Here is a 520,794-nt window from a genome sequence, read left to right as displayed (position 1 = left end):
AAATGGCAGGCTAAAAGGGCAAACATGACTTAAGTCATCTGCAACAACTGTAGTTGTCTGTCCACAGCCTTTGTATTTCGTATGTTACTTGAATCTGAAACGATGAATGGATGAACAGAAAAGATACACAGCAAGCCCAAAGAAGCTTTCGTGGAGGACACTTACAGGAAAAAATACCTTGCAATAACAAGCACCTAGTACTCCTGTTTTTTTAACACAGTACTTGAAATTTCCATGGCCTTTATCCTTTAAATTGAAAAGGCCACCCAATTCTCTGTCACTGTGGACCATTAGCCTCTGTAAGATTTTAATTGGCTGAGAAAAACAATTCCTCAAGTCCGTATAATCAAGGGACAACAAAACAAATGCGGGGGGGGGGGGGGGGGGGGGACCGTCACAGAAAAGGAGGGAAGAGAAAGGAAGAAGAAGGAAAGCACAGCCATTCCTCTTCCCAGTGGCATCAGGAAGAAGTCCAGGCACCTGCCAGGAGCATTCTTTCCATTAGATAAGTAACCAAACGTTATTTATCCTTACTCACAGAATAACATGTCTTTGTACTTGATAGCTTACTCATCTGGTATTTTATTTTACCATGGATACAATGCAACGTGCAAACCACAAGGTTGAGTTTTTTAACAGATATTAATCCTCAGCAGGAAAAGCTATCTAAAGGAAGAAGTAAAATCCCATTAAACAACCACCACCTTAACTTTTTCCCTATAAACAAAACACAGGGACAACCCTGGGACACACAAGAGGACCTTTCCATTCAACGTGGGGTAGAACAAGTACTTACCATAAGCATCCTCATCAGGCTCTCCATTGCTAGCAGAATAGTACTCTAACACTGTCCGGTACACACTGTAGCCCAGTTGCTTATACATGTTTACCGCAACCTGATTTGATACTCTCACAAAGAGATCAACGAAAAATCCGCCCTTTCTTTTAAAAAATAAACAAAACACAGTAAGAACAAGCAGGTGAATATATTTCCAATTAAAAACCCACAACATGTAACCAAGAACAGGTCTGATGAGGCAATACACTAATCAGGTATGTTTCACGCTGTTATAACAGATGCACTCCTTTTACCATGGGACAAGCCCAGTATTGGCCTAAGTTATTTTTTTTTGGTCACATGAACAATCTTCTACACCATCCAGTGCACTCAGAATTATTAACAAAAAGAACAGGGCCAGCCAAATACCCACAGAAGCCTCATTTTCATATGTATATGTATATATATGTATATATATATATACATTTTCATATGTGTATATATATATATATGATTATTTTAATTATAATCCGTACTTTAGATGCATTTACATTGCACTAGCTTAGGGACTGCCCCCTTCAAAATGAACAGGGGAAGAAAAATCAGTCTCACAATTCAGTTGCCTAACAGCAACTGAGGAGACAGCCCTCAGTATGCAAGTTCTTCAAAGAATCAAGCAATTTGGGGATTCAACCAACCACAATAGGGTTGCCCTACTGGCACGAGCTAGGGACGTTTCCCTAATGTGTTCATTTTCTGCAGGTACGAGTAAGCCAGCATGAGATGGAAAATAAGCTGAATTACTGTCTGCAGCACTACATTTGCGTAATATTGCGTCCAAGGGAACCCGCACAAAGCCCACAGCCGCTAAACAAGTATGTTGGGGGCACTGTGGAAAACACTGTTGGTAGGAAAAGAACTTCACAAAATATCAAGAAAAGGATAATTTATACTGTGTCTTTGCTGCAATTTAGACTACTTCCCATTCATCATGGCAAGTGAGCTTTCAAAGAAATCAAGACATTTTAAAATGCCGAGCGAAGTTTTTAGCTCTTGTTCTCTACAGGGAATTTCAGTCAGTTGGGGGCACTATTTAATAGAGAAGTCCGGGAGTCTGGGTACGTTTCATGTAAAACAAATACCTAAACCAGGGACAAAAGTCTACAGAAAGAATACTTTACAAGATCAGCTTAAAGAGAAGGGTAATACTCACTTTTCTGAGATTTCTTCCAATAGTTCCATCAACTTGGCAGCCAAACCCAGCCGTCGAAATTCTGGTGCAACTGAGAGAGCAGTAACATGTCCGTGCCATTCTTCCCTGGCCACAGAGCCTTCTGCTTTACCCATTACTGCGGACATACAGAGTATCAGCACAGCAGCACCTCTGGGACACCGCACCCCAGGTGTACATCGTTACAGAGGAGTATATGAACACATGCTGCAACAACTGTGGCAAAAAGCTGAACAAAGCATGTCTGTATTATCACTCTATGACTTAGCAACTCTGTACGGTTACGGGTCAAATATCAGAGCTTCAGAGAAAGGCAGACAAGGCCCCTGAAGGTCACATTTCTGTCTGGATTCCAAGCTCTATTGGAAAGACCCCCAGATGCTAGTTCCTGATTTCACCAACTGCACGCTAACAGAACCTATTCTGACACCCAACTTCACCTACCGCAGACAATGCAGATGGTTCTCATACAGTTCTGCTTCATTGCATCAGACATCATTTGCTCGTTTTACACTAGTCTCTTGACTAGCATTAAAAAAGTTAAATCATTTTTCAAAGTTTGTTTTTTGAGGAGTGCCTTCTAAATAAAAGCCTTAAGCAATTCTCATGAGTCTTTAAACAAGCAGAATTCGGGGTCTGACTGGAATAATGGAAGAACTGAGGGCTACAAGCCAAAAAACTAGTTCATCACCCTAGCAACTAAAGGAAATTTCTGGTCGCTTTGAGGGGGTAGAACTTGGGCAGCTTTGCTAATCTGGCAAAAGACAGCTTAGACCCTGCAAACACGTTACATGTAGCCAAAAGAGGTGGGTTTTTCTGTTTGTTTGTTATTCTGGGGGGAGGGGGAAGAGTTGGGTGGGGAGCGGGGGTGTCTTTGGAGCTTGTTTCTACACAGCACCACACAAGCGTTAGATTGCGAACAACCCTTCAAACCTCCTGTCGCACGCAGTACTTCAGAAACACCCGTCACTCACAGCACCAATGCTTTAGGCTTCAACACATAGAACGGGCCATTTCTCCACTCTCTGCAAAGGCCTCCCGGGATGCCGGGGCAGCGATAACGAGGAGGGCGAACCGGCAGACAGCCCTAGTAGCGGGTACTGCTGGCGAACGCCACCGCGGCGCGGCGCGGCGCGGCAAGGCTCCCCGGCCCAGGGCTGGCTCTCGGCGGGCGAAGGGAAGCCCGAGCCCGAGCCCGGAGCTAAGCGCCGCTCGCAGCGCGCCCGCCCCGCGGCCCGAGAGCAGCCGGAGCCCCCGCCGAGCGCTGCGGCCCCGGAGCGGCAGGGCCGGGGCCGGGGCCGGGGCACTCACTGTAACCCATCAGCTCCCCGCCGGGCGCCTCCGCCACGATGAAGTACTCGGGCCAGTGCGCCAGGTACTGCAGGTAGAAGGGGATCCCGTACTGCGGTCGCCAGTTAAGGAGCACAGCCACACCGGCGCGGCGCCCCCCGAGGCCTCCCGCCAGGCGGCCGGCGGCAGCGGAAGGATACGGTCTCCGTCAGCGGGTCCAGGTTGCTGCGGGGAGAGCGAGGGAGGGAGGGAGGGAGGGAGAGAGAGAGACAGAGAGCGAGAGCGAGCAACGCTCAGCGCGGGCCTGGCCGGGCTGCGGGGCCGGGGCCGGGGCCGGCCCGGGGGGGGTGTGGGGTGTCACTCACATGTTGTTGAAGCGGAACAGGTCGTCGCAGGTGAAGGCGCGGAGCGACGTCATGGCGCTGCTGGGCCGCCGCCGCCGCCGGCGCTGCCCCGGAAATGCTCCCGCCGCCGCGGGGCCTCTTCCGGCGCGGAGGAGGGGCAGCTCCGCCGGCCCCGCCCCGCGGCCCGGCCCCGCCCCGCAGCCGCCCGCCCGGGCCGAGGCCGCGCCGCCAGGCGCCGTGCGCCAGGGCCAAGGCTCGCGGGGGGCGCCGCGGCCGCCGCCTTGCCAAGAGACCCGTGCGGGCCCCCTCTGCTTTCCCCCGGCTCCCCCACGGCACCTCCGTGTCCTTCCTTCGGGCGCTCTGGGGCTCTGCGGGACATCGGACCCACACCCTGCCCTCTGAACCGCCCCGGTGCTTGGAGCTGCGGCTGCCTAATTGGCTCACCTGCCAGGAGTGCTGTTTGTTATACGGAAGGACGGAAGAAAAAAAAAAAAAATACCCTTCCAGTCACCCCGTTACTAGGCTACCGACACCCATGCTTGCGCCTCCGCGTGCACCGAGTGCACAGGCAGTACCGCTTACTTCCCTGTCTAATGCTTTTACAAAGCTACATCAACTCAGAAACGGTCGAACGTTTGTTTCCCTGTCACTATTTACCTGAATTCAATTTACGATTCAGAAAAAATTTCACCTATGCCTCGGCCTCCATCTTTCAAATGAATAGCTGAAGGAGAGCTGTGTTTCAACTGATTGTCAGAATTATATTTGCAGGCGTTGTCGCTGAATAACCAACGGCTTAAGGTTATCAGAATGAGCACAGAAACGTTCAGCTTCTTCAATACCCAGTTTCTTTCGAGACTTACAGGTGTCAGGCCACTTCATACAACACTACGTTTTAGGATAATTCCTACGATCATGAGTTCATTTCTGCCGTGAAGGTATGTTCCTTCTTCCTCACAAGTTCATTTGTACATAAACTCAAGGTATTTCCACATACTGAACTCCCTGCAGATACATTCTTACTAGTCATTAAAGGGCCAAGAGAAATATTTATAGCAAATACAATTCTGATACATGTATGACAATTTATTGTACCACCATTCATATAAAGCATTTCAATTTAAAATGTTGAGAAACAATCTTAAATATTTGCGTAAGAATTTACAAACATTAGTAAAGATAAACCACAGACAACAGCTTTCCAAGTTTTCAAATATATGTTCTGGTAGATATCCATGTATAAACAAAATGGACAATACCAGTGAAGATGCATACCTCATTTTTACTTTATTTATAAAGAAGTGACAACACTAGAAAACACATCGATAACCAGTGCTTTGAACAGTGAAGGTGGGACATAAAAAAATCTGATTGAACTAACACAAGCTTAGGTCTTTATCGAGTTGCATATCTGCCAGGAATGCTGAAATGCAAGAATTTACACCTGCAATATTCCATAGTGGAATACCCACGTAATATCAAATATAATCTCCAACTTCCAAACCGGTAAATAAAAAAGCCATCATTAACACTATGTATTAGAAGACCACTGCAAGTTCTTATTGCTTTTTGAGTTAATACTCTTCAAATAAACTGAAAACCAAACAGTCTCTACTGTACCTTGCTCATCCTCCTGCTCATTCATTAACACTGGAAGCAATCAGTTACTATATGAGGCCACAAAAGAGGCATTTAAAAAAAAAAAAAGAAAAAGAAAAAAAAAGAAAAAAAAGCTATTTAGGTACATGGACATCCCCTCCCTCCCTGCCTGCCCTTACCCCAAAACCCACAATAACCACTTAGTGCCAGTAGAGAGCAAAACCAGATAGACAAAACCAGAAATGTGACTACAGTAAGAAGGAAATAAAGACAGATATAGCTTTCTTAAATATTCAAAATCTGATGTCTCCCAAAACGAAGCACATCCCCATCATTTAAAAAGGGAAGTTGCCTTATATATACATATACACACATATATCTAATCTTTGCACATGCTGAGTAGTTCTCAAATCCACTGAGTTCCACAGTGCAGCAGTTGATTTTGAATTTAACAGTGCTTCAAAAACTACAGTAATATTCAATGCACTTTTTACTAAGGAGAGCAAAAAACAAATGCATGTTGATGTTGTTCTTGCCAGTTCAGCATTTCTGCAGCACATCTCTTTGTCTCTTGCAACACAGTTCCACCAGCATCAGTCTTCAGAATCATCCTCAGAAGCTGTTGGAACAACACAGTATAATCAGAAGCCTTCGTAAAGGTCTGTTAAATTTACAACTAGAGCACTTTTAGTTTAAAATGAGTAGTGGAAATAAAGGTGATTTCATAATATAAATAGCTGACTGTAATACCGGCCCAAACCTTGTGTAATTTTCATAGCTTAATTTTTAAATGCATCTCACATCTGAAAAACGTAGCATTTTTAAATCTGAATTCCACATTACAAACTGCAGTGTCCTCCTGCTGTTCCTCCTCAAAATAAAAGGAAGAAAAAATGATTATGCCAGAGATTCAGCTTTATATAGAAGTTCACAGTGGCTAATTCCAACTGTAGTAAGAGCAGAGAGAGATTATGTTCAAGCTATGACAGCTGCACCCAACAAGGGGGAAGAAATTACTCCCACAGGTAAACTATCTTTATACTAAAATACCAAGAAAAGTTCATTAATCTAAGCAAACAGAAATTTCTGACATTTACATTCATATATATATATAGATATATATATATACACACACGTTTTGTGTGTGTGCATGTGTGTATATATATATATATATCTGTTGCTTAATACAATTAAGTGAGTCCTATTTGGAAGCAGCTACTGTCTCCACCCCCACTCTTTCAGTCTATGTAAGGTAAAGTCCCCATATGCATAGGATTCTGCTACTGAAAGGTGAATTAAAGGACAAACACATGCTTGTCAACTGTGATAAAAACTGAGTACAAACATCTACAACAGGTTTGTAAAGTTAGCTTGTGCCTAACAGGAATTAATCTGTCCTCCTAAGCAAACTCTGCAGTCTTGAAATTATTTGAATCACGTAATTTGTTCCATCTCTGAACGTAAAGAGGGAAGCAACGTCTTTCTCATCACTTCTCCAGCCTCCCAAAAACATTCCTCAGAAGAGGAACATAACTCAAATGGTGTCAGTAACAAATTTCAAGTCAGTATTCCTAACCTAAAAGTTAAAGTCTAGCTCAAATATAGATTAAATTGCTGTGTGGAATGCCACTTACTAAGATTAATTTCTACTATAATAAGAATACACACAACTTAAGAATAAATCCTGAATTCCAATCCATCTCTGTTACAGAAAACATTACCTACATAGTGCTCTGAACGCAGAAATAATCCTCTGCTTCTTGAACTAAACAATTCCCCCCCAGCATTCCTTATATCATACACCAAACATGTCCTGTTCACTGAAAGCTCAATACATATACAAAATTTGCATGCTGAGAGACAAACACACACTAGAAAGAAGATAAACCAATTACCTTTCCACTGCCTATTCACAATGCCCAGAAATAAGACTCAGATTCAGGCTACATTTACCACAGGTCAGCACACATTTTTCTCACTTCATTGCACTGAAGAACAACTAGGTGAAAAGTAAGCTAGTCCTCTACCTTAGCTGAGAATTGTTAAATTCATTCCAGAAGTGGATAATGCTGATCAAAGAATACGTACATCCAAAAAGTGGGGAAAAGAAGGTAAACAAAAAGGGCAATAAAAGTATGGTAATTTAAGCACAGTCAAATTTAGCCTGAAATGCTTCTTTTCCACAAGAACTCATGAAAAGGCTACAGCCTAAAGGTCACCACCATTTCCATAATTAGGTACTACTAGAATAAACTCGCAAAGAATCTTGGTAAACTCGTAAAGAATCTTGGTATCACTGGCAGGAAACACTTGGATAGTCTTGCATAGTCATGATGCTATTGGGAAATCCATCATGAAGAATTAAAATCAGCTCCCACCCAGAATATTTCTACTGACACTGGAAAAAAGCACTGGGTAAAGTCAAGTTTTCAGTAATTTAGTCTGGTATTATGAATCATCTTGGCAAAGGAGGATTGTACTCATGTACTCATTGAACTTTGATCTAATGGGGGGGGAAATAAGGAGGAGAGGGGAAGCACCTACTTTCAATATCTTCCATATGTGCCTGAAGAGTTCTTGCAAGGTTAATAAACTAGAAACAAGGCAGAGAGAAAGTAGTTTAAAAGTTGCAAAGTTTATGTGCAGTAATTTGCAACACGTTAGCAAAGAAGTTTTCTTCACCTTTTCTTCACTTTTTATATCCCAAAGCTTCAATCCAGGTGTTGGTTATCCTAACCCACTTGCTCAACTTACAAAATCAATACAAAATTTAATATCAAGTCCCACATATTAGACTTCAAATTGCTACTGCACAGTTATTTTGGCTTCCATACTACGTCAAATGCTTCTGTTAGCATTTATTGCCTCCCCATCTTCATGTCCTACAGTCTGTAAAACACATCTATTTTGAGAGTTGCACATATATAAGAAATTGGCAGTTTTATGAAAACCGTTCCTACAAATTCCAATGCACAAAAACGTAACCCACATGGACTTCATTAGTTGAATCCATTTCATTTATTTCACTATTTATATGGCAAAAACAGAGCCCTCTGGCTGAACAAGGCTATTAAAAAAAAAGCATAAATCCACTGAAGATTATATCCGTAAATATAGTTTAAAATCAGGGTAACTACTAGACAATAATGGCAGTTAAATGTTAGAAAAACAGTGACAATCTACGTCACTGTTTAAATGATAGGACAGATGCTGACACACAGCAAATAAAACGAAACAAGAATAACGTAAGAGGTTTCATAGCCCAGTTGTGGTTTCAGTATCAAACGCACATGGGTGATCTTCACTGCTTTAAAATGTAGCATCACACGCCTATGTAATGCTGCGCCTGATCAGAACCATTAAGAACATCTTATTTCTGCAATACACTCAAGGTAATAAACTGTACTGGATGCTGGCTACAGTTAGATTGTGTCTTTTGTCTCTACACTTGTAGAGGAGGAAAATGGGAGTCACAGAATGGTTTGGGTTGGAAGGGACCTTAAAAACCATCTAATTCCAACCCCCCTGCCGTGGGCAGGGACACCTTCCACCAGACCAGGCTGCCCAAAGCCCCAGTAAACACCTCCAGGGATGGGACATCCATAGCTTCTCCGGGCAACCTGTTCCAGTGCCTCACCACCCTCAGAGTAAAGAATTTCTTCCTAATGTACATTTCATGTGAACCACAGAAAATAAGCTATATAACTGGGCATGTACAGAAAGGGGACCACTGTTCTAATACAGTAGAAGATTTGAGCACAGTCCTGCTTCTACTCCAAAGGCCTACTACTTGCTATGCAATCATTCAAACAAGCTTCAGACAAGCTTTATATTGCCATTTATTTTTAAGCAATTTAAAAAATATATATACCTTTCAGGGGATCAGTTGTCAAAGAACACTGAAGTTCACTATCCAGTATCAAGTTAACATGCAGATTACAGATTTTTGAAAGAGTCTCTATGCAAAAATGATTTTGTATGATGATCTCTTAATGGTCCAAGGTGCACTTACTGCACTTCTAAGTCAAGGCGTTCAAGTGACAAGAATCCAGTCAAACCCAATTGTTAAGAGTTTTGACTAGTGCCAGAAAATCATACTATAGCTCGGCAGTTTCAAGTACTTATTTAAGGCTCAATCCAGCAGACGGAGAATGCAAGGTCCAGACCTCTGTAATGCAGACTGGCATAATGAGAAAGGTTTGTCATGTCAGATAGTCCAATGTTCTAAACTGAATGTTGAATACAGAGGAAGATAAACCCTCCAGTTTTGGATAAATACCCAGAAATTATGAAAACTGATATATGCAAAAGATACATGCAAAGCAATCAGTTACTGATAACCTTGACAAAATTAATTTTGCAACACAGTAACTGAAATAACGTAGTATCCTTCAGTTTTAAATCAAACATAGTCTTACTACTTTAGACGAATCTAGACCATTTTACATGAAAATCTCTTAATTAACAGTAGTACTTCTTGGGATATCTATCTAGCTCCTGAGTCACTCAAGACAACAATATAGTTCTAAGTTCACTGTATGAGCAATTCCTGCCATAAAAGTAATGCATACTTACTCTGACACGTGTGCTGGCCTCACTTGCAGTTCCTAGCATATCAGAAAAGCGCTGTTCACATAAGTGTAACAACACTACAAGGTAGAGACCAGAGCTGATAAATTCATAGTCTGCCTTAAAGGAGATCAAAAGAAACATTCAGAATGTTAGCAGTACATTTACATATGTGATTCAAGAGGCAGAACAAGAATTAAATTTTACTGGAAGCACTACATATTTCATCTCTAGTTGTTCCAAGGAAGTTACGGAAATGTAATAGGAAAAAACAAATTACTTACTAAAATGCTATATACTTGTAGTTCCTCCCACTAACCACAGATCTAACTTGTTATCCTTGAAGATAGATTTTATTTGTGGAACTTTTTCTATTTAAGTCAGTATGACTAGTTCACAGGTAAGAATCTAAGGAGCAGAGAATTGTACCATTTGGAGAAAAAAAAAAAGAAAAAAAAAAAAAAAAAGAAAAAAAAAAAAAAACTTTGCCAGTTTCTTTTCAGTGTTCCCAATACTTTACAGAAAGAAAAAGTGTTGTTCATAGGTGTTAATAAAAATTTCAAGAAATTATTTTCACTGCAATAAAGGAAAATCTTCAAAATGCTACTACTGCTGAATTGATCATTTAGAGTTGACTCTTTAGGAAAAAGCTTGAAAGGCCTTACTTCTATTGAAGTACAGTGACAGTAACCAACGCTCAGTCATGCTAAAATGTAAGATGACAGCACTCTTAAGGACTGTTCATGATGTAGCCCAGGTGAAAGGAGCTAGAGTACCAGAGTAAGTTATCTTACTCTAAACAGTAAGAAAATCAGAGGCTGATGTTTCACCAAGTTCACACATTTCAAAGTTGGAGTTACTCTTCTGTATTTTCTTTTAACTTCTCAGGTAGGCAAATTTCATTAGTCTTCCTGTGTTCACAGAATTCAACCCAGAGAACAAGGAAAACCCCCTTAATAGTTCAATATATCAATGTCAGCTTTCTAATATGTATTCATTGTAAAACAGTACACAATCCAGTGGTTATACAATGATGCATTTTATATAAAGACAGTAATACCAATGGACTTTTACTTATTATTATTATTATTTTTTAATTTAGAAAAGCACTTGAAGGAGCAGCAAGAAGTTCTGTTATAAAAGAAGTTGTTTTTTTACACTTTAATTAGAGGAATAAAGTAATAAATCTAATGGTATGTTTAAAACAATTGTTTAAAATGTTCTCAGACAAACAAAAACGCTAAAAAGAAAGACACATCATGATTTAATAAATGTGAATGCAGGATTTCTACTGCACCTATGTGTCAAAGACACTAGACTGCAAAGACAGATGAAAGACCTGCAGATCTGCACTTAAGGATAAGAGATATAGTACCTTTAATGGAGGCTTAGCAATAGGAAAAAGCAGGAGGATAGAATTTGAATATTGAGGAGATACATCTGTTCCATGGTTTTGTTACTTTACATGCACATCAGTCCTCCTGAAAAGGGGAAACATTTTCCTTCTCTAAAGAGGAGTGCCCTCCCAGCACAAAATCAACACTTACCAAACAAAGCAAAATATACTAACTTGTTCATTTGCATGTGCCCTATAGAGTTCATGAACATCAAAGTCTTCCAGATTCAGATGTAACTTCTCCTTACACAGTTCACAAGTAGTTACTGCTTCCAAAGAAGAACCTGGTTGGGAAGCGCAGGGGGAAGGTAAGAAATCAGTGTCAAGTTGCAACAGTCTAAAGTACAGGACACAATTATAGAAGCATTAGACTGTAACTATTTCTTGGCTTTACTTCCCAAAGCAAGGTTAGATGAAAAGATGGTCTCTGGTATAAATGTAGTGAACATTTACAACCATCAGAATTTAAATGCTACAGAATGTTTATTCCCTATCAGGCTATATGCATTTTGCTTCATGTTCAATCTGGACACCGTACTTCTTGAAAGCCTGGCATAAAATCGCTGCTGTTTGGGCTGTTTGAATTCTATACTGTAATCCGGTTATACACAAAAGTAATAATAAATACACTAGAATAGTTTAAAGATACTATTGGAGTAAGACTTGGTCTTGAAGTTCCAGGTCTGAAACTAGTTGTTTCATACAAAACAAAACAAACCAAGATTATGACAGACTTGTGTCTTAAATTTGTTGATTTCTATCTACAAAGTTGCACACTTCAAATGAAGTTCCCCTACATGCTGAGGCTTTTAACACGTCCTTTCTCTGATGCAGGTCATCTTATGCCAAGTAAACAAACAAGCAAATGTACCTTTTGTAACAAGTATTTCATGATCTTCATGTCTCTACCAGGCCATGTATTTTAAGTCTTAGGAATCCTACATATAAGTTCATCAAACAATTTATAAGTAATACAAAAACATCTGTATGGTGTGCAGTTTCTGAAGTGTATCTTAAAAAAAAAATCTTTATTCCTGTTCAACTGCCTTGAACAGCAGTTAAGATATGTTAAAAAATAAAAAAAGACAATGTATTCAAGAACTGTTGCAATAGAAAAATATTTTTTGATTTTAAAATTCCTGTCGCTCTGCTACAGTCAGACTGGCTATCAGAGACTTAATAATTAGAACTGCATGCGCAAGGAGTTGCTGGGAACACACTTGCCCAAACTGGTAGAGTAACTCTTAAAAGTATCTTCTCATGCCCCAGACCTCTGCAATGTTACATGTTCTGTTTAACACCTAAGTAGGCATTACAAAAAATGTAGTTCTATAAATGACTGATACTGCTCTTGGAAATAACTCACAGGAGAAAATGTGCACACATCTGTGCGCGTGCACACATATCAAAAAAAGCCTTGAAGTGTCAATGTTTTTTGTTTGTTTTTTTCTTATATTATATATATATACACATATATATATATATATAAATAAAAGAAATATATATACACACACACACACTTTTCTCTCCCCAATCATTGCTTTTTCAAAAATATGTCAATATTAGTAAGAGCAATCGTACTAGTAAGTTTCCCACCATACCCAGACATTTACCATAGTCTGTTGTCTCCTTTACCTGAATTAATCTTGGACTGCAGCCATTTTTTCATGCACTCCTGGTGAACATACTGCAGACTTCCAGTGCATTTGCATGGCTCTATTAAAAGGTTGTCAGAACTTGCAGACGACATCTGACAGATTCTACATAAGTCACCCTCTTCATCTTCAGAATCTTCTAAAAGCAGACTGAATAGGAAGGAATATCAACAAAACACTGTGACATGTTTCATGTACGATTTTTTCTGTCCTCCAACTGTTCTCAAACCTGTGAGGATTAATACAAGTTTCTATAAAGACAAAAGTGAGCCTGTACGTGACAGCTGTGAGTTGCAACCTTCTCTGAAGGAAAGTACCTTTTAACATCAAGGTTACATAAAACCCTCTCATGCTAAGTCAAGTACATTTAATTATCTCAAAAGAACATACTAATTTACCTTTCTTTAATTTTCTGGAGTCTTTCTGGATCTCTTGAAGGTGGTATTTTAGACTTATCACTTTCTTGTCCTTCAGACTGATTCCAGCCAGAGGGAATAATATCTACAGTTATCATAAGATTGTCAGACAGACTGCTTCCTAATGTTGGAGGCACTGCAAAGCGAAAGAGAGAACCAGGCAGAATTCCAGAACTTCTCCTGCTGTGGGTTGAATCTGGTGGGAGGCAGTAGCTGTAGAAATGCCAGATACTGCAGGTGTTGATGGTCTGCTAACAGAAGCCCGAGGCAGGCTATCTGATGCTTCAAGAGAGGTCTCCTCACCTGACGCTCTTCTTCTGAAGACATGTTGCGATCTAGCAGTTGTATCAGAGGTGGAGATCCTTGCAGACTCGTCTCTTCCTTCTCTCCTTCTTCTGGAGAAGAGAGGTGTACATCTGTTCCTCAAAGATGATGATAACCAGGATCCCGTGCTCCTGCTTTCAGAGTCTGGTCTGTAGCTTTCCCCGTCCGAATCAGAGTTAAGATTCTGTGAAATTCCTGATAAACCCCATCTTCGTCTAAGAAAACTAAATCCCTGAGAAGCTTCAGATGTCTGAAGTCCTGGAGTTTCTGGAGTTGTAGCTCCATTAGCACTAGACAGAGTAGAAGCTTGAACTCTTGGGACAACAGATGACTCTTCAGAGCCTAATGACCTTGTATGCAATGAATCCTGGCTAGATCTTCGAGAGAAAAATGTAGATGACATACTAGATGCTAAACGAGACAGCAGCTGTCTGGTTGTGCGCCTCCCTTCACTGTCAGCTGCAGCCTCATTTAACGACCTCTGAGAAGATAAAACCCTTTCAGAACCACTTGAGGAAGGAATTTCTTCTCTAATGGCAGTATGAGAAAATGCTGGCTGCATGCTCCTCTGGGGTGATTCCATTTCATTTCTCCTTTGCCTTGAAGAATAGCTTGATCTTGAAGAGCTTATGTTAGAGTCTCTGTTGAAAAACGATGGCTGACGATCAGAAGGCAACTGTTGGTTCACGGATGCATTCAGCCTCAAAGCGCTTAATGAATTCTCTTTTGGTCTTGCTCCCTCTGCATATGAAGAGGCAGGCCTATCCTGAAGATCTGTTGCAGGAAAGCAGAGGAAAACAATAACAAGACGTGCTCCAATTCTTACATACCAGACGGATAACTCTTAAATGTCAATGCAAAAGTTCAGGATTTTGTGATCCTTTCACAAAATTGTTTCAAATTTGGCTGGTAAACTCCAGAGCAATATTAAGTTTAAACTTACTTCTCATAATTCTAATGCTAAACTGAAACCAAGCCCATTTTCAGTCTGATAACTCTATATGAAATCTAACCCCCCTAAAATCTTCAGTCTATCAAGGTATGACTTGCTGTCTTATGCCAATACAAAAATAGTGAACACTAACCATCTGTTAGAAGTTATATAAGAACACTTACACTGAAAAAAAAAGTACATGTACAGTACTATTTAGTAACTTAACAGTCCATTCTGCCTGTATACTAAGACAGGTTAATTAACATTAATAAACATCAGCAATGTAGCAGACACCAAATTATCTAAAAAAAATGCACAGGAAACATCAAGTATATTCTCCATCTATTACAAGCTACTTTCTGCACAAGAACATCAAGAACTGCAGTTAAAAACACTGCTTAAAGGTAGCATAAAATTAACTACTTTGGATAACAGAAATTGAACAGTATCTAAATTAAACGTACGTCTTCGAATCACAGTATTCTACCTCTAGCAAGACAAACCTTGCTAGTCCGAAGATTTTTAGGGAGGGTTATTATATTTCTTTTTAAAAAGAACTAAAACATAAAAACAGTAGCCTAAAAATACTGCAACTGCACTAGTTTGGCTAAAATGAGTTAATTAAAAATGTTTTTAAAAATATATGAGCAACAAAACTTCAGAGGACTAAGGAGAATCTCATTCCCTTACTGGATGCAAGGGAAAACATAGTGGTGAGAGATGAGGCTGAGCTGAAGTACTTGATAGTTTCTTTGCCTCAGTCTTTTGTAAGACTAATTTTTCTCAGGGTACCCAGCCTGCTCAGCTGGAAGACACACAGAACAGAATGAAGCCATTATAAACCAACAGGAAATGGTTAGCTATCTACTACACCTCTTGAACTCACACAGATTTATTGGGCCACAAAAGATTCACTCAAGGGTATTGAAAAAGCTGGCAGAAGTGCTCACTAAGCCACTTTGAACAACCTATCAGCAGTCCTGGCTAACCAGTGAAGTCCCATCTGACTGGAGGTTAGCAAATGCAACACCTTTCTACAAGAAGGGCAGGAAGGAGGACTTGGGGAATTATAGGCCTGTCAGTCTAATCTCAGTGCCAGGCAAGGTCATGGAGCAGATCATCCCAAGTGCTATCGCGTGGCATGTGCAGGACATCCAGGTGATGAGACCCAGCCAGCGTGCCATTATGAAAGACAGGTCTTAATTGACTGATACAATCTCCTTCTATGGTAAGATGACACACTTGGCAGACAAAGGAAAGGCTGTGATACTGTTAATTGGACTGTTACCAAAGCACTTGATACTGTTTCCCAATAACCCTCAAGGCTTGGATGGATGTCGTTTTCACTGGGCAAAAATCTGGAAGGATGTCCAGCCACAAAGGGCCATTGTGAATGAAATTAAATCTGGTTGGATGTCAGTCATAAGCTGCTCAGTATTAGGGCCAGTTTTGCTTAATAATGTCATCAACAATCTGGATGAGGGGGTCAAGTGCACCCTCAGTTAAGTTTGCAGATGACACCAAGCTGGGCAGGAACATTCATCTGTTTGAGGGCAGGAAGACTCTGTAGATGGATCTGGATAGGCTGGATCAATAGGCTGCATCCCATTGTATTGCACTCAACAAGAGTAAATGCCCATTGCCGCGCTTAGGTCACAACAACCCCATGCAGCCATTTATATATAGGCTTGATAAACAGTGACTAGACAGCTGCCCTTCAGAAAAGGGCCTGGGGATGCTGGTTGACAGCTGGCTGCAAATGAGCCAGTATCGTGCCCATCCTGGCCTGCATCAGAAGTAGTGTGGCCAGCAGGACTAGGGAAGTGACTGCCTCTCTGTACTCAGCAGTGGTGAGCCTACACATTGAGTACCATGTTCAGTTTTGAGCTCCTCACTGCAAGAACGATGTTGTGTTGCTGCAACATGTTTAGAGAATAACAACAAAGCTAGCGAAGGGACTAGAAAACAAGACCTAAGAGGAGTGGCTGAGGGAACTGCGTCTGTTTAGTCTGTAGAAAAGGAGATTGAGCGAAGACCTCATTGTTCTCTCCAACTACATGAAAGGAGGTTGTAAGCAAAGTGGGTGTCAGTCTCTCTTCTCAGACAAGAAGTGATAAGACAGTTAGGAAGCAGCCTTATCTTATTTAAACCTCCTGTTGTAAGTTATCAGGAAGAATCTCTTCATAGAAAGGGTGCGATGGAACAAGCTGCCCAGTGATGTGGTGGAATCATCCTCCCTGGAGATATTTAAGACAGGTGGATGTAGCATTTAGGGACATGGTTTAGCGTTGGATAGGGTAGCATGAGGTGATGGTTAGACTTCATGATCTTACAGGTCTTTTCCAACTTAAATGATTCTACAATTCTATCAACTAACTACTGCTTCTCTCAAAGAAATACAACAACTTCAGTTGCAGATTCAGCTATGCAAGCAGCTTAAGCAGGATCAAATTACTAATAATCATCCTGTATTACTAATCATAGCTACTCTCTCAATTACCTTAATCACATATAGCCAGTTCAATAACTATTACCACACGAACGTCCCCTCCACTGCTTTTTGAAGTATATTTATTTACATAATGCTTTCTTATAACCATAGTTTTTGTCATTACTACATATATACCTCAACATGGAATTCTACTGTAGCTCAAGTCTAGGTGACATTAAGTGAAGCAGCTGAGAAGGATAGTCTTCTTTCTCGCAGAATAGCTAGAATTGGGTTGAAAGTGGACAGCAGATCCACGCTGACCTCATAGGAAGGGAAATTACTTTTCATTTCCTTTAACATTCTAAATACTTAACAGGCATTGGTAGATTAAGGTAGGAGGTAGAAGTCCTTCTTCAGTAATTCTGAGAATGAAACAGGATCACATAATCATCTAGGTTGGAAGAGACCTCCAGGATCACCTAGTCCAACCTCCGACCTAACACTAACAAGTCCTCCACTAAACCGTATCACTAAGCTCTACATATAAACATCTTTAAGCGCCTCCAGGGATCGTGACTCAACCGCTTCCCTGGGCAGCCCACTCCAATGCCCTTTTGGTAAAGAAGTTCTTCGTAACCTTTCATGCGATTTTTTTTTTTTTTTTTTTTTTTTACAGGTTCTGCACTGCAATCATACTATTTTATTCTTGACGGTGAGGTTTATGCACCTGGCATATCCTAAGGAAGGAAACATCCACATAGATGCTAAGCATTTCCTACATGGTTTTGACGACAAAGCAGAGAACACAGTCAGGAATTACTTTTATAGCACTTGACGGGGGCACTACAGCTAGAAAGGCAGCACAGACAATACAAAGCAAGTTTACCCACCCCTGCTTTTCTCCCATTAGGCTCTACCAGGTACACTCCCCATTTTTCACCCATTTGAAGTCATGTAGAGTATGACAACATTAAAACATACTCTTCTGGCAAGGCAAAACTGCTGAATGAGAATTGGAACTGGTTTTTAATTTTTTCTGCTCATCTTCTGTATAGCTGTAAAGGATTGTTGTAGTTTTAACTTCTGCATATAAAATACCACTATTGCATCTGCAAAAAGGGTGTCAATGAAGACTGATGACTAGCTACCTCCTCAGACCACAACAATCCAAAGAGGGAGAAAGTGAAAGTGACAATGCAGAAAGTCATACTAGTCCTAGCAGATACCATTGAACAGATCTCTCACTTCCTATAGTATATGTATTTATTCAGTTGTACTGTCAATGATCTAGCAGTTCTCCCTAATAAACACTCAAAAAACACAATGGAAAGAGATATGGGTGAGTGCCTTGGTGGAAATTCTTTGAGTCCATTAAATTTTTTAATTTATTTCTGTATGGCAAAATAAAAAGAAATCTTAAAATACACAAGGAGAAAGGAGGCTTAATGAATATTCGCACTGTTACTGTGGCAAACACTGATACCATTTTCTTATGACTGAATGCATCTATGTAAGCTAGATCATTCATATATCTTTTGATGATTTTAGTGAACACCTAGAGAGCGGCTAAACAGCTTTATTTAAAAGAATACCTTTAAATTAAATAGATCTTTTGACTTTGTTTTTTTTGAAGAACGCATGGAAAGCACATGGGAAGAAACTAACAGGCATGCAGCCTATGTGTTTACAAGCTTTGTTTTTACAATACATACATGTTGAAGATGACAAGTCATTGCTTCTGTAACTGTGATCCACCAGATCATTAATGGACATATCTGTTCTTCTTTCTAACTCTCTTCGCTCTCTCACCAGCTCAGTTCCCAGAGAACCGAGCATCACAGATGAAGATCTAGGAATCCTACTATACCTCCAAGAGGCATCTAGGAAAAGAAAATATGCCACATTTTTATAATAATTTTAAAATCCATTAAAGCTGGTACTTCAGCATGCATTCTGGTTATATTGTATTAAGGGGGAGTTTAGCAATACCACTAAGCTGATCAAGTGGCCAGTTACCAACAAAAAGCTAAGAATACAGCATCACTCTGCTGCTGATGGCAACTCACTTAACCATGCAGTTGGTTCTGTAAGCTAACCCGGGAAAAAAAGCAGTAATACTTTTGTGAAGAGTCAGACCCTGTAACAGTCAAACAGGACAGGAGAAGGGAAGTAGGATCTTGTCTTCCAGTGACAGCTAATTACTAGGTAGCTTCACATTAGGCAAAACAGCAACTCGAGGTTTAATAAATGCTGCCATTCCAATGAAACTCATTAAGCGTTCCTAAGATTGAGTTTCCAAAAAGACATCTGAATATCTTAAGAGCATTTTAAAAACTACTTTTAAGAACAGTGACAAACACTGTTCTTGCTCATATTACAGAAACAGAAGGGAAAAGCTCAATTTGAAGAGATCTTGTTTTTCAATAATAGCTCCAACAACTAAATCAGGAACTATACATACTTAAGCTGTGAACAGAACTCATTAAAAAAAAAAAAAAAAAATTCTTCAATGGCTCTGAAAAACCCACCATGAATTTATTATACTTTTAACTTCTAAATCTATATTTGGGCATTCATTGGTCAACAGGGTGATGACCAATCCAGAAGCGGACAGACGTGTCCCAGATCATAACAGTCATGTTAATAATATGACTGCCATTAACACAAGAGTAAGAAAGTATCTACAGTACAGGGTTTTTAGTAAGAACATATTAAGTTTTATTTGGATGGCCACGTAATTCTATAAAACCAAAATTGGTCTATACACATAAAGGTAATCTGAATGTCTCTAAGGGTCTGTTTCAAAACATTCTAGAAATGCTTTCAGTAGTAGCTTGTTGTTATTTCCTGGCCTTTAGACCACTGTTAGCATATTGCTTAAATTACAGTTATCCAAGTATTTGCTTAAATTACATCTAAGCAAGTATCACAGTTATTTAGAGCTTTAATGAGAATCTCAGTTTTTCCTGGAAGAGTTCCTCATGTAGAATGTTAATTTTTGCCTGGCCTGTAGAAATAGTTTAGGGAATGAAGTTATTTATCAGTAGGGCCTGACCCCGTACCAACAACATTCTAACCAGCTATGGCACTATGCTTCTTGAAACACAGAGCTAAGTACATAAAGATTTTCTTTCTGCTGTCTGACACATGCAGGTTTACTAACACAATTAGTCCCCTGAAATCATATGTAACAAGTGCACTCATTCTTTCCTTGAGATCTTAACCACTTCAGATCTATTTGAAACATTAAGTCCAACTTCACTGCAAATGGAATAGGTACAGCTAATGTTGAAGTTCCATGAGTACTAATGAGTTTTCAAACACATCAACAGCATTCTCACTATTTCATATACTACCGTCAAAGTTTTTCATATTGAAGAATAACAGAAACATAGTATTTCAAAGCAAGTTATTTCCAACTCAGTAAGACCTGATTGATCTTACTCAGAAAACTCTCACGTAGCTCAGCTCTAGTTGTCAGCCTCTCACCTGAAAAGGCAGTCAAGCCATTATTTCTCACAGAAGAGGTAGGCGTACAGGACAGCTTAGGTCTCTTTGAATCACTATCTCGCTGCTGGTTATGCAGTCTTGAATATGCTCCCTGAGTTCTCTCAGACTCGCCATAACACCCAGATGTAAAATGAGAGGAGGAAGATGTAGACTGAAATAACATAAAAAAAAAAAAAAAAAGATAATTATGGATACAGTATTTCAGGGGTACCTTCCACAGCCTACAATACTGAAAAATAGCATATATACCATAAACCCCACAACACCAGCAGAGAATAACTTTACGACGCAAAGTCTTCTTTTATTTAAAAATATTATAGAATTTTGCTGTCAAGAGCACAAGCATTTCTCAGGTTTATTCAAGGCAGTTCCGCATCTAAAGCTGGTTTCTACTACAGTCAGCACCTTTTCTTTTTTAGATGGATGACATTTAAAGAACAGAGAGATAATCCTGACTCTTAAGATACCATAAAAATGCCCAGATGTAGGTTTACAGATAATAAAGCAAACATAATTTTGTATTTCAGAAATGGCTGTAACAGATTACCTTTATGATATAGTAGTTTAACAAACCCTGCTCATCTTTTAACAACCTAAAATATACTTAGCTAGGAGGTAGCTCTACTTTCTATTAAGGTGCTTAGACCAGAAATATTTTGATTACATTAATCAGAGAATCATAGGGTTTGGAAGGGACCTCATGAGGTCATCAGGTCCAATCCCACTGCCAAAGCAGGTTCCCTAGAGCAGGGTGCCAAGTATGGTGGTTTTACCATGCTAAGCAGCTAAACACCACAACCGCTCTCTCATTCCCCCTCCTTAGATGAGGAGGGAAAGAAGTAAAGTAAAGAAAACTCACAGGTTGAGATAAGAATAATTTAATTAAAGGGAAAAAAATATTATCATTATTATTATTATTATTAACTAAACAATTTAACTAAAGGGGAAAAAAAAGAGAAAGGGGAAAAGGAAAAAAGGGAAAAAAAAACACATAAAGGCTATGTGGAAGTGCAGAGGAAAGAAATTACTCTCCATTTCCCACAAATGAGCAATGCTTGACCACGTCCTTGAAGCAGGGCCTCAACGCACGTAGCTGGCATTCAGGAGGAGAACTGAAGTTTTCACAAGAGCCCACCCCTCCCCTCTTCTTCCTGTTTCCACCTTTTATTGCCGAGTGTGACACCACATGGTATGGAATATCCCTTTGGTTGGTTTAAGTCAGCTGCCCCAGTGATGTTTCTCTTCTCACTTTTTTGCCCACCCCCTAGGAGGGTTAGAGAGAGTCCTGATGCTGTGCCAGCACTGCTCAGCAGTACACACAACGCTGGTGTGATACCACTGCTGTTCTAGCTACAAGTGCAGAGCACAGCACTGAATGGGCTGCTGCAGGAAAAGTTAACATCCCAGACAGACCCAGTACACCGAGGTAGGCATCCAGACAGGTCTTTAATATCTCCAGAGAAGGAGACTCCACAACCTCCCCGGGCAGCCTGTCCCAGTGCTCCATCACCCTCACCATGAAAAAGTTATTTTGCATATTGGTGCCAAACTTCCTGTGATCCATTTCGTGGCCATTGCCCCTTGTCCTGTTCCCACAAACCACTGACAGGAGATTGGCCAAATCCTTCTGTCTCTCACACTTAAGGTATTTATAAACATTAGTAAGATCCCCTCTCAATCTTCTTTTCTCAATGCTGAGCAGACACAGGTCTCTAGGCCTTTCCTCGTAGGGTAGATGCTCCAGGCCCCATATCATCTTTGTAGCCCTCCACTGGGCTCTTTCCAGGAGATCCCTGTCTTTTTTGTACCAGGAAAATAAAAGCTTTTTTTATTAAGCTTAAACTCAACTGAAATAGTTTAAAAAGTACAAAACAATTTTTGCAGTATATAGCCTTCCTAGTACTGAGAAAAAAAAAGAAAGAAAAAGAAAGGAAAACGTATTGGCCCGTGAAGTTACTGGTCTGGTTACTCACCGCCAAGATTTTTTGATACCAAAAACTTGAGCTTGATCAAACAGTTTGTTCTTCTCCCAGAAAGTATTTGAAACCAAGCTTCTTAATTGGCCAAACAAATTAACTGTTTACTTGTGTTTTATTTTTATGGTTTTGCTGAGCTTATGCCAATGCTTTTCAATTATTTCTCTTTCCCCATCATAGAAGACAAAAGGGTCAGACAGAGAATCTAACATCACAAACCAAGTGTGAAAATAGGTTAATTTCCCCTCAAGTTATATGTTTAATGTAATTTATCTTTTAATCGCTTGCTATTTGACAAGAGGAAGTTTGAGCCTTCTGCAGTGTTCACCCCCATCAGAACATAATTTAAGAAGAAAATTTAACTTAGGAAAAAAAAAAAAAACAACACTCTCACTTCAAAAAGCCTGCAGCTCTAGCTTAACTGCATATACATGGGCCTACTACAACCACAGGTTCCAACCATATCTAAAGCCATTTACTAGGATTACTCCTGCAGGCCAGCATCCCCACAGTTTTCCACACTCCTCACTTTTCTGACCGTGCATTCACCTTTTAAGTAACTGTACGAAAATGGACACCTACTTATGGTTCAAGTATCCTTAGGTACCCAAAAACCCTCTCAGTTTTCAAGTGAGCAGAATTTTCAAGTTTGCTATCTATCCCCAAGGGTCTTTATAGTTGTCTGCTTTACCCCTCTTAAAGCGGGAAATAATCAGACAGTTGGACTAGATCTCAGAATTGTTCAGCTGGAAAGGACTATCAGTTCTATTTTTTTTATTTCTAATGCAACTGGAAGTGTTTTATTTTTACTCTGCAGTGCATAAGTAATTCAAAGAAGCAAACTACTTTAGAGTTGTTAAGGGACAATTCTGTGGTTCAGTTCTACATGTATGGTTATGGAGGCCACCTAAGGCAAGCTGTTTAGGCCTGAGCCTTGGATCTCAGTCTGGTGAGAGGTTGGCCTCCATTTTCTTCCACAGTATGCTGCAAGCAGCATGTAACTAACTGTTATGTTACCTGTAAGTTGTAAGTAAATCTAAAGCTAAGTTTTCTAAAACAGATCCTTCAAACTACCAACTTTGTTCTCAGGTCACAGAGCTGGTAAGGTCAAAAAAAAAAAAAACAAACAAAAAACACTGTGCCCTAGAAAAATCCAGTAAAACATTTATTTTGTCATTTGTAGGACTACAGCATGTAAAAGACTTTAATCATGCATGCCCTTTTTTCTTTGTGAATGGTCCCTTCTTAAGAAAGAAATTTGAAGTGAGTGGCTCTACTAGTAGTCAAATTAATATACATTACTATTTTCATCCTCTGAATAATTTCTTAACACTGCCATCTTATTTTCCCTCCAGTTTGACTTGGTAAGATCTTCTTATCTAAAAACATTACAGCAAGCTTCTGCTAGCATTTTTTTCAGATTGCGAAGGCTACAGTAAAACCCTCTTTTCTAAAGAAGTCATTACACATTAAAAGTTATTACCAGTCTGTTTCTGCTTCCCCAGAATCTTCCAGACCGTGGATGATCAAGTGTCCCTGAGTAGTGAGTTGGAGAGGACGCTGTAAGCTTCCAAGCAGTTTCATGGGTCTCTCTTTCTCCAATTCCCCAGTCTCTACCAGAAGTACTCAATACAGTGGATTCCTGAAGAACAACATGCTTATCAGATACATCTTATAACTCAAGATGAAATGTATATCCGATCTGAATATCAAAAATGCAGGAAAGGGTGAGGTACTAATAAACTTGGAGACATCCATTAAAAACCTCAAGGTATACCCAAGAAGAAATGAGCCAGGTTTAAAAAGAAAACCACTGGCGAAAGGAAAAATATTTTTCTATTAATTATCTCCTTTATCTGTCCTTTCATTTGATTGTGGACAGTAGGTTTTTTGGGGTGTTACCCCTACTTAAATACTCCAGAAACAGGACACAGTTAAGGAACTCAACTTTCAATATGACAAGTTACCATCTTCCATTTAAGCACGCCTGCGTATGTTTTATTTATTTAACTGCTGGGCGCTAGTCTCATAAAACAAGCTCTCAGACTATCTTCTATAAATTGGAGTGGAAAAAAGTGATTCAACATGATCCTCTCTGCTATTATTTTCCCTCCGTTTTACCTGGGAAGTATTGTAAAGGTCATTCCTCAGAGTAGAAGCACGTTGCTCAGCACAAAACATCCAAATGATAACGCACTGCACAGTGTAAACACTGCAGTTCATGTAATAAATGAAATCAAGTACATAACCCTCCTAATTCCTTGACAGTGGAAAAACAGTTTGGTAACATATCTAGCTTCACAGTTTGAGACTAATCTTCTGACCAAAAGCTTTCAGTGTCATCCCATCTAGACTGGATGGGTCCATAAACCTTATGAAAGAGCAAGACTATTCAATTTTTTTATTATTATTATTTTTTATTATTTTTAATCAGACGGTTTTACAGAGCAATTGGTCTGCAAAAAATGGGTAGGAATACAAAAAAATAAATAGATCAAAACTGTCTGAAGACCACCCTTAGGCAATCTTTGTAGCCTACATATTAACAAACACATGCAGGCTAGATATAACAAAGTGTAACACATGGCTATACGTACATTGTGCTAAAGATAATTAGATGTGTTACTTGTGAAACTATTTCTGGGGAAGGAATTATACAACACAACGCCCCAGATCACTTGTTAGCAGGGACAGAATTCATTACTATTTTATACAATAAACATTTAGTCATCAAGTTAAAATTCTGCATTGCAAAGACTAAAATGCACTTACATTTCTAGTCCCAAAATTTTAGGTGGGAACTGCTGACAGGAGCAGAAACAAAATTAAGATAATCGAACCCAACAGCCCTCTGGTTACTTCCAAATGTCCCAAAACAATTTCTGTATCAGTTTAATCTATACTTACCACAATCCTCTTTCAAAGGGAAAGCATCTGCCAAGTATGAATTCTTACTCTTGAACATACCTTCATCCCACAAAAAAACATTTTGGTTGGCATCAAACAGCAAAGGTCTCTGCCACAGCCCTATCCATTGCCAGGTGTAGCTGTACTAACATACTGACAGGACAGTATGATGTAAACCTGGAAGTCCTCTTCTTACCTTTTCTTACAGAAAGCAAAGTGAGCACATGCTGCAGAGTAGTACATCCTACTGTCAACTCTTAGAACCACAACGTATTCCTATATATGCATCACTATCCACACGTGAAGTATAATGCCCTATTAACATTCCATGTAAAATCCTCACATTCCCTCACCAGCAACACCCATTTACCCAAGTTTAGGACAGCAGTGACTATTGTCAAAACAGATCCATAGTATCATAAAATCATGTCATAGAATCACAGAACAGCTGGGGTTGAAGAGGACCTTAAAGATCACACAGTTCCAACTCTCTCTCCCATGGACAGGGACACCACCCACTAGATCAGGTTGCCCAGGGCCTTGTCTAGCCTGGCCTTGAACGCTTCCAGGGATGGGGCATCCACAGCCTCTGGGCAACCTATTCCAGTGCCTCACCACCCTCTGAGTGAGAAATTTCCTCCTAATCTCCAATCTAAATCTCCCCTCTTTTAGTTTAAAGCAAAAGGGTATCGGGATGCCCTTTTCTCATCAATCAGCTGATTTTTAAAGGCAGAGCTACAAACAAAAGTAGGTAAAGATGTCAAACCTAGAACTACCAGTTCACAGGTTCACTAGTTCACTAGATTAGGGGACTGGAGCATTTCTCAGACAGAGAGAGGCTGAGAGAGCTGGGCCTGTTTAGCATGGAGAAGAGAAGACAGAGGGGATCTTACCAACATATACAAATATCTGAAGAGAGGGTGTCAAGAGGATGCTTTTGGACTCTTTTCAGTGGTGCCCAGCAACAGGACAAGGGGCAACAAGCACAAACCGAAACACAGGAAGTTCCAGCTGAGTACAAGAAAAACATTTATTTACTGTAAGATTGACCAAGCATTGGCACAAGTTGCCCAGAAAGATTGTGGAGACTCCCTCTTTGGAGATATTCAGAACCCACCCGGATGCCATCCTCCACAACGCGCTCTAGGTGATCCTGCTTGGCAGGGGGGGGTTGGATCTGATGATCTTCAGAGGTAACTTCCAACCTCAGCCATTCCGTGATTCTGTGAAAACTGTCACTGGCCTGATCATCAAATCATTGCCTTGGATGATTACTTATGTTTTTTGTTTACAAATGCAAGACCGTGGCCGATACTTTTCCTTTTAATTCCCCCCCTGGGTGGGGGGGGGTCAGCAACTCTAGGGTTTTTCCTCTGTTAGAAACAAACATTAAATGAACGTACGCTTCATAGAAAGAATCAATACCATTACCTGGTATCCAGAGTCTAATCTCCGTGAAGATTCTCTTGCACTATATGCCCCACCTAAACTGTTTCCAGGTAATGGTCGGGATCCTATTGGAGAGCTGGAGGCCTGAAGAGAGATCCTCCGAGGAATTCTTGAGGGTTTAGATTCCATTTTTTGTACCCTGTAGAAGGACACACTCATTACTTTTTCTTTCAAATGCAGGGATCTACACACAAAACACGCGCAACTGTTTTCCAGTGTAACGTAAGTATTACTCACACACAGACATACATTTACACAGAGCTTTGTTCTGGTCAGTAAGATGTGGAAATGAATTCCTTCTCAGGTTTCTGCACCTCTTCCATAAACCCCCTCCCATTCACTGTTAGAAAACTAGGAACATAGCTGCTTTTGATATTCTTGTTACTATATTACTTATATCCCTTAAGAACCCTGCAGCAGTAACGCAAAAACGAACCAGGAGTCACGGAAAGAATCCTCTGATTTCTTAAAGCCTGAAGTAACTTTTCTGTTTATGTGCCGCATCTACAACATGAGAAGATCAACTAGCTACTTGCAGAAACTACACTCAAGCTTATTCTTCAGGGTCAGAACTGTGAAACTTCACTTTCCTGTTAAAACTACCCACCTCAAAGAAGTATTTCACTTCTCCAAGACAACTACCATGAAAATTCATTTATAAAACCACAGTATGTGGTCTGACATGTATATACAAATTTATTTTTGAGTAAATATTTGCTCTGTTGGTATTTCTAGGCATTTTAAAACAAATGCTGGTGCCTTTTCCACATAAGAAGTGATCCTGGCATTCCTGTCCTTTGAAGGATATCTCAACTTCACATTGCTTAAGAACTCTAGATAGATAGATAACTGGTTTTCTAATATTCCTCCTCCTCAGGACAGTACAGAAAGAACTACACCACAAAAAATAGCTCTTAAATAACATTCACAACATTACAGCATCTGCAGTTGTGTGGTGCAGGAAGAGGTGCATGACAGTTAACGGCTCGTAAAACAGGTGGCTAAGAACTGCATCGGTGCAGGTGATTTGCCAAAGTGGTACAATGTTTTATTTCACAACTTTCAGTTCTGACCTTGCCTTCTGAGAGCAGCAATGGGAAAAAGATGTATTAGGGAAAAAAACAAACACACACACAAAAAAAAAAAAAAAAAACAAAAAAACAATCAATACAGTACAATTATTTCCTCACATTCAGCTACGTCTCTGAAAAGCTTCTGGAGCAATCCTGACATTGCCTATGCCTGGCTGCAGTTACAAGTTGAGTTCATGTACCCAGGACTACCCAATACTCTCCTGGTAAAAGTTAGTTTGTACAGATGTCCATTGATTAAACTTAGTTTATGGGACTGGTACACAAGAGCCCTTCCAATCCCTAACATTCTTTGAGCACCAGAATTACCGCTTCAGTTATGGATCATTCTGCTTCTGTATCACTTTCCTTCAGATGTATGTAGAACCAAATGAATTAAATAACACAAGTAGAACGTCAGACGCAGACAGAAAATATGCAGAGGTTCTAGATGAAGGAAAGGAAGCTCCGTACAGCAGGATTAATGAATGTCCAAATGAGCAGGGGAAGAAATACAAGTGTAAGAAGTTCAAGAACTTTAAGACATAATCAGAGATCATCTAATGCTACTAAAATTGCTTATGCACACAAGAGAGAAAAATCAGCCTGTCGCAATAGGAAAGGACAGGATAGAAGACAGTTGTGTCCAATGCCTAGTCTCTAGAAATTGAAATGGAGACTAAGATTAGCTAACTGCTTCTACAAATGTACATGAAGAGGCACAAGACTAATTCTCTCCTCCAGTGGTAACCCCAAGAGGACAATATTATCAATCAACTCCATCTTGTAAATTAGCACAAGCAGCTGTCTTCTATGATTTCAGCCTGAACACATCAGGATGATACTATCAAAGGGATATGTTCTAAGTAAATCTTGCAGAAAACTAAACACAAAAATATGTTTATAGTGAGCACGTTAGGAAATGCCAACTTTAATGTCAGCTTATGAATATGCACTACAATTAAATCCTCTAAAACTGTATACTTTTCCTGCACAGTCTTGGCCTCAGCAAGCGAACAGGGACCTGCTATAAAGATGACTCAGTTTTGTATAGTGACAGGCACCTGACAAGAGGAACCCTGCCTCATTTTCACGCCGAGTTACTGAACGAAAGGCCTTTTGACTCAAGCAGGGAAATTCTGCATGAGGAAACTGGAGTTCATTTTTGCTTCTGACCACAGTTTGAGTGATGTGGAACATGTCACTCAGGTGAATCATTTTGCCAATACAAGCACAGAAGACCACTTAATCTTCTGGGCATCCAACATAAAAGAAATAAAATATGCATACATCTCCAACTGAAGTCAACGGAGCTATGACCTGAACATATTGTATAAATCAAACCAGATACAACTCAACTTTGGCAACCAACGCTAGCAGGAAATCCATTTTCATTTGGGTTTCTTTTATCATCCAGAGTTCTGTGAAAATTGTTTTAAGCACTTCACTAAGGAAGGCTTCATAGACCAACCATATTTGCAGTTAGCTTTAATACACAGAGTCACACAAGGCTTATGACAATCATGGTAACAGAACGAGGTGTTCAAGAAGAATGTACTATGCCATCACAGAACATAGTACATAAGACGACAGTGACCAGGTGCGTCCACATCTGGAATACTGCATCCAGTTCTGGGCCCCTCAGTTCAGGAAGGACAGGGAACTGCTTGAGAGAGTCCCGTGCAGAGCCACGAGGATGATTAAGCGAGTGGAGCATCTCCCTTACGAGGGAAGGCTGAGGGAGCTGGGTCTCTTAAGCTTGGAGGAGACGGAGGGGTGACCTTATTCATATTTATAAGTATGTAAAGGACAAGTGTCAGAAGATGGAGCCAGGCTCTTCTCAGTGACACCCAATGACAGGACAAGGGGCAACGGGGTGCAATGTGGAACACAGGAGGTTCTGCCTAAGTATGAGACAAAACTTTTTCATGGTGAGGGTGACAGAGCACTGGAACAGGCTGCCCAGCAGGGCTGTGGAGTCTCCTTCTCTGGAGGCATTCAAAACCTGCCTGGACGCGTTCCTGTGTGACCTGATCTAGGCGTTCTGCTCCGGCAGGGGGACTGGACTCGGTGATCTTTGAAGGTCCCTTCCAATCCTTAACATTCAGTGATTCTGTGATCTCAACATTTAAAAAAATTATTTACGTCACTAGAATACTCATCTGAAAGGGGAAACATCAGTTTTATAGGATATTTTGGAATTAAAATGGTTCTCTTTTACAATATCACAGTACCATGAGGTGTGTTTTTTTTTGTCTGCTTTTGTTTTGAACGAACACAATGGCACTCCAATTTAAAACCTCAAACGTTTTGTTTACGTGCAAAGAAATTCACCAAACCCCAAATGATGATTAACATGCTATAACAAGTTCTATAATGATGAAGTAGTCAGCTAAATTTACACAGAAGGCAGTGAGACAGAAAAATGCTTAAACAACTTTTTTAAGGAACAAATACAAAAAAAATTGCATTACATCCTCAACTGGTTTAAAAGGCTGCTGTTGTGAGAAAGGAGAACAATACCTTACTCAAATACAACACCTGTCACATCCTTCATTGTGCAACCTCAACTCACTACCTTGACAAACCACATTTCTGGATTCTCTGTGACTTCCATATTTTGATACTACTCACGCTGCTATCCGACAATTTGCAGAGTGGCTATACAGCAGAAAATAGGAAATGGAATAGGGTGTGAGAAACACTCCTCATCAAAGCATAATATTCCATCAGCTCATACAGTGGTATTCAACTTTGCACACAAAACACCACAGAAGAATCTGAACTCCAGTGTTTTCAGGAGTAAGGCACTACATGACGCATCTCAAGACAGGGGAAAAAAAAAAAAAAAAAAAAAAAAAAACAACTTCTGAAATCAAAGTTTAAATTTCAGTTGTACATGGAAAAGAGATGACCGTGTCTTATCTGGGAGGTGGAGCTGAACTGCCTATTTTGAGTAGACAGCTCTAACGCTCTGCCCTTCTTAAGCTGTGATTCCTCCAACTACTAGATGAACTAGATCTAACCTAGCCACAGGCAGGCATTAACAGATTAAAACCAAAACTGATAGCTCTTTACAGGAAAGCAGAGTAATTTCAAAAGGTAAAAATAACACCAAACTTTTAAAACTGGGACTTCTCACTGCTTCTCTGGTGGCCTAAGCCCCCTCTACTGAGAAACGAGGGAGATATTTGATGTATTCTGTCTACCAGCAAGGGAGGCCCTTACTAGCTACCACGCCTTCTGCTGACAGCTTAAAGCATTCTTGTATCCTCGCTCAGAGCGCTGCACACGCCTCGCTCCCAGCTCATAAACGGAAGTTTTCTACCTTTGAACTACGTGGTGCTGCTACTAGCTAAAACTTGAGTTTTTACGGCTACAGGCTTCTGTATCCTTTGACGCAGTACACAGCCAGTGGCAGGACTGTCGCCCAGGTCCTGATCGCGCGGCCTTCTCCCACCTTTACCCACGAAGCACGTTCTACCGACAAGCCAAGCAGGCCTCGGGGGCAATTTCCTCCGGCCGCGCGGCTCGTCGCTCGGGGCTTTTTCCCAACCCGCCGCCGCAAGATCGGCGGAACCTCGGCAGCCTCCCCGGATTAACAGAGACGCCTGCCAGAGCCGACCGCCTCCCCGCGCCGCCGCCAGCACCCGCGCCGCTCCCGCCCCGGAGCCGGGGCCCCGCGCAGCGACAGGGCGCCGCCCCGCGGCCGGCGGGGGGAGGCCGGGGACCGGCGGCCGCGCCCGGCCTGGCCCCGAGGGCGGCGCCGAGCGCTCTGCCCCCACCCCGCGAGGCAGGGGCGCCCCCAGGAGGCGAGGGGCGGCGGGGCCCGGGCGCGGCGGCGGAGCTCGCGGGGGCGCCCTCCCGCCGGAAGCGCTCTGCGCGGCAGGGGCCAGCCCCGACACAAAATGGTTCCCTGGCCCCGAGCCGCGGGCTCCGGGCGGCGCGCGGGCCCGAGCCGAGCCCCCAGGGCCGGGCCGGGCCGGGCCATCCCCCCCCCCCGAGGCCGCGGCCGGCCCCTACTCACTGTCGCGGGCGGCGCACCCAGGGTCACCGGAGGAGCCGGACCCGCAGGCGGCCGCGCCGAGCCGAGCCGATCCAGCCGCCTCTCCCCGCAGCACAATGGCGACAGCGCCGAGCCCCCGCGGCTGTCAGTCACCGTCTGCGCCCCGCCCGTGCCCGGCTCTCGCGAGAGCGGCCGCGGCAGCACCCGGGGGCGGGCGAGGGAGGGAGGGAGGCCGACCCGCTCTGCGCCTGCGGGGGGCGCTGTGCAGAGCGGGGCGGCCCGGGCGGGGCGGGGGCGCTCGGCTCAGCCGCGGCCGCTCCGAGCCGCCCCCCGGCGGAAGGCGGAGCTGCTGCCCGCGGGGAGCCCCCGCACGGGCGCCGTCCGAACCAGCCTCCCCGTTCGGCGGCCGGCCCGTGCTGTGGGGCAGGGAACGAGCGGGCCGCCCGCTATCGGCCGTGCCGCGGCCGCGCGCTCCCGGCGCCTCGCCAGCCGCCGCCCGCGGCCTCACCTTGACGCCGCTCCCCGCGGGGGCCTGCGGCGAGGAGGGGCGGCCCGGCCCCGCCCCGCCCCGCCCCGAGCTGGCGTCACTGGGGGAGCCGGGCGGTGACCGAGCCCCGCCGCCGGTAGCCCCGCGCCCTTGCGTTCTGCGAGCCCGGCCCCGAGAAGGGCAGCCGGGCCCGGCCCTGCGGGCCTTCCGCGGCGCTGCTGCGCCGGCCGGGGCGCTGCCGCGGCGGCCGAGGGCCTCGGCGCTTCGCCGGGCAACCCGCCCGACAGCGGCCTGCGGCAGGGCTACCCGGGCGTCGCGGCGAGTGCCCGAGATCGCAGTGGTGCACGGCACATAAAGGGGCGTGAAAGAGCGGCAGGCTGGCCGGTCTGTCGGAAAACAAAAAAAAAATAACCCGAAGCCGCCTGCCCTGGCACAGGGATACAGCGCACGCAGAGGCAACGTGTGCGTGCCTCATAGCTCTGACAGATCTGGGACGCGTAAGACCAGCCAGGCTGGTCCAGATCCAGCCAGCTGGCATCTCTGAAGGGCAGGGACAGTCCTATGTTTAGCAACTGCCTTGATTCTGTTTCCCGATGGTGCTTTTAACCGTGTTCTTGCAAACGTTTGGACTGTGACTGGCTTTGTTTGCTGATTATCTGGGGTGGGAAGAGCTGTAAAGAGAGAGGGAAAAGCAATTTGACTGAAATGCCTGGGAGAGAAGGCTGCTCTTTTCTTCGTTGTTGCTGGTAGGCCTGCTGCCTTTTACCAGCATGCCAACATGTATGTGCATATTTGATTTGGAAATCTTGTCTACAGCAGCCAGGAGCAGGCTGCTGCTCCTTCAAGTACCCTTTATTTGGCATAACTCTCTCAAGGGAAAGAGGACAGCTGGGAATGGACTTTAAAATCGTTCTAGCAGTACTGGATGCCCTTTCTCTTGTTTAGCAAACAAGAATGCTTCTAGAAAGTGTTACTTATGTAAATTTGATCCTTAGAAAGGGGTTCTGCCTTTCTAATCATGCACAAATCAGTTGTAATCATGCACAAATCAGTTGTAATTCACAGATCAAGTACAATGATCATGTGAATGTAGAGGATAGAATGTAAAATCCTCCCGCAGTCAGAATAGATCATGGCCACCACTAAGCAAGCCCATTAGGCTTTTCTTTTTGAAGGCAATGAAGAACTTGAGAACTCTTCAACCCAGTCTCACTATCATCAGAAGAGGATTTACCAGGGTGCTAAGAAAAACGTTATGCCATTCACTACATTAGCTCTGCCCAATGCAATGCGCAGTGTGTGACATGGAGTCAGATGATCTATAAGGTCCCTTCCAACCCAAGCCATTCTAGGGTTCTGTGACATGAGGGATGATGCAATACCCTTTCATGAGCCATTTGTTGGCCCCACTCTTGTCAAAACTTTTTGCCTCTTCTTAGAATAAGAAAATGTATGCAATTTCCTGAACTCAAAGGGTTGCATTTTCGTAAATCTGCATAATGAATCAAAGACCTTCCTGTAATATGGCTGCATTGCACAAGTAAATTGGTTTAATCATAAATATATAATCTTGGTAAAAGGTAAGACATAATGATTGATATTACCATATTGCACAAAGACTTTGTTACATTGTGAGTCATTACGAAAACTGGGACCTCTCATGAGACTGGAATATAAGCTGGGGCTTGTCTTAAGGAAAACGTCAAAAGCATGGGGTTTCACTGACTGGAGTCGTAACAGCCTGCGTAATAATGTGCTCGTAAGTGGCCAAATAGGTTTAGGGTATTTCTGTTTCATCGTGTTCTTTAACTGTATCATGAACATGCAAACGGGCAAATTCAAGTCAGATAATTATTAACAGAGTTACTATCCCTAACAGACCATTCTTGCATTCTCTTACAAAGCCTGTTTTTCCACAGATGGCTGAGCTTTTTGCGGGGGTAGTACTTAATTTCAGTAGATCATAGAAAGAAATTTGAAGATGACCTGGAATTGGAGTCTTCTAGTTGGTGTAGTTTTAATCTACATGTTAGTAGATTGCTATTAAATAAAATCCATTTCTACTAACCATCTGGAGATAGACACTTTCCAAAGCATGTTCGTAACATTTCTGACCAGCGAGAATTTTATTAGAGTGCTAAACTCATTGATTTATATGCAGTTTAAGTTGCATCTTGAATATTCATTGGTATGAAGGACTTTAGCCAAAATCCTAAGATTTTTGACCCTCTCCTTTCAGTGAGAAATGCCAGCAACAAGGTCCCAAATCAATAAAAGGTTTTCAGATGTGGCATGTCTTCATGTACGTGATCCCAACTATTAACTATTATTAATGATTCAAGTTTGTAAAGTTGGGCACAGGTGGAAGACCTCCATGGGCAGCAAACATTATGCCCCGAGAAAAAGGAAAAAATGCATTCTTGAGTCAGTCCATTCAGCACTTTCTATGAAATGCAGGGTTTGGAATGCACTGCCTGCTATGTATGTGTAGCATAGAAAGAGACTACAGAAAAGGCATAGGGTTAAGAATTTGCAGACAGACAAAACCAGTGAAGTCTGAAATCATCCTTTTACCGTGTTCTGTTTTCTTTTTGTCTGCACAAAAGATTTGCATTAGGTTATGTGTGTATTTTTTCTCTTTATTCTATCAGCTAAAACAAGTACTGTAGAAATAGTCCCTACAGACATCTCCCAAGGGCTACCTTGGGAGTTAGCTTGAGCCTTGTCTTTTCTTCTTTGTGTTGTGCTTTACCAGCAGGCTGCCATGTGCACTGTAGTTTTTGAGCACAATGCAAAATGTCTGCTGCTTTCAGCCTGCCAGGAGTTGGGGATTGCTCCTGGCTCACTTGCTGAAACACAGGGCCACACAGTTTAAGTACAAAATATGTTACAGAGGAGGGAAAACTGGGATGCACGAAGAAGCAGAGTTCATGTAGACTGCCTACAGTAAACACTGCACAGAAAAGACTTGAAAGTTGGCAGTGAACTGGAAAGTTGTCCTCAGAGGCTAGATCCAAATCAGAGCTCACAGCTTAAGCAAACCTTGTAAGGGTGGTGACAGTCAAGGGTTTGTTCTAAGCATCCAAACTGCAGCATACACTGCGGTGATATGAGAAAAAAAAATACTAGTTTGTTGCAGAGACACAAGAATTCAGAACTGATAGAGCCTTAAAGAAACTGTAATACTGCCAGTGTGAAGCATCACATAATTCTAATAGAAACAAAGAGATAACCAAAAAACATCTGCCTTTACAATGCAGGGATTTTGAACATAGTTGTTTTTGTAAGGCAAGGTCACAATCACTGCTTTTAAGGTTTTTGTTATGGGAAACCGGTTTAAGTAAAAACTAATTTTCATATGAAAAGCTTTGAAACTAGAAGACTTTTTAACTTTATTACAATCAAACTGAAATAATTTTGGCCCAGTGTTCTGTAAGATAAAACACTGCAGTTCACACCCATGTTAGAAACATTTTTTTTCTTGTTTCTCTGCCTTATAAATCTATATTTCTCCTGTTGTATCCAGAAAACAATGTTGTCCAATGTTCCTGATAATTAATCTTATTTTTTTAAGCATAAAAATATTTACTTCCTTCTTCTACCAATGTATTTTAATCAGGAAGGGTTTATATGCTCCTTGAATAACATCTGTTCTTGCTTTAAAAGTGCGTACCATTGAGGGCAATTAAAGGATATTAGTAGATGAAATTTGTCAGGTAATAGTACCTTGTGTAGAAGGACAAAGCGTACCTATATCTTGTTCTAAAATTTTCATTTTAGATTACACGTATGTTTTCCAGAGATTCTTCTAATTTCAATCTAAAAGAATGTCTCTTAAAATTACAAAATATCTTTAGATTGGTTAGATTATTTTGTTTTCTATAGAGATAGTCTGTTTTTTGTTTGTTTGTTTGTTTTGTGTTTTTTTTGACCATAATTACTATTTCTGGATTTTTAATAAAGTGTGAATGTTTTAGAAATCTTTGTTTAAAGTCTACTTCCTTCGACTGCACGATCCATATGATGAGGAAGCCTAAAGCTATACGAGGCATAGAATTTAACTTCTAGTAATATTTTATTCACTAAAGAGCTCTTACAGCTGATTTGAATTAAAAACGTTGATCAAAATGCTTCTGTTAGTTTGTCTTCCCTTTATGCTTGTATTCTTTTTCATTAATTTCTGTGGAGCATCTAGTCTTCTCTAAACACAGGGCAAATATAAGGCAGAGATACATCATCTTAAAACAAATAAAAAAAAATCAGAACTAATATATTCTTCAGCAGATAACAGGAAACACACCTACCTTTCTCATTTTCTAAAACTTTTATTATATGCTATAAAATAAAAACTTTATGTTGATCTACACCTTGTATACAAATATCATATAAGGAAACATTCTTCATCTGAAACCACATATACAGATTGTTATTTTTTAATATACAAGGCTAACAGTAGAAAGTCATGTAACATCATAGAGGAAATAAGAAGTTTAGATATGAATATTCTCATTAATCTTACTATCCAGCATGATGGCTTCAGTTAGGGACGCTGTTTGCAGATCTGAGAGAATACCGTATCTCTGCGGCTGGAGAAAAACCCAGGTGGAGGTTAACTTCTGTTATTTGTCCAGGCTAGAGGAGTGGAAATTACTCCTTTGAAGATGAAAATGTCTTGTCATTCAGGAAGAATTTTTTCACAGAATCACATAATCGTCTAGGTTGGAAGAGCCCTCCAAGATCACCTAGTCCAACCCCTGACCTAGCACTAACCAGTCCTCCACTAAACCATATCAACAAGCTCTACATCTAAACATCTTTTAAAGACCTCCAGGGATGGTGACTCAACTGCTTCCCTGGGCAGCCCATTCCAGTGCCTAACAACCCTTTCGGTAGAAAAGTTTTTCCTAATATCCAACCTAAAAGTTTTGCTTTAAGTTTTGCTACTGAATACTTAAGAAAACTTGGATAGCCTTAATATGTACCTTCTTCTGTGTGCCTAACTTATAAGTATTTGCATAAAAGCAACACACGTACATATGTAAACACAAGGACATGAAAAAGTTTTTGAACTAGCATAATAACTATGTAAGATTTTACTGAAATCTGTCTGAGCCCTATTACTGAGGGTAGCATGTAAATAGGGCAGGGATGAGATGCTTTACTAATGTGTTGGTGAGAATGGACTGGAATCCAGGAAAGAGATAATTATTGTTATTGTGACCAATTTAGTATTAAAGCAGAAGAGGAAGTGGGAGGAGCAAAGCATCAGGAATTATTAGTTGCATGTACATGCAAGGGGATCATTGTGCTTTTCCTGTAATTGAAATACAGGCAGTTGAGTGCTCTCGTTCTCTGCCCTCCCCCTGTATTCTCCTCCCCCACCCCCACTCCCCCTGCGGGACGTAATTTATTCATTTGTCTTCCTTTGTTTTTATTATGTCCATCATTTTTCTGGGTAGGGACAAATGACTATGATTAAAACAGAAGGCATTTTCAACTGTCAGTGAAACTGTACCTGTCTGTTACCCTTGCTATACAGACAAAATCCTTTTCTTGAGCTTCAACAAGCCAAGAACAAGTGAAAATGAACAAACTTGTTTTCTTGTGCATTTAAGAAAGTAAGATCATATTAATTATCTTCTTCTTGTGTCTCACACAAATGAGGAAATAAATATCAAGAATATTTGATGTAATAAATCAAGTGTAGGATTAGGAACATTGTCCTGGCTTCTACTGTTTTATGTATCAGAAGTGCATCTTGCTGGTGGAAAAGCTGCTTAGCTATTCTCTGCCTGCCTGACTCTCTTCTGCTTTACATTGTAGATGTAGTAAATAAGGGTAATGTCATTCTTTAAAGATATATAATTATTGAATTAATAAGTATGCACACAAATATAACAAAAGCCTAATTAGAATTTACCTGATGACAAGTAAGTGATTTGCACTAAAAAAAAAAAAAAAAAAAAAAAAAAACAAGCCATGTTTTCTTCTGTGTCCATTTTATATGAGTTTAAGAGAAAGAAATTAATGATAAAAGGAAAAATGTGCATGGTGACACACATCTTCTGTCTTCATTTTTATGACGACTGATTATCTTACCACACAGGTACAGACTGATGTTACAAAATTTCTTTTCTTTCTCAGCTGCCATTAAAGCAAGAACATGTTTTCAATGCTTCGTGTCTGAGAAAATGTTATAGCCAAGTAACCCAAAGCAGGCTTCTGGGTTCATCTAATTCGAACGAACTCAGAGGAACCCCAGACAGCACACAGGGCTTCTTGTCACAGACTCGAGTGCCACAAGCAGTCCCAGTAATCAGGTCCAGCCTTTCGGTAGGCACTGTCTTGCTCTTTGTGTGCTGAATCACACTAGGTTGTTCTGACCTCCATATAAATGTTCTGATTTATTTTTATGTCTCCCAATGGAACAGGCAGTCCATAGCACACAGCTATTATAAGCTGACTTTCAAGGTCTGCTTTTTGCCCGTACTCTATGTGCTGTCAATATAATTTGCTTGTATTTGCTAATATCTAACCTAAATCTCCCCTGTCTTAATTTAAAACCATTTCCCCTTGTCCTATCACTATCAACACATGTAAACAGGCTCAGCCTGGAAGTAGTTTGATGCTGCTTCCCAGGGTGGTCATTCACCAACCAGGCCAGGTGAACCCACCACATATCTAGATCTAGATCTAGGAAGTTGACTGGATGTACTCATTCTTTGCTTCAATGTAGTCAGACTTGTATGTTTATACATCTTCTCTGCAAGTCCCATAAATAGGAAAGGTGTGAGACTAAATCTCTGGCAATTACTGAGTAGTTTCTTTCCTGCAGCATGAGTTTCCTAGTTGTACTGGCACGATGACTATCCATCAGCCTGAGGAGAGAGGTCTCTTAATGAGACTGATGCTTGACAGAGAAGAACGATACATAGCAGTAAAATATTTTTGCTGTTTTCACTGTCCGAGATTATGTGGGCATTGGAGATTTCAGTGCAACAAGGTGAAAACGTTTCCTTCCTTTTAGAAAACACAATATAAAAGGCTTCTTTTTAGACGTTTTGTATATTTTTTGGTTTTGTAGTTAGTAATTTTTTTTATACAACCTACGTAGTCTTAATAATATAAATATAACATTCATAAAATAGAGTAAGAATAATTTGATGTTATAAAATACATTGTTAATAGTATTCTTAATATACTGATTTAGTACTTAATCTTTTAATTATTGGAGCTTAAGACTACTAACAAAGCTAAAGCTTGCTAAAGTAGTCTGGGGAGGGCTTTGCTACAACCTATGAAAATAAGGAAGTAGCAAAAAGTGTCTGCTCCCTTTGTAAATGTTTGTTGGGTAGATGGGAACAAACTTATTGACATCCTCTGTGACAGCCTGTATGATGCATACTTAGATCTCTAGCCTGGTTATCAGGCAGCTGCTATTATATGCTGTGTGGGTTATGGAAATTCTCATGAACTATAAAGGTTAGCATACTCATAAATCTTTGTAATGCTAGAGGTAAGTGTAGCAAAATATAAAACTGTATTGAAAGGAACACACTGGCTGTAGCAGCAGTGTGTTCTGAAATTTGTAGTAGGGTCTTGGGCTTGGACACCATTACCACCTACGAAGAAAACATGTTTTATAATTTACAATTTACTCGTTTTCTCTGGAAACAATTTTGAAACAGCTGTTTTAACTCATTTGGAAATGTAGCCTTGTTTTCACTTACCGATTACCTTGAGATCTTGCTATTCTACTGGATACACCCCAGTAGTCTCCTTCATCTTGAAAAGACTGAGAAGTTTACAGTGAGGTTTCTTATATAACGTATGCAGGGTTTATTTTGTCCAGTGAGACCTGCACAAAATTAGAAAGCAGTGAATTTCCATTTTCAAATTTACATAGTCTTAATGGTTTTCTATAAACACACTGTAACATAGTTCTAATTAATACGTATTTAGTATATTTATGATGAACAAAAATATAACTAATGATTACAAGCTATATTAATGTTTTTGAAGAAGCATTTATTCAAATAAAGTCAAACTGCATAGGATTAACTCATGATTATAATGGTAATTTAAATCATTTTTTAAATGGAAAATTTACATAAAAATGACTTTATGTATACATGGGCATATATGGACACACAAATATTTCTCCTTATATTCCTTGCCTGCAGAACACAGTAAATGGATTATTCAGTACATACAACCAGTTACATTTACAGGTAGCAACATTAACATAATTTATTCTGGGTTTCAGAATTCCTCATGTAAGTTGTTTCAGAACAGATATGGTTTAGTACAGAGTGAGTCTAGCTATTACACTTTTTTTTTTTTTTCATCTACATTACAGCAAGTTACATTTCTGTTTCATGTTTCTCCTTGGGTGAAGCTCCCTGCACCTGCAACACACTGGGCTATTACATGAATTGAAATAGGCAGAAGGAAAGATAATTCTTAATCCACAAATATTTTATGCCAGTGGAGCTTCTCTGGTTTCAAGGCAACTACTCAACAAAAGAACTAGGGAAAATAAAAACTTTTAGCAAGCTAGAAATTTGCACTGCTCTGCTTAATCCTACTTTGAGGTAATTTTCAAGATTTGATGATAACATATTTTGCCCTAGGGAAAGAAAAAAAAAAAAAAAAAAAGAATATGATTTCATGGCAGCTGATGCAGTTTTGCTTATTTACTAAGTTCTATTTTTAACTGACTTGGCACTCCTGCAATTTGCAGAAGTTTTTCAAAGATATTAAATCTCATTTCTGGACCATACTCATTCTGGAATCATTCCAGCTTTTGCCCACATCAATATCCTTACAACTTCTTTGATTGAAGCTTTACAGAATGTTGTGTTTAAAACTGATATTCAGGCAGATAAAGTTTTGTTCTGGACTTAACTTTGACAAACCAAACTTTTTTGTTACTAATATATACTGAAAAATATTAATTTGATGCTTGAAAACTCACGATCTGTTTCCTTTGAGCACATCTCTTTTCAGGGTTGTGCAGGGTTTTTGTATTCTTCCCCTCAATGTTGTCTTTCTACATACGTAACCCCTCCCCAACCAAAAAGTTGCTGTTTGTTTATTTTATTAGTGAAAAAGGACTTGAGCCTGATGCTTTTAGTAGCCTTGAGAATCAAAGTGATCTCAAACGGAGTAAGGATGGTTTGCTGGTGAAATTTCCTTCAGAGCTAGATGTGAGTTTGCAATGAGCTAATTCCAAAAGCTATCTTGCTTCAGGAAATATTTTTCCATTATGTGGGAAGCAAACAAGATTAAAGTATAAACTTGAGAACTAACTATCACTGTAATCAGGTCTGAGTCCACATGCTTCTCAAACACTCATTGCACTTATTATAATGCCTGTTTCTTTTGTAGTTTGCATTCTTATCTCTAAATTAAGTTACAGAATCCTCAGACTGTACAAAATCTGCAAACACGACATGACTCAATGTTTTATGGCCTTCTCTGTATCCACCTACAAATAAATGTAAACAAACAAAAAACAATGAAGACATAACTGCAAAGCTTTCTTTCTCTTTTTCTCCAGAGACTCAATTTTCAACCAGAGAAGCCATAAACATTTTTACAAGTTTACTTGTCAAGCTACTGGCTACTAGCATCTCACTTATTCCCCAGAATCATAGCACATTTAAAATTTTGCTTGGAATGCATTTGTTTGTGGAGCTGTGAATGATCTGCTTGTTTATGAGTACTGCTAAACATCATCTTCCGTGCATGTGATTTTTCATCTCTTCTTCACTCTGATTAAATACAGAATCTTAAAAAACTTCTGGAAATGAGTGACTATCATACAAGCTAGTATTTGCTAAATGCAGAGTCAAGAATAGGAAACGTGATTAAAATGGCACCATCATCCTGTGTCTATGGATGTGTTGAGCTACATTCACCAAACAGGAATGCAGTTTTGTTTTCAAGAAATCTTATGATTGTCTTTAGAAGTGGATTGTGTGCTAAGGTGTGTTTAGGTATAGGTATAGATACATGCTTGTTTCTGCTGAGATTTTGAAGTAACGTATGCTAATGCAAGGTACAAGGACCTATGCAAATATGCAGTATAATTTACTGGCTCAACAAAGAATGTCTGAATCGAGACAACAGACTGTTACTAGAGATATTATAATTAAATACCGATTGATTCATAATACTTGTCTCGCGTACTGCTTGTCATACGTAAGCAGTAGTATAACTATACAAAAGCATGAGCTGCAGTGGCAGGGAGTAAGAATGAATGAGTTCTGTGACTACATGAAGCAATACTAACAGCTGCTTCAACAATGCAACCTACGCACCCTTTTAATGTTTCTCAAGATGACACCTGTGCCTGTGGGCTGGACGCTAGGAGTACTGGCATCAGTACTAGGTCAGTGCTAGGTTAAAGGTTGGACTAGATGATCTTAGAGGTCTTTTCCAACCTGAACGATTCTATGATTCTGAGCGGCTGATTTGCAATGCAGTGAGGCAGGGCTTCACCACAGGACTGAGTTCCTGGAGCTAAACAAGCTCCTGCTTGTCTGCTGAGCCACGTGCACTCTGACAGAGGGCACAGCCTTAGACCGTAACAAGTATTAGGTAATGTATCCTAATTTAAGCCTCTTCCTTTTCAAGGTAGGTCAAATTAACCTCACATTTGCTATGAGAATGGCACATTCATGGATATTCAGGACAGGTCAGCTGATATACAGTTGAATTCCAGTAATTTCGCTTCTGTCCTCTTCCAGCTGTCTTCAGGGTGTTGCTTAATGGTACCACAGACTGATCTGTACTACTTAGCATTGGCACAGTCCTTTCCTCCTGCCTAGCCAGAGGCCTGTTCAAGGGCACATGTACTTGTGAAACCGAATGATGTTCTGATGCAAGGCTAAGGTCAGGCCATAAGCTTTTTACTAGTCAGTGTGTTACCTTTCTATACTTAGGCTGCTTTCATGAGCAGTGGAGCTCATCTAATGGGCCATGACTACCAAAACATGGGTTCATTGTCTTTTCCACCCAATCAACCTCACCCATCCCCTTGCCCTCTCCTCCTTAGCTGCTGTCACTCCACTAATGGATATTCACAGGCCATGACCTTCCCTGACACTGATTCTCCCTCTCTGTGATTTTTGTGTGTGTGAATTTATATCACTTTTCTGATGAAAACAACAGGGCAGGCTGGATGGGGCTTTGGGCAGCCTGGTCTAGTGGGAGGCGTCCCTGCCCATGGCAGGGGGTTGAAACTGGGTGGGCTTTAGGGTCCCTTTCAACCCAAACCATTCTGTGATTGTATGACTTGATGAAGAGGTAACTGTGAACATACAGATTTTCAAATCCAACATGTTATTTTAAAATTAAGGGCATATTGGAATGTTAATGAGGATAAATACATTGATGAATGCCTCATGCAAAACCTACTTAGACAAATTGTTTTTTGCAAATATATGTTTTTCTTCTGCCAGTTTACTATTTCTTTCCCTTTCTAAGAATTAAGATGTGAGAAGTGAGTTTCTGGTTATTATTTGTATCAGTAAACACACATAAGCTGTAATGACCCATGGGATCTTTCTAAAATAGCTGCTGCTCTAATAAAGAACGACAAAAAAGAGGGTCTTAAACTCCATACCTTATGAGGTAGGCAGGCAGGAAACAGGACACTAGAGAATGAGAGCATATTTCCCATTATGATAGAAACTGGTCTCAGCAAAAGGTTATCATTTATTTAATGACTGAATCCTAATTTATGTGTATAGAAGAGCAGTGTAAAGATAGTTAAGAAGCAAGTATTTACAAATTTCTAAAAGCAAAATTCTCTTAGTCAAGTTATCCCAGGAAACAAATTGCTCCTGTATGGTAGCAATTCAGCAGATGGCACTCTTTCCTCTGAGGACCTTCTGTACCAACGTCCTGTACTGTAACGGGAGGCAGTGTTCTTTTGCAGATGATAGGCTGTTTGTTTCTCAGTTTGGATGTAAAATCAAGGTCCTCAGCACTTGTGATTATATATTCTAGGTTGTATGTGCAAGAATTAAAATACCGATACTCACGTACTCCTTATACACTCATTTGGGAAATATGGGTATCTTACTTTCTGCAGTTTCAGAGTTAAAACTATTTCCCTTTGTTTTAAATGGTCTCTCATGTTGTCCTATGTTGTCAAACAGATGCTGACTTCCACTTCTGAAATGGATTGTTAGCACTGAATGACAAGATCCATATATACAGTTTGCCTTGTGGCTTGTTATATTGCAGTTATAAAATATTTTGACTCTTCAGAATGAAAATAGCTAAGTATCTGTAAAATTACTACTGTAGTAGAGAAACTTACTTGCAAAGCCTGGGTAAAATGCATTTAGATTTTAATTGGATTTTCATGTATAAAAATTAGAAGAATGTAGCCAGAAACAAGTAGAGAGAGAGTTCTAAAAGTACAGGCTGTCAACTACATAAATATCCTGGAAAATTTTAAGACTGCTAGGGGGGGTTGTAAACAACATTGTATTGGTGTCATTTCTTAAGCTTTACTGAAAGTATACACTACCAGAAATGTAATCTCTGGGAGAGAAAGAAAGCATAGTATGCTAAGAAAGCAGAAATAAGGCTCTCAATAATTTATGTACCTTAAAGTACCAAATCCCATATATAGATAGAAAAAGGTTTCTATTTTTAATATACTCAATGTTCAATGAGTCTATTGTGTAATCACACTTTTTTTTTTTCTTTCTTTTTGTATTTCAGTATTCATCTCCCTCATCAGTACAACACTTTTTTTCTCCTTTGTCGCACCAGTTAACACAGTAATATCAACTGGTGAAATCAGAAACCTCGTGCTACATTAAAACTGATTTTGGTGAACTCTTCATTTCTTCTTCCTCTCGTGATGAAAACCATTCACATGAGTAGACCTTGCTCTGGAAAGCTACATATTGAAGCAATTTTATAACTGAATTCTTATTGATTAACTGTATCCCAATGATGTGTAAAGAGGGGCAAGACCAAACAGCAAGACAAACTCTACTACCCTAATGCTAATACTCTCACAATGCTTCTAAATACCTTTTGGGAAATTGCTGTGTTGCAAGATATGCTGCTGTGTTATGTAATTTCTGCCCTCTTTTTGAATGTAATGTGAAAAGGACAAGGTCACTTTTTTATATCAATGAAGTAGCTGAGTGTATATTCTGGGGGTAGGTTATCCTCTTTAATTTTTGAGTGTGTCCACTGCATTTTTTAATAATTTCACTCTTTGTCTGCCTGGAAAGTAAGGCTTGCATCCAGGTAGCTGCAGGCAAAAACACCAGCCTTGTTTGTTTGTATGTCATTATCAATGGTAAAGACACTTTTTACAACATAATAGAGACTTTTTATCCAGTTACAATCATAAAGGTTGATTTTATTTTCATTTTGCCTTCTGGGTCTCTCCATTAATTAAGTATTGGTTGGCTTTGAAATCAGTCATGGGTTTTTGAACTGTCTACTGCTTCATCTTCAAGATCATCAGTCTTCTTAGCTTGGGCTATAATAAGAGTTTTGCATATTGCTGAACAAGTAATATTGTCTGGAATTTAAATAATGTAGATTCAGTAAGAAAAATATTAGCATTTGAGGAAGAGTGCATGGAATTATGAATTACTGCTTGTCTGGGAAGTTAAAAATCTTAGATTCAAATCCAGCTACAGAGAGCAGAAGGGTCTGACAAAAAGAAAGCCTTTTTTTATATCCTTCTTTTTTGTTTGTTTGTTACAACTCCATCTACTTCTGTTTACTGAACAGACTTGTAATATCTTCATGCTAATATATTTATGTTCCTGTGATTAGACTGACATTAAATTTAGAATGTGTTTTGTGTGGAAGGTGCCATTTACTGTCTGCATTATTGTCACTTAATAAGATAAAGAACAAATACGGTAAGGAATACTATGTTCTCATCATTTAAGGCACATTCATGGAATTAGTTAAATCACTTAATATCTTGTATATGATATCAAAACAATAAATTATTTTGTTTGTCTTAATAAACAACTGGCATTTTCATATGAAGAGAGAATGCAGGAGAAAAGAGAACGTAGTATTTTACTTCCATGTTCACCAAGCTGCATGAGCTCCAAGTGAGAGGTGGAAATAAATATAGTACCACTTTAAAAGAGTCAGCCTGCATTTATCATTGTCAGCTCTAAAATAACTAGTTAAGCATAATGTTTACTTTGTGATAAATAGTTATCCAAGCAATTATCCAAAACAAATATATGCAATTAACTTTGGTTATGGTCCTGAATCCAAATACTTACTGAAGGAAAGAGGAAGGAAAAAGGGAGGGGAGGGGAAAGGAAGGGGAAGGGGAAGGGGAAGGGGAAAGGGAAGGGGAAGGGGAAGGGGAAGGGGAAGGGGAAGGGGAAGGGGAAGGGGAAGGGGAAGGGGAAGGGGAAGGGGAAGGGGAAGGGGAAGGGGAAGGGGAAGGGGAAGGGGAAGGGGAAGGGGAAGGGGAAGGGGAAGGGGAAGGGGAAGGGGAAGGGGAAGGGAGGAAACCTTGGCCAGAACAGAGGAACTTAGTTTGTGTATCACCCCCTCCCAGAAATTTTGTCAGAAACTATCTAGGCAACAGTTCAGGACTTTAAAAAGTCTAGAGCTATCTGAAGATTCACACAGGATTTTAAAAAATGCCTACAGTCCAGCTACAACTGATGTTCAAAGCCTTGGACTCACAAGTGCCTATTTAATTGGGATAACATTAAATGCTTTACAAGAATCTGAAGTGTGTTTTCTGTCTAAGACTAAAATAAAAGCTACACTGTGAGTCTCCAAAGATTTGTTTACTAATAAGCTTGGTGCTTTTTGTAGTGTCTTTTCACCAGATGGGTGGTTATTAGCCTGGCCTGAGACATTGTTGACAGTGATCCCTTAAGCTGTCATGGTGGTTTCCTGGGCTCACCTTCAGCTGTTGTTACAAATGAAGACATGGCAGTTTCAGCCGACACACAGCATTCGGAAAAAAGTCCTGCAGCATGACGTAAGTCCACTGCGTGTAGAAGGCTAATGCTTATGACGTTCACTGTCTGTCAGGATTGCTTCTGAATAATGGAAGAAAAGGTGACATACGTCAAGGGGAAAATTAACTACTAATACAGCAATTAATTTAATGAAAGCCTACTTATTCCACCCAACTTCTGTTGTGCATCTATTGCTGAAGTAATTAAAATTGTTCTCTGTGTTCTTTGCTTCCTCTGTATTGTGTATATTGATGTTTTATGTGTGACCGATTTGGAAGTCTGAAGTTGGGTAAATTTTTTTATCATTATACTCGATCAACTATTCATTTTACTTTTTTGTCCATTTCTGTCAAATATATGCTTCTTTCTAGCAGTACATTGTAATGGGAAAAAGGAGTAACCTGTTAAAGCCAACAAACCAAGGCTCACAAGAACTGAGTCAATGACAAAGACTGTGATTATTGTCAAAACAAAAAAATAAAAACTTTTTTTTTTTTTGTTTATCATGTGGATACAAAGCTAATAGGAGAAAGTATAGGAATAGTGAAAAATAAAAAAAGAAAAACAGTTGTATTATTTTGATGAAAATTCCTCCATTTTCTACTAAAAATATTTTACTAAAATATTAGATCAATCCTAGCATCTTGTCGCATCCTCTGCAATAAAAAGATACAGGGAGCAATATGTACAGATTCTTGTGGGAGTCTGCAGTTGACTACATGCATCCACGAAGGACATAGCAAAACAGCCAGCCCCATACTACTGCAAAATGTGCTCCTATCAGGAATCAACTGCATTCTTCTCACCATTCATTTCCTTAAAATTAAGTCTTTCTGAAGCAACTAACAAATGCGTGTATGACAGTTGTTTGCTTCATCTAGAAGACTCCCAAAAGAGACTTAAATTCTAGTCTTGTATAAAGACAAGGGTTGTGAGGCACTGGAACAGGCTGCCCAGGGAAGTGGTGGAGTCACCATCCCTGGAAGTCTTCAAAAGACGCTTAGATGTAAAGCTTAGGGATATGGTTTAGTGGAGGGCTGTTAGCGTTAGGTTGGAGGTTGGACTCGATGACCTTGAGGTCTCTTCCAACCTAGAAAATTCTGTGATTCTGTGAATGTACCTGCTTAGTTTTAAATACTGAACTCATCTTTTGGTTTGAGTGCACTGAGTCAAAGTACATCTTGGCAGGCTTCTGCTCCTGCTCAGAAGCCCAGCTTTAAACGTAGATCAGAGTCAATGTTATATTTGAAACAAATGTTGATAGAGGTTCCTTCTCAGAACCATAAATCATTGATTTTTTCCCCCCAGACATTTTAAACATCAAGATTTTCCTGCCTCTGTTCACAATGAGCATTATCTTTTGGGGACATCAGAAAGCCATAGCTCCCATAGCTCTTGCCAGGTGTGAAGGACAGCAATATTAATTAATACTCTCAGTGAGGAAAGGAATGCCTGGATGCATATGATGTATGTCCTTTTGCACAAACCAACCTGTCCAATCAATGATCATATGAATTTACATTAGCATATCAGGTGCTGCCTCCTTACCTGGAAAGGATGTCAAAGGGATCCTGGGATAAACTGGACTACCGTAGTAAAAGAGTCGAAGGATGGAAAACCATAGTAATAGTGCTCTGTTGCTATTTCTGTGCACTGAAAACTTGTGTGTTGTGGAAACATAATTTTTTGGGTGATCATTTTTGCTTTAAGGACACCAACAAACACAAATTAGAGTAGCTCCGTGACTAGTGGAACCGGCAAAGCATAGCTTCCTTTCAATCTCCCAGAAGGTCATGTTACAGCTTTTTCTGTAGTGAACAGCAGATAGGACAGGGAATCAATGTATGGGTCATTATCCAGTTTTTATACTAAAATCACTATTTTAAAATTCAGTTTCCTTTTAAGGAGTTGGATTTCTAAATGAGAACTAAGCTTACAGAAAACTGAATGCTTCGTTTATGGAAAAAAAATGCTCTTGAAATTAGAGACAAAAAATTAGGTTTCTCCCCACCTTTTTTCAAAATGAAGACTTGGAGAAAATGCTGTAAATTTCGTTTGCCACACTTAAAAAGCAATAGCAACAAAATCAACTTTGGATTGCAAAGGATGAGTAAAACCATTCTGTCAAGAGTACCAGCATTCTGAATGTGGCAATCTGTAAAGAAACTACCTCTCCAGTCATACTTCTCAGATTGCTGCCATAACGTGTAATTTTAGCGATGACAATACACATCGGATAACAAGGAGATATTGTAAACAAGTCTTCATGTGTTTGTGGTGTCCTCAGAAGCCAGATAGAGGTTGAGCTGGCAGTCGTCAGAATTTTGAGTTTAATATGTAAATAATTTTGCATTTCATCAATCAAAATTTTTCACAGATATCAAAGTGGAATCAGAAGGTTTAGGCTACCTACATTCATTTTTATTTTTGATACATATTTTGCTTACCACAGTGTTTCTCCTTTGTTCATTTTGTTGTTACTGTAGTGGTTGTAAATCAATTGCCCTGTTTAAAAGCTACTGAAGTCAAACTATAAAGCCAGAGTATGTTGGCAATTGTTTGTCTGCACAAGGTGAAGAGAATGTAACAAGCTGCTGTATCTTGTATTGTAGCAACGTGTACACCAGGAAGGCCCATGAGGAAGTTATTAATTCTGAGGCCAGAACTAGGCTAGAAGTGATGATTTTCACAGGTGAAAATGAATATTTTCATTTCATAGAGGAGACATTAATTTAAAGTAGATTAAAACATTATTATTTTTTTCATTACTTATAATATGGTGAGTAGGCCATGCATTAGAACTTGTTTACATGGCAGTTTATTCTGGAATATGTAGTCCGTATTTGGCTTACCAGTCATATATATTCTAATTGATTTTCTCATTTTTCATATGTGGCATGTTGGAATACATATCTGCTAACTTTGGCCAGATTGAATATGCAGATCAAGCACTTGTGTTTCGTGAAGATCTTTGCTCAAATAACAGCTCTAGATATGGTGAATGGAGTCAAGTCCAGTTGGAGGCCAGTCACTAGTGGCGTCCCCCAGGGCTCGGTGCTGGGGCCGGTCCTCTTTAATATCTTCATCGATGATCTGGACGAGGGCATCGAGTGCACCCTCAGTAAGTTCGCAGATGACACCAAGTTAGGTGCGTGTGTCGATCTGCTTAAGGGTAGGAAAGCTCTGCAGGAGGATCTGGATAGGCTGGACCGATGGGCTGAGGTCAACTGCATGAAGTTCAACAAGGCCAAGTGCCGGGTCCTGCACCTGGGGCGCAATAACCCCAAGCAGAGCTACAGACTGGGAGAGGAATGGTTGGAGAGCTGCCAGGCAGAGAAGGACCTGGGAGTGATGGTGGATAGTCGGCTGAATATGAGCCAGCAGTGTGCTCAGGTGGCCAAGAAGGCCAACGGCATCCTGGCTTGTATCAGGAACAGCGTGACCAGCAGGGCTAGGGAGGTGATCGTCCCCCTGTACTCAGCTCTGGTGAGGCCGCACCTCGAGTACTGTGTCCAGTTTTGGGCCCCTCGCTACAAGAAGGACATGGAGATGCTTGAGCGGGTCCAGAGAAGGGCGACGAAGCTGGTGAGGGGCCTGGAGAACAAGTCCTACGAGGAGCGGCTGAGGGAGCTGGGCTTGTTCAGCCTGGAGAAGAGGAGGCTCAGGGGCGACCTTATCGCTCTCTATGGGTACCTCAAGGGAGGCTGTAGCGAGGTGGGGGTTGGCCTGTTCTCCCACGTGCCTGGTGACAGGACGAGGTGGAATGGGCTTAAGTTGAGCCAGGGGAGTTTTAGGTTAGATGTTAGGAAGAACTTCTTCACTGAAAGGGTTGTGAGGCACTGGAACAGGCTGCCCAGGGAAGTGGTGGAGTCACCATCCCTGGAAGTCTTCAAAAGACGTTTAGATGTAGAGCTTAGGGAAATGGTTTAGTGGGGACTGTTAGCGTTAGGTCAGAGGTTGGACTCTATGATCTTGAGGTCTCTTCCAACCTAGAAATTCTGTGATTCTGTGATATACGTCAATCGCAGTTCTGAATACCTTGTATGTCCAGAAACCAGGTGCTCAAACTGCATACTTAGTTAAAGAAGAGTAATTACCGACCATCTCTGAAAATTCAGTTTTAAGAAAACATATTTCATGTCGGAGGTAGAGATAGAAGCCTATTCTCCTGTGTGGTGTTCATTTTCTTTAAATTAAAGACCAACAGTTCAGTATTTCATTAATTCTATGCTCTAACTTACGCAGCAAATGAGTCAGAAATTAAGTAGAAAACTGCTCCCCTCGTGTACAACCCTGATACCCCCTGCAAATGACTTGAGATTAATAAGCTTGGAAGCACAAGGAAGCCAAACTGATGTGACACATGCAGCTTCAGTTCTTAACTCAGGGAGTTTGACTTTGCAGTCTTATATTTTTTTCATATAGCTATAAAATGTGATGACAATGAAGAGTTATGGGACTTTCTCTGTAATAAATGCAACCTTGTGGTCCTTAGGCCTGCTTATGATGACTGACATTTAACAGCTGTCAACTCTATAGACCTTAACAGGAAGCTAAATCTGTTATCTTTGCCTATGTAGCTTACTGAAACATTTAAACTAATGGAATAGAAATCAAAGCTCTCTGTTCTCACTGCTCCCCTCCAAGAATCTGTTCTCCCCTCTTTTACAGCTGCCACCCAGGATCTGGGAATCCAGACAGTTGTCCTTGGCCAGCCAACCCTCTGTTGCACTGGAGTGTTATTACATACCCACCCACAAGTACATAGCCATCTTCTGCCATGAAGCTCTTGTGAACATGAGCAACCCCAGTAATGTACTCTGGTGTGGATTTAAAAGCATCCATGAAAGAGGAGTATTTGGAATTTTGACCTTCTTAGGTAAAAAAAAAAACAGCCAAACAAATAAAAAAACAAGAACTGATAGACACATGTTCTCTGTGCATATATTTTATGTATAAATACTTGAAGGACGGTATAGAAAGCGAAGGCAGCATAATGACACAGAATAAATCAGGCTGGAAGGAGCCTCATCACGGCCATTTGCAGTCCACTCTAATTAAGAGCATATGGGCAGATATGAAAGAAGTCATTTTCAGGGCAGGCTGTATCAAGCAAGACCCTCAAAACCAAAGCTGTTAATTGTGCAGTAGTTGTGTTTTGATTTCAAGCTAGCCCTTGTTTGAAATCTAACTAGTGCCTGGACTTGAGAGCAGAAAGTATCATTTTTCAACTTCCTTAGCTTATAAGGAAGGCCAAGGAACCTCCTCCTCAATTTCTTCCAATTCCATATACTTCTGTACACATAGAAGAGAGCCAATAAATCCATAGATAATGATGACTGCAAGAGGAAAGATCAAGTCTCAGACAACCGGAATAGCTAACTTAATAGCTGATAGCAAATACTTGCCGGTGTGCTTATAGAACTCAGAATTTCATGGAAGGAGATAATACTGATCAATACCATTAATATTATGCAGCAAAAGTATGGAAAAATAAAAGCGAGATTACTTCTGTCAAGATTCTAAATTTAATGATATCAGTGTAATCACAGGAACGTAAATATATTAGCATGAGTATATTACAAGTCTGTTCAGTAAACAGAAGTAGACAGAGTTGTAAACAAACACACAAAAAGGATATAGGCTTTCTTTTTGTCAGATCCTTCTGCTGCTGGATTTGAATCTAGGATTTTGAACTTCCCAAACAAGCAGTAATTCATAAATCCATCCAAGACGAACTGGTGAAAATTAGGATGACTCAGAGAACTGACTTAATATATTTGATACTAGGGAAAACAAAAGATTTATTTTCATCTGAACTGCTCAGTACGCTAAATGAAAAATATTAGTAGAAAACAAAGCGCAGCCCAAGGTCCTAGAGCAGAAGCATATCCTTTTGTAACATGTAAGATGGAAAAATCATGGCCGGTAAGAATGAGTTCAGAAATTCGGTGTTTCTTTGGTTAACATTTCCTTAATAAGTGTCCCATGAAGGAAGAGAAAGACTCTTGAGGATGCGCTTATTTATACATTTCAAATGTAACTACAGGAATTATTTGCCAGCTGTTTCCTTGGCACCATCTAGGCCTACTGATAGATTATATCACTGTAATGATACTGTTAAGGTTAGATATTGAGGTTGCCTGAGACTTAACCTCGATCTTTTCTCTTGCAGTCATCAGTATCCACAGATTTCTTGGCTGATTTCTTCTTTGTGCACTGAAGTATGTGGAATCAAGCGATTTGAGGTGAGGTTAGTCAGCAATGGGAAAATTACCTGTTGTTGGCAGTTTATCCTTAGTCTTAAACAATGTGCAACACCGGACAAACTTGTTGAACTGCCTCTACTACCAACACCAATTATTGACAACAGATATGTCTAGTAGAGATCATGTCTTTTTTGTAATTATTTTCGGAATACTACACTGAATTTCCACATTGGTACCTCATGGGAGGAATTGTTCCTCTCTTTCTGTATGTATTGAGATAAAAAGATCCAAAATGGCCTCCCCCCGCCTCTGTAAAATTTAAGACTGGCACTAATGACTACTCTGTAATTATCTTTACATTGATCCTGTTAATGCTCAGGGTTCTCAGTTTCATAGTTCGGATGGCATCTACACCCACCTTGAGTCTAATCTTTTATGTTGCCCCCAAAATATTCAAACAATACGTCTCTAGCATCTTGTTCATGTACTACTAACAGGAGATAGGGAAATTTCTGCCATTACCCTCGGCGCTTTCACTGTAGCATCCTTTTAGCGCTACACCCAGCAAGGAAGGTAAATAAATATGCCTAGTCTAGCTTCTCATAGTCCTATTTTAAATCACATAATCTTTTAAAAGGGCAAGCGCGTAACGTTGCTCTGAAGAATGCAATAACCGATCTCCCTTTTCCCTCTAGGCAGCGCGCTGATGGCTGCTCCTTTCCTCAGCAGCCGGCCTCGCTCTCGCCGCGCACGCGCACGCCGCTTCTGTTCCAGGCGTTTGCCCGTGTTGCAATAACGTTTACCTCGCTGTTGCCCCGTGCTTCTGACGGAGGTAACTGACTCATTCCAAAGCTGCGCCCTGCCTGACAGCCACACGCCCTTTAAACGAGGAGCCTACGTTGGATTTCTCCGCATCGCAAAGAATTCTTGCCGATAAGCGAGCAGATGAGGAAACGCGAGCGTGCAACGAGCCCCTCGGGCACGAGGTCGTCTGCAGCCGCTCTTGCACCAGCCCGGCCCCCTCAGGGGGCCTGGCTGCCCGAGGTTAAACCAAGCTTGGCCAATCGTCGCGGGTGTTACTGGACGGCCAATCACCAGAGAGCTCTGGGCGGCCCGCCCCCGCCCCGCCCCGCCGGCCGTTTGCGCCGCGGCGCGTGGGAGCGCGTGGCGAGGGCGGGTGTCGGCGAGGCTCGTGCTCGGTGTCTTCCGAGCGTGCGGCCGGGCTGCTTGGCCTCGGGGAGCCTCGGGGAAGGGCAGCGGCGGGCGGCTGGGCGACAGCCCGCAAGGCCCTCGGCGGCGAGAAAGGTGCTGAGGCGCTTCCCGGCGCGGGACGGCGGGAGCCCCGGTAGGCCTCGCCCTGTGCGCCCACGCGGGCGGTCAGGAGCCAGGGACGAGGCTGGAGGCGGGCTGGAGGCCGCCGAAGGGCTGAAAGTCGCAAGGAGCACTGAGCTCCGTGGCTGTTCCCCCGTTTGGTGTAACTTTGATAACTGTTGTTAGCTTGGTAAAGCGCTGAAGCGTAGCAGAAAGGGAGACCGGACGTGGTGCGCCTAGGTTATGCGGGTCTTGTGGGGACTGTGGAGGTTGATTTTTACCTTTGGCGTTTTGTGAACGCGTGCAACCTTCTGTCTGTCATGCGGTTGTATTACTTCATATTTAAGTAGGATTTGATGTTGAAATCCAAGACAAAGCGCTGAAAACTTATTTTAGGGGTTACTGTTGGTGATGCAATGAAAAAAGAGGAGGTGTAACTTCTAAGGGTCATCGTTTTGCTTATCTTTAGATTTGTTTTTCTTGTCAAGAGTAGCATTTACGGTTTAGAGAAAAACTGAAAGATATTAATTGGTTGACATTGTCATGCTAAGGACATTCTTTGGAGATCAGACCCCTGTCTTCTGTATTTCCTTTTTCTTAATGATACAGTTGGAAAAGCCGTTATCCCAATGGCTTAATAGATGAGTCAGAGCCCTTTGACGTATTGGGTAGTCTTTCTTAAACTATTTCACCAGCTATTGTAGCTGCCACATCTAATCAAATCATTGAAGTTACCTGCAGCAGTGTAGTACCACATTACATTAAGTAGCTTTCTGAGAAGAAGTAGTAAACAGTGGCTTTTGTACTAAAAGGTACCAGGAGTTAATTTGATCAAAGTACTTGTATATCCTAGACGAATGGTGTCTTAGACTGTTTTTTTCTTCCTTTCTGTCTTAATAAGCATATTTAAAAATACACTTAAATAAAGTACTTCAGTTTATTATCTAGGTTAGCTTTCTAGAAGTTACACTTTGTGTTATGTGTTTTCTATTTTATGGATACCTCTCTCGGTTCTTAAAAGGTAAGTGTGTGTACAGTGTCTTTAGCAATGCTATTTGCAAATGCAATTAGGATACCCTGATTGAAGATTTTGAAGCCTAATAATCTGAACTGCATAAGTAGGCATAGTTTGTGTGTCAAAACTAAAGGTTCTGTAGAAAAACAGATCTTGATTAAAGCAAATTTGGTCAACTTGAATCTGTTTAAAAAAAAAAAAATACAGATACATCTCCAATGCTGCATTGGAGCGTGTTGAAAAGAAACGCCGTGTTCTGTTTTAATAAACTAAAAATTAGCTGGACAATATGGATAAATTAAGTGTAACTTTTAAGGTAGCCAACTGCAAACTGTTATTGTATGGATGAAACTATTCAAATCTTAAAACTTAAGCTAACGTATCTTTAATAGTTCCAGTGCTGCTTCAATTATTTTGTCAGTAAATACGTATTCAGAATAGTTTGTTTCAGTGTATGTTAGGTGTCTGTAGTATGTAATGTGCTGTGCTTTGAAATTAAGTTAATGAACAGTTAACAAAGTGAGCTGAACTTTTTGCAAGAGTTCTTAATCGTTGTGACCTGGCCAGATTCCAAGTTGTCTAATTACATAAGGTTATTTCCTGTTTAGCCTTAGTTACATGAGAGATGCCATCACTTCCTGTCCTAAGCTATTGTGTAGTTCTGGTGTCTGCTCTCTAACAGCTGTTGTACTCCGCCCTGAAAGTGCCACTCTTCAGTGGTCGGTGTAATTAACGACAGATGCACTGAATTTTGAGGTGGGCGTTTTTGAACTCACGTGGTTAAAGAAGCAACAGGAGGAAAGGAAAACACTGCTTTGGTCAGAGAAAATTCTGCTTTGATTTTGATTCAGAACAAAGAGAGCATTGGGTAAAGAAAATTACCTAAGCTGTTTTGTAAGAAATGTAATAGAGGTACATAGGGAAGGGGAAATGCTATGGGTCTCTAAATAGAGAAGGGGAGAGGAAAAAACGGATTTTTTGGAAGATGATAAAAGACCTGGATTTGTAAGCTAGTATTTCCCTGTCTTATTCATTATAAAATGAGAATACCAGTACAAAGGGGACAAGTTGTTTTTTTTTTTTTTTTTTTTTTTTAAATCATCTTCAATAACACCAAAAACTTATTTTAGAAGGTTAATAGTATAATTATTTAGGTTAAATTGACATTGTTACTGCGTAAATAGAACTATGAAAATATTATTTTTACTTATGCTCCAGCCTTGTAGATGAGAAAAGATGTGAAAGACATTGGAGCAGTTAGGCTTGGGTATGAGACACTGCTAAAACAGAGTTGGCAGAATGAATCATTGATTTCTCTATCTTGTTAGAAGAGCAGGAATAGTCTTTAATAGTTGAATAATGAAGTAAAATGCAAACAACTTGTAGCTGCTATTGTCTCCTCTGGTGGGAGGAGTGCACTTATTAATAAGTGTATTTGGTAAGTTGTGTGTAGTATGGGCTGATGCAGAAGCTCCATAGGAAGGGTTTTTAGGCATTGATTGTGTGTGTTAAGTTGCAGAGCCTCTGGAATTTCTTCTGTCGTCTCATCTTCAGATCATCTGACTTCAAATCTATATTCTCTGCAGATATTTACAGTTGCTTTTCTGTGGATTCATTTGCCTCAGCACCTTTGCAAAGCTTTAGAAAATCTGCCTATAAACTGATTTTCTGCAATTAAAACAGGATTTTCTAATGGGTTCTACTTAGAGTAGCAATCACATCAGTCCAGTTGAAAAGCTATTACATTTGTTTTATGTAGTATGTAAACATAATTGTGCTTTTAAAGATTTGGGGGGCTCTTTGTCTTCCTGACCTCATCATTACAGTGAGGAGAGTTAGATCCTCATTTGAGCATGCTGAGATGATGTCTTAAAACCAGGTGTGTAAGAGCATAAGGCCAGGAGTGTTTAGGTGTGTTAACCTATATACGTAGCCCTCGGAGAGTGATAGCGTAGTATCTGTGGTGCCAAAAGTACCTGTGATGAGAGTAAACCCCTTAAACGTAGAGTAAATTAAGCACAAAGGGTGTGCTTTTAACTGGTTTACACTGTTAAAGCTTTTGAATGTGAAGTTTTTAAACACAACTTGACCTTCAGAATTGAGTGATTTACTAAGATTTTTTAAGAAGATTGACTTTTTTTGAGTAACAGCACACTTTGAGTGTTAAATGCTTCTACCCTTCATCAGAGGAATGGCTAGTCATACCAACCTTGCAAAAACTTTTCTTTGATGGTAACTTTCTATTGATCCTAACTGTATGTCGAGTTTGTCTTAACATATTTTATAATAATAATATATTTATAACATTTTATAACATCTTATAATAAAATATGTGCTTGGTGAACCCTTCCCCAGGACACCTGTTAACAAAAGCATATAGTATAGTGTCTAACCTTCAGAGACTATTGGATAGCTTTTTAAAACACTCTTCCAAGACTGTTACTTTCTTCAGATGAATGATAAGGACTGACTGGAACAGGGTATCTTAGAGGTGTCTGATACGTGTGAACGTTTTTGTGAGTCTTACCTTTACTTTGCTGACCTTAGTGCACAGCCGTGCAAGTAGATGAACTGTCACAGATGGAGGGTTGTAAACCTGTGCTGCCAGCATGTGAGTAGGGGTGGGGAAGAGAGGAACCTCTTAAACCGGCTTTGCCTTTCTGGAGATCGCAACAGTGAACTTCATCTACATAGTCCTGTAGGAATTTTGGGCTTGTCCTCCCAGACGAGTATGTATGTGATGATCTTTTAGCACATAAACGATCGTAGTGGTATCAGTGTAATTATTCAAATGTATAAGGTTATATGCCTATAAATACAAAGCCTGTTTTTTTTTTGTTTTCTCCCATTTCACCAATGAAATTTATGAATGCATTAATTTATGAATGCAAGTAGCTAAAGAAATAGTAATGATAAGATCAATAAGCATAAGAAAAGACAACTGAAACTACAAAACCATATGCTGATATATATATATATTTATGGCACTTGCACTGGAAGCCTAAAAGGAATTTCAAGTCTATGTTTGCAATTAATTTGTCATACAAAGAAATAAAAAGAAGCAAGAATACTTTTTTAAATACAGTATATTTCCTGCAGTTTGAATTTCCTCTTTTTGAATTGAGAATTACAGCTTTTAATATTGCCAGGGAGAGAACAGACAGATTTGGAGTCCAGGAACACTTCTGATTTAATAGTTACTCAGTTTAAATACATTGGTAGCATCCACTAACAACAAATTCTATTGAATAATTATTAAAAAAAAAAAAAAAAAAAAAAAATTCTTATTCTAAAATAAGAATTATAAAATGAGTTTCACAGTACTAAAACAGTTTTTTTCCATTGTAACCAACGAAAAAAACATCTTTAACCATTTTGTGGTGTAAGCTGCAAAATACTGTGTAGTGACCTAAAGCTGTTTTTTTTGAGGGCAAAATTAATATTCAGTGCAATGAGAAAGACAGTGCTCATATTTTTTATTTTGACATTAGATACATCATAGTGGTTTTAATTTGGATTGCTGACTTCGCTTTGTGAAGAGTAGTATGTCTTGAGCTCTGTGGATCTGTATTCAAGTAGATTAAATTCTGTCCTGCTGAGCATTACAGAAAACCAAGATTACAGAACACTCTCTGAACATACGTCTGCTTTTCAAAAGATACTATGGTTTGGCTTACTAATATAAAACATGTTTAGAATAGTTATTTTGAGTAGCAGTAATAAGAGTAGATACTAGAATTTATTTGAAACATTACAGGCAGAGATATTGTGTGTGTGTGTATATATATATAGAGATATATAAACCAGTAAATTTGATAGTGAGATATCTAAACCCATTGTTCGTTTCCCCTTATTATAAAATCCTGTTATCTCTTAAGTGACAATATTACCGTCTTGGAAAATGTATGAGTTCTTGATTCATAACATTCTGAGCAAAACAGCTATTTATTGTATTCATTCTTACCCCACGTTTTTTTTTCCGAGGAACATTATTAGCAAATTTTGAGGTTAGAGAGGTACTGACCCAATCAAACACATACAGAGCTTGGACTCTGAGTTAATTAAATATGGGTTAATAACATATTATAAGGAAATCATTGTCCTTATTACAGTTATTAGGTACTTAGTCAAATTATAGCTTCAAAGGAATGCAGAGCATGGAGAACTCAGGACTAAATTATGCATTTGAACCTTAGGCCAGCTTTTACTGTTGAGACAGTTTGCTGCTAAGAGAAATTGTGTGTCATCGAAATTAAATGCCTTTCTGAGGATGGAAGGTTCCAGTTTTTAATGAAATTACGGAGTGTGGTGTAGCGAAATGATTAAAATCTGTATTCCGGGAATGTGGCAGAGAAAAAAAATCAATAAATGTTAGCAAACCTTTGCTGCCTGACATGAATCCTGGGAATGAAATAAACTAGTACAAAAATAACAATTAAAAACGTATCAGCACATTAATTTATTTAGCGTGAGTCTCATGAGACATCATCTTCGCTAATTTTTAGCATACATTGTACTGTGTAATGGGAAGCTTTCTTTTCTCCTATCTGTATTAGGCAGCGTTTTTGCCCTTCCCCCAGTGTCCCTGCATCGCAATCATTGTGCTTGCACTTATTATGTTACAAATGACCGAGGTAAGGCTGACATTCTCATTGCATGCAAAAAGAGCTGCTCTGCCAAGCTTTTTTTTCCCCCTAATGAAGCAGCTTTGTGAAATCTCCCCATGTGTTAATACTAATGAAGATCCTCCAGCACAATTAAAATCACAGCCAGAGGCTGAAGAGGAAACAGAAAACAATGGCATCTTTCTGCATGTACATACTTCTTTGTGCTGAGATCAGCTTTATTTAGAAATAATGTTGATTTCAAAAATGCTCATATGCAGCATTTAACCAGGCAAACGAGCCGAACATATTTTTGAGTTCTTCACATGCAATTTTAAGTATCTCGTACGGAGAAAATGTACTCATTGCGTTGTGGTATAACTTTAAGTCTATGCTGTTATGGTTTATGGAGAGCAATGCCTTGGCTCTTGAAGCGTACTTTAACCCCGGCTGAGTTTGAGACTGTGCCAAAGAAAGAAAAAAAAGGGGATACCACGTGTGTGGATGGAGGACTCGTTGGAGGGAGGCACGGGCTTCTCTCCTCGTTCACAAATAACCCTGGCTAGGTAGTTTATTAACAAAAAAAAAGGCGTTAAAAAGCAAACTTGTGTCAATAGCTAGTGAATTTTAAGTTCAACATGACGTGAACTTAATCTCCTGCCCGTCTTAAGACATAAATTTCACTTATATAGTTCCCATGAAGTATGAACGGTGAGCGGTGCTTCCACACGCAATTCCCGATTTGCTCGGCTTCTTGGAAACGTCTCCCCTTTGGGGAGACGGGTCGCCTTTTTTCCAGTCGATGGCCACTGTTTGTAGCAGAGCATCCTTTGGTTTTCTTCAAGCCCGGACTTCATCTGCAGTGCAAGATGCCGCGTTGGTACTCGGGGAGGGGGGTGGGGGGACGACTGCCGCGTTCGCGCCCCGAGCAGGCAGTCCGTCGCCAAAATCGGACCGGGGGCGGGCTGGCGGGCGCCCTTTTGTCGCGCTTCGGCGAGCGGCGGCCGCGTGCAACTTTTCCTCAGCGCCGGGAGCGGAGCGGCGCGGGGACTGCGCCTGGCGGCCGGCCGGCCCACAGCTCGCTGCCCGGCAGCCCCGGCCCGGCGCCGTGACGCGCCCCGCGCCCCCCGCTGCCGGCCGCGGCCGCGCGCGACTTTGGCGGGCGGTGGGGGAGCCGCGGCGTGACGTCACTCCCGGCCGGCGGGCCCCAGCCAACCTCGCCGAGCCGCCGGCCTCGCCCGGCGCCGCGCGCGCGCCCCCGCCCGCTCCGCGGGGCCGCGCGCGGCTCCCGGCAGCGCTGGGCAGGGGACGCCTTCCGGCACGCGCAGCCCGGCGCCGGGCAGCGGGCAGAGCTCTCCCGGCCGCGGAGGTGAGGCGGCGGTGAGGGGGGGGTGTGTGCGTGTCGGGGGGTCCTCGGGAGGAGCCGGGCCGCGGCGCGCTGCGGGGCCGAGCCGCGGGGGCTCCGCGCGGGGAGCCTCGGCTGGCGCCCGCCCACCTCGCCGCCGGGCCCCGCGGAGCGGGTCGCGCCTTTGTTGAGCGGGGCCGGGGCCGCGGCCGTGCGCCCCGCGGGGCCTTGCCCGGGCCGCGCCGCTGGGACCGGGCCCCGGGGGAGGCGGCCGTCGCCGGGCGTCCCGGGACGGGGCGGGGGCGCCGGGGTCCCGCGCGGCTTCCAACTTGGCAGCCGGTGTCCGGCCGGGCCGCGCCGGTCACCTCCCTGCCGGGCGGCTGCCGGCGGCCCTTTGTGTGGCGCGGCGCGGCGCCCGCCGCCGCCTCCCCCCACCCCCGGCGCTGCCCCGCGTCCCCCGGCCCCGCCGGCCGCGGCTGTCAGGCCCGACCCCGGCGGTGCGCGGAGCGGCGCGGGGTGGGCGGCGGGGAGCCGGCGGCGGGCGCGATCAGCGCCCCGGCACGGGCGGCGCCGGGCCCCCGCCTCCCCCGCGCTCCCGGCGCGGCCGAGGCTCGAGGGCGGCGGGGCGCGGGGTCGGCCGGCGGCGGCAGCGGGACCGGGAGCGAGAGCGGGATCGGCCGGGAGCGGGAGCGGGCCCCGCCGCCGCCTTCCTTTGTGCGCTTCGGTCCCTGACGGAGGGAGACGGGCAGCTGCGTCCCTGGACCGAGTTGTTGAAATTTATCCCTTTGTGTATATTACAATATCCTCCATTTTTCCTGCCCTCTAAACAACGAGCCTCTCGCCATCTTGGGCAGTTTGTTATTCCCGAGTCTGTCCTGGCCGTCTCTTTTAGGGGGAACATGTGGAAACCCTGAAAGTCTTTCAGGATGAGACTTGAAGTTTAGGAAATGTTACAGGGACAGACAGTGACGTCATGTAAAGTTTAAGGAGAATTTTTCCAAGAGCATGCAGTTTCCCCTGGAATTCATCCCGATCTCAACCACACTTTAAAGAGAAGGGTTCCTAGCTGAGCTTGCACGTCCAGGGAACAGTAAGAGTGCGTTCCTTCGCTACCTTTGTAACAGGTAGAAAAAAAAAATATGATTTTGATTATTCCCTCTCCCCTCCCCTTTTTTTTTTTTTGTCCAAGGCTTTCAGTATTGAATTTCTAATTCTTGCTGAATTGTTTTCTTGTTTAAAAAAAAATAATCCAAACTTATGTGAAATAAAAAAAATAATAATAATCAGGAGACCTATTTATCGAAGGTGAAAAACTTGGTCCAGAACCTTCCCTGAGGAATAAAGAGTTTGTAGCTGGGATGAGGAACATGGAAATACACCGTTTTTCCATTTTGATGTGACACATTTTGGAGGCTTATTTGGAAGCAACAGATATTTTAAGCTTTACTGATAAAAGGTTCCTCTTGGAAAATATCTCTCTGTATACGTATTACACGTAGTTCGGGTTTATGTTGCAGATGCTATATAACACGGACAGTAAAGTGTAGCTATTATGCTGAATTCAATACAAAAAAAAAAAACAACCCTCTTTCACTGCTGGCTATCAGGACTGTGTCAACTGTTACGAAAAGGGAAACAACAAAAGGTAGTGTTATAATTTACTTCTCAGTTACACTTTTTTTTTAACATCTCATAAGTTTCCATGGTCACATGGTAATTCTGGGTAAAACACTGCATAATTGATAAGGAAAACCTGTTGTAGGTAAAGTTCCATTTTTTCATTCTTTTTCCTGTACTCGGCTTACTTGCTGCATATTTACAGTAACACTAATGAGAACATGAAACTGCCTGTATTTAATTTGCATTTCCTTTGTCTTCAAGGGTGGGAAAAGCATTGACAACAGTTAACCTAGAAAGAAAGAGGAATAGCTGTTAGTACATAAAGACTTTTTCTAACCAAGTTGGTATTGAATAATGTATTTACGGTATCCTAAAAGTCATGTTGGAAGAAATGTCAAATATTTACCACAATGTGTGCCTTTTTTTTTTTTTTTAATGCATTAGAAAGAATGGCAGAATTGTCATGTTTGCCAGCAACATGAACCATGAACCTTAGGTAGATGAAAACGTTGAAATAGTTAAAGGCACGTAGAACAGATGGCTCTAAATTATACATGCAGCAAAGGTCTTAGAAGATGTGGCAGATTACAAATGGTGAGCAACAGAGGATAAGCAGTTTCAGAAAATGATAGTTACGATATTTGATGTCTTGTACCTGTATAATAAACCGTGCGTACTTTTGTCCCAGTGCTGCAAAAGCAATAATCTACATAAGAAAATGGTAGCTGAGGTAATTTTTGTAAAGTGTATATAGAGGAAACACTAAGAATTGTTAAGGGATCTCTGATGATAAAGAAGTATTGTTCTCTTCAAGCAGTTTTGTTTTTTGTAATTGTAGCAATTCCTTGTAAACAGTGGAGCATTAATACTGTGTTGTGTTGAAGTTCTTCATAAATAGAACCCTTTGAATAGTAAAAAACAAAAACACCTTCTTTAGAGAATCTGTCAATGCATCCCTTTCAGTAGTGACTCAAAAGTTATTTCTGAACGGCACAAAGTTTTGTGACTAATGTATAGCAGTAGTAGACTAGAATTGCACTGCTGGTATTTATCATCCTACTTTTTTTTAAGTTATTATAAATGAAGCTAAATACCGATGTATTGGTTTCCTTTCAGTTTAGTGTTTTCAGAAAAATTACTTGTAAGTCATTTTTGTAGACCGTTGTAGGTTGTCAATTACATTGTAAATTTATTTGAACAGTGTTAGGGGAAAGACAATACATGCTTTGTGATTCTGGGGAGAGATGTTTATGAAAATCAGCTAAGATGCTTTGAATTTTCAAAGGATAAATTATCACTATTTTTTATATTATGCAGGGAATAAGCGATGATTTGTCATTTCAGTGGTTAGTCATTATTTTCGGTAATTATTTAATCTTTATGCTGACCTTACGGTGAGAAGAAATTGCTACAAGACACATTTTTGTCTTGTGACACGCTGAAAATGCCAATAAGAAAGTAATGGAAGTCCTTCTAGGGCCTGTTGCCCTTTCTCTCGTTTTCTTTGTTTGCATATTTATTATAGAACTGCAGTGTAAAGGAACAGATGTTTTGGAAAACATCCTGATGTGTTGCTTTTTCTTACGGGAGTGTATAACTGTTCCTTCTGATGCATCGACTTGACAGCTGGTTGATTTCATGGAGCTGCTAAGAAGCCATTAGTGGTGTCATTGAATTGAAACAGAACAGTCACTCCCAGCTTGAACTGCATTTGTTAGTGTCTTTGCAACTTCAGTGTTCTTACACAAGATGTGGAATAGCGCAGTTGCAAAGAAGGGGAGGGAGGTTCATGCTCTGTCTCGTCTCCCCGAATTAGTGGTAGGGAGGTGTCAGTAGTATTTGACTACTTTTAGTTTTATAAGATGCTTACCATGGCATATGCAGTATTTTGAGGGCTAAGATCTGGTGTATTGTGAGGCATAGTTAACACAACCAAAAATGCAATGTCTTCTACACTCACACACTGATACATTAAGGGCATCCCACAGTTCAAGTTACTTCATGGTGATATTTTTGTCCCTAATACAGGTTTCTTTAAAGACCTTTTACTTCTTGGTGCTAAATAGGAGGGGAAAAAATAAAATAAACCTCTTAGAATGTAGTTGTTTTTCTCAGAGAAAAATGTAATAGAGACTTTGAATAAAGATGTAACATAGTACTGAGAATCTTTTTTTTTTTCTTTAAAAAAAAAAGCGAGCAAGTATTCTAATAGAAGATATCAGAAGAGTGGTACTTTGTGTTTATGTCATTTAGCTAATTTGGCCCAGTGAAGATTTCCTAGTCAGTTTTCTCTGAAGTATGGTACAACTTTTGAGTTGTTTTACTGCTGTACATTCAGTAAATGATGTCATGCCATGTTTTAAGCTAGTTTGTGTTCATAATTACGTCAGTATTTCTTCTGATGGCAGGCATCAAGGACGGCAGTGGTTTCTGTGATTATTTACTCTAGATCATCTTAAACATTGACAAAGTGGAATAAATGTATCAGTCAAATATTTTAAAGAAATCAGATATTTCTGATGAGGGTAGCCTGATGCAGAATCCAAGATATAGGTAGAGTTGATCTTTTCCATTTCACAAAAAAAAAAAAAAAAAGACATCCTATGCTGTAAGAGAGATGTATGGTTTTTATTTTATTTTTTTTATGCTGCTACATTTCAGAGTAAAAGTCATTTTACTGCGTTTTTACTGTGCAAGGGTTGAATGAAAAAGTGCATCTTTATTGGGGGTTGGGGGAGTTGAAGTCATTTCCTGCTTACTCTTTGGGACGAGGAACAGAATCAAGGGTACTGTATTAGAAAAATTAGAGAAAGTAAATCCTCCCCACCTAATTTTACCTGCTTTAAAGAAAAAATCGGCCAGAGGTGAGTCACCACTTCTCATTTTAGTTTCTTAGTACTTTTGTGAAGGTGAGAAGGTGTTGGTTTCATTGTTAGACTCTGATGTACATAAGGATTTAGTCTTTTACCACCACCATAAGAAGTTGATGGTAGAGAGGTGAAAGATAAGCTGTCTTCGCTGTCTACTCTATAGCATGACTAGTAGGTACTTCTCGAAAACTGAAATGCCCGTGTTTTGTTAGTTTGAGAAGTTGCTGCCTGATTGCTTAAGTTGACTGTTGTTTTTTTTTTTTTAAAAAAAAGGGACCATATTTTCATCTAGTCTCTGTGGAATGGTAATGTATTTTTCACCTTAAAAATATTTTTTACCTTAAAAATGTATGATTAAGAGCCCAAGTAATAACATAGAAAATCTAATACAAATAGCACACCACTTCATATAATAGATGAATTCAAGTCTTGCCTTTTTTTTTTTATCCTTTCCTCTGCCCTAAACTTACAGCTGTGTAATGCCCTGGTCTTCAGACATTCTTTACCAGATAACTAATAAAAATACTCAATGTACTTTTTAAAATCTGTATCAGACTTTTCCTTTCTAGAAAGAAAATAATCCAAAAAATACCTGATTTTACAGTGTGATTTCTTTCCTCCTCATCTCCTTTCCTCCACCTTTCCTCGAGAAATAGTGACTATATTGCTGTGGTAGCATTTAATGAGACCACCAGGTGAAAGAAATGCTCCTGGTGAGGAGTCTTGTTTGCAGTTCTATAATGTAGCAAAAAGGAAAGGAGGTTTTCCCTGCTTGCTTTAAAAGAATCAATTTATACATTTGACATATTTCCTAATAATAATAATAAAAAAATCTCTTTATGTGGATGTTTTATTTTTTCAGATCTGAGGGGAAAAGACAAATATCAAAGAAAGTATCCATTTTAAAATTTACCTAATGGCAGGTGATATCTCAGATGAGTCTCTGAAAAGTATGGGCTTGCAAAAAAGATAGATTAGACTTGTCAGTGTCCCTGCCCTTTCCAAAGAGGGATGCTTGTTGTCACTGACAGGAGATCTTCCCCTTTGCCTTCCTACTCACGCCCATCCTGAATGTCCTTTGCTGGGTTTAAAGGACACATGACACTTTTCACTTGATGTAGGTCAGGCATTGTAACGAACTGAATGGGTTAAGCCTTGGTAGTTAGCAAGAAGAGATTGCAGAGATTTAGGTAGCCCCTGAGGGGATCATCGTACAAAACCTTAAACAAGTAAACATGTAAAGGCACCACCTGAAAACGTTATCTACCTGATGGAGTGTTTACTATTGTGAATAGTCCCATTGAAACCGATGGGAGTGCTGAGTGTAAGGACTGGTCACCAGAAGAGCAAGTAGATTTAGAAATAATATCATGACTGTCAGACCATGTCATCTTCTTGGAGCCTCAGAACTCAGGAGGTGTTGGAAGGGATGGCAAGGAATTTTCTTTTATGAACAGAAACCCTTACTAGTGTGCTCTTGCAAGTTAGAGGCAGCATAAGCTAGATTTTCTTCAGAATATTTATTCAATATGATGGTACAGTGGTACAAAATACTCTGCCTAGCTGTTGTTGATTTGGAATCTATGAAGATTCAGTCTTGGATGAGAAGCTAAAACTTTGAAATCTTCTAGGGAGTTGTTTTTTTTTTCCCTTCACTTAGAATATGTAACTAACAAATCTCGATTGTGACATTATTAACCAATTTGTATTGAGAAACTTATGCGTTTTCAATGCTGAAACATTCTATTAAACAGTGTCTTGCATTTTATCAGATTACTATTTTAAAACAGTGGTGGTTGTTGGGGTATCCAAATATAATCGGGGAAAAAAAAAAAACAAAAAACAAAAAACAACCATAACCTCCTCTTCAGTCCTCAGTGTTTTCTTGCACGAGAGAAATCCAGTTTGATGATGATTATTGCAGTGGTCCATCTGATGTGTAGTGATGTAATTGTGTGGATTTTGCCCCATTTTCTGTTCTTACACCTTTCCACAAGGATGCACTCATTAATCAAAGACGCTGCACTCCTGCTGAGGGCAGAGAGGTTCATCAAAATTGGCAGCCAGTTTGGTGTAAAGAATGGTGTAGTGAAGCTCTTAACGTGCTGGGACATAAATAAATCTAAGGTCTTTGTATGCAAACCCTGGAGGTTAATACTGTATAATTCAATGTCCTGTCTTTGTTTTTATGATTGATGTTTTAAAATGTTTGAAGCATGATGCAAGCCTAAGAGGTCAGGGCTGACAATGTGATTGGCTGAAGCAAAGAAGTGTCAGCTTGGCTTAGACTTTTTTTTTCTTTCCTTACTTTTTTGCTGGGAGATAATTGTTGTACTGCCTGAGCTTTTATAGGAAAGTTCTAGAGATTGACAACCCCTGCTGTGATAATGGACTTAGTGCATGAAATGCCAGTAGCGTGGTCCTATTTGTTCTGAAGCTTTACTGCTATTTGTATCCTTAACAGAGCTAACGTGTAGAACAAGCAAAAACTACTGGGATTTCTCTGTAGAAATAGTGCTGGGATTTGGCTTTAACATGGATTGCTTGCATATTCTTAATTTAAGAACAGCTGGTTAGAGCAAGCACATAGTCATTTGCAAGCTATTATAAACCATTCCAGTCACACATGGAGGCTGTGATTGAGTGTTTTTTTTATTGATCTACCTGCATTTGAAACCTAGTCACTGCAGCCACAGAGGCCTTTCATTTCAGCCAAGCTTGCAACACAGAACAGCCTCAATATTAAATATTCAATTCTAAGAAAATGTTGAATGATAAAATGTGAGCTTTAGAGAAACAAAATGTAAGGGTCAGCAGTGATGCGCATCTTAAATAACAATTGTTTATGTAAAGCAGCCTAAAAAAATAACATCAACCAACTGCTGTAGTCCTTTGATTTCTTTCCGTTTTCCAAATAAGAAATCATTAGACTTATCCAAGGTTACACTGGTAAAACTAATTGCTGAAATATGCTGTTTTAATGCATTGTGTGCCCAGTGCTTTTGGAGGGAAAACCAGAAATATGAAATGTGATTATATTGCACATGTGGTGTAATAAGCACAGCCTGTAAATAAATTCTTATTTTGTATGTGTGGAACCAGGAAGATGGGAAGCCATTAAAGAAGGTTCCTTAATGTGTTAGTCAGTCAGTTAAAAATACCTGGAGGAGGACATACAGGCCTGAAAGATGGTCTAGTTTTTCAAGCTGTATTAGTTGATTTAATAAAAGATACTATCTCTCCCTACAGCTGTGTTTTTTTTTTTTTTCTTCTTTTTTTTTTAAGTACTTATAGCACTTTTAAAAAGGCTAACTATAAGAAATGTAAAGTAGTGCTTTTCCATTGCAGCACTGATCATTTTTCGTCCTTGGATTTACCCTAAAGCATCTCATTGCTTCTTTTCGATGTTGATGAAAGAGCTAGATCAGAGATAATAGTTAAGACTACAGCTGTGTGGTTTAGGAGAAAAGTGAGGCAGAAGAGCAGAGTGCTCCAAAGTTCCATTATAAAGCACAGTTTTAAGAGCTTTCAAAGCAAAGAGAATTCCTCTGTCGTCTTATTTAGCTAGTCTAATATTAGAAACAATAGGGTGCCCATTTTTTCTCTTTAAAGGAAATTACTTTAAGGAGGGCTCTAAAGAAGTGAAATGGATGCTTTGAGCCCTCTTTTTTTTTTTTTTTTTTAGTGGAAACACTGAATGGGAGTAGTCTACTTAGTAATCATTGACAATCAGAAAACAATGGACAGTAACTGAAATGTTCTAATCATTTTGTGGGTATAAGGCAGTGCTGAAAGGATACTGTCCCAAGGAAAGTGTGATTGAAACAATTGTCTGAGAAGTGGGAAGAAAGTTGAGATCCATTTTCCTGTATAAAAACAATGAAAGGGTGTAGATTATTGTACCGTTGAACGGCATAAAAATAATGGATTTTCTTCTTCTTGTGTTCAGAGCTTTTGTGTATTAGTACTGAATAATTTGAAAAAATTACAGCAATACATTCCATCAATTCTCCATTGTTCTGACACCTTAGTAGAGAAAACACTGATTGTCAATCATACCTTGAATGTAGTGGAGTAGGATTTGGAACGTGGGGTTTAAGCAAAGTGGGTGGATGGGACAGCAATTGCTGTCTTTTTAAGAGGTGCTTTTTTTTTTGCTGTCTTTTTAAGAGGTGCTTTCAGATTTGTATTCCTAAGAATACAAATTTGTCTTCACTAAGACAAATGCATTTTCGAACAAGAGTGGGAAGTATTGATTCTATAGTTAGTCTTGTCCAGAGGGTTTTCATGAGCTGTTTCTTGTGACTGTATGAAGAAGTCTGTTGATCATGGAATGGAGTAGTCAAACAGCATGCTGGGAAGGAAGGGAACTTGAAGATAAAACTAAAGTGAAGGGCACTAACTAGTAACTGCAATTGTTACAAGTAATCACTTGTAAAAATGCACTATTTTCCCTCGTGTAAGGAACTAAAAGGAATAGATTATACTAGTAACTTCCTTTTTTATGGTGTATATAGCAGCTTGGAATACTTCCATGAATTTTTGGAAAGGTTTTCTGTATGTCAGCCTGTTCCTGATTCTTAAGATATATTGGTGATCTGTTGACAAGTCTCGAAGATGCCAGTTAACTTTTGGTGTTAATTGTTATGTTGTTGTGGATATACAGCATATTGCAAAGTTTACTATGTTGATATAAGTGGTTTATTCAAAGATACAATTAAGTGTAGACTTTTTTTTTCAGTTGTATGAATTAATTGTATATTTTGAGAGATCTGTTAGTAACATAACGCCTGTATCATCCAAACAGACGTGTAAGGGAGGCAACTGCCCTTTTTTATTTCTTTGGCTCTAAATGCTTTATTTACATAATTTATTGTAGTTTTGGTATCTTGTACAGTGCTTAGTATAAATACAGAAGCAGTCACGTAGTGCAGTGATCTGTTTTGTCTGTTTTAGGAGAAGTTTAAAATGCAGTTCAGTGGGATCTCTAACACAGTTAGGAAAGCTGAGTGACTTAATTCGCTTCATACATTGACCTCAACAGAACTGGTCTGCATTCTATTCATTTTTATAAAACTTGGACGGGGAGAAGGGTACATTCTTAAGTGTTTGTTTTCCCTGTTGCTTCCAGCAGCATAGGCGGTAATAGTTGAGTCCTAGTTTAGTTTGGTAATGTGTGTAGATCTTCATTATGTTCTCTGTACATACAAGAATTTTATTCTTTAGCAGCCCCTACAAAGTTTCCGTACGTAATTTGAGTGATTCATAACTCAATAAATCCTTTGTGGTTTACTGCAGAAGTTTGAATAAATTTTAAAGAGGTATTTTGGTGCCAAATTTCAAATCTGTTTCTTTATAATAGTCACTTAAGAAACTTTTAGGAAAAAAATCCCTTGCAAATTTCTGTGGGTGACCCAGCACAGAAGGTAGTACAGAAATAGTAAATCACTATTTTTGGTTGAAAATGTCCCTGCAAGTTGTAATATGTTGCTTAGCGTGAATTCTGCTGCTTGTAGAAAGCAGTGACCAACAAATGTTTTTTTTTCAGAGTTATTTCAGAAGAATTTTCAAAGTGTACAGAATTGATCTTTATGAGCAAAAGTTGCATTTTTATGTTAAGATTCAGTCAGGCTCAAAATACGCATTGTGAGCACTGTATAAATATGGCATTGGACAGATTGGTAGATAGAGTTCCTACCAGCCTAACAATCAAAGCAACAATTTGGAGAAGTTACCTATATTGTCTTATGTTTCTTACGAGTCAGAATGTTAAGGTAGAAAGTAAGATTCATGTATCGTTTTGGATGTATGGTGGTATACTACTGTGTTGAAAGGTTTTTCTGACTTGGTAAGAGGGGATATTTGTTTGTATGGCTAATCTTCAAATTTTTCATGTGTATTTTTTAATTCTAAGGTTTGTGATAGTTTACTTAGAGAAAAAAGGATAATCAGTAAATGACTGGTACATGAGTTGTTGCATGTAGCTGTGGAAGGACATTCACAGAGTCAGATAATGCCTTTTTTTTTTTTCTTTTTGTGTCGAATCTAAAGTGTTCCCCTCAAAAAGGGGGGAAAAGGGATCTTTCATTTTGTGTCGCTTTAACCATCTTTTTAAGAAGTTCGTTTATTTTGCAGTTGGCGTGGTGATTGGGCTTGTCTAGCCCTGAGCCCACTGGCTGTGACTTATCCCTCTGCAGTATCATAGTTGAAGTTAGATACTACTTGTTTCTTGAAGATCCATACTTATACAGTTACAGTGCTACTGGACAGAAAGATGCCAATTTGATTCTAAAATCTTGTGTAAAATCTTGTATTAAAAAGAGTAAGGGGCATCAGGTTGCTTCATGTATATATATATATAAAAAATAGAATCATAGTAAGGTTTGGGTTAGAAGGAACCTTAAAGATCACCTAGTTCCATCCCCCTGCCACGGGCAGGGACCATAGAAACATAGAATATCTGAGTTGGAAAGGACCCCCAAGGATCATCGAATCCAACTCCTGGGTCCCCAAAGGATCGCTTCCTCTCCCCCTCCTCCCCCAAATAAATAAAAAAAAATCAGACCATGTGTCTGAGTGTTGTCCAAATGCGCCTTGAACTCTGACAGGCTCAGTGCTGTGACCACTGCCCTGGGGAGCCTCTCCCAGTGCCAGACCACCTCTGGGTGCAGAACCTTTCCCTAACCCGCAGCCTGACCTTCCCCGTCCAATCTCCACGCCGTTCCCTCGGGTCCTGTTGCTGTCCCCAGAGAGCAGAGCTCAGCACCTGCCCCTCCGCTCCCCTGGTGAGGGGGCTGCAGGCCGCCATGAGGCCTCCCCTCGTGAGGGAGCTGCAGGCCGCCATGAGGCCTCCCCTCGTGAGGGAGCTGCAGGCCGCCATGAGGCCTCCCCTCAGCCTGCTCTGCTCAGTGCTGAATGATCCAAGTGACTTTAGCCACTCCTCATATGTCTTTTCCTCTAGACCCTTTACCATCTTTGTTGCCTTCTTTTGGACACACTCTAACAGCTGTGTATTTTTGTTACACTGTTATGCCCCAAATTGCACATAGTACTCTAGGTGAGGCTGTACCAGCACAGAGTAGAACCAGATCATCACTTCCCTTGAACAGTTAGCAACTCTGTTCTTGATGCACCCCAGGATATGTTTGGCCCTCGTGGCTGCCAGGACATGCCGCTGGCTCATGTTCAGCTTGCTGTTGATCAAAACCCCCAGATCCCTTTTGGCAGGGCTGCTCTTCAGTATCTTGTCCCCTAGTCCATGCATATAACCAGGGTTGCCCCTTCTTGGCTGCAGATTCTGGTATTTGCCCTTGTTAAACTTCATATTGTTGGTGATTGCTCAGCTCTCTAATTTGTCCAGATATCTCTGCAAGGCCTCATCACCCTTGACGGAGTCAACAGCTCCACTCAGTTTGGTATTGTCCACAAATTTGTTTGGGGGTATTTAGGGAAAAGTTGGACGTGGTGCTTAGGGACATGGTTCAGTGGGGGATATTGGTGGTAAGGAGGTGGTTGAACCAGATGATCTTTGAGGTCTTTTCCAACTTTAATGATTCTGTGATTCTGTGAACTTGCTCAAAAACCACTGAACTCCTTCATCCAAACTGTTTATGAAAACACTGAAGAGGATGGTCCTGAAGTGGAGCCCTGGGGAACCCCACTAGTGACATGTCACCTGCCTGATGTAACCCCATTTACAAGAACCCTGTGGGCCCAACCCATCAGCCAATTGTTTACCCATCTTATGTGTATGCTCTTATCTAAATGTATTCTGGTCATTTTGTCCAGAAGGCTACTGTGCAAGACAGCATCGAATGTTGTACTGAAATCCAGAAAGATTACATTAACTGGCTTCATTTGGTTAACTAGCTGGGTGATTTTGTCCTAGAAGGAAATCAAGTTTGTTAGACATGACCTTCCCCTAGTGAACTCATGTTGGCTCTGACTGAAGACTGTGCTGTTCTTTAGGTGTCTTTCAACAATTCCCAGAGTAATCTTCTCCATAATTTCACCAGGCACTGAATTGAGACTGACAGGCCTGTAATTGCCAGGATCTTCTTTCTTGCTCTTCTTGAAAACTGGGACCACACTTGCCAGCTTTCAGTCAACTGGGACTTCTCTAGATTCCCAAGACCGCTGAAAAATAATTGAGAGAGGCCCCATAATGACATCAGGCAGATCAGTGAGTACTCTGGGATGAATCCTATCAGGCCTCATGGACTTGGATGCATCCAGGTGTAGCAGCAAATCCTACACAAGTTTGGGGTTAAATGGGAGTTCATCGTTCCTACAGTCATCGTCCTTCAACTCATGGGCTGGGGTGGGGTCCCAGAGCCTGTCACTGGTGTTGATGAGATGAAAAATGCATTAAACATCTGTGCTTTGTCAATATCCCTGTTTTTGAGGTGAGCGTCCTCATTAATTATCAGACCAATGTTTGCTCTGGTCTTCCTTTTCCCATTAACATACTTAAAAACAGCCTTTTTTATTGTCCCCCACACTGCTGGCCAGCTTCAACTCTTAATTGAGCTTTGGCCACCTGAATTCCCTCTCCACAAAGATGAGCAGTATTCCATTAGTCCTCCCATGCCACCCAACCTTGCATCCAGTGGCCATACACTTTCTGCCTAAGCTCTCGAAGATCTCTGCTCAGCCAAGCCATCTTTCTGCCCCTCCTGATTGACTCCTGATATTTTGGAATTGCCTGTTCCTGTGCTCTTTAGAGGTGGGGCTTAAAAACCGACCAGCATTGATGGACCCCAGTGTCTTTAAAAGCGGTTTCCCAGGGAACCTTACTAACTAGTTCCCTGAGCAGTCTGAAGTCTGCTCTCCTCTAATTCAGGGTTGAAGTTTTGGTGGCAGTTTTCTTCCTATCACCAGAGATTTTGAATCCAACTCCCTTATGGTCACTATGGCCAAGGCAGCACCTGTCACCACTTCACCCACCACACCCTCCAGGTTTACAAGCAACAGGTCCAGACGGGCACCTTCTAGTTGGCTTTCTTAGTACCTATACCAAGAAGTTATCATCAGGGTGCTTCAGGAATGTCCTGGATTTGCTTGTCTCAGCTGTGTGATATTCCCAGTTGACATCTGGCAGGTTGAAGTTGGGATGCCACCCACTTGATCAGGTTGCTCAATTCTGTAAGAAAATTTTGGGTGTAGTATGATGTCACTATATGCTTTATAGAGTTTGATTTAAATTCTGATTTATTGACGAAGTTTTACTCTGAAAAAATAACAGCCACATGCAGATCAAGAGTAAATTAAGACCTTTCAGAATGTGTTTTCAAACTACCTACTTAAAATCCATGAGATCCATATTGATTCTTTTACTGGGTTGCCTATCTGTACAATAAGTGATGTCAGAATTTGTGATGGCTTGTTTAAAATGTGTGATTTTTCTTCTAGTGAGGTAATTTGAAACAATTATAGTTATACTCTGGGCTGAGTTTTTCTGTTGAGAAATGAAAGTTTTACCATGGTGAAGAAGCACTATGCTTATGGAGAGGTCTGAATGAACTCGAAGAGTCCCAGGATACAAAGTGGCTGCTTGAAATTCATCACAGAGTAATATGGGGTGGTATATATGGAGCAGAGAGAAGCAGGGCATCACTAACTAAACACACACAGTGATGGATTCTAAAATAATTACCTGAAATCGCATAGCAATATTGGAGTCAGTGCATTGTTTGGTTAAAAGTACCAGTTGAGAAGCAGTCAAAATGCAAATTTGACATGTTGCTGGGAAAAGAATAAAGAACAGAATGGAAAACATATAAGCTACTGCATTACTTCAGGTCAACCAGTGTCAAGTAGGAGAAGAAAAAGTAAACAATACTGAAAGGAATCATCAGTTATGGAATGTTTTCCTTATAAGACAAGAGTAAACAGTTGTCTTCATCTTGGGCTATGTGACCAGTTGCTATAAATTCATACTTGGCATAGAGAAAGTAAATAAAAAAAACAAATTCTGGACATTTCAAATATGACTGAAATAAATTATTAGAACTAAAATCACCCAGTGAAACAAAACCCAATATTTTGTTAACATAAAACAAGAGCTATTGCTTTCCATGTGATGACTGGTTAAATTGCAGAATCATCCTTGGATGCTGTAGTGACGAACATTGGAATGTACGTAGAATGATCAGGTAAGTTAATATAAGGTGTCTGTCAGTGGCTGCTGAACAGTGATTCAAATGTAACGTTACATTTGTGAAATCATTATACTTGTGATTTCCGAGTGGAGGATCTGTACCTTCATTCAGAATTACTGTTGCTGTTTATATTGTTCTTATAAATGTTAGTGCGGTCTTTGGTAACTTGTGTAGATGAATTAATAGATGCCAAAATATAAAAATACATATATGATTCTAATGACTACAGAGATTTTGTTTTGGTTCTGTTTTGTTTTATTTTGTGAGGGATTGAACTGTAAACATCTTTGGCTTGTGATTGTTTACCATGTTTCTTCAGTCATCTCTAATTGTCCTATCCTTCAGTTTTGTACTCTTTTTGCTCTGAGTTTGTTAACATGCATTCTTCCATTAACATGGTACAGAGTAATTTTATGCAATGTAACTTCAAACCTTACAGATTTTTCCCATATTCCTTGTCTTCTCTATACCCACGTGTGTCTGTCTGTTAGGTATATCACATGTGAGGTCATTAAGAGGTTTGCAACACTTGTGAGGTTAGTCCCCACCCAGGACATTCCAGTATTTGTTTACCTTCTAGAGAACTGGACTAGCTGATCTTTGAAGGTCCCTTCCAACTGAACTATTCTATACTAATAGCTCCCCAGAATCCGAGAATGGCTGAGATTGGAAGGCACCTCTGAAGATCATAGGGTTCACCCCCTTGCCAAGCAGGATCACCCAGAGCACCTTGCGCAGGATGGCATCCAGGTGGGTTCTGAATATCTCCAGAGAAGGAGACTGTGCAACCTCTCTGGGCAACCTGTGCCAGCTTTCAGTCACCCTTCCAGTAAAGAGGTGCCCTCTCATATTGAGATGGAACCTCCTGTGCTTCAGTTTGTGCCTGTTGCCTCTCATCCTCTTGCTGGGCACAACTGAAAAGAAACTGTATCCATCCTCTTGACACCCTCCCCTCAGATATTTATACCGATGGATGAGGTCTCCCCTCAGTCTCCTCTTTTCCAGGCTAAGCAAGCCCAGCTCTCTCAGCCTGTCCTTGTTTGACAGGTGCTCCTCATCGTCTTAGCAGCCCTCCTCTGAACTCGCTCCGGTAGTTGTATGACCCTCTGGTACTGGGGTGCCCAGAAGTGGGCACAATACTCCACATATGGCATCAGCAGGGCTGAGCAGCTGGGGAGGATCACCTCCCTTGACGTACTGGCAACACTCTTAAATTAAGCCCAGCGTTCCCTTGGCGTTCTTGGCCACAAGGGCACGTTGCTGCCTCCCTCCCAGTCAGCCAGCTGTCCACCAGGCCTGCCAGGTCCCTCTCTGCAGAGCTGCACTCCAGCAGGTCAGCCCCCAGCCTGGACTGGTGCTTGGGGTTGTTCCTCCTAGGTGCAGGACCCTGCACTTGCCTTTGTTGAACTTTGTTGAACTTGATGATCAAAGGAGAAAGGTGCTCAGAAAAAAAAAAATCAGCCCATGAAAAGGCAGAGTTAAAAAAAAAACAAACAGACCAAAGGAGTCCCTTATGTTTTGCAGCGTTATACTGGCAGAGATGTGATTGCAGTTTTGTTCAATCAGAAGCCTCATTTCTTTTTTGTTTTGAGACAGAGGCCAAGTTTAGCAGGGACTGGGTAGTACTCACCCTGAGAGTATTGTAGATGTAATCTCCGCTGCCTGTGGCAACCCAAGACTGAACTGCTCAGAAAGAGAAAAATGGAGAGAGAACAAAAGCAATTCCTGTTCTAAAATAGGAGCCTGGGACAAGCCCATCTATTACGGTGCCAGATTTGCATGAGCAAATGAACGAGGACTATGCATATGACAAAGTATGTGTGTTCTTATGTGGGGTGTGTGTGTGAAGGGTTTTTGCTGAGTGATGAATTTTCGTGCTGTGCAGATTCTTGTATAAATTAAGAGTTTGATGCTCCAGATCATACTTCCGTAGTTATTTTTGCAGACTTATTTTTTGACTTCTCTCCCTCTGCTTCTGATTTTGTAGTTTATTAGCATTTTGGAGTACTTTTTTTTTTTTTTTTTTTTGGTGGGTAGCACTTCTACCTAAGTTGTTTATCCTCTCTGTTTGTTTTTCCTGCTGCCATGTGAGTTGCCATGGGAGCAAAAGCAGAACTGGGAACCAGCAGCCAGCAACTGAAGTTGGAAGGATCCTGGCTTAGTTTCTCCTTCTCTTTCCATGGGAACAGATGTTCTAGAAGGGAGGATAATGTAAATACTTAAATTACTTTGGCAACTCTCACTTACCTTTTGTGAATCATCTGACATGGAAAAAGAGCACTTAAAAATGACGTTTTCATTCTGAACGTCAGGGCAAGGCTGTGAGTAGTCAGATTAATGTGTCAGTAGAAAATGTTGGAAAGCAGCTACATTTTAGCTTTTGGGTAATGATTTCAGGATTTGATACATAAATGTGTTCTCTTAAAAAAGATTGTATGCCTTTCCATTAAATCCTAAGCCCAAACATTGTGGACTATGCTGCATATCTCCAAAAATGTCTTTCAGTGATGGATTTAGTTAACTTTCGGTAGATATAAGTAAAATTTAGACCAAACTACAGAGGTGTCTTATAAGCAAAACAACATGTGCTTTAGCCAAATACAAGATTCTAAAAAACAGTGACATGTAATCAAAACAATTTCTGTTGAAACATTGTGTGAACAAGTGTTTGGACCATGGACTGTATTCTTCTAGGCCTCAACTGTTAAGTCAATCCTGGAGTAGATTTACAAATTCCTAGAGCACTGACTATGTTCAACAATTCTATAACTGCTTAAAAAAAATTACAGGGGTTTAAGAGAACGTTTGACACCATAGACTATTTGCTGTGATGATTTTGGGTAGTTACTGTTGTATCTGAATGTTTGTTTGACAGTTGGAGCTGATTATTCCTCAGTTTTAGAAAATGTATTTAAACTTCGGATAGTGTATAGAAGGTATTTGTGTGTATTAGCATATTTAAATATTGGGACCACAATTGCAAAAAGCAATTTTTATAGTATGCAACATATATATATTATAGTCAAAGTACAGTGATTTACATATTAGAGGAAAAAATTGAAGCACGTCTTAAAAAAACAAACAAAAAATCACACACACACACACACACACAAATCTATTTTTCTGCATATGCTATCTACATTTTAAAATTGCAGTTCTGTATTTGCATAACAGGTTTTTAAGTCCCAAACTGTCTGACACAAAAGGTGCTGACGTGAAATGTTTTAAAGAGGAGGAAAATTTTGAGCAAGGTTTTGCAAGCATGTCGTTAAAACTTTGTTGAAAAAGGAGTTTTATTTTTTGTGAACATATAGCTCCTCTTTAAATAAAGCTTTGTCTTGGATGTATTTAGAGACACTTTTAGCAACTTTAAAAGAAACTTCCTTCAATGTAGTGCAGAATTTTAGAAATTGTCATGCTGTGAAACTACTAGCAAAAGTGTTTAAGGTGCAAAAATGGGTTACTTACTTAGCCAATACAAGTTCTTTCACTTCTTTGGGAAGTAATTGTTAGTAGTGCAGTAATCCCAACTGTTATATGAATAGTACCAATTTCCTGTAAATTATGACTTAAAAAATGGTAGTCATCTTGAGGTTGTTGACATTACATTAAATGGAAAAAGCTGTTATCCTAAAGACGTAGGAGTATTGCAAGAAAGTGGCAGTTAAGTTCAGTTAAATTAATTAATGTTTGGCTGGAGTTAGAAATAAAAATGATGGAGCTACTTATGTCCTGTGGGGCTTGCAGTAGCTGAGGCATGGAGTTTGCATCTAGTTTAGAGAAGGCCTATTGCATCTTTACCCATTCAAAATAAAATAATAATAAAAAAAATAAAAGGGGACAGCAAAAACTACTGGATTTAAACAATCTTCTAATTAACTGGCATTTTTGTTACTATGAGAAAAGTTTTGCCCCACTTACACTGAATAACAGTAGTCAGAAAAACCTGAGAGTATTTTTTTTTTTTTCCCTATTCTAAGCAGATACCGAGTTTAGCACACTCCTACAAACAAACAAAGCCCAACTATTCCCAGAGAAAAGTGTTAGAGAAAGCAGGAAAGTAATCATATGTGTCTGCCTATCCAGTGAATATAGTACTTGAATTGTTTTATATGTAAAAGTTTGGCTTTGTGTTCACAGTATTCGCATTGTAGTTCTTAATGATGTCAGGAACCATCCCAATTAAAAAGTTAATTTTGATGTATTAAAATGGTGTTAAAAAATTAAACGCTCTGGAATGTTGATTCTACATAATGTAGACTTTTGAAAATCTTTAAAAAATTTTGTCTTGGATGCGGAGCCTTGGAGCTGTAGATTAACTTGTGTTTACACACTTTACTGTAAACAGGTTGATTTCAGATTTATTTTTTTTTTTAATGAAATGGGACAAGTAATTTCTGATAAAATCCAGAGGCTTGCTATTTACACAGGAGATTCCGTCGTGACCCTTTCCCCTTTGAATTGCTTGTTGCCAGTACATGTGCGATGATATGATCACACTGTCTGTTCACCAATTTTTCCATGTGCTTGTTCACTCCATGTGGTAACTTCAGTTGCAATTCATTTTCAACTGTAATTGAAAGTGGGCTGGACATTCAAAGATAAATTTCTACAGTCTTGTAGAAAGACACGGAGCTTTTAAACCTACCAGCTGAGGAAATGGTAGGCAGGATTGGTGCTACTTCTGCTCTGCCCAAAGCAGTTCTGATTCATCAGCGTCTGTGTGCTGTCCTATGTGTGAATCTACTCCATGATCGCTGTCCTTGCCAGGTGGCCTGTCTTTCTTGGGCAGGGTCTGGTTTATGGCAGTACAGAAGTACGAAGGACCATCAAAGGAGCACTTTGCTCATAGGAGATTTTTTTTTTTCTCCCACCACAAAAGTTGTATGCTTTTAACAAAACCTGTAGTAACTGCAAATTTATTGTCTGTGGCTTTTGCTTTATACCTTCTTACATGTGTTATGTGTATAATAGAGAATGTGGATATTAGGGATTAAGGTTTGCTTTTTGGATCAAAATACTTCTTTCAGATTACCTTTAATTTGTTGTGATTTTTTAATTAAAACATGTAGGCGACTTTTAAGTAACATAATTAGAATGATAGTTACATATGTAACTACAAACAATAAGCAATCAAATATTTCTGTTGGTGGAAATTCCTTAGAATCATTGCTACATAAGTTCATGTGTATTTCTTACTGTGGGCACAGATACGCTCATGTGAATCACATTAATTTGTTATGTTTTCATTCCAGTTGTACCTAAGAGAACAAACGTTTGCACTGATGTGTAGAAAACAAACTTGACTTTGAATGACATGTGTACGCAGTTTTCCATAACTTTCATTTCAGTTGAGGATTTTTTGGAACCACAGTTTGTGTGCTTAACAACTACCTGTAAAGACTGATTGTATGGTTAGTATATGGACAGCTGATTGCAGTTTCATCAGTAAAAGCAGTTTGTTTTTTTTTTAATTTAGTTCAATGTAAATGAAAATCACAGGGCTTAAAAAGGCATGTAGCAATTACTTAATGCAAGTGAAGGTTTTTTTTTTTATCTATTTTAAGTATTTTTTTTTTTTAAGGACTGGGTTTCAGTGGAGCGATAGGTCATACTTGATGCATTTCCAAGTCGTAAACTGTAAACCTGATTAGCAAGATTCAGACCTGTTTGTCAGACATGAAAAAGCCTGTGAGAGTAGCAGCTGTATTACAATATGAATTACACTGGTTCATGCATGTGGCAATGACTAACTGCTGTTGATGTTAGAAAAGGAGTCATCATACCATTGCTGAAAAACAGGTTTCAGTATTTAGATTACAGAAGTTAGATGCAATTAGACAGGTATATTTAACTAGTCTCTAACAGCATAAGTGTGAAAGAGAAGGACTTCAACTTTACAGGACTTTTTTTTTTTAACAAGTCATTTAAATTACCTTTTTTTTTTTTTTTTTTATTAATAGCAGCCAATGAACTAATCAGACATAGCATTGTTTAAAGAGTATGGTCTCTGATACATTTTCAAATGAAACACTAGGGGTCAGGTTATAAGGGGTTTGTGGATAAACTGAAAGCAAGGGAGTTAAGTTTTAAACAAATGTAAATCTTGAATGCCTTTCCTTCTACATTAAAACCAGTTTGTTTGTAAAAGAAACTTTGGTTATCTCAGGCTGGATATCAGGAAAGAGGTTCTTCACTGAGAGGGTTGTTGTGCACTGGAACAGGCTCCCCAGGGAAGTAGTCACTGCACCAAGTGTGTCAGAGTTTAAGAAACGTTTGGGCTGTGTGCTTAGTCATATGGTATGAATTTTTGGGTAGAGCTGTGTGGTGCCAGGAGTTGGACTCGATGATCCTTATGGGTCCCTTCCAATTTGGGATATTCTATGATTCTATGATAAAATTATTCCACAATGGATTATTATAAAATAGGTACAATTTTCTATGCGTATCCAGATATTAAGATGTTAAGTGATGAGATATAAGAAATGTTTACCATTTCTACTGATGTTTGTTCATGTTAGAAGTGGTTTGAACCGCTTTAACAGCATAATTAAATCAGTGCTAAACAGTGGTAGAAGTTTCATCCTTTAGTTCAAGCTCTAGCCTTTAAGAAGTGAAAAACCAAAAATACAAAAAAACAAGAAACGTTGGATATATTCAGAATACCCCCGGCTTGCGACTTCGCACTCCATTGTGTTCCACAGTGATCTCTTCCAACGCTTTTAGTGCCCTTTCTTTGCAGTATTTTCTCTTTCTGTTGCCGGGCAGACAACTTTCTTTTACAAGTTCATAGATTATCTTGTCTTTCTTTTTCTTCACAGAAACCTGTGTCAAAACTGTTGTTACTCTGAACCTGAAAACTCACAGACCAGGAGAAAGTACTCGTAAGCATATTTTTGCCCAGAAAGAGTAGGGGAGCAGAGAGAAAATCATTACAATTGTCCTAAACACAAAGCTATAGTTCTTTTGATCAAGTGGTCATTAATGAAGTCTTCAAACTTGCTGTAACCCATGCTGTACTTTGCTTTCTGTTATCAGAGGCCAATCCATAGCTGTTGTACTAGAGTAATGAAATTAACTTAATAAATGAGCAGTTTTAAGTTAAAATGTATGGCTACAACTAGTTCTTTATTTTTAGATTTATTTTGTGCGTACATAGTTCACCACTTTTTTTTTTTTTTTTTTTTAAAATTGCCATTCCAAGAGGGGCAGTATAGTTCTCTTGTGGCCAAGAATCCCATCATCACTTCATCAAGACATGGCTGCTGGGAAAGGAGAAGGGGGCGTGTGGGGAAAAAAAAAAAAACAACACATTCTCGCTCCTATCAGCTGAGACCATTGCTCTTGCGTAATTCTCTAGTTCTTTTGTCTAGTACAAGACTAAATCACTGATTTGCTTTACACGCCCAACTTCCATGAAGTCTTGTAGTACAATGTTGTCAGTGGTTTTTGTTCAATAGTACAGTGGAAGAAGTTTTCCAATAGTATGGAGAAACACCCGTATGCAGTTTCTGTTTCTTTGAGTTAGTGGTTATTGTAATTCCTTTTGCTGTGGGAAAATCCTAGTGCTATTTTAAATATAGCTAAATATGTGTTGAAGGAGAGAATTGAAATTTGTCAGAAGTGTGGAATTCTGTGACCCATTCTGGTCTTCCAGGTACAAGGAAGATGCGGAGCTACTGAAGAAAGTCCAGTGAAGGCCACAGAGATGAAGAGGGACAGGAGCACCTCTGCTATGATGATAGGCTAAGAGAACAGGGACTATTTAGCCTGGAGAGGAGAAGGCTCAAGGGGGTTCTTATCAGAGTATGAGTTCCTGATAGGAGGGAGGCAGCAAAGAAAGCAGGATTGGTCTCTTCGGTGGTGTCCAGTGACAGGACAAGAGGCAGTGGGGACAGAGTGGAACAGGAGGCTCTGTTTGATCATCAGGAAACACTTGTTCATTTTCACTGTGTGGATGATGGAGCACTGGCACAGGTTGCACAGGGAGGTTGTGGAGTCATCTTCCTGGAGATCTTAAAACACCCATCTAGAATGTGGTCCTGGGTACCCTGCTCTGGGTGGCCCTGCTTGAGCTGGGGTTGGACCCAATGAAGCCAGAGGCCCCTGCTGACCCCAGAGCATTCTGTGAGGAAAAGTATGCTAAATGAGTCCAACTAAGAATGAATCAGTTGTACCTGTAATACCTTCCTAACCAGGTATTACAGAGCCATGGCATAAATGACACTGTTGGCTTAAGTTAAAACAGTACGTGATGGCTATTTAAGGGAAGGGAAGTATTTCCTTATCAGAAATACGGTTGTTGCATGCCTGTTGATTCTTGTGTAGCATGCAGATTCATGCATCTGGCTCTGGTTGCATGTTTGCTTCTTGGTTTTCTCAGTGCCTGTATTTTGCTTGCTAGCAGGGGGTGGAGTTCTCTGTTCCAGGGTGTTGTGTAGTAGGCTCAGCTACTTAACTCTAGCAGGGTTTTGTGGCTAGGAAGCCCTCTGAACCGGATTTCACCCACCAGCGTAGGTTTTCTCAGGTCATGTATCTTACACCTGTGTTTATCATGTGATCTGATAAATCAGCTAAGTATGCCTCAGGGCTCTTGTTATGTTCCTTGGCAGCTGGGGGCTAAACAAATGAAGGTGTCCGTTTGTGCTATCATTTTTTTCAGTGATACAAGCTTTTACTTTGCATTTGATAAGATTGATGGGTCATGCATTGACCCGTGTGAAACTTTTTTTCTTGAAAGCATAATTGTTAGTTCAGAGTTGGTGTTCTAGTTTGATAAAAACATGTTTACTAGTTTCCTTTTGATGGTTGTAATTCCACCTTTTAGTAATCGATCTCTATTTCTTCACATACAAGGAACATACAAAGCGATATATAAGCATACGGTGATTTTGAAAATAAGGAAAATGAGTGTTTAACAAGGTAGGGAACAAAGGTAACATTCAAGTTAGTCTACAATCTTCAGTACCTTTTTTTGGTCAGTTCAAGTGAAGTGAAGTTCAGAAAATAAATAGTACAAAGAAATAAAAGTGCAATCTGTCAGTAATAACACCTCATTTTTACATCTTTGTTTGTTTCAAAAAGTAATGCTGCCTTCATTACACATATAACTAGGAAATGTACTGTATGATTCCTTATCTTGTAATTTTCACTGTGATTAATAAGTGCAGTTTTCCAATGTAAATGTAGTAGAGACATAAACCAGTACAGTTTGCTACAATATTTGTTATTTAAAATATTTTACTAAGCACTATTAAATGGGAATGAAGATGGAATATTTGAATTGCAAAAGGGTTATTTTATCATCAGCTTCTTCATATCCTATTATATTTTTCTTAAGTATTACTAGCGGTTAGCTTATATTAGTAGGTATTTGTTAATCACAACTCCCTGTTTCACTCAGACGTGAATGTGTTTCTTCTGTAGTAAAACCAGCAGACTACATGGTTCTTGAGGACAGAATTGGAGACTACATATCGTGAAATATAGAAGAGGGAATCTGACAGTATGTTCTAAGGATTATGCAATATGTAAAAGAAGTGTTGTGCTCTGTTCTGTTTTGTGTGACAGATGGCAGTGCAGGAGCCTGTGTTTGTCACCTGAAAAGGAAAACCAAGAGCTGTAATCTCTAGTGTTAAACAGTTTCAGTTCTCTGTTGGTTGGCTCACCAAAGAATATGTGTATTTGCTGAACTTGGTACTGTGCTGACTTAGTTTGTGGTGATAGCAGAATATTCCAGTCCCTAAAGTATTACACTCTAGTGCCTAAAGAAGATAATATCTTGGGTGAGGGAATATAGAGTTGTAATGGATTATATGCGATCTGTAACCTGTATTTGTAGGCAAAACTTGTCTTCCAGTTTCTAAAATGCTCTTATGGTTAAATCAATTCCTGTTTTTTTCTTTTATTTTCTTTCTTTTTTTTTTTTTTTTTTTTTTTTCTCTGCTGTGCCTATAAAAATGTATGGAATGATACATAGTATATAGCATCATATTAGCAGTATGTAAGACTGTTTCTTTTGAAAACAGTTTCTTTTTTTCTAATAGTCCTCTGACCAATAGGTTTTTAAATATTTTGCACCACGTTTTTTTTTTAAACATTTCTGTTGTGACTTGTTTTTGAGCTTTGTGAAAATATATTGTGTGCTTCCTGCTTCAGATCATGTAACTTAGGTATTTCATCTGAAAAATGTTATTTTTTTTTGTATGTATCAGGCATCAAGAGAACAATTACAAGTTACATGTACCTGTAAAAAAAGTATCTGTGTTTCTGTCTTAAAAATACTGCTTCTCTGTTAGATTTAGATTGACTCTCTAGTGTGGGACACAGTGAGGGTGATCTTCTCATAAGATCATAAGATACTTTAGGCTGTAAGTGCCAGCTGATTGTATGTGCCTTCAATGAAACATTGAGAATCATAGAGACATTTAGGTTGGAAAAGACCCATAGGATCATCAAGTCCAACCATCAGCTTAACGCTATCAAGTCCAGCACTAAACCATGTCCCAAAGCACCATGTCCACATTTGTGTCTCAGAAAATAACACGTATCTCTACCCCCAGTGGTTAATATTTTAGACTGGCTAGTAGTGGAATATGCAAAATAATTACTTTATATTTTCGGCAGACATGACTGTCTGTGTTAATACTGAAGTTGAGTCTTCCTGTTCCATCCCTGTTTGTTGCAGTTGATGAGATTCTAGAACAAATATGCAATCTCAATATAACAGTCAATTTTTAAGCAGAGGAGAAAAATAAAGTCCCTCCTAATGCATAAAAACTTTGGCTTCTTTGTCATTTAAGTCAAAACTGATGATAAAGTAAGTGTGAAATGGTAATTCCTTTACTAGAAGAACTTCATAATTCTTTTCACCTTTTTATCTTCCATTGATCATGATGGCAGGAGGAGGAACATTGCTGTATTTTTACGGACTGTTCCTCTTTTCAATTTGTATTGGCATGGCAGTTGGAGTTGTTAATCAACACGTCCCCACTGGCTAGAGAACGGCCTTGACATCATTCTTCTTATCTGTCAAATGTATGGAAGTGACACACATGGGAGGTTATACGGAATGGCCAGCACTTTTTACTCATAAGTGTGCTTGGCTTATCTCTGTAAGTGCCGAGTCAGAAGCATTCTGTCATGTCTATGCAATGTGGGAGTCAATGAAAACTAATTAAAGGACGCAAAAGCCTTTCAGCATTTTTAGATGGGCTTTGCCAAAAGATCATTTTTTTTTTCAAGTCTTGAGTCTCGATCAAAATTCCTAATCATGATGTAGACCGTCTTGTTACTGCTGACATCGTTGCTTTCATCTATCATAACAGGGAAAGGTCCTGATGTAGAAAGGTTCATGGCCTAACAATTTTTGATGTGCTGACAGAGCTTTGATAAATAAAGTCTCAAACTTGGAGTTAAGCTTTTGTGGCTTCTTGTACTGAAAGACAATTAAGCTTGTTCTTCACATAGTTTTTATATAGATTTTCAGCACTCAGAAATCAGATTGTGTAATTGCTCCAGTACCAGCATGAGAATTGTTAATAACATTTTAAAAATATTTGAAAATGGTCAAAGAAATAAATTTAAATTCACAAAGGTTTAGGGGGATAGATAACAATTCAAAGACTAATAAGGAATGTCTGTAGAAGGTGTTTACTTGACCATTATTAGACAGTCTTATCTATGTCTATGCAAGTGGATCCCTGGGCCTAGAGAATTGCATGTAAGAGATGTCTCCAGCTATGTAGATCAAATTACTTTAATAAAAGAAAGAGGAACTGTGTTCTAAAAGCCTCAGTCTTACAATTTGTGGCCAGTTTATAGTCTGTGTGTGCAGTGTTCTACCACCTGACGGTCTGACTTGTGTGCTTCCTCTATGTCACAGATATAGTTTGCCTACTGAAGAAAGCAGGGGTCAAAGGGTTTCTGTGGCTTCTGATTTAATAAAATAGTGCTAGCGTATTCCCAAGACAAATGTGGCTTCTTGAGACTAGGACAATCATAAAAATGGGCAACCTCCATATTTTTCTGCTCACAAAGTGATTTCCTAATGAAAACTAGAGAGGTTATGTATGTAGTCTGCTTCCATGGAGATCTTCGGAAGCTGCTTGGACGTGGTCCTGGGCACTCTGCTCTGTGTGTCCCTGCTTGAGCTGGAGTGTGACCAGATGGATCCAGATGTTCCCTCCAACTTAACTGTTCTGTGTAACTGCCCTGACCAGTGTCATGCTTTTTTTTCTTTTTTTCTTTTTTTTTTTTTCTCATCTGTGCTTTGCTTTCCCTTTACCAGATCTTTTCAAATTTTCCCCTTAGTTTCTTTGTCCTTTGTTTCATCTAACTTTTTATGCTATTGTTTCTTCTCCCCTCTTTATTTGATATTTTTAATCATTAATTGCCCAGAAGTATTTTTTTGGGGAAAAAAAAAGTCATTTATGAGTTCTACAGATTTGAGACATAATTGTGCAGCAGTGTTGTTTTCTGCGTTATGGTCTAATGATACCTTATCCAAGAAAAGGTAGCAGAGTAGATGAGTGATGTTTAACTGTATCAAACTAAAATAAGAGATTTTAATGTTTAGTGCAGAGGAACTTTCCTTCTGATTCATTTTCATAGAATGTGCTTACCAGCATAGTTGTATGTAGCCTTGCAACCAACAATAACTTCTCCTGATGTAATTGCAACTATATTCTAAATTGCCATTAGTGTGAACAATAGCTTTGCAAGGTGACTGGCTACTCATTGATCTTTTTCATTCCTTCAGTTCCAAGTGTTTCAAAGCAAACCTAACAACAAACCAAACAAACAAACACACCAAAACCAAAAAGACCTGCAGTGACTCCCTCCTTACATGAATTAATTAGAAGTTTGTATTTAGTTGTCAATTAACGAAAGTTACCTGTTTTGTGTCCTCATGTTGACAGAAACTTCAGAGTTGACTGTGTGCATGTGTTTTCCTTAAGTCTTCCAGACTACTGGAATTTGACTGCAGTCAAATTCATTCCTTTTATGTTCTCTCTGTTTTTCCAAAGTTAGGATTTAGGTAAATGCCTTCAGTTCCTGCTGCTTCTAGTAGTTTGTCGAATGCAGGTGACGAGTGCTTAGTATGTGATACAAGAATAGTTTAAGTGAGAAAAGAGGGCATTCTTTGTGAAGAGATGGTAGATTTTTCTTCTTCAAACCTTTAATGGAATAAGGACTATATGTACACTTGCAAATGAGTGGAAGAACAGGGAGATCTTAAAGCAGTTTGTGGTCTTGAGTTAAGGTTAGAAGACTTTGGAAATTGACAGTATTGAAGACAGTTTGCTTTTTTTTTTTTTTTTTTTTTTTTATTCCCTGCTTTTCAAGTTGTATTATTCCTGTTTAGAAGATACAGCAAGAGCTGTGAAGAGTTTAACCAACAAACAGTTCTGCATGGCAGAACGATTATGTGATTGCTGTGTTTTTATTGGCTAACTTATTGCCTCAATGAATCATTAAATTCAATGTGAGATCTCTGGATGGGATGCTTTTTGTGCACTGGTTTTAATTATTCTCTTATATCATTATTCCTTTATGAACATGCTGATAAATCTTCATTTGGAATACAGCATCTTTCTACTTCTTTTGTTCCAGGATTATTCATGTTCAAGTAAACAAAACTAAAGTAGGTGACAAGAACAGATTGAAAGGAATTCAGAAACTTACAGGAGTTGTAAGAACTTAAACTAATTTAAGTTTAACGTGACGAAAAATTGAGAGCTTGCATACTCCTGCCATCTAGCCCACAAACTAAAAGAAAAAACAGCAGCGCGTACTTCCATTCTGCAGTAACCAGAGTGAATGAAAATTGTTGGAGTCAAACAAATGGAGTTAAGCTGATGAATACTTCCAGGCTGAAAAACTGGAGTACATGAAGATGAAAGGAGGAGGCTGAATTTCAAGATGGTGTTTGATCACTTACAAAAAAGATTGCATGATGTGGAATAGGAATTTGATTTGATCTGGGAAATCCTTTCCAGTCCAGTGCTTAGTGCTAGTACACTGCTTTATAAAACTGGGGAGGTTGGAGGAATTGCAAACGGGTAGATCCCAACTATATAAGTTTTTAAAATAAATTTTACCCGGAATCTAAGCTATAAGAGAAAGCATTTGGTTTCTAGTACTTAAATATGTCTTCTAATGCCCAGTCTTCACTAGCACTAATAGACACATTGCTGAAATCTGCTACTGGAATATTACTGAACTCCTGTTGAACTACCAGGTTCCAAAATCACAAAGAATATTTTTGCTTTGGCAGATAGCTTCTTTATAACAAAAGGGTGTTTCACAGGTTGATGTATATTGAGATGAAATAATTTGTATTTTTGAAACATCATCATTGGTTCTCTACATTGTCTGTATTAAATTGGTCAGTACTGTTTGCTGTTCCCTGTTGTTTTTCTTATCATGTCATGGTTTTCATATATCTTATTAATCAATTGAGGTGAGTCCAGTGTTTTCTGTGGTGAACTTGCCCATGTCATTTTGTCTACCACCTAAATCCCAGCTAGAGTCCATTGTGATTTGGGGATGCAGGCAGTAGGTAAGTGGAAGATGATTTTAAAAATGTTCTGATACTCTGTCAGTTGTCTAAACTTCCAGAGTAGACGAGTTTTGAACAACTGATGAAAACCAGGAAAAAATAAAACTTAAAAGCTCAGGTTCTGTGAACCTTTGTTTACAAGGTAACTAGAAAGAGTACAAAGTCAATTTTTAAAAGGAAAAAAAAAAAGGTCTTTTGTAGCATGTTTATATTGGAGAAAGAAGAAAGTTGCAGTCACAAAGGAAAACAAAAACTTCTCGTTTGGGAATCTAAGTTTTGATTTAGTTGAGAAGATGCCATTGCCAGAATGTAAACCAGTTATCCTACTCTTGCATTAAAAAAAATAATAATTAAAGAAAATACTGCAAAGTGATAAATAACAAAGGTGGGAATTCACCCTACCCACTGTCTTCCCACTTAATTCAAACCTTAATTAGCTCTGTTTATATGCTAATATTAAGCACAGGAAATTTTTTCTTTACTTTGTAAACATTGAGGTAATAACGCAGAAAAAAGGATTAGATGACATTCAAGTTTTGCATAGTTAATAGTCAAATTAAGGGAAAAAATTGCCTATCCACTTTAACTGTCCCTGCAGTGATAAACAATTTGCACACCTGTGTGTCTGTATAGTCTATGAAACACTTTGATTGTGCTGGGTTGACAATGGGAAATCTGAACATAAAAGATGAAGTTTACAGTCTGCTTCTTCAGGCATTCTTTACATTTCTGTTCTTTCTTTTAAATATTTGACTTATCTCTACTGAGTGTGGAATGTTGACTTTCTGTCTTTTGTACCTTTAGTAGTTTATTTTTAAATTTGCAGTAGCATTTTATTTACATTTAAATATAGTTTGCTTTATACTTTGTAATCAGTTTTAAAATGAAATCTGGAAAATAAATCACAATTATTTTTTTTTCTGATGGACCTACAATAAGTGGAATAAAAGAAGTAATAACACGGAGAAAAAAAATAGTTGCAAGGAGTTATATTACTGCAGAGTTAAGTGGTACAACCTGAGATTTCCATGTTTGTGTGTATGCCTACTTGTCTCAGAAGAAAATATTTAGTCTGAAACAATATTCCTTGGTCCTCCTTAATACTTCTTTATTGCGCAGAAATGGTAGTGTTTTGTAACTTCCTTAAGTTTGTGCCATATCACATATTCATTGTTGAATTTTAGCTCAATTTTCTGCTTGGTATAGTATTTGTCTACCTAAGGCAGCTATTTACTCTGTGCTTTGGACAGTAGGGCCAAAACAAGTCTGTATTCTTTTAATCAGGGAAAAGAAAAATTTTGGAATACTTAGTGTTCAATTGCTATTTATAAAGATAGATGCTTCTTTTGTGTCAAAATATTAAATTTAAAGCTTCAGTATTGGTGTATATGAGTTTAGTATGAGTTACAGTGTGAGTTTCAGTGCTCATAGTCACTTGTAGTCATGTTTTCAAGAGCTTGCTGTATAAATAAAAGATGAGGCTCTTTTCTCAATAATGATTTATGGCTGTTTTTCGTTCTTTTTCCTTTTTTCTTTTTCCTTTTCTTTTTCCTTTTAAATGGTTTGTCTTAGAAACCTCAATAAACAGAAATCTGGGTTCTTCCTTGTGGTTGCTACTAAATAGTTCTCATATTTTCATTTTATCCCACTAGTGCAAACTCTTACTTGGTCAGCTAATGCAAATTCAGTTTTGAGTGAAGCAAACCATGAGGATGGCCTCTAGAGGAAAGAAGTAACAAGCACGAATGTGTTTGCAATAACTGGCATGGCATTTAGTTATTACAGCATATGTATGCTGGCGATCAAGTTGCACAGTGTTCTAAAAGAACTAGCAGTAAGTTTTAAACTTAATAGTAGAAATGTGTTATAGGCAGCTGTAAAATACTGAGGTAAAACCGAGAGCTTATCAAAACCCTTATCAAAAAGATGTGCAGTTATTTCTACCTCAAATACTTAACTTGAATCAAGTTATCTAATCCATTCTATTTGGGATGATCAAACTTCTTGCATTTTGTAGTAGGAGTTTAAATTAATTTTGAGTAAGGTCTGTTATGTCCTAAAAGGAGCTGCAACACTGCCGTGGCTGAATCCTGCTTCTCTTCTGCATTGGCTTGGAAACTTGTTCAACTGCAAAGTGAAGAGTGAGGTGACTTGATCAGATGGAAGATGTCTCTCCAGGCTACAGACTGCTTTATTGCAGTACATCTCAATCTCCATTATAACTGGACGTTAAAGAGAAGTGTTACTGAATTCCTGAGAGTGTGACCAATACATTCAGATGGATTTTGATACTGTCAGAATATAGCATCGGTCAGAAGTAATAACATGAAAAGGAAAAAAGAAATATTTTCAACTGAAATGCTGTCAGTTAAAATTCACAACTGGGTAAAGGAATGCTTCCGTAAGATGTGGAATCTGGTTCCTGAAAACGTGTACAAAACTTAGGGCAGCTAATGCTGGTGTTTGCAATTGACACATCTTGTGCAGAATCCTGAACTAGCTTTGAATTGGCTTGTGTAAGGCTCATCAATGTAGAGGTGGTAGTACGTGACTGCTCAGGGGCTGAAGGAAAAAGCAGTAAATAATTGAATATTCTCCTTTAGCTGTGTTATGTGCTGCAATAAGATGGTTAAGTAGTGTTAAGCGTAGCTTAACGTTGGCTAAAAATAAGGTGAGCAGTAAGTAGTGATTGTAGTGTGAATATAGCCTATTTATGGGAGACTTCTTTGAGAATTTATCAAGTGGTGTCATCTATTTTGTTTTGAGCCTTGATTTTATGAGAAGCTACATGTCTTGCTATAATTACAGTTTTCGAGGAGTAGCCTGAACATTGTGTTTATGGTAGCCCAGTTTAAGATTATAGAGCATATGGATGGCGTGGACTTCATGGTATCACCTTCCTTGCCCCCATGTGTGTTTCTTATATGGTCTGACTTGTTGTCCTTTGTGATATTAGTCCTCTACCTTTTCTCCACCATTTCTTCATGTCTTTGCATATAATATGCAAATGTCTGATTAGGTCTTGGAATGTTAACCAAAAATTATCATACTATTTCCTGACCATCTCTTCTTCTGATCTAATCTTCAATCTGTAACTATTAGGAGGTTTACAGTTTGGAAGTCCAGATTTTTGCTAGTGTGGCAAGTAGTGTTCTCCTGAAATGTTTGTATTTCACAGGTTGCGTCTGTTACACGCTGTATAGCAAACAGAAAAAATATGAGCTGCGTGTTTACAATTCAGGGAAGAAGGCGATCCAAGTGCTGAAAACCTATTTTTAGTTTTAATTTTTCGGTGACATGTATTCATTTTGTATTTAAATAGAGATGCTTCTAAATTCTCATTGCATGGATAGAATTTGAAATGCTTGTGCGTAAGAGCGTCAGTAATGGAATGAAATAGTGTCTCTGTATAAATGAAATTGAAAAGGCCCATTGATTTCAGTGAGGATGGAATTCTATTTGCATTTTAACAGAAAGATTCCTTTGACTTATTGTGTACATCGAAGGGGAACATATTGTAATATATCCACAGTTGAGTAAGAGTGAAATAGATGCACATATTTAAACAGCTGATTTTAACCAAAGAGTGTGACTACATAACATTTGCCTTAAAGTATTCTTGTTTTAATGGCTTCATATTTGGGTGTGTTAGATAATTACAGAGTTTTCAGTGTACTCAAAATATTTTATAGTTTTTTTTTTTTTTTTTTTTTTTAAGAAATTGTAATGTTCTGTTGGATGTGTCTTTGTCCTTGTAAAAGTTACTTGATGAAAGTATGATTCAGTTGATCATTAATTGTCTTCTGTTTGCAGCTTGCAAAACAGCAATGTCACAGAACTGAACACGTCACAGTAAGTATGCCATAGCAGTAAGCATTCTGATAATTTTCTGAAAAGCACAAATCATACTGAAAAAAGTAAAATGTTATTATATAGTCTATGGTTTAGTGCCAGATTCTGCATCCAGGTCCTGATTCAGCAAGTCTTTTTTAGATTTTTAGTTCATATGTGTAATTACGTTTGTGACTTCAGTCTTAACCATTGGGTAGGTCTTTAATCAGTCCATGGTTGCACTTTAATAGCAAGTGATCACTTTTATGTAGGAATGAAATATAAATATGGTAGAGTGTAATTTTCGATGTCTGACTTAATGAATTGAGAGATTTTGCTAAGAGTTTTCATTCCAAAATCAATTTTACCAACCTAAAGAAATTATTTTGAATGCTCAGAGATCTAGTATAATAATTTGCAACATAGTGAATATGAATTATTTTATCAATAGATAGCTTATTGGACTTCTAGGAATTGAAGAATTTTGCATTTGTATCAATTTACTTTTTTTTTTTTTTTTTTTTTTTTTTATCATTAGACATAAGCCCTTTTCCGTACTCCATTCCTGTGCTTTAGGCAAAGTTAATGGTGAAAACTAAAATAGGTACAAAGACATTTAAACAGAAAGCCCAACTAGCAATGCTTAAGTGCAACTTGCAGGCACGTCTTTTTACTTTCATTGTACTTACTGTCAGACAAACAAAGTAAGAGAAAGAACTCTGTGTAGCTTTGAAATGATTTTTTAGGTTTATAGTTTTGGTGCTTCTCAATTAACGATTGATTCTTCATACATGTCTGTGGTAATACACCCTGAAAATTGAAAAGAAGGTAATTAACTTTGTAAAAAAGATACTGTAAATTATGTTCAGTGATGAGGTATGTCATTAGATCGATCCCAGACAATGTTGTAGGGTACTGTGGAGTCTTATATTTCAGTAGAGACCTTCAGTCACCCGTCCTAGAGGTAACTTTATGATCAGTAAATTTCAAATGTGCCCTGACAACAAGGTAAGAAAAGAAGGCTCAATCAATAACTTTTAAATACAGATTAAAATACTTTTTAGGATTAAATTTAAAAGGCTCAGGTTTTCAAATTACTTCAAGTTTCATGCTTTCTGTGCTTCATGCTTCAGAAAGAAGTTACTAATGGCACTATATGTGACTTGATACTGTATTGAGGAGAATACAGCATCTGAAGACTTCAGGGAATCAATAAATTCATTTGGAGAGAGTAGATCTGTCAAATAGGAAGAAACATGTGTTTTTAAAGGTGGGGAAAAAAAGACGTGAAACTTGCTATAATACAGTAGTACACTGTCTGCTCCGTAGAGTGAGCTAGTCGTAATGAAAAAGCTTTCTCTTCACAAAAAGCTGAAACCTGTGGTTTCATTGTTAATGAGAACATCTTTACTGAGGTGTACTGAAGATGACACTTAATTCGAAGCCACAAATCTCAAACGAAAGACTATTATGTTCTCAGCTACCCTGTGTCTGAAAAAAGCTGTGAAACTTTCTAGAAGAAGCTTCCAGTTTTGCATGTTTGGGTTTGGGGAAGAAGTAGGATCTAATTAGTTTTTAAAGCTACTGTTATCTTGGGATTTAAAAATCTAGAATGGCTAGCTTTTTCTGACTTGTGATGTCTTATTTTTAAAAAGAATGTAATACTTTTCCTTGAGAAGGAGATTTGTCCCCATTGAAAGTACAGATACACTTGACCATTGCTTCAGTTGAAAATTAATTTTCACACAGTACTTGAGATATGATATGGATAACACTATTAATTCTCTTTATAGTTTTAAGTAAACAATTAATGGCTATAACTAAACAAGTGGTTTAAGAGTAAAAAAAAAATCTGCTGAACAGAAGGCAGTGTAATGTTTAGAGTAAATGCGAAGGAAAGAAGAGTTCTCAGAATCTGAACAGTATGATGATGGCGAGTTATTTTAATGGGTTATGTTTATGTTGTCATTATGGAAGTATTAGAGATTGGTGAATGTTACAGTTGGTAGAAGGATCATTATGGGTGATACCTAAAGTTTTGGAGTTTTTTGGGGGGAGTGAAAGAAAAACAAGGATCGAAGAAGATGTTAAACCATTCCTAAATCATGCTATCTAAAGTAGGTAGAAGTAAGGACTTAATAGGTTTTGAAAACTACCCCGTTTCTTTTCATGATAAGGATGTAGATATTGTCTTTGAGTTGTTAGATACGAGTATGAGGGTGAATTATAACAAATTTGGAGTGTTCCCCCCCCCCCCCCCCCCCCCCCCCCTTTCTTAAATTTACTCTCACAGAGGTGCAGACAAGTGTTGCTCACTACCTCAGCTCTGGGCATTGGTGGCTCCCTTTGGAGCCGTCTGGTGCATGGCCCTTTTCTGACATGGAGCCAGTCAGGACTTGTCAGAGACTTCTGGATTCTTCTCACAGAGGCCACTCCTGCAGCCACTCTGCTAGCAAAACCTTTCCACATAAACTCAGTACACTGTCTTAGTGCAGTGCTATCTCCCAGATTTGGCAATATCTAAGTAAATTACTTTATCTGCCCCCTTAGCTCTTCTACATTGGTGTCTTTGTAGCACATTGTCTTAAAGATGTGTTCCTCTGTTTTTTTGTTGGGTTTCGTGTTCCCTAGTTTAGAGCCTGTCTTAAATTTGGATGCAGTGTAGTGTCCTTATTCATACTTGATTCTTGTGTCATACACAGAGCAGGACTTCACTCTGTTTTTGAGCTAAGTCTGTTCCATGCAGTTGCCTCCTTGCATTGTATAGCTTGCCAGCCCACTTTACTACCACTAGAAAAACTGAGTGATTATCTAGTGATAACGAGATATGTGGGGGAATTTGAATGGTAGATGAGATAAGAAACACCTGAAATGTATATTGGTAGCAGATGTAGAATAGAACAAATTTTTTTGGGGAGGTGAGAGATGTGATATTAGAGCATCAGGTGAATAGCTGTAAGTCATAAAATAAACATTGTGGGTATGTATCCATGATTATCTGATGTTCCTAGCATTTGCAAGGCAAGCACAAAGGTAATGCCTGAATTGGTTCACCTTTATACTGCAGTCTACCTGAGTCCTAGTGTGATTTAGCTAGGGAAATTCTAGGGTGGCATTGTGTATATAGGTTAAAGAAATGTAGAACTGAAACAGACAAATATGATTTTGTTGAATTCAGCGAAACTGATAGTTTATTCTGCATGGTGATCTTGTTTAAAAAAAAAAAAAAAAAACCACGATCTTACTAGGCATGTTTTGTTTTGAAAAATAAATAAGTTTAGATTTTATGTATATTATGAAAGCAGACGTTTTAAAATCAGATTTTTAACTGCTTTTTATTTCTTTTTAATATTTGAAGAATTTCAAACAAGTAGAGCAACAGAAAAGACATAGGATTTGGAGTTTTAATTTTGTTTTACAGTTCAGAGCAAGTAAAAATGGTACATTAGAGCATAGCCTAAACTCTATCAGTTTAATAAAGCGCGAGTTTAGAGCTCGTAGAGGGGTTATATATGATCCAGTTTAGATGTATTACAGAGGTGATGTCAAGGTGAAAACAGACTTACGGAATGGTTGGAAATCATTGATATTCTGACTCTGAGGCTGTAAATGGCACTGTGACAGATGGAGTCTTTGTCAAGGAAGAAAAATGGCAGCTCTGGAACATCATAGATGTTTTTGCTGAGCAGCTCAGCACACAGGCTGTGACCTTCTAGTGTTCAGGAGTTCCTGGTGTGCTTTAGTAAATTATCCTCTACTTTTATTCACTACAAGCAGATAAATAGTAGTTGTAATTCAGTACAATTTGGGATATTCCATAAGCTTGCTTTATAACAAGATTTTAAGTAATGTTTGAAGGTTGCATGCCAATTCTCCTTGAACACCCCAAAACAGCTTTTAACTAAGCATGTGTGTTAATAATTAAAGGCACATGTGTCTGTGTGTGTATATATACAGCTGCTAGTACAGCACTCAATGTTAAAATAATATACAAACTGTAAATTCTTTGTAATATGTTTTTAAACTACAAAGAGAAACAGTAAACTCAACAGTTTTAATTTTTACATTCTGTTTGTAGTGTCTGTATCTGTGATTTTCTTCAGGAAAATACAGAATTTTAAGATGTATTGAAGAAGCTGTTTCTGGTTAGTTTAGAGGAGACAAATATGGTTGATAAATTCCGTCTCATTTGTGAGTTCATGTTTTCCTTCTTTGATTTTAAAAAAAAAACCACAGGTATTTTTAGCAGTTGTCAGCATCTGATTCTGTATACTGTTGTTATGGTTTTGTCTGTATTGTAATCTGCTTCACTTAAATGTGTGGGGTTGCATCAGTACCCACAGAATGAGGGTTCACCTTTATCTGTAATTAATTAATTAAAAATGTGCCAAGTAGTGAAAGTTAAGCTTTGATATCCTATACTTAAGATACATGCACATTTGTCTAATATAAATAGTTATATACCAGAATCATATATTTCATATGTACAATAGGTGTGGATGTCTTAGAATCTGTTTTCTCAGTTAATCACTTGAATTAAGATTGGTTTCTAACACTTCTCTATAATCTTAGCATCCATATGCACTAGGTAGACACTAATAAATTCACTGATCTCAGTTGAGGTAGTATATAGTCTTGAGAGCCTGTGACATCTTGTAGAGGAAATGCTCAATTGGACAGCAAACCTGTATTATAGGGTAGTACGTTACTGTTAAACGTGCAGGCATTACACAACTGTAACCTGCCAGCAGTACTCTTTAGCCTACTTGACAATTGTTAAAATTATAGAAAGCAGTCACTGCTCATAACAGAAGAAAATGACCTAGCACTTTTAAGGGTTAAGGTTATTCTATTCAAGTTTTTCTTTCAACCTCTGAAGGTTGTACAACCTTAGCTCCTGAAGATAAGCCCACTATAATTAACCGTGTTTCTATCTATTCAGTTCCAGTCATTTTGAGATAGAGCATATACGGTGTTTTTGCGGAAAGACAGATGCTTTGTAACTGAAATCAAAGTGCTTTTGATAGTGTGTGATCCAAAATAGTCTTCATACATCTTTTTGTTAGAACATGATCATGCACAAATGAGAGTAAGACAGCCTCATACAATATGTGCCTGGAAGTTTATATTATATAAATATATCTAATATTTATGTATGCTTCATTGGGTTAAAAAATGGCTAGGTGGCCAGGCTCAAAGAGTCATGGTGAATGGAGCCAAATCCAGTCAGAGGCTGCTAGTGATGTCTGCCAGGGCTCCGTACTGGGGTCAATTCTCTTCAGTATCTACATCAATGATCTGGATGAGGAGTTTGAGCGCACCCTCAGTTGGTTTGCAGACAATGCCAAATTAGGAGTGAGTGTTGATCTGCTCGAGGGTAGGAAGGCTCTGCAGAGGGATCTGGGTAGGCTGCACTGACGGACTGAGGCTAGCTGTATGAAGTTCAGCAAGGCCAAATGCCGGGTTTTGTTTTTTTTTTTTTTGCACCTGGGGCACAACAGTCCCATGCATGCTACAGGCTGAAGAGTGACCGGAAGGGTGCCAGTTGAAAAGGGACCTGGGGTATTGGTGGAAAATCAGTTCAGTATGAGCCATCAGTATGCTCAGGTGTCCAAGAACGCAAATATCATTCTGGCTTGTATCAGGAATAGTGTGGTTGGCAGGACTAGGGAATTGATTGTCCCACCTGTCAGCTCTGAAGCCACATGTCGAGTACAGCATTCAGCTCTGGGGTCCACAGTCTAAGAATTCTTAGAATGAGTCCAGAGGAGGGCCATGAAGATGATCAAGGGGCTGGAGCACCTCTCCTACAAAGTTGGGCTGAGGGAGTTGGGGTTCTTTAGCCTGGAGAAGAGAAGGTGCCAGGGAGACTTTATAGCGTCTTTTCAATACATAAAAGGGGCCTACAGGAAAGCTGGGGAGGGACTCTTTATCAAAGGGTGTAGTGATAGGACTAAGGGGAATGGTTTTAAACTGAAAGAAATTTAGATTAGACATGAGAAAGAAGTTCTTTACTCTGAGGGTAGTGAGGCACTGGGACAGGCTGCCCAGAGAAGCTGTGGATGTCCCATGCTAGAAGAGTTCAAGGCCAGGTTGGATGGGGCTTTGGGCAGCCTGGTCTAGTGGGGAGGTGTCCCTGTCCATGGCAAGGGGGCGGGGGTGGAATTACATGATGTTTGAAGTCCTTTCCAACCCTAACTATTCTGTGGTGCAGTGTTTCAGTATTTGTCTTGTAGAGCTGTGTATCTTTAGAAGTGAGAGAAACGGAAGGAAAAGTAATGCTATGTGTTTTATTACTTCCGCTCACAAAGCTCTCAATGGCATAAATGCTTGTTAACTGAAAAAGAGCTGGAGCCCATGTGAAGAGTGTTTAAACTTCTATGTTTTCAACTACATACCATGTTCATTATGGCAGCTATCCTGATGCTGTTCTTCTTGGGATGCACGATGATGATTTGATATGACTAGCTCCAGAGATGGTTAAGGCCATTTTCAGACATTTTATTATTTCTTCTCAAATTTTTAGTGATGTCTTGTGCCTTTTTGTGCGTTTTTGGTGTTCTGATGGCCAGCTTATGTATAAAATGATTTGTTTAATGCTCTCAAGATAAAACAAGAAAATAAATTACAACTTATCTTCATTAATTCCAACGGAGCTCTTTATGCAGTTTTGGTATACTAAAAATGACTAATTGGCTGTTTGTCTTTATGGAATTAGAGTTTTGGAATGTTTGTTTTTTGTTTTTCATATTTTTTCAACTACCTACCAAACAGCAGCAAACTGTTTTTTTTTTTTGTTTGTTTTTACTGCATGTTGATAAGACATTGGAGCTAACTTTATCGTGGCAGTATGGGAACAATATTTATTTGTAGCATTTCATTTAAAAAACAACTGAGGGAAGTGGGAAAAAAACAGTGGAGCATATTACTGATTTCAATAGTTTTCAAGTGAACTCAAAACAGTCTTGATAATCGTGGAGCTAGTGGTGTAAACAGGGTGCTTTTTATCTATAGGGCAGCTTATATCCCACAAAACCAAAATATGATAGCATTTAGATACATATAGAGAAAAATACCTTTTGTAATGTTTTAGTCTTTTTGTGGTCAGCACTAAGTAATTGCATTCACCATTCATCTTTTTGTGCACTAACATGTTTTGCGTAACAGATATGTACAGTTTATACTTATATGTACTGCTATTGATTTTGCTGGATTGTTTTACTTGGTTTCAGGATAATTTTTCATGTTGATGCAAAAGAATTGAATCTCTATTCATGTCAGAATTCTAACTTCTGTTCATGTTTGTTCATTAGATCAATTTAGAAAAGATTTTTTAGTAATGTGTATTATTCCTAGTATTAACTGTTATACAACTCTGGACATGGAAGTATAGTTTATGGTCCAAGTGACACTCAACTTTCATTAGATATTCCTACAGTTTTACAGAGAAGTAGAACTCCTTTGTCTCCTTAGCACTCATTGTTAATGCACCCTTGAAAGAAAAATCAATGCTGAGAGAACCCATGCAATAAGTAAAGAAATAAATTTTGTAAAACGAAGTATTGCCCGTAATGTTAACAAAATATTTTACAGTATTGCTGTACTTGAGCAGTGAAACTGGGAGGACATAGTAGTGAAAGGTTGAGGAAAAATGAGAGGACGAACAAACGATGCAAAAAGAAAGTGACACTGAGGTCTTGGTTTAATACATATGTATTCCAGGTTGATGGCTGATTTCATTAGCAAATCTCATTGTTATGCAATGTCTGTTCTTCTGCAGCAAAATGAATATTGTATTCTCAGAGGCTGTGTGTATGTGTATGTGATGTTATGGTGATAGATAAATTAAAGAATACGTATTTTTAGTTATTCTGATCTTTTAAAATTTACAAAAAATACCCTTATATTTTAAAATAGTTTTATATTTCAGTTTTCCAATAACCCGGTAACGGTAATTTTAATGGAAAATAGCAGTGTTCTCTCCCCTCCCCTTTCTCTGTGCATTTTTTTGCCATGCTTGCAACCTATGTGATCTTTTCCTGAAAATAACTAAATAACAATTAATACTAAGCTTACCATGTCAAAAAAAGAAAAAGTTTAACTGTTGCTCTCTGTACTGCTTTTTTAAAATTTCTGATAGTAACATGTGGAACATTGAAATAAACGTAATCTCAGTAAAATCTCAGCAGACATGATTCTTAATAATTTCCAGTATATTCCATAAAAATATTGAAGCGAACTGTGCTTATCATAAGATAAATCAGCTGTAATATGAAATGACATGTTTTAGTATACTGGAGGACAACAGGATCCTTAAGATGTATGCATTAATTTCTTTTGGTAGTGAACAAGCTACTCTGTATCTTTTAATAAGGCATTTTGATATACACTATGCAAAAGGAGAGAGCACATGAGAAGGCATTGGTGCAGGAAAATTAAAATACACTGAGATAATTTAATTCAGGTATTTATGTGCTTTCAGAATTTATTCTGTATGTAGCTTTGTGGGGTCAAAATTCAGCAGAAAATGTATGAAATGCTACTGAAATAGAATTGGGGAATTTTGAATAGTTTTGTGACTAGTTCTGGGTAACGAACCATCATGAAGAAGTCTTTTGGGTACCATAGTAATGTAAAGAAGAGGCTGCAGTTTCTTTTTTTTTTTTTTTTTTTTTGAATGCCTTTTATATGCATTCGAGCAATTCTGTTCTTACTTACTTATTTTAGAGATGTTTAGTAATGTTATAACATGGCTGGCTCTTTGTGAGTGGTAGTTCAGTAACTGCTGTGTTTATTCCAGGATACCATTTTAGAAATCAGATTGCTAGATGAAGTGTCTGTGTGTTCAGTAAATAATGAGAATGGAATGGTACTTTAAATGAAGCAAAATCATGAACAATAGACTGATATGTGTGACCAGAATGTGGAGTAGGTAGAACAAAGAGAAACTACCTGCTACCCTTCCTTTCCCCTTGGGAAGGGGAACCCCTTCCTCACCCTTTGCCTTGGTAGGGCTGTAACCAGCATAAAAATGCATCAGCTGATGGGTTTTAAAAGATTGTTTGGTGTGTTTTTTCTTGGTAGTAAGAAACTAATTGAAATGAGATGATGATCCATCTCCTGCTGCATCTTGATGTTTGCCATTGTAGAGAACAATGTCAATGTCTGGTGTTACCCCATGTAATAATGGCACCCAAGTGTACTTTTTCTTAGTAGCATATGTGGGGAACAATGATATGAAGGCTTGTGAATGTGGTCAGAATCTAACTCCTAAGACTTGCTTTGGTATGTGATAATGTGAATGGCTCTTCGGTGTAAAATGTGGTTGAGACTTGGCACGGGACAGGTAGGATGAGGAAAGATTTCGTCTCCCTTCTTTCTGTAGCTTAGTTGGAGATACTTTTATTAACTCCTTAAGTTTTCTTGAGGAGGAAGATGTTTTAGAAGTTCTGGTGCCATGCCCCAGAAGACAATTGCTGAAAGTAATGAATTGTCCTGTTTGCCCTGTCATGTGTATTACTCACTCATCCATACAGCAACTGTCAAAGGATTCTGGCTAAAATTGCCAGAAGTAAAACATAGACCAATACTGTATGTGGAACCTTCAGAAATTAATTTATTGATTTAATGCATTACAGAGATGACTGCAGGGAGTTCCTGTTCTCCAAAGCTATTGCTGCAGATTGAATTTACAGATGATACTGAATTTAGGTGTTGTTTTTATGTTCATAAACATCCACTGTTTTAAATATGCTTCTGTTTTAAAGTTATCTGTAATTATCTGTAATTAATCCATACCCTGGATCCAGGGTATGATGCAAAATGCAGATCTCTGGCTTTATTGGCATTCAGTATAGGTTGCGTAGAGATTACCTGTTCTTCTTTCAGATGAACATAAGCAACATTCGTTGCCTAACTGTTTTTACTTTTCATTATCAAAGGATAAGCTATGGTGTTTTAAATCAAAACTTGTGTTGAAATAGAGCTACTAGAATGACATGGGTAGTTATAGATAGGCTCATATTTCTTCTGGAGTTGATATTTGTTTGATACAGTTTTGAGATGATTCTTGTAGTTTGTAGCAGTAGGATTTCTAACTTTTTGAAATCTCTTTGACAGGAGACATAGCTTCCACGAAAGGAGACACAGCTCTGCAAAAAGTTCTTAATGTTACTTATTAAAACAAACAAAAAAAACCCCAACCAAACAAAAACCAGCAAAAGGATTTTGTATTCTCTTTATGACCATAGAATTAATTCCTGTTCTGTGTGTGTGTGTGTATATACATATATACATATAAGTGTGTGTGTGTATATATATATATATGTACATGTTCTTTTCTTGAGCTTATTTTTAACATTATTATTAGAAACTTCTTGATCTGTTCCTGGCTTTGTTTCCTCAGACATGTTATGTTGCTGTTTTCCCTAGTTTTTTGTTCATGCTGCTAAGAGGGAAAGATAATTAATGTTCAGTTTTGTGCGTTTCCCCTAGTATGTAAATAATCTTTTATCTTACAATGTGCTACCATTCAAGCCCTTGTGCTGTTGCTCTAGGGTACTTCAGCAGTTTTCGTTGTATGCACCTGCTGTACAATAAATTGACTCAATTTATCCCTTAGATAAGTTCTGCCTCCTGTCAGTTGGCCAAATAGTTTATTCCAGTTGCTCAGAGATAGCAAGCCTTTTCTTCCATTTCTTTCATTAGTCAAGGTGGTTTTGGGTGGGTGGATGTTGTTTCTTTGTTTGGGCTGGAGGTCTTTTTTTTTCCCTATTATCCTAGGCCCCCTTCAGTTCCACTGTGAAAATCTTTTTTTTTTTTTAACTGAAGATTCTTGAAGTTACTTTTTTTTTTTTTAAAAAAAAAAAAAGATTCTGGGTAGGGAACCTCCCCCTCCCCCATTGGATCATTGCAATATGCGTAGTCCACGTGTGATGAATTTTTGGGGGGAGGCAGCTTAGGAAAAAAAGGCGTTAAGGTACTTCTCTTTCAAAATCATATTCAGTTAATTTTGATAATTTCTCAATATTATTGGCAGATTTTACTTTAATTTTTTATTTGAGATTAGTGCTGAAATGCTTACACAGTAATTCGCATTTGTTTTTCTCAGTTTCAGATTCAGTTGTGATTCAGGTTATCATTTCAGAGCATTTTCTCATACCAAAACAACTTTGTGAGCAGGTTTAATTGCATGCATATGTGTACATAAGGACAATTTAAGGGAAAATAAATTGCAACTGTGGCTTGGCTTAGAAATGAAAACAATGAGGTACAGCATTGACATCTATCTAATATTGCGGAAAAACATTCTTTCATGATTCAGAGTTATTTTTACATTTTCTTATGCCTTGTCAACTCATGTAATTAAAATACAGACACACATTTTATTAAAACCGTGTATTTCACCTAGGCTGATTTTTGCTTCTGTGAGCATGCGTGTTTACTGTTGATCCAAGTGCTCCACCTGCCTTTCAGTTTGTTTACCAGGAAATCAAGATGTGTAAACTGCAGGAAGTACTATTTGACCCTCTCCGACAGTATCTCATTACAATAATTGCTAATCTCTGAGTAAGACAGCCATGTTTTGTGTGTAACACAGAGGGAGGTTGTGGTAGATTATAGATGCTTCTTGAAGTACAGCTTTGTAGATGCTTGCTTGCATTTTGTTTTCAGGGTAGCTTTTGCCAATAAACATCTGATGACCTTTGGGCTCAGCAAAGCTCGAGCACAATAGCTTATGTTCTTTTCTTCCGTCCGTGACCGAGGGGAAAAAAAACACCACCACCAACAAAAAAACCTACGGCTTGTTTTGGAGCGCTGTCATTGCTCTTTAGCGACAGGATAATGGCTACTTCCTGATTAAATCACTCTCCACAGTAAGCTGTTAATATTCTGTATCTGTTCTTCTCTATTGCCAAGTTTTAAGTGCTTTTCTTCTGTGCTTCTGTCCCCCTTTCTTTCCCCCCATTTAATAGTTTGAAATGTTTACAGATTGAAGAAAGAATATTTAGAGTTGTAACTTAAAAATTTTCAGTCTAAGACAACTATTGCTGTTTCGTAATGCTTATCTGACAGTAGTGATGAGAAAATATACCTGATTTGCATGAGATTTTTAAAAAGGAAAATCATTAAAGTCAGTTTAGGTGTTTGTGTTGAAAAACAACTGGCATTAACTTTGAAAAATCCCAACATTCATTGGACAAACACAGAGACATAAAATGCATATGTGTCATGCATATTCATAGTTTGTTTTTATCATTTGCAGAAGTGTTTCATGTCTAACATAAACCTAGTTTTTGAATAAAACAACCTTTTGGTCTCCTTTTTTGATTGTATAAGAAATGTTTTAATGTTCTGCATTTATTAGAACTGATGGGTTTTTCCTTCAAGTAATTTCTCTTTTTTGCTGATGAGGACTAGGTGGGTGTGTGACAGCTTTCACTCAGTGTACAGGTCCGGTTTTATTTTGCTTTGGAGTATTCATCTAAGAGACTTCATACTGTAAAGTGATAGTTACAGTACAGTTGTGTTATTCTGCTTTGTTAAGTGGGTCAAAATGATTTTAAGGCTGGTCTTATTTTATAAGAGTGTTAATGGCATAGAATTTTTCATAGAGCTCTAGGTACTGCGGTACGCTTTCAGAAGCTCTATATTAAAAATATGAATTCCCATTTTTGTTCTTTTGTCAAAGTTTAGAAAGGTGGTAAGGCAAATTTTGCAGTTGCAGAATACGTGCCAAAATAATATTGTGCTCTTGATACTAAAGATTTCTTGTCCATCAAAACATGCCATATCATCCTCCATAGGGTTTGCACTCCTGTGGTGCCTAGACAGCTTTTTTTTTTTTTTTTTTTTTTTTTTTTTTTTTTTTTTTTTTTTTTTTTTTTTTTTTATACCCCTGGACAGTTCTTACCAATGTCCTACAATTCTGATGTTGCAAAAACATCTCCCTTGTTTCTCCTAATCTTTTAGTGCACTCTGTGACTATAGATCCTCATAAATGTAAAGCATGGTGTCTCATGGCTGAATTTGTTGGCTCAAAGCTTCGTGCTTCCTTTCTGGACAAAACCGGATTCCTGTGGGACAGGAGGGACAGCCCTGATGGCTGCTGGAGCTGCTGGTTCGCGGGCTGCCTTTCTGTGTAGAGGGAAGCACAGGGAACAGACACTCTGAGACAGGGATAGAGTTGCTCGTGCTACGTGTGGAAGGACAGATCCTGATCTGGGCTGCAGCCATGGGCCCTGGCCACCTTTTGTTGCCGTCCTATTGAGGTGAATGCTGTGTGGCAGGAGTTAGTGCTGCTTTGGTTGCATTCTGCCTTATTCCTGCCAAAGAGCTGCAGTCTTACCTGTTATTCCGATGTGTCCATGATGTCCTGGCTTACATCTACAGTGTGCCTTCAAATTTTGAAAGAATGGTTTATGGGAATACTGTGTATCGTTATTTGTCTTTAAGTGATTGCCAAGCTTTGCCAAGAAACAACAATTGATACAGCTAAAATGGTCTTCTGTATTTTAACTCTTTAATAATGGAGGAAAATTGAATGTTTAGCGTTCGTATTTGTTAGGTGCCTGAAATCTAGTACTTCTCTTTTTGTAGATGGCAATATAGGTGGTTTACTGTCTTCTCCAGTATGTAGAGTCAAAAATATGATCTGTCAGTTTTTTTTTTTGTTTCTAGCCACTTCCTTTAAGTGTGTAAATAGCATGAAAATGTCAGATTTTTATCTGCATAATTTGTAAGAATAGTATTGTGAGTGGGGCTGGTAAAGGGTAGTCTACTGACATGGTAATAGCTGCTGTGGCTTCTGTTGAGGCTTGTTTTTATTTCTTTGTACTTTAAGAACTTGTTATTACTCCTTCTAGTTATTCTGTTTAGGTAAACTTGAGTGGGCTTGTTTTTGCGTAAATGCTTCAGTGCATTTCAAGATCTTAGTGCCTTAAAAGTGGAAGAAACGATGAAAAAATAGCCGAAGAAGAACATTTTGGAAATGAGGGTGGATACCAATGATGAAGTGTATTTAAATGTATATATGAAGTTGTATTACAGAGTACTTCCTTCTAAAACTGGTTCTGGAATCCTGAAGAACTACATGCACAGAACAACATGTAAATGCAGATACCATTTCTCTGTGTCTCAGCCTTGCTGCCTCAGTCTGTTACTGAGAACCATTGCATTCCTGTTAGATGACACCAAAGGTGCCATAAGTGTGCAAAATTGAGGAATTAGCATGCCTCAGTGATAATTTTATTAGTCATGGTGCCAAAACTCACTTAATGGCATGAGAAGCATACACATTTCATCACTGTCCTGTGGTAAAGGGGTAAAGTTATTCTGTAACTTGCATTGCAGAACTGAAGGTACAATTTTGAATTTTGTGCTCGCATGCTCTCAGTAATGAAATTTGGTGATATTCTAAAACAAAGTCAAAGCCCTTGCAAGGCCTAAGGCTATTCAAAAGATTTGATTCTGTTTCTGGAACTCTGACTTGGTATATGAGAACTCGTCGGAGAATGCTGGTTGTTTTAGTTCTAGCAGTTTTTAGGGATAAAGTATCTTGCCCTTCCTGTTTGTTTGACTACATGATGTATTGTGTAGTCTGTAAGTTTAGGACTGCAGGACAAAAGGTATCCTGTTCTGTATCTTTATTCTTTGAAAGATTTACAGAGGAGCATCCACAAATTTATCTGTTTTGTTTACTTTGACTTCTGTGGAGTTCATGTACACTGACAGATACCTGAGTTTGCAGTGCAAAACATTATTTCTTTCCAGAAGAATTGAGTTGTGGGGGCCTCTTTTCCTTATGTTATGCATTTGGATTTCTCTGTCCACTCTTTTTCCAAACTTGAAGCAGAAGAATAACAGGTGGGCAAAATATGGTGCTTGTGGTAAGTTTTTTTGAAAGCTTTTCTGTATGTGTATGTTAGAGCAGATGCGTAGTTTTCATGAAGTTATCCTTTGTGTTAGTGCCTTTTACCATTCTTGAGAGATGATAAGCAAGGTTCAATTAGGGAAATACTGGCATGTTTGACAAAAGCATGAATTTCAATACTTTTATTTTTATTAATGCCCAGGTGTACCTGTGGCAGCTTTTGACATCAAAGATTCAGCAGGATGTTTCCTCAGTAAATTTTCTTTAAGCTCTGTTGGTTCCTGTACTTGGAGCTGAGCCTGGATTTAGAGCTTGAGTAGAAGTAGAACTGGGGGTGGAGGAACGTGGTAGAGTGATCCAGAGGTCGGGTGTTTTGCAACAGCGATAAACTGGAACTAAGTTTTTAAGCAAGCCACCAGAAGTTGCTGAAGAATGATTCCCAAAAAATCTCTCCCAGAAGTTCTCTAAAGAAGCCTGGTTAACTGCTGCAATGACTCCTGTGCTTCTGTCGGCTGTCCCCGTTTGCTGCATTCTGTCATAGGCAAGGTCAAAAACCTGTAGTAGGCTTTGTGGAGTCCGATTGTGTATGTGACTTTTTCACTTGTCTTCAATTTCATTTAAAAATGGGTTATTTTGTAATTAGTGCTCCTTCCACTTGTTACTTACTTACCATTATATGCAAGAAATTCTACTTTATTCTAACCAAGATACAATTTTAATTTTTAAACTGTTATTTCCTCCTTTACTTCTTTCTGCCTTGTCCAGAAGGATAAAGTGGACAAAATCATAAGGCAGTGCTGTCCTAAACCCCTGGTATGTCAGCTACTGTTAGGTGTTAATAGTTAAATTTTAATTGTTCTTCTTCCCTCTAACCACACTCAATGATAGCATTTACCAGCTAAAAATACTGGCTGCAGGATACTCTTATTTCATCGGTCCTGAACAAAGCTTGTTGGAGTGCCCCATGAATGGATTAGGTGACTTTGGAAGTATGGTATTCTTTCGCACTTAAAATTAGGAGTAGGGACTTAGAGGGAAGAGTGATTCTTCTCTGTTTTTTTTTTCAGCATAAATGGTATTCAGGTTTTCTCTGCTGAAGTGTAAAATATTGGAGGAAAAATTAGAATGTAGGATGTAGAGGAAAGATGAACTTTTTCATTAGACATCTGCAAAATACTACTCATCAGTCCTGTTTCTCTGCTTCTATTAATATTTTTTAACCTGGGACCTGCATTGTAAATTCACCCCTGGGTCAGAGTTACTTTACGGAGAAGCAGGCTTACTCTAGGAAGGAAGCCCATAGGAGGAATACATGCATATTCATAGATTTAAATCAAAGTTACCTGGTTTGTAAAAAGCAATGACACAAGTGTTGTCTATAGGTCATGCCAAAAGAGAAGTAATGCGTTGTTATTTAAGCTTAGTTTCCAAAATCACCTGATTTTCATGTTACTGGGTAAATTGGGCACACATTTGTTGTGTAGCTCAAAATTAGAGGAACTACTATATTTGATACCATATTTTTGAACACATACAATAAAAAGGAATAAAAACCAGGCTTACAAATGCCTGAAATGCTACAAATGATCTTTATGCTTCTTCATCTTAACATTCTGATTTTTGCAGTGATCCCCAGAAACACAATTTTTGTTGGGAAGAGCTAATTAATAACTTTTTATTTTTAAGAAAATAGAACCAAAACACAAAACCACAAAAAACAACAGACCAGACCATGTTTAGTGAACTTGCTCACTTGAAATTTATTTTCTGTGGTTCTTCAACACTTACTTTCTGTTGTTCACACTACTATTGACATAGGATTTTTGATGTTGATACCTGTTAGCTCTCTATTTCAGGTCTATCTGGAGAAAGAATCTTTTGTTATATATTTAGAAAATGTAATGTGTATCAGTTCAGAAATACTGAATAATAGTTTAATTTTGAAAATTACCTATATATACAGTTTGTTCAATGTCTTCACAAACTTTAGTATAAACCTCTCTTCTGCAAAACAAGATACCATAACACTAGAATCTAATGCAGAACAGATTATCTGAGTCTCACAATCAGGATTAAAAAAAAAAAAAAAGTTTATGCGAGGAATGGAACATTGCCTTCTTTACACATAAACTGAAAATGTGATTTTAATCTGCTTAAGGTGAACTGTCTTACACAAAAATACAGTCCTTAAAAAGTGATGTTCATCCCAAGTCAGTATAAAATGCTGAACAAGAGGTTTGTTAAAACATCAAAGAGGTCTGTTAAAACATCAGTTCTGAAATAATGATGGTATTTTTATTTTTTTTTATTATTATTATGACAGCCTCTGCAGTCCTCACAGGGTTGAGATTCTGCATCCAGTTAAGGTGGTGCCAATATTTACTTGCTTTTTCAAATCTGCATAGCAATGTTGAAATACAAACGTGTCAATGGCTATCATCTCTATTTTTATCTGTGATCCTTAACATTGTCTCCTCAGAACTTCCGCGTATCATCCTGCTCCTAGTATCTGAAGCATGAGTGCTATTCTTCCTAACCTGGAAAAGTTGTACAGCTGCTCAATTGGCAGAAGTAAATTATATGATGAGTCCTTTTCTTGCCACCTAATTGAGTTTACCTTGTCATAGTCTAAATGTGTAAAAGATGGAGTAAATGAAAATGCATTTTTGAAATGACATATTTTATTCTGAATCTATTTAAAATGCCCACTGTATGTTACCAAAATAATGGAATGGCCACTGATTCCATGTTAAGTTTCCATTTTCCCTGAGCCAGATCTCATTCATTTAGGCCAATCTTAGGGAGCTGCATTTGATTTAGGTCGTTTTTAGTATGTTGACTTAGGTGGGTAAGGGCTGTTAAAACAAATGTTTGCAGAATTGTGATGTGGTATATTTGTGTTATTACAGTTATCATTGCTGCTATGGATTCTTACGCAGTAAACAGTGAGTTGTTACATCAATGATCAAATTTGGCCTGATATTACGGGGGGGGGGAGAGGGGTCGGAGCTGTAAAGGCTTCAGGGCATGATGCAGGAATGCACCATGTGCCTTGCACAGCATAGCTATCTAACAATAATACATTAAGGTTATTTGTGGAGTTTCTTTGTGGTTAATATGATACTAAAGAAACGTAAGACAAACCTGCTGTTAATTTACTAAAAATAAAACTGTTAGTGTTTCATTCCTTAGTTTTATGTGAATTGCTCAAAGAAAATTATCAAAAGTCACATAATTATACTGAAGATGTCTTTAAGATTTGTACAGCATTCAAGACATGAAGTGAATCTCACTAACTTTATCAGCAGTTTCATTTGAGTTTAAAGACCTCAGGTGCCTAAAACACATTAGTAGTAGTAGACTGCACATTGTGAGTTTTATGAGTAGATCTTGTCATTAGAACTGGGAACATCACTGTGTGCCTTTTGCATCTGCAGCTTGTATATAATGCACTGCACCCATTCCTGTAGCTGCTACTCTTCCTTCTCTGAGAGTCTTTGGTCAGGGTGGTACTTTGTTGTATTTTTTGGCATACCACTGTTTTTATATTTTTGTTTGTCTTTGGTTCTGTGTCCTTTGTGACATGGTAGTGCAGAACCCACAGGTGCTGCTTGGCATGCTTGCTCACCGCCTGGCCAGCATTCTCACTCTGCACTGCGTTGACCCTCTTTGTGCTGACCTGTTAGGGTTCTGCCCAACTACAAAGGGTAAGAGTTAGATTTTCAATTTTAGTTCATACAACGGAGCTATGTTCCAAATTTGTGATGAACTTGGCTGTGCTGGAGTGTCTGTTCTGAGAGAGGCTGATGTGCTTCCCTTACACAGCTGTAAAATCTTTAAGCATTACAACACATGTGTTGACTCTAGCAATAGCCACGGACTGGTGATATGTTGTGAAAATGACCAAATACCTTGCTCTGTTGGCAAGGTAATACTGAATGCTGTGGGAGTCTGCTCCTGGTTGCTGTCAAATAGTTGTTATAAATTTCACTTGGATGTTGAAGAAGTCCAAAAATTATTTTTACTTTTGCACTTTTAACTTCTTGACTGTGTTCAAGGTAATAGTTAAAATAACGAAGTAATATATAAGTGTGTAGAGGCTAAACTGGAAGTTTTAAGTGTGTGCATCTACTTTTTGGATGTTTTTCAAGACTAGCTTCATAGTATTTGGGCATCCAACTAATGTTGACAGGATACTATTATATCAATGATCACATCCATTCAAGGGAGTTACTTCTTCAAGAGAGTATAAAGAGAGAGTATACCCTCTTCACTTAAGAGAGTATGTATTTTTTTCTGTGGTAGTGTACATTTCAGCAGAGGTTTTGAGCATGGAACTGGTAGGTAATTCAGTTTTTAAAAATTTCAGCTCATTAAATGTGAAAATGATTTAGTTCGTGCTTCCCGTAGTAGAACTTCAGCTATGTTTAGTATTCTATGTTTATGAAACATTCTCTGTTTATCAGTAATGTTTTTCCTGTTTCTTTTTTTTAATCAGATTTTTGTTTTCTAGTGAAAAGCTGCACATGCTTTTAGAGAGATTGCCTTCTGTTTTCACTGAGTAAAGTTGCATTCATAAATATTATTCGCCATGGTGAACTTTGGGAAAATAACTGGAGTTTCAAGCAAGGCATTTAGAAGGACTGACACAAATCACTATGTGTGGAAGAGAATAATAATAAAAAAAAATCAGTTTTACTTACTCAGTTTCTCGTTTACAAATATAAGTGTTTAAAAAGCAATCATGAAACTTTACCATAAGTATTGACTGGCAAAATACAGTAAAATGTAGTAAACGTTTAATATATGCTCTCAAGCTTAAAAAGAATACAGATCTGTTGTAGCTGGTATGAGCTCTTTAGCCATAGAACATATTAGGTCTACCGTGTAATTATTGCTGATCCTGATTAATGGCTCTCAGGGATTATCTTTTTTGGTTTCAACCATCTGCTGTGGTTTAGTGTAATAAACTAACTAAACAGAAATAAGGTTTGACTTAATTTGAAAGCAAAAATACATGTATCTAGGAAGAGTTTAATTTCTTCATCTCAAAATTTAACAAATACCAATATTCTATTTATTCTATTTAAACTTAAACAAAAACTTAGCTGAATTAAAGGTTGAAATTGCAATCCCTAAAGAAAACACCTCCCCATCAAACAAATAAGAGTCCCTGTCCACCCCAAATCCAAAAACCACAACATTATAGAAAACCAAAACCCCTACAAACTAATACCAAACATTAAAAGAACAGCTTTTATTATTTTTGTTCTCCAGTCTTAATTGGTGCTGTATTGCCAGTTCAGAGAGGTAGCTTATGTTGGTAAAAAGCCTACCAACTATAGAGACATCCATTTCTGTATTTAAAAGAAAAAAAAATCTTAATTTACCAAGCATGTCTTCCCATTTGTAGCAGAAATGCTGAGTGCTAATGGGAAGTTTCTAACTGTTCTTATTTACAAAATATATTAGATGGTAAATATTTTAATAATGAATTGTAACATGCAACATGAGAGCAACACTGCAGAAATTAGAGAGCTTTGGATGTCTTTGTTAGGAAACACGAGTGAAATACCAAGTCTGAATCCTGAATTCTGAATGTAGCACATTGAAACTTAGAAACACCTTTCCTTTTACAAGTGATTACTGTAATAATGCCATTATGGTGTGTTTCTGATTTCTCTTAAGCCATTTGTGTATATATAGTAAATTCACTGTAGCCATACTTAAAACAGTGAATACCAAAAGACAACAAAACCGTAGGTTTCTGTACAAAGACTACTTGTTGGCCTCACCTAAATTTGGTCATTCCATAGAGACTTAGAAGTACTTTATTTTCATTTATATCTTTTTTATATCTTCATTGTCTGTACTTTATTTTCATTTATATCTTTTTTTTTCTTTTGATTTCTGTATGTATACTAAAAATGATTTTTTTGTAGTGTGAAATAATGCATGTGAATGCTACATACTTAAACTATGAAAAGTTTTTTATTATAAATATAGGAAAAATATGAAATTTAATGAACATGTTATAATATTTAAAGCATACAGTAGTTAATTTGTTCTTTATTTAAAGTATTTCTTCTTTAACTGTAGATAGAAAGTTTTAATCAGAAAAAAGTATGTATTTAGGTGTCCTGGAATTTAAAAAGAAAAAAAAAAAGATTTACAATGCTTAGTAGTATTTGGCTTTGAAAATGTCTTTGAAGGAAAATGTTTTAATTATAACTACTGTTCTAAAGCAAAAGGTTATAGCCCTCATATTCAGTAAAGTAATACTTTTTTCCATATCAATGTAACCAGTTGATTATTTTTTTTATATATTTGCAGATAGAATAAATTCTTCTGAATGCTTGAAAATTCTGAATGATAAACTGGGGAGTAAAGAACAAAATCAGTGAAGTCTTCCAGTGCTTTTATCTGTAGAGTGTTTTTTTGTTATGTAAACGGTGGGCAGCTCTAGATGGTATACTATAGTTCCCTTGTTGGCAGGTTTTTCACTTCATTTCTTATGTCTTGCTATCTAGCAAAGTCTAGAGACCTTACTCAGTCCAAAATTGCCACATATAAGAAAAAAACAGTGATAAATAACTTGATTTACTTAAATGGCATTGTTTGTATTTCCTTTGGCTTTTTAAGATGCAGCTTAAGTGACTGAGAAGAACAAAGATGTTGTATCTTTCTGGAGAAGTAGATAGCAGCGTTTATGCTGCCTTTCCAAATGAGTATTTTCAAAGTCACTGTTTTGACGTAACTTTGGGTCAGAACTGCTTAACGCTTTTACAGTTTCTATTTTAATTTAAAAATATATATATATATTCTTGTGCATATTTTACCTGTCATTTTGTTTTAGTAAGATGAGAGTGAGATTTTATATCAGTTGTTGGACTGATGCAGAGTACTTGGCCTCCTCACCGTGGCAGTGATAGGCCTGAGAAACAGTGGTGCCTCTTGTAGCTGAAAGAGACTCTAGGACAGGAACTGGTTTCTCAGGAGTTCCCCTGATAGGTGTTAACTGTGGTTAGTCTCATTGAGCTTAAAATAATAATGGGACACTACAATGTCTTCCCCATTCTCCTGAACTCTGATCCTGACCTATCGTCAGCTGGAGTTCTTGCCGATTGAGTCAGTGTTCTGACTGTGCTGTCACGATGGTTAGATATTATTTGCTTGAATAAAATGTTTAAGTATTTGAGAAACCATTTCTCAACAAATACGTTTTTAGTGATAATTCTACTGTGTATTTTTCTTAAAGTACAGTCACGTGTTCACTTACATAAGCCTTGTAATTTGATTTGGGCAATTCATGGCACAAGTAAAAGCATCACTCTATATGAGAAATCCACGGGGTAGGGGGAAGCTAGCAATTATGCGATTTGTTATATTTATAATAGTCCACCATAACAACTAGGCCATTCCCCAAGTTGAAATACTTTCTATGGAGTTGTCTGCATTACAAGTTCTTAAAAGCTCTCTAGGGGAGCAGCAAGAGCAGTGCTGCTCCACAAGGAGGGGCAGGCTGGGAGCTGAAGGTGACATGGACAGTGCCTTCCCTGAGCAGCAAACAGTTCCACAGGATCTGAAGACAGGGTGGAGTAGAGTGCTGGTCATAGGATCCAGATAAAATAAAAGGAGTTGTTTGGGCCTAGGATCTCTCTGGTAATCTGGTCAGGAGTAGCAGAAGATAGGGGCTGATACAGGACTGGAGGGAAGCTACAACACATAACAAGGAATCTAGTCATGAAGTGTGGGTACAGGCCAGGTTGCAGAGAGGCCTGTATGACCTGACTCAGGTTAGGGCTGAAGGTGCAGGCCTGAACCCAAATGAAACTTCTGGGCAGAGGGTGTGGGATGATTGTCTTAGGTGAGGCTCCTTGGGGCAATTAAGGCTTTTTAGTGCCCCTAAGGCGCTGATGCTAAGGCTACTGGTGGGCATTGGAGACAGCAGTTAATGTTATAGGTTCCATTGTGCAGCGTTCAAGTTCAAATGTTACGTTGCTCTCAACAGAAGTACCTAATTCCCTTACTGCTGCAGTTATGCTGGATTCCTCTTATAACTGAGTGCTCTTCATGTGGTGTAGCTCTCACCTGAAGGTCTCTCACGAAACCGCTTGAGTCAAGTGCAGTTCCTGCAACATGGTCAGCACAGACAATCCTGTAGGCCCACCTGTGATTTCATTTCCTGCTGCAGAAAGTAGACGTTTTTCTTCTCTTTTACAGATATGGAGTCTGGAGAGCGGTTAACGTCCTCGTCGATCTCATCTAATGCAGCTACTTCATCTCCAGTGTCTTCTACACCTTCTGTTCCTTCTGCAGTTTCCAAGGGTGGCCTTACCACTGGAGCTGCATCACTGAGTTCCACAATCAACACATGTGGTAAGAATAACTCAAGTATATATTGCAATGTGATTTTAGTGTTTGCAAATACTTGGAATTATTAATGCTTGGTCAAATATACTAAGGTTTCACAGATGCATCAAAATAAAATGTTCATTTTTTGGTTATTTTTAGGATGGAAATTCATATCGGTATATATTTTGCATAGTGCTTATGTATTAAGGGATTAAAATGATTTATACATTTTAAAAGTGAAAGAACTTTACAGTTTGCAGAACTGCCTCAGTAGTGGGGACTGTTTTACAAATTCATTTAGCAGACTTGCTCCTACTTTTCAGGTTCAGATATAAACTTCTGGAGTATGCATCATGTTCTCAGCATTCAAGCCTAGTCCCTACTCTGTTTTTATATCTGGAGAAATAGTTTATTCTAATGGAAGTTGTGATGGAAAAGCTGAACTTCAAAATTCAAAATAGTCTTACATAAACTTGACTAGCCAAACATCTTGGATTGAATCAGAAATTCATATGGAAGATTTCTCCATGCAAGGATATCATTTTTGTAAATTAAACTTTCCTTTCAACTGCTGAATCATGTGAGTTATCAACAAAGCAAGAAGTGGTGAATTAACTAGCTCGTCCTTGCCGTTTCTTTCTTCTTTTTGGGGAGTGAATTTTTAAAATATACACATATAAATATAAAACCTTGAAATATGCTGGAGTAACCTTTTATTGTAGTGTAATCTCCTGGCAAAGCATAAAGACTCTCAGTCCTAGCTCAACCATGCACCCTGGCAACTGACAGGGTACGCAATCAAGTTTATAACAGAGGCTACTTAAAAGACTTGATTATTGCAAAGAAAATTAGTAGAAGGAATTGGAATAAAAAGGGACCCTTCTATTCTAATGCACAGATTGAGATGCCTTTAACCTTCTATTAGAAAGAATAGTTGATTGTTCTTAAGAGATTATTAAATGTGAAAAAAAAAAGATTTTTAAAAGCTAACATACTTTGATTATCAGAATGAGACTGATGGACATACTCATATTTTTATATAAATAATGTAAGATCACAGAAGTGAATAACAAAGTTTGGAAACAGACTAGGATACTAATGTATCTCATCTACAGAGTATCCTATACAGTCAGAAAAGTTTTGACTTAATGAAATTACTGTTCTAGTTATGGATCATTCATGAGAAAACTATGTTTGGCTGGTTGACAGCATGAACATTTCTGCAAAATTTCTCTAGAACAATGTATACCTTTTCAGAGTGGATGCAACAGTAACCACAGTGTACTGTTGTGTCAGGTAGAGGAATGAATGTACTCCTAAATAAAACTGATGGGACAGTATTGATAGTAAACTACATTCCAGCTTCTTTTTAGGAATACAAAGTGTCCTTGAGAGAGCATATACAAAAGATCAGATGCAGCAGGCAAGGGATTTAACCATTTAAAAAAAAAATAAAGGAAAGAACTCATGAATACAGATAGTTGCTATCAGTCTCTTTAACTATCAGTTGCTGGACAAAAATGAAACTTTTTTTTCTTTAAAGTTGAGGTTAAAACGAAAGGGCTACCTAAGCAAAGGGCTAACTGAATTTTCCAGTGAAGACAAAAACTGACAGCCTAGTTTCATTACTACTTTTTTCAACTTCTTACAGACGAGTTTTATTTTGTTCATTGTGTTTAACTATAAATCCTCTACATGCACAGCACTACAGAAGACACACAATTAGATGTTGTAATACCTATAAATACAGTGAGGAGAGGTAATTGAGTCTCATAAATCTTCACTTTGGGATTATATGTTTATAGTCCTATGTAAATTAACTTGTAGTACATTCTGAGAACTACCATGGAGAACTGTTTCTAATGGCATATGCTACTGAACACAACATGTCTTTTCAAGGTAAGTTTGTAGTGGACTACTGAAAATTAAAAACATTGTTATTTGTTCTGGATCAATTTAAGCTTAAGCATCTTTTCTGGCTGGCTTTAGACTAATTAAAATAAATAGATAAAGCTTGATTCCAGGTATACATATCTGTTTTCTAGTTGTCTTCTTTAGGAAGTTTCAAATGAACATGCTTAGGCTGTAGAGGACACTCAGAATTTACTTGTTGTACTATACTAGCGCAGAAGGGTTTCTCAGCTTGGAGAAAACGTTCTTGCTCACTCTACCTCAAGAGCCCAAGTTTATTCTGAACAGTAGTGGATTACCATGAATTTAAGTCCCAGTTGAAAATCTTTTAATTTAATTTTTAAAAGAGTCAGTATTACCTAAGATAAAAAATGTATAGATATATTTCCTAGCAACTTGGGAAGAGTACAAGTCAATAGCCTTTTCTTACATGAGTAAATGTTACCATAATGTAGTGTTTTATCTTTATGAGGTGTCATTATAGCAGCATGTAAAACTGTTTAAAGCTGAACAGTTTGGTCTTAGCATTTTGGTATTACCAGAGCTGAGTGTTTCTTTAGGGTTATCTCAAGTATTCAAGAGTTTTACAATTCTCTTTCATCTGATGCTTGCTAATTAAGACTATGCAGGTTAATGGTTAGTTTTAATTGTTTTTTCCATCCATGAGGTTGGGATCTATTTCTTTCAATGTTTCTAATAAATTTCAGCGTAGTGCTTTTTGGATGCTGGAGGCTGAAGGTGACTGTTGTATTTGAGCATCTAAATAATTTGATTTTAAAACAACATTAAGCATGTGGTAGTTCTTATGGCACTCCCATTGAGGCTTTTAATATGTGATTGATACTTTTTAAAATATGGCTTAGTAGGTTGGTACTCTTTTGTATGTTCTTTATATATTTCACTCTTTCAAGTTTGCAAGTTTATCTGCTGTGTTTCTGCCTGAATTCTGCATTGGCTTTGTCAGTGGAGTAGTTTTGTTGGTCCGTTTTGAAAATTTATTTTTTTCCCAGAAAATTAGTTTGACTAGTTTCTTTTTTGCTTGTGATTTATGAAGTTAAGTTAAAGGTGGAGTCCTTGCTGTTGCGTTCATGTTTTTTATCTGTGTACTTGTTTCCTTGAGAGCATAGTCAGAGGCTATTAAAATGATACAACCCCTACTTTCTCCCCCTCTTTGAGTGGGTCTTTTAATGAAATACCCAGTGCTTTGCTTTCATTTAAAATAGCAGATATTTTGGACATTTCTCTGGTCTGATGACGGCTTTTAAAATTATTATTATTTTGAGATTGGAGGATTGTTACTGTGTGTATATATAAACCATTTTCCAGCCTTTTCCATGTTTTCAAGTTCTATGCTGTGGGACGTATTATGAAATTTTACATGCCCTCCAAACAGAATGTTTGGAGGATCTAGAGTCTGGTGTTGGAAAGCATGTAGAAGACAAACTTTGATAGTACTGTAATGATTAATAAACAACACAAGGTGAAAACAAATTGCTGTCACTCTAAGCAGTTCTCTAGATTTGTGGTATAAGCTGGAGTGCCCTTGGCATGGTTAGAAATAACAAATTATTTTTTTATTTTTACTGGTTGATGCACTGATGCTTTATATTTTTAGGCATTAATTAAGTGTTTATACCTTATTGAGGTTTGAATACCTCAATATATTGTACCATGAAGTTCATTTATATTAACAAAGGCATTCATAGTTATCATTCCTTGTTACTAAGAGACCAGCATTGTTGAAATGGATATTGCCCTTTGGAGGAGTGCTTTCAATCATTTACCTTTGTAGTGGCTAGTAAAATTTCAAAAACTATGATAAATAAAAAAAATTCAAAATTTTGAAGAAAGTCAAGAATGCTAAGGAGTGCAATTCAATGTTAAGCTTCGGGATGCAGAATGTGTCTATAGTAGGTTAGTAACTTGAAGGGAAAAAAAAAAGCTAGAATTCATTGCTGGACAGACTGATGTTCTATGAAATAGAGAAGTGTCATTACAATCTGGTTTATTGTTACAAGCAAACAATTGTTTTATTTCTTCCATATTTCTAAATGCATATTTAGACATTGATGGCCTCTGTTTTCTGGACACATCAGATGTTGGCTTAGATAGCACACAGAGCTGTATTTTTTTATGGCCATACTTGTAATGCTTTTTTTGTATATAGTATAGTATAAAGCGATCTAATTTTTTTATGTATGATAAGGATGATGAATTTCACAAGCTGATGTCATGTACTCATTGTTTACATTCTGAAATTTATAAGTTTATCTCATTGGCATGATGGTAGAAAGGGTTTTCTAGAATTAATTTGTTTCTTTGTGAAATGGGCTGTTAAAATTAGGTAAAATTTCTTTACCATGAGTGTTATCACATGCTGGAACATACTTCCTAGCATGGTGATTGATGTTCCATGCCTGTCCATGTTCAAGAGGCATTTGGTTAATTCCCTTACAATATGCTTTAACTCTTGGTTAGCCCTGAAGTGGTCAGGCGGTTGGACTCGATAGATTTATTGCAACTGAACAGTTGTGTTCTAAAACTGGTTAGTAGAGGGTATTGACTTGGGTCAGAACCTGCTTTAGAAATTTTAAAGTAAAGATGGTGGCAGGACCTGGTGGCACAAAGGAAAATTCCAGGGTCTGAATGAAGGAAAAGTACAAAAATTTCTGAAATGATCTTTTCAAAAAATGTGTTACAGTCACCATGTAAAAAACAATTATTGGAACATACTCCCTATACTGTCACTTGTTATCTAGGAGCAAAATATGCTGCCCTTCCCCAATGAACAGTGCCTAGGGAGTAGAGGGGGGTTATTGTCCACCCCTCTGCAAGAAATGTGCTTTCTGGAAACTTTGTGCTATTTTGCGGATAGGGCAAATGGGTACATTTTTAATCAAAGAACAGAATGTCTTGGGTTGGTAGGGACCTCATAGATCATCTAGTTCCAACCCCCCTGCCATAAGAAGGAATGCCACACACAAGATGAGGTTGCTCAGGGCCTCATCCAACCTGGCCTTGAACACCTCCAGGGATGGGGTATCCACAAGCTCTCTGGGCACCCTGATCAAGTGCCTCACCAACCTTTGAGTGAAGAATTTCCTCCTAACCTCTAATCTAAATCTCCCCTCTTTTAGTTTAAAGCCATTCCCCCTCGTCCTGTCATCTGATTGAGCAAAGAGTAGCTCTCCATCTTTTTTATAAGATCCCTTTAAGTACTGAAAGGTCTCAATGAAGTCACACCAGAGCCTTCATTTCTTTAGGCTGAACAGCCCCAGATCTCTCAACCTCTCTTCATAGAGAGGTGCTCCAGCCCTCTGAGCATCTTTGTGGCCTCCTCTCGACCCGCGCTCACAGCCCCACACCCTTCTGATGCTGCGTCTCCAGTCCTGGACGCAGGACTCCAAGTGGGGCCCCATGAGGGCATGCATCCCTTCCTTCTATTGTATCAACTGCACCACTCAGCTTGGTGTCATGCAGCAAATTTGCTGAGGGTGCACTCGATCTTACTGTCTATGTCATTGGATGTTTAAGGTCCTTACATTGAGACTCTTTTTATGTATATTGGATGTAATCTTATTCATATAGCAAAACATATAGAGAAATTCAAGCTGCATAGGCTGTAGCAAGTGATAGCACTCTGCTGGTGATTTGATAGGCTAATTAAAATCCTGCAGAGGAGTACAGTAAATGGGCCTTACTAGAATTTCAGTCTCCATAGCTAGAGTGCTTCTAGCAGTTGCTACTTGTTTATTTGGAACTATGTACGGTATATGCATATCTGTAGACACAGATCACTTTAAAATTCATCTTGGAAGGGACTTCAGGAGGTCATCTAGTCTGTCCTCTAAACCAAAGAAAGGTCAGCTGTAAGGTTGATGTTTTTGATGTACTGGCGATCTAATACATTATGCAGTATTTTAAATTAAGTCTGCAGAGCACTGATTTAAGGGGTATTAACTTCCCATGCTCTGTTCCTGTAGTCCTGCTGGCTGATTTGTGGCTTGGTATCTACCAAAACTCATAGGGTCTTTCTGTAGAGCTACTTCCCAACCAGTTAGTTTGCAGCCTGTATTATTCCAATGAATTGTTCCTTCCTATGTGCAAGACTTTGCTTTTGTCCTTATTGAGTTGTGTATGGTTCTTGCCAGTCCATTCTGCCAATGTATCCAGGTCCCCCTGAATGACAGCCGGGTCTTCAAGTGCCTTCCCAAAACTTAATGAGAAAGTACCCAATTCCTTCTTCCAGGTCATTGATAAAATTAAACAGCATGGATGCCAGGATAAAACACTTCAGCACGCCACATATAAAGTTGTTTAAAAATGTCGCTCTTTATAGACTTTTCATACAATATTATTTAAATCAAATTAGGTGTAATATATCAAAAAAAAAAACAGTTTTCTGAAATGGATATTTTGCTTTAAGGCAGAGCTTTAAGACTTTCACTAGGCAGACAAGAAAAGAAGAATTGTCTTGTCAAAATGGAGGGCACATACATGGAAGCTTGTAGCTTTAAACAGACTGGTAAAATCAGGCAGCATAACTTCTGATAGAAGTCAGACAAATGTTTCCTGTTTGATCATGTGATTGCAAGTTAGTATTCTATGTGTTATAAATGAAGTTGAAAGAAGAAATAGTATCAGATTAGAATTAACCTCTGTGGGAAAAGAATTAGGAGCAAATGTATATTTGCCATTTAAAACTAATTTTTTGCATCCTCTTTGGAAATTGAGCTACGTTTAATTCAATGCAAGTAATCTACAACTGTAGCTAAAAATGTGAAATGTAGTGCACATACAGTATAAAACCAGTTTCACAACTTCTACAAGGCAAAGTTAATTGCTTCCCTAGAAATTCTATTTTTATGCTTGATACAGGTAGAAACTGTACCTAGAAGTACATTAGAATGGATAGATAATTTGCTTGTGATGAATGAAGTTTCTTTAAATTGTTTTTTTTTTTTTTTTTTAAAGTTGACTTACATAGATTTCATTTTAAACATCAAAAATGACTAGTTACTAGGATTTTTGAGTTGAATTTTATAATTTCTAAAATATGCACAATGCATCTGTTATTTTGCGTACATCATTATTAGCTTGTGTACTGTAGGCCCCTGAAGCAGATTTCATGTCTATTAAGGATAGGTACTTCATATAGTTCTGCTAATAAAATGATCTCCCTCCATTTCTAACCCTGTTATGTTAAGGGAACAGACCCCTTCCCACTGCTAACAGAATTTGCTGTGGCAAATATGATGCCACTTTTTCATTTTTACTTACAGACCTTTTGTTAGAGATGCTAAAGTTTTCAGATACTTTTTGTGGAGAAATAGAACAGTGCTAGAAGATACAATATGTGAAATTTAACGTTAGATTTTAAAATTAAAAAATGAATAAATTCTCTCATGATTGAGGTTGGACTTCACATGATGTTGCATCTGTTTTGATAGTGCAATTTCAAGTGTTGTTTTTTCCCCTCAGGATATATGTTCAGAACAGCTGGGGAACAGCCGTGTAACCTGTCCACTGTGTCGAGTGCCTTCCCAGTGGTCAGCCACCCAGTCTTTGGCCTGCATGCAGCCAGCTCAGGGTATTCAGAGTTTGGTGGCTTGGGAATACTTGGTACACCCACAGCCTTAGCAGCACATCCCCAGCTAGCACCTTTTCCAGGTAAACATTGTTGCAAAGAATATTAAACCAAAGAAGAAGGCTAACTGTCCTCATCTACTAAGCAAACTTTGTAGACTTCAGAGTGTGGGCTTTGTTTAAGTCCTAGGCAACATTGATGAGAAGAAGAAAATACGTTGTATATGTCCTGAGTTTTTCAGGAAGGATGTTCTCACAATGGTCTTCTAAGAACCATTTAAATCCAAGTATTATGTGATCCTTTTTATTCCTTCCATCACAATGCAACATCCTTGATCGTTACCTGTTGTGCTGATTGCATAAGGACAATGTTTGAAAGTACTCAGCCAATAACAAGATAGACTTGTTTTCCTCTGTAAACATGCTTTTTGTCTGTCACACTTAATGGCAGAAGTTGTGTCCAAACCTGAAAAAGGAAATTGAATTTGACTTCTTTTTGTGAGCTCTGTCAAAGTTTTCTTCTCCCCACCCCCACTTTACATCCATATTGTGCTGTGATAGGGAGATGAGGTCAACTTCTGAAAACAGGGTGGTTTAAGGCCGTAAGCATTGGTGTGGAAGTGTTCCTGCCTGGACTGATCCTACTGAAGTATGTGGTCGTAACTGATATGCCATCCTGCCTCAGTGTGAATGTTCTGCTCTTGGGATGCTGTAACTCAGGGAGGGTGCTGCACTGTGGATTATTCCTTGGGTAAAGAGAGATTTTTCCTCTGTAAAAGTATTGTATACTTTTTAAATCGTATGTCAGAGAACCAAGCTTTCTAATGTATATAGGTTTTGTAGAACATTCTCCAAAGTACATAGTAAGTCAAGATGCTTTCTTAAATTACTTTTCTGTAGCTTCAAAGAGAGAAATTTCTACCAGAAAGTGAGGTTCCTAGAGAGACCTATGCTGCTCTTGTGGTCCCTCCCAATCTCCCCCTTAAGTAGAATTTGGGGAAGTGTGAGGTTAGGGACTGGCAAAAGCCTAAAGCAAATACAACAAAGAGTTCTGCTAGTATTTTAAAATTTAGTTTCATGTAAGCCACAGACTTCTTCAGTTACAAATGTCACACGAGATACTATGTGTATAACCTGCAAAAACCAAAAGCCTCTTAAGGAGTGGTAAATTAGCTTCAAAAAGTTGATACAGTACTGATACATTTATAATGTTTTCATTGTGAGATTTTTTTATTTTTTTTCTTACTTTAAAAGTTCTTTCAATTGTACCAGCTATCTTGTGTTAGTGCAGTAAAGTAACAAACACTTTTTTTTTTTTTTTCCCCCTAAGGGGTGGTAAATACCCATAGCTTCCCTGTGACTTCATTTCATTTTGCAAGAGCTTTTTCCACTGAGTAAATTGTATTTTTTTTTCTGAAGTAGGAATAATAGCTTTGTCTGCATATGACCCTAGACAATTATCTGGCTTTCTGTGATGTTTTTAAGGGTTTCAGTTGACAATTGAGAGACTCACGTCATGCTTTTTTCAAATTTATATATCTGTTTAGGTAGGTGTATGAGGAAAAAAAGAATCATAGGATTTTGGTTTGCTATCTCATTGAAAGGCAGTCTTTTCCATAGATTTTGATAGTACAATAAATAGCTAATATAAGTAGTTATGTCAGGCAGTCTTGTTGTACGTAGCTGTTATTACCTTGCTGTAGACTGTTAACTGAATTTGGTAGCAGTTGGTCTGCATATGCACTATTGTGTGTGTGTACATGTATGTGTATTATATATATGTATACATATATACATCTGTATATATTCCAGTGACCATTATTTTTGATTTTGGTTAGCACGTTTTAGGGCAATGATTCTGTATGCTTGTGGGACCACTCAGTTCACAATCTTCAGTTTCCAAATTTAAGATAACGGAGCAGTGCTAAGTTTTCTGCAGACCAGTTATAGCTTGCTTATCATGGCTATGAATAAAGTTTTGGAGTTGTTGATCTAGGATGCCCAGTCTTCTGTTTTCATTGTTGGTGTTGTAGCCATATTTATTTATTCATTTATTTTTTAGTGATAAGAAAACTTCAGTGTCCATTGATACTGTCAGGTTAAAGTTTATTAGCATTTTATATATTAACAAAATGCTGATGCTGAATACTTACAAATACTAAAAAATGTATGATGTTACTAAATACTAATACTAAAATACTACAGAAAATGTTCTTCATTTTATGTATTCATAAGGGTCTTAATTACTGTGTGTAACATCCTTACGCTTCTGTAAGTATTGCTCACTTTCTTTACTTTCTTGGTGCTCTTTCGTATTACAATAAAATAAATGTCCTAATGCATTGGACTAAATCTTGCTCTACTATGTGGTGCAAGTCTTTTAATGAAATTTGTAACGTGTATGCGTAAATTAACAATTTCTATACTTTTGACAGTTGTCATCCTTATGGTGTACAGAACTCAGTACTTTAGTGCTTTCTCAGCTGTTTATGCGGAAATTATGCAAAGCTACTTCTGCAGTACTTTTTTTTTTTCCTTCAGAAAGATTTGGATAGGCAGTTATTTAGTTATGCTTGCGTTTTGTTTTATTGTTAACCAGTGTTTTGGTGTTTATTCCACCAAAAATTTATTTAGCTATTGCAGCAATTACTATAAAATAAGGCTGACACACAAAAAAAATTCCTTTAGGCAAATCTGCACACTCCTTTTGGGCTCCTATTTAAAGCACAGGAACCCATGTTTCTGTGTCAAGAACCACACAGCAGATATTTACCTCTTAAATGGCTGATCATTTTTTTTACACGGAATAGCTATAGACAGTTTGGTCTTGTGGAATTTCAGAAACCTGCAAAAAGGGTTAGATAAGTATTCTAAATAGTTGTTGCTCTATTAAGGAACTTAAAAAAATGTTGTAGGGTTTGTAGCAACTCACTTAAAAGTTCATTTTGCTGGAAAACAAAGGTAATGATTTAAGATGAAAATTTTAAACAACAGAAACACCAAAACACTAGACATTGAATTCAACACTAGCATTGAATTTTTATTTTTCAAATATTTCTCACTCAACAAAATTAATTTCTTTTATGAAGAGCATGTCACAAAGTGGCCTCATTGCTACTTGTGAAAGAATAAAAAAGGACATCAGAGAAAAAATGAACAGTTGGCTGTTTTCAAATCGAAGGGTATAAACTTTCAGAGTGACTATAGAGCTCCAGGAGAGTACCTAGAATTTTTGAGATTAAGTAAGTAATTTCCTGGGGAAGGGGGTTGAGACCCCAGAGCATTCAAGGACTGAGATTGCAGTGGTGACTTTAAATATGTTTTTTTTGTTTGTTTGTTTTTTTTTGTTTGTTGTTTTTTTTTGTTTTGTTTTGTTTTGTTTTTGTTTTTGTTTTTTCCATAGTTCTGATTTTTTAGGAAGGTTGGTGAGGTGATAATGAATATTCAGTAACAGCCTGTGAATGTTGTTCTCTTTATAAGACTAGCATTTTCATGTTGTTGTGATCACTCTCATGTAGCTTTCTGTTATTTATGTATTTGTTATCAGAATGCATATAAGCAACACTGAATCGAAACCTTTATCGGAGTGACTTAAATGATTTACAGCCAGAATTGCCACAGGAAATTCATGTGATTTAACATATTTGGTGTTTTCCTAAGTGTTTTAATTGTGATGAAGAGTAAAAAGAAAATAGAAAATCTTTTCTAAACTATGTACTGGAACATTCTTGCAGAAATACTTCAGTGTGTCATTGGAAAAGCTGAAGTTTGTTTTTCATTTGCTTTGTGGTGCAGAATGGTGGCGGACAGCAGATACACACTCTCGTTCTGGGGCAGCTTTCTTCCCACCGCTCTTGGGAATTCCACCGTTGTTTGCACCTCCTGCACAAAATCACGATTCTACTCCATTCCACTCAAGAGCTACAGGAAAAAATAGTCGTGGCAGTACAGAAAAAGGTAATGGCTAAAGCTGAATGAGTGTATTAAACTCGTGCATGTGCAGAAAGATGTGGAATTTGAGCTCTACTTCTCAGTGTGCTTCCCATTCCTTAAAAGTTCTCTGTGAAGTTATTCTGTCAGCAAAGTGTGTAATATACAAGTATGGGTTTTCAATAACAAAAATGCCCTTGCTAATGCTATTTTTTATCCTTCTTCCTTTGATGATTTATCTGAGACTGAATACTGGGGAAGATTTTTGGATGTTTATGGGTTTATTTGTGAGCCTGTACTTCCATACTGAATGCATTTCTGCATATAAAAAGCAGATACCAAGGTAGTTGTGTGCAGGAGGATATGGAGGAGAAGGGATAGGGCTATGATCTTGGTAAAACCAGCCCATTAACATTAGAATATTTTTTTTACAATTCAAACTAGTATTTTATGTAGTGATACTTCATGTCTTTTGAAAATACAACATATATTTGTTTGAGGTACAAGCAGCTTTTTTGTTATAGTTCTGGTAGCTTTTAGGACCTTGTAGGTGTTTCAAAATCAATCTGATAATAGTTGTGGGATTGCAGAGCAACAAGTTCATGTGGTTATAGGGACATTTTCTTAGAAAACACTTCTTTGGCTTATTGTGGTTTTCTTTGGAGTTTTTGATATTTCAAAATCTGAAGCAGATGGTTCTGTGAGATATTTACTGGATTGTGTATGTTTTTGTATCTTTTTTTGGAGAATCTTGTTTTTTTTGTCCGTGATTAAACTCTAGGATGGCTTGGGTTTCAGATCTTTTTTTTAACCTTACAGCATTAGATTTGTTTGCCCTTCAGGTGAGGGGTGGTCTGCACGTTTTTGTTCAAGTAAGTCCATGAACAATTCAAAGTGATTCTTAGATGGCAAAACTGAGATTATGATAGGATCTAATTGTGAGTAGTCTAGTGTCATGTTAAAGCTTTATTGGAGCTAGGTTACTGTGACTGGGGCATCACAAAGAAAGAACATGCTATTTTAGTGTTGTTTTTTTTTTTTTTTTTAAGTGTCACTTTGTAAAATCTGTCATTTTAAGGTATAAATGGATCACTGAATGGGAACAGTACCACTGCAGTATCTGGTGTCAGCACATCTGTACTATCCACTAACATTGCAGTATCTGCAGGACAAGTGAAAACTACAACTTCAGGAGCAGGAGGTCGCAAATACAACCAGGAGCAAAGCAAAGCTCAGCTTTTGGACACCAGAGCTGATAAAATCAAAGATAAGGTAAATATGCATAAACAACTTAGGATTCACCTGAAAAAATTGAGATGGTGTTTAGATTTGTGTGAACAGTTGCCTTCTTAAGTGATTTATGCCAATACAAAATGTTCTGTTGCTTGTTTTTTAAACTTTGTACATGTTTATGAACTACTAGCACTAACTTCACTAGATAACGTCTATACTTATTAACATTTTCATTTATACAATTATAAAATCCAAGTATATTTTAAACACAAATATTCAAGAACAAACATACTATAAAATATATATTAATGATATGCAACTTGTTAATATATATTACATACAATATGTATTATATATATGTATATAATATATAATCACAATATATATTGACATTATATATTAGATTTGGACAAAAGACTTAACATAAGCGAGCAGTGCACATTTGCAGCCCAGAAGGCCAACTGCATCCTGGGCTGCATCAGAAGAGGTGTGATAGTCCCCCTCTACTCTGCCATTTTGAGGCCCCACCTGGAGTATGACCTGTTAGAGCGAGTCGAGAGGAGGGCTACAAAGGTGGTCAAGGGGCTGGAGCACTTCTTCGAAGAAAGGCTGAGATCTGGGGCTGTTCAGCCTAAAGAAATGAAGGCTCCGGTGTGACTTCATTGAGACCTTTCAGTACTTAAAGGGATCTTATAAAAAAGATGGAGAGCTACTCTTTGCTCAATCAGATGACAGGACGAGGGGGAATGGCTTTAAACTAAAAGAGGGGAGATTTAGATTAGAGGTTAGGAGGAAATTCTTCACTCAAAGGTTGGTGAGGCACTTGATCAGGGTGCCCAGAGAGCTTGTGGATACCCCATCCCTGGAGGTGTTCAAGGCCAGGTTGGATGAGGCCCTGAGCATTACTGAAAGTATCATTGAAAGTTTCACCTTTTTTTTTTTTTTGCTTCTCCTCAAATTTCAGTCAGGATGTTTGTCAGCATTATTTTCTTCTCATTGTATTATGTTCTGTATGTAAGTATAAATTTTCTTCCTTTTCTGTGAAACACCTAGATGTGGTTGGTATTTGTCAATGGAGTTATTTGAACAAACTTTCCAATCAAAACATACAGAATGCTATAAAAGAGAAGTGGATCAGAAGGCTTAATTTATTTTTTTTTTTGTTTTAGTATGTTACAAAGAATCCACAGGTGGCACTGAGTCTCTTAAGCAGGGGAAAAGTAGGCAGTAGAAAGACAGTATTTTGTGCTGCAATTTCTGTGAAGTGATGTTTTGCTCTTAAATGTGAAGGTATAACATCACTTACCTCTTTTTCTGTTTCCTGCTCTCTACAGGAGATTTTATTGTGTAGCTTATTTTAAAAGACTTTTAGTTTCTTATACTTTTATGTGTTCTTTTCCTTGAGGCTTCATCAGGGTTTTAATTTTTAATGTTCCTCTGATTTCTTTGATCTTGTCTGTAGTTGTAATTGTCTTTTGGGGTTGTCAGCATGCCAGTTTTCTGGGATAGTATGTCTTAAGTTTCATCCTAATGTATAGTGGTTCTCTTATTCCCTAAAGTTGCAAATTACTTCAAGGCTTAAGGTAGTTCATAAAACATATGTGCACTCCTCAGAGAAAACCCATTTTCTTTGGGTTAGATCCAGCCACCTTCTGTCTGGGCAGTGGGTTGTTTCACAGTCTGTGGCTTTGCCCACTCTGAACATGACCATAAAGCCACTAGCAAGTAACTTTGTCTCTTGCTAGTCTCCCACTGTAATCTGTGCTGGTGGAGTGCAGTCCTTTTTGTATTGTGGTGCCCAGAACTGCACACAGTACTGGAGGTGAGGCCTCACCAACGCAGAGTAGAGCGGGACAGTAACTTCCATTGACTGACTAGCAATGATGTGCTTGATGCACCCCAGGACACAGTTGGCCCTCCTGGCTGCCAGGACACACTGCTGGATCACGTTCAGCTTGCTGTCAACCATAACCCCCTAGATCTCTCTTTGCAGGGGATGAAGGGCAAAAACAATGAAGGGCAAAAACTAGGATAGGATCCTATTTATGTAGCCCCAGGATGCATTGTTACTTTTATTACTTCAGATCATGATTTGTTCTTCGTTTTATGGCCTTCGTGAAAGTACTCTGCATCTGTGCAAAATATTAAACAGAAAGATACTTAAATACGATGTCAAGGAGGCCAGCAACAAAACATTTAGAACCTACTGTAGACAGGTACAGTTTTTTAGAACTGCTTTTTTGTCTGCGTACATTCAGATCACAGTCCCTTATGTGAAATACCAACTGATGCTTTTCTGAATTGAGCAGTGAAACAGTAAATGCAAATAAATATACTTAAATTCTTAAGATACCTCAACAACAAACCAATGCATACGTTGTTCTGCATAAGGCATGTATAGGGAAGTTTTACTGTGTTCATCACAAACGTCAATAAAGAAGATATAGTTTAAAAGAACATACAGATACCAGCCTATTGACAAGTAACTGAGACTCAATCCATTTACAGCTTCCACGTTTAATAGATGTTTCATGATGTAAATTCAGTCCCACTTTAAAGAAGTTTGTTCTACTAATATAATTAAATTCCTTCTTAACAAAACAAAGATTATTGATATAAAATTGCTTTCTTTTTAGTACCTTGATTTATTTTACACAAACCATGCACAAAATAGGTAACTATTTTGTTGGCATTAACTATGCCAAGAGGTTTATTTTTTTCTTAACAAACCATTTATTTTTAAAATACTGTTTCTCTGATGTTCCCATTTGTATTGAATTGCTGCAACTTCTTTTAACCTCTGTGCACCATTTTTGCTGTCCATCTATCTTCCTTTTGACTGTTTTTACAATTTGCTAGTAACTTCATGTATTCTTATGCAGTAATACATACTTTAATGTCTCTCTTGCATATCTACCATTATAACACTCAAGTCTCAATGAAGCTCCTTCAGATATGTTTATAAAATGTGTTTCTTTTAATTAGCTTCTTTAAAAAGCTAATTTTCCCCGTATCTTGCATTTTCAAATCTGGTCTTGCAGTGTAAACATCTCAGAGGTTAGTTTGTGGGTTTATTTTTTTTTTTTCAGATGTTGCTTCTCCATTCTTCTGTTTCTTCATTCACTTTCCTTCTCTGGTCTGCAAATTGATTCTTTCCAAGAAGAATTTAAATATAACATTGTCAGAGTATTTCAGCAGGTTTTGGTCCTTTTTCTAGAAGCAATTCCCAGAAGCAATTTGATTGTTTTCAGTCGCCAAAAACATACAGCGCTAAATAGCACATACTGTGAAATTACAAATAATGTAGTATAAGTTTTTCTTAAATATATTGGCAAATTTGATACATGTTGTTCTTTCTGTGTTATTTTTGCCAAAAATCTTAGCTTTTGAATTTTTGGAAGCAATAAATTCTGTGGATGTTTTCTAGACCTGAGTTCCAGACCAGTTTTCTAGGCTCTAACTGGATTTCTTGCTTTGAGATGTAGGTTGCCAAGTACAGGCCTGCCAGTGTGCCCCAAAAAACGTTTTGGCAGGATCTTGCCACCTGAGTAATTTTCATCACCTTGTGAAATGCTTCTTAGTTTCTTGCTAAGGCTACCTTAGTTGCGTTCACAGATTGTAGGCCCCTTTACTCCAAAGTCTTAGTGTTTTTTGTTTTGAAGATTATGCATACTAAAAGTGATACAGCAGATTAAAGCTGAACCATTAATAGAGCATTCATTTTCCTGTTAGAAGCCCAGAAAAAAAGCAGTGGAAAGCTCCAGCAATAGCGACAGTGATTCAGGCTCTTCTTCAGACACATCAAGTGAAGGCATAAGTAGTAGCGACTCTGATGATCTAGAGGAGGATGAAGAAGAGGAGGAAGAGGACCAGAGCGCTGAAGAAAGTGAAGATGATGAATCTGATTCTGAAAATGAAGCACATCACAAAACCAAGAACAAGGTATGACAACTCTCTCTGACGCTTGCAGTTTTGTCACTGAAAGCTGTTGGTAAAAAAAGATACAATGTTTGTACCATAGAATAATTATTTATCATTTATAAATGTTAGGAATGCTGGGTTTGGATTGGTTTACGGGTTTTCCGTTTTTTCTTTTTTTCTTTTTATTTTTTCTTCTTTTTTTTTTTTTTCACTTTCCCTTTTTTTGGTATCTTCTTCTTGTTCCTGAGGGGCTAGAGGGTAACAAGTGCTAGATTGTTTGTTTTATTGTCAGGTGGGAAATAAATTAATGACGTGCTGTGCATTTGTAGTGTATTGGAAGTTTACCTTTGCCTAAATATTGCACTTTGGCAGGGCAGTTGCCTTTTTTCTATAGGATAGTTACTTTTGCTGATAACCAATAGAAGAGAAAGATTTGAATCTACTAGGAATCCTGTTAGGTTTACAGCTGAGAATACATTTTAAAATGATCATGATTTAGTATCTTTTTCTACTATTAGCATCGTATCCATATGCTGAAGCTATCTTGGAAAGAAAAAAAGCCTAAATACGTAACAAGATTTTTAAAATTTATTTTTCATCTTCAGCAAAGAACGGTATAATTACTCTTTGAGGATGGATGATGTCGTTTTTTTCAGCATCTTTAAGTGATGTAATATGAACAGTCATAAATGTATGTTTTGCAGGTGCTAATGCATAGTGGTGTAACAGATATGAAAACTGATGGACAAAAAACACTTGAAAAGTCCCAAGAAAAAAGAACACACCAGCAGATACCTCTTGTGTCTGATTCCCAGACTCACTCATCGTTCCCGTCCCAGCAGAAGCAGCCTCAGGTTTTGTCACAGCAGCTTCCATTTATTTTCCAAAGCTCTCAGGCAAAGGAGGAATCTGTGAACAAACACACTAGTGTAATACAGTCTACAGGATTGGTTCCCAATGTGAAACCTTTGTCTTTGGTACATCAAGCCAAAAAGGAAACCTATTTAAAACTCATAGTTCCTTCCTCTGATCTACTCAAAGCAGGGAATAAGAATACCTCTGAAGACTCTATCCCTTTGACCAGCGATATACGATCAAAACGAGTGAGTGAAAAAACACTGTTCTAATTATTTGTAACCTGTACTGTCTGCTTAACAAGTTGTTATCAAGACTTAATAGTGTGTTATCAAACTTTCAAATATAATGTTAAATATAATTTAAAGTGGTCTGCAGTTCATTGTTAAATTGGAACCTTTTCTTTGAAGGTCACCTAGTAACTTTGGTATCATATTATTGTAAATACAGTAAGCCCTGTAATACTTGGACACAAAGGGTAACTAAAAATGTAACTGCATTTGGAAGGGCTTCAGTATGGTGGTTTATGAAGGTTATAAACTGCTCTGTTTAGATGCTGACAAAGGAAGGAAAGGACTTTTTGTGCACCTCTTAGAGAAATTTGAGCAACTAAAATCAACATCAAAACAAGAAAAATACTCCTGAGAAATTTTATGGGCTTGGACAATACAGCTTTGCTTCTCATAGTTTTAATCAAAATGCTAGTTTAATACTGTCAATATCTAGTCATATAAACAAGACTATTCTTTGTTTCAAGTTGGTTATTTTTAAGTCAAAATAATTAAAGCTACCTTTTAAAATTGTGTTTTTAAATCAGAGAGCTGGAATCCTCAAAAATGTCAATTTACTTTTTTTTTTTTTTTTCTTAAACAGGGGGATGATCATGGATTGATAACTATTAACACTCAGTATGGCCTTTGCAATAAAATTTTTATTTCCTTTTTCCTTTCAGGGTTCTACAACATGTTTACACATATCTAACTTAACAGTATTGTAGCTTATTCTTTGTAGATTATGTACTTTTTTATTGTTGATTAAGGCAGAATCATTTTTGTTGACTTGTGATGACTTTTCATAATTTCTGTTCTGTTTAATTGTAATGGAGATTGGAAGAGAAAACTGTAACGTTTTAAAAATGTTGAAGCTGGAGATATATATATATATATATATATATGTATAAATATGTTCATGAAGATGTTTCTTTTTTAAAAAAAAACACCTGATTATAAGTAGCATAGATGAAAAGTAAAATGAAGTCTGATTCACAGCTAGCTCACCATTTAAGGATTTTAAAGTTTTAACACAATTTCCAGACAACAGTCTGGAAAAGAAACACTACTTCTTTTTTCAACTCTGAGTTGCTTCTTAGACAACAAAGGCAACATGTGTCTTTGCCATCGGAAGAGGCTTCTGTTGTCAGATTTAGGTTGAGAGTCTTTAGATGGTGGTCCATTATCCATTTAGCATTTTGATTTCTTTGTTTTTCTACTGCAAACAAGCACTATGTAAATATTTTTATAGGGTTTTGTTTGATATTCAGTTTTAAGTGGCAGTGACTTCAAGAATGTATTGTATTTGACTTAATATTTAAAAATTGATTTTAGATGCACCATATTAATTCTTTTTTAATCAAGGAAGATGAATTTTCTTTATCCTTGGAATAGTCTTGAGACGAGCTTTATATGTATTTCTGGAGCACTACTATGTCATTTTAAGTTTTATCTGAAGAAATATATAGTACTATTTTTTCAGAGATTAAAACCTAGCTTATCACAGTGCTTTTGAGTAAAAACATTTTTCTCAGGATTTTCTGGATAGAACGTTTCTGTGCCAAGAGTCATCTTTTTTTTTTTTTCTACTTTTATAGCCATTATCATGTTTGTATTTACTGTGTGCTTTAAAATAGACAAATTACTAAAGATAGTTTTATGTTCAGAAAAGAAATTTAATGCACTGAAATGAGTAAAAAGTGTGTTTATCTTTATGTAGGTACATAAAGGTAATCTATTTTTCTTACCATTTTTTTTAAGATCATGCTTAATTTCTTCATGAAAACTGTTGTTCAGAGCAATGCAGCAATCTTCTCTGCATTATTTTAGATCAGCTTTGTTTTGCATTCAGTTCATCTTTTCTTACTTGGTTTACACTGAAAATCCCAAGATTTAAAGACTTAACTTGTAGCTACTCATCTCTTCTGTTGTCACTAGCACCTACTTTTGACTACTAAAAATAGCTTTTCTGAAAGCACATTTTAAAGATTTAATAGAGTTCATCTGGCTGAAAAAAAAAAAAAAAAAAAAAAGAAAGAAAAGAAAATCCAGATTTTATTCCTCTGTCTTCTTATTTCTTTAGGAACAATATAAACAGACATTCCCAGCAGCACATCTAAAGAAACAAGAATCATCTAAGAACCTGAAGAAGGTTATTGCAGCTTTGTCAAGCTCCAAACCAACATCTAGTTCACCAGCTCATCAAAAACTCACATCTTTGGAAAACAACCATTCTAATCCATTCCTGACAAATGCACTTTTAGGTAATCACCAACCCAATGGAGTTATTCAGAGCGTCATCCAGGAGGCTCCTCTTGCACTTACTACGAAACCGAAATCCCAGACCAAGATCAATGAAAGTGTAGCCATTTCTAGCAGTACCCCCTTTTCTTTGCCAGTGAACTTGAGTGCATGTGGGAAAAAAACAGCTGGTAACCGGACACCTGTTATGCCCTCTACCTCTCCTGTGTTACCTGGTTCAGGAAAGGACAAAGCAGTCAGCAATAATGCAGTAAATGCAGTAAAAACACAACACCGCCTTCATTCTCCAAAACTGGTGGTGGAGCAGTTCAGAGGGGTAGATTCAGATGCCCCCAGCAGTAAGGACTCTGACGACTCAAATGATGATGATGACGACGATGAAGATGAAGATGAGGATGATGAAGATGATGATTCTGATGATAGCCAATCAGGTGGTTTAATCTTTTTAATAGGAAAAACAGAATCTTTTTTTGTGTGTGTGTTGAAAACCTGCATTTTCCCCACTGTATTTTAAAATGAAGGAAAAGTTGAGGCAGCATGGCCCACCCAGTGTCTTCAGGATACCATGGAAAGTAGCGCATGCCTCTGAGTCCTTCCTTGTGTGATATCCAAAATCATGTTTTGAATATTCTGATACTTGGTCACGTGGCAGGTATACTTTCAGCTGCCTCGCAAAGGGGGTCTGAGGGCCTTCTGGAAGGGCTGTTGAAGACCTGACATCCAGATAAATCACCCAGTCTACAGTTCATGTACTGTTTGGATGGCACTGTGTTTAGGAGAGGGTTGGAGACAGTAGGCTGTTAACGGTTAATTATTCTGTTAGGCAGAGTCCATTTGCAGAGCAAGCTTCCCCATCCAGAGAGAAAGTAAGGCAAATTGCTTTCAAGTTTTCAAGACTGGCAAGAAAAACATATTTTTAGGCTTCATTCAGGAGCATGTTAGTGAGTGAGCAAGATTACAGGAAGGTACCAGGGCACTTGTAAAGGCTTCAGTGTTCACAGATACTTTTTAGGTTACTTTCTAAAGTCTTTGAATCAGTTCAGAAAGGCTAGACCTGTTTTGAAGACTTGATTATATTCCCAGCTACTCCCTCCCCCTGTGAGCCCATGTCCCTTGTGTTCAGCTCCACCTTTGTTATTATCTCTCCTCCTTTTATCCACATACCCTATATTAATCCTTTTTTTTGTCTTCAGAACTGTAGCCAGTCTTCCATTCCTTATCCTGTCTACCCTTTACCCTATCTCTAACTCTTCCTTTTTCCAGATTGTGACGCTTCCAATTCTGTCATCTCTTTCCCTCTACCCAGTTCCACCGTTTGCTTCTTCCTCTTTATGCTAGATTTCACAGCCTGTGAAGTGCCATTCATGTGCAAGTGCTCAGCCGCTGTCAGGCTCACAGAGGAGTCTTACTTAGCTGTAGCGATAGTAAACAATCTCTTCGTAGAATCATAGAATGGCTCAGATTGGAAGGGACCTTAAAGATCATCTAGTTCCGACACTCCTGCCCCCCTTTTAAAACACTTTGGTTTCTGTCTTCTCCTCATGGAAAAACAAAGAATTCAAGTCCAAACAGCGGTGCATTATAATGGAGGATTACTTTATGTTGTCATTATTTTAGTCATTTAAAAGTTTAGGTAACTCATTATAACCTTCAATTGCTACTCAAGAAATGTTTTAAAAATTTTGAATTCAAAACACCTTACTCAATAAGACCAAAGACTTTACAAGTGTTAAAACTTAAGTGTTTGCTATTAGTTACCTGGTCATAATGTGCCTTTTGCTACATTTTTTTAAAGAGTCCGACAGTAATTCTGAATCAGATACCGAAGGGTCTGAAGATGAAGATGATGAGGATGATAAGGATCAAGATGAATCAGATACAGATACTGAGGGAGAAAAAACTCCACTGAAACTGAATAAAACTGCTTCCTCCATGAAGAGCTCTTCCATTGGTCCTGCAGCTCATTCCACCCCGCTTAATCTCCAAGCAGCAAAGGCCCCAGGCTCTGCACCAGCTGCTTTATGTCCAGAGTCCCAGCCTGCAGTTTTTCTTGGGACAGCACCATCTACTCTTACACCAAGTACACACTGTGGTATCTTAATATCTTTTTATATAATTGAGTTATACACCTAAGTGGGTTGTGTTGCAAAACTACTTATAAAACGTAGTTTAGGCCTATCACTTTATCACCTGATATCAAGTGGTTTTTTTTCATGAGTGTTTGCAACGGACCTTAAAATCATTCAGCAGAATTGCAAATACCTGAAATCTGAACATTACACTTAGTGTAGGACGTCTTAGTCCATGTAATTATTTGAGAGAAAGTAAGATGTATTAACCAGATTTCATTATGATTACACTAAAACTCTTTATTGTTTGGTCTTTATTTACTGTTTTATTCCAAACTAGTAATTTTTTGCTTACTTCTAATGTGTATGTATCATAGTTTGCACACAGCCTTCTATTTCTGCACTTTCTTAACAAAGCTAGTGACTGTGTTTTGTTAAAATATATCTTTACTCATTATTTGTTTTGAAATTCTCAATAAGAATGTATGGATCATGCCCACAGAATTATTTTTGAAAGTTTCATGAAAGGATCATTTAGCAGTTTCCTGATACTTTGTAGTGTTTATAATTCTTTATCTGGTTACTAATTTGAATGATTTAGTAATTACAGCTGCTGCAGAAAGGGCTGCATTTTTGAAAGTCAGTCACGCTCCTCAGTTTGTACAATATCAAATCAAGTTTCATATTTACTGCTTTGAATTAGCAACTTGATATTTAATTAACATACAAGTAAGTAGCTTTTTAATGGTGACATCCACTCATAATTTTTTTTTTTTGTACTTGGATTCAGTGGAATAGGTTTCAGATGCCATGTCATGAAGCGCATTAATTTTGAAGGAATGTAATTTGATCTACCTCACGTTTTTCCCAGAAACAAGCGTATGAATTACACAGTTTGTAAAAGATTTTACACATATTGGGAGTAATCAGAATTCTTAAAGTACAAAGTTACATTATTTCTCAGAAATCTAGGATGATTTATGATACTTATAAAAGGCTGTTAGTGGATTTTTGTTAGTGTGTTGAGGTAAGAGATACAATACATTAATTTTGTCTCCTTGTTGTAGGCGTAATACTTTTTTCCTACTAAGTGGCTATAAAACTATTAAAATATTATTGTGTTCATCTTACCTAAAGGTACTTTGTTGCTGAGGAGGTTTAGAGTCTCTTTTCTATATCTGGTTTGCATTGGAGAACTAATTTTTTCAATTCAGTTGTATTTGGATAAACAGTGTTCCTCCTTCTACCATGAGTGTTAGAAGTAATGCAGTGATCATGTTAGCTTAAGACTGCAGATATATGTCCAAGCAGTTTGTCATTTAGGCATGGGCAGCTCCACGTCGTTTTCTGTTGAGGACTCTAATCAGCAGTTGCTTCCAGATCATTCAGTCATCTCCATTGGAAACCTGTGCCGTTAGACCATACGATACTCCTTCTAACTGTAATAGGTTGGAGCAAATTTCAAAGAAGCTGTTTGATAAGGATACTCTCTCATGTCCACTTAGGAAGAGCTATGTCACACTCTTATCACAAGGTCTAGACAAATCTTCCTAAAAGTTTGTTGGTGGATGTAGTTGATAGCTTACTGTTCTCTCAAAAAAGCCTGTGAAAAGAACCAACCTTCAGCACTCTTTAAAGCCTCACATTTGATATTTTTTTTTTTTTGATTCAGTCTTTTAAATAGCACCAAACATATCAACAGCCGATTGAATTCTGAATAGCTGAAATAATCCTGAAAAAATTTCTTCATGTCATAGTTGATCACAGTCTATGCAGTACTTTTGAAGACAGTCTAGTCATATACGGATTTTTAAAGTAAAGGGTATTTCCATTTTCATCTTCTGTAATGAAAAATATTAACTATGTTCTTGTATAGAAACGCAGGTGTTCGTGTAATTATTATAGCCGTCTGAGAGAGCTAACCAAGACAAGCAGCTCAGTATGGCATGATTAGATTTTTCTTCTGTTTACAATTCTAGAAGAAGAGGTTAAAGGAAAGCTAGTGGAAAAAGTATCTCTAAAAGAGAATAAGTTACTCTAGTTTCTTGGTAGTTGAGATATATGATGGCTGTAATGTAAAATGGTTTATCTTTTCTTTTGAGGATATAAGTATTAAAGGTATATTCTAGGAACATGTTACCTTTTTTTAAAACAAACAAACAAACAAAACCAAACCCTCTCTTAGGCATTAATTAGAAATTCTTTTTTAGGCATTTCAAAAAGACGAAGAGTAACAGATGAACGGGAGCTGCGTGTTCCTCTAGAATATGGGTAGGTTTACATATATACATGCTATTTCCCAGAGGGGAATTAATATCTTCAAAAATAAGTTGGTAAAGAAATGTTTTAAATATTTTTGGGACTGAAATATAAGCAAAGGGTTTCAGGGATTTAGATTTTCAAGTCAGTGTCTGTGGATCTCTTTAAAAATACCAGTATATTTCAAGTATTCATTTCTTCATCAGAGTTACTTTGCTGTGAACATGACCTGCCTTTTAGCAGTTGTGCTGCTGGAAATTAAATACTTTGGGCTTGTTCTGAGCCAGTAGAGATGCCAAGTAACTCCTTAAAGTATAGTTCTAAAATCTGCTAATGTGTAAGTAGCTTGATCTAAATAAATTCATGTATAATGAGAAATTTGACAATCTAAATAATGATTTATTTTTTGCCTATTTGATTTTTTTGATGGTTTGTCAAATTAAGATATGTGACCTTTTCACTTTATGTGAAGTTCTGAAATTGTTATTATTTGTTGAAAAAAATACTCTTATATACACCTGTTCTGAGATTGATGTTATTTGCTTAAAAAAAAAAAAAAAAAGTGTTATATACAACTATTTCACGTTAATCTAGCTGGCAAAGAGAAACCCGTATAAGAAACTTTGGTGGTCGTCTTCAAGGAGAAGTAGCATATTTTGCACCTTGTGGAAAGAAGCTGAGACAGTATCCTGAAGTAGTAAAGGTATGTTCCTTTTCTTAACTTCGGTGTTCTAATGCTACTAAGCATGCTTGCGATAAAAAAAAAAAAATCAATTTTTTCTTCCAATAAAGATCCTTATTTCAAAATGATGTGATGGGTAATGTATCTCAGCCTATTACTGATTTGATCTCCTATATATCCCCTTGATAGAATATGCAAAACATTACACTCACAGTTAGCTGTACATCAAAGCTGGGTTGTAATTATTTACAAGCTGAAGTGGAAAAATATGTGATTTTTTCAGTATCTCAGCAGAAATGGAATAATGGATATCTCAAGGGACAATTTCAGCTTCAGTGCAAAAATAGGAGTGGGTGACTTCTATGAAGCCAGAGATGGACCGCAGGTATCTGCTTTTTAAAAAGTAAAGTCTTTGATCCAAGGAAATTAACATAAGTTTAGGTGAAGTAGTTTTTGCTACAATCTGAAGCATTTACTGATTTTAGATAATTCTTTCTGAAAAATGTGCATATTTCTTTATGATAGTTATTGTGAGATGCTGAGAGCTTGATCACTGGCAGTGCTGAAAACCACTCCTCTTAGTGATTTCACTAGGAGATACCAAGAGTTCAGCATGCCTCACAATCAACTCAGAGCTACATATTTTATCTGAGTCAATGTTCAGCTATTTTTGACTGAAACTGGTCTTCCTGTCTTGTATAAACCTAATATTGATAGCAGTATATGTGTGTGCATTAAATTACACTCTTTTCATGTATTCACCTTCGTAATATATCTGAAATACATATTTAAATACAAACATTGGCTGGATCAGGAATCTCAGACTCCGTTCTTGAAATAGTAGATGGTTATGGGAGGGAATGCTCGGTATACCAATTATGCTTTACCATGGTTGAACTATTAGATGTTGTGTAGGTTGTTAGAATTTTGGAGAAATTAATACTATTTTTGATCCATACTATATTTCTCTAGTTTAGTCATGTTATTATTTCTTTAGGATGTGTGCAAAAAATTTTGAACTTTGTCGGTAAATATGTTTTCTTCTTTAAAATATAAGTATATGATATGGGAACGTGGACAGATGCCACGCTCTGAGCAATCTTGGATTCAGGCTGTAGTTTTCCCTTATGTGGGCTTTATACCCTGTGGAAATACATAGTATTTACATAGTAAAAATTTGAAAGGATATTATAGGCTGAGTTCATGGTAAGCAGCTACTTTGAGGTAGTGCATGCTGATTCCTGACTTACGGAGTAGAAGATTGTTTAAACCTCTTCGTATTTATCCTTTGTAAATCAAAAAATACAAGTTCATGTGAGTGTGAACTGCATTATGTTAAGGACCTGAACAGCTTAGTCTGAATAATTCTTTATACTGTGAACACAGCGTAACGTCAGGATATCTGTTCTTGTTTTACCCTGTTAACTTTTTCTTGTGTTTCCCTTAGTCTTTCATTTAACTTACTCCCTTCTTTAGTTCTCTCTCTTTTCTGTCCTTTAATTCATGGGATAGTATTCAGATTTGGTACGATACAATTTCAGAAAGGAGTGTTGGACGAGCACGTTGCTGTAGGCAAGACTGGCAATATGCAACATTAAGTTATTGTACATCTGACTGTAGTTTCTACTTTTGGATAGTTTGTGCTAGGTTGTGCTTAGACTTTATTAGGCAAGGAAAGAGTTTATTATAAAAAGAGACTCAAACAGGACAGCTATTTCAGATGTACTAAGACGTATTTATATTTTAAGTAGCAGCTTTTGACTGAGTAGACTGTAATGTAATCAGTTGAGCTACACTCAAGCTGATAATTCACACTTGGTATGTGATAGCTACGGTATGTGATAACAGTATTTCGTAGTATGCATCCTTTTTACAGGCGTTTTTTAATTGTTCACTTGCAAACAATACATGATAATCATATCTTTACTGATGTTTAGAATCAATTCCAGTAGTTTGATTAGTGCTTATGGTCCAATTTTGATTATTCTAATTGTTTTTTATTATTGATTCACTGTTACCTTTCCCTTCTTTTACTTTATATTTGTCATTTTCTGAGATGTACAGCATGCATCCAAAGTGATTTTCATAATGCTCATGTATGGAACAAGATACAAATAAAGTTTTCTGTGGACTTAATTACTTATACTGAAGAATTGCCTTTAGTGTGCCAAAAATACAGGAGTTACCTGCTTCTGGTGGTGCCAGTGTTTCTTTGTCATGGGGCACAAGTTACCTGATAATCTGGGTTGTTCAGATTAGTGCGGTTGTGCGGTGACTGTGCAACTGCTTTAACAGAGCAGCATATCTGGCAGAAGTGGACTCTGAAATAGTAGGCTCTAGAGGAACATTTAAAGTTTCTCAAAAGTAGAAATACAGTTACATGACCTGGAGGCTTTATACTGCTGTGCTTTGGAGTGATGTGTGTGTGTAGTGATGGGGAGATGGAGAGGGCATGGGTCCTTATCAGTTGGAGTAATATGGATAGGAATGCTGCATTCATGTAGTAATGGAGGGCTGCGTTTTGGAGCAATACTGAGCTATGCCCTAAGTTTGCATCTTACTGTCTTTGATTAATGAATAAGAGTGAGAGTATCCATCATAGAATCACAGAATGGTTGAGTTGGAAGGAACTCCGGGAGGCCACCTGGTCCAAACTACTTGTTTATGTCCAAGCAGCATTTGAATATATCCAATATCTTTCCTGATGTTCAGATGGAACCTCCTGTATTTCACACTCTGTCCATTGCCTCTGGACCTATCAATGAGCACCCCTGAAAAGAGTCTGTCTTCTTTTCAGCCTCTCTTCTGGTATTTACAGGTATCAGTAGGATGTCCCCTGAGCCTTCTCTTGTCCAAGATGAAGACTCCCAGCTCTTTCAGTCTTTCTCCCATAGTAGAGATGTTCCAGTCCCTTCGTCTACATTGCCATGTTTTACTCTCTTCAAGTATATGCATGCCTCTCTTGTACTGGGAAGGCCAGAACTGGACACAGCAGTGGCCTGACATGGCCTCACCAGTGCTGAGTAGAGGGGAAGGATCACCTCCCTTGGCCTGTTGGCAGTGCTTTGCCTAATGCAGCCCAGGATACTGTTAGCCTTCTTTGTGGCAAGGGCACGTTATTGGCTCATGTTCGACTTGATGTCTGCCGAGACACCCAGGTCCTTTTCCTCCCCGCATGTAGGACTTAGCACTTCCTTTTGAACTCCATGAAGTTTCTGCCAGCTCACTTCTTCAGCCTCTAATATCATGAGCAGTGTATTTGGCTCCAGCCTGGAAAGTTTTAGCTGTTTGATTCATTGTGTATATGACAGTGGAATTTTTACTTAGTTTTTGGAGGTGAGGTCATGGAAACCAGAATGCTTATTTTCACGCTTAGGCGAAGAACTTTTTGTTTTGAAGTTTTCTTAGTTTTCTTTCTGGTGCTCAGTTATTTTCATAACAAAAATAAATTTAAGTTACAACACCAATTAAATATACAATGTACATATACATGTGGCCTGAAACATAGAGGGTGTTTTGGTGAACTGTAGGACTCCATTGTCTTATAGTCAGAAACTTAAATCTAATTGTCTTCTAGTAGTTCACATTGGCTTTTTGAAGTGCAGTTAGGTCCTCTGATAACAGCAAGATAACACTGTTTTTTTTTGTATAGTTCTCATATTCCCCCTCTCCTTGGAAACAATTTCTATTTGAAGCAGTGTAAGAATTTTAATCTTAAGAAGCTGATATATTTGACGGCTACACTGCATTTTTAAGCTGATATAATTTTTAAAGAATAATTAAAAAACAGATTTAAGAAAAGTAAGCATATGTAACTATCAATAAGTGTTTTAAATTAGTTCTTAAGAAGAAATTGAAGTAGAGGATGAAAAAACCTAACCTTTTCCTTTTTGCATCCTTGTTTTTGAAGCTTTCACTCTAAATCTGTAATTATGAAAGTCAGAAGGTGTGTGTGTATTTTTGGAGAAATAAGAAAGATAGCAATGTAGTTGATGTGAGACTGTATTCTAGACTAACACTTTTTTTTTCTGAACTAGAAGTATGCACTTTTAGTTAAATCTTATACATGTCTCAAGATTTCTAACCACTGCATGTGAATAAGCCTTCAGCTATACTTATTTTTTTAAATGTTGATCAACCTGCTAGTGATCTGAATACAGAACAGGGAGATAAGGCGTTTATTTCTGTCCCTTATATACATCAGGCAAGACTGAGGAGGGTTAGTTTTACACATGGATTGTTGTGGGGTTGTTAGGTTCCTGTAGGATGTGGATTATCTGTTGATAATCCTCTTCTATGTACTAGTTGTAACACAAAATTGATAACCTTTGTAGGGTTGGTCATTATGTAGTTAGAGAAAACTTGGGATTAGCCTGGTGGGTAATAGTAAACATGACATGCACATTTTTCCCTGTAGGATTTTGCATAAAGGTGGGGAAATATTTATTTTTTCTTCGAGTCTGAATGCTTGCCTAGAAGGGCAGCTGAACTCAGGAACAGGAAGGAAAAAAAGTGTTTAAAGGTATCTTAATTCTTATCTCTTTAGTGTCATATAACATGTATGTACATTAGAGACTTTCACAAGAGTTTCTTACTATGTTGCTGTTCAGAACAAATGCGATATATCTTCATAAGGCATGAGGTTTGCCACTTTTAAGCCAGTTCTTAAGCTTACTATTATTTAGTTAGTCTGTTTTTTTTATTCTTTGAATAAAATTTTAGAAGTCTAGAATGTTTATCACAGGCAAAAAAAAAAACAAAACAACACAACAAACCTATATAGAACAGTCAATGTTAAAAGCAGTTGTTGTGTACGTTTGTAAGGTAATTATTTGTTTCCTTTGCTTGAAACTGAACTTTAAAATGTTTTTCCTATTCTGAATTCATTATTTTAATTTGGAAAGCTTTGTTCTTTACTTTGTCTGACAAACTGAAATTAATGATGATGTCTGCTTCTTCTAAGGTGGCTATGATTTTGTTCATTATTTTGGTTTACAGGCTTTGGACTTTTGTTTTACTTCTGTGCATACTTATCTTGTACACTTTGAGGTAGCTTGAGGCCAGAAGGGATATTGTAGGCTGTGTTTTCCAGAGGCCAGTGTCTCTTCTGTCTGTCCCAGTTGCTAGGCCTGTGCAAATCTGCTGAGCACAGGAGAGTATTGCAACAGATCATAGATACCTACAGGAGAGAAACTGTATTCTTGTTTTGTTTAGTTTCAACAATAAAGCACAACATTTCACCATAATAGCACTTCAGTGTTCATCTAATGGTTGTGCAGTGAGGCTTAGCTTAAGTTGAAGCCACTGTATCTCCTATGTTGAGGCACATGCCCCCCCTCCTTTTTTTTTCTCCTTTGGCATATAGAGAATTCAAAGAATATCCGTTTGTTTGTTCGTTTGATAGAAATGTATTCTGGGTCAGATTTTTGAAAGCTGTCTGAACCCAAAATATAGATGGTCAATTAATGCCTATTTTTGCAGATATCGTCATACTGGTTTGACTATGTTGTTCCATTTCACTGTAGAGTGCTTGCCCTTGGTGCATGCAGCTGGATGAGCACTTATGTGCAGACTTGGAAATTGTATTTGTTTCTTGTTTTTCTGTTTTTGTATGTTCTAACTCCAGAACTGCTTTAATAAAATAACATACCAAGTGTAGTGTAGTACGTGGCTAATATTACTGTAAATTGTAAAATACAAGTTGTATTTAAGTTATTAACTTGATTGTAGTGGAAACTTCACAGTAGTGAGATGTATGAGAACATAGATTATTCGAGTATATTTTCTTAAAAGAATATCAAGTGTATTCAAATTAGCATTTATTTTTTCATATTAAAAAAATGGGTAATAAAAAATAAAATTTTGGTTGAAATGTCATCTTTCTGCCTTCACTTATCACAAGCTTTGTTCTTCCATGACATTTGAGCTACACTACTAGTGAATCCTTCACAAAAGTTGGTGGTAACTGCAAGCTTAAATGCAACAATGAGATTCCACAGTTGTTTAGAGAATAAACTGTATTTAAAATCAAATCAAAACACCAGCTAGATTGTCAACAAGGCAGCTTTCTCGGACAGCCTTTTGTAATGGTTCATGAACGACAGAAACATACTTCGGGTGTTGGACAGCTTATCACCAGATTCTTGACTGGCAGAAATCAACACTCTTGACAGTAAATAAATGTGCATTTGTACCAGTATAAAATTTTCCTGCCCTAAAGCAATATCAAGGCAGAGAATATTGTGTGTGCCTGCATGTGCTCCACACTGTGTGGCCCTCCCCCAGTATCATGAATTTTGTCAAAGATTTATGTGTTTGAGTGATATTCATCAACTTGCATTGTTTTTGTTAATAAAAAAAAAATAGATAACTGAAAACCAGTAATATGCAGCTTGTCATATTTATTTTGTTCCTCTATAAGTGCAATATAAATTTATAAGAACAGCCAAACTGATTCAAAACAGGAGTCCTTTGTTTCATGTGTTTTGTCTTTAGCAGTAGCTATCAGTGAATACCTAGGGAGGCAAACCTGTGGGATAATTCCTCCAGTTATCCCAGTATTCCAGGTATTTTAAGCTATGGGGATGTCCTGAACCTATTGTGTTTTTTCTATTCAGTGTCTCTCAGTGGATCTATTTTTAGACCGTTTTTGTGTAGTATTTAACTTGTGGAAACTTAACTGCATCCACAGTGTCTTTTGACAACATGTGAAGTAGTCTTACTCTATTTCTTGAAATGCCAGCTCTTAGTGCTTATTGAACCATTGAGCTCCTGTGAGCTTCATATAATGGCCTCTAGTTTCTCTTCTGGGAGAATTAGGCAACTGTAATATGCATCCATAGTCTCTGTGGTACTAACGGCCTTGTAGAGACCTGTCTTACTTTTGTAGATAGAGTTCTGCACATTTGTTAGTATCATTCACCACAGAAAATAAAGTAGAGACCAAGAGAAATTTTCATTGCAGGACTTAAGGTACCACTTGAGCCATGGCTGCTTCTCCTCATGTTCCTTTATTTATTTATTTATTTATTTATTGGACACCTAAAATTTATGAGATGATTTCATAGGTTGCAGGGTTGTATAAGTAAGTGTGGTAATCCATCTTACCTTGCTCAGCAATACAAACTAAACCTGTAATAAATTTTAAGTTCAGTACTAGACAGTGAAATGACAATGTATGCTTAAACAGTACTCTTAAAGATAGAAAATGAATGGACTTCTGTTTAAATTGTAGAGGTAAATAATTTTGGATTAAAAAGTCCTTAGCAATGATATATTCTTCATATAGAGGTATGGTGGTGATTCTGAACAGCTTGTATTTTAAGAACATAACTTAATGCCATAGTGCTTTGGAATGTCTGGCAGCTGAGATGTACTCTTGTGATGGTCCTAACTGAGAGTCGTATAGACTTCAAAAAAGGTATAATTGCAGATACTGATAGCTTCTTGGGATCTGAATGTTTACTTAAATGCCTTTTTTTTTTTTTTTTTTTTTAAATAATAATGCACGTTGTATTAATCATTCTAATAAATTGTGAAGAACAGAAAATTAATAATAAAATGACAAAACAAGCAAACACTGTATTTTATGGTACACTTGTAATGCAAATATATATTTATTGTAAACATATATTTAATGGGTTTTATAAGTTACCAACTTTTATTCTTGATCTAGCAGGTGTTTTCAAAATCCTTTACGAACATTTATAAGTCAAATTATGGAGAAGTCTAAAGGATTCGTAGCTTCCATTTTTTCCCCATTGTTTTCAAATGATTGTGAATATTGTATAAGATGTTACAATTTTGAAATAGCTTTAATCAGGAACAGATTGGCTAAGCTACTGTTCTGTTCAGTAGAAACGGTAAACTTCTCATCAGTTAAATGACCTCTATTTCTACCAAAGTATTTCATTATTTGTTTTTGAGATTCCATTAAGAAATAGTAACAATAGTGAAAGAAAGGTTTCAATGCATTGTGATGTTGCTTTGTTTAATTAAAGAATATAGTTTCTGTAGCTTTTAGTTAACATATATTGTAAAAAGCTACAAACTTCTCATTTCTTTCAATACAAGTTGGCACAGAAATTAATTCCCTTCTGTGGGAGGGGTGAAGAACTAAATTGTACTAAACAAAACTTCAAGATTAAAATGAGAAATGAGCGTGGGGCTTTTCAGTTTAGTTGTTACAAAACAAAGATATACAACAAAAGGCAGTATTTCAAAATAGACCACTGCATTTGCTGCTTCTGTATGCCAGAATTACTATAAACACAATTGGAAGACAGTGACCCATAACTTGACACTTTTTTTCACTTACATTGAGCAGTGGTTTCTGTGAAAGCAGTGAAGTTATTTTTTAGTTTACGTGATAAGGAAAAATCTGTGTTTCTGTTTTAAAATGTGTTGAGTATTAAGTGGTTTTGTCTGAAATCATTAAAACTAAAAGATTAGTGGCATGGTTGCTTTGTAGTAACTCTGTATGTCACTGAATAGACTTCAGTATCTTGCATATTAGTACAGTTAACAAATGCTTTGTAGTGATAAGCTGTCAATATATAGCTTCTGTGCACCATTGAAACATTGTACTACACAAATAGTCCATCACAACTCTTATATGTTGTGTATATATATATTTCATTTGAGTATATATCTATGTACATATAGGTTTTTAGTAAATATATATGTAAAACACATGCACCATTCATGTTCTCAAATGTCTTATTATTCTTTTTTTTTAATCTGTGTTTATAATACCTGTTTGTGAAATGTGTCAATCAAAAGGGCGTTCAGTGGTGTCTTCTGAAGGAAGAGGAGGTCATTCCCCGTATCAGGGCTATGGAGGGGCGTAGAGGACGACCACCAAATCTAGACAGACAGCATTCGAGAGAGGAATCAAGAATGAGACGACGCAAAGGCCGACCTCCAAATGTTGGTAGCACTGAATTTCTAGACAACACTGATGCAAAGCTTTTAAGAAAGCTACAGGCTCAAGGTAAGAAATATATTACTGAAATATATTACTGCTTTCACAAACAAGGACATGTACTGATGTACATGGAGGATTAATGTTTTTCTAAAGAGAAGTAATGTACATCTTACTTTGGAACTTTGTCAAGCGTTTTCATTGAAGCCCTTTTCTGTTTCAAGATCAGTAAATATATGTATGACTCAAGGGAAGAAGCATGTGTGCACAGGTGTATGTCTAAGAGCTTATTCTGTAGTTTACGTAGATTGAGTTATATAGATTAAAAAAGCAGACATACAGTATTTTTGTTGCTATTGATATTCCTTTAAATTGGCAAAACTGATCAGAACTCTGTGATCCTGATAGCAGCTCAAACAACATTAGAACAAGAAATTGAAACTGATTAGCTTTTTCACCCTCTTTAGAATCTATTTTTTCCCTCAGCCTCTACAAGGTGTTTATGACTGAATGAAAGAGAATTGGTCTCACTAGGCAGAGAACAATGTTATGATTTACGTTGTCAAGAGCACTGATTTATTTAAAAAAAAAAAAAAAAAAAAAATTGAAACTAGAAAGGCCCTTTCTAGGGACAACACTTTTTAATAAATTGATCTTTTTTACTTAAATCAGCTTAGCTTGTTTGTGCTTTTGGAATTACATTTGTAGATTTCTCTTTTTAAAAAAACAAACAAACAAAACAAAACAAAACACACCTTTGCCTTACTGAAAATGAAAAAAAAAAAGTTGCTTTAAAAAAATGGCAATGCTATATAAATTCAAACAATCTGGATGGATAAAACTTTGGAGCTACTTCTACCACATCTGAAATTTAGAACCATTGAAGTCAGCATTTCTATGAAGCTTTTGGCTGCCCCAGGGAAAACACTGTTCTTGTGAAATCATTGATAGTGACAAGATTTTAAGACCCATAATGTTGAATACTGTCACATGTTCACAGTACTAATGTATACAGTAGCACTTCAATGTTAGGGAATACTACTAGATATCAAGGGTATGAAGGCCGTATTTTAAATAAACATCCGGTATGTGACCTTTGAATTTCAATTCTTTAGTCCGTAACTGTATCATATTTTCCAAATGGAGCTAATGAAAAATTCTTACCTCCAGGAGATGGGATGTTTTAACTTGGGCTTCAGAACTGCTCTTTCATTTGCTTACTGTAAACACATTTTGGGGTATCTATCTAGCATTTTGCGGGTTTTCCTTGTGTGTGCGTCAAATATTTCCTTGGTGCAGTTCTTTGCATCTCTTTTGTTTGTGTCTGCAAAGAGTGCTGTTCAGTGTGAAAACGTTTAAGAGATTCGATGGTAATGCTTTAGACAGAAGGACAGAGAGAAAACAGCTTTCAGGACACGCAAAGTATTTTTAAGCGTTTTGCAGCTGTTCTACCCGAGTGTTAAGGTCACCACCATGCTTTGCCCAGCATGAGAATTGGGAAGCTATTTGTAAGTGAAGTGTCAAGTGCTGAAGCACCACAACATTTGCTGAGAGGCTGTATGTTTATTGTGGAGGTACAGGATATTATTTAAAGAAGTCTTTTCTTAGTGGGAAAAGATAAGTCTCAGTCACTGATCATAAGATGTTTTGCTTCATTTAGTATCTTCCTTTTCCCCATATTGATCACTGCAAAGGTGGGGGGGGGGGGGGGGGAAGAGGGGAGGAGAATACTCTCCCATGTCTGTTTTCCTACCACACACAGCATTTAGATCATTTAGTAAAATACACAAAAGCATATGGTCCATATATAAAATAAGATTCAGAATGTGTATTTGATGTTTTCATATGTTCAAATATATCTTGCTTCTTTTTGTTCCTCTTCTGAGAGTATAAGAAATGCCTTAGTATCTCATTTCAGGGATTCATTAGCACAGAGCTCTTTCTCCAGCAGTGTCAATGGGAGATGCTGCTGGGAGAAGGCATGCGAGCCTGATAGCTTCTTGGTCCAATTATTCCCACATAAATGCACCCTGGTATACTGAAGTATTATATTAGTATAAGTTTTCTTGAATCTTTTGTTTTCTGTTTATAAAACTGTTTCCCATGAATTAGCCTTTTCACTCTCTTTTTAACCTGATGTTTGCTCTAACAACGTCCTATGACAAGAAGTTTTTGGAGTCTGATAAATACCAATGAAGAAGTTTTTCTAATTTTCAAAAAAAAGTATTGGGCTTTTAGTGGTGTTCCATAGTTCTATGATTGTGGGATTTGGAGAATAACAGTTCTCCAATTTGTGTCCTTTGCCATATTGATGACTTCGCAAACCTTGTTTCTTTCTGTCATTCATCTTGTCCACTCCAAACTGAAGAGCCCAAGTATTCTTACTCTTTTCTCAGAACATAGTTGTTCCATCCCTTTTATCTTCTTTTGTGTCTGATTTTTGTATTTTTCTAGATGTTTTACCTTACATTTTTCTTTGATGGTGCTTCTCTGCTGCCTTTACTTACCTCTTTGCAGGGCTCTTCCATAGTCCCCTGGTGTCAGCACAGCCTTGGATTGTCCAGAATGCTTAATATCATCTGCATATTGGGGGGTTAACTTTTCTGTACCCTTTACAAGTCACTGAAGAAGAGAGATATTAATTAAAGGTGGTTCTTGTACTGATACTTGAGGATACCCTCCACTAACTTTTCTCTATGACAAAAGGTGACTGGTAATCCCTACCTTTTGCCTGCAACCACTTGATGAGCTTTTGGTCTGTAAAAGAGCTTTTCTTTGGTGATGTAACTGCTTAGTTGTATTTATAAATGTTTGACCTGGAAACTTGTCAAAGATTTTTTGAAATTTCAAATGTGCTCTGTCCATTACATTCCCTTCATCAACCTGTTACTGACATGTTTGTAAAATTCTGAAATTGGGAAGAATTTCCCTCTGTAGAAGCCATGCTGACTGTCTCAACAGATGGTGTTTTACAGTGTACTCAGTGAAGCCTCTCAAGCTCAAGAGGAATAGAAAATGGAAATAGCAGATGAGCATGTTAAGAGTCTTTCTCTAGAGTCTGTTTTGTTGATGGGAGTCACTAGTCCTATTAACAGGTGAAAAGTGGCTGTTATTAATGCAATAAACATCCAGACCAATGCCTCTCTGGTTCCAAGTTAGTGTTCCTTCAGATTTCTGAGCTTACTCTGTCCAATCCTGGTGTGAAGTTAGCATCTTATTTACCTCCAGTTCATCTAGCTCTTCTGTCCTGTTTGTTGTAGACGATACACTATGTTGGGGAATATCCCCAACATCTTCAGCCATAGAGACTAGCACAAACACTTCACTAATATTCTTTGCTAAGCCATTTTTTCTTCCTGTTTCATCAAATAATAGAATCACAGAGTGGTTTGGGTTGGAAAGGACCTTAAAGTTCCAACCCGTCTCCCAGAGCACCGTCCAGCCTGGCCTTAAACACATCCAGGGATGAGGCATCCAAAACTTTTCTGGGCAACCTCCCAGAGTGCCTCACCATCCTCATAGTAAAGAATTTCTTCCTTACATCTAATTTAAACCTACCCTTTTTTAATTTACAATTGTTAACCCTTGTTGTGTCACTACACTCCCTCTGTCATTAGGTCCCCTGATTGCATTTCTGGCTTCCTGTTTTGATATGTCTAAAGATCTTTCACTGTCTGTTCAGGCACCCTATGCAAGGATCTCTTCAATTTTTTTTTCAAGCCCTTCTAACATGGTCCTTAATTTTAATGTCATAGGCTTTCCTGTTTTTATTTGAACAAAATTATTATTTTTAAGTGCTCACTGTTTTCTTTTGACAGCCTCCTTTTCTGAAGAGCCACGTGTCTTTTTTTATTGAACTACCTTTTTCCTTTTTGAAACGTGGCACAGTGCTTATTTACCTAGATAAGTAAAGGGTTTTTGTTCTCTAAATGCTTCGAGGTTATTCACTTTAAGATTGCACACTTGAAGACTGCTTTTTACACCTTCTTTTAATGTTCCACCAAATGGATTACAAGCATCTCTTCCTTTAATATTTTTGTTATATGTCTTGATACTATACTGTACATAGAAGGCTGGTCAACTGATATTCCTGTAATTCCCATCAACGCCATATCTTATTAAAGAACATTCTAACATGTACGTGAGATGTTCATTACATCTAGATTATCATTTGATGCCAAGAATTCTGGTTTCACTTCCTCTTTTTTTTTTCTTGCCTTTATTTAGAAGTACTCAATTTTTTTTCCTAAATAAAGCACATAGCAGTTGAATGGGATTGCAGGTGGGTCTAATTTGCTGTGCCATTTTTTTGTAGATTTTAACCTTCTGCTTTTTTTTTTTTTTTTTGGTTTGTTTGGTTGGTTTTGGTTTTTACTTTTTCAAAGACATGCTGCACATTAACTACATCCTCCTCATGGATTGTCCCAGTTTAGACTCTGTTGGCTTTTCCATGGATTGTAGTTAGAATTTACATAGAATTCACATAGGAGAAGTTAAATTTCTAGCTTCCAGTTCTGTTGCAGTTCATGTTTAGCTGCTTTTTATGTATTGTTTCCCCTTGGCCCTGAAAGTTTCCCAGTTGTAGTGTACCTATTTGTACTGCTCTTAATTGTCTACAACAGTGTCTGATCTACACATGGGCATTCCATATGTCTGCCTGCCTCTTGGTCGTTGGACATGAAGCTAGCACTATTTTGAAGAATTCTATAAGGGAGGTATTGGGCCTCAGTACTTTGAATAGCAAGCTGAATTGAGCCTCCAGAAAAATTCTTCCTATAACTGTCTACATCATTGGGTCCATGCACAGTTCACCCAAATTTCGTACTGTTCTCACTTCTAATATTAGAATGAGTCAGGAAGTTAGTAATTAGCAAAAGCTAATTAGTAGCTATGATTAAAGAATACTCTGTCCCATTTGAGTCTGCTTCTGCTACATTGTTCAAGAAGGATTAGGTGATTATTTGAAGTAAAAAATAAGGAAAAGAGTAACTTTGTGCTTTGTGAATGATATGATGATCTGGTACTTTGAGACAAATATATTCTGCTTTAAAAAGAAAGAAGAAATCTAGCTTTAAGCAAAGCATCATTATTAGTGGGATACTATCACACACTTTATGGAGACATTTCTCCTCCAAAAATAAAACACTTCTTAATGTAGAAGCTATGCACAGTTCTTCTGATACATACATATTATATATGCATAAAAATGTGTCTGTGCTTGTGTCTGTGTTTATATGTATATTGGAAATATCCCAAAGTAGTTGGTAGTTGAATGTTTTCAAGATAAACGTGCACAAGAAATGGACTGTTTTCTCCGTTTGTTTACCTCAGACAAGCATGAGGAAATGTGAGCTGTATCTTTATTGATGGACAGCACTGTTTTTATGAACTCAATTCCTTTTTTTATAACAGAAATAGCTAGACAAGCAGCACAAATAAAGCTACTCAGAAAACTCCAGAAGCAGGAACAAGCTCGAGCTGCCAAAGAAGCAAAAAAACAGCAAGGCAAGTATCAGACTTGTGAAAACTTGTGCATGCTGGAAGACTAGTTTGAGAACTGTTGATGTGAAGTTGTATGCTTTTCATTATTTTCTGCTGATACTAATTTATTTATTTGCCTTTCTTATAGCTATTATGGCAGCTGAAGAAAAGAGAAAGCAAAAAGAGCAGATAAAGATAATGAAGCAGCAGGTAACCTTTGTGATTGCTAATTAAGCCCTTCTTGTTTTAAATTACCAAGTTTTGTTTTTTAAATTATTTTGTAAATTAAGTATGCTTGTTACAAAGTGAATGTTTTAAATCTAGTTCTACAGAGCACACTGTATATTATTGAAAAATGTAAGTTCTGTTGTCATGCCAGTTCATGCTGTCAGGACATCCCAGATTTGTCTGTGTTGATTTAAGCTGTGCATACGTGTAGCTGTTTGCCAATATTGGTAAGAAATTCAGAAACTGCTACTCCAGTGTGGTGATGTGGTCATCCTTTAACTACATCTGTGAAAACAAACAGCAATATATCTGTTTCTGTACATACCAGAAGAGTGTAGTTAGCTTCTTCATGGATTCTGGCTCTCTCTCAGTGGTTTTAGATTGTGCGTGAAGGGTTATATCTCAGTATGCCAATGAATTAACATGTTTTTATATGTACAGGTGTTGCCAAATATTGTTATAGCAAATGCTTCTACCAAAAGTGAGAATGTGCCTGTATAAACATTACCAAATGAAGCTACTTATGGTAACAGGCTTTTCATTATTTTAACAACAGAATTTTAACAAAATAGTGAGATGTTACTTACGTTGGGAATATGAAAGCTTTCAAAAAGACATAATGTCATATTGTCTGTGGCTGTAGGGTCAGTTCCTTTTTAATTTTTTTTTTTTGTTATTAAGGCATCCAAACTAATCATTAAGTATCTGAATGTTTTAAAAATGTAAAGATACTGAAGTCCACTTAACTGTGAATACATTAACCAGGTTGCATGTGGGTGACTGTTACTGGCTGACAGATCAAGTGCTTTGGGTTTCACATTACTCAGATTTGCGTGTTGCCACAACTGAAAGACTAAGGCAGACAATGATGGTTTGACAGACCCCTGTATCTCTTCTTCAGGAAGATTACATCAAATCACTGTCCTTTTTTTGTGTTTAAACTCCCATTTCTATTCATTCCTGAATAGCTCCACCATTGCCTGCTAGAATTTGAACGCTGCTAGTTTACTTATAGTGTCATTATCTGGCAATCTTAAAACTGTTAAAGAAATAAAATAATAATACTGTGACTTCCTAAACACAAACACTTATGCGTAACTGTGAACGCTGTTTTTTCAGGGATATATCAGGCATCTTCTAATGCTAGTAAAAATTCTAAACGTGCATTACTGTAAGGGAACAATTGACTGTAATGCTTGTGAGACTCAATAACAAAAAGTATATGTGTATAACCTCACTCTTTTTTTTGCTGAAGTAATTTTCCTTAATATTGTTTTCAAGAAACAGAATTAACTTTCTTCCCCTGTAGGAGAAAATTAAGCGTATCCAGCAAATCAGAATGGAGAAAGAGCTTCGAGCTCAACAAATTTTAGAGGTAGACATAACGGCTCAAGTATTTTCGTGTTTGCATTTGTGAGAATGTTGTCCTTTAATAGTCACACATGAAGTAAGAATGTTACCAAATACAGCAGTTCTAACAATATGGACTTAAGACAGTTACAAAATTTCCAAGTACAATTTTGCAATATTTGGATGCTAAAGCAATATGTTCCACTTTGTATGAAAGGCAGTAGTTTTAAAATACTAATTTTATGAATATATAAGCTATAATAAACTAGTATACAATACTAGTATGCTGTTCTAATGTACTACGTTGCTAGTGTAACAGCAAGAATAGATCACTGGTATTCAAGTTTCCTATCATGCAAATATAAATTTTTTAATCTCTTTGCCATTTATATTTTATCGTTTTGTTATTTTATTTATTTATTTAATTTTGGTTATAATATCCAAGTGAAGCAATTTTGCATAGGACTTGTTATTCTGTCTTAATTTAAATAAAGACAAAGTGAATGGATTGACTATGTGACATACATTGAGGAAGAGATTACTTGAAATGTACACTTAATATGTGATGTCATTTTCAGCCTTTTATGGTGTGTAGCTTTATTTGTAGTCAGATTATTTTCAAGTTGTGATGTTGCTGTTGAGTGACCTATTCTGCATGCACAGGCAAAAAAGAAAAAGAAGGAAGAAGCAGCAAATGCCAAATTATTGGAAGCTGAAAAGCGAATCAAGGTTAGTTTATATGAGTTCGAAAAATAATTGTGTTGTTATGCATAATACGTGTTGATGCAGAAAAGCAATTTTTTGGAAGAGTATTCAACTGAATAGGTATGGAATTAAAATAAATCTAAGTGTGCATATGTTTTGTAGATGTGTAACATACAGACCTTTTTACACCTATGTCATATAGAAACACAGTAACGTTCATACATGCATGCATGAATATATAGACATAGACACTATTTTTTTGTGCCATTAACAGGAGTTTTGCTTACATGACACTTGGTTTACATAGCTTCAAATGCTTTTGCAATAGCGTTATTCACAATGTTTTTTAAAGCACACTATTAAAATGCTTTGTTGCTTCCCAGCTAATATTCCTGTGTAGGCTAGATGTATACGAGACTAGGGACCTCTTCTTCAGACACTGGAAAAAAGTAGTTCATATTAGTAGTTCTATTACTGCTTTGGTGTTTTATTTTAACATTGAACTCCCAACTCAGTAGATTTGCTTTGATATATGCTATTACTGTTCTGTGGTTGGTTTATGGGGAAATAAAACTAAGAAAACTTAATTAAAGTGTGCTATTCTAGTATAGCAAATATGTTCATCATAGTAAGTACAGTTTGATAAGATACATTTCTGTTGTTTTGCTTAAGGAAAAAGAGATGCGAAGGCAGCAAGCTGTTCTTCTCAAGCACCAGGTTGGTATACATTCGGTTGACCAAGCAGGCAGAATGCCAGTTGTGAACTACTACTTAAGTAATGTGGGGGAAAAATCTTCAAAATATGCCCTTTTTAAATTCCTGGGTTTGATTCCTGCACAATTTTTCTTTCATCTTATGATTTGTTGCTTTGCTTTGGTATTGGGGTCTTTTGGGGGATTTAAAAGTGGTTTTATGACTTTGTGATTTCTGTTTCATAATGTTGTGCCAACTCTTTCTACCAGGAGTTGGAGAGGCATAGACTAGATATGGTATGGGTATGTTTATTTTTGTACATCTAACACCGCATTGTGATTTGGTTGTGATATGGTTGTCATAGCAATGCATAAAATGTAGCACTGGCTGCTGTCATATTACATACTGCTGCATGGCTTTACAGCACAGTGCATTGCATACATCTGCTTGTCTTGTCTGTTAAGGGAAAAAAAGACATCTCAAAAGTATATAAATTGAACATGGTAATCTGTAAATGAGTTTTTAAACAGAAATCTGTGTTGCTGATGTCCCAACATAAATTGGACAACTGTATAAGATCAGGGATTAATTAATGCAAAAATTAATAGGTTGTCACATGGATACTTTTTCTAAACTTTGTCCCATTCACTGGGAGTGGATCTAGAAGTTTTTAAATATGATTTGAATTAACCTGCTTTTAGAAGTTAGGATCATTTCTCTCCCAAGTCTGTAAAGTACTGAGCAAATTAGCTTTCAGTCAGTGTAAATACATAACATTATAATTATACAGTGAAACATTAGTCTGTAATCCTACTCTCATTGGATGAGATGGTAAAATACCTTTTGCTTTTACTGGAGCCAAGACTTATTCTACAGTTTTTAAGGCAGAAAAAAACACACGTACCACTCTAGAATACAGCTCCTTAATGCATTTGAAGTTATTGGCATAACTTATTGGAAGACAGGCATCAGTAAATTCAAGTGTCAGTGCGTATGTATATGCACTGCGCCAGCACTAGCTTGATTAAAACTGATCTAGAGTTGAGAAAATTCATCATACTAATTTGTTTCTCGATCACAGAAATGTTAATATTTACAATGTTCAAAATGACTAGTTTAAAAATTTCTATTGAATTGGCTATTGAAGAAGTAAATTGCAAGTTCCCTGATAGCAGATGTAAGGTAACTGACCTGTTCCAGCCAACCATTATGCTTTTTGTTCTGCCAGCTTATGAAGGAGCATCACAACTGACCATAAGTAAATCTGTATGCTTCTTTTTTTTACACTGTCTCCATATTCATTGCTTTACCTTTTTTGCTTTTGATTGTTCTTGTATTTGCTTTCTAAACCTGAACTAAAACATGCACAGACTTGGCCATTCTTGTTCTATATTTAGTATTTACTGTGACTTGTCTATTAATGCTAAACTTGTACTCAGCTTTTCTATTGATATTAACATGTGGAATAGTTTTGTTCTAATCCTATCTGTTTCAATAGGAACGAGAAAGGAGAAGACAACATATGATGCTTATGAAAGCCATGGAAGCACGTAAAAAAGCAGAAGTGAGTAATTAACCAGTGAAACTTTGAAGTTTTCATTTGTTCATTCGGCAGTCATCTGTAGAAGACCAGGACCATTTATGAGATGCTGGTAGTGTGAACCTGCACAACCTAATCCAAACCCATCAAAATGCATTCATCTAATGCTAAGATAGAAATTTTTGCTTCTTGTTCTAGGTTGTTTTTTGCCACCTGCCTCCTCTAATTGATATGAGTAATAAAAATTATTTTAGTTCTAATAGCAGAGTTAATGACTTTCTGTGAAATGGAGCAAAATAAAATTATCATTCAGATTCTCTTTATGCTGTATAGATAAACAATCAGTTTAGCTTTTGCTCATTCACGGAAAACCAATTTTTACTTTTTACTCGCATGAAACATTTCACTTTAAATGTATGTAATAGAAGGTTTTCGTAAGAATTTAGGACCAAGACTTCGGTGTTATGGAGATAACACATCATATGTTTGAGGTTTGAATGCATCTCTTAACAGTATGAGGGTTTTACTTATTCTGGAGTTCTATGTACTTCAGGGTAGCAATATGTAATGGTAAAATCACTTCATTTATGCAAACAGGGTAGCAAGCTACCATGAGTATATGAGCATTTTCCCTATAATTAACTGAGGATCAATGAACAACAAATGGTTTTTAAACATGCATTTATCACCAGTTGTTTTTATCAGGAGTTCTGTGCACTTAACTGTAACAGGAGAGGTTCTAGGACCTGTCCAATCAGCTGTTTGGAAGCAACATATAATTCATAGCATCCGAATGATTACAAAGATGCATATATTCAGTAGGATTTTTATTTTGTCACTTAAGGGAGAAAATATCCTGTGCAACTGCAATTTTACTTGACCTGTCTTTTAGTTTAATGTCCTATAGAGAAATTGATCCTTGAGAAGTTAATGTGTAAAATGTAATAGCCCAGATAATGTTTCATATTATACTGATAACCATGCAAATAAAGCTACTAAGAGCTGAATATTATGAAGATCATTTTCCATAGTAGCACTACCTAGGAGTAGATCTAATTTTTACACAGCTGGGTGGAATTTAAATTAAAACAACTGTTGTGAAAAAATTGTTGATTCCATATTCCACACACATTGTTGTGGCTGAAAATATTTCAGTGTGTTGTACCTCTACAATACTGGCAAAATTAGAAATATTGACTCTTACGTGTCCATGTAATAGAGTAGTGTATGCAGATTCTAAATTGGAATCTAAAAGAAATCGAAGTGGATCTTAGATTTGCTATTCAATGATTTTGTTCTGTTTGTGTAGTTTCTACCTTCCTTTTACTTGAATGCAGGTTCCTTAATTTCTGTAGTAATTACTACGATTACATAAGTAGTACTTTTCAAATTCTTAGACTGTTACACTCTAAGTATAATACACGGGTTTTATTTTCTGCCCTTTTAAATCTATTGAAGGAGAAAGAACGGTTAAAGCAAGAAAAACGTGATGAAAAAAGATTAAATAAAGAACGTAAACTAGAACAACGAAGATTGGAATTGGAAATGGCAAAGGAACTAAAGAAGCCTAACGAAGATATGTGCTTAGCTGATCAGAAGGTGACTGTAATAACATAAAATGTATTTTCTTGCCTCATGTCTCTGTCTTCTGCTGTTGTGAAAATAACTATTTTTCTTGCAGTCACTCATCAAGCGTTCAAGTTTTGGTCTAGATAACAAGATAACTGTATTTAAAATCTATAAATACAGTATATGAGAAACAGTGAAGTGGTTATTGATATATTTAGTTAAAACCATTTTGTTTAAAAGTGGATTGCTTCCCAAAAACAATTTGCATGAATGCTTTAATAAAAATGCCATAGTTTCAGTTGCTTTTACAGCAGGAACATGCACTTTCTCTTAGTACGTAGGCACTAAATAGAGCTTTGCTCATATGTGCAACTCTTCTAAGCCATTATTCAAAAAAAAAAAAAAAATTAAAAAAAAAAAACATTAAAAATTCACTCTTCCAAGCTTCTGTGTTCTCAGTTCTTGTCCTTCAGGACTGTACTTATCTCAAGATCAAGGCCTATCTTTTCCAGAGAATTTTGGAGAATTTTCCCTTTCTGTGTCCCTGAAATATTTTTATGCCACCTTTTATGGTACTTTGGCTCAGAATACAGCCTGAGAACCTCTCCTGGCCAAAAAGTAATTATAGGAGGCCACAGACTAATTAATACTAAGTGAAAAAGTTAAATGTTAATGATGAGTTTATAAATAGTAATGATTTATGGATGGGGTGGGGAGGAGCTCTTCTATTGCCTTCACCTTCTATTGTTAATATACTGTAAGTCATGTGATCGTATCAGCCAATTTCCCTAGCTAGTAACAAAAAGTTATCCTCTGAAATATACTACTGAATCTTTAATTATTTTTCCTAACTTTTCAGCCTTTGCCAGAGCTGCCTCGCATTCCAGGCCTTGTTCTTGCTGGAAGCACATTTTCAGATTGTCTCATGGTAGTGCAGTTCTTGCGTAACTTTGGTAAAGTTCTTGGCTTTGATGTGAATACGGAAGTCCCTTCTCTGAGTATTCTTCAAGAGGGTTTGCTAAACATAGGGGACAGCATGGGAGAAGTACAAGACTTGCTTGTAAAGCTTGTCTCTGCAGCTGTTTGTGATCCAGGACTTGTTACAGGATACAAGGTAAAAAAAAAAAAAAAAAAAAAAAAAAAAAAAAAAATTAAAAAAAAAAATCCATAGTAAAAAAAAAACTATACTTATGAATGCATTCTGCATAGTGTACAAAAGAGTCCAGTTGGAACGTGCATTTTTTATTTATCTTGTGCCATTAATATTAGCATTATCTCTATTCTTAAAAACTTACAGGGTGAAGACATCCTAATTTGTTACTAATTCATGATTTACATTTAAGTAGTTAAAAAAAATCCCAATTGAAGTTCTTGTGGTAAAAAGCAAGCAAAATCACATCACTGTTTTATAAACAATAATATGGTCTGCAGTGAGAATAATATTTTCAAATGTGATTAATTGAAATATCTTCATTTTTAGGCTAAGACTATTCTTGGGGAGCACTTACTGAATGTTGGCATAAATCGAGATAACGTATCTGAGATTCTGCAGATATTTATGGAGGCTCATTGTGGGCAAACTGAGCTTACGGAGAGCTTGAAGACAAAAGCTTTTCAGGCACATACTCCAGCTCAGAAAGCAGCAGTTCTTGCTTTCCTTGTCAATGAGTTAGCTTGCAGTAAAAGTGTGGTCAGGTAAGATGTTTTTCAAACAGATGTATAAAAATAAAATTAGTAAATTGTTATAGTTTAAAAATGCAGTATACGCCACTTTGTTACAGGAGATTTCTTGAGGTTCTCGAAATGAAAGCTGAAATCTATTGTTACTGCTGCTTGTTTTTATGTACTTCCGATATTACAGAAGATTAGCCATTTTCTGCCAAGTTTTTTGGCTTTGTTTTTTCAAGACTTGAAGTAAAATTCACTATTCTGGGAGTAAAAAATGTGGTTGAATACAAAGAAATTTACTAGGTATTGTGGGGAACAGTGTAGAAGTGTTTTGTAAATCTTCTGTAGTACTCTTTTCCCTTTGAATTTTTTTTTAATATTTCAGTACTTTCATACATCAATACTTGAAGTCAATTTTAAGCTGAAGTAGCAGGCTTGATTTATCATGGTGTAGCAATTCAAGAAAGTGTATACTTCGGTTGTTGTTGGTAATGAATAGCATTTTATAATTAAAAAAAAGCTGTGATATACAACATTCAAAAATCCAGAAACATGCAATAAAAAGTTAGGAAATGCCAGTCTTTGGGATACCTTCACCTCCATATGCTTGCTTACTGTGATAGTCCACGACCAAATTGAGTACGTTTTTGTGTCTTGCCAATTCTGTCTATCTTGGTACAGTGTGTTGCAATAGTTAACCAGGGTTGCTCAACGAAAGAGATGCTTCATGTTTTAAAAAAAGCTGTGACATTGCAAGAGAATTGGCTAGAGCAAGTGCTGTGTAAGTACTTTTCAAGAGAGTTCACATGTATTAATTGAATTCATCACAGCAAGGAATTGTTTCACTTATGTATATTACAGATGATGAAATGTAAAACCAGATTTATAAAAATCATTCAAAAACAAGTTCAGCTTTATTTTCATAATTGAAACAAGTATAAGCTGCTAAATTGTTGATGCTGGAATTCCTCAGGTGTGGGTTTCCAGATAGTTGACTGAACTGAACCACTACTTTTGTTCTTCGATGTCTGTATTGGAAAATAGATGTTAGCTTGTAGATCACATGGATCCTAGAGAGAATACTACAGATGTATTTGTGATAATTTTGTATTCTGTGTAAGGCTAGATCCTTTGTGGTACATACAGCTGGAGGCTTCACATTGAATGGGAACTATGAAAAGAAATGTCAAATATTTTGAATGACATACTTCTGAAAGCTTACATCTAAATAAAGACTTCATGATTCATGTATAGTAGTACACTGCATGGAAATTCCAAATATTGAAACTTCCTAGATTTAAAATTATTTTGTACTTTAAGCATTTCTTCAAGGTAGCTCTTTGAGACAATGAATCTGCATAAACGCCTGTCGGAAAAAGATATGTAAGCTCAGAGTTTATGGTGTTTCCTTGACTACTTTGGATTATTTTGTCTTTGACAGTGAAATTGACAAAAACATTGATTATATGTCGAACTTAAGGAGAGATAAATGGATGGTTGAAGGCAAACTTCGGAAGTAAGTTTCATTTCCTTAAATGTTACCATGCATTGCTTTTTTGCATTCATTCAGATATCCTACTATATAGGCAATTGGTTCTTAGTACAAAATTATCTAATGCAATTACAGATTTTCCAAGAAATTAGGGACTGAGGCTCCTAATTAAGATGGATGTGAATTTAGAGTGGCCCAGCACCAGTCTTTTACCATACACTAAAGAAGCATGAGATTCACAGTGTTAGTGTCCCTCATAACTGGAACTAAGTCAAGTCCATATTGTGTTATTTTTTTTATTATTATTATTTTTTTTTTAAGTGATTGATAAATCAAAAAAAAAATAATTGTGATTGACATTATCAAAGTTTATTTTGGACCTACCATACTTAGTAACGTTCATTCTGAAAGGCATTTTAAGAAAACATGGTTTTCATACAACAGTCACCCATTAAATTTTGCCTATTTATATTACATAATATTAATGTTTCCATTTTGTGTATGTTGCATCATTCCCTATAGTTAGATATCGTCTGTAGCATGCCAACATTGGGATATTTTAATATTTTCATTTAAGGTAAAATTGGAACATTTTAAGACTGTTCAGCATCATACCCACTGTTTTCCCATCCTACAAGACAAAATTCCATACAGCAAGCATAATGGCTTCAACTACCAGGAAGCTAGAAGGCATAAATTTCATGAATCACAGGGGGTAAAAATGCATAGCCAGCCTCTTTCTTTTTTCTTGGTCATCTCTACCTCTTACCAGGAATGGTGAATCCTGTCTTAGTCTTTGCTTTAGGTACTCGTGTTTTTAATCTTGTTTCTCCCTTTTTTCCCTTTAATGTATCTGCGAAGGAAGAAGGAAGAAGTAAAGAAGAAGGACAAGAGGGAGGTAGAGGAAAAAATAAGACCAGTAAAAATAACTCTCTACTAATACTGTAGCTACCAGTCTGCATAGGGTTAATACATTTTATCCCTTAGGACAGTCCAAATACCTTTTTCTGTCTTCATCTGTATTTCTTCTAGGAGATATAGTTTAAAAAGTGTCGCTGAAGTTCTAATGTAGACAATTATTTGTTAGTGGAATGGGACCCTTGCCTGTTCTTGTCGCCTAAGGGACTCCTTTAGTCTTTCTCTCCCTCCATCAAACTGTAAGTACTTGTAGATTTAGGATCTTCATTTTTCTCTCATGATCTTTCTTTCCTTCCCCTTCAAATAGTGGGCATAATACCCTGAAGCCCTAAGCCTCTCTTCCTTTCTACAATCATTTCTCTTTTTCTTGTGTTTTCTTCTCCTGTGTGGATGTGAAGTTTCACCAGTGCTTTTCCTACTTTAAAGTGTAAGTATCATGGGAGTACTCTGAGACTTTCTTCCTGTGCTTCTTTGAAGTCACTGGACTTGACTCATCTCTCTCATCTTTTGTTCAAAATCTTTGAATTTTTCACTTTTTTTCTGATGAACTCTCAGAAGCTTTTAAGAAGAAATTTCACTGATCAGTTAAAAACAATGCTGTCTTCTTCTGTCAGTTGGTGATTTTCATAGAATCTTACAACTGTTGTGGAGCTTCTCTGAAAAGAAACCTGTTCGTTTAAGCCTTCTGTTTGGTTTTTCTTCAGCTTCTAAGCTTAATTCTTGCGTATGTTATTTTCCCCATCCATTCTAGAGCTCAGGCTAGTTTTTAAATATCCTAGTCCCAAACAGTTTTAGGAATATCTGGTCTCTCGAATACTTGTCATGTGATTGACAGATACGTGTACACTTTTTACATGCACACAAATGTCAAAACAAAAGCTCTTCATATGTGGAAAGTGTGTAGTGATGGAATAAAGGATTCTGAGGAAGGAGTTTATTTCAGCTCAGCCTGGTACTGGATTTGAGCATATGTGTTGTATAAATCATCATAGCATGATGTCCAGATTGTCTTGAAGTATATCCAAGTGGGACAAGAAGACATTCTGCTTGTGTCAGAAGGATGTTTTTACTTATGCTCCTACTGTTGTTCAGATTAGTCTATCAACTGGATATGCTGGGCATTGGGGGTGGGGAGGAGATTTGAAAAGCTATGTTGGTAAGATGTGAGACAAAACAAAAAAAAGCCCATTAGAATCCCAGGCTTCAAAAAGGAAAAAGCTGGTAGAGAGACTGTTGGTTTTTTTTCTTATGGCTATTGAACAGATTTCCTTGAGAATTAGGTTATTTATGTTCAGAAACTGAATTCTGAGCTGCCTAGACTATACTTTCTGTAGGGCTGATGGTCAGTGAGAGGTCACATCTATTGCATTCTCTTCACATTTAGGTGTGAATCTTGATGCTAATATATTTGTGAAGGTATGTCTCATCAGTTCAATTCATCTTTCTTTGTCATCTGTATTTTGTATCACAGCTACTGTCAGAAGACTATATTCCTGAGATGAACCAGGTGTTTTTACTACTAGATAATTGTAACTTCAGTGTCTTCTTTTCCATTACATGTCTTCTTGACATCTCTTTTGTAGCTTGATTGATGTAAGAGGCAATAAAAATGAAATGTGGCTTCTTGAAGGATTAGATAATACCAATTTCTTCACAAAACTTCGAAATACTGCAGAACAAGTTTTTTTACGACAACGATGCTGTTTTTAACATGCCAGTGTTATGGCATTCTCCTTGTAAGTTAATTTCTTTCCAATGAGGCCATCTCAGTTGTAAGTAATAAGGGTAAACCAAAGGCAGTGTTAGACAGGGGTAGGAATTACACCTGGAATTTGGGTAGGAGGTAGTTCTGATTTGGAAAACTTTAAGTTTTTGAGACCCCAAATGAACAGTGTTAAGAGAATGTGATACTTTTTTTTTTGTCCTTGCTATTTGTTAATATAATTATGTCATGTACAAAAATTATGGGGGAGGCTTTCAAAAGGGGAATTTTATTTCCATGATCTAGTAAACATTACAGATTAGGAAAGCGTCGGCTCAAGTCACATATCTGAGTATTTGGTGGGTCACCAGTTCTTCTCTATAGGCCAATGGACTTAGTAATTCCTTCATTGGTTACAGAAGTCCTATTAGTCTGTACGTGAGAGTTGAAGATGAAAGAGTTCTCTGAATGAAGGTTTTCCTCTTTCAGCCATATTTTTAGGTAGTAGGAGGAAAATTGTGCCACCTCTTGACAACTGTGAACATTATTTGAAGTTACGTTCTCATTGATTTTTTCCTGTGTGCTACTTTGGATGCAGACAGCTGCCTTGGGAGCTTGTACTGCTATAAAACGAGGACATCTTTGATTCATTTCTATCTTTATTTGTAGTGTCATGCAGGCTTACTTTGGTGCTTTCCAGTATTTTATCTCTATTTTTGCTTTCAGTGAAAGTAGCCTTCTTCACTTGTTCTCATTTCTTTTAGGTATATAAATGAGGGTGTTTGTTGATCATTGAACTCATCTGCCAGCTTTTTTACTGAGTTGTTTCCCAGATTATCTTCATCTAATTTGTCTCTAAAGTTGTTCAGTCACGCAGCATTCAACGTGGCTTTGTTTGATAACTTATTTCTGTGCATAGGCAGGAATTTCCAGTCCAGTTGAAGATGATTTGATGGTGTGAAGTTACCCTAGTAAATCTTTTTCTAAAATACAATAAAATAATTCAGTGGAAGACTGAGTAATGTTGATATTTGGTAAGACTAAAGCTTTTTGCACCACAGCTGAAAAAATAGTACTTGCTTCCGAAGTCACTGGAAGGCTTCAATATTTTTTTTATCCAAAATATTCTAAGTTGCTAAAAATCCATTACTGATTGCAAAATAAAATCATAAAACTTTATAAATTCTTCAGTGGATAAGCCACTACGTTAAAAACAAATCCAAAACATTTCTAAGGCAAATAGCAGTCCCCTTGATGATTTCTTGCCAACAGTCTTTTTAAAAACTGCTTCTATCAGTTGAGCAGAGACAGCTTCATTAAAATCTGTGCTGTTGAGTGCTGGCATGGTTTTATCAGCATTTTAGAAAGCTGATACATTTGTCAGTGTACATCAACTAAGAAGCCAGTACTTCTACAACACTCATTGTATTTGTAGCCACTTGCTGTATGGAATATTGTGTTGTAGGATGGGAAGAGAGAGAAGTGCGACAAGGGAAAATTACGTACTGGTAATTCTGTTTGTCGTTACCGTTCTACTTTTCCCATCCTACCTTCTTCCAACCATCTCTTATAAAATCTTTGTCTTTTCTACACGTTTATGAATCTCTTCTAAGACAGCTGCATTTTTGGTCTGCATTATAAGTGACTGGTTAGGCCTGGCTATTTATACCTCCTGCGGTTCAGCATGTTTGCCTGCTAGCTTCCTGATAGGTGGAACTGTAATTTTTGCTGTGTGGAATCTTGTCTTATAGGGTTTTTATAGAAGAAGAAGGTCTACAACAACCATAATTACTGGTATGTAAGTTTCCTTTTTCTTTCATAAAAGGAAAAATGAGGGTTTGATGGAGTAATCTAGTAGTTTAGGTAGCTACTGTTTCTCAGAAGAGAAACTGTATCCAAAAACGGAAGAATCAAGGGACTGTACTGAAGTAAAATAATATATAAATTAAAAAACAAAACAATAACAAACACACCACCAACAAAAACATAAAAATCTGAAATAATAATTAAAAAAAAAAAAACTCTAACCATGCTGTTGCTATGCAAATATAAGTAATTTCATACTTCCAACTTAGGAATTTTTCTTTGGCATGCGTGGTGGGTGGTGGATGGGGCAGGTATTTTATATAATCATACTCTTAAATGCATAAAACAGGAGATAAAGACATTGAAATAGTTCTTATAGTTGTCCTTCCGGACTTCTCAAAACCACACTTGTGTTGCATTTCCTTTAAATGGTTATGCAATACAGTAGTCCTGGGAGAAACAAATTCTGTGCAGGACTGAATAAGTTTAAGGGCTTTCTGCAGTTTGGTTGTTTTTCCTGTTGGTTAATGACGATAAACAGGTAATATAGTATCATTGTAGAACAGAAAAACTAATTTGAATATAAAATGTATGGTTCACCTTCAGTCACAAAGGAAGAAAGGTATGTTTATGCTACAAACAAGCTTCATAATTTCACTCCTTGTCATGTTTTCAAAGGCTTAGAATCATTCATGCCAAAAAAACTGGCAAAAGAGATACTACAGGAAGTGGTGACATAGGAGAGGAACAGCAGTCTTTGGAAACACCAACACCAGGCCGCAAACGCAGACGAAAGGGTGGGGACAGTGACTATGATGATGATGACGATGATGATAGTGATGATCAGGCAGATGAGGATGAGGAGGATGAAGAGGACAAAGAAGATAAGAAAGGAAAGAAGGCGGAAGTTTGTGAGGATGAGGTGGGGATTTTAAATATACTCTAACAGAATTAACTGGTAAATTAAAACTTGTTTCCTTTCTGTTTCTCTGCAACACGGTACTATTTCCCAAAAATCTTAAAATAAGAATGAAGGAAAAATAGTTTACATCCATTGTTTTTAAATTTTTTGAATAAGCTTATTTTCCAGAGTGTGTATGTATATATTGATAGCTTCTTGCTTGTTTTGACTTCATTTTAATTTTCCTGAAATCCTGCAAGATTGTACAAGATCCTGAGAGCTGCAGATTTTTTAGCAAACGTGCATAACTGAAGTTTCCATTAGTGGAAAATAAAGGTCTTTTTTAATTAACAAAATAGTAAAGAATTGTAACCTTAAACTTAACATTATCTGTTATAAAACTTGCCTGTGACTTTACTGCGTGCTTCTTCCTAACTTTTCAAAGTTAATGAGTATTGGAGAAAGTGCATTTCATTCCTCAACTTATTTGATGATAAGATGATAAAATTTTTACTAGCCAATGTCAGATGCAGGAAGGATCACTGAAATATTTTTAGTTTGTTGAGCTGAATTCTATCTACTGCAGACCAAGTGAATTTTTTGTAGAAGTGCCACAAGTCCACAAATTTCACTGTAGTATTGCATGAAAACTGATAAAGGAGACAAGCAATACCAAATACTAACTTGTACCACTGGGTGTTGCACTTTGCCAGAAAATGATATATTTCTGATATATTTGTGTACGGTTTTTAAAGTTCACATTGAAGTTTTAAGAGTGCTGTGAACATGTCTGTTCAAAGAGTGCATGCACGTGATGCTAATGTGGGAACTCAAATCTTTGGAAACACTCTTCGTTAGAAATCCAGGTAGTTTCTAGTGTAGGAACTGTCCTTTTTGCCACTACTGAGAATTTATTACGAGTATAACTAATTTGTATGAATCAAAGAGAACACCTGAGAGATATAGCACAATGTTCTTGCAAACTTATATTTTAGAATTTAAAATAGATAATATTTACATATCTAATCTCACATTCTTCTCCTAATCTGTTTCTTTTAAATGCAATCTTACAGTTTGGTGCACTGCACATCTCACAAACAGACGTTCTAAAACACCTCGAAAATAATGATTTCCATTGCATTTGTGTTATTTGTGGTATTTCAGATGGCTTCACTCTGGTACTCTTTTACAGAGCCATGAAATAGAAGACCAGTGTCCTATGTTGCAAGTAATTTGGAGCTCCTACGATTTTTTTTTTTAACTCACTGTTATCCCCAAAGTCTTTCTGGAACTAAATTAAAATTCTTGTTATGTAAATGGCAAATATATTAAACTGTGACAAGAAAGAGGGGGAAATAGGCTTATAGGCTAATAGGCTTAATCACAGGTGCGTTCCTCTTCAAAAATTAAGACGATTAATACTGGAAATGTTACAGCAGATTTGCCGTTTAAGTGACTCTGCAATTTCATGTAGACATTTAAATAAGGTGCAGGTTTGCTCTGACCAAAGACTGATAAATAAAATCTTGACAGGTTACATTATTTCATGTGTGAAAAACTCTGAAGTGAACTTGAATATCCAAAAAACTTCATAGGAAATTAGATTAAGTTCTGTAGTTTTAAGTGTTTATGCACAAAATTGAATTATCTCTTCCAGTAAAAGAATGTTTTCAACAAACGTTTGGCCACCAGCTTTCTCCTGCATATGCAGTAGTTGATGCTACTCAAAAAGACAGGTCTTTTTCCAGTTACGTTGTTCCTTGTCAAATATATTCAACATGTAAAATATTTGAACATTTTTACCCTTAGGATTTGCCTGTCACATTTGATGTCTCGTTTTCTGTTTCATCTTTTCTACTGTAACGTTAGTAAGATGGAGTTAGTAAGATTTTATCATGAAATAGATTTAATATGACAGTATATTTGGTGATTATAGGATGATGGAGACCAGACAGCAAGTGTTGAAGAACTAGAGAAGCAGATTGAAAAACTGACAAAGGTGAGAGATCATCTATCTTAGTTGTAATTCAGATTTAATTGCTCAATGTCAAGAGTAGGACTATAAGCCATCACCTTCGTCACCCTCTGCCTTAATATAAATTGAACTGAGGATCAGCTTTCATTTATTAAAAATGTGCATGATGATGCTGTTTATGACATCTGAATCGTGACTTTAATCCAAAGAATGATTGTCTGTTGCACTAGTGGATTTGACTCAAGAGAAGCTTAGAAAGCTGTCATTGATACCTGTGCACATCTTAAATCTTTGTTAGCCATACGTAACTTCTGATTTTAGACAGTGATCGTAAAGCTTTGTGTACAAGAAGCAATGATATTTTTCATTATGCAAATGACTGCAGGTCTCATTTCTTCCTATAGTTAAGCTAATTGCTACAGCTATGTTCCAAACCAATAGAGAGAGCTATCTTTGCTTCAGGTTTTTAAAGAAATAAAATATATATAGAAGAAATAATGGAATAGAAAGAGAAACATAAATTTTGAAGAAAAAGTGTTGTAGATTGGGCTACTCATGGACCATGTTTTTTATTAACAAGTTTATTCTTTCTATCAGAAAACATGATGTTTAAAGCTTTGTCTGCTGGCTTCTCTCATGTGCCAAATTGCAAAAAAATAGCAGTCCAGAATTACACCTGACTTCCAACAGTGTTAATTTAGTGGAGAAAAAAAGTGAATGAATGAACTGAAATTCTTCTTGTCTTCCCTCATAGAACTGTTTGAATATTCTTTAATGAACCAGTTAAAATATCTCATTAGTTTCCCATCAGTGGCTGCAGTATCACAGCCTGGTTGACTATGTTCAAGTGCTCTGTATTTACTGTTGCTTAATTGATTGGATTTCAGTTGCTCTTGAGCAATGTTGACATTGATCCTTTTGTTGTGTGAGTTTGTGTTTAAAAGTCAGGCCCTAGTGTTAAAAAAATGTGTTTTTATAGGAAAGCTGATAAACGTAAGGTGAATCAGAATATGATTGCCTTTTTTAAAGGCATCTCTATAAGTAAAATAATGAAGGCAGCAATTGCGATTAGAATATCGCATAGCACACAAAAAGATCTTCTCTAAAAGAGCCTACTTACGTGACTCCTGAATTTCTGTTCAGTCTGACAGGAGATGTTTTGTTGTAAAAGTTGTTGATGCTTTGTGTTGTGTGTTGGTTTTTTATCTATTCAATTACAATGATTTCCTTTTTTTAAAACAGCAACAAAGCCAGTATAGAAAGAAATTATTTGAAGCTTCACACTGTTTGCGTTCAATGATGTTTGGTCAAGATCGTTACAGGCGCCGGTATTGGATTCTGCCCCAGTGTGGTGGTATTTTTGTAGAAGGCATGGAAAGTGGTGAAGGTAAGAAGCATTAAAGAAAAATGTCATGTCAGGGCATACCTTGTCAAGACATGCTACCAGTCTCTGTAGGCAATATTTTTGTGTAGTGAAGTCTTTAGGCTTTACCTACAACCAGAGGCTAAAGAGGTAACTGTCAGTAAACCTCTTGGACTCATTTTGCGCTTTCTGATGCTACCTTCCTGGTTGTGAGACAGTTAATATTTATTTGAAAATGAGGATTAATCATTAGTCAATAAAGTTTTCATATATACATACTTTTTTTTTTTCTTTTTTTCTTTCTGAATTGTTTTCTCCCAGGCACTAAGTAATAAGATGAGGAGAAATGAACTCAAGTTGTGCCAGGGGAGGTTTAGGTTGGATATTAGGAGAATTTTCTTTACTGAAAGGGTTGTGAAGTATTGGAATAGACTGCCCTGGTTGTAATCGCCATCACAGGAGGTCTTCAAGAAATGCATAACTTCAAGAAATGTAGAACCTAGCATGGTTTAGTGGTGGACTGTTCAGTACGAGGTTAAAAGTTGGGCTATATATAGTCTTAGAGGTCTTTTCCAACTGAATGATTCCGCGATTGTAGTTATTTCTCTGTGGCAGTGAACTCTGCATATGAAAGCTACGACAACCACGGAATATGTGGATATTAATTTCTTTCTATCATTTTCAGTAGTGTTTTTTTTTTTGGTACAAATACGGAGAATATTCTGTGTTTAAAGATTCGATATGTATCTGTGTTCTGGTTTGGTTTGGACAGAGTTAATTTTCTTCATAGTAGCTCAGATGGTGATATGTTTTGGATTTGTAATGAAAGTAGTGCTGATAACACCAATGTTTTAGTTCTTGCTAAGCACTGATGACACAGTTAAGGCCTATTCTGTTTCTCAAGCTGCCTGCCAGTAAGTTAGGTGGTACACAAGAAGCTGGGAGGGGACACAGCCAGAACAGCTGACCCCAAACCCTAACAGGCCGAAGGCATATTCCATATCATATGATATAATTCTCAGCAATAAAAGGGGGGGGGAGGGGGGAAATGACGGGGGGGAGTTGGTGTGGGGACTGCCATTGTTTGAGGACTGGCTGGGCATCTGTCAGCTGGTGGTGAGCAATCACATTATTTCCTTTGTTTGTTTAGTTTGTTTGTTTCTTTTCCTTATTAAACTGTTTTTATCTTATCCCACAACTTCTCTAACTTTTGCCTTTCCAATTTAATTCTCTTCTTCCCTGCACTGGGGGAAGCAAAATGAGTGAATGTTTGTGTGGTACTTAACTGCACAGCAGGTGCCAAAGAGAACTTGCTTGTGCTTTGGTATTCACTTCCTTGGGTAAAGTGAGAAATGATTTCCTTTAAAGAAGGGGGGAAAAAAAAAAATTGCAATCTAGCATGCAGGGAGGTAAAAAATAAATCATTGCTTATATAACAAAGTTGATAAAAATGGTTAAATTATTTGGTCTGTTGTATTTCACATGTGTTCTTTGTACAATTTTAGGTCTAGAAGAAATTGCAAAAGAAAAAGAGAAGTTAAAAAAAGTAGAAAGCATTCATATCAAAGAAGAGGTATTTGAGACCTCTGAAGAAAAATTACACTGTTTAAATACAACTCACTGTGAGCGAAAGGAAGATCTGAAAGAAAAGGACAACACCAATTTATTTTTACAAAAGCCAGGATCATTTTCAAAACTGAGCAAACTCTTAGAGGTAGCAAAAATGCCACCTGAATCTGACATTATTTCCCAAAAACCTACTGGCAGTGCAGCAAATGGATGCACGTTATCCTATCAGAGTACATCCCAAAACTCTCTGTGCAGTCTTCAGCCCAGTGTATCACAAAGTGGCAACGAGAAGTCTGATTCTAACAATCTTTTCAGTCCTATTCCAAGTGGGACAGGAAAGTTTTACAATTCTCCACTAATTCCAAGTGATCAGTTGTTAAAGACTCTTACTGAAAAGAGCAGACAGTGGTTCAGCCTTTTACCGAGAATACCCTGTGATGACATGTCAGTCACCCATATAGATACACCAGCTACTACAACTTCCCTTACTCCTCAATCACATCCATCATCAAAGTCCCCTTCACCTGTTCCGTCACCTCTTCTGGGCTCAACATCTGCACAGAGTCCAGCAGGATTAAGTCCTTTTGCATTGCCACCACTGCAGGTAAGTAAACACTTATGTTTTAAGTAGTGTGAATTTGCTTTGTTTGTTTTGCAGAATTTCTGTTGAAATGAATTATTTCACAAAAGTGGTACTATGTCTTCATTTCTTTTCTTTTTTCTTGTTTCTAAATGTTAATAGGTAGTTCCATGTTACAGATGTTTTTTGATACTAGAAGTTTTTTACTAAAAAAAAAATAAGTTGAGGTAAACCAATGTCTGATATTTTGTGTGTATATTTCAGAAATTTGATTTTGGTTTTAGGGATTGGCCGTGGTATTAAATGAAAAACAGATTTCAGAAATTTGACCCTGCCCACTTCAAAAGCTGTTCTTCCTGAAACGTTCACAGGATCCTAATAAGAATTATTACATTACTGTAATGTATTTTTTTTTTTTCCTAAACTACTCAAAGTACTGAGTAAAGGCCTCCTTTATGTTTTGATTACTGCTTATGAATTAGCATCCTGATCATAAAGCAGGTTTCTGGATAATACTGAAAAATACCGGTTGTGATTGTGTTAAAAATATTTTCTGTGTAGCAGATGAAGAGTGGACTACCTATAATGGGACTTCAGTTTTGTGGATGGTCTACAGGAGTTCTTACTTCAAATGTTCCATTTTCATCTCCTTTACCTGCTATTGGATCAGGGTTGGGATTATCAGAAGGAAATGGTAACCCATTCCTGACATCTAGCGTTCCTACAAGTAAAAGTGAATCACCAGCACTACAGACTGAAAAAATAGCTTCTGCTCCCTGTACAGCAGTGGACGTAGCCAAGCCGGTAGATTACCCAAACCCAAAACCCATACCAGAAGGTAAGTATGATCAATTAAATGGAATCGTCTGAACGATAATTTCTAGTGCTACTGTGCTGTTAAAGTTTATTTTTTATAATTTCCGTACTGGATTTCTCTAATCTGATTATTATCACATTAAAAACACCTGTAAAGTATATAAATACTTATATATCTACTTCTCTTGATTTAGAAATGCAGTATGGGTGGTGGAGGATTACCGATCCCGAGGAACTAAAATCTTTGCATAAAGTGCTGCATCTCAGGGGAATAAGAGAAAAGGCCTTACAAAAGCAAATACAGAAACACATGGATTATATCACTATGGCCTGCATGAAAAATAAGGATGGTATGTAACTGGTATTTATATTCCATATGATGTTGGGGTCCCAGATAAGAAGACTTGCAGAGAATTCTCCAAGATGTGTTTAGATACAGAGGCAGAGTGGCAGCCAGAAAAAATGTAAAGGTCTCATTATAGATGCCTTTTTAACAGCCTTGTTCTGGAAAGTTCCAGTGTTGGGGAAATTCCATTTAATATAAATTCCTCTAGTGGCCTAAGTGCTGGTAATCATTTCAAGCTTATTTTTTTTTTTTTTTTTTTTGTCTCTGTAACAATATACCTCAGCCTTCGCTTACCCTTGTCTTTAAATTGCAAGCTTGACAACGTGCTGAAGTTGGTTGTCAGATTGGGTATTTTAAGTCATGCACTTTTATAACAGTTCTTCAACATTTAATTGGACTGAGAGGTAAATCAGTTTGAATTTACTCAGGGGAAATTATGATAATAATTTAATAAAATATGATTCTCAAATGCAGTTGCAATTATTGATATCAATGAAAATGAAGATAACCAGGTAACTCAAGATGTTGTGGAAAACTGGTCAGTAGAAGAACAAGCAATGGAGATGGATCTGGCTATTCTTCAGCAGGTGGAAGATCTGGAGAGGAGAGTTGCATCAGCTAGTTTGCAAGTTAAGGTAAAACGAACTTTTAGTAAAATGTCTCATTAAAATAACATTACTGAAGTGGCAAGAATTTAAAGTAGGTAGTAGCAATCCTTTTATTGTTGGTAAGTGCCTTCTCATTCATCTGTAATTGCAAGTAAAATCCGCTGCAGCAGTGTCATGGATATTTGCATTTCAGACATTTCGTTGCAGTTAAATCTTCAGCTGAAGAAGATGGGTCAGAGTCGCTACCACTGCAGAGTGTTCTTTGACAGTGTCCCTTTTATGATAACCTTTTCTGAATGCCAAGATTTCATTGCATTTAGATCATTTTAATTATAATGGGTTTTGCCACTGTTCTGTCTGTTTTGGGGTTATTGTTGCTGTTATTGATTTCAGAAAAGCCTGCAAATACATCATAATACCTTGCCTGAGTATTGTAGAGTCATGGAGAATGCAATAAATGGGTTGTTAGTGTAAAAGAGTTAAGAATTGACTGGCTGTCATTACAACTTGGAATTTTTCCAGTGTTGATGACACCAGACTGAGTATGTTTGGTAGAAGTACAGATGTGTTTTGGATGTGGTATGTTCTGTGAGTAGATGCTAGTTCTCTGTGACCAATTGATACCCTCTTCTGAGACTACTGAACAGATAGACCTACTGTGATGTTTTGACTAGTAGAACAGGATGCTTTGAATGGAGATAAGAATGCAGACTGTTGCAGGAAAGTCCCTTCAGGAAGTCTGGTAATGCTTGTATGATTTTGATTAATTATTTTAGTTCTCTGAAGATTTTGGAAAGTTTCTCTGCAGATGGATTACAAGTAACCAAGATGTACTGGAAACAACTCTTCAATTATTTAGTCTGAATCTGAAAAACAGTTCCTCTATTTACACAAAGTTAATAGCAACCAATAAATGCACAAACCTTTCTGTTAACATAGGGCTGGCTGTGTCCTGAACCTGCATCAGAAAGAGAAGACTTGGTATATCATGAACATAAGTCAATTACTAGATTGCACAAGAAGCACGATGGGGATTGTGCTGGAGGCGGAGAAGGCAGTACCAGCTCTCTAGAGCGGAAGAGTGACAACCCTCTAGATATAGCTGTAACCAGGCTTGCTGACTTGGAGCGGAACATTGAGCGAAGGTATCTGAAGAGCCCCTTAAGTACCACCATTCAGATCAAACTGGATAATGTGGGCACAGTTACTGTCCCTGCTCCTGCACCATCCATTAGTGGTGATGGTGACGGGTAGGTTTTTGAGATTAACTTGAAAAATTATTGTGCTTCTTTGCTAATTGGAGCCTATTTTCTATTGCCTGTTATCTATGTACTTTCTTGTATGTCTGTGATCCGTATGGATCATGCTATTCTGCATGGTGCTTTGTAAAGATATTTTTTGTTATGTTTGTTGATAATCTTGCAAAGTTATCTTACATTTAACTGGTTGTGATTAAGCTTTGAGGCACGTAGCCACAGTCTGTGCACTACATCAAATTTAGTTGCTTAAGCCTTATACTTATTGGCTGTGTATGTTTTGTCATTGCTTGGCTTTCAGTGTGATAATGATTGTTCCACGTTTAAACATCAGCAAACACAGATGTGACCAACCTAATTTCTCTATATTTCAATGCAGAGCTGAAGAAGATATTGCTCCAGGTCTAAGGGTGTGGAGAAGGGCATTGTCAGAAGCGCGCAGTGCTGCACAAGTAGCTCTGTGCATTCAGCAGTTACAGAAATCGATAGCATGGGAAAAATCAATTATGAAAGTCGTAAGTGTTTTTCATTAAAAAAAAAATAAAAAATACTGTAACTGAACAAATTTTGCTGTATCATGCTTTCCCATCTGAGGTATTTCAAGATACCATGACTAATGTATTTCTTATTACAGTCTGTAAAACTTAATACAGTTAAACTGTACATTGTGCGCAAGTGAATACCAGAATGGATTTTCTCCATCTTTCCAAACTAATAACATTAAATTCTTAAGATGAAAAGCTTTTATAATAGTTTGTTACATGTAAGATAGTAATTATTCTTTGTAATTAACATTCAGGTAAAAAAGAGTCATTTGTGGCTTCATCTCCTGGAAGATAACCTATCCGATGAAATATTTCCAATCTCATCCATGGCATAAGCTTTATGGTGGTTCAGAATCGCATATCCCAGTTAGGGACTTCATTTTTCAGGAAGTTGAGATGCTCCAAATGTGTGGCTGCTTTGCATGTACACTTTAACAACTAGACATACAAATTGGGCAAGTGTCTGAGCAAACAGCCTGAGATATCCGTTTCCTTGTATGCATGGCCATTTAACAAGTAGATCCATGTTAATCACATATACAGAGAAGGCATGCAAAATGCATGTATCAAAATTTGCATGGACTGTTGAGCCTCAAATTTCTGAAAGCAACAATGTAATATTACTACAGCAAAGGTGATAGGAAGAATTTTCATAATTAAAATCAATTGCTGTTGAAATGGTATTGTGTAAAGATATTTCTCCAGTTATTGCACTATTGTTGAAACTCAGCTTCATTTGCTATATAAACACTATCCCTGGAAGTGTTTAAGGCCAGGCTGGATGGGGCTTTGAGCAACTTGATACAGATGAAGGTGTCTGTGTCTAGGAGGGTTGGAATTAGCTGATCTTTAAGGTTGGAATTAAGATGAGCTTTGTGATATAATTAAGTATGGCCAGTGCTACACAGTGGGTTCTGGCAAAAGTGATTCTTTCATTATCAGTGTTTGCCCTAATTTTTTTTTAATTTCTGCAAGTTCTGTATTTTTTTTAGTTTCTGCAAGTTCTACATTGATGTGAATTACATCTGGACAATTAAAGGATGATTTACATAAAAATTATCGTGTAGGGGTGTCTCCTTAATTTTATGTACTTTTAGCTTTAAGGCTGTATCTGTAGAACAAAGTTTATCAATTTAAGAGCAGGTGAAAGGCAGTTGAATGTTTCAAGGTGTAGTAATTTATTAACCAGAAAAAAATGTGCAATATTATTCTCAATGTGATTGAAATGTTCTAGGCAAAGAATTGCATAGTAAATGTAAATACTTGGTGAAAAAAATGGACATCTTTAAGTTTCTGAAAAAGAAGTCCAGGTATAGAAGAGTGTCAAAACCACACAATGCTTGTAAGGAAAATGATGACACATTAGATATTTTTAGATATTAGTGTGAATTTCAGGGAGTGTTCATATCACAATTGGTTTGCATAACTGAGTTTGCTCATGGTGTCTTTGGATAAGATCCTTACCAATTATTAATTGAAAATACTTTTTAAATGTAAAATATAAATTAATGCAATGCATTGAGTAACTTACATATGCAGCATGGGCATAAATGAAGAGACTGGGAAAGTACGTGTGGGTCAAGTAATTTTGATAGGTATAAGACACCTTTACTTCGCATTGACGTAAGTTGAATATAAAAAGTATTCAGAGTTTTTTATACTGGAGGACACCTAACTTACAATGAATATTCAAATGTGCTTCCCCGTAGCTTATAGGTTAGTTCCTCACACACTATATATATTCCTTCACAAATGTGATTATTACCCGACTCTGTGGTAAAATGAAAGGAAAATAATTTTCAGAGTGAATTTGTATGTTAGAAGGGGAAGTGCAATTTAGGTACCATTCCTGTGTTTCAAAATTTAAAAATTCAATGGAAGCAATTTTCTATGTGTTGTAGTACTGCCAAATATGTCGAAAGGGAGATAATGAGGAACTGCTGCTGCTTTGTGATGGTTGTGATAAAGGCTGTCATACATACTGCCACAGACCCAAGATCACTACAATACCAGATGGTGACTGGTTTTGTCCTGCCTGCATAGCAAAGGTAATGCTAACCATAAAGGTGAAGTCTTTTAATAGATGCTAGAGTTTGTATGTCTACTGGTGCTTTTTTCAACGAAAATAATTATCTATGTGTTTTGTATTGGGCTCTAACTAATATGAGACATAGTTTTATTTAACTAGGATTTCAATGGCAACAAAAGTTACTATAGTTAGTCTTAAATTTTAGATTTTGATGCAAGTACATACAGAATTTTCTTGCTGATTCAATGCCAGCTTTTTTCTTTTGTAATACTTTTCAGCACTTGTCTTTTAGAGCTTAATTGGGAAGAGTTAACAGACCAATGTCTTTGATTGTATTTGAAAAGACCAACCATAGAAAAAACAGCTAGTAAATCAGCCTTTTTACAGCAAAGAATAGTTTTACTTTTTTGATACACCACAGTGCATTTGAGAGAGAGGCTGTGTATGTTTCATGTGTGTTCTTCTCCTCCATTAAAAATAGTCTAAAAAGAACTTTAAGATAGTTAATTACTGAATGACTGAATTAGTAGGTAGTATTGTTAAATATCCAGTCTTTCCCTTCTGTACGTAGTCCTGAAATTAAATGCAGTTTTTGCTAAATTTGTTCATTCTTATGTTTCTGCCATGACCTGCGAATACTGTAACTGAAGAAATATTTTACTATAGTAAAATATTACTTCATAATAAAAATATTACTATAGTAATCTTAATATAGAAATTACATATATAGTATATATACTATATAGTATATAAAGTATATATAGTATATATACTATATTATAGTATATTATATATAATATCTCACTATAGTATTCAATTTTCTGTGTTCTCCAAGTATTGTCAATGTGGCCTTCTTTTTATGCATCTTTCACTAAGTAATAAGGAAGACAAATTGTTTTTGAAATAATTACGTGCAACCCAAATAATGAAAACAGCTCATGGTTGATTGTATAGTACTTAGTAAGAGCTAAACTCATTCTGTAGCTTTTTCCTGTAGTTATCATGGGATCATGTTGCAGTTTACCTTGTTACAAGGGTAGAAATTATCCTATCGTACTATGGGATGGAACACGTTTTTTTTTTTTTTCCTTAAAATAATTATCATTTTTAGTATGACAGAGTAACTTTTTTCTCTTTTTTTTTTTTTTTTCTGTCACAAAATTGGGTGAAAGTTGGAGATGTAAAGGTATAAGATATCTAAAGTTAATTTTCAGGCGAACTTAAAAGTGTATTGAATATATATTTCTGCAAAACGTTAAAACAGTTTTGCATAAGATTAGATACAAACTGTGCTGTTCTAATTGAATTCAATATTTTTTTTTCTCGTCTAAAATGAGGCAGCCATTAACCACTTTCTATTCCCACCTATTAGGAGTTAATAGAGAATATTTCCAAGTCAGGCTTTAGATATTCACAATTGATTTGATCTCATTGCCTTACATTTCATTTTTATCCAAATGGCTGAAATTAAGAATTCCTCTTCAATTTCTGTATAAACAGACATCTTTGACTGGTTTTCTGTCCTTGGACCAAGAATATATACAAGTGATACAGAATGGCATTAATTGAGTGCTGTTATTTACAAAACTTTCTAGTGTTCTCTATTAAGGAAAAGTAATTCTACACACAACATACATTTTCCATGTTACAGATCAGATGACAAATTAATTACAAACCGACCACATTTTTTGCCTTGCCAATTACAATCAATGCCAAAAATGTACCCTTTCTTAGTTTCACATTGTCGTCTGTAAATATTTTTATATTTGATTGAATAATAATCCTTATTTCAACTTGTTTATACCATTCTTTTAATTTGATACTCCTTTTAGGTTCTGCTGTAGTTATCTTAAAGTCAAACTAATTACGTTTTTCATATCTTTTATTTTCATAGCTTTTAATCTTTAAATTAATTGATCCTTCCACTCCACTGACTTTTTTCAAAGCTCTTTCTGCATATCCTAGAAATAATGTGGCTACTTGAAAATGAATGTAAAGTTTCAGCTATGGTTAATATCAGTCTTTTAAGAATAGACAAATACTTCTCCTAAAACTGGATCAGCGTGGTTTGTTAGGAGGTATTGCCTTACCATCCTGAAAGTCAGGTGCTTTTACACTGTCAGAATTTGGGTACAAAGGTTACAGTAATTTCTTGTCTGTTGCTTATTCCTGATTTTTTTCTATTATAGGCAAGTGGTCAAACTCTAAAAATAAAAAAACTTCAAATGAAAGGGAAGAAAAGTAATGAGCAAAAGAAAGGCAGGAAATTGTCTTTAGCAGGAGATACAGAAGATGAAGACTCTGCAACTACAAGCACCTCCTTAAAAAGAGGAAAAACAGATCCTAAAAAAAGGAAAATGGATGAAAATGTTTCTGTAAGCCAACTAAAGCAAGAAAATTTCACTGCTATTAAGAAACCTAAAAGAGATGATTCCAAGGACCTGGCTATATGCAGGTATGATCTGCTTATTTATAAAGTTACAAATTCTAAAGTATGGTATGTGTTGTTGAAGCCAGTAGTGCCTTGTTACACTTACTTGTGTTTTGGGGAACAAAAACCCTATTCTGTCATGCGTCTCCACCCATGCTGTGATGGTTTGACTGTAGATGTACAGGATTTTTCGTACTTGCTGGAGTAATTGCTGTGTTTGACAATGAAGCCCAAGAGGAAAGTACTTAATGGTAGAGAGTGGTCTATGAAATTTACTCCTCCATGCCCTTCCAGGAGTAGGAAGAAACCTGAGAGCTGTGGTACTGACAGCTTTCTTAATTGTATTGAAGATGATTATCTGCCATGTCTGAAAAGCATTGTTGCATTTTACAGAGGATGAGATATTAATAGAAAAGCATCTTTTTTTAGTGTTTCTGGTCAGTATAAAGTGATGTAGTTTAGCCTCTCTGTGGTTTTGGAAAGCTAGTATTAGAATCTGTTTAATCAAGTTGCAAATCATTTATTGAGGTTCAAACTATTGAAGTTGCACAGATAATTCCTCTTGCGTCAGTTTCTTGGAGAGAACTAAATGCTACCCTGAATAGTCAGTTATCTGTCAGATTGTTTGTGCCTTGTAGAGGGCACAGAATATTAGTGTTTTCCTTTTGTGGAGTGAACCTATTCACAGCATATGGTGAATTTATGGAACAGTGAACAACCTTTGTGAATATGTGAGCAGTTTAAAAATATTGATTTAAATCCTTATTTTATTCAGCATGATTCTCTCAGAATTGGAAACTCATGAAGATGCCTGGCCTTTCTTACTTCCTGTAAACTTGAAACTTGTTCCTGGTTATAAGAAAGTTATTAAAAAACCTATGGACTTTTCCACCATTAGAGACAAGCTAACTAGTGGACAGTAAGTAAAAGTATTTAAAATTTTATTTTACATTTTAAGAAAATGTTTAAATATTCAGCAAAACTTTAAAAAGGCTATGCTGACTTGAAATACGGTACATTTAAAAAAAAAAAAAAAAAAAAAAAAAGTCAAGTCAACTATTTTTATCTGCCTTCTCTGGCACGTCTCTCCTTTCAAAAATTCGTAACTGCTAAGGTCTGTCTTTGCCGTATCTAAGCTGAAATAACATGACAGGTGGGAGGACCTGTGGAACTGACTTCACAAGAAAAAGAACAGAATTGCCGCATTAAATGCACAAAATCAGTCAACAGGAATAACTTTTCTAGTTGTGTGGGCTTTAAACTAATGGAGTCCCTTTAAATAATGCTGTAGTGTGTTGGAGTGAATTGGTACCACTGTTGTGGGGTAACATTCCGGTAATGGCAGTTGATAATTTTCTAGTCCTAGAATTAGACTGCACAACTTCTTACAAAGATGATGATACTACCCTTACACTTTTTATATTTCCATTCTTCTTCCTTCCTTATTACATCCCAGTACTCTAATGACTCTCCAACACCAAACAAGACTTCGTCACCCATAAAGAAAACGATGAACCCTTTTCAGTGTCTGTCAGCACCATGCAAAGCTAGTTTCCTGGGATGACACAAAGGGCTTTTTAATCTCTTGAGATTTTTCCTTCCTTATGCCTGAGAGCGTAATATATTCCAAATGCCTATTGGTAGACTTGAGACTTCTACTGTATTTCTTTTTAACAATTGCTCTGAATACTGGAATGCTATTTGGACCGTGTGTGTTCAGGATAAGAAAAAAAAAAAAAAAAAGACAATGTTATGGGATTAATCAAGGCAGCCTAATCAGCCAATACACCTGAAGGTTCCTCTTTTGGGTAAATGCAGCTGTACTCAACACTTCCTTTGAAAGGGCTTAAACCCAAGAAAAAGATGAATTAAGTGGAAAATACCCATAGTATTTTCACTAGAAAACTGCTAAAGGGAAAATGGCAGCTAATTAAAGAAAAAAAAAAAGTAAAAGTTTGTTTTCCAATATAGACTTGAAATTCTACCTTACAATTTTTTTTTAGTACAGTAACAAAAACAACAGTGAAAGAGAAAGTTAAAGGTATAATTTATTAATTTAGCATTCTGTGACTGGTTATAAATTCACTGATGTTGAGTTCTTTTTCATGTAGTTTAAATATTTTTCTCCTTTGGCTGTCACTGTTCCAAAAGTCATTTACCTTTTTCTTCTTTCAGGTACCCTAATCTTGAAGCATTTTCGCTAGATGTCAGGCTTGTATTTGACAACTGTGAAACCTTTAATGAAGACGATTCTGACATAGGCAGGGCTGGTCACAACATGAGGAAATATTTTGAAAAAAAATGGACAGAGATTTTCAAATTGAGCTGAAGTTACCAGAACTCATTTTTCTCCTTTAAATGAGGACTGATAAGACCAGCAATGTGAACTGTAGTTACATGAAAGTGCAAGGCACGTGCATAACTAATGACTGTTCTCTTTCCTTAAAAATATCACAAAAGAGTGATACTAGTTCTAAAGGCTTCATTCCTACAGCAACCATGGCCCCTTGGTTATTGGTTTGTATGTTTTAACAAACTAATTTAGGTAGAACAGGGAAGCACACCCAAAGAATTTCAAAGAAAGGGGTGTTATAGTGCAATAGCAATTTAAAATATATCAAAACGCACTGAATATTCAACCACCAGAGCTCTACTTGGGGAAATGGTTCTTTTTCCCTTTCAATAAATATCTATTTTTCATTTTTTTACTTTGTAGTTTATTTTTTAGTGAATGTATTTAATTTTATGAATTATTTATGATTATACAACATCCAGAATCTTCGTTTTCTGTGAAAAGGAAGAATTAGAAAATTGCTTTAAATCTTGAAAATACAACAAGGAATGTTTTAAGATATAAAACAAAGCCAAGTGAAACTGTTTACACTGATGTGCTGTAAAAGCACTAAAAATTAAACTTTACTGTAGAGTTACAAGTACATTTATATATATGTTGCTGCATCACTTGTGTAGTTAAATTGTATTTCAAGACAGTGAAGAAAAAATTGAGACATGTATATACTGTTCATTATTGTTTATATTAAGTCTTGTTTTAAATATGTATGATGTGTACATATTGTTTTGCAGACATTATTGTTTATGCCTTAGGAGGACAGTAGCATTTTATTTTAGTCTTAAGATAATTACAGCTATATGGCTTGTACAGTAATTATCCTCTACCAACACTGTGGAGTCTCCTTAATCTTGGTAGTGCCTGCCTTCAAAACAGGGTGTAGGGGATATTAGTTTTCCATTTTTCTATTTTGTTACATAATTTCAAGCCACCACGGCCTCAATTTCAAGTATAATCATTTGTATTCATGTGGAATAAAATTGTGACGATTTCCTACGCACACAGTATTTTTTCATAGATACATTCCTCTCCATTTGCCTTGCCCCATAAATAACAAAAAAGACATACGTAACCACTGTGTTTTACCTACTGTGTGTTGTGGTGGCCTGTTGGGGCAGATAGATTTTTTTTTTTTTTTTGTACTAATGTAAGAGTACTTGAAATTTTATTTAAAAGAAATGTTGTGGAAAGGTAGCATTCCTCTTCTTTTTTCATTTTTTCCCTTTTTTTAGGAGTGTTATTTTACACTAGTATGTGTGGCACGGATACAATAAACGACTGTTTTGCAAACCAGATTTTCTTGGCGATTTTAATATTTCAAATCCTGCGTATACAGGAATGTTTTTAATAATATCTTGGGAGTCTTTCATTTAACATTGTTTGTTTGATGCATCTAATTCTCCTGGCCTTTTAATGGTAACTTGAAGCAATTGCCAGGCAGAGTAGCAGTTCTACCACCTACTTGAATGAGCATAGATGCGGCCTTTAGGTGTAACCAGTTGACTGCCTAGTGTTTGACCTCTTTCTGCCAGTCCTGCTTATCACGTGCATTCACGCTGTAACAACAGTAATGTAAATACGTACCACATGTAATGTTCCTTAAAAGCAATGATGATTATATGGTTTGGGTTTTTTTGGTCTGTAGAAGGGCATGAGTCATAATCATTGTTCTGACTAAAGAAAGTAGAATTGTAGATGAGTGCTGCGGAGCCCCAGTACCTAAAGCTCCTTTGACAAGTAATTTTTTTTATATTTTAAATTAGGCCTGCCAAGTTTGAGCTTTAGTCTTTTTTTTTTTTTTCTTATATCCCTTTGCCATTATATTTTCTCCCTCTGCTGAGAGAGTATCTGTTTTTTAATAAAATTTTTGTTGGTTTCTGTTGCCCTCTCCAGAACATCCTGTTGAATGTTATTTTTCTTTTCTGAAGTCTTGCTAGAAGAACCGGTGTTACATATAATAAAAAAAAAAAATCACATCTGGATATTAAAGCAGCCTTGCATTCTAACACTAGCTCTACCAATGACTGCTTCATGGCTTTCCTCTTCAGCACATTTCGGAAGATTTCAATTATAAGGTCTGCTGATAAGTTTCAGAGATATGAAGAGTAATCTGCATTTAGAACATATAACAGTAGGCTCGTAAGAGTGTTGTAAGTATGCTTAGATTATTGGCAAAAGCATTTATTCGATGCAAAACAATTGTTTTTATTTTATCAGATTCTGTACTGGTTAATGTTTTATCCCCCATAGTAAATCTCACAGTTTTCTGGAAAGCTAGAATAGAACATTACATATGTTACAGCCACATTACATACATATTTGCATTTTTCAGCTTGTATCCTGATTTGACTGTACAGCTAGGACAGTTAAGGAGCTTGCAGCTATGATAAGAGGGGTGAAGCTTGTCTCACTGACTTTACATTACCAATGTATTGTTTTCCTCGCTATCAGCCAGTATTTTCATTCCAATTTCAATAAAATTAAATTTACAGAATTATATTTGAAAAGTGAGCCTGAATCATAAGCACGCCATCATATATCTTCTTACATAAGATCAGGGTTTTAACTACTGGAAAAAAATGTGCTTAATTTTTCTTACTTGCTAACCTTCTCTCCTATTAATGTTACTATCCATCTGTTTTTGCAGAGGAAAAGTCCAGTGTGCTTTTCTTCCTTCCTGAACAATGTAGGCTGATCTAAATTCAGAGAATTTCTTGACAAACTTTTGAACTCTTTATTTTAAAATACCATTAATAGAGAAAGGTCAGTGAAGAGTTTTCTGGCTGCCACTTTGGATTCTGTTTTGTCTCTTAGCATCTCTTTGAAAACAAATTGGATGGCACAGAAGCAGGTGCAAATTAAAAGTTATATTTTGCTTATGACAACTATGTATGTTTAAAAAGAGATCTATTGCTTTTTTTTTAATTCTTATATGACTTCTTTAATTTCCTAATGACAGTTTAACTGAACAGCTGTACCCTATGAATGGGCACTGATATCTGAGGAACCATCGTGAACATGCTGAACTGCTGGTCCAGGGGACTTAACAACATTAATGAACAACATCAAGTCTGTATCGTATTTTCCCTAGATGTTCTAGATCTACCAAAGTGTGCCTGTGAGCTGACCACTAAAGATGGAAATCAAGAACAGCACAACTATGCTGTTTGATTTTGCACAACTCTTCGTAGTTCTGAGTTCAAGGTAGATCTAACAATGCAAGCTTTTTTTTACATGTACACTTAGAAAAACGACTACCTTTTATCACGCACATTTCTGTTGACTGTATTGTCCGAAATAACCACGGGTTATAGAAGCTACGCTTCTGTGCATGCTGTTGATTCGCCATTTGTTACCGAGCGAACAGTTTCGAATGAGTCTCCCAGCTCTTAATTACGGACCGCTCTTTCAGTGGAAGCCGCCAGGAGCTGAAGGGAACGGTGGCGACGGCTCGGCGGCAGCGGGGAGCGCCTCGGGCTCCTCGTGCAGCCCGCCTCGCGCCGGCCCTACCGCGCTGCTCCCGCCCGCCGCCTCGCAACGGGGGCGCCTGTGTGGCCGCACCGCAACGATCTTTCGCCGACGAGGAAGGAGACTGCAGCATTACGGGGATGCACGCTACCGCACCGGGAAACGAAGGCGTTTGGGGAAGCGTTGCCGGCGAAGTGGCGGGGGGAAAAACAAGAAGCGGCCAAACGCCGGCGCCGACGTCGCTTCAGTGCGGGGGCGGCGGCGGCGGCCCCAGCCAGTGCGGCAGCCCGGGCTGCGACGCGGCGAGCCAGGCGGCGCGGGATGCGCGCGCGCAGTGGTCCCGCCGTGAGGCGGTGGGCGCTCCGGGGAGGGCGGGGCGAGCCCTCCTGCCGCGGGGGCGCTCGCCCGGGGCTGGCGGGGCGGGGCGGGGCGGGGCGCGGCCGTGCGGCCTGTTTCCGCCGTCCCGCGGCACTGCGGTGCCCGGCGGCGGCTGGCGAGGCGGGGCCCTGCGGCCGGGCCGCCGAGCGAGGGCCTCCCCCGAGCGCTCTCCGAAAGCCGTCGGCAGGGCGCAAGGTGAGGCGCGGGCTGTCGGTAGCGCCCGAAAGCGCCGCAGCTTTGTCTGTAAGCGACAGCGGGTGGCTCGCGAGCTACGGAGGAAGTGGCGGCTGCCAGGGGAGGCGATTCCGCAGCGCTGTGCGCGGGGACAGCGGGCCGCAACGCGCCCTCGGTGCGGGAACCTCCTGCGCCCTGTCCTTGCTGCGCGGGGGTGCTGCGGCGAGGCCCTGAGGTCTAGCAGCAGCGAGGCTCCTCAGCTGCTCCTAGCGGGAGGAGACGATTTGCCGCTGTTTAGTCCGCTTAACAACACCTGCAGCGGTTCCTCTGGAAGCAGGGGTGCAGCAGCGCTGAGCGAGGGCTTAAATGTGCTTTCTAAGATTTGGAGACTGCACGAACGAGGAAGTAAATTGCCTTGTACTCCGTCTAATCTATATCTCACGGTTAGGCACCTAACCCAGATCCGTCTGGGAAGAAAAAGTGCGACCTGGACAGTACTAGTACAGGTAACTGCTTGATTTTGCAAGAGTAGGGAATATGATCGAAGAGAAGATGCAGCGGCTCTTTCCCAGCAAATCAGTAGCTGTCGGGTCGACAGACTGTCTCAGTTTAGCTTTTATTCTTTGGTTGTGCTTGCTTCCCATAGCTGTTAGTTTAAAATATATGCCAATCTTTGGAAGTAAAGACCAAATGTAATTCTTGATGATTTGTGTTTCAGTCCTAGTACACATCCGTGGCCTGCGCCCAGCTGGAGCTCTAGCAGTCTGTTTCACACACACAGCTCTAGCGGAGTCAGGTTTAGAGGTATGATTGGACAAGTTGCTGCTGCTTTCATGAAATAGTATGTTAATGCGGGTGGCTTAGAAATAGTCCACAACACATCCAGTTACAACTCAGGGAGGGTTGTTTGAAAACAAATACAAAGACACCTTTCAGCTGTTTTGTCCTAGCTTGGTAGGATTTTATTATTATTATTATTTTTATTCAGATTGTGAGAAACAAAGTTGTGTTTTTGCAGTAAATTACTTTTCTGTATTCTAAGGTCATTGTGTAGTCATAATAAGGAGAAACGCTAAGTAGGTAAGTGGACAGTGGAAGGCCTCAATGTTCCAAAATAAGGTAGAAGCTTGAGAAAAACAAGATGAGCAGTGTGAGAATAGTAAAACAAAGATCATAAGTTCTCAAGACATAAGAAAGGAGAAATTAAAGGGTTGAAAAAAAAAGAAAAATTGTACATATGTGGTATAGAGGAGTGTCGAGTACCTTGTGAACCTGTAGTCCTCAGCCAGTGAAGAAACAGGGGAGGTGATGAGGCGTCAGGTAATAAGAAATAAAAGGTTATGATTTGTTTACTAAAATGCGCTCCTGATGGACAGGACGCCCGCCACTGAAATTGCAAATAGAATAGCTTCATAGAAGATCCTGTCTGAAGAAAATTATTTGAGATGTTGCTCACAAGATCATATATATGTCCCAATCCTATGTAGAAAGATATATTTGTTTGTAGCAAGTGGTTTATAAATTTTTTGCTTGGTGACTGGCCTCTAAAAAGGCTACTTCATTGCCTAATTCATAAAATTCATTGCCTAATTCATAAAATGCTTACTTCGTTGTGTCTCGTGTAGATGCAACAGCTAACAAATTTGAACAGCTAACATATTAACATAAATAAAAGTTCTGGAATAAGCTCTATCGCCAGCGCCCCTGGACTAGATAGTTATTATGTGAGCTTGCACGTTTTATTTCAAAATTGCAAATTGACTTAAATAAAAGTTCATATATGTTAATTCTAACTGATTCACAAACTCCTCATCTTGTTGCTGTGGATATTCTGTGCTTTAAGTTAAAGAGAAAAGCAATGCTTAAATGAAAAATTAGTCTCTGCAAAACATCTGTTTTTTCCTGGAGAAAGTATCTTGTTTAAGGTAGCATATATGATGTATGAAATAGGAGAGACTAACTGTTTTAACTTTTTTTTCCAGATTCTTTTCTTTGAAAGTAGATAAAATGGCAACATTAATTCACACTTTAGCAGATCACAGTGATGATGTCAACTGCTGTGCTTTCTCACCATCGCTCTTGGCTACTTGTTCCTTGGACAAAACAGTTCGTATTTATTCTTTAAGTGACTTTACTGAGCTTTCATACTCACCTTTGAAAGGTCATACATATGCTGTCCACTGCTGCTGCTTCTCTCCATTGGGACACCTTTTAGCTTCATGTTCAACGGATGGTACTACCATGGTTTGGGACACTCGTGATGGTCAGGTGCTGGCAGTGCTTGGGCAGCCCAGTGGCAGTCCAGTTAGAGTCTGCCGATTTTCCCCAGAGTCCACGTATCTGGTGTCAGGTGCCGCGGATGGGAGTGTAGTTCTTTGGAACGTGCAGTCACTGAAACTGTACAGGTCAGTGCCAAATATCTTTTCACAACCTTTATTTCAATGACAGAAATATAATATATTATGTGCTATTCTTTTAGTAGTATGTGTGATGTGCACAGACTTGCAGACTTTACACCTATGATTTATGTGACAAAGAAAAGGGAATAGGATGTTGAAGACCAAAAGAACATAAATAGAAGTGCCAAGTTTTGTTTGTGTTGTTTTTTTTTTTTTAAGTTGAACAATGCAAACTCAAGAAGCTTGAATTAATTATGTTATTATTTTATTGTTGTTATATTATTTTGTTGATGTTTAGTAACAATGTAGAAACTATATTGTTGTTTTGAGCTTAAATTATTCTGATTTGGTATTTACATTGTAAGAGAACAAAAAAGAACGTGAACATTGCTTTCCTGTTCACCTCACTTTTACTTTTCAAAGTTTATTTCAAAGTGCTAACATGCCAACAGTGGTCAACTTAGTCTTAATTGTATATATTTTGGGGATGTGTGTGTATATATATATATATATACACACATATATACACACACATATATATATATACACACATATATATACGTATATATATATATTCAGTTGATAAATTCCGTGAATGATTATTCACATTTGTAATTGCAGGTATACCTGCCATGCTTTTTCTCTTAAAGCTGAGATCAATATTACTTAGAAATTATCAGTGTGCTTAAAAATTACATCAAGGGTTTTAGTTACCCATCAGATGTCACTCTGTGATCCTCTGCTTCTTTTGCAACATTTGAATGTGTTGATGCTAAATGAGAGCCTTTTACCACACTATGGTGTCATTTTACTAAATATATGGATGGTAATTACAAGATAACCAGTTAGTCCTTATTAGCTGGACAGTTGTAATTGCCTCTCCAAATTGTGAAGAAAATGGCAAGTTAAAGCATCTTTATGAAGGGTGTGAACAAACTCAAAGCAAATTAGTTTATGTATGTTTCTTAAAGTGTTTGCCATTTCCTGTTCAGTAGCTAGAATACTGATATCTGACCTGAAAGTCATAAAAGCATATACATTTGTATAGTGCTCTTCATCTTACTGTTAAGTTTTCAGAGTGGCATCTGTAGCTTTTTCTGTGTGGAAGAATGAAAGTTTTAAAATCTGGGCTAAGGAAACAGAATTGTATATATGAAAAGGGCAAGCAGAGTAGTGTATTTGCTAGTATGCTTAATGATCGAATTAAGGGAGTCAATAATTTTTTGGTTGTCCTAGGTCTGGTTAGAGAGGACCTCAGGCAAGTTTATGGACTTGTCTTCTGTAGCATTAAGTTTGACACCTCTGGCAGTAAATAAAATTTCTATCAGCAAAAGAGAATGTGTAGGTATTCCACAAAATACCATGACAGAGTAAATAGGACTGAGATTTCTTACTGTATGACTGTTGCTTATGTCTGTGACTTTTTTCCTAGGCTTAAAGATTGTTATGCACACTGGGCCTGATCTAGTATCTGTTAAAAGGAGAGGGACACTTTCAATTGGCTTGACATTAGTGTCCGATAACCCAGAGGATGTTAGATTGACCCTGCTTCCGTCCTGAGACATTTGCGTATCTGCTAGGAATTTTAATATATGATCAATTTTTAAAAGTACTTTGGCTGACTTAGTTAAAGTATGGAAATCATAATTTTAAAATTTACCTTCTCTTGTCTATGAGTGATTTGAATTAACCCTATATCATAAATCACAAAGTATTCTACTCAGCTACAGCTTATCATAAATGTTAGTAGGTTTTCTGTTTTGGCTTTAAAAACAACAGAGGAATTGTGGGAGTTGTTTCCCCCATGTTTTCACAGATGTGAGTACATATTATGACTGTTGTGTATTTATCATTGACTTTGAAAATTTATTCTGCCATAGATTTTTAATAGTGTATTTTGCCTATCAAGTGGTAAGTCCATTATAATTGTCTTTAGTTTGAAGCTCATTTTATCGCTCAACTAAAATGATTTTACCTTGGAGTGTCATCTCATGTTTTTCCTTCTGTAGTCAAAGAGCAGGCCCTGATTCCTTCAGCTCTCCTTATTGTGCATCTCATTGCACAGCTGGAGATAGTTTCTCTGCCCTCTGTTACCAAGTTCCAAAATGCAGGGCTTAGAACAGTTTGGTGTATTGCATCAGTTCACATTTTAGAGATCAGTTCTTCAGAGCGTTACTTCTTCTAAACTCAAATACCGTATACTCTTGCATTTCAGATCTGGGAGTGTTAAAGATGGTTCTTTGGTGGCTTGTGCGTTTTCTCCAAATGGAAATTGCTTTGTCACTGGATCATCATGGGGTGATATAACCATTTGGGATGATACAATGAGATGCCTATATAATGAAAAAGCACATGATCTTGGTGTTACCTGCTGTGATATTTCTTCACATCCAATTTCTGGTTAGTCACTTGACTCTTCAGGGGAGGAACATGGGAAAGAAAGAGTGATTCTCTCTAGTTCTTATTTTTATTAGTGCTTGAGATAACAGATGACATTGGGAGGAGCTGATGTTTCACAATATTCCAAGTACTCTTAAGTAAAAGTAGTTGTGAGGCTGATGACAAGGGATATACTAGGTCAACAAACAAGTGATTAGCTTGCTTATGTTAGCTTTCACTAGCTAATTATGCTATCAGAGTTTTGAAAAATGTTTGGGCAACGTCTGTAAGAGAAGCCTAGCTATCAGGGCTGACAAAGGTGTTCGAAGATGGAGTGCCTGATAACAATTATCACTTTACTTGCTTACAAAGTGGTCTGTGTAAAGGTACGTAGACTTCTGTTTACAGAGTACAGGTGAGCTGCTCTTTCAAAGGTTCTGAGAGTTACAACCGAGCAGACACTGTATATTTAAGCACTAAACACAGCAATAGCAAAATAGTACATAGCAGGGAGAAGGCAGGAGAAGCAGTAGGAAGAAGACAGGACAGAAACATTTAATATTGAAATAATGTCTCCATCTTTCCTGGTGAAAACACTACCAAAAATCTTTCATTGTGGACTAAGAGTTGTATCTGAGAACAAAGGAAAACAATTAAACAGATCATAGTGTAATTTCCAGTGCTCCATTTCCTGGTGAAATTATTTTGGGGGCTTAAAAAAATACGTCACTGGCCCTTCATGCTTCAGCCTATATGCACCAAGATAGAGAGAAATAGAGAAGAAAGCATAATCATTTTTAGTTTAATTTAAACCATATGTTGTTGAAAAACAACTTTTTTTTTGGTATTGTTTAATCATCAAGGAGTGAAACTTCTGGGACTACTGGCAGATTGAATGCATTGTACAATACAAGTAGTGCTTATCCAGCACAATAAAATGTGACTTCAGATTGAGACTCTCTTTACATGCTTAATTTGGAGCAAAATTGGAGCCAGAGTGTCTGTATCCAGAGCATCAGTGCTGCCCTCCTCCTGAATGAGCAAACTTCAATGAAATTGCCTAATGATTCTGGGTTGAAAAAAAAAAAAAAAAAAAAGATCTTGCTAAAATTTTTTAGTGTACCTTAGTGGAAGACAGTATATTCCTCTTCTAAGTTATTCAAAGAACTCTGCATGTACAGCACTGTAATACCCTACTAACAACTTGGCAATGTGTAAAATGTGTCCAACTCTGTGCATTGTGACAGAATTCTCATTGTGTCCATTTTACCAAGAAATGTGCTTTTACAGTATGATAGCTAAGGCATGCTATGCATCTGAGTATGAACAAGCTCTTGCACTGTAAAATCCTAGCAGAAATGAGGCATTTTGATGTTTGACAGATTTGAAGCCAGCCCTAAGATTTGCCACAGCTGAAGTAGCTCTGATCATTCCTGTGAACTGCAAGCATGTATAAGAGAATTTTCTTCTGATAACCAGATGAAACTGAAACTACACTTTATGTGGTGGAAAACAGAGATGAAATCTCAGGGGTAATTTTGTTAGATGCTTGACTGTAACAATTTTGACATTTGCAGTAACTACAAAGCTGGAAAGATGAGCACTTATTTAAGGTACTTATACTTACATTATTATGTTAGCATCTGTTAGAGTTTTCTGATTTTCAGCGTTAAACCTGGTGATTCTCGTAGGAGTTTTAAGACTGCTACTGGCAGAGGTAACACCGTTGAAGGAATGTTGTGGTGATTTGTGTCAGGCTGGTATGCCAGCTCACTGGAGTAGAAAAGCAGAAAGAATTGGGCTAAGAATAAAAGAAAAAAAACGTTAACAGACAGAAACAACACCTTTAGAATGGAACTTGATGATAATTCAGAAATGTTCATATCCATTGAATAGAGAGGGGAAAGCTATGAAACTATCGGTACTGTTGTATTTCATCTCATCATCAAACTAATGCAAGTATTTCTCAAGAGTGGTTAGCTAGATTGCAGTCATGAAACAGTTTATAAAAAATGAAACAGCAGACAGAGGAACCAAACACACACACCATCCAGAACATGTGAAATAGGACAGTAGTGCAGTTCTGGGTTTTATCTACCTGTTCAGGAAACAGTGTAGCAGTGATACCTGTTTCTTACTTGCAAATGTTTTTAGAACCTCTGCATTTATTTTTATCAACACTTTTTAAAGTAGTACTGAGATTAAGGAGATCTACCAAATTGTGTATGAATGCTGGTGTAATTTACTGATACACTTCAATTTTTGTTGCTTCTGATTCCCATTAACATATCTGAATTTTATCAGATGGTGAACATGGATCCAGATGCTTCCAGATGGCTTCTTGTGGTCAAGATAATAAGGTCAAAGTCTGGCTTATTTTGTTTGCAGACTCCTTAGGTTTGTATTGGACTTTTTTTTTTTTTTTTTTTTTTCATAATCAAATGTCTTAACTCTTTAGTGACAATTTGCACGTAAGATCAAATTTATACTGCTACCATGGATTCACAGCCAAACTAACCACACATTGAAAGTATTCTTTTGGTTTGTTTTGCTGGAAAGCAGCTAATGAATGCTGTGGTTTGTGAGATTGGGCCCTATAGCTTTTTATTTAGTAATCTAGCAATAATTGTAAAAGTAAAGGTTAAAAAAAAAAACTCCAATCCTCTCAACCTTAACATCTTGATAAATGTTCGGTTTTAGTTGGTATTGTCACCTTTGGTAACCAGTATAATTTCTACTGTGACCACCAGGCAGGTTGGGAGTTTGAAACCTCTTAATCTGCCAGGCCACAGAAAGGTTTCATTTCATTTTTCAGTACATCTTGGTGTTTTGAGCAAGAACTGAAGGAATGAAAATGGTGTTGGCTCTTCTGAAACTGCAATGCAAATGTATGACTTACATAGAGACCAAGCATATGGGCAAAACCATCTCCAGTGGGAATTTCTTGTCATATCTTTTATATAGAAGTCAGTAAGGATGAATGTTGTATGTACGGATACACAATTATCTAAAATACTGTTAGACATCGTAAAACTACAGAGTGAAGAGGTCAGAGAGGATAAACTTAAGTTCTCCGTGTGATTCTTTATCCCCTTCTCTGTAGGCAGTATGTCACAGAGTCAGATCTTTTGAGGCAACTTTACACTCCTAAAAGTATGTTGTTTTAATGCCTTGTCATATATGTCCATATGTAATAATTTACTTCTTGTATTTTCAGGTGTTGAATTAAGATACAAATGTACATTGAGTGGACATTCTGCCCCAGTTCTGGCTTGTGCGTTTTCTTATGATGGACAGATGTTAGTTTCAGGGTAAGCAGTATCTTGTGCTTGTTGAAATGTCATGTAGGTGGCTGTCCAGTCAACACTTAAATATTGTAAAACAAAGTTCAAAAGTGTTGCAGATTCCAAAATATATTTCCAGTACTTATGGCATCGTTCTTTGACCTCCAGAACTAATGAGGTGTATTTCCAATTGGTTTGCATCTTGTGGGTGATTGAGTTTGAAATATAAGATGTTGTAAGCTCTGTTCTCTGAGTATTATAATGAAATTCATTTTTTCTGTGTTTACGTGGCTTTTCTTATATGTGGATACTCTAACATCTATTAAAAAATACGAATTTACACTGCAACCTTACCATGTCTTTGGGACACCATTTACGGTTTTTCTTTTCCTTCTCACTCAAATTTTTTGGGAAATTTTTGCAAACTTAAATACCTTGAAATTTTTGTCTTTGACAGATTTGATTCAAATTAGCCATTGTTAAAAAGGTATTAATCAATCCATATTCATAGTATGGCAGCATAGGCCTTTTTCCCTAAAAAGTGCATGATCAAGATATTTGTAGACCTGTTTTTTTGCTGCCAGCCCTGTACAGAATAATGGTTAAGACCCAGATTAATCATGAATCATCAGCTACAGACTAATATGATTATTAGTCTTTGTTAGAGGGTGATAAGGGAATTGCCAATCTCATTGCATGGTCAGTTGCTATTGTGTTTGAAAGACCCAGGGTGGTGGAGGTGAGGGGAAAATTCCTGATGAGTTAAAAAATTAAAATGTCATGCTCACCTCTAAGGAGGACAAGGCAGAGGACCCAGAGAGCTACAAGCCAGTCAGCCTAACTCCAGTCTTCGGGGAGGTTGTGGAGCAAATCCTGGCAGTGGCTTGGAAGCTGCTTCTAGGTGTAAATGCTTGGGAAAAGCAGCGGGAGCTGATCGAGGGCAAACTGATCCTGACTGATCTGACCACCGTCTGCGATGAGGTGACCGGCTGCATGGCCAAGGAGAGAGCAGCTGTGCTGTACGCCTTGGCTTTATCAAGCCCTTCGGCGTGGTCTCCCATCAAAGTCTTACATCCAGACTGTGGAAGTGTAGGTCAGGTAAGCGGATGGTAGGATGAATGGAAAAGTTACTGGACTGTCAGGCTGAAACAGTTGTGATGATGAGCAGTGCAAAGTGAAACTGGCAGCTGGTTGCTAGTGGTTTTCCTCAGGGATCAAGCTGTTGAAAGAAGGAATTTTAAATGAGGTAGATATCATCATTTATGGTTCTATGAATATGAATGACCACATGCTTTTATTCTGCACTCTATGAAGAAAAGTGCTTGATCACTTCTAAACTGTCCCACTGGCAACTTAATCTAACAAATCAAAGGATTCTTCTCTAGATTTTAATCATCTTTATTTTATGAAGATATTTTAAACTGAAACATAGAAGCTGATGTCTTGTGAAGGAAAAAGAAAGGACCGCAACAGCAAATAAACGGAAAACTATGCAAAACACAGAAGACAATAGCTTTCTTTGACATTTTGCTGCCGTAAAAAGAATATAGAGTCTTTTTCAGTATTTGAAGATCATTCTGAATGTTTATGGCCTTAAGTTATTTTATTTTCCATTAGATATGTGGATTATTGTTTTACATGTAGATTACATTGTCATAACTGAAATATCTACCCCATTCAGCCTTTAAGTAAATATTGCTGTCATGGCAAATAGCTATGCAATTTGTATTTCATTAAATATTTTATGATTGATTGCATTGCGTAACTATATTTTACGGATCACACTGCAGTATTTCCTCTAGTTTGATTTGGAAATGAAAAGGTTTCAAAATTAAATAGAAGTGCTGAGAGTATGTAATGGTTAGCCAGATTCTGTGCATGATGCAGAGGAATGTCTGCATTACAGATACTTCTTGCAAAGGCCTATTTGTATCTTACATATAAACATAATTTTGTTTGTAGAGACAGTATTGTTGGCCAGTTCACATAAACCTTGTACAAGCCCTCTGCACCAGAAATTCTTATGGAAGTGCGAAATTTTATGTTGTATGTATTAATTTTTATATCATGCTGTAGGTGTAGCTAACCAGTGTCATTGTCTTAAGCTGGACATGGGTGAAAAGGGTTTAAGTAGCTTAGCTTTCCGTAAATTTCTGTTAAGAGCTCTGTTCTTATTTTACTTGTGGAAAAGGTTTTTTATTTTGTTTTTTTTTTCCTCCTTAATTAGGCAGTTCGTTTCTTTATGACTCTGCACCACTGTAATGTCGATGTGTTTGGTTTTTTTTTTTTGAAGGTCTGTGGACAAGTGTGTCATAATATATGAAACTGTAAGTATAGCATAGTGCAAGATCATTCTTTGGTGTGTTGATGAAATATCCGCACTGTTTCTCCAATGACTTACCAAGATAAAGAATATTAAAGAATAGGAATTATATAAATCCAAAATATTTAGTCTGTTATGTTGTTTGTTTTTTTTTTTGCTTGTTTTTGAGAAAAGTAAGTTTGAAGATCTTGAGAATCGATCATTCTCTCTCATTATTTATTTATATCTCTTTGAGGGTTTTATTATGTTATTTCTCTACAGTGACAATATTATTCAATGGACTCCATGCTTTTTTGTTCTTCATGTTGAGGCAGAAGGGGGTTCATTAATCTCAAATTTCATCCAAACCAAGAATGATGGTACCTTTTGACCTAAAATCAGGAATAGTGATCACTATAATCCTTTAATTATTTATATATAAAGCCCACATAAAACAGAAGCATGATAAGGAATTCAAGAAAAAATACATTAAATACTAATGTCCTTTCTTAAAAATGCACTCTTCAGGTATTTTGTGTAATGCTGTTATTACATCCTTTGAAGTTCACCTGTAAGTGGTATTTATATTTAGTACTTTATTATATTGAAAATAATAATTTTGCTGAGAATGAAGGATGAACAAACTTTAAGCTTCATCAGCCTGCTCTGCATTTTCTGTTCTATTGATGTAATTTTTCAATTAGGGTTTTTGAAGGGTGGCCTTTTTCCAGGGAATTGAACAGGGGACTTCAGTCAGGAAAGTCAAGTTACTTATCTGACTTTGCTGCCAATCAGCTTTAGCAAGGTTGTATAACTTCTCTGAAGGTAACTTGTGTCATATTACAAGAATAATATTTCTTTTGGGAATATTTGAAAGTAGATATACAAATGAGTGAGTTGGTTTTTTTTTGATCTTCAAGATTTTAAATCACAGATATTCTTTTTTTTTTTTTTTTTTTTTTTTTCAGAATACTGGAAATATACTTCATACTTTGTCTCAGCATACCAGGTATGAATTCAGTATGATTATTCTGTTTTACTACTAATAAATAAAATAAATTAAATCATTTTATGTTAATTTTCACACATTTGTTTTTTATTTGTAGATATGTTACAACTTGTGTTTTTGCACCATGTACTGCCTTACTTGCCACAGGTTCAATGGATAAAACTGTGAACATATGGCAATTTGACAGTAAGCAACCCTGTGCAGGTTAGTATTTGGAGTATCTTTAATTTGTTAGATTTGGCGTATCTTTAATTTGTTCTTTAAACTTAAAGAAAAGTATTGTTGAACATCTCCTGAAGATGCAAAGATCCCACTTTTGCTTACATGCAGTTAGTGTGTAACCTCAGAAGTATGTGGCACACTATTTTTTCTCTGAATTGATCTTATTAATATACAAGGTATATTCTCTCCCTCTCATCTGTTAGAAGTATATTATCTTCATCTTTTCTGATACTATCAATTTCTTACTCTCTCAAATGACAGTATTTAAGACAAGGGTGTTATTCACAGAGACTGAAAGACTTTTTGGGCAAGTATAATTGACAGTGAGTTAAAGAGGAAATATGCTAATTGCAAGCATACTTGTCAACAGGTACAGCTTGCCAGTTGTTACAGATGAAAAAAAACACAATAACTAACTAATGTTACAAAATAGATGAGCACCTGAAGTATGCGGGGCAAAGATACATAGATTTCTGTTCAATACACAATTGTCTGGGGTTTGGTCTGCTTCTATAAGGAGGTATGAGACTTGGTTTCTGTGTTTGCTGATGCTTTTCAATATTTTTAGTTCAACTTCGACAAATGTAAGCACATGTGAGTTCACACTCCTCTAAACTTTGAAAGTCAATCAAAGAAGATAAAACCAAGTGATTGTCCCCCATTGAAAGAATGTCTATTGAGCATCTCTTCTGTCAAGTGCTGGAGAATGTTCAGTAGTGAGAGCACTTGGAAAATGTTCATTACTGCCGTAGTTCCTAGCACTGTTTTTTTAGTTGTTGTTGTGTTTTGTTTACTGTCTTTTATCTTTCCTTTACAAAGGAAATACTGTAGAAAATGAATCTGAGGTGGCTGTTCAGAACTGGTCAGAGGATGATGTTTCAGCCTGGCTTTGTGCACAGGGCTTAACAGACCTTGTTGGGCTTTTCAAACGGAATAACATTGATGGCAAAGAACTCCTGCATCTTACAAAGGAAAGTCTGACTAATGAATTAAAAATTGGTAAGAATGTGGAAATTCAAGTAGTTTGTAATCTTGTGAGTATGTATGAAATGATGGAGTGAAAGAGAGTTACATGTTCCATGCATGGGTATGTTTTCTCTGAAATGCTTTTTTTTTTTATTACCGTAGATAATCAAAAACAAACCAAATGTCACATTATTCAAAGTACTCTTTCTTTGTGTTTGCTTATTCCTAGAGAAAAAAAAAAGCACATCCACCAACAATGCCATGTTAAGTGGTCTTACCTGCGTTTGTCTCTAATTTTTAGACTCTATATCAAGTTGTGGGAAAGTAATTTCAGGTTTTGTACACACTTAATGCTTCTGACTTTAGTAAATAGGGTTCTCCATAATTTTTACGGTCAGTCGGTAAAAGTGCTCTGTTTATAATACTGTGCGGTCAACTACCTCGATTTTAACAGTGAAATTCTTCAGAGTACAGTTAGTATAATAGAAAAGTACAAGGTATGTTTAGTTTTTACTTAGTATGGAGATAAAGCATTAGATGTTCACATTTAGTAAGGATTGAGCAAAGCTTTCCAAGCTCAGACACTTTATAATTCATCAGGCATCCTTCTATTTAATATGTTGTGATGTCACTATTGCAAAACTGTAGTTAAATCTTAGAAGGAATCACAGGGAAGTGCCATATTCTGAAATAAGAAACTTCAGTATGGTGAACTACACGGGAACTTTCAAAATGTAAGTTCTCTATTCACTATAGCTAGATTTAGGTGTAAATTTGCTGTTGGCATGTTTGCCAAAGTGAAATCAAGTATAGCAAAAGGCTGAATGAGTCAAGAAACATTTTTAAAAATACATTTTTATTTTTAGAAGTTAGCATTCTTCCTCATAGGCAGACTGCTCCCCTCTTTTATTAATTGTTTTGTGTGTGCGTGGTGTTGGTATGTATCTGATCATAGTATTTCTGTGCAACTAGCCTTGTTAAATTAGAGAAATCAACATAGATTCTGGAAATCTGTCATGAATCGCCACCCATGAGAGACATGTAGCTCTACCTTTCTGTATATGTGTTCCTTAACATTGGAGTAGCTTAAAATTCTGTGGCACCAATCACCAGCTGAGGCTAATAAGATGATGCTGACTAGAGACACTGATGTGTCTTTGTTCTGTCTGCTCATTCACAAATGAGTGCCTTTGAACTAACCAGTCTGAAAGAAAACAAGGCAGCACAGCACAACTGTAATTGTGCTTTTAGTTGTATTTTTAAATTAGAGACGGAAAAAGCTGCAATGTAATTTAAAAAAAATCTCAACAAACAAGCTCAGGCATTCTTCAGTTGTCCCTTTGTAAGACATAGGACAACAATGTTGTACAGCAGGTTTAGGGTATTGAAATGGAGTGATGTAAATGATTTTTTATGACAAAAGCTAAACTGAAGGCTGAAGAAAATCCTATAGATCATAGTTGTTCTGAAATTGTATGTCCTTACATTTAGCTTGACTGCAAGAGCATACCAGTCTTGTGAACTCAGGAAAAATGCAATCAGTTCCTGTAATGTTAATTGTATTCATTTTTTTTAATCTGTAATTATTTTTTTAATCCCTGCAAACATAGTCACTTTACCAACAGTGTTGTTTTGTCGCACATCAGGTAGATGTGCAGCACATTCAGAGAGATGACTGTCATTTGTGGCTTCCAATTCATTCTTTACACTGTGCTGGCTACTTTTATTTTGGATCTTTCCATTATATGACTTGTGTTAAATTTAAAACAATATTTATATCAGTTTAAATGTTATAAGCTTTTAAAGCTGTGTTGATATTCTAAAAGATTTTTTTCTAAAAGTAACATTAAAAGTTATTTTAAGATTATTAGTATTATTTTTTTTTTTTACAAATCTTTTTCAGGACTCTTCTTCAGGCAAGGTGTTTTGTTGATGTTTTTTATCTGGTACCTTTGGAAAGTAAACACATTCTGGCATGGTACAGTGGGTGAAAGACAGCTTAGCAGTGAATGGGTACGATACTTGTCATGCAGCAGAAATAAGCTTAGCTAGGAGACTGACAGAATATCTGGGAACAAAGGGGTTGTCAGAAGAGTAATTTCGGAGACACACAATTAAACTGTTTATGAAAATAACGAACGGAACACCTACAGCTGATATTTGGTTTTATTCTTGGTGCTGCGTGCTTTCATTTCATAAATCAGCACTTATGGCTATCACTTACAATAAAGGTGAATATGTGATCCTACTATGCACCAGCGAAGATACTGTTCTGCCAGGTAACTGTGGCTTTGCAGCAGTGTTGCATTTGCATTTGTTCTACCATTTGTTTTCATTGCTCCACAGAATTGTTGCAAGCCAGCAGCAGGCTGCTGTTAAGCTGGTTGTAGGGTGCCTGGGTGTCTGCGGACTTTCCCATATGGGGAGGTGGGGAGGAGCTGTGTCTCCTGTGGCACAACAGCCGCCAAGTGCAAGAACTGACCTCTTTGCCTGACATTGCAGTGTTTTCACTTCATGTACATACAACTTTTCAGAGTCTCTAGGCCTGCGCAGTAAAATCCTTCAGAAAATTGAAGAACTGAGGATGAAAATGGTCTCTGTTTCTGTTGCTATCCCTGATGAGTTCTTATGTCCTATAACTCGGGAGCTTATGAAGGAACCTGTCATTGCAGCAGGTATGTCTTTGACAAATATTGAACAAAATGAATAGGGATGTGGGAACACAAAAAAATAGGCCTATCTGATCAGTTGTAGAAAGATAAACTGGTCTAAGTACCTATTGCAACAAAAATAGGACTGTTGTAAATGGTAAAATTGCATCGCTAATACGGAGGAAAAAAATGTGGTGTGCAGTTCCCGTAGTATCAACTTTACTGATGAAGCAGTATACATTTTTTTTTAATGGTCCTTTCTTTTTGTGCCTCTGCAAGTTTGTAGTTAAAAGCCAAATTACAGAGTCATCTTGGTAAATGCACAATTGTGCATATGGGGGGGAAAAACAACAACAACAAATTGTCTCATTACTAACTTAGCACACCATGTATATAGCACTTAGAAGTTTGTACAGAATGAGGTTCGTTTAGGTGTGACAAGATTCTGGAGTGAGAGTTGCAAGAAGCAGCATGTGATGTAGTTATGGAAAGCTAATGTTTTGTAGTTCTAATCTTGGGGTGAAGGAGAGGAGTATCATCAAAAGATCATTACATTTTTGATGATCTGTAAACAGTAATTTCATAGCTTTGAGATACCAGGCCAGACTTGTCAGAGTCTAATCATTCAGAACACGAAAATGTTTGTTGATTACTAGAGTGAGAAGCATTGCTTTTACTAGGACTTGAGCCTCAAAGCAGTAGCAGTAGGAGGATAGTCTTCTGTCATTTTGAAATAAGGCTATATCATTTTAGAGTAGGATAGTTTAGCTGAAAAACACTGCCAGTGACTATTCGTAGGTTTATTACAAAATCAAATAGGCATTTTTAAGAGAAATCCCCGCCCTTTCAAAATAAAATGTTCACAGTGTATGTAATCCATTATAATACGTTACTAATAAATATTACCTTGCTGCTATTCAGTATTTGTGTATTACACTGCTGTCCTGAAAAGTGGTATTCCTGTGCATTTTAGAACACAGAGCAGGCATATACTGGGGGTTCCTCACACTGCTCTTTTATGGCAGTCAAAAAATGAGGAATTCCAGAAGTGTTCCAGTTTGCAGCAGGAACAATGACACTTTGTGGCAAGATGGCAGGTGAAGGAAAGTATAGGATTTGGTGTTAGAAATGTCTGTATGCACTAGCTGCTTCATGGTCCTACATTATCGAACTGAAGTTTTTCTAGTACAGCTGACTTTAGAGATGTGGGCACATTTGCAGATTCAAATTAATTAGAGGAATTTAGCCATTTCTGAGATTAGAAAGTAAGTGCAGTGAGTTAGGAGTTTTATTTAGTTCAGTAAGCTAAGAGTTAAGTAACACTTCTTTTATGCTTCTGCTCGATGTAAAATTTAAAGGAAAATAAAAGGCAGAATTCCAACCTGCATAGTGCTTTACCAAATTGACCAGCCTAAATAAGATTTTTCCATGGTAAGTGGTTCATATTCAGTAACAAGGAAGGAAAGACTGTGGTGGAGCCTAGTGTCTGGGAGTAAGCTCCCCACTCTGTAAGGGAGTAAGCACGTAGCTGTAAGTTACAGCTTGTTTAGGTACTGACAGGAAGAAGCTGAAGGCCTGAAGCCAGACAGGTGCCCAGGGCTAAGTGGGGACCCAGCTCAGGGCTGTGGGGCTCAGGTCTGGTGGAGGGCTAATGCTTGGTGTTCACCGCTTGAGCATTGCACAGCAGCAGCAGTCCTTGGTTGGGTTAGTTATTAGATAGTACTGAGCTTTCATTTAACATCACCTATCACGTAAGCTGAAAATAAATTCTAATACTTTCAGAATGTATTTTGGTGCTATGCAGAAGCATAGACAGAAACTGATTTCAATTTCAGACTGAACTGTTTCTACTCACTTTCAGCTTTGTTGTTTTCTTCTTGAAAGGGTTCCTTAAATGAAAAGCATTTGTTAAAAAGTTACTCAATAGCTTTAGAGCCAGCTAATTGGAAATATTTAAATTGTGATTAAATCTAACAGTTTTATTATCCAAAGGAGTGCAGTAATTTTAATACCATTGTGCCATTTATGCAATTTGGTAAAGCACAGCTTATTTATTTGTTTTTAATTATTATTTTAAGTAATGTCACTGTTTCACTGCTTTTTATACATGAAAGGCTACAGGCACAGGGGACTTGGCTAAGAGCTCTGATGATTCCTTTGACAGCCTTGTGATTACCTTTGTTAAGCACTTCTAAAGCATATTTTAAGGTGTAATTAGTGATGGGAATAATTCAGCTGGGAAGTCTTGCTTTCTTCAGTTATCAAAACCTCACAGGTATATATAACTTATCACTACAAAATAATGGTTATTATTCTAGAATTACTTACAGAATCATGTTGTTTTCAGCTAGGATTTTAAAAGTTGATTTAATAGGTAATATTTAAAGCTGACTGCCTATAGTAAAATAAGTAAATAAATATCAACTCTATAGAGACCGAGTACAAATACCTTGCTGGCATGCCTCTGCTGATAGTAGATGTGAGACAAAGCTCCATGCCAACTGAAATTACAACAGTAGCAAAACATAAGTATACAGGTACCACTAACTAAAAGAGAGCTATCTGTATTTCATGCGTCCTGTGCCATCCATACCCTATACTTCCTGCAAGTAACTAGGTACGGCTGTATAAAAAGTGTTACTTTAATAAACTTAACCAAATGATTGTTCTACAAGTCAGTTTTCCTGTTTGGACATCCTGGTTCACTTCCATCACTTACTTAAATATGTAAAATATGTATGGTGTAACACAGCACCCAAGCACCTGTAATATAAACTTTTGATGATCGATTCTTTGCAGATGGCTATTCCTATGAAAAGGAGGCAATGGAAAATTGGATCAGTAATAAAAGACGATCTAGTCCCATGACAAATCTTCCTCTTCACTCTCTTATGCTTACGCCAAATAGGACACTGAAAATGGCTATCAGTCGCTGGCTGGAGACTCAGCAAAAGTATGGTGAAACCACTTAAGTTTTGAAGTTATTTATTAAAACGAAATTGTACGTAGCTAACAGAAATATTCGTGTCAGAAACAAGGGGAAATGAAGTTTAATTCTGTTTTACTCTAGAAGTCATTTCAATCTTTATGCTAAGAAAAGAATGGCTTTACTGGTGGAAGCTGCCAAAAAATTACCAATTTTTTTTAAAAGTTACTGATAATTTCACTTTGTAGTATTTCTGTTTAAGAAATCAAACATTCAGATTCACAGTTTTTCAAATAAAGTTTTCTTAAAATTTTCACTACATTTATGAAGTTTTGAGTCTTCATTTTGCAAAGTTAGTCTCTTCCAGAAGTTAAGAAATATCAAAGTATGTAATTGGTATTTCTTTTTCTAATAAAAAATAAAATTGTCATCTCTGTTCCCTATTACTGAACATGCATTTGGAAAGGCAGGGAGAGAGATCTTCCTGTAAGTGTCAGTGACACAGCTATATTAGTAACTTTTATTTTGTATGGAAAAAATACAGTAGCTGTGCAAAAATAGAACTACAGGACAAGAATAATATAAGACTTGTACAAAATGCCAAAGAAACAGTGAGCAATAAATAAACTAAAGCATAATAATGTGAACTTAGAACGTCATTTGTAAAAATGCATACGGGTGTTTACAATGTACATACAACACTGTACACAAACAAGACCTGAATGTGACAACCTCAAGTTGACCACTCCAACCAAAGTACAATCATAGGAATGTCACTGCAGCTGTATATTTTCAGAACTGTGCCAATATAAAACTTTATTTCCTCTGAAAAAAATCTTCACAACTCCATCCAAAAGAGCAACTGCACATACACTTTTCCTTCAACTTTCATCTTCATTCCATCCATTTCTTGAGTGAGTTCACAACACTTACTAAAACATGTCATTGTTGTACCTCTTTACCTGACTAAACAAACAATATATAATTTTGCTGTAAAATAGCACCCAGAGGTGATTAAGTAAACTATATAAAGTGCGGTTATTGTTAACATGCCATAATATTGCGTTACTCAGTGCAATAACCAATATGGTCAAAGCCTCTCAATACACATGCAGATGTCACTGTTTAGTTTACTTGATTGCTTCTTGTTACTAAAAATAGCTATATTTACATGTCAAAACATGGCTGCTTTAAGCTTACTCATACACAAATTATTTATGCTTCCTAAATGTACATCATGCAACCCGAATTAGAGCCCACTAGAAAAGTGATAAAATACTATCTTTGATTTAAAAAACCCATACATATACAGATCTGAATGGTACGCAGCAGGTATTTTCTTAACACCATTCTGAGAAGCACTTAAGCATTATAGAGGCACAATTATGATGTAAGTGATGAGATGTAATACAACTAAAAGCCAAGATTAAAGCCCTATGTAAAAGTAAAGTTGTATATTCAGGGTAAAGTGTAATGGAAATAATTTCTTTGCTTGAGGTCCTAGTTTGGCTGACTGATGATCCTAGGTGATACTTCCTACAGAATTTGCTATTCCAGTTACTATAACTGTTCTGTGATGGTATGAACAGCTTAAAGTGGTTGTACCCATGATATACTGGCCCACTTGGATATGTACTCAAACTTGAAAATGGTCAGCCAATTGCTATTTTGTATTGTCATAATACCCTATGATGTTATAAGCAAAGTTTTACAACTACATAATATACAACATAATATTTACACGTTTGATTCAATGAATGATCGCTTTGGTTTTGTAGAAGTGACATGACTTAGATGGCCTTCCTTATTGATGTGAGAGTGTTGGTGTGCTAGAGCATCTGGGTATAAATGCAAAACTTGCCTAGATGGTCTGTTGTCTTGACAGCAGGCAGATGTTTGGCACTTAACCTCCTCCGGTTCTTTAGCTTGCATACCATTCTGGTTGCTGTCGCCTGGGGCAATAACAGCAGAAGTTTTAGTTTGATAGTGTTTGACTGAGAACTGGTCAAAATTTGAGGACTGAATGCTCCCAGATGCAATGTTTGTTGGTAATCCATCTGATGCTTGAGAGTGCCATGGGCGACTTGATTGATTATTCTGCTGCTGAAACCTTGCAGTCTTATCCATAATGCCCATAAATGGAGTATTGCGAGGTCTGTATTCAGCAGCAGTACCCTGAACTTGATTAACTTTATTCTCCTTTATTCGAACATCTGGCCCTATCCCCTTAATACTATCTGAAAAACTGCTAGCTGAAGTTAAGCTGCTGGTTGAGCTGGCAAGAAGCATACTGCCAGATGGAGAACAAGAAGAGACACCACTGGTTACAGGACTTTGCTGCAGTCTTGCTTCACTGGAAGTCATAGTAGGGGCTGTTGACATGTCAGTGGTTTTAGATTTACTTGCAAAAGAATGAGAAGAGAAATTCTCATTATGCTGTGAATGGGAACACTGGCTGGACATAAGCTTCTCATTGTACAGCTCAGAACTAGGACCTGTGGAAATACTTCCAGATGATGTGTTTGTTCCATCCAAATGCTGAATTTTAGAGTGGTGGACTGGCAAAGGACTTTGGGAGAGATGATGAAAATTTGATTGTGCTGTCTTTGTACTACATTGACTACTTCCCATTTTTGATCCAGGCTGGATGGAGCTCAGGTGCTGATTAGTTTTTACAATCTGTGCTTGTTTTGTTGGCTGCACGATCAAGCCTGGCTCTCTCAAATATTTATTGCCTGTTCTGCCTTGAGGGGACACAGGTCTAGCTTTCTGCTGAACACTGTCTTGAAGGGTTCTGGTGTATGATGCAGTAGCTAAGGAACGTTGCAGCCTTTGTGAAGACGAAACAGATTCATCAGGGTGTGGCAGCTCTTCCTCCCTTTCTTGAGGACCGAAGTTATTTGCACTTTGTATAAGCTCCTCCCCCTCATTATCAGAGTTGTTAGTCTGCTGTACTGACTGTGGAGAATGGTGCTTCTGTTGCTGTGTTCTCTGGAACTGCTTGCATTCCTCTTCTACTCGAGCCAGGAGACGTTTTATTTCTTGATTACTAGGACACAGTTTTGTGGCTTCACGTAAATCAGCAAGAGCAGCAAGTAGCTTTCTACAGTAAAGAAATAAAACAACAACAACAACAACCAACCAAACAAAAAAAAAACACACAAGATTTGTTAGTAAAAGCCTGGGATGAATTTGAGCCTCAGCATTAACCACTACTTATCCACCTCCACCACTTACAAAGTGATGTTCTGATTTGTCATCTCATGCTAGATATGGTGACAAGATAAAGATTGGATGTTATCCAACCCAGGAGAGTCTAAAGTAGAAGCACAGATCCAGACCTAAACCTTTCCCCTTGAATCCCAACAGTCTTCAGAAAAGTAAATCAAACAGGCACACCTCTCCCTAGGCTTTGCTATTTTTTTTGACTTTGGTATTTTTGCAATTTAAAAAGGTGGTTTCTCCTCTCTCCTGTTGTTTTTTTTTTTATCTTGACCTGCTAATGATTCAACAAATTCTATAAGAACACCTGGTTATTCTTGGTGATAAATAATGCAGTGCTGGAGTTTGGTGGTAGACTATTGACAACATTCTGCTGAGTAATGTGGAGGAGCAGTTCTAACCACTCTTACATTTTATATAGCTCACATCATTATCAATTTGTTACCTTCTACTTCCTGGACTGTCTAATAATTACCTAAATGAGTATTCAATACTGCTTTTTGGGCTTGGTCAGTTTTAGTTGATACAGATGGAAAATGCACAAAGAAAGTAACTTTTTGTAAATTCCAACCAGAACTAGTGGAAAACACAGCTATTGAAATTGTTACAATGTTAAAAAAATAAATAAATCTGGGTGGATAGATGAACAGAATCAAACATTACCGGCTGTTCCTCTTGGCTCTTGCTCTAGCATAATAAGCTTCATAAGACTTGGGTTTCAGGTCCAGTGCTTTGGTAGCAAACTCTTCAGCCATACCAAAGTCCTAAGAATTTAAACAAATGTACTCCTTATACATTGGCAATAAAAGAAAGCTGCATGCTCTTCATTCATGGTTCTGTTACAGAAGTGCAGATCCAGTATAGAAAGTCACCTTTCTTGGTTAAGAAGAACAGACATTTTCATAAAGACCAAAACCAGACCTCATCTTGGTAACCTCTTCTCTTATGTCCAAGTGAAACTGACTCCAAGGTAGCTAAAAAGCAGTGTTAATATAGATAAAATACAGCTATTTTCAACCCACAGATGTTAAAATGCTAGAAGAGACTGCATGTTTAACAGGATAAGTGAGTACCTCAGATAAAAAGGCTCTAAAAATGTATTTTTAAAAATGACTAGTTAAAAAACTATGAATATAGAAAAAAAAACCAAGGAAAATATGTTGTACTAGTCCAGGCTTGTTTGCTAAGGTATGTGACAGTTTTAGAGAAGAACTGTACTAGATCTAATATAATTGGTCTTAATTTAATAACAACAACATATAATAGTTCAGCTAAATTCATGATTAAAACAAAGACCGGAATTAACAAAGCAGGATTGAAGTTGGGACAAAGATGGCCATGGAAAAGATGAAAGCAGAAGCCAGTCTAATTTTAATACACATACACAGCATAAGGTCTTCATGATACCAAATGATACTGAGCATGACAGCGCAGGAAACTGGAAAAGATTATCATGAAAAAAAAATAATAAAAAAAATCCCACATCCTGAGATATCCATGAGCAGGTTGCCCAGAGACGCTGTGGGTGCCCCATCCTTGGAGGTGTTCAAGGCGAGGCTGGATGGGGCCTTGGCCAACCTGATCTAGGGGGTGGCATCCCTGCCTATAGCAGAGGAATTGGAGTTATATATATATATATATATATGAGTTATCCTTAAGGTCCTTTCCAACCCAAACCATGGTATGATGGTATCATGCAGGAGAGAGTAATATGATGAACTTAAGCTTTAGATGCAAGGTGATGCACTGTAGGATTAGCAATATATAATCATTTTATCATAATAAAATCAGTTTTTATCATAATAAAATCAGTTTATCATTTGAATACAATGAGAACCTCATTCCTTCCTTCCCTCCTTCCCTCCCTCCCTCTCACTGGCCACAGAGTCACTTTCAAGTACTGGTTTTATGAAACCGAGAAGTGCAGTCTGGTCTGGGAAGGCACCAGGGCATCACAAGATGGTAGTTGTACCAGAAAAGGCAAAGTGATAGTACTGCTGTGCAAGGCAGCAGCAGAACTGCCTATGTAGACTCCTGGACACCCGTGTTTATATGTTCTTCACATTGAAACAGATGCCAAGAACAACTTAAATGACATTGGAAATGAGAAGTTAATGTTTCAAAAGAAGGCCTAGTGTAAAGTGTATTTAGAAAATTAAAAGTTTTTGCTCTGATGGTCATTCAACTTCTTACCAGCCATCTGATACACTGATGAAGGCAGAAAAGAAACAGCCAGCACATAGAATAAAGCTGTAGTAGTAGGTTATGCTGTTTGATATCAAAGGGTGGTGGCCGTGACAGCATTTTCCATTTAGTCTTTTAAAAGTACTAAAAACATCCAGCAGTTTGTTATTCCAAAATAACTGATTACATAAGAATAGCTGTGATAGTTCCCACATGGCAACATGCATTCATCTTAGGAACTGTCCCCATCTGTTGACGCAACAAAGCCCCAAATCAGGATACAGTGAAAAGAATTCTAAAATAGCAAAAATACATGTACAGTGCTTGGACAACATACCAATGTTTAGTAAAGGAGAAATCCTAATATTTTGGCCATGTCCAAATCTTTCCCTTGACGATAATGCTTTGAAAGACTCTGCACGCCCTCTCCCTTTTCTGCCCTTTCAGCACATCAGGATAACCAAAAACCAACGACAGGAGTACAGTAGCATCAACATGTGACACAAACTGTCGATAATGGAATAGAACAGAGGTCTAGGATTCCCAGTGCAACAGATTAAAAGCAAGAGCTTACATTTGTTTTTCGTCGACATCGTGATAAATTTAAGTACAATGAAACTCTCAGCTCATTGAACGCTTTCATTTCTTCTCCAAAGCCTTCCCTCGGAAACTTCCTCAAAGCATACTGATAGCGCTGTGCTGCTTCCTTCATCTTACCTTTCTACAAATTTAGGGAAGAAGAGGCTTTTCAGAAACTCTCAATATTACAATAAAGAATATTACAGATTCAAATAAGTCTATTATCCTGTAGGCTAACAGATATCTTACCTTCAAAGGTACCTGCTTGGATATAAATCACTAAAGTCATTTCAAGATCAGTGTAACCACATTTATATTTGACATCTACCAACTGGCGCACTTCAAGTAGAAAACACAGCCAGACATTTATATTTATACATATACATATATATATAAATATATATAAATTATCATATTTTATATACAAATATTTATATATTATTCTTTTATATGTGTGTGTGTGTGTCTTATATGACTGGCTTATATAAACCAGACACTTACATATTAAAAAAAATATATATATATATTATTACACTTACACACAAAGAGAGAACTTGAGAGTTAACTAGCGTTTGTCTTTCTTTCTAAAGTCATGCCTTTATGGTATTTCACCAAGACAGTACTTGCATTAATATATAATACTTATACCTGAAGAATTGTTCTGGTATATCTATAATACTGTATGATGAAGTTCTTAATTTTATTTATTTATTTATTAAAGAGGGCAGTCAACCATAGTTTATTATAGCTCTAAGATGTTTCTAATAGATCATGTCTTTAATCAGGAATGGTGTAACCTTTAATCAGGTGGTGCTGCTGCAGTAGAAGCTCTGGTGAAAGGAGAATGGGGAGAGGGAGAAAGAGCCAGTACAACATTCACACGTGCAGTCCAGCTACTCCCAGCTTCGCTTAGGTGTCTCAGGCATGATTAATTGGATGGCTGAATGTATAAATTTAAAGCAATGAAGGATCAGTCTCCAACTTTTTAACAAAGGTTGAATAAGAAAGCTAAGCCATCCCTCAGGACTATTTGGATGATCCATGGTTGCACTATGTTCAGATTCTCCAAAAGATGCTTGGAGAACATCTCTACAACAAGCTGAAGATTTGACACAGTTCTGCTAAAACCACTGAAATCCTCCTAGTATGAAAAGATAGCAAATCTTTCAGCTGACAGATGAAGATTTTTTTCTCTTAATGGATATTATAGGAGTTAGTTTATTTTCATAAACATTGTTTCTTTTCATTTAATTAAACATTCACAGTAGTCATAATTTACTGTTGAAACTGACATATAAAATATTTAAGATTTACCTTGCTTATGTTATTCAAACAGAAAGCTGAATAGTTACTGCATACTGTGAATACACTCAAATATGTGCTAGTCTACTGGATAGTTATCTTACAGATACTTTGGCAAACAAATATATCAAAGGATATTTGAAAAAGTTTAATAAGCTAAATAAAATACCATAGCTCTAGCAGGTCCAATCAAATGATTATAATAAAACTAAATGGTCTAAAAAAAGGTCTCAGCAGGGGATACAACCTCTTTTAAGAAATTGTAAAACATATTAGTACCAAGCCCTGCTGTGTTAATCTCTGGTCTCAAAGTCCAGGCTGAGTCCAACCTGCACAGCAATGTGAGGAGAAACTGAAACAAAACAAGTTGGTGCTGATGACGCTGTGGGTGACACCTTCTCCTTTAACAACCCCATGAGTCATATTCAATACACCACTAGGTTAGTGTGGCACAGGAGAGGCCTCCCAGGGACAACAGAATTGCCTTTGCTGCATTAACTGTTATCCTTTAGGTTGAAAGATGTCCCAGCTTCTCATGAGACCCTGGTTGGAGTGCTGTGTTCAGCTGTGGGGCCCCCAGTGTAATAAGAAGGATGTGGAAGTATTAGAACGAGTCCAGAGGAGGACCACAAAGATGATCACGGGGCTGGAGCACCTCTCCTACACAGACAGGCTGAGAGAGTTGGGGTTCTTCAGCCTGGAGAAGAGAAGGCTGTGGGAACACCTTATAGTGGCCCTCCGGCACCTAAAAGGGGCCTACAGGAAATCTGGGGAGGGACCCTTTTTGTTGGGGATTGCAGTGATAGGACAAGAGGGAATGTAATTAAACTGAAAGAGGGTAGATTTAGATTAGATGTAAGGAGGAAATTCTTTGCTCTGTGGATGTAAACTGGAACTGGTTGCCCAGAGAAGCTGTGGATGTCCCATCCCTGGAGGTGTTCAAGGCCGAGTTGGATGGGGCTTTGGGCAACTTGGTCTAGTGGGAGGTGTCCCTGCCCATGGCAGGGAATTGGAATTAGATGGTGTTTAAGGTCTCTTCCTACCCAAACCATTCCATAATTCTGTGATGATTTTTTTTTAAGGTACCTGCTTGTATGTAAAGCTCTAACCTCATTTCAGGACCAATAAACTTGACAAATTAACCAGATGTATTCTTAAGACAGAATTTGGATGAATCTAAGCAGGTCCACCCTGCTTCATGATAGTAAAGTCTCAAGGGTACCTCTCCTATATTATGCAAAGCTGTGCCATTCAGCCATTCAGATCAAAAATCAGAGATAAGGTGGCAGATGTTTGAAGATCCTTATTTAAAAAAAAAAAAAGGAAAAAAATAGCAACTGCAAATTAAAAATCTTATAGCTAGAAAAGACTTTGAATGATGTGTGTATAAGTCATTCTGCTGTGTTGCACTAGTGAAATAAAGGAGGTGTATTGCAGGGTGTACAGAAACCAATTCCACTCTTCTGAGCAAGATATCACCACTAGTAAAGAGAATGTATCAAAAGAGCTGCCACTTTCCTCATTCTGTATTTAAATAGCATACAAAAGAACATTAGCCTGAAGGATATGCCTGTACATTACTTAATTCAACTAGGCACTTTCAAATGAGCACCTTATATTCTGAGTTGCAACCAACTGACAAATGTCCACAGAGCAACTTGCTCAACTGAAAGAAAATATACTTACCCTTTAACCATTGTTGTTATTCTTTTAATTAACATACTAGTTTTAAATTATTATTCCTCAAGGTTCTCTTAAGGTTTCTTGATACTGTGAGAAACAAAGTTGTGTTTTGCAGTAGAACGTGCTTTTGCAGTGGAAAATTCCACTAACCTTGGACTTTGGCATATTTAAAAGTGATTGTGCAGGCATGACAGTAACATAGCAGCGGGGAGTATGTTAAGCAGATAAGGGGAGGGTCCCGCTGTCCCACAATAAAGAGGCTAGCTAAGAAAAACAGGATGAGCAGTGCAAAATCAGTAAAAACAAATCACAGGCCCCCTAGTCAAGAGAGAAGAAGGAAAAAAAAAAAGAAAAGGAGAAATTAATGGTTAGTCGAATAAAATTGTACATATAGGGTATAGTAATAAGCATCAAGTGGTTTGTGAACCTGTAGTATTCAGCCAATGAGGAAAAAGTCTACCTACTTTGTACAGTATATTTCCTTCTTCCATCAGTTTCTGCAGCAGAATAAGGAGAATGTCGGGTTTTGAGGTGGCCATTGCCCATGCTGCATTTCCTGAAAGTTAAATTTTAAGGATCTCTGACAAAGGGGAAAAAAATTGTTTTTTATAACTATTTGCACTGGAAAGCCTAATCCTACTTTAGTGCATATCCCACTTTCATGAAACAACTATTACTATATTTTAAGTGTGTATGTTAAATATACATGTGCGCACATTCATATCCATACTTGTCCCCTACCACCCCACATAGATAGCAGACAAATATGAAAGGGTCCAATTCATTTTTCCCTTGCTCTAAAGCCAGTATAGGAAAGGATGAAAGTCCATGGTGAAGCACAGGCCTAGATAAGGATCTGCATTTAATCATATTTGGTAACCAAATAACGATTTAAGCATATAACAGATTTAGCAGTCATTACATGCACAGATGCACATGTACTTGCCCACTATAATACATGACACAGACATACCTTTTGTCTACTACTTGCAAAAATGTGTGATTCTAAAATATATTTAGAGAATGTTATTTAAATGTAAAACTTCTTCATCTAAACCATTAATAGTGGCAGAATTAAGGATCATTAATAGCATAATAATTCTTTTCTTGTTTAAGTATGTCATGACAGAGTAACCATGTAAAGACAGATTCCTCAGGCTCTCCATCATCATACGCTAAAGAAAGGAGTAGAATAAGATTTATTTTATTTCCTCACTTCTGAAGTGGAGACTTGAGGACTTGAATGCCTACCTCTAAAACAAGGAAAGAGATTCATTTCTCTTGGGTGGGCATCTGCAAACCATACTACCTACAAAAATCTAGCACGCACTTCAATATTTATTTATTAAATCGACTTCACAGAAGTGACAGCAATTCTAGCAGAGCAGATAATCAGGCTTACTAACCTAATTTAGCTCCTTTTCTTAGGAGCATAACCACTACTGATGTATTACGACATCCAATAGCTCTGTCCAGTGGCCGCATGCCACTGTGGTCAACATGCTCAATCATCGCTCCTCTCTCTACCAAATACTGCACCTGTAAAAAGAAATAAGACAAGCCTTGTAACATTATTCTTGGTAGGAGATGCAGAACAGTGAAATGTTTAATCTCCCATCTAATCTTCCTTGAAGTATACTGAATATATCCTGAATATGATAAAGCCACTTAAAATCCATTGAACTGAATCCATTGAAGACAACATGGCTATACTGTCAAACTACACCAAAGAGCAGCATTTTCCTAGTTAATGAATTAAAAAAAAAAAAACAAAAAACAACAAAAAAACACACCCAAATTCTGACACTTAAGTACCTGTGTCAGGAAAACAACACATGCTTGTTCTCTGCTTTGTTCATGTTCTGCTTGCTGATATGCAGACAGCTACTTAAGCAAAAAGGCAGTAAAGCTCAAATGAAAACAGTAGCAGTGCAGGACCTGTGGTTTCAGCCAACTACCAGAGTCTTCAAGCACTCTGTAAGACTACGATAACAAACATGAAGTGCAGTACCAGCATATGCTCCTAGTATAGGACAAAGTGCTGTTTAAATACAATAAAAACAAAATACACAAACTATTTTTGTGTGAGATATTTAAAACATTCTAGTTAACATTTTAAATACAAGTTATGGTGCTGAGGGACCGCTTCTTGTTCTATACCAAGAAAAAAACAGAACATTTGTTATTTTCTTAATTTCTTAACCATTTATCCCAACAGTCTAGCACTGTAGTTTCCGACATAAACATAACAAATGTAAAATGCAGCATGGACAAAAAAGAAAGTTTAGGATACCAATATAAATGTCAGATACCATCAGCTTCCAAGTATCCAGAGCAATGGGGTAATTCTAGTAATTGTTCATCAGTAACAGCAATTAAAAGTGCAATATATAGGAAATTACAGCAATGACAGGTTTGATGTAAACAACAGTCCTTTTGTATAACCACTGCTTACTTAAATATGATTGGCAGTAATCTAGCACAGAGAAAGATTTTAACAATCCTTCCCATTGACAGGCCCCCAAGACCAATAACCTGCTGGCCTTGTGCGTAATCTCTGCCTTAGCACAAAGATCAGGTTGTTCAGCAATATGAAGCCTTGGCACAGCTTCTACTCCAGTGCGATAAACCACAGTAGGGTATGTACAGAGCTTTTGATACCCTTCATTTCCAAGCAGGAAGAAAAAAACCCTTCATATACCTGTGTTACTGAAGAACACTTGCAGGTGCAGGAAGAGTTCTGTGATGTGACTTCTGAAATTTGTTAAAGCTAGTTCAGAATCTAAGGACTTATTTATAATTTTAAGTTAACTCTAACAAAGGCAGAATGGAACTTAAAGCAAACTACACCACATGGTAGCATTTTCATTCGAGAACTGCTGTTATGAAACAGGATTTTGTGTATGCAAACTCTAGAAAAACAGATACTGGTGAGTTTGAGAAGCTACATATGCTATTGTTTCTAATCCCCTGGTAACTGTAGGATCTGTTTACAGTGCTTGTAGACTGAACATGTTCTTCCATGTAGCATGCTGAAATTACAATCCTATCTGGACAGGATTCTGAACTGTGCTTTACTGCTGAGTTTTGAAGTATGAAAACAAAAATATACAATAACTTCCAAGGCTGTATTTTTAAAGATTTATGAGAATCACAAACTTACTGTATAATTTAGAGAAAAAATTGTGAGAAAGTTACAAGCCAGAAAAAGGAATTTCAGTTGTCCTTTTTCTGAAAAGACCTATGGAACAAACTAGTTCAGAATCAGAAAAACTGATTCAACATCTCAGGCTTTGTATTTCCACATTTATAGACTGGATAGTAATGTTGGAATGTGTTTAGTGCCATGACATTCCTAAGATGAAAACTGTATGGATTTCTAACAGTTCTCTCACTGTCACGCAACAGCTTGTAAGATAATTATCGCGAACAAGTAATACTGCATTATAATGGAGAAGTAGAACCTTTAATCCTTTCTGGCAATATTATTCTTCTTTCTGAGTCTCTCTTGGTGTCTCTGTTCCACTAAGGTAACCAACTGACTGGGATCCTGTCTGGTTACCTTGATTGATTAGCGAAGGCAGAAGAAAATTTTCCTCTCACATCGCATCCCCCAGCCATTTTATTTATTTATTTTTTAATTCCAGTTCATCCAACATAGAAATTATGCTACTTTTTATTAAGATTTAAAACATCATTTATACATGCGTAATGCTGGACTTTACATCACAAGTACCTTGGTACTAAAGCCTTATCTAGAAAATGCTCTTCAGAGTAAACACTCCTACTACAGTCAAGACATTAGTGGTACCACCATCTTAACTACTTGCGTAGGTTTCCTTTCTATTGTGGTTGGCAATTTTTAATTTTTTTAATTTTTATTTTTTAATTTTCTTTCGTATTGTGAAAATTCAATACATGCTTAGTTTTTCTACTATTAAGCTCTACTTACAATATCAGCATCTCCATAAAAAGCTGCCAGGTCTAAAGGTGTTCGTCCATTTTTGTCTGTCTGATCAGTTGCTGCACCTTTCTCAACTAAATACTGAACCACTTCCCTGTGGCCTTTTAGACATGCCCAGCTCAAAGCTGACAGTCCTTCTTTGTCCAGAGATGAAATTGCTGCACCTAAAAATGAAAATCAACTTTGTAATGAAGATGTCCTGTTTAATATGCAAAATTACTCAACTCACATAGATGCAGTTTCTGGAACAGCCATTGAGCATTGAAACAGTTATTTTCTACCTTCAGAAAGGAGAAATTCCACAGTGCTCAAATGTCCTTCACAAGAAGCCACCATAAGTGGAGTTCTGCCTTGTTTGTCACTTAAATTTACATCAGACCCATGCTTCAGAAGAAGTTTAGCAATCTGAAATAGGAGAAAAAAAACACTATTGAAAATAAATTGGTAAATTTAAATTTTTGCCATAATAAACTTCTACAGGAGAAGACTAAGGTGTTCTTTATAGCAATAATTTAGAAATCCCACTCAACTCTTAACTGTTTGCAAATCAGGACTTTCTGTTGATGGGAGTGGCAAGTATGAAGAAGGCTCTAAGGGTCTCTCCCCATTAAATACAGATGCAGTCTAGTGGATATGAAATTGTCTCTGTTCTTGGCCCACGAAATAAAGTGTTTTAAATTCCATATATTATTTTTAAGGAATATTACAATTAAGGTTGGCATACCGCTGATATATTCTTGAACTGGTAAATTAAAAAATAAACTTCTGAATATGTCCCTTAGAAGTTGATGCAAATGCACATTACAAAATTTACACTGACTTATTACAGGACTAGAAATAGGGGAAATCAAAGACAGTTTCCGTATCAGTACATTAGTTTGTGAAGATGCATCAGACCTGCCAGTGACCCTGCCGTACTGCACAGAAGAGTGGAGGAATGCCCCTCCTATTAGCTCTTGTCACAACCGCTCCATGTTCGAGAAGTAATTCGCACACTTCCAGTTTTCCTCTTCCTGCAGCAGCTGTCAGGGCTAAAGAAAGCATTTTCATCAACATCTCTTAGCTGTTTTAACAATTCCTTTGATACATGCACATTATATAAGTGTTAAGGAATCCCCAGTTTTTTTCAACTCAGCTGTTCCACAAGATATTTCATATCTAATCTCAGACTATAAATGTATTAGTCACAATCAGATTAAGTCAAAAAGCCAAAGACATTCTCTTAAATAAAAAGGTAATTCTCAAAGATAACAAATACAACATGTACATACCTTGTAGGTTAAAGGGATTCATTATGAAAATTTAGGATAGACAGGTAGGCTTCTCTTTAAGATTTAAGACAGTTATAGTTCCTTTTTCACTATTTTTTTCTTCAGGAGAGGAAAGCTGCTTCTTTTTCCCTCAGGCCCTTCCCAAAGGTGAAGATGATAACAGTTCTGGGATTTAGCAAAGGGACTGTAACTAACTAAAGCACTGTTTACTCAATACCAGGCAGTGATGTATTACCAAACAGCAGATATTTAGATTTATGCAGAAAATCTGTTACTCAGACAATTTAGCTTAATTCTGCACTAGATAAAATTGTTTTCCCTGTTTTTCATCAGGAAAAATAGAGTAGGTAATCAATCAATACTTCTGCTTCCTACGTTAGTCCTTGCTTTAGGCTTCAAGGTATTACTGCACATTTTACAGCACACAAAAGACAAATGTTCTAATTTGCCTTTGAGACCTGTTTTTGAGCTGGACAGTGTATGTTAACAAGAATGATTCTGTTCTTGATCTCTTTATAAAGTGTAGTAGCCACACGATGCTTGATTTTTTTATCAGCCTCATCAGTAATGTTAACACTGTTTTGAAAATGGATTCATGTGCTAGCTTCTGCAAGAATCAGCAAAGGATTCACCTCTCCATTTTCTAAATCCTAAGACAGCATTTTTAAATAAAAAGGGGGTCAAATTCTGTATTTATTAGAAATCTTTTTTAGAATTTCTAAATATGGTAAATTAGATTTTTAAAATTCCAACAGATAATGAAAGTAAATGAAATTACCAACACTTCAAGTAGTAAATTCATTTATTTTTTTTAAGCAACAATAAAAAAAAAAGAACAAAAACAGAAGTTGCTGATGCCCTATTCCTGGAAATGTTCAAGGACATGTCTAGATTGGGCAACCTGATCTATTGGAAGGTGTCACTGCCCACAGCATGGAGGGTGAATCTTTATGGTTCTTTCCAACCCAAACCAATCTATGATTGTATGAATACCTAGCTCATCCATTCGTGACTCACTAATACAATCACTTAGGCTGGAAAAGACCTCTAAGATCATCTAGTCCAAACTTTAACCTACCAATACCAAGTTCACCACTAAACCATGTCACTGTGTTCTACGTCTACATGTTTTTGGAAGACCTCCATGAATGGTGACAAACCACTTCTTTGGGCAGCCTGTTTCAATACTTCACAACCTTTTCAGTGAAGAAATATCTCCTAACATTCAACCCCAACCTTCCCTGGCACCACTTAAGGCCATTTCCCCTTGTCTTATCACTTGATGCTTGGGAGAAGAGACCAATCCAGCTTTTTAGCTTACAGTGTAACTAACATTAGAGCAACAATAGAACTACCCTATACTTTATTCAAGTGTAAGAAAACTAAAGAATTCTCACAGAGTGTTTAAAAGAACATCATGACTGAACCCTGCTCAGGAATTCTGACTATTCTACTAGAAGAAATCACCTAGTGGTACTCTACAAAAGCACGGCCCACTCTGCCCTAATAAAGAAGGAAAGAATTTAAATGAAGAGCTAAACAAGCAGCTGATGTAGAACAGAAGCTGTAAGAGCAGCCAATTAAGCTGAAAGAAAAAGAGTTTGACAAATTTTTGATCTGTAGCCAACAATGTCAGAGAGAAACTGTAATTAGTAGAAAAAAATGATGTTTTTGTGTCTGAAATAAGACAATTTGGAAAGCTATTTGGAAACAAGACTGTAAATTAGAGACAGCAGTTTGCAGAAACCAACAAGTGCAACAGAAAAATCATTAAACTGTACTTAATCGAGAACTAAAAACACCTTGTAGAGGTTAATCCTGGATTTTTTTTGAGTATCAGTGTGTTTCTGAAGTATTATTTTTTAAATAAGCTGACACATTAAATTTCATACAGTCTACAAAAAGAATGCTTTATAAATAAAACTTGTGTGTTTAACTGACTACCTTCAATGTTCTGTAGCATGACATTTGCATTGGCAATGCTTGTAGAAAGCTTTCTTTCATTTCCTTTGTAATTCCTTTACGTCAAGCTTGTATCATGACTTAGCATCACTGGACTGAAATATCCTTGCATGCAACAACTCCCCTCTGCAAGCCATCACTGTTTTACATTAAGAGCTCTATTTTAACTCGAAAATATTATGCTGTACTACACCTCTTTCCAAATTATTATGTTACATTTTATTCATATCTTCCCTATTATTCCTTTGATATACATACCCTATACACCCTGCCAATTATGCCAGCCTTATTCATCCACTTACTGAATTATCTTTTCATTCATGCTTTGTTTCTATGATACTTTTAATGACACAAGCTTTTCTCAGAATATATTTTTGTCATTTGTTTTTGGTGTAGTTGGTAATTTTCTACGGAACTTGCCTCAAACCTTTACTCCACACAGACATGCCCTTCAGTTGCACTAATGTGATAAAATACTGGGAATGGACACCATGATCTCTTGCTATTTTCTGCTCAGAAAGACTCACAATATGAAACATTATTGAAACAGGCTCTACAGTAAGCTGAAACAACTCAGGATTCAATCATGTAGATAACAGCACTACAAATACATGAACAGGAATTAAGCTATTCCTAAACATGTTACAACATGAAAGCTTTTTCAAGGTGTGATGGATTTTCCTCCTTTAAAACAGGTACTCACAAAACACACTGCTCTTCACTCCATCTGCCATGTACTTCTAAAGTTTTGTCCCATCCAGTTCCATACCACAATAACATTTTATAAAATGAACAGCGAAAGAACCAAACAGTACAATCCATACGCAAGCTCGACCACACATGCAAAAATGCGAGATTCCAACAGCATATAAATTAGCACCCTTTTCACACAAATTTCTTACGTTCAGTAAGTGAAGAGTGATATTTCAAGTAAAGCTAATCCTGTGGCTATTTTGATTCTAAATGTTTTGTTTGGCCCAAACTTACTATTTTCTATCTCAGCATAGAAGTGACAAAGGGAATTGCTCGTAGTTGTTTGGACTCAGATCTTCACCTCCATCAAAAGTTAGGACTGCATAAGGAAGCACTAGCTTAATGAGTAAGGATTCCCAGTCCATTAAGAAAGAATCTGAATACAAAACTTTGAAAAGAAAATATTAAGGGAAGATGAATTTAGAAAGTCTTTAAGAAACTGTACTTTTTTTTTTTTTTTTGGAACTCACTGTATTTGCATTTGGTGTATGCATAAAAGCAAAGAACATTTGCTTCTCCAGTACATGAAGAGGCTACTTGGAATCATTAAAAGAGGCTGTTTCCCACCTGCTCACTCCCTCAGCTATTTAGGGAATACCATTAAGGGAAACGGTACTTGTATGGTAACAAATGAAAACATTCAGCTGCAGGTTGCACAGTTTACTGTGCATCTTTAGAAAAGAAATCTGGCATTTGCCAAATGTACAAAGGCATATATTTTCATTCGCTGCCTACCTACAATGAAGGAGGCAATTGCCTACCATTCCCTGCAAACAAGATTAAAAAAAAAAAAAGAATTTTTCATACAGATAATTGTATGAAACTCTATCCTGAAACTTGAAGCACTGTAGTTCCAAGGACAATTTGCAGTTTAATTAGAAAGTCACTAATTTATGGTAAGTTTAATACAAAATAACTCCTCCTTTCAATCCGTGAGGTAAGTAGGTCTGCACTTACGCTTACAAATGTAATTTAATTGTGAAAACTGGTATGTTCCCATGACTTTTACCATAGAAAATAAAAACCAAAGAACCCTTGTCTTAAGTGAGCAACTCCAATTTGAGAAAAAATTAGAAGAGAAATACCTGTTTCTCCCCACAAGGCATCAGTGTCATTGATGTCAATTTCATGCTCCTTTACAATAGTCAAGATGAAACAAACCACCTGTCAAAATCAGATGTAATTAGTCACAGAAAAATCATCAATTTGTCACTTGCAACCTATACTAATAAGCAAAATAGTGCGTACCTCTTTATGCATACGAATCAAAGAAAATTAATATTGTTCATAATCTACCAAAGCAAGTTCAGTATGATTTTTAGTAGAACTGAAAGAATGAGAAGCATTATACAGAATGCAAGGAAAACACTAACATTTGAAATGCCAGAATTTATTCAAAATTAATGAAACACGCCTTTTTTCTAGCTAAGAACAAGCCATCTTTTTGTCCTACAAAATAGATAGCCATTTTTAGATATGAAGAAGTGTTTATGATGGATACAATCAATTTTGCTAACTATTCAGGAGTCGGCTGCTTTCACTTTCATCAGTGGATAGCAAACAAGAAATTTTACAAAAGTGAAAGAATTAATCATTAATTCAAGTTAATCATAGTTCACAATCCTTAAATTTATACTGAGACCGCATGGCTTATATGAGAAATTAATTGTACTGAGACATTTCTGTTTGAATCATATAAACAACTTCAAATATAAGAATCTTGATCCTACATCATTTTTTTAAATTAGATTTTTATTTTAAAATTAGTATCAACATGGTTTTATTTAAGAGATTTTAAGCTTCCACTTCATCTAAGTTATTAACTGATAATTACATCAACCTAGTGTGATCTTTATTTATATATCTATACTTACTGATGACTTATATCTCAAGGTTAAGATTTATTTTCCCAGTAAAGAGAAGATTTGAATATCTACAGCATTTTAGTATTTTCTCATATGTTTACTTCTAGTGTTCCTATTGCTGAATAATACCTCACTGCTGAGGATCACTTCTTTAGTAATATACAAGACAGAAATTTGGATCTCTGTGCATAATTAATATTAAGCTAAATTAAGCTGATTTGTAACTTGAGGTGTGCACCAGGGTAAAAAGTTAAGTATGCATGTGCAAAATATGATTTGTTATACTCTACAACCAATACTATAACAACACAATTTGTTATACTGTCTCTGCAAAGTTAAATAAGCCAGTTCTTTCAGCATATATATATATATTTTTATTTCATGAAAATATTCTACCTAGGGTAGAAACATACTACAGTGGATCACTGATACAGCATATTATCATTACCACTAGAGATTTAGTACAACTTCAAGAACAGTGAGGAACAAAGACAAAATTACACACTGACAAAATCTTCAAGTAATTCATTTTATTGGGTAATTAACCACAGCATTTAAAACAGTTGATAAGAACACATACTACTAAAAACATCTAAAATTTCAACAAGTCTGTTTTCCAAACTTTTTTTTTTTTTTATAGTCACAACACTATTGCTTAATTCTGATTAATTCAAACAGATTTGGAAATATTCCAATTATCAACCTACCTGATAGTGTCCCATACTGGAAGCTGCTGTCAGTGCTTGCTGCAGCGCCTGTCTTTTTCTCAGTGAATTTTGTTCTTGAGAGGAAGCTATCCAAACAACATCAAGCAGGTATTTAAGGATATCACAGTGCCCTCTCAATGCACTGTGGACCAAAGCACACTGCCCTTTCTTATCTAGATAGTCAGCCTGCATTGGAAACAATAATGTTCAGAGTTAAAAAGTATACCGAAAGGTCACTGACAGAAGGTCCCAAGCACTGGAAGAGAACAAATGTAATCCTATTTTCAAGGAAAGAAAGAGGGAAGATCTGGGGAATTACTGGCCAAACAGCCTTACCTCAATCACTGGGAAGGTGATGAAAAAACTAATCCTGGAAATCATTCCATATGCACGTGGGACAAACTGCTGATTGGGAACAGTCAGCATGGATTTATGAAGGGGAAATCATGCTTAACCTATCCGATTGTCCTCTACAATGAAGTACTAGATTGGCAGATGAGGGCAGAGGTGTGTACGTTATCTACCTCAGCTTTAGTAAGCCTTCTGACATCATTTCCCATAACACTGTCATGGACAAGCCAATGGTTACAGGTTACATAAAGCTCACAGTGAGGTGGACCTAAAACTGGCTGAATGGACGGGCCTAGAGGGTTGTGATCAGCAGCTCAAAGTCCACCTAGAGACAACTCATTAGAGGAATACTCCAGCAATCCACACTGGGTCCAATTCTGTTTAGGATCTTCATCAGTGACCTATATGATAGGACAGAGTGCAACTTCAACACGTGTACAGATGATAAAAAAACTTGGAGGTCTCGTTAATATGCCAAATGATTGTGCTGCCATTCTGATAGATCTCAACAGGCCAGAGAACCGGGGTGGGAGGAATCTTGAAGTTCAACAAAGGGAAGTGTAAAAAAAATCTGCCAGCTGGGAAGGAATAACCCTAGGCATCAGTACACAGTGGGGACTGACTGGCTGCATGGGAAAGAATGTTATGAGCAGGTTGAGGGAAGCAATCCTCTACTCAACACCGAGTCCACATCTGCAGTATTGTGTACATTCCTGGGCTCTCCAATATAAGAATGGTACAGACATACTGGGGCAAGTACACAAAGGGCCACTAAGATGTTTAAGGAACTGGAACATCTGTCACATAAGGAGAGGCAGAGACAGACAGAATTGCTTAGCCTGGGGGGAAGAGATGTCTCAGAGAGCGAGTAGTTAGTAGTAGTGGCCAGTGGCAGGAAAACAGGCAATGGTCACAAATTAAAAACATAAAATTCCACCTAAACACACACACAAATACTTTGTTTTGCTGAAGGGTAGTCAAACACTAGCACAGGTTGTTGCAAGTGGTTGTGAGGCTCTCATCATTGCAGATATTCAAAAGCTGGCTGAACACAGTCCTGGGAAACTTGCACTAGCTGGCCCTATGTTGGACTAGATGATCTTCAAAAGTTCTGTTCTGTTCTGTTCTGTTCTGTTCTATTCTATTCTATTCTATTCTATTCTATTCTATGATTTCATTGCAAACTGCACTACAATGGTACTCATTTCACAGCAGCAGCAAACTCTCATGTGGAAAGTCTGTTGCACTTTATCAGGGCAAAACATGCTATACAAACAGGGCTGATTTATTTATTTAGTTACTTAGTTTACAAAATATATTCTAATGTTATTTCAAGAAGACAAAAAAATAATTTGAAGACTGTTCCCAAAATGATGCAAAGTTAGGGGCTCCCTACTTTTAAAAACGGTGCAGATACCTGTTAAAAGACCTTCCCCTACCCTCTTTTAAATATAGCCAGCAACTAGGTTTTAAGTTATCCATACCTGCAAAACTACAACTTACAACTTACATCAAGAAAATCCTATCATTTTTACCTACTTGCTCAGAATTTAACACAGTAATAGCAAGGGGAAAAAAAAAAAAAGGGAACAAAAATATCTTTAAAAAATAGATTCTACTTCTCACTGGTCTTGTAAGCTCTGAAACATCTCCATTTCAAACTTTAAACTCATTCATTCTTTGCTCTTGGATAGCACCTTTTTCTAAGCGGTGACAGTTTTGTTTCTTCTTCCATTCCATGTCTTCACTATGCTACTCCTGTCTCAAATGATCTCATCTTGTCCTTACTCTTGCACTTCAATTAACAAGAACAACTGTCTTTCATACTCTTTTCCTGTAGTTTGGCTTGCTTCCTCATTTCTCCTGTAACTTTCTAGCTGGAATCTCCTACTTGTTGGCTACCACTCAACACTGAGAAATAAAAATACTAAATAATGAAAAATACTACTCCATGACTCTTTTAGTCTGTAGAAGAGGAGGCTCAGGGGAGACCTTATTGCTCTCTACAGCTACCTGAAATGAAGTTGTGAGGAGCCTCTTCGCACACGTATCTGATAGGACAAGAGGGAACAGCCCCAAGTTGCACCACGGGAGGTTCAGGTTGGAAATTAGTAGAAATTTCTTCTCAGAGAGTGGTTAGGCATGGGAACAGGTTGCCCAGGGAGATGGTGGTGTCACCATCCCTGGGGGTGTTTAAGGAATGGTTGGATGTTGTACTGGTGGACGTGGTTTAGTGGGTGATTTTATCTGTAGGAGGACAGTTGGACTAGATCTTGGAGGTCTTTTCCAACCTTAATAATACTATGATTCTATGACTCTTAATACCAAAACGGCATGGTTTCCAGTTAATACATCTTCCTTTCTCATTACTGCTACTCACAAAGCCTGATTAGGAGACTAGTGTCCCTTGTCTAGTTAATAAGGGATAAGGGTAGAAGCTTAGCTACATACAGTTGCCATGAAATCCCTTCTGAATAGATACACTTGCCTCAGCTGAGCAGACAATTACTTTCACAAGGCAAAGTCAGCCTTTGTAAATGCTCCCCTTTGCTACTCCTGCCCACTGCCGTAACAAAACTTGTAGTATTTTTGGCTACATTTTGATGGTAAACGTTGGCATTTCATAATTGGATTTCTAAGCAATAGTAATGCAAATGTTTTGACATCTGGTATATGTGTAGTCCTATTAACTTCAGAGGAATTACTAATGCATGAAAAATTAGGCATGGAGATGATCAGAACGAAAATGCTCTGTTGAAAAGAAAAAGTCTGCGTACATGTTCTGGATTTTTTTAAATGCTCTGAATGTCTGTATTAATTATGTTAGTATATAATTATGTAATCAACAATAATTTTCTTAGGCCCGTGCTTTTTTTCTTTTTTTTTTCCCTGCAAGCATTGCAATCTTTGCACATCAGCTTACCTTTGCACCCTTTTTGCACAGCAGTGAAACTATATTCATGTGACCTGCAGCTGCTGCATAACTAAGCGGAGTCATTCCATTTTCTGATGTTCCATCAATAGCAGCTCCAAATTCTAGTAGAAGAGTGACCACTTCTTCATGTCCAAGGTGTGACTGAACACACAGCACTGGAGCATTATTTAGTACTTCAGTCCTGTAATTCACGTTTGCTCCTGCCAAAATCAGCAGCCGACTCACCTAAAATTTAATTTAAACAAAACCATTTTTACCTCAGATTTGGCTTGAATTGTTAAATGACTTTGAAGTCTTCATTCAGATCCTTATATGTTACTCCTTAATTTTCCTGCAGATTTTATTGCCAGACATTGGCATTACCACATATATGGCAACAACAAAAAATTATAAATCATTTGCTAACAAATTAATTATTGTACCACTTAACTATGTATTCTTAATATAAGATCTACCTATCCCCTGAAACTCACCACGCTGTCACCACAAATTCATCCATTGTAACAGTATTATTTTTGAAGCTTTTATTTGGGTTACTATGCAAATTTATGTAACTGACCTCATTTATGTAAATCAAATTGCATAAAAAATATTTAAAAAATATTGGGAGTGCATGCACATGCGTACACAAGCAAATTTTCAATCAAAACACCTACCAGTTGGCTAAAATTGCAACTTGTAAGCTTGGCTTTCCCTATCCACGATCCAAGCATTCAAATAATAAAGCAAAACTCTAGCATTTTACATCTTTTTACTCTCACAGTACTTCCCCATACAAGAAAATGTGTCTGAACTCTGCCCAGAAAATTAGGTGGTACCTTTGACATCCTGAAAATGCATCCACATGCTTACTTACGTAACAGAACATGGCTACACCAAAATCAAGGTGAAATCCTTTCCATCAAAACTATTAAGGAAAAATGAACAACAACTTCAAAAAGTACATGCAGACTCATTATAAAGGAGTTCTTTTACAGATACATGGTGTTTTTGTTTTCTTCTTATCTGTTACATTAATTTCAACATTAACAGAGTTACTGCAACAGTGGCAGATGGAGCAGTACATGAATGCTTATTTTCTTACCTTCACATTGGGTGTATAAATGTTCCTCAAAGAAGCAAGGGCTGCAGAAAGTCCGTCAGTACTATAACCAATCCATAAGGCTTGAAGTTGACTGGAAGAAATTCCAGTCCTTTTACTGAGACCCTAGCAGAAATGATATAACAGAAAATCTATTTATAGTATTACAAATACTATTTATAGCTATATCTCATCAGTATAAAGAGAACTAACATATATTTGTTAACCCTGGTAACAATCTCAAGTATTTTGTATAAGATTCTAACAAATTATTAAAGCAACTCAGATGAGAATCTCTAAGACACATCAATTCATTAAGATCATGACAGCTATTAAGCTATCAGCTTTACCTTAAATATGTGAGCTTTAAGTATATGATGACCAAGTTCCATAGTTTGTTGGCGGTTTAACTTTCCCTCTTGTCGAGAAAACATGAAAGCCAACAGAGCATGTCCATTCCTAGTAAAAAGAATGGGATTGAAAAAGAACTGTGTTTTAAGTACACTTTCAGTAAATATTCTAACATGCACACCTTGATTTTCTTTATCAGACTACTGAAACATCCATATAACTTGCTTTAAATAATTAGATGTTCAAATATCAGGAAAGGCAAATTTTCTAATGGCTATCCAAACCTTCACCAGTGTAGAAAGCAACTATGTTAAGTACAGCTAGTTCACTTATTCAAACAAATTGAATAGCAACCTGATTTTAAACAACTGATCATTAAAAAAAACCTCTATCAAATCATGACACTTCACTGAAGCCTGCAAGACTGGTAGTTTGCAGATGGCATTCTCAAAACCAAATGATATCACAGCCATCTTGACTGTTGCAGCTTTCCAAGTAACATACAACATATGGAAATATCTGTAACGGTTGTCGTAATTTATCAAAAGATAGGAGCTGCTTCTGTTTTTTTGTTTGTTTGTTGTTTTAGTCATCATGTCTGTATGAAATTATTTTCACAAAGATTTAACAGAGAAAAAACGGAGATTTCACATTTGAAATATACTCTTATTACTTCTCTATTGTCACCTAACATAAAACCTATTGTCAGATTTGATGCAGCTTTGGACACTGACTTGCATACTGCTCCCCCTTTTGTACATGTTTCATCTTACAGTCACAAACTGCAGGTACCTCAGATCAAATCCAATTTTTTTTAGAAGTGAAAAACTCGAATCCTTTCAAAATTTGATATAAATTGTGTATTTAGTTATTCTACATCTACAGTAGTTGGTGTTCTAGCAAAGTGTGGAAATGGCATAACCCTGAGGTATGCCACATACAATACATTAATCTGATCACATACTATAATAGGACAATTGACCATATGCTAACTCAGAAATTGTTTTGCTGATGAAGCTGGGGCAGGGCTTCTCATATCATCTTCACACATTTCTGAACATAATTTTTCATAAAGGGCAGCTTTAAGTAAAACTTGGAAACAAGTCTTTCTGTTAAGAGCATGCGTTGTACATCACGTATTCAGCTGGCCCAGAGTGCACCTAGCAATGTCACAAGACAGCATGGGCCAAACAGTCTGTAAACCTGATAATTCTGCCTGCTGAAATGTTTTTTGTTAAGCCCACTCTCCAAAGCACAGAGAAGTCTTGGGTCTGTAATAATTTTATAAGTCAGTGTCAATTTTTCTTTTGTAGAAACAAAAAAATATGGAAATTGAGCCCAAATGCTGCTTTTCTTTCTGTTCCTGCACTCTGAAAAGACATGGTGTTGCTGCACATAATAGTCAACTATTTTGCTATATTAATAACAACATAATACTCTCAATTCTCAATGAATATAGCGAAGTCAAATGCAAATTCTGCAAAGTCAATTATTTTTGTTACAATACTGTTTCTGGTCAAGTTTACTTTGATCGTTCCTGGTAACTTCTGGCAACTGCTCAAGTTTACTTTCAAATATGCAAAAGTTTTCATTTGGAAAATGTTAGCCGCGCTTTTGTTTTACCATTACTCTCTCCTCTCACCAATTGTTGAAAACAATTATGTAAAACATAAATGCAGTTATTTGAATATGAATTACTGCAAGCTTCATTTACCTTGGCTCACACAAGAAGTCAGTATTATCACCATCTGCTCTCCAAACAAGCCATTCCCTGAAGGAAGGATGGCAGAACATACGTGTTTTGTCACGTCTTTTTATCAGAAAACATGAAAGGGCCTCCATTCTCTGGCTGAAGTCTTCCCATTGTTGTTCACCATTTATTTGGCCTGCATTAATAGCTTGGAAAATCTGGTCATCTGTCATGGGATGTAGGGATGCCAGTGCCACGTTTAATATTGGGAGGGCTCGCTCAAAAGCAGAGTTTGTCATGAACTTCATGTTACACTGAAGTAAGTACAATTCTGATAGAGACACTGGAACTACCTTGTAGCTTGCACTTTTGATTACTAAATGACCTTTTTGGAAAAGATCCAAAGTCAGTTTCAAGTAGAGGTAAGATCCCAGGCTTCTCATGATCAGGTGGTTACTCACTTTCCCAATAATAGCTGCATCAGCTTTTCCATTTAAAGATATGTTGTTTATAATTTCCTGACTGCTATTAATTCTGTACTGAATGTAAGCATTCAAGTCATCATGAATTTCTTTGTTGTCTGGAAAACTGTCCAGGGATATTGTGATAAAGGGAAGTGAACTTGCTACTTCCTGAAGAGGGGGAAGAAAGAAAAAACACACAAGCGTTATAGCATTCCAGCACTGAACACTCAGTAATGCGTCTTTCCTATAGCTGTCTTCTGTAGTGAGTATTAGGCAGATTAAAAACAAGCTTGCTATCTCTACTCTGGTTTTGCACATACTGTTCACTGATAATAGTATAACAGCATTTCTGCATAGGAAGTTCTCAAACACAAGATCACTATGTGCTTCTAATTATTATTGTTATTATTAAATCTTTCACTCATTCATTTGTTCATTTCTCTCTTGAAGACCAAGGAAACATACTCTGATTTCACCGCTACTTGTATTACAAATTCTACTAACATACTCAAGAAAGTGATTCAAAACAAAGGATACTCCTAACTCCTAATATCATAAAGAAACATGCAACAACATAGAAGGAAAAAGAAAACACCAAAGACTTGACTTTGAATTCCTTTAAAACCAGTATGTATCATAATAATGCAGCTACACATATATAAAAGATCACTTTGTCTTTGAAAATAAGAAAAAACTTAAAAGGTGTTCTTACCTTCAAGTTAGTTCTTACAGTCACAATGAGCTTCAGCCATGGAGGAAACTTACAAATTATATTTGTGATAAATGATGAAATTGTGTCACCATAATCAGGTTTATGAAATTCAGCATCATTTAGACCATCTACCAAAATTATGTAATCATCGTCAGGAATTTTCTGCTCTGAAATATGAAAATTAAAAAAAAAAAAAAAAAAGTGATTATAAGTTCTCCTATTATTTGGCATATTTTTATTCCCAAATTTTAAACATCAAGGATCCTATGATTTTATGAACAAGGTATTTTTAGTCACAGCAATACATTGTATTGCATTTAGACATTATTTTAGAAACTGAACATTTAAACAACTGAAAAACAGTACTATTATCACTTAAACCAGCCCACCCTTTATACATGTACTTAATGATACTGGTCAGATAATTAAAACAAAAAAAACTTTGGTTGTGATGTTGTAACTATAATACAACATTGACGCAGAGTGCTAAGAAATGGAAGCAATCACTTACAATACAGTGTTTTTAACTGTGATTATGGATCTATTTTACAACCGCTTTAAAAAGAGTAAGAGATTAAACAAGGCTGTTAGCATGGAACAGAGATGAGATGCATGGATATGGGACAAATGCATATGCATACTGTTTAGGCTATTAATTGACACCACTTTTAATTATTAACCATTTACTTAACATTTATACTTTACTGGATTTACCATACAAAGAAAAGCATGCAATTTACAAAAATCTTGAAAGCATTGGTTTGTACTTTTAAATTTGAGAAGAAAAGCTGTAACAGCTTGATAAACTAACATTGCTCATTTTGAGCACTGGTTAAGGATCAAAATCCTGGAGTAAATGTAAGATTCACTGATGCATTTCACAGGTATTTGTTAACAGACAAAAAAAATCAAGAACTGCAGACCAATTTTCATAGAAATGAATGAACTCAGTTCAGAAACAGAAAAATCTCCTCCTTCAGCCTACTATATATAAAGTAAATCCTCAGCTGGCATATAGACTGTGAAGCTATCTATTTTCAGGGAATGTTTTTCAAATTTTTTTTTTCTTAAATACAAAATCATGTTGTCACATGCTTTCTTGGAAAACTGTCATATCATATTTCAATTTTAAAAGCAAGTAAAAAACTCATCCAATTTGCAGATGTTTAGGCACAGAAAATTACTAAGCAAAAAAGAAAAGTGACTAAAGTCAACAGCATCTGAAAAGAAAATCTTTTAATACAAGATATAGCAGCTTTAGCTTCAAGCTACAAAGTTATCCTTGAGTTTTCTGGCAAAAAGTAAAGTTTCCATAATTTTTAACATTTCATAGAATTTTACTTTAAAATGCAAAAGAACTGTTTAAAAACTATTATTGTTACAAACAATTACCACAGTTAAGGAGTCCCTTCTCCACGAACGTTCTGCCTTACTTATTTTTCTTTTGGCATTAAAATAGACGTTTCTAAGTTTTCCCCCCCCCATAATATTTATGAAATTTAGATTCAGTTTCTAAGTCACTTCTTGTTTGATTTACCTTTCCTGAGGTTTGAAAGTGGTTCCAACACTCCCCTTTTAAAAGCTGCTGCTGGATCTTGGACACAAGATCTCAGGCTAAGCATGCTTTGTAGATGAGGCTCTTTTATAAGAAGATCTCTGTATGCTGTTAATTGGTTGGAACGGCAAAGTAAGGCTGCAATACTGTGCACAAATTCTGGGACAAGACAGGTGTAAGTGTTGTCAGCTTGACAATAGTGATAAGCAACGACCTGGAGAAAAAAGAAAAAAACAAAAGGCTTACCCATTTAATACTTAAGATGGAACTTGTTAGTCCAATTACAATAAAAGTTTACCAAATTTCTCTTTCAGCTACAGAGTATTTTTCAGTGTTAGAGTAATTATCTAATTCCATAATTTTTGTCAGATGGCTTATGCCAAGAGGTGTAAAGGCACAGGAAGTTAGATGGTGGAATAGATTTTCATATTGTAGGCCATGCAAAAAGGAAAAGAAATCAAAATGTCAGACTCTGGCAGGAAAATATAGTCATTTGAGTTCATCCCGCTTGAATACAGGGGGATGAATATCCAATCTCTAAGAAACTAGAGTAGTAGAGGCAAAAAAAAATAATAATTTGAGTATCTACTTAGCAAGCTATTAGCTAAAACTAAACAAAATTGTGCCACATTAAAGACCCCAGGACTATCTTGATCATTATTAGACAAAAGCAAATGGCAAACAGCTAATGAAGACATCCTCATAGAGGCAAAAGGACAACTGGCTTCATTATGATTAATGCAAAAGTATGTACTACTTAATAATAAAACATAATATGGATTGTATTCCTTTGAAAAATAAAATAACAAGAAAAACATTCTGTTTACAGCAGACAGCCAAAGTCTAGCAGCACCCTTTAGCAGTCAACCTTTAATGCAGAAACATACAACAGAATATCCCGAGTTGGAAGGGACCCACAAGGATCATTGAGTGCAACTCCTAGGACCACACAGAACCACCCAAAAATCAGACCCCATGTCTGAGAGTGTTGTCCAAATGCTGCCTAAACTCTAGCAGGCTTGATGCCATGACTGCTGCCCTGGGGAGCATGTTCCAGTGCCTGCCTACCCTCTTGGTGCAGAACCTTTTCTTAACACCCAGCCTGAGCCTCCCCTGAAAACTCCATTCTGTTCTCTCGAGTCCTGTCGCTGGCCCCAGAGAGCAGAGATCAGTGCCTGCCCCCTGCCCTTCCCTCCGCTCCCCTTGGAAGGAGGCTGTAGGCCGCCATGAGGCCTCTCCTCAGTCTCCTCCTCTCTGGACTGAGAGAACCAAGGGACTTCAGCTGCTCCTTTTGCATCTTGTCCTTCAGACCCTTCACCACCTTCATAACCCTTCCTTGGACACTAATTGTTTTATGCCCAAAACTGGCACTCAAAACTGCACACAATGCCCAGAGTAAGGCTGCACCAGGCAGAGTAGGGTGTGATGGTGTCTTCCCCCCCCAACCAGATAGCAGTACTGTGCCAAAGGCGCACCAGGGCACAGTCAACTCCCTTTGCCACCAGGACACACTGCTGACTGCTATTCAACTTGCCGTTGACCAAAACCCCCAGATCCGTGAGCCAGCAATGTGCCCTTGCAGCCAGGAAAGACTATGGTAGCCTAGGGTGCACCAGGAAGAGCACTGTTTGTAGGAAAGAAAATAATTGCACTTCAGTGCTTTTCATAAAATAGTTTCCAAAAAAAAGTTGTATCATGGAATACAGATGCATTATACACAGTCCAAACATTTTGGACTAAATGTGCTAAAGTTGCGCCAGGGGTGTTTTAGGTTGGATATTAGGAAGAACATTACTGAGAGGGTTGTGAGGCATTGGAATGGGCTGCCCAGGGAAGTGGTGGAGTCACCATCCCTGGGGGGTCTTTAAAAGACATTTAGATGTTGAACTTAGTGAACACTAACACTTGTTAGTGTTAGGTCAGAGGTTGGACTCGATGATCTTGAGGTCTCTTCCAACCTAAACAATTTTGTGATTCTGTGATTTTATTGTCTTTTTCTTTCAGAACTTTGCCTGTGGAAAACATAGTGAGCAACTACTTGAAGAGAACACATGGCCTCTTTCTCAAGTTAAGGATCCCAACCTTCTCATACACATAGAACAGTCTGGAAGTTTTTAATTGAATTTAATTCTATTAATTTAATTAAAGAATTCAATTAATAACAAAGAAAGGTAGATAGCTGGTTTCACCAGCCATGAAACTTGCACGTCTTTTTTAAGTGTCCAATATTACTACCTGTTCTCCCATCACTGACTATTTGACATATTCAGAAGGCTTTGCAAATCAGACTGTATCTACCCAGGCTATATGTTTTCTAATATGCTGAAAGAAAAAATCCATTAGTAAGGGAAAACTCACCTTTGAAGCAAGGCGCCTCACAGAATCACCTGTTTGATTTTGGTATTCAGGACTACCAGGACAGTTCAGAGTCTTCATTGTGTATGTACCACTTGTTGGAGGAGTAGACAGAGGTAACTGACTTAAGGGAATCTCCTGACAGGAGTCACCACCTATTTTTAAAAGGCAACAAATGCAAACAAGACCAAATTTGCTGAAAACAGACTGTTTTATATGAAAGCATTACAGAATCTCTTTATCGCTAGTAGAAAAATCACCTGTTCTTGTGTTCTTAAGAAGTGGTAGGTACTTCAAAAGTGACTAGCATTAATGGATCCTAATGGCTTCTAAAGCAGATTCCCAGGGGAGCTTACTAATTAGTAAGCAGACAATTCTGCTCTCATACTGCCAATACTTTGGGGTATGCACTGCATGATAGAAGGAAGAGATTCTACGTTGTCTCCATTTTACCTTGCTTTTTGATGGGCTAAGTCCATGGTAGGTAACGTTATGTGGAAGGTATGTGTAAAAACATTCGTGGAGGAGTTGGTGAAGTCCTAGTAACTTAAGTCAGAAAAGCAAACATACTGACTCATTATCAGTACAATAACCCAAACAGTTATTCAGAGAAGGGACTTACTTTGGGGGGATGAGTTAGGACTATTTGAAGCTATTTGCCTCATGCGACCTCCATGGCAGCTAAGTGCCACCAGCCGTGAAATAATAGCAGTTTTCCCAAATCCCACATTTCCAGTAATGACTGCTCCCTGGTTCTCTGCTGGATCTGTATTCTTCATTTTTTCCTCAATTGCTTGAAACAGCCATTCTCTTCCAACAAACACCGAGTCTGTTGTTATGCTTGGCACTTCAAACAACAGTGGCTTCAGCAAAATATCTTGAGGCTTATAGGGAACGAAACGTGCTGAGAAGAGGTGGCAGGGAGAAAAGTTTATTAGAAACTAGTTCTGCAATAGAACACCACTGCTTCAGAAGACAATTTTGTTCAGTGACTTGTTGATCATGTTCATAATCAGACTTTTTAGAGCTTCCACCATGAAAATAATAAAAGCTGGTCTGCTCAGCTTGGGTCACCTCCATAACTCCTATGTGAATTAAATTATAAATAAGTTACAAGTATAATTTCAGGATATTTTTTACAATTGAATTTGAGAGTGCATCAATAATTCCATAAACTGATAAGTTTCAAACATTTTTCAATTTAAAATGAGTTACACTGCTGAGCATTTCAGTAGCATGTCTTCGAAGCTGTAAAAACGTACAGAAAAATGTACAGAGAAGAATTCTTTGTTAAACCAGAAAAATATTTTTTAATAAAATATTTATAAAAATTGATAAAAAATTACTATCCTCTTTTTCAGTACTTTTGAAGACATAAGAACAGAAAGTACTCAGCACAGCTAGAAGTGTGGTCACATTTGATTACTTGAATCTAAACATTTGCTGAATGCGTGACAAGATATATAGGAGAGAAGAAGAATTTGGTTTTAGTTGCATTAAAAACATTAAAACTTACAGAAACATGATGTTCACTAATATAATGGTATGAGGATTCATTAACTAAATCTAATGGTACACATCAGCATTGATCAACAAATATGAAAAAACATCAGTGAAAGACAACAGGATAATCTTTTCCTGCTTTTAATTGCTATTAATCAGTTAACAGAACCTGCAGATGACTAAGCTAGTTAAGAGAAGAAAATATTCCCCACCTCACTTGCATTTAACATAACCTTGCTATTTTCAGACTCAAAGACCAGAAATATTAAAGAATATTTTTGTCATTAACACATCTAATGGTATTAGATCAGTTTTCTTCCTAAAACACAGTTCTAATGACAGTGTCTGAAGATTTTTAATCCAGTGTAGTCTCTCAAATTGTAGTATGCTATTACGTAAGTATTGCAGATGATAAAATCTGGCAACCATGAAAATCAGTCTTTCCTAAACACTGGTATTACACAACTTCAGTTTGGACATTCACATGGTCTGAACAGCACTGCTTATACACACTTAGTTAAACAGTACACTGATTTATATTTTAAAAGCCACACATTCAATTTCTGAACAGCAAAAAGTGTGAACAAGCACGTTATTTTCAGACATATTGAGTGATCTGTGAAGTTCACAATACAATATAATTTTGTAGGATAGTGGTGTTTACAAAGATCTCAGAAAGTCTATGTTATGAAACTACTTAGCAACTATGTGACCGTGCCAAGACAGATGCAGATGTAAATGTTTACCTTTACTTTCCTGCTGCACTTTTCCACCAGCAGTGTTGTGCCAAGGCAAGCGAATTGAAGTGCGTAAAGGAGTATTTCTTTGTCCATCCAAATAACTCAGATCTTCCAGTTTGGTAGAACTTGTTGCTAAAGTATTATTAAAGAATCGAAGCTTATTTTTCTTACAGTATAATTTACAATGAGCGTTGTTATATACTATATTTCTTTCCTCAACGTCGTACATACTCATATGTTTTCTAACTGATTTTAGCTAACTTTTACTTTAAAAAAAAAGAAAAAAAGAAAAAGCTGATAGTTTCTCTCTAGAGATCCTTTCTTACTACACTATCTCCTTGAAATATCCATTTGAAGAGTGGTGTTCTTTAGTCAGATTTGAGTTTTATTGATTTATGTATTTAATGAAAAATTTTAACATCAAGATTTAAACTGACACTAAAATTCCTGAAAAGAAGCTAAAAAACAAACAGAAGGTACAAATTACTCAGTAAAATTTCAATACTTCTGCACAGAAACACAGGAACTACCTGATTCTTTCATCTCAATTTCTTTCCAAGTTGCAATCAATCTGTACCATGCAATTAGTCTAGCAGACACTGCATGACTCCACCACATTCAGGACATCAGCAATAATGCATTAATTCTCTAAGCCTCCCCATATTCATTTGCATAGATAAACAGAGCTCTAAACCATATAAAAGCTCTTGTTGAGAAACCATCTGCAACAGCAGTTGATTTCACACTGTATGCATGCAATACAGCAATACTTCTACTGCATAAGTCACTCTGAGAACTGTAACAGAATTTGTGTGCATCACTTCACAAATACTTGCTCAGCCACCATCTGCTGCATTGGTTGAAGTTATAGCATTTTAGCATGTTATAGCATTTACAAAACTCATGCACTTTTAAGTATAAGAGCAGCCAAAGCTAAAATCTGAGAACCTGTTTTTCAGACAGCTCTAACAGTCAGGTTTCCCAAAATTTATGCAGTACTGCTCCAACACCCTTGAAAAGAAAGTGGTTGCCTGCTTCTTACCCAGCCATGTCCCAGAATCAGCATTACCTATGTCCAAAAGGCACTAGTTTTAAACTGACATGCAGATCAAGTACTTGGAGAGAATGTAAATCGCACACAAGCAGCATAAATGCTCCAAATCATAACCAGAGTACATGAACTTAACATATGATAAAGGAGTTAGAATATCTACTTCGTCAAGATCATGAACTAAGAAGTTTTCTTTAGGAAGAGGGTAACATAAGATAGAAAGAGAAAGCAAGAGCATAGTATGGTTTACGGTCCATCTCAGAACTCTGGAAAGGCCACCAAAATAAGAAGTCAGACATAGTAACTGGGAATGCAGTAACAGCAAGTCACATTCAGTGATCCCTAAAACAAGACACCTACTTGTCTGAGCAGGGATTGGAGGTGTGACAACTTCCAATCTCATGTTCAAAAAGAAAGAGACCAGCTTCATCTGTCTCTTATCTGCAAGGGTACTGAAAATCAATTATTTTTCTTGCACATGGAGCAAAATAGTCCAGTTTTTAAAAAGGGATATTTAGCATTGGCACTCAAATGCCAGAAAACAGTCTGGCTACAGCTTAGAGCACTAGATTTGACAAGAATCTGTAGCCAAAATCTCTACAACATCAGATACTAGAACAACTTATAAAAGGGTATTACAGTTCTTTTGACAGTTTTGCACAGAGCATTAACTTATCTGCATTATAAAAGATATAGGTCAGCTCACTCAACAGGCAAATTACAGCTAAATAAAGCCATTTTCAAAGCAGACTCAAATATTTCTTCTAACATGTAATTCTACAATTATATAAATAGCTACACGCATACTTAATTCATTGCAATTCTTTGCTAGTGCTCACTCTGAGAAATTCACTTTGTGAACAGCATGATTCTAATGAATAAACACAAAAGAAAGCATAGCAATTAAACTAAAAATCTTGGTAACTCTCCTGCTGTGAACCCGGTTATCACTGTATTCATATCACTATATGTTGCTGCAAAATAATCCTTCAACAGCATAATTTTAATTGTTTTTGAAACACTGTGCCAATAACTTTTACGGTATTTTAAAACCTCAAATTATATTTGTCAAGACCGCAGTGTGTGGGTTTCAGTATCTTTCATGACACTTCATGAACCATACTAAATGTAAGACTGTTTTGTATTAGCACTGGATTTTGACTATTACTGACAAGTATTAAGTAATTGATAATACTGAACTGCCAATTAGCATCTTTGTCTTTTGCAGTTCCAGTATATTACAATTTCCTGGACTTTTCAGAAACTAACACTCTCTATATATGTCCTGCAAAAATGAAAAGGAAAGTGTTTCTCTTTTTTCAGCAAACCAGCATGTTTGTACATTCACAATGAAAACACAGAACTAGTGCTTATTCACAATCTCTAACTTTACAGGTCCAAAATTTAAAGTGGTATTGTCAGAACTTAAAAATTCTCAAAGTTGCTAGCAAATTATATACCAAAAGATTGCTCTTGATAACATCAAAAGCTGGTTTACTAACAGTACTTCCCCCATGACACTTATACTAAGAAAATTCTATGCAGCATTTTTTTTTCCTCTCTTAAACTTAGAATACTCCCTGTTATTAGCAACATTTTATAGCTGCTATTAAGTATATCTTCCCCTCTTCTTTCTAGGAATCATCAACACCCAAGCTCTAACCTCTTTATTGAAGTTTTCTTCACTTTGCATTTAGTAGTTTTCTTCTAACTTGTCAGCTAAATCTACTGTCTCATATATGGCACCCATGCTCAGGAGAGCACTTTGTCAGATCATTTTGCTTGCAGAGTTATATTTATGTAAGCAAACAGAATTTGATAGGTTCTACTACTACAGCTCAAGTGAGATGTGCTTTTTCAGGGATTTTTGTATTTTACAACACATAAAAATTAAGGTTGAGGTTGCATATGTGTCTACCATAACTAAACAGACTCACATTTTCTGAATTGAATGATTCAACTAGAATGCAGAATTTCACATAGCTATTTTAATAATAATAATAATAAAGTGATATGCGTTAATGGTTCACAGACCAAAATATCATTTTGGTCTTAGTGTTAATCAGATTTACAGCTCCAGTGAATGTGAGCACACAGAAAAAACAACAAACTTGAGGTGTTTTTTGATACCATGCAGAATCCTAGGATGACTGACGGATTTTAAAGTGTCCCCAAAGTTCTGCTTTAACCAATACCTACTAAACACAAGACGAACACTCTGTATGATAATTTTAAACAATTTAAGTAATACTTACCCATTCAGTTTAGAAACTATGCTTTTTTTTCCTATGTGTGTCCTATGAAAACACTTTCAAACTAACAATATAACATCAATGGTAAGATGAAGCAGATTTAACTAAATCACATAATTAACAAAAACATCCATTTTTCTATTTCAGGACTTTACCTGCAACAGAGTTTGGACGAGGCATTATCAAAGATCCAGAACTTTGAGTATAAGGAACAGGACCCTCTCCCATTGTTACTTCTTTTGCCAAATTCTCAGCAGATCCAATAGCCTCCTCTTCTGCAACCGGTGAACAATTATCTGTTCTTCGATCATGACTAATCCCTTGATGTGCTCCAGCTCTGAGACTCCCATCCTTACTCCATTCCAAACTGGATCCACTACGATCATCATTTTCTGACGAACTTGTTATCGTTGCTGAGAAATTAGAAGAAATTGAAGTAAACAGCAGAGGAAAATGGCCCACCTGTGCATTATAATTTTCATACTCAGATGGCATTTAGGGCCTGCAGATAACAGTCAAGTAGTTCTCCACTAGATATTTTGTTTAATTTGTGTAATATTACTTAACTAAAGCCAAACAACACAGCTTAGAAAAATTCAAATTGGAAAAAACACTTCAGAAAGCAGAGCAAAAAAAGATGTTCAGAAGAATCTAGGTATGTCTTTAAATCTGTGTAATCTGTGCTGAGTGGAAAAAAAACAACACCAAAACATTTATGATCTTGTATGACAGATCTATTACTTTCCCAAAATATGTCTCAATTTCTTTTGAAATTTAAAAATCTATATAATATCTTGAAAATTTCCAAACCCTTCTGTAAACACAGAAACAAAAGCTCTGTAAGAAATAAGAATAGCGCACCTAAAGCAAGAACAAAAACTAAAAATGTGAATGTCGTGGTTTAACCCAGCCGGCAGACAAACACCACGCAGCCGTTTGCTCACCCTCCCCCTCCCTCTCTGGGACGGGGGAGAGAAATGGAAAGTGAAGCCCGTGAGCTGAGATAAAGACAGTTTAATAAGACAGGAAAATAATAATAACAATAACAATAACAATAATAATACAATGGTGATAATAGTACTACTACTAATATTATGTACAAACAAGTGATGCACAATGCAATTGCTCACCACCCGCTGACCAATGCCCAGCCTAACCCCGAGCAGTCCGGCCCCCTCCCCCTGGCTAGCCACCCCTATGTATTGTTTAGCCTGACGTCAGATGGTATGGAATACCCCTTTGGCCAGTTTGGGTCACCTGTCCTGGGTCTGTCCCCTCCCAGCTCTTACTGCACCCCCAGCCTGCCTGTTGGCAGGACAGAGCAAAAGTCTGAGGTGTCCTTGGCTTGGTATAAGCACTGCTCTGCAACAATTAAAACATTGGGGTGTTATCAGCACTCTTCTCATCCCAAGCCAAAACACAGCATTCCACCAGCTACTAGGAAGAAAATTAATTCTGTTCTAACTGAAACCAGGACAGTGAATTATCAAAAAAATACATTTAAAGTCAAATATTTTACAAACAGAATTCAAAATTCAATTCATTGAAAACATTTGCACAATTTTCCTGAAGTCAGAAAAGAGAGGTTGTGGATGCCCCATCCCTGGAGGTGTTCAAGACCAGGGTGGATGAGGCCCTGGGCAACCTGCTCCAGTGGGTGGCAACCCTGCCCATGGCAGGGGGGTTGGAACTAGATGATCTTTGAGGTTCTTTCCAACCCAGGCCATTCTATCGTAAGTCAGAAGGCTTGCCCCAAGCCTACTTGTGACCAACAGTATTGTTTATACTGTAACATCCTGTATAAATGATAAAAACCTCAATACTGTTCAGAGATCTAGCTCACCTAACACAGACAGCTTAGGGTGGCAGTCAGCCTGGACTCTCACATACCTCACAAACTCATCTTGACAGAACACTTCCTGCAACTGAGATTTCTACAAGGTTTCCTAAGTACCTGCTACATTTCACTGGCAGAAAGAGTACAAGGCTAGATGCACATTTGATCAGGCCCACTAGAGTAGTATATGAATGAAATTTTAGATTAAACACTCTGATTTCCGTTTTTAAAATATTTCAATGTACTACTGTATAAAGTAAATATGAGACTCAAAAAAGTTTTTTCTGTTTATTATAAACAAATCAGGAAACATTTACAAATAATTTCTGAGTACTATGTGAAACTCTTTAGCAGTAAGATGTACCATTGTGGTTTTCTTTGTTGTAGAAGTACCAGATGCCATAAAATATACAACACAGTGCTATATAGATCCTTAGCTAAACGACAGGTGCAGAATACACAGGTTTTTTGGATGCTGCATTGCAGAATAGTAGTTTTCCACTGCTGTAGCAATTTGCTCAATGAAAGCAGAACCACTTTTAACTGCATTATCTACAGTGCTCCATAGTCCAGTTTGTTGGTTGGGGGCACAGCTGTAACTAATAGAGGTCTCCTACAATATCTGAAAGTGTGAAGAATTTATACTTCTAGAATCTACTGTACTGACGTTTATTAAAACTCCACTAATATATTTGCATAAGAATGCTTTGCAAATGTATACTGCTTATTGTATGTTTAATAGGGAAATTACTCTGTTTAATTTAAAATATTTTCAATACTTACATTGAAGTTTCACAATATATTTGAACAACAAATATTTAAGTGATCACTCTGTATTTTGAATGCTTGAAAGTTCACCTAAATCAATGAGAACAGCATGTCTGTATGACAGAATGCCTAATCACTCAAAATTACCTTGGAAAAAAAGTTAGGTCAGACTAACAATCAAACAAGTATTAATAAGGGGAAATAAAACATGAAAAAAGAAGAAGCTTGATAGGTCAGGAAAAGTGTTTTTTTGTTTGTTTGTTTGTTTGTTTTTGTTTTGTTTTGTTTTGTTTTTTTCCCTGTTTTGGTCTGATTTGGGGGACTTTTTGTATTTATTTCATTCTTTGAAATGGCAAAACAAAATAGTGTATTATTAAAACTTCACAACTTAACTTCAGCTAAAGTTAAAGCTTATCACATTATACATTTTTTACCTTGACCTAGCTTCTACAACAAAGTATTTCATTATAACTGCTAGCTTACATATGAATGTATGCAACAGAGAAAAATATAACACTGGATGAATAGGCACCAAGGGAAAAATAACAGTCAATCGATGCTTGTTCAAACAAAATCTTAGCCTGTGGGGAGTCCACAGTTCAGTTCACACAGATATTAAGTGTTACACGTATATATGTGATGACTCTACATTGGGCTGAACACATCGAAGAAGTGGAAATCCTAAATTTTTCTGAAACATATCTAAGTAAATTGCCTAATATCTACGTATCACTTACAGTGTTAGTAAAGCACTGGTGTAGTTATGAAGGTAGAACTGTCTTTGTAACCATGTCCTATCTGTGAAACCTGTTTTTCTGTAATTGTACGGCTCTCACAAATCTGTCATTCGCAGAACCGATTTGAACTATTCTATTTAAAAAAAAGCAAAGTAACTATAAAACATATTAAACAAGGAAATGACTGAAGTATACCAACAGATAAATATTTTTTGAAACAAAAAACATTACTGTCTCTTGTAGTCATACACTGCTGTATTTTATAGCAATATACACACTTCTACAATCATTTCAGTTTGTTTTATACTTGCACCAGTGTAATTGAAGCAGGAATCCCTAAAGTCTGACAAAGCTTAAAACTAATGGATTCTATTCTCAAGTTAAGCAATGACAGATCTATGAATCCATGAGCAGCAAGTCTGCTATGGAAGAAGTTTACAAAATAATTTCCTAAAAACAAAGTACTTAAATGTTATACAAATACAGAAGTTGGACTCGATGATCCCTGTAGACCCCTTTCAACTTGGGATATTCTATGATGTTACATAAATGAAACTTTTGACCTATGATAACCATCTCTCTTAGGGTAAATGACCAGTAAAAACTATGTTATGCCGTAACATATGACAGTTACTTCACTTTCAAATTCAAGAATATCTGTAAAGCCAGAGTGAAGTGTATTAGTACTTGCCAAGAAGTACTGATTATATGTTCTTAACCGTGTTAAAGAAACTTAATTATCAGTACTTGGCAAGTACTATAACAACAATCAAGTTACTATTCACAACAGCAGGCAGGTAGGCTGGCAGATACCACTTTCACTTGCAACTCCTTCTATTAACAAAAGTTGCAATTAAAAAAATAGTAAGTTCACAAAGACAATAACATGACTTAAGTTTATATTGTTAAATCGAGGCATTTAAGATTTAGAATTGCTTGATTTTACAGCATCCCTGATTTTTTTCACACTGCTAGACCTAAATAAAACTGGAAGTTTGCTTTTGTAGATTGAGAAAGCTTCAGGTTAGGGGGCATACTGTGCCCTTCCTTCCTCCTCCCCCTGCCTCCCCACCTTTTTTTTTAAAAAAAGCTTAACAGCTGTTACAAAATCAAGTTTAAATACCAACTTCTCAACCAATTGGTCCATTCTAAAAAACTGACTAAATCAATAAAGAATAAATCTTCTTACAACAGTTTATAACAACTCTAAAATTATGCTTTTTACATCTTACTCTGGCCGACCAAAGAGTAATATTAAAGCAGCCATCTGTACGCTCAAAGGTATAGGAAGATAGCTTTACTGATAAGGACTCACTAGGGCAGGGAGCAGAAATAGAGAAGATGGTACAAACAAGGCATCAAAGAATTCATAGCTTTTCTTTCATACAGAAAAGACTTGCTAAAGTTATCTAATGATGGCTGACACCACGTTGGATATGCATACATAACCTCAGTTCAGTCATCCAATTTGCAGAGGATCCCACAATTTCACCTCTTCCTTGATGACCCATTTACACTTCGCTTTCATGCCAGTTACTCTGATGTCTGAACTTTTTCTAAACAGCTTTATTTGGATTATCCTCACAACAAGTAGCATTAATTAATTTTTCCTCCCCTGAAAATCAAACCAGCTTCAACGTATTCTGTCCTTCACTATTAGGAAATGTATTGTAAAGGCAAATACAATGGAAGAAGTAAAAATAAGAATTGGAGCAAACAGAGGAAATTATTTTAAAAGGAAAACATGCAGAAATTAGAACTGCACCATGAAAGCAAAAGAAGAGAAATGCACTTCTAACAACAGTGACTGTTACAGAAATAGGATTTCAATTTTCAAGTACAGAGGACATGAAATGGGATCCAGCTATGGCATAAAAATCAAACACTGTCAGGAAGCAGAAGCAGCTATTCAGATCTGCAGTATTAAGACAAGGTTAATTTATTTTAATTGCATTACTAATTAGGATGCTTACCTATAATTCCACTGTCCTTGCTCTCCAGGGTGGAGCTAGGGCTGCTAATGGTTCCACAGGGACTACCTTTGTTGGCTGCTGTTTTGCCAGCACAGCTATTGAGAGTTGAGCATGGGCTATCAGTGCTAGGTGATGTAGTGCTGCTTGTGAGGGTAGAACATGGACTGACACCTTGACTGGTTATTGTACACTGCAGTGTGAAGAAAAATGAATAGTTATTGCACAGAAGACAGTACAATACTGTGCTGAAAATTAGATGCAACAAGGTTAAACAAAGCAAAGAAAACATTTTCTAAGGAAAAACCTCAAGAAGGGAACGCTTATTTTGATTTGAAGCCTTATTGACATGTTTTCAGATAACTCTTATAATGTGTCTTAGAAGTCTAAAATATTGCTCGTTATTCCCAAACAAAAAAGGGAAATTCATTATTAACTCGAAGAGCTGCAGTGAAGCATATTTCATACAATCACAGAATGGCTTGGATTGGAAGAGATCTTAAACACCATCTAATTCCAACCCCCTGCCATGGGCACCTCCCACTAGACCAAGTTGCCCAAAGCCCCATCCAACTCGGCCTTGAATACTTCCAGGGATGGGACATCCACAGCTTCTCTGGGCAACCAGTTCCAGTTTACATCCACAGAGCAAAGAATTTCCTCCTTACATCTAATCTAAATCTACCCTCTTTCAGTTTAATTACATTCCCTCTTGTCCTATCACTGCAATCCCCAACAAAAAGGGTCCCTCCCCAGATTTCCTGTAGGCCCCTTTTAGGTGCCGGAGGGCCACTATAAGGTGTTCCCACAGCCTTCTCTTCTCCAGGCTGAAGAACCCCAACTCTCTCAGCCTGTCTGTGTAGGAGAGGTGCTCCAGCCCCGTGATCATCTTTGTGGTCCTCCTCTGGACTCGTTCTAATACTTCCACATCCTTCTTATTACACTGGGGGCCCCACAGCTGAACACAGCACTCCAACCAGGGTCTCATGAGGGCAGAGCAGAGGGGGACAATCACCTCCCTTGATCTGCTGCCCACGCTGCTTTTGATGCAGCTGGATACAGTTGGCTTTCTGGGCTCCAAGTGCACATTGCCAGCTCATGTTAAGCTCCTAATCCACCGACATGCCACACCCAGGTCCTTCTCCTCAGGGCGGATCTCAATCCATCATCTACCCAGTCTATATTTGTGTTAAAACCACTGGTACTGCAATCTTATTCACCCTTTCCTATCATTGGAATCCAATGCACTAAGAATTTTCAGGTCTGGGACAATAAGTGAAGAAAGGGGAGAGAGAGATTGGTAGTTAGTAAGCAGTTTAGGTTAGCAGATGAGTTTCATACAGTTACCAGCTACTTGATTCTCCCCACTTTTTCTCCTACATGACAACAAAAACCTTCAAACAGAAGTGAACTTCTTGGAAAGGAAAGGATGCCCCCAAAACATGCATCGATTTTAGCAAACCACTGAAATTTTCCATCCTCATAAATCACTGAGAATACCAGGAAAAGATACTAAATACTGAAATAATGCAGAAAGAACCCTAGCTGCTCTTCAGATTCAGAGTAGCTTAGACTTAGCCTCCAAGACTGATGAGTCTGTTCTTTTTTTCAACTTTTTTTTTTTTTAAAGAAAGAATGCAAGATCAGCCCACAATTAAAAGAAAACAAAACATGCAACTTGATTGTTATAATTCATTTACAATTCCATTACCATATGCCCATTAAAATAGATGTGGTAATTATCAAGTAACTGCAATTAGCAAACAGAGAAAATAAAGAAATAACATAAGTAAGACGAACATTAAATATGTTGTTTTCTGTTATCCTACCATGGCTTCGTTTTTCTCTTCTATATGAGCAGAAGTCGGGATCCCTTCTCCCAGTAAAAACCCCAATCTTGTCATCAATTCTTGTGCTGCAGGAGAACAGCTCGAGTCTTTATCAGGTTTTGCTTTGGAGACAGGGTGTAGGGGGGAAGTTGGTTAAAATTAGTCTCGTATTTGGAAAATGTTACAAGAGGCAGAAAAAGTACAATTAAATGTAAACACTAGATCTTCTCTCAGCAATATGTCTAACTAACAGAGAAGCTAATGCCATTTTAACTTTTTGCCCATTAAACTTAAAACTGTTGGTGGTTCTTGGATTCTCTGCATATTTGCACAAATTTAGGGGATGAAAAAAAAAAAACAAAAAACGAACAAACCAAGCCAACCAAACACCACCCCTAACCCCCAATCAAAACAGAAATGATTAAGTGCAATTGTTTGTATGAAGACAAACAGTTCATCACTGGACTGATGATCAACACGATGACTATCATGTATCAACAGCAATAAACTCAGCAACATCACAGTTCAGGGTCAGATTGAAAATGTATTCCAGTAATTTTAAGAAAGTTTAATTCATATCAAAAATGTGAAAAGCAGAGGTTAATAACTCAGACTTACAATTTCACAGTAACATTGCAACTAATACCGTTATTTTTTGTTGTTTTTTATGCATTGGAGGTGACACTATTTTAGATTTCCCAGCTTTTTTGGTTACAAAAATATTTATCAGTACAGCGTTTTAAAATATCTTCTGTTATCCAACAAATATAAGGAAACAGTATGGTCAAAAAGAGGCGACCCTGAATGAAAACACAGTCATTGATTGTTACAGCTAACACAATCTTTTCACAAACTACCATCTCCTGCTATTTTCTTTGATGTCAACAGTTTGGCATCACCTACCAAAGCATAAGCTCTTCCTTAACAAAAACATTCATATGGCATTTAATTTTTTTATCCATTAAAAAGGGATAATATGCTGGCCTGTCTTTCCTCAGGTATAAACAGTCAATTTATTAGGGAGCATCCTCTAATGACTCTGAGAAATTCCTCACAGCAGGAATCCTTAGCTACAGAAACACCAGCTGCATTACCTACCACCAGATTCTATAATATGGGAAAAGCACAGGAGCATCTGTGCTGCTGCTTCCCAATCAGTGCAGTCTGAGCAAGGCACTGAGCCTGGGGATGTGCTCCCAGACACCTGGAAGACAGTACGGACATCCAAACAGTTTTACCAGTATATAGTTTGTAGAATTCATGTAACAAAAAGACCCTAATTGAGGAACATCTCAAAGAATGAGTGATGAAAGGGAGAAAGAGATGAGTGTGTGTAACTTTTCAAAAATTCCATTTAACTTCAGAGAATTAGCTTTCACCAGCTTTGCCAACACAGAAGTCTGCTGTTACTGACTTCATATTTAGCAAGCTTTTACAAAATTTCTAAAATGAAGCACTGTATCCAGTGCAGAGATACACACTCGGAATCAGTTTACACTGAAAATAAAAATAAAAAAAAATCTAGTTGGCCTCTGCAATACGTAGTAATCAGCGACAGTCAACATTGTTTTACCTGCAGTACACATACAATTCCAACAATTGAGACAGTTATAAAGATCATGTAAGTATAATGGAAAGCATTCCCTCCTTAGTACAAGCATATGGAATTTGCCAAACACTCTTACAAATAAAGAAACAAAATTTCATTATTATGCAGGATCCTTTGTATCACTTTGAAATGAATAGCTGTTCTTCTAAACCAAGTATCATTGAACAGATTCTTACCAGTTTGACTGGGTTCTCCTTGCTCTGCCCCTTTTCTCAGCAGTAAACCTGCCTCACCTGGCACTCTAGGACTTTCCACGTACTTGGGCTTCCTGATCGGACCTGCAATGGGAAAGAGCTGAGTATCAAAGGTTTCCCGATGGACCACAAGTTTCAAATGTAAAGTGTCTATCCTCGGAGACAAATAAAGTAGAGGAACTAGTTCTTACATGCAGAGCTGCTACTGTAAGAACTCAACAGCTGTTGTACTTCTGCACTAGTGAGAAAGAAATGCTCTGTTTGGGCTTTTGGGAACATAAAGCCCAGCAGAAAATCAAACCAGTCTGCTTGTTGTGACAATCCTGGAAGTTTCCAGTATATATACAGTGCGTGACTTTACCATGTTCAAACTCAGGTAACTTCCAGTGGGCCTCCTCTGTAGAGCTTTCACTCTCCATTATAACAAGAAGATAATATTGTTAGGTGTTATCTCTGAAACTAAGCGAGAAATCCTACAGGCAGACAGTTTGCAAAATTAGCACACTAAAAAAATCACACTAAAAATTTCTGCTTTCATAAAACAATAGCATTCCTAGTTTATAATAAGTTTAAATACACAACCTCTACTATTAAAAAGAGCAGTAAAAAGAGTGGTGCATTCACACACACACAAACACACTTTTGAAAAATCAAACTGATTCTCTCTTTGCTCTCCCTTTTAGCTTCATGCTTTGGTTTCAGGCTGTTTATGGATCTATTTTTTGCTGAACACGGGTTTGTAGGTTAGTAGCAACTGCAGGAAATGTTAACTACAGAACTGTGCTTCTGGTCAGCAAAGTATCTAACTAAAAGGGAACGATGCTGCCCTCTAAAGGTTTAACAGAAAAAGCATACCGGTACTTTCACCATCAACATCTGTGTGCACTACAAACACTAAGGAGAAATGTTCATCTTAATTTAGCAATTGATAGTACTGGAAGGTAGGCTGCTTCATTGATATGTCATAGAACTGAAACTCTACCGTGTATTTATCCACATCCTGAAAAAATGTCAGTAGAATTTTATAACAATAAAAGCATTTGCAACACTGAGAGTTTTGGAGCAGCATAAACAGGGAACTTTGCAAAGTTACACATTAGAAAGCTAAGATATTTGAATGGAATAGGGAGTGGAAATATCATCATCTGCAGTGCTGAAAACTGAAGGTACTAAACCTGTATTTTTGTCTTAAATTTTCACTAGTACAATCCCATTTTTATTTTTTGTAATGTGTCTAATAAAGCCATTTGAAACTTTCAAGGTTTTAGTGAGCTGGAGGTGTAGTTTGTGATTCTAATGTTTCATTCAGAGCAAACTAAGTATTAGCTAGAAGTCTCTAGAAACACAGTCAGTTACTAGACTTAACAAAAAAATCTGAAATACAGGTATTTCAGGAATTTCCCCAGCTCTGGAAACAGGTAATGATTTACCCTTCTTTTCAGCACCATTTGTCCCCATCTAATTGAAAGTAGCCAGAGTTGAACAGAAATATTCATGTAAATGTAATTAAAGAGCATTATTAATTAAAAAGCACTGCAAAGTGCTTTGACAATTTCAAATACTGTCTGACAGCAGAGGAAGGACTGGCTCACAGGACTGCCATGCTCTTCGGCAGTCTTCCAGATCCTGAAATGATAGGTCTCCCCACAAGCTTTTGTTCCACCCTGCCCATTCCAAACTGTCCTTTGAGCAGGACTCCAGGTCCCAGCCCAGCTCCCTGTTGGAAGTGTACTCCCTCACATCATCTCAGTGCAACTCCATTGCCCAGCCAGGCCCGCTTTCTCTTACTTTCCTACTTTATTTCTGTTCTCTGATGAAGCTCTTCTCTGACTTTCCTACTGTATTCCACTCTTGGTTTACCAGTACATTTCACTCTGTAGGTTAAGTTCAGTGGAAGAGATACCAGACTTAGACAAACCTACAGCACAGCAGGATCTCAATCTTCGTCAGGAGCACATAATTTTTACTAAAATTCTTAAGCACTAACAGTTAACAGTATACTACACATGCCTTGTTTCCCAGATCTTTCACATACTGAAATGCATTACAGTTTCCAAGTTACTGATGATGTTTATAAGCCAGAATTAAAACTACATTCAGAAGTCTTTTCAAAAAGCACTTACCAAAGAGAAAATCAAAGGCTACAGTGATTCAACTTCCAAGTCATGGCAACTTTTGGCTTTCAACAAACATTCCTGTCAGATTCTTTATTTAGTCAAATTTATGATACACTTGAAAGCAAAACGAAATCCAAGATCTCAGTCAAGCGTCTTCTCTGGTTAAACTGGTTAAGTTTGCACTGACAAGCATTAAGCAACTGAAGCTCTAGAATCAAGTTCCACAGATGTATTTCCAAGAACCCCCCTTCATCGGCAACAATCCCATGGTGATAGAAGGTGATATTCAAGTACAAATATATTTCATATATTTCTCCATAACAAACTACTGACAAGGCTACTTGATGGTTTTTGTCTTCATTGTCTTGGGGGGAGGGGCAGGAGGTAGGATTTGTTTCAAATAGGAAATAATCGGTAAAATAATACATAGTACTCAAACCCAATAAGCCTTGTATGAAGCAGGTTATAACACTGCGGCAGAACCTGGATTTTGTTATTATTAAACTCTGCAGTTTCCAAGTAGTTTCACTTCCTGCCTCTGCCAGTTACAGAACTAAGGACTGGATAATGGAAGGCCTTTTGCAAACACTTGAACTTACTGTTAATGAGAAGTGATACTGCAGTAGGCCAGGAAATGCTCCCATTCAGGACCTGAGTCCCAGTTACTTCCCTGTCTACCCTGTAATGCGGTGCCGGAACTCCGGATTTAAGCACTGTCTGGTGCCTCTCACGAAAGCCAGAACTGAAGCCAGAAAGCTTCAAGAAAGCTAGAGATAGTTGCTTGTAAACCAAGTGCAGTTCACGATATTCTGATAGTTTTAAAATATATTAGTCTATAATGTACTGGATTCAGAGGAAAGTGATCAAAAAAAGCTCCAAACAACAAAAAGAAGCAAACTGAATTTCAGTCTTAGGGGACAACCACCTCACTGTGCTACTACCACCATGCCAATTGCTTCTTTGTTACTTCAGTCCGTCAGGTCTCAGCTTCTTCCTCTCCCACCAGTAATAGAAGGATGAGTCATTACTCGCACAGAGTCTAATACTTCAAAGTGCTGGATAAAATAGATCTGTGTCTTGACAATTATTCTTCGTATGTGGTGTGCAAGGTGAACACTGTGCAAAAACAACTCCAGCAAGCTTGCTTCCCTCCTCTTATCCTCCTTAATGCTAGCATACAATTCTGGACTGCACTTCTGTTTTTCAGTTTTTCCTCCTTTTTCTGGTCAGCAGATCTCCCTCACTAACAAAGTAAATACCACTTGGAAAGCACTAGGGAAAGACTGCAGGATTGATGTTAACTGTACCATACAGCTTTTGATAATGTGGTTTTCTTGGCTACAATTTAAGTCCTTAGTCGTCTTCTACTTGGCTCAAAATTCAAGAGCATCCCAAAGTTCTCTGAGCATCCCATATTTTATCATGAAACACAGCATATTCAAGCTATGACACCTGTAGCCATACCACGTGTCCCATACCTTGACAAACAGCCTCAAGTTGTGCCAAGGGAGGTTTGTATCAGGAAGAATTTTTTCATGGAAAGGGTAGCTAGGCATTGGAACAGGCTGCCCAGAGAGTTGCCATCCCCAGAGGTATTTAAGGTGTGTGGATGTGGCACTTAAGGACATGGCTTAGTGGTGGATTTGATAGTGTTAGGTTGATGGTTGGACTTTTGATGATCTTAAGGGTCCTTCCCAATCTAAATGATTCTGTGATTCATTTTGGCAGTAGCCTCAGACACTACAATACCTCTCCAAAATCTGCATCGATTTCTTGCTCATTTCCATGGGTAGTTTAAGGCCAATGTCCACTTTTAAGAAAAGTTGCAATTCTCTACATTTCAGCTTCAGGCTCCCCATGGTAACATGTTTTCCCATCACACTGCAAGGGACCAGAAAAATATGTGACCTGCTACATCACAGGCCTACATACATTGTTCCCCAGGTAGATGATTTGGCTCTACAACACTGAGGCATTTCATTATTGAACCTACCTTTTCTTTCAGACTTCCACCTGGAGGTGGAATATGTGAGTATGGTGCTAACCTAATTTCTTAGCTAAGGAATACAGGGCATGGAATTTAAGGCATATGTAAACTTATGTTTATAGCTCTATCTAGAGACTATGAGATGATAACATTTTTCTAACCAAAAGAAACCATAGTTACCAACTATCACCAGACGGTGCCCTTTCTGAACTATTTCCTAACAAAAACTAGGGGTATTTGCCTTAGTGAAGACAGCAAAAAATACATTCCTTTGGAACAACATCACATTTTTTAAGGAGACAATAGTCCATACCTATTATTTGTAAGCAGGAATATAGTTAAATGTATCAAAAGTTGAACAACAAAAAAACAACCATTCTAAAAGAACCAGAACAACATGTAGTCATATAAAACAGATTAAAATTAAAGTATCTTCAGGATGTATTTTTACTACTCACATTTTAGGCTGTGGAGCAGACACGTAGTTAGATTTTCTCACAGACTGATTTAGTAGTGACATAGAGTACTTTCAAGTCTGATACACATTACAATAAGTAGGAAAATTTACAGTTAAGTCTATTTTCATGCACTAATCTAGAAGAGGACACAGGTACTAATGCATGAAGAAATGAAACAAAGTTCCTTTTTGTACCAAAAGGACAAAATGTATCTGCAAAATGGAAGCTGTTTTCCAGAAGTGTAGAATAATTGTATTGAGTCTGATAAAGGGTTCATCTGGGACACTATTTTATCAACGTCAAACACCAGAGGAGAATCCCACAGCATGGAAACACAGTTTAGTGGTGGACTTGGTAGTGTTAGGTAATGGTTGGACTTGACGATCTTATGGGTCTTTTCCAACCTAAATGATTCTATGATAATCTACGTTACAGAAAACATACTGTCCTGGTACACTTTTCTTGACTTCCGTTTAGAAGTTTATAGTTTCCTGAATTAGAAGTGGTCCCTTTCTATTTAAGAGTTAGATGGACTTTCTTTCCACGAATTTACCCAGTCATTTCTTTACCAATCTGCAGCATCCACAAAATTTACAAGTTAACACAATATTGAAATATACGTGAAACAGTATTCAGAGTTTCCTTTTCCCACCAACTGTCTTTCTTCCAGGCAGAAAAATGCCAGACAAATCCATTTAAATCATTTATAGTTCAGAGCCATTCCACAACTTTAGTCATTCCTGCTGCCCTACTCTAGCTCTTTCCTAGTGGAACTATAGATTTTTGAAGTTGGTATTACCAGAATCTTCCTGAGGTAGCACAACAGACTGATACAATACCATAACAATACTCTCTTCAGCTTATGATCTATTCCTTTCCTTTTTTACTGTTAGGATTGTTTTTTGACTGTTGAAGAGCTGAAGTTTCCAAAGCATTATTGCAACGTGGTCATCTCCTTCCTAATCCTCTGAACTGGCTTTCCTTCTCATCAACATTATGTGAAATTTGCAGGACTCCCGCCCTCCCGATTAACACTTACATTCACCTTGACCGAACTTCACCTGCTGTTCTGTCACGTATGTAGTCATCCACCATGAATAACTTAGCAATGCCAGCACACTTTACAACTTTACCATGCATTCCTTTTTCGGTTGATAAATGCATTGAACAGTTTAAATCTCAGCAGTTACGTAATTATTGGCATGTTCCCTCCAGCACGCAGATGATCCTCTGTGTAACTATTTAAATATAAAAATTAAAGTCTTTTGTCTTACCCCATAATGGTTAAATTTCTTCAATTTCTTCTTTGGAGAGGTCCCCCTAGAAATCCAGGGATATTTCACCACCTAAGATATCACTTGTCTACATGATTTCCTCCAAAGAATTCCAACAATTTTGGGGGTCATGACTTTCCTTTAAGAAGTCAATAATGATCATTTCCTATTATGCTATATTTGCCAATATCCCCACTAACTCTGTTCTTTCTTACAGTGGAATCAGTATCCCTGCTATGGACAGAAAAACGTCTTCTTTCTGTAGTTCCTTAGAGCACAACTAGAACCTGACAAAATTTTCTTTAAAGAACTCTATGAAGTCTCTGGGTCACAGATGCCGCCTGGCTCATACGGGATGCTATAATCTTCCTGAAGTCTGTTGGAAAGGCATTGTGACAGGATACAAATTACCGAGATTTCAGGAGGGTGTCAAGGATATATATGTACTTGATAAAAAAAAGACGGATTGATATACCAAGGATAACATGCAGCTGCAATTGTTATTTACAAACAGGTTCAGGATATGATAATCAAAGGCAGCCTCAGCCACAGTGATCATCAACTAGTGGGTTTCAAGAATGATGGGAGTGAGGAACACAAATGGCAGAGCGCAGGCAAAGCCCGAACTTTAGGAGAGCTGCCTTTGGCTTACTCAAGGAAATGGTACGTCTGATCCCACGGGAGATGGCTCTGAAGGTTGAAAGAACTTAGGAAATTGGAGGGTCTTTAGGAACAGACTCTTTCCAAGCACAAAACCAGTCCATCCTGATAGTACAATGAACAAATATATCTAACAGGAGATTGACTTGGCTCACAACTCAGCTTCAATACAAAAAGACGGTAGACAGGAGCTCGTAGCAGGAGCAAAAGAGGAATTCAGAAACATTGATGGGCATGCTGGGATGATGCTATGAAAGCAAAAGGTTGCCCAGATGTGAAACTGGTGAGAGAAATCAAGGACATGAAAAAGAGCTGTTATAATTAGAAGTAGTTCACTGGAGAAACACTGGAATACTTGGGTTGGAGGCTGGTATACTTAGTCTGTAAGCACTGAAACCAGTTACCTAGACAGGCTGTGTAGTCTCCACCATTGAAAAGTTTTCAGGACCAGTCTGGATAAAGTCCTGAGCCTTACCTCAGAGCTGACCCTGCTTTGTGAGGAAGAGGTTGGCTTACTGACCTCCTGACATCCCTTTCAACTTGAGTTATCCCAGGAACCCTAAGAAACCCACCTTTCTCTGCTTAGGTTCATGCAAATAGCAAAAAGGAACTGCTTACAAATGATCTCAAGACTGGAGCACAAACCTGAAGGTTAGTTGAAACTAGTTCTCTTACCTAGTCTATTCTCAAGTGTCAGGCATGCTGATTTAATTTTTTTATTGATTAAAACTCTTAATTTATGCTTAATTTGAAACTAACTAAAAGTTCCACTGTACATCTATGGAAGACTCTTCCTGCAGTCATCCTCTGCATTCACTAATGCCTTTAAAAACAGAAGTTGCTTCCTATCTCTGTTCAAGCGTGGTAGTACAAACAATTTAGCTCAGTAAACATTTACTTCAAAGGCAACAGCAGTTTCTAGTTCGCACCATAAAGTCCAACAACCATTTTTTGAAATCTCCTTTATAAACCAGTATTTTCTTCCTTTTAATTGACCATCCTAAATTAGAGTGCAATCAACTATCATCTCTGTAAGAACGTGAATATTTTTTAGTTACACGGCTCTAAGTTTACCAATTCAAGCAATGTTCATTCTAGCTTTATAGGAGAAGAAACTCAACTTACTGTGACATTTTTTCATTTACTTCTCCCCTTCCCAAACGAAGTCCTCCTGCTGAAAACCTTTTTTCCTTGTCCTGTTTTTTTTTTTTTCCTGCTCCTTTATCCACCTCCTCAATGGACTGTTTCATTAAGGAAGCTTTTGACTCCAAACAAACCAGTAGCTTTAGTTCTGCCAATAATTTTTGGCTCTTTGGTAACTTAAGATATAGTTTCTCTCTTCCCTCCTTTTATAGTTACAGTTGAAGATTGAACTGGAGCCAGAAGCACTGGTACTCTTCCAAGCTCTTCAAACAAAAAACTCCCCCACCTCCTATGCAAATAATTAAAACACAATGTCACTCACACAAGGTTGTGCAAACAGGACTGTACAGCCTTCTGTGTTCCAGGGAAGAAGCTCAGCTTGCTCTCCACAGTTTTGCCTGCCCATGGGTTATGAGATTCTAGGGGCTGAGCTACTTGAAGACTGATGGGCAAAACGGCAGCTATTACCACACATGCGCTGCAGCAAAGATGTCTCTGTCAGATGGGCACATTTGTCAGCGTGCCTGTTCACTAGAATAGGTATAATAAAATAGCTAACATACTGATCTCTTAACATATGGAGACTGACTTCAGACTGATCAGTTCAAGCGTGAACTCTACGCAGAGGAGTAGTGGACAAGAGAAAGGGAATGAAAAGTGTGATGCCAGCAATCAAAATAACAGATTCAAAAAAGGACACTAAACCCAAGTTCTGTGTTGGCTCAGGGACCCCCCAGACTAGCAATTTCCAAATGTGTTATGAACAGATACCTCTAAGCTTGCTAAATACTAAGGTCCCCAAGAGCTTTTCTCAGCAAAATCAATCCAAACCTGAGAACTGATAATGACATTAGTCATGGAACAGATAGGTTAAACGATGGAAAAAAATCTTCTTAGTTTAAAGGGACAGAACAAAACTAACACACTATCCACAGTACACCTGCAGCTAATACGTTCTGGCAAAAGCATTCTATCCTCTAAATCATCTGGAGTAAAAAACTACTTGGAGGTATACAACGTTCAAAGGGGGACACATTTACAGTAGAACATCTTTTCCTACCATTGCATCTTACATAAACTAAACAGAAAACTGAAACAGCCTATAAGGTAAAATAATCCTTCAAAATTAGCAAATGTTCACTTGAGTGAGGATAACATGCCTGCCAGCAATGAGGCAAAAAGTATTTTTACATAGTTTTGAATTATAAATTAAACTGTTTGTTTGGATATACACACTGCTTGAATGCAATTTTACAAACTGTATTTTCTGCTGTTTTCTTTCTCCCCCTCATAGTACTGCTGTGATAATGACACTGTATATTACCAAAATTGACTAAGATGCTCAGAATGTTTTCAATACCTTTTGCTTAGCAGGATACAGATAAAGAATTTGCTTTCTTTCAAGTACCATCCATCTATGAGTGTGCAACTTTCTAAAAAGATAGGGAATGAAATATAGAACATACTTCCATCATTAACTAAATCACTTCTGGTGGAAATGCTATTTTTTCAAGTTTTATGCTGTGGATAATCAGACTGAGTGGATGAAGCAGTTATGGAAGGAAAAGGTTTGTCCACATCCTACTCTAAATGATAACACACTGAAGCCATGACAAGGCAGGGTAACTCTTGCTGTTCAGATAGTAGAGAATACAAGCAAAGAGAAGAAATTAAATCATAAACAACAAATCCAAATATATCCCTCAGAATTTGCAGATTAACACCCACTTGGAAATATGCAGAAAGCAAAGAAAGGAGAAGCGGTAAAAGCAAGTTGTTAATTAGTTTACATCGAAGTTTTTTCTCTTCTAGACATCACAAAATGGAATCTAATTCTGTGAAAGAGTTTGAATGTTAACACCAGTTACACAAAAACATGAAACATTTTACAGTGCATTTCTTACTGAAAAACATTCCTCCACATATTATTTTAAAATATTTTAACCAGGAGTATTGTTACACACTGTTGATATAAGCTTGATTAAATACTTATTTTTAAATCAATTACCACAGGTGCAGGACTGGATAAATACAGTCTACAGTATAGACACATTTGCTAGAAAAGTGGAAATGTATTAATTATGAAGCCCTCAAAATTAGATGTTTTCATGAACATTAGTGCAAATAACTGTTAATTACAGCTTCTGTTTTTGAATTAATAACTCCAAAACACAATTTAGGAAAATCTGACTGATTTTAATTTACAAACCAAAATTTTTAAATAAATTATTCAAACTCAATAAAAACTTCGGAAAAAATCTTCATTAAAAAATGTGTAGCATTTAGTGATATACTCTTTCATTATTACCCTTGAATATGCAGTATATTGCTTCAGTCTAGCAGATACTAAATAGAATTTCTACTCAAGGAAATAAGTTATGCAAGTGTATCACGTTATAGTCTCTTCCAACCCAAACCATCCTTTGTTTCTGTGATATGCATATGACCATCAGCATGCTTGGCTTATAAAAAGTAGGACTACATAATAGAATCAAAGGTAGAACAAATGATGATATTTCAAGGGACATTTTTTTCCTTTGAAAATATGCAGTGCAATAGAGCAAAGACATTAAAAGGAATTAACAACATTGTTTACATTGAAATATACATCCGTAAACTGTGAGGACTGAAGTTAGAATTTTATTCTACCACAGGTTAGAATAACTACATCTTAACTTTGCAACATTTATTTAACTTTCCATGTCATCATTGATGCTTTTATCCACCATATCCTGAAAAAAACTCAACCTGCTATTCATATGCTATTGAACATAATGCTCTGCAATCTGTACAGCCAGTATTCTCTTGCTTTCTATTACTCCCAGATGCTAGCTAGATCATTTATATTAAACCATCTTCCATCAGCTTTAATTTGTTGAAACTCACAGGAATATCACAGAATGTTTCTACCTGCACCCCATCACCTGGTTAGGTATTTGTACAAAACAATTGCACAAATGCCAATGTATTCAAAGCACTTCATAAACCTAAGAAATCTCCCTCCCTCCCCCACTTTTTTTTTTTGTCTATATATCACAGTGAAAAGATTTTAAGGGTGTTGTGAATACAGCTTTCCATTTAAAATTTAGCAACTCTTATGCATCTCCTGCAAGAGAAACAGAAGCCTATACTTTGCTTATTAAAGCGCATCACTAATCCAAACTGAGTTATGAGGTTGGTCAGATATTATCTTGAAACTAGCTACCATGCAGTTAGGTTTTCCCAACAGTAACAAAGTTAGGAGTTAGATCCTGGCCTTCCTTTAAGTCTTTGGCAAAAATCCCATTTCCTTCTACATTAAAAGGCAGGATAAAGTCCTTTGAAGCTGTTTATTATGCAAATCACTTGCAGCAAGAGACAAAACATCAAAATATATTCTGTGACTCAAAATTTTGCCTAAACTATCAAGTACTGACAGACAACTTAAACCAAGAATACTTAACAAATTGTATTTACTATCCTCTGGTAATACTTTGAGCAAGATTTTTTCTTTAATTTTATGTAAAATGGGTTGTTAATCAAGACCTTTCTCAGTGCTGACAAAAAACTTTTGCCAGTCTTTGTTCTTAAACTTTATACATTTTACAACTAAGAATTTCAAAACTGTTGAGTGCACAAGTAGTAGGAATATGGACAATTTCACCTGACGCTCAAGCTTTGACCTGAGTGAACTCAACTGATGCTGTTGTGTTGGAATGATTTATATGTGCAGAATGTTGATAAAAAGGGAACCAGATGGAGTACCTTATTTAGTAAGGCTCACACATAAGTATGTGGTCATTACTAACGATGCAACCTCTAAAAATTATGAAGTTTCTTGCCAAAACTTCAGCAGTTATTTAACTATTAATACATTTATATGTGTAGATATAAGCAAAATAAATTAGCTTTAAACCATAAACAACCTTCTGAAACAAATACTGCCTTAATATTTTATACTTAATAGGTATGCCAAATACTTACAATCATTAGTAACAACAGGTCACTTTTGTACTACTGTTAACATATATATGAACATGGGGTTTTGCAGCTGTCTTAACTGAATTACTAATCATAAATTATCAGTTTTAAACATATTCAGACATTTCACTAAAGGTATTTACTATACAAATTAGAATGATTATTTGCCATATGAAATAATACATTCTATTTTATAATCAACTATCTTTTCTCTCTTTTTTTTTTTAACCTGAGAACATGCAAAAAGCCTTCACTGCTCTTGTTCTCATTGCAAAGGATTAACATGACTTTATTGTGTTACTTTATATAAAGTGTCAGGAAGTGTTACTTTTATATTGCGTCAAATCTGAATCAAAATACTACAAAGATTTGAGTTGTTCATTGGTTTCATGTTACCTGGGGACTTTTTGTTTGATCTTGACTGCATCAAGTAAGACTGTCGTGGTAGCAGAGGTGAAGATGGAAGAGACATTGAAACTCCTTTAGCCAAGTTCATTCTGTAAGTATCCTCAGAGACGGGCTGATTGCCAATGGGGAAATCTGCATTGTGGCCAGATGTTGCAACGATCTGCAAGGCATTCTCTGGGCAGGAGTCACCTGCTAAAAATAAAATGTTGTCATCTGTTATGTGATATACCAAAACAAAAGTTAGGCAGTTTCATTGAAATACAAGTATTTAACACAGAAAAATATACATTTGCCAGCACCAAGTCAGCATGATCAGACTTCTCACTGTGTACCCTCCACTATAGAATCCAGATAGAAAATACACCAGAAAAATTTAATCCACTAGAAAAATTTAAAATACAAAACCAAGCAAGATTTTATTTTACTGTAGTAAAGATAGCAAGAGGGAAGAAAAAAAAACTCACTTTCAACAAAACAACAACTTTTCAGATTTCATTCTCGGAGGCAAAACTACAGTTCTTATGAATACAAAATCTTCTCTACAGATTAAAAATATATTAGGATTACCATGACATCCTTAAATTCAATGACTATCTGAAAATGTGTGTGTTTTTTTTTTTTTACTGAAAAGTACTTAGAAGATAAATTTCATAGGGTGACCGCCCTACACTTAATTTAAAAGGATCTCACAAAAAAGTACACTCACAGACAGTTCAGCCTTTTTATTTTTGCTGTAAAACAGAAGTCCAGTTAGGTGCAATTTGATAGCTTCTTTTATTATTTATTTATTTATTAAGTCTGAGAAACAAAGTATTAGTTCACAACATACTAAGTAGCAGATCAAAATAGGGAAATACACTGAAAATAGACATACCCTGCTAGAGCAAGTTCAGCTAAATCAAAAATGTTTACGAAACAACAGAAAAAAAATATATTGAATCATTATTGTGAGCAAAGACAGCAGTAATAGATATTGAAAGTGCTCAGTTTTTCCTAGTCAGATGACAAAAACAGGTGAAAATTAATGTTAACTAACTGCAGCTTTTTTTATATTCAAATTAGGGTATTGCTCAATAATTTATACAAATTGCTGTCAAAATTGAATCTTTGATTCAACCAAAATTGAATGTGACCAAAGGTAAAAAAGCAAAACCAAACTGATGCAAAGAGGACAGTACACAGTATTTTTTAGATTAATCTGTGCAGCAACAAGCAGCAAAGTTGAAGTATGGGAATCCAAAGTACAAGAACAGACAAACAAAGGAAAAGCAATTTATTTTCAAATATGAACTTTCCATATGTTTATTTTCTTACAATAAGGAAACATTTCAGATAGATGTGCCTCTGTAAGATCTGCCTTGTGAGAAACAAAGTTGTGTTTTTGCAATAGAAGGTGTTTTTGCAGTGGAAAATTCCACTAACCTTGCATGTTCAAAAGTGATTGTGCAGGCATGACAGTAGCATAGCAGCAGGGAGTATGTTAAGCAGATAAGGGGAAGGTCCTGCTGTCCCGAAATAAGAAGGATAGCTACAAAAAACAGGATGAGCAGAACGAAATCGGTAAAAACAAATCACAGGCCCTCTAGTCAAGGGAAAAGAAGGAAAAAGAAAATAAAAAAAAAAAAAGGAAAAGGAGGAACTAACGGTTAGTCAAATCAAATCGTACATATAGGGTATAGAAGTGTGTTGAGTAGGTTGTGAACCTGTATTACTCATCCAACGAGGAAACAGGAGAAATCAAATGTCGGGTAATGGGGAATATGAGGTTATGATAAACTTCTACTGTGCGCTCTTGCTTGTGGGATACCCTCTGTTGCAATCAGAAATAAAATGGCTTCACAGAAGATCCTGTCTTTTTTGGGGATTTTTCTCACAGCCTTTCTCGTTGACTCCGTTGTCATTCAACTGTTGTTGCCTTCAATTTGTAAGAGCTATTTTCTACCACAGTCTACTATAGGCATCCTTAAGTGCATACAATAAATTTCTCCACTGTGACAGAAGGCAAAACCCAAACCTAGCCCTCTGAGAAAAGTAAAAATATTTTCGCCAATTTAACTGCCACTCTCTTTTTCAGAAGTATACATGAAGGATGAGAAAACCAAACAGGCCTAAAATTTACAGTCTAATTCTGTATTTCTAAAGCTGCAAATATTTAAGCTGTTGTGGTTTTTTTCTAGACATACTATTTTCCTCACAAGAACCATACGTGACAGCTATGTAGATCTATTTGTAAGATAAATGACCTTGAAGAATGCTATGCTAGATTCAAACTTTTTTTTTTCAATTTATATATGTAAAACTTACTCTCTTGCTCCTCTGAACCCACCTTAAAAATCACCTTCCAAAAGTTCTCTTTGTTCAAACAAAATTCATAGCGACATGTAATGAGGTAATGATTTCAAGGAAACAGCAAGTAAGTTTAACCAAGTTAGGAAAGAAATGAAACATTAAATAACTAACTTTTTATTCTTTTTAAAATTTCATTGCAACAATTACAGGAGTGTAACTATTGGCTTAAACTCCTGGGAACTAGAAAAACAGCCTCAATATTTGACCAAACTAGCTGTAAAACACCAAACGTAAAAGAAAAACAAGTACTAGCCAGGTATATAACTAAAATAAAAAGGTACAAAATGTTAGAGGCTATAATTACATATATCAGCGTTTTAAAGTCTCATATCTACATCACTGAGTTCCCATTATACTTTCAGTGAAAACAAGAAGCTAAGGATTTTTTTTCTCTGTCCTTTTAGAGTTAAACTTTGACAATAGGTATTTTTAAACACAGACTTAATATTAGGTACGTTATTGGTTATGCAATACAGTATATGCAAGTTTGCCTAATATATTGTTGAAGAACACAAAGAAAACTGTTATGATGCTCATTTCAGTTTTTTCTTTGGATGCAAACAAAAGTAGCAGTCATACAGGTGACTACAATGAGAAAAATACTTTTTTTTTTTTTGAACTGGATATGTTGCCACAGGTGTAATTTGGAATTTGTCGAAGTATTCCAGCTGGAATGTTAGAGAAAGGGTGCAAGAGACAAGAGAACAAAGAGTGGAAATTACTTCCTCCCCCTTCAGGGTTAATAAGTCCACCTACAACTCCCTTTTACTGTGAAGGAAGCAAGCAGTGTTTAACTCATTGTCTTCTTAATAAAATGCATGAATTTTAATTTATCCTCCTCTATTGTATACAAAATGTTACATGCCATGGAAAAGCCCTACAAAATTCAGTATCAAAGGGCTAAATACAGTGCTGTAGCATATCTCTAAACAATATATTTAGATGATTTGATCATGACAATAATTTGAAACATGTTTTACAGTGTGTTTATATACTATTGTCTTAGCAATCTTTGTTACAGCAACACTGTTTTTTCTTCAGATTTTGTTTTCCTGACACCACCAGAGGTGCTGTCGGGAGAGGTACAAAGATGATGGCTTGGATTGTAAGAGTAGTATGATTTAAAAAAACAGAAATCCAAAATGCGTGTAGAAATTCTCCTTTTCAATCACTTCTTTTTTCTAATTTTACAAGTTTCTGCTTGCTGTCATTCATACACCTATGCTGTTAAGGTACTATAGCTTTTAACTAGAGCAAAAATTCATACCTTGAGAAAACCCAACCATATTGACTTCAATCTATGAGGATATCATTTCCTCAGCGATGCTGGAAACATACTTAAACACTAATTAATTCTACTGAAGCAGAAAAAAAGCAGACTATCAATAAAAACTGCTAAGGATACAATGGAATAACAGAGGAGCAAACCCTGTCAGACAGCTATTAGACATAAAGCATTTCAAGAAAGCAGAAACTGCATAGTCCTCCTGCAGGAACTTTCTAAAAAGCTGTTAGTGGAAAGCTATGCTAGCTAGCAGACCAGCCCCACGCCTGCAGCCCCAAAAAGCAGGCAACAGGAGTAGATGGTAACCAACAGAGCTCCTGCACCGCAACCTGCCCAGCACTGTCCCAGGCACAGGCATAAACCGGATCTTCTAGGGGAAGAACTCCCCACAGACCCCAAAGATTCAAGAAGGACTCTCACAGTAATAATAAACGGAAACCTTTAGCGTTTGAATGTTAAAACCTTACATGGATTCAGAGGCTGTTCACAAGGAAGTAACCTGTCGATGCAACTAAAAGCGACCTGCAGTTAAGGAAGCCCTCAAGACCCCCAACAGGCGGAGGCTGGCAAGAGGGTGTGCAGCACAGCAGCTTGCTTTGTTCTCTCTCTTCCCCAAGCATCTTCTTATGGTGGGCCTTCCCACTGGCTCTCTCCCTCACAACCACACGCATGCTCTGCCCCCCCAGAGGAAACAAGGGATAAAGAAAGCACCCTGAGCGGGTGGTAGGGAGTGGGGAGCCACAAAGAAGTAAGTGTGTCAGGGGAAATAGTGCAGATTATTTGGAAAATACATTGAAATTGAATTTAAATGAATTGAAACTACTTCAGCGGAATGCATGAAAACTATAGTCTTGTGCTGATGCTAGAATTCAGGTTAATTTATCATAAAGGAGCAGGATGTCAATCTTCAAAACAGTGAAAGCTAAAACAACCAAAACATAAGTTCCCTGACTAGGTCTAAATATTGACAGCAACTGCAGGACAGACAATATTCTACAGTTGTCTCTCAGTATTTAACTCTGAGATAGACAATTTGTCCTCTTTTCCCTTAATCTACATGCTTAAGTGAAACAAGAGTCCTGGCCCATTTAAAAATATTTCTGATATCAAACTGTGCTATAGCAGAAGTAAACTTAAGTCCTGCTTAAAGGCGCTTTAAAAAAAAAAAAAAAAAAAAAAAAAAAAAGCACCCTATTGCTTATAAAGCTTCCTAGCATGCATCATAGGGTAAAGAGCACCAAAAGCACCTTTCAGATAAACAAGAACTTGACTATAACTGCCCAGATCTGACTAGGTGGGACTTTGGTATAAAGCAAAGAAGCTATAAGCAAATGTTGCTATGCAACAGTTGCAAACTTCACACTTTCCTAAAACTTTTGAGGCAGTAGACTAGAAAGTCATAAAAACCTGGGTGCCACAGCAAACCTCCCTTGGAAAAAGAGAATACTAACAGGACTGGTCTAAGACTGCACGACTACCAAGGTCACTGCCGGCTTACATCAGCAATCCTCGGAGTTCAATAAACAGTTGAAAAGGCAAGAAAGGAATCAGTATTCTCCACAGAAAAGAACATCACCTGCATTAAACACGGTGGCTGCCTCAGTCTCAACCTGCACGCACATGTTCTGTCTGCTAGCTGCCCTCATGTTTCTGTGGGAATAGAGGCATCGATAAATTTGTCTAACATTTGTGTATTATTGTTCTCTATGCACCAGAAGTCCCATGACACCTCTGTGAAAACTACTGAGTTTTCAAGAAGACCTCAAGTAGCAAACTGTACTAACGTATGTGTATGTGCAGCACTATAGTAAGAACGATTGTCTCTGCAAACAGGAGTATGCAACACTTAGAAGTTCTTACACGTTATTACTAACAATACTATTAAATTTTATTCTGGTAGGACATGCTTCTCCCTAACAGATGTTAAACAAAAGATCTGACTTAACCAACAAGATCAGAAGGGAACAATCAGGGGAAAAAAAAAATAGTTATATGGAATGAGGGGAACTACCTAGCACTTTCCAGAAAGAAGTATCACTATGTCTAAGTCAAAAGAAACATGAGAAACAAAGATTACTAAAACAGCATTTTTGGTATTTTAAAAAACAATTTACTTCTGCATTCCATTCCCATCCAATTTTTCAACAGATTTGACAGGTAACAGCAACAGAATTCTCTTCAGCAACTGTGTCCACATTGCTTTATTTCAATTGTACAACAAGGACACTTGCTCTTTAAAGTATCTGTCTTTCAAAATTGAAGTGCTCACATGTGCACGTGTGCATGTACATACACAGCTGACCCAATTTAATAAGAACACTATGAGGACACAAGGATCCAAGTGACCCAGTCTTTGCAGTTAGGTTAAGGTAACCACTCACACTGATCACAAGTTGAAAAAAATTCATAGTAAGAGAAGTAAATCATCACTGAGCCTTCTGGGATAACAACAGGCTTCTGTCTTGTAAAATCCATGCAATAAGGAAGATCAACACCTAATAATTCGAGTACTGTGTTCAGTTTGGGGCCCCTTGCTACAAGAAGGACATGGAGGTGCTCAAGCCAGTCCAGAGATGGGCAATGAAGCTGGTGAGGGGTCTGGAAAACGAGTCTTAGGAGGAGCGGCTGAGGGAGCTGGGCTTGTTCAGCCTGGAGAAGAGGAGGCTCGGGGCAACCTTAGTGCACTCTACAGGTACCTTAAAGGAGGCTGTAGAGAGGTGGGGGTTGGTCTGTTCTCCCACGTGCCTGGTGACAGGACGAGGGGGAATGGGCTAAAGTTGCGCCAGGGGAGGTTTAGGTTGGACATTAGGAAGAACTTCTTTACCGAAAGGGTTGTTAGGCACTGGAATGGGCTGCCCAGGGAAGTGGTGGAGTCACCATCCCTGGAGGTCTTGAAAAGACATTTAGATGTAGAGCTTGGTGATATGGTTTAGTGGAGGACTGGTTAGTGTTAGGTCAGAGGTTGGACTAGGTGGTCTTGGAGGGCTCTTCCAACCTAAATGATTCTTTGATTCTTTCTTTATTTATTTCCTTATTTCCTCTTGAGACTCTGGTATGGACTGGCCAACAATTAGCGTGGAAGAAATCTCATTACAGCATGAGTAACTGGGCAGCAGTGAAGGGCACTGAGTTAGAAAACAAACCAAGTACAGATTAGAATAAACGTTCAAAGGTCCAGATGGCCACTTAGGCTTGTACTTATTTGTAATTATTTGCTCACTTTCAAGCATTTATGTCTGAAGTCTGGATTACTGTTTCAGCATACAAAATACTCATGTTCCCTCTCATGTTCCCTTCTGGTGTTAACTTAAAAAAAAAAAAAAAAAAAAGAAACAAAGTTTTAAAACAGGGAAATAAATAGAGGTTAATAGGACCACTGAAGTTATTTCTATACATGTGTTTCAAGAGCAGGATCATGGTGTGTTCCCTCCCTCCCCTTTGTATCTATGTGGGATTTACCACTGGAATTAGCTTCTGGGAAAAGACATTCACCACATAAAATACTCACTGCTCAGCAAAAAAATGAGTTTAAATTCTTAAATAACTGTCAGCAGACATAGAAAATGGGCAAAGCAACATAGAATAATCAAAAACAGCTCCATATTTAAAGCATGAAACAATGCCTCTTCTGTTGCAAGATATTTTTAAAGCAACAGCCAAAAGTCACACTGAAGCTTGAAAGTATTCCAGTAAAAGTTCAGTGCTCCAGCTAGTGGATATGTATTTTACCTTTGCACTTAAAATTCAAAGCCTAATGTCATAAAGAGTTTGGACAGAAAATGCCAATTGAATTTGCATATTTAGTTTTAAAAGTATTAAAACTAAATAAAACATCAAAACTTTAAACTATTTTATTTAATTATTTCAAGCCTTTGAATTTGCCAAGAGGGTATCTGAAGGTGTCATTGCTCTCAGCTTAGTTACAAGTATATTTGGTCAGATACCAATGTTTAATGAGACATAATGCATATATCAAGTGGGGATCAAAAATCCATTCCAACTAAGCAAGTTCTACACAGGCAAATAACCCTGAAAGCACTGAATTTTAATTAATGATTAAATAAATATGGATTTTGATAAAAGATTATGCCTTCTTGCACTGGAACTTCACTGTTAAAGTAGCAATTTAGTTACCATTAACAAAAAAAAAAGCGTCAGGAAATTTAAACACATTTAGGTTTATCATTCAAAGTGCTGCACTAGCACTGTTGGTCAGGCTTATAACAGTGGCCTACGCTAACAGGAATGGCAGAATATTATACAGGTGATCACAACTCAGCATAAGTTACATGCCTTTGAAAGCCATTTTATAGCTCTGTAAGAACACAAACTGTAATCCATCTCCTAACTAAATCTGAACACATACAAAAAGAGAAATAAATTTGAAATTCTGAGTTTTCATCCAAGTCATTTAGTATAAAACATCAATACAAAAACTAAGCATATGAAAAAAAGGGTAAGAGTATGTCAGTCTAGAACTAGAACATAGTGCAGAAATAAAAGCATCTATTCTATCATATTAAGTCAAAAATATTTATATACAGATACCAGAATACAAAAAGGAAAAACAAAGGAAACTTAGCCTCGAAAGATTAAAGTAAAAAATTAAGTCTGATCTACAAGAGAATGGAACAAGATCCAAGAAGATAATATTAATAATGGAACTTTGTTACCCCAATTAAAAAATTGAAACATAAAGACCACTGAACATGATGCGTAACATTAAATAAGTACTTCCATACCCTTTACTTCATCATCCAGAAATCACAAACACTGATCTCATTCTTATTTCTCCAGAATCTCTACCTCTACAGCACTGCAGTATTATGTTCTAAACTTTACCTTTTTGTTGATATAATAATTTGCCCCTTGTTATTTGAGCACTACATGGAAGTCAAACAATCCTTTAAACTAGAAAGCACAAAAATCCCAACTACTTACCACATTAATTTCTACTGACGTTTTCATGCATGCTGTGTACTACATTTGATGTTAAACTTCTGATGGGAGTTAGTGCAGAAAAAACACCGCAAACTAAGCACAATACTTCCATTATTCATGTTCCTTCAGGCTTGATATTGGGTCAACAGAATGACAATGCTCATGTTACTAAAAAGCCAACTGAAATAATTGAGCATGTTCTGTAGATACATATTATAGAGGATTTTCATCTCTTTTCAAGTTAAAATCCATTATAATTATTATATATCTACTGATCTTTTGATTATTTGGTAGAAGAAAAATATAGATTCCCATGCAGGCAGTATGCCAACTTAGGACAGTTAAAGAAAACAAACATAAATGTTTACTACACAGTAACTGGCAGCATATAAAACCAACAGGAAATAATACAAATCTCCCTCTGAAGCATTTTTAAGCATTTAAGAAAGTGTTGCTGGAGTATAACTTCTACTAAAATAATCATAATTTAGAAGTAGTTTTGGTTTACATTCTGAGACTTATTAGTATGTTATTTATAAAATCATTGTATCATGGAGACAGACAAGGGGATTTAAACCCTATAGAATTTGAGTTAGAAAACAAGTCTTCTGACTCTGATTTCTTGGATTATGACACAAAGGTATGAACTTTGTGTGCTATACTAAAATAACAAAGGTCAACTCCTTGCAAGAGAGGCCAGAGGTAGAGCATCTCCCAGTTGCTACAGAAGTCAATTTCAAAACCTCAAGGAAAGAAACTGGAAAACATACAATCCACAGTCAGCTGTGAAAAGATGACAACAAGTAGCAAAAAAATATCCAAGGGATATAGAAAGAAGCATAGGGTAGAAGTAAAGACAGAGATTAGAAAATCTTACATCTAGAAAATAAAGACCATTAACATACAAACAAGACAAAAAACAAAGAATAATGAAAGAAAATTCATGCCCTAAGGGAAGTCATAATAACTGGCAATAGTTACACAACAGACTCCCAGTCAAAAAGCCTAAGTACGACACATGTCACTAGAAAGGGCAACTCCTAAGCAATACTCAAAGACTCAGAACCTCTTTCAGAGTTTAAAGAGAGTATATTTCTTTGATGACAATAACCTTAAAGAGAGGAGAAAATACCATTTTTATGTTGTTTCTAAGACTGAATGAAAACCTTAAGAAACAAAGGTAAATTGAGAGAGTAACTCTTACATATTTGCAGTCCAGTGTACATTAGAAAACCATGGATTGCTTCCGAGGACACAAAAATAAACGTTTCTGTTTATAGAATGGGTTGGGTTGGAAGGGACCTTGAAGTCCATCTAATTCCAATCCCCTGCCGTGGGCAGGGACACCTCCCACTAGACCAGGTTGCCCAAAACCCCATCCAACCTGGTCTTGAACACTTCCAGCATGGGGCATCCACAACTTCTCTGGGCAACCTCTCCCAGTGCCTCACCACGCTCAGTAAAGAATTTTTTCCTCATCTGTAATCTAAATCTACCCTCTTTTAATTTAAAGCAATTACTCCTTGTCCTGTCACTACAACCCCTGACAAAGAGTCCCTCCCCAGCTTCCTTTAGGTCCCTTTGGTACTGGAAATTTTATTGAAATGTGGAGTAAAGCTATCAGTGACATAGTAATTTTTTGGCAGAGCTGGGTTTACAACCCAGAGCAAAACATAGTCTTCAGTACTGTCCAACTATGGAAATGGTTTTAACTTCTCTAAGGATCCAGCTCAGAGAAGAAAACAGATAACTTAAAAAGGAAGTGGGTAGTGTTGCTGACAAGTGCACAGGTGGGAAGCTCATGTCAAACTGTTTTAAGTGATCCTTGAGACAACACGTACAACGTATTGCATTGTTGCTCCATATACAGCTATTTCACCTGGGGACTGATACAAGATAGACATCTGACTGATTTCTCTCTTGGAAATAGAAGATTACTTAAAATTTTATGTCACAAGGCTGCTGATAGACTCTTCTATTCATCATTATGCTTACAGGTCTAGTATCTCTTGCTAGGTTGTTGATGCAGTCTTACGCTTAAATACTGTGTAATAACAATAAATCTACCCTCTTTTCACAGAATCACAGAATCATTTAGGTTGGAAGAGCCCTCCAAGACCACTTAGTCCAACCTCTGACCTAACACTAACCAGTCCTCCACTAAACCATATCACCAAGCTCTACATCTAAATGTCTTTTCAAGACCTCCAGGGATGGTGACTCCACCACTTCCCTGGGCAGCCCATTCCAGTGCCTAACAACCCTTTCGGTAAAGAAGTTCTTCCTAATGTCCAACCTAAACCTCCCCTGGCGCAACTTTAGCCCATTCCCCCTCGTCCTGTCACCAGGCACGTGGGAGAACAGACCAACCCCCACCTCTCTACAGCCTCCTTTAAGGTACCTGTAGAGTGCACTAAGGTTGCCCCGAGCCTCCTCTTCTCCAGGCTGAACAAGCCCAGCTCCCTCAGCCGCTCCTCCTAAGACTTGTTCTTCAGAACATCTCCATCTTTTAGTTTAATGCCATTCCCCTTGTCCTTTCACTACATTCCCTGACAAAGAGTCCCTCCCCAGCTTTCCTGTAGGCCCCTTTTAGGTACTGGAGGGCCTCTACAGGGTCTCCCCACAGCGTTCTCTTCTTCAGGCTGAAGAACCCCATCTCTCTCTTTGTAGGAGAGGTGCTCCAGCCCCTTGATCATCTTTGTCGTCCAACTCTGGACTCACTTTAATACACTCACCCTTTTTCTGTTTGATTCCCAACAATCATAAAATAGTTTTATGTTAGTTTCATGTGAAGGGTGTAGATTGAGTGGTTTCCCCTACCGCAGGTTTGTGCTTTACCCAGTATGTACATCATTTTACTGGAAGGAAGGAGTACAAGACAATGCTGAGATCAACTTCATAGAAATGACTGTCTGAATGGGTATAAAGAAGCCTGTTTCCTACTGCAGAAAACAAAGGAAAAGCTAGGTGCAGAAGTTGTATGTCCAGATCAAAAAATTGCTTTGTTAAAAAGTTTGCTTCCTTGGCACATCAGTTTACCTAAATATGATACCAACTACCTTGTCTTTGAATTCACAATTAGAAATAAGATCACTAAGTTTTGTTATGGAAAGTGCTGTCAACGCTGCCCTCTTTCACGTACTTGTACACATACTGTACTCATGCCGTACACAAGTACATGCACTTTTTTTACACACACACACAAGTTTTGCTTCACTCAGATTTTACCTAATGCTACAACACTCACTCACTTATCAATGCCTCCCAGATACATCTAGATAAACCCATAGTAATTAAACAATTGTAGGAAAGAAGAATTGTAATGGAAGTGATTACAGGATCCAAGCCCTACTACACACTGCTAGCATGCTGCTATTGGAGTAGCACCAGGCACCATTTCTCCATTCACAAGTGACATTCCCACAACACTGACTTCCACCTGATTAGAGCAGAAGGTAATGTGTATATAAGAGCCCTCTAATAGTCTTTAGTATAACACATAAGGTAGCCTCTTTTCTAAAGGCATCAGCTCTCATTCTTGTGACCCTCCTTTTCAATATAAGTTTGAATTGAAGAAGTTATTAAAAATTGAAATACACTTAGCAGTTAGGGTTCAAAAATGTTATGCACATCTTCAGCTCTTAAGACCTCATGTCAGGGCAAAAGAGCCAATTTCAACATTAAAATCCACACAGTCTATTTTTGCACTGTCAGTCTTAATTTCTTTCAATTTTTTAACCCCTTCCCAGACCGTTTCATACTACAGTTGTGCCTTCAATTTAGGTATGTTCTCCTCTTTCCTACTTGCAGTGGTTCTTCAGGGCTAACAGATGCAAAAACGGTAAGATGTAGCTAACACACAGACATTAAGTTATGTTCAGAAGAATGGGAGTCATCCCATACAGCTTTAAGTTATGCCGACTTCAGGCTATTTTTTTTTTATTCACAAGTAAAACTATGGGACAACAGGGGTTACTTCTGCTTAAGAATCACCTATTGCCGTTTAGCCTCAACCTCTTCCACTTTTGACTTCAGTTAGAACGAGACAATTATGAATAGTCAAGACAAAGCTTTCAGAAGTTAGAGCTCCTCCCCTGCAATCCTGTACATCAATGTTTCATCTTTTTCTACTAGGATGCAAAGAAAGATAGATTTACCTGTGCACCTCAGCAGAAGCGTGCAAGCTCGTTCATACAGCCAAATGTGACACAGCTGTGGCAACCTAACATCTTACTACCTTTTCAGCTATTATTCCTGAACAAGTTATACTCAAAGAAGGTCACAGAAGTCTTCCTAACCAGATTTAGTTTGACACTACTAAACTTTTTCTGTCTCGTATACTTCCTGACTGCATTCTGAAGCTTTGAAATACGTTGAAAACTTTTTCAAAACTTGTCAATATAAAAAAATCAAATGTATGCAACCATGAAGTTCAAAGAAAAATCTAAATATACTATTGCACTACCCTCAGATGTGGTGACTAAGAGGATGGATGTTTCCACATTAACTCTCAAGTCAACTTCCATCATTAGCTTACCTTTTCAGTCTCTTCATAGTTCTGTCAATAAATTTTAAAAAGATGTTGTCATCAGGAATGTGAAGGACCATGAAATGGGACAACTCTGCAATTCAAAAAATTTATGTTTCTCCCTGTCTGGATTTTAGGGGTCATGGAGAGGAGTGAGCAAAAAAATAAATTCTACAGGCTGATCAGTGTTGTTTGCCTTGCTTCATACCTTCACCAAAAGAAGCTCGGAAATGTCTTACAGTTGAAAGAATTGGAAGGTCCTTTGAAATAAAACAGACAGAACTATGAAACTGAACACAGCTTCACAAGAAGCGGTGGATGTAACACAGAACAGAATGTACACATTTTTTTCCCCCAAACTTTTCTAAATATCTTCAAATACAAAATACAAAATATGCCCAAACCTGTGGAAACCACTGCATAAATTAATTACTTCATTTTAAAAAGAAGTTCCTGCACTTCTACTTACTCTAGCATTCACCAGCCAAGAATTATTCACTGATTTTTCCCAGTATTTCATTTCCACATCATTCAATTTATACATGAAACTTTAGATCTTTGTTTTTAAAGCAAAGAAAAACAAAACAAAAAAGAAACAGTAAAAACTATATACCCTAACATCCCCTTCTATTCAGGGACATAGCAGAATTGTATTTGTTTAAAACAAAGTGAGGAAACCCTTTCTTTTGCAGATGTTACTCTAGATAGATGTGATCAGATCCCCAAACAGAAAATACAGATTTTTTTTACCTAGAGGAGAGAGGCTTTTCAAGCTTCAGACTTTGATTAAAGTGTGGTCCAAGCTCCGTTCCAAACAAGCTAATTTTCCTTTTGAGGTTAAACCAATTTCCATTTAGTATTTTAAAGAAAAATGTACCAGGGAAAGCCTCACTACTGAAATCTTTAGCCTACTATGTTTAAACAATTCCAGCTGTTAACTTCAAGTTAGTGGTACATACAATATTAACAGGATGCCTTTCATCTTGCTCTGAGATCACTTCTGTGCATCTTTGTTCTAGTTTCAGGGTTTTTTCTTTCTAGAACAGTTCTCATCATTCAGTCACTTCGAAAGATGCTGTGGTGAAGTGTAAACTTCAGAAGACCACAAGAATTTTCTGAGTTACCTGCCAGCTGAATACAGAACTGCTTTTTGCAAAACAACACTTAAAAAACCTTCTTTGTAGGACATTAATTTAGGACAGTTTTAAAAGTAGCATGGCAAGATATATATTTAACTTCCTATTTCAAAGCAAATGTAGTGATGCATTGTTTTAAAGGTTTTGACAGTTTTAATGTGGTAGTCTATGTACTGTAGTGCACAGTACTTATTTAGTGCATTAAAGGACTATTTTTTTTTAAATCTTTTACTTCTTTATTATTATTATTATTATTATTATTATTATGGGAGTAATAAATTTGTGTTGCCAAAAAGCATAAATTCACTCTTACTGATAATTTAGGATCTAAACTAACCAGAAAATCAGACATATTAATCTAAATTAGTAGTTCCCAGTTAAAGATAGAACTGTGAGGGAAAAGGTAACTGTCATGGAGATCCTTTAAGTTTCTAGCCAACAGAGCTTCACATAGGCTTCAGCATACCCTGCACAAAGCAGGCAGGTTTAATACTCAGCCGCCGACATCTGCACTTCTTTTACTATTACTTATTCTCAAAGAGCATTGCTTGTCATTGTCTGCCCATGAAAACAGGAATTAGCGTTCTTAATTATTTTCTCCCTGAAATACAATACAGTTAAGTAGTGGCCTACTGAATTTAAGATTAATAGAAAATAAAACTTATTCTGCTATTAATTAAAATTTGTTAATGATTAATTTTACTTTCAAAAACCCCTGCAGTTAAAAGAAAAATCAGAACTTGATGGAAGCTTGATAACCAACTTTAAAAATTTTCACTTAATTTCAATATATTTTTTCCTAAATACATGACTAACAATACATATATATCTCCTGTAACACATAATAAACCTTTTGCTATAACATAGTTGAAAAAGTAGTTTAAAACAGATTTTTATAGTTCATGGTTCTGAACCTCCGACTTTGGACCATGTTAAAGCTGACAGGACAATACATGCATCCTGCTCGCAGTATTTCTATGATAAGAAAAGTGATCAAGCTGCTCTCATCTGCCCTTCTTCCTGGCAGCAGCTCCAGAATGAGTGCGCTGGATACGCACTTCCAGGAACCTCCTGGTTCAGACCTCCTACTTTTGCACAAAATGAGTGCTCTGCATGTAAAGACTCTAGTCAAAGCAGAAGACCTATGGCATGCAGACCTCCCCACACTTAGCGTAAGCAATATTGGTCACCCTCTGTCCTGAAGACTGGGCATCACTGCTGCAACAGAATAAATTGCTGAACTTATAATACACAACTCATCTACATTATAAAATATTTTATTAATACTCATACCTGATTCTTTCTTGTTCCCTTTTCCACCCTCTCGGCTCTTTTTTAAAACTGCCTTTAACATTTTAAATGTTGTTCCTAAAGGATAACAAAGAGAAACACAATTAAATGCAACATTAATAATGGCCATTCAGACAAAACCAAACAAAACAAAGGTAGGTTCAGCATAAACAAAACAGTGAGGTAATTAGAAGAAACTTATTGGCAGGCTTTATTTTTAGTTCAATGTAGCTTGGTTAAGCAAAGTCCTAAAGCAGAAGGCATTTTTAATACTTGAACTAAATAATTAGAGTTCGCTGCCTTTTTATAAAGAAAACTAATACAGCATTCTCCACATTCCATGTGTAATTAAGGTTATAAGGCTAAACCTCTGTAAGTTACTGTAAGACACCCTGTCAAAAACAGAAAAGAATAAAAGCCCAACTCCTGACTTGAGCTCATCAGCAAAGCTGAAGGAACTGGCAACGTGGCTGGATGAGCTGGAGACTGTGGAACTACAGAACTGATAGTGGACAATGGGACATGGTATCACCACACTAATGTTTTTCACCTATACAACACACTCTTGACCAACACAAGAACAGCACAACAAATTAAATCACTGCAGTCCTTATCACTGCTATGTACAGACAAGTGTCAGACACATTCATGACTGTGAGCACATGCATTTCTGTCTCCCAGTCTGTGCTTGACGTCTCAAATTTAACAGTCAACTTCAAGCAAGCAGCAGTTGCAGATTTGAGAATTACAAGTATAAGAAAAATATATCCAGGTTATAAAATTGGAAGACAGTTTAGATGTTTCAGGTAACTATCTTCCATTACAGGGAAAACAATGCAAGGAACAGTGAAGAGCAGTTCTTTCTCAGAAACCTTTCTAAAGCATCTATAAATTCTAGGGGTTTTTTTTTGTTTGTTTTTGTTTTTGCTTTGTTTTTGTTTGTTTGTTTTCTCTCTCCATTGAAAAACTGCAAAGCTATCTCAGTTTAGCACATGATATGCAACATGAATGTACTACAAGTCATGTCCTCAGGTCCACTGTTATACAGAAGGAAAAAATTCCTTAGAATTTTCTGAGAGACTCAGACACGATCAGCTAGAAACAGCCAGATGATACAGACCACAAGCCACTTACTAAGTTGTACAAGGAGCAGCGCTGCCTTCCAAACAACCAAAGCCACCATCCCTCGCCACAGGGTGCTACCAGGCCTCTGGAGGAGCCCTCGCCCCACCGTGCTCAGAGCTCAGGCCTGGGCCTGGGACAGGGCTCTGAGACGCCTGGAGTGCCAGCGCCCAAACGCAGGTAACAGGCTGCTTACTGTAGAGAACAGACGATTCGGTGAGATGTAATTACATTAGCCTGCTAGGTATTTCAAGACCGTTACACAGAAGTGAACAGCTTGTACTTCAGATCTGCTCTGGATAGACTAGTCAGGACGGAGGAGGACAGGAAAAGAGCATGCCCATAAGGAAAGAGTAGAATACTTTTCTCTGAAACAGCTCAGACAGACATCTGCAAGAAAAGACATTCAGCTGTGGTGCTTGAGTAAGAAGTGTCGGGCTGAGGATGAAACATCTGCACCAGTTGATGTGCTCATCCGCCTGACCACAGTGTTGGGCAAGGGGACAAAAACAAAACAAAAACGGCAAGAGAAGCTGTAAACCTCACAAGCTTCTGCTCTAGGCATGAAAAAAAAAGTTGGTAAGCTTTAAAGCTCATCTTCATTCCAGCTCTATGAAAAGTAGATCATTGACAGAAATCTTCCAGATGGATGAGACCCTTAAGGGCCAGCCCAGCACCCTTTCCAAAGTGCCTCCCACACCTCTGCTCTGTGCTGTCAGAGGCAAGTCAAGAGCCCCGAAATAAACATGGGCACTAGAATGCCATAGCTGGTTAGCAAACAGTTAGTCAAGAAACTATAGATAAAAAGAAAAAATTACTGAAAGGGTTGTTAGGCATTGGAATGGGCTGACCAGGGAAGTGGTGGAGTCACCATCCGTGGAGGTCTTTAAAAGACATTTAGATGTACAGCTTGGTGATATGGGTTAGTGGAGGACTTGTTAGTGTTAGGTCAGAGGTTGGACTAGGTGCTCTTGGATGGCTCTTCCAACCTGGACGATTCTGTGATTCTGTGAAATGGCTTTTTTTTTTTTTTTTTTTTAATACTGAAAACGGTTCAGACCTGGTTACTTAAAGCAAGGCTACTTAAAGCTTCAATGTCCTGTGCTAGATTGAATGTTTTAAGTTGGGATTCCTTACAGAAATACACTGAATGAGGAAGAATATAATCTTATTTTGCTTAAATAGAGCCTCTTTTTTGTCGTTTGTTTTTAAAGAGTCAAATAAACATCTTATAGTTGTGGAAAACCAACAAGTCCTCAAATCGTACTTAAAAATCAAGCACTTAAGAACATCTTCCCTAGCTTGAAATAGGTATGAGAGAGAAAGAAGAATGATTTTGCATTGAGAACTATGTATAAAAGCATGTTTGAATTATTACAGATGTTCTTTAATATTACAGAACTAACTTCCCAGTATCTGTATGAAACACTTATCTTTATTAGTACTTCAAACTACGTTTTTCTTTGCTTATCTTTTTTAAACAGCACCACATTCAAACTTGCAGACTAAACAAAAGGCTCTTACATACATTAACAATGCCAAAACTATGAAGGCAAGCATTAAAAAGTTAGGATACTAGAAATTTAAATGCTGGACTGTACAATCCAAATTTTTTCTTTTGTACATAAACTGTGCTAAAATCTTTAATTATGTAATTGTGTCCTATTCATTCAAATATTCCAAAGGATGCCTACAAATAAAATAACCCCCTTTTTCATCTATAGCACACTGACTGGGACCCAAGAAAGCTATGCATTATATCTACAAAATGACAGACTGAAAATGCTGTAGTGAACGTTACTTGCACAAAGACAAGCCTTCTCTGATGTTTTCACACAACTGGGTAAAGCACAGTACTGTACAGGGCAGCTGTGTTATACATTTCATACCTATCAGCCAAACTGAACAATATTGATATTTTCTCTGACAAAAAATAGATTCCAACTCCACTGTTCTCTTCCCCATGCTCTTGAACACCACTTCAGAAAGGATCTTGCAAATTTTAGCACATAACTTTTTTTTTTTTTTTTTTTTTTTTAAAGAAAAAAGAAGAGGTAAATTGTTCTGGTTCTTCTTGAATCCTTCCAGCCACTTCACACCACACGACTTAAGATACTGCTACATGTGTGAGTTTGGAACAAACACAGAGTCTGTGTTTAATGTTTGGACACTGGTCATTTGTTCCAGAAACCCAGATATATAATTTTGACCTTATTGTTACAGTTTGAAGGTCATAAGTTCTGTGGAACTCATTTCTATATGTAATTGGACAGCTCCTTAAAATGAAAAATTTCCCAGCTCATTATAGTAGGTCACAACTGAGGTAATTATACTCAAGAGTATTATAGCTTTCAATTAAAAAAAAAAAAAAACAAAAAACAAAAAACACAAAGCTTTACTACCTGTAAGCAGGTGTTTGCAGATACAGTTAAAGCATTTAGTGAAGACAAAAGTGTTCAATCATATAATTCAGGGCTGAAACATAATGCAGATGTAGAAGAGTGGGAAGTCTAGTTAGATTTGCAGAGACATTTTTAATTTGGTATTCTCTAACCTATGCATGGCTTTGAATCTTTCATGTTTCCTCTAAAATTGTTCAGTGTTACACATTACTGGTATGTTTGTTGTACGACAAATTTTACATACAAACACTTTAGAACATCACAAATCTTGCAGAACAACAGATTTTACTAAATTCGACTAGTATCATGAACACAGAAATAGTTTTCCTGACATCTTGCTAAAGCTCACAGAGCATATCTAATCTAGTTCTGCCTTAAAGAGAATACTGGATGTGCTTTCCCCCCCCCCCCAAGAAGTGATACAGCTCACTACTGTAATGCAACCAGAACCAAAGAATACAAGAGGATAAGTAAGTTTGGTTTGACGGAGCTGAGCCTCCACAAAAAAGTAATAATAAAACAACTTTTACAGAATTGTAAACAGGTTCAGTGCTAAAAGAAGCCTCCAGAAGCAGCTCAAAGACAGAAGAAATGTGACATTAAAAAAAAAAAAAAGTCAGTGGAAATAATATTGGGCACAAAGAGGAATCCAATGGACAAATGATGTGAAAGCATCAAACTCTCGTCTGCTTTACTGACTGTGGCTAGTGATCACCTGTTTTTTTTCTAATTATATTAGACTTATTATTTTATTATTACTAATTATATTAGTCTCACTTCTTTGAGACCATAGGTGTTTTCTTAAGTCAGCTCACTGGTGAGCCAAATATTCCAGCTGATTCCCATTATAGAGCTCCCAAAACAGATTTAAAACAGAAATATTAAAACCTAGCAAATCCCAACAGTTCATAGTTTAGGTGAGAAAGTTAATGACTGGGGGTGGGGAGAGAATGTGGAAGAGTAATAATAATATAAAAAAAAAAAAAAGAAGAAGAACTGATTTTGACCTAGATTCACGACGAAGGAACTATACTCATCCCGTACTAAGGATATAATAAACAATTTCTACAGACATACATTAGATTTATACACAGAACTGGCCCTCTGCAAGGAAAGGGAGGACCTTAATTTTCTTGCCTTTCTACCTTTCAGCTGGAAAGCAATTCATTTTCAAGTTAACTTCTGAGCAAAATGTTGCCTATCATGAACATCAGGATAGATTGTCTGAACACTGTGCATTATCTTAAGCAAAAATAAAGCTTTTTTTCTTTACAGGCTTCCACACCTCCTGGATTTCAAATATAGAACTTCTGATACAAGCATCACTGTCTTGTCATGTGATGCTGTATCATCTTAAATTCCTTTAAGTTGTATGATAAAATAAATGAAGTTAAAAACAATTTGAAAAACTGTTAAGCTCTAAATGCTTTTATCCTGGTTTAATGATTTAGACTGTAGAATTGGAAGAGAATGTTTAATTTGGCAGCATAAACTGGCTAAACTGGTTGTATATATATATATGTAATTAAAAAAAAATGTAACCTGGGCAAGCTCATGACTTCTAAAATCCGATATAGCATACAGATCATCTGTAGAGTCTGGCAAGACCAATTAATCTCATTAACATTAGTACAAGTGTTCCTTGTGCGACAGGAAAACTGAACTTATAGATCCATAGATGCTTTACTGCAAGACAACACACTGTTCACTTGCCTAAAAATTAATGTGTGCTGTCAGTGAGTTGCCTTTTAAAAACATACTTTCTAACTTGTAAGTTGACTGAATATAACCTAGTGGGGAAAAAAATTGCTGCATAGCACTTTACGTTCGAAATAACAGTATGCTAATAGTCTTTTTTTTTTTTTTTTTCCTAGAGAAGGATAATCAAAGCAGCTCTTAAGAAGAATATTAGTTGAAGGACTGAAACAGCCCTAAAAACCCATTTCATCACCATATCAAACCCAACAGCAACTAAAAGTCTCTCCCACATTCTTCTCTTCCTTGTAACTGACAAATAAACAAAAATACTGCTTACATGAGTTTCAAACCTCTTTCTCCTTTTCTTCTAGCACTGCAGTGTGAACACAGCACAGTGCAAACTGCTTCCATCATTCCTATGCAGAATGCTCAATACTTCCATCTCAGTTTCTTTCACTTCTCATCTACCTGCAGCTGTCTATGCTCACCAATGAAGGCTAAAAAAAGGGTGAAACTTCCATATCGTTGTTCATCATGCATTACATATGACCTTGTCTCCTAAGGATAACTTTCACTTAAAACTAAAGCTACTTTTATTTGTTAACATAGTTTAATTGACATTTAGAATTCTGTCTGGCTTCAAATCTAACAACGTTCTTTGGGTTCCTTTTGTAAAGAAGCTATACAAACCAATTATTCCATGGAGACTACCAGAGACCTCCCCCCTACTCTTATTATAATCATAAAGTCTAGTAAGGACTGGAGGAAAAATGTTTTATTTTGCTAGCAGATTATGTGCTACTCTGTATATTTTTCTAAGCTGGTAAAGCAGTAAATATACACAGCTATGGAGCTATTGACTTCTAGCTGTAACTCATTATTGTTTTTACAGTGAAATTACTAAGCTTTTTCAGGCATGACAGTGGATCCTAGGTGATAAAGAAAACTTGTCCCAAGCTGTAACAGTGTAGTCCCTGCCTGAGAGTTCTAACTACGAAATAACTGTATTTTGTGGTTGACTTTAGTATTTTTGGTATGCCAACCAGAGTTAGTTCAGTATTTGGGGATTCCCAAGACCACTTCAACACACTGTTAACAACTAGTTGAATCCAACATGTTTTTCCAATAAACATATAATTCCTTTTAAATAACCCAAAGAGCTGATGAGCATAAGCAAACTACTTAATGAAAGTCTAGCAGTTCTCCAATAAGGCTTATAGCCTTTCTTAGCTGAGTATCAAATGAGTTATTTTAAGTGAGCTTTTATAAAGGAGTCATCAAGTGGATCCTGATGGATCAACATGGATAGCTGCAGAAAAGATATGCATCCTAAGTTACAGACTTGAATTTTAAAAGGTAACAAGCAAATATGTGGGAATCTGAGAAACTTTTGTAATTTGGATGCCCAAATTGATGTAATTCAAAATGCAGGCCTCGTCATTTTATTTTCTATTTCATATGTCCAGTATTTTGTTTTTAATAGAAACCTGGGGAGAACTCTCAGGAAGTGCACCCTGTACACTGCACTTTTCAAACAAGAAAAACATGGCATCCAAGTCAGAAGAAGAAAAGATCAGAGCTCTCTATTTGTGGGGAAAAAAACAAACAAGCAAACGAACAAAAAAAAAAACCCACACTGTTGTGCTTAAAGCCTTGATGCTGCCCTGACAAAGAGTTGAAAAGAGGTGCAGTTAAGAAGAAAGCTGGCAATTTAGCAGGTGATACTTAGCCAGTGAGAAGATCACTAAGAACAGGTCTAAAAATCAACAAGAAAAAAAATCACTCAAAGAGTGAAAACAAACAAACAAAAAAAAACACACACACACACCTCATACCAACACTGTCAATTGTATCAACGTTTTTTCCCTTATCCATCCTTTTAAAGGAAGAACAGGTTTATTACATTTAAACAAACGTTTCCCTCCACCCCCTTCTCCACCAATGCCCTCACAGAAGCCCTAAGTGACTGCATTTACTTTACACTGGGGAAAAAGGGCCCAACATCATAAAGGTCTAGATAACTAGTACCTCTAGAAATTCTTTTCAACTATGATCTGTAATTTCAGGTACATTGTTCTCCCTGCTTGTTTGGTCTTCTCCAATTCATCTGATCTCTAGAAGTGTTAGAAATACTTGTCACTATAGTAAGAAGAAAGCAGAGACCTTTGAAACCATTTTAGGAAAACCTTCACTTAAATACCACCCTTTCCACACAAATTGCCAGGAGCTTTAAAGCTTTAGTTTTTCTCCAAAATAATAAGTTATTTAACATCCTCTATCTTGAATAAAGATGTATACGTGTGTTCCTCCTATAGTATAAAAGCAAACAAAAAAACAATGAACACTTCCAGCAAATTTTCCTCCCTTGCTAATGTACTCTTAATAAAAAAAAAAAAAAAAAAAAAAAAAAAAAGTGTAAGTATGAACAAGAGAAAGGAAAAAAAGCACAGCTTAGTGTGTATTAAAAATACAAACAGCTTATTTGTGATTTTAATATTACCACTTATTTGAAGTTTTATGCAGAGCAATCGTTACTCCTAATTAAGAATAGGTACAGAAACACTAAAAAACCCTTCTCCCACCTGGAGAAACATAGACAACTAACTAGGTTTAGAAATCATTGCAACTGCACCTTGCTTATCCATATCAGACTAGCTTTAATACCTGGCTGCTTCTGGTGTTGTCTCCTAGCAAACAACATAATCGCCACATGAAAGAAATCTGCATGGATTAACTCTCTCAAGGTTTACTTCACATCATGCATCACGGCCACTGCTTCCATTGAGCTGCACAACTGCCATGGCATACAGTTGCACTAAATCCAACACGTGCAGCTGAAGAGACCTTTTCTATTAATAGACATCAGTCTTTTCATCACATTTGTATGTCTTTACTTCGACTAACGTCACATACTGTTAGCATTTAGGTAAGGGGCAAATAATTTACATCTGTCACTAGCTCATTTATCTAACAGTTGAAGTTTGTCCTCCTGCACAAAAAGACTACAGAATCTTGTAAAAGGGACTCCTGCACATGCTCGAATATGACAAAGGCTTCATTCACAACCTCCAGGCCACTTGTTACACTCCCCCCCGCTGGGTAAGCACCGTCCTATTTGTAAGTATGCCTTGTCTAACTCCTGACTATTAGATCTCACAGCCCTTTTGCCTGCTGGTTTTAAAAGTGACTCTGACTGTCAGAACCTTCCCAAGCAGGAGCTTATTAACAGAAGTCAACTAAACCTCCTGAGGAGTTCAGTGATCAGGTGAGGCTTCAGTGCATTTTTAACATGAAAACGCATGGCCCTCACTCCTTCTTGAGGATCTCTTAAATACCAGATATGGACTCATTATCCAAGGGATGCTACTAGTAATGTCACACAAGTAGGAAGATACCCCAACACTCTTTTGCTTATGCAATCAAAAATTATATTAGTTGCTTAAAAAAATGGATCTCCCACCTGAGTTCATGTTGAATGTTTTAAAACAGGTACTGCCCTCCAGCCCCAATCCCACCGTGCATCTTTGGGATACACAAGATACTTCATACAATTGCCTCATACTCAGAGCATGAAGGGAAGGGGTAGAAAGTCCTTTGATTTAAGAACTTGCATAATCATTTTTTTTCTAAATGAGGGATTCCAAAACATGATCAGGTGTATAAAATAGAAATGCTAAGTTACGTAAGGAGTAGATGGATACTGTTAACTTCATTCCTAATCTTTTACAAATTATGTACTTCACAACCTAGGCAATATACCCCTTGAAAAGCAAAAAGACAGAAAAAGTTCCTCCACCTTTTCCCTGTTTGCAATTATCTCTTAAAACTCAGAAACTTCTTCACATGACAATATTTTGCAAGTATAATTACTACTAGCAGTTACTAACATCAGCGTCAAAAAGATTCATAGCTTTTGTTGCACTTCCTTTAATGATTTGTGGCATACATGTCTCATATACCTTGCATATAGTGGGTCATTTTCAAAGATCTATCCACAAGAGTTCATCGTGTCTGAAGAGTACAAATAAACTGATCCTTCACAGTATGTAACCACCTGAGCTAGTAGTACCCACAAACTCCATATTTACCTACTTCCCAAATTCATGCTGCTCAGTCTCTCCATATTTAAATCCTGAAAAACAGTTAGCATGTATTTGCAAAGAAGTAAAGGGTGAAACATCTTAGTCATTCTACAATTTGCAAAACAGTACTTAACACCTCTCAGCACAGGATTTATTAAATGTGTACTTCAAGAAAAGATGTATTGGAAAAAGTGCGTTTAGTACAAGTATCCAAAGATTCCATCCTAAGGTTTGCAGAAAACTTAATTTAGCGACAGTGCTGTTTTGCCTTTAAATGCAGTCAGAATATCATTTGTTACACACAGAGTTTAAACATTTCCCTTTTCTGGCAAAGTCAAATTCCTTTCGCTTAACTGTGTTTTTCAGTCAGGAAGAAAACAAAAGTCACTTAAAGCAGCAAGATGTTAGTGAAGTAACAGAAATCAAGACAAGAGAGTATGTAAAAATCTTTAAAACAATTACATTACGACATCAATATTTAACATTTTTATAATAAAGTGTGTATTTGCAGATCCACAAGACCCCCAAATCACGAAGGAACAGGAACATTTGATAAAGAAAGAACAGTGGGTTTTGCTCGTCTTTTTTAAAGGCACAACTTATAATGAGCTATATTTGGGTTATTATTACTCAAATGTATGAATGAAAATGACAGACACGCTGAAGAAGTCTGTCTCTGAAAAAGCTTGTAATGTAGCGTAAAAATGTTTCTAACAGGTTGCTTTTAGCCAAAACTAAACAAACTCACTGAAGTAAACCAGGTATTATTGAATGATTTTTCTGCGAAACACTAAATCAATATGACATTTATTTTTTTTAATTTATTTTTCTAGATATTTCTCAAGCAGGAAGATACAAATACAAATACAGATACAAAGCTGACAAACTATGCTGCACTTGTTTCACTTGTTGCTCACTCAACATCCTAATTATTATTATTATCATCTATGAGATACTCTGCACCCCCCCAGTTTATCTGACACCCCTGAAAGCTGTGTCTCAATTTAGTAGGAGACTCAAAAGGACACAGAGGTTTCTGAGGTTTCCAACATCTTGCTAAATAGCAGAACTGCACCCTGAAGCACTATTAACATACAATAAAAGAGGTGAAAGATGAGGAAGCGTGAGAAAAACATCCTCACTATCATGCTAGCTATTAGAATGTGCATTTGCAGTAGATTACTTCCCACCAGTCTGGTTTTAGATTTGACTTCCCAGGTTTCATCAACATACCTACCCCATCCTGCAACCACTCACTTTTCTGCTATGCTACTATCTGACCCTACTGCAGGTTGTTTTGGCCATGGTCTCTAAGGACTGTGACCACAGGGGAAAATGTGGTCTCTTCAATTCACTGCTGTCCAAAAATTCTTGGTCAGGTGCCAGACACTGCAGAAATGACTGCTTACCAGTTTAAAAGACTCCTGTTCCCCAGCGATGTATTACTACCCTCAAGCACTGAAGAAACTGATCTTGCACTGAAGTAGATGTAAAGTACTGACAAAGAAATATATATTAACTTCCAATGTCATAAACACCAGTTTACTAACCTGAAAGATTTGGCAATGATGTAGATGAAAAAACATTGGATAGCTCATTTGCCTGTCTACTGCTGGGATAAAGAGCACCCGTTTCCAACAGAGGAGCTGTAAGATTTTAAGACTCACCAGCTGTTTCTCATATAGAAAAAAAAAAAAAAATATATATATATATATATATATATATGTATGTGGCCACATATTAGTTATAGAAAACCTATTTTTCTTTTTTTCTTCCCACTCTGTCAAGCTCCTCCAGAGAAAATACCAAGACATAACCGTCTACAATTTCCTACAGAAATTCATCTTTCTTCAGTTATGACTTAAACAAACAAACAAAAAAAACAAACCTACTTCTTCTCCCTACTGAATTTACCAAATTTAACCTCGCTATTTAAGCCTCTTTCTGAACCTCACCTCCAAGCTCTTATCATTTTCAAGGTACTGCCAGTTTCTTCAAAGGCTTTGATCAAAAGATCACTGTGCTCTCTTAGTCTCATCTCATTTAGACTAATTTCACTTTCATCAGGCTGTTTTCTCCCTTAAATTGTATCGTTCCGTTCCACAGAAGTAAATTACCCTCTATATCATCCTGCTGCCTTTTATTTCTAAATTTAATGAATTATCTTTCCTTTCCTCCAGCCTTCCAAGACAGATCAGGATACACAGATCATGCAGCAAAGTAAGTTTTTGCTTCGGGGGTAAGAAGAAGGTGGGGGCGTGTGGAGCAAGTAGAATAATGAAGGGTGGATAAGAGGAAAAAGACTCCTTGCTGCTTGCCTTCAGCAATAATACTTACTTCAATAAAAAAGTTAAAAAGATAAAATGAAAAATTTGGCCCTCCTCTAAGTGGAAAGCCACTATCTGAAGAGGTGTTCTACACAGAAATAAGGTCACAAGGTTAAAAAAAAAAAGTCTTGAGGGAACACCAGTACAAGAATCCCAGCCAGCAATCCTAGGAACAGGTGGATGTCACGAACAGCTTATGCTTGGGCAGGAATGAGCAAAGAAATAAAAATTAAATATAACCATAGATTTTTTTTTTCTTCCTATTGTCATAATAGCCACTTTCAGCCTATCTTTCTCCGTCCTACCATGTCAAACACTGAAAACATGACAAAGCCCCTGCTTTAATTACAAGAAGGTCAAAACACTAGGCAAGAAAGAATTCATCGCTTTCCATCTGGCAGAAGAGACACCCTGCACAAACTACGTCAGCAGAAAATCAGAAGCTTAAAACTAGATGAAAACTAGGTCAGAAACTGCCATTTCAGCTTCAACAGTACACAGAAAATGAAAGGAAGACAAAGGTCTTGGAAGTCACAAGTCCCTTCCAAACCAAATCATTCTATGATTCTAAAAATCACGCTGAAATCTTGACCCAACTCATCCTAGTCCAGTCTTATTTTACAGAACAGCCATATGCTTACATTATAACAGCACCTTTTCCTCCAGAAAGAACAGAAGATTAAGAGCATGGAAACAAAACATGCTTCCAGTTTCTCAACTGTCCTAGATACTGCCCTAACTTCCAAATGAACATTAACAATCTGCCTGTAAAACAACACAGCCATTCACTTCAAACAGCAAAAAGTAAATGCAATGCAGAATGTATCCATCTTAAATTATACAGGCTGCAGTTCACACAACTTGGTAGGCAAAATCACCTTCCACACTGCATCAGTTTAAACCCGCCTCCTCCACGCTGTTGCAATTCCAGACATTGTTTCATGACCCACAAAACTGAAGACAGGCTTGATCTCGCACAGCAGAGATGGGGACAGATCTGTCATGAGTATCTGCATCACTTGACTCCCACATTTTAACAGACTTTCTTCTCTGGACTATCATGCAGTTTCCAGTATATCCATTAGAACAGATGTAGGTTCCCCAACTTCTTAAAAAAATAATAAAAAAAAAAGGCTCAATAGCCTGTAAAGGTTAGCCTTCACAAGTGTATTTAACTAACTTTGTCTCTTCCTACTAAGCCACAAGTACTATTAAGGCATCACCACAGTCTAGAAAATAAGGGGGGTGGGAAGCAGTAGAAGGAAGTCTTCATCACCCAAAAATTCTCAGCCCAGTGATGTCCCATTTCACTTCTCCATGGCAATAGATTCCTACCAGCTGATTCAGAAGCACTGCCTGGTATTTGGAGTCATTACACTTTAGAAAACTCACATAGCTGTCTTCTGTAGCTGCAATTGTTTGCAGACAATATCCAACTCTCCTTTGTAGGAGGAAGAAACCAAATTTGATTTAGGTGACAGCAAAATGACGGCATGCCAGTTGAATTCTTACAAATTCAGGTACAGGACATTCCTTTAAGGCAGTCAGTGCTTCCTCATCAGCTAGTATACACAAGATCTGTCTACTATCATTACCCAGGACAGAACTGGCTTAACCGAAATTCATTTTGGTTAAAGTCATACCGTTTCTACTCAGCATCCCCAGGAAGAATGGAGAAGTTCTCCAGTCACTGGGTGAGTAGTCAAGGGCTGCATTTCCCTCATGTCTATTAAGAAGACTAAAAAGTCCACCCAACAAGGTTTAATACTAATGATTTAATTTTTCTAGGCATATTGAATATCATTAAAATCCATAAACTCAACAAATGAACTACTGCAGCTGATCAGCCCTCTGCTTGTTTACTGTGGCTTTTACGTTACAGCTTGCATATATAGTGCTTGGTTTCTCCATTTCAGCTGTTTTAAACTTCAAGGGGAGGAAACAAGTTATGCCATGTAAAGGGAATTAATATCTTCATCAGAAGGAAACACCTGGATAAACCAACAGTGAGGGAGATAAAGCTATTATGCTTCACTTCCAACTTGCTTAATAATTTCAACTTGTCAAATACTACAGATGAAAAATCCTATAGAAAAAATACCACAAACTTATCAAGTTATGTGCCTGTGTGTACTACCATGGAGTCTTTTCATATATAGGATGTGCATTTTCAACTCAGAACTTGGAAAGGAGCCACTTCTAAACAGTAACAATTGACTTTCTTTTTAGGTACAAAGCACACCAACCACCAAGATCATTTATATTAAAAATAAAAAAAAAAAAAAAAAAAAAAAGAATCACAGACCATCTTTTCCAAAATTAGACTTGGCCAAAGTAAGTAATGTGTTGAGAATTTCACTGGTAAGCTAAGGCAGTTCTCAAAACAGCACTCTAGATATCTAGACAATAGACACACAGCCCCCCCCAGAAAAGTGACTTCAAATCAATCTAACTCCACAGGTCTCTTCTGTATACAATTACAGTAACACATGTGATCCAACAAACATGCTAATTCTCATAGTCATTTCTTTTGTCCGCATATAACCAAGTAGCAAAGCAAAACAAGAACAGAGAAATAACATTAAGCACCTCCAGATTGAATGCCATGATTCTCCTGCCAGGCTACACATAAACAAGCAGCATGACGGTCTTCAGTTGCGCTTCTAGAAGTGGGATGGTTGTGTATATCTAAAATGCCACCTGCCACATCTGGTCTGACAGTGGTGCCACTGTTGATATGAAAAAAATAAATCACTGAACTCCAAAGATTTGTAATAGACTCACTGATGAACCCTTTAAAAAAGGAAGACAAATTCCCTCCAAATGCTACATGAAATCGCTTGATACCAAGCCAAAACAGGCACTGGTGAAAACTGGCAGTATGTGATTAGAGATGCATGTAGTTAGAGGAAAACATCGTAGGACATCATACGAGAATATATGTTTACTGTCTAGAAATGAAGGCTTCTTCCATCATTTCTTTTATCTATTGAAAAGCATATCCGCAGCAACAACAGGATAGGGTCCAGCCAAAACACTGCTGAACTGAGTGTACCAATACCTGCTTCTTGCCAATGGTCACCGCTCCACAGCCTTACTCCTTTCAGGGGCTTCACCATGTCAGCTGGCCAGACCACTACAGATGCTGAGAAGATCTCTCAGAAGAGGAAAAAAATGAGGTAGTTTACAAACAGCCCCCTAAGGGACTTGTGCTTTGAAAACATGACTGAAGCAAGTCTACAAGAGGAGGAGATGGCGGCACAACTCCCTTCGGTTTCTCCAAGCAGGTACATCATCGTTTCTCTTTTGTGCCAGCCGTTTAACTTTCACATACATGCTGAAAACAATGCTAAGCCTATTCCTGGATTCTCCTACTGATGCACTGTGGAAACACCACCACTCGAGTCACTGATGGCATTAATGAAGTGACATTGGCCACACCTGGTGAGGCCAGGGGCCAGGCAGCCGTCCTGCTGGTGCAGCTGCCTGCTCTGCAGGCCACACGGCCGCCGCGCACCCCTGCCTCCTTCCCGGCCCGGAGCCCCACGTAACACTGTGCATGAAGCAGGGGGCCTTGAGCTGACCTACCCCTGGCCAGCTACTGCAATAGATCTCTTTGATAAAACCAGCAATGGACAAATCTCTGTTGTCAGAGTTACAGCCAGAATACAGAAAAGGTGGCTTTCTCCTTATCAAAGCTACTTTCCAAGTTTGCAAAGAATCCAGTATGTTTGACATTTAGAAAAAAAGCCACGCTAATGTGACAGTAAGATGGTGCTGATGCAACTCAAAGCTTTTTTCTACATTTCAATTCCTTATCGTATCTAGTTCCAGATCACCTATATTCTTCATCCACACCACCAGATTATTTTCAGAATTTTTTCTCTGCTTTTTCCTGGAATTTTCATCATTTCCTTCCTTTCAAAAAGCAAAATTTGCCTCTTTTCTCCTGTTTCATTAATAATTTTCTCCTAACACTACACGTCTGTCTTTATCTTGCACATCTATGTCCCATACAGGTGCACGTTCTGATCTATTTTTTTTCCTCTCTATATCAGCTACACTCAGAAATTCTAGGACAGGATGTTTTCTGCAACCTGATTGTAAAATATCTGATCCAGGAGTTTGACTTGATGATCCTTCCAACTGATCCCTTCCAACTCAGGATATTCTATGATTCTGTGATCTTGAAATGGATGAGAATTTCAACTACTCACTTTTGCCAGAAAACAAATGCAAAGCTCCATCCAAAGTGTGCATACAAAGGACACATTATACACTTCCTGCCTCACAGGACTAAAAATAGAGATCAGCATTATCTATTAAGTAAATACTTTTGGAGGTTTTAATGTGACTTTTAAAATATATTGCTCTTGTTTCACGTAGATTTTGATGTTTTCATTAGAATATATAACTTCTAACCTCAGTTACCTGATGTAGAGTGATATCTGTGCAACAACTTGAAATACACAATGACAAAAAGTAATGACGCTCACTAAGACTTCTTTGGGTAGGGTAGAGTCACAGAGTAGCTGAGGCTGGAGGAAACCTCTGGAGGTCACCTGGTCCAGCCCACCTGCTCAAACAGGGCAAATAATACAAGGAAAACTTAGAAACTGTTCTAGAAATGAAATTCAGAAGATTATTACTTTCAGAGAATGCAACTGCCTTAAATGGATCTGTTAACAAACAGCTTAAAAAAAAAAAAAAGGCAAGACAACTAAGTGACCCTAAGTCCAGGAAATAAACGTGAATGCAAGGCTTATAAACATAGCACAATTCAACTAAAATTAAATAAAACAAAATAAATTAAAACAAAATAATAAAGAGCCTAAAGCAGTAACACAGCAGATAAATTCCCAAGTTTGCTAATTTACTTTAATATTCTCAAGCCTGCATGGAGACTAGACATTAAGTTACAGAATCCAGGAGACACATGAATCAATATATATCTTAGGCATTTATATATACCGTCTCTTCCTCCTGAGTATCTTGGTCTTCAGTATTTTTTAAGCACATTGCACTTCCTAACATACTTCAAGGAGGGTAGCGGTCTTATTTTTGTTTTATTTCAGAGAAGCAAAAAACAGTTTGTTGAAGGTCCTAACAGGTGAGTCTTTACATGATGGCCAAAGAGGGCAGCTGCACATTCCTGCTGCATTGTGCCCGTTCTGTCTGAACACTCAGTAACATGATTCAACACGCTAACTGGCAGGAAAGGTTAAAAAACCTTCTTCGTGTTTTCTGAAAGGCACTGAGGGGATGGATGAGCCACGGAGATGACATTGGAAAAAGCAGGATCCCACGGCAGGTACAGCAGGAAGGAGAACCACACCTTGGAATCACAACAAACTGCTAGGTTGGCTCAGCTATCTCCTGAAATCTCGCCCATAGGAATGTGGCAAAGCAGAAATATTACCCTCCCTGCTTCCTGTCTCAAATCCTGGGATTCTACCCTTTCTGTCTTTTATGAAATGCAAATCCTCTGTTTTGAATTAATTGGTTATGCTCTTTTATGAGTAACACTCAGACATTCCTCTATATCGCGAACTACAAGGAAACACTCAAACATCCGTGTTTTGCCAATTCCTCTTCACTTAAAGCACTTTTTATTTTAATGTATAATGCAGTAGGATTAAGAGCCCTTGTTGCAATGTTAAAATGAGTCCTGTTTGAACACTGAGGAGAAGCAGTATCTACCACAAAGGACTTACGTGCTGGATTGTAAGAAGACTGGAGGCTTTCTTGTGAGAGAGTACTCCCTTCACAGAAGCAGACTGCTGAAATCACTCACATGAGATCCATGCTTTAGATGTAATTCCTTGTCAGCAGTAAGGTCACCAGAGAGCCCAAACTAGGGACAAAAACATACGTGAAACATCCCAGAGTTTGCTCCGGCAAGAAAAATCAAAGGCTTGTCTATACAAGGTGAAAAGTGCTTCACATTCACACCCTGCCTTATTCTGCAATAACTCCCTGGTGTAGACAAGATCATACATGTTCTTACCAAAAATATGAAGTACCTGGCAAGTCCATATAGATTAAAGTTTTACAGTTGTCCCATTGCTTTCAGTAATTAAATAGACAAGCACCAGTAAGAGCCTCTAACGCCAATGTCAGAAAGCATTTCCTCCACAGGCAAGTCCCATACCCACCCTTCCCCCCAAAAATAAATCTTCACAACTAGAATTTAACTAGTGGAACAATACAAACCTGTATCCTTTAAAAATTAATTATTCGTTACTATCGTAGATCTATGTAATCTTCATAAGTTTGCCAAGAGAGTATGTACTGCTCTACCTTGGCCAGTTACTGGGATGGTTGCAAGCATTCCATTTAAGTCAAATGAACCAAGTTCACTGATTTATGAAGACAACAGATGCAACAGCAGCAGACTGAAGTTAACAAGAATGCACTTAGCCTGAAACCCTGTGGATAGAAGAGAAACTTGAAAGACAAAAATCTTTATTTGTCCTGGTAAAAACTATGACTTGAAGAAAGGAAGAGGACCGTTTAAAGCTCTCCCTCAACCAAGCAAGTCCCACCAAGGAAGAAAGCATTTGGTTTTCCTATTAGCAGACCTGGTGAAAATAGGAGGAAAATAAAAAACAAAGGAAGCATGTCATTTCTAGCAGATCGAGGGATGCTGTTAGATGTCTCAGAGACAGCCAGCAGCTCTCTGTGGAACAACGCACCTGAGCAGAACGCTTTGCCAACACCAGGAGCTCTCTCGAGAAGCCCCAGACGGGGCTGTGGTGGCAAACGCTACGGCAGAGGCTGCAAGAGCCCTGGGAGAACGTGGTAGAGGCACGGGAAGAAAAATCCCCTCTAACAAATCTTGCGGCATAATCCTCTGGTGCAGACTTCTACAGCACTTTGAACTCTACAGAACAAAATAACAATGTCACTTTTGCCCTCCTTTAACAATGTCACTTTTGCCCTCCTTTCTGCGTTGCCTTTTAGTCATAAAGTGCAGAATTATTGGTCAGGAAAAATAAAACACCACTTTATTATTTTTTTCCCCCCGAGATTTCAAAACCATGCCTGGTTTCACTGAATGAGTGTAAAGTTATTTTTAGGAAGTGTTCCATCACCCGTTGATTGACCTGCTCCAAACCTACAGAAAATACATCTGGTAATGCACCATGGTGGCACAAGCAAGCAACAGCTTAGACGCAGAAGAAGTGACAACCCTACACAAACCAGCTCTGCCTACCCAGAGCTTTAAGCATTCCCAAGAACTCTGAAATTGGGCACTAGCTTGGTAGTACATCATGACAGTAGGCAGGTACCTCATGCCAGGAGGCACAATGTTCCTACTCCATTCCATTTTTGCCAAGTATAACTTAACTGAGGATAAAGGGGAATTTTCCCCTGACGTCTTTTCATTGTTTCTTAAACTTTTCAAAGTAATTCTTTTATGCATACAAAGATTCGAGATCAGTACTTGGAAAGTGCTGAAGATTTTACTTTGTCATAGCAAAACTATGTCTACAGTTTGTGGCAGTAACATTCCTCCTTCTTGAAACTTTCAGTTTCAGGCAAATATTGTAGAAAAATCCAGAAACTCTGTCCTTACTTAAGCAAAAAAACTCCCTTTCTGACCTCAATGGGAATCCAGCCCAGTGTAAAATAGACCCTGAAGCACATTAACGATCAACTCAACTCAAAGGCATTTCTGGTGTAAACCACAAAAATAAGTCCCCTCCAGAATTCACATTAAGATTTTTTTTTTTATGTTTTGTCATTCTTGTTCAAAACCAAAAAAAAAACAAAAACAAAAAAAAAAGAAACAGCCCCCCTCCCCATAACAAACGAAAGAACCAATCCACACATTAAGCTCTCTAGCAACTTAAATTTCACTTAAGTTTCAGAAGTCACAGGTCATATTCTGCTTCTATTCATTCTTACTTTTATGTTGTTCAAACCCTAACTTGTTAAAGTTTGGGCAGAAACAGAGATTCAGAGGCAAGGACAGCTGTTAAGAAAGAAACTGATTAGTTTCATTTTAAGTGATTGAAAGAAGAAAGGTAGTCTTTACTCAAATTCTAACATTTTTCCAGATGAAACAAAGCTGGTTTTAAAAAAAAAAGTTTAATCTCATGTCTGTCTCTTCCAACAATTAAAACACCACAGCTATTTTAAGTGCAATAGCTCTGAATTTGACTCATGACTACCAGCTTTCGACAAGTCATAGATATTTAATAATTAGTACTTAAATATAATTAAGTACGCAGCAGCAAAGTTCCACCAGAAGCTAATACAACACTGAAAGAAACCAAACCATTCCACACTTCAGTGGAACAGGGTTCCCCACTGCCTAACTCCCGCCATGTAGCTGCAGAGTTCACATTTACGCACTAACGTACACATCAAAAACTTTCTTTGAGGGCGTTTCCTGTGTTGCTAACAAGTTGCAGCTTCTCTCCAGCTGGATCTAGATTTAACCAAGACTATGATCAAGTCTTAAAAAAATAAAAACTAACATCAACCCATCAACCTCCCCCCTAAAAGAAAACCACACACACAAAAAAGCAACCCCAACCCCCCCCAAAAAAAACCAACCACCCAGACCATATATGCAACCTGGATACAAGGCAGCAGCCATCCCACATATAATCTTGTTTTTAAAACTATTAATTACCAAATATATGAAATATACAGCAACCAAGCAGCAAACCCTCACCCTTTCATCCTACACATTTCTGAAACTGCACCTCATATGCTACTAGATACAGATAACACAAGTATTGACAATATTTGCTAATTCTATAAATATATGTAAAAATTAAAGACCTTAACAGAGGAAGTCGTAAGTTCAACTAGAAGCCAGGACTTCTTAACATGACCAAGAATGCTTTGCTCTCTGCATTAGAAAAACAACCACGGTGGCAGCTAGGATTACGCCAAAGAGACTGCTTAGGAATTCTTCAGATTTTGTTACAACCATGCTAATTCTTGAATATCTTAATTAAAGATTTGTCTGAACTAGACAGGGGAACACAGAGAAGGGAAGGGGAAGAAATGAAGTTAAGGGTTCAGCAATAAAGCCACTGACTTGGGTCACAAAGTCACCCACTGCTGTTGTTACACGGCGCATCCACCAGCATGGGCACTGCTCAAGCCCCCCCCCCACGTCTGTAACTGTTCCCCCTCCCACGCAGGGGGGTACGTGTTGCACGTTCACCTTGCATGCTCTTCTTTGATACTTTATTTCTTACAACACTGGAATGTGATGCATAATTACAAGAGAAAAAAAAAATTGAATTTGAGCAATACTTGGATCGCTAATCACAGGGCAAGGAAGGCATCATGGGCCTGGTCTGGAGTCTGGGGAGACTTTTTTGAAATACAGAGTAGTGTTAGAAAAGAAATCTAAAACACGAAAATCTGCCTCTACTGATAATTCACGAGTCCTAACTTTAAAGCAGAACCATGAATTTAAGGAAGCTGATAAAAAACAAACAAACAAATAAAAAAAACCCTCCCAGTCAATTCCTCTCCCAGTGATGGAGAAACACCTCTAACAGAGGCTTTGTGTTACCCAGCCTTCTGCTTCCAGACTCTCATGAATATCACTTAGGTACAGGAGTATCTCCATACATTATACAGAGAGGCTGAGCACTTAAGCCAAGATATTAAGATACTGCAAAATGCAGTATTCTGGTTCCAAAGTGCCTTTATGGCTTAAGGCTACGGCTTAGTGTGCCTCCTACCAGCGAGTGGAAGGGAGGAAACAAAAACAAACAAAAAACATGACTGAAGAAACAAGACATTAAAAAGTTGAAGTCATTACACTAATGAGAACTACACTGCATGTATTTCAAGACGCAGGCTTGACAAGGTTTACAGTTATTCAGCACCTACACAGAACAGAAGCCTGAAATAACTACAAGGCAAACTGCAGGATTAGTCTCCTTATGAAGACAAGAGGAGAACAACAACAACAGAAAGCAACGGGAAATTTTTGCTCCAGTAAGGAGATCAGAGGTGCAGTATTTTGCCGAAGCTCAACAACGGATGGCAGAAGACCTGTGTTCTGGTTCAGACTGTGCAACAGACCCTGTACTTCAACCTGTCTCCGTTCTGCACGAGCAGCGAGGTACGTTGTACTGGCCTCAGGACAGTGAATGGACAGTGGATGGCGAGGCTAAGAACAGAACGGGGAGCATCTCAAAATCTCGACAGTATATTTTATACTTGGACAAGTACCTTTAATCAGGTAAGTGTGCTGACATCCTTACAAAAATATCCTAAACACAACAAATACTAAAGAATTTAATCAGTCATGCTAAATAATGAATTTTAAAGGAGAAGGTAAAAAGAGACAGGATAGGAATTTCACACATTAATATTAGGCCGTGCACCAGATATTTTGCATTTATGAGCAAATGACCCCTTTACTTACTTCCCTTCAGGACAAGATGAGACTTTATGGTTCCACCAAAACAAACTTTTTTTAAAAGGCACTTTTAAAACTACAGCTAAATACAACACTAAAGGCACTGGGAAGATCATGCACTGTTTTTGTATTTGCTCTTTTTTTCCCCACTCCATGTGTTAAACTATACCCTACATATTATTTAAAAGCCAGTTTTATAACAGCACTGCCTCTACAAACATTTTTGAAAAATAAGGCCATGTGCATTTCTAAGGCCATATGTTTTTTTCTTTTTCTGTTGCCACAGCTTTGTGGTAAACAAACTCTCCAGGGCCTGAGTATAGTTTAGGGTGCTGGGAGCAGCCAAAAGACATGAACTGACCCATCCTTTTCAAACCATAGTCATACATGCAATCCAAAGCTGACCTTCCTCTGTCTTTCTACAAAGCACGAAGATCTAGCTTCTGATAGAGCTTGAAATACTAATATTTAGTGAAAAGAGCATCTCTACAGACAAATCTTAAGGTTAAAGCCATGATTATAAATCTCAATTTGCAGATGTGTTTATGGGTGTCATTACAAACACCCAACAGATCGGGCCGATGTTCCTAGACACAAGAAAGTTTGAAGGCTTGTCGATTAATCTTTCATCTTCAAAGAAAGACTTAATCCTGATGACAGCACAAAGTTCAGCTAAAGAAGAACAGAATAATTCTGCTAAGACTGCTTAGCTGTCTTCCAAAGTGTATGCTCAGATCACAAAGTTGCTATGGCATCAACTTCAGGACTGTGGTTAGACACACAAAACGTCTTTTTCCTACAGACTGTTATGGGAAGCTGCGCGACTTTGGCAATGAGCCAAATATGTTTCGGCTCTGCAGCCGACACCATTTATCACCATTCCGATGGCTAGCTAAGCCCAGAAACCGAGACGAGTAGCACCTTAGCGCGCCCACATAAACGAAGCTCTAAACACACTGCACTAGCAATTACAAACAGAAACTGTATTCACGCTTACCTCGATTACTAGCATTATTTAATGTCACGATACTACTTTCCCATCACTTAAGCGTTGGCTCAGAGCAAACAGGAGAAGGCCGATTTCTGGCAGCTGCATATCAAACAGCCGCGGGAGGAAGTTCTGCAGGATGCAAGATACCACACTGATTTCCCATCCCTGTTTCCTGGTGCTTTTTAATTTCACGGCCACCGAGGTACTTTTTTAAGCCACCGCTGTCCGAAACACGAGCTCACGCTGCGTTCTGACACGCCACGAGCACGGACCGAGCAACCCTGCGAAACCCCGGGGCAGCGCGGCTGTGCGAGCGCTCAGCGCAGCCCGCCGGGCCGAGGGCAGGCGCGGCGCCGGGGCCGGGGCCGGGGCCGGGGCCCGGGCAGCACCGGGCCGGGCAGAGCCGGGCAGAGCCCTTGGCCGCGGGGCCCGGCCCAGCCGCGCGGCGTCCGCGCCTCCCGGGCGGGCACGGGCGGGGCCCCCGGTACCGCTCCGCGGCGCCACACGGCCCGGCCCGGCCCGGCCCGGCGCTGCCGTCCGCGGGGCAGCCCGGCTGTCAGGCGCGGCCGCGCCCGCGTCCTTCTCTCGCCCGGGCGCCCCTCAGGGCTCGGCGCGGGCAGCAGCGCACGGCAGGCGCGCTCCCGGGGACCGGGCTCCTGCTCCCCCCGCCGGCCGGCACGCAGGCCGGGCTGCCGGGCTGCTCCCCGGGCCTCGCCCCGCTCCGGGCCCGCCGCGCCTCTCCCTTCCCTGCCCCCACCCGCGCGGCCCCGGCCCCGGCCCCGGCCCCGGCCCCGCCGCCCGCCTCGGCCCGGCCCCGCCGCGCTCCGCGGCCACAAAGTTTGACTCGCGCGGCCGCCGCCGAGCGCCGCTGGAGGGAGCGGGCGAAGGGCGCTGCCCAAACCCGGCGGCGTGGGGCGGGGGCGCGGGGGGCAGGGGCAGGGGCGCCGAGCGCTCACCTCCGCCGCGCGGGCCCCGCTCGCCTCCCCGACGGCTCCCGCGGCGCGGCCCCCGCCGGGCTCCTCCGCGGCCAGGCAGGCGCGGCGCCGGGATGAGCTCACCGCCGGCGGACGGCCGCAGTCCCCGCCTCTGCACGGGACCGGCTCCGCGGGGCGGGGAGCGCCCGGGGCGGGGCGGCGGGATCGGCTCGGCCGGGATCGGCTCGGCCCTCGGCCCGCTCGGCGCAGCCCCCGCGGGACGGGCGGGCGCGGCCCGCAGCAGAGCTCAGCGGGGCGGGTGCCGGCGGCGCCAGGCCTGGGCCGGCCCCGAGCGCGCAGGCCCCACGGCCCCGCGGCCCCGCGGCCCACCCCACGGCAGCGCCCCCCGGCGGGCAGGGCACTGGCGGCGGCCGCCAGCCCCGACGGCCCCAGCGCCGGGCGCGACGGCTCCGGGCGGCGGGGTGCCGGGAGCTCGGCTCAGGCGGACGGTGCCGGTGCGCGGCCTTTTGAGCGCGCTCCGTTCCGTCTGTGCCTCATCTTTCCCTTGCAGGGTGCCCGGACGGCAGCGACCTCGGCTAGGCTAAGGGTGCTGAAAACTTGCGGATGCGGCTCGGGTCTGCGGGGCTTCTGCTCCGAATACGCGAAGCACCCCGGAGCGACCGTCCCCGGAGGCTGCCTTGTGCCGCCCGGGGAACGTGCAGGTGCTGGGTACCTCCTGAGTACTGCGACACGGCCTGGATAAAAAGCGCTGAAACAACACTGAAAATGATTGCAGACAAGATCTGCAAAGGACAAAAAGATCGGTGGAATGTAAATGATACTGACAAAATTTCTCAGAGGCATCCAAATTAGGATGAATAGGAAGAACTTCTTTACCGAAAGGGTTGTTAGGCATTGGAACAGGCTGCCCAGGGAAGTGGTGGAGTCACCATCCCTGGAAGTCTTCAAAAGACGTTTAGATGTAGAGCTTAGGGATATGGTTTAGTGGGGACTGTTAGCGTTAGGTCAGAGGTTGGACTCGATGATCTTGAGGCCTCTTCCAACCTAGAAATTCTGTGATTCTGTGAAATTAGTTGTTAAACTGGGGCATGGGAGGCATTTGAGACAGGCAGACTCATTTGGGAACAAGGACCGCATTTGGGAACAAGGACCGAGGTCCGTGACTGCAGTGCCGAAGGCGAGATGCTCTGGCTTGGAAAGCTGCACCTGTAAAAGGATTTGGGGCTATAATGGTGATGCAACTCTACAAGAATGGTGCTGTAGCAAAAAAAGTTCATGCATTCTTTGCACATATAAACAAGGGATTAGTGAGCATATGCAGAGGCGATACCACTTCTGAATACACCCTTGGTAAAACAAGCACTGAGACATGCTTTCTGGTTTCTGTGTCGCATTTCTCAAGATACTGAAAAATTGGGGTGCAGAAGAGAACTGAATAAATGAAGGCTGAAGATGATGCAGTTGCAGTCCTAAAGCATTCAGTTCTTCAACGATATAACTGGGGAAATGTGATTATGATATATAACTACTGTAATGGAAGAAAGCTTGACATTAAAAGCTTTTTAAACTTTAACAGACCTTAACTCGAGCATTTTCTGGCTTCTGAGATTTGAGTTTGCAATCTGAGCACTTGTTTTCTGTTTTTGTTTGTTTTGTTTTGTTTTCTCTTGCATATTTTCATAAGATGATGTGAATCATTCGTACTTGCTTTTTTATTTATTTATTTGAAACTTATTTTCACATGGAGATCACTAACAACAGCATATAGCAACGCTGGCTAAAATAAATGCTGAAACCTTTTTATCAAAACCTGTATATATTTGTGTTTTCTCTGTTATAAAATGAGAAATGAACTTGTCCATATTTTTATATAGATAGTAGACTGGTGACATTAATTTTGGGATTTTTTTCATTTAAAAATTAAAGATTCAGTTCTGAAGTTTAGGGTTCTGAAGGTTTTAACCCTAATACTACTCCTGCTGTGTATTTAGTGAAACCACCAGCATATGTGCAACAGTGGCTTAAAACTGGATGCTGCTTCCCGTGTATGCTCCCTACCCTTCTGTTGTCTGCAAAGTATGTGTAGGTATGTATCAGCTCCTCAACTGCCACTGTTTCAGATCAGCCTGTAAGGTAAAAGAGATCTGAGGACCATTTATCTTAATATAGTGGTTTGAAAACTGCAGCAATAAAACAAATTGTGTTTGATGGAAAAGGTCAATTGCTAGGTAAGATTCCCAGGTGGAAGGGTGCTGCAGATGGTTGAAAGCAATTTCAGGTATCTATTTTTAATCTGCCATTGTGCATCCCTCTGAGCATTTAGTCTGTGTAAACAGTTCAACTGTGTCTGACAGTAACTTACTTAAGTAACTGGTACTTAGTAATCTCTCAGTTCCCAGTTGCAGAACTCTACTTAAAAATCTTTATGCTCACTTCATGATTTTTAAAATACGAGATTTAAAATCAAACATCAAATAGATGAGCAGAATATAACTGATGACAAGGATCTCAGCATTACTGAAAGAATTTGTTAAAACTTTATCTGAGTAGCACAATAGTCATTCCAACTTGCTTTTAATGTTGACACTTAAGATTTTTGCAGAAGCAGGGAAGATTTGTTCTATCACAAGAGGTAATTTGAAACAGTTCTGTTGGCATAAAATCCAGTTTGAAATGAAGTACAGATATTTTTACTTTGGTGTAGCTAGCTGAGGTTATTGCTATCTGTGGTAACCCTGATGAGCTGTATCAAAGTAACCACTACAGAGCATTATCTCTAGGTGGTTTTTACACTTAGATAACCATCTCATGTTAATGGTTTTAGAGTTAGTTTTTTGTTTTTGTTTGTTTGTTTGTTTGTTTCAGTAGGTAAAGACACGTAGCAGTGGTGGTCTGAATGCCATCATTATGAGCACAGCAGTTGATAACGTTAGCAGAAACATTCATATGATGTATTTTTCTCTCCCAGTCTCAAATGGCTTGCCTTTTCCATCCCAAATGTCCAATCATCCAGCTGTTCCCTGCATTTGGGCCAAGCTGATTAGCTTCCCTACATATAATTTCTACATCACACTTTCATATAATTAACAAAAAGATTATTCTTCCTCATACCAAAAAAAGGAAAGTGTAGGGACAGTATGAAATACATCTATAAATAACAGTAAGGATTTGCTGAGCAAACTACGATTTATCTTCATGTTTAATTCATCATGAACAACTAAATATGAATTTAACAGCAAAATAACTACTACAGTGTCAGAGTACTGCAGGACATTTTCTATGTTGTGCATACATTTCATGCAGCATCTTTCAGTGGGTCTCTGAGGGGTACAGAAGAGAATCCATATGTGTGTTCAGAAACGAGTTGCAGTCTTACACAGAAGAGCATCCTCATAAGAACACTTGCCGGGACTGCCTTGTATGGTGTTGGAGGAGCAGAGCAACGTGGAGACAAAGGCTCTCAGGGGTACAACAGCAGAAAGTCAGTTATCTCACACTTCTTTCATTTTGACTTCAGCAGCTCAGTAGCTGGAGACTTGTCCCAAAACAAGGGCAGAACATTGTGCAGCTCGGCCAGCAGCTTTTCCCTCTTCTTGCAGAGAATCACATTCTCTTCCCTCCATTCTGCATGAGGCCTCTGTCTGGAAAGAGAGGAGTTTTCTCTGTCTCGGAGGAAATGTCTTAGCTCTGGCAGCCTTTTATGATTTTGTCTTTGTCTCTGAAACCTGAGCCAAAAAAACAGAGCTATGATGCTGCTGTTGTGGGATTTATTCCTAGTCACGCTCAGTGCTTGCTCGCTCTTCCTCTGTATATGAACTTAGAAGCTTTGAAAGACAGTTTGCTGTTAGTTGGAGTTAGGTCCTGCTGTTCCACAGGAAAGCTTGGCATCGGGATATTTTTAAATGGGGCTTGATTTTAATACATCCCTATTTACCTCATCAGAGCAATACTTTTGGTCACAGCAGCATAAGGATTTTTGCTCTCCAGTACCTTCCTTTTGGGAACAATTCAGCCCACAGCTGTTTATCGTCCTCTACTGTTCTGCCCTCTGCACCTTCCACTCATTTGTTCAGATAATTTATTTACTCTGAGCCACTGACATTCTTCGGCTCTTCTTTTCTCCTTCCCACAGAGGTTATGTCTCTGTGGTGGTTTCTTTCATTCTGCCTTACTTTCAGAAATAGAACTAACTAATATTGGGGAATCTTTTAAGTGAGTGTAACAGCAACTGAGCATTTTAAAAAGTACTCTTCAGTACAGGGAACAACAACAGCAAAAAACAATGCAATTTAGCAAAAAAATGACAATTCGTCTACCATTATTGGCACCCAAATGTTCCAATTTCTTTATGGAGTCATCTGAATTAAAAAACAAAACAAAACAAAACTATGAGGATAGAATATAATGGTGGAAGCAAAAATGCTGCAAAAGACAGCAGTATGAAGAAGGCACTAGTAACATGTCTTGGAGACCACTTTGAGACAAGCCAGAATTTCTTCTTTGCCCTTTAGGCTCCCTCCCTTTCTTTCCTTCCATCCTTTTTTTCCGTGTCAAAATAACTAATGTAGACTGGTGCAGAGGGTAGGGTTTATTGGTGTGTTTAGTCCTTGTTGTTGTTGTTGTTTTTACTTTAGTGTATTTATTTAGCACAGCACATCAGTTCAGAAAAAGCACTACAGAAAATAAAATAAAGTTTGTGTATCATAAAGTTTAGAAGAAGCTCGTTGTATATGAATTATTTGCTCCAAACTATAATAACATCATAGAATGAGGGAAACGAGTGTTTTATATTTGAAATAACGCTAGTAGTAGTTAACTGGAAATGAATCCCCATGTGGAGACTTGTACTGCATTCCCTACAGGCTCCCTAAGAGCCTATTGTCAAGGGAAAAAATTATTTTGATATGTAAGAAATGATGCTTAATACTTCAGAAATCCCCAGGATGTAACCAAAAAATCCATGAATGTCTTGAAAAGCTGGAAGCACTAGAAACATCTATCTCATGAAAACAGTCATGAAAGTAAGGAGATCCGTGCTTATGGCTGATAATTTGTTCTGTTTCCCTAGTATACTTTGTATTTATACTTCTAGGGCAATAGGTCTAGCATACAGTATTAATTTATGTCTCTGAAGATTCTGTTGGGAAAGACTGTCTCAAAGAGACTTAATGGAATTTCTTCTCTGTAAACAGACGACGATCTGTTCTTAGGTTATAGTTCACTCTGTCAGAAAACTGTCAAGAACGCTGGTGCTACCGAGGTCCTTCTTAGGAACAGGGATTGTATTCCTCCCCCTGCCCTTCAGCTGGAACCAAACCACAGTCAAAACTGTTCCTTCACATTTTTGTTACAAATATGACAAATTGTTCTGTAAAATGAGAATTCGTTTTTAATCATTTGGTGAGCCATAATAGCAGAAGAACAGTTTGTGTCTCAGTGGAAGTGTTTAAAGGTACAACGCATATGCCAAGCTACCCAAAGGTTTTATGTAAACTGGGAAAAACGCCAAAGGTTAGCAGTCCTTGTTCCATTTGAAAGGAACAGTATTGTTGGTTAAAGACAAATATTTCTGAGCTTATTATCATTCTGCCATACCAACCAGTATGTTGGTTGGTTCAAACTTAATTTTCTCCTATTTGTGAAGCATGATCTTATTAGTGTAAAACAATATATGCATTCCATTTTTGCCAGCCAAATTTGTAAATTCCTTACAGCCACGGCCTGCAGAGCTTTGGGACATTCCCCTCGCCACCCCTCATCCCCCTTTTTTTCTGTGCATGCGCTAATAAAGGCATTCTGAACAAAGCTATCCTTCACTTAAGTTCTTGGAGACAGTCAGAGTTATAAATGTGTCATGACAAATACATCTATAACATTTTAAAATTCCTTTATTTACTTTTTGTGAGTTGAATTCAGTTAGAAAAAAATAAAATTCAAGATAGTAGCAGCCTAAAACTGGCCTTGCTAAAGGGTTAGAGGCTAGAGTTAAACATAATTGGAGGGTTATCCATAATATTTTAAAGTACTGTCTTTAGAAACCTCGAAAAACTTTTGCACAGCAGAACTCAAATATATGTGCACTGTAGAGAAAATTATATGTCTACCCATTGTTGCCTGCCATCTTTGAACAGCTCCAACAAAATTATCTCACTCTGAATTTAGCTTTTTGACTTGTTTTCACTTTTTTCAGTTGAGATCCACAGAACAAACCAAGTTAAAAGCTTTAAATTTCAGCTATTTTTTAATAGCTATTCTTGTTTGTCATCGTTTTTGATGTTTCTTGACAGCAACATATAGGGAACAAATATTTCAGGCTTGTGCAGCTTAAATTAGGCTCAGAGTTTTCGCTAACTCTTGAGCTTCAAAAAAAAAAAAAAAAAAAAGATACCAAATATGGAAAAATTAAACTAGAAGGAATTCCAGAAAGTTATGAGCAAAAAAGTAGGTTGGAATTAAAGTTTAAGGTCACTATTCATTATTTTAGTGACTGTTCTATTTCAGTATGCCTTTAACTGTATATTTTGCAACTAAAATGATGGCTACTTTATAAAAACTAATACTTTATAATAGCTTTGTTATTCATTTACATAAAAATAACTTCTGAAATAATTAAATGAAATCAGTTTCAGAAACTTCCTCCCGTTTTACATAACAGTTGAATATGAAATGCTGTATCCAATTTTCCAATGTTGCCTGGTTCACGGAAGAATGAATTGTTTCTAAATTAACAAGTTTAAATATGAAAGCACCTATAAAATCAGCAAATACTGATTATCTATGCAAGTGTGTCTAATATAAATGTAGTATGCGCTTTCCTGTATTCCCTGTTTGATGTTTCAGTTTAATCGACTACAGCCATAAACATCAAGAATGTAGGAAGGAAAAGGAACTGTTTTGTAACGACTATGCTCTTTGGATCTCCACAATTGCTAGAGTCCCGTGTGAAATACCAAATGATGATTTCAGTACTTAATCTATTATGTTTCTTTGAAACTACTTCATTTTTTTTTTTTTTCAGATTAAGTATACCTCCTTCTAAGAAAATAGCTGCGTTTTCAGAGGCTAGCTTAGCTGGCAGAACCCGAGTAAGCTGTAGACATATAGCTACCTCTTGTGGCAAAAGTAGTATACTCATAATACTGAACTATTGAGGTTTCTTACATTATGCTTGATGTGGTTGGTAAACCTGTATAGCAACTTAGCAAACTAGGAAAGCTGGAGAGTAAGAAATACTCAGGTTTCATAATTTTAATAGACTCTTCACCTGAAGAGTTAACTAAAAATTGGTAATTTGTTACAAATGAAATGCCAGAAATTTATGTTAATAATAAAGTTATCTAAAAGTTTTCCACTAAAATCCAGTAAGAGTGGAATAATGGCCAGGACTGGGGTCTATGGCCAGGTTTGACAAGAAGAAAAAAGCTGTTCACTATCAGGTTGAATCATTGTTCTCTGCATGGTTTCGCTGAATAAAGTGAAAACGATAACTAGTGAAAAGAGAAAGCAAAGTGCCTTAAAGTTTACAGTAGCTGAGAAAGACTGAAAACAGTTACCAGGTACAAGCGTGGTTCAATAATGTATTCCGCAGAACAGCAGCAGCCATTCAGCTAACGGTGAGGAAGACAAGAAGCAGTCAAAGCTTTAGGTCTGGAAGCTCTAAGGAATGCTATCTTGGGTATCTGCAAAGAATCCCATCACACCTACTCTCTTTAAAAAGATTTAATGCACAAATGGCTCAAAAGCATGAAAAAAGTGTGCATTCCTCCTAAACCGATCAGCTAAACTGATCAGCTGCAAGCATCTGCCCTGCTCGTGCTAAGGAAGGAAGGACAGCCTACGAGATGCAGAAAGAGAACACAAGGAATAACAGCATGTTGAAAACATGGTCATCAAGGACAGTGAGGGTTTCAAAACAGGATTGCTTACTGTGAACTTGTTTTGGGAGTTATGCTCAACAGTGTCACAGACGACACTGATTAGGCCAAGGAATTTTTACATTCCAGAAACACATTCCTCTACCAATGCAGCTGAAGAGGAATTTAGTAGATGTACATGTTTGTGTGTATACCAGTTGGATTTTGCATAGCACGGAGAGGTTACTGTGCTTAAAATGATTTGCAAATTTGTGCATACTGCTTGGAGAGGGACAGACTGAATGAGTACATCTCAGAAGGAAGAAAGGCTTTAAACAGTTATTTTATTTTGTTAAGCCTTTCATTATGGTTCCCTTTTATTGTAGATTTCCAGATTAGCCACATGTATTTCCTTTGTCATTTAATCTGCTTCATGGCTTCACACAAAATTCAGAAGTCACGTACTCTCAGTTCAGACTTAAGTCTGTACAATGAATAACAACACATACCATAATTCATTCCAGAACAGCTAAAGTTACACATTGCCAAATTCCCAAACAGCTCTGCCAAGCACCACCCAAGATGTTAGAGTCAGGTGCTAAGAGGTAGACACTCAGCCTCACTCAAGAAATTCATCCCTGCAGAGAAGTCCAGAAGCCTTCAAACAGAAGGTGTGACATTATCAAATTTAGGAATACATGTATGTTGAAGGCCTCGTAGCTAGCAGCATTTACTGAAATCTGTTTTCATGGCTTTTATTGCCAGTTGTCTTCAGCCGCTCCCACTTCTGTAAGGTGTTTTAAAGTCTACAGACAAGAAACAACCCTATATTAAGCAATGTTATTTCCATCAAGAAGTTCTACAGAAGAAATTGTTTCCTGAAACCATGCCATTCTTGTTAAATGCTTCCATCATTTGCAAAAGCAGGCTTCCTGCAAGGCTTTGATCTTTTCCAGCAAACCAACTGTATTCGTTCCTTAAGTTCTGAATTTAGCTGTAGTTCATATTTAAATAAAGGCAAAGTAATAAATTCAGACTAGAACTAGATAAAACTCCCTAAAACAGAAGGTAAAACTGATTCATCATAGCATCACCAATGATGCAAACACAAACAAAAAAGATGTCAAAGAGCTGATGGCACAAACAGAATGAAAAACTGTCAAGTCTATTCTTTAAAGTTTAAAATACAATTTTTGTTTTCTGTTTAGTTCTTGTTATTAAGAATACTGTTATAAGCAGGACACCTTAATAAATATATATAAATTTGAGAAAATAAAGCACCTTACAGAAAAGCACTTGTCAGAATGCAACAGTTAAGTAAAAGATTGACTTGGCTGAAATGGAAGTGTTCTTAATTATAAAACACTTCAGCAGAAGAGTTTATTCTCTGTACACTTCTGTACTGGGTTTACATGGCAAGGTTTTGGTAGCAGGGGCTGCAAAAGTGGCCTCTGTGAGAACAAGCCAGCAGCTGCCCCGTGTCAGGTAAGAGCCAGTTTCAGATGGCTCCAAAGGGACCCGCCGCTGGCCAAAGCCAGGCCAATAAGTGATGTTCTTTGCGTCTCTGTGAAAGCAGATTTGATAAAAGGGAAAAAACAAAAACAAAATGCTGTGCAACAGCAGCTAGGGGAATGAGAAGTGAGAAACAGACTTGCAGACACCAAGGTCAGTGCAGCAGGAGGTGTTCCAGGCAGGCAGCAGTAGTTCCCCTGCGGCCCATGGAGAGGCCCCTGGTGGAGCAGGCTGTCCCCCTGCACCCATGGGTCCCACACGGAGCAGATCTCCACGCTGCAGCCCCCCCATGGGTGGAGGAGCCCCCTGTGGAGCAGGTGGATGTGGCCTGGAGGATGCTGAGGCCCATGGAGAACCCCCGCAGCAGTAGGCCCCGGGCCGGAGCTGCAGCCCGTGGAGAGGAGCCCACATGGAGCAGGGGGGAGCTGCTGCCCACCCATGGGGGACCCGTGCTGGAGCAGTTTGCTCCTGGGGGATGGACCCCGTGGGATGGAGCCGTGTGGGAGCAGTGCTTGAGGAGCTGCTGCCCGTGGGCAGCCCCGCAGGCTCAGTTTGTGAAGGACAGCATCCCGTGGGAGGGACCCCATGGGGAGCAGGGGCAGAGTGACCCTGAAGGAGCAGCGGAGATAAAGCGTTATAGACTGACTGCAGACCCCATTTCTCATTCCCCTGTGCTGCTCAGGATGAGGGCCTAGAAGAGGGTGGAGGAGGGGAAGGTGGCTGTAGGGTTTTTGTTTGGTTGGTTGGTTTTGGTTTGTTTCTCACTGCTCTAGCTTGTTAGTAATATGTAATGAAATTCTCTGATCTCCTTACGCCGAGTCTGTTTTGTCCATCATAATAATTACAGAGTGATGTCCCTGTCTTTACCTCAACCCTGTAGCTCTTTCCATCATATTTTTCCCCCCTTCCCTTTGAGGGAGGAGTGAGAAAGCAGTTGTGGTGGTGCTCATCTGCCCAGCTGAGTAAAACCAACTTTCAGGTTCTCTCCAAATAGCAAGTGCTATTGACACAGAAAGCAAACATTAAATGCTACATGTAATAATGCCACAGGGGAATGCAGGAAATGAAATAGATCAGTTGCCAGGATTTCTTCCTCTGCAGGATACATATTACTGCAAAAGAGGGACTTGCACCTGCTTGACATTTAGTAAAACCCATAAACTGAGCTTATCGAACATAGGCCTCCTGGCTTCGTGTTAGGTCCCCTTTCTCTACATTAAAATTTTATATAGGTAGAATATGGAAGATATTTTACATTAAAGCAGGCTTTGTGATAGGGTGGTTGGAACTACCATACAACCACTCCAAATATGCACTGTACACTTACAGATCCTAGGCACAGCGGCAACACGCGCAGATGCATTTTTCCAGGACTGATGCTTCTTAAAAACATAGACTGAGCCTATACTGCACAACTCCCAGTGCAGACAGAGTAGTCACTATACCAGAGAAAACCGAGTTACTGAATATATTTAATTCAACTATATAGTATTGAAGCTGCTACAGGTGCACTGTATGAGGACCTTTTAAAACTGGGTTAGGTCCATAAGCAACATGACCACCTGATTCATGTCAATAGATACGTTCCCCATAGCTACTTTCTCTATTTAGCATGCCATCCCTACCCTAAACATGTTGTTTTAAACTGTTTAGATAATATTCATTAGGGAACAGACTGCAAAAATTCAATATGGAACAAGTAGAAGGGTGGTCAGATTCTTCTGTTTACTCACTGCCATAGCAATGTTAATATTGTATCACAACATAGGATTTTATGCAGCTGCAACAATGAAGTGCTGCAATAAGTGACTGGATCCCCACAGTGATTTGCACACAGCTAGAATAGTAATGTTTTCAGCCACTCTAGGGGTGCAGGATAGAAACAAGGATCCCGTATCTCTCTGCTCCCAAGCTATTTGAATAGCTCCTTGCAGCAGGGTGCAATTCACCAGTCACCAGTTTCTGTAGTGTGCCAGGATACACACCGTCCCTTCAAGTTATTAGGAAAAGATGCTTGAATTGATTCTTCACTCAAGTATATATTAAGCACAGTCCAGAATAATTAGGTGTCCAGTTAATCTAGCATCCAGGGGAAGGTTGATGGGTGTAATCCAAAAAGAAAATAATCCTTTTTACTAACACAACCTTATCTGGCATGAGATCCTTGGCAAGCATATGCATAGGTTTCTGGAAGCAGATTACTTCAGAGAAAGAAATATTCCTTAACGGCCATCAGAATCAGGCCCTATTATTTTCACTAGCTATTAGTTTTCTTCAGAAAAAAAAGGTAAAGATCAGAATTATAATTTTTTTTTTTTCTGGCATTTATTCTGTAGTGAACACGTACTAGCAGTGGTATTTGAATTTTTCTTATTTGTTCAGGGTGTAACCAAGTTATTTATTGCACATACTACTAATCACCCCCTCCTGTGATCATAATTTAATCTTTAATCAACATATAAAGTTATTTACATTTCATAGATGAATAAAGTGAAGCAGACATTCATATTAAGTGGTAACACTAATTCTGAGTAACCCCCTTTTTTCTCCTCTAAGGGTTCTCCTCTAAGGAGAGGGCTTCATATGTTCAATAAATTTTCACTGTAGTCATGTGCAGCACACTATAAAAAGAAACCTTACAGACAATATAAATGCATTTCTGAGCATCACTTTTCATATTGAGTCTGCCTGAAGTGCTTGACTGCAATTTTAGTGGCACATTCATCTGCAATTACTACCTCAAAAAAACAAAAACAAAAAAAACAGAATTAGATTCAGAGCAAGAAAAAAAGCTGAGCTACCCCTACCCAACCAATGAGCAGGAGGAGATAATTATTCTCTGGCAGGACTTTGACTATTTTTATTGTCTTTCCTGACAGCATAAGCATGCAGGGCTCAAGGATACTTCCTGTTCTTTTATTTACAATTGCTCCTCCCCATTTTCAAGCTTGATCCCTCAGGTCCTACTACTTCCAGTCTGTACTGAGTCTAATTGCTTTTCAGGCTCATCTGCCATTCTAGCATCCCAACCTTAAACTCCATATGCAAATCACTGTGTTCCTTGCAACCTGACTCTTCTTTCATGTCTTCCCTCTCATCCCAGAGGTTCGAGTCCGAGTCATGTATTTCCTTCATTCCTACTCCTCAACCCTAAATGGGTTAACACAGACTGTTCTCACTTGGCTCTTCCTACTGTCTGGATCCCAGCAGGGGAGTCATTAAGGACAAAGAGGGGCTTCTTGCTGTTAAATTCTTGAGACATCTTCCTTCAAGGAAAAAGTGTTTGGAAACCTCTATTAGCTGAGGGCCTTAAAAGTTCCTAACCTGTCCAACTTTCCAATGTCAGCTTCAACCATCATTTTCCCTTCCTCCTCACCTTAGAAAATGCTCCAGTGCACAATAAGCTGAACTTCCTTACAGAAACAAATGCAAGAAAAATCTGTAGGTTTTTCCCAGGACCCTCTGAAGTTGCCATGTCATGCAATCAGCCTGAGACAGGCATTGGTATGGAACACCTCAGCCTAAATTATAAGAGGAAAAAAAAAAAGACCCAAATAAACACTGAGGTCAAAGCATTAGGCAATCTGGATTTTAAGCAGTACTTCACTCCATTTACAATTGACATACCAACTCTCTCAGAAAACACGCCTTTCAGTTGTGACCTTTCTTAGGATCACATTCACTTCACCTTTGCTATCACACTGAGTTAAAAAAAAAAAAAATACAGAAAAGATGGACAATTCCAGTACTTCAGTCAAAACTCACACAGGAAGTGAAGCTGTTAGGCTTCTTGGCATTGAGTTATTACTGAACACTACTAAAAATAGATTAGACAGAAGCTATATATTTTAATAAAACCCAAGTAACTGAGTAACTCTTTATAAAGTATTTTATTGTCACTAATAGAAACACAGTAAGATACAAGGCAGTCAAACTATTTCCACAGTTTTTGATCCTTTACCGCAGTGTGCTAAGTGCTATTTAGAATAGAAATTTGCTTCTATGTAAACATAAGTTTTTAAATGCATATTTTAACATTTCCGTGGCTGTTGAATAATGTAAATTCTTTTAGGTAGCATGAACTTCTCCAAGGCAGGCTGTGGCTTTTGGTGAGCAACTTGTAATGCTGTTGCAGGAATTTTGTGGCTCATCTGTAACATTAAAATGGGGAAAAAAGTTGTAATAGAATACAACTTCTGTTGTTCTCCTCCTAAATTCCATCACATGAAAGTAGTTAAACCTAACTCTACAAAGAGTTCAAGTAATCAACACAGAACTCAGTGATTCTGTACATTTAATAGTTTCTGGTTTAAAATTTTGACATTAGTCTGACTACCATCTGTGAATTGACTTTCTCAGTAGTTCATAGAATGAACTGACAAGGAAAGCAGAACAAATAAATTGTAACCAAGTTAACATTAAGTGGTTACAAATTCTTACTTTTCCTGATTCAAACCACCATCATTGTATTATTTAATTATCACTTTTTAAACTTCTAAAGAAGGTTTATGTATGAGATTCTGGAAACCAACTGTAGAAGAAAATGGGAGATCAGAGCAGAAGAGATGGGAAATAGAGGAAAAACAAGATGATATCTCTATTTCTCCTTAACAAATAAGTCTAAGCCAAATTTCAAGATCTACATAGTAAAGCTTTGATCCCATCTGTTGATGAAAGGCTTATGTTGAAATGTGACTGATGTTTTACAAAGCTCTACAGATGAGGAACTCTTTGTATGCTTCGGAATCTAAAGATTGCATGTGTATGAAAAACAGATGAGAGTCAGATCTGATTAGCATGCAAATTAAAAAGCTGCTTGTTAAATCAGCTTTTGCAATATTTAAGTGTAAGACTCTGCATCAACAACCTAGCAAGAGATACTAGACCTGTAAGCATAATGATAGAAGAAATAGAGTCTATCAGCAGCCTTGTGACATAAAATTTACGTAATCTTCTATTTCCAAGAGAGAAATCAGTCAGATGTCTGACTATCTTGTATCAGTCCCCAGGTGAAATAACTGTATATGGAGCAACAATGCAATACGTTGTACGTGTTGTCTCAAGGATCACTTAAAACAGTTTGACATGAGCTTCCCACCTGTGCACTTGCAGGACAAGGAGTAATGGCTTTAAATTAAAAGAGGGTAGATTTAGATTACAGATGAGGAAAAAATTCTTTACTGAGCGTGGTGAGGCACTGGGAGAGGTTGCCCAGAGAAGTTGTGGATGCCCCATGCTGGAAGTGTTCAAGACCAGGTTGGATGGGGTTTTGGGCAACCTGGTCTAGTGGGAGGTGTCCCTGCCCACGGCAGGGGATTGGAATTAGGTGGACTTCAAGGTCCCTTCCAACCCAAACCATTCTATGTTCTGTGAATTTGAAATCAACGTACCACTAAAAAAAAAAAAAAAAAAAAAAATACACTTTAAAATATCTAACAGTACTTTTCTATAACACATATAAATAACCACTTTGTGGCTACTTATTTACTGCTAAATAGGAGTAGAAATGCACAGAATAATAAAAATTAATTACAAAATAGCAGAATAAGAGACCCCTAGTTATATTTTAGCCATCTAGCATTTCACCCACATAGTATGTTTCTTCAGAGGCTATTTATCATCAGGAATATTTAGTAGTATATAGTAGTAGACAAGCCTACAAATATCAGATGACAGTAATTTAAGGAAAATTCACTGTTTTTTGTTTGTTTGTTGTTGTTTAGTTTTATGGAGAGGCCTTGACAAATGCCTATCTTGTTCTTCCACATGTACTTACTTTGTCCAGTGCTTCTGCCAGTACGACACTCATCTTCTGAATTTTTGAAATACTGACGACAGCACTGTAAAGCATGAGAAAGAGAAGTATTTAGTATCTCCATCTTGCAAAAACACTGCCACTTATTTTTCAAACTTGTTAATACAAAACATTTTGTAATTGAAATTTAAGTTTTGGAGCTAATTATACGATATAAAAAGGAAAGTATGCTGCCTCAGAATAGAGCAATGGAAAATGTGTTGTGGCTTTTTTTTTTTATTTATACATAGTTTTATAGAAAGTACTATATTTTATAGTAGTATATTTTATAGAAAATACTAATTTTGTACACTGTGGAATAGCTTCACCGAAGTCTATAATGAAAAGACAGAAGTAAAAAATTTGACTTTGTCATTTTCTTGATTCTAATCTAGGCCTATGAAAAACATTCATCCTCTGGCAGGGGAATATTTCCCTTGACATCAGCAAATTGTCAAGCAAGAACTTTTTGTACAAGATTATCCCATTAACTTCTTTGTAGTTCAACGCAAATTAGCCACATCACCAGCATTCCAAATAAATAAGCTGTGGGTACGAAATACTTTAGATAAGCATTAGAAGACTATACATACTTCTGATGATATTATTATTTGCAGTGACACCTCTGTAACTTAAAATGCAGTCAAGAAAAGCCAGTATCAGCCATATACATGGAACCAAACACCTTAACCGTGACTCTTGAAAAAGCAGATACTGCTTGAATGAAGCTAATGATTTGGTAGATGAGACAAGATAAACTTTCTATTGAAATTTCAATTTAGGAATTGTTAGTTTGCCACATTGACAAACGGAAGATATTAAATATACGTTTATGCCATCGGATAACCATATTCTGTAAAAAGACAGCAGCAAGATTGGACCCAGACAACTAACAACTGGTGAAAAAAAGCTTCCGAACTAAAATACTCCAGAAAAAAAAAAGAAAGGGTTATTAAAGAAATAAAACCCCCCCAAACAAGAGTCACTTCTCTTACGTAACGAGCTATAACCAGTTTTTATGTATTATCTATAAACTCATGCAGGCATCTAATTAGCCATTAAGATGATGAATTATGTTCTATCATGCAATATATTACACAGCACCTCTAGAGTAAGCACACTTTTTTAGAACTAGATCTCAAAGTTCATCTCCTGCCAAGACTGAACTCAGCTCAGACCAGCCACTTAGTCTCAAACAAGTTACTATTACAGCTCTATCAGATGATCTCATCTGAATCAGAAACACAGGGACAAGGAATCTGTATGATTACTACTTAACAATTTTCCTGTGGCTTGTATGACTGCAACCTGACAAAATCCATCATTCCAACAAGGTATGTATGCTATATTGAATACCCATTGATCACAGTACAGTGAACAAGTAAACAGGAAAGAAGTCAGTGTTACTGTCTCAGCTTTGTTACAAAAAAAAAAAAAAATTTAGATCAGTGTCCTCCAAGCCATTGGGAAAAAGAAAAGCAAACAAACCCACAGTGGTGATTTCTGTAGACCTGCCAAAACAGTGTCACTATGCTAGTGTTAAAAAAAAAAAGTAAAGAAAGCTAATTTTAATATTAAAAGCTATCCAGAAAAAGAAAAAGGTAAAAAATAAAATCACATTCATCCAAAACCTGAGTTCAGCTGTCAGTCTAGTCACAAGCTTCCCTTTTAAATCCTGGTAAAATAATCTATTTCACAAGGATTCTACTAGATTACAGTACTTTGTGTTGGTTGTCAGATACTGATACTATGACTCAATGTAGACAGATATTCAACTAAAAAGGAAGACTTCTTGATGGCAGCAAAAGATACTCAGAAATGCCAGATGCAAATCTGTTTATCAGAAGTAATACAGGCAACTTAAATCCCAGTGGGGGTAAAAACACACAAAAGCAGGAGTCAGACTGAAGTCTGCCAGACTGTTTAGCAATCCTACGTAGCACAAGTTACTTTAAGAATTAAACTCTTCAGAGTTGAATAGTTGTCTTTATTTTCAACCTTCAACCTGTTCTCTATGACCTTTACCTATGGAGCAGGGAAACCAGCCCTGCAGTGCAATACCTTGTCTTGTCTTTTCCTGGAGGTTTAGTGTTTTTCTTAACAAGTCCATTTTCTTGCTTTTTAGACACTCTCATACCTCCAGCTTTGACTGCAAGAAGAAAATACAGTTTATGTAAAAGTACAGACAGGATTCCATGCCAAACAAAACAAAAATACCTGTACCCCAGATTAATTGTTAACACAAAATTATCTTTTGGTATTTAATTCTATTTTTACTTCACTTGTATATATGCACATACACAGAATTAAACCAAAGAGTTCCAAGAAAGACTTGAATAGACTATGACACAGAAGTTTTAATTCAACTTCCAAATACTGTAATCAAGAAGTCAATGGGTTTTCAGTCACTTGAACTTATATTAAATCTTAACACCTTAATATGTTGGTATGAATTCTTTCCCCCATAAATCTCAGATGTAATAAATCCCACTTTAAATACGACAAACAAACACACCCACAACTCTGAACACTTAGTTTTCAAAAAGCATCACTAACAGCAATAAAGGTTTCATGATTTGTTCAAGGTATTCTAGGATAAAGCTAATAATGCAGATGCATATTTATCTTTCACTTGTGTTCTAACAAGCTTAATTCTATTTTATTAAGATATCTGCCAATCACAAAACCAATTAGCACTAATTAAGCTACAGAAGACCTAACAATAACAATTTAAGTTCTGAGGCATGTCAGAAAATTCAATTCTGAACAAAGAACATATGAAGTTATCTAAAACATCTTGTTGAAACAAGTACCTTCCCATTCACAAAGGTATTTTAAGTTTTAAAACTGCCAGCATAAGAAGGAACAAACTCAGTATGCATTCTGATTATTTTGAACAAGTTGCTTCCTCTTACAACAAGGTTCATGTTCTTCTTATTAATAATCAGGACAAGAGTCTTCAAATTTAAATACTGGGGGTAGTGGTAGGGAGGGGCAGGGGATGACAGGAAATTGAGAAAAACTTCAAAAATTACTTGGCTAAATAGCATGAGAAAGAATTTTTTTCTCCTTCCCCCCCCCCCCCCCCTCCCCCCCCAAACACATGCATTTATCTATCTGACAACTGTTTTCTATCAGATCTAGCTTATCTCCTTGTATTTTCTGATTGCAGGTTTAGTTTTAGAATTAACAATTGTCCTTCAGTCATGTTTGAAGCAGTGTAGAGTTCTGCAGTATCTCAGCTTGTCTTTTCTTTTCAGCATTGCCTACATACAGTTAATTATGCTACTGTTTAAGCAGCAAATAGATCACCTAGCAATCTTACAGCTTCAAATACAGTAGAGACCTAGAATAAAACTCTGGTGGCAATCTAACTACAAAATGAGAAAATCACTGAAATAAAAATGTCAACCATTTCCAGTTGTCTTCTAGTAAAGAGCATCGGGATTCTAAATAGCCTGAAGCTCACAAGGTGTGAAATTTCTCTGGAAAGGGAGTTCACGTAAGAGGCATATTTAAACAATACCAACAAATGATTAAAAAAAGAAAAAGCCAGGATATTTCAAGATCTTAGCTGGAGGTCCGTTCTTCCACAGCTTGTTAGGTATGCAGATGCATTCACTTTTAGGAATGTGTCAAACCCCAAAAGGGAATCATTCATTTAATGGGACCTTCACTTAAGCACACATTTGCAGGACTGCCAATTTGTAAATACAAGTGCTTTTGATGGTTTTAATTTAACAGAAGAGATCAGACACACATAGCCAAGGAAACACTTTTAACACTATAAAGCTTTACAAAAACCACAAGGGTGGGAGAAGAAGAGGGAGATATCCAAAAATGGGAAAAATATTTAAACGCTAAGTGACCAGTTGAGAGTCTTGCCTACTACAACAAGCCCACTGGGAAAAGAGTTGCTTATAATGACTGCAAATCACATGAGACTTATTTCAATCTTTTCACTAACTTGAAAATAGTTGCTACTAGCAGTTATTCCGTGGTTGTAGGAGAGTGTAATATAGATGCACCAGAAAGCTGTTTTTTTTTTTTTTTCAAAGCAATTAAGAGAGATGTCTCAAAGTTTTAATATGGAGCTCAATTTTCATATTTTAAGTACCCTGTAATCCATTTAACTTAACAGTTCAGCATTAAGTGCCAAAATCCTTACCAATTTCCATATTAAAACACACCACAGCTTTCAAAGAAGTAGGGTGGGAAAACAACAGCGACAAAAATGAATACAAAGCAAAGGCACAGCACCTTGGAGATCCCAAGGTTACTGTTGATGCTGTGGCCAGAATAAAGGGTGCCTTTACCCTCGTATTCACTTGCACTGCCTTCGCTCGCTAGGTGCTGAGCTGAAACAACTCGCTTCCTGGCATTCCTTTGCAAGGATCACCGCATGGCAGTGCCCGCAGGTGAAGCCTCCTGAAAACGCTTCTCTGCAACTTCTGCAGCTTACTGTCACCTACATTAAGGAATACCAGGACAAGCACTAGGGCACTACCGCAGTGGTTTTAAGGCCATTTCAGGTGCAATGCAACCGCCGCTGTCACCGGAGGGACGAAAATAATCATCCAGAAAAGGCCTAGCAAAGTCAGCTAGCGAAGCTGCAAAAGAAGTTACTTCACAAACACGTAAAATCATGCTTGAAGATTAAGTTCTTGAGAACGCAAAAGACATTTGAGGGGTAAAATGAGACAGATGAGCCACGCCCCGCACCCCTCGGGCACCGGCTGCTCCCAGCGCACCGGGCGGGAACGCGGCTCCCGCGCGGCAGCGCTCCGAGGGGCAGCGCCCGGAGCTGGCGGACAGCAGGCAGGGCAAGGGCTGCCCGCTGAGGCACCGGCCCCGCACGGGCAGCACCCGCAGCTCGCACGGAGCGGGCCGCAGCGGAGCCGCAGGCGGAGGCCGGGGAGGCCGCCCCGCAGCACCCGGCCGCCCCCCGCCGCCCGCCGAGGAGGGCAGCAGCCCCGCCCGCACGGCTCCGGCCGAGTCGGAGCGAGTTCAGGGCCAGCCGCACGGCGCAGGTAACCCGCGGCGCTGAGGCGTGGGGGCCGGCCCAAGCGGGGGAGGCGGGGGAAAGCGGGCGAGTCCTGCCCCGCGGGAGCGGCCGGGACGGCAGGGAGGGCAGGGCGCGGCAGGGCAGGGCAGGGCGGGGCTGTCCCAGCCGCTGGGCACCCCCCGGCTCCGCGCTGCCGGTGCCGCCCCGCAGCCCCTCCGGCCCCGGGCGCCCCAGGGGGCTCAGACCACCGGTTGCGCCGGGGTCCGCCCGCGAGGCCGGCGCCTGCGGCCGGACCGGCGGAGACCCCGCAGAGCCGCCGCCACAAGGCAGGCGCGGGGCAGGGCGGGGGAGCGGCGGCGGCAGGGAGAGGGGAGGGGGAGTCCCGGCCCCGGCCCCGGCCCCTACCTGCAGGAGGCCGCCGGGCCGCCGTCGGGCAGGGCGCGGGGCGCCCCGTTCGCACCATCGCCGGGCGGGGAGCGGCGGCGGGGAGCGGCCTCGCGCGGGCCCGTCAGGCGGAGCGGGGCTGGGCCGGCCGGAGGCGGCGCCCATGAGGCGGCGGGGCGGGGCGGGGCGGGGCGCGGCGGGGCGGGGCCCGCCCGGGTCTGTCAGCCTGACGGCCCGCAGCGGCGGGGGAAGGCGCGGTGAAAGAGGCGGTGGAAGAGGCGGTGAAAGAGGCGGTGGAAGAGGCGGTCGGAGCGCGGGGCTGCGGCCCGGGGACGTCCCGAGAGACAGGCGGCGGGGAGCGAGGCAGCGGCTACGGGAAGGACGTGAGGTACGGGAGGGGCAGCGTTGGGCCGGCCGGTGTCCCGGCTCCCTGCGCTGTCAGCCCCTGTGGCTGATTCTCCGCTCCGAATTTAGACAGCGACGCCCGTCAACAGGTTTTCCAAATCCTTTGGGGAAAGAAGGTTGAAATTTGCCTGCTTAAACAAGACATTTGAAAGATTCAACGTAATAATTATAAAAGCAGGGCACCCAGTTAGCCTGGACAAAAGTTAATAGCAGAGCAGTCGTTCACTGCTCGTACCTGGCAGCGATCTCCAAAGTGGGGTGCGCGGGGAGGGTGCCTTGGGGTGACTGAAGAAACATTCAGAGTGTCTTTACTTTCTATTTACGAAATAAGAAAAGAAGTTACTGGTATGGATATTTGACATGCGGCTTGGCACTGGTGCTCTTGCTTGTTCCGTGTGTCAGAGGGTCCCGCGTCACACACGGCACCGAGGTGGCAAGTGCGAGAGAACAAGTGGCAAAGCTGACTGTTCCCAACCTCTGTCACAAACTCTTCATCAAACACTTTACGAGGGAAAGCAATGACAATCTAATGAGATCTGACAAAAAGTCAGCCAAAAAGAGCTGAAATGATCATTAAATGTGGATTTACACCTGCTATCATTAACAATAAACCTCCCCCTGAATGTGCATTGTGCCATGCAATATTAGCTAATGACAGTATGAAGCCATCATGATAGGCCAGACTTCTAAAAATGAAGCAGCTGGAATATGAAGACAAGCCTCTCAGTGTTTTTTTAAAGTCATGTGATACTCAATACAATACTTTACAAAATTTCACTAAACAATAAATCTTTAGAAGCCTCCTTTAAGATTTCTTACTTAATAACAAAAATAAAATAAGGATATCTTGCCCCACTAAGAAGGGGCAAGAGAAGTTATATTCTCAACAGCAAATTACTTCTTTAATAAAAACAATATTTTATGGAAAAAAAAACCAAACACACAAGTGTAACAACTGATAGAGAAGCTGCTTTGAGTTGATTAATAATAACCCAGTATCCAATAATCCAAAATCCAATAATAATCTGAGGTAAGGTTACAAGGATAGCACCACACATGAATTTCATTTGCTGCATAATTCATATAATACATAGTAAACTATTGCAGCAACAAAGTTGGAGCCAGAAGTGCACAAAATGCTAGAGGATGTCATTGATGTGGTTAATTTTATAAAATTATGAATTTTATAAAATTTTAAATTATAAATTTTATAAAATTATAAAATCAAGACCTTTAAACAGTGGAATCATTATAATACTTTGTAATGATGTGGTGAGTGACCAGGGATATCTTTTGTCCCACACATAGGTTTGCTGGTCAACTCATGCAAAGTTCTTAACATAGTTGTTGAACTCTTCCCTAGGATGAGTTATGTGTATTTCTTTCACAAAAAGTTCTGTTCCAAATATGCTGACATCTTCTGTGATGACAAATGGCTGTCAGAAGTACGCTACCTAGCAGATATTTTCAAAATAATAAAACCAGTAAATGCAAGTGAATGTAAAGTAAGGGTTTAGTGAAGCATATTCAATCACGTAAATCTTACTGAAACAAAATATTTTTTGTTATTGAATTTATCTGCTTTGTTGTAAACATTATTTTTAGTAAGAAGACAAGGTTTTCTACCACTAATAAATAAAATGAAATTATTTAAGAAAAAAAACTTCATCTCATCCTTTTAAAATTTCTATTTTTATCTTTTATAATGCACTTAATATATTAGTATAGCAATACACGCATATAATTTGTATACATGTATAATTTGTTTATTATTTATTATATGTATGATTTCATTTAACATGTATATAATTTATATAAATATACATGAGGGATACAGTCTCAAAACATTTTTACTGATTGGAATGTGTGATCAAAAAAGATCTGGAGACCTATATTCAAACTTTATCCAAACAAATATAGGGACTAGATTTTAGTTTTCTATTTGAATTGCAATGTTTTGGACATAACTGACTTTATATTGCTATGTGTCCAGCCAGTACATTGCTGAAATGCATGCTTATTTTGAGGAAAAAAAAAAAAAAAAAAAAAAAAAAGCAGCTAGAATTTAAGAAATGCACATGTAGACTCTATATCCAGATTATTTTTATTATTCTTATCTGGAATATTTCACATGATAGTCACAGGCAAGTATATCCAGCCATCATCTTCTCTATTATGGCAGTGTATTGGGATTGGAAAGACCAGGGAGAAGGGAAGTGTTGTTTCCAGCAGTTTGTAATGCAACGTGGAGCTGCTGAAGCTGGTGTGTACACAGAAACATCCAGCTTCAGCCCCGTTGCTCTCTTCCACACTGGTGTGGGAGAACAGGGGCTGCTTTTCTGGAGAGCTGTTTTCGGGGCCCTGCCTTGCTGTGTAGCACCTCTCTGGACTAGCATCTGGTCCACCAATAAGGTCAGAAGCAGCCTATACAACTAAAAAAAAATCTCAGTTCACTTTTGAAAGCCTAAATATGATTTTACTAAAAAGAGCTGTAGTGCTAAAGCAAGTAAGATCACGATCCTTGAGAAATCTAACCTAGGCCCCCTGTGTTTTGTTGCAAGTTCCATTGCATCTTTTTACATAGTCGTTATTGTTCTATGTGTCTAAAGAAGAAAGTTAAGCAAGAGTACATTAACAACAACACAAAAACATGATGGTGATACTCAGAAGCTAGCGTTCACGTATGAGAAAGAATCCATTAAAATCACTGTCATTTTCAAAATATTTAAATACTTTGGATGCATGGTATCCAAAATATGCACACGGCAAACCAGACAGTTACTTGTACTCTGAAATCAAGACCAGAAGGCTGTTAACCACTAGCCACAGAGACTTTCTCTGTGTTGTGAATTATATTAATAAGTATTTAAAAAATCTTTTGTTACCAGGTCTGTTAGAACTTGTCACACTTCAAAAATACAGCAATGCAGCATTTAGCAAACCATTCTAAACTAACTAATGCATAGTAAGAAGATAGAGTTATACTACTTCAGTTGTATAAAAGCTTCACAGAATTTATTGAAAATACCTACTTGTCATAATGTTTAAATTATCCAGTATTTCATAATTTCAGCCAAAAGATCTACCTTAGTCATTCAGAAGAGTACTTGCTCTTTGAAAAGTTGTGATATGAAATCAAGTGAATATGAAATCAAGTGATATGAAATCATATGAAATGAAGTCTTTGACCACAATTCCTTTGTCTTCAGCAGCACCATAATTTTGCCCTTAATTATCAGAGCCTCTTCATAAAATAACTGATTTTTGTGCTAATCGTGAACAAATGAATTTTCAAGGAGGAAACATGAGTGATAAAATATTATGCCACTGAAAACTACATCCCAACCTGCAGCTAATAAGAAACATCTGTTATTTTTCTTTATTGCCTAAGATATTAAATAGCCATCATTAGACGTGGTAGGCTCTGGCTAAGAATTTTCCAGCACTGATGGCACAAGTATCAGTTTCATGCGTGACTTCAGATAATTTTCCATGTGTAGTTTATTGTAATTTATTTTCCTTCTTAAATAATAATAATAATATCAACAATAATAATAAAACTTAGTTACAGTGTTAATGAATATGGTGTGTTCTGCTTAAATACTGTCATTGACAGTGAAGACATCCAAAAAGCTAGAGTGTTTCTTAAACCGTTTTTATTGCCTCAGACCAGTATCAAGGCAGTATGGTTACTGCAATTCTCTGTGAGAGTTGAAGAGAAGCACTTGCTCAAAACAGCAAAGGACCTGGTCCCAAAGGTAGCATTCATTAATGTTTTTTCTTTCTCCATTTGATGTTGTTGGCAAGATTAGTACTTAATTCTAAAATAACCGTACCATCAGTAAGATTTTCTGATTTTTTTCTGTGATTTTTATAATCCCAGAGTTATGGTAGTTAGTCCTATTTCATCCCATGTAGAAATAGCATTGTTCAAAAAGATATCTTCTGTAGAAATAACATCACCCAAGATAAATGTCTAATTATAATAACCTTTCAATTAAATATAAGAGCTGGAAGTAGACATGCCCAAATCTGCAACTATCTATATGGGATATATTTATTCATGGTTTCATTTTCAGTATTTAAAATTAAAACTTCCATTAAGGAATTATTTTCTAATGTTTACCATCTATGATGTAAACTGTGTTGTGGATGAAGACACCTTCATTGCGTTTCGTCATTATCTTGACTCTGTCAGTGATGGTAATCTTTTGTATTAAGATAATGGGACCTTCAGGCCCTTGGGCATTAAACAAGGTGGTGGGCAGGTGGAGTAGAAGGTGAGTCCTACTCCACTCAGTGTGCCTCTGTGGGCTGGAGAAGGATGATATAAAACAATACTGGAGTACTACCACCCCTTGCTGTTTTATCATGCCGCAATATTCCATATAAGTATAAACCCTGCCTGAGTAAGAGCAAAATCTGCGTATCTTGTGATGAGACTGTGTTAATTTTATCTGCACGCATTTGCTGAAACCATAACACGTGATGCCAAAGATTTTTCTCATATGCTGTAAACATGTTCTGATCTGCTGTGCCAAAACATTTTGTCACAAAAACTAGCTCTTTTAGAGATTCTAAAAACAAACAAGAAAAAAAAAATGTTCATTATGTGATTTATTGGGGATTGTCTTGTTCTTAGATTTTAAGAATTAAAAACAAGAGGAAGGTGAGAATGTAAAAAAAAAAAAAAAAGATATAAGTGGAATCAGGAGGGAAAATTTAAGTAGAAAAGAAAGTAGAAGAGAACATGTAATAAGAAAACAGTATGGATTTATAGCTTGACAGCAACCCTGATGGATGACTACTGTTGTCTGGGATTCTTAGAGCTGAAAGAGTTAAAGGACATCCTGTCTAAAACAGATCTATTTGATATTTCAGTTCTGTACATATTTGTTTCTGTATGAGGCAGGAAATAGCTTTGGTATGCAGCAATTTCCTCCCTAGAAAAGCATCTTACCTTGCAAATATTGAAGCCAATAGTACTGCATGTCTCTGCCAATAAATATTTAGCTTAAAATGGATGATGACATTTTTGGTTGGAGAAATGACTTATTTCAGATGATCTGAAGGAGAAATAACAAAAGAAACTTTTCCAGAAGTATTTGTTCAGTAATTAAGGATTTTCATATTAATGTTACTCTGCCTCAGCAGAGCCATATTGATTTTTCAGTGTATTTGTATGAGCTTGGCTATGGTACCCTCCTTGTATCTGAGCTGAATCAGATGTTTTGGGAACAGATCCTTAAGATAATACAGCATTTTTTTTCTCTGCATTCTGCTAATAGCAATGACAAATGAAGCTAAGTCAGTAACTCTTTATGCTGGTTAAGTTTCAGAAGTTTCTTTTTTCTATTTGCATGCTCATCACTATTAGATATGGTCAATAAGTTTCAGTCCTGGAAGTTGACACATGCAATAGCAAATGTAATAAATCCTTATGTCATTCCTTCTCCCAACAGCAGTGTAGATCTTAGGCAGGCATTGTAAAAGTGTTGTGAACTTGTATATTTCTCTGATGGCATATTTTGGAAAGTTGTGTTAGTCATTCCTGTCCACGGTGCTTTCATTTCAAATTTAAGGTCTCATTAGAGCTTATCTACTCAGATCAGACATATCCCCCACTGGTGGGTACTTTTTGTAAATAGCTGTTGTTTTAATGTGCTGAGGCAGCCTACTTTTACTTTTGGAGGAGTGAACTCAGAATTCACATAGGAAAATTAATTTCTCCCAGGTGCTGCTGAACCTGCTAGCAAAATAAAGAAGAAAATCAACCGTGAGAAAATTGAAATAAATAATGCAAGGAGAGCAGAAGAATCTGGAAAATCCATGTGCGCCTGCTTACCTTGCTGCAGCTTGCATGCAGGTCAGTGTCAAACTCTTCTCCATAATAGTGTTCCCTCAGTCCCCGCAATTCAGACTTGGATTTTGACAGTTGAATCATTTGGATTCTTTGGATACCATGACACCTAATAATGATATACACTGGCTTCATGCTTCTGCTTAAAATGATAGATAGCAGTGTTACTGAGGTAACCATCTCCATCCCTTGTCTATGAGCACAGTTCAATACAAAATACAAGTCCTTCACGGCTTGAGTTAAAGCCAAAACAATATTTCCAATAAGGCCTAAGAACCTTACAGTTCTCATCCATGCTTCCTGTGATATCTTCCTCAAACGCTATAAAACTGATTAAAAGAAGGCAATTCTGAACAGGTTTAGGTTTGGATCTGTTGGTTTGGATATTTAAACTTGGCTTTTCAGAGCGTTGTCTCTTAGACAACCCCTTCATGCCCTTAACATCCAGACCATGGGTCATCTGGCATGAGTCTATGCTTTTAGTGCTAAACCCACAGGGGCAAATTGAACCATTGACCCAGGCTGTATTAGTCACATAATGGGGAATCATGAGTCCAAAAATGAAAGCGATGTTGTACAACCTGCTAATGAGGGTTAATCAGAGGATATATCCAGCGTAAAAGAAAATGTTTTTTACCAGATAGTTTGGAGAGGAGCTGGTGCATAACTTATCAGATAAGGCAATCATGTAATATGGATTTGGTGTGTTGCCTAAAGCACTAATACTACAAAAGTTTAGTGCCATTGTATGTCATTCCAGATTTTTTTTTTTTTTGGTGAAAATCTTTGGAACTTGGTTTAAACAAGAAATAAGTTGATGTCATAGACTTCTTATGATACTAGGTATGATTCACCATTTTTTTTTCTGTTTTTCTTCCACTCACTTTCTTTTTATTTATTTCTGATGTTTACACTATCTCCATCTCTTGTTATATGTTTAAACCAGAAGCTGCTGTGAATGGGAATCGTACCTGCATAATGCTTGTCTGAAAACTTTGTTCTTGAAAAGTAACACTCAGCACTATTAAAATACCACAACATCAGCATGGATATGTAAATTTGGTTTTATTTAACACTTTCCTTTATTTCCTTTTGATATTTTGTTGGAGATCATTATGCTTTTTTTGTTGGAGATCATTATACTTTTTTTGTCTATGTGGGAGGAATGAATGTGACCACAGGATAGTGCAGCTGAAATCTCTTCCTGCCATTCTCAGTCCTATCTCCACTGAAGTCCTGATCACAAAGATATGAGGCTTCAGAGATATTTAGCTGATACTGAGGATAGATTATTTTAGTGGTAGTAATTAGGAATGGAATTTATGTTGTAGTGGTTATACATATTTTTAGAAAGTTCTTGTTGTTTTGTTGGTGGTGTTATTTTGTGTGTGTGTGTGTTTTTTAATTTAGAATGGAGGCATGCCTGAGGGAAGACACAGAATTGAGATTGTGGTAAAGGGACAAGAGTTATAGGAATTGTCTTTGAGCAGTGCTTTCAGTGCTTTGGAGCTCTTTCATGTTTCGTGACAATTTCTCTTTCAGAATCTGCACTCCACAAGCAAGTTACTACCTGATTGCTAAGTCTCACAAAATTACTTGGCAGAATCAAGAATCAACGTCTTTCCAAGCGGACAGTCTGATTACTTGATCTAATCTAGCTAATAGATACTAGCAAAATTATACACCACGCATAGACCAGGTCTAAAACAGACACTTCAGCATATAGGCATATGGAATATCTTCCTGATGTATCATGGTTTTATTCATAACTATTTTTCTCCTTTTCTCCAGTATTGCTTCTTTTCAAATGTCAGAATTACTAGCTTGTGACTACTGATATAAATTGATCCTGTTTTCACATCTGTTAACTGAGAGATGAAGTATTATTTCTGTTTTCTTAAGCTCAGTCACAGTCACAGATAGGTAGTACATTTTTCAATTGAGTCAGTGTAGCTATTTTAGATGCTAGAAGAACATGACAGAAACAAAAATGATTCTGCTGCAGGTGTGTGATACATTTTTTATTGCTTTAAATTTTTTTTTCTCTGTCCTGTGTTTGTATTGTCTCTTTGTATTAGTTCGGAGTAAAGGTGAATAGTTTTGTAAAGAACATTATTGTTAAGTGTCTGAACATAAGCATGTCTTAAGCATAGAAGAGACCAATTAATGAAGGCAGCCATATATTCAGTGATTTTTATATTGCTGCAATTGTTCACATGTGCATATATTATGCCTTCTACAAAATCTGTGGGAAGTCTGGCTACATGTCTGTACAGCTTACCCTGTTTCTTCCCAGTGGGTCTAGGAAATCTGAGAAGTTCAGGTCCTCATTTGTATCTGGATACCAAGTTTTTCATAGACTACAGGGGAAGAAGTGTCCAGTCATCGAATAATAGTGCTGGACGGGGGAGGGTAATATCATTAAGGAGAAGGTATGTCTTTCTGGGTAGTTTTTGGTTATAAAATAACTTTGCTGGCAGAATAACTAGAAAGATTAAACTTTGTCATCATGTGATTTATCCACCTAAATATCCTTGTCTATATACACACACACACACATACATATATATATATATCATTGGGTGATGGAAAAAGTGAATCAATTCTAGTAATTCAATTGCAACACACTGAGCAGTATGAGATCCCTTGCAGACTTCACTATTTCTGACATATCATATTCGTAACTCTTCTTTCCTTAGATACAGGCATGGTTCTTAAAGGCCAAATATGAGAATTCCCTGTATTTTGTTGCCCTTGATCATGGCTTTGGGCCTTTGTCCTTGAAAACAGAGTTTAATGGTAGGTAATGAAAGCAAAGCAAAATATTTTTAATATCGTTATTGGTTTATGCGCCAAGTGACACTGAGCTCCTTGGAGCTAGGCAGCTGCAAATGACTTGTCTTCATATCTACTTTGAGCAAGTGCACAAAAACAACGCAAGTGTTAGAGGACAAGCCACTAGAGGGCACGTGATATTCAGCAACTGGATGGTAATCCTTTACCAGATGTGACTTCATACCCAACACAGCCTCAACAACAAATGTACCTTTTTCACGGGGGGTAGAAACTGATTCAAATTCTCCAGTAATTGCTGCTGGAAGAGCAACTTTCTGAAACAGTAGTGATTATGTGATAATCCTTGGAAGGACATTAATAAGTTGGAAAATGGAGGGAGAGAATTGTGAATTGCCCCTGCTCAGGTTTGGATGGTTGTAGTTTACAGCAGGGGTAACATTGTAGTAGTATGGCATTGAAATGTGATTGCTGTACATACACAGAGGAATAAAAAGAGAAGTTTAACAAAAAGAAAACGTTATGATTGATAGTCTTCACAGAATGTCATAAAAGTTATTCAACAGTGCTAAAGTTGAAGAATCAGAATTAGTTTCGGTATAACCATATGATAATTGTGGGGAGATTCACCTTGTGAGCTAGATTACAGTCTTGAGTCATTTGAGTGAATGGGTCAAGGCTGAGGACAAGAAAATTTCAAGTCTCTCTCTAGTTGCTACCCCATTAGCTTTTTCAAAGGCTCTGTTGTACAGAGTGGCTTGTTGTGTATATCTGTTGAGGTGCCAATCACTCGGAAGGCAAGGAGGAGGAAGCAGAGATGAAGGGACCCTTCTCTTTTCCCCATCAGACTGTCGAATTGGATCAGCATGTATGCAGCAGTAATGCGTATAGGCCTAGTCATGTGGAATCTGTAAATAGGTTGGGTTGCAGGCTGTGGAAGTCTTGGAAAAGCACATCTTTCTTGTGATCTTGTTTACATGCTGCTTGGAAAGTGCAGGAAAGGATTTTTTTGTTCTATATTGGTGGGGAAAAAAAAGTGTATCACAAGCTCATAGATGTAACTATGTATAGACAAGCTGCCGCTAGGTGGTGGTCAAGAAGTAGAGGATTTTAGCATTTGTAGGACCAAGAGAGCCGGCAAGCTGAAAAGAGCTTTCCCGGCTCTTCATACCTTGTAACAGAGAGGCTTTCCAAAGTACACAGCTTAGACCTCTGTGCATCACTAGGGAAGTTTCATGCTGCTTGCTTACACAGAAATCTTCATCTTAATATGTTTGTCCCTATGGCTCTTTGCACAACAACTTCTGAAACATTGGTCCAAACAGCTTTTATGGTCATGATCATTAGCTGCCACCGTGTCTTGCACATTATTTTAAAACCACTTAGATTAGGAAGGTAATCACTGATGCAAAGGAAAATGCATGGCAGCCTAGTCTGCAAAATAATACATGGAGACGGCATTTTCAGAGTGACATACATTTTTGAGCAATTAGTTAAGTCAGTAGGCTAGGCTGAACTACCTTCTTAGGTTTAAGGTATGTTCTCAAATGTGTGTCATTTTGAATCTTGTTCAAGCAAATGGTCTCAGAAATTTACTTGTTATGTGGGAAAAGTTTGAAAAAGAACATCTGAGAGTGGCTTTTCTTAGTCTTTTTTTACAAGCTTCATTGTCAAACTTCATAACTGGTGAACAGGATGGATATTGCAGTTGGGTTATAAAGGAATTTCCTTTGTAGGCCTTCCTATGTCAGGCATGAGCAGAGGACTCTACAGGTTAGCATACCAATGAAATGTAAAAGATTTTCTTTCTTAGTTACCTTTGTCTGAATGTATAACAATGTCAGCAAGCTAGACAGGTTCAAAATAAATGCCTTTTCAACAGTCAGTGAATGGCCTTATCCCTGTTTCACTGTTTAGGATTATAATTGTGTACAATATTTGGAATTCGATAAATCTATTCCACAACATCTTAGTAACCTCTCTGAATGAGTAGCAGCTTTAAATAGGATCTGGATCAATAGCAGTGCTGGGGAATTTACAGCCAGGCTGGAGAAATATATATTTTGTTCCCATATTATGCACTCATATATTAGGACTGATTTTTTATGCAGAGGGAAAATTGTCAACAGTCAGCATTTCAGGTGATATGATCTCAGTTTCCTGTACCTCTCTGGTCAATCTGGGGAAGCACCAGCTGATTCTGGATTTACTTAACTATTTAAATAATTTTAGGACATAGTCAATGAACTGTGATTCAGTGCTGTGACTTGATTATGAGTCTTTGTAATTAGCAGGAGGTCTTTTGCATTTAGTCCTAATGCAGATCAATGTCTTCTCATAATGTGTAATTGCTTTGTGCTGATGCACTTGGATATAATTCATTTCATACTCCTCCTAGTCAAGAAAAAAGAATCTACATATACCTTAAAGAACTAGCTAGAAATTATCTCACTAAGTATCCTGCTGCTTGAACTATTCTTTTTCATGTAATTCATATAAAGTAGAACAGACCACAAGGAGACATTTAATATGAAATAGAAATGGTATGCGTAAAGATGTTTACCAGTATTTAGGGTGTCCTGAAGTAGGAAGGCTATGGAGTGCCTGCAATTATTGGTCTGCCCTTGGACTCTTTCATGGAGTGGTCGCCTTCATGGCTAAGACCAGGGCACTGGCTGACTTGACACACTTGTCCTGCCTTTGGGATGTCTGTGGAAGCATTACTGCCCTACTCTCTCAAGGGCAGTGCCTGCTTTGCTTTTTACAGCACTGTTGATGTCTTCTGTCATGAGCGGTTAAACTTCATGTCTTCCTGTGGTGGGTAAGTGCTCCTTGTGCAAACTGCCTACAGGCATCTGTACCAGACAGCTTTGTGACCCGGCTTGTTATTAGCTACTGCCACACCCATTGCATTCTTTTATAACTACTTTTATTCCCTAGACTAACCACAGCAGCAAGAGCTTTCTTTCTATTTTTGTAATTTAGCAGCATACCTTCCCAGTAAACGCTGCCTTAGTGTGTGCTTTTCCTGGCCGCTGTTCAGAAGTGGAGTGAGTGATCAGCACCTGAAATTCCATCTGTCCATGTTAGCCTGCCTGCCCTGGCTCTGTGGCAGCACTCCCCAGATCTTCAAATAATGCATACGAGACAAGTTATCTCTTTGTGCACTTTGAGCAAAAAGAAATGCTTTGAACTTATAAAGAGAACCAAAACCTCAGCATTGTGTATGAATGCCCATGTTCAGCAATGGAGTGGGCAGTTACACATGATGGTATCCTAAAGAAGCCATTGCATTCTCTTTATCAAACTCAACAAAGCATTCCTGTTCTGATACTTTTCCTTGTCCTCACAGCCCCTTCTAGAGCTTGCTTACAAATGTAACAAATTCCTCAACTTTCTCTTTCAACTTTGCTCTATTTATTTAGTTAGTTATTTATTTTTAAATGGAGAGGTTCCACAGACAAGGGAAACTGTTGTCTTAACTGTTTGGCTGCATGAGCCAGCATGTCACTTGAGATATACTGAGCAGCTTCTTGCTATTCTTACTGGCATTGTATTTTAGAACAGCCTGCAATGAGTTCCATACTATAAAAGCTACATATTTAACAAGAATCAAAGTGGGTTAAAGGTATAGCTCCCAAACTGGTGTCCCTGAGTTCATAATTGGTGTTTTATAAAAGCATTTTGTCATTACAGCGTTTCCAGTTGCACATATGAGGAGACAGATTGATGTGCAATACAAATTACCTACACAACTGTAACCTGTTTTGCTGCTCCTTCCTTTAGTGTAAGACACATACCACAGTCCAATGTAAGTGTGTTAGTCTGTGTATTCTGTAATCTCCTCCAGCCAGATAATTACTTTCCTGAGCGAAAGTCGCAACATACTAATATCATGAGATAAGTGAAATCAATGTAAATTAAGGACTAGTCTGAACTGAATGCAGTTGTCCAAAATGCTTTTTCCTTCTCTCATGAACTGTAATTATTCTAGCATGATGGTGCTGATCTGATCTGAAATTCCATATTTTGCAGCTCTCCACTGACCTTTGTGACCCTATTTTGTCCAAGAAACAAGGCAACTTTTCCACACACACCTACCACTGTGGGGGGTGTTTTTGTACAGGTAGATGACAAGGTAAGATGACAAGGGCCTGAAGGATGCATCTAAGTAACAGTCTTGTGACTTGCTTACATTAGAAGAGTTTTTTTATTTCAGTCTGAGATCCTCAATCTTGCATGTTATCTTTCTGACTCTTGCTTTCTTTCCGGTGCTTATGCTTTGGCTATTTTCATTTTGAAAATGAATATCCTAATAATAGGACAAGGGGAACAGTTTTAAACTAAAAGAGGTGAAATTTAGATTAAATGTTAGGAAGAAATTCTTCACTCAGAGGGTGGTGAGGTACTGGCCCAGGCTGCCCAGAGAAGTTGAGGCTGCCCCATCCCTGGCAGTGCCCAAGGCCAGGCTGGGTGGTGCTTTGGGCTGTGTGGGCTGGTGGGAGGGATCCCTGCCCATGGCAGTGGTGGGCTGGGTGGGTTTGAGGTCCCTTCTGACCCCAACTGCTCTGTGATTCTATGATTTTACCTTTCTGCCCTTGAAGGATTATTATGACTAGTACAAATGAGACCCAGGTTTGACCAACATAGTAATAGGAAGACAAATTCTGAAAGGTTGTGTTAGGTTGGATTATGTAACACATAATGTTTTTTCATAGGTTTTATTTTATGGCTTCCTTCATTTGAATTTAGTTTTATATAAATTTGATTCAGCAGAGCCTGCTGTTCTCTGATCTAGAGGGATGCCTGACATGCATTTGCGTACAGAGGAGTGATAGTATATTATCATGAATAGGCCTTTCCTAATTTTCATTTTAATAGCAAAACAATTAATATTAAAACTTGATTTAAGCAGCAGATGAAGCTTATTTACTGCAATAGGCTCTATTGTACAAGTTGCATTTAAGTGGAGGGCATGGTACAGAAATAACATGTCAAACGCCACACTTACTTACATATGAGACTGACTGATATCACTCAATGCTTTTTATTAAGTAATGCATTCTAGTTGAGTTTGCTGATATAGGAGGGTTTTCTGATTTCATACGTCCAGTATCTTTTTAGAAAGTGCTATATCCATATTGGGACTCTGAATTTGGTCTCAGCCCAGATGTAAGTCATTGCATGGCAAAACATGAGCCTTGAGAGTGCTTTAAGACACTGAAGAATGAAAGCATGTAGGTTTTCAGCTTTTTTTTTTTTTTTTTTTAATTCTTACCAGAAAGTTATACAGAGCATGTAACTGTTCAGTAAGAGGGGGTAAAATAATCACATTGAATTATGCTAAAACCTCACAAAGCATTGAGTTACTTTTTGAGTAAACTTACTAAACATATGCAGAAGTTAGAAGGATTGAATTAATTATTTTCCTTCAAGCACCTTCCTCGATAACATACAAAGTTAAGGGAAAAATAAAGTATGACTATGTTTCAGTTTCTTGTGTTTCAGCACTTAATCTATAGGTGGTTTACAGGTTTTATAAAGACTTAAACATCTGATTTTCATTGGGGAAATATATGCTATGCTTTTCACCTACCCTATATGCTCTAGCTGCTGAAATATCTGATAGAAAGTCTTAGAGATGCAACACTGTGAGTGCTTTGTTTAGGCACTGACTATTTTAAAATGCTAAAATAAATGAAATCATGCTTACGGCAGATTGAAATTAAAGTAGACAAGTCTCAGAGGTCTCCCTGTTTCATTCACAAAATTGAGGAGACAGGCTTTTGAAAGTCACATTTACCCTGGGCAATAATCTATTCCGGATATTTTACTGAAACTTGTACCAGGTTTGTGCAGACACAGTCCCACACAGACTTGAGGAGGGGCTTAATGGATCAAGCTGTTTGTACAGTACCTGATCTATGTCTGTGTATCACTGTATTACGTCTGTCAGTTTTGCTAATTATTTTGCAAGTCTTTTTTTTTTTTTTTTTTTTTTTTTTTCCCCAGTATGTTTTCAGATTAGATGTTTGGTGTGGGAAGCTATATAATTGATGATAGATTTGATTGTCCGACATCATATTCACAAAAGCTTATCAGAATTGTTTTTCTGGGTTAATCTGAACGTCCTCTAGAATGTTCCAGTTTTAAACACATCTGATTAGGTTTTATGAAAATAGCATAGCTAGGATGATTGCATGAGCAAGTCTAATTATGGTATAATTATCAATCCTCCTGTTAATTAAAATGCCATAAAGAAAGCTAAGTACACATATTTATTTATTTATTTATTTTGATGCCCTAGAACACCTAATAAGAGCAAAAAGTAAACTCAATATTTTTGAAACTGTGTACATTTAAAACTGATGAATGCTCTGTAGGGTGTATTCATCTAAATATAAGGTATTTCAAATCTCTAATAACATAATGGCATCCTTGGATGAAGAAACAAATTGTAAAACATACCTCTGTGATGGTAATTGTAAGCAAATGAAGGATCTTGCTGCTGATTTCCATTTTTCTTTGCAGACTCTGACTCCTCCCACCTCCGCGATGTGTGTGAAGAGATGTTTCTCCATATCCCCTGCAGAAATGCTCTGAACATTGCCTTACTCCTGATCTAGTCTTGCCTGAGGTAAAAGCTCAAGGTCTTCTCCTTAACAAGAAGCAGTATCAAACTGCAAACAGTGTTTTATATACTCCAGCCTTATACTACACTTTCATATTTTAGGGGCTTGGCTGGGAAAGAAATTGAACCTTTGGATGTTTTTCTGTCTTGCATTTCCTAGATTCAATGACTGACAAATCAATTTCAAATCTGCCTTGATGATCAGAAGTGCAAATCTTATAAAACCTTGAGTTTTGGATCCAGACTCTGACACTATTCAAATCCTCAGCTAACAGCAGGGTGCTCAGAGAATTCAGCCAGCAGCATGCTCCAGTTTAGAATTTCCTGCAAGTTCATGGCTGAGTTTCGTGAAGACCGCTCTGCCACTGACATCTTCTCCTGGCAATGTGACAGAAAATAAATTGAATAATTTTATGGTCAGGTGTTACAGGCTCCATAATGCCATACATATTGTAGTCACATTGTGTTCTAGCTTTGGAAAATGCTTCACAGAAAATGGTTGTAATAGGTGGTTAACATCGCTCAGTACTCAGAGCAGGGCCTGAGGCCTCTGCAACTGATTCCTTTGGAAAAGTTGGCCTACAAGGCATCAGACCTCTTGCTGTAGGTCTAGGCTCACAACACCCAGCCATTTCAAGTCTCCCTTTCTGCAGTCTGCTTGGCAAAATGGGAGGAGTTTATCCCATGTGAACTGAAGGAATTTTGGCAGTCTCATCTTCTGGCGACTGGTACGGCTATGAGGGCTGCCTCATCAATTCCTGTCAAGCTGCCCTGGCTTAGTGGAGGTGCATGAGGGTGCACAGCATCAGCAGCTGGGACATGGCTCTGGTTATGCTCACTGGGTACTGGGAACTACTGCCATGAGAGCAACAAGCTCAGCTGAACAAACTTTGCATTGGTGAGTGGGCTTGGCCAGCCAGCACCTGGGGGTGTGGTGCTGTGACTATCTTATCTGGCTTAGTCTGTTAGAGAAAAATACAGCACAGTGACTTTGCTTGTAAGTCACTTTGAAGACTTTCTTTTCTGAAGCAGCATGTCATTGGTTTTGAGCTCACTGAAGCCCTTTCTTCTTAGACAACACCATGGATGTCTGTAAAGAATTGCATAGGGACAAGAGCAAGCATTCATATGAGTCTTGCTAATTGAGTTGCTCGAGATGCTGCTGGTTATACAAAGACATGCAAATATCAACCTTACAAAACTCATCATAACTTGCCTGCCAGTTGTAGGGCATGCAAGAATGTTGGAATCCTGCTGAGCATGGTCACTTTTCTTTAGAGTGGTTGTGCTTTAGAGTGGATAGTTTGTCTTTTCTCAACAGGAGACCAGAAGTCTACTGATGCACTGTTCCTTTTAGCCAGAGGAAAAGGATGCTGCCCAAGAAGAGCTGGAAAGAATGTAAGTTAATCATAAAAAGCATTTGCACTTTAAAAATAAGAAAGCAGGTATCTCAGCTTTAGTGAAAAAGAAAGCCCGTGTGGTTTATCATTTACAAGCTCAGGTATGAATCAGTATGGAGAACCCATTGGCTGTAAATCATATTTAATTATCTGATTACTGTTTTGGGGTGTAAATACAAGACAGTTGATGGATCGAGAAGAAATTTCAGACCAGACAAGTCCTTTCATTAACCTGGAATGTGGACATTTTTAAAGTGGGAAGATCATAGTTATCCTGAAATTAAATTATGCTGTGGCCTTGCTTCTTTGTTTTTGCCAAATTGGGCAACGGAAAGAGCATACATTTTCTGATATTCTGAGTGTAGAAAAAGGGGCATACATTGAAAGGTTTAGTCTCCAAGTGCTTTGGTTAACAATGAGTTCTCTTTAAGAGGTCACTTACTGCATGAGGAAAATAGTAGTTTGTGTTATTTCTCAACAGTTCTTCAGTCCTGCATGTAAAATTGTAATCATAGCTCTGTGGGTGGAGTGGAGCACACAGAAGCTGGCTGTGCTTAGTATTTTATGTGCTATTTATTTGTCAAGATACAATTTATTTTCTTTTGGTTTAAAGTGTGATATATTAGGAACATATAAGCACAATGGTAGGGAAAATTTGGGGTAGGAAGACAGTCAAAAAATAGGAAATGAAGAACATATGGCTTTGATGAGGGAATTCCTGGCTTCAAGGACTGATATGTGGATGCTAGAAAGCCATGACATCTGCCTGGTGAGAGCTGATTCTGTCTCTACGAGAAAACAGAAATGGGAGAAGCAGTGAGCCGTCTGTGTTTGTATATTCTTTGTTTGCTGCCTGTGTTTAGAAAGGTTCTTTATAAATGAAAATTGGCAGTTTGAATGAATCAGCCTTGATTTGAAGCCTGCAGTTGTTGCTCAAAACCAACACAACTAGGCTGGTTCCAATGGAAAGAGAGTTTTCTAGAAGTATGTGAATGCTATCTGTATGCAGTAGTCCCTGAACGCTAGCCTTGGTGTTATACTGGAACAAATAGTACTTTAAGGCTTATGCACAATCCCTCTTCCTCTTTTTATCTGCTTGAAAATGAGGTATTTGCTGGTCCTTATGCAGAAACAGGAAGCTGTATTCCAATGCTCTTTACAGCTGCTGTGGAGATAAGCTTTTTCTGTCTGGAAAGATGAAGAATGGGTATGTTTTCCGTGCAGTTCAAAAGAACCCACATTTTGTTTTGCCATGTACTCCTCAAACTGCATGTCCCTTTCCTACTCCTTAGATTGTAACTGGCACATTGAATTAGTGAAGATGCATGTTTATTGATCATGCTGTGCTAACCGTATCCTTTTCTATAATATTTCAGCTCCTATGGGGAAAGGCATGGCCAAATTTTGATTTAGCTTAAAACAAATAATCACTGCTGCATATTTTTGTCATATTAAAAACAGGTTATTAATTGTACCTGTAAAAATATTCAGAACACACGGACTACTTTGCTTTAAAAACAAAACAAACAAACAAACAACAACAACAACAACAACAAAAAACAACAAAGACAAAATAATTTTTTGACAGTCTTTTTATATACACCAGTACAGAAACAGTAGATTTAGTTTGGTTTCTTCCCTTAATTTGACTTTGTCCCACAGGAGATAATTTTATGTAACCAAGTACAGAAGTTCACAGCCCACTTGACACAACCCTTTATTTTCAATCCCTGTGCTATTTATTAATCAGAGGAAAAACACTTGAAAATATAGTCTGATGATCAAACTAAAATAAGAAGAGGAGAAAAATGCATTGAGAAAATAAATATCCCAACATAAAATTTGTAAAACACACATGCCTTAGGAGCTAGACAGATCTCCTTCCATAGAGGGATTTGGGTTGTGTTTATATTACATTTTTTCATAAAGACGATAAGTATGATTGCTGCTCTGATATTTTCTTAAAAAAACAACCAAACAAAAAACCAACAACAAAAAGCTTTGTGAATGGTAATGATGAAAATAAAGCAAGAAAATGAGAAAGTGATTTATATCAAACTTAAAGATACTTATCATAATGACCACTACATACTGGGAATTTCAATAATTATTCTTAATCTGCTTAATGACTAAATTTAATGTGTCCTACATAAAAAGATAAATCTCAGTAAGAATCTCAGAAGATTTATTTTCATTCTCTTGATGTTTTTAAGCTTTCATGATCTCTAGTAACTCTGTATTTCACGTTAGGTCATTAACCTAAGCTCTAGCAAACTCATTTTCTTTATCATCTTCCCTCCTGAAGGTTAATGACAGAATGCACAAAGGTGTTGATGAGACACACAGACTTAACTACATAGTCTTCAGACAAAAGAGGCCTATTTTAATGGATTTTCTTAATGTAATGTAGTAGCACATGATAAAAACAGATGTAAAAATGTTTAATCCATATGATTAAAGCAGCACACCTCAGGACCTAGAGTAACAATCTAGGAAAAGAATATATATAAGAGGAACTCATGTTAATTTGCACTAAGCTGCTTTGGATGACCACAAATCAAAGCTCTGCTGTGAGCTTTTTTACTTTTTATTTTTTTTAAACTGTCCATGTAAAACATGAATGGCTGTCACATTACAGTAACAACCTGGGAACATCACTAATAAGCTTGCTAATAGTCATAATCAATAAAGGCTAACTATGATCATGCTCACCATGCAAGCATGCGATGTAATTTTGACCATGCTGGCAACAGTCCCATCTGCAGACAAATGCTTTAAGATGTTATGGATCCCTGGTGCTGTTTTTAGAACTCTGCTAAATTGCTGTGCGTTTTGTTGTTTAGTGGCTGAAGGTGAGTTGCATGGCTCTCTTCTACATTCCCTTAGCGTGGCAGTAAATAATTACCCAAGCAGAGATGAAGAGAGGTTGTCCTGTGGACCAGTATGAGGAGTATGTCAAATATGCTCAGGCCCTGCTTGCTGCTGTCTTTTTGGCAGCAGCTAGAAAGAGCTAGAAGGAGCCTGGGGAAGGAATGTGCCTTTTGTCTGGAGCAAGGCACTGGGCTTTAGTAGTAGCAGTGATGCCTGCAGAAAGGGTGCTCAGCTTCACTTGGTCTCTGCTTAAAAGTGTGAGTTGAAGAAATATTAGAAATATTAGGTCTAGGGAGTCTAAATTCTTTGGTGGGGAAATACCTATGTCTATATTACCTTTGAGGAGTTGTTCACGAGCTTGAGGAATGGAAAGCTCATGGTTGATATTAAACTTGTGCACCTTATGTGGTAGTTCAACACAACTGTACTCATGTTCATGCTTCCTGTAATTCCAGTTTTCCTGAAGCATAAATGATTAGGTGCTGCTGATTTAAACCTATAAATGTCTAAAGCAAAAAATGAGATTACCAGGGACTGAACTCAGAACCAATGATTTAATTTGTAACAAACAACAAGCTTTTTTTTTTTTTTTTTTTAGAATTTGAATAATTTATTTAAAAAATCAGATCACTTCAGGGACAAAAGGGAGATGGATTTAGTTTAGAAAAAAAGATTTCCATGGTCATCAGCTGAAATTGGCAAGTTTCAAATTACTAACAGAATCACACAGGAATATAACTTTTTACTTGAACTCTCTAATCTCCAAATTATTAATAATAATATAACCTGGTTTGACTCAGTGAAACATCAAATTCTTTTAAATGCACATTGGGCAGTCTAATGTAGAAATATGGTTGACTCTGGATGACTTGTTAAATTCACCCAGCCATCATCAACTTTTTCACAAGGTTATGAACGTTTAATCAGGAAGTACACTGAATAAACAGACAAGAAGACTGCTTCTGTAGAATGTAGAATGAGCTATGAAATGTAGAATGAACTATCCAAGCAGCAGAAGACTTAATAAATGAGACATTGTACACATAAAAACAAAAAACTTAAAACTTTTTAGAAATTAGCTTATGTAGCTAACATATTTTTCAAGACAACATCATGATTGCTACCCATGAATGCCACACTCGCCAAAAAAATAAAGAAAAAAGAAAAAAAAAAGTTTTATTCTACACATAAATGGCAGTCAGTTTTTCCATTCTCAAATTCCAGCAACCTGAAGCTACTTGTGTCTGAAAAAAGGCACAGAAAAAAATATTACTATTCCTGTCAGCAATCTCCATGAATCTCAGAAGGTGTAATACGTTCTCTTAGTTACCTCAGATCATCTTTAAAATTACCTGCTTTTCCTTTTTTCCCCCATGATCTCTGTAATAGAGACCACATTACAATGTAAAAGTTTGAGTACCTAATTTTAGTACAGTTGGCCTAACCAAGTTCTAATTCTTAATTTGTTGAATTAGTGCTATAGGGTATAACACAGCACAACTGCTGCACAACTGCAACATAACAGTTTCTCCTCTTAGCGTGTTTATAGTCCTGTAGATCTTAGACTTTTGGAAGTCTTCCCATGCCTAGTGCCACCGTATTTGTGCTGGCATTCAGCTTGATCACAGCCTGCAGAGGACAAGGTTTGCTCAGAAGGCAGGCAGGCACAGCATTGGCTCAATGCTGGTTATTTTCAAGCTCTGCTTTGCCAAAAAGGGCCATTTACTTGTTGATGAAGACTAGTGTCTTTTTAAATCTGAATGGTGGAAAGGCGCCTCCCCAGGTGCTGATCAGTTCGAAGTAACATTGCTCACAGCAGCAGTGCAGCCGTGCTTCAATAATCATCCAGTTCCAAGGACTGATGGAGTAAAAGAAGTGGTGAAGCCAGAAATGAAGCCTTTCCTCATAGAAGATACAAATTAACAGCTATGAGGTATCTATGTATAAATGATTTTGTGGCAAACCTTTATAAGGGTTACATGTTTCTTGCCGTGGTCTCTGTGTGCCTCTCCCAGTCATCATGGGCTGGGTGTTGGTAAAGAGCATTTCCACTGGCCCTGGCCAGCCCCTCCTGGCACCAGCCTCGTGTCACTTTGTGCCGCTGTGTAAAGCTTCCTCGAGGTTCTCTGCCCTGTGCTACCTATGAGAGGTGTCGGGTCTCCAGTGTTCTCAGGATGACCGCTTTCTTTCTCATCCCTTTATTTATTATTGTTCACAGCTGCCCTAATTTACCCATGGCCACAAACCCAGGTTTTTGCTTTTTTTTTAAATTAAATTGATGTTCACGTTGTCACCTTTTATTAGTCTTATGAAAACTCAAACACAAAATGTACAAATGAGTACTGTCATTGGATGTCTTCTCTTCAACTAAACAAGTGTCTGTCAGCACTGATAGTCTGAGGACCTTTTTTTTTTTTTTCTTTTTCTAGAATGTTTATGGTCTTCCCTTCAGGCAAACATTTTTTTTGCCTAGCTCATCTCTGCTCCTGTCAGGCTCATCCATGTCTCTCTTCTTTGGCTACCCCGTAAAGTAATGTGGGTATGGCAAATAAATGTTTCATTTCACTTGGCAGTTCACATGTACTCATTAGGTTGTTCTGATGTTGTCAGGCCATAGCCAGGTGTTCTTGCAATAGCTGTACGCATGTTTCTTGAATTAATGTTTTAGGAACTATCCTAAATCTGTGTGCTATGGTAAGTGGAGTTGCTCTGTTTTTCTCTCAGGATGTTGCCAAAACATGCATCTGTCTGAGCATGTAGGAGAAATTTTAGAAGGCACTGCAAGACTGCAGCACTTACATGCAAGCTCAGCTGCAGGGGACTCTGTGCAGCAGTGACACCCCGGTCAGGCAGAAGTGGCTCACAGCCAAGATCCCCAGCTGACCAGAGCGAATGCCTGGGGTCAAAAGGTCAGATGCAGCCTCTGAGGAAAGGGGATCGTATTGATTCACTAAAACTCCAGGTACGGTAGCTGAGCATTCTGAACTCACGTATAACTTAAATTTCCTACGTTGTTCACAGAGGACACTTCTTAGTCAGGCAGGAGTAAAGACCAGGGTCTGGATTTTTATGTTTTGAGGCCACTTAAATGATAATCCTAATTCTGTTATGTATTAAAAGGAAATTAATCCTATTTTGTGACACTTCTCCCCTCCTCGGGAATTACAGAGATGTTAATTTAAGCCTTTGTTTCCTATTTTTCTGCAGCATTCAGTGAGTATGACGGCCTCCCTGAGGTCAGTGCTGCTTTTCATTGCCCTCCGTGGGAGCTATTTACCTAAAAGGAAAAGCATAAGGCTGCTTTTGAGTCTCACTGTACATCTTCTCAATCTGTTCTAATATTAAACTATTTAACTCCCTGATTCTGATACAGTTTAGTTCTTGTTCTTTCAGTCCATTTGCAGATTAATTATGGAAATAGAGAAGTACATTTTCCAGGGTGCTATTACTATTTAACTTTCAAATCAGCATTACCCTGTCTTAAGACATGGACTTTTTGAAAGTTAAACAGTCTTTTATCTTCCTCACTGGCTTATCAATCTGAATGCAAAATTGTGAATAGAGTAGATTTTAAAAAAATTTGCCTTATATTTATGCTCCTGACATTTTGCAACAGACCACTCCACTGTGAAAATGAACAATGAAATTAAACTGTGCCCCATTTTTCTCCACTTTTGCACATTGTCTGAAACTGCATGTAAAGAGAAATTAACCAACCTAATAATTTTAATGAGTATAGCACCAAGATGTAATGCGTAAAAATATATAAACAAGTAAGACTAGTAAAAACAAAAGAAAATGAATGTGATGAAACAGATGTGCTACAACATAGATGTGTTGCTGTCCCAAGTCTTGTTGCTTTTGATCTTGATTGAAAACCTCAAAAATCATTCCTTCATAGAGCTATTTGCTATATTGCATTGATTATCTGCTTTTTTTGAGAGGTATTAGCGGATTCAAAGAAAATACAGGCTATGTATTTTCTATATATACAACAGACTATGATCCTGCCAGTCTCTACTATATCGTCTACAGCTAATTTAAATCTTCCTGGGACAAGGCAATACCAACCAAGTATACTTGGCTCACCTTTAGTAGGTAATAGGCATACCAGGTAATCAACGCTGATCTGCATTAATCTGTGTAGCAAAGCTTGTACATGACTCTGAAGGTAGTTAAAACCTGATGTGAGATCAGTGCTTCTTGTAAGAACAATTTGGCCAATCTCAAGCTGAAGTAAATAGAAACTATTTTCTACCTTAACAGGAAAAAAAAAATGAGTCTACTAGGAAAGAAAGGGCACAATCTGCACAGCACCAACCCTCAACAACACATCACACTGCAATCATTGGGGAATGTCATAGCTGTGTACAAAGTTAAGATATAACTTGTTGCTTTCACTGTGCTGTTTACCCCTGAACTTCTTACCCATTGTACAATCAGGAGGCAGAGGTAGCCCAACCAAGTATGGAAAAATTGCCTCGTTACCTAAACTTAGAGCAGTTCTGCTTACCTTTTATCATTTCACTGATGCAATCAGGATATTTGCAAATATTAGAAAGTGAAGAAAATTGCAGTGATGGGGAACAATAATTATGAACACTATGAAGTTAAGAGATTCTGCAGCATGAGGAAAGTACATGATGTAGTTACTTAAAATAATCAATTATTTGAATTATAAATAAATCCAAGGAGAATTTAGCCTTCGTGGAGACTACACTTTCTCTGAAAGCAAGAAGATATTTTTTTGAGGGGACTGAAGGGGAGGAATAGAGAAGTGGTGGGAAGAAAACATGATAAAGTTCTGAAATATCTTGATTACCTGCATCTAAAGTAAAAAAAAAATAAAATACTAGTCTAGGGAATAAAGGGAAGTACATAGTTTCACACCTTGGTATGCCAGACTGACAAGTTTGGAATATATGCACTGTTGAATGGCCAAAGTGGTTTTGATATGTTTAACCTGCTTAAAACATATGATCAGACTTCACATTTATGGTATTTGTTTTTGAATACCACACAGAGAAAATAATAATAAAAAGAACAGGGAACAACTTTCCATGGATGAGACTTCCATATTTATTGTTCTTCCATGTGCATAGAAAATGGCAGTGAAGTTTTTTATGAAATAGGCAAGGAATGGGAGAGGTGTAGATATACTGAACTAAACTTTGTGCTTCAAAATTACACTATTAATTTTAAAAAGTTTTTTTTTTTTTAATTTATAACATTTTCTTGGATTTTTTTTTTGTGCATGATGTTTCAAATTCCTTTTAAAATGACACACTGCATTACAAATGGATGGCACTTTGAACCAACATGGCATTTTCATATTTACACCAATGAAAGAAATTTACACAACGTAATAGCGTACAATCTTGACATTTAGTAATAGCAATAAAACAAGGGCATCCGTTTTATTTTTTCTGTACAAACTATCAGAACAAGACTTTTATTCACATAAAAAAAAAATCAGCTTTAATTTGCTCTGACCTACGCACTTTCCAAATTCATTTTACTCAATTCTCAAACCTTTCATCACATCGCCCACACCCTCACCAGACTACAGGAACTACAAGTAATTATACCTAACATCTAAACAGAGCAAAAAATCCATCCCTTCCAGTTTTTCTTCCTGACAATTCATCACTCAAAAAAAAACAAAACAAAAAAACAAAACAAAACAAAAAATCTCCAAAACCAAAACACTTCCTTGTTCCTTCTTTTATTTCACTTTCACATTTCATTACCAAAGCAACAAATGAGGCAATTCCATTTCTTCTCAAGCAAGATGAGAAATACACTTTCTTCCTTTGATGCTACACCCAGGAATCAGGTGAACCTGGGTACTGTTCTGCTCTATAAGAAGATCGTCTGGTGGAATAAAAGTCTACATAATTTGTGGTTGATTTCAGTCCATATTGTGTTGTATAATCTGAAGCAGCAGGAAAGTGAACTCGATCATCGAAGTATGGGTCTTCATAGCTATGTGGGGACTGCAAATATAACCTGTATGCATCATAGTTTTTTCTGTTGGTATCTTCTTGACTGTAATACAACTGCTGATGCTGTTAACAAAGTGGAAGAAAAATATTTTTTCAAAATTTAATTAACAGAGAAAATATTTGTTTTCAAACATTTCATGCATTATATACAACCTTTCCCTAAAGTTTAGTGTAGCTCTACCAATGATGACAATAACAAAGGTTTCAAGCCTCCGTGAAATGTAGCTAAGGTTTAAATGAATCTAATGCAGGAAAAACTTCTAAGTCCTCCTGCACTCACTAGGAATCTAGTAGCTCTCCAAAAGCAGTATTTTTAGAACATCCATAAAATATACAGAACCTGACCATAGCTACCAAAAACACCTGTCAAGTCAGAAAAGTGGTCTCAGATCCAACCGTAACAAAATATGGTCAGTCACTAAAATATGTGACTATAAAAAGAAAGCAAAATAATAAACTGGCAATAGCTTATGTACTTTTAAGTATGGTAATGCCGAATAATAAATTTAAAATGGTGTAGATACACTCTACCCAAAACACTCTGATATTATGAAATAAACTCTTTTAAGTTCCATTAAAACACCATAGTCTGAGTCTTTTTATCAGTATCATTTCAAAATAAAATTTCAGTTACCTGTAGCCGTCTATTTTGTTCTCTTGCTGGTGAGGAGTAGGAACTGATGTAAATTGGTGAAGGTTTGCTGGAACCTGTGAGAAAATAGTTTAATGGCATCAACTTCAACCTTTATTCTTTTGTCTATTTACTCTTATATTACCTAGAAAAAAAATATATAGCACCCAAACAATCAAGTCTTCAGATTTTAGAGTCTATTAATAATATAACAATAAAATGCAAGTGAATTTTATTTCTCAGTAGTAGCTAAATTAAAACTGAGGAATTTTTTGTGCTGCTGTTTTTACTTACCAGACTAATTTTAATACAAAAAATTTCTTTCTCCCTATTTACTGTCATCTCTTATTTTGCGACTTGTATCAAATAGTAAGAAGAGAAAAGTAAAATCAGGGAAAATATGAACTCTTGGTATAGTTTTATAATACAATAACATTACACACACACATATATATGATGTATGGTTATAATAATATAATGTGCATAATAAAACAATTTTCTGTAATAGATTTTTAAACTAAAATGAGATTTCCAAACACCTCATCTCCCAGTGTATAAACTGGATCTCCTCTTATTCTGGTAATGTGTACAATTTTAAAGAAAATAGCAGCGAGATGAAAAACCTCTTCTGTTCTTCCTGCAGTGAATATAAATGAATAAAAATAGAAAACAACATTTAGTAGTAACAGGCCTGCTAATGCAACTGTCCATATTATGGCTGTATAAACTCCTTATATAAGGAAGAGAATCATAGAATCATTAAGGTTGGAAAAGCCCTTCAAGATCATCTGGTCCAACTATCACACTACTACCAATGTCACCCACTAAACCATGCCCCTAATCACCACGTCCAACCTTTCCTTGAACACCCTGAGGTAAGAGTTCACCTAACAAGTATCTTACCAGTATATATGTCTTTATGTGCAATGACGTCGCCTTGGTTATTATAATACTGCATAGAAGGTTGTGTTCTATCATATTCAGAGCGGGGTTCTCTAATTCCTAATAAAGCCGGTGATGAAGATGTGCTGCCAACTGATGAAAAAATAAAGATTACCATTATGTGCAATAAAATCCTTTCTCAGACCTAACCTTCTCTCTTCTCTCCTCATCCCTTCCTTTCCCAAGGATTAGCAAATGAAATGAGTAAACTTGTGTGTAAAGGACGAAACTAAAACTAGTTACATAGCTTTTCCTGTATGGAGAACACCAATTATGAAAGCAATCAATGACATACCATTAAATTATCATTAAACTTTGTATTACAGTGAGTCATTACTCCATAATGCTTACAACTAAAATAAGAAACTTTACCCATTTCATTTTGCATATGACATTTTCTTTAGCACAGCTACTCAAATACAAATGTAATTGTTCATTTGTTTGCTAAAGTTTATGATCTTACGTATCTTGTACTTAAATAAAATCTCCAAGTCCACCATATCACCTGAGACAGGAACAGAAAACTTGCCTGGCTGAACCAATCCACACACAGACTTGTGTTATTGCTCTTACATTAGCATGCAGAAGTGAACCTTGGCCATTTGGTCAGCTCCAGTTGGCTGACAACAACAGATTACTTTGTGGTATTACAGTGAACAGTTGAATCTCTACTTCAGTTGTAAACAGTTTGTTCTGCTAAATCTTTTCTCTTTCACAGACAACTGGTTTGTTGACTTACGTACTTAAAAACAAATTCTAGAAATTTTGCTTCAAAACATTATCTTCTTCCACTAGCCATGCCCGTTAGATCATATCTCACAGTTTTGTGCTATTATGGATAGTTTAATTGCTGATATTTTTCCTAGCGTATTCATAGCTGTAAAGGTTAATTTTTGAGGCGTTATTAAAATTCTGAAACTGTTCAATATAGCGTGTGCATTAATAATAGGATGTGTACAATCAAGTGACTGTAACAAAGAACAATGGCTACAGACCAAGTGGAACTGTTCTACCATGCATCTACTGTGTACACTGTAATCTGCAAGGCTACTGCCACAGTGCTCTTTGTGTATATGTTCTGTGCACCAGACTTCCACCATAATAATTTACGCTTGTTCATACTCTGGAACAGAAAAACAGGCACTTCCTATTAGGATTTAAAAAAAAACAAAACAAAAAAAATAAGTTCTCTTTGACGTGTAACAGCCTCTGAATATTACGTTAGAACTTCCCCTCTTATTTCCTACTTGTAGTTCACAAAACTGGAGCAGCAAAGTCATTCTGTTAGCATATCTTAGGGGGAGAAAACTCTGAGATGAGGATTTGGAATACCCTTTTACACATAGGCTGAGGGAACTGTCTAGATTTTACTGAAGCAATATTTGCTTCATTGTCATTGCTTAGTTTGAGAAGATATTTTGGCTCTGTCTGTAGATATAGAGCTTAAACAGTCCTCCAGTTCAAGATGCTATTTTGATGGCAGTACATGCAACTTGGTGACCAGGTGTAAAGGTGAAAACTGCCTTTGGTATCACATTGTTCAAGAATGACAAGGGGGTCTTTGTTTAGGACAATTTATTAGAATCCCAAAAGGCTGGGAGAAAACTGAATGAGGAACATGGTAAGATCAGAATTACAAAATCCCCTGGAACTGTTATCAGTAGTCTGCTGTTGTATGATATTAGACAAAGAAAGTCCTGCATATTGGTGGTTGAGGGGAACTATGCGCATGAAAGACATTTTCTTTCCCTTAGTCACTGTAGGTGTACTGCTTATAGCAAAATAAATTCCTGTCTGAGTCTATTTTTCATTCACTCATGTCATGAAGTAGCATGTGAGGACTGTTCCTTTTATAAAAAGTAGTAATTAAACAAGTGTATTATAGGAGCTGATCTGTTATTTTAGCAGTCATGGTAAATATGTATTTCTCAGTATTAAGAGAGATCTATTCACACAAAAATAGAAAGGTAAATTGGATAACAAATGCTAAATGAAGAGTATACAAAACCTACTTGAAGCCTTGTACATCAACCCTGTCCAACATCTAAATCCTACTCCTGGAAATGTTAAAGGAACAAAGGGGAGATTACTGCAATAAATGAGAAGCAGTCAGAAAAGATATTTTTTTATTTGTCTTGCTCATCCTAATGGAACATTACAGGGAACAAAAATAGGTTCCTTGCTGATGTATTTTCTTTACATGCTTTTACGTATGCATGTTCTGTGAGGCTACACCTACCCTGCCATGTTATACAACACAAAAGGAGTGGCTTTGTAGAGGGCAAAGGTGACAAAATCAAGATGTCTACACTGTACACTCTGAGGATTTTACTTAAGACTAAATCTAATCTTGTCCCACAGACTGGATGTCTGTCATCAGACAGAGTACATCGTTGCTCTGGAAGCACACCATCCAATTTAGTTTCTTCCAAAAGGAACACAATTCACACATTCTGAGACTGTTTGCACTTTGAATGGCATTAAGGAGTAAATGGGGAGATTGGCTGCGAAGTGCTTCTTATCCAAACTAAAATGCTGTTGTAGAGACACCTCACAAACTCTGTGGAATATGGAACCTGACAGTAATATCAGCTAAGGTAACATTCAGAGAACATGAAATTCTTGTGCAGTCTTGTTTATATGTTTAAATACAGAGGAGACACAGCATGGCCCCCATGTTTTAGACAGGATGACAAATAAACTGAAAGGCTATTTGAGTTTGAAAATGAGACACAAGGTACCCCTTTGGCAAATCTCTTTTCGTGTCTTGACTGACCTGACTGTATGACAGGTGACATCTGCTGATTTGTTGTTGATAAAGAAGGATGCGATTTGAATCTCTCTCGCTCTAGTGTTGATACTGGTGTAATAAAATGACTCTGATTCCATCCATCCTGTGGAGTGGTAAAAAGAAGAGAACAAAATAAATTGCTTTGCATTAAATTAACAGTTTTTGTAGAACTGTTTTCCAGTGGAGGCTACTTTTGTAATCTACCTTTTTATAAATGCTACGGAGATCTCGGTATTGCCATAACGTATTCAGTACCTGGGCAGCTGCCTTGACAACTTTCAGTGAGGATCTAAGGAAATAAGGAATATTACATTAGTAGAAAGCAGAAACTCCACTTCAACAAAATAATATTTGTGAGCTAGGGAACAGTCTAAACCCTGCAGCTGTGAAGCAAGTCAGGTCATCTCTTCAGGTTTCAGTAATGCATGCCTGCATTACAACAGTGTGAGCACAGCTGTGTCAGCAGTCTAAACAAGCAGGCTGGTGCAGAGACAGATAAAGCATGACAATTATTTCCCGCTCTGGCCCAGAAATTCTTTCTTTGGGTCACCCACATGAGAAATACAGATTGTCATCGTCTACAAAAATAAAAAATCATGATAAGAAACATTGTTTAGTATATTTCATAAAAACAGAGACGGTATACTTGAAATCTTTACACAAGGTTCGTAGCTGTAGGATAACAACGAAGTAAAGGGAGCTAGTATTGAAAGTGTCCAGACAACCTCATACTGAGACTTGTTTTCTCGTTCTGTGTTGCACTACTGAAAACATTTATTGGTCAGGGAAACACCTTTCCATTCTCAAGAGCACAGCTAGGGAAACTGCTCCAGCTATTATTAAAAATAAAATCACATCATCTTTTTAAAGAGAAATGGTAGTAGTACTGAAGAAGTGATTTGAAATTAAATGCCACAGCATGACACCTACATTAAACATACGCCTTTTTCCATCAGTGCGAAGATTCATCCAAATACACTTTTTGAAATAAAAGCCTGAAAGAAAAATGCTGGACAGAACTGCAGTTTATAGTGTCAGTCAATGAGTAGACACTTCTGTTTGAAAAATTTTCATAGAATCATTTAGTTTGGAAGAGACCCATAAGATCAAGTCCAACCGTCACCTAACATTACCAAGTCCACCACTAAACATCCACACCTTTCTTAAATACCTCCGGGAAATGGCAACTCCACCACTTCCCTGGGCAGCCTGTCCCAATGCCTAACCATCCCTTCTGTGAAGAAATTCTTCCTGACATCTAATCTAAACCTCCCCTGGTACAACCTGAGGCTGTTCTCCCCGTGTTTTAAATTTGTTCAGCGTATCCTGTTCCCTTAGAGTTGTAAGTGCTACTTTACACGTCACCTCCACAACAGTCATGTAAAGGACCACTGCAGTCACAGCTGCAGTTGAGTCTGTGCTTTGAAAACATGAAGCATCATAAATCATGGATACTGAAAATATAGTCCACACTCTCTTTTTGAGGCAGATTTTGTTAAAAATGCAGTACATTTAATTCACACAGACCAACTTCTCCATAGCTGGAGATCCTTTCCTCCTCCTTACCATCTGAGCAACACTGGGAATAGTACACAGGGCTGAACACATAATCATTTTTCTTCTATCCAAAAAAAACGGAGATCTGAGATATTTTGGTTTACACAAGAGTCCTGCTAATCTGAATTCCATCAGATATGCCAAGGAATTCAAAGCAGAGATGCTGGTCAGAGCCAGATGGGGTGCCCTGAGGCTGCACTAACTGTGCTGTGCTGATGGTGCACAACTCAGGAGCCATTTGTACTCCTGTTCCTTCATCCTCAGCTATCCAGTTCTGAAAGTTTTTAGTATCATTACATAAACACAATGTATGATAATGCCCTGTGCTGAGCTCAGCTAACAAAACTCCAAGCACACCAGGCTCCATGACACAGCTATACCTGAATCAGTCTGCAGAGAGCCAGATCTGACCAAACAACACTTGCCCTGCAATCCTATTCCAGAAAATCCCACTGGCTAGGGAAACTGCTTGGTAGGGCAAGCTTTCCTCACAACCTACATATAATTAGGAGTTACTGTGATGCATCCTGACAAAGGTGTCAAAATATTCTGACTATGAAAAGCTCTAAATATTCCACGAATGATGTGGATGTTTAAAAGAAGAAAAGTTTTTTAATACCATTCTACCTGAACAGTCCCCATTAACATGATTACTGTCTGCAACTATAAAAGCCTCCAACAGCTTTAAAGAATAGACTGTAAAAGAATGGTAGATACCATACCAACTGCCTCTCCTGTCCCAGTGTGCTTCAGACTCTGATAGCTACTCAGATCAGGACTGCAAAACCAGATCTCTCCCCCTTTTTTTTGTGAGTTAAAAAAGACAAAACAAACAAACCCAAACCATTTCCTGTGTTCTTAAACATTTGAAATGGAATAGAGAAAGCATTTAGGTATGAAGTTTGTTGCCTACTTGCCTGTCACCTCTTCCTTTTGTTATGTTCACCAGCTTTTCTATTCCTCCAGTATCAGCAAGGGCTTTGGCATTTTCCATGTTTTTACTAGTGACCTCATGCAAAGCACAGCAGATAGCTGCCACAGTCTCATCAGACAATATGCTTGGACCATTGCCTCCTGGAAGCCGATTCACCAGATCTCGCATAGCATATTTACCTATAAAAAACCATCAACAGAATCAAGTAAGAAAACACATTTTGGTATTTAAGAGTTAAAATTCTAGGACTCATTAATAAATTGCACCTTAAAGAAATAAAATGGAACATAGGATCAAAACCAGAGAAAAGTTCCAAGAATCTGCACGTTACATGGTCAAGTGAGACTAAAGATCAATTTTTGATTTTTTTTTCTCCCTTCTGGCTTAAAACATGAGAAGCAAGCTGCATTTTTATTAAAACAGGAGCGCTTGCAAACAGTGATTATTTGGAGAAAGCAGAATCATTCAAAGAAAACATTACATTATTTTTATGATTCAAGGAGTGGTGTTTATGCCTAAACTTCATTTGTGGGAGGGTTAATGAAATCCTTACAGCAATTGGAAGCTTTCCTTTCAGACATTATTTGTTACTTCCAAGAGATCAGATCTCAACTCTTTCAATTTCAATTACTGACTGATGCACAGGAATAATCAAACTGCAAACAAAGGAAATTAACTAAAGCTAAGGTAAATATTTTTCTTATTTAGGCTATGTTGATAATTAAATGATTATTAATTCAATAAATTACTTTATTGAAGACATGTATTTGTACATAATAGTGCTCAATGGATAAGCTTTACTCAAAGCTATTAGCTATCTATTTGCATAACATGCCTGAGTAAAAAAAAAACGCAAAGAAATTAACAAATTCCACAAACAAAAGCGATTCAATTTCAAACACATTGGAATACTAGCACCAACTACGTTGTATACAGTAGTATTCTGTCACAGCCAATCTTTCGGCAAGCTCACAAACACACATTTGCATATACTAATTTATATTGTTACTTGTTGCAGTATCCACTTTTTTAAATAACGTTTTTGTCCCCCAGAGTTTAGACCATGTAAACCCATTAGTCCTGCACCTACCAATGGTGATAAATTTGCAAAAAATAGGGTAACAGCATGGGGTAACTTATGATACATGTCTCAAAATATTTTACACGTGGAAAGCCATTAATTCTTTGATAGGTAAAGCTTTAACAGGGAGAGAAAACAGGTGGCTCTTGAACTGAAAAGTTCTGCCAGAAGGGGAAGAAAGTCCTGAAAAGAGTATATCACCTGATTATTACCTCTATATGGCTGATACAACAACAGACCTGATTTTTTTTTTCACCAATTTTTTAATAGATGTAATACCTACTCTGCAAGAAAACATATCCTGAACATCCTAGATGGTGAAGCTCCAGAAATGTATAAATGCAGCTGAAAAAGTTTTACCATCTTTTTGAGAGTAACTCGCTCTTATCTGTATAAATAGCTCTTATGTACTTACCCTGGTAGCCTAAAACATAGAAAATTCTTCTGTAACAGATATCAAACATCTTTATACCTTGACACATGTTAGTAGGGTTAGCTTAGGGTATAGCAGTCTGAAGCTGAGAGTGAGGTATGTTCAACACTTGCCACAATAGACAGATTCCCAACCAAGGCAGGAAAAATGTTTGCTTTTTTTTTTTTTTTTTTTTTAAATGAGAAAGGCATAGATGAGTGCTCAAAATATTAAGTACTAAAGCTGACTAATAGGAAACTAAGTTTTTCTAGGAACCACCCTTGTTGATTTCTTAATTCAGCATGGGCACATATATACTGCTCTATACCTGTGATTTGGTAGAAATACTTCACTAGGAGAGGAATTTTCCCCCCTCTCCCCCTATCCAATACTGTTTAATTAAGTATTTACTGATGTGACGACAGTGGGGCTGTCCTATTCTCTCAGAATATGTAAGGGACCTTGAAGTCCTCTGAGAAAGTTACTATTTCGCTCCAAGGAAGTACAGTTCTGTTTCCAGTCAGACTTTGTACTGCCAGTTTCCTGTCCAGTTTAGTTTGGCTGAGGTGACTTCAATCTGTTGTAAAGAGATCGCCATGCAAGATGGCTAAAGACAAACTGAAATGACAATGCTACTCTGAAAAGCTACTGTTATCAAAAAGATTTATTTCTGTGAGACAAGTAACACGACGTAATATGCTATTTCTATTGGTAGAACCTCATCCTAGTATTCTTTCAATAAAGGTCTGACGTATTGGTAACCGTGCTTTATTCAGTACAGTTCTGTACTTACCAATAAGTTCCTTATTACGAACATCTAATGCCATGTTCCTTAAGGCAGTTGCCACAGATGAAACAACTCTATCGTTATCCATTCTCAGCAGTTCCACAAGGATTGGCAGACCTTTTTCTTTTCTTACAGCGGCTCGAATGTATGCTGCAAACTGTAATCGAACTCCAGTTACTCTCATATCTAGTAGAACATTCTAATTAAAATGATCTCTTATTAGGTTGTAATTCTTAAGTATTTTAGGGAAAATCTTCCAATTAAAAACAATTGAAAGATATGTTAAATGCGTATCTTTTTATTAGTAAAAAGTGTTGCTTCTCTGCTATTTTTTTCACTCATTCCTGGTATGGAGCAATGTTTAAAGAAAGGGACCTAACAGATAAAATAACTTAATAGATGACAAATTATTAAAGAGGGAACAGTATATTTTTTTTTAGGACCAACTTTAAAGCAGGCATAAAATGAAAAAGTATCAGCTGTTTATCTACAGCAAAGAAACCAATTAACATTTTTTTTAATCTCTGTGACAAATACAATAGCACTACATGAGAACACTATTAATGTTATGTACGCAAAGGTCATAAGCAAGAATGTATGGAAATAAAACAGATAAACTCATTTATTCTCAGAACCAATTAATATAGAGTACCATAGTCCTGATCTTGTGAAGTGTTATTACTGTATAGTATACATATTTATTTGGCACTGGTCTTATTTTGACAGTACCTTCCCACCAGAACTCACAGCAGTTAAGATTTTTTTTTGGCTCTAACATGTACCAGAATAAAGATTCTTCTGTTTATTTTAAATAAGTGGTACCAATTTCAAGGCCAGTTTCCAGATTGCTCTTCCTGCCTACCATCTTTGGCATTGCTTTTCACTGTGGAAATTAGACTTCCATAGCGCATAAGCAGGAATGACAGACACCAGACGGAAACACTGATATGCATGTATTAGAAAATTACCTGGTTCTCCCTAAACCCATTCCAATACCTTACTGAAACAGAACAGCAAAAATTTAACTATAGGAGGAAGAGTAGGAATTCAGATACCTTCCAATTGCCTGCAGAAAGATTCTGGAGAGATCCTGCAGAGCCCTCAAGAGTAGCTGGATTGGAGCTTTCTGCTAGAAGCGTTAGGTATGGTTTTACCACAGATGGGTGCCATAGCATTTCTACCCCTTTAGGAGACTTGGAAAATCCTGGTATAGGGCCAACTCCATCCCACTGAGAAGTGAACATAAATTTGTAAGTACAGGAAACCTCTATATTTTCATTCAACTTACGGTAGTTTTTCTTCAAACTCTGTACTTTCCCCCAGCATTAGCTAAGTAGGTGATGTATTTGTAATACGAAGAAAAAGGTATACCTGATCCTCCTGTGAAGTTTTTTTTTTCTTCTTCTTTTTTTTTCCCCAGCAACTTGGCTCTGAATCTTTGCTAGGTGATTCTTTTCCTAACAAGTCATCCAATTCATTGATACCTAGCAGACGTGCCTGAGGCACCTCCAGTTCCAAACGGTAAGAAAGGTTTCTCAAGGTACACACACAGTTTTCCACTGTCTGAAACCAAACCATAAAGATGTTAAGTAACCTGTTGCTTTCTGAAATAGTGATAAAGCAAACTAAATTAAGTACAGGTGAAAAGGCATTTGAAACACAAGCACCAAATTCTAATTCTGGGCCTTGGGCATTGCTACATCTGCTTCTTTGGGAAAACTGCAATCTATCTCCTGATATTCTCGAAAGTGAAAACTCTAACAGTCATCTCTACTCTGGTGGTTTATTTTAAGTATCCTGAAAATACAAAGCACAAGAGCTTATTATTAAAGAATGAATACGTCAACACTGACAAAAATGAAAAGTACAGAACAAATTAAACCGCATTATGCAACAAAATTTGATTGTGCATCATTAAATTAGGGTTGGGAGAGAAGACTGTCTGAAACACATCACAGTGAGGAATTATAGTACAAAAACCTCAAAAGATCAAATCAGACATACGGCTCAGCACAAAAAATCACTTAGATGAAACATGCACACACCTTGCTGTCATAGTCTGATGTGTTCACACATGTGTGGATCACATACAGCAGTGAATCAACCAGCCCTTCGCATGACCTCATCTGTTTCCGGGCTTCTTCACCTGCAGAACTTAGATTCCTAAAGGGTTGAAATGACAAATGAACACAGTGTATTCACAGATAGACATACGTGCAATAATTTTACCAGATACTTTGCAGAAGCTTGCGTTGTTTTTTTTTTTTTTGTTTTTGTTTTTTTTTTAAATAAAATAATAATAAATATATGCTTGCTTTTAACTTCTCTAGTTGGTGCAGCAACCCACCCCACCTGAATGTTTATAAAAAATGAAAATGATTCAAACCTGTAATTTCAAGACAGAATTGACTCGTTGACAAAACAAGCCACGAGTAGAAGCCCTTTCTCACAGACTTTTCCATTCCAAGCCCTCTCTGTCGTACTAACACAAACTTGTGGCTTGTATGCTCTGGTATAGGTGGTTGAGCTTGTTTTTGTTAAAAATACCCTTTGCTACTACTTCTTAAAATTGGATCCATTCACTGATCTGCTGTTCCATGGATGCAGTGTCATTTAACATTTGTAATACTGATATATAGACAGAAGCATAAAGTAAGGTATAGGGGAAGGAAAAGTGTGCTTTAGAATAAGTAACAAAAGTATTTGCTGACAATTATTTGCCTGCAAAGCAACCACATTGCAAAACCTGAACTTTATATAGTGATTAAATGCACGCTGAAACTAGTACTATTGCTAATAAAAAATAATAAAAAAAAAAAGTCACAGTGCCTGTCTGTGGAGGTGTGTATTCTCCAGACATTGTGCTGGTATTGTATCCTCTAGACATCATACTATCACTGTATGTTCAAAAGCAGTGTGAAACTTGTGGTCTTGAAAAATAACCCAACAAATAAAAAAAGTAACTTATAAAAATATTCAGGAATATAGAATGGTTACCAGCAAATAAAAACAATTTTTGTGCTTCTACTTAAACACAATGGCTTTAATATGCTGCTTAATAGAAGACAGTTTGAAATGTAATATATTGAAATAATAAGCAAACCTACAAACAAACAGGAACAGCTCATATACTACTGTTGGTCTTTCAATTCTCTTTTCAGATGTTTTAGTTTCATATTTTATTAGTCTTATTGCTGTTTAAGAAATCCACAAAGGGATTAGTTGAACATTTCTTTACTTGTACATATACATATACTATTTTTAGATGTATACAGTATTAAAAAATCGCCAAATTCACACTGTTTTTCCTGAATAAAATTAATGAGGTGTACACATAATGCAAAAATTGCAGTAATGGGGGAAAAGTGCCATGATTGTTTGCAATGTATATAGAAAACTGCCAAAAATTTGACTACTAGCCATTATAATTAACATCTTTCAGTGACTAACTTTGTACTTTTCATATTCTAACAGAGAAAATACATATATGACAGTTGCCTGAATGATAGAACTAAATTGAATTTATAGAACACAACAGCTAGTTTGTCTTAAAATTTAAAATATAAAATGACCTGTTGGATAACACAATTACTCCATAAAAAGAGCAATACTCTTCTATAACAGCAAATTACCTCAGGCATCCTGTAGTATTGCGTAGAACTAGGGAAGTCTGAAATTTAATTTTATGATCATCATCAAACGAAGAACTGTTCCATCCAGAATGTGGCACTATCACAGTGTTTGTTAGTGTTGACAAAGCATCTCTAATGATTGTCATCTTTACTGCATCACATGAAGACAAGTTCCAGAGAACCCCTTAAGAAAAGATTTCCATTGTTGTCAAGTTAGAAAAGACTTGGTAAACAAATATAAAGCAACATTAACAACTTAAAAGACTTTGCTTTTAACAGGAGAAAGATTATTTACCTATGCATTTAGTCTGCAATGCAATTTTAATGTTATTCTAACAGTAACAGTCAGTAAGTGGTCAACAAAGCTGCCATTAAGACTCACTTCACAGTCTGAAATAAAATGTCCTCATATGCAGGTTATTACGTATTCAGTAACCTTTACTCTGTCTGTCTGGCAAGCGTGTAAACTCTTCAAGTCTCCCACTATACTGAGAAGGAAAACATGCATATTAATGAATAGATACTCTCCTTTTTCTTAAGGAAAAATACTCAACAGAAACATCCACTGATTGACAGATGTTCCCTTCTTCCTTCCTTTCCTTAGGTACAGCTCATCCTCTCCTGTCAGGAGCAGAGTAAGTCCTCAATGCACTACAGAAATCTAGAGGAATATTCCCTACAAGCATACAAACTCATTTCACTTGCAAAACACCTTTCCGTTTTCCTGAAACATATGTGCCTTGAGCTTCTCTTTCTAATGCTAGTATCTTTCTTAGTTATCTAAAGAGGATTCCTATACTGACTATCTGCAATGGGAAGAGAAATTTGTCTTTTTGTAGTTGGCCAGGCAAAATGCCAAATCACTACAAGTTTGTGTAAAAAAGGCATGAACATCTGATTTCCAAAGGGTGAGTCTTCAATAAGCCTTTAAGAATGAGGTTTGGGAGGGAGAAGAAAAATTATTATCCTCATTTATAAGAAACAGGGAGATTGAAGTTAAAAAGCAATATAGGAGAGATTTGGCAATATTCTTAAGAGAGAGCATTTAGGACTGAAATCTCTTCAGATTCCTATGCAGAAATAATGATTTAAAGGTATTCATAGGAATACAAGAGCAAAAATGAAGTGAGAAGAAACCAAGTCTATGGACATCATGGCTGAAAGCTCATTACTGTCTTGCAAACATAAGATCTTGTGGAAAAAATCTCAGAAAATGGTAGAGAAGATACTGGCAGATGGGTGGTTGCCAGTAAAGTTTCAAGACAAGGTCCCAAGTGTGTGACATGACATTATTCTATATTAGGAGGAACCTGGAAAGATAGTATCCAGAAAGGACTGCAAAATGAACAGTGGAAGGGGGAAAATGGTTTTGCTGACCTGCAATGAATTACTGCGTTCTCGCATTGTACGTCTGGGCTATTAGATACTTAATGTGGAACTGAACTTCCAAAGCCTAATATAAAAATCCTACAGAAAGTTTCTTCTTGAAAACCATAGCAAGAGGTCTCAAGTGTTACACATTCAACTAACCAAATGAATTGAATACTATCAATCTTTTACCCTCAGGCAGAATTCTATAGTTTCCTACCTTTTTACACAGTCTTCCTGTAAGACGTTCAGATACAAATTATTAGATCTGACATGCATATACATTTCCAATAATCTAATCTTCATTGTCATCATGAAACACAACTTGAAATTCATCTAAATTCTCACCAGGCACAGGTGATATCTTTCATGAAAAACTCTCAGTATTTTCCTCACATGCAATATTTTTCTAATTGTAAAGTTGCATAGCTGTGTACACTCAGCAGAGACATTAAATAGCATTTTCTCAATAGCCCACTACAATTGCTACTATAAACCATATGGTTAATTTTCAGTTTGACTAGATCTCAAACATTTAGTTTCCTCTGAAACAAATTATGGGGGGACAAAACAGTAAAAATTATAAAAGTTTATAAAAACAAACGTCTGCAAAACAGCAAAAGCTTTGAATACAGCCACACAAAAGAAGGAAAAGTATTTCTGTAAAACAGCCTGCCTTTTTCTCTTCAGAAAAACACGTAAGGGGGGTGGATATATTCCAGAGGAGATTTATGACTGTCTTTCAGTATCTAGTTGTGACATAGGCAGTCAAAATACATAATTCCTAGAGATTCCTCTCTTTGTGGTTTAGCCAACATACAAAGATAACTTGAACGTCTGAAGAATGTGGAAGTTAACTTCGCTGTTCCTGCATAACGTAACTTTCTTCAACAACTCAACCTACCTAGACCAGACTTTGTGGCAGTTAGGCTAAGATTGGTTCTTGTGAGCATTTATCATACAAAGCATCTTCAAAAACCTCCCAGCTGCCTTTTTCTAAAACCAAAACATATTTATTTGACTGCTGTTGCTTCAATGGAAAGCAGAATGTGCCTTTGAAATGGATCTGTTGTGATCAGCTCCCCCAGGAGCTGGAATTTGTTGTGTGGTATTTTATGAAAGATTCTTTTTTTGTAGTAATTTTGTTGTGTCTCTTGAGTGAGCCTCATCAACATTTGTGCTGCATCACATTTGCACACTCAAAATAGGCTTAGGTTATTTAAATTTACTTCAGTTATTACTTATCCTTCAGTTTCAACTTTACATAAAGCAAGCGATTTCTATACACATCAAATTTCATTTCATAAAGCTGTGACTGTATATCCTCACTAAAGAACGTAACTGATAACTAACAGTGAACAACTTAAATGCTTCACTGGCTTATAGTTTTAAGTTTTTGAGGCCATACTTCATGCAGTTCTTGATTCAAACTAGAAAATAAATCTCAGATAAACCCTTCACTAGCCCCAGTTTTGGTTTCCCCCAAACATTTGCTCTTAAAGAAAGTTATGTAAGATAAAAAGTTTACTTTGAGTCTCAGACTACTGTTAGTTACCTAACGCATATGGGAAAACAACATACTTGATTTTACGTGCCTGAGCTTTGAAAACATTAATCATAGAATGGCCTGGGTTGAAAAGGACCTTAAAGATTATCTAGTTTCAATCCCCCTGCTCTGGGCAGGGTTGCCAACCACTAGAGCAGGCTGCCCAGAGCTGCATCAAGCCTGGTCTTGAATGCCTCCAGGGATGGGGCATCCACAACCTCCCTGTCCAAGCCATTCCAGTGCCTCTCCACCCTCTGAGTGAAAAATTTCCTCCTAATTTCCAACCTGAATCTCCCGTCGTAGTTTAAAACCATTCCCCCTTGTCTTATCACTACCAACACATGTAAACAGGCATTCCCGCTCCTGTTTGTATGCTCCCTTCAAGTACTGGAAGGCTGCAATGAGGTCTCCCCAAAGCCTTCTCTTCTCCAAGCTAAACAAGCCCAGTTTCCTCGACCTTTCTGCACAGGAGAGATACTCTAGCCCTCTAATCATCTTAGTGGCCCACTAGGTGTCCTTACTTAAAAGTCATTACTTACTTACAAGTAAGTACTTTCTAAAAATTATTACTTAATTAATTAATTATTACTATTACTTACAAGTCATCCTTAACGTATGGTTATTCAAATAAGATGTAAATCTCTCAGCCTTGCCAAGTATAAGGCACTTGCCTTCCTTACTGGCTAACACACAGATTGTGAAAACGCTGAACAGCTGAGAACTGTTTGAAATACCAAGGCAACAGAAGATGATATGCTACGTATCCAGGGATCATGAGCCCAGTGCAGTCAGCTGCAGCAGACTCATAAGGGACACGGCATATCCACCCTGCTTTGCCTTCGGAGGAACAGTACAACTCAGGTGCTTGCTAAGAAATTGGAAGGGAACCTCCAACATCATCTTTTCTTCATGTGTATGCACTGGCACAGACGGAAAAGACTAAGTAAAGGACCTTCCTAAACTCCATCCATCCAGAAGACTGTTAGACTTGCAAATATTAACTTTTCCATGAGAATTATCCTGGGATTGATCAAAGAGCAAATCACTAGAGCACCACTGAGTAACTAAGTTAAAACTTGCCCAGAAGCTAACTCTTAAGGAGGTAGATTGATCAGATCATTAATAATTTATTATCCCTATGTTCATTATCTGCAGGCAAGAGCTCTCATCAGGATGTTCCATTTGGTAATTTGGGAGCAGTTTTCAGCTATTTATTTTACAAACCAAAAATGTGTCTTACATAGCCTTTTAATCTTCATTTTAGTAACGAGAACAGTCTTATTATAGGATGTTTGTTTTTAAGAGATTTTGGACCAAATTTAGGTCTTATTAGAAACAAACCCTGAAGGGAAAGGCAGTTATAATTTGGGAAGTTTCCATTCAAACACAAGAAAGATGGTGGTGGGAGCTGGTACAATGTTGTATTAAGGAAAGGTATAAGATACTTCTAGTGTTACAGTAAAATTCTGTATGTCATTTAAATAAAGTGCCTTTTTATTTGTCATTGTTGTGAAGGTACATGGAAAAATATTTAACTGTTTTGATTGATTTTTCAACAGCTATTAGCTGCCAGTTTCATTATTCTGGGACACTGGTGAACATCCCATTCACAAATGATCCTGTGTAGCAAAAGGAGTGCTAAGTCTACTTACCTACCTAAACGGATCTCTACTGTCCCTAGCATCTCTGGGGTTGGAAGGAGAGGGACTTTTGCCGCTACTCATGTTACACTTTGGTTTGTAATTCAACTGATTGCTTCAGCAGGCCTCGTGTTTCTTGCTTAGTCTGTGAACATACTACAAAACACAGAAGAAAAATCACAAGCCACTATTTGTGCTTGACATTCTCTTGATGTGAGGAAAACCTGAGAAAACTGGGCTGAAGTTCAAGAGATCAGCATTGGGTAATTCTTAACGGAGGAAGGAAATCAGCAGTAACAGTACCAGGAAAAAAAATATCAGAAAGCTTTGCAGGAGAGTTTAGAATGCCATATGAAAAAGCTTCTGTAGTTCTAATGAAATGTGGGGCTTTTTGTCTTCCCTTTTTGAAAATGGATTGTCTGCTCTATTTTTGCAGCCTGTAATTCTGATCCTTGCAGCTCTCAATGAGGACTGTGCTAAATTTACATTTCTTGAACATCATCCAAAATAATCCTACTCAGGAAATGAAAATATGTAGTCTGATAAAGTTGAGAACCTCATCTACATGAAAATCAAATCCTGTTGCATGTAGACAGATTACAGAAATACCGAAAAAATCCCAAATTTTCATGAATTTCCACAAGATACTTTCAACTGGGGGGAAGTTATTTTTGAAGAACTGTTCTTTCAATACACCAAATATTAACAGTGTTTCTCTATATGCTGCTTGCTGCACATAATGCTCTTGGGTGGAATGCATGAAAGCAAAGTATGTGTAGGAAGATGGACCTGTGATTAGCAGAATCTAAACTGGGCTCAAGAGAGTATACTGAAACTCATGACCTAGCAACAGCTGTGAAATAGCTCACTTGGCGCTGTAATGTATGGGAGAGAGCATACTAATTTAGACCTTCAAGGGTCAAGATGTGGCCTATAATCAGTTGTAGTAAAAGAAGGAAAAAGAACAGATCTGTGTTATTATAGCACGTACCTTCTGTAATCTGAGTTTGGAAAGGTTGCATGCCCAAAGCTATTGTTCTTTACAAATATTAGCTATCTATTAATTTCTATTTCAGTGCAAATTAAATCAACACTAACATTCACTTTTCCACTACGCTGACATAAAAGAAGTATATCTTACGTTATTGTTAAAAGATATGCCTCTATGTCACACACCTTTCAAGAAAATTATATGGACAATTATTTCTGATACCTTGAGTATTCCTTCAGAAAAAAAAATAAAAAGAATCATTACTCTAGTCAATCTGATGTTCTCGATTGCAATTATGAATCCTGGCACGAGAGGTTATGTGACTACCCAGTACAAATTGATGGAAGCTCCCAGAGATTCAATATATGCTTATCAGTAATGAATCTAAGCCATCTCAGATGTGAAATTCATAATGCTACTGTTACATCACACATCAAGTAAGACTGAAATTGAGACTCAAAATATCCTGATATGAAAAAAGAAACATTTATCTATATGAACTTTACAATTACAACAATGAAAACACTAGAAGTAGTGTACATATTGGATCATTCCGGAGCAACACATTCCAGCATTCAAACTGATGGTCATCCGTATAATTAAAATTAATCATATTTGAAACTCCACTCTCAGATTAATACATGCATTAATCTATCTCCTGCACTACGGTATGGAAAAAGACTGGCATTGCAACAGCACAAGTCTAGGGCTTTTTCATTTACTTTCTCTACAAATGCTCATTAGCTGAAAGCATTCCCTTGGATGACATGGTAGCAATGCTTCTTAGCTAAGAGAACTCTATACATTGGAAATATCTCCTACCATCCCCTCGCCTTTTATATTTCCTTCTAAGGGAAAAATATTAAGACAATTGTATATGAACAGTTGACGTACAAAATCATAGAATCATAGAATGGCTTGTGTTAGAGGGGACCTTAAAGATCATTTAATTCGAACCCCAATCTTTTGATATTTATTCACAATCCTTCTGGACTTGGACCTGTGGCAGTGTTTTCAGATGACAAAACTGTCTTTTGCAATAGACAGCAATGAAGTTTCCAGCATAAGTAAGCCCAACTTTCTCTCTGATTCAGTATCTACAGGTCACAGGTTCACCGTTGAATTGGTTGTATTACTGATGTCAGTTCAGCAACTGTAATAGGATTTTAAAATAATTGCTCAGTTCAGAAAATTCCCTATGTAGCTCTTCAAAGCTTAATTTGTTACCTAATTCAGAGAATATGTGAAAGGCATGTGTTAAAGCTGCTATTTCATTAGGACATCAATGCATAATGATGCCTATGTCTCTAGTCTAGCATTAGCTGTTTAAAGTCAAGCTTGAGTCATGGTTAGGAAAAAAAAGCTGCAGATGAAATTTCTGAATCAGAGACAGAAAACTGGTTTGGTCATTCCTATTTGAACAGCTTTGGCTTTTGAGGTGTTGGGCGGGGGGCACCCTCAACTATCTGTGGGACCCTGGAAATACCAGAGGCAAAGACTTTTGTTTTGACTCTGCAACCAGCCACACCTTTTTCATGTTTTGTTTTGATTTTGAATCTCGGTGTTTTAATCCAGACTTTTAAGACCCCAGAAGAGTTTACTGCTAAGAATTACACTGCAGCTGCTCACACCACGTAGTGTTAACCAAACAGGCAACAGAGTTCTTCAGCAGCTGCACTGGCTTCTAGGTCCTCTGCTGAACGTGGATGATCATATTCTTCTACCTCTGCAGTTTTTACACAGTTGATCACCAAGTACTTTGGATGGTATACAGAATAGAACAGAGGTAAATATTACAGTATAATGGAAGTTGTGAAAGTCAACAATATCCATTTCACAGACTGCTTAGTTTGCAAACTTGTACGAGAGTTGCAGCTATTTCTGTACCTCCTGGAAAGTTACCTCAGGCTGCCTGGACTGCAGAACCTGAGGTCCCTTTTCCAAATATACACAAGCTACAAGGCAAAGTTGTCAACTATTGCAAGAATGCAATCTCTCAGAAAGATGACGCTGAATATAAAAGACCATGTTGCTGGACATAAAACAGCATTTCTAAACTGAACTGGCTGATGCAGCACTGATTTGATGTAATATACACCATGAAGAATTGCCAGGACCATCAACAACAACCTCTTTCCCCTGTACAGACAGGCCTTATAGACAGACCTTTACCATACAGCTAAGCTAGTGATCAGCTGCTGCTGGAATTCATGCTCATTCTTCCTAACTTCCAGCTATGAAATCCTACTGCTCCCCCAAGGTCAGTGCTGGTTCTTGCTTGACCTTCCAGGGTGAAAGCCTGACAGAAAACTAGCCACTACTAAGAGTGGATCAGAAGTCTTTGGGGAGGGAATGGTTTACAGCACATCTCTGCTGGTGAAGATCCAATGAAAAATCAAAAAACTACTAGTAAGGTAGGCATTTGACTCACTTTCTTTGGAAAACTTGCACTAAAGGAGAGCACCAATGTTTCTCAGATTTTAACAAATTAAAGGTCTGCGTCCTAGGGTCTCTTGATTGTAGACTTGATTATGAGAAATTGCACCTGGGTCCAAAGCATGTATATTTTGATTTTCTATCTCTTACACAGTTTTCTGCTGTTAACTTTTGCAAGACATGAGTTCCTGAAAGTCACAGATTAATTCCAGGCTGTACTGGCCTACTGCAAAGTAAAAACATACCCAGACAGAATAAATCAGTGTACATCCTTCATGTCACTTGCTAGGGGATGGAGCTCTTGCACACAATCAAGAAGGCCCCAACAATACTTCTGCTGCCTACTGCTGAAGTTGTGCTGGAACAAGAGAAACAGTAGCCTTGAGAAAGAGCTCGCACTAAATATCTAATGAAATATGATGCAATTAGCAAAAAGGAGTTGTTTCCCTTTTAAAGGGGTCTCTGACAGCAGAGCACAGGAGAGCAAGGCTCCCATGCTCCAGCAGCTATGGAAACTGCACACAAATAGAGCAAGCTCAGTAAAGAGTTAATGTGATCCAAAGCATTTCAAAGTCCAACTTAAAGAAAAAGGTATTTTTAAAAGTATTAGTTCATTTTTGTGACTATGAAGTGATTTTGCACATTTTATTTTCAAAATAATCTATAGCCATTAAGAAGGTAACTAGCTTTCCTCTTAAAATTCTTATGTTTTTGCAATTATACTTTCTATATTTTTCATATGTTTTTCTATTCAGCTTCCACTTCTTTCTCTCTATGTATAATTTCAATCTTGTCATTTCAGTTACTGTTAATTAAATACAGGCCCTGGTATTCCTACCGTTTTCTAACTCCTCAAAACATGCTTTTGCACTTACCACCTCCCCCCTCCCTTACCCCTCTTTCTCAGCTTTTCAAAATTCAGATACTTAATCTTCAGGATATGTTCCCAAATAATTTTAGGCTAAAACTTTATTTTGTCAAACAATTTCTCAGAAATCTTATACAAATGCATTCATGTGAAAAATATCTATATAGATTGCAAGATTCATTATAATTTCACTTATCTGCAATAATAAAGTTTCATCGATCTAACTTCATATTAAACTAAACTGGATGGATTTCACATGCAATGACACCAGATTCTTCTGTTATGTTTAAAAGACAATGGTTGCTCACTAACTGGTACTTGTAATAATGAAGATACAATTAATTTGCTAAGACCACCCTCAGTAGAAAGAAAAGCATCTTCCTTCAGAAATACTACAATGGAAAATCAATTTTTATGAAAGTGGTGGAAAAGCTACAGCTGGAATGAATAATGCTAAATTTAAACTAGAAATCAGATTTACAATGTTTCTAGTGCTGTAGATTGATATTCATTTATCTGTACTTACATTATCTTAAACTGGGAACACAGTAACTGGGGTGTGGTTTGCTAGTTTGGTTCTACCATAGGTGGAGGTGTGTGCATTTTTCTTTTAAATTATTATTAAGCAAATAGTCATTGAATCTCTTATAATTCTTTATATTGCTGTTTACAAAAAAGTCAGCTCTGGATTTTTATAAAGCAATCAGCATTGGTATAACTCTAACAGAAGTCAATGCCACCAAGGTAAGCAGAAAACAATTTGGTCAAAACTTAAAATTTTACTGTAGTTGGATAAAAAATAAAAATCTGTGCATCAAAAAGTAAGTCAACTTTTAAAAAAGTCATCAAAATGTGAATACCATTCACATTTGAAAACTCTTTTTACTTAGAGATGATGTGCTTTTTTTTTTTTGAAAAGTAACAGTAGAGTTTTTGTTTGTTTGTTTGTTTGTTTGTTTGTTTTGTTTTTAGATAGTAACTAAATACCCTCTATAATTAAAAATTTTACAATTTTACTTTGTCTTTATCTGTGGAAGTATCCCTAACACCTTACAAGTACATGTGATTTAGATGCATAAAGCATAAATTCTGTAGAGCAGACAAGGCAGCTAACGTATAATTTTACTTTTAAATATTTCATTTACATAATTATTCTTAAGGAATAGACTTAAGCTGCAGCTTTTCAATTCTCGGTAGCAGGGTAATCTTAAATTCAAAAATAAAAACAAATGTTAAGGAAAAAAGGCTGCATATGAATGATTTGGATACAGAGACCTTTTGCTACTTGATAGCTTTCCTAAGCAAGAAAACAACTTGGACAAGTTCCCAGAATAAGATCTCTCTTACTTTTAACTTGAACACTCTTGTGCAGCTTTGCTTAGTGTTTAAGTAAATAGTTAAGCACAGTGGCTTAGCAAAATCAAATGAGGGATCATTCAAGTCATTTATTATTTCTGTACTTTTTGCCTGCACTAAGTGCCAAGCAGGATCATAGGATATAATCTAAATTTGCTACCTCACAATCAAGAGATGAGGGTGTACACACAGTCACTTGCATGACCCTACTAACAACCTGGGCACTGAAAGGCTTCCAAAATTTACATATTTCCACTTGTCTGTCTGTAATTTAAACACACACAAACAGTTTGGGTCCATCTTTTGACTTCTACGAGATCTTATTTAAAATTGTTCTCAGCATCTGATTAAAAAAAAAAAAGCATGTAATAAAATTAAGTTTAGGAGCAAATAAAGAAATATCGATTCAAAACATAGCTATGTATTTGGGCGAATCATAACGGGGCAAAATTTACCCTAAGTGGAACTTTGGTGCAATAACCTCGGGATTCACTTGTACTGCTTTGCTATGATTTTAACTGTCAGTAACCAAATAAGTGGTTTTGTATTGACAAAATACTAATGCGCAAATAAAAACCCGGACAATAGGCACAATTCCAGTCACTTACCAATTATTTCAAAGTCTCGCCCACTTCAGAAACATAGTCTGTATTACAGTTCTGCACTGGTCTATATTAAAAACTTACCTGTTACAAGCTCTTTTATTTCTGCATCAACAGATTTTCTTAGCAGTCGTAAAAGTGCAGGTATCCCACCAACGTTCTTCATTGCTATTTTGTTTTCATCAGTAGACTTTCCATAAACAAGATTTCTCAGTGCACCACAAGCATTCTTCTGAACTTCCAGGACTCTGTGATCCAAGAGATCAACCAGGTGCTTGATTCCTCCTAGCCTACATACCTGAAAAATGGAACGATGGACACATCAGCACCCACTGATTTAATGGATTTCACTCTATGGATTAAAAAGACTTTTATTTTTATAAGAACAGAATATTCTTTTCTACATCAACATGAAATATTACTGGTAAATCTAAATAACTGTAATGCTGTAATGAAAATCTGTGAATCACTCACACCCTTGTAGAAAAAGTTGACAGACATTTTCAATCATTTGTTGTGTTCAGAGGATTGTTACTGTTAAATTTCTGTTTTGTAGTAATCATTTTTTTAAACTAATTTTCTATACCTCAAAATATCTTTTTAAGGGATAGCATATATGAAGAGTTGCAAAGATTTAAGTGCCAATTCTTACACTTAATCACACAATAAATAAATTCAGTTTAAAATTAGCGTATGTGAAGTCCTATGGGCATACCTGAAGCTCTTTGTAAAAGTCTACTCTACAGTTGAAAAAAACTCTTAAAACAAACAGAAATATTTATATTGTTTGCTTTAAACAGCTTAATTATATTTATTCTTTGTTTTAAAAATAAATTCTAGCAGTCTTTTGAGATCTTGTTTCTGTGTAGTGTTTTTCTTTGTTCAAAATCAATCCCAGAAGTGATAAAAGATTGAAATATTCTAGAGTTCTGTAACATTTTACTGAATTAAAAACCTTTTTAAAAGAGATAGCTAAGTTGCACTTCTTTTAAGATTAACATTATTTTAAAAATCAACATCCAAGGGCTACTAAAATATTTTAACTGTTCTAAAAATGAGATATTTTGCAATTATATGAGCTATTGGATTGATCTATTATAACCTGGTATTATTTTTGCACAGCACAATAACTTTTATGCCATGCTATCCACAGAATACACCTAATGAAGCTGGCACAGAATCTCTCAATAAAACACATACCTGCTGCTGCCTTAGAAGGAAGTCACAGGCAGAAAAGAAATAGGCCATCATGCCTAACACTTTGCTAATCCAGGATGTGGTTCTGGGCTGAACAGTTACAAGAGATGTAAAACAACAGTCCTGGGGATTTTCTAGATCAGCATAAAAGTACTTTTAAAATGCTCATTTTCTGTTCTAACCTGTATACTGATTAGTTTGGCAAGCCACAAGGCCATTTGAAATATATTAATGTGTACAAGCTTTCAAGGATTTTTGGCTTTAAAAGTTCAGTCTTACTGGCCATAACACAAGGCAAATAAAGTAACTCTCAGTGAAAAGAGATTTAGCCAAATCTTGCTAATTTGATGCTATGAAAAATAGCACCTTCTCTGTTACATTCTTAGGAAATGGCATTGGAAATCAAAATGTTTAATATCGTTATCTACACTCCTAAAAGCAAACACATTGAAGAGGCTTAAAACAAAACAACAAACGAACCAACAACTGAAGTGCAAGTTGAATTGAAATCCAACAGTGTATGTGTTTTTTTCCTGTCAAATCACATCAGTAGAATAAAAGAAAGAAAATGAAAGACTGGTAAGTTGTAAATTTTTTAGATCTCTGTTAAAAAAAAAAAAAAAAAAAAAAAAAAAAAAGAGTATTTTTCAAAAGGAAACATTTATTTACACACCTGTGTATCTACTGCACACATTAAAAAACCCAAACATACAAATCCTGGCATTCATCAATCATGCAAAGCCGCTATCGTAACCTGTACTGAAGGGCTTAACGCTTGAAGTTATTCATCTGGCAAGACTTCTGTAGGTAGGAAGTCTACAGTACCATGAAAATTATCTTACCATTTATGTATCTGATACAGACTACATACAGGATACTATAAAGTATTTTTACAGTGTCATTCCCTTCTAAGGCAAATAATTCCTATTTCTATGTTACTAAGTAACTTAAGTAAGAATTACCTATAATTTTCAGTTAAATCTTTCTCATCTGCCAACACAGCAGCACATCAAACATTACCTTTACACTACACATCCATAATACAGATGCAGGTTATCAATGACACAAAAGCTGTATTATTTTTCCAATCTGTACTCAAAATTTGATGAGATACAGTTTTTATGTACATCATCCAAAAATAAAACTGTAGCTGGAAAACCATTCTTAAGATTTTTATTTTACTGAGTCATTAACTATGTTGAAATATAGCAGCTGCTGCTTGTTTAAACAGGCAATTCCATTTATAAATTAAAAACCCAAACAAACAACAAAAACAGAACTCACAAAAAAGGTACATTCATGAACTAACAAACCAGTACTGAATATATTTATGGAAAAACAAATTCAGACAGATATGCATTACATGGAAGGGTAATTTATTCCTTCTATGTAGTTTCATGGTTAATTTGTGTTTTTTTTTTTTTTTTTTTTTTTCTCCTGATAAATAGTATTTTATGCTTACCTTCAGGTTTTAGCAATGCAAGCATTTTAATTCATTTTGCCAGGCTTTTAATACTCTTAGTTGTCTAGCAATTAATCTGGTATTTATCACAGCAATAAAACTATAAATTTAAATAATTAACAAAAATGCAAAGTTAATGCAGTCTTCAAGTAATGCTTTACTGAACTTTGCAATAAAGCAATTACGATTCTTTCCTACTGCAAATACTCTCCTGCTGGCCTCTGCTTTGAAAGGGGACATTCTCCTTGTCAACTGCAGCTTCCCTATTGCCGCAGATACCATCATGCTTTTAAAACATGCCATCCACCATCTGAACCCAGGATACAGCTTCTTAAGAGACTGAGAGCCACCTCATCAGGAAATGTTAATAAAAACCTCATTTGCCAAAAGCACACAAATATTATTCCGTACTATTATAGCCAGACAATTGTCCTATCATAGAATTGTTCTGTCATAGAATTGTAAGAATTTCTAACAGCTGATTAATTCAAAGCAAGTAACAGTGACAATAAATAAACCCTCCCTATTTGAAAAAGGTTAATTTTCTTTTTCAAAATTCCACACTCTAAATGGAAGGCAGGCAACATTTACAGCTGTCTCTCTGACTGATGTAATACATTGTCTTTCCAAATCAGAAAAATAATGTTTTCTTTGGATAAGGCTTTAGGAGATTGAATATATGGTACCACACATCTATCATACCTGATATCTCAAATATTTCCAGTGCTAAGGAGGACAAGACACTTTCATACATAATAAAAAAGTTAACATCGCACAGTTTAAAATTTGGCATATTGCTTTTGTTTTGTGCACTTTTGAAAAGAAATATTAAAGCAGACATTTCATATTTTTTCATGATTCAATTTCATAACAAAATCGATTTTTCATAATGCAGAATGAAAAGAAAAAGTGAAGAAACACAAGATCTCATATAGATGAACATACACAGATAATAATCCAAGAATTCCGAAATGAGCAGTCCTATCTCTTAAAAATAGCAAGAGTACCTATAAATCTGCCTACATCTGCTGATCATTGTGATCTTCACCAGAAGATCAAAACCACCATCTTTTAATCCACCCTTCAGTAACAGTGAGTAATGCTAAGTTAGCTTCTTGGAAAAGTTGCACCAGCATTTTATTGACATAAATAATATTTATAATTAAAATAGCAGATAACACCCGCATATAATATGAATGAAAAAGCAAACTCCTTCAGATAAATAGCTCATGGCTGCTCTGCAAAAAAAGCAGCTCGTGAAATGCAAGTAGTTTCTAGAAATTTCAACAATAAGCTGAATTTTCACGCAAATGTGTCCTTTCTTCACACCACATTGACATAAATACTATCCTCTGCATATTTCTAGGGTTGGATTTCTTTTCTTTGCTTGACGGTTCACTCATTCTCTGTGATTCCTTAAGTTATCTTGATCAAAAACAGTGGAAGGCCTTCAAGACTTCTTTTTCTTCAATCTCCAGCCATGGAGATCAGGTTACATGAACACAGGCTTCAAGAAATGTCCTATGCACTTTGAGACTATAAAACTTGAATGTTAAACAATTTCACGTAACTTCCATCACACACATCTATGCACTTCAATATGAACATACATCTAGTATAAACAGAAACACAAAAAATCCAGAATATCATGGTATGATGAAAATACAAAAACAGAGATGAGAGGTTTAGTTGCTCTTTTAGCTTATAGTTCCCCCAGAAACAGAAACACACTCAGTACAGTACCTCTGTTTTTACTTTGTTATCTCCGAAGCACAGGTGCTGAAGGTAGGCAGCTGCATTCGCCTGAACCGATGGGAACTGGTGTTGAAGCATGTGAATGACTTCAGGCAGTTCTGGATCTCGCCAAGCAAACTCCCTTCATTAGGTGAACATATTCAAGGGAAGACATTTGTTGTAAATGTATGCTTATTTACTAAGTGGAATTACTAGAGCATCATAAGTGTTTTACAATTTGTTTTTGTTCTGGAGTATTGGGGACAGGAAGAAAAACAGGTATATTGGAATAGCTATGTCAGATCAACTTTTAATCTTCTTATTGGAAAATGACACTTTATATTCCATGTTCTTCAATTACTTTATTCATTGACAACACAAATACGCACACCAAAATGATACTAACTCAAACACTGCAACATATATGAATCTCCCAAAACTTAAATATATAGTGCAACTGATACACATTTAACAATGCTGCTCAAGGGCATTTCTTCCACACAGCATTTTTTCTCTGAATGTTCAATGGTCTTCCTAGTCTCAAGCCAATTATACTTGAACGAAAGCTGCGCAGTGTCAAAAGTTCATCAGGTACAAAAAACTTGAAAAATTTGAGTTACTTAAGGACTGTAAGTTTAAAATAATTTTCATCAAACCTCCTTCCTTAAACACCGTGATTTTGTGTACTCATATTCTGGAAAACCCATTAAACATATCCATGCCCAATTCTCAGATTTAGAAAAAAAGCCATTAATGTTTGTTGTGCCATTTTCTTTCTGTAAAGGAAGGTTAAGAAGAAAAGTAGTATTTAAGTTTTCCTGTTCTCAAAAACCTAAGCAAATGAAAAAACTGGTGTTCCAAAAAGGGTATTCAGATAGCTATTCAAAGGCTAAAGTTAGCCTGGCATGATGGGTCTCCCTAGAATTCAATCACCAGTAAAGAAAAGTTCAGTTAGGGGTTTCCTTTGAACTGCTCAACAACTTACGGGTTTATTTCTCCCTACTAATGATAGAATTGAATAATTCAGTTGAAAGGGACCTATAAAGATCATCCAGTCTATCTGCCTGACCACTTCAAGGTTAGCAAAAATAAAAGCACGTTACTGAAGGCATCATCTAAATGCCTCTTGAACATTGGCAGGCATGGGGCATCAACGATCAGACACTAGGAAGCCTGTTCCTTCTCAGTAATGACTGGAAGACCTTATGGAAAACTACCTTTCTTAAAAAAAAAAAAAACAGTAGCTTTCAGAATGCTCTCTGACTCTTATTCCAGAGCAATGCTTTCCAAAGCCTGGTCTCAGGATATAACGCAGTAACTTAACTTCTGCAATGGTATGACATGCAAATTAGAGGCTGAAACAGATTAAGGTACATCTATTCCACTGTGAAATCAAAAGACAAAGTGTATAAACAGTAAAAACTGCGTCAATTTCTTAAAAGTTCCTTGTTATGAATAGGAACCATCTCTATTGTAAAGTAGCTTTTAGAGTAGCTTTTTGTAAGCCATACCAAAAGAAGTCTGGCATGCAGCTGCATGCAGCTAGTAGATCTAAATTAGAGGTAAGACCATAGAATCATAGAATGGCTTGGGTTGGAAGGGACCTTAAAGTTCCAACCCCTCCCTCTACATTGGGCAGGGATGCCACCCACTAGATCAGGTTACCCAGGGTCTCATCTGGTCTTGAACACCTCCAGGGATGGGGCAAACACAACCTCTCCAGGCAACCTGTGCCAATGCCTCACCACCCTCTGAGTGAAGAATTTCCTCCTAACCTCTAATCTAAATCTCCCCTCTTTTAGTTTAAAACCATTCCCCCTTGTCCTGTCATTATCTGATTGAGTAAGAGTCGCTCTCCATCTTTTTTTTTTTTTTTTTTTTTTTTTAAGCCCCCTTTAAGTACTGAAAGTTTGCAATGAGGTCACCCCTGAGCCTTCTCTTCTCCAGGCCGAACAGCCCCAGCTCTCTCAGCTTTTCTTCAGACTGAAGCTATAAGCTTTCTGTAACCCAAGAAAACAAAAGAAAACAAAAGATTTCATTTTTAGTCTGACTATAGCTAATAGCTATCTCTTTGCAAAGTTGATCTGTTGTCCTAAGTTTCTGTCTCAAAGACTCCTGAGAGATCACTGTAGTCCATATCCATGTAGTCCATACACGAGGTGTTCTGCATTCAGTTGTTTCTAAAAACCACCAGAATGCATAATGCTCCTTCATGACTAGGGAGGGTACAGAGCTGCCTCAATGAACTGGCCATCTGAGGACAGACTGGAATTCCTAGCAATCACCCATACTGAAGACAAACATAGTACCATAAATCCCTCCAGGTTTGCATAGACTAGGTTTTGATATTCCCGTGTTAAAATATAAGATTTAATGAATGGAGTGTCTAATGAAATGTAGTGGTAATATTACATTTGTCACATGCCCATGCTGTGTACGTACATTTACAATTTCAAACCAGTAACTACATTAAAAATAAGAATGTGTATTTGCTTTGCAAAGTGGTACATTATATAATGTTTTTAAACTTACATTAGTTTGAAATGTAAGCAGGCTGCTCTCGAAAAATTCATTTAAATAAATTAGGTACTTACTTTCTAATTTTCACAACCTGGCATTTTCCCATTCCCACAAAAAGAAAGCTTATTACAGTATTACAAGTGGCTCTGTAAAGTTACAGAAAATATTTGGAATAATACAGTCAATTCTCATCAAATTTGTAAGTACTTTTTGTAAGAACTCTTGAATGAAAATAAACACGGAAGAAAACTGCACAAAAGTCACTCTTCTTGCTGTAACAAAGTAGAATGATTTATTACTTTGGCTATTCAACAAAATCTTTACATCTAAATAAGTCATGACCATTTAAACATTGTAAAACTGAAATATGGACAACAAAGGTGCCATATTTACTTAAGGAATGTATTAAAAATTATTGTATTAAAGCACAAATGGACTTGCCTGGGGTCTTTCTGAATGCTGTCTATGGATGGAGATCGTGTGGTCCCATCATCAGCGGGCGTTGCATGCTGCAGCCTGTTATAACTGGACTCTGACAGTCGATACTGCATTGACCTGTAGGGTTCCGCATAGGTAGCTGTTGTGTTCAGAGCATAGTTATTTCTTTGGTATGTGAGTGTGCTACGCTGACTGGATGATCTTTGCAGATTTCCAACTCCTAGTATAAAATCAGTATTAAAACAAACTAGGTAACAAATGTCTGTTGAAGAGAAGAGACAGTATGTGTTTAAAAGTGTAAGGAAAAAAATCAGTCTAAAAAAGGTGTACAGTGCTCAGTGTTAAAAGCTGCCATCAGATGTAAGAGAATAATTACTCAACGTCCCAGGGAAGACAGAGAGGCTGGTTGCAGAAATAAAAGTTTGGTGAAACCTGGCTTATGCCCCAGCTTGCCTGAGTACTGAAAGAAAGAAATGCATCTTGTGCCATTAAGGAGAAATTAGGATGCAAAATGTTTTCAAGGTGCATAATAAAATTTAATTACCAACAGTAACTTCAACTTGCCAACAGTACTAAAAATAAAAAGGAAAAACAATTAAACAAAAAATTATATAGTTTGTATTAGATCTTACTTTTCCCAACTGCATGCACATTTTCCCTGAAAAAAACTAGTAAGTGATGATTTCAAAGTATTAAGATGGTGGTTTCAAAAACAGGAACATGTATCTTCCTGACTTAGCAGAGCTGTTGTGGTAGCTTCTGTTCTTCCAAAGTAACCAATATTAGGTAGACAAGTAAACAGAGAATTCAAGTTTCTAGTTATATTTCCTTACTGGCACAGACGGACAAACATAATTTTTATACTGTAGGTTGTAGAAAAGAAAGTAGCATAATTGCAAAAGCTGTTCATCATCTTCATAGCCTTCTGTTGGATGCTCTCTGATAGTTTTATGTCTTTCTTACATTGTGGCACCAAAACAGCACACAGTACTCAAGGTGAGGCCACAGAAATGCAAAGCTGAGTGAAACAAACACTTCCATCAACCGGCTATGAATGCTGTGTTTGATGCACCCCACTTCTCTAAATATTTCCAGAGAGCTGCTTAGTTTTATCAGTCCATTATTTCCAGAATTTTTAGAAATTACTCCAGTACACAAATCATTAATCAACTATTTCTCTTTACAGAAATCAGTTCTAATACTAATCTAATGCCTATGCACTTCAAAATATATCAGTAGGAATTCTACCAAACATTAGAGGAATATTTCAGTTTCACTTATATTTTCATATGTAGTATTTTAACATTATCCTCTGCTAGGAAGTAGGGTAAAAACAGTATTTTTACTGAGAAAGATGCAGTAGGTAGTGCAGGTGTGCAAGCTATCATGCTGTACTGATGAATTAAATGACAAAGCATGAGCTCAAATGGTAAGAGAATTGATGCATAGAGAATGCAAAAGGAATCAAAAACAATTTGTCATGAAATACTCTTTGCTTGGATGTACCTGTGTGCATGATATCAAAAAATCTTTTGAACCTGACCTTACACTGACATGTACCCCAAGTATTTCTTGAAAACATCACAAAAGTTTTTTAATTCCTACTGGTTATTTTAAGTCCTTCAAACTTCATTTCTATCTCTATTGATTTATAGTATATAGTTTCTCATTTTTAATTGGAACTACGTATCTCCTTTATGCCACAGGTCCTAGAGAAGCTCCACCACAAAATCAAGCACGACTTTGGCACACAGCCCATGGAAGAGCTTTCTAAGCCCTTTACCTACCTGACCCTGTCCGATATAACGCTGACTGGGATCCCTGGTGGAGCTCAATTGTTCCATGATTTGGACTACGGTACACAGGACTGTAGTAAGTTCTGCCTTCATATATAGGGGTGATGTGCAAATCAGGAGATATAGCTGATCGTAATTCTTGTCCTAGTTGACTGTGTTGACTAGCATATGAACTCCTCAGGCCTGAAACCAAGAAGAGGTAAATATGTACATGACCCATACCAGCAAAAATAATAAACCAGCAACGGTTGTATCTTTCTTATTTTAGCCAAGAAAAAGTGTATAACAGTTAGAGTTACAAAGATTTCTTCCTCAAACTTCTTTCCATTGTTAAATGATCCATACTGAAAGGTTCACTAACAAAGCTGCATTCCCTTGATAAAAGGTTTTCTCCATAATATGACGACTAAGTTTTCCAACTCATTCTTTCTGGTAGCATGTACAGTTAAAAGTCTAAAACATTAAACAAAAGCTAAGTCAGCACACGCATTCACAGAATTAGCACTGACAAGGTAAATTGTGAATCTGACAGAAATCCAGTTGTGAAAGTGGGTACAAGTGGGGTCGTAATCTTGAAAATGAAATAATATATAGCAGTAAGAACAAAAGCCTTCTTGGTAGTGGTAGCAGAGACTTAAGCAGGTGGAGAAATGTTTTTTTATAAAAGTTTAAATAGATCATGATATGTATTATCTATGTATATGTGTACACACACACACAGACGGTTCTGCAGCAACTATATGAAACTTTTTTTTCACCTTGTTTTTTAGCTGTCTATCTTGAGTTCCACTTGTCTTACCTCTGCTGCATTTAACTTAATTTCCTCAGCAGTGGACTTCCTGCTACAGCTTTTGCAGTGCTAGATCCATCCTCTCCTCCAGCTTATGTAGCAGGGAAGAGTTTTGGATAAACTAAAGGCTGCAACATTAATAACCTTTCCCCTGGATCCCAATTTCCTCTAAGAAAAGAGTTCAAATATAAGGTTATGATTTCAGATGTTGTCTTAAACTGTTCTCCTAAAGAAACACAGTAAGTAATTTATACCAGGAAAAAAAAAGTTTTTTATAACAATAAGGGATGCTTACTTGGTTTGTGACATACAGCACACTAAAGTCATACCACTGCAACTTTCCTGTAGCAAATGGCTACAAAATAAGATGCTAAGCTTTACTTCCACAGTTATTGATTACTTTCCTAATACTAAAGATACATTAAACGTAAAACATCTGTTTCTGTATCACTGATTTACCCCAGTAACTTTTTTTTCCCTAAACTATATCAGTTCACTTGTTTAGGCAAAATAATATTCTCAAACACTGATATTTGTAAAGTACCTTAAAAATATTTTAAGAGTACAGGTTTGCTGTTACATCACAAATTATGCAGTCCACTGGACTGCATCAATATTAACTACTAAATTGTCATTTATGTCAAACTGATATTTTCCCTCTAGTAAACTGGTAGATTATTAAGCCTTGCAAATGGAAGCTGGGGAGAATACACTTTATTCCCTTTGCTGGGAAATAAGAATATTTTGGGTTTGTGTGAAGTATAATAGTTTAGAAGAAAAAACAGACATTGCAGTCTCTGCTCTAGAGAACATGCAGTCCTAACTGCAAGATCACCTTTGTCTGTGCTTCTTTAGGTGAAGGTCAGAACAAACACAGCAACACACACAGAACTTAAAACATGTAGTAACTGCATCTTATTAAGACCTGCCTCTCAGATGAATATATTCTACCTTTAGGACTTTATTTTAAGACAATATTACAATGGTTACCCTATGTTGTTACCCTCAAAGTTAACATACTTTGAGATAACTTAGAATTATTAGACAAAAAGACTAAAATTCAATAGTACTACATTACCTATTTTAGCAAACTCATAGACATAAAACTAGTCCCAGCCTAGTATCTTTTACTGTGTGTATAATCTGCACATACATGTAAATATACTTTATCTTCAAATTACTGAAACGCTCCTGTTTGGGAGACTCAGAATTTCACTTAGCCACATAAACCCTAAAACATACAATTTAATTTAATGCATGGCTAGCAATCTAGTAATTGGAGAGAAAGGTGGTATTCACTGTGAACTTATGGTATTGATACCATATTTATACCTACATATACCATACATATACATATTTATACCATACATATACCATATTGATACGTATTTACGAAATCCACCACAATTATGTTCTACTGCTACATTTCATCCTTAAAACTAGTACCACACTACTGGCTTTCTACAGTGTTTTAGGTATGTAACGAGTTTTAAACTGAGTCTTTACCTTTTTACTAACCTGTAAGGCTATCTGGACGTGGAGGGACCATTCTCTCATATATATCATACTGCTGTCCAAATTGTTCAATGTCATGCATCGTTCTTTGCAGTGTTGTTCCCAAATGCTGTGGAACCGCAGTCATGCCAGAACGCTTTGGGGAAGAAGATCCCAGTTGGGTTTGTGATGGAGAAGCGACTCTGGTTTGTACATCAGCAAGTGCAAGAGGAGAACCAACTCTCGCTGACGTTTGGTATTGAGAAGTCCCGCCATTGGGATTTGCCGTCTGTCTAGATGTCATAGAACCAATCCGTCGCACTGCTACTGGGGAAGCAGGTCTCTGTGCAGCATAGGGGGATGCTGCCCGCTGTACTGGCAGAGTAGTGGATGAATATGCATGAGAAGTAAGGGATCTTTGCTCAGCAACTGATGGAGAACCATACCCACTACCCAGAGATGTTCGCAGCGACCCCCTTGAAGGGGAAACACCTGTGCTGACCACATAAGAGGGAGACTGTGCTCTGGATGGGACTGAACTGACACGTCTCATGGCTCGGTTGGTAGCAACTGAAGGCTGTTGAAAAACAAAACCAAAACATTGATCAGTTTTTATCATATAGTAGATAATTTTCTCCTGTAAGACAGGGAAAGCAACAAGAAATATACACAAATTAACAATATATACCAGCAGCTGAAGAATAGCTTTTATCCTTAAAGTCATTCCTTCAAGTCCCCCTGAAAATAACTTTTTTTTCTAGACAGAATTTCTTCACACACGAAAGAAATTCCTCATTCCTATTTGTCTATGTTAATATGTACTAATGCTTTCTTTCCTCACCATTCTAATAAGAAGAGTTACTATTTTGAAAATTCAGAAATAGTATTAAATTTTAGTATAAGCTAATAAAGTTTATTCAATAACTGTCTTAATATCATTCTGATTAATGAAAAAGGAGGGGGGAAAAGGCTAGAAACAGTACAAGGTACAGGAACACAAATACCATCTTTCTTTAAGCACCATGTTTGCATATTGGCAAAATTTATAAGATTTTCACAAGCATCACAACTGAAACAATCATGAGTGATGCTTTGCTGATCCTATACATCAACAGTATACTGTGCACTCTGAAGTCTTCAGAAGTTGTTTTTTTTTTTTTTTTAACCTCAGCTGCAAGCCATTTCCACTTTCTAATCAGTGAAGGTGTTAAGGCAAAAAAGGGTAGGTCCAGCTATACATTTATTGTCTTTAAAACTGTGTTATATACACAGGCAAAATAGACAAAAAATAAGATGTAGTATTTCAAGTGTACCTGGACTGAAGTCTGCCCTTCAGCTCGTGAGCTTCTCACCAAATGGTTATTAGTGGTTCCGATAAGGGAATGCTGTTGTCTGTTTTCTGATTTGTTCAAGTTTTGGCTGTTATGGAAACTGCTTACTTCCTGGTAACCACTGTCAGAATAAGAATTCATTTGTGTTGAACTTCTCGAGTTACCTACAGACCCTGTAGATATGAAGCCAAGGTAAGAATAAAAGTACTGCATAACAGTAGGAAAATAAAATAGTACAGAACATTGCTATTTGTTGCATTATTAATTATATTACATTTTAATACAGTCAATATAGAAATGTATTCTAATATTTAAAATGCATACAACAGACCCTCACTTTCATGGAGAGATGTCTGTTCCGGTGAGTAAAGGTTCCCTTGTACTGGCTCTGTCGTAACGTGATAGGCATTGGTATGAACGCTCTCTGACACTGGGGGTTTGTTTACACTGGTGGCCGGAGGATCTGAAAAAATACATTAGGATGATAAATGCACTACTTCACATGCAATTCTCCTGCAAACTCAATAATTCTCACACATGCTACCAAAGAAATTACTTCCAATGCAAATACAGTCTACTGGTAGACTGTAGGTCCCATCTACCAAACTAAAAGAACTTTCATATTCGTGTCTGAGAACCTTGTTTGAAATTTTGATATAGCTCTACAATTCTCAGTGTTTAGATGTGCTGTCCAACTTATTTTAATTAAAATGTAATTGGCTATCTAGTAAATACACTTTGCAGAGTAGAAACATTATGGAACAGAGAATTTTTGTCACTTGTCACCTATTATCTTGAGAACTTTGTAAGCAAAAGTTTGAGTTGAATTCCAATCTTATTTTTGTATCAGCAAAAGAAGTTGCTGCAAATGTTATGAATTCTGTATTTCATGTGTTACTATCCGAATGCTCACTTTTTTTAACCACTCTTACGCTAACATTAGATATAAGAATATTAGCTGAAATTTACAGATAACAAAGGAAAGCCTCATAAGAGAAGGCAAAGGAGACATCACAACAGTATTATGAAGAAAGGAAAAAGTTGTACAGTCTAGAATATTGTGGTGGTACAAATACAGACCCAGTACAAATATAAGGGCAAAGATGAGGAGACCAAAGAGCAAACTGAATCAAAGTTATATCGACAGAAATATTCAATTGTTATTCAACTGTCATGATACACTTACACTGATGAAGAAGAGATGCAGTAGGAAATATGGATTACATCTGGAACACCAAATATGTAAATTCTTACTGAAGAAATAAATGAATGCAACTAGATGAGAAACCAAAAATAACATGGAAAGAAGCAATGGTCTAGTAAAAACTTCTGCAAATGTTTCACGTCAAAAGTTGTGAGCTGTAGACAGTGAAACCCGTTAAGTGCTCTTTGAAAATGAATATAACAGCATGTTACAAAACCAGGAGTGTGCAGACTTGATGCTAGTGATAGAGGAGGAAAATGGGAAAGTGGGCTGAAAAATTCTATGAAATCGATAATGAAAACTCTCTACCTGATATAAAATCTAGTTGCACTCATGAAAAACAAACAAAACAAAATAACAACAAAAAACAAAGCAACAACAAAAAAAAAAAAACACGCAGAAAACCACAGATAAGCTATTAGAAATTCTTTATTACGACAGTTATATACAGTATGCTTCAAATGGATTTCCAAAATATAGACAGAGTATTCTTACCTAAGAAGCCAAAAAAGAAATACTCTGAATTTTACCAATAGCTGGTAATAATAGCCGTACACAAAATGCTGGTGTCTCAATATTTGTGCAGTAATTGAACTCCCATACTAAAAATGTTACTTGTTAGTTGGTATTATAATGAATGCTTGAACACTGTTCAAATATCAGATTTAAAAAATAAAATAAAATCAATGCATCTTACAAATACAGGCAGCCAGCATGCTTAATTGGGACTAGCACATTCTTAGGTCAAAACCATCTAGTTTAATTTGACACTAAATCAATTAACTGCAATAGGAGTATTATGACCAAATTTAATTACGACTTAATAAGTGTTATTACATACATTAATTTCATCAAAAGTGTCCCTAGAAATGATATGGAGAACCAACACTGAAATAACTCTTCACAGCTCTTGCTACATTAACTTGGTAACAGATCATGATGGACATCAGTGGGTATTATGACATGTTCTTTAGACTAAAAGACTTGCAGGGACTGGTAGTAATTTAAACTACTTTATAATTATCTTCAACTTCAATATTTTAATCTTCAGTCTTTTTCATTTAAGTAACACAAGGCTCTGTTATTTTGCTTACTGGCTGTTACATAATATAAAATCAATTTCAAACTGACAAATAACCAATGTGGGGACAAACACATAGGAAGAACAAAGTTCAATTGTTCGATGCCACACAGATGTTTCTAAGACAGAGATCTAAACTGAAATCTCACTTCCATCACACATTTGCCACCAAGCAAATGCTTTCACAGTGCTAAAAAAATAAAGATTGTTTAGACTTTCTAACAAAAGCAAGAAAGCACAATAAAATGACTTGTTTTTCTCTCTCTCTGCTACTATAAATCATGAGGAGAATGCCCCGAATAAAATAATAGCCTTTTTATAAATGGCTACTGATCTAATATTCTATTTATAAGCACCTGCGAAACAACATCATGTTATTTTTCTGTTAAAAATTCTGTATACTTCTGTTGATGCACTTTCAAGCTAAGGTCACATCACAACACCTGCTGACGTCTTTTGACAACTGCTGTCTCCAAGTCAGGAAAATACCCTGGTGATTTTAAAAAAGTGTTTTCGTTCATCTTTAACTTCAGTATTTTTAAGATCACAGTTGGTAAAGCATCATCTAGTCACATATTCACTTTTGAGCTTTGTTAAAGAAATGTAAGTAAAACCTACCATCATCCTATAGTCACAACGTAAAGGTGAACATTAAGTGAAATGTGTATCACTTTAAATTATAATCAAAAAAATACTAACATGTACACTTCTGAGCAATTACTCTAGGAAAGCCTTACTTTAAATACACACAGATGTAATATACATCTCAATTAGGATTAATGCACACACTATTTAAACTGAAATTTGATATAAATATATTTGTAACTTATGATAGTTTGACTATGAATCCTGTTCTAAAGTAAGTGCATTCCTAGACTTCCTGGACCTTTTCTCTCTTAAGTATTGCCATTGCGCCAAATGTTAAGTGACTTCATAGCAGGGGTGTGAGCAGGAGATTTTTAAGGAAAAGAAACATAGAAATAGGAGGAGATAAAGGATAAGACAAAAATGAGAACTGGATAGATGAAAGAAAGAAAAAGACAAATTAATAGAAAGCCAAGGAGAAAAAACATTAGATTAAGAATAAGCTTCAGGAAAAACTGTGGAGGAAATAAAGAAATGGAATGTAATTGGCTTAGCAAAATCAGTAACATAGACTGCGATCTGTTAGAAGATACCTTTACCAGTTGTGAACTGCCACTGGAACATTAGAGAACCAAGGGAAATAATATAAGAAAAAGGACACAAAAAAAAATTCAGAATGAAAAAAATTAATAAAGAAATAGTAATTTCTCAATTACATGAAAAAACGAGCTCAATTTCTGTTTAAAAATAGTTCAGAAGAATACCCCAAAAAACACCACCATGATTAGCAAAATCTAAATACCATGGAAAATAGGTTGTTGAGAACATTAGACTTAAAAGAAAGGAAAAAAAGCTAATACAAGTGCCTCACATCAACAGAGATGATAATGTTACAGCAACTGAAACCATGCAAATACAATTACATGGGGTTTAAAAGCTTAATCTCTAAATAAAACCAAAAAACATATGGGGTAAAGGAAAGAAGATAATGTGAGAGATGGATTTATCTAAAGTAGTCATAATTATCATAGTTATAAATACATTTCAGTGAACACACAGATCATTATGATGTGTTATTCTTTGTAAGGCAAAATATTGGATAGTTCTTAAAACTGCATACATACTTACATAAAGATATTTAACACTGTGCAGAACTTAGTTGATAAACTTTTAACAAGCTACCTAAAATTCTAACTGCATTTTTATTACATTCAACTCATTTTGATTAACATGGTATTCTTTCAAGGGTATACGATTGAAGTAAAAAAAACCACAATCGAGCACAAAAGTAGTTGAGGGAGTTGAAGTCCTATTTCTAGTTCTGCTGTGTGGTGAGGACTTCTGCATATACATTTCATCACTCTGAAGGACTACCAACTGTTCAGAGATTGACTCTTCAATCATGAAATATTTTAACTGATGCAAGCAACCTCACTGGTTAAATGCTCTGATCTGGCAAGATCTCATTGGATTGTTCTAACTGATCCTTCTGGCTTATAGAGTTGAATGTCACTTGAAAGATACAGTCCTATCCACTTTCACCTAATATACTCAAGAGTAAATGTAGAAGTACTATGAGACTAATTTTTCTCATTTTGGAAAGTAAGTTCAGGATATCCTGAGATATAAAAAGAGAAGCAAAGCTTTTTTTTGAGAGTGTTTTTTCTTGGAGGATCTCTCAGTTACGTAATAACTGTAAAAAGGAAAAAAGTCTTCAAGCTGAAGATGAACAGTATTTTTTCCATGATCCTCACCTACCAAGAGGAAGACTCAAAATTAATTTTAATTAACTGTAAATATACAAGGCTTTTGTTGTTCACAAAATCACACAAAAATTCAAAAGGCACAAAAAGATGTAAGGAAAGTACCTGCAACTATCTGTATTTAAGCCAAAATAACCTTTTACAGTAACAAAGGAACACATAAGTCTGCACATGAGGAAGTATATTAATATTACTTTAGAAAAGATATTTGAAAAAGGTACATAGTGCTGCTGCTAATGTTCAGTTCACATCAAAACATGCAATAAATACCAAGAAAATACAGATTTGCAGGTTTAAAGCAAAATGTACACATAAAAGATAATACCTGGTGATCTCCAAGGAAATGACTTCTCAGTAGAGCTGCAGAAAGAAAAAAAGTTATCACAAAAAAGAACCACGTATCTAGTTTGAATTTCTTCTTTATTTTTACATATTTTTAAAACCAAAACATATAAAATTGTACAAAAACCAGCAAAGTTTCAATAGACCCTGTAAATAATACTCTGTAGCTCTTTATACCTGACAATTCAACCTTTGGCTATTGATTTTTATTTTCTATTTATCATGGGAAATTCCCTCTAACTCACTGTATCGTAAATTATCAATGAGCGTGACCTCTCTGCAACAGGACAGGTAAGAGCATGTCTTATGATATGCACTTCTTATTTAAGGTGTGATGATATAAATAAGATAGTATAAAGTAGAATTTCACAGTCATGTGCATATGATTAGCAGTAAGCAAACAACTTCAAAAACAGGAGCATTCACGGCTCATGGTAGGGTCTAGCAAAAAAGTTTGGGAATTACAATTCTAGAGCATTTTGAATCTCCGAAAATGCAATTTGAATAAATGAACAGAAATGGAACCTGCAGATATTACTACTGTGTCACTTCCCAGTTTTCCAGAGGGAATTTTGATCCCTTGTATATGGTAAGAAGTGAAGACATCTGACATATCAAAACGTGTCGACCGCTAAGCACAAACAGGTATTTCCATTATCAAGGTTAAACAGATGCCTTAAGAAACAACTATTTTACAAGATTGTCTTTTTCAAATTGTTATTTTACACAAAACTATCTTAACCATTTTGTTTCTGCTACAAGACATTCTTTCACATGTTGATACAGTACTAATGCACTACTCTGCAGATAGAAAATTCATCCATATATTATTACATTTTTCCACTATCTCCTTGCTCTATATATCAATTATCAAACTCGGAGTATTAAATCATTTTGCAATGATTATAAGCTAGTATTTTCCAAACAAAAATCTATTCAGAAGAAAATACGGGCAACTCCATCAGATTTTGTCTATGTATCAGCATGCAACTGTGATGTTGGATAAGATGCATATATTACTGAATTAGTATTATTTATTTTATCTTTCTACCACAGCTACCAATTATAAAAAATATTTTAGCACAGCAAAATCACCGCTACCAGATATTTTGTAAAATAGTAAACATGAAATAATCATCAAGGAACTTTTTTGAGAGACAATAGAGTTGCGTATAGGAGCATTAAACATGCATACTAGCACAAACTAAACTAAAATCCAAAGAAATTAAGAATTCAAATTCAAGCTTCAAGCATCTGATAGCCAGCTAGGCAGTATCAAAATTTTTACTATACATCATAGACCGTGAGAGCGAATGGCCAATTTTAGAGTGTTTTGGGATGCTACGCTTGTTCTCTCTTTACAAAGCACATAAAGCAGGATAGTTTACTAGGCTGAAACTTGGTGTGTAAAGTTACAGGTGAAGAACTCCACATGGAGGTTCTCCTGGCTCATCTCACAGCATCTCTTTACTCTGCTCAGCAGTGCTGAGGCTGCACCTGGAGTACTGTGGCCAGTTCTGGGACCCCAGTACAAGAGAGACCTAGAAAGACTTAAAGAGCATCCACCATAGAGTCAGGACCTCTCTGCAAGGCTTCTCTACCTTCAAGGAAGAGTAGAGAGGTATGGATATCTTAAGTTCAGATAACAGTGACATATATTACTGAAGACAGAAGAGGCATACAGATTTTCCTGAAATCAATATATTCCAACCCCTGGTGTTCCTTAGGGGTCAGCACTGATGCCAGTATTACTTAGCATCTTTATTGGTGACAGGGACAGAGAGATTGAGTGGAGGGAAGGGATGCCATCCACAGGGACCTGGACAGGCTTGAGAGATGGGCCTGTGCAAACCTCATGAGGTTCAACAAGGCCAAGGGCAAGGTCCTGCACTGGGCTGGTGCAGTCCCAAGCACAAATCCAGGCTGGGCAGAGAATGGATTGAGAGCAACACTCAGAAGGACTTGGGGGTGTTGGTGATGAGAAGCTCTACACATGGCAGCAATGTGTGCTTGCAGCCCAGAAAGCCAACCATATCCTGGGCTGCATCGAAAGGAGTGTGGCAGGCAAGGGAGGTGATTGTCACCCTCTGCTCCACCCTCGTGTGACCCCACTTTCAGTGCTGCATTCAGCTCTGGAGCCCCCAGCACAAGAAGGACATGTTAGAGCGGGTCCAGGGGAGGGCCACAAAGCTAAGTGGGGTGGAGCACCTCTCCTGAGAGGAGAGGCTGAGAGAGCTTGGGTTGTTCAGCCTGGAGAAGAAAGGGTTCCAGGGAAACCTTATAGCAGCCAGCCTTATAGACCTTCCAGTACCTAAATGGGGCCTAGAGGAAAGCTGGGGAGAAACCCTTTATCAAGGCATGTAGCAATAGGACAAGAGATGATGGTTTTAAACTAGAAGAGGGTAGATTTAGGTTAGACATTAGGAAGAAATGTTTTACTCTGAGCGTAAGTGAGGCTGTTCAGAGAATTATGGATGCCCAATCCCCGTAGGATGCAGCCTTGGGCAACCTGGTCTAGTGGAAGATGTCCCCACACAATAGTTAAGATGATTCCTTCCAACCCAAACCAGTCTGTGATTCCACGATTCATTTTGAGGATCCTTTGCTTTCTTGGTGTTGTTCTTACTGCTATTTCCTAAGTACGTGCATTTCTTTTAAACCCCTTTCTTAATTTCAGATCATTTCTTTGACACCTTACAGTTTTATTTCAAAGCTTATTATGTTGTAGACACAAAATTGAACTAGCTGCTAGTCTGGAAAAAAAAAATCCATAAAGGGAAAAGGTTTCATATGAAGTCATTGTGAGACAAAACATACAAAGTATCACTAGCTCCATTTTACATTCTTCAAGCAATAGCTGTCAGATAAACACTTTTCAGCTTTGGATTTCAAAGTTAGAAAAGGTGATGAACATTCATCTCAAACAGCTATGGCAGTTTAACAACCTGGCCACACTTCAAAGGCAGAACTGGCTGGTTCAGCCAAATCTCTTACAGTACCCATCCCTGGGATGAAAACGGTACGAATTTAATTTATTTATTTTTTTTAATTTAATTTTAATTTAAACACAAAAATTTAAGAAAGTTGTAGATTTCTAATTTTTGTTAAGTATTATACTATTAAAGGGGGAGGGGAGGGAATGGTTTATTCACAGGGTTGTGTGCTTGTTGCTTAGCCAGAGATACCAGTCCAAATTTAAGCATCTGTTAAGACAGAATGTTTTGTTTTACCTATTTTTTATCTTCAATTTTAAGTATCTACATCAAGAATTCATTCACAGTTATAAGCAGTATGAAGGCTTAAAGATGTAGATAACTGGAAATTCTTGGCAGAGGCAGATTTGAAAAATAAAAAGAGGGGCATATATTAAAATCCATAGGCTGTAACACACATTACTAGTAACTAGCAACCACCAAAATCAGTACAATGTGATTCCATATTTTTGATGACACAGGTTAGCATAAGTTTTCATAAATATTATAACTAAAGATAATTTTTCAAGCTAATTTCCAGTCCTCAGCTTTTCAGCTGAACTCCCGCACCCACTCTGCAGTCACCACTCAGAGTACTATAGGCACCTACCAAAGTGCAAGAGGAGCAAGTGGTCCTGTGACTTGCTGGGACAGGTCTTCCGCTGATAAAGGCGAGCACTACAGCTCTGGGTAGGATTTGGGAAGCTGCCCCTTGGGGGCTACACCCAAATTTGGCCACCTATCACAGGATGCTGTTGCAGGCTGAATCCCGATGCAGAGGAGCGACACAGACCGGCCGGCACTGCAGGGGAACAGCGGGGCACAGCCACCCTGCAGCGGGGCACTGCCTGCGCTGGGCACCACTCATTCAAAATGCAGAGGTCTCACACGTTTGACCGTCCTTCAGGTACTGCTTTAGGTGAACAACACACCGCAGTAACTACTACGACACGCACCGCCCTTCCAGAGCTTCAGCTGTAAGAAGTTTTCAGCGGCTGAGTGGATAACACGTCCTCCTGGCTCATCACCACTGCCCAGCAGAGCTCGGGGCAGTGTGCGCAAGCTGCTCGACTCAGCTGGCAGACGGTCACTTACTGTGTCTCGGTCTGTGGGAGCTGACTGCTCACAGGAAAACTAACAATCCTAATTCAAAGCTCAGTCAATTACTGGATAAAAATGTAAACATTCACATATGTAGCTCACTCTTCAATTTATCAGCAGAGCACCTCACCAATAAACTGCATTTCTTTTTTAATATTTGAAAACCAGCAATCAAAATGCATAAAAAGCAAAATTCCCCAGTTCTACTGGCATTCAAAAGCTTTGACAGATCTTCAGAAATGCTTACAGTCTGCATACACAGAAAACAAACCAAAATATGAACACCAGAGGCGTAACAAGAAAGTTCACAATTTTCGTTTATTTTCAGTGTAGAAATGCAAAAATCAGCCTTCTTAAATTTCTGTGGATTCAAGACAAGTGATAGCATACTCTGCACTTTTAAACAAGCAGCTGATGCTGCCTGAGTGTCACTGCTGAAGTGCCAAAGGAAAGACATGGTATTCAGCATTACAGGCCTGAAGTGATGCCTTCTGTATCTCGTTACTTGCTTTGAGCTCTCCCACTCACTAAGCTAAGCATCTTAAAAAGACTTACTAAATGATGGGTTGATTGGTCATATAGTGACTCTTCAGGTCCTAGATGTTAGAGTAGGGAACTCTATAATGCTTCCTGAAGACATTTGGTAAACTACAACTCATAAAATACCTAATATATTGCATTGTCTAAAATTTTAATAGCTTTTGATGACCTAGAAATGCTGCGGAAGACTCTACACTTCAGAAAAAATAGCTAGAGAATGTGAAGACTTACAAAAGTCCTGGGCATGGAATACTTGGATATTGCGTGCTGATACTTGGCACAGAAGAATTTGCACAAGAGTGAAAGTAAGAAGATGTAGGCTGCTGTTACCTCTGCTCCTAAGTATAATGCAACATTATTTACGAGTTGAGTAAAAAGCAAAAGAATGTAAAATAAATTTTAAAAACTTTCAATACATAAATCTCAGTTATCTCTTTCTACTTTTTTGTTGTTTGCTTGGGTAAACAGTATCTACGCAAAGCGCCATGAGAAAAAAAGAGAACGAGTTCCTTATTTGCTTTGGTTATCAGATAAAAAACCATAGAGAATCATATTCATTCACAATGAGCTAAATGCATACATATAAAGGAAATAGAGAACACCACAGAAGATCCAAGTGAATACTTAAAAACAATCATCCTCAGAGGTTGATGGAAAAATCTCTAAACCACTCCAAGTGGTTCCTCACTAGGGACAAACTATTAAAAATGTAGTGCTAAAACTAAATATAGACTCCTAGAGGAAAGGATTCTCAAGGAATTTAAAGAGGTGTTTCAGTTGTTACCAGTACAACACATCAGTCCCTCATTGTAAACGATTACTTTTCTAGTGCTACCTTTAGAAGGTGCAGAAGGCAATATTGAACATATTAAATATTTGAGTTTTCAATTAGCTACTTGAAATCGATTAAAAACACTCGAGCTTCCATGACAGCCGCAAGCCAAGACAACTTTTGGAAAAGACAAGCCTACATCTTTAATCTACGTCAGCTGTTTGGCTAAAAACAGAACAGGCTTGCTGCTTTTCGTTCTTTTCTATCTATTTACTTACATGTTCAAAAATTTCTTGCAAAGCCTATGACAAACTCATTTAAGATAACTGACTAGCCATGATAAACTCAAAAAAACAACTACAAAAAAAACCCCACACCTATAGGATTAGAAAATTGCTCATACCAAAACAAACAAAACAAAATTAAAAAAAAAAAAACACTTATTTTTAATGTCAAAAAACATTTGTAGAGGAATTCTGGGACTACTTCTAGCAGCAGTGTTTAAGAACCTTTGCATAGACTACTGAAATCTGGAAATGAGATTAGTTTATTAAACACCTGGATGACTGAATGGGAAGCATTATGACAAGAAATGTAATGGATACAGGCAAAGATGGGAATATTTGGACCAGCTCATATACGACAGAGGTTTTATGTCCAACTTAACCACTAATGAAAGTGCCTATGAACGTGGTTTTTGTTATATTTACATTCTCAGGACAGCCATAAGACCTGAAAACCTAAAATCTTGTGTAGCAAGTAAGAAAACATACAAGCAGGAGACATCAGTGGATGTGGGTACAATAAAAAAGCAACTAGAATGTAGGTTTTGAAGAAAACATGAAAAATATAGAAAAAATTGTTAATGTTGTTACACCAACTAATGGTTCTGGTCTTGTTATTCTTTCTACAAGGGAAATAGCTGAAATGGAAGATAAGAAAAATGAGTTCATTTCCTGAGACAATTTTAAAGTAAGGACATTTCAGAGTATAATCAAATGATACTGACAGAGGAAGAGACATTCGATGAGATTATTATTTATTTATTTTTTTTAAACCTACAGGAGAACAAACAAGACCAACACAATCCATTCTTACATTCTGAAATCAGAATCACAAAATATCGTTACAGTCTGAAGAATATTAAAATAAAAACCATACCTTTATATGCAATTATTTGTAATAAAGAGAATAGAAACCTTACAAGTAGATAAAAGAGGATTTATAATACACTGAATAAGAACATGAGGTCTAAAACAATCATGACACGGACCAACTTCTGATAAAAGGACATTCCTTCATTCTGCAACAGAGACAGTTACTCCCTCCAAAACGTTTCACATCAGCAACCATGAAGGGATCTGATATCTGGTTGTTTTATCTAACGTAAGTAGTTCCTAGCTAAATACTACTGATGTAATTAATCATCATCTTTTCTAAAGTGTTATCATAAATGCAACATTACTACAATGTGCCTCAACTTTTCTTCCAACAGCTTTACAATGATCAACTAGGACATCATAATTTGAAATTATTCATTACCCAGATAAATAGTATTGGATATGTGTAATCCTGACCAAGGTGCTGGACCAACCTCTCTTATGAAAAAAGGTTGAGAGAGCTGGGGCTGTTCAGCCTGGAGAAGAGAAGGCTCTGGGGTGACCTCACTGCAGCTTTTCAGGGTTAAAGGGGACTTATAAAAGATGGAAAGCGACTCTGCTCAATCAGATAATGCCAGGATGGGGGGGAATGGTATTAAACTAAGAGAAGGGAGATTTAGATTAAAGGTTAGGAGGAAATTCTTCACTCGGAGGGTGGTGAGGCACTGGCACAGATTGTGGATGCCCCATCCCTGGAGGTGTTCAAGACCAGATGAGGCCCTGAGCAACCTGACCTAGTGGGAGGTGTCCCACCTATGGCAGGGGGTTGGAACCAGATGATCTATGAGGTCCCTTCCAACCCGAGCCATTCTGTGATTCCTATGATTCTATGATTATTTTGCACTGAAGCTCTGCAACAAAGAAAATTAAAGTATATCTTTTATTTCTTTTAAATTAAATATAGGTCTTCAAATGATTTATTTTCAAATTCCAGTAAGTGTAAAATTAGCGTATATAAACAAATAACTAAAATTCCTACCTAACACCCCCGTCCCCATGCCCCCTCAAAGCACATACTCATTATAAAGGTAAACTTCATGGTGCTTAAAACGTGCCATTAAAGTTTGGTGACATCATGTATGCAAGCAATTTCAAATACACCTTTTGGAAAGTCTGAAACAGGATGTGTCATATGAACAACTGAACATGAATATCAACAAAGTAGTTTCTGTAAGAATAATGAGTGAGCAGAGGTCAGCGCTGTGGGGACAAACTTGCTGCTGCATGCCCTGGAACGCCCGGAGCACGGGGGCGGTGCACCATTTGGAAGTGTCTCGCCCATTACTGCTCCTCAAGTGGAACAAAAGTTACCCAGCACAAAACGATGATGCGCTGACTTTCAAGCAAAACCACTTGCCCTATTTACAATTGTTACAAGCATTTTGCCACTTGTAGAAAAAAAAAGAACATGAGCATGAAATGCAATACATGTTCATCTCAAAGAAAACGATCAGTGCTCAATTAGAGAGTGCAATATGTTACAGAATCACTTTGGAATATTTTATAGTACTGCAGAAAGAGCACATAGTATTTTAACCCCTTTTTTCCAGTACATAAAGCAAAGAAAATAAACCACCGTAGTAGCTAAAACATAAATTTTGTTTTACAAAACTCAAAAGACTTCAGGTAGGCACATTACAACTCAAATTTGATCAATTCAGTATATTCAGTACTTGAAATGTTAATTTTTGACTGTTTACCATACTGCCAAAAGGACCCGTATTCTTTAAATGATCATGTCTAGTGTGCCTCTAATGTCACTTTTTTTGTGCTATTACGAGTGTAGTATTTTACAATTAAATTAATAAATATGAACCTTTTGGTTCCCCAAAACCTTCAATTTTCAAGAGCTGCACACAGCAACTCATGAAAAGAGTAAGATGAATCGACTGTGTGCGAGTCATTTGGCCAACTCCCACCTGAGAGGTTAAGCAATGCGTTTTTATAAAGCAAGTCTGACTGCTGACCCCTGACACGTACTGTTATCTACCTGCATCAGCATGCACTCCAACACACCTGGCAGCCCAGAACTGAATCCGACTGAGTAACACTGCAGATGGAAAGGGAGCTGCAATGCTGTCTGTATCTGGGCTTGTATGGGAGGCTGAACAGCCTGGTGGCTTCCTCATAGAAACTTGTGCATGTTAAAACACAACACAAGAGGTAAAAAGATAAAACTGAAACTTGCATTGTTTTTCCCAGGCTGCCATCTCCAATCTTGTAGTGTGTAACGCATGAAAAATATTTAATACTCACAGCAATGGGATGGCATGAAATATCTTAGAAAAGCTTGAGGACAATACCCGTTTATAAATATAATTATGAGAAGAAAGCATTTTAACAGGCAATAACCTACACGTACACAAAAATAAAAGCATTTTAGAATTCAGGGCAGTTGAACTAGTGCTTCCTTCTCCACCCACATTACAGATCCTTCGTACATGAGGATCTGCTGCTGTTGTCAACTTTCATACTCCTTTGGAGAGCAAAACAGCCGACTACTACCCCTATGTGTTGCTTGCATTTAGAATATAGTTGTAACACAGTCTTGCAACAGCCTAACAAATATAAACTGCAAGTACCATCAGTTTGTTTTGCTTTGTTCATGTGTACAAAGCAACAAACACATTTCTTATGGACTAGCAGTAACAGAATGAACGATTCCTCAGCAACACGAGTCCTTCTCAGGTGAGCTCAGTAGGCTGCAGTCTCACCATCGGTGCCTACCTCCAGACAGATTCCTCCAGGTGCACAGTTGCAGACCATGCCTACATCTGCATGGAGTGTGCTCCATCTTGTGTGAGCATCTAGGCTCAGAGCCACAAAGACCACATGAGAGGCCACAGGTACTAGCTGCAGAGATTTAACTTGGTTTACGCCACTGATGTTGCATTTCTCTATTCTCTCACCAGCTGTTAGGAGACTTCTCTTGAGCTGGCACTTGTGCAACTGGGTGATGAGTTGGCTCAAGGGATGATGTGACTGAAGCACAGAACAGCTAAAAGCCCAAGCTGCAACAACCCAGATGGACACATACTGCCACGGATGTACCTGTGACTTGGGGTCAGCGTCTGTTTGGCAAGCAGCAATACCTCCAGGCCAGTGCTGCTTTGCCAGAAACCAGTTTAGAAGTGGTAAGTTAGAGGCATTGCCACATCACTGAAGTCAAAAAAGCCTTCAGCTGGACTTCCGACATCAAATGCTCCCAAACGTTTTAACCACATTAAAGGAGATTAAAGCATTATCTTTGAAACAAAGCATTGTTGATTTGCTCGGGGCAGAAAGCCTGAACAAAGGGTAAAAATAAAGAAGGGTATGCATCTTATACTGCACTTTTGCCCTGCCCCCCTCCCAAATAATGCTGTATTAGAAAATTCTTGTATCTGTCTGGGAGAAACATTATCTTGCCGCCAAGATGCTTAACTTTCCTGTGTGTCTTTGAGCAGGCTGTTCACCATCCCCAAAGCATTCAGTTTTCAAGCTTCTCTATGCCTCAGACGCCCTCTTCATTTTTTTTAATACCTTGTCAGCCTTAGCAAGACATTTACATCACCCAGTTTCGTGAAACACAGTTTTATATATATATATAAAGTGCTGTATATATATATATATATATATACGTGTATATATATATATATACACACACGTATATATATTTAATACAGGTGTAAGTGTTGCAGTTGCATTTGTGTCTGCCATGACACTCCTCTAAGCTACTGTTTTACTTTGATTCTTTCAACAACCCTAACTCCACTGGAAGCTATGCAGAAATGGAAGCATCTGATTCCAATTCGGAATTTTTCTTTCATCTTCTCACACATCTCTTAAAAAGCACAGCCACATTAAAGAATAAACCAAAATATTAACCAAAGACACACACATCTCAAAGTTTTGAGTAAGGCAAGTTGTAATCCAGTGTCCCTCAGTTTAAAAAAAAAAATAGTGTAGCATTCTTATATTTATGAGACTAGATTCAGCTGGGATAAGAAAAAATTAGAGAGAGTAGAACAGTGGTGAGAAGATAAGGGTGTCTGTAAAAAATTAAGATTATAATTAATTTTTATTTGAAAGTGTATTAATAACTACAGAAAAATGAAACAATTTTTATGGCCCTGAAAACAAGTGCTTCGAGAGTTTACCTAGAGTCACAGATGTTCTCATACCAAAATATATAACAAACCAATTTAGATGCTAATGTTTTCTCCCCCTACACTTTCACCACCTTTTTCATACAAACATTGCTTAGCCATAAAGAGCAAATAAAAGAACAAATGACTCTGAGAAGCTATAAATTATGTTTTTCATCTTGGTAAATGATAAATGCATAGTATCTAACTCATTGTGTAGACGCTGGTAATTGTACATTACTTCAAAAACTACACAATTTTATTTGTGGGATAAGCTATTTATTTCTAGTGCTCTTTGTTCTCTACTTCCCCATACAGCAAATTCAGAAAACATTTTTCCTTGTATACTGCTCAGGCAAATTCTCTGAAATCGGATATTAGGAGATTCAAGACTGAATGAGAGGTATCTGTAGGCATAAATTATAATAATAGAGGCTTTCTACTTATTCTTCCATAAGAACTTATTGGTTTCTTTTTAAGCTTTCAAAACCGAGATCTGAACTGTAACTGCAGAAATGTTTGGATCTGGAGGAAGGATGGGCAAGCAGGAAGGGTATAAAACAGTCATCTTGTCCAAGGAATATTTCTGAATATTTCAAAGTTTCTCAAACAGAAGTTCTCATGCTAGGAACAACATTGTCAAATGACATCTTAAGCCAAGTAATAAGATGTATTGAAACAACTGTGTTAGCTGCTACACAGGATTTTAAAAAATTATTTATTTATTGCAAATAATCACGTCCCATTTCTTAAGGTTTTGTGGGATCAACTTTCTATTTAATTTGCAGAAATGTGCATCATGACCTCAGAAGGAAATACTTCAAAATGACACCTAAATTTACTGCTGAAATATCACAACAACAGTAATCAAGGAAAAAAGATGTATAATGCTCAGAGCACATTCTCTCTATACGTGGCAACACGAAATGTGCTGTAACCTGAGATGCAGGTATAAGTGTTTCGTAAGAGAACGCACTGTTATCAGCGCTTTCAGAATCAAGAGCTACCAATCACTTAACGTATTTCAAATGAATAAACACCCAAATACATTTAAGAGTTTAAAAGTTTGCTAAGGAATTGAAAAAAAAAAATCATACTTACTATAAAAATATTAATGAAATTTTAATGAAATGCTTTTAATGAAATGCTTTGCTACAGTTATCATCATTATACATTAAATATATCAGGCATGTTTCACACTGCTTAAAATATGCTAACAGTAAAATTACAGCAAGATATTCCCTGAAAACAAATGTAATGAGGAAGTATATTTAGAAGAGCTGGATGAAACTAGGCAGCTAATTCAGGAAAAATGAAATTGTAAGGATTACTGCATTTAACTAGCACTGTTAGTTTGATGCAAATATTTATAAGTCTACTGCATTTCTCTTTGGCTGAATCTTAAAAGCAAACTATAACATAAAGTACAATTAAAGCTTTATACACCCTAGACTGAGAACGTAATCGATGATTAAAGAGGTCTTTTAAAACTGTCTCACAACTCTTTATAGCAAATCTACATTTTTTTGTACTTAGGATATTAATGGAAGGTGAACAACTATCAGTGGAAATATATGTATACAGGACATAAGGAGCCCTTTAACTCATGGGACATATGAAAGTAAAGTCATCAGGACTTGTACCTTGTGCTGGCGATACTTGGTGATTCTGCTCCAAGCCTACATCTTTCTAGCTGATTAGCCACAATTTGCCTTTCCACTTCCAGTTCTCTGGTAAGTCTTTGAAATTGGAGCTCCTGAAATTTCAAAATAAAAAGAAAAGCATTCTTGATGTTAAAAAATTGGTGTGGATTAAATCTGAAAAAAGTCAGTTTCATCACAATCATGTTTCTTGTTTTGACTTCTCCTTAGTGGAATAAATTATTAGATGAAAGGGGGAATTTAATGGTTCTTTAAATCAGTGGTTCACGCAAATTTAATCACCTGTTACAAAAAGAAAAATGTATTTAAGCATTTTTGGATTTTATTCCTCCCACAATTAAAATTTTTGGTATCTTCTTATGTTGTCACTATCTAACAAAATTAGTGCCTACAAAGTCGGTCCTCAATTTCATTTATAACAGAGGTGTACTATAAAATATTGCAGTCTACCCTTTCCAATTGCAAAACTTCAAATCCTAAGCTATACTATGTTCTGACTTCTATATTCAAAACCACAGAAATTGTTATTTGAAACTGGCTGCAGACAGATGTGTTATTTCACCATTTCATATTTAAGCTTTTGTTATATTTTGCAGTCATAAGTATCAAACCTCAGCCTTTATAAAATCTGGAACAGCTTTTGGAACATAATACTCCCAGGAAGACATGGAAAATACATGGAGCTATAAAAAAATCCTTTGTGTATTATGAAAATCTAGAAATACCTTTTTTTAATGAATATAATACTTTGAAACCTGTACTGTCATCAGGGGATATTTGTGAAGTTTTACTCCACGGTTAGGTTTTGTTAATGAGAGATAAGTATTCTATCAGAGCAACCATATTATTTTTCAATTTGTTATTCTCCATTCCCGTCATGTTAAATAAACTGTTCAATATTATTTAAAATAGATGCACATCACTATTTAATAATTAGATCAATTTTGAAGGAAGTCAAATACAACACAAGCATTCCTTTAATTTCAAAAAGTAAATGACTAACGAGCATTCCCCCACCCCAAATGTATCTGATGTCATTGTATTACACATTAGTTGCCATATCACAGAAGTCACTTTCACTCACAGCCTGTAGTTAATGCAAACAATTATTTCATACCTTCAGTTACATGGAACAGGGCTTAAATAAGTTATTTTCCTTAACGGCTCCTGAAAGAAATCTCTAATTCTTGCAGCTCGTGTAGCTGTTCAGCAAGAGCAAGCGCAGCTCAGCAATGCACCTGTGGCTCCCAGCAGTCTGCAAGAACCTCTCTGCACCTCTCAGCTCCAGCCAGGGGGAGAGGTCCGAGTAACTGTGCTTAAACACTACTCTAAAACCAAGATTCACCTTGCAGAAACAGGGATAAAGTTTCTTCTCTTGAATCCTGCAATGAGATTGCCTCCAAATAGGAGGCTAATTAGCACTGATTTCATCAGGAAGCCAAATAAAGACTATGGCAAACAGCAGCTGCCATGCTCCTGAAACTGCTCCGTAATTAAATAATAATAATAGAACAAAAATAAAAAGCTTCTTCTGAAGGTGTGATTTGAGCACTATACAACAAACTGGCCAGTTAAAGATGTGTCACAGAAGTTACTGCCCCTCCCATAAGGCTCAAGTGATTGTAGAAACTTCCAAATACTTCTCGCTGCTCAATAACCAAACTGAATACTTCCAGATACTCTAAATGTTGTCCATCAAGGCTTTTTCCCTCCAACATGATGAACTTACCCACCACTGCCATGGGACAGAGGCATAGAACAGGATCAGGTTGGATAGTACCTTCAAGATCACCTAGTTCCAACTCCTGCCATGGGCAGGACACCACCCTGCACCATCCAGCCTGGCCTTGAACACCTCCAGGGATGGGGCATCCACAGCCTCTCCGGGCAACCTGTGCCCGTGTCTCACCACCCTCTGAGCGAAGAATTTCCTCCTAACCTCCAATCTAAATCTCCCCTCTTTTAGTTTAAAACCATTCCCCCTTGTCCTGTCATTATCTGATTGAGCAGAGTCATTCTCCACTTTTTTTTTTTTTTTTTTTTTTTTTTTTTTTTTTTAAGTCCCCTTTAAGTACTGAAAAGCCACAGTAAGGTCACCCTGGAGCCTTCTCTTCTCCAGGCTGAACAGCCCCACCTCTCTCAGCCTTTTCTCACAGGAGCGGTGCTCCAGCCCTCTGATCAACTTCATAACCCATCCATGTTACAAGACTGCATTTTTCTGCTATTGCTCCACTAAGAAAATTTTACTAGAACAGTATATTCTGTGGGTCTGTACATCTTCATGCACTTGCGCTTCATGCACATGCGCTGCCCCCCCAATCAAGTATCAGCAAAGTAATACTTGGAAGTCTGAACATCCATTATATATAAATACACACACACACACACACATATATATAAATATATATATATATTAAGAATGTTACACTTGAAAACACAAAGATGGATTTCAGCATGGCCAAGAAACAGCAGCCCTGAAATGCAGCACACCCCATGCTGAAAGCAGACAAGGTCTAACTGGACAGCAGTGGTCAAGCCCAATTTCAGGCTCCTGTATCAAGCAAAATTTTAAGATCGATCATCTATTAGGGTAAAATTTTATAATTTTAAAATGGTTTCTGATTGTTTTGGGCTCGGATAACCAAAAGAACCCTAAAAACAGATAGGCATCTAGCTTTCCCTAAATGCCAGCATACGATTTCTCCTCATGGCACAAAGCATTTTCATTTTGAAATAGTTGCATATTTACAGTAAAGCCCCTCCCAAAAAATACACATGCAGACCATGGGGGCCAGGGGAAGTAGATGTGGTTTTCAACTCTTTCCAGGCCACCCAGATCTTCAGTGGATGGAGGCAATTCTGTGCTCATTTACAGTGTAAGACAAAGCAACTCTTCCCACTAGGCTAGCATTTACTGTCAAGCTTCAATGTTAGCAATGCTTAGCACAGCCAATGCTCAGACGTGAAAAAGCATTTTAGGACATATGTACTAAACTTGGATGTTACTAAAAATCATCCTCTGAACAGAATTTGAAAGTTAACACTCCTTTTAGTCCTGTGACCTGATAAAAAAAAAAAAAAAAACAAAAACAAAAACATCATGAATGTGATAACCTTTGGACCACAGCAAATCTTATGGGCCTGTATATGGACTAGAAAGCATGGGTAATATTGGAAGGTTTGTACAAAACGGAACCGCATTGAATAGCACAGACCCAGCCTTCAGAGGCTGATACCAGGTCTTAGCATGAGGTAACTTCATGTTATACAAAAGAGGTACATGTGCATTCTGTTCTTTTGGACAGTTTGTGTTTTGGAGAGGAAAAAAAATATTTATGAAGTATTTTAACCAAAAAAGCAAATGCATTTATAAATGAGAATTTATTTTCCAGTTAATATAGATGAGCCACATATCCAAAAAACAATTCTCCAGCCAGACATTAACATGTTTAGTGGGGAATGCCCAGATTTAAAAAAAAAATAAAAAAAATGTTCAGATGTTGAAGTTCTGTAACTTTTGAAGAAAATGTAGGCAAGGCAAGCTTTTTCCCAGGTAAAATATGATGTATTATATAGCATGTAACAAACTTAAAACAAACAGTATTGCATTCCTCACTTGCTGAGATAATATAAAAAGAATACCCTGCGGCTAGGACTCCTTCCCATATCTTGGTGTTTAAATACTTTTAAAAGTAATGTCATTGATTTAAGCTATGAAATTGAACACAAGACTCAGGTTGCAGATTTGTTATTTAGTGATCTTTTAACTAGATAAATAAAAACAAAAGATACACTAACCATTATTTGCTTCTACTCAGCCAATCTCTATTGCTTTGCCTTTTCATTACAGGCAGAGGCATTAATAGAAATAAAATTAGCCTACAGAGCTTCATACATGCTATGTATACATGTTTATCTGAGTACTCACCCAATTTGCTGCCTCCTACAGGCCGGAGTGCAGTGGGCCAGAAGTGGGTGGCACCTCTGCTCCTGGCATTGGGGTTGGAACCAGACGGACTCTAAGGTCCCTTCCAACCCAAGCCATTCTATGATTCTGTGATCTACACCAGTTCATATGCATTTCTGCAGCAAAACACTTTATAAAGCAAAGGTTATTTCTGGGCAACTTTTTACTTTGTCATTTTGCATTCCAGAAGGAAAAAAATTACAGTGACTTACCAAATCAAACAGGCTGACATATTCTAGAAAGCCTATATAAAGTAAATCAATTAAAAAGGAATATGGACTAAGGAAATAGGACAAAGCTACAGTTCCAACAGTTACAATGGTAGTAATCAGACACATGGGAGGGAAAATAAGTTCTGGGGTTGTCAACTGACCTTGCACCTACAGGATGGCATCTTTGTTAACTAATTCATCCCACATTTCTGTCCTAAAGGTGTTTAAGAGATGAACCAGATAACTAAGATCAGATAAATCAGTGATTACACTTGTAAAGTGTAAATCAAATCACAGATTTCAGACTAAAAACCCCACTGAAACTAAAAGAACAACCAATGCAAGACAAGCCTTTGCTAAAGCATAACGGTGTAAGTTACAGAAAATACTACATTTGCAGCAGAGAAAAGGGATCTAAAGGTAACACAAGTGTAAGATGCTGTATTTTTGTTATTTCAGTGCGCTTGCTTTTTTGCAGTTTTAATAGGCATCCTTCCCCTACCCTTCCTGATAATTCCTCAAAGCATACTCAAATTCTTCATCTGGAGAACAGAGCTCCACCCAATACCAATAATCACCTGAGGTTTTTGAGGATTTCAGGCGATTACAAAGATCAGGATTAGTGAGGTTTAGCTGAAAGCACTGAAGTAAGAAAAAGTCTTTTCTTTTTCTGCTGAAAGTTAGCTGTTTAACTTCACATCACATCTCAGTGAGAGCGTAACCCCTGTCTAGAAAAACATATGATTTGGTTTTGACTGGCAGAACACAGACAACTTTTCTCTTAAAAGAACACTGATATAACATCAGTGCAGGAAGCTGCACAATACCCAAATTAATAAACTGTCTATTTAAATAAAAGATAATAATAATTTAAATAAACATAACAAAAAAGCAAAGCTATTTTTTCCCCATGCTGCAAAAAAATCAAACGCTAATTAAAACAAAGTACCATATTTCTATTTTTCTTGGGTGTGGAAAACATGAATGTAACAAATTGACAATGTAGTATGAAATTTTACTCCATTAATTTATGCTATGTTTAAAAAGCAAAACTCGCTAGTGTTCTAAAGTAGAAAAACTGTGCAAAGTAGACATGATAGAAAAAAACAAGAAATCATGTTTGGCCATTTCACCTGAGGTACTCAGCACTGTTGATTTTGTACCATCACCCTCAGTTGTCCATTTATAGTATTATTCATGACCTGTGTATCTGCTGCTAAGAAAAATATCACAGTGCACTGAACTGCAAAGGTTTATAGAATCAAAGAACACCCTCCTTTGGAAGGGACCCACAGGATCATCAACTCTGACCCCTGGCTCCATACAGTACCATCCCAAAATCATGCATCTGAGAGTGCCCCTTGAACTCCGGCAGGCTCAGTGCCATGACCACATCCCTGGGGAGTCCATTCCAGTGCCTGACTACCTTCTCAGTGAACAACCTTTTCCTGATATCCAGCCTGAATCTCCCTTTATGATTAATTTGCCATTTAAAAATCATTCTGACACCTACGAAGACCTAATGTATTTTTGCAAGTGACAGCAAGATTAATTTACTGTGTGAAAGCAGAAGAAAATTCAGCTTCATTTTTAAATTTGAATAACGTTCTTATGCGTTTAGACTGTGGTTCCAGTGAAGTAACAAAACTAATATACTTTTTGAAGCAATGGATGCTGACTTACGTATGTCTCTTCTTAAATCTGGTATCTGTAACAGTAATTGCAGGTCTTAAATACCTGCATAAATAACTAAGAGATGGATGATTTTAGAGGTGCCACCTTCTTTATAGCTGGAACATCTGTTTTATCCTTTTTATCTTTTGTTTCAGACCCCACAGTCAGTTCCATTAAAATGGACAAACAAAATGAGCACCCAAAATAAAAAAGCTTTTTTTTTTTTTAAAAAAAAAAAAAAAAAAAAAAGTTTAAAATAAATACATCACACACTAGGAGTAAACTTGTGGGAAGAGGGTAGGGATCCCACTCTGAATGGACACCTACCACCAGTATGTTTATCTATCATATAACATACTATTTATTGCAGGAAGCTTTTTGAATTTGTTTCTCTAGACAGCTTCTCTGAAAGGAGTGGGAGCCATCCCCTCACACAGGATGCTCCCATACAATGCTGGCAGCACAGGAAGCTGCTAGCCTAAGCAAAAAATCACAATTAACTATTTTTTTTTATAGCACTGGCTTGTGACAATATGACAGGAGTCAAACAAAATAATCAGTACGTTTGTTTTCATTTGCAGATCATCATCTATGTGGGCAGGGCACAGTGAAGTTATACACGTAGATTACCCAATACACTGCCATACTAACCAAAGATTTGGTACTAACCGAATCTTCTGAAACATACACTACAATGCTTCGGCCAGAGCTATTTTTTTTTTTCCAAGATTACTCAATACATAGAGGAAAAAAATGTAATTCTACTCACCTGTTTAGCAGTAACTACTTAATCACCTCACAAAACAACAATTTTGTACTCATAAGCTAAATTTCATTGCAAAACCACAGGCCATATTTCTTAACATGAAGCTATAAAAAACACTAGCTTTCATTATTTTCAGGGAGAAGCAGTGTATACCTGGTTCAAGAAAGAAGAAAGCAACTTGCTTTGGAAAGGCAACCAGACAGACATCAGGCAGACAAGCTTCCGTGATTAGAAGCCAAAACTCAAATTTCAGAGCTCTGTAACCGTGGATGCTCTTGGAGGCTGAAGGTTCTGGAGCAGAGAAAAACCCCGCATGGGGTGCCAACATTGTAGTGAATACAACTGACCACACAGAGCTAGAAGCTCTGAATGCCCAGCAGTAATATTTCTGCAATGATGTTGAGACCTCACTCACGAAGATACTTCAGGGTCTATATATATATAGCATTATGTTACAGAGATCCAACATTTTAATTTTTGTTAACCAAGAACTTTTCTACCTCAGTAATACGGAGGAGAATAAGCACTCAAGATTTACAATGTTGAAAAATAAAAATTTTGTTCTTCTTGACCTATTGTAATTTGAAACCTGGCAAAATACTGCTAATTTAAAACGCTAAATACAGGGCAGAAGGTCCAACCGGTTAACTGAAGGCTTTCTAGTGACAATTGTCCAAGAATCAGCACTGATGTCACAACCAGCAAAAACAACTCTTGAACTCTTTTTGAATAGCATGTGCCTGTCTTGCCATACCAGGACCAGGCAGTTGGGACACCCAGGAGAGATGATGCCATTGACGCCACAGCAAGGGAAGCATCTTGCAGCAGCGTCAACTTCTACCAGTTCTGAGTGGCTGCTGAAGCAGGCTGGGGCAGAACGCAGGGCTGTGATGCTACGTAGTAGCACCAGGACAGGCTAAGTTGCTTAAATTGCCGAACGTCACTGTCTTTATGAAAAATCAAGAAGTAACTGTAGGTTAACTTTGAAATGTTTTCCTAATCATAAACATTTGAGCATTGAACAATTCAGCTAAGCTTCTTCCAGTAGTTCGAGTTGATAAAAATGGCTGGCAAGCATTTGAGAGGAATACTTTTCCCTGTCAGCTGTAACATACAGTGCAGAGACACACAGCTCTCATTGCCTATGAATGGGTTCATTGTGCTAAGGAAAGGCAGGTATATTTGGGACATTTCTATGATACAAAGGTGCAAAACGAGAGGAAAAAATAAAGTTAATTTATATCTTCACATTACAAATGCCAGCCCCTGCACTAATCCATGCACAGTCCTACATGCTTCCACTTGCTGTAATTCTGAAACAAATTAAGGAACTGACTAAAACATATCAAATATATTTTCTCAACCTGAATACTGTACTTCAGTGACTCAATATTTGGATTCTCCCCTGTAGTCTATTGAAATGAAACAAAATTTTTAACTAACCATATTAGATTAACCTCAAAGTTTTCTGTAAAAATAAAGTTTACTCACGCACACAACTGCATTTTCATGCTTTCAGTATCTCAGTATCTTCCAAAACAGAAGACAAAAGATGAAAAATTGGACAGGGTAAAGAGAATCACAGATTACAGGTTGTGAAGTCACACAGCTACAATTATTGGCTGATCACACTTACTCTGCATTCAACAGCAGTAGACCATTAAAGCCCTTAATACTTTTATGCCTGCATTGTTCACTGATCTGGTAAAAAAAGTTTACTGCTGTTCTAGCAGATGAGGGATCAAAGTTTCAGCAATTAATAGAAAAGTACTCTCATACAATGACAGAAAGGAGGAATGCCACTTGAGGTATTCACTGACTTCAGCTGAGTAGCAACCTCTTTGAAAACTGTTTGTTACAATGATGGGTTATTTTGAATTGCTAAGTGTACTGTTTTGCCAGCAGCTGATTAGAGTTGAGTTGTTGCAGAGTAGAGCCTGGTAAGCTATCAGTGTTACAAGAGGTATAAATACTCCAATATATTTTGTGGATGCCCACAGTTTTAGGCAGGCTCTTCTTCAAAGGGATTTTCCCCTTAAAAACTTAACAATACAATGCTAGAAGGAAAAACTAATTTCTAATTCTAGTTTCTAATCTAATTTTCAAATGAGAAACAGAGTATAAAGAATTTTGATTCTGGAAATGGAGTTATCAGTTTCATCTGAGAGAGGAATTCCAGAAATTTTGTCTTAAAATTAAAGCCTTGGGAATCAGACGTCTGAATTTAAGAAGAGATTGGACTGTGAACTTAGGCACATGGTCTGAGCTTTTGGGTAGACCTGTGCAGTGTCAAGAGTTGGACTTGATGATCCTTAAGGGTCCCTTCCAACTCAGGATATTCTATGATTCTATGATTCTCAGACTTGATTCGTCAAATCTGGAAATATTTGTAAACAAGAGAGATAGCAAACTGCAAAGTTCCGCAATCAACGGGGTAAGAATGATCTATACAGTTGAAAACAACATTAAGAGAGTTGAAAAAAAAATCTCCCAGTCATGTAGCAAAGATTTTGTTTCACTTATATCAGGCTTGGAAAGCCATTTACTAAAAAGTACCAACCATTTAATAAAAAGTTCATCTCAAAATAGATATACATTTATCCATCTAACCGATCACTAATCCGAATCAGAATTTCAAACTAAGACTGTTCAATTGTTGTGCCCGATTACCAGAACTGTATTTATTACATCTTTTTTTCAGGTAATCTGTTGAAGCCACATGCCTACACAGTTTGATATGAAGCACTACCTAATCCAAATTATATCTGAATTGGTAGAGAAATCTCTCAAACTTCATATGAAAATACAGTAATTTTAGCAAAAATGTTTTAAATGTTCAGTAAAAAAAACTCTGCTGTACGAAGAACACATTCTTTCTGCCAATTCCATATGGAAGCTGTTTTTTTGTACATTTTTTTCCTTTTTTTTTTTTTTTTTTTTACCCTTCTTTCCTTTTTTGTACAGTTTTTTCCTTTTTCCCCACCAACCCCATAAAAAAAAACAACATTCTCAATAGCCATCTAAATAATTTTGTACTTAAACAACAAAGAAGGAAAAAAAGTAAAGTGCACTTTTTTTTTTTTTTTTTTTTTTTTTTTTAAGTATGTTGTTCAATACCGTTACGGAAAATTTAGAAGTTTTGCTGAAGTGTTGAACAAAAGGGAACATTTCTAGAAAAGCACATAGGAAACCACAAGAGATTTATGATTATTAACCCAAAAGCGTATCCAATCATTCTCAGTCTATTATCACCTGTTTACAAAGGAAAAAGTGACAAGTTGGTCACCTTTGAACTAGTTAACACTTAAAGAACAAGGAAATTGAAATAAATAAATCTACCACTGCTGCAACTGCTTCTGTCTTGGCAAACAAATCAGAAGCAGTATATTCATGTTACTTTTCAAAGCTGGAGCAATGGAAGGTTCTTCCTGTGAGACCTTTTCCTCCCTCAGCCCAATCACTGAAAAGGAAAGCCAACACCAAGCAGGAAATTAAATTTTCAATGATCTGATCACCCACTTCATCTTGCCAATTCAGCAACAATTCTAAATTCAGTAGTGTAAGGCCTGTGCTTGTGAAACACCAGTGATTCCCAATAATCTAGAATTTCATCTGGAGTAGCTGGCAACTACCTGCCTTTATATTTCTCCTGTAACTGCTATGATGTTGCCTTTCCAAAACAAAACACCATTGTATACATGCAGCTATTAGAAGAAAAAAAGGCTAAAATACATTTCAGCTTTAATATAGTTAGTCTTCGGATTTCCCTGCATTCAAAAAGGCAATCCAATACTAAAAATGTAACTTAAGTTGTGTTAAGAGTCAGTCCTTCTCTTGATTTTCACCCCCAAAAGCACGTCCACTAGTGAGGCAAACAGAATAGCTCATCCTGGTAAAAGAACTATCCTCCCCACCCTCCTTTAAGAGGGCGGAGGTGGCGTAGTTTATACTAATTAGGGATTTATTTTCATGTTTAAAAACGTAAGCTTTGTCAGAAGAGTACAGACAAAGCAGTAGTAATCAAATTTTCTTTGCACTTCTCAATCACTTTTGGTGAAAATGATGCATTTGTTTCCCTAGAATATAATCAAGAGATTTACACAGCTGTCTGGCAATTTTGTCTCAATGAGGAGAGTGTTCAGAGTTCAAGGGACATGCTCTATTTTGATAACAAGGTTGCCTTATGCTGATTTGTGATCAGAAGAAAAAGAAACAAATGGAGAGGTTATATAAAATGTCTTGTAAAGTTAATAGGCTTATTAATTACTGAAACTTTGTATATTGCAGAATCACAGAATTGTAGGGGTTGGAAGGGACCTCAAGAGATCATCAGGTCCAACCCCCTTGCCAAGGCAGGTTCAAAATATCTATGCCAAGTGAGATGTCTTAGATATGTCTATATCCATGCCACTATGGTGGACATTGCTTAACAAAGTCGTTCAATAAATTTATGTACTTATTTCAGAACTACTGCAGTAACTAGTAGTTTTTATTAGGTTAAAATCTTGTACAGCTGAACAAGTAATGATAATTTTTTTTTTCCTCAACTTTGGTTCCACTCTAAGCGTGTCTAAAGCAATGAATTTAAGGTGTGGCAGCTCTATTGTACAAATACAGATCCACTGCAAATAAAAAGAGAGATTTCTGAATAAAATGAAGTTAAGCCATAGTAAACAGCATATTAGTTTCCATTCAAATTTAATAAAGTAAATAACTGCACTGGAAAATATTCTGTCCTGGGATTTGTGCCATACAGGAAGGGCGTTGAATATGTCAGTGTCTGTCCATAATTAATATCAACAGAAAGAATACCAGAAAGCTAAGGTTTGGTTCTTAGTACCTTCAAGTTATTATTTTCAAGAGCGAAGCATGATTTTTATCCTCCTCCCCATTCCACTCATTTTAACATGTCTACACACTTCACAGAACTAAGCTACATTTAAGTTTGCATTTCAGCAACTACTAAAACACAATTTTAGTCGTATTTTTTCCTTTGATCAGAATTGAGTTGCTTAATATCCATAAATTTGAGAGTCTTTTTTTGAATGAAGAGTGGAAGAGATTTTAACCTCCTTTTTAAAATGAGGAAATATTCCATTATCCATTTTTTTTTGTAAGACCAAGATAAAATGTTTCCTGGGTAGGAAAGGGTATGTTAACGAATGCTTTTATATATATATATATATATATAAATATATATATAAAGGCATATATTTTAATCAATCCAACGTAAATAATGCTGTCATAATAGTATGTTCAGCTTAAGCAATTACTATTGTATTAAATTTCAAAAAGCATTTCTGGACAGTAATCACAGTGGTAAGATTATTGGCTGGTGAAATTGTTCCTTATTTCACTAGGAATTATAGCGCTGTCATTATTACAGTGCTGCTCATCATCTGAGCTACCATTACAAGCATGTTCTTTGTCAACTGCAAAATAACATGGACTAATGTAAAATCACCACAAATGTACTTTAAGCAAATGAGTTATAATTGACATTCGTGATAAGCTAAAGCAGTGCAAGATGTACTGCTGTTTTCAGATGATGAGGTAGCTCAAGCTCTTTATAACCAAGTTGACTGTGCTTACTCATATCTTGATGGCCTCTAGCCTTAATAACCTTAACATTGGAAGCTCAGTTTCAAAATCACTGAGAAATTATTAGTCTATTACCAGCTCAAAAACTTTTGAAACTAGTACTTGGTCATGAAAAATTTCATTGCTTTGCAGTAAATTTTCATTTAAGACTAAGGGTCCCATGGGTATGAAACTTGTTTATATTCAGACCATATGATGTAATCATGTTTTATTCTGTTTTTATTCATGTTTTATTTTGTTGCAGTAAAGTGAACCCTTTCAGATACCCCCATTTTGACATACAAAATGCACTATACTAACAGTAGGAAACAAATTTCAGAAACAATGTTTCTTTCCAGCAATGCAAAAAAGACAACAATTAATTCTGAAATGCATGCTGGATTTCTGAATTGCTAGAAGCAAGGCATATACCTGTTCCTTTACAGAAGCTAAAATGGTAGTGGCAGTAGTCTCTGGTTCCATGCCTGTGACTGTGGAAGTTTCCTGTGCTGTCTGTGGCAGCCCATCTTCCACCAGTGGGGTCTGCTCAGGGGCTGGCATCTTGCCTGCAATAAACAATATTTTTAAATAGTTTACATTTTCAGTCAGGGACATTTAAGTAAATACAAATTTTCAGGATTATAGATTTTCATCTTCCTTTTAACACCTTTCCAAACTTAACCAAAATAGCAGAGAACTTCATACTACACATATCAGCATATGTTCCTATTATTGTGCTTCACCTTTACAAACTGAAACAGGAATGTAAAGAGCAGGCAGACGTTACCAAGCAGCATGATGTTTAAAGATTATTTTTAAAATACTATCCTGTGGAAATTACCAAAAGTAGCAAAGTCCAAGATGCGTAAAGAATACTAGCATTAAACATCAAGAAGACACAGAATCAAGGTTTATATCATGCATAGAGGAATGACATCTAACAGCAGAGTGTTTTGCTGTTGGGAGCAAACCAAAGAGATTAATTATAGTTAATGGTAATAATGCTTCTAGCGCTCTTTAAAAAAAAAAAAAAAAAAAATCAAAGCAGTAAAGTTATAACCATTGTCCTGGGCTATGGGTAGCACAGAATGGATAGACAGGATAAAAGTTTGAGAATCCCAACCTTCATTATTGTGGAGGCAGCACACACTAACAACCCCAGTACATGTAAAAGAATAAAAATACAATAAATAAGGAGTTACTATTAATTAATATTGCAGATTGTTATGATGTGTTTAATACTTTGAAAATAGCACAGAAGCGGTATTGATGCATCTCCTGCACACGTACCAAACTCACTTCCTTCAGAAAAGGAAAAACTCATAAGATACAACATTACAGTAATAAAAACTTAGATTTTCAGAAGCAGCTCAATATTCTTAGAGAAGGCACACAATACGAACAGTAGCTTCCTTCTCTTCATTTCACAAAGAGTAGCTTACACTGCAAGCAGTCTACGGGCTACCTTCTGGGACGGAGAAGGAAAAATCACGCGAGTACCACACTGCTGTATATCAAAGCACGCGAGCTCAGCTCCTTTTCTTTCTTCCCTCACGTTACCACCTTCCAAAGGGATCAAACCACAAACAAGGCAATATAAAGATGGTTATGCCAGACGCTGTCCTCCTCCCAGACCAACACAGGCAAGCCCAGGCTACGTGTATCTTCTTCTCCCACCACGCCCCAGCACCCTCAAGGCCCCAGCAAAGCCTTTCGGACCCAGCCCAGCCCCCCCGGCTCAGACTCCGGTCTCTGAGGGAGAGGAGGCCCCAGTGCAGCGCCATGCTGCCGGCCTGCCCGCCGGGCCCTGAGGCAGCTCCTGGCACGGCACAGGGACCAGCCATCGCCTCCACTCATCATGCTCAGCTGAACTCAGCCAGTGCCACGTCTGGGGAGATGGAGCCGGCTTTCTCTCAAAGAGCGCAGAGCTTACGCTTGGAGAATACACAGAGTGCTATCACACGGTTCGCGTGTCACGTTTCGTGTGAGCCTGCACGCTGAGTGTCTGGTGATACCTATTTTTGAAACATTTTCATTCATTTTAAGCTTGCAATACAATGGTAGCCAAACTAAGATTTCCTAAAGTAACCTTAAACCTGGCATACATCTAAAGCTCCAGAGACCCCTGCTTCTAGAAGAAAAAGTTAAACAGCATTAAAGAAAGCAGAATAAAAAACTGCTCCAATATTTATGTAAGTTTGAAGAATTGAAGTGGCAGATTCAACTTGAAGGCTTTGGAAAAGAAAAAAGTAATCTTTTAAGGCTTTTCTTGCAAAAATCAACTCTTTCATCAAGCCATAATGAGCAAAAGAATCATAGATTATGTTTCACTTCCCTGGGTCATACCTGGATTTTTACATCACTTTCCACCACTCTTTTATGACAACAACTCAGTGTTTCAGGTTTCTAAACAGACTGTTAAATTTGCTAGCATATCATTAAGTAATAAAACTACACATTCAAGCTTTCCCTTCACTTGGTAAAATTTATTAAGAGATCAAAACGTCAAATCCCAAACGCCCTCACAAGTTACAGAGGGATGCATCCCTTTGTGTCCTGACCTGCAAAGGAACCAGCGCAGTGTCCCTTATGTTCAGAACTTCCAGGTGAGAAACAAACACAATTAAATCACAGAATCATGGAATGGTTTGGTCTTAAAAATTACTCTTTATTCCAAAACAACAACAACAAAGGAAATTCACGATTCACTAGAAGAGCTGCAGTGAGGCAGATTTCATAGAATCACAGAATGGGTTGGGCTGGAAGTGACCTTAAAGGCCATCTAATTCCAACCCCTGCCATGGGCAGGGACACCTCCCACCACTACACCAGGTTGCTGGTGTACAGCTACACCCCCTCCAGCCCCCACAACTCATCTGTAGTAGATTTCTGTAGAATCCATTCAAGGAAACATACACCTGGACTAGTCGAAAAGTATCGTCACTTCTCTGAACAGAAAATATACCCAATATTGAGTCTCATAATAACACTCAAAGGAAAACCAATCAAATTAGTTACTAATGAAGATGTCAGTGTTAAATGTACATCTGTCTCAGTGTTAAGAGGTGTACTTAGAGAGCTGCACCTTCCCAGACAGGCAGTTGTTTTAACTGCTGTTCCTTCAATTAACACATTTCTTGGCAAAGTTACTGATTTTCTAATCTTGGTATCAAGATTAGACAGCTGTTGGCTTTGATCCTACAGACACTTGGGTAAGCACTGAACCTAACTCCGAGGTGTAAACTCATTCACTCCGGCTGCCTGCTGAGCTCGGGCGATGCAGTGCACAAATGGGATGATGCTCCCCACAGCCCAGCCCAGTGCCTGCCACCATACCTCCCTCAGGCACACAGCTTGAAGAAAGCAATCACCTAAATTCCCAACTCCTATTCCAAATTTTGAAATTCTCCACTTAAAAGCCAGAAGAACAAAAGCGGTGACACTAGCTCTAGGCTGGATTGGCTGCATTTACATTTTCCATCTAGAAGCAAGCACGCAAGAGAAATAAAGCTGTTCAGCTTGAAGTCTGTAGTCTGAAATAACCTACACCAATGCTGAGAAGAGCAGCCCTTCCCTCCTCTTTACTGTGAAAGCTCACTCAGATGGTTTCGTGAAACCACAAAGTGAGTTGGATCGATGCAAACCAAGCCACCAAAAACATTCCAATCAGTTTGTGGCAGAGACCATCTCTTCAGGCAACTGCAAGGATTTGCTCGAGGAAATCTTTAACCACCCCTTCAGAGAATACCTGTTGCCTCCGCCATGCACACTTAGCTCATCAGCCCCTACCACACAGAAGCACTAACTCCTGAACACCTCTCAGATGTTCTTTTGTACAAAGGCAGCAGACTTGTTGGCACTCCAGCACAGATGATGGGTCACATTCACCAGGTTTCTTTAGTAATTTGCCTATCTTGGTATTCCCACTTGTCCTCCAATCATGCACTGAAGCCGCAGTTGCCAAAATGGGTAATTCTTTCTCTTCTGTCTGACTGAATGGTCAAACAGCTGCAAAGCAAATAGGTCCAGTGAGTTATCTGACACAAAGCTATGCTATGTTTCCTCCCGTGTGTGTGTGTGTGAGTGGAGGGAGTAGGATGGCGTTTTTCTGAACCAGCTGATCTTGTAGCCATGTGTAATCACTGATTAAATGAAAGAACCAGAATACACAGTTGAAGAGAAAGAAGAAATGCAAGAAATCACTAAATTGAGGGGAGGAAGCCACACTTTAATTCTTCACTCTAGCTAGTCTCTAATCCCTGCCTTTCACTGCTCCTGCTGTTACTTTCACAGCGATAGCCAATACATTTGCCAGCATTGACTAACCCCTGTCCAGGCAGGAGACGGGCAGGAAGCCAGAGACTTTTCCAGTTTCCCTGCAAGACATCAGAAGTGGCACTTTTTCACATCTTCCTTCTCACTTCATTTCATATCCCTCTTGCCTTCCTTATGCAGAGGATTTTCCCAATTTTTCCCCCCCTTGCCTATGTTCCAAGCCTCCCAATACTGACCTGAAGCCAGTAATAAAAGCCACCGAAGTAATTTCTGCTGAAGAGGTAATATGATTCTTATGAACACTGTTGACTAGAGTAGGATAGACTGACAGTACACATGATGAGGAAAAAAACCCAAGCAACGTCTTATTAAAAATCCTTGTGTGTCTAGCTACAAGTTTAAATCAAGCAACAGGAGTAGATGAGGACATCAGAGCTACTTCATTGGTACAGAAGAAAAAAGCTCCAATAAACCAAAGCCAACTTGCTGGGACATGGACATATTATTTATTATACAATTAAGTTATTCATATAAATCCGCACTTAAGTGACAAGGCACATTTCAGCCTCAAAGACTTTTCTCTTTTGATCCTTTGCAGTATATGTAAAAATTGAAAACAAAACTAGGCTTACTACATTTCCACAGTTTTTAGATGAAGACCCAATTAAATTTTATCTGATTTTATGAGTTACTTCATAGACATGTCAGTACATTTCTAGCTATGAGTGGTTCACGTTAGCTCCATCCTGCTACAGGGATGGAGCGCTGCTCGCCCGTGCAGTAGGCGGTGATTTACATTCTCCAGCTTGGTGCAACCAAGTGACTGAGCTAAAATAAACTGTGTTATGTCTACCAGCCAGTAGTTATTTGTTTGGATGAAAAGACAGCAGATGACAACTTATCCACTTGCAAAGATGACACAAGCAATGAAAAAATGGATTTTATGGATCAAACACAAAAAAAAATAGTTTTAAAATTTCCAAACACAGCAAGAGTCAAGATCCTTCAAATATCACACTATAGGCTCAACGTTTTGTTAGGACATGACCTTTCTAGATGGACATGGGTAGTGCACAAGCTTCGTACACATGGACTTAATTATTTGATGAAAATAGGGAAGTAAATATACTATCTGATGAAAATGTGGAAGAAATCGACTTCTAAAATGACAGCCCAAAAAAATACCTGCACAAGTTGCACAAACAGCTCCTTGGTAATGAAAGAAACCTACGTGCAACTGACGCAGTGCCTGAGAAAGGTGGGAGATGTGTTTAACTATCTTATTGTGAAAGGTGGTCTCTTCATCATCCCCTTTTCTTTTCAAAATACATTTTTCCCTCCTTCCTTCCATGTCCAAGCGCAAAAGGCAGCTGGTGCTATATCCTTTTAAAAATGTTTAAAAGGATTACCCTAGTTTTTGGCTAAATGTATTTTTGTTACAGCTCCTAGTACAAGACAGCCCTTTTTTTGGCCGATGGCAACATACTTTCACTTCGTCCTAGTGAGCAGGCAGGATTCTACATCCCCAAACATCCAGTTGTAACATGCTCGCAAGATTAGTATTTTTATAGCTTTCAAACTAACCATTCAAAAGAAGAGATCAGACAGGTATAGCAAGACAACCATTTTGAATAAGTGTATATTTACGATCATAGCCTTCAAGGCCTGAGGCACCATTTGTAGCTCACCTTAAAAAAAGAAGAATCTTTGTCATCTGAAGGATGTCTGGAGAGCGTTCACGTTTCACACGTGTAACACAGAAGAAGCCATTCGGCAATAAGACGACCTTTCAATAATTAAGTCTACAAGGCTCCAGTGCCTTAAAGAACACACAAATGACAGACCCCAAATCTGAATCTTTCCTTTGGACCATCCCAAATCTGCATTGCCCTGATCTACCAGAATATTGGAATCCACGGCTATTTAGAACATCAGGCAGTAAGAAATAACGTGAATTTGTCACAAGAAAATTATATCAAATCTACCTAATTTTGTTTTTTGACAAGAGTGCTAGAAGAAATACATCTGGGATATAAAGCTTTTGATGCTGTCATGTGGCCTTCTTACAAGCAGCCTAGATAGCTTAGGTGAACATATCGTGGGGGAAAAGGGGCAAACAGAGTAACTTGTTAAAAGCTGTAGTCAGAGCAGCCGCTAGTTCAACTGCATTGAAAGGCACGAATTGTCATTCCATCACAGGTCTGGTACTGCCTGGACGTGGTTAACTAGGGTAATAAGTGGGAGCCAACACCATTATTAACACTTTCTAGATGATGGCTGCGGTCCAGGGAAAGGAGAACATCTATTGCTTAATGGTAGGGTCGGCATTCAGAGATCATGAACAACAGAATCACAGAAAGGATTGGGTTGGAAGTGACCTTAAAGGCCATCTAATTCCACCCCCGTGCCATGGGCAGGGACACCTCCCACCACTACACCACATTGCCCAAAGCCACATCCAACCCAGCCTTAAACACCATTTTCTTACCAGGTATCACACCTTATCCAATGATATTAATAATTGTGTTACTCTCTCTTCTAAATAGGATGCTGGGGTGCCTCTTCCTCCTTTCCAAAATCAGACAAACTTTATTTTTATACTTCTTCGTAACTACAGATAACACAACAATTAAATGCTCACGCTTATGATTTAAATAAGCTTGATAATTAACATTGATATATTTAAATTAGATAATCTATTTACCACCAGAAAAGCTAGACTTAGTTACACTGTGCTTTAACATGAAGCTCAAAATAAGCGTTTTAAAACACAGCTATCAAAACCAAATCCTCTCAGTAACATAAAGTAGCTGGAAAATTACGCAATTTTAAGTCTTGAAATTCAACAACTAATTACTGGTGAAGGGGATTTCCATTTTCAAAACAGAAAATGCCTGCTCTTGCTTGCACTCCACAAGTCCAGGAAAACATCAATATAATAGCTCAGGAAATGCACTCAGGGATGACAGCAGCAGAAAAGAATGCACTTCCAGACTTGCAAGATTGCTATTTCATATAATGCTAAAGCAGTAATTGTAGTTAGAGGCATATCTTTCCATTTTTAGAATGACTTACTTTTGCTTTATAAAAAATATATATACAACTTCTGATAGCTGAAACTTGAACGGAGCTTTCTGAACACTGCAAAGAAAGGAACAGCAAGTGGCTGACAGGAAAGCACCCCAACCCAACCCAACTCTGAATACACATCAGCAGAGAAAAGTGCTAAACACACTCCTACTTGAAAGAGAAATAAACAAGAAACACCCCTGTTACTACACCACAGGAGCTGAAAGTGTTACACTTATTTATGCTAGGCAAAAAAGGAAACACTTCGTCCAGGAGTCAGTTATCTCCTCAATATCACAGGCAGCAGAGGAAATTACAGATGTTAACAGCATCTACCTAATTGCATTTTGTGCTTTGCTGTTTGGGAGAGAGATCATTTCAAACCCAAAGTTTTTTAAATGAAGCACTCAGCAAAGGCATAGAAGAGGTTCGACAAAGGGTTTAACCTCTTTACTTTTTCTTTTAATGCTCACCTAATTCACTCTCTCTCAGTGAAGTTCGCTTAGGACCAGACAGGTAAAGCTGCAAACGACAGAGCAAATGTTGTCTCAACATGCCCAGCAAAGCAGGGGCACAAGCAGGGGCTCAGAAACCTGCTTTACACTTCTCTTGGTTTACAGGACTGTACAGAGTTCCACTGTTGTTTTTTGTCAAACGGAAACAATAAAAACTAAATTGTTTGCATTATATACTCCGCACACGTCTGCACATAAAAGATGTTATTTGAAGAAATAATTAAGAAGTTTCTCAGTCACAATGGCAAATACAGTTTATAACATTTTTCTCTACAGTAACACTGCTAGTTAACTCCAAGTAGCTCTCAACACACCTTCTGATGAGTGCTGTTAGAATCTTTTTTTATACATTTTAAAAATAGATTTCATCGAGGCTATAAACGCAAACTTCAGAAGAACATAACCAAATACGGAGAGGTAAACATAGGCACGCTCACACCGCCTCGTCCCGCTCTTACCCGGCTTTCATACTGATGCTGCTGCTGCCTGCCAACATCCTCCTGCCAAGGCACAGGAAGGATTTGCGCCAACAGGTTTGTCAGATACATGGAAAAAGCCAGACGTCCCTTAACTTGCACTTTACAGTCAGCTCGGGATAGCGCTTGCTCACCGCTGAACTGACGGGATAACGTGCCCGTGCTGTCCTGCCTCGCTTCGGTCCTCGGCCCAGCTGTGCCAGCACTCAGCGCCCCACGGAGGGGCACGGCCGGCCGGGGAGCCCCGGGGGGAAGGCCCCTCACGGGCAGGTGCAAGGTTTTCAAATGCGAGGTCATCGCCATCGCTACCCCTATCCCCAATGGGCACAGGGAGCATAAAGCATTTATCTCCAGGAAAACCTCGTGGTACTGTTACATGCCCAAACGGCCACAGCGGGTCGGTCACTGGCTGCATACTCGCTGTCACCAGCTAGCGCCTCGCCAGACCTTGTTATCCCCAAGGAAACAGGAAGGCTCAGCACCCACATCTAATGCACTTCAGATACACCACCGGGATTTGCGCAGGGCATATTAAATCTCACAGCCAGGAACGGACGTGTCTGGCCTCGAGGTGCAGCGCAGGGAACAGGGCGTCCTCACGCCCTGGCTCCCCAGTGCCACCTCAGGCCACCAGGAAAGCTGCTCGGTGCGGAGCGGTGCGGCCCGGCCGCCATGCTGTCCCCGTGAGGGGCAGGCCGGTGCCGCTTCACAGTGCCGCACCGAAGGAGGACTGGACTTCCCGACTCCTGGCCAAAGCACCCCACAGGCAAGACACTTGCTACAAACGAGCAGCTCTATGCTAAAGGTAAATTCAAACGGCCAGATTAAACACGGTACTCTGTGGTAGGCAACAAAATCAAACGCAGAGGTCCCTTCCAACCTCAACCATTCTGTGATTCTGTGAAAACTTAAACAACAAAAACAACCAACCCCCCAAACACTAAAATGCTATTTCAACTTCTAATGAAAGTAACTTCGTACGCTGCTGAGACACTCGAATACTTCGAGTGAAATGGGTAAGTACAATTTACATTCACCACATGCTGCTGCTTTGATTCACCAACGTTGAAGCTTAGGACTACAAATCCTTGATCTAGATTTTGTTTATAAATGAAACAAAAACAAATCGGGAAAATGAAGACCAACAGATGTGTACTAGTCACCGTGCTACAGACCTCAAGCTTTTTCTTACCACAGCCTTAAAGCACCAACACTTAGTGCTTAGTCATTAAACGATACATACCAGTAAACAGGGAGATACTTCAGAAGCAATGTAATTTCCTTATTTCTTAACTTATTGGCCAGAAACCTAAGAGGAAAGCTGCTGTAGAACATCATACTTTTTTTTTTACAAGAAATGCCATACGTTTCGCAGATTTGTACAACAGTGTCTTCATGAAAGTGAAAAATTTTACTTACTGGGGCAGCAGTATGACCTTCAGGTTTCCCACTGAACTCTGACAAACTGATGACCTAACTTCAGTGATGGCCTATTTGCAAAATATGGAGGACTTGGGTCTGTGCCAAGTATAACCCACTCAAAATGAAAAAAAAAAAAACAAAACAAAAAAAAAAAAAAAAAAAACAAAAAAGTTTTGCTTAATAAGCTACTGACTCAGTGTCTCCACAAAAGACATTTTCGTGGTGTTTCCAATTTATTAGGTATAAATTCGGTCCAGCACTGAATTTTAAGACACACTAGCCAAAGAAAAATTCCAAAGATAGGAATAGTCTTGTTATCAGCTTTCAACTTCACAGAGAAGTCATCTCTCTGGAGACTTATCTGTAACTGGTCATACAAATGCATTCCTTTAATTGTGAAAGGGCAAACCTTACAGCATAACCATCAATGCATTTTAGTCAATCTCCAACAGCAGAGAAGAAAAAGCTGCTTGTGGCCTGTAGCCACTCTAAAACTTTGGGGTGGAAGCTATATCAGAAACAAATACTCCTGGAAACTTTGGTAAGATCCAGCTTTTCTAGACTGACTTATGCATGAATAACCATCATAATGGTGGAGTGCAGGTATTCATTTCATAGATATGGTAACTAAAGAGCAGCTAAACCTACAAAAAGATTATTTACTCAACAAAGGTGAGACTGAAAGGTGTAAGAAAAAAATCAGTTTCAGAAACAGCCATGGACCAAGTTGTTAACGACTGATTTAACATGAAAGGATAATTGAAGCAGGCAAACCTGTAACTGAAGTTACTCGACTTGAGAAGAGCAAAACTTGTTAAATAAAAAACAACACAGTTTCCAGCTGAGCTGAGGAGAGCTGTCTGATGCTAGTAAAACAGACTTTTTCAGCATCTGTCCACACTAGTGGAAGGGATGACATTCACACAAGTATCTGATGCACACATAAGGCAATGAAGAATTTGCTATCTGGGGTGTATAACTATTTTAAAACAGGTAAAAGTGAAAAAAGTAGAGCACTCTAGAGGAGAGAAGAAACCTGCAAGTCCATGAAGTTTGAGAATTGTTTTACAAGTCAAATAATAACATAATGATGTGAAAGTTACAGACAAATAAGTGAAAGACTTGCTAAAGCAACACAGAAATTCCATCAGTAACAAAAACATGTCTGTCCAGAAAACATGCCCGGGTGATACCCTAGCAGGTACTGTTATGATCTTGACAGTGGACTCTTAAAATAGAATCACAGAATACCCTGAGTTGGACATGACCCACAAGGATCATTGAGTCCAACTCCTGGCTCCACACAGGGCCACCCAAAAATCAAACCCTGTGTCTGAAGCATTGTCCAAATGCTTCTTGAACCTCCGACAGGCTTGGGGCCATGACCTGGGAGCCTCTCCCAGTGCCCGACCACCTCTGGGTGCAGAACCTTTCCCTAACCCCCAGCCTGACCCTCCCCGTCCAATCTCCACGCCGTCCCCTCGGGTCCTGTCGCTGTCCCCAGAGAGCAGAGCTCAGCACCTGCCCCTCCGCTCCCCTGTGAGGGGGCTGCAGGCCGCCATGAGGCCTCCCCCAGGCTCCTCCAGGCTATCCCATTAGTATGCCTGATTTAATTTTTCTTGTGGCAAAAAGATACCTTGGTATACAAATAAAATAACTACCACTATAAAGGAAGTCAAACTACTTGAATCACACCAGCTAAACTAGCAGAAAGCAGCCAGCTCATTTGGGCCGCGTTTACAATCAGTGCAGTTCAGGTTCATTTTCTGCTGGAAAATGTTAAGGTCAAAGCATGGTGATTTGCTAGCTTTCATTCCGCGGCAAGTGGTGGGGCCATTTCAATTAGGGAGCTTGAATAAAATACAAGCAAATAGCTTCACACAGTAGCTGAACTTAACTACCAGCGTTATGCCTATGCTTAGCATCCATCCATAGCATTAAAACAACGCCACGTACATCCGGACATCCACAGGATTTTCAGACCCACATGCTGAGGTTCCACACACAGGCTGAGCATTTTTGCTGACCCTTCTGGAGACAGTGATGCACTCATGCCATTCATACACCATCCAGATAGATGGACCAAGGCGTGGATCAGCTGCTGGTAGCTTACAGGGTCCTGCTGGCAAGCTACAACAGCCAGAAACAAACACCAAACCTTCATATTCGGCAGCATCCAGGCCTGTCACAATATTAGCTAAATAGTTTGAAGCTAACCTGCCTAACTTGGCACCTGGCCCCAGGCCTCGCAAGAGATTAAAAAAAAAAATCTGCAAAGTTATTAGTAACACAGACAATCCAGCTTTCTTCCACTTACGACTTTCAGTTGACTTAAAAACAGTGCACTAATACTCCAGGTTTAAAGGTGCAAGTTGACATTTGAAAACAATTAACTAGTTCAAGCCACTGTGTCTCTCTCCACTAGTCTTATGGAGAGACTTCACATTTTAGTTTCACCTGGGATAAAACGGGGATCTCATTCTGTCTGCTCTGTGCACAGTCAAGGTGGCTGAGGCCATAGCAGTTCTAAGCAACCCAAAACACGTAGCACACGAGAAAACCACACAGCTGTAGCTTTGTCATGATGAAGGATAACTTACTTGGGGAGACACTGAATGCCCCCTACCACAGTAAATTTGCACATGTAAATCACTGTTCTATTTGAAGATAAAATAAAAATCTATGCATAAATCCTACACTGTGGAATGTCTGACACCCACATGTTCCTTGATCTAGATGAAGAAGTGATCTTGGCGTTGGCTAGGTGAGACGCACAGTCACTGGATCTCCTAATACACACTGCTAGATAAAACAGGCAACACAGAAATAAAGTCAGCCATTAGTGCCACATCATTCAGTGCTACGAGGTCCACTTCCAGTATACCAGACAAGGTGAATTATATTGAGCACTAGCTCTGCTTGCAAGGAAAGGAAGAGCAGAAAGTTAACGTACACTTAAAACCAAAAAGAGGCAGTTTGTACACAAAGTTGTAACTCTTACAAATTCAACACATTACATCATGAGATACCATCACATTGAACTGCTTCACATCACAGAAAAACAAAAACAAAAAAAACCCACAGCACTAGGCAGGGAGTCTGAACTCCGAAGCATGCTACCCTGTCCATCAGCAAGGTCCTTTGAAAGGCAAACTTAGCCACCAGTGCTACTGCAAATGCACCTGCTTATAAGGGATTATTCAATTCATTAAAAATAAGAAAGCATCATATTTCAAACTGTGGCATACCCTCAGATATAAGCATTGCTCCATCTTGGATTGTCTTGTTTCAAACAGAGCCTGAAAAAGTCCAAAAATCAAAGGCATGCAGAAACCTCAGCTACCTACAATAACATAAGGAAAGTGACATTGCATCAGGCTAGAGGTTCATCTAGCACGATAATCCTGACTGAAAATGGCCTGCAGCAGAAAACAGAACCAGAGAAGTAGCAGTTCTGTGTCCCCAGGTTTCTCTCCAGCCACCAGAAATTATAAGATTCAGCTTAATTATGTGAACTTAATGGTAAAGCAGATAAAAAGTTCTGACTTGCAGTGACTTTTTAAAAGCTGAGTTAAAGGAAGCAAAATATTCTGAAGGAACACAGACTATTAGCTGTTTCTGAGCTTTTTTTTTTCCATATTCTAAAGAATCTTCTTTTAAAACCTTTAAACACACAGGTGCCAGATTCTTGCAACAAAACATGCTGAAGAACAGCAGTTATTCATCTGTTGTCTGTGACCAAAACTTGACTCTGAAACACAGGCCAAGCAAAGCTCAAGTGTTTTGAATTTCAATAGACTATACTATTCCATACGGATCTTCACCTGCTGCCTTATTTTCAGGAATTGAGAAGCCTGTTGACAAGTGGCAATATAAAAAGATAGTGCATTAATGGGAGTGTTAATGAAATAAAAGCTGTAAAAATTAGAAAATTTAAGAAGATTATTTACTACCTCTTTGCTCTCCTTCTGTTCCAGGCTGTATAAATTGCCAGAGCAGAGGCTTCAGAGCTGGTAATTGATTGTTAATGATTGTTAGTAGAGTGACATCACAGGTATCACAGTTAGCATTTATTCTTACTGGGGGAAAAAGCACATGCTACACTTTAATTTAGACTCATTAAGGCTGGAAAAGCCCTCCAAGCTCATCTGGTCCAACCATCCCTTTACCACCAATGTCACCCACTAAGCCATGTCCACCCTTTCCTTAAACACCCCCAGGGATGGTGATGCCACCACCTCACTGGGCAAGTTCTAGTATTAACAGCCATTTTGCTGCCAAGATAAAAATCTCTAGCCTGGATACAATTCTGTGCAACAAGCAAATCATTTTGGTCAGCTACAGGCCATTTTCAAGTGAGGAGGAGGAACCTGCGAAGAAGCTGAGCTCCTGGGCAAGGAGGCACAGAGCAGACACGAGGTTCACAAAGCAGCGTATCACTCCTCCCTTCCTCCAGCACGCTTAAGGCTGCCCACCTAAAGAACTGGAAGGGAGACTGACACGTCAAGGATTTTGAAAGAAAAGCCTAAACAGGCAGGAGGCTGTTTGCTACCCAGACAACAATAATATGCTTTCAGCAAAATGCCTGCTTATTTCAGTGAACCTGGAGGGAAAAGCTTGTTTAGGATCATATAGAACCAATTATTAGCTCAAAGAAATGCAAGAAATACTGAAGAAATTACCCACCTAGCATTAGTAGTTCTTGATTTGATAAGAAAATTCTGTACAAGTAAAAGAAAGTGTTCAGCTGCTGGATCCTAAGATGAAGTATTTCTGAACTGCTATTGTGATGACAAAATGCAGCTGAAAGAGCTGCTGTCATAAGTTTTCATATAGTGACATTTTTTCCTAGAACGCGATCAATCTCAGCATATGCAAACTGCCATTCACAAGGAACAGATAACTTTTATTCCTCTACAGGCACAGCGTCTGCATGGCAAGATACTTTGTTATCACAACACAACCCTAACATAAGCTGGAGAACAAGCAATACATAAAGACGTTATTCAGTAAATACTGGGGGGGGACACAACGCTGAGATGCTGAGGACTTGCAGGCATTCGTAAAAGCAACCAAAGCAGCAATCTAACAACAGCCTTCCACCCGACTACTGCAGAAATGCTGCTGTTGGTGACAATATTTATCTGTACTGATGTATTCTGATATTAAAGCTGCGTGTAAGTTAACCTGTCTACCAACCTGATCTTTTTCCATCAGCCATTTTAATTTGTGAAGTACTAAGTAACCAACAAACGAGCTCTAATTCAGATGATCTTATTGGAACTGTTAAAATTTGAACATGTTAAGATAACATTATACCAAAGCTATACATAAAATCTTACAGTCAATTTTTTTGTAACAAAAACTATCTGGAGTATTAGCAGAGTAAAGTAGTTTGCTGCTGTAATTTGATGTTTGTGTTACTTTGAGATAAAGGGAAGACACAGGAAAAGTCTGGAAAAATGGCACTTCGGTCATCTTTCCTATCTAAAAACAGTTTTTAAAAATATTACATCTTCCTTCTCTATTTCAAATTTCTGTCCCTCCGATATATATTAATAAATATTTACATTATAGGATATATCAGTGTGCTTGTAATACAAGATAATAATATAGCATAATTAACTATATCATTAAAACAGCTCAAATTTAAGTCAAGGATTTCTAAACCTCGTGAATTCTGCCTTTCCTAAAAGCAAGCAAGTTGCAATTTAATACATTTTGTTTTACACCTATTACAATAAAGCAGAAATAAAAAGTCTAGTCATGAATAGCAACAAATAAATTAAGTTTAATAAAAAGTGTTAACCTCCTCCGTTGCACGACTATGTTTTCAGACATCATCAGTGCAGGAGCAACTGACTGAGGGACAGCATTTTTCCTGCTCCATCCTAAGCACACTGGAGGGGCCAAAAATAAAACTCAGGAGCTCATCAGACAAATCGAAGTGCTGCACTCAGTCTGCCGTGCTAATTCAAGATATGTTAAGGTACTGGATACTTACTGGATTACTTTTACATGGTGCATTTTGTGTGCTCCTTAAAAATAACTGGTGTGTTCCAGAACCACATGAAAAAACTCTCTTAGTACCAGAAGCCTGATTACGCCCGCCTGATCCAAAAGGCACCCCACAGCAGGCAGTGTTCTCTACCAGAACTCTGGAACCTGCTGTAAAATTTCACGTCTTTGAACCACAGTCAGTCCCCGTGGCACTCTTACTGTTCTGCAGAGAATTCTAAACAACGACTTCTTGTTTTTAAAGTACCTTCCGGAAAATAATTTATTTAATTACAGTGAAACCTCGCAAGTCTCAAGGTATGCTGTTGCTTGATTTATATTAAGAAACAATAGCAAAACTCATGGAAACTTTGTTTCTTTACTAGGTAGTCAAAGTAGCATGAAAGAAATGGACACCTCTCAGGTCTGAGCGCCAGCCTGAAATTTCTGGGTTTGAGGTTTCTCACCTAGTTTGAAGTATGAAGATGCTCCCACAGACAAGTGGATGTATCACGCCAACCATCTCATGCATCATTATTTTCTGTTTCAGCTAAAATGTAGCAATGATTATTTTCATGACATTAGCCATCAAGGCAAAGCTTGCTACGAAGGATATACAGCAGAAACGGATGGAAGCAAGTTCTGCTAGTGTAGCTTACATTAAGGTTGTATCAAACAAGACAGACCAACAGCCAAGCATTACTACTGGAACACAAGCACCCTGGATGAAGGCATTTATTACAAAAAGACATGTTCTTGGTATCTTCTCCTCCACTTATGACGTTTATCTAACTTTGTCTTTTGGTTTGTAAACCCTGTGGAGCACGGAGTTCCCTCCAGCCCCTGTAAGAGGGTATCAGTTTGGATCAGTTTGCACTATGACAGTACGAGCACAGCTTCCTTTTACAACATGCTATCGTATTGAAACTGTTATTTCTTAATTAAAAACAAAATTGTAAGACTTCAAAAAAAAAAAAAAAAAACAAAGAAAACTATTAAATCATTAAGATCTGCCTCCATATTTATCTTTACACTTGAATACAAGATTTGAATAGGCAACTGCAAAAAGATGATCAGTGAACAGCACCACGTGTATGTAATGTTTGTACACAGAGCTTGTTCAACAGTGCTCAAAAATCACCTGGCATTACGTACAGCATCTTGCTCTTCGTTTTATGAATGATATGAAATACTTTCATTTTTAAGCATGCCACAATAACACGAAAGTCATTTACCTCAACTTATTTAAGAGACTGGTGATTTTTTTTTTTAAGTGAAGTTACTAAAAGTCTGCCATTACAAAGTTAGAGAGTTAATACTAGGGGAGCATATTGTGCTGAATTTCAGCATCCTAGGTAGCGTATACCAGCACAAATAGATCCAGGAAGAATTATCTGGGAATTTATGTCCTGCACTCGCGCTGTAAGAGCCGCTGAAAGTTTCTGAAGGAGAGATGGAAGAAAGCGGGGTGCCCGCCTGCTGACCCAGCCGTGCACGCACTGCGTCTCCACACATGAGCAGGCGCTGGTAAGCTCTGCTCCACAGGAACAGGCGAAGGGAAATGACCATTAAACGTTTTCACCAATCAGGTTTACCTTCGTGACACACAAATACATGACTGTTTGATTCCCGTTACACAATAACAAAACATACTGCCAATACAAGATGACGTTGACCATGTTTTCGGAATTGAGAAGATTTCCTTTAGGAATGCTAAGGAAGCACTCTGCTGCAACCTATTTTTTTTGGCAGGAAGAGGACAAATCATCAACAAACTGGAAAGTCTCCTGCTCCCATTACATTTCTAGCAGAGATGGCACAAGCAAATCACATAAACAAGTTCAGATGTGGATTAGATAATTTCTATTTGAATGCATGTAACGCAAATGCTTTTGAGTACATTTATACATATACTTTAAAAAGTATAGAAGTAAAAAAACTTTACATATACTTTAAAAAGTATAGCATAGATGGCAGCCTATGGCTTTCCAGGACACTCGTGTGCCATAATGAAGTTTGGTTAAGATTGTATAGAGAGAAAAGCTTTTTTTGCGCTCAGAAGCAAACAGAAATGCAGATTTTTTCCAGCAGCTCCCTGCCCGTGTCTTTACAGCTGATCACCACCCGAGAGAACAGCAATGTCTGGCACCACACAGTGCAGCTCCTCCCTTTCCTTGCTTGTTTCCCCAGATCTCTGCTACTTCTTACCTGCCCTACCTGGCACTGAAGGAGTTGTTCCTACCTTCCTGCCTTCAACCCCTTCATTGCCCTCCGGGACACTCTCCCCCTTGCTCCCACTGCCTCTGGAGATGGCTCCAGCTAAGCTCTGGACACTTCTGGACCCGACGGATGCTCTGCTGAGCCACCCAAGGCAATTTGTCCTGCTGCCAGCTGACACGAGTGCTCTCGGGACACACAAATCCCACCAGAGCTTTCCCACTCCGAGCTGTGATGCATCTCCCTCTTAAGGGAGGGGGGACCTGGTGCTCTGAACTCCTATTTACAAATCCAACAAGCAGTAAAGGCTGGCCAATTATACAACCTACACAGTATCTATGAAGCTTTTGCTTTGCAGATCCAATAGCTACAGGGCAAATTTTGTTCACTGCCCATAATTACTACCCCATGGTTGCATAAACAGTAAATACATTAAAAATCCCCCCATTGAGCTGTGATGCAGAGAACAAGTTCCAGCTTGTACATCTTCAAAGGATTTACAACAGATTTCTTTCTTCCTTTAATAATGAATTAATCACAACCCTGATCAGAACGTTAGATTAGCTGTAATTTTGATGTAGGGTTCACGCAAAAAACCCAACCACGCTACCTCCCAGTTACGACACTTAGAGAGCACGTCTTTTACAAGCACAGGGCCCCACTAACTGGGGGAAGGAGAAAAGATTTAGTTTTAATTATTCCATAAAGAACAGATCAATCATTCTCAAAAAGTAATAACTCGTAGTTTTATTCTTTGCACTAAAGTAGCGTTACACCGATTTAAAAAGCCAATCTACAGAAAGTTGGCTGCTCCTCACTTTCTAGTGCTATGCAAGCTCAAAAAAATGGGGAGGAGGGAGGAAGATCCATGAGAGATGACTGTGGAGACATTCTGGAGAAAAACAGCAATTCCTTTCCCTTCTGTAACTATAACACTTTGAAATTTGAGTTGATACAAAGAGTATTTTGCTCTTCTGTTTGGAGGAAAGAAAGCAATAAAAGGGAGAAAACACACGTATATCAGAAGTGCGCCCAATTTAAAACCAACAAACTGCTAAAAAGCCACCCTGTTCAAAAGTACTGAAGCGGTAAGAACAGATTTTTCCCTCACATTCTAACTTCTCCCAAAGCAGCATTGTCTTCATTTCTTCATTTGCCTGTAAGAAGGGGGTGCAATGAAAAGGACCGCAAAGTTAAGGACAGCCACGGGCTCCCCGCAGCCCGCTTTACCCAAAGCGCCTGTATTTACCGCTCCCCGAAGGAGGGCAAGGCAAAGGCAGGCGGCGAACTGGCTGAACTGGTTCGCTACAGTCCTGCCTCCCAGGAGGAGGCACAGACGGGGCTCTCCAGGAAGCCAGGGCTGACTCAGGCGGCCGATCCCGCGGGGATGACAAGCCTGAGCCGCACGTCACCTGCCTGAACCCATGGCACATGCCCGAGGAGCGTCCTCCTGTGCTTCGGCGGCTTGGAAAGCTACCAGAATGCTGTGAGATGCCACGGAAAGAACTTTCACCTCCAGCCTCCCCTTGTAATGATCGTTCTGGGGCCTTCATTATTACAGAAAAAACATCAATCAACTGTGAAACCAAAGCGGTCCTTCCTTCTTCCTGCAACGTGCCTCTTGCCTTCCTTGGAGGGAAGGCGAGCAAGGTGCTAAGGCCAAGGACAGAAAGGGGCAGTGAGCAGGAAGGAGCAAAGGTCTGGAAACTGAAGCCAGCTACAGAGATTTTAACTGACAAGAAGCTGCTATTTTCTTCTGTGCAGGCAAAAGCTCTGGGAAGGTCACCAGAGGCAGTTCTTGGCTGTCCTCAGCCACCTCCTCTCTCCCTCTGCAAACTCTGTGTGAACAAGAGTAAGCGGGTATTCTGCTGGGATCAAGGGGACACCACCAGTTACCCAGCGAGCTACGCTGTACATCAGGCCTCAGGACAGGCAGCCGGGAGCCAGGAGAGCTACCCGAGCCCAGAGAGCCGCTGGTGGCTGCACTGTGCTCAGTTGCGGTCACAGAGCTGCTCCATCTCTGCCGCTACCTGGACTGCTTGCTGTCAGCAGTACTCGGGATCAGGTCAGGAACAGCAGCAAGCAATACCTGCAAGCCATGCCTGCAAAACCTCCGGTTCCAAGTCCGGCTTCCTATTCCCATATAAGTGAAGCTGTGCTAGCTCAATCCCCCTCCAGGTAGTAAACCTTAAATTGGGTCAGAGAGCTTCTGGAGGGTCAGCGCATATCAAAGTCATATTGAGTTGATGCCTCATTTTCACCAGAGGAAAAATACCAACCCAGAAACAAGACCAAAAATTTGTGAAACTTCCAGAAGTTTGAGCCACACCAGCAGGAGTTACTTGCGGAGATGTGTGTGCGCTTTTTATACAAGGCACCAGAACAATTTCTCTGCAGTAACTCTTACAAGCTGCTTCCCATCCAGCGCCAGCAAACGAAGCTACTGTTCCCATGTTTCTGCACGTCCACAGCACGTGGACACAACGACGGGCAGCCCTCGAGGAATGGGAGCGAACGCACGGCCAGGCAAAGCAGGGTCCCGCCTCACAACAGCCGCCTTGGCACAGTGCTCGCAGGGACTGCTCCGGGCAGCTGCTCCGCAAGTAGCTACAGCAGCGCAGCTTCGCATACAGAGAAATCGTAACGTAGCCACTGGCTGGATTACAAGCACTAAGACAGCAAGCGAGAGACGAGAGAAACGCAAAATACGGCTAACTGCAGGTTCACAAGTAATTTTTTCCAAACAAGAATCAATGGCTGTGCTTGATTTTTAGGGGACTCTTCTACACCACAATACAACAGCCACATTTTGGTAATAAACCCAATCTTTGTCATTTATGCTTACAACAACTCTGTGCTGCTCATTGAGATCTTTGAGCCAGTCAGTGCTTTCTTGCAGCCAATAATGAAAGAAAAAAATAATCAGAGAAACGCTTGCAGACATTGCCCATTTCAGCACAGTTTCAAAGACCAAACCCAACCCAAGATTTGGACAGTCCTCCCAGAGCACCATCCTTTGGAATTGCTTTAGCCTTCCACCTGCTATACGTGTATGTTAATAATCTACACGAAATGAAGCAGAATTACATTGAGTTCTTATTTATGTTTCCTGTTCTGTTAGTATGCAGAGTGTTCCTGCCACTGAGGTTTCCTCCACAATACATGCGGATCTCCTCTCCCAAATACCTGACACAGCTTACTAATTACAGTTACTATTATTTTTGCAAAGCGCATGCTAGCGCTCATTACCAGAGATAACTTAAAGGGTATTCTACATGATATTTTGCTAGCAAATGAAGCTGCTCGGAACGGAGTAATTTATCACTACGCTTTCCTTGTTTACATCGTGTAAACATCCACTCATCGTAAAAGGACCCCGCATTAGTGTCGTTAAAGAAAAAGGAGCCCCCAAGAAGCGCGTTGTGCCGTCCGTAACACAGCCAGACCCTAAGAAGAACACGGATCGGAGTATCGCGAGTTGGAGCGGACCCACGAGGACCCCGGGAAGCATCAAGGTCGAACCACGGCGGATTTCACCCACTCGTGGGGGATCGCTGCCTGACACACCTCGCTCCGGCCGCGTTTTATTGCGGATCCGCTGCCGCTGCTGCTGGCACCCATCCCGGCCGCCTGACGAGGCGGGAGCCGACGGGAAGGCAGCGCTTCCACCGCACGGGGCCGGCGGCTGCTCCGCCTCGGCTCCAGCACCGACAGCGGCGCCCCGCAGGCCGCGGGCACGGCCGGGAAGCGGCCGCGCTGCCCCCGCTCGGGGCCGGCCGCGCACCGGAGCTGCCCGTGGCGCTCCCCGCCCCCGCCTCCCGGTGCCGCCGCCTCCCGGGGACAGCGCCGCCACCCCCGGTGCCTGAGGCGTCGCCTCGGGGCCCGGACACACCTCGCCCCGCCGACGGCCGCCTCCCGGGGCGCTGCCTCACACCGAGCGCCAGGCAGGACACCGAGCCGCGGGGGGCAAAGGTCCGCGAGGAGCCCAGCCCCGGCGCGGGAGGCCCGGCGGATGCGGCCCTCCGGGGCGGACGAGGGCTGCGCATCCAAACCGGGCCGGGGGGCGCCCGGAGGCGGGGGGGGGGGGGGGGGGGAGGCGGAACCCGGGACCGCGGCGGCCGCCGCGGTCCCGGGTTCCGCCTCCCCCCCCCTCCCCCCCGCCTCCGGGCGCCCCCCGGCCCGGTGCGCGCTCACCTGCCCCGCGCTGCCCTCCCCCCACCCCCGCGGCCTCCCGCCGGTTCCCCGCTCACCGCGCCGAGGCAGGAGGGGGCGTCGGGCGCGGGCGGCCCCGCGCGGCGCTGCCGGGCCCTACCCCGGGGTGCCCATGGCGGCGGCGGAGCGGCGGGGCCGTGCTGCTGCTGGTGGCGCCGGCGTCGCCGCCGCCGCCCGCTCCGCCTGGCCTCGCCCCGCCCCCCGGGCAGCGTCACGCCGCGCCCATTGGCCCCGCGCGGCGCACGGCGGCGCCCCATTGGCTGCCGCCGCGCCGTGAGCCCGCCAGTGGCGGCGGGAGCGGCGGTTGCCGTGGTTACCGATGCCGTGAGGCGGGCGCGGGAGCGAGGGGCGGGCCGGGCCGGGCCGGGCCGGGCCGGGCGCTGCCGGCGGGGGCTCGCGGAGGCCGGGGCCGCTCCGTGCGGGGCGGGCGCGCAGCCCCGCGGGCTCGTGCCGGTAAGTGCCCGCGGCCCCCGCCGCAAGATGGCCTCCGCCGTGCCCGCGGGGAGGGGGCGGCCGGCGGGAGAGGCTGCGGGTGGGCGGGGGGCGCCGCTGAGGGCCGGGAGCGGGGCGGCGGGGTCCGGCCGGGCACCGAGCGCCGGGCACCGGGGGCGGCCCCCGAGGGTTGCCGGGGCCGGAGCCCCCAGGGCCGCCGGGGCCGGGCGGGCGGAGCGCCGCGTGAGGGTGGCGGGGCCGCCTGGGGGTCTCGCACGAAGCATCGGTAACCGCGGCAGCGGCCCGGGCCGGGTTCGCGGCTGCCCCTCCGTAAAACGGCCCCGTGCCCGCTGCGGGGGGGCCGCTCGCGTTCCGTGCCGGACGGGGCCGCGGGGGGAGGCCGGGCAGGGAATGTCCCCTGGGCTCCTCTGAGGGGAGAGCTGCCGGCCCTGGGCACCCCCGGTGTGCCCGGCCCCCTGCAGCGCCGCTCGTCGTCTGTGCGGGCTCCTGCCGCAGGCACTGCCACGGTACGGCCGTGTGCCGAGCGGGAACACGGCGTGAGAACAGAGGTCCTGCTGCCGGAAAGGTGTCATTATGCTAGTTACGTTAAATGGATATAAAATGTTACCAAGCCACAATAGTCGCCTCCTTCTAGGAATGGGGGGTCCCAAGGAACGATAGGCAAAATGTAGTAAAACGAAGAATAACAAGGGGGAAATAAGGCAAGCGCTGAGAGGAAGGGCCAAAGGAGAGAGGTGAGCAAGAGAACGGGAAACGCAAAATGAGGTCGGAAGAGATGGACCTAGAATAAAGGGGGGAGGAAGCACAGAACCTGAGAGAGCAATGACTTGCGTTAGTCGCAAGGCTGCCTGCACCAGAGGTGTGCTGGATCCGTTAAATCATCTTCCAATCGGTCTAAACTGGTTTTAGCCCATAATTTGGATGTTGCTACGTTGGCCTAGCTTCTGCGCATAACAGCTTTTAGAAAACAAAGAAGCTTACTGGCCTCCCCTGGCAAACCGAGCCGTTTCTGAGCATTATTGTGAGTACAGAAGGCACAGTCCACTGGCAGGCTATGAAAGGTGGCGCGATGCCATCTCTTGGCCTTTCAGCTCCTGGGTGGCTCCAGGTGGACAGCTGCAACCATCGGCGCTGTTCGGAACAGGCCGTTCCACGCGCCCCGCGTCCCCGCAGAGCCAGCGCGCTGCGAGTCCTCCCCGAGGCTGAGAGCCTGCGGCTGGGGCAAGATGGGGGGCAGCAAGAAATAATGGTAAGAATGAGAAAGTCATCTTGAGCCAGTTTGTTTTGGCACAACAGAAGTATGGAGAATTAAAAAATAATATCTTGAGGTCTTGTCAGATTTGCAAATACATTAAATGACTACCGGTGAAGAACAGCAATCTCATTCTAACTGGTATTAGTCATACAGTCATAGCTTTTCTTATTTGTTCTGGCACTCAGAGCAGCCAGTACATTATCTAACTTGACTGCTGTGTATCACAAGTCATCAATTCCCACCCATTTATTACTGTCCCAAGCCCGGTAGGGACAGAATGTGTTGTGGAAAGGCACCCTGTTTCATCTTGCCAACACAAAGAGCTGCATAGCGTACTGATTCTTCTGATTTCTTATTCCATTAGCTAATAGTAGGCCTTGTCAAATACTTGCTTAAACTCTTATATCAATTTTGGGATCAACAACAAACAAGTACTGTTTCTCTTTATTCATCTTCTTCAGGATGTGACTTGAAAGTAAGATATCTTTTTCTTTTCATTCTTAGCATCATCTGGAAGACACTGATTCCATTATGTTTGCAAATCTTATAAAGAGTCTAATGGCATCTTTTCCTTCTGAATCTTCCTTTTTTTTTTTTTTTTTTTTTTTTTTTTCCTGAGCCTTAAATCTGATCTCTTAAAAGGATTGTACTTGTTTTCCAGCTTTTTAGACATGCTGCTTAGTTAACGGGTATTTGCTGGTTATTTTGCTGCTTATGTGCTCCTTCAGTCTTCCAAGTCGTGAATATGTTTTTCTGCTTCATTTAATCTATCCCGAGCTTAATCCAACTTGGAGGTTTTTTTTTTTTTTTATTTTGCAGATGTTCAGTCCTTGCAGAAGCACTGTTGTGACAATCTTTAATTTTAGTGATTGTTTCACTGTTTGCAAGATTGCCTAGGTTTTCTCATTTGATGTAACCACACAGGAACTGTGTCTGTGGTTAAAAAGTGGGAACTGTTGACACAGAAGGCTTGCTCCTTAGAAATGTGGGATTATAAACATAATATCGCTCACAAAAACAGTGTTGTCTTTGTATTTTTTTTTTTCTGGAACCTGTTTATCTGTAATCTCTTACAGATGCTGAAATTACACAGGTTTGGAAGAAAATAACTGGAGGAGAGAGTAATGCTCATGGCAGGCTAACTGAACAAATGAGCAGCTGTTTAGCATTCACAAGGGAAATCATTTAGATGTGTGGGTTTTTCCCCCCCATCATTAAAACCTACAATTTGATTTCAAAAGTTACTGCGAGCCATTGTGTTGATGTCACAGCAACTCAGTCAATCATGATACAATTGACTTCGGGTAATTTGTAAACTGTAATTTCATTTGGTTTAAAAAGCAGTAAATGTTCCCATGCTTTTTTTGTTACTGAAATGGGGCAGCTAATAGAAGAAGTATTTCTGAAGAAGTAGTGGAGTGACATTCTGCTGTATCAGTGCGAATTTTTACAAAAATACCATTTCAGATGGTGGCATATAAAATTATTGCTCTATCAGTAAAGATTTCACCCTTCCTGTTTAAAAATAATTTTTTAAAAATGGGGAAAACTGGATGCTACTGGTTTATTTATTTGAATTTCTGGCTTTTTTTTTCCCCCCTCTTTCATGGCTTTGCAGAATCTAGAATCAAATGTTCGTACCTGATGCTCAGCGTGAGCACCAAGCTGCTCAGTGCACAGCCCTGTCAGTTTGGCTGCAGCAGAAAGGGACAGTGCTGGCCTGTCACGATGCCTCTCCAGCTTTCCTTGCGCCAGCAGACAAGACTGTGCAACTATGCAGTGAGCTAGCACAAAAAATTGATCCAGTTTTCCCAGAAACGTCCCCACAACATAGATTTTTTTTTTCAATTTCCTGATCCAGCTCACTGCTCTTGCCTTTAATGCCCACACTGCACTATCTGCACACAGCCATATGCAGAGGGACGGGGACCTGCCCTTTGGCAGTGATGCAGGATGTTCTGCCCTGGGCATCTCCTTCAGCAAAAGTGAGCTGTGAGGAACACCAGAGTGCTGGACCACAGTATGAACACAGTTGTGGAGTTGATTCAGGTTTAGGAAACGTAACCTTTCCTTGGCAAGACAAAAGACTCCTGTATGAATATACTGACCGGCTCGCAGCCCGGCCGTGGGTGGTTCTGATGGCGCTGTGGGGAGCAGCGCGCAGCAGTGGGCAGCGGGGAAGTGCCTGGTGAAGGGACGTGCTCATGTAAGCTTTGCTGCTGGAGCTGGGGGACTGGGCTTCATCACACGTGCACTGGGAACTCAGGGCTGCTTGTGATGGAGCAGCAGCTCAGCCACAGCCAACAGAAGATGCGGCTGGGGGGGCGAGGAGAAGCTGGGAGGTGTCTGGTAAAGGAAATGATTAGGAGCCTCAGTTCTCTGCATTTTCATGTCCCAAGCTTGTCAGTAATTTCTGTGGAAACTAGCAACCTATTAAAAAAAAAAAAAAAAAAAAAAAAAAAAAGGAAAACCAAAAAACCAACTCCGGAGAGCTGAGTTCCCAATGTCTGCCCAAGGACAGGTGAAGGCCTGCGAAGATACTTTGCAGTTCATGCTGACTGCAGTGATTCTCAAGCTGGTCAAGATAGAACAAGGCTGTATTTGTGGCCTGGAAAAAATGTTGAGAAATTTACCAAACTGTAATCTGCTTTGTCAATCCAGGGATGTAGAATTTCAAGCAAATGTAGAGATCCTCACGAATAAAGGGGTAGCAAAATATACATACACAAAAAGATTTATTTTTGTTTATGGACTCTACTTTTCCCAGGGTTGTAGATAAGAACCTTTCTGAAAAACATGTTTGTTTGTTTGTTTGTTTGTGTGATATCTGACAACATTATGCATTAATATAAAGCGAGGGTGTGCCAAGTGCTTCCCTGCACATAACTCTGCAAATTTGGCATAGCAGAAATGGCAGAAGCTGCACAATGCGTTTCCGATCTTTCTGACAAAATATCCTGCAGTGGCTTCTAAATCACATGGATTATCTGTCCCTCTGTCTTGCTGTCTCTTAGGCTGCAGACAAATCTACTTCTCTGGCCTGAGCTATCCTAGTGTCAGGCAAAGATCTGCTAGGCTAGGTAAAGGTAAGGAGATGCCGTCTGGTGCCAGCGCTAACTTGTAAGGTCCTGTGTCTTCTCCCTCCTCCCCGCAATGGCTCTTAGCCCTGTTTGTGTCCTCACCTTTGGCTTGGCTTGTGAAGCAGACTGTTAAACATGGAGAGGGCTGCTGCTGAACTGCGTGTGAGTATGGCCATAAATGTGTGAATCATCACAGCTGAGAGAGCTGTGGTTTCTGTTAGCGTACAACAAGAAAAAGTATCTCTGCCTAAGGAGGAGTGGGACTTAATCAAACACCATATGTTCTTGCTGTACCCTTACTCGCTGTTTGAACTAAGCCAGTTGGCTTCTACCTGAAGTCATTTAAGAAATGTTTACAGAGATTGGTCTGCAGCAGAGCTGTGGGGAGGAAGACTCCAGCAGTGGGTCAGTGAACTTTTCCATATTTCTTTTTTCTTAAGTTAAAAATAGCAGTAACAAAGCTAGCATGAAAATGGAGTAGGTGGAAATTCTTAAACTTTAAATACTCCACAAAAGGCAAGAGCAAAGACAGGAGCATGTGGCAAAAGGTGAGGACAGCTTAAAATCACCTGTTTTGTTCTGTAAAACAAAGAATTGGACTCCTGTTTCCTTCCCGACAATCTGGGCTTTAGGTAATTAATGAAAGTAAAACCATCATGACTCTGAAAATGGTGTCTTTCCAACTGTTCCTGTTGCAGCACTGGAGACAAAATCACATCGGTTGTTTATCTGATGATCAATGGGGCTGTGGATTAATCACAGTACTCCAGATACTTTGGACAGAATTTTTAAATCCAGTCTTCAGTAATTTTTTTCCTGAGTGAATTGATAATTTCTGCATACTTGGTGCTACTTCAGCTGTCTCCTGCTGAACTTCTGCTATTAGTTGGTACTGATTTATTTTAATATCTGATGTCTTACTAAATGTGATGGTACTTACAGGAGACGCTGTTCTGCTACATTTGGTGTATGCTAGCTCTCGTAATTGTGTAGTATCAAGAGCATGTAATATTGATCCACATTTTACAAAACCCGTATTTTGGTGTGTTTAAGTTACACATGCAGCTATGTGCTCTTCTGGATCCAAACTAGAATGACTGTTCTCTTGCAGAGCAGTCTTTAAGAAAAAATCTATGTGCATGGGAAGAAGAATGGCACCAAGACTTTTATATGCAAATGAACAGATTTTTCTTTTCTTGCATGATTTGGAATGATCTGTATGGATAACATGACTCTGTTTTGAAATATCTTTCAAATGGTGGAAATTGAAAACTTCAATGTTTTGATACAGGTTCAATTTGAAGTGCTGTGCCTCGCCCCGCTCTGGCAGCCAACTGTTGGAGTGTGTCTTGCTAAATTACCAAGGCGATTATTTTTTATATTTTTTTTTAATCACAAAGTTAAGTGTTCTAGTTGTATAAAAGGACAAAAGGTTTGTTTTCTTCGTTTTAGCACTTAGAAGGCAGGTTAAACTTTGGACAAGGAGCATCACTTTGTTAGTGCTCTTAGGGAAAGAAATCCTAAGCAGGAAGGTTACTTTTTCTTTGAAGTTCTCTGTGCTGTTTCACATCTTTGTTCATATGACTCAAATGTTTTCTGGCTAAAGACAAAAATAAGACTATATCAGTTCCATGTGGGTGGCTGAAATGCTTGTTTCCAAAACTGATGGGTCTTAAGAGATAATGAAACTGCAATATTTTGTTTCGCTAATTTCCGTCTCTTTATAGTGCCTCAAATGCTGCTTTGACTTTATTTTTCATTAATAGAAAAAAGGTGTCAGGCAGTGCCAAGACACTGTGTGGTAGTGCTGGGAACGATGATGACAGTTTTCTATTGCAGTGTCTCTACTTCTGTTGTGCTAAATGAGTAATGCGGATTTACATGTTGCATGTGAAGAATGGCAGAGCTGTGGAGTGGTGAGCTGTTCGCATTGCAAACACCCTGCTTTGCAACGCGGGTACTGAATGAGCAGACATGCCTTGTGAGTCGGGTCAGTTCTACTCTACCTGTACTGTGCTGTTGTGCCCCGAATAATGGAGAGCAGCGCAGGCTACTATTAGGGGCAGATAAACTCGCATCTTCCAATAAATCTTTAAATGCGTCAAAGCATATGGTTTAATTTTTAACGCTTTTAAATAATCCACTTTCAATTAAGCTTTGAAATGGACAGGTGTGCTGTCTGCAGCTGGCTGACTTGGTGCACTTGGTCTGTACATGTTAAACAACAAAACAACACTGCAAAATGCCACCTGGCGTGCTTGATTGCAAGCTGCCCGGCAGGCATACATGACTTCATTTCCTACCCTTCCTATGTCCCTTGTCAACTTTTAAAAATTTGACTTCCTCTTACAGGATTGTTGTTGTCTCCTTCCCTCCCCCCTGGTCCCATGAAGTGTTCCTTAAGTTTATTTTATCTTGGATTTATTACTTAAAATAGTCCAAGAAATAAAAGGGAAATAGTGTGGATATTCAAAAAGCTGGCCAGCTAAGTTTTTTTTTTTTTTTTTTTTTTTTTGTCTTACAGTGTCACAGAGCATTCCAACAGGCTGCTTGCTTTAAATGTTGGTCAAATTGATCTTTCTGTTCTGCACTGTTTTACTTAATGAGGAGGCAATGAGATTGTATCATAGGCAAGTATTAGAACTGCAGGTTCCCAGAAGAGACGCGCTCCTCTCTGTCAGTTTCATACAGATCCACAATTCTTTCCTTAGGGAATGAGGATTTGAATGATAGTCAAACTCTGGGACTTCTCTAGCGGCTGTTTTGACGCTGAATGATAAGAGCATTATCCTGTGTGCTTTTTTCCTGGGGAAGTGATCAACTGCTGCAAAATCGTTAAGATTAAAACGTTGTGAATGGGTGCCGTTTTCAGGTAGGTAGCTCAACTAGCAGAAGAGAATGGGTCTGATTTAAGGATAAAGATGGTTATTTTTGGTTTTTACTCCATCCTGTACAATAAGAGTGATTCTCTGCCTCTTTTCCCTAACACTAATTGGGATCAGAGAGTTCAAATGCCTGCATGCTACCATTCCTCACCTTTGAATGGAAACATGCAGAAGCCAAGCAATGTCGGCGTGTTTTTTCTGGATTTTAAGAGATCACCAGGCATTTGAAAGAGAGAGCACTGAAATCAAGGGACTTGTGTTTGTTTTTTTCCTGAATTTGTAAGGAAACATCTGTCCTAGCCCATAACTGCAGTTCCCATCGACTGCCGAAGTTTTAAATGAAGTCAGCGTTTTGCTTCTGGGTCTTATTTTTAACTGTGTATGCTGACTGGGAATGGACTTGAAATACTAATACCTGTTGTTGCGAAGTGAAGCAGCCTTCATTCACACAAAATGTGTACCTATTAAAATGTTACTGATTACGCCGTTAAATTGTGTTTTGTGTCAAGTTGATACAGCTTCCTCTTATTGGCTGTTACGGTTAATAACATGACTGATTTAAAACCTGCTTAAAATGTTTTGTTCTAAGTAGCATGTGCAGATCAGGAAATGCCAGCCCCACGATAATTTTGCTTTTCTGTTGATTAGCAGTACATTAGCTGATAAGAAAAATTGACATTCATGGTCTGAACCTGCAAAGACTTCTGTGTGTAAATGGCATGTTGAATTGAGGTGGTGAAATCTCAGTTTCTTTAAAGTTAGTGGTTAAATTCTCTGGGAGTATTCACGCTTGTGGAGTTGGGACCTTAGCTGCGTATGAATCATCACGAATAGCAGCATGTGCAGGCTTTGCTTGCTCCAGAAGTGCTGACTAACATTTGTGGAGTTTAATTTCTATTTAAATGAAAGAGAGCAGGATCTTGTCTTAATGCTTGCTATTCCCATATTTAAAAATATGCTTAAGTCATGTACTTTAGGTACAAGCGAGTATTTGCATTACGATAAGAATGTGCTTAAGTGCTCAGTTGAATTGGAGGCATAATCCCTCTCTTAGAGGACATATTCATATTCTCTTAGAGAGTTCTGAATTGTAGTGAAATACTAAATTATCAACCAGAACAGAAACGGAGCATTGGTAAACCCTGTGCTTCATACTGTTACTAAAAGGTTTAGTCATGGCTGGTTGTAGACATGGCTGATTTAGCAGGCTTGGGGAACAGTTTTCTGTGTACCGATGGCTTCTTTTCAATGTCTCTTTCATCTTTTGTACTTTTTGTTTCTAAGATGCATCAAGGCTTCCAGCCTAGAGGCTGTATTGAAGTTAGAACAAAGCCTGGAAGCAGGGCATCTGAATTCAAGCTTAGATGAACTTTTATAGCATTGAAGAGGTTTTTAGATGTATATGCATTAAAACAGAAATAAATGTAACTTGCACTGCTTTTATCATTTTCCTTGGTATATTTTCTAGTTACTGAAGATTAAATACAGGTTTAAACAGATCCTACCCTTTTGGAAATAATTTTAATATATTCATTTGCAGTGTTTTAGTGGTCATAACATTGAATTTGTGATATCAGAAAGTAATTCCTGCTGAAAGTCTGAGATCAAATACAACGGTATGACATCATTACAGAAGAGAGGAATGGATAGGTTGCAAGCGAATGAGCTCTTATTTAATCAAACAGTAAAATTACAGAAAAATCATCAGCATTATGATTTTTTTGGTTGGTTGTTGTGTTGTTTGCTTTTTTTTTTTTTTTTTTTTTGCATAACTTCTGTTCCCTCAGACATACTGTCCTTGTTTCTAACCAAAGGAATGGAAGCCAATGCGAGTATGTGAAGTTTTGTTAAACAGAAACATCTCAGTAGAGAGATGTTGGCAATCGGTCTAAGGGATAAATAAAAGCAGAGGGGTAGCTGTGCTGCTGCTAGGGTTACTGGTGTCCATGGTTAGTTTTCAAAAAGGACGTAGTTCCTTTTGTTAGGAGAAGCTTGTCATCCGTGAGACGCTTTGAGAACATAATCTGAGCTGGCTGGTGCTCGTGGCTCCTGACCAGCCCTTTCACTCGCACCTCGACAGGGCACCAGCTCCACATCCACTTAGGGCACCTCTCTGCTGTGCAGGTGGCAGAGCACTGGCACGGCTGCCCAGGGGCGCGTGTAATCTCCCTTCTTGGAGATCCCCACAAGCCTCCTGGGTGTGCTCCCAAGCGCCCTGCTCTGGGTGCCCCTGCTTGTGCCAGCTGGGCCGGGTGTGCCCAGGGGTCCCTGCCGACCTCAGCCGTCGGGCATCCAGGCAGTGCTCGGGCACCTCAGCTGCTCTGCTTTTAGCCCATCCTTGCGTGATCTCGAAAACAAATCTGCACTTGAACTTCATTGCCTCTAAGGTACTTGGAGACAAGCTTGCCCTTGACTGTAGGCTGTGGGGCACGCTGCAGATGACAGCCCAAGGAGAGGAAGGCATTGGCTTGTGCCAACTGCTGGCTTGGGGTCGAGCTCGCACCCCTCTGGGGCAGGAGCGTGGCACCCTGGGCTGGCCAGCGCCGTGGGCTGCAGTGATGTGGTTGCTAAATAGAGCCGCACAGCCACCCGGGCATCTTCCCAGCAGGACACTGTTAGGTGACACGTGCTTTCTGTGATAGCATTCGCCATTTGTAGGTACCCCTCAGGATGGGTTTGCTAGCGCAGCGTGCCCTGCCTGTTTGGTCAAAGCCTATGGGCGCTGCAAGCAAAGTCAGTGCCTCCTAGAGCTGCTGCCCCGGGGCACTGCTGCAGTTCTGCTTCTGTTTCATCACTGACCGAGGGCGGAGCTGAGAAAGGCAACCCAGATGGACTGTTTATTTATTTATTTATTTGAAATTGGAGTTACTGGATGAAGTGTTTTCCATTAAATACTCACAATATATCTCATTTCAGTTTAGGGTGTTTGGTGTGAGCAGTAGGCAGCGCTCCAAAATATTCAGAGAAAACATTAAGGAGTAATGTGTATGGATATGTGGGAGTCCTTATGGCTCAGCGCTTAGGAGACTCTAGAAAAGGCATTAGAAACCTAAGTTTCCTTCCTCCTTTCTGCCTCTTTATCCCTCACCACTGGGATGCAATGTTAAAAGCAAGGGAAGCTTCTTTTCTTGTTTGTGAATGGTACCCAAATTTCCTTGTAGCTCTATTCTGAACAACAGCTAATTTTAAATGGCAAGGTGTCAACCTTTTTGAATCTTTTCTTAATTTTTCTGGTCACAGATAGTTAAAAGATTAACCAAGTTCCTGGATAGTGTTCTTGATCCAAGCTGCGTTTGATGGGTGTTAATAAACCGTTTGCTGAAAAAGCCCACAGAAACAAACCTATTCCCAAAATGAAAATGCTCCCTGACTATTAAAGCAAGAAAGCTTGCTGCCAAGTGGAGTTACTCATGTTCAAAGGAGTACAAATTATTGAGTTAAATACTTTAGAAAAGAAGCGTGTGAATTAGTTATTCTGTCGTAATCTGTGAAGGGGAAAATATTTTTAAGGCACTGAATTCTTACTGAAATCGTGACTTTTACTCTTTAAGTTCTCTAGATTGCCTCTTTTTCATATACCTGTTTTTCAGACAAAATATAAGGAATACTTTACTCATTAGCTCTAACTCATTATCTCTGTTAAGCAGCTGCAAACCTAAAATTAATCACTTTCACCATGAAATGTAAAGTATAGGTAATCTGTAATGTTTACTCAGTGCAAAAGTTGAACTGAAACTTATAGGAGGCTTGCAGGGTAGATGTGGAGCAAGCACCCTGAGAATTAACCCACAGATATGTAATACATTTGTTATCTTTAAAACTGCAAATAATTCAGTGTTGGTAAAGCTGTTATGATGAAAATATACCAAGCCTTACTCTGAAATTATTTGCGTTCCCTTTTAAACACAGACTCCAACTAGACAAAATACTAACATCTCAGAATTTCATGAAGACATTCTTATAAAGGAAGCTACTCTTTTAATGTTAAAAAATAAATTTAAAAAAAATCTGATTGTCACCTAAAGAGCAAAGGAAGAAGTGTGCTTAACAGCACTTCTGGATGTACTAAAACACAAAATCCAGTAGCATTGTTAAAAAGCAAAATGTCCCCTTGAATACGTGCATTGCTTTTGTGAACTAGAGTGGAAATGCAGGGGAAGTAGAAAACGTTTCTGCTATGTGTGATTGTCCATGGCTTATGCTTGTAAGAATGAAAAATGGAAGTAGATTTTGTTCTCTGAAATTGCTGAATCACAGTTCTTTTCACTCGGCTGTGGCGATGGAGATCAGCAGGGATTTCCTCGGACTACTGATGCGACACGACACGACACCGCATGCTGCAAGAATGCTGCCTGACAGCAGCTTGCTTGTATCGATAGAAAGTAGCTCCCCTGTAATACTGATGATTGCAGACAGTAAAACTGCTGACGGAGGCTTAAATGTTCTTTATAAGGACTAACCTAGTGAAAAGAGCCAAGTCAGGGAATCCCTTGGGGTCGGTTGTTTATTTGGTGCCGCTGTACTTGTATGTAGCACTGAGTTCCCTCTCTGACTTAAGCATTGAGAAATTGGGTGCCAAGGACTGCAAGAGCTAGCAGGCAAAGAATAGCTGTCTTGCTTTGTTACAGATCTTTCATTTTGATGTTGTAAGGAACTTTGATGTCTCAGTCTGTAGTTAAAACTATCCCATGCTGTGTTTCCCTTTGTAGATACATTTTGCTGCTTTCAATTTGAGGGATTCTGGCAACTTGGTCAAAGCTGCTGCTGTGACTGGGCTGTTACAAATCTAAAAAGTCAGAATGTTCCACAAAGCACATGCAGACAGTCTGTTTCAGGTCTAATGCAGATTTATTTCTGTTTGCAGAATCTCTGAATATGGTATCCTTGCTGATATCTCTGCTTAAGGAAGTCAACACTACGGTGTAAATATTAGCCACAGCATGCCAAATCTCTGGAGAGAACTTGCTGTCTTTTAAACATTGCTGTTGTTTTGAACAGCTTGCCATTGTTTTAAAATCATGCTGCTGATCTCTGGAGGTCAAATGGCTCTGCCCGACAATGGTCACACTCTTACAGAATCCTTGTGTTGGTACTCACCCTTGTTTTCTCGGTTTTATGCAAACACAGTGTCTATCTGATGGTATTAGAGGAGGCATGGGGCAGTTATTCCTCGCTGTTATGCCAGTATCAATATATGTAGGATTAGAGTAATATCAAGGCAGTGTTGAATATTAGTATCCTCATGAATGAGGCTAGGAATTGTGATGACTTATGATCTTGCTGAGAGAGAAGCGTATGAAAGTCTGTTTTAGACTGGTCAATCAAAGCAGGAGTACCAGGTTTAAAATAAAGAATTTTGGTATATCGTGATGCTTTGCCTTTTTTCTAAAGTCAGGTATGTGGTTAATTTCTTCTTCAAAGGAACAATAAAATTAAGCAAAGAAAAAATGTTCTTGTTTTGTGATTGACACTGAAAGCCTTAAAAAGATGAGTAAAAAACATTTCAAGTTTTCTTATACCTCTTGTAACTATTGAGCTCTTATTATTGTTTTAAGTTTTCCTGTTCAGCTTTAGCTGCCATAAATTCAGTGGAAGAGTGTGTGTCGCATAACTGCTGGAGTTTACAGAAAATGCTGAGTATTACAGAATTTCACAATAAGTTATGCCAGTTTACAGGGTTTCACTTTTTTTTTTTTTTTTTTTTTTTTTTTTTTTTTTTTTTTTAATTAGGGCCCCCTGTTCCCTCTTAACAATTACAGAACTTCATGATGCTGATGTCTACTTGCTCCTCCTCCCAGAAAGAAAATATTGGAGGCTGGAAATCTAAGGAATTATGTTTAATTCAGTACTTCCAGTGTCATAATACACAGATTTCTAAACAACCTCAACGAAATGCTTTTTTTTAATTGATCTGCCTATAGCTTAAAGATTTATGTGTTAGTGGTTGAGCATTTCTTGTTCCAGTTGTATTTCTTCCAAGAAATAAAGATGAGCCTGTGCATAGTTGGTCTTTCTAAGGAGCAGCAGAACAATATGTTTGTTTGGAGGGTAAGGAAGCACCATGTAAACTGTCTTTGTGCATCTCAAAACCAGAAGGTGCAACTCCTGTATGTTACTGGGTTCTTCATATCTTTACCTGGAGGATTTACTGATAGCACAAATGTGATTTTTAAAAACTCAATTCCAACGTATGTACATATGCAGAAGTATGTATGCAGATAGAGAATTATATGTAGATAAGTTGGTGTAGAGATAAAATATTATCATGACAAATAGGCTAACAGGGTTGCTTCTGCTATGGAGAACTACGTTGTTTGTCTGGATGAATTTGGCAGTGTTATATTGTTACAAGTTAAAACCAAATAATTGCTTTAAGGAGGGAAAATCAGATGAACAAAACACGTGTGTCAACTCATTTTATTTGCTTTCTTTTTTCATCGAGGAGTGTGTATACTTTGGGGTAGGACTGTAGATTTATTTGCAGTTGGCTACTGGATTGTAAAGGACACATTAATCTTTCAGAAGGGAAGCAAACTCCCAAATGTATTTTCATATTTGCTTACTTTTAACTGTCTTTAATTCCAGCCTCTGTGGTCAGATGACTCTAGCTTCTGACCAGCTGATACCATCACTTTCTTTCAGAACAAATTTAAAGAGGTTCCATTGTTGTTGATGAATGGTCACACGTGGGTGAAGACAGGTGGCATTTAGACTGAGAATTTTGGCTTAGTGCAAGGGATAGTGTTCAATAACATCGAAGAATTTGAATCAAGAAGCATTGAGAAATGTCACACTTCATCAGTGAGTTCATTATTTTCTTGGTGTGGTCATTGAATATTCAGTTTACAGAACCCGGTGGTCATGATTTCTCTTTGCTTTTTAACTTGCGTTGTTAACTAAACATGTACAGATCAAATATCAAATGCTGGCTTTGAGCCACTGGAATGACAGTGTTTCAGCTACGCTTCACCATTTGCTTGCAGTAATAACGGAACTTCATTCAATGAAACTTGTCCATCTAGATCAGATTTCGACACTTTAGCTGTTTTTGATGATCCTGCAATGCAGAATGCTGTCGGGAGGAACTACAGCCCATGGGAACATACGGAACTATCTTTGGTTGCAGTCTTACAGTTCGGCTTGACTGAAACCAATTGCTTTTTGTCAGTCGTTCTCTTTCAGTTGCTTCTGCTGCTCTTCTTCCCCTTTTTCTTGATGCACTGGGCCATCCTTGGGATTTGCATGGATAAGCAGGTTCAACTCATTAGAACAGCAGAAAAAGAACTCCACAAAACACAAATGAACAGAGTTTGCAGGTCAGCTATTTATCATGCTGCTACCTGCTGTGGGACTGGACAAATGCCTAAGCTGTGCCTAAGCAGGTGGAGTCCTGTGTCTAGGAAACGTGGGAAAGGTCGGGCTGGGAATGAGACAGGGTCTGAGGGGGCACCGGTCAAACGTGAGTCCCCCTCTGGCGTTCCTCAGCTGTTGGCACAGTTCTGCTGAAACACCTTGTGGGCCACCTACTGCATGCATGTATGCTTTGTATGTGAGACCTGTGACGGTGCCCACATGTGTCTAAGTGGAAGAATATTTTTCAGACATTAATGTTGTTTTGTTTTTTAACTTCATTGTAGATCTTGCTCCATCTCAAATGTCAGGTTTATCCCAAGATGCTGTGGATACACGTTTCCTGCTGCCTGTCATGGCTGCTCATGAGGAATTAAGCCCCTGTTGAAACAGCTGGCTTGGGTTGCCAGGTGCTAATGGAGAGGCTTTTAAAGGGAGTATACAGGGATTCACATATAAACCAAAGTGTGTAACTATAAGAAAAGAGATCTCTTCAGCCTTAACTTCTAAAAATCAAAGAGCAGCTAAAAAAACTTATATTTAGGTGAATATGGTAGTTACATTTAGAATAGTACAAGGGAAATTGACCTCCTATTTGACAGCATTGCAGATTCATCAAAGAAATAATACTTTGTTTTCCTTTTATCAGCTTCTAAAGAATGTAAGAGATTTTTTTTTTTTTTAGTACAAAAAAATGAAATCTTCCTTAAAATGAAAGATGAACTTACAGAATTTCTGTCTAATCACTTTTTCAGCAAGGTATTTTCTCTCCTCAGCAAAACTATGCATACTCATTGTATATGTATGTTTAGATTGCATTCACAGTATTGATATTCTCAAAATTATTCTCAAAATATCTGTTTGCTTCTCAGCAGATATCAACAAAATAAGAAATGTGTGAACCAGACCATGGAACGTTGTTTACACCTCAAAGGATTAGTGATGTAGGTATGTATGCTACCATGTTCAAATGTAAGTATTTTGGATTGCTAGAATAAAACTATTTCTGAAATATTCTGTGCAAATAATTGTTGCATATGGAAGCTACAGTAGTATTTTGATGTTTAACATGAAAAATCTTTCCATAATTAGACATTAGCTTTAGGGTCATTTTGTCAAGCTTTCTGCAGGTATGTGGGAAATGAGAATCCGTAGGAGAGACTTGAAGGAGGATCACGAGATAGCTTTGCAGGACTTACCTTAGCATTTTATGTGGGATCCTTCTGCAAAACCATTTATTAGACATACTGCTTCCAGCCACTACATGCTTACTAGTGAATAGAAAAAAACACAAACCTAATATCTAATGGCAAGTTTCACCGTTAAAGGTACCTAAAAAGAGATGGAAAGAAAAGCCTTATTCTTTATCCCCATAAGCATCCTAGCTCACATGAGAAATTACTGGGAATCTGTATGCTTACAGTACTTGGGCAAATGTTCAAGTATTTTTGTAGACCAATATAATTGTATCTTAGGCTTTAGCCAATTTTTGTTACATAATATTGTGAAAAGATATTTTGTAATCATATCTACCTAAGCTTATTTTTTATTAATATGGATTTATGTGTACACCCAAAAACATATACATACAAGATATATAGCATTTATTTATATCTTTAAAATAAAAGACACAGCAAATACATTACCTGTAATATAAATGTAAAGCTTGCATCTGGTATGCTAGGAGCATAATTTTTGAATTAATCTTGCATGAAGAGACCTTGATGACTTCTACCAGCTTACGTTTGTTTCAAATTCTTATTCAGCAACTCCAATCTTTGTTATAGAAACAGTTAATGTTTTTATTATACTGTTTCTAAATTCTATGCATAATGCTTTCATTTTATGGCTCATACTTAAAGTATTTCTTGAATTTGACATGACTGTAAATGTTTGTGATAACTAGAAAATCTGGTGACTTCTATGAAAAATGGTCTATGCATCCAGAAGTGTAAACCCATTGACTACAAACATCTATATGAACTTGCTGCAATAGAAAAAATAGCATCAGCAAAAATTCAGTTAAAGGTATGTGGTTTTTATTTCTCATATCAATTATTTTTTTAAAGTGCAATGATGACATTTTTTCACTGCCCTCAAAGAATCTGACAATGAACAGGAATAACAAATTGTTTTAACAGTATTCACGATGGGCAAAAGATGCAAGTTTGTAACACTGTTACTATGACATGGAAACTTCAATGTTGAATTATGGAATTTCTTGGAATCAGGGATGCAAAATACATGGAATCTGCTTCCCAAAAAGACAGGAGATGTTTATATTTGAGTGCTTAGAGGAAATTCATCCAGAGTCGTTAGATAACAAACTCAAAATAGTGGGGATAATAAAGAAGTTATGGCAATGAAGGAGGATTGCTCTGGAAAGAAATTAAACCAAAAATATAGACATGAAGTGAAGATTTCCAGAAGTCAAGCCGAGATAGAGCTTGAGAAAAAAATAAAGAGTTTTATAGCCACATAATGTGAATTCAGAACTGGACAGAAAGGTGTAAATAGCTGCAGTATGTCCCAAATAGTAAATAAGAGGTAGTCTATTTAATACTAATGAAGTTCAATGAAAGCTTTACCTCCACTTTTGTTAGGAATGATGTTTTATGATGTGTTGACAAAGCAGGGTGACAAGCAGAACTGAAGACAAAATTATGTGCTGTCAAACTGGAGAGAAGACTAAATACCAAATCCAGTATCCAGATTAAGCACTCATCCAGTGATGTAATTTCACATGCTAATTTTTTTTTTGTAAGTTTGATCTCAGAGACATTTAATAAATCCATGCAACAGTGGGTGATAACTGTACAAGTTGAAAATAGCAAGGTAGTTTGGTATATAAGAATGGGGATACAGGGAAGGAAGCATTTTTGACAGTGATAGACCCAAAGTCTTCAGTTATGTACAAGTTAATTAGAAGAAAATGTGACAAAAAGAATTTGTAAAACTGAGTAAGTAAATTAAAAATGCGGCCAGTCTTTAAATAGGGGGGAGGACAGGATGAGCACTGGTAGTTCTCCAGACAGCCTCATTACAATCTTTACATTAGGCATACACCAAACAGGTTATGGCGGAGTTCCAGCTTTGTAGAAGAAGGACCAAATATTAGAGAAAATGTGAAGACTAAATTAGAAAGGTTAAGATATAGCTAACTCTTGAATACTGCATGTGACCTTCATCATTATAGTACCTAAAAAAAAAAAACAAGAAAACAAAAACAAACAACCAAACAAAAAACCTTGAATAATACAGGAAGTAATACCCTCATAAGGAAACCTAAAGGAATTAATGTATCTTCAAGTATTTTGAGTGAAAGCATTGATCAATCTTGCTTACATTAATATACGTCTATGTAACAGGTAGATGAAATTTGACAACTTGATACCAGAACTGTCAGCAGATAAACCACTCACACGTGAATCAGTTGCAATTTCTTGAGCTTTAAACTACCTTTAGGGAAGTGAATGCAAGAAGGCAGACTGCTGTTCTGTATGTGCATATTTCTTGTTTGTTGTATTCCCTGTTAAAAAAAATAAAAAATAAAATAAAATTATAGTGAGTACATTCGTATAGGGAGAATATATTCATATATTCTTACTACTTCTTCTTCAAAATTTTCCCCACTCTTATTTTAACACCACACTAAAATCAGTAACGTATGCCATAGCTTTGAAAAGAGGCTTTATAAAAGTGACATTCTATTCTTCCAAAGTTTATAGATTTTATACTGACACAATGATATTGTGACAAAGTACGTTTTCAAGCAAGATGTTTACTTTAATCAGATAGGATGTTAGTGTGCTGATCAAGGTGCCGCTTCTTTGGGTCACATTTCAAAGCAGAATTATTGTATGAGACCCGCTCACTCTGTCATGTGTGCTCCCAGTTGCCTGGGAATGCTTTTATCGGGGTGGTAGTTTAGCTGGGCCCTTGATGCAGCCAGTGAGGTTGGCTTTGGGCTGGTTTATTACCTTAGGTTCAGTGCACAAACACAGCTCATTTGCCTCAGAAGCGCATGTTTGACAAACAGTTTAGCTTTCATGTGCCATGACAACGAAACTGTGGGGTCCCGCTGGGCCTGGGTGCAGTGTGGAGCCCTTCAGGTGTCTGTGGGACCCGTCTGGAGCGGGGCTGAGCTCAGCAGCTGCGGCCTGCGGCTGGCCCCCGCTGCGTGGCTGCGCTGTGCTTCCAGGAGCTTGCCCGGCTGCTGCAGTCAGGCCAGGCGTTGAGCTGAGGTCTCGTGGCTGTGGGGCGGTCGTACAGTGTCCTTGGCAAGTGTCAGACCTCCATGCGTAGAACTGGTCCGAAACAGAAGCTAGAAGGTCCTGTTAACTTGAGGGAGCTGTTTAGAGATTTGTGCTTGAGTGTCTTTCTATCTCGCTTGCCATTGTGTCCTCTATGAATATGTATTACCTGGCTTGTCAGTGTCACTTATGTAAAAGATTGGAGAGTGGATGGATTCTTTTTTATTTTTTTTTAATTTTATACCATTCTGAGGGAGGGCTTCTGATTGCTTCCATTACCCACAATTCAACAGGGGAAACATGGGACATTTTCATGAACAAGCTCACTAAACAGCAAACCCAAAGGTATGGGAAGACGGTAGCTCATCTAAGCGTTCCTCCAGCTGTTCACTAAATGGTTTGTCCCTTTGAAACTAATTTTTCATCATTTGTCTTTTGGTATTTCACCTTTTTTCAAGTGTTTTCCAAATGAGTAGGTAATAAAATATGTATGCTGAAAGCTCCACAGAGAATAAAATGTGTTCCCACCTATTTCTTCTTGTTGTTGCTGCTGATTCAGGTAATCCAGTTTTTGAAGTTCTGAGTTACTTCTCCATGGATGTGGAACCAAATAAGCAAATGACAAATCAATTGTTGGCTGCTTAAGGAAGAAAAGTACTCGTGGATGAGAACTGTACGGGAATGCCCCACAGCTTCCTCTTTGAGGTGCCTGCTGCTGTCACCTACGCAGCAGGCAGAGGGAGTGGAGATGTGGCCTTTCAGGGGTTTTGCAGTCCTTGTGAGTGCGAAGGCAGAGGGGGCAGCGTGTGGCTTTGTCCAGCTTTCACTATGCAGGAACATTGACGAAGCATTTTTAAGAGTGAATTACTTCCACCTGAGACAAATGAAAAATGAGCAGTTATGTCTCATAATGGTGTTTCTTTCCTGGGCTAGATGTGGAGTGAGACCTTTATTCCTTACTCCTTATTATGAACTGGGACAAGCATTTCCAATTTTTTTTTCCTTGCTCACTGCTGTTCTGCAGTAGAAAGATACAGCATAAAGGAAGGTCTGGGGAGGAGGAATTAAAAAATAATAATAAAAATAAAAATAGGGGGTGATTTATGGGTGGCTCTGGAAACAGAGGGGGGTTTTGCAACTAGAAGTAGTTGACTGGGGAGGGATGGGGTCAGGTGGTGAAGAGGAAGGCTGTGGCTGGGCAGCAAGAAAAGTAGCAGGAGAGGAGCAAATGTTTGCTGGGCTGAAATCCTGCTTTGTCCTGATTAGTCACTGAGAGGCAGGAAACAGTCATGATGGCAGCAGGATAAAATAAAACTGACCTAGCTCAGGGGTTTCTGGCAGCCACAGATTTCTTTCCCTTCTTCCTTCGTTGCTGATTGGCCCGAATCATCTGGCTGCTATTCCATCAGCCTGTATGGCTTTCCCTCTAGTTTAAGAAGTAACTCCGTCTATCTCTGTCTTCCTATTATTAACTGAAGTTGGAAGCAATATCCTTGTGGAGCCCTCAATTTCAGAGTATCTTTAAATGGATAGATTTTGGAAAAGCACCCTGTTTTCAGTAATCAATTTTTGAAATTCTTTTTCTTGAAAGAAACATTTTTACTCTTTCATCTTCCCACCTGTAAGAGTTTATTTTTATTTCTCTTACTAATCTCCCCTCTATCACCTGGACAACAGGGATGGGAAAGAAAAGGAGAAAAAGGAAGAAAAAAATACAGTCCATTTTCTTCTAGTTTTCATTTTAATTGTGATTTGGAGTGGAATAATTTTTTTCATGGAAATTGATTACACTGCAACCCATTGTTCTTCAGAAAACACAGTTGTGCAAAGAGCCTTTAGGTTCACCATTATGTAGTTAAATTTTGATATGAAGGCATGTGATAAATCTATTGAAAATACTTAAAAATACTTATAAGCATTTATTTTCCTGCAGATTAAAAAAACAGAACAAATTTCAAAGAATAACAAAGAGCAAATGCTGCTGAAACAGCATCGCCAAGTGTGGTGGCAAGAGCATAAAAGACTGAGTGAGAACAGGTAAGACCTGAGGAATCTTAGTTAGTTATTATTAAAGAAATACATCAGCAGACAGAGATTCTGGTGTGGCATACTTGATTAAAGGGACATTAGGAGGATAAACATTAAAATATCTTAACCGAAGATAAATCTTTCTGCAGGGCAGGAGAGTTTGTGGTTTGCATTGAAACAGGTCTGTAGGTGCAAAGAGAACAGATGAAAGGAGGGCAGAACAGAGTGGATGTTCCGCATGTACTCAGTGGCACATACCGTGATCTCCAGCTGTTTAGCTGACCTGTCAGAATCTGAAGAGCCTGTATTTGTAGGAGTATCAGAAGTTTTCCAATGTTTTTTAATCATTTTAAGTGTCAGTGCGTCTCTAGGTATGTTGAATCATTCACAGTTATAACAGGGAATGTTAATATTGCTCATGAGAACAGAATTATCCTCTCATTGCTAAAGATGAACGAAGCATTCAAGAGACATTTGAATAACGTCATTGATAATATACATGTACTTTTACTTTTGGTTGGCCCTGAAGTGGTCAGGCAGTTGGACTTGATCCTTTTAGGTCTCTTCTGACTGAACTATTCTATTCTATTGTATTCATGCTGCAGAAGCTGTTTTCTCTTCTTTTGAATGATGTATGCATGTACCTTATCTTAGAATTTTCAGGAACGAACACTTTTGGTGGCCTGCTGCAGGTGTTTTTATGTTCTGTTTGTTTGTTTGTTTGTTTTCTTTTTCTTTTTTCCAGAAATACTTGTAACTTGCTGACCAAACTACAGACAGCTTTGTTGTCCTAGGTCTACTAGCTTACATTTTGCATGTACAGCAGATCAAAAACAGCATGTTTTGCTCAAAAGAGGGTGGCTTCCATACTATTTTTCTGTAAAACGCCTGACCTTAATAGATTTCCAGGCAGAGAATCTCTCTTTTTACTTAATTATCAGAGTATTTGAAGCTTATCAATTTAATAAAAAAGAAATCAAATCTTCTGTATTAAAGCAAACAAACAAAAAAACTCATTCATGTCTTGCAGGGAAAAAGCAGAAGCAGAAGTAAAGATTGTTCTTGATGAAGGAAGTCATAAGTATGACTTTTTTTTGGATATACGGGACTTGGGTAAGACTTTCCAGTTCATGTCTTGGTTCTTTATTATAGTCAAAATTATCTTGATTACTTGTTTGTGTTTTTAAATTCCTGTCATGACAGCTTTAGATTTAGGAAGTATAGTGCTACCTAATGCTCTGTGTGTTTGAGAAAGCTTTATGTTTCATTTGGATATAGAGCAAAAATTATCAAAGGAATGGGATGCATACCAAACAAATACTGTAGCTCCTATCTGGCAACTAAGAGAGAATTTGAAATTGTGGATTTCTGAAATGCAGCATTACCTCTCAGAAGACATTTGTCTGAAATATAAGTTCAATCCAGTTGACATGTTACAGCAGGTTGGTATTTTAACGTTACAGTTTCTAATCATTGTCTTTTTAGCATTTTTATTTATTTATAAGCAATGTTTTACGGATATAACTCAGAGTATTCAGTAGGCTTTGTATTTGTGGCACTGCAAATTTTTCACTAAAATCTGTAAAAGCATAACAGTGTGAAACTGGAAATCAAGCTTTTTGTTTCCAAATAAGAAATTTCATATTCTAGCAATATGAAGTAACACTAATGCATTTCATGAAATAGATTGAATTTGTGAAGAAGCAACAGGAAGAAATTCTGGAATTTCTTAACCTTGAAAGTCTGACTGTGGAAAGAGAGCTTGAAGCCTATAAAAGAAAAGTAAGCTTTTCCTTGTAAGTTTAGTTAATGGTTTCTGAGAAAAAAATATAATGCAGAGTAGTCTGAGCAGCATTTTTCATCACAGGCTTTAGTGCGTTCTTCTGAAGAAAAAACCAAACTTTTCCATGAAGTTCCTTCAGCACTACTATCTTTGGAGTTCCCCTATCCAGATTTGAAGAACTTAATTATCAAGGAATACTGTAAGCTTGCAAATGAGTACTGGTCTAAGCTTCAAGAGGTTGATCAACAGCTAAAAGTCATATATAGGTAATGACACCTGTTTCTAGATTTCTTTTGCTGGGGAAAAAATAAACTATAATGTATTTTACAATCTACAGATCATGCAGTTACCCTTACCATGATAGCTGGTTCTATTTTATTCATTGCAGAAAATAGTTGGCTCACTGCCCAATTCTATGGGGTTAAAGCCAGTAACTGTTTGCACAGCTGTGAGAATTGAGGCAGTCCTTTCTAAAGAACTCATCTGAAATAATAAGTGAAACGTTTTATGAATTAAAAACCAACAATCTGATGTGTGTCAAATGTTCTCTTTTATATGAGTAGAAGTGATTCTTTCTGTGTGATACACTATCAAATTTAAGTCAGAAAAGTACAGCCTTTCTGAGGGAGGTCTTAAATGTATTTATTTATAAAGTTGATAAATAGGTCCAATCTCTTCAAGGATGTTGGTTCATTGCAGTAACTGTAATCACAAATAAATGTGAAACTGTATGTAGATTCAGAATAGTTTAATATTATGTAGATGGGGAGTAAAGGGGAGGAATGTGGCTCAAGAAAAGCTGGTGGAAGTGGCAGTGGCACCAACCTGCTAGAGGGGTACACAGGTAGGCTGCCTGGAACAAATTACCTGATTTGGGTCTGTGTATGCCAGTATGATTAGATGGGAAGGTATAAAATCATAAATGAATCATCAGCAATTGTCTTGGGTATGGAATTTAAAGCTAAATCTTGATCTTTTTGTTTGCCTTCTGTTCCTGAATCTTTATTGCTCATTTTGATTTCTATGCTTCTATCCACAACATTAAAATATTTTCAATACAAAAGGCAAAATTTGCTTTTTTCTTGTAGAATCACTTACTTTCAAGACATGGGGTTTATAAAACACAATGTTTTTTGTTACTTTTTACATTTGTTTTGGAAAATTTGAATGGAAATATTTTGAGTTTGCAAAGATACAGCCTTAAGATTTAATTATTCAATAATTCATCAAGGTAACCTTGATCCAACAGATAATACTGTGAAAAATTGAGTGATGTAGATTTTTGACCTTATGTATCCACCGTACTTTACTGACTAATGCAGCACTTGTGATATATCTGCAGTTATCTCACTGCTGTCTACCTGAAGATGACAATACAACTGCCATACATTTTCACTCGTTCTTGTAATTTGAAGTTGCTCAGTAGAACAATACAATTATGTAGTAACATAATCGTAACTTTTTCCTCCAAGGATCTGAGGATTATTTCTGTCATTCTTCCTCTGTCATCATATGTGTGAAAGTACAGAAAAGAGCACTGGGTTAATACATATATCATTGTTTAACTGTTCAGGCTTTCTGCAACAAAAAATTGGAAATGTGCATAGAATATCTAAATAAGAAAAATGAGCATAAGGTAATCTGGTCTGCGATGTTCTTTGTGTGTTTTTCAGTCCTGCTAGAGTACATGCTACAATGTGTATTGCTTTTAGAAACTTAAAAAAAAAAAAAAAAAAAAAAGGAGTAGAATGTTTGATCAATCCAAATCCACTTATTGTATTGAGGCTGAAACACAATTTTTTTTTATTTTATTTTTTGGGGGGGGGGCATTGTCCCACAAATTGTGGACTTGGAACCAGTGTGTTACAGCCGATGGTTCTCTAAGCACTGTTATATTTTTGCCACAATTTCCAAGGGTGTCTGAATTATTTGAATAACTGAAAGATGAATTGAGTACTACATATTTAGCACTGTATCTTCAGCAACATCAAATGAAAGGAATATTATGACTAAGTCAAGTACACCTGGTCCCTCTTTTTGGGTCTATTGACAGGATGTTCCTGCTGAACAACCAGCAGTGACTCAATTGATAGAGAAGTTAACATATCACTTGGTACAGAGAAGTTAACATATCTCTTGGTGGCATTGTTGCAATCCGTCTGCAGATTCAACCACACAGTGGTGCATCAAGTTCAGGTTGTCCCAGCTATTGCAGAGGATATGTGAGGATTATAGGGCAGAAAGGGTAACTTCTCTTCCAAGTTGTTTGTATTTTGCAGGGTGTGTAAAGCTGAGGATTAACCCTGGGTAAGTGTTTCAAAGGAAAGAGCTGCCGCAGGGCTGTTGAATATAAGACAATCACCTTGCTTCGGTTCTGAAACAAAATAATGAAGTGTTTTCTAGTAGCAGAATGATATATATATATATATATATATACACACACATATATATATAAGAAAAGCAAGCAGTATATTTAAAATTTGGGTTGTACATTCAGCCTTGTATAAGCTTGTCAATATCCTGTCACTGAAGCACCATGACGCTAACTTAAATATTTATCTAAAATGTGATGGTGCTTTTCAGATTCTTTTTAGGTGAGGTCTTCCTTTCTGGAATTTTACAAGAGTTTTAAGTAAGGGAATGTCTTGCATTTAATCAGGCAGGATATTTTGTAATTCTGTCTGTTTTATAGTTGTGAATATACTGGAATGGATCATGCTGGGCTGGATTGTGTTGGGCTGGACAATGCTTTTTTTAGCTGTTTGTCTATGAACAGCTGACAAAATCTAAGCGCAGCTGACAAAGCTTGGCACAGCTGACAAATCAAGACACTGGCAGTCAGTGTTTTCCTACTCACAATAAGCTACTTGCAGCTCTAGCTGTAGCTGTTAGTTCCCCAGGGTATCCTCTGCCCCTCTCAATTTCTCTGTCTTGTTCCTAGGTAGTACAGAGATCATAGAATCACGGAATGGCTCGGGTTGGAGCGGACCTTAATGAGCACCTGGTTCCAACCCCCTGCCATGGGCAGGGATGCCACCCACTAGAGCAGGTTGCCCAGGGCCCCATCCAACCTGGCCTCCAGGTTGAATGCCTACAGGGGTGGGGCATCCGCAACCTCTTCTAGTGTCTCACCACCCTCTGAGTGAAGAATTTCTTCCTAACATCTGATCTAAATCACTTTGATAGTTGAAAACCATTCCCCCTTGTCCTGTCATTATCTGTCTGAGCGAAGAGGACATCTGTCTCTCCATCTTATTTATAAGTCTACTTGAGAGATTGAAATTGAGATGCATCATTAGCTGGCTATTAGAGCAATATACAAGTCAGAGGGATCCTTGCAGAGATGAGAAAACTGAGGTGGAGACTGGTGCAGGAACTGGTGTGCCTGCCCATGTGCTCTGGAGGCACAGCAGGTCACCAGACCAGCCTTCTGAGCACAGAACCCGTGCTGGTCCCTGCTCTCAAGTTTGTGGTGTGAAGTTTCCTGATTAAGATGCATCTTACTCTGCCTCACTCTTGTAGATGGAAGACCTACATTTGTTCATGAACTTGAATGTTTGGAAAGAATGCTGTGTTATCTTAAGAAAAAGAAATGGTACTCAGCATCAGTTGCAGTCAGATATTTAAGTCATGCATGGCAAAGAATAATTAATTTGTTCATTAAAGTTACTCTTCAGAAAGCCCATATTTCACACAGATTCTAAAATTAATAAATGAACAGATTTCATTAAACTCCTCCCTTTTCTCTACAGGGAGCTTTTCAAAGCACTCATTTCTGAGGATCAGTTGCAAGACATCTTCTGCAGAGGCAGTAAAGGTTGCAAAAATAGCACATCTTCCCAGTGGCACTTCTTTATCAAAGCTCAGGAGCTGTTATCTTTGGAGAACTGTGTCCGCTGTACAAGCCCTACAACCTGAAGGTTACAAGTTATTACTGCAACCATTCCCTGTTTAATGGATTCCTTAATCCCATTTTACTCTCCTGGGCACTATTTCTTCTTAGCATATGAGAAAACCCTCTGCTCAGACATATATATTCATTGTCTTTCATGAGAAATTTAAGCCATCACCTATAAAGAAACACTTTAATTACTAGAGAATGTCTGCATTTGCTAATGTGATTCCACATTTTATGTTGTCTCTAGCACTTACTTGGTAGTTGTCAGTCTTGTCAGTCACTGCAAATAAACTTTTTACAGGAGCTAAATATTTTTCTTTCCCTGATTTCAAAGCAGTCTCTATTTCTCCTCATAATGCTGGATTTAATAGCAAACATCTGTGCCCTACAAATTGTTTGTCGGATATTCCACACGGTTTATAAGAAGCAAAAAGAAAATGGGTGGAGAGTAAGAATAATACAATTATATCAGATAAGATTGTTGAGGGAAATAGAGCTCCATGCACTATTTTATTAATTTTAACATTAATCAGTGTCAAAGTCCAGTTTATTACTCTAGTATTCTTAGTCCTAAATCTGTAACTGCACAAGTGCTGTGGAGCTTTTCCATCTGAGTTTGCACTACTGTACTGTAAAGCATCCCCACAGAGGAAATCTTTGAAGTCCTGGGTAGACAGGGAAGTCAGTGAGCAGCAAGGTGAGGAGTGGCTGGGTGTGACATCGTGTGCCACGCTAACTGTGCCAGTTCGTTGGGTCTGTTCAGCTGGCATCCTTTTCATTCATTCCAGTCAGGCTGCTGTTGAACTTTTATTTTTTTATTACTAGCAAATTTTGTGAATTACTCTAAAGCTGTCAGCAAATGCAGATTGTGAATGTTTCTCTTTGGAAAAGCAAAGATCTAAGTATCGGTGTATTACCTTTGTACTGTGACGTGGTACTATTACCTGCGGACACTTGGTCATTGTGGTTGTTAATTTTCAATGAGGCTGAGGGTAAAATCTAACCTCCAAACCTGTGTTACTGTGCTTGAGTTTTTTTGACGTTTATTACATCTTGCTACTCTAATTTTCTGAAATGCATGCAGGCATACTGATTATTTCACCTCCTACTTAAAAGAAACAGGAATCTTTTGTCTTGCCATGATTCTGTGGCTATCATAATTTTTTTTGACTAATCCCTTATTTAGCTGCATACAGATATTATTTCATTCACTTTAATATTTTCATTAGTGCTCAGTGGCAGAAACCAATCATCTTCCTTTTTCACACCATATTTTCCATGCTGTGTGACTATTTATTAATGTAACTTCATTGAGAAACACAATGTCGTTCCCTAATAAAAAATAATAAAAATAAAAACCAGTAAAAGGTCACATTAAGAAAGCAGTCTGCATTTGCTTTGTTTCATTAAAGAAAATCTGTATTTTCCAGCTTTGATCTAATATCAGGTTTACAGGTTCAGGGTTGTGTCATAGGACCCACTGAAGGTTTAGCCTTGCTTTTTTTTTTGTTTGTTTGTTTGTTTTTTGTTTGTTTGTTTGTTTTTATTTTTGTAAACAGCTAGAACCAAACTTCTCCTTTTAAAATGTTAAATTACTTTGGATCTGATTGTGTTGAATTTGAATTTCTGTAGGAACATTGAATGGAAAGAAGAAGATCAGTGGGTTTTTCAGACTGTTATCAATCAGTATCCAAGTGATCTTCAGAGAAGAAGGACTTTGTACCTTGATGCGCTGCAGAGATACCTTCCTCACAAATCTAGGCACGATCTGGTCAGTGTTGTTAGTTTAGCTATATACATTCTTGTATAAAGCATGTAGTGAACATTTGTATTAAAGAATGCTTATCAAAGGTTTTTATTTTGTGACTTCTTAACTATAGATTTTATTCTGTACAATGAGATATGTTCCAGTCTTAAAAACAAACAAACAAAAAACATACACTTCTTCAAAATAAGCACCATGGAGATTTTACACAACCTCTTACTGCCAAATTCACAAAACTAGTTTGCTAGCATTGCTTTTTGCTATACAATTTTATAGTTATGTCTCACTATTCTGCTTCTCTTGTTATTTTTATCTTTTATAAGGATGTATAACATTGTCACACTGTCTAGGAATAGTTATTTTAATTGCTCTATGGCACATATATAGCAGGAAGAGTGGAAACTTATCTCCTGCTCTCAGAGAGAGGCTATTTTTACATTCATAATGCATTTCAAATTGATTACTGATTCTTTTTACACTCCACAGTGAATAAGCACATAGCAGCTAATAGAGAAACCCAGTTCAAGGCCAGAACATTTCAGGATGTCATAGGGAAAGTAGGAGTCTTTTCTTATCTCTGCATGTATTTTTAGACCATCTACTTCCTTATGTTTGAGGAGTGCCTAGTGCAAAGGAGTGGCAGTGTAGTGATACCGATTAATAGCATAATTTCACCAAAGGTAAAGTTCTGGTGGATTTCAGAACTTTTGGATGTGAGAACTGGTCTAAAGAATTATATGCCTTGTATAATATATGTGTACTTTTAAACATATCCATTATTAATGGGTCTCCCTAATTCTTCGGGAAGTCACTTAAAATTTAAAAATCATCATTCTGCATTGAATGTGGTATGCATACCAGCATGACAAATACAGAAATGTTAAAACAGTACTGAGAATCTGCTCTTAAAATGTTTGTTACATTAGCATAACTAAACTTAGAGCCTCCTATTCTTCCTTCTTTCTGAAGAATGGATCATTGGACTAGTACCTGAGTGCTTGATCTGGTAGCAGGTCATGACAGAGATCTACTTTTTAGAAGAACAAACTGTGCATCACATTTCTTGCTCAGTACTTTCTTAGCTTAGTTTAGCTGCTTGCCAGTAAGGCTCACCTGAGTTTCAGAGACCAGTGATGGCAATGTGAACCTCTCATACAGTGGCCTACACACATCTGAGCAAAAAAAAAATCTCCAGAGGTAGCGGTACCACTTTAGCTTCATCGATCTGTGAGCCAAGAGGAAAATCTATGAACTAGGCACCAGGTGAGTCAGCATGCCCCTGCCAAAGGCCTTGAAGTGAGCATCAAGGATGGTGCCCTTGGAACTTGTGAGCAGAAGGCCATCTTCATCCTTGTAACCGGTAGTTTCTTGGGATGTAAAACAGGTCCAAGTTTCTAATGCCTTAGACTATGGAGCCTTACCTGTCACTATTTCTGTCAGTGTTGTGAAGCTTGAATGTCCTCTGGAAAATCAATGAATAAGGCCAAAGAAGGTGTATTTAAGATAAAAAACTGTGTATTGGTAGCGGCAGTATGCTGCTTGGCAAGCCAAAAATCAATTTTCAAATTTCCTGTTAAGAAAGAAAAAGTGAATCTAATTCTCTGTACTATGCTTGTACAACTGCTTTAAGTGGTGGTCTGTTTTTCTATAGGAGATCATAACATTCTATGAAAAGCATCGTGCTAAAAGTGTTCAGTATCTCTGAAGATGTATTGAAAGGATCTAACCTGCATTGTATGTACTCTATGGCAAGAATGTGTTTCATTTATTCTTATTCCAGAAGTATAGTTCAGGAAAGAACAGTGGTTTGTCAGGATACTGAAGTGCCATGTGATAGGGGTCAACACCAGGGAAATACTGGAATGCTGTCACAGCCTACTGACACTGGGAGACTGCAGTATACCCAATGCCTGGCAGAATACTTTCAGGCCCTAATTGTGGATTCCATAGGGATATTGGTGATGTAATAATTATACAAATGGTATTCAAGGTTTGCAAAATATGGTATTAATGAATGGTGTTAAGCTTTTCTGAAATGCTTTACTTTTTTAGGTTATTCATGAGAGAGCTTGGGATCATTACAATTTCCTCAGGAATCAACACAGAGTTTTGATATTAAATTGGATTCAAGCTAGGAAGGCCTTTTTACTTAAGGCGGTGATGGCTGTTGCTGAAGCCTCTGCTGCTCAGGAAGAAGAAGTAGCGTCTGCTAATAACAAACAGAAGCAACAGGAGATTTGTGCTGATCTGAAAGCCAAGGTAGGTTCTGTTATAAATCTAGCACAAGCACATCTGTTTTGTACTGCCAAATTCAAAATGAATGCAAGCAAAAACTTGAAATTTTAAAAATTAGAGTATGGTTTTGAAGATTCTCCATTTTGTTACTCATAGGGATCCTTGTAAGTGTCATATTCTTACAGACTCTTGAACTTAGTTTGTATTTTTTTTTTTTTTTATTAAGAATTTGATTACCTACTATGTTTTAGGCCTTACTCTTAGTTTCATACTGTGGGTGTAATCTCTGCATGAACTGTGATCACATTTATTGGTGGATTTTGAACACCATCTAAGAGTTTGAACTGGTATTTCTGTATTGGAAGAACAAGATCTGTTCTGCTGTTTAGACTGTAAACAAGCCACCAGGAGTAGAGGTCTGGTGTCAGACTCTGCTTTCATTTTTAACTCTAGCAAATCACAAAATATTTGTGTGTTTTGGTTTCATCCTTAGCAAAGTGGGCTTAATACCTGTACTGTGTGAGGTTTATGTCATAATTGGGTTTAACGCTAGAATCTTCTTAAGTGGCAGTGAAACATGTTCCATTCATCATCACTACCAGTAGTCTATTTGATAAAGGGTAGTCTGTTTTCAGAGAAATAATGAGTATCTGTCTTCATTTCTGTTTACTTTTCAGCCATAGAAAGCATTCTTAAAAATTGATCCCATATTGTGTTTGCCCTTGTTATAGAAGTTTCACAATATCCTGAACGGAGATTTGCTGTGTGAAGAGGTGAACAAGACTTAAAACAAACAAACCCTGTGTTTTTTTTCAAAGGGTATTTTTCTAAATAAAATCGGAGGAGCTTGGACACAAGAGGAGAGCATTATGTTGATGCCTGAGGCATTTATAAGGGGAATCATATTTCTGGGCATGAAAGGCATTTGTTTGAACTGTTCTCTGATTTTCCACTTGCACAGAAATTATCATATGAAAGCATATATGATGTATTATTCTCACTTTATCAACATTGTCTTTGAACCCTTTTCCACAAAGTACTAAAGAGCTGAAAATCACAGTAAACCTGAACTGTGGTTAATCAGAATTTTTGATTTTGAGTTGAGTTTTTCACTGTAATAATAGTACGAAGGACTGCCCTCCCCTCTTCGTAGAGTCTTCTGACATAGGAAGGTTTGAATCCAAACAGTTTAGGGTTAGAAGCTGTCTGGGCTTGACTGAGTGGGGAATGCCTCACTTCAGAGCCAGGCTGCTGCCAAGTGGTGTGAGGAATGCTTTTCTAGAGCTCGATCTTGACCCCAGGCCTCCCTTTCTGGAATGTCTGTTTCTCTTACCTGCACTAGCACTTATTCCAGAATTGTGAATTTTATCAGCCAGTCACTTTTTTTCCCCCCTCATAAAAGTACCAGGGAAGTGTTATGTTATCTCCGTGTAGCTTAAGATTCTCACTGTTGCATTCATTGCCTCAAAGTCTTTAGATTGTGACCTCCTGTTTCCAGTAACCTGGAACTGTTTGAAACTTAAACCTATTAGGCCTACACATCTCAAGGGTTGCTTTCAAAGGTGACTTTAAAAAAAAAAAAAAAAAAAGTTGAAAGCCTGATGAAAAGCAATTCACCTGCTTCTCAGAAGAGAAGAATAAAAAAGGTACAATTTTGCTGTTACAGAAAGAGATCATTGTGACCCTGTTTTGATCAGTTCTGCAGCTGAAGGGGCTAGCGGATGGAAGCTGAAACTGGGCATGCTATTTTTCAAGATTATCCTGAATATATCTGTGTTTTTTGTCTGTTTTTGGCAGCTATATATGCATTTGAAAACTTATACTTTGCCCAGTTATAGTTCCTTTTTCAGACTTTTCTTTCCACACTTCTGAAGTGTGCACCTACAGAAGTCATACTGTTGTTGAAAGTGGTTGTGGGCAACTATCAGCTAAAAAGTAACTCTTGGTTTGGGAGTTAAATGTACACCAACTAAAAACCCATTGTGATGAGGGTCTGTAAGACGAGATTTAAAAAAGTGAATCTCCCTCTGCAAAGGAAGGAATGTAGAGCTGGAAAGCAGGGGATAGGGGTGTTATCCCACTTTTTTGCCGTTAATTGCCTTAGTGTTTTGCATTTCTGTAAGTTTAATGTAAGGAAATCTTACTGAAGCCACTTTCCCAGAGGAACAATGTAGTTGTTATAATGATTTAGCTGTAGAGTTAAACTTGGTATGCTTGTGAAGAGTTTGTATCCCGAACATGAGAGATGTAGATCTTGTTCATTACACCAGCGGGTTTCAGAGAAAGCCGTAGTACGCATATGTCTTTTTTCAGCAGTTGTAAAACGAAGCTATGGCACATACACTGTAAGATCTACGTGTCTAAACAATTCTAGAAATATAAAGGATTGCTAAATCCATTTTGCATACACTGTGCAAAAATACATGAAAATCAAAATGGCTTGTTTAAGCAGCTGTTGATGATAGGTTGTGAGAAGGCTAGGCTCTGAATAGACACCTTTCCCTTTGCTTCCAGTCAGTATGCCATGGAGTCTGTTTCATTTATTCTGATTTAAAAGGGATATCTTTTTGTAAAATTCCATGGTGCTTGGAGATAGTAGGGTTTTTCAAGAATTTTTCTTTCTCTGTGTGTCAAAATCTGTTTGTTTCTAATTGTAGAACAGATTTAGCAGTGCAAAAGAGAATATGGCAGACTACATATTTTTTATTGTTGTAAGCAATAATTACATAATATCACCTAACATCTATCTATATATGTATTTATTTCTTCTCTGGTAACAACCAACCAAGGCATTTTAAAAAAAAAAAGACTAGCAAACATGTTATTTAAAGTTATTTTAAATGCACTGGAGGTAACTGTGCCATCCATGAGACTGGGCTTTGTGACTAACAAGAGGTGATAAAACAATTAAAAAGTGAAACAGCAGCGAAGTTAATTTGTGCTTGTAACATGTTTTTACTTGGGAATGGATTTTTAAATTCCTTTTCCACATTCCGTGTCACAGAATATCAGTGTGCATCCCTAACAGAAATCAGAGTCTCTAAGGAGGAATTTCGAAACAATCCAAGAAGCTCAAGTGAAATAAATCATGAGGGCCATATCATAGTCATCTGAATGAAATAAAGTGTGAAATGGATAATACTAGTGAGGATATACTATATATCCTTAAAGAATGAATGTTTCTGATACACATCTTTAACCCCTTCCCCCCCCCCCCCCCCCTTTCCCTGGAAGGAGGGTGGGGGGAGGGAAGGAAATAAAATTGTGGGAGAACTACACCTTAAACGAGTGATGGACAATGACCCATGTTATGTTTTTGGTGCACTTTGTAGTTTGTGGATTTATCCAGGTTCAGCACAGTGCTGTGTTTTATTGAAATTCCTCTTCCTAAACAAGATAAAGCGCGTTGTTCTTTGTCAAAAGGCAGTTAGGTAATAAAGTGGGAGTGATCTTTTAAGAGGGTTAGTAGTGTGCTGCTTCACAGTTGGCTTCTAATGGCTTGAAGTACTTGCTGTTCTGCATTTATAAATTCAGTCGATGTTTGCATGCATTCAGAATATTATTTTTGAATTGATTTTATGAAAATATTTGTAGTCCAGTTATTTCCACCTTCATATAAGACAGTTTAAAAAGGACAGTCAAGGAAAGACTTACAAAAGTAGATTAAATGGGAGTTGAATCTCCTGAGCATGATGCTTAGAGTGCTTTCTCTTCCTTCACATACAAAAATGTATCCCTTTTCCTTTAAATCTTTTGTGTTCCAGGATTAATCCTCACTCCAGTGCTAACATCACTTGCAATCGATTGTTAATTTTTGGAGGGCAATTTTTGCACTCCTTATCCTGACAGAAGCTAAGATAAACTAATTTCAAAAGAAGGATAGTTCAATGGAATTGATTGAAATGTTACAAGTTATGTAAAGGATGTTGCAGATTGACTTTCTTCTTCTCCATGTATAATGAGAACAGTTGTTTTTTTTTTTTTGTTGGTTTCTTTTTTTTTAGTAGTCAAATATAGTCAAATCACTGATTTGAATGACTAATACAGGAGATCAACATTAAGGTACTGCAACTGGCTGCTCATGGCTTGGACTGGTGTACAGTTTGTTGGGTTAAAAACTGGCTGGACAGCTGGGCCCAAAGAGTCGTGGTGAATGGAGTCAAATCCAGCTGGAGGCCAGTGACTAGTGGAGTCCCCCAGGGCTCAGTACTGCAACACAGCTGCATGTGTTTCTTTCTGTTCTTCTGAGAATGCCATCACAATTCCATTTAAAATACCCACTGTGCCCCAAAACTTCAATCAGAGGAGCATTTGGTGCCTCTGCTGAGACATATCTGTCTCAGTCACCTGGCTGCTCAGTTTATCAAAACTTGTAGGATCACAAATATGTTTGAGACTTACACTTATCTGCCAGATTTAGTTGAAATTGTCCAATGATCCCCAAATTACTTGGGAATGGATAGTAAGACAAGCAGACAGCTCACCTATCCTTATGTTCTTTGGAGAATAATCTTCCTTCTTCAGCTAGGAAAGTAGCACCTCAGGCAAGTAAAATAGTATGCAATAGTACTTTCTAAAAGTAGTAAAATATCAAAGACACTGTTCATAGCACTGCATAAATAAATAGAAGTGAGCTTAATTTGCTATCCTTACACATACAGTACAAAGTAGTTGTAAATAGAATTGCGGTTTAAGGTTATGTATGAGTGAATATTTAAACCTACAAAATATTTAAACTTGTTAATAATATGTTGACAATCCTGTTGTCAAGAACTGTAACATTTCTAAATAATACTGACTGACAGGAGAGAGGAAATGCCAGGACAAGCTGTGAAGAGTAAACCATTGTCGTATTGTCTTGAGCAAAGATACTGTGACATGTTTCCAGCTTCAGGGAATCATAGAATCACAGGATGGCTCAGGCTGGAAGAGACCTCACAGATCACGCAGTTCCAACCCCCTGCCATAGGCAAGGACGCCACCCACTAAATCAGGTGGCTCAGAGCCTTGTCTAACATGGTCTTGAACACCTCCAGGGATGGGGCGTCCCCAGCTTCTCTGAGCAACCTATTCCAGTGTCTCACCACCCTCTGAGTGAAGATTTTCCTACTAATCTCTAATCTAAATCTCCCCTCTTTTTGTTTAAAACCATTCCCCCTCATCCTGTCATCTGATTGAGGAACTGAAACTGGTCTTCTGCAGCATCACAAGGTTTATAGGTACCAATCCCAGCCTTAGTGACTAAATTTACTAACTGAAAATAGTGTCTTTTTACTAGTCTTTCTTTGACAGAGGATTATTTTCAAATGATTTTCTTCTGTATCCCTTTTTCTGATGTAAGCACTTTTGTAGCTGAAAAAAATGTCTATGGTTCTATTAATGATGAAAAGTTACCTTTATCCATTTTCTGATTTTCAATTTTATTTTTTTTTTCTAGTGGTGGATATGAACTTTTGTGGGACAAAATTTAATCCTAATGGCAATAGACTTGTTTTCCTCCATTACTTCTTGCAGACCTCATGCGGAGGGTAGCCTGTGGAGCACAAGCTACTCAGGAGTACCAGTCAAAATTTACTAGAGGTGTTAACTTTCATTGTTAATGTCAGAAGGTAAACTCACTCTGTGATTAGAAAAACAATGAAACTTGCAAATGTATTATTTCTTAGTTATCTTATTATCAAATGCTCTAATCAAGGATTTTTCATATTTTTTCTGTAAGTCAGTTAGAAGCAGAGAATACTGTTAGCTTGTACCATTTGCCTGGTTTGTCATTCAAGGGACCCTATGGAGTCTGGAGGTAATTCCAGTTCTTCTTCAGAAGATTTGAAAGAATTCCCACTCTAGAAGAGAAGAGGGAACAGTTTTGTTTGTTTGTTTTGTTTAGAGCTGAAAGGTACTGGAGATTTCAGACCACTATCTGTTGTTATCATGATAGCTCGTTGTTCACATAACTACTGTTGTCATTGACCATTGATGTTGTAAACTACTTCATGTATTAACTATCTGGTCTCAGGAGCTGAAGCACTCTTTTTTACAGTAATACAGACGAGTCCTTCACCATGGTGGTAGTGCTAAGTCTCCTCCCTGAGGAAAAGGAGCAGCGCTCTCACTGCTGAACCACTGAGTCAGTGACCTGCTGCTTTGGAGCCTGTGCTGCCCTGTAAGCTCTGTGTTAGAGTGGCTGGCATTTTGTTTTTGCTAAGTGTCAAAAGTACAGTCTGTATTTCATTTTACTCTTTCGCTGTTTTGTACATCAGCATGTGTCAAAATGGTGTGGGCCAATTTGCACATTGATGAGCAGGTTTCAAAACTCAGCGCTTCGCAGTTTTAGAATGTTTAGCTTCACAGAAGCCATCTTATACCCAGTGGTGAACTACAGGACAACCTGTCACTGACTTGCATACTGATTCGTTCTTCTAACTTTTGTAAACTAGCTGTGAATCAAGGTCATTTAATCATGGTATGAATGAGATAGAGCAGGACAGAATCCAGGTCCATCCTTGTATTGATTCTGTGATGTGAAGAGAGGGAAGTAGTTTAAAAAGAAACAAACAAAACCCAAAACCAACCCACCAAACCTATCTTAAGAGAAAGCTGTCTGATATGAGGCAGAAAAACTCAGAATAGAAGCACGCAGAGGAGTAAAGTGAGGAAGGGACCGAGGAGGTGAATGAGGCAAAATTAGAAAATAAGGGAAGGCTGAGAGAACATGTGCATGGGACATGATATTCAACAGGCCAGGAGAAGGATAACCTGGATATTCCCTTACTTCTATGACCTTCTGGCTTCCTAAAGTGAGCTCTTCTGTTGGCACAGCAGGTTGGGTAATCTGTATTTCACTGTCTGGAAAAACAACAGTACTGGAGCCAACCCTCTGGGTGTTCAGGATTAGATGTTAGCAAGGATTTTGAATGCTTGGTGTTTGTTGAGAAGCTAGTGGCCAGAAGTATTTTAATCACTGTATCACAGAGCACAGACAGCAGGATGCCTGATCAACATGTTGCTTAACCTGCTGGTGTGAGACAGGAACTCATCAGCACAGGCTTCTGCACTGCTACCACCACTTGAACTAAAATATGTCAACAGCAATGATTCTTTCTAAATATTTCTACTTCGTAATGGTATTTTGTGTGGAACCCTCCCTGCTAAAATTAAATTTCTTACCATAGCTAGTGACATAATCTACTAGCAAGCTAGTAACTGACAGATTTTTTCTTTTTTAAACATTCACGTCAGTTCATAAGGTAATGACAATACGATAAGATAATACAAGATAATACTTAAGATACAATCTTAATAATACATAAGATAATACAAGAAAAGGAAAATGGTGTGTGTGATGCTCATAGAAAAGGACTTTCTAAATTTAAAAAATGATGGCTATCTTACATTGTTTTGATAAGCTTCCCCCTCCTCTGCCCTTGAATAATATTTTAGACTCCAAGGAACTGTTCTTAATATACACTTCATTTTTTTTTCCCTTTTATGAGTTCTAGTGTTCACACCCTGAGGCACCTGTCTCATTATCTTTCCATTTAGGAATATATGCATATACTTTAATCTTATTTTATTTCCAAGAATAACACTTAGCTTTATTTCAATGTGTGTGTGTGGAGTGGGGCTGATTAGTGCAGGTTTGTTTTCCTGTCTGATAAAATTATACATCACAAGCAAGTCTATAATTCATCCCAGTGTCCTTGGAGACTTCAGCTTTGAAGCAGAATTTGTCTGTGACTTCCAGAGTCCTGGCAAACAAGTTGTTAACTGGAACCATGTTAACTGAAATGCCCACTGCACAAGTGTAAATTTACTCTTCAGTTCCCATACTGTGAGTCCGGTATGGCTGAGAGCTGTTGAAACTACTGCACATGGGCATAATGTTACCAGTAGGTTCAGTGATTCCTAGATGTCAGACTTTTTCTGCAAGTCCAAACAATCAATAGAGTGTGTCCAATCATCCGTTCCTGTGAGTGTCGGGGTTGCTGTGCAAGAACTATGAACTTGGTGTTTCTGTCTGTAATCCTTCTGTCCTGGAGATGCAAGTGTCTTGCAACATGTTTTTTTTTTTTTCCCTAGCACCTAGCAGTCTTAAAAGTGTGAGTGGTAAAGGTAGGTTTTGTAATGGGAAATTGTGGGTGAATGCAAGCAAGTTTGAAAACACTTTTTTAATGAAATGCATTACTTTTCAATACTCACTGAATAGACATTTCCTTATAACCAGTTACTTTCGAAAAAAAAAATATATATATATATATATATATATATAAAAAGTTTTGTAGCACACTGTGCTGCTGCCTTGTTCCCTTTGGAAAATATTTGAGTCCAAGGGATTTATTAGCTCATTAACCCAAGTGGAGTTTGTGCTAAACTTCTGCTAAACTTAATAGAAATTATCTGGGTAAATCCTTGGTAGACTAGATCTTTAATTTATTTTTTTTATTATTATTTTTTTTCCCCACATGAGAATGGAGTTGCTCAGGCAGAAGGCATAGATCAGCATGTGCCACTTTCATCTGAAGAATTAACGATTAAGCTGTATTGCAAGTGAAGAGACTGCTGCTGGTAGTGAAAGTCACCTTCTTATGAATTTTCTATGTTAATCTTCTAGTAATGACCTTCTCTTGTTTGGGGAAATAAAGTTTACCAATTTTTAATATATCATCTTCACTGATGGGGTGATATATATCCAGTAAAAACAGAACTGAGAAGAATATCCTTACTGAAGACTTGATGTTGCAATCCTATGATTCCTTTAGCCTATAGCCTTTTGTCACTTTTCCTAATCACCTTTTACATGTGTTTTGCTTGCTTCTTTTTCTCAGAACACAATGGATAGCTCTAAAATGGCCTTTTCTTTGTAAATGGAATTCCTTACGTCACAAGCTTGATCCTTGCAGTCCTTATCTTAAAAACATGGAAAAAAAAAAAGTCATGGTTGACATGATTTGAATCCAAACTGGTAATTAAGAAGGGATATCAGAGGATTTTTTTATTCCCCTTTTAGTTATGACTTCCAGTATCAACTATCATGCATGTTAATCGGGAATCCTCGTGTAGAATTTGAATTCTAGCTGCTTGTTTTATCTGTAGCAGTGCAGCCTGCCAGAATACTGATCTGGAGCTCTGTGTAGCCATTCTGAGTCACCTTTCCTTCCAGTCATTCTGTGGCCTTTTGGTTTGTACTGTATTTTTGCTTCAGTTTTCAAAGGATGGTTTTATTTCTTGCATGACCTTCACTGTACAGGCCCTCTTTACACCCATCAGTTGTCCTCTGTTCCTGTTTGTCTAGCTCCAGGTAGTTTAGCTGCTGGAAGGAGCTTGGTGCCAAGTTCCTTGGTATCATCCAAGGCAACTTAACCTGCTTCTGATGTAAGCCAATGTTTCTTGAAGGAGAAGACCTTACATGGTGTAACATTAGCTTGTGTTAACATAGTGGGAATTCTTAAGGAAAATCTTCCCAAAGTTTTGTCATTAAAAGATATATCTGTAGTATTAAGTACGTGGTAAATATGTTATTACTATTCATGCTTTAGAGTGAAAGAACTAATAAATTATTTTTAGTGGCTTGTAGTGTACTTTACATTATTGTAATATGCAATATAGAAATAATGAACTGAAAATAGAAACGTATGTATTTTCTTCAGTGCAGCAATTTAATAATTCACTTGGCAAGAGCTCCGCTAATAATATATGAACTGTGAAATGTACTTGAAATGCTGTTTGTAATTAAAAACCTTCAAAACTTAACATTGGCAGTACTTTTATTGCTAATATGCAAGTTTCTTTTTGAAACAGGCAATAGGGGATCCAATTTTTAGTGTATTTTTAGCATTAGTTTAACCAATAGGATTTTTTGGTATTTAAACAGAACATTTACTGTTGATACAGTAAACTCTACCATTCTGATTTTGTACTAGTAGGAATGAAAGAATGCAATCAAGAACAAAAAAATTTTTTTTGTGCATTCTGTGGTCCAAAATTACTACCTTAGGGAATCATAATTATTGTTCAGGATTGTTTTTGTTCTTCTGTTCTACATGATGTTACCTCTGGAGGAAAAAACAGATGAATACAGTGGGTTTTCTTGACAAGAATATGTTGTAGGAACCCTGGAAATTGAATGTCAGGTAGTCACTTTTAAACAGCAAAAATATTAAAATTGTGGAAACGCATGCCACTGAGATTCCTCAAATACTATGCTATGCCTCACTGCCTGCCCTTTGATGCTGTTTGGCAGCAGCGCCCAGAGGCTCTCAGATAGGATTGGGTTCCCACAGTGCAATGTGTTCTACAAACACGCAGTGAAGTATAATTTGCAAGGTAAATACAGATTCAGATTTGGTTTCTGTAGGAGGCAGTCCACCATATCCTTTGTTGTCATAAGTGGAAGTAGTCTAGCTCCTTATTTTTCAAGCTGTGACAATATGAACAGGGGAATCTTTTCATTGTGGCCTGTGCCATCTTCCATGGGTGATTGTCCCCAAAATGTTCCCTTCACAGGCAGTCTGGCCCACAAAATAAGGTGAGGCTGTGGGACTAGAACTAATCTCTAGCAGAAGGATAATGTTCAAACGTGGTTTAAAAATTGAAATACTTTGACATTGGACTCAGTTGTTCGATACCTAATTTTTGGAATTTCTTACATAACAAAACATTAATTTATCTCAGCTCTGTTAAGAATGCTTTATCCTAAATTATTTTAATGCTTCATGTGGGGAATACATGGCATAGTGCCAACCTACTGAATAACATTTTATAAATATTTTGCAAATCGCCTTTTTCTGCTGTTACCAGCTTTTCCTTTTTTGTTGAAATAGCTAATCAGTTGTTAAAGGAGGTGACTCCTCTTTCACCTTACTGAAAAGGCATGGATTGGATGAATGTGGGATGGGGCAGTGATGATGTCAAGTAACATCACATGCTGCCTCCAGAAAAGAGTAAATGGGTCTTGTGGGGAAGTACAGTATAATGAAACTTTCCTTCCTTCTGTCATTCTTATTACCCACTTCCTTGATCTGCAGTGGGCATATGCATTGAAAAATATTAACTAGATTAGATAAAAATGGAAAGCAGATTATACCCACTAAGTGAATGGGTTTATTTAGTAGTGATTTAAGGCAGTGTAGGTAAATAGCAATGTTGAAAGCAGTGGAGATATGAGCTGAATTATTGGTATAGGGTGGTATCTTAGTTTTGCCTGAGAAAACTTTTTACATCCTTAATGTTCTGTTAGCTAAGGGAAGTTGTATATTTGATGCTTGGTTATGCTCGCTTGTTTGTATGAAACCAGCTGAAAATCTACATTATGCCCTAATACTGATTTCTATCGTGAATCAGAAGTCATTAACAGAAGAGCTATGTGCATAGAAGTAGGGAGAGGTTATGGCTTGTCGTGAGACACAACATATGTGACATGGAAATAACTGCTAACCAAAATGAATGAACAAGGAAGCCTGAGCTGTGTCTAGACTAGTTTTAGTATCTCTACTGTTAGAGGCTTTCCTTTAATCAGTTGTCTTTGTGACAGACTGTTGGTACAACTCTAGTCTCGGCACCTATTTACAAATCAGAAGTTCCCCTGAAGTTTCAGTTAACTTAAAGCAAGATCAGTTTAATGGGCTCACCATGCTAACTAATGGCTGAAATCAAATAACTAAAAAAGATCTCTGGTTAGTAGATAACTAATATCTGGAGAAGATCAGTAAAACATCAAGAGGATTCTCAGATCTGGAGGAAACTGAAACTGCAGCGTGTCTTGAGCCTGCTTATATTGGCACTTACTGCATTATTGTAGAGACCTTAAGAGGAATGTGAAGCAGGATGTTGGAGAATGTAAGCTTGAAGCATTTTTTGTTAGATGACTTGACTCTGTTAGTTCATTTTAGTTCAGGATATCTCAAATTGTGATGTTATTACCAAAGTTTAAATTTCCTTTCAATTCCTCAGCTGTTTATTTTAGCTCCAGTCTAAGTAGCATTCTAGCAGATTTCATTTGTTTTGTTGTTAGCTTTAAAAGCTTTGTGAATATATTTTTGTATCTGTTTTGAAAGTGATGTGGAAATTACTGTATGCTCTTTCACATTCATTTTCAAAACATTTCTGCTTAAGTTTATTAGTGTAGTAACAAAAACACTTTACCATTTTATTTTAGATTCTTATGCTGCTAAAATGCATGAGCAGACTGCTGTCAAAATTGCTAAACAAAAATTTCCATTTAGACAAAGACCTTGCTTGGAGCACAGGTTTCACAGTGTGTGGGAGGTTTCATTCAGATATTGCAGCTAAGCTCCAGAAAATGGGGTCTTATGAAAATTGACAGCTTCCCTCTAAAAGTCTCTTAGATGGTTGTCTCGTGTAACTCATTCTGTTTCTATCACTGTTCCATACTTCTGTTTAGATGGATGGTTTGAAATTTTAATTAGCTCTTTTCATTAACTGTGGTACAAGTTCTTCTGGACTGTTCTCTTGAAAGTACTTCCCATAGTACTTTGCTTCAGAATATTGTACTGCTATGGATTTCTTTGCCTACTGAATAGTTTTCGTATTCATGTGTAGCTTAGAAATTCTGTAATCAGTTTGTCATTCCCTCTGCGTGATTTAGACCCCAAACCCACTGGCTTCCTCCGTGGGATCCATCTGGTAAACAAAAAATGCTATATAAGAGAGGTTTAGGTCATTTATCCATTTTTCATTTTTACCATGCTGAGCAATTTGTTTAGACGTCATCTAGGGCTGAATTTGTTATTAGTCGGAACTGTAGAAAACCCTGCAATAAATGTCTGAATAAGTCTTACTCCTAGTACGTGGCCATTCCTTCCCTTCTGCTGTTCTCTTCAGAGCTTAGATGTCACTCTCCCAAGAAAGTGTGTTGGATTGCCTTACCTGCTTCCTTTCCTGCTTTTTTGGTACTGTCCCTACTCTGAGCTACACCACAATAATCTTCGCTTTTCATATTCCTCAACAAAATACACTTTTGTTATGCTAAACATAGCTAAACATGTGATCCTTTTGCATGCCACTTAGTTTAGAGGGACTAGCATAAATCTTAGAGCATCCACTTGTCTATTTCATGTTTCAACTTTTGAACAAACTTAGGAAATAATGGACTCATGACAGGAGAGAAAGACTTGAGTCTTTCAGAACTGAATGTGGAACTGGTGCTGGAAAGTAATGTAAAGACTGAACTACAGAGAAATTGTGTTCCTCTTAAAACAGGGCAATTCTCTAATGTTAAAGAAAAGACAGTGGGCAACAGAGAAGACATTCCCAAGTGAATGTTTTTAACATGGAAAGAGTGGTTTCAAGTGGAACAGTTACGGTGTCAAGGGATGAGAAGACGGTGGTTCAAACAAGTCTAAAAATGAGGATTCTCATTTAGTTTTTGTGGTGGCTGGATACAGATCCTTGAATCAAAAAGAGTTTTGTTCTTTCTTTCCTACTGGAGCAACTGCAGTGGGGTGACTGGAGTATTTCTCATATGAGGAGATGCTGAGAGAGCTGGGACTGTTCAGCCTGGAGAAGAGGATATTCAGAGGGGATCTTATCCATGTATCTCATCCACCTGAAGGGAGGGTGCGAATAGTGTGGAGCCAGGCTCTTCTCAATGGTGCCTGTTTCCAGGACAAGAGGCAAAAGGCACAAACCAGAACACCTGAAGCTACATCCATCTGAACAGAGTAAAACACTTTTCTGCTGAGAGGGGGTGGTTGAACACTGGTGCAGGTTTCCAGAGAAACTGTGTAGTCTCAGTCCTTGGAGATGCTCAAACACTGACTCAGTATGGTTGTGGGCAGCCTGCTGTAGCTGACCCTGCTTGAGCGGGGAGGTGGGATGGATGGTTTGGAGAGGTTCCTTCCAATATCAGCTAATCTGGTTTTTATTTTTTTTTCTGTAACCTGGAATAATTTTAACTTTAGGCATGGTTTCATATTTCTTTATGCGGAATAAAGAATTAGGATGTGGGAGATCCACTTTCAGCTGAGGGCTCACAGTATTTGTGATATGGCAGTCTTTATTAATAAAGTAATTTTAAATAATTTGGAAACCATTTGGAACACACTACTTGAACTCATTAATGTATTTGGGATGACAAAAAGTGCAGTATTGCTGGAGGGTGGGGTAGGGTGTTGACACTACATACAACTAAGGAAAAATTTTTGCCCAGTACTTTTTTCAATAGCCTGTTTTGAGGAAGTTTAGGTAGATGATTCATATGCGGTATATAGTCAATTAGGATCAGTCATATTTAGTTCTGGTTTATAGAAAAAATATTTAATCAGATGCTTAGAGCTATTTATATTACAGTACTTATGTCTAAGGGCCATTTATGTTAATACAGCATTTCTCATTAATGGAGACTTATGGGGGGGGGAAGTGCTCTGTGTGTCTTACAAGTGTCCGGTGTGCTCCCCAGATCTTAGAGAAATTTAACATTTTTTTTTCTCTGACAGGCTAAAGGACTATTTTTTAAGATCTGGCTTTTCTCTTTAATTTTACCACCACCAAAGAACCTCTACTAAGTATGTCTTTCATTAACTTTTTTTTTTTTTTTTTTTTTTTTTTACTTATATACCCAAGATACAAGATTCTGCTAAGATAGCACTTTCAAAATTCTGAGGAGAAAGATTACTTATGAAGAATAACATCTGTGCTAAGGAATACAGCAGTAATATTTTAATTTTTTCTTTCTTTAGCGTACAATTCTGAATTCCAGTTCAAAATAATTTTGTAAGAATAGCTTAAAAAAATGTTTCTATGCTGACTGCATATGTTAGTACACACTCTCAAGAGTATCTGAAAATATGCAGGTTTCCCCATGTGTGTTTCATGCCCAAGCTGGTCCATGCACTTCATGAGCAGTCTGGGAGTGGCTGGGCAGATGTGCAGCACAGCATGCCTTCGCTCCTGTGGAGCAGGCATGAGACCATTATACCCCTCATCACCCAGGGTGAGGTACCAGGGATACTAGATACTTGCACAGTTTGAAAGCTGACCAAAGGTGAAGGCTCTTTCCCCAGGATCTGTTGCCTTCTGCAGCATTCTGGTTGGAAGCTAAGTGCTGCCATGGAAATGCTGGAGTTGAAGGATGTGAATGGGCTCTGGTCTCTTAGGGCTGGTCTTCAGTCATACAAGTTGTCTGTAAACATATCTGTGCATGCTTGGGAAAGCTAACGTGTAATAGTGTGTCCTGCTGTATTGTCTTCATGTTTTTCATTTGGATCCTTGCCTCTGTGACAGGCAGGTCCAGGGAAGCGTGAGGCAGGTGGGCTCTTCCAAACTGAACAGCTCAGTGTCTGTCACCAGGCTGCAAGGACATCACCCCCAGAATTTTATTCCCACAACACATGCTACCAACTAGGTGATGACAACTGTGCAAATGAGGTTTTACTTTTTAGAGAATGCCAAGTTCTGGACACAAGGGATTTTGAGACAGATGCTTGGATATACCAGAACAGAGTTGCAATCTAGGGGTAGACTTTCTAGTCAGACATTAAGACCACTCATAAGCGTACAGAGCAAAGTGTAAAAAGGAAACAGTGATCAGCAAGAGACAGCTCTGTGAACTCTTCCTATTGTGCTGGCTAGAGAAAGCGAGCTTTATTTGCTCCTAACAGTGATGGTCACATGGAGCAACCTTTCCAAGGGGTCTTTCAGCATGTAGCTATTCAACTGAGCAAATGGATGGAAAAGTTGCAGGGCTGGAGATGGAAATGACGGGTAGTCTTTGAGCAGTTTGCTCTTTTTTAGTCCTGAAGCTGATCTGTTAGCTTGTTCCTCAGTTCTCTTCCTCTCAAACAGCTACTTTACACCCACAGTGTTAATACTTGTACTGAATCCACATTTCCATCCTTTTTTTCTGGTTTGCTGTTTTTATGATTGATTTCACTTTTCCCTGTTTGATGCATGATAAAGTACCTGTACTGCAGTGAGCAAGTAACGCACTTACCGTAGCCACCCCAACTCCAAGGATAATTACAGAGGCTCAGGTGATAATTTGTCAGTTCTCAAACTGCAGCAGCTTAATCATGATTGCGTGTCCGTAATTTAAGTTAGAGATTGGCAATGACCTGATTAGCTGCATTTTGCTTTGAAAAATAGTAACTGTGTTCCCATTCAGTTTGTACTGGCAGTACCTGTCAGTAGAAGATAGTAACATCTACATTGGGAAACAGAAATACAGGATACCATACCACTCTTAGTGGCCATGGTGGCATAGATTCTAGATCTCTTCTTTTAAAGAAAATGACAGGTTCATGAAGAAATTAACATATTATTGAAAGTCCAAGTGCTAAAAGGGAATTTAAGATCTGATCTTAACTGAGATTCTTTTAGCAATTTTACTTAATCTCTTTGTATATGGTTTTATTGCATAATACACCAGTCAACTGTGAATTATATATTAATATATGGAAAGATAGTGCTAACTAAATGGTTCTGTATTGCTCATAAAATTGCAAATTTTGGTTTAGAAATTGATCACATGGGTTTCCGTAGCAGTCTCAGTTTTGCAGGATCACAATATTGCACAAATTCTACTGCACAACTGTCTAAACGTAGTCTCATCAACCTTTTCTTTCAGGTTCTACAATGGAGAGCGCAACAGGAGGAGGCAGCTAAACTAGAAGCTGCTATAGCTGCTAGAAGAAAAGAAAAGGAAGATGAGAAAGAAAGGCTACGGAAAGAACAGGAAATGATCCGCAGAGCTCAGGAGAAAGAAAAAGTAGGATAAACTTCAAAGCATTTTTGCATTTGCTAATACGTACCACTGCCTTTAAAATCTTTGCCTGATCTAACTACTGTGTATTCTTGTAATGTATTTAGTATTAGCGTAGAGATTAGCAAATGGTTTGAGGAGTCTTGCTTCTGTCCATTTCAGCTTAAAGCTTGCCTGTACTTGCACATCTGTTACTTTATGTTCCCCCCCCCCCCCCAAAAAAAAAAAAAAGAAGCACACACAGGGACAGTGTTTGTGACTATCTCGATGTTGCAAAAAACGAAGCGCAGAGGCTAACTCTGACAGATCTGTGCTTTTTAGTAGTGTGGCAAGGACTACGAAAGCTTCCAATGCTGCAGTTAAGTATGCTGCAATGCAGCAAATGAGCCTTACAGTATGTTGTCTGCAAGATACCGCACTGCACTTTGCAGCACAAGGACCTTAAAAGTGAGCCTGAAGTACAATGATAGTATTAACCACTTCACGATACCAGACGTCTATATAACATTATTCTAAGTACTTACATGGTGACTGCTTGGGAAACGACGTTGATGCAAAAGTCTAAACTTTGTCTTAGCAGAAAATCAAAAATCCACTATAGTGAATATAAGGCTTTAAGAAAATCAGATTGTCACTTACATATCTCTGTTGACCTTTTTATTTTAAGGATATGGCACAAATTCAGGAGTTTTTAGTATTAAAATTGTACCCCTTTTTCTAATTATTTTTACACTTAAATCTGGCTTGCTTAGAGTTCACCTATGGAATAGCTAAGACTGCAAAATTATTTCTGGAAAAAAATAAGTAGGAGAATATTATGGATTTATTTATTTATTTATTTTAATGCTGATGAGTGAATAGTGTAATGGGACTACTCAGTGCTGGCATGGTTGCAAGAAGAGGAGTTGCTAAAAACTGTGTCCTCATAATATGCCAGTTAAAAGCAGAGTCAAGAAAAGGCTAAACTGTTCCAAGTAGGGTACTTTCATGATGCATGTTTAAGGCTTTAGTGACGTTAGTTTATGTCACACTGCAGAAAGCCTGGGCAAAGAGAGAGGAAAATGAAAGCTTCATATATATTACCATGTTTTCTCTTTAGACTGCCTTCTCGTCTTTATTTACTTGCCATGTTTCTGTGTAACATGTCTTAATATGAGCAAATGTTTACTGATGGGACTAAAACATGGGCAATTAGACTCCCTAGAAACTGATGGATTCTCATTTCAGTAGATTTATCTATTGCTGTGATAGGTTTTGTTGTTGTTGCTTGTCTTTCCTGCAAGGACTATCTATTTTTACAGCAATTTGCTTGAGTTGTTACTAAAACAATTTACTTTACAATGCTTACTAAAAGCAGAAAAGAAATTATAGCAGACCAAAATAAATGACTTGCAGGCTGCTGAAAATGACTACCTTAGCAGAAAAAAAAAAAAAAAAAAAAAAAAAAAAGAAAAAATCTACACTTCTAGGCATTTCCCTATCTATTTTTATAGCACTTGAATATCTTTCCCATGCTTTGTGCAAATAAGCATGTCTTCATGCCCTGTCAAACAGGTCAAGAGCAGAAGCTCATGTTGCTTATTGCTTTCCTGATAGTAGTTTTGTATAACCATCGAATTTGGTTGTATCAACAGTTCTGCAAAAGAAACACCTGAATTAAAATGATATCTGGAGAAAAGAATCTGAAGCTGCTGAAGCTTTCTTGTCTCCAGGTAGACTCATTAATTCTCATTGTTGCAAGTCTCCAGGGCTGAAATTTGAAAAGATGCTTAACTTGTAATCGATTTTATTTGATTTGTAAGTCCATTGTTCTTGGTCATTACTACATTCCCATTTTATGTTTATCCAGTTTCTCTTCTAACTGAAGGAGTTTCTGCTTATGTTGGTTACCTGATCTTACTCCTTTTCCACAATTCATCTTAAAGACTAAATATACACAAATTACAACTAATTGCCCACAAGTTGGTTTAAAAGGATGATTCTCTTTTCCTTCAAAATACACAGAATGCTGACTTTTCGTAGGAATAAAATATTAAGATTAGAAGGGGCCTCAAGAGGTCTCTAGTCCAACCTCCTGCACAAAGCAGGGTTAGCTGTGAGTTCTGACCAAGTAACTCACGTCTTTATCCTTATTTTAATTTGGTTTATTTATCCCCAAGCTTATTCTATTTTTCCTTATTATTTAAGCATGTGTGTTGTATTACAAAATTGTATTGCATATATGACCTTTTCACATTGACATGTTTCCTTGTAATTGTTCTTGATTAAGATGTTGTCACTGTTCTTAGATTCTGGATTTAAAGTTATAAGATAAGCAAAAACCAGAAGTTATGAGAACTTCCACATTTGTTGTCTGCATTCATGTTCCATGTAAGAGTTTTTAGGGTGAGATGTCTTTGACATCTCAAATACCGTATTTTGACTGGTATTTGATGGATAATGTGTAAGTTGTCTCAGTTGGAGGGTATGATTGCGAGCTTTTGTGGTTTCACCACCAGCACTTGGACGTGAAGTTACAGAGAGAGAGGCAGCCCATATTTGATGACAGCTTTCTTCTTAGGTTGTGAGAAACTTTGCTGCTACTTTTTGTTGCAGCTTGTTCTGTTTATTTGTCTTTACTCGGGCAATGTTTCTGGTGGAAGGTAGCTCTAAAACAAGGCAGGGAAAAGGATTTGTGAGGCTGTGTTGACCTGACCACCAGCAATGTTAATTTTATGTGTAAATATTTTAGTTGTGTAAATTTTCCAATTTTCTCTTGCCTGTGTACAATGTCTATATGGAAAAGTCCTTTGCCTATGCACAGATGGAACAGCAGCTGTTTGAGGTCAGTAGTCATATGTTTCGTTTGAGTGTATTACATCTTAGATCCTTAAAAAGGGCTGCTAACATAATACTGTGGCTGCTTCTCTAATGAGTGTTCTGTGACAGCAAAAGGAATATGTAAAATATCCATGACCAGTGTGAAACGTGCTCACGCTCTGCCTACTTCATAATGTAGACAGGGTATGTTGGTGTGTCAAATACTTCCAAACCTGAGAATGAGTAAAATGGCAATAAATCGTAAATACAAATGCTATGTTTGCCCTATTAGATTGCGGATCAGATTTTTTTTTCTATGTGTTTAAGTCCTGAATGCAGAAATATCTGTTGGTCTCTATTTAGAGATTATGAGAAAGCCTTCAGACAATGTGGAATACAAAACAGTAACAATTGCAAAAGAGAGTGTTTTATTTAATAAATATAAGTATTCCAAATAGTATTTAATAGCCATGTTCCAACTTCCAACTGAAATCTCCAGGAGAGGTTTAAATTCAGTATAGTTCAGTAAATGATACATAAGTTATTTCTATTGCCATTTTATGCAATTCTTTTCCTATGTGAGATGATCCCTTGAGGAAATTTCATTTTAAGTAGATATCTGTATTATAAATGCAGAGGATATGGAGGTGAGATAAGGTCTCAGGCCTTTGCAGCCTTTCTAAAGGAATTTTATGTATCTAATTTTAAAATCAACAGATTATTAAGGTATAATTTTAATTAAGCCTATAATTAACATTTTCTTAGTTTATTAAAATTTCTGATTTTCTTAAATATTTGCATGCTTTACAAAATTTCTATTCTCTATCTTTCCAGCTATACTTCAGATTTTAGAAACACGATGCTGTTTTTGTCAGTGAATTATATATGATAGTATTTTGAAACAATTCCAGTTTTCTTACTAAAATCATACTTCTTTCATCATAAAAAATTATTTCCAAAAATGGTCTTTTTTTTTTTTTTTTTTTTTTTTTTTTTTTTTTTTTTTTTTGTGTGTGTGTGTGTGTAAATTTTGTAGTTTTTCTTTCTTCTATTTGTTGTAGCACATGCCAAGAAGCCTGCTTGGTCAAGGAGCCGAGGGGTTTCTCAGTCAGCACAGAGGTGGTATGACGCACCATGCCATTTGCACCAAGCTGTGATATGAGCTGTGCCCCCAGCACTGGGGTTTGCAGTAAGCAGCTGAGGTCTCACGCTGGTGCCTGCAGCCTGTTCTGCGTGCTGAGAAGTGGAGAGGGGGGCGGCACGGGCACCAGCCTCAAGCCCACCCAATCCCTCTGTTCTGTGTCCAGCAGTGCACATAATAATAGAGGAAACGTGATAATTTCCCTCCTGCCCAGTTATTTGCCCTGTCTGTGGCTATGCCACCTGATGGTGATGTGCTTTGTCAATTTAGGAGTCCAGGGGCTTGCTTTCCAGGTATCTGCCTGGTCTCTCCTGAAACACCTGTGAGCTTTCTGCGTCCATCAGCAAGGAGCTCCACCAGTCGTCCACGCACTGCCTGTAGAACTCTTTTATTTGCTCTGTGTCTGGCTCTTGCTTGTTTCATCTGAAGCCTCTGACTTCTCATGCTGGAAGAGACAGAGTTGATCCCCATCCAGCGTCTTCATCATACTTGTGAATTTGTAGGCTTCTTTTCATATTCCCTGTAAGCTGTCTCTTTTCCATCTGAAAAGCCACATCCCATTCCACCAGTGCCTGTATGAAAATAACTACAAGCACAATGAACCTTTGATCGTTACTGTTTCTCTTCTCTGTCCATATGAAAATGTGCCTTTCTGAGACGATGGAGTCAGAACAACACAGTTATATATATATTTTTCTGCTACTTTTTGAAGTAATTCTGGGCACTAGCCAGGCCTGGTTTGCTTTGCAGTGGCTGCTGATGTGTGACAGGAGGGGGTGCAGGTCCCCCCGCAGGGCGCTCGAGCACTGAGGCAGCCAGGGCCATTTGTGCTCTCCCCCATGCAGGGGCCTTGCTTGGCCTTTGCAGAGGTCGCTACGTGCAGTCACCAGCTTTGGTAAATGCAACTGCTTGTAACTGAGAGCGTTGCTTGATAACAGCCACGGGCACTCATCTGCATGTAGCATGCTTAGGAACTTTTGCTGTGCTTTGGCTCAGTGAGCAGCATAGAAGTATTCTCTTAGAGCAGGGGAATTTGGAGGTCTGTGCTTCTGCCAAGGTCTGAGGTGAGAGAGGCTCACCTCTGTGACAGGGACAGATAACCTCTTCTAGTAAATATAGCTGAAAAATGAAGGGGATAGAGTATGTCTTTACTACTGTCGCTGCTGATGTTGTATCATGTTACAGATACTGTGCTTCACCTCTAACTGAATACTTACTTCGAGCAGGATCCTGCTAGCAGTGCAGCTATGGCAGTTGAGAGACTCGGTGAAGATTAATAGTAATAATTACAGTAGAAGCGAAGTAAGTACACTTGTATTCCAGGGATGTTACCCAGAGAGGAGTGGTGTGCTCAGTGCCGAGCATGCTGTCTGGGTTAGATGACCTCCCGAGATCCCTGCAAACCCTGAGTTGCACAGCTCCAGCATTGTTGCCAGTACCTGAGCAGGTTCATCTAACGCTAGCTTAGGAACACAGTGTTGGAGTCATGCTACTGAATTTCAGCAGAATTCAAATGTTGTTGAAAATTGTACAAAAAGCCCTCTGAAGCCAGCACTTCAAAGATGAGAAGGTGATTCTTGTTCCTGTGTCTAAAAACTGTTCTAGCAGCTTTCCAAGCTGGTCGGTGGTTTGTGATGTTAGCTCAAGTCATCATTCAGAACTCTGGGAAGTGTGCTACTGCAGCCGTGTTTTTAAGGTAGCATTTGTAACATACGTCACAGCGAGTCGGTAATCGTAAGTTTGCTGCAAATTCCACCAGCTGTCTTTGAAGAACTGCACTGGTTTTAGGAATCCTGTGGGATTTATTCAAGAGAAGAATTCATAGTTTCACTTGAGTGATACTTACTTCAAATCTTGATTCCTCTTTTTACATCCAAAACCCCTTCTCTTTACAGATAAGCTTCCCTCCTCTGATTTTTATTTTATTTTATTTTATTTTATTTTATTTTATTTTATTTTATTTTATTTTATTTTATTTTATTTTTTTATTTTATTTTATTTTTTTATTTTATTTTATTTTATTTTATTTTATTTTATTTTATTTTATTTTATTTTATTTTATTTTATTTTATTTTATTTTATTTTATTTTATTTTATTTTATTTTATTTTATTTTATTTTATTTTATTTTATTTTATTTTATTTTATTTTATTTTATTTTATTTTATTTTATTTTCCTCTTGCTGAGGCCTTTCCTTCTCACCCAGCTTTGGAAAAGCTGCATACTTACATTCATAGGTTTCCTTCTGTTCCTCAGGAAGCTCTCCACCTCAGCCAAAACGAACGGGACTAGCACGGGTACAGCTCTTTGAGCTAACCTGGGGCATTTTATTTTAACTCAGGCAACATTCACTTCTTCAAGCAATGTAGTTAAAGATTTTGATGCCATAGTAGGAGGGAAAGGAACAAATGAAAGTGGTAGCCCCTTCAATTTGCAGAACTGAAAGCAGTGGTCAAACAAAAGTATCCATGGCCCAATTTTACTGTATTTGTTGTGGGGAATCCATACTCTCTTTTTATTCTATCTTTTGTTGGCACAGCCTATTCTGAAGTACAAATTTCATTCAAAAAAAAATCATATTGGGTTTCCTTTAACTCAGTACCTTTCTAACTTTATTTGATATCACTACCTTGGCTTAGGAATGATTCTTATTTTGTTTACTGTATTTGTTCAATCTCCAGGTCAAAAAGTACTGGGCTGAGAAACAGCTCAAGTGGCAAGAACAGGAAGAGAAAGATCTACAACGTATGAAGGGATTAAGAAAATTAATGGCTAAACAAGCAATTAAAGACAGAGAACGGTAAAAGAAATTAAATATGAATATAGTATCAATAGGAGCTTCTTGCCATATAATTTGTCTTAATCTCCTAACCTTCTAAATTAAAACACATTGAAAGAAGTGATATGTTTCTTCCTGTTTGGCAGTTACCCCAGTCTATATACAGGGATTGTATCATGGTTCTATCCTGCAAGCAATTTATTTGTTAGTTTGAATTAATTCAAATAGCCTCAAATATAAATTTTATTCTTTTAGAGGGTCTTAAACTATGCCCTCAAATTTTGAGACAATCAAATTATTACTCTCTTTTGAGTATTTAGACCCTAGACTTAGTAAATGTTGTTGCCTCTTACTCACATTAGCACTCCTCAGTTATTGATATGGTATTTAATACTGTACTGGAAAAAGTATTTCCATAGAACTGTTTGGTTTCTTCCTCTCAAACAACCTTCATTTAGGATTTTAATGAATGCCAATGAGAAAATTTTCATGATGGCTTCTGCAGACTTTAGAACCAGTATGTTTCAAAGGGTGAAATTAAAATGCAGACATGCATTAGTTGTAGCTACTGTTCACTCATTTGGTGAACAGGCTGAACCTGTTCACATTTGAATCCTTGCCAAGCAGTCTGCAGAATATGGCCTTTAATGACCTGCTGAAGAAGTACCATAAAAAGACATTTGTACGAAGTCCGATTATAAGTCCTCTCATATCGAAGTTTGTCTTTTTTACAGAAAGAGCCCCACCAGACTGCATGGAGAAATGTATTTAAAATAGGGATAAAGTTCCATTGGTATTAGAAGACTAAACTTGGTCTTAATTATTTGTTGGGAAACACTACTTTGATCTTTTGTTGTGATGTCTTGCTGACAGCTGAGTTTAAATATACATGTCCTTATGCTACAAGTAGACATGTACCTATACCTTTCCTTAAACATACCTGCATGATCATAGCTAGTAGCAAAGGAAACACACATACTTGAATTACTGATTTTTCAGCAGAACTGATTAGGAGAAAATGACCTTTTTTTAAACTTGTGTACTGCACTATGTTATACAGTTGAGGAATATTATTTTCTTACTCTAATGAACACATCAGAATAAAATATAAGGAATTGGCATAGTTCATTGAGGAGAGCAGGAAGGAAATAATCATATCTTCAGGCTATTAAAAATCAAAAATCAGTAAGTACTTAGCATTATGTTTCCATAAATTGGCATACCGTACAAAATAAAACAGTCAAAGAGAAATGCTCTCTTTTAATAATTTAGTGCTTTTCATCTTCAAAGCCTTCACAAACATTAATCAAAGAAGAACAGAGATGTTTCTGTTACTAGGTACTGTACGGCCACTAGTATGGTATAAGGCGTGTATTGTACAGAACTAAGGTATACACGATGGCATGATGATTTCACAGTGCAGAATTGCAGTTCCGTAGAAACTAATTGTAATTTTTACATGTTTAACCTGTTCCAGACCACAAATCATTTTCAGATCTTTGCAGAGCTGATTGTAAAAGATGGGACAGGCTAATACAGCAATTCTTATCTGATACATTTTGTGGCTTTTCAGGGAAAGGAAAAGGTTTTTAGATGCATGAGCTAACCAACTATTCCAAGGACAAGATGTAGCCGGGATAATCACGTAGAATTTCTAATATGTGCAATCAGATATTAAAAAAAGTTCAGCCCTCATCCTGACTTGCTTCTACATTTAATTTTAAATTAAGTAATCAGGTTTATAAAATTAAAGAAAAAAAAAAAAAAAAAAAAACAGTCACTGTGCTGAGTCCTAGCCCTGAATTCATGGAGCAGAGCTAAGAGAGCTAAGAGGAAAGCATTGCTATTTGTAGGAATTTTCTTACTAGCCATGAGAAATGGAGCACTGGCAGCTGTTTGCTGTGCTGCTCTGTTAGCCACACGCAGGGGGTGAAGGTGCTCATTTTTTATTGCATCTCTCCTTTACTTTGTGCTGTTTGCTGCGGTTCCCTCCGGAGAATGCTGGCAGACAGACAGCCTTTCTTCTATTGCTTTTTGGGGTTTTCCCATTTCAGAAGCATGGATCTCAGAAAACCCCCAATGTCCTCCCTCTCTCTCTGTTCAGTGCTCCATGTTGAAGGCCCATGGAACCTAAAGAATCCAGAAAATCATTGGAGAACTGGATGTTTAAGACCATTCAGAAGATCAGGCAAATTAGATGCTGTTTGTGGAGCCGGTGCTTACAGCAGCTTTGCCACAAGCTTTCCTTACATTTAAGAATTTCTTTAGAGCTCAGATATGAGTTGGGCCGTGTACCTTGACACAACCACAGCTCTCTGACTTGGGTTGCAGCATAAATTAGCAAAGGATCTATCCCATCAGTTTTTGTCATGGGAACTTGAGGCTACTTCTGAAAACTTCATGTGGGTATGTAAAGCACTGCACATCCCAGATGCTGGGAGCCTTGGCAGCATCGTGCATCAGTCCAGCCTCCTGCAGGTAGAAACACGAACAAATAGATCTTCCTAGCCTTAGTGCTGTAACCTAACCACTGGATAATGCTTTCTGCTTGTTATCAGGTATTTATTCAATCGACAACAGGGAACAGGGTAAGTTGTGATACAGACCAAAAATGCTATCTGTATTATGACCCATTTTTAAAGTTCCAGCTAAAGCTTTCATAATAAAAACGTTTCATATTGAATATTTTTCCTATTGAATATTTATGAGACAGTGTCTTACAGCATAATTTTAATGAAATTGTGCTTATCAAAAATTACATAAGCGTATGCCCATAATACTTCAAAAGGTAGTTTTACCAAACCTAATCAGTTAAGCCCATTTTTCAGCCGATGATTTATTAAAATTGTTACTTACAGTGGTACTTAAAGTCAAAATTGTGTATTAATTTTTTTTTAAGCTTTCTATAAAATTAGTTGTACTTAATTTTACAGAGCAACAAGATGGTAGGTCCTTTCTCTGCCTTCGTCTGCCTGTTATTTAATTTGTTAATCATTTGCTATCGCTTATACATATTTATACTGGGTATGGAAACACTATAAACTATTTCCATTTGGCTTTAGTAAAGTTTTATGCTCCTGCATGTATGAAAACTCCTACAGAAGAGATGCAGTATTTGAAATTAGACCTCAGTGAGACCCCTTCAGTTTTCTTTCTTGGTAACTTATAGAAGTTCTCAAGTTGTTGAATTTCATATTTGATAATCCTGGAGTATTTTAAAACACTCATATAGTAGTCAGCTCAAGAACAGAGAAAGATTTTCAATATAATACATTTTTTTTTTTTGGGGTAGGGGGAAGTATTTCTGCTTTTTATTAAATTTTCTTTGTATGAAAACCAGCTTAAGCCTTCTCCCTGGAATGACATTACCGGTGAAGATTACTGTTGTAAACGTTCATCTGACTAAACTACAATGGCTACACTGATAAACAGAAAGCCTCTCTTGGGCATTGTCAGGCAGCTTTTTTCCATTCTCTTAGGACAAACTTGTTCATAGCAAAAATTACGTACTCCTTTGAACTCCTGAAAATTTTGAGAATTATAAAAATACACTAGTTTTACTGTAGTTGAAGCAGCTTTTTCTTCTCCAGTTCTCTAAAGGCAAATTGTAATTTGAAGGGGGAAGGAAGGATAACTCTGTATGCAGAGTGTGGCAGTGGCAATTCCTGCGGAAGGACTAACAGTGATATGGCAAAGAATATCTTTACAGCTTCATAAGAAACAGAGTTTGGCAGTGGGCAATTCCTGCGGAAGGACTAACAGTGATATGGCAAAGAATATCTTTACAGCTTCATAAGAAACAGAGTTTGGCAGTGGGCTGAGAACTAATAGGAAATATGGTCACAGCAGTATTATCAAGGCAATAAAAACCTATTGCAAAAAGTTGATTTGCAAAAATAATGTAATAGGTAAAGTTTCAAATTTATTTATGCTAACCTCCATTTTTTCTTTTTAAGGAAGTTTCTAATTCTTAAGTTTTCTTGCTTCTTCCAGTAACAAGATTGGGAGCAACTTGTTTCTTTTAATGGAAAGGGTTATAGGAAAGAGTTGTGCTGCAATACACAGATGTCAGAACATTTCTTCTTGGCAAAGAAAATGGAAAAAAATGAGTAATAGTGCTATAAGCTTGCTAGAGAAAAGCTAGGCTTCAGAAATGAAGTCTGAAAGGTTAGCCAACTTCTAAAATAAATAAATAAAATTGTATCTCTCTCTATATAAATGAAAAAGCATTCTTTGCATTTTGCAGGTGTTTTTGATGAACCGTCTTATTTTTTAAGTGGACATAAAGAACATCAGGATAGTTTTCAAATTGAAAGTAACAATTTTGAAATGAAAATTGACCATGTGTTTTTCCATTTGTATACATGCTGTTTTACAGGGTAATGTTTAGACAAGCATTGCTAGACAAGCGGTTCCTGGAGAAAAAGGAACAAGCCCTTCAAGAAGCACGTGAAGAAGAAGAAAAAGAGAAATGCCTTGAAGCACTCCGACAAAAGGTGTTTATATTATATATATAGTATTTTCATACACAGTAAATATACAAACACATACTGTCATATTGAAGATTTAAAAAAAATAGTCACAAGCAAATAAATGAAGTTAAAATGCACTTTAAGTTTGCCATTAGTTCTGTCATGTGTGCTTTGTAACTGACAACTGGAACATTAAGATGTTATATCAACAGCTTCTACAGTGTAATTTGTTGTAGATATGTCTTCTATCTTTTTTTTTAAAAATCATAAGTCTGCCTTGAGTCTCAGGCAAGGTTTATGAGTAATTAAAATTAAATGAAATTTAAATGAAAAGCTATGAAACTTTTACACCTTATCTTGAAAAGAACAAAAGGACATCCCAGAAAATTCTTGCTAACATTTGCTATAGTAAATGTACAAAGTTACTTTTTTTCTCATTCTGACTTTTGAAGAAGTAATGTTTCCTTCATATATATTTTTGTATCTTATCTCTTTGGTTTTTACTTCAAAAATTAAAAGGAAAAATCCAGAGTTCAAATTCTTTGCACTCCAGGATGTGCAACCAAAGGAAAATAGGGGAAGGAGAGAAGGTGCTCTTTAAACCCTTCTGATTTTGGATAATTTAATCAGAATTAATACAGCAGTTCTCCAACCTGGACTACCTGTACTTAAAAATACAGTGGTGCAGCCATGACCTTCAGCATGTCCTTTGGCTTTAGGCTTAACCATCTCTGTGTGCCAGTGAAATTTTTCCTCAGTCCCTTGTGGACTGTTTGTGGCCTTTTAAGTGCTTTCACTTCAGCGTTATGTAGTACAAATTCAAGAAGAAAGAAAAAGATAATAGAGTTCAAATACTGCAAGCTGTCTTCTGTGGGAGCATAACAGGAAGCCAGAGGGACCATTAGTTCAGTCATTTTTTAAACTGTTAAGTTCAAATTAATTTCCAGTCAGTAATACATTAAGAATCTGTCCAATTATATATTTTGTCGTATTAACTATGATTTTAGTTTGTCAGTGCATTCTTTTAAAGAACTCTTTAATGTCTTTTCTAAGTTACTGGTTGAATTGCATTGCCTTTTACAACGTATTTTATCAGAGGCTGATTGAGAGTCATGATCTGAACTGACTGACCCAATTCTCTTACCAAATTAGAAAATGCTTCTAGAATTGCCTTTGACCAGGATGGAAGAGTTCCTGCTTCATTATTTTTCCAATCAATATTTATTCTTTGTGTTTCACACTGACGAAATACTTCTTCATAAAATATGCCCCTTTGTCATATGTGGAAAAAAATAATTAAGATCTCCAGTGAAATCATAAAGTTTGTATATTCACAGGGTAAATATGAAGATAACATTTTATTAAAAAGAGAGGTAGAAAAAATAATTATAGATTATTTTAAATATTTTTTCTTGTTTTAGCCATTCATTTTGCTGTCCTGACTGATTATTTTGCTCATGCATCTTTCTGTATTTTCCAAAGTAGTTTTAGCCTGTATCTGACTATATTAACACAAAGCTGCCATTCAGCTTTCAAGGTTATTTTCAGTTTTTAAGGACTGACAATTGGCATTCATAAGTATGCAGGTTACTGTGTGTTCAGCCTGCCCACATAACAGGCAATTCTCCACATTATAACATTTCTGTACTTGCCAGGCGTGCCCACTGCTATATTAAGTGCAGCCAATTAAATTGTCTCCACTGGGAAGCTGGAAAAAATCTCCCTGAGTATCAGTCTCTGTCAAAGTGGGTTTCCTACCATTTCCAGCGTGCAGGCTGAGAAAGTTTTACTGTGTTCACGAGTTGGATCTTTCCCTCTTGTTCCATATTGTTACAGTACTTTCTTAGAGATCACTGACAGCACATGGCTTGGGAGGTGCTCTGCTGCTAGCAGGCGTCCAGAGAGCCCCTGAGCTGCTCTGGTGGACATTGGCCCTCACAGATGTTGAAGAAAAGCAGTGTGCTGATTCAGGGTTTGAGTGCTCTCTGAGCATATGCGGTATGATGCAGAATGCTATTTGCTGGTCTTGAGACCTAGCTCAGCATCCCTGGAGGGGATACTCATGCTCTGGACTCAAGTTGTCAGCTTTACAATATTTATATATGGAGACAAGTTGGCTTAAGTCTACTTTTGGAATTTCTAAACCAGGTAAATGATCACATTCTGAAAGGCTGTGTGTTATTAATAAGACCTTTTCTCACTGTATATCTAAACAGATAAAGTAACTGTTATTTTCATATTGTTTCATACTTTAGGTTTCCGTTGTTGCAAAATTAGATCCAGCTAGAGTAGTGGCTGATACAGTGGCATCTAAAGCTCGGATGGGCATCGGAACCAAGGAAGAGTTTGTTCTTCAAAAGCCACTGTTTAAGTTGCATACGTTCAGTGAAGAGCAGGTAATTGTCTGTAATGGTACAGTACGGTTTATTGTACGCAAGAATGTCGTGAGAGCAATACATGATAGTGATCTTGTAGCTGAAATAGTGATGTTAACAGTAGAACATAGAGTATAGTATGTGTAAAAGTAAAAACATGAGGAGTAATAGGTGGAGTAAGCTCTCTGACCAGATGTTTGTAGATGCTGGAGGAGCACAGCAGGAGTGTACACAATAGATATTTGTGTCCATTGAGGCTACTGGGCTAAATGGATGGACTGAGCTGAGCCAACTGGGCACTTCCTGGGTGCACTGGGTGTTTTGAGTGATCTGTTTGCTGTTCCTTCATTTCAAAACTCATCCGTTTTACACTTTTAGGAATTTACTTTAAGAAGTGCCTCCTTTTCACTTGTTCCAGTTACTGGTGTACTAAGAACTTGAAATTAAGTGCCTCAGCATGAAAGTCCTCCTGACTGTAGAAAGATATGTCATGGGTAACTTAATTGTGGGGTACGTTTTTCCTTAGAACCATATTATGTATCTCTTCATAAACTGAAAATTAGTATCTCGACTGTCTTCTCACTGTTGGTGAATGGAAAATCAGTTGGAATGTAATATACAATGGCTAAAGGAGAAGAAACCAGCCAGGTGTAGATGAAGCAGGAAACTGAGGTAACTGTACCATTTTGTCTTTATTCATCATTGCTGTGGTTTGTTTTAACAGATCATTTCTGACCCTAGAATTCGAGTTGAGTTAGCTCTTCGAGAAGCTGGACTTCATAAAACACTTTATGCAAAAGAGATTTTACCAAAAATTCCTCCACTGAAACTTCCAAGAAGAGATATGGAATCTACGGCTTTTAAAAGGTAGAGCACATCACATGCAAAGAACAGAGAAGCTTCAGGGGTGTAGTGTGGGCCATTATGCAAAAACTTTAAATAAATTTCCTATAGACCATGTAGTGGGACTACTTTGTTGTCTCTGTACAATCATTTAAAAAAAGTAATGTACCTTTCCTATATGGTGCTCAGTACACCACTGTACACCTGCCTTGGTGAAGGTTTTATGGAAATCTGGTGGGTGTAGGCTGCTGTAGAATAATGCTGAAGAATTTTCCATGTCCCCCTCTACCAGAAAATTGGTCACCTGTACATGAAAACCTCCCACAAACATTACTGGCCAATTTGATATCTATCATCTTAGGTAGGAATTCTGTTTTGTAATTGACAGCATAAATCCAAAATAGCTTCACAGTCACTTTAGATTACACTGTGATACATAGTAATTATGATACATAATTCATTCCAGGTTGCTTGAGAACTTGATTCTTTTAATTATAAAATCTTCGTTATCATGAATGTTCCTATTATTCCTTGGTTACTATAAGAAGAAACTTAACCTTTGTCTATATTTAGAAACCAATTTGCTGCATCATATTTACTGCAAACCAATCATGCAAACAATTTCATATTGACAATTACTCTTTCAGAATAAATTATAAATTAGAAATACCATTTCAGATCTGGGATCTTTATTTTGCGGCTGAAGCTATGGAACATAATTTTACTAAATGAAAGGGAAATTGATGCCATTTCATTTTGTAAGTGATTACGTTTTCAAGCCTTACATAAGATGACTGTGAAATCTATTCTGTATGTAAACAAGTTACAGTTAGCAGCTTAACCAAAAAGGACAATAAATATCAGAACATCCATATCTGTGTATCTAGATGTTAACAGGAACTTCATTAGCATAATGTTGTGATGCCTTATAGACATTAATGGATCACATAACCTACCACCGCCTTGCAAAGCGGACAGTAATTCCTCACTACCCAAATGAGAAACTGAGGATGAGGATCAAGAAGGGCCTATCAGCATTATCAGCAGAATCCATGGTGCAAATAAGGCAAACACCAAGAGAGAAATTTTACTGCTGGCTACCACATACCTCCTTACCTGGCACGGAAATCAGATCGTCTTCCTTTGACATAGCAAGTAACTCTACACTAAGTGTAGAATTACTAAGTGCACCAAGGGGAGAGTCAGGCAGAACCGATCTTTCGGAAGAATCTCCTGAACTGGAAGTTTTTCAATATGTAAAAAATCTATTTATCTGAACTCTTAAATGTCATAGTTCTAAAGTTGTCAAAATTAATTTGCAAGTGACCTTGTAAATGAGCCTTCAAAACTAGAAGCAATTTCAGTAGGAAGTTGGCCAGGCTGTACACACACCCCTGTGAGAGCCCCTCCACCCACTGCCCAGGAGCAATTTGGCCTTTTACAGCTTGTGGTGACACTTAGAGATCATTGTCTGCATCCTCAGTGTGTGCTGCTCTGCAGAGGGTGTGGAGGAGCAGTGGCTGCAGCTGGTGACACCAGCTTGGTGCAGATGTTGGTGTGTGCTCCCTGCCCTGCTGGGCTCTGGGGCCACACGAGGTTCAAGCACCGTTCCATACTGCATGAATGTGAGTCTGAACGCCTGTCGTAACAGCAGTGTGTAACAGCACTGTTCTCAAGTGCAAATTAATTTTGCTATGCCATTGACGTAGCTTTTGGCAATGCAGCTGAAGCAAAGTTATCTTCTGCCCAGGGGCAGGGTGGGCAGGAGCCAGCCCAACGGGACAGCCCTTCATGTTCCTTGAGCAGGAGCCAGCCTGGTGACACACTCATTTCCTGAGCGAATTTCACTGCTGCTCTCCTTGGATGCTCGATGATGTCGGTGCAATTCAAACCATTCGAGGCCCACAGCTCCGGTACCACGGTGTTTGTGAAACCCAGCCACATGGGCAGCAGCGCCTGCTCGGCCTTGGGGGAGCACGTTGTGACCGAGTTCCTCCTTTTGGCTTCCCAGGAAAGGTCTGCTCCATGCCAGGGCTTGGTCCCGTGTGCCCCCGGTGTGTGCATGGGCGCTGGCAGCACCGGGGCCCAGCTGCCGCTCACGGGCCGTGCCGGTCGGTGGTGCCCTCAGTCGCTGGCAGCGGGCGCAGCCCCAGGCGTCTCCGGATGAAGGCGGCGATCAGGCGCTGAGGCCGCTGCTGGTACTCCCGCAGCACCTCGCGGGGTGCCCGGATCTGGTCCCCCTCCAGGCGGTCCAGGAGCGTCACGCAGACAACAGCAGCTGCAAGGCAGCCCAGGCACTGCTTTACCACACAGACCACAGGGAGCCCCTGCGCTGCGGCGGGCACCAGGCCTTGGGGAGAGCCCCTCGCACTGCCCTCCCTGCGTGCCTGCAGCAGGAGCCCTGGGACGCACGGGGGCTGTGGGCCAGCAAGATGGGGGCAGAGCTGCACCTCTGCTGCCAACAAGCATGTCCAGCAGGGAGGGGTGAGGGGAATCACATTTTTTTTTTTTGTCTGACACACGCTCAGACCTTTTAAAACAAACTTGTTTTTTTACTGAGCCACGGGACTAGTTTTACTTTTTTTTTCTAGTGGAAATAGTTAGGAATGTGTTTTTGGCCTTCAGGTCAACTGGCTCTCACAACGAACCCAAGCCCTGTGTCGGGTGAAGGTACGGCTGGGGCAGCAGCCCGCGGCAGGGACTCACCTCTCAAACCACACAGCCTGCACATAGCAGCGAACGCCGTGGACTCCATTTCAATGTTTCTCACGCCAGCCTCGTGAGCTCTTTTTAAGTATTCCAGCTTTTTTTCACTGGAGAACGAGCACAACGCGCCGTCTAATCTCCCCTGACCTTGAAAGGAAATGAAGGGCTGTCATTGCTTGTCCTCGCAGGGCTGCTGCCACAGTGCCCTGGGGGGAGCTTCAGCTGGAAAGCCCTGCAGTGCCCGTGTTTTCTATGAAGCCAACCAAGTTTTCCTTTGCATAGCTACTTAGTTCATGTTCCAGTTAACCTGAACTTTTAAAGCTAGTATGCTGTGTCTCTGTATAGAGGAGAAAACTACACAGGTTTTAGCACTTGTAAAAAGGAAGACTAACCACGGAGATTCAGTACAGGGGGTGTCTTGCACTCTGCTGGGGCAAATCCTCACAGCTCCTCTGAGGTCTGCAGTGCACGTCAGCTGCAGGTCTGCCAGCTTAGATCCTAGCAGTGCCAGATCTTTGTGGCAGCAGCATGGCAAGCTGTGAAGATGGGAAAATCAGGGAGAGGAAAGTTCCTTTAATTTAGGTTTATTTTTTTTTGTAGGGAGCGCTGTGGGTGCAGGCAGCCAGAGCTGTTTGTGAGTGGCATTCCCCCTCGGGCACCGGCCGGGGAGCCGGGCCCTGGGGCGCTGGCGCTCCCACCGTGGGCCTTGCCGTGCCGTGGGCCTGTGCAGCTGCGCCTCTTGCACAGCACACAACATCCCTTGTGCAAGCAAAACATACACCTGCGGCAGTGCCAACCTGGGCAGAGCGCTGCATTTTATTGCTCTTCCTACTGTTAACCCTCTTAATGGCTTTTTATTTAAATAAAACATGGCCTCGAGCAATACGCAGATGGTCGCATTTGCAAGCAGATCCAAAGGTTTATAAATAGTTCTCATATTATTAATTCTTCATTTATTACACTTCATCTACTCTGTAATCAGCATTTCATTTTGCAAAGGAAACAGTTCCAGAGTAACCAAAGTTTGTTTACATAAACATCACACACTTCCTGACATTTTTCTCGTGTTTGGTGATTCTGAAGTTACAGTCTCATAGGAAACAGCTGAGCGCAACCCATCTGCTGGGATAAGGGGAGGGGTGCTGGCAAGGGGATGTTTCTCTGCCAGGGCGAGGCTCTCGGCCTACTTTTGGAGGGCCCCTAAGCACAAGCAGCGCCCCATGTCATGGCAGAGGTCCCCAGCACCTGCACTGCCCCCAGGAGCCACCACTGCCCGGGTGGATCCTCGCAACCCCGCTGACTGCAGCAGCACCGGCCGTGCAGCTGGCACTACAAATCGAGCTGCTGAGTGCAGGGCGACCGGCTGGCAGGGAAGGCCGTGCCCTGGCAAAGTGCTGGGGTGGGCACTGCAGGTTCTGGAGGTACAGCCCCCCGCGACCTCCGAAATCATGAACAAAGCAGCGGGTCAGCTCCTGCACCCCGTAGGATCGTTAGCATGGGCGGTTCTGCCTGCCAAGCAGCACGAACACTCGGCACTGTCTGCAGGAAGGGGAACAGCCAGAGCGTGCTTACCTTCGTAGAAATCGTAGGTGCACATGGTGTGCCCAATGAGCGTGGGGAATTCGGGGACCTCCTTGCTGCAGGCGAGGAGCTCCTCCGCGAGGTCCCTGTCCAGGTCCGTGCTGCGCACCACCACGTCGCCCAGCACCACCTGCTCGAACCGCGGCTGGAAGGAGGCGTCCACGGCCGTGTCCGTGATCACAACGGAGCCGGCCTCGATCCCTGTGAAAAAAAGTGAGGCTAAGCCAGCGCTCGTGGCACTTATGACCTGTTGCAAGACTTCAGCATGACAGAGAAGTATCACTAGCTACCTATGTGAGTGTTGGTTTTTTTTTTGATTTTTTTATCAAAACAGATGTGAGAGAATAATTGAAATTTATGCAGTGGTACAGATGTATAAGAAAAATGCAGAAAATCAGCACATGGGAAGTGCCTGTGGGAACGTGCCGAGTGACGGCATTTTAATTGCTTCTGGCTTGCAGAGACCACGCCCGAGCACCAGCTTGCGCAGGCACGAGCAGCACTGCTGCCCTGGCAGGCATAACGAAAACCTGCAATCTGCTAAACCAGTTGCTGGAAGTGTCCTGGTTTTAACCCAAAAATAAAATATTGTCTTGGTGTTTGATATTGCAGGACTTGGCAAAATGTGAAAGCTCGTAACTACATCACCTGCTGAGATTTTTTTCTATTAATAGCCTTTTGCTTGGGAAAAGGCCTTACTGAGACAGCTTACCTAAGCCTCCAGAAGTACCGATGCGTATAATAGTAACGTCTCGGCATTTTGCGTGGTGCAGCAGTTTGATCAGCTCATGAAGCATAATGGAAATGGAAGGGATGCCCATTCCGTGCTGTTGAGAGGAGAAAAAAGAAAAGGGATGTTCTGTGTGACACCACGGTAGGTGGCAGGTACGTGACCACAGCGAGCTCAGGATTACACCGTGGCCTCTTTCTGATGGTGAGGCCAGCAGCAGGTGTCTTTTGGGGCAGGACACCTCTCATGTCTTTGCAGCCTGCCCAGGCAAAGCATCTAGCCCTCTCCTCCCCTTGGTGGTTTTAAGGTTCTTGTCCATAGAGCTGGTGTTTGTGCCCAGGGACCACTACATGGGGCACGGGTGGTGTCTCTCCTTCAGGGAAGCGCTCTCACAAATGCACCCCAGCAGCTGAATGCTCCAAGCGCTTCCTCACACTGCTCATCCTTATGCCACGTGCTGACTCTTGTTGTTTGTCATGTCCTGATCGTACTCTTAGTGGTGAGATCTGGCAAAAGCAGAGCCTCCGCCCCTCTGGGTGCCTCCCGGCTGTCCTTGCCCACACCACAGCACCTCTCCCACATCGCTGGGCACAAGGCATAACGGGTGGGTTCAGATGGGTTCGGCCCCCTCGGCAGGGACCGGTGCCGCCCCTCAGTCCTTGGCTGCTGGGGCTGCCCCTCCTCTGCTCCCTCGTGTCTCCTCTCAGGCCTCTGCTCTGCTGCTCAGTCACCATCCTTTTCTCAGTTTCACCTTTAAAAATAAAAGGTGTTTGGGAGTACAGCCTTTTTTTTTCATGAGAAAGGCCTCTGTTTTTTTCTTTTTGCCCTTTCCATCGTGTTCAATAGCCTGAAGGAAATGTATCTGAAGAAGCATGTTGGCAGTCAGTCCTCATGTTGCAACGTCTCTTTTTGGCTGTGAGGCTGATGGTCTACCGTCTTCTATCACGTTTTAAATATGAAAACATTTTGCATGTTATTATTCTGGAACATCAGCCTGAGCTATTTGACAATGTCTAAAAAAATTTATTCTCCCTGTAAATATTCAAAGCAGGAAGCTGTCTTCCTGTCTCCGGTATATTCAAGTTCATCTGTGTATCCAAGCAACTCGCAAACTGGCGGTGCTGGCAGCCACTGGGTGCTGTGCTCGGGCGGCTCGTGCCCGACAGGGCGGTGGCAGCCGCGTGGCTGGTGCCCGGCACAGCTGCTGCCAGGTGGGGCAGAGCAAAACCTGCAGGGCTTTCTCCCTGGGATCCTGCCAGATCGGTTCCCTCGGGCTTCTCTGTCAGTCAGGTTTGGTTCAGTTCTGTCAGAGGAACCAGACGCGATCCCTCCTGGCTGAGCGGTGCCACCTCCCATGAACCAGGTGTGAGACCGATCCCATGCCTGAAAAAGCAGCAGCAGCAGCGGGCCCTGGGGCACCAGCACCCACCAGCGCAGCCCGTGCTTGCTCCTTCCCCTGTGCAGTGCCAGACACACCACTGTTCCCAGAGGAACCAATAATGGGGCAAGGTTTTCACTTGGGAACCCATGCCAGTGCAATACTGTCGGCAATATTTCAGTTACTCGTGATGGGAACTGGTCTTTGCCTGGTGAACTGCCACACTGCTGAGATGAGCAAAATGCGTGCCTGCTCATTCTGAGCACTGCGCCCTCTAAACGGGAGGTGTTGGGCACGCAGAGGACAACCGTGGCCAAGGGACCGTGGTGGTGCCAAGAGCTGAACACCAGGCAAGGACAGAGGCTGGCGCCAGCTGGGCCAAGGCTGTGCCCAAGGCCGGGGCCATGGTGCCGGGGCGGGGAGGCACGCGGAGCACGGCAGAGCCTCATGGAGCCTCGCCTTGCCTCACGGTACTTACGCTGATGGAGAGCACCGGCCCCGTGCGGTACATGGCGTAGCGGTCCGTCCCCGCGCAGATGTCAGCCAGGTCCTCCCCACTGCCCTCGAGCCCCAGCTCCTTGTGCATGAACTGGGCAAACGCCTTCATCCTGTTCGGGCTGCCGCCAACGCAGACAAACTGGGTGTAAAATGTGAATTTGTGGGCATTTCTCACTAAAACGGGCATCGAGTCAGTCCTAACGCAGCAGTGTGCGGCTGCACCAGATGCGAGCAGCGAGCGCTGCCTCCTCACGGGCAGCCGAGGGGCATCGGAGCAGCGGGGGTCTCAGTGCCAGGAGCTGCCCTGAAAGCCAGGCTGTGCTCCTCTGGGGCTGTGCCTGCGCTGGGCCAAGGCAGTTGTACAGCTGCACAGAGCTGGGTGGCAGCTCCAGGTCAAGAAAATCTAAAGCAATCTCACTGTAATACATTTGGCCAATTTAAGCTGTTAGTATTCCTACTGACAGCAAAGGAAAGCAAAGCCAGATGTTAGAGTGGCTTGTCATTTTATTTATTCTATCAGCAGTGTCTGCTGCAATCGGAGAGCACTGCTGATGACACGGAGGCCACAGAGTCAGGGAGGAAAGGGACAAATACTCTCAATTTCTATACTGAAACAAAAAATGCTCCTTAAACATAGGAGGGGGCTGGCGTGTGGCTGTGTGAGCAGCGCTGCCGACCCGCAGGGAAGGGGGAGCCCACGCATGGTGGTGGCTGCGCCGGGCTCCTCGAGCCCTGTGGCTCCACGACTCTTCCCCTGCTCTGATTTAATGTGGGATGGGAGCACTGACAGCCTGTGCTTGACAGCTTTGTGCTTTGGCCTCAGCTAAAAATAGGACATCCTCTTTCCCATCTCCAGCACACGAAGCCCAGCTCAGATGCTTTGGACAAGTGCTTCCTGCCTGGCCTCTGACAGGGAGGCCAAAATAACCTCAGGTTTTACTGACCGGCAGGTATTTTAAAGGAGAGTTTTCTGTTGGGCCTTCTGTCCAAAACAAGCCACCGAGACCCTTTGCAGGAGGCCAGATCCTGCTCCAGCTGGAGCGCCCACAGCAGCGGGGCCCCAGCACGGGACGGCAGCGCTGCGGGACAAGGGGCAGAGAGCCTGGCGTGCCTGGGAGCTGCTGCCTCGCTTCTGCCCCTGCCACTTACCTTTATGTCCCCAAACATAGCGGGCAGGTTGTGCGTCCTTGTTCCCAAGTCCAAGTGGTACAGAATGTCCTCCTCCATCGAGTCCAGGTGCGGGTTTTTGATGAGGACGGGCCCCCCGCTGCGGGGAGAGGGGCAGAGCCGGGTGAGCGGGTGGCTGCCTCCTGCCAGAGCCTCGCGAGCGCTCGTCCTGCTCACACCCACTGCTTCTGGGAGCCCCTTCAGCAGTGCCTTACTGTCCCTACGTACTTGGCAGAAAGGGGTTCTCGATATTTTTCTTCAGTTTTGTCAGACTTAGCTCTTTCTTTGATACAACATTGCTGGAAGTACCTAGCAGATAATGTACTGTGATGCCTCATACGTGACAGCTTATTAAGCTCGTAGCAAATCAGGATTTTATATTTGTACTGTCCCAAATAATTGCCTAGCAGTACAAGTGCAAATTAAATTCAGATTCTGCAGACGGCAGGAGGTCAGTTTACCTTGCCTTTCCAAGTGCTTTAATAGATGTAAAGCAACTAAACAACGATACAGGCCAATTTTATAAATAAGGCTTAAAGAAAACCCAGAGAACATTTTTCTTGTCTTATTAAAACAAATTCAAAGCCTCTCCCGTGACTCACCCAGAGTAACCTGTTGTTTCAGTCATGACGGCTCTGCCAGAGTCAGCTGAAAGCGATACCCTGCGGAAAGGTGAGGCAAACACCCTGCTATTTCTTCAGCTGTTAGCTTTCGGAGCTAGGAAGGGATCTGAGGCGGCTCTGCAGGGGGTTAAATACTCTCCCTGCTTTGTGCAACACCCCAGGCAGCAGCGGGACCACCCCCCTCCTCCCGCTCCCGTTTGTCCGGTAGGTGCCAGATGTTCCTGCTCCGGGTCAGCGCTCTGCTTGTCCCGGGACGTGGTCCCAGAGCCCCGCATTGGCTGGCCCTGCAGGTGTGTCGCTGCTGGCACGCCTCTGGCCACATGCACACTTGCCCTTTGGCCAGCACAGGGCTGCAGGGCTGGCACATGTGTGTGATGGCTTTGTGTGACCAGTGTGTTGGCCCCAGGAGTGTGTTATGGCATGGTGTGTTACGGCATGGCATGGCGTGTTCCCGTGCCAGGACATGAGGGGCCGTGGTACAGACCCCGGGCTGGAGCGTGGTGTGCTTGGCTCCCCAGAGCAGCCCAGTGTATCTGCAGGTGGGGCTTCTGGCAGTGGGGATGCCTCTGACATTTCAAAGCATGTACGTGTCCAAGCCCTTAACATTGCAAAACACCAGGAAAAGTCAAATAAGCATTACAAACCAGTTGTACAGTGAAGTGTAACTTGGACGTCTTGCCCAAGACGGGATCAGAAAGGATCTGAGGAGGGCTGGAGCAGAGCCCGTATGAACATTTCAGACTTGCTGGAGTTGTACCAAAGTCAGGCTGCAATGGTTTCTCTGCTCAGATGAAGTTCTCTCCTCTCTGGATGCTGTTAACATATTCCTGCCAAAGATGACTTATTGCTGACACTCCACAGCACTCCTGAAGGATATGGATTTGGTTTTTCTTTTTCCTTTCAGAGTGCACCAGATTGCAATGAGAGGTACGCAGAACAAGTGTCCCTGGGGATGCACATGCAGCGCTTCCTGCAGTCTTGGACTGTGTCAGTCACACAGACACTCGTCTCTCTCAGCATAGCATTAAATGTTTCGGGCACCTTGCAGTTCATATAGGGACTGTCATGCGCCTCTTTCCAGTGTTGTCCACTTGGCATGAATTCATTTGGAGACGACACCAGGAAGGTTTGCTACTTGCAATTGCTGGCTGCAAGCACAGTGGTGGAGCTGAGGTCAGTGTTGGCTTGCCGTGGGTCTGCCAGCTTCCTTTGGCACCTGCTCGTTTAGCAAAGGGGCGCGAGGTCGCCCCGCTCGGGCTCTGTGCCCCACATGCAGTCAGCATCCCGCTGCCGGTGGTCCCACCCCGCTGGAGGAGCGGGGCTGAAGGGGGACCCGCAGCCTGCACAGCTGTGCTGCAGTCGGTGCCGGCACCCAGCCGCCGCTGAGGCTAATTTGGCTTGCAGAGCACCTATTGCTGTTGGCGATGCACAAAGCAGAAAGAACAGCTTGCGCCTCAGAGCCCAGATGAGTGTGGATGAGTGGGCACAGAAATCATCTACTTGTGTCGGGAGCCTAGCTGATGCAGAAGGAATTGCACAAGTCTCTCACCCTGCTCCACCACTTCCCAGCCGCTCGAGCGCTACCTTGCAGCCTGCAGAGGTTCAGAGGAGGAGGTGCTGGTCGTGCCGTGGCACAGCAGTGTCGGCGCGGTGCAACATCAGCTCTGCAGCGAGCCAAGCCCAGCCGCTGGCACTCTGCGACCGACAGAGCCTGCGCTGGGAGCAAGTTCAGCAGGGCTGGAGGGAAAGGCAGGATCTGGCAGAGTGGTGGGTGGACAGACAGCTCTCATCATGCCAGTGACCCTGTGGTGAAGCAAGGTGGGTATTGCCCCAAGCCAGCGACATCCTGTGGGCAGGGGTTGCTGGCTTGGTCTATTTAGTGCAGGATTTCCTTGCTTCCCCTTCTTCACACTTGCAGCCAAGTATTTTTGGACATGTCTGGCAAGATCTGCACTTGTGCTATTTTAAACTGTCTCATGACAAAATAATTTTCCTGAGTGCACAGGTGAATTTTTAGCTAAATATTTACTTAAGAACTAAAAATAATATTCCAGTGGACCCAGCTGCAGTGTGTGATATCCTTGCCTGCTGCCAGTGGAGTGCGCAGGGCGGATGGCCAGTGTGGACTCAGCTGCAGTCATACCTGGTTACAAAGCACATCTCTCCTTTGCCAAAAATGTAAGACCTCTCTCAGAGGGTTTTGACTGGTTCTACACTTGCCCAGGAAGAAATTGTCCTGGATTTGCTATCCAAAGGGCACTTTGTGTTCAGCCTGCAGAGATGCTGGTCTGCTCCTGGTACCACCTCCTGCAGCAGGCGAGGTGGATGGGGCTGTGCATGGCGTGGTGTGATGGGCACGTTGTGGTGTGATGGGCTCAGTGTGGTGTGGCCACCAGCCCTTGGCTTCCTGGGCACCAGGCTGGGTGCTGCTGTGGGGCAGGAGCAGCCCCGTGCCGCAGGCTAGGCTGGGGACTGAGGCCACCAGCACACCTCAGGTGCTGGAGAAGTGCCGGAGCACAGCATTGCGTATTCTCTGCCAGAAGCCCAGTGCCGCTGGGCTGAGCACAGCCCCGCTGGGCCTGGGCAGGGTCACCCAGCACCCTCACAGGGCTACAGGCGTCCAAGAGGCAAAAGGCAAGGCCTTGGAGAGCAGCCCTGTGGAGTGCGCAGAGGCAGAAATCCCCGTGGGACAAAGCTCTGCCTGGGAAGGCAGGCTGAGAAGCTGTGAGTAAGCAATGTTCCCGATGATGTTTGTCCCTGACGTGTTCAAGGTAAAAGGAATGAGCGTGTTCTTTGTAAGTAAACAAGCCCGAGGGAAACGTCTGCCTTGTGCTTTTGGATTCCCAGAACTGATCCTGAAGTGAAGGGACAGCAGTTGCCGCTGCTATGCACATTTTGGGGCAGTTTCAGAGCTTGTCTTTGTGCGGGTTGGCTCGCTGCCCGGTCAGGTTCTGGTCAGTACTGAAGAGCTCTCGCTCTGGGGTTCCTCCTTTGTGATGGTTTTCCGTGCTGTTGTCCCCCTCCAGATGCCTCAGGTGTGCCCTCGGTTGTTCGCTGGGGCCGTTCTCCCCGCTGCGTGTGCCCCCGCTGTGGTTCGCGGTCCTGCCCGCAGTGGCAGACGCTGCAGGGCCGTGTTCTCTTGCAAGGCAGGTGGGGAAGTGATGAAGGTGAGAAACAGAGCCCGGAGCCCTGAGTGTGTGTTTGTGGCTGGTTTAGAGCGAAATTCAGACTCACCGAGTGCCAGGCAGCAGAGCTGCGAGCATATGTGTTAGGAGATGACAAATAAAGCGGGCTGAGGCACACGGCAGGGTAGCATATGGTAATGCAGACAGCCTCTGAGCGAGTGAAGAGCTCAGGAGAGCCAGCGCTCCTGCACACGTCCAACACCTCTAGTCTGCTAAGTGCTGGTTTAAAATAGACGCTGCACGTCAGCCCTTGCACATCAGAGACACTCTGCCCGCTGCGTCCTGCCCAGGCTGCTGCGATGTCTGCTCCAAACAAGCCTGAGCAGTGTCTCTTCAGGTCGGCTCCTTTCTGATTTCTCTCCCGTCATACCTCCGCCACGACGTGGTGCCCAGGCTCTGCCGACATGCACGATGCTGCAGCCCTGGCCGCTGAGCACGATGCGTGCCCGTGTCAGCTTTTAAGTCATCAGTCACAGCTCGTTAGCAGAAAGCTGATGAAAATGCCCAGTCTGGGAGGTGTCTGGTGCATTCCTCCAGAGCCGATTTCTAGCGATCATCACGGAAGAGTAGGAAAAGCACTTGGGATTGTTTTTACCTGATAAAACAAGGCAATGTGCCACCAGCACACAGCTTTCCCTGCCCTTGCCCCTTCCCTTCCCTTCCCTGTGTTGAAAGTCCAGGTCCAGAATAGCAATCAAGGCAGGCAAAATGTAGAATTTATCAACAGCTTGCCTGGTTCTTCTCTTTGCCTGGCTTAGTATTGCTGTAAATCTGTTCGTGGCTTTGGGAGAAGTCAGTGAGACACCCTGAGAAGAAACGAGACACCACAAACCCTGGGGACATGCCAGGGACTAGAGTCAGGGCCCACTCAGGGCCGGCTGCGGCACCCGGTACTGATCCATGCGCTCCTCCGAGCGCTGTGCTTGCTCCCTTCCTGCCTGGTATTTTCCTGCTCTCCAGGCTTTGGAATCCAGATGGTGCCTAGGGTTTTTTATTTTTTTTTCAGGGATATTTTTATCCCTTCGTCCTTCCCTCGCTGGGCCTGCGGGTGCGTGTGACAGGCACTGCGTGCCTGTGGGTGCAGGCAGAGGCAGGAGGGCTGGGAAGAGATTTTGACAGCAACAAGGCGCAGGGCACAGGGTCTCCATGGAGCTCACCAAGCCACTGTGCCTGTCGAGGCCAATCACAGCTCAAAAACTGGATGAGAAATATTTTTCCTTCAGGCAGCAGACGGGGGCTTGGCCTAGCACGTCCCAGCCCTGCCCTCTCCAGTGCCACCGGCTCCTGCCCACGTGCGCTGTGCAGGCGGGGTGCCTGCGGGGACAGGGGACGAGCAGGTCCCCAGGCAGGGTGGCTGAGCTTGGCCGTCCCTGCTGCACTGCTCCGCGTGCCGGCCTTGTTAGGATTTGAGCTTTCTCTGCATGGGGCTACTCGAGCAGCTTCCTGCACCCTGCCGAGGATTAGGGGCTTCCAGGCAGCGATGAGCTTACGCTGGTTCCATTTTAAAAAATGAGCTGTCCAGACCTCACATTATCCAAATATTTTGAGATGGAAACACATGAAGAGACTAAATGCTGCCTACAGAGGAGGTGTCCTGGCCTGGTATCTCCTGCATCCGCTGATGTCAGACCCAGTTCTTGCCTCATTTGCAGACCAAGGTGAAGGATTTCTGGGCATACAGCACCTCCGGTGCTGTGCCAGATGTGGGGCTTGGGGGCACGGGGCTTTTGCCATTCAGGAAGTGCAGGAGCCTCCTGAAAGCACCCTTTTGGCATGTCCCTTGTCATTTTTAAGTGTTACTGCCAGCCACTTACTGGAAGCAGATGAGGCATGTACAATAAAAGATGAAACTATCCCAGAAAATCCCATTTTGCCTTAAACCTGTTTCAGACTGGCTAAGCCTGATTCCATGACTGTGGTCCCTGCAGTATGATGTTCAGCCGATGTTCAGTTCAGGTAGGCATAAGCTGATCAGTTCATCCCCCTGAAAGTCATCCACAACATTGACCTTCCAATTCTTGTCTTTTTCTAGCTTGAGACACAAAAACCTCTGTTTTCCTCTGTTCCTGTACCAAACAGAGTGGAGTAGAAGTGCTCTAAATAGTCTATTTTTAGAAAATTGAGCATTTTAAACAGATGAGGTTCTTAGCCATTCAAAACTATAAATTCATCAGAAAACTGAATGAACTGCATGTGAAGTTAGCACAGAGAGAGCTGAGTTAATGATTTGCCCCGTACAAGTCAGGAAAAGAGAAGGTCACATATTTTTCATAATGACAGAGCTGAGCTGTGTGACTTTGACTCTTCCTCAGCCTGTATGTGATGTGCCAGGATGGGTGAAACAGAGGCTTTACAAGAAAAAAAAGGCAGAAAAAGAGAAGCTTGGGAATGAATCAATGTGACTGTTTTTTGTGTGTGTGTGGTGGTTTTTTTTTTTCCCTTTTCTTTTCTTTTCTGAACCCGCAGAGGTGCCAGTGCTTGGCAGCTGTTTAGACCCCTCTGTTTGCTGCCAAGGGCACTTGCATCAGTACCGCCCGCCGCGGCCAGCAGCCTGGGACTGCGGTGGCGGTGCCCATCCAGCGGCTGCTCGTGGGGCCAGGTGGCACCGGGCCGTGGCACAGCCAGACTGGTGGGACCCCCGCAGGGCACTGGGGACAGCCCCCGGCACGCAGGGCCAACGCGAGGCCTCGCACCAGCCCACCCCTGTCTGCGTGTCTGTGTATTCAAACCCTTCAGCCATTCAATTCAATGCCATCATTCCAGCTGTTCAGAGAAGAAGGCGTGTAGGTTAAACATGTGTGAGCCAGCACAGGAACCCAGTGCCTCTGTAAGCTGCAATGTGCTGGGGAAAAAAGAAAAATGCTCAAAAAAACCCTAAACTGTTTTAGCAGCTGCAGGAGCAGTGTGACTGTGTTTCTTCATTCCGTATTCTCATCCATTTGCAGCACAATTCTGTTTCCTGCAACTCGAACATGAAAGTTCCCATTATGGCAGCAGCAGCAGAACTGCACTTGGTAAGCGCCGGTGTGATTGTTCTGATGATTTAGAAATGGGACTTGTAATGGCTGCTACATTTCATGGGGCAGAAATTCAGATAAATTATTCCTCAGATGCAGAACCAGCCCTCACTTACATGGGTTGAGACCCGAGCTGATTCAACCAAGGCAAGCACAGTCCCCCTGCAGCAGCACCCGGCAGCGGGCGAGGGTGGAAGCGAGCCCCTTTTTGGGATTGCTGCCAGCCCCAGCCCTCGGGGTGCTGGGCGAGGGGAGCACAGCGTGCTCGGCTGTGCTCCCCGGAGCCAAGGAGCTGGCCTTGGGGCCGCAGGCAGGTTGTGAAAGCAGCACAAAGCACGTCAGCACGAAGCACGCCCCGCGAGCGGTGCGACACGGCCCGGGCTGCTGGCAGCACACGCGGTGGCACGAAGCAGGCATCGCTGCGAGAGTTAATGGCTAACCCCTGAACAACTGGCACCCGAGCCTCTCAAACACAGGTATCTGGGGCTGACCCATGGGAACCAGAGGCCCTGCAGTCGCACTGGCGAGGCCGAGTGCCGGACCGTGGCCAGCAGCGTTTGCATTTCAAAGGGGAAAGCGCCTGGATAGGGCCCTGCTGGCTGGGCTGGCTGGCAGCGTTCGCACAGACCATTCTCCCGCTGTAAAAGACCACTTCATCGAAAGCAAATACATTTCTTCATCCACGGTGATGAACTGCCATGTCAGCAGAACAGCCGAACGCCGACTGGCTCCTCAGTGTCATCCCCAGCCGACACTTCCAGAACGTGACGTCTGCATTTCTGCGCAGGAACTTCATTACTTTGAAAAATACTTTCCTTCTTATTAGAAAAGGGAGCTTTAGAAGAGCTGGACTCGGCGCATCGTGCTCCCCTCCTGCCCAGTGAGCTCTGGCTTTAGGAGCTGTCCTGACACTGCCACCCATGGCCTGGCCCATGGGGTGCCACCACTGCTCTGCCCGGGCAGGGGCTGCTCCAGCCCAGACGCGTTGCTCCCGGGCCATCGTGCTGTGTGTTTGCTCTGGGTGGAAAGGTCGGGAGCAGCAGGAAAGGCCGGTGGTGCCAGGCAGGCCCCTTCAGTGCCCTGCACTTGGATGTAAAAGCGTGTCCTGCGTCAGCAGAGCTATAATTGGTCTGCACCGTGTGAAAATTGGTTCTGAGATGTGCTAATTACGGCTCATCACCGCAGGCGCCGGGCGTTACGGTCCCTCAGAGCAGCGTGGGGCAGACCCGCAGGAGGCTGCGGGCAGAGCACGGCGTGCCGGGGCCGCTCCCCGTGTCCCCCCGGCGCGCGGGGGCGTTTCCGAGCGTTTTGTCTCATTTCCCCGCTTTTTGCACCTCCCTTCTCTGGCCCCGTCAGCTGCCGCCCGGCGGCTGCCGGCTCCGGGCCCTGCGCGGCGTCAGGGGGACCCCCAGAGGGCCGGGGGCGCACTGCGGGGCGCTGGGCACGGCCCGGGACGAGCTGTACCGAGCTGTGCCGAGCTGTGCCGAGCTGTACCGAGCTGTGCCGAGCCGTGCCGAGCTGTGCCGAGCTGTGCCCGCTGCCAGCCCCGTGGGTGCCCGGCGGGAGCAGCGCGGGGACACTGCGGGAGCTGCTTTGGGACAGGCGATGGTCAGGAGCTGTGCTGCTCGTGCGCAGCTGCCAGGACACGGCTCGCCTCGCTTACTAACGGTGTGTAGCTTGTGCAACGCTGGATTAGCAGCAGTTACACGTTGTTGTTAATTACCTGGGGGCGGACTGTCCGCTCGGCGCTCACGCTGGAGCCCACCCGGCAGCGCCCGGCGCGGGGGCACAGAGCGCGTCCCCGGCACTGCCCCGGGCCTGTCCCCGCGCTAACGGCATGGCCTCGGAGGAACTAACGAGCTCCCTGCGCTGCGGTCACAGCCGGTGCCTGCCGCCTGCTGCCTGCCCCGCCGGGCACCCGCCCGAGTGCCCCGGCCCGTGTCGGGTCTCACACAGCCGGGCAGCGAGCTCATCGCAGAGCTCAGCGCGTCCTGGGGTTTTCCCGGCAGCTGCACACAGAACGATGCTGTGCTGTGTGCCTGGGGACGGGCAGGGCTGTGACTGTCCCCGCGTTACAGCCGGGAGCCCCGCCTGTTTGCATGCGCGTGTAGATGTGTGGTTATTCGGCAATTTCCCCAAGGCAAAAGGGAATGATTCGTGACCAGCAGCAGCACGGAGGGGCGCCAGGCTCA

The 520,794-nt window shown here is 38.5% G+C and overlaps 9 protein-coding genes and 1 long non-coding RNA gene across 33 annotated transcripts; 4 read left to right on the top strand and 6 right to left on the bottom strand.

The window, feature by feature from the left end:
- Window positions 1-674: 674 nt before the first annotated feature.
- Window positions 675-3,759, bottom strand: NAA20 (N-alpha-acetyltransferase 20, NatB catalytic subunit). The gene is made up of 5 exons (XM_032190641.1): window positions 3,665-3,759; window positions 3,500-3,524; window positions 3,321-3,411; window positions 1,992-2,127; window positions 675-942 (listed from the first exon to the last, which is right to left on the bottom strand). Exons 1-5 carry the CDS (start codon window positions 3,715-3,717, stop codon window positions 690-692), a joined length of 558 nt encoding a protein of 185 aa, XP_032046532.1. The 5' UTR covers window positions 3,718-3,759; the 3' UTR covers window positions 675-689.
- A 1,635-nt stretch (window positions 3,760-5,394) lies between these two features.
- On the bottom strand, window positions 5,395-32,022 carry MARCHF7 (membrane associated ring-CH-type finger 7). The gene is given in 12 exon segments (XM_032189842.1): window positions 5,395-5,861; window positions 7,787-7,835; window positions 9,818-9,931; window positions 11,382-11,491; window positions 12,843-13,012; window positions 13,261-13,480; window positions 13,483-14,376; window positions 18,680-18,847; window positions 20,457-20,628; window positions 23,937-24,095; window positions 26,792-26,948; window positions 31,907-32,022. Coding segments are annotated over 11 exon segments (2,229 nt in total). The 5' UTR covers window positions 26,939-26,948; window positions 31,907-32,022; the 3' UTR covers window positions 5,395-5,835.
- Window positions 32,023-61,812: 29,790 nt separating this feature from the next.
- On the top strand, window positions 61,813-188,299 carry BAZ2B (bromodomain adjacent to zinc finger domain 2B). Of its 12 annotated transcripts, XM_032190398.1 has the most exons (38): window positions 61,813-61,873; window positions 94,876-94,914; window positions 117,989-118,144; window positions 125,513-125,701; window positions 129,413-129,574; window positions 130,626-130,819; window positions 134,513-134,722; window positions 135,406-135,804; window positions 137,909-138,518; window positions 139,883-140,179; window positions 142,367-142,427; window positions 143,010-143,118; window positions 143,381-143,482; window positions 151,879-152,089; window positions 157,433-157,525; window positions 157,650-157,711; window positions 159,039-159,104; window positions 159,743-159,808; window positions 160,457-160,501; window positions 160,747-160,779; window positions 161,976-162,041; window positions 163,476-163,616; window positions 164,446-164,700; window positions 165,067-165,281; window positions 166,696-166,770; window positions 171,851-172,094; window positions 174,010-174,072; window positions 175,291-175,435; window positions 176,917-177,584; window positions 178,125-178,398; window positions 178,571-178,726; window positions 179,197-179,357; window positions 180,270-180,475; window positions 180,966-181,101; window positions 183,033-183,179; window positions 185,350-185,615; window positions 186,367-186,510; window positions 187,767-188,299. In XM_032190398.1, the coding sequence occupies exons 3-38, from the start codon at window positions 117,991-117,993 to the stop codon at window positions 187,918-187,920; spliced, it is 6,579 nt and encodes a 2,192-aa protein (XP_032046289.1). In that variant the 5' UTR covers window positions 61,813-61,873; window positions 94,876-94,914; window positions 117,989-117,990; the 3' UTR covers window positions 187,921-188,299. The 12 variants fall into 12 exon arrangements, with proteins under 12 accessions (XP_032046289.1, XP_032046284.1, XP_032046283.1 ...); XM_032190393.1 differs by lacking the exon at window positions 125,513-125,701 and having other exon boundaries at window positions 139,883-140,167; window positions 178,122-178,398; window positions 180,270-180,580; XM_032190392.1 differs by lacking the exon at window positions 125,513-125,701 and having other exon boundaries at window positions 160,747-160,773; window positions 180,270-180,580.
- Window positions 188,300-191,888: 3,589 nt separating this feature from the next.
- On the top strand, window positions 191,889-210,420 carry WDSUB1 (WD repeat, sterile alpha motif and U-box domain containing 1). 3 transcript variants are annotated; one of them, XM_032189932.1, is made up of 11 exons: window positions 191,889-191,982; window positions 193,944-194,366; window positions 196,576-196,760; window positions 199,044-199,136; window positions 199,957-200,050; window positions 202,317-202,350; window positions 203,294-203,334; window positions 203,432-203,538; window positions 204,376-204,555; window positions 207,057-207,197; window positions 209,973-210,420. In XM_032189932.1, exons 2-11 carry the CDS (start codon window positions 193,969-193,971, stop codon window positions 210,143-210,145), a joined length of 1,446 nt encoding a protein of 481 aa, XP_032045823.1. In that variant the 5' UTR covers window positions 191,889-191,982; window positions 193,944-193,968; the 3' UTR covers window positions 210,146-210,420. The 3 variants fall into 3 exon arrangements, with proteins under 3 accessions (XP_032045823.1, XP_032045824.1, XP_032045825.1); XM_032189933.1 differs by lacking the exon at window positions 191,889-191,982 and adding an exon at window positions 192,250-192,467; XM_032189934.1 differs by lacking the exon at window positions 191,889-191,982 and adding an exon at window positions 192,250-192,765.
- Window positions 210,421-210,586: 166 nt separating this feature from the next.
- TANC1 (tetratricopeptide repeat, ankyrin repeat and coiled-coil containing 1) lies at window positions 210,587-307,207 on the bottom strand. 5 transcript variants are annotated; one of them, XM_032189931.1, is made up of 26 exons: window positions 307,092-307,207; window positions 283,115-283,189; window positions 267,571-267,774; window positions 255,558-255,659; window positions 253,773-253,894; window positions 251,947-252,136; window positions 246,787-247,044; window positions 243,335-243,460; window positions 241,708-241,989; window positions 241,089-241,240; window positions 238,713-238,944; window positions 237,176-237,342; window positions 236,024-236,631; window positions 234,309-234,417; window positions 233,962-234,084; window positions 232,866-233,102; window positions 229,592-229,777; window positions 228,105-228,183; window positions 223,931-224,064; window positions 223,315-223,438; window positions 223,022-223,197; window positions 220,476-220,608; window positions 219,534-219,625; window positions 216,080-216,226; window positions 213,985-214,085; window positions 210,587-213,202 (listed from the first exon to the last, which is right to left on the bottom strand). In XM_032189931.1, exons 2-26 carry the CDS (start codon window positions 283,173-283,175, stop codon window positions 211,837-211,839), a joined length of 5,511 nt encoding a protein of 1,836 aa, XP_032045822.1. In that variant the 5' UTR covers window positions 283,176-283,189; window positions 307,092-307,207; the 3' UTR covers window positions 210,587-211,836. The 5 variants fall into 5 exon arrangements, with proteins under 5 accessions (XP_032045822.1, XP_032045821.1, XP_032045820.1 ...); XM_032189930.1 differs by having other exon boundaries at window positions 253,773-253,858; window positions 307,092-307,138; XM_032189929.1 differs by having other exon boundaries at window positions 267,571-267,771; window positions 307,092-307,138.
- A 3,139-nt stretch (window positions 307,208-310,346) lies between these two features.
- Window positions 310,347-327,718, bottom strand: DAPL1 (death associated protein like 1). Of its 2 annotated transcripts, none has more exons than XM_032189574.1 (4): window positions 327,640-327,718; window positions 324,291-324,378; window positions 322,212-322,275; window positions 310,347-310,711 (listed from the first exon to the last, which is right to left on the bottom strand). In XM_032189574.1, exons 1-4 carry the CDS (start codon window positions 327,695-327,697, stop codon window positions 310,592-310,594), a joined length of 330 nt encoding a protein of 109 aa, XP_032045465.1. In that variant the 5' UTR covers window positions 327,698-327,718; the 3' UTR covers window positions 310,347-310,591. The 2 variants fall into 2 exon arrangements, with proteins under 2 accessions (XP_032045465.1, XP_032045464.1); XM_032189573.1 differs by lacking the exon at window positions 310,347-310,711 and adding an exon at window positions 320,313-320,586.
- Window positions 327,719-327,890: 172 nt separating this feature from the next.
- On the top strand, window positions 327,891-350,940 carry LOC116490980. 2 transcript variants are annotated; one of them, XR_004253439.1, is made up of 7 exons: window positions 327,891-328,006; window positions 333,758-333,889; window positions 340,712-340,814; window positions 343,208-343,313; window positions 344,629-344,705; window positions 345,870-345,914; window positions 350,303-350,940. It is a non-coding gene; the product is annotated as an uncharacterized LOC116490980 (long non-coding RNA). The 2 variants fall into 2 exon arrangements; XR_004253438.1 differs by having other exon boundaries at window positions 343,208-344,205.
- Window positions 350,941-353,287: 2,347 nt separating this feature from the next.
- On the bottom strand, window positions 353,288-441,722 carry PKP4 (plakophilin 4). Of its 2 annotated transcripts, none has more exons than XM_032190638.1 (22): window positions 441,648-441,722; window positions 419,859-419,992; window positions 407,210-407,322; window positions 394,878-394,912; window positions 390,251-390,382; window positions 389,902-390,092; window positions 388,613-389,165; window positions 386,296-386,487; window positions 384,512-384,728; window positions 381,560-381,692; window positions 377,242-377,455; window positions 366,351-366,534; window positions 364,764-364,881; window positions 364,090-364,281; window positions 363,774-363,947; window positions 362,725-362,875; window positions 360,422-360,617; window positions 358,152-358,236; window positions 357,933-358,050; window positions 355,118-355,249; window positions 354,218-354,291; window positions 353,288-353,646 (listed from the first exon to the last, which is right to left on the bottom strand). In XM_032190638.1, the coding sequence occupies exons 2-22, from the start codon at window positions 419,985-419,987 to the stop codon at window positions 353,398-353,400; spliced, it is 3,582 nt and encodes a 1,193-aa protein (XP_032046529.1). In that variant the 5' UTR covers window positions 419,988-419,992; window positions 441,648-441,722; the 3' UTR covers window positions 353,288-353,397. The 2 variants fall into 2 exon arrangements, with proteins under 2 accessions (XP_032046529.1, XP_032046530.1); XM_032190639.1 differs by having other exon boundaries at window positions 390,257-390,382.
- A 281-nt stretch (window positions 441,723-442,003) lies between these two features.
- On the top strand, window positions 442,004-503,845 carry CCDC148 (coiled-coil domain containing 148). Of its 4 annotated transcripts, none has more exons than XM_032190034.1 (15): window positions 442,004-442,062; window positions 457,508-457,580; window positions 458,539-458,660; window positions 462,819-462,922; window positions 463,944-464,026; window positions 464,192-464,355; window positions 464,600-464,695; window positions 464,781-464,962; window positions 470,227-470,365; window positions 472,412-472,618; window positions 489,174-489,314; window positions 495,930-496,048; window positions 500,406-500,523; window positions 502,755-502,895; window positions 503,599-503,845. In XM_032190034.1, the coding sequence occupies exons 2-15, from the start codon at window positions 457,526-457,528 to the stop codon at window positions 503,743-503,745; spliced, it is 1,818 nt and encodes a 605-aa protein (XP_032045925.1). In that variant the 5' UTR covers window positions 442,004-442,062; window positions 457,508-457,525; the 3' UTR covers window positions 503,746-503,845. The 4 variants fall into 4 exon arrangements, with proteins under 4 accessions (XP_032045925.1, XP_032045926.1, XP_032045927.1 ...); XM_032190035.1 differs by lacking the exon at window positions 442,004-442,062 and adding an exon at window positions 443,273-443,311; XM_032190036.1 differs by lacking the exon at window positions 442,004-442,062 and adding an exon at window positions 443,774-443,792.
- Window positions 503,846-505,813: 1,968 nt separating this feature from the next.
- Window positions 505,814-512,405, bottom strand: UPP2 (uridine phosphorylase 2). The gene is made up of 7 exons (XM_032190076.1): window positions 512,380-512,405; window positions 511,760-511,877; window positions 510,591-510,749; window positions 508,717-508,831; window positions 507,996-508,205; window positions 506,424-506,570; window positions 505,814-505,995 (listed from the first exon to the last, which is right to left on the bottom strand). Exons 1-7 carry the CDS (start codon window positions 512,403-512,405, stop codon window positions 505,814-505,816), a joined length of 957 nt encoding a protein of 318 aa, XP_032045967.1.
- Between the last annotated feature and the right edge of the window lie 8,389 nt (window positions 512,406-520,794).

This window comes from Aythya fuligula, chromosome 6, assembly GCF_009819795.1.
Source record: "Aythya fuligula isolate bAytFul2 chromosome 6, bAytFul2.pri, whole genome shotgun sequence".
NCBI classification, from domain to species: Eukaryota; Metazoa; Chordata; class Aves; order Anseriformes; family Anatidae; genus Aythya; species Aythya fuligula.
The sequence above is the reverse complement of the archived record's forward strand: the minus strand, read 5'-3'. Positions and strand labels throughout refer to the sequence as shown.

What these genes read in the sequence shown, in the direction of transcription:
- NAA20 (XM_032190641.1), bottom strand. Translation starts at nt 3,717, where the DNA reads ATGACGTCGCTCCGCGCCTTCACCTGCGACGACCTGTTCCGCTTCAAC. An exon ending in CTGTTCCGCTTCAACAACAT is followed by an intron (nt 3,525 to 3,664) that starts GTGAGTGACACC and finishes CTCTCCCCGCAG; the next exon opens with CAACCTGGACCCGCTGACGG. An exon ending in TTGGAAGAAATCTCAGAAAA is followed by an intron (nt 943 to 1,991) that starts GTGAGTATTACC and finishes ATTTTTTAAAAG; the next exon opens with AAAGGGCGGATTTTTCGTTG.
- BAZ2B (XM_032190398.1), top strand. Translation starts at nt 117,991, where the DNA reads ATGGAGTCTGGAGAGCGGTTAACGTCCTCGTCGATCTCATCTAATGCA. An exon ending in TACACCAAGTACACACTGTG is followed by an intron (nt 140,180 to 142,366) that starts GTATCTTAATAT and finishes ATTCTTTTTTAG; the next exon opens with GCATTTCAAAAAGACGAAGA. An exon ending in AGTATCCTGAAGTAGTAAAG is followed by an intron (nt 143,119 to 143,380) that starts GTATGTTCCTTT and finishes TGATTTTTTCAG; the next exon opens with TATCTCAGCAGAAATGGAAT.
- WDSUB1 (XM_032189932.1), top strand. Translation starts at nt 193,969, where the DNA reads ATGGCAACATTAATTCACACTTTAGCAGATCACAGTGATGATGTCAAC. An exon ending in GGACAGATGTTAGTTTCAGG is followed by an intron (nt 200,051 to 202,316) that starts GTAAGCAGTATC and finishes TTTTTTTTGAAG; the next exon opens with GTCTGTGGACAAGTGTGTCA. An exon ending in GGAACCTGTCATTGCAGCAG is followed by an intron (nt 207,198 to 209,972) that starts GTATGTCTTTGA and finishes GATTCTTTGCAG; the next exon opens with ATGGCTATTCCTATGAAAAG.
- TANC1 (XM_032189931.1), bottom strand. Translation starts at nt 283,175, where the DNA reads ATGTTAAAGGCAGTTTTAAAAAAGAGCCGAGAGGGTGGAAAAGGGAAC. An exon ending in GACTTCTTGTGTGAGCCAAG is followed by an intron (nt 234,418 to 236,023) that starts GTAAATGAAGCT and finishes TCTTTTTACTAG; the next exon opens with GAATGGACATGCTCTGTTGG. An exon ending in TTTATGGAGATGCTGATATT is followed by an intron (nt 220,609 to 223,021) that starts GTAAGTAGAGCT and finishes TTCTTTTTACAG; the next exon opens with GTGCAGTATTTGGTAGAGAG.
- DAPL1 (XM_032189574.1), bottom strand. Translation starts at nt 327,697, where the DNA reads ATGGTGCGAACGGGGCGCCCCGCGCCCTGCCCGACGGCGGCCCGGCGG. An exon ending in GGCCCGGCGGCCTCCTGCAG is followed by an intron (nt 324,379 to 327,639) that starts GTAGGGGCCGGG and finishes TTCTTCTTGCAG; the next exon opens with TCAAAGCTGGAGGTATGAGA. An exon ending in CCAGGAAAAGACAAGACAAG is followed by an intron (nt 322,276 to 324,290) that starts GTATTGCACTGC and finishes CATGCTTTACAG; the next exon opens with TGCTGTCGTCAGTATTTCAA.
- PKP4 (XM_032190638.1), bottom strand. Translation starts at nt 419,987, where the DNA reads ATGCCAGCCCCTGAGCAGACCCCACTGGTGGAAGATGGGCTGCCACAG. An exon ending in ATTTCCTTGGAGATCACCAG is followed by an intron (nt 390,383 to 394,877) that starts GTATTATCTTTT and finishes GTATTTTTTCAG; the next exon opens with ATCCTCCGGCCACCAGTGTA. An exon ending in TTTCTGCAGGCAATTGGAAG is followed by an intron (nt 362,876 to 363,773) that starts GTATCTGAATTC and finishes GTTCGATTACAG; the next exon opens with TTTGCAGCATACATTCGAGC.
- CCDC148 (XM_032190034.1), top strand. Translation starts at nt 457,526, where the DNA reads ATGTGTGAACCAGACCATGGAACGTTGTTTACACCTCAAAGGATTAGT. An exon ending in ACAAATCTAGGCACGATCTG is followed by an intron (nt 470,366 to 472,411) that starts GTCAGTGTTGTT and finishes TTACTTTTTTAG; the next exon opens with GTTATTCATGAGAGAGCTTG. An exon ending in ATACGTTCAGTGAAGAGCAG is followed by an intron (nt 502,896 to 503,598) that starts GTAATTGTCTGT and finishes TTGTTTTAACAG; the next exon opens with ATCATTTCTGACCCTAGAAT.
- UPP2 (XM_032190076.1), bottom strand. Translation starts at nt 512,405, where the DNA reads ATGACTGAAACAACAGGTTACTCTGG. An exon ending in GAAACAACAGGTTACTCTGG is followed by an intron (nt 511,878 to 512,379) that starts GTGAGTCACGGG and finishes CTCTCCCCGCAG; the next exon opens with CGGGGGGCCCGTCCTCATCA. An exon ending in CGGTACTTCTGGAGGCTTAG is followed by an intron (nt 508,206 to 508,716) that starts GTAAGCTGTCTC and finishes TTTTTTTCACAG; the next exon opens with GGATCGAGGCCGGCTCCGTT.